Source organism: Panthera tigris, chromosome A2, assembly GCF_018350195.1.
Source record: "Panthera tigris isolate Pti1 chromosome A2, P.tigris_Pti1_mat1.1, whole genome shotgun sequence".
NCBI lineage: Eukaryota > Metazoa > Chordata > Mammalia > Carnivora > Felidae > Panthera > Panthera tigris.
This window is the reverse complement of record NC_056661.1, coordinates 118,850,587-119,427,302: the sequence shown is the minus strand read 5'-3', so window position 1 is coordinate 119,427,302 and position 576,716 is coordinate 118,850,587. Positions and strand designations below refer to the sequence as shown.

General features: G+C 42.4%; 1 protein-coding gene across 11 annotated transcripts; it reads right to left on the bottom strand.

Annotated features, from left to right (window-relative positions):
• Positions 1–95,312: 95,312 nt before the first annotated feature.
• CREB5 (cAMP responsive element binding protein 5) lies at positions 95,313–576,053 on the bottom strand. 11 transcript variants are annotated; one of them, XM_042968884.1, is made up of 15 exons: positions 575,856–576,053; positions 571,099–571,196; positions 510,774–511,183; positions 500,077–500,140; positions 493,153–493,279; positions 416,504–416,575; positions 412,082–412,175; positions 399,630–399,751; positions 336,224–336,396; positions 192,481–192,607; positions 186,690–186,800; positions 111,230–111,547; positions 106,947–107,174; positions 98,189–98,297; positions 95,313–97,269 (listed from the first exon to the last, which is right to left on the bottom strand). In XM_042968884.1, the coding sequence occupies exons 6-15, from the start codon at positions 416,555–416,557 to the stop codon at positions 97,106–97,108; spliced, it is 1,500 nt and encodes a 499-aa protein (XP_042824818.1). In that variant the 5' UTR covers positions 416,558–416,575; positions 493,153–493,279; positions 500,077–500,140; positions 510,774–511,183; positions 571,099–571,196; positions 575,856–576,053; the 3' UTR covers positions 95,313–97,105. The 11 variants fall into 11 exon arrangements, with proteins under 11 accessions (XP_042824818.1, XP_042824800.1, XP_042824834.1 ...); XM_042968866.1 differs by lacking the exon at positions 575,856–576,053 and adding an exon at positions 573,831–573,973; XM_042968900.1 differs by lacking the exons at positions 571,099–571,196; positions 575,856–576,053 and adding exons at positions 511,813–511,950; positions 515,219–515,251.
• Positions 576,054–576,716: the final 663 nt, after the last annotated feature.

Below are 576,716 nucleotides of genomic sequence, written 5' to 3'. Positions count from 1 at the left end.
CCCGAACCCCACCCGTCTTCCTGCAACCCCACTCCCGCACATTCCGGCACCCATGACCCCTGGGTCTTTCCTGCCAGCAGACTAGGCCTCTTCTTTGAGGAGGGAATTCAAAGCTGTTTCCATTTGGAATAGAAAGAGCATCCTGTCACTAGAAACATCCGACAAGAAGCGTTTTATGAATGCCCAGAAGAGAGCTGCCACGTGAAAACTAGAAATGATTCAGCGGAAAAAATATGGATGATTTGTTGGTGCTGTTTCCGAGTTGGCCTCAAAAACTTCCCAGGAATGTCTTTCCTCCCAAGTGGAGAGTGTGCTACTTTGCCCGTCTGTTCTTCTCACCCAGCTCCGGACCGTTTAGTTAATGGGATGTGACAGGCCGCCCTGTAAATGCATGTACTTGTCGTCTCAAGAGCTTTGGTAAGCCGAGTGAAATTTCAGGGAACTAGAGACTACTCGAATGGCTTTCAGTCAATAGGTGACATTGTGTGATTAGTAATCCTATAAAGCTTTTAAAAAACAATTTTTTTTAACGTTTATTATTGAGAGGCAGAGCATGAGCAGGGGAGGGGTAGAAAGAGGGGGGGAGACACAGAATCCGAAGCAGACTCCAGGCACCGAGCTGTCAGCACAGAGCCCCACACGGGGCTGGACTCGGGGCTGGACTCGGGGCTGGACGCGGGGCTCGAACTCACCGCAAGATCATGATCTGAGACTAGTCGGAAGCTTAACCAACCGAGCCACCCAGGTACCCCGCTTCACCTTCTTTACTTCTTGTCACTTGACTCGGTTTGACCCCAAGAGCCCAAGGTAACAGGAGCCTGAGCCCCAATAGTGTGGTGATAGATACTACCTGAAAGAAAAGATGATCTCTGTGGAGGTAGATGTGAACTTGACAGTATGAGCAAGAAGGAATTGGTCGATGCGACAAATGGTGAACTCAGGGAGTCAGTATGAGCCAAGAAGGAATTGGTCGATGCGACAAATGGTGAACTCAGTCTGGGCCAACAAGTTCGGCCTGGCAGGTGAATTACCCATCCTCGGATCCACGGATCTCATCTGCACTTACGGCCCACCCAAGATGACTGGAGGGGGCTACTGTGTGACAAAGAAGACAGAGGCTGCTGGAAACTTCCATGACCGGCAGTTGAATTGTTCAGGAATGTTTCATCCCTGCAATGGAGGAGCTGGATGAGGCAAAATAATACATGACTGGTCCTCAGGGGTTAATAGAATCGGATGATTCATGTTAGCCAAATGTCAAAAAAATGATAGCAGTAAAGTCTAGATGCTGTCTCTAGCCATACGGTGCCTGTGGCAATGTTACCCTTTTGGCTTATTATCGGCTATCTTATCGAAGCCGCTCTAAGTGTGCGAGAACTCTCCTCAGAGAAGAGACGTGTATTGAGAAGGTTGCTTCTTTTATTTATTTACTTATTTATTTTAGTTTATTTATTTATTTTGAGAGAGAGAGAGAGAGAGCAAGCAGGGGAAGGGCAGAGAGAGAGGCAGCAGCAAGTGCCATGCTGTCAGCACAGAGCCCGACACGGGGCTGGAACCCACAAACCTTGAGATAGTGACCTGAGCCGAAATCAGACGCCCAACCGATTGAGTCGCTCAGGCGCCCCTTTGGAACCTCTTTTTTCATGTCTGTAAAACAAGGGTAATCAAAGAAGATGAAGTTTATAGTGCACAGGGCCAAGTGCCTGGCGTAGAGCAAACACACAATGAGCCTTCGCCTGATGGAGGAATTTATTTTAGAGTTTGATCTTGAAAGTTATTTGTGCGTCTCTCTGAATTTGCCTCACCCCCACCTCCCTTCACTGTTGACTGCAGGAGACGTTGACTATCAGTGAAAAATCCATTCCCTAGTTAATGTTCTCCGGCTCGCCTTTTATACTGTCTGTCGGATCCAATCCATCACGCATGTAATCATATTATACATTGCCTTCTCTATGAATAAGAAATGAGAGGACGGTATTTTGTTTGCTGCAGTTCCCCTATCATGAGAGACTAGATACAGGACGAAAGTTTTAGCTCCATGGCTGCAGGGAGGGTACAGATAATAAATCATTTCATATTTCCGGGATGGAAGACAGTCTCCTTGGGGATTCTGTGGCTGTGGAAGCTGTGGTCTCTTCACGATCAGCGTTTTGGATGCCAGTCTGCGCTGGCCAATGGGGAATGAATGGAGACCTTAGGGCACAGCCATATCCTCCTGGGTGGGGTGGGGAGCCTTCCAGAGTCAGAGTGTGGAAGTGGCTTAGGTGAAGTCCCTGTGGGCGTTAAACTCTCTGTGGGCATAAGTGTAGGCATCAGTTAGGTGTTAGGACCCCAAAAAACTTCTCAGCGCTGCAGAAGATTTTACAGTCTTTGGATGCTAAGAACAGCTACTTAACTTCTTAACATTCTAGCTTCCTTAGGCGTAAAATGGGGGATAAAAAGCTCCCTTACCTGTTTCACCGGATCACATGGAGAACAAATGTAATAATGAAAGTGAAAATGCCTTGTACATTCGGGGAGAGCGATGAAATATTACTATGAAAGTCAATAGCATTAGTTACTATTATGTGCATAATTTCACAGACAACCTACATTTCAGCAATGGCTTCCACACACTTCTTGCATTTGCATCCTGGTGCTGCTTTATTGTATAGATAGGCTATGGAAATGAATTCTAAATGCTAAATACTGGATCCTCTCAAATTGGAGTAATACAGAGAAGGCGATTCATATACATAGTTTTGTTTTCAGCGTGGTTGTCTGGAACAGGTTGCTAAAACATTTCTCAGATCAATGAAATAGCGCCACCGTGTGGCATAAGGACGTAATGCCCTTCACTACTCATTTGTCTTTGAATTTTCATAAATACGGCTTAGGAAATAAATATCGGAAAGCCTATTTCCTGTTTAAATAAAAGTAATTTTTATATATTTACCTGTAAGGTGCATAGAATTCACGGAAATTTAAGGAAATCCAATGCAACCCCCCTCAGCTGCATTTGTGAACTACTCGGTAGAGAAAGTTATCCACTCGTTCTTGGCACGAACATACTCGAATGTTTGTGAGTGATAACAAACCTAATATCCGCCACAATTCTGCCTTTGTGATGATGATAACTATGGAAATATACCTTTTCCAGGATATCCCCCTCAATTCAATTAAAAATTATATATAATGTGTATATTTCACAAAAATACTTTTTATTAGGGGGTCTATATGGTAATACATATTTAACAAAAAATATAAGAATGAAAAGTTGTGATGTGTTTACAATTAAGACGCATTCACCTATGCTTGAACTAAGCAACTTAAGGCTGAAGCACTTTTGAAAATGATGTGATAGCCCTGGATTGGACTGATAGTAAATGGAAAAACCTGAGTAAGGTTGTATTTGTCAGGGAGAATACCACAGAGAGGATTGGCTAATTTTTTCAGTGGCGTATGAATGACAATAACAAGAACTCACTAAATATTTAGCAAGGCATTGTTAAATTTGGTAAGTATGGAGGAGTTCAATCATGACCCTTTAGAAAATTTTAATGGAATTTAAAAAGAAACAAAACTAGCCAATGTAAGCAGAAACATCTTCAAGCTAGAAGCGGAGCATTTGCCTGAAGTTCTGGGTATTCGGTAGTTAATGCTCTGGGTGGCTGATGCCCTCTGGTGGCCATTAAGGGAATTTACAAATTTAACCCTGAAAAACATTTTTTTTTTTAAATTCAAGAATGTACTTTTATTTTGCTGTTTCCCAGGCCCCAATACCATTTTGAGCTTGTTCATAGGCTTTCCTATTAATCTCTGACCAGCTGCTTTGTCAAACATGGAGGTTATTCCTATCCCTGTGACAAATTCTTACCTCTTAATGTGGCAAAAATACATTTCTGCTCTATCCTGCCCAAATTCTTTTTTTTTTCCTAGTGGCTATCTCTATTATCTTCTTTTTTTAATTTTAATTTTAATTTTTTAAAATTTACATCCAAATTAGTTAGCATACAGTGCAACAATGATTTCAGGAGTAGATTCCTTAATGTCCCTTACCCATTTAGCCCATCCCCCCCCCCCCACAACCCCTCCAGGAACCCTCTGTTTGTTCTCCATATTTAAGAGTCTCTTATGTTTTGTCCCCCTCCCTGTTTTTATATTATTTTTGTTGTCCTTCCCTTATGTTCATCTGGTTTGTCTCTTAAAGTCCTCATATGAGTGAAGTCATATGATTTTTGTCTTTCTCTGACTCTTTTCACTTAGCATAATACCCTCCAGTTCCACCCACGTAGTTGCAAATGGCAAGATTTCATTCTTTTTGATTGCTGAGAAATACTCCATTGTATATATATATACCACATCTTCTTTATCCATTCATCCATCGATGGACATTTGGGCTCTTTCCATACTTTGGCTATTGATGATAGTGCTGCTATAAACATGGGGGCGCATGGGTCCCTTCGAAACAGCACACCTGTATCCCGTGGATAAATGCCTAGTAGTGCAATTGCTGGGTCGTAGGGTAGTTCTATTTTTAGTTTTTTGAGGAACCTCCAAACTGTTTTCCAGAGTGGGTACACCAGTTTGCATCCCCACCCAACAATGCAAAAGAGATTCTCTTTCTCCGCATCCTCGCCAACATCTGTTGTTGCCTGAGTTGTTAATGTTAGCCATTCTGACAGGTATGAGGTGGTATCTTATTGTGGTTTTGATTTGTATTTCCCTGATGATGAGTGACGTGGAGCATTTTTTCATGTGTCAGTTGGCCGCTGGATGTCTTCTTTGGAGAAATGTCTATTCATGTCTTTTGCCCATTTCTTCACTGGATTATTTGTTTTTTGGGTGTTGAGTTTAATACATTCTTTGTAGATTTTGGATACTAACCCTTTATCTGATATGTCATTTGCAAATATCTTCTCCCATTCTGTCACTTGCCTTTTAGTTTTGCTGATTGTTTCCTTCACTGTGCAGAAGCTTTTTATTTTGATGAGGTCCCTGTAGTTCATTTTTGCTTTTGTTTTCCTTGCCTCCAGAGACGTGTTGAGTAAGAAGTTGCTGCGGCCAAGGTCAAAGAGGTTTTTGCCTGCTTTCTCCTCAAGGATTTTGATGGCTTCCTGTCTTACATTGAGAACTTTCATCCGTTTTGAGTTTATTTTTGTGTATGGTGTAAGAAAGTGGTCCAGGTTCATTCTTCTGCATGTCGCTGTCCAGTTTTCCCAGCACCACTTGCTGAAAAGACTGTCTTTATTCCATTGGATATTCTTTCCTGCTTTGCCAAAGATGAGTTGGCCATACATTTGTGGGTTCATTTCTGGGTTCTCTATTCTGTTCCATTGATCTGAGTGTCTGTTCTTATGCCAGGACCATACTGTCTTGATGATTACAGCTTTGTAGTATACCTTGAAGTCTGGGATTGTGATGCCTCCTGCTTTGGTTTTCTTTTTCAAGATTATTCGGGGTCTTTTCTGGTTCCATACAAATTTTAGGATTATTTGTCCTAGCTCTGTGAAGAATGCTGGTGTTACTTTGATAGGGATTGCATTGAATATGTAGATTGCTTTGGGTAGTATCGACATTTTAACAATATTTGTTCTTCTTATCCAGGAGTATGGAATCTTTTTCCATTTTTTTGTGTCTTCTTCAATTTCTTTCATAAGCTTTTGATGGTTTCCAGTGTGTAGATTTTTCACCTCTTTGGTTAGATTTATTCCTAGGTATTTTATGGGTTTTTGTGCAACTGTGAATGGGATCGATTCCTTGATTTCTCTGTTGCTTCATTGTTGGTGTATAGGAATGCAACTGATTTCTGTGCATTGATTTTATATCCTGCAAGTTTGCTGAATTCATGAATCAATTCTAGCAGTTTTTTTGTGGAATCTTTTGGGTTTTCCATATAGAGTATCATGTCATCTGCAAAGAGTGAAAGTTTGACGTCCTCCTGGCTGATTTGGATGCCTTTTATTTCTTTGTGTTGTCTGATTGCAGAGGCTAAGACTTCCAATGCTATGTTGAATAACAGTGGCGAGAGTGGACATCCCTGTCTTGTTCCTGACCTTAGGGGGAAAGCTCTCAGTTTTGCCCTATTGAGGATGATATTAGCGTTGGGTCATTCATATATGGCTTTTATGATCTTGAGGTATGTTCCTTCTATCCCTACTTTCTTGAGGGTTTTTATCAAGAAAGGATGCTGTATTTTGTCAAATGCTTTCTCTGCATCTATTGAGAGGATCATATGGTTCTTGTCCTTTCTTTTATTGATGTGATGAATCACATTAATTGTTTTGCAGATATTGAATCAGCCCTGCATCCCAGGTATAATCCCACTTGGTCGTGTCTCTTGTAAAGAGCATATAGATGGATCTTGTTTTCTTATCCATTCTGTTACCCTATGTCTTTTGATTGGAGCATTGAGTCCACTGACGTTTAGAGTGAGTACTGAAAGATACGAATTTATTGCCATTATGATGCTTGTAGAGTTGGAGTTTCTGGTGGTGTTCTCTGGTCCTTTCTAATCTTTGTTGCTTTTGGTATATATATATGTGTATATATATATATATGTATATGTATATGTATATGTGTATATATATATATGTATATGTATATGTATATGTATATATATATTTTTTTCATCTTTTCCCCCCTCAGAGAGTCCCCCTTAAAATTTCTTGCAGGGCTGGTTTAGTGGTCACAAACTCCTTTAATTTTTCTTTGTCTGGAAAACTTTTTATCTCTCCTTCTATTTTGAATGACAGCCTTGCTAGATAAAGAATTCTTGGCTGCATATTTTTCTGATTCAGCACACTGAATATATCCTGCCACTCCTTTCTGACCTGCCAAGTTTCTGTGGATAGGTCTGCTGCAAACCTGATCTGTCTTCCCTTGTAGGTGAAGGACTTTTTTCCCCTTGATGCTTTCATGATTCTCTCCTTGCCTGAGTATTTTGTGAATTTGACTATGCTATGCCTTGTTGATGGTCGGTTTTTGTTGAATCTAATGGCGGTCCTCTGTGCTTTCTGGATTTTGATGTCTGTGTCTTTCCCCAGGTTAGGAAAGTTTTCTGCTATGATTTGCTCACATAACCCTTCTACCCCTATTGCTCTCTATTCCTCCTCTGGGACCCCTATGATTCTGATGTTGTTCCTTTTTAATGAGTCACTGATTTCTCTAATTCTTAAATTGTGCTCTTTTGCCTTAATCTCCCTCCTTTTTTCCGCTTTGTTATGCTCTATGTCCTCTATATCGCTGATTCTCTGTTCTGTCTCACCCATCTTTGCCGCCACTGCATCCATCCGTGATTGCAGCTCAGTTATAGCATTTTAAATTTCATTCTGGCTATTTTTTACTTCTTTTATCTCTGCAGAAAGGGATTCTAATCTATTTTCAACTCCAGCTAGTATTTTTATTATTGTGATTCTAAATTCTGGTTCAGACATCTTGCTTGTATCTGTGTTGGTTAAATCCCTGGCTGTCGTTTCTCTCTGCTCTTTCTTTTGGGGTTAATTCCTTCGTTTTGTCATTTTGAAGGGAGAAGAGGAATTAATAAAGAAGAAAAATTGAAATAAAAAATTAAAATTAAAAAAATGTTAAAATTAAAAATTAAACACACACACACACACAAATCAAATAGATGATGCTAGATCCTAGGTGTGTTTTGGTCTGGGTGTTGAAAGTGGCTTGACAGATTAGAGAAAAAAAAGGGGTGGGAGAAAAAAAAAGGAAATCATTTGAGAATTTGAAAAATGAATATGCTGAAGTAGACTAAAATGAGATGATGGGGGTAAAAAGAAAGAAGAAAAGAAACAAAAAAGAGAAAAAAGAAAAAAAAAGGAAATAGTTTGAAAATTTGAAAAAGTGAATACACCATAGTAGACTAAAATAAAAGGATGGACGTAAAAAAGAATTTGAAAAAATTTACATAAAAGCAAAAAATATAGTAATAAAACTTAAAGAAAAATATTTTAATAGAAATTGAAAGTAAGAATGAAGTTTTTCTCTTTCTGCATTCAAGAAAAAGAAAGGAAACTAAAAAGAGAAAAAAAGAAAAAGAAAGAAAAAGGAAAAAAAGAAAATTGTTTGAAAATTTGAAAAGGTGAGCACACTGAAGTAGACTAAAATAAAATGATGGAAGTAAAACAGAATTTGAAAAAATTTACATAAAAGCAAAAAATATAGTAATAAAAATCAAAGAAAAACATTTTTAATAAAAATTGAAAATAAAATGAATTTTTTCTCTTTCTGTATTCAAGAAAAAGAAGTGTAAAAGAGAAAAAGAAAAAAGAAAGAAAATTGAATAGACGGTCCTGCTAACAGATTCAAGTAGGACTGAAATTATTTCATTTTCCCCTAGAAGTCAGTCTATGTAGTGTTTTAGAGTCCATAAACTAAGCCGGCGGTGAGACTTGTGTTCTTGAAGAGTGAAGTTGGCCCAGTTGGGCGGGGCTCAGTGTAATGGCTCTGCTCTCCACTAGATGGCGCTGCTAGCCTACTGGGGTGGATTGTTGCGGCACTCGTAGGTGCGTGTGCGTATGCGCATGCGCGGGACCGGTGAAAATGGAGCCACCCAGGAACCCAGTCTGTTCTCCCGGATCAGCAATCGCGCGCCCATCCTCTGTCTTCAGCTCTCGTCCACTCCCCGCTTTTTCACTCTCCGTGACCAGGCCCCAGGCAGTACCTCTCTCCTGAGTTTTGTCTCACTTGCGGCTGTTTTCCCCGGCCCCGTACTTCCGAAGGACTGCGGCTTTGACCCGTTCCGCCCCTCTGCAGGAGGGTGTCACCGAGCAATGGCCGAACAATGGCCGAATGTCAGTTGCACCCAGGAACGCTTGCTGGACCCTGCTGCTGCCGGTGCCCCGAGACTACAGCCAGGTGCCAGCCCGCCCCAGAGGAAGTTCACGAGACAGGGTAGCAGCAGCGTTTCAGGGATTATGGAAAATCACAACACACGTCTGGCACCAGGCTTCACCCTTAACGACCTTGTTCCAGCGCCAGCAAATGTGGCCATTCTCTGGGGTCTGCTGGGACCAGGTGGCCTCAACAGTCTCTACCAAATGCCCTTCCAGCAGTGGAACCGCTTTTCCCCGTGTGGCCTGAGACCCTCCCGGACTCCAGTCTGTTCCTGGGGATTCGCCCTTCCCACCAGAGCACTGCCAGGTATTGAGCTGCAGAGTTGCAGCCTTTGTGCTCCCCTTGTTTACAGTCTTAATGGAATTTAAACCCTCTCCTTTCTCCCTTCTCCCTTTTAAGTTTAGTCCCTGTGGCTATTTCCAATTTTCCACTTTCTCTCCAGCTGCTTTTGGGGAGGGGTGCTTTTCCCATATCCTCTCCCCCTCCCTAATCTCCAACCTCTCTCCACCCGCAAAAGCGGTTCTCTACCCTCTGCGGCTTCTTGCTCCCCAAATTCACCTCTCCGTGCCGCGTACCTGCTAAATTCCGTGGTTCAGGTTATGCAGATTGTTGTGTTAATCCTTCAATCAGTTTTCTAGGTGTGTAGGATGGCTTAGCGTTGGTCTGGCTGTAGTTCATGGACGTGAGACACACAAAAAACTTCCATACTGTTCCGCCATCTTGGCTCCTCTTAACCCTGAAATTTAACAAGTAATGAACACACCAGGACACCTGTTGGTGAGTGCAGAGTCCTGTCCAAGGACACTGAAGCCACCGGTGTGTGGCCAGTGACGTACAACCATCTTTATTCTCATTAAATCCCTACTGTAGGTGAAAGAGATAGTAAGTGCATTCAGATCCACTGATGTGTTAGGATTCAATATGGAATGTGGAGTTACAACCTATAAAATGATGGGCGTTAACAATGGGCTGACACGGCCACTGTCTGTTTTCCTATTTTAGCTGTTAAATCAAGTGGGAGCAAGCATTGAAAATGCTAAGTAAATCATCAAAAGGGTAAACAAACTGTGGTGTATTCATTTGATTCATTTAAAACTGAAAGTTGATTTTTGCACTACACAACATATTTATATGCATGTGTGCATGCGTGTGTGTGTGTGTACGTGCACATGGGAAATTGCAAAAGGATACACATCAAATTGTTAATAATTGTGACCTCTGGGGATGCGTATGAGGACAGGAGAATGAAAAACTTGCTTTTTACTTTGTCATTCGTTCGTTAACACAAACTTGTATTTCTTTCATCGTAAGACAATCTTAAGGGAAATAAACAGATTTAAAAAAACAAAAACAAACTTATGCCCTTTGAAATAGAACATGCCCTGAAACAGAGATGTTATAAGTTATTTTACTATTTTAGAAATTTAAAATGTATAACCGTATGTATTAGTTTTGGTGAAATTTGTATGAATTCCCTAGTATTTTGCTTGCTCCTTAAGATGAAATGGACTTTACCTATCCATAGATCTAAAATATTTTCATTACCTGCTGTGAAGCAGTTAGGGCAGGAAATCTGGAATCCTCCTTATAAGTCACAATTTCACTATTTCCGTATTTGTTGGTCTTTTTAAAAAGTTTCTTCTTTACAAAACTGACACAAAAGGCAAATAATGTTTTGTAGACCGCATTAAAAGTAACTCTGATGCCATTTATTTATGTGCCAAAATATTTAAGGTGGGTTTTTTTTTTGTTTTGAAATCTATATAGAATACCAAATAACAAAATAAAAATAAGCATGAGGGATAAGGAGAAAGGAGAAAAGGGTAAGGACATAAAAAGAACCACATTTGAAACAAGTGAAAGCACATGAATGAAAATGAAGATCCGTAGAGCTTTTGGTAAGGGTGAATCCTAAATTCAGTTTGGAGTTTGCCAACAATTGAAACAAGGAAGAAATATGAAAAGTTCCAGGAGTCACAGGCCCATGAGACACAAACTAATCAGTAGTTACAGAGAAACAACAGCTTCTGGGCTATTAAAACAAGAAAAAAATCTGTCCCTGCTCGGCTGGCTTCTAGAAATATACGATGTTGTTCATCCATTGCAGAAGAAGATGGGATACGTGTGCTAGAACATGCCTTTATCCTGGGCTTGAGGCGAGACTGACTGTTAGTTAGTCTTCAATCCCTCAGAGGTTTTCACTGCCCATTTTTAGTGGTCTCCGTGTGCTTCCTCTGCCGAATCTTGTCCGCAACCCCACCCTGTCCCTGGGACAGGGCGGGAGTGGGGGGGGGCTCTATGCTTTCTTCATTTCTTCCCAGTCAGACTGTGCTCCATGGAATGGTTCTGGAAGACTCCATAGTCATGCATAAGTGATTTAGAATACAAGTGTGCCCCCTCCCCCTTCAGGCATTTGGATTTATTTTTTGTTAGAATGGCAGCTGGGTAGGTGGGAGTCATTCTTCATTCTTCATAACAACGTTTCCACTTCACTTGGCGACACACGGGTCAGCATCTCCTCTGACTCTTTCCTGTATTTACAAATTCTCCTTTGGCTGTGGCGATCACAAGTGAACCCTAACCAATTAAATTATGTCAACTTTATTTAATACATCCTGGTTCTATCTTCCACATATTTTATTCTAGAATTGCTTATTTTTCTTACAGCCATCACCTGCTGATAATCAGGTTAGGGTCTACTATGACCCCATCGTCTTCTAAATCAGTCTTGAAACCTTGTAAGGAGTCCACTCATTCCCACTGGCTGTTTGTCACTCCCTCCCCCTCTCCCGCTTGAAGTGTTCATTTAGCATCCAAGTTCACACATAAAAAAACACATTGTGCAATGACAGACTGTGATGCCCTAACCCAGGGCAATAAATGGACTATTCATCTCACCAACGTCTTGGCCTAAGAAGCAGACTTGAAAGGAAAATAAACAAAGTTGTGAGTTGGTATAGGTGGAACCCTCCAGATTTCCTTTCCCAGACAGCACCAGGCAATTAGGCCGAATGCCCATAAAAGTGTAGGTACTGATATTCTTTGCTTCTGCAGTTTTCCTTTATAGAAGGCAGGAAAGTGGTGGTGAGTCCATCAAGTTACGTACACTAGGTAATGGATGGGCCAATCCAAGAAGCCAGAGACTCTCTTTAGGACCAGTGTTCCCTTAGTTATTTTTGGTCATGAGCGGATGATCAAGGTCTAAGAGCAACAAACTTTATGATGTGGGCACACACAGACCAAGATCACTGATGTCTTGGGGAGGGATCAGTGCTTCCAGGAGCCCAGAAACATCTCATACCACCTTGGCCCATCTGATGCAGCCTTCATGTCTCGCCACGTTGCCCTCCCACCCCTGGAATGTACTATATAGTGAGGAAGAACTGGCATGCCTCTTCCAGAGGAGGTCCGTGTATTGGACCTGCCATTAAAGAGCTGTTTGGGGGGAGCCTGGGTGGCTCAGTCAGTTCAGCATCCGACTTCAGCTCAGGTCATGATCTCGCGGTCCATGAGTTCAAGCCCCGCGTCGGGCTCTGTGCTGACAGCTCAGAGCCTGGAGCCTGTTTCAGATTCTGTGTCTCCCTCTCTCTGACCCTCCCCCGTTCATGCTCTGTCTCTCTCTGTCTCAAAAATAAATAAACGTTGAAAAAAACAATTCTAAAAAAAAAAAAAAAAAAAGAGCTGTTTGGTCCTCACAAGGAACAGAGCTGTATTAGGTCACAGGTTTTGTGACCAAGGAGGTGGCAATGGTGCAATTCACCTAAGTGAGAGGAAGTTCAAGTTGTAGACTCTGTCCCTGTCATCATCCATTATTATGTACGTGTTTATAAATGGGCATGCACATGGTAGAGGCTCAATGTATACCCTAACGATGCTTTTGGCAAATGTTTTATCGTTCAAGTATTTTGCTTAATAGAATTCAATGCTAGTTGATTTGAGGCACAGAGGTTTGCAACTGATTACCTTTACGGTGGATTGATCTGTCAATGTACAAATGGCATTTTAATCTTATTTGCGTTTAGTTTATATTTGCTTGAAAATGCCTATAATTTGCTTTTAAAATAAAACTATAAGGAAGTATAACATAGACACAAAAATGAGAATGTATAACTCAATGAATTTTCCACAGTGAACACCCCAGTGTAACCAGTTCCCGAGTCAAGAAATGGAACACCTCCAGCATCCCAGGGGTTTCCTCAAATCCCCTCCCTGATACAACCCCACTTCCAAGATAAATATTAACCTGACTTCTTTTTTTTTAAATATTTTATTGATTGATTGATTGATTGATTGATTTAGAGAGTAACCAGGAGAGGGGCCGAGGGAGAGGGAGAAAGACAGAGAGACAGACAGACAGAGAGAGAGAATCCCAAGCAGACTCCACACCAAGCACAGAGCCAGATGTGGGGCTCAGTCCCATGACCATGAGATCATAACCTGAGCCAAAATCAAGAATTGGATGCTCAATTGACTGAGGCACACAGGTGCCCCAAAGATTTTTTTTAAGTAATCTCTATACCCAATGTGGGGCTCAAACTCACAACCCCAAGATCAGGAGTTGCCTGCTCTACTGAGCCCACCAGGGCCCCACGTTAACCTGACTTCTAACACCAAATATTAGTTTTACCTGTTTTTTTGTACCTTCTATAAGGGAGATCATACAGCTTGCACCATTTTGTGTTTGACTTCTTTCATTCATCATGCTCGTGATGGCCCTTCAAGTGCTTGCATGTAGAAATAGCACATTCATTCTCTTTTCTGAGTAGAAATCCATTCTATGAATATATCGCCATTTATATATTTTATGGTAATGTACATCTGGGTTGTTTCCAGTTTGGGGTGATTGTATATTCTTAGACTTGTCTTGGGTGGACACATATATAGATGTTTCAGTTTGATATAAAACCAGATTGTCGCACTGGGTAATGGGGCATGCCAATGTTGGATTTAGCAGACCATGCCAAATCATTTCCTACAGTGGCCACACCAAGTTCAGCTCCCCAGCAGTGGATCAGAGCTGAAGGTGCCCCACAACACTTGGTATTGTCAGTCCTTTCACTTCTGGTCATTCCAGTGGATACGCAGTGGTACCTCAGTATGGTTTCCATTTGAATTTCCCTGATGTCTGATGATATGAAACACCTTTATATATGCTTATTTGTCAGTTGAATATCCTCTAAATCAAGGGCCTTTTTGAGGCTTGGCCCATTTTTCTATTGGGCAGTCTGTCTTTTTCTTTTTAGTTTGTAGAAAGTCTTTATTTATTCTCCATGTAAGTCTTTTGTGAATATGTCCATTGCAGATGTCTTCTCCTCCCTTGTAATCTGCCTTTTCACTCTCATAATGGTGTCTTCTAATGAACAGAAGTTCTTAATGTCAGTGCTATACACTTATTCCCCACCCCTCATAGGTAGTGTTTTTTTGCGACGTGTTTCAGAAATCTTTGCCTATCCCCAAGGTCATGAAGATATTCTCCTAAGTTCTTTTCCAGAGTGCTTTATTGCTTTATCTTTGATACTTGAGGTTATCATTTATCTGAATTGTTTTTGTGTATGGTGTGAGGTAAGGGGTGAGGTCCCTTCCCTCCCCCACCCCCAACCCCTATATGGTTATCCGACTTGCCCGGCACCATTTGCTGAAAAGTCTGTGCTTCCCCACTGCCCTGTGGTGTCATCTCTGTCAAGAATCAAGCAACAAGGTAAGGGTGTTTCTGGATTCTCCGTTCTGTTCCCTGGTCTATTGGTTTATCCCTATGCTATTACTACACTGTCTTAGTTGTCTATAATTTATCTTTAACTTGTCTGTGTCTTTTTGGTTTAGGCACACCCCTTATTAGCAGCTTATAATTAGATTTAGGTTCTCTAAACCCACCTTGGAAGTAATGTCTTTTGAAAAAGGGGTTTTATGAAACGTTTATCTTTATTGTTATAGTGGATACTTTTGGCCTCATTTTCTGTTTTGATGATTTCACATTTCATCTTCTTTTAAAAACACCTGAAAACGAAATAAGCTTACCTATTAAAATCAGTAAGTGTACAAGTATTAGCTTCTTCTCGGTCATCTTTGGTCTCTGCTCTGTTGCAACTTTCCTTCGGTTTCCTGCACTTTATAGGTTGATATCCCTGTCCTTTATAGATCAGTCTTTTATGGACAGTTTGTCTCCATAACTGTCACCTCTCCTTGGTTCCTCATTTTGTCCTTTCTCCTGATCTTTTAATTTTTTAATGTTTGTTTATTTTTGAGAGAGAAAGACACACACACACACACACACACACACACACACACACAGTGCGAGTGGGGGAGGGGCAGAAAGACAGAGGGAGACACAGAATCCAAAGCAGGCTCCAGGCTCCCAGCTGTCAGCACAGAGCCCAATGCGGGGCTCTTAACTCTCAAACCGTAAGATCATGACCTGAGCTGAAATCAGATGCTCAATCGACTGAGCCAACCAGGTGCCCCTTTTCACCTGATCTTTTATGAGATTTCTCCACCTCATTGATTTGTTGTCCTAAACCATCATTTTTACTCTTGGTCATTTCACTGTTAATTTTATTTTTGCTATTGTAATTTTCATTTTTTAGTAATTTGGCCTGTCTCTCAGTCTCTGAGCCAGGGGATCAGACCATACAGGAAGCAAGAGAGCCTATTTCTACCCTTTTTTTTTTTTTTTTTTTGGTTTGGCAGGTTGGTTCTGCATTCCTGACAAACTCTGGGCTTTAGTGGTCTCATATTTTCAGTCCAGCTCCACGATCTCTGTAAGTACCTAGAAAATCTTCCCGAGTTATGGCCATAACTTGACTCTTAGTTTTTCTTACTGTGATATTTATATTATGCGTGAAGTGGGATAGATATAGTAGAACACGGAGAGAGATTTCCTCCACTGCTAACAGCTGGAGGTACCGGAACCTCTCCCTCCAGCATCGCATAGACTACATCTTTCTAGCTTCTTACAAATACAAAATACAGTTTTAAATAGTCATTACTCTCAACTTAGAGGTTTCACGTTTCAGCAATCTTTCAACCTTGGCTCTTCAGTAATCCTGACTCACGGTCAGTGCCATTCATTCACTCTCCCTTGGAGCAGCCTCCTTTATGAGACCGAGGCTTGCTTCTTCCGCTAGATATACGTTCTCGCCTGAGTCATTCAACTGCTGATGATCTTGGCTTCCTTAATCCAAACAATGAGGTGCCTGGATTATACCCTCTGATTGCTTACAGTTTGAAACACCACGCTTCTGTGAAATGCCACAAACGGTCATTCCCAATTTTTTTTTAATTGAGATGACAGTGATCGCCGAACAAAACCAGCTTGCAGAAATCATAGTTCTTGGCAATAATAATGTGTCCTTCCTAACACCTTCTTTAGTTGACTTGCCCAGAAGCCACCGGCACTGTAGCGGTGAAGGGCTTGTTCGTAACCAAAATACACCTGCTCTGCCTCTTTTTGTTGGATAGGATGGTAGCGTTCATGGGTCCCCACTAGGTACACTTGTTTATCAGAGCTTTGAAGTTGCCTCCTCACAAGGCTTCTATGGAAACAGTGCATGGCTGACATATTAATCCACTCTTTGAGGACAAGAAAGATCCTACAGTAGGGGTAAGGGAAACCCTTTAAACCCTCTGGAAAGGTAAAAGATAATGAGACATCAACGACTCTAGAAAACTTGAAGTTATGACTTATATCCTCTTTCACGTGCATAAATTGTCACAGTTTTTCCTACTATTCTATCCAAGAAGGGAGATATTTCTATCCCGAGAAGGGAGTGTTTTGTTTGCTTATTGAAACCAAAATCAGGTCCTTTTGTAGGATGCCACCATAAAAATAATCTGATGGGTCGGTGGCTCATTACAGAAATACCCAAGATGTGAACAAAGGAAAATAAACTCCAAGTCTGAATATTTTATCTCCATACTGCTGAATCTGGTCTTTGGGACAGCTGCAGAATCGGTGTTTCTCTCTCTGACTGTCTGGAACTGTGTGCGTGGAATGTGGGCATGGGGACACACATGCAAGATGGCACCGGGGTGGTGGCTTCTCTCTTTCACCATTTAAACGACTCTCTATGAGATGAAATAATTGTTTTAAATGTCCAAAGAGGCTTGGGTAAAGATTTCGAGTTGTTTCCTCCAAAAAGCTTTTTAGGGTCCATCGCGGGAATGGTTTTAGCATCAAAGACATCGTTTCCAGCCCGTAAAACACCACTTTCATCCACAATGAAGCAAACTTTAATCCTCGGGAAAGCAGGGTTAGCACAGACCAGTGGTATTTTAGTACCAGGCATTCTCGGTAATGACCTGTAAGATTTTTTAAAAAGGCTCCACTGGTGAATTCAGAGGGAGGCGAAATGAAATGTGTCCAACACTCTGGCCAGCCTGTAGTTGCCTCGCATCTTAAATGAGAGGCAGGTGTTGTTCTGGGGCCAGGTGACACAGTGGTCATAAAATCCACACGTATCTACTTGAAAGTTGCAGGACGCATAACCATTGACATCAAAGGCAGCCTTGGGGTCTGCAGTGATCCTCAGCCAGGTTGCCCAGACACCCACGGGTCAGAATATTTTTAAAACAAGAAAAGTTGGTGAGGAGAGTTTGCAAACAAGAGGCTTCCGTTTTGAGGTTCTTCTAGAGGCGAATGAAATTGTAAAGCAATTGAAAAATAACCAAAAACATGTAGCATTGGAGGAAAAGGAATACAACTGGTATTTAAAATCTGTCCCATGAGAGTCATCACTTTCTCAGCAAAGCCTTGTGGATTGTTTGCATAAGGAGCAATCTTAGGGATTATCCAACCCAACCTCGGTGCCCCAGTTATCCAGGCCACAAGTGTGTGTTCAGTCCTACTATGCACCAGGCAGAGAACTGAGGTGTAGAGATCAGTGGTTTTCCCAGCATCACACCGCATCTAATACTTATCTAGGTAGGTCCCAAATGCCCCCCAAATTTAGATGCCTAAACCACTTAATAGCTTATGGTTTCTGTGGATCAAGAACCAAGCACAGCTTGGCTGGGTCCTCTGCTTCAGGGTCTCCTCACAAAGGCTGCAACCGAGGTGTGAGCCAGGGCTGAGGTCTCATCTGAAGTTTCACCTGAGGAAGAGTCCCCCTTGCCAGGCTCATGCATGTCGCTGTTGGCAGAATTCAGATCTTAAGGTTGTTGGACTTTGGACTTTGGTTTCTCATTAGTTGTTGGCTAGAGGCTTTCCCTGGTCCCTTGTCACTTGGGCCTCTTGGAGATGCACTTTATTTCATCAAAACCAGGATGACAAGAAGTCTGTTGGCAAAATGGAAGTCACTGTCTTTTGTAACCTAATCACAAAGTGACCACCGTCACCTTTCCCGTATTCTTTTGGTTAGAAGCAAGTCGCTTGGTCCAGCCAAGGAGAGGGGATTTTATGAGGGCACTCAAGGGGAGAGGATTATATAAGAGTTTACATACCAGGAGGTGGGGATTAGTTTAGACGTTCTCCTACTATGCAGAGTAAATGGTAAGACTTAAAATATACTACAGTGTGCTTTCCACCCTGCAGGCAACATACTTTAGGTACATAACAAAAAAGAATGCATTCCCCTTTTCTGAGCCATGTAGAGTGGTATCTGCAGAGAAATCCAGTTGATTTTTGTTAATAATTTTTTTAATATCCCACCAATGACTTACAATTTTAAGGGAAGTGATTTAAAAATGTTTTCAGTATAGCAGTCATAATTCAAGGGGCCCTGTCTCCTCACTCTCCACTTTAACCCACTTATATTAGGGTGAGCATATAATTTATCAACCAAATGGGGGCACTTTGTGGAGTGAAAGGGGTTGGTATGACATTAAAAATTACAAGAGTAAACCAGGGCCAGCCCTGGTAAACCTGACCGTATAGCCCCTCTACTTACATGCAAATGCAAGAAAAATCCTCATCCAATTAGGAAGCCCAAACTTGAATGATGAGGAAGGGGAGAGAGATGGAATCAACCCTGACCTTCGGTGGGGCTATGGATCTGCAGACAGATAACAGCCCCCGTCCTGCATCTGACTTGGCTTCTCTGGGAGCCTTTTCATGAAATTAAGGGTCATTAGAAGCCCAAAGGGTTTCTTTTTCTTTAAAAAATTTTTTTAAGTTTTATTTACTTACTTTGAGAGGGAGAGAGAGAGAGAGAGAGAGAGAGAGAGAAAGAGAGAGAGAGAGAGAGAGAATCCTAAGCAGGATCCACAGGGTCTGTGTGGTGCCCAATGTGGGACTCGAACTCAGGAACCCTGAGATCATGATCTGAGCCAAAATCAAGAGTTGGCTGCTTAACCAACTGAGCTCCCAGGAGCCCTTTCTTTCTTTCTTTCTTTCTTTCTTTCTTTCTTTCTTTCTTTCTTTCACTGTTTATTTTTGAGAGAAGGAGAGAGAGCACAAGCAGGGGAGGAGCATAGAGGGAGACAGAGGATCAGAAGTGGGCTGTATGCTGACAGCAGAGAGCCCAATGCAGGGCTTGAACCCACAAACTATGAGATCGTGACCTGAGCAGAAGTTGGCCAGTGAACCGACTGAGCCACCCAGGCACCCCTAGAAGCTGGAAGAGCTTCTTAATGGTCTTGTATTGCTTCTCCTTGTTGTCACTTCTCATTCCTTTTTCTGTTAATTTAATAAACAAATATGAAATGCATCTTGCCTCCTTCAAGGTTTTGCGACAGTTCTGTTGTTCTTCAGCTCTTTTATTTCATCTCATTTTTAAAATTTCCAGATGCAGGTTGGGTTATTTCTTGATACAGTATTGACAACAGATTTCAATGGAAAATGATAGTCCAGTGTTTCATTAAATGCTTGCTTAAAAACGAAAATCTGAGACATCACTGTCTATTAGTTGTCGGTTCCTCTGTCTCATTTAACACTCATACCAGATACTTCCAAATTAAACACATAGTGACATTTTTGGAACTTGATTAAATTGACTACTTAAAGGCAGCAAGCATGTGAGATATTTATTGAAACTCACGGAAATATTGTCTGCAAAGCAAGCATTTCTTTGGTAAAAAAAAAAAATCTGTTGAATGCTTTCACTGAGAAACAAAACCTGGTAAAAATATTTACTTTGTTTGAATCAATATACTCACTACTTTAAACAGAGTCCTCAACATGGAAATCACTTGTGTATGCCCAGGGCATCAATTAAAAGTGAGGTCAGACAAAGAAAGACAAATACTGTATGATCTCACTTATATGTGGAATCTTAAAAAAAAAACCAAAAACGTGTATTCATAGACACAGAAAATAAAGCGGTGTCTGCCAGAGATGGGGGATGGGTAGAGGGCAAAATGGGTGAAGGTGGCCAAATGTACAACCTTCCAGTTATAACATAAACCAGTTCTGGGGATGTGATGTGCCGCATGGTGACTATAGTTTAAAAGAAATAAAGTGAGGTTTAAGACAGTTTCTCCTATGGGAGACTTGCCTGCAGTATAGCGTATGTATGATTGAGTTTGCCTATGGCGGCCTCTTGAGGACTCCTTCCATGTCTGAGCTGTCCATCAGGAGTCTTTTATTATTTTCTAGCCCCTCAAACAAGAAAACCATGATAATGATCATAATTCCACCTTTATACCCACCTGACCATCTCTGTACTTTTCTTTGTGTGCATACATATATATATATATACACATATATATACAATATGTATGTATATAATATGTACATATATAATACCCTGTATATGTATATATACTGTATATAATATGTATATAATATACATAATGTGATATGATAAATATTTCAAACTTTACAAAAAGGCATACAGTCAAGCACGCATTATAATCTCATTTCCTGGGGCAACCATTATTAATGATTTCTTATATATCCTCCAAGAATTTTTCTATGATATGCAAACATATAAAAATTTGCACGCATGTTCTTCTCTCTTTCTTTCTTTTTACACAAAGGGGAGAATATTATCACATTTGAAAAAAAAGAACAATTTAACATTATACTTTGAAGATCTTTCCAAGTCAGTACTTATTTGTTGATCTGCTTCATTATCTCCAGCAATGCCCCCAAGTATTCCACTAATGGAGGTACCATATTTAATGTAGCCAGTCCTAAACACGTAGGCTGCTTTCTGTTATTAAAAACTTGTTGCTGTGAACATTCTTGTCTTTGTGTGTGAGTGCAAGTATATCTGTTTGTAAACCCCTAGAAGTAGAATTGCTGGAACAAAGGAAATATCATTGTAAAACTATGATAAATATTGCCAAGCTAATTGAGTATCTTTATACTCAAAATATCTCCAAATAGAGCCAATTCATACTTCCATCCACGGAAAATGAACATGCCATTTCCCTACTTCATTAACTTGTGTGTCACCAAAACAGTGTCACTTCTCTCACAGGTGAAAACGTTCTTTTTTTCTAAATTGATTTTCTTTCATTATGATTATGGTCAAATATCTTTTCAAATATTTGGATTCCACTTATATTCCATTTTCAGTGAACAGCAGGCTTTCAGATTACTTGCCCATTTTTCTATCAGATTGTTGGCTGTCCTCACTCTGAAATTAAAAGTTCTACCAGCTTGGGGTGGAATTTTTACATAGATATATTCCAAATTTATACAGATATATACCAAATCCTGAATCAAGTGTTCTTGGGAACAATCTAACCGCCATAATGTTCTTATATACAATTTTTATTACCCTTCAGCTGCTATGGCTTTGGGCTTTAAAAAATACACAAGGCCTGTCTTTTACAGAATGGATTTCAATTTTTAATGTCAGCTCTTAAGAAGGCCTTACTCCTATCTTTCGCTTAATGATGTGCTGGCACTCAGCATCCACAGACGGCATTTTGTTTCTATGAAAGCATTAACTCTATCTGGTCCTGGTTTTCATTGACTTTCTCTGGATTGCGGTCAAATGCTGTGGTAATAATAAAAGTAATTCTGTGCTTCACTTTGAAGTGTTAAAGCTGAGGGTCACTCGGACAGGCTGCTTTTATTTGGCCAATGCGAGAAGGCTTCATGAAACCGGGGCACACGGGGTTGTCCTGATCTCGCTAATGCAAGTCTTCGGAGAGGCTATGCAAATAGAATGTATTTATCCATTCTTTTGATTTATATGTTTTCTTAAAGGTCATGATTTACATTCTGGTTCTCCATCTCTCCTTGTGCTGCTTTCTGAGAAATGCAAAACCTGTGAGGAGAAAACTGTATTTGGGGATCTGGCTTTTGAGACATTTTCAAGTGTAACTCCCATTATTATCACCAGAGGTGGGGCTCCCTAGTCCTTCCTACACCAGCCAAATGCCTGGAGGGGAATGGATTATCTTCCTGTCAGTGACTCCATGGGAGATATTCTCAATGGTTTATGCATTCTGGCCGGAAAATGCTCCCTGCAGACATGTGGGGAGATTTCTTCCTGTGTTCTCCAGCAGCGGTCCACTGGGATTGAATCTGGCTCACAAAATGTAAACCCCATGTACTGTAAAGAGAAGATCAAGGGGCAGCATTGGCACTAAGTGGTTGTTCAAAAGTTTCCAAATGCTCTAGCTTTTCAAAAACAGAGAGTGAATTCTTGCCGCTTTAGCCTCAGGGAATGCTTTAAGAAGGTGTCTTTAAACACCCACACAAAGTGCCCAGATTTTCAGAGGAGGGAAAGGAAACCATAATGGGAACAATGCTATTGGTTCCATGTTTGGAGAAGAAAACAGAAAGGCAATAAATAAATAAATAAATAAATAAATAAAGTGCAAAATCTTCCAAAGCAGACCTTCATGTTTGTGCAGAAAGCATTTGCAAATGCAAAGCCAGGCAATGGATAACCAAAAAATTGGTAGCTCACAAGTATCTCCTTCACATGTAATGGCATTGCGTTACAGTTTAGATATCTGTAACAGCTTTCGCGATAAAGCAAGGGGTAAGCTTGGTAAACGAATAATGTGCTTTTGGAAAATGAGCAAGAAAACTCTTTGAGTGTGATCCAAAGAAACAAAAGAACTTTCTGAAAACATCTTCGGGGTGGAGTCCTTTCTGTATCTCAGATCCCGGATCAGGAATATTGGAAGATTGATGCCATTAGCCAGTGCACATCCAACCAGGGCAGCTTTATCACGTAATGTTTTTCTGGTTGTTCTACTGAGCTTGAAGGACAAAAGGTTAGCAAACACTTAAATTACCGGGCACATTAAGCTTTTGTTTTGTGATTCTTAGGCTCCGGGGAGGCCTACAATTTTGGACTTGAGCTGATAAAAGGCAGATTCAGGGAATTATTTATTTTGCTCTTTTTCCATCTGGGCTTCCACATTTAATTGAATGGATTCATTTGGTGCCATTTTTGTTCCCTTTAGAATTTTGGTCATGAAAATTAAGAATCATAACTCTAATATCTCACACAGCCTGTGAGTAATGGCAGGATGCTTTATGGCTCTGACCTTTCCAGTTTTCTAAGTTTTGATTTGCTGAGTTCTTTCCTCCTCTTTCTTGCAGTTTACTTATTATAATTATTAATGAGGAAGCAGAAAAATGACCATTCAGTCAAACTTTAGGGAATGGAACATAATAAATGGTCTCTGTCTAGGATCTAACATTTGCCCCTAAATACAGTAATTATTAGGTTGCCTGATGATATGCTGAATTTTACAAGGCTCTTATTAGGGGAAGAAAAAGAACATAATAAATCCACTAATGTGGGTAATGACTGGTATGGCAATTGAAAATGGTTCAAAATTAACCCACTCCTTTTTTCCATCTTCTACATGCCCTCTGGGTCCTAATATTATTCATCATATAGTATCCTTGCTTTTCTCTCATTTCAAGCAGTTCTGCATTGCTAAGAAGCTCCAGAATTGTTTGCAATTAAGTGCTATCTCGCCTAACCCAAGCACTGCCAACAATTAAACAGAATCTGTGGGAAAATATAACCAACTTGCATTAACAGATTGATTCAAACGTTGGCCTGTGAGCCCTTTGTATCTTACCCATTGTTAGCTCCCTGGTGCTCTGAACAGCATGGGACCAGAGAGGTCCCCAGTGAGTGGGAATTTTTAGCATTATCTCCAGGTATTCAGTGATCACTGCTGGAGGGCTGAAGAGCCTAGGTTTCTCTTTTCTACTTCTAGGGTTTTCTACTTCTATGGGAAAAGGTAGTCGTATATTAAATGCAGGACTTCCTATGTGCCTTTTAGAGAAGCCAACAGACAAGAGGTGAATAGGGGACATGGTGAAGATTGAGGCAGGGAGAGTACAAAGAAATGTTTTCTACTTCATTGTCTCAAGAATATTTGAGGTCTGACGTTCACTGTTTGCAATGTTATTGTCTACCTTGTAGGTTGTTGTATAAAACACTGCATTTATACAACACATCTTTGGAAAAAATTCCATTTCATGTAGAGATGTAATTATTTGTTGAGGCTAAAACTGAAAAGAGTGTTGGATTGAAAAGAAACCTTAATGTCACCCAAAATCTGTTTTCCACATACCTCCAACTGATGTTTGCAATTTTTTTTAAGGCTTAATTGAAATCAGAGTGTAGTAGTGGGAGAAAATCAAACTAAACTAGGACCAGACACCAGCTCTGCAAAACAAAATAAAAACAACGAAAGGAACAACCAACCAAATAAACAAAAACACACCAAACCTTTAGTAACTTACAAGAGAAAAAAAAGTCGTCAACCTAATAAGGATTACTTACCAGAAAACAAGAGCAAACATCATACTGAATAGCAAAATATTAGAAGTATTAAAAATGGAAAAAAGAAAAGGATGTTTTTAATCACTGTATAATTCAACACTGTATTTGAGAGTTTGCCAATGTCATAAGACAAGAAGAAATTAGAAGTATAAATAGAATAAGACGAAGAAATAAAACTGTCACTATTTGCCAATATGATTGTTATTATGGGCTGAATTGTGTCTCCCAAAATGTATATGTTGCAATTCTAACCTTCAGAATGTAATCATGTTTGGAGATAGGGTCTTTAAAGAGGTGAGTAAGTTAAAATGCGGATTTTTAGGGTGGGGTCTAATCCAATATGACTGGTATCCTTTAAGAACAGAAAACTTGGACACATAGAGACACCAGAAACATGTGCACTCAGAAGTGTGACCATTGGGGGAACACAAATGAGAAGCGGCCATTTGCAAGCCAAGGAAACAGGCCTCAAAAAATCCAAGCCTGGGGTGCCTGGGTGGCTGAGTCAGTTAAACGTTGGACTTCAGCTCGGGTCATGATCTCGCTGTTTGTGAGTTCAAGCCCCCTGTTGGGCTCTGTGCTGACAGTTCAGAGCCTGGAGCCTGCTTTGGATTCTGTGTCTCCCTCTCTCTCTGCCCCTCCCTCACTCACGCTCTGTTTCTCTCTGTGTCTCAAAAATAAACAAACATTAAAAAAAAAATCAAAGCCTGACAAACACTTGATCTTGGACTTCTAGCCTCAAAAACTGTGAGAAAATAAATCTGGGTGGTTAAGCCACCCAGTCTGTGGTGTTTGTTATTATGGCAAACCTGGCAAACTGATATAAATACCTGTCTAAAAATGCAACTGAATCAAATAAGCTCAATAAAGTAGCCAGAAAATGATCAACATATAAAAATCAATTGTGCTTTTATACACTATTGTACCAGGGAGAAAAGAGATCCCATTCAAAATACCAACTTGCAACATAAAATAAACACCTAAATATAAATGCAACTGAAAATACACAAGACTTAAACATGATAAAATTTTACTGAAAGACATTAAAAAGGCTTAAGCAAACAAAAATATACCATGTTCCTAAATAGGAAAAATTAATTATAAAAATGACAATTCTGCCCCCAAATTAATAAAAAATTCCAGTGCAATTACAATGAAGTTCCTCCTGTCAAGATTTTTTTCTAAGGCTTAGTAGAAAGGGTCTAAAAATTTATAAGAGAAACTATTAACATTTCATAAGAAAGTTTTTTTTTTTTAAATTAGAAGACAGGGGAGAATATTTTCCTATTATCTATCAATATACCTTAAAGAAATAGTAAACAAATTGATGGGTATTCATTTAAGACTAGATCAAAGGAACAGAATAGAAAACATTAATGTGCTTATTATAGTCTTTCTTTAAAAAAAATTTTTTTTAACATTTATTTATTTTTGAGAGACAGAGAGAAGACAGAGTGTGAGCAGGGGAGGGGCAGAGAGAGAGAGAGAAACACAGAATCTGAAGCAGGCTCCAGGCTCTGAGCTGTCAGCACAGAACCCGACACGGGGCTCAAACTCATGGACTGCGAGATCATGACCTGAGCCAAAGTCCGACGCTTAACAAACTGAGCCACCCAGGAGCCCCTAGTCTTTCAAATGAATAGCTAAACAGTGTCTATTTAATAAATGATGTTGGGACAGTTGACTTGCCACTGGAGAACAATACAGCTAGACTCCCACTTAACATCAGGAATTTAGATTTCAGATAGCTTAAAAACAAACCCAAAGAACTACCTGATGAAAATATAGGAGATACTTTTCACTGTAATCTTGAGGCAGGGAAGGCCTTAAAGACACAAGACTCAGATCCCTAACTAAAACAGAAGAAAACAAAAAATGTGTATGATATTATAAATATATCATAAATAAAATAAAAAATTATGCAACAAGCTTGGAAGAAATAGTTATATAACAGGTAAAGGATCAATAAGAAAAATTTATAAAGCATGCCTACTAATTAAATGACCAAAAAGCTATCCCAATAAGGACACAGGAAACAAATAGTTAATTCACAGCAAGATGTACCATAAGAGGTCAGTAAACTTAAGAATTCTGAGCCTCATTAGTAATCAAGTAAAACAATGAAATACCAAATTTTGTTATCACTGGTAAAAATTGGAAGGATTTATATGTCAAGGATTGGCAAAGATAGAGAAAATGGTAGTGACTACTTCTTGAAAGGCAATTTGACAATATCTGTCAAAATTAAAAATTCATCATATGCTTTAACTGGGGATTCCTCTTCTAGTAATTTAGCCTAAAGAAATACTCACACATGGGCACAAATATGTACGTACAAGTCACCAGAGTGGTCTATGTAGCTACAAAAAAATTGGTATATTACTTAATTAGTTTGTTGGTACTGCCATGACAAAGTACCACAGAACAAGTGATTTATTTCTTTACAGTTCTGGGAGCTATAGTCCAAGTTCCAAGTGTTGGTAGGGTTGTTTTTTTTTTCTGAGGCCTCTCTTCTTGCAGACGGTCGTCCTCGCTCTGTGTCATTTATATGGTCTTTTTTCTGTGTGTGTCTGTATCTTAATCTCTTCTTTTATGGACAGTAATCACACTGGTGTAGGACTCTCCTCAATGACCTTATTTAACCTAATGACATCTTTAAAGGCCCCATACAGGGGCGCCTGGGTGGCTCAGTAGGTTGAGCGTCCAACTTCGGCTCAGGTCATGATCTCGCGGTTCGTGAGTTCAAGTCCTGAGTCGGGCTCTGTGCTGACAGCTCAGAGCCTGGAGCCTGTTTCCGATTCTGTGTCTCCCTCTCTCTCTCTGACCCTCCCCCGTTCATGCTCTGTCTCTCTCTGTCTCAAAAATAAATAAACGTTTAAAAAAAAAATTTAAAGTCCCCATACAAATACAGTCCCGATTCAAATAATACAAATTCAGGCCCTATACAAATAAAGGCCCTCCAAATACAGTCACATTCTGAGGTACTGGGGGCTAGGACTTCAACATGTGACTTTTGACGGGACACAATTCAGCTATAACAGTTGAAAACACTCTTAAATACAAAATAGGAAAATGGTTACGGTACATTCAGTCTGCACTGAATGAAGTTGACTTATGAAAGATTTTCGAAATATTGTTAAGTGAAAAAGGAGTCACAGTGTATGTGTATAGTATGATTCCACTAATGTAAAAAGAAGACAGAAATTGATGAGTGCACATATCAATGTATAGTTTGAGAGAGAGAATTAAAAGGGAATACACTGAGGCGTTGGGAATGGCTGCCTTTGCTTGGGGAAGGAAGTGGAAATGTGGCTAGGGCGGAGGGAAGCATAGCAGATATAGGATGAATTTCATGTTTTTCTCTCTATGTGTTTCGATTTACTTGAATATTTTACAATGGGAATGAATTCTTAAATTGCGTAAATACCTTACTTACTAACATGCTTAACAACTTCATAATAAAGTGGCACATGCACACACAGAAAAGGAAATTTGGAGTTTGGAGTTGAGCAAAACAGAATTGATAACTATTCAACACCCTTGACGCCCCAAATTCCACTCTCCAACCGAGTCCAGAGCAGCCCTAACTCGAAGTCTCTCTTCTCTGCCGTTTTCTACCATAAGGAATGTGAACTGATGCTCTGGTCAACCGGCAGAGCGATGTCAAAGCGTAAGATTCAAAGGAGGAGCTAGAGAAAACGTCTCCCGGCTTTCTCGAAGGAGGCATTCGCTGAGGAAGATGATAGCAGAGAAGCAGTGTTAGCAAGTCTAGGCTCTGATGAGAGAAAGAGAACCGAGGTCTTTTTTTTTTTAAGTTTATTTTTTATTTATTTTGAGAGAGAGAGAGTGTTAGAGGGAGAGAATGAGCAGGGAAGGGGCAGAGAGAGAGGGAGAGAGGGAATCCCAAGTAGGCTCCGCTCAGCGTAGACTCCATCCCACAACAGTGAGATCACGACCTGAGCCGAAATCAAGAGTCAGACGCTTAACCCACTGAGTCACACAGATGCCCTGGAACTGCTGTCCTTCTGGATACTCTTTACCTCCCTCTGTCCTGGGATCCTAGGAGCTGTCAATGAAGAGTTCGGGGCAGCAGCTGGTCCTGGAGCTAAATCCTCAGAATCGGCTGGGGGTGAAGCCACACTGGTCCAGGAGTTCTGCGCTGGAGCTCAGCAGGAAAGTAACGTGGTGGACTGGAAACCCTAGCCTGGCAAAACTATAATCGACATGCCTGAATGTGTGCCATTGCCCTTAAAAAACTTAGATCCCAGTATAACACTCAGTCATTTTTAGACATGTCAGAGTTTAAATAAGAGCAAAAATAAATGATTGGCTGTTGTATTGAGGGTGGCTTTTAAGGCCACCACCTACTCAGCTAAGATTTATGTTTTTCTAATTCCAGTTTCTGTCCCATAGAAACTGCCGTGGAGGGAGTGGGGATGGCACCTGGGTGGCTCAGTCGGTTGAACATCCAACTACGGCTCAGGTCATGATCTCACAATCGTGGGTTCTAGCCCTGTGTCTGGGTCTGTGCTGACAGCTTGGAGCCTGGAGCTTGCTTTGGATTCTATGTCTCCCTCTCTGTCTCTGCCCTCCCCCACTTGTGCTTTCTCTCTCTCAAAAATAAATAAACATAAAAAAAAAAGAGAGAAAGAAAGTGCCACAGGGAGGCATATGGATGGGAAGAAAAGCTTCGAGTGTCAACATACATGAAAATTCTCACAAGATAAATCAATTTGCAACCAACATTTTAAAGAATGCATCATTGTGGATAAGCAGGTTGTGATTGTGGAGCTGTCTAAAGGGGGTAAGATTTGAACTGTGATTTCTGGGGCATGGTGGGAGTGGCCAGCAGTCATGAGAGAGGGAGGTTGCTCCTGCTGTAGGGAAGGTCAAACAAAGATGTGGGGCTTGAGAGCATGGCCAGAGAGAAGGATGTGCACATGGAGAGGTGTCAGTTGGGGAGGACCAGGGCTTCTGATAGAAAATTCTTTAGTCTTCTGTGGGGCTTATACTGATCTTCTAGTATTTATGCTTCTTTTTTTTCATATGAAAGTATCATACATGAAGTGGCCACCCACCTTAAAAGCGTTAAGAGAAATTGATGAATGCAATCAGTAATGTATTGCAAAATAGCAATACCTTTATTTACAATTTTATGCATTCTTCACGTATTAGGGTTATTAGCCCTTTGTCTAAGATACATGTTGCAAATATTTTCTCCCTGTTAATCAGTTGTCTTTTGGCTTTTTAAAAAATGGCATTTTGTTTGTTTTTGTCGAAGAAAACCTTTTAGTTTTTATTAGTTAAATTTATCTCCTATGTCTTCTCAGACTGGCTCTGGATTTTAAAGTCACTATTAGGAAGACTTTCCTATATTGAGACTACAGAACAATTCACCCATATAAATTTCTAGTACCTTACTATTTTATTATTTTTATTTTTTTATTATTTTATATCCCCAGACTATTTGAAGTTTATTCCTATGCGTAGTGTGAGACATTGGATTTAATGTTATCTTTTCCCAAATAGCTCTTCAGTTTTCCAACATAATTTATTTTAAAAGTTCATCTTTACTCCAGTAGTTTCAAATGAGACCCTTGTCATATTCTACACTTTTATATGTATTTGAATTTATTTCTGGATTTTTTTAGTCTATTCTATTGCCTGTGTCAGTACCACACTGTTTTAATTATAGAGACCTTATAGTATGTTTTCGTGTCTGCTGGTCCCCCCTCATAAATATTCTTTTTCAGTGATTCTTGGTTATTCCTCCATGTTTGTTTTTCCACGTAAACTTTGGTATCAACTTAACTCTATAAAAGAGCTTGTTGGCATTTTAATTGGGATTGCATTGCATGTGTAAATTATCTTAGGGAAAACTCACATCTGTATAATGTTGAGCTATTTTGTTCAAGGACAGAAGATGTCTTTCCACTTGTTCAAAACCACTTTTTAGTGTTTCAGGGGTTTATTAGAAGTATTTTCTATTAAATTTAATCTTATGTATTTTTGATGCTAGTATAAATGAAGTTTTTTTCTACCACTATATCTTCTAACTTTTCATTGTTTCTGTATATGAAAACTATTGATTTTTAATATTAATTTTATACCCTGCTACCATCCTGAATTGTTTTATTGTTTGAGTTTGTTTCACCCCTGCTTCTCTGGGGATTTCCTAGTATACTATCATATTATCTCCAAATAGAGATTGATCATTACACTTCATTTTACTTCTTTACCCATTCTTATACCTCTAATTGATTTCTCTTGTCTGATTGCATTGGCTAATGACTCTAGTACAACGTTAAGTAGAAGAGAGAGTGGTCATCCTTGCTTTGTTCCTTATCTTAGTAAAAATGCCTTGAAGATCTATTGGTTTTACCTCATCAGTGACTCTTCTCTATTTTTCACTTTCCATTGTCAATGATAATGCCCTGATTCAGACCTTATCATTCTTTTCCTGGACTGTTGTAGGTCACCTATCTAGATTCCCAGGCTCTCATTTCACCTATCTATCTCCTTTCTAACATACACTGTAGGCTGCTATCAGAGGTGGTCAATTTAATACGCAGCTCAGAGTTTGCAAAGCTCCTCAAAAACCTCACCACTGCTTTGTGAGCAAAGTCCTAATATGAAAGTGTGGCATTCGTGATCTGATCTCACATTATATTCTCTTCTACAACCTCTCCCCATTCTTATTTCATGAATCTCTGATCTAGACATTCACCTTTATACTTTAACTGATGTTGTTTTCTCTGATAAAAACAACCGTTTCAAATTTTTGAAATCCTCTCATTTTTAAGAACCTAGCTAAAGTGCCGTCACCTCCTCAAAACATTCCCATTCCTTCAAGTCAGAATCGTTCTTCCTTTATGTCCCATAGCATGACTTGTAACAATATTTAGCATTTATCTTATATAATATTATGAGTTAAAATATACTGAGAGCTTACTATATGCTAGAGGGAGTTAAGCTCTGGAAAATCATATCTCATTTATCCCTTCAAATTCGTTGAGAAAGACATTGCTATATCCATGTCATTTGAGGTGGATAAATGAATAGTGACTATCTCAGTACCTTCTATGAAGTAGACTCTTATTAAATCAATTTTGCTGAAACAAAGAAGCTCTTTATTAGATGACTTCCATTGGCCTGGAAGTCTTATTGTTAACAAGAGGTCAATTCCTCCTTTCAGGAAATTAAGTCAAGGAAATATTTATTGAACACTTACCATGTTAGCACTTGTAGATTTCATATGATCTTTAACACAAGTTCTATTATTATGTTTCCCACTTTACAGTTGAAGAAACTGAGGTTTTAAGGAAGTTGATGAACATGCTCATGGCTACACAACTAGTAAGTGCTAGAGCTGAAACTAGAACTCATGGCTTTCTGTCTCCAGAATTAGAGACTTTAACCATTATATTGTCCTGCCTTAAAGGGCTAATGATAATTAGAATTGGTTTCAAATTTGATATTCAAAGTACCTGGCACAGACCACTGTTTGTCTCTTTAAGTTCATCCTCTTTTTCTTCTCGGAAACATGGCTTCCCAGCTGGAAACTAAATTTCCCAGTCTCCTTTGCAGTTAGGAATAACGATACGGCTGTTTTTGGCCGATGGAATGTAAACTGCTGTGATGTGAACAATTTCCACCTCACTTTTGTGAAGGAAAATTATTTGCTTTCTATTTTCTGTCTTTCCCTTTCCCAAGGGTGGGGTGCGCTTTTTGTTATGGCAGCTTAGCCTTTATTACCCTAACTAATACACCATCCATTCCAAACTGATGTTATCCACGCTTTTCTGAAGACAATTTGAAGCTTCTCCTCATCAAATTCTCAGAGTGGGGGACAGATAGACCAAACAGGTACTTGTGAATGCATCAGTAACAAACCAGGCATCAATGAATAAATTACAATACTAATGACACAGCTAAAATGTTTTTCATCATGCTTTATGATTCCCAATTAGAATCTCTTTCCATTGCAAACTTCATTTCTGCAACCAATCTACTGTAATCGACACTAGCTAGCAATCCAGTCACAGAATGTTAATATTTTTCTTCAGCTAATATGGAACAAGCCCTGAGAATTTAATGAGATAACCAGCTGGGTGACACTGAATATATTCCTCTCTGTTCTCTGGATGCACAAAGTGGAGAAGAAAACTGCCCCATCAGGGGAATAAAAATAGGAAGACACCTGGACAGAAGATAATGAGAACCACATCAGCATAGAGAATGGAGAACAGGCTCCAGAGGACTGTTCAAATACCGAAGTGTCAGAATAGGAAAACTGTCCAAAGGAAAAATCATGTTTACTCTATATGTGCCATGAGCCAAGGTGAGGCTTGGTTTGAAAGGCTAAAAGATTTAGGTCAGCCGAACACACACACACACACACACACACACACACACACACTCCTACTAGTTTAAGGATGAGAGAATGAAAGGGTAAGAAAAAGGAAAAGAAGGTAGGAAAGAAGAACAGAAGGAAGGAAAAAAGGAAGGGAGGGAGGGAGGAAAGGGGATATATGGAGAAAAACAAAAACATACTACACGAACTGTATAGATAGGTTAGTTCATGTTCCTCCCTTAGAGGTCATAAAACGTTCTTGCGGGCCTCCCTCTGCAATGTGTGACACACCCAAAGGAAGTCTGCGACGGGTCTCAATGACACAAGAATCACACCTCATCTCAAGGCCTTTCCAGCTTCCGGCAAGACTTTTTGTGAACTTTACACTTAGGCAGGGCTTTGCTTCTTAGGCAGGCACTTCCTTGTACAAGTGGGAAAAAGAGCCAGAGACCTCGGAGAAGCATCTTTGCTCCAAAATCTGACTTCTTTGGGCGTTTTATGTTTCCTAATGGCACACTTGCCATGTGACCATTTATACTCACAGAGAGCTAAGGACTCACATAGAACATTTGCTTCTCAGTCCCCCAGGGAGCACAGGAGGAGGACTGGGCTATGCACCAACCTCCCCAGTGACAGAGCAGGTTTGGGGTCCATGGTCAAGCGGGACATGGAGCGACCAGGGCTTCAGTGGTCTCCAGACGCACTTCAGTTTCCTAGTAAATTCCAACTTTACGATCTTCCCTCCTTCCTGGAAAACGCAAGTCTTTCGCTTTTTATACATTGGTTTGTCTGCTTGTTTTCCTAGTGGACTTCAGCGATTGGTCCCTTACACTGGATTTTTGTTTAGCTATAATAGATCTTAATTATAAATTTGCAACAACATTTATAATGATTGCCCAGAGATAGGAATACAAGCCTCTATAGCTCAACATTTAATGGAAGGACTTTTCTTTTTCCATCTGAAGTCTGAAATGAACTCATATTTCATGGCTAAATATTTTCTGGTGTGAATCATTTAGAGCTCTTGGTTTGCCCTTTTAAAAGCATCATTGATAAAATGTTAAAGAGATACATTTAAGCATTCTTTAACACACTGATCTTGAGAGTTTGTCTGGAGGACTGTGGAAGATAATAAAACAATCTGTTACTTACAGGCTACTAGAAGGGAGGAAAGAAAGAATTAAAAATTAACCCAAAATATGGCAAGAAGAAAATAATAAGTGGCACAAATAACAAGAGGGACACAGAAAACAAATGGCAAGATGGCACATTCAAACTTGAATGTATTGGTAACTAAATACAAATGGATTTAAAACTCCAAATAAAAGACAAACTTTGTTAATGAATAATAAAACAAAACTCAAGTATATGTTATTTGCAAGAGACTCCCATTAAATATAAAGGATACAGAAATACTGAAAACCAAAGATTAGAAAAGGATATAAAATGCACACATTAAGATAATGGAAGCTAATGTAGTTATCTTTCTGTGACAAACATTGGACTTCAACACAAGCAATATTACTAGAGGTTAAGAGGGATATTTTATAAAGATAAAAGATATAACAATCAGGAATTTTTATGCAATACATAGCATAGTATCACATTGTATAAAGCAAGGACTGATAGAAGTGAAAGTAGAAATAGCCATCTGCACAATCCTAGTTGTACTTTTTATCAAACCTCTCTCATAATAGAATAAATGAATCAAGTTTCGGTTAATACATAGGAAATTCAAAAAGCCAGAATAACTTTACCAAATTTCCATGGAAGGAACTCTGCACCCAGCATCTGTAGAATAAACATTCTTTTCCAATACACATGAGACATTTACCAAAAGAACTCAATACTTAGCTGTAAAGCAAGTCTCGCAAAATCTCCAAGGATGGAAATAGCTATCTGAATACAATGGAATTAAACTTGAAATCAATAACCATAAATAACCACTATGGAAAACTCCCCGGATGTTTGGAAATGAAGTAATACACATCCGAATAACCCATGGGTAAAGATACAATTACAGTGAAAAACTTAAAAATTATAAGTTGGACTAAAAGAGAGTGAAAATATGACATATAACAACCTATGGGATGCAGCTAAAGCTGTAATTAATGTCAAAGCAAATTAATGTCGGGGCACCTGGGTGGCTCAGTGGGTTAAGTGGCCGACTTGGGCTCAGGTCATGATCTCGCGGTCCGTGAGTTCGAGCCCCACGTCGGGCTCTGTGCTGACAGCTCAGAGCCTGGAGCCTGTTTCAGATTCTGTGTCTCCCTCTCTCTGACCCTCCCCCGTTCACGTTCTGTCTCTCTCTGTCTCAAAAATAAATAAACGTTAAAAAAATATTTAAAAAAAAGCAAATTAATGTCAAAGACAATAGAAGGAAACAATAAAGATAAAAGGAGAACTACTGTAGTAAAAGATAAATATGTACTAGAGAAAAATAATCAAAGCCAAAAGTTGGCTCACTGAAAAGACGAGCCCCTTTTGTAGGTAACCCTATTTGAGAAACCAAGAGAACTGAGAGATTACCAACATGAAGAATGGGCATTTCTACAGAAGACCTCAAGTGTGTAAGGAAGAAATGGTATTAATTTTATAGAAATTCCTCCGGAGAAATGAATTTTGAAAACATCCAACAAAATAGTTAGAAAGTGAGTCTAACAAGATGGAAAAAGAGTGATCCTTATGACTGCTTTGCGTTTCTTCTGGGAATACAAGGCCGGTTTAACATTTGAACATCTACGGAATTCATCACATTGTCAGAATAAAGAACACTCAGATAATAATCTCAATAGCTGCAGAAAACTATTAGGTAGGATAAATCCCAATTTGTGACAAAAAGTCTTGGCAAACTAGGAATTGAGGGGGACTTTCACAATTCTACCAAATTTTGGAGAATATCTCCCCCTGCAAAAAAATCTGCCTCCAGTTTAGTGTGGAAACATTGAAAGTTTTCCTGTGAGATGGCAAATGAGACAAAAACATCTACTGTCATGGCTTCTATTCAACATTGTACTGGGATGTCCGACCATGACCAACTCCAGGGCAACTGAACCTCAGGAAAAGGTTAGCCCTTTGAAGAGTAGAATCCCAAATCAAGCAGCTTATTTCTAGACAGGACTGTGGTCTCAGAGTAGACAGACATAAGGAGGAGTCTTACAGGATCTCTGAGAACATCGAGGAAGGACATGAAACCTTGGGGACCTCCTGAATGTGGGGAGAGAGAAGGTAGGAGGAGCCTAGTGAAGGCTCTCAGAGAGCTGAGGACGCTTCTAAAGGATCTGAGTGGGTGGGAGAGTCATAAAAATATTTCAGTATGATTATTTACAGTATTAATTCCTCCTCAACTCTTCTCTTTTTTTTTAATGTTTATTTTTCATTTTTGAGAGAACGAGCACATGTGAGTGGCAAGGTGCAGAGAGATGGGGGGGAGGGGGGACACAGAAGAACTGAAGAGGTTTCTGCGCTGACAAGCAGAACCCATGAACTGTGAGATCATGACCTGAGCTGAAGCTGGATGCTCAACTGACTGAGCCATCCAGGTGCCCCTATTCCTCCTCAACTTTTAAGAGGCATTTTTGTTTGTCCTGCTAGATTTCCAGGTCTTTGTTGTTCTCCAAGAGGAAAGGGCTGGTTAGCACATGTAAGAGGGTACTGCAGCAACCTGGGGCTGGGTGGAGAGGTGGCCAGGATTGGTTGGAAGAGGGTTAAAGAGAGGACAGCAGAACATATGAATGGAACCCGGAATCCGGAAGTCTGGCTTTGTGTTTGGTCAGGATACAGGACAGCGATCTGGGAAGAAGCCAAGGTAAGTAGAATCTGCAGAGAGGAAATGGTAAAGGGGATTTTTAGAAAGAGAACTCCAGTGAAGACCTATTATATATTATTCTTCAAAGCTTGCTGAAATAGTTTGGGAGGAGGGCGAACATACCAAGTTTTATTCAAACTTCTTACAGAATATCCTCTAATTAGGGTTGCCAAATGAAACCCAGGATGCCCAGGTAAATTTGAGTTTCAGATAAACAATAAATACTTTGTTTTAGTGTTAGTATGTCCCCAATATTGTATGGGACTGTTAAAAGATAAGCTGAGACATATTAGAATTTTTAAGAGTTTACCTGAGCAAAAAAAATGGTTAGAATAGGGCATCGCCCAACCGGAAGTGGTTGGTAGCCCTTCACCAACACGACCATGGGGACAGATGTTCATGGAGAAGAGAAAGAGGCAAAACAAGGAAATAATTGATTAGCTATAATCTTAGCGCTTAGTTGGCTGTTGTGGTTGGTTATTCGTAGTGTTTCAATTTTGTCACCTTCAGGTATTGACAGGCTTAAATTTCGGCTTGCTTCCACGGCCTATAATAGCATTAGAACCACAGTTTAATGGCTTCCTTATTTACTTCATTTAACAGAATAAACTTATACCAAAAGGACAATTAGTCGCTTATATGTAATTTGTTTAACTGGACATCCTGTATTTTTATTTGCTAAGTCTTGCAACCCTATCAATGTAAGAATTGTAAATGATACACAAGAGTTTTTACTATAACATCACCATCATTTGTCCATGGCAGTGGTCATTTGCATTTTGGCAGATATAAATACAGCTGTAAAAAATTTTAAATTATACTTATTTTCTCTTGATAAAATTTTTTCTAATTCACTGTGGCCAAGGTGCTTCTTAATAAACAGTTTATGTTGCTAGTAGGCTGCTGGATGAAAAGATTTTCCTAGATTGTAGGGCACCAAGAGAAGTGTGACTGAAAATAGGTTTTATAAGTGGAGAGAGGGGCGCCTGGGTGGCTCAGTTGGTTAAGTGTCTGACTTTGGCTCAGGTCATGATCTCGTGGTTTATGAGTTCAAGCCTCACATTGGACTCTGTGCTGACAGCTCAGAGCCTGGAGCCTGCTTTGGATTCTGTGTCTCCCACTCTCTCTGCCCCTCCCCTGCTTGTGTTTTCTCTCTCTCTCTCTCTCTCTCTGTCTCTCTCTCTTTCAAAAAATAAATAAATATATTTAAAAAATAAGTGGAGAGAAAGCAGGGTTTACAGGAGCTATGGGACCATAGATGGTAGAGAAGAGGGGAAGGTGGAAAGCTGGGAGCACCCAACATGAGCTTTAGAGACTGGATTCTGAGCTACACTGAATTTTTGTAATTTTCATTTGACAGAGAGAAACAGAGAGAGGGAGACAGGGAAGGAGGGTGTGAGAGCAGGAGAGAGGGACAGAGGGAGAGAGAGAGAATTTTAAGCAGGATCCATGCTCAGCTTGGCCCTACACTCAGTGTAGGAGTGGAGCCCAGTGTGGGGCTTGATCCCACAACCTGGGATCATGACCTGAGCCAAAATCAAGACTCGGGTACTTAACCAAATGAACCACCCTGGTGTCCCTGAGCTACACTTAATTTGTAACCATAGCAAAAATCAAACTTCCTTTTATTGTTTTCCCCCACCCCCACCGAAGCTCATTAATTGTGACTGTTTTTCCACCTTGGCACACGTTAAAAGTACTCTTCGATAGAAGACCCACTGTTTTCTTGCTCAAGCCAAAATTACTGAAAAATCATTTCCCTATCATTTTAACACTGACATTTGTTATGGTAGAGGATTTTGATTATTGGTTTCAGTTCTCTTCTTCTCATCTCTGTTATTTCGCTCCCTGAATATATTTCCTGTCTCTATTTCCTTTTTCCGATTTCTAGCCATTTTTCCAGTTGATTCCAGCTCACGAACCATGAGCATGTTCTCTCTAGCAGGTGATGTGTAAGTGTATGTTGCCAGTCCTTTGCACATGTATTATTTCTTTGTAAACCAATTTTCAAAAATTTTTTGAAATATACCCTTAGTCAGGCACACATTTAACAAGTTCAGGACTCCTTTTATGTGCTCTGCCACATACCGGACTGAACTGCGAGTCCTGTGTGTACTCTGTTCTCTCTCTTTCTGCACCTACGTAAAGAACATAAAACTCCATTCATAAACATGACTTACAATACATCCTAGGTACAACATTTAAAAGAGTTTTCGATTTGTATAACTGTATCTCCAACAAAGAAGCCCGAATAAACAGCCTAAGGAGTCAATGTCACCATTGAAAAGAATTTATTCAACATTCACTGGATGGAAAATGCTCAAAAGATTTGTGCTGTTTTTACAGAGTGAGTTATAAAATGTGTGGTCCATAGAGAGTGGAGAGTGTATATTTATAGCAGAGTGCCTAAGACCCCTGCCCCCACCCAGAAAACTTCAAGCTCATCCAATCACCTTGTCTTAGCTTTATAAACATGAAACCCTGTATAAATAACACTGAAGAAATGCGAAGACATGTTGGCATTAGAGCTGCTTCAGAATAAACACAAAAGTAACATTTTAATGTGACTTTATTTTCTAAAGGGAGCCGAAAGGGTAAATCGTTTGTGTGCAACATATCTCAACTGATGTCTTGAAGCAAAAAAATGGAAAAGTAAAGTCAAATGTCACCAACTGCATCAGAATCACTTGGAAATCTGAATTACTTGTGTTTAAAGCAACAATAGTTCACTCTCCTGTTAATGGAATGTATGTGGCATCCTGAATAACCAACAAGAATTTCCAATACCGGTAACCTTAGCCCTCAGGAGAGGAAGCTAGATAAGAGATACTATTTTTAAATAAACAATTAACATCTTTTCTCTTATTTTTTTTGATTAAAATGTTTGAAGCTCATTTCTCCCCTAAAATTCTAGTTGTAACTTAACTAACCAGGAAGCCCTATCAGTTCCCAAGATTTGTAAAGTCAGAGTAATTGAGATGATGCAACTTTGGTACAGGAGAAGACATGTTGATCAAGGCAACAGAGTAGAGGGCCCATCAGGGTCCCACGTGCATGAGGCAATCTTGCTATTTGGAAGAGGTGGTCTTGCAGATGGGTAAGGAGGTGGATGGGGGGATCCCCACCTCATACCACAGGCAAAAAAAAAATAAGTTAAAAATTATTTAAATGTTCAAAGCAAAACTTTAAGACTCTGGCTTAGGAGGCCAGTGAAGAGAATATCTTGATGAAGGTAGGGTGCGTATAGATCTCTTAATGAAGACACAATGAAAAGTTCAGTACACTTAACTACTTCCAAAGCTGAGAATTTGTTTGTCAAAAGAACCCACAAAAGCGAAGACAAGCCACACAATTGGAAAAGACTTTGCACTTCACATAATTGGCAAGAGATTAACATTGAGTATTTATAATGAGCTATAATAAATCAGTTAGAAACTAACAGAAATAAGAAAATAAGCAAAGGGAATAAATAAGCATTTTGCTGACGGGGAAACATACATGGTAAATTCAATTGTGAAAAAGTGTTCAACCTCACCATTAATCAGGGAAACACAAATTAAAACTGTAACGTGATTTGTTTTCTATCTGCTTAATTGGCAAAAATACAGAAGCCTGACAATATGGTATTGGTGCAAATACCATACCCCACTAGTGACTTATAAACTGATACAAACTTTTTGGAATTAAATTGCCAAGGAAAAAAAAAAGCCCAAAAAACATTTGAAAAGCTTATAAACCAGAAATTCCACTCTGAGTTACATATCCCAGAGAAACTCTTGGACACGTGTACCTGGAGACACATACAAATTCCCTGAGAATGGAATTGTTCATAACAGCAGAAATGGAACCGCCTGAAATGTTTATGAACAAGAGAATGAATAAGTAAGCTGTGGTATATTTCTAATAAAGTTTATTGTGGATCAGTGAAAATGAATGAACTATAGTGAACTCCAAAGCATGAAAGAATTTCAGGAACATGATAGTGACAAGGTACAGGAGATTACATGCAACGTGACACCGTTTTTGTAAAACTCAAAGAGGAAGTAACCTCAGAAATGTATCCTTTTTTTTTCCAGAATTCACACAGCGCGCGTAACCATCTTTTTTAAAAGTAAGAGAATGATAAACACAGCATTGCGATAGCAGTGGGTGCCCTCATACGCTGGTTTTTAAGTTGAGTGGTGAGGTCATGGGTGGCAGTTTATTTAAATGTTTATTTATTTTTGAGGGAGAGAGTGTGAGTAGGGGAGGGGCAGAGAGAGAGGGACAGAGGATCCCATGTGGGCTCTGTGTTGACGGCAGAGAGCCCGATGCAGGGCTTGAACTCACGAACCTTGAGATCATCACCAGAGCTGAAGTTGGATGCTCAACCGACTGAGCTACCCAGGCACCCCGTGGGGGGGGCATTTTATGATCATGTTGCCAAGTTTATATACCTGACATATATTCTCTTTCATGTATCAATTATTTCATTATCAGCAGAAGCAGCAGCATCTTCATCAAAGAATCATACAAACTTTAGAGATATGGTGCCCAGCTTCCTTCTCTTTTTGAGGGCTAGGCCACAAGACCCTCCCCCAAAGCTTACTCCTATTAATTTTTCTCAGTGGCTCCACCTTTAGAACACGTGTATTCCCCCATTCACTGGCCAGTGTCCTATTGCCCATTCTTCTCTCCAACCACCCCTTGGACTCTCGGCCTAGGTGGTCCTCACAGGTTCAGGGACACTCATAAACATGCAAGCTAGCCAGAACCAGTTCTCCCAAGACCTCAGCCGCAGATCAAGGCTCAAGTCCCACTGGCTTGGGAGAGGAGGTTGGACGGTGGGCCTCAAGCAGTGCAGGACCCAGAGAAGTCTTTGTGGAGACGCCAGGTGAACAGTTCTGATTCCCGGGCAAAGGGAATACGAAGGAGACTTACAGACCATTTTGTACTCTATTTAGTCAGCCCTTAGGGCTCTTCCGAGAGGGTACACCTTACGTAGCCCAGGCTCGGGCAGATTCTGAGCAAGTAGGGATAAGATTAGTAACATTTTATGCTCGCATAGTGCCTTGACTGAACTTGAATTCACCGTGCCAGGCTTCTGTGGATTATTTAAACAGACAGATTACATTTTTTATTGCATGCTCCTGAGCTGAATTTTACACCTGGGTCGTGGGAGATTGAATAATTGGTTCTATTTCTTTACTCTTCTCTGTATCCACGGCATTTCCCACGTGCCTTTGTAGTTCTTCCTGCTAGAGATGGAGGGGAACCCCCTGCCCCTTGACTAGGTGCAGCCCTGTGATGTGGAGACGCACAGGGAGAGAGGACTACGCCGGTGACAGCCGGCTCCTCCCAGACAGATGCGAGCAGACCTGGTTGGAACCCGCAGGCTGGAGCCAAACCCCAGTGAGATCAGCAAAGTTGCCCCAGCCAACCTGTAGGTGTGCGTGATAGAACACGTGTTTATGGTTGTATGCCACCGAGTTTTGAGTGGTTGACACAGCGTTGTATTGTCCCCAGGTGACTGATACACTCGTTGAAGGATTACATAGCCTTCCAAGGGATATCAAGTACCAAAGGGACCACTCGGCAGTAATGACACTTTTCACCACCACCACCCTCATCCCTTATCATCGTCATCATTAGGAAGGCAATAATAATTGCTCCCGGCTCTGCTTCCTAACGGCTCTGTAATCCTGGGCAGGTTTCTACTTTAAGCCCAAATTTTCTTATCTACTTACTGTGCCTACCTCTTGGGGATTCCTAGTGCTTACTCACCTGTTAAAAACTCTGAGAAGTTCTATAATAAAAAAAGCTTTACATTTCTTTAAGTTGGTTTTCTCCAAAGTTGTTTTACCATGAAATCTTTTTGTTTTCAGAAAAGCATTTAAGGGGCGCGTGGGTGGCTCAGTCGGTTGAGCGTCCGACTTCAGCTCAGGTCATGAGTTCAAGCCCCATGTCGGGCTCTGTGCTGACAGCTCAGAGCCTGGAGCCTGCTTCGGATTCTGTGTCTACGTTTCTCTCTGCCCCTCCCCTGCTCACACTCTGTCTCTCTCTCTCTCTCAAAAATAAATAAACATTAAAAAAAAAAAAAAAGAAAAGCATTTAATATCACACAGGACACACAACACTTGGGACAGAAAACTGGTTTCCAAGTGTTGTTTAGTGGCTGGTAATGTGGTCAAATGCCTTCCATGCAGGGGAGTCTTTGCCTGGTTCTGAAATATTTCCTTTCTAGCAACAATAAAACTTTACTGCCTTTTTCTCATTTTTCTGCTTAATAGAATAATGGTCAACAAAGCCTCACTTTAACTCTCCAGTTGTAAGCATTAAGTCTTTGGGTAACTCCTCAAATACAAGCAGAGCTCAATCCATTTAAAAGTAGACGTTTGGAGTCAAAATTACACTGCCTACAGAATTACCAAATTTTCCCTCTTTTTTTTGGGGGGGGGGTCCATGCACACTGTTCCTCAAAGCCAAAACATCATCTCTAAGCCCTTGCCAAAGTACCAGATTCATATTTGCTTTTAATTTTTTAATGTTTATTTATTTTTGAAGGAGAAAGAGACAGAGCGTGAGTGGAGAAGGGACAGAGAGAGAGGGAGACACAAAATCAGAAGCAGGCTCCAGGCTCTGAGTTGTTAGCACAGAGCCTGATGCCGGGCTTGAATTCACGAGCCGTGAGATCATGACCTGAGCTGAAGTCAAACGCTTAACTGACTGAGCCACCCAGGGGCCGGTAGACTCATATTTTCTCTTCTCTGGCTGAACGTTTTCACCAGCACTTGAAAGTCAGAATGCCCACAGTTAAGCCAGCCATCAAGGGGAATGGCTCTTCCTGGTTTCTTCACTGTAATGACAGTGCCTCTGTTGCTGGGCCCTGGGCTTAAAATCTCAGAGTTATTGGTCCTTTCTTTTGCTTGCTTTTTCTAAGACCAAGCAGTTACTGGCTCTTACAGATTTGATCCCCTCCAATCACTTCCTTTTTACTTCTGATACTCGGGGTCAGGGGTGGCAAACTTTTTATGCAAAGGGCCAGATGGTAGAAATTTTAGGTTTTGCAGGGTCATGTGGTCTCTATCACAACTACTACGCATCTCTGCCATTGTAGCTTGAAGGAAGGCATAGACAGTATCTAAATGAAAAGGCACGGCTGTGTTCCAGTAACACTTTATTTACAAAACCGTTCTGCCTGAAGAGGGTGGAGAGCTGTAGTTTGCTAGCTCCTGCTCCAGGCCAACCTTCTTCATCTTCACAGTTAAAATTTGAATTTGTTTAGGGATTTATAGGCTGGTTTTCGCATGTGTATGTGCATGTAATGCTTTGCAAACTCCCAGTCAGTCCACACTGCAAACATTATCTTAGTTGGCAAAGGAAGAAATTGAGTTTGGAGGGATTAAGAAACTTCTACAAGTCCCAGAGATAAGTGGCAGAGCCAGGATTCAAACCTGCTTTATGTCAGAAATTCTAATGCTCTATTCATAGAAATTGTCTAGATCACTGGGTCCCCATCTTCTGCCTCCATCTTCAACATTTGGCCTTGTAAATGACCACATCATTTTTCTAAGTTACACCCTGCCTCTGCTCAAAGCCTTCATTGCTTTCTATTTCTCAGCTGGGTACAGGCTCCTTATCTTGTCCTCAAGACCTTCCAAGGCAGAGTCACAATTGCCTTTTCAACAATAGCTGCACGGTTGTCCTCCTGTTGGAATCATGGTTGTCACCCAAGGCCTATCACCTTCACCAAGTTTCCTGTGAAGAATTATCTGGTCTACCCAACTGTTAGGGGTTGGATTCTCTGGGAAGCAATCTCTGAGCTGAGCTATGCATGCAGGATGTTTATTAAGGAGTCCTTGGGGTTGACACCAGTGGAAGGGAGGGGGTGAAGCAGATGTCACTGTGAAGGCCCAACAAAAGATCAGTCAACACATGGGGAGCTCTGGAGCCAGAATTGTCCTTAAGAGGTATCCCAAGTTGAACCAAGATGGCCAAGTTTTTACTTCCCTTTCAGGCAGTGAGTGGATATGGGCTTCTCAGGAAGGGGTATGACTTTGGACAAGGTGGTTCTCTGTAGATGAGACAGTCCCTAATAATTGAAGGTTGTATGTCCCCAGCACTCCCAGCAGTGGGGACAATGAGCACTTAATTGAAAGGGGATCATCAGCGTCCACCACATCACACGTATTTTGAATTTCTTTGGGACTCTTGGATTCGGAATTTCTTACATAAATTAGTATAATCGGCTCTGTACTACAGTTTTGGGTACACTTGCATTTCCGTATTTCTATTTCCATTTTTCTCTTCTTTGGGGGTAAAGGAGACAGTATGGAAAGAGCATGGACTTCCGAGTCAGATATACCTGGCTTGAAGCTCAGCTTTGCCTCATATTAGCTGTGTGGCCCTGGGCAAACACCTGAACCCGACTGGGCTCCTGTTTCTTGGTGCAGAAAATCATAGTAGCATAGTATCATGAGTCGCCACAAAACCCCCACAAAATGGCAAATGCAAGTGCTTGGCTCATGGAAACTGATCAAGTGTTAGTTTCCTCCCTTTTGAGCGAAGAGACTCATTTTGGTGTCAACCGAAAAGCAATTCTCAGAGTGCCATGAACACATCAGTCACTTGATACATCTTTGCTGACTTGAATCTTTGAAAGTTTCTTTAAATTCATTCCTACCATTGATATGAATTCCTCATATATAGGTGGCCCGTCTCTGTTGGATCTAACCTAGAGACTCTGGAAAACAAAGTAAGTGAAAGAGAGTGGGAGGTGGGGGTGGGGTAGAGAGAGGGAAGATAAAGGATCTTTTAAGATTTCTTTGTATGGGCTTGAATGTCTGTGTGTGCATAAGGCCATTGGGGCCAATGGGTAAACACTTCATGAGTGTCTCACTGGAAATCCATCATTTAAAAACTGGCTGTCTTAAGAACCATAGGGCAGCAACAGAATCACAAAAAAATTAGGCAAGGCCTTTGTTCTCATAGTTGGCAGTGCTTAATGACAGTTCTGGCCCTCTCTTTGAGGCTACAATCTCTTTTGCACAAACAGCAGTAAATGTCAACTCTGAAAGCCACCCAGTTTGACAACAAATGATTTAAGCACTAGGGGTGACAAGAAGACCATATTTTATTGAGCCATTGAGCTGGATTTGAGGACTACTTTCTGGCATTTTATATCAGATGGGCAAAAATGCCGACAGTTGCAGATGGGAAGTGTCAGCCTGAGAGAGAGAGAGAGAGTGTGTGTGTGTGTGTGTGTGTGTGTATAAACATATATATATAATCAGCTTGCAACAAAGGATAGAAACTGGAGCTGACTTTCCATATTTTTTTAAAAGAATTTTGGCTATTCTCATAGTCCATATTCATGTAAGTATAAAATTCCAGAGAGTGATACTGTCCTAGTCCCAATTAGAAGCTGATCATGGATCTTGGATGCTATCACTTATAACTTTCCAAGAAACTCTTGAAATTGGGAAATTGGAAACAACTTCTTGATTTATCTGAAAATTCATCATTTCAATGGAATATTATAAACGAAGTTTTGCAAAAAATGAAGCTTACTAACACATAATGCCTCCTTTCTTTTTTTTCTTTTTAAGTGTTTATTTTTGAGAAAGAGAGAGAGAGAGAGAGAACAAGTGGGGGAGGGGCAGAGAGAGAGGGGGACAGAGGATCTGAAGTGGGCTCTGTGCTGACAACAGAGGTCCCAAGGCGGGGCTCAAACTCAGGTACCTCGAGATCATGACCTGAGCCACCCAGGAGGCCCTCTCCTTTCTTATCTTAACTGCTATTGCCTTAAACACAAAGCCAAAGCATATTTTTGTGAAGGCTGCACCTTGCACAAAGATGCCTATCCAGGTAGATGGGTAGGGACTGAAACCCATATTTAGAAATCAAGCTCTGGCTGCATCCATTACAAGGAGACGCCTTTTTCTAAAAGCTCAGATGCTTTCACTGACGGCAAATAATTTTCACTAATTTGGTTTCTCTTTACTATGCATAAAAATTCAAAAAAGCTCTGAGAAAAGTAGATACTTTCTGGGGGAAGGGAGAGGGGGGTTGGTGGGTATGAGTATGAAAGAATTCCCTTCCAGTGTTGGAACTGTTCTGCTCTTGACCATGGTGGTGAATACACAAATAGGCACATATGATAAAATTGCATGGAACTTATACGAACATACACACACACACACACACACACACACACACACACAGATGACCACAAGTAAAACAGGAAATCTGAATAATATCCATGTCAATAATCTGGTTGAGAGATTGTTCTATAGTTTTTGTAGGATGTTATCCTTGGGGGCAACTGGGCACAGGGCTCATAGGATCTCTATTAATATGTACAACCGATGTCAATCTACAATTATCTCCAATAAAAAAGTAGATGTTCCAGACTTCACAAGTGGCTATGTCTTTTACAGGGTGGTCCTTCTCCTATCTATGGCAGAGCTTTAACTTACTCAGCTAGTGGGAAAAGATGAATGGCTTACCCTGTTTTATTAATAATAACATGACTTGGCCAGGACAGGAGGGAAATTATTCTTGATCACTGTCTGTGTGCATTACAATGACCTTATCACGAAGATTTTTTCCATTGACATTTAAGAGAGAATATAAATATGGGTGTGCGTGTTTTAAGCAAGCCCCAAGAGACAGGAGCTTGAGATTACAAATCTTCAGAAGTGTTTTAATAGTCTGTCAAACTCAGTTGACAATGTTTTATCAATTATGGAAGCTATTTCCATAATGATAAAATTAATGGTTTAGAAGGAGATGGAGAATTTCTTTGACATCTAAGCACAAAAGTCATCCCCAGGGTTTTGCATATAAATCAAACCCAGTGCTCCCTCTGTTAATGAAGAGAACCCATTTCAAGAGCATACTTCAGTTCCAGAAATATCATTAGTCGAGAAGGAAATAATAAAGAAGTTACAGGGAAATGTTCCAGGATGTCAGATACAAGGCAGTCCAGATTAAGAAAATATTAAATACTAACTAAAATGAAGTCAGATGTTGCAGAAAACACACGCCACTCTGGTGGTGGTTGGGACTATGGTTTTCTTTTCTTTCTTTTTTTTTTTTAACGTTTATTTATTTTTCAAGACGGTGGGAGGGGCAGAAAGAGAGGGGGACAGAGGATCTGAAGGGGGCTCTGCTGACAGCCGAGAGTCTGAGACAGGGGGCCTGCCCTCATGAATGGAACCGTGACATCATGACCTGAGCTGAAGTCAGACGCTTAATCAACTGAGCCACTCACGTGCCCTGGGACTATGGTTTTCATGTTCTTTGTATCTTCAGTTTGTGTAAAGGACTTCAGGGGGGCAGAGAAAGACTCCCCACAAAAGGAGAGTAGGTAGTATCTTGTCTCCCTTTGCCCATGCTTCCATAACTCCACAGTCACCCCTTTTGTTTGTTTCATTCAGTTTTGCTTTTGAGAAAAAAATTGTAGCCACATTGACCATCAGCACGTCTAAGATAATATTAAGGAACCAGTTTTTAAATGTTTTTAGTGTTCCGCGATCCTTCCCTCTTTTCACTTCTTAATTCTGCCTCTTTGTCTTCCACCCCTATTGTCTGTTTCAGATTTATTTAGTAATGCTCCACCACTCTGGAGGAAAATTAAGGATGAGCCCCTTTATCCCTTAAATAGCTTTAAAGTCAAATAAATGAATACACATTAAATGAATCTGACATAAAATAACATTTTTTTATTTTCCCAAGCTATTTCACAGAGGGATAATATCCTTCCAGAAGGCACTAAGTGCCCTGGTGCTCCTGTAGTAAAACTGATGGTTTCATTTATTATTGTTAATGCTAGCAATGAACTTGACCAGATCAACCAAACCCAGGGCCTTTCATTACAAAACCTCAAGAGGCAGAAGCTGACGCCAAGAAGAGGCAAATGGAAGATGAGTTTTTTTCCCTCCATCTGCCATGTTAGAATCACAGAAAACTTAACTATTAATCTTTGAAGATATTGTTTTCTTATTATTTGAAAATAGCAGGGTTGAAGAGCTTGGCTGGTGGTCATCTAGGGAATCTACTGATTGTGGCCAGAAAGATAGATCAACAAGGATCTTTGCTGAATAAACAATTCTTTTGGAGACCTCGGCCAGGACTCATTTATGTTTATTTTCTTCTTTCACCTAACAAATGGAGCATTCAGAACTTAAGGCCTTTGAGGACAGGGATCATTTATCTTTTTATCTTTTAGAAGAATGAATTCCAACATTGAAGCTGGACCTCCTGAATTTCCACCAAATGTGACCATGTTTCTCTCTCATACCTTCTTTTCCTGTTCCACTTATTTACCAGACCCTTCAGAGGATTCCCCTGGCTCTTCAGATCTCAGGATAATGGTTAAGGTCTCCAGTGTCACTTTCCAAGCCCTGCATGATGTGTTCCTACCTACTTCTGCAGCCACACTGACCTCTTGCCTTTCTTGACCCCCTCAAGCCCCTCATTGCCATGGAAGGCCTCATCATGTCCTCATGGGAGTCTTTCCTGAGCCCCTTGACCAGCTGATCCCCCATGAACGGCACTCAGAGCATACACCTCTCCTAGCAGCCCCCATCAAGTAGTAATTTCCATCTATTTGTGAGCTTTTAAAAATTAATTCCTGGCTTCTTCATTCAACCATAACTTTCTTGGTGGAAGCAATGGTTTAGTTTTTCTTGCTTTGCCATTAAATCTGCAGCACCTAGCATTGTGCCCAGAACGTAGTGAGTGTCCAATAAATGTTGAATAGTTTCATGACTGCATCATGCAGAAATATTTTATTGCTGGCCAAGTTTGGGCATGGGTAGGAGAGAGAAGGAAGGGAGTACGGGAAAAGCAGAGAGAGAGAGAGAGACAGGGACTATATGGTATATTTAAATATTTTACAAAAGCAAAAAAGGATCATGTAATTATATCCCCAAACTGTACCATATAAACCAAACCCATGTAAATATGCAGGGTCAGTTTTGCTGTTCATTCATTCAAAAAGAAAAAAAATGTTTCTTGAGCACCAACCAAGAACTATGCTCACTGTCAGGGCCACAGGAATGGATACAACACTGTAAGTTCCTGCTCTCAGTGAGCTTGAGTTCTATATTTGCAAATAAATATTTAATATATAGCTGGTGGTGGAGCTCCATAGAAAAATAAAGCAGGATGAGAAGACAGTATAGAAGGTGCTAACAGGGTGGTCAGAAAGGGCCTCTTTAATGGGGCAGAGACTTGAGTGAGACCAGGAAGGAGATTTGTAGATGGTGGAACAATAGCGTTGGTCTGAAATCAGAGCAAGTTCAAAGGCCCTGAGGCAGTAGTGCGCTTGGTAGAGGCACAGTTAGGAATGCAAATGCCTTCTTCAGATGTGGGGTTTTTAAATCTTACTGCTCATGCATTGGTGCTCTTCTTCGGCCTTCTCTGGGTAAGTTCTCTTGGGCCTGGTCGGGGAAGGCTCTGCTCCTTTCAGTCATGAGGAATCTCAGTTAATTTGCAAAAGTATCCAGCAACCAGGAGATTCGAGGAGCCTTGCACCTGATTCTGTCTTAACCCTGACTTATTGGCCATCTACCTTTCTCTTTCGACTGTCTTCATCTTGCCCTTTATGCCTGACTGCCGAGAGTGTCCTTGCTATGACTGTGACACTCAACCCAGGGCGGCTAGGTTGACTGGACCTGGGATCAGGCTCTCCATGGTACTCACCCCTTCTCAGAGCTGCTACTTCAGACTTCACTAGGTTCTTGGAGTAGAACCAGCATGGGTTAGCCATCAGCAATCCTTGCCAAGGCATTATCTGGTAGATTTTCAGTGGTAACCTTCCAGAAGAAACTTCAATGTCAAAAATACCAAGTAATTTCCAGGGGTGCCTAAGTGGCTCAGTGGGTTAAGCGTCCCACTCTTGATTTCAGCTCAGGTCATGCTCTCAAGGTTCATGAGATCAAACACCGTGTTAGGCACTGACAGTGCAGAGCCTGCTTGGGATTCTCTCTCTCCCACTCTTTCTCCCTCCCACACTTAGGCTCTTTGTCAGTCTCAAAATAGATAAATAAACTTTAAAAAAATATACCAAGTAATTTCCAAAAGCATGCTTCCTTAAAAGGAGGTAGAAGATGTTATAATGCAAGAGAAGTGGTTGATTCTACCTAATATGTCCCTGACATAGTCTCTACCTTATGAGAACATTGGACGTGATTAGCAATGTCATTGGCAGTTTTGTATCTCCTGGGGGAGGGAACTCATGCCATCGATGGCTCCCTGGGTCTGTTCTGGATGATACACCTGTAGAAAAGGATATGGAAGACAAACAACACCACCCTTCCCTCAGAAACATATCTTAATGCTCAGGAATAATCCTGGAATCTCCTTGGCTGGTTTCTGTCTTTCCTCTGAAGCATGACAAATGTTTGTATTTCTCTTAGGAAGACACTGCTAATCTCGAGACAGATAAAATAACATTCAGTTTCATAGAAGCTTGGTTTTTAACAAATGTCACTACACATTTCTAAAGGCTGGTGGAAAAGATTGTGACAATGGTGTAGTGGAGAAAGTAATATTTTTGCCCTAACATGCTGCTAAAGTAAACTCAAATATTGTAACAAGGAGAAATAGTATCGCCTTCTTCTGAGCTTGGGTAAGACAGAAGGAACTCTTTAGAACTTTCAAAAGTTTTTACAAGATCCAGTTTATAAGGATCAACTATGAAATTACCAGCGAGAACTTGGATTCCAGATACATATAGGATCCAATAGTACATTCAAGAAAAGCAACAGGTGAGGCCTCTCATGACCTTCCTGCTATCAATAGCACACGTTCCATGCTTAGTGACAATTAGTTATCTGGTTATCGATAGAAAGTGTCTCTTTTAATGTTTGTTCAACCTAATAGTTGGTTGTATGAACAACAGTTTCTGTTATAGGACTTACTGACACATCAAACCAATATTTATTAAGCAAAATGGTACATTATACCGATATCTATTCCTTTGTTCATATTTCTAGTTTGTCCTGTTGAAAGTACAGTGCATAGAGATTAAGGGCCTTTAATTGGGTCTTTATTTGTTGCTTAACTGAAGGCAATGATGAATATCCATGACTACACGTACCTTTTCTGATGAACACATACAAATATAGATAGAGTACATACGTACGCTGGTAATTTAAATAATAGAAGTTCCACACTAATGCATTCAGATTATACTTACCATAATTTATAAAATGAATGAATGTGCACAAAAATACAGATGGGTTGAATTTTGTGGTGGCCATTCCTTCATGTCTGCCTGCCCTTTTCTATTGGCATTCCAATTCCCTTGGGGAAAATTATGAAATCCCAAGGCCAGTCTCCCAGGAGATGTGTGGTGTAAGCATCCCCTTGGCTTAAATTTGTCAGAAAAAAAATTTCTTTTGCTTTCAGCCAAGAATCCTAACTGATGTACCCTTTATGAGGAACAAGGAAAATAAATAAATAAATAAATAAATAAATAAATAGTGGTCAGCATTTGAGGTATATTTAATAACTGTTAATCTGATAAAAAACTAAAAAAAAAATCTTTTTGGTTGGTATTCCAAAAGGATCCAATGGGAAAGGAACTTTGCATTTATGCACATTCGAATTAGGCATCACATTATCTTCCTCTCAAGAGTAACATATTCTCTTGTTTCTTCTCCATAAATAGCAGATAGGAAAATGCCATATCTTGACATCAACGAACGTGGTGAAGTAAGCGGGTTAATAGTCGTGCTTCATTTTAAATGTCTTTGGACGAAGGGTGCTTCATTAGAACAGCAGATTATTATTACTGACTGCTCACTGGGGTATGAAGAAGAGAAAAATCAATACTCAATAGTGTTTTCTAAATCCCTATGTAGTCTGACCGGAGTTATTTCATTTTTTTAAAAGTGAGAGTGATGAGCAAGAAAACAGCATACAGTAGGATGTTTCTAACATTTTTTTCAATGTTTAATATTTTTTCAAATGGTTATTCGTTTTTGAGAGAGAGAGAGCACAAGTGGGGCAGCGAGAGAGAGGGAGAGAGAGAATCCCAAGCAGGGTCTGCGTTGTCAGCACAGAGGCCCACGGCAAGATCAATCCCACGAACCGTGAGGTCATGACCTGAGCCAAAATCAAGAGTTGGACGCTTAACCGACCGAGCCACCCAGGCGCCCCCAACCCACCACCTTTTTTCGAATGTTTATTTATTCATTTTTGAGAGGGAGAGAGAGTGCATGAGCAGGGAGGGGCAGAGAGAGGCAGGGAGGGAGGAAGGGAGAGATCTATCATTTAAAAAAAAAATGATCTTCTATTTATTCTCCTCCACTATCTACTCATTAACACTTGGCACCCAGGCAGCTCCAGTGGTGGCAGGAAATTTCTGCCCCCTCCCTCCCCACGTACTTAAATTTTGCCACAAGAGCACCTTTTCCAGGGACTACTGAGATAATGGGCCATTTCCTCCTAGTGTTATTTGTCCAGGATCCATAGAATGTTCAACGTAAAAGCTACTTTAGAGATCATTTGGTTTAAACCTGTCATATACGGGAGGAGAGAACAGAAGTTAGTCTAAAAGAACACAGGTAATTTAGGTGTGGGAAAGGAGACAAGAATTTTATTTCTAGACATGACTTCAATCCTTTCACTGAAACCATTGAATTTCTCCCACAGAAATCATCTTAAGGCATGGTTCTGTGGTCAATGCCTTACCTGGTAAAACCGTGTATTTGCTTGATGCTGTAGGCAACACTGTCCAACAGAACTTTCTCCAGTGATGGAAATAGTCCATATCAGCACTTATGATGTGACTCATGGGCCTGTGTGACTGAGAAACTGAATTTTCTTTAACTTTTTGTTGTGCAAGGACAGAGAGTTCGCCTATATCCTTCTCCCAGATTCCCTGCGATGTTGACCACTCACATAACCCCACTGCATTTGTCAAAATGAAGAAATCAACCTTGGTACGAAACTGTTAACTAACCTACATGCTTCATTCAGATTTCACCCGTTTTTCATCTATTACCCTTTTGTTCTGATTTAGGATCCAACCCAGGATCCTACATTGTCTTCAAAGCCTTAAAGACGTGAATATTTAATTTGATTAAATTTAAATTTAAGTGGCCACATGTGGCCAGTGGCTCCCGTAAGGGACCGTGCAGCCACGGAGCGTGCAAAACACATTCACATCCATTATCTTCTTTAATTCTGACACCAACCCAACGAAGAGCCATTATGACTCCCAAGTTATGGTGAGGGAAATTGAGGCCCAGAGAACGTGTGACTTACTCTTGTCACATCACTCGCGAGTAGCAAAGTGGATGAAAGCTTCCAGGGTTTTCTGACCCTTAGCGGCACGCATTTTCTGCTCTACCACAGCTGCTTCCCCACGGTGACACGTGTGACTTAAAACTCACAGGAGACTCTGATGTAACATTTATTGCTAAGATATGTGGAAAAATCTATATGTCTTAGGACATCTTTTAAAAAGCAAACAGCCCTTTGGAGTGGAAAAGGTCTCAGTATTCTGGAAGAATGGCCCCTCCTCCCCTTGACCTCTAGATAGATGTTGGATCCCGGTCCCCAGTCTTGGGACCTCTTCTGTATTTATACTCTCTCCCGAAGTGATCTCATCCTGTTCTGTGGCTTTAAATAACATTTATAAACTGATGGGCCCCAAATTTATAACTTCAGGCCAAACCTTGCCCTGAAACTCCACCTGCTTCCTTCCCATGGTCATGTGAGTGTCTAATGGCATCTCTAACTGAGAATTCTTAACATTGCGCCCTCCCTAAGGCCCCCAGTCCGGGCTTCTCCAAGCCTTCCTATCTCTATAAATGGCAGTACTGTTATTCAGTTTTTAGTTACTCAAGCTGAAAACCTAGAAGTTGTTCTTTATGCCTTTTTCTCTTACTCTCATTTGTAACATCCAAACCATCTGCCAGGGTTGTTTCTCCAAAACGTACTCGTTGTCATCCACCTCCTTTGAGGTTGCATCCTTTCTCACCGAGGCTGTCATCCTGGCTTCCTGCTAATCAGTCTCCATCAGATCTTGCGATTATTCTCTTTCGAATCATCTCACAGCTTCCCATTGCCCTTAAACTGCAATCCAGCCACAACGTAATGGTTCGAAAGGCTCTAGATGATCCCCTATCATCTCCGTCTTCCTTCTCTCTATTCTCCATTTATGACGTTCCAGCCCAACCAGACTTCTGGCAAACTGAAAACTCAGGCCCACCAAACAAGAACTCATCCACCTCAGGGCTTTGCAGCTACTGTTCCCTCTGCCGGTAAGTTCCACCTCCAGATCTTTGCGTGGCCGTTTCATGTTACGAGCTTAACTGTCACCTCCTCCTGGAGACCGTTCCTGACTGCCCACTTGCACTCTGCCACCTTGCTCCAGTTATTTTCTTAGGCACAGTTGTCCATTCTGAAATGATCTTGTTGTCCTTTTTGTTCCCTTGCTTATCTTCAATTAGAACGTCAGCTCCCTGAGACTAGAGACCTTACCTCTCTTGGGCACCATATCTCTAGCGCCTGTAAACGTTTGGTCCACAGTAGCAGCTCTGTAAATACTGTTGAGTGAACGAGCGAAAGAAGGCTCACAGGTGAATATTTACCTGTTGGGCTCTCGGCCGTAATGAAAATCCATTCTTATTGCCTGGTGAGTGATTTTCAGAGTGGCACTTCAGGGTCAGCCAGTTATTGGGTCTGTCTGTCTGGTAAGATCACTAAAGCGGTCATGAGGATCACAAAATGACACGGCAGAAGTCAAAGAAACATTTTTTTAGATAGGCGAGGTTAGGCGAAGCTGCAGTAACAAACACCCTCCAAACCTCAGTGCAGGCTGGGTCACTCTCTAGGGCACTTCTTCTCTATGTGGCAATGCAGGAGTCTAGACCATGTTACGATGCTCTCATCACAATAAATGGCTTCCTGGTCTCACAGCAGGCGAAGAGAACGCTGACAGTTCTCACACCAGCTTCTAAATGCTTTGGCCCAGAAGTGACAAACACTATGTCTGACCACACAGCCCATTAGCCAGACCTGCCCGTGAGACTGAGTGATTGCCAGGGGGCTTGCAATATGGAGGCATACATGTCTCTTTGGTGAGTGGAAAATGTCTCCACAACAGTCCACCCTTGAACACGTAAAACTACAAACACCTCTCCAAGGGGGCTTGTCTAAAGTCCCATCTAGTCATAGCATCTAGCTCTTGGTCCAGGATCTTGGGGGGATATGCCAGATGTGACATCTCCATCGGGGCAGGATGCAGCTTACTCTGGTCCGGAGACCTGTGACCTAAAGTGACTTTATCTACCTTCTCCCATACCCAACACACAATAGTGTCATAGGGAAGGGCAACCACAACACACACTCCCTTTTGGAAAAGAGAAGATTGTGAGGTATAGAGTGGTCTCTGGTCAGTAATAGGGCCCAGACTTCAACATGGCCTTTAGTTCCACCTCTGGAAGTTTCTTCCTTTCTCGTTATTTTCCTTGGTCAAATAGGAAGTGAGTTTTGGGGAACACACTCTCCTAGAGATATACATGCCTTTCTCAGCCCATTTCTTGCTTGTAAAATATTAAATCTCAAATAGTCTCTTTCAAACCAACAGCAATTTTCTCATCTATCTGCTTCCAGTCAATTCTATGAGCCAGCAATGACACCCATCTTTTTTTTTTTAATTGTTTCAGATAAAGGATTTAACATTTATTTCCTTGCTTTCTTGCCTCCACTGCCCTCCATGTCTCAACTTCATGATACTGTCCACTTGGGTGGTATCATCACTCCTTCCATAGGATTTTATCCTGAGTCTTTTTATCCAACAGGAAGATTCTATGGAGCACCACACCATTCGTCTAATTCTTTTCCTGGAGTTCTTTGGGCCAAATGTTTTCTCAGTATGATTAGGAATCATGAAGTGGTCCCTTGAATACATGTATCAGGTATCAAGTTTCTAGAATGTATCTTCCTTCTTTTCTTCTTGTAAAAGAGTCAGTTCCCTTTTGAGCTCATCTCTTTCTTCTCACACTTTAGGACACATAATCTATAGCAATCCCGTCCCCTGAAGCTATGGGCTCACAATCCTGTGATCTCCTCCATTACTGCAGGCGACAGACTGCACAATATGAAGTACTATTTTCCCAAAATTGGACATTAGTTTCCACACTGCCCACTGCCTAACCGCCCAGGCAGTGCTGCATATTTTAATCCTGAGTACTTCTGTTATTGCAACCCGTGGACTGGGCGATCTCCAAGATCCCTTTAAATGTCCTATGATTCTAAAATGATGCAGTTTGCTTCATCCTATAGTAAAATCCTGTTGCTAGAACACTATTGTTAAGCATGTGCATTACACCCATAAATAAATCAGGATACAGAATAATATTGAATGAAGTACATTTTCCTCTTGCGTGTGCTTAAAAAGAGCAGGATAATAAGGAGGGAGTACTGTGATCTGAAGTTGTAAGTCTTCCATAGTTTTGGTGGGATGGTACCATGTCAATCCAGGAAAAGGAGAACAAGAGACAGGGAACAGCGGAAAAGGCAATCTCCTGTGATAAGGGAGGGAGGAACAGATTGCTAAAGAATGTAATTGAGAAGAATAATTCCTATAGCCGAGGAGGGTGTGGTGGGCGAAGGCAGGAAGGACTCCACCTTTTTGAGTCTCCCAGGCTGCTCAGGCAAGGAGTTTATGGCAAGCTTCAGCAAGTGACTCAAGAAGGAAGCAGGGTTAGCAGTTAAAGCTCAGGGTCTTAGAAAGCACTGGTAATGCCAGGCTTCAATGACTTTCTTTAGGGGGATTTGAAATTCTATCAATCCTGGGCTTTGTAAGAACCTTAGCCAAATTAAGGGATGGGACCATGGTCATGGTAGAAACGGGTGGTATAGTGAGAACGGTAGGGACCAGGGGCAAGTGGCTTGACCCCTTCGAGTGCCACTTTCTTTCTCTGTAAAATGGGGACAATAAAAATACTTAGATTGTGAAGAGGAATAAATAAGATAATGCACGTACGTAAGGTAGAATTAGTGCTGAGCAAGTGTTAGTGTTGGCGATAATGATGATGCTGGTGGTAATGGGGCCATGCAGGAGGTAATAAAGCTTCTCAGCCTTCTCTGTGCATTGTAAGCACCTGGGAGCTTTTAACAACTCAATGCCTGGGAGGCACCTCGCCCAGTAAATCAGAATTGCGGGGAGCAGGATCTAGATATCAGTACTCTAATATCTCCCTTGTTGATTCCAGTGTGCAGTCAATGTAGAGAAGCCCTGCTTAAGGGCTTCTGGGGAACAAGGATGATTTATTAGAATCAAATGCCTCAAAAAATAATAAAATAATATAAAATAATAGAATAAAATAAAGTAAAATGCCTCTAAAAGCATTTCACACTGGTCAAATTTTCAGTGATGTGACGAAGGATGGTCCGTAGGAGTCATGGGTGTGGATCCATTCATTTATACAGTTGTTCCATAAGTCTTTCACTCAATCCTCTGAACAAGACAGAGAAGCTGTTCTTGGGGAGTTAACAGTCAAGTACAGAGCCAAGCGATAAGACCAATCCCAAATGTGAATGGCAGTGGCTTCAATAAAAAAATGGATCACAAAGGGATCTCAGCAATTTTTATCATGGCTAATTTGTTTTATTTGTTATTAATTTTTTTAAGTTTATTTATTTTGAGAGAGAGAGAGAGAGAGAGAGAAAGAGAGAAAGAGCATGTGCAAGTGGGAGAGGGGCAGAGAAAGAGGGAGAGAGAGAGAATCTCAAGCAGACTCCACACTGCCAGCCTGGAGCCCAACGTGGGGCTTGAACCCACAAACTGCAAGATCATGACCTGAGCTGAAGCTGGACGCTTCACTGACTGAGCCACCCAGGGGCCCCAATGGCTAATTTCTTTTAAAAGGAAACACTGATATCAAAACATCAAAGATTTCTTCAATTTGGCTGGCAAGGATGTGAGCATTTTAGACTTTCCTTTTTTGTACACTTCTCCTTGTTTGGAATATTTCATCAAAGAAGATAATGCTACATTAACATAGAACTTAGGTGCTAAGTGCTTACCTAAGTGCTATGATGGGGTAAGATAAGGAAGCAGTGAGAACGAAGAAGAGGAGGGCCACCCAGAGTGGGTGTAGGAGGGTGGGGGGGAGGGTCAAGGAAAGCTTTCAAGAAATCATTGACGGGGTGCCTGGGTGGCCTGTCGGTTAAGCGACCAACTTCGGCTCCGGTCATGATCTCACCATTTGTGAGTTCGAGCCCCACACTGGGCTCTGTGCTGATGGCTCAGAGCCTGGAGCCGGCTTCAGATTCTGTGTCTCCCTCTCTCTTTGCCCCTCCCCCACTCACACTCTGTCTGTCTCTCTCTCAAAAATAAACATTTAAAAAAATCATTGACACTTACAAAATAGGAAAGTGTCACAAGAGGATTTGCATCTTAGCGAGAACAAGGGGAGAAAGCAGAGATATGGAGCTGGAGGTATCATTAGAAGACCCTTTGCCCCTCATGTGAAATGTGTAAGGCCTGGCTAGACTAAGGCACCTACAGTAAGGATGGGGAGGAGGAGTGGAGACCAGAGACATCCTGCTGTGAGCCGATAAATTCAGATACAGATGTAATTGGACGTGCGAAGAAAGCAAGAGGAGTTCTGGAATTCCTCTTGCATTCCTGGGATGGGCTTTTGGGCAGACATAGTTCTTGGCATAAATAACTCAGCTAAGGCTTTCAGGATGAGCAATGGACTAGAAGCGAGAGAAAGTTCATTCGGCGAATGGTGCTTGTGGTACATCTAAGTGTCCACATCAATAGAATACATGGGCTCAGGAGAGAGGTCCAAGGCTGAGATGTAGATATGGGACCATGGTGTACATCCAGTTCATCTCTTGAGGAAACGGAATACATTCACACAATAGGATGACCCATAAAGGGCCTTTGAACACACCTGCTTTATAATCACGAGGATTGGGATGAGAAGAAAATTCTTCCAAAGAGGGCTGAGAAGAAGCAAATGGACTGATAGCAAGTGAGATCAGGAAAGAGTTCTGACCATGCCCAGGGGAAGGTGTGAATACCAAGTGGAAAATAACCGAAAAGGTAAAAAACCATGGAGAAGTCGACCGAATACCCACGAAAGGTATTACTAAATATAGCAATTTATTTGCAGGCCAGTGGTGATTACAAAAGCCATTTCAGGACGCCAGGCTATAGAGGGGAACTTGTAGCATGAAAGGTACTCATTAAATGGTTGTTGGATTGCAAATGCACTGGGTTATTGCCATCATGGAATAAGCCTTGAGCCTCCAGGCAGGGGTAGGAGATGTTGGAGAAGGAATGAGGTCTTTTATGGGGCTTCTCGGTCTGGCCCAGGAACAGTGGTTCTGCTGATGAATCTAGAGGGGAGACTGCCTTTTCCTAGCCTGGTTGAACTTGCCAACATTTTTGCCAACATTCTGCAGCTCTGATCCATTATCAGTAAGTGTCACCCGTTAGCCATATATAGAAACAGCAAGCAAGGAAAATGCACCGTGGGGGCGGATGACTCAGGGTGTTTGGCAAAGGGATAAATAAGCATTTTACCTTTAGTGGTGATAGATTGAGGGCCCTCAAGGAAAAGACTGCTGTCTGGTTCTCCTCATCGCTCCTCCTCCTACTATATACTTTTGTATAGCTCCGAGCACACCATCAGTAACACCCACAATAAACCATTAATTAAAGCTAGCTTCTGGACCAGGTTTGAATAGCCCAAAGTTGCCCCATGGAGCTGGGTGTATGTACGAGCGAGCTTCACAAACGATCACAGCCATCGCCTCTCCCATTTACCCACCCAACTTAGTAGCAGGTACTGAAGCCCAGGTGAGGGAAGAAATCGTGTCAGCTCTGTTTCTCGTTGCATCTCCAGAACACCCTGCATTACCCCTACCAACCGGGAGACAATCAGAAAATACTGAATGACAGCTGGGAGGAATTTGGGTGGAATCTTCTGGCACTCTGAACTTCCTTCATGCTTTTTCTGATTTCAGCCATGGGAGTTACATCAGCTATGGTTCAACCAGAGACATAGAACCAATACATACATATATAGTAAGAGGTTTATTACAAGGAATTGGCTCATACGATTGTGGGAGCTGGCTAAGCAGGCGCACAATTCGTAGGGCAGGCAATCAGGAAGACAAGATCACAAGCAGAGTGGAGCCCGGTGGGCAAGGCTGAAGCTGTTGTCCCCAGGTACACTTTCTTCTCTGTCTCCGTTTCTCTGGGAAGTCTCAGCCAGGCTTTTAAGAGCTCCCAACTGATTAAGTCAGGCCCGCCCAGACTATCCAGTATGATCTCGCTTATTTACAGTCAACCGATTAGTGATTTTAATGACACCTGCAGAGCCCCCTCAACAGTCACATCTAGATTAGGGTCTAATGTAATAACTGGGGGCTTTAGCTTAGCGAAATTGACATCAAAAAGACCAACACGGGGGGTTTAAGAATAATGTGTTAGAGACCTTGTAGATGAAAGAGAAAATAAGTTTGTGTGTGGTCAGAGAGAGAGGGAGAGAGAGAGAGAGAGAGAGGGAGAGAGAGAGAGAGAGAGAGATAGACGAAGCTGGTTCTGGAAGTTGGGGGACCTCCTTCTTCTCTCCCTTTGGAATCTGGAATCTCACAAAAGCCTGTTTGGGGGAAGGTCATTGGTATCTAACATATTGCTCAGGGAAACCATGAGGTTCTATAGCCTTAACACACGGAGGAAGAACCCAGTCTGATGTTTTAGGTAGGCGATGGGCCACCAGAACCAGCAGCCCCCCCTTACTTCTTTCAAACACACAGTGCGACTCTATTTTCCTCCAGGGCTCCCCGCGCCGGGTGAATTTCTCCATAGCGGCACCAGAGGGCGCCCGAACTGAGGGAAAGGCCTCGGGACGCCAAGAGGACCCAAGCAGGTGCTACCACGCCGGCGACCCAGACCTCCCTGGCTCCGGTATGTCCCCTTCCCAGGGACCTCTCTTATGCCCACCTTTATGTGCCTGTTTCAGGGATGAGCAGATGGGAGCAAAGAGCTAGCAGATTCGCTTTCCTTCGTAAGGGGTGGGACGGGGCGTTTGCTGCGGAGGGAGGTCGTGGCCCCAGGATAAGGGAGAAGAGATGGGACTATCTCTTGCCTCACCTGTCAAATCGTAGGCTCCTACCTTCTACTCCTGAAATCCGTGGGCAACTTGTCTTCGTGCTGAGAGTGTAGGAAGGCCCGCTGTCCCGGGAGAAAGGCACCTGGTGTCCACGCCCAATCCCATCCTCCGCCCCTGAGACCACCCGTGGGTGCCCTGCACCCCGGCTGATGAAGTTTGCGGGCAGGTCTGCCTTGTCTCCCACTCAGCTGCCCCACACCCTAAAAATCGAGGGCCCAAAGCAAACAGTCAGGTCTTTTCTGTAGGTTAGTATTATTACTTTTAATCTTGGGATTAAAAAGAATGTTATTGCAGCTAATATCATCCACCTGTCCTATCCTCTTTCCTCCTTAAAAGTGCAGAGTCTTAATGAAATGCTTTTAAAGGCAATATAGATTTTGAGGGAAAGAAAAATCACTAGAGGATTCCCACCAAGGTTTAATGCAATGGCCTTATTAAAAATAATCATGGGCATGGCTTTTTGCAATTCTCAAAGGTGGATGGCTACTAAGGACAAGTAGAGTAGATCAGACAGTTGGAAATTATAAAGAATGGCTGCTGCACTCATAATTTGCACAGTAGGGACATTTAAACACTCAGCAAAACTGAGCAATAAACACATTGCTCACTGAGATATAATGGAGGTCAGGGAGGGAAGCCGTGTTCTTCTTTTCTTGTCTGATGTAGGCACCTCGTGGCCTCAGCTTATGTGTGGTTTTGGAAAACTCTGGTGGGAATGAGTGTCTGGGAGACTTCTCAGTTGTCAAGAAGTTCTTACATTTCCTCAAGAAACTCAACCTATGTTCGTTAAGCCATGTCACAGAGCAAAGAGAATCAAATATTTTTTTAAGACTGCAGCTAATCCCGCAACTGAAACATGGTGGAAGGAATCCCACATAGGAAAGTTCTGTGAATTTTTTATAGGAAATGTGCAAAAACGTTGTGTTTAAATATCCTCCGATGAGGAAAAATTGAGATACACCCCCCCGCCGAAAAAAGAAAAGAAAAGAAAAAAGACACCATGATTTTTAGTCATCTAGTCTCAGACCTGCCCTCCTAGACTTCAATGAAATACAATGACATCTTTTTTGGAAAATATTTGTATATGAGTGAAAGCAAGAAGATTCTTTGAAAGATGTGTGTATTTGAGTAAGGCCAAACCTTTTATTATTTATGCTTTTTTCATTGAAGTCGTAGGCTCACATTAAGGATTTTCTCTCCCTTTATAAGCATCAGCGCAGTGCAATAACTTCCTTTATTTGCAATCAGTATAATCCAGGGTTAACAAAGAACTTTTTAAAGAAAAAATGTGCCCTAATGAATTCAGTACTTCTTTATATGCATTTTTATATGCACTAAATATATAAGGATAGTGTGTCCCTGGTAAAGTTGGTTTCTGCTGATGGGGTAACCCAGGTAAATCAACATCGAGTCCATAGCACATTATAGGTTCCATTTTATTGGGTTTTACCTTCAGGTAAAGACTTCTATTAAGAATGTACAAGTGCTTGCATACCTAACCTGCCTTGTTTTACACAGTGCTGTATACATAATCTCTTTAAAAAATTTTTTAATCAAAGCATGCTATATTGAATACATTTAATTGGAATCCAGTGGTTAAAAAATATAAAAATTTACTGCTGTAGCAAAGTTTTGATTAGTACTTTCCATGAGCAAGTGTTGTTGAGTAAACTCTCTAACAGTCTATTTGCATTCAGACAAGAACGGACTTAGCAAAACAGGTGACGCTTTCAACTGTACAAATATATTATTTCCCATAAATATTCCTAATGAAAGAGGTGGTCTGTTTCAGAGGAAGTTACTGCAGTGAAGACTTTTAAATGACCGAAAAGAAATTGTTCCCAACCTTGATAAGTATGGGCATGGAGGCTTGAATGTTGAGTTATTAGGTGTGGAAAGGTAGAGTCGCGAAAACCTCTCCCACGTACATTTTAAAGTAAACTGCCCTACAACGTGGCAGAAAACATCTTTCATTGCCATTCTCTTACATCAGAATCTTACCCTGTCTTCCTCCATCCAAACAAAGTGAACTCAGATACAAAGAAAGGGTGTTTTACTCTAATGAAACGTTTCGGGAAGATGAGAGTTTATGCTGGGATTTCTTCACTTGACTGTGTGCTAAAATTTTTTTTATATAAATACAAGAAAACAAGGGGCGCCTGGGTGGCTCAGTCGGTTGAGCGTCCGACTTCAGCTCAGGTCACGATCTCACGGTTCGTGAGTTCGAGCCCCGCGTCAGGCTCTGGGCTGATGGCTCAGAGCCTGGAGCCTGCTTCTGATTCTGTGTCTCCCTCTCTCTCTGCCCCTCCCCCATTCATGCTCGGTCTCTCTCTGTCTCAAAAATAAATAAACATTAAAAAAAAATTAAATACAAGAAAACAAAAGAGAAAAATAGGAATACTTCTAACCAAAATTCAAATGTAAGCAATTTTCAATGCTCAGAATTTTGATTAACCTTCATCTGACATTTAGCTATCAGTTTGGACTTTACCAGTTAACAAAGAAAAGTAAAAATAAGATTCAGGTTTGAAAGGGTATTTTTTTGTTCCCCTTTCCCCAACAGCGATTATCCGATTCAAGAAGGGCTGTGTTTCTCTCCAATTGTATGCTTAAATCTGGAATCAAGATGGGAGCACATTGTCCCACCGGCTGTTTCCTAAGTAACAAGTCAGTGTTCTGTGTTTCATAGACGGCAGACCTCTGATTTCACACACTGAAGCATGGAAAAGCCCCATGTACTAGAGCCAGAGGTCTGAATCCAGACTTTTCTAGTACATAGTTTCAGCCTATTCTTAGAGTTAAGTGCAGTGAATATCTTCATTTGTATACTAGCGTTATATTTGGGCAGATTCCTAGCTACTATAATGCTGTGTGTGTGTGTGTGTGTGTGTGTGTGTGTGTGTGGATGCGCATTTGGAATTGGGGGCACAAGAGCAGTGGGGTGGGGGCAAACAGAGAGGAAGAATCAGGGACACAGAAAGCCTCTGCTTTGGGATATTACACGTCCTCCTTTTCTACTATCTTATTCACAATGAATTTAAAGAAGAATAACATTATTTAAGGAAGTAAATCTCCCTTTCCTTCTTTCTTAAAATTGGTCACAGTTATAGCAGATGATCTACTCTGTCTCACGACTGTTCAGATGTGATGTTTCTATTCTCTGGCTTACTTTTTGTGCATGATACACGCACACAAGTTTTCTGCTCTTTAAACCTCATCACTGTTGGCTGACAATGAAATTGGGTATAACATCTCATTCTTTGTTGCATCCTGATGTTCTTTCTTTGTGAACTTGATACCTCTCTGTAATGAATGTAATTTAATGACAGCAGCAAACAACGCTAATCACAATGCTATGCACAAAAAGGATGTTATGCCATAAGACTACTTTGCAGAAAAAGGACATTTCGTGTTGGAATTGTTTGATTTGATTGTGGTGAAAAGAAAATGTTAGTGTATTCAAATCAAATCAAACAGTAAGCAGTCAAAAGCAAAATATGTAAAAGGATCTCAATTTTCAGATGAAATGTACTGTATTTGATTACTACTCATTTAACATCCTGCCAGTGTAAATTTCATTAATTAAGTAAAAAATTACATAACCTGTTAACCTTGTAAGTTATTCAAAGAAAAAAATTTAGTTCAAAGCCTGAATAGAATGCAATTGTGTTACTTTTGGTATAAAGAATGCTTCTCCGTGTTACTTCCAAGCAGGTTTAACTGAATGACTGATAGCTTCCATTTCTAAGAGCTTTATTTGCGTGTAAGGAATGTACTATTATGTGCATTAATATAATATAATATAATATAATATAATATAATATAATATAATATAGTAATGTATAATATAACAATATAATAATAAAAGCCCTTTAATTATGCACCTGTGCTGTGTTTGGAGCTGCACACAGTGGGCTTACACGGGGAGCAAGAAAGATGCAGTTTGTCCCCTAGAAGGCACAGTCCAGTGGCTCATTTAGAAAAATTAACCAATTAACCAAGTTTTCACATAATCCAATTTATGTGTTTAATAGGTCTTTCTTAGTAAATAACTCTCAAAAGATAACTTCTTTTTTTTTTCTTAGTCTATTAATTAATTAATTAATTTTGAGAGAGAGAGAGAGAGAGATCAGAAGCCAGGGAGGAGCAGAGAGAGGGAGACAGAGAATCCCAAGCAGGCTCAGCACTGTCAGTGCAGAGCCCAACGTGGGGCTCAAACCCACAAACTGTGAGATCATGACCTGAGCTGAAACCAAGAGTTGGATGCGTAACCGACTGAGTCACCCAGGTGCCCCTCAAAAGATACTCTACTGAGTGACAAACTACTTTTTACAAATTCCAAATTTGTGGCGTTTGAATTAATGAAACATTTCTAAAACATTTCCAAAACTGTCTAGGTTGAGAATTTTAAAACATCCCGGATATGTGGTCTAGCCATTCTTTTATGCCAGCTTTATATCTTGAACGTGTCTTCATAACCTTTACCAGTTGTTTTGCACTGTCTTCCCCTTTACAAGTGTCTTTGAGGGCAGACAGTTTTATAGACAGCTCAGGATCTTCAGCATTAAATGACAGCATGAGCTAACACAGTTTAAAATTGTGCTAAAAGTCCACCTTTTAAGAAAAAAAAAATTTAATTGAAAATATCATTTTAATACAAAGTAATAGATGTTCTAAATTAAAATAAAGTCATACCATAAAGGAAAGTTTAAAGAAGAAAATAAAAGTCCATCGTAATTCTGTCAAACACTCAGAAATCAGCATGGGTACCATTTTGACGTATTCACTATTTTGACATGTTTGTCCAGATGTTTTTCTATGGATATACATATACCTTTTAAAAACCAAAACGTGTGGGGTGCCTGGGTGGCTCAGTCGGTTAAGTGTCCGACTTCAGCTCAGGTCATGATCTCACAGTCTGTGAGTTCGAGCCCCGTGTTGGGCTCTGTGCTGACAGCCCAGAGCCTGCCTCAGATTCTGTGTCTCCTTCTCTCTTTCTGCCCTTCCTCCACTCATGCTCTGTCTCTCAAAAATAAATAAAAGTTAAAAACATAAAACCCAAAATGTGCATTTATGCTATACAATCTAACCGACTTTTTCACTTAGCAATATATCATGAGCATCTTTTGATACAGATTAAGTACAGACGCCATCACTATTCTCAATGCACTTTAAAGCATTACACCGTGTAAATGTAACAAAATTAATCCAATCAACTTTCTGTCATTAACCATTTATGTTCTTTTCAGGGTTTGTTAGATTGTTGGTTGGCTACTATGTATGAAATACAATTAAAAAACATTTATTTTATTTTATTTTATTTTTATTTGAGAGAGAGAGCCAGAGTGTAGCAGAGGAGGGACAGAGAAAGAGGGAGACACAGAATCTGAAGCAGGTTCTAGCCTCCGAGCCATCAGCACAGAGACTCAAGTTCAGGAACCGCGAGATCATGACCTGACCTGAAGTCAAACACTTAACTGACTGAGCCACCCAGGCTCCCCTGAAATACAATTTAAAAACAGTGATTTTGTTTTTTGTATCTCCTTAGAAAGAACTAGTTTTAAAAACCCCATATACACAATCAAGAGGCCATTTGTGGTCACATCCTGATTCTGCTTTCCTAGATGTTTCTAAGGATCTGCTCCCTAAGATGTATACTTGTGAAGTGAATTTTGTTTCTTTAATGTTCAGAGCATCAGGAAGAAAAATCATAGAACATGTGGATTCTGCTTGTATTCCTTATGAGTCTGGGAATAAGACATTTTGCCTGTGTAGAAAGCAATGGCTTTCAGCACACTTATACCGAATAATCAAAAAAATACTGTCAATTTAAAATTTCGATGACTTCATATTGCTATGAGAAAAAAAAATCTATTTCTAAAATCAATTACTTTGTTACATAGGCATCACTGACCAAGTTTAAGAGAAGTTAAGAAAAACCTACTGTCTCTTTAGAAATGGTACCTAATTGATACAGTGGACTTTTAAAAAGGATGGATGTTTTTTAGATGTCCAAAGCACAAGATTATTGCTTAAGGAATCAAGAAAGCAAAAAGAAAAGTAAATGACTAGAACATTTCACTAACTGCCTTTATTCTTTATTTCATCCCCCAGAACCTTGAAGGAAAAACAGAACTGCGTTCCTCAGCTCTATCCTTTCTGCTCATTTCCTGTCACCCAAGATGTGATTTTTCAGTGGTGGTCTCCATTTTTATTCACATATGGCTGCTAGATCAAGGGACTGACATTATCTAGAAATCTGTGAAGTAAAAAACATCCAGGACCCATTCCCTGGGGGCAGAAAAAGGAGAGTAGAAAAAAGGTATGTGTGTGTGTGTGTGGGGGGGGGTGGAGTGGGAATCTCTAATCAGGGTTCTCTGTTCATTGTTCTAGAAGGTTCTAGAATGAACAGGAGTGTTTCTGAGTGTTCCTGAGTGAACATAGATTCTAATGCTGCTGTAGATTTTTCTTATTTCTTTGTCATCTCCATTTATAGACTGAATTAAAACCCTCAGTCCTAAATGAAAACCTGGCCTTCTGCATGGTTGGGGAGGAGGCCAGAATCTCTGCCCTGCTGCTTTTTATCTCCATCATCTCCTGCCAACAGACTGCCTCGTATGTAAAGCCACATTTGGCTTACTCTCATGAACATTATGATTATAGCCTAGGGTTGCCTGAATAACATCTTCCTCTGTCATATTTTGATAGATCCCTACTCTTTTTCTAACATAGATGAGGAGGGGTGAGCCACTTAGAGGAAGTTACTGTTTCTTTCTTGAGATGCTCCGTGAGGAGAATCCATTGGGCCGGGGTGGGGCTAGGACCCGGCTGAAATCTTGGCGAGAGCCAGTGGGTGGACCCCACCTAAAAGCTGACAACACAAGGTCCTGGTCCAAGCTGTTCCGCAGACGTAAGCCATTGCCTTCCAGTTCCAGCTGATCTGGCTTAGTGGATGAAATGGCATCTTTCCCTGAGGAACTTCCATTCCTGAAATTTCACTCAAGAGATATGCTGCTTGTGATAACAACGTGTCAAAGAAGTCAGCCTTTTACACCCAGACCCTGGGTGACCTCAGATTCAGGAGACATACCCACAGTCCTTCTCTCTTTGTGGAGAGAAGCCTCCTGGGAGGGCAAAATCGCTCTCTTGTTTGTGGTGACCACTCCGTGCTTACCACAGAGCTTGATGTCTGGGGTGGGGAGCCTGGCCACATGGCCTCGGGGGGTTTGGGGGGAAGAACTAATGCTGGAGGCCAGGGCTGCTGATGCGATTATTTATTATTTCACTGAATTACTGCTGAGTGACAAGGGCGCTTTGCGTTCCTGCAGGCTGGCATCCATGGAACATATTTTTAACATGAATCGCTAAAGAAATAACAAAATATGAAATGGCTAATTAAAGAGCCATTTCACAAAGGTCCTGCCTGATGACAAGTTTTTTGATCAGTCTCACCATTTGCTAATTTCCAAGTGGAATGAAATCAGAGTCCATGAATCCAGGACTCAAAGCTGGGGCTGGGGGTGGCTGGGAACAGGGAGAGAAGCAATAAGGCTGAACTATTGAATATACCTTACTGCATTCATAATGTTTGAGTGAGTTCATTGTATTTTGGAAAGCTCTGTGTGGCCCCTCAGTTTTTCGTGGGAGGTGTGGACCCCTAGTCACAAAGCAAGTGATTCTAGCCTATTATGGTATTTCTAAGACTAAGTATTCCCTTTTTAATGTAAAACTCAATGCCCTTGGCAGATTTTTTTTTCCTCCTCTTTCATATTAACCATGAATAAAAACTTGAGTGAGTCTTTTCCTGCAGTGCAGTGAAATGTTACATTGTTTTCTGGGAGATTTTAAAAGCCTTCAAAGCAGGTAATCATGTTCTGAGGTCCATGAGTGATGAAGACCAAAGTCTCTATTAACCTTTGTGTGAGTATACCTTTGGAGTTTATAGAAAAGAGGAAAAATGGACAAAGAGTGTTTTCTCCATTGTGTGACAGGCTAATACTTAAACAGCTCCTTACTTAGAGGTCGGTTTCCTTATGTAGGGAAGACAACACCCTGGGAGCTTCCACAGCTTCCACAAAAGATCTCTTAAGCATGAGGAAGGAATATTATGAATTGCGCTATTGTTTGCCTTTGACTTCTATAAAGGGAGAAGATCAGTCCCAGCCCAGCAATAGAAGTACGCACAAAACAGAAGAGAACACGAAGGGACTTCGGTTTCCCTTTCATCTCAATACATACGGGCTAATGAAATGACATCCTAAGTCATGTTAGGATTCTAGTTCCCTTAGCATCGCGTACCACTGTGGGACCTCTGTGTTTTGGTAAGCGTTCCGCTGCACCAACAAACTGTCCCCAAACTTAGTGGCTTAAACCAACCATTTTATTTTGTTCACAATTTTGTGGGTCAGGCATGCAGGAAGGCATAGGCTGGGCAGTTCCTCTCTGATTCACAGAAGTCAGCTGGGCCTGCTGGGACTGGAGACCCTTTCCAAGGTGACTACATCCATATATCTTGTACCTCTGTGCTTCTCAGCCTCTCTCCTCCTCCCCCTCCGCTCTCCTCCCTCTCCTTCCTCCTCCTCCTCCTCTTCCCTCTCCTCCACCACCCTTTTTCTTCTTTTTCTCCTCCTCCTCTTTCTTCTCCTTCTCCCTCTCCTCCTTCTTTTCCCTCTTGTTTTCTCTTGCTCCCCCTACGCAATGACATCTCTTCTGCTAAGCCTTCTCCATGTGGCTTGACCTCTTCCCGGCATGGTGGTCTCAGAGTAGGCACACTCCTTACTTGGGGATTGGCTTCCAAGAGGCAAGAAGTGAAAGCAGCCAGGCTAGGGAAGACCTCCGATGATTTCACTGCTACGCCCACGAGAAGTTGACTGGTGAAAGCAGTCACAGGGCCCACTCACATTTAAGGGCTGAAGACACAGACCCCTTCTCTTAATGGGAGATGGACAAGGTCACACTGCAGAAGGGTATGTGGGATACCGTCATTTTTAGAAACTATATAACAGTAAGAAACAAAACTCTGACAGCTCTGCTGAAGAAAAGTTTATTGTAGGGGCGCCTGGGTGGCTAATTGGTTAAGCATCCAACTTTGGCTCAGGGCGTGATCTCACGGTTCACGGGTTCAAATCCCGCATCGGGCTCTGTGCTGACAGCTCAGAGCCTGGAGCCTGCTTTGGAGTCTGGGTCTCCCTCTCTCTCTGTCCCTCCCCTGCTTGCACTCTGTCTCTCTCTCAAAAAGAAATAAACATTTAAAAAATGTTTAAAGAAAGTTTTGTTGTAAACATATCACCTATGAAGTCTTCGTTTTCTACTCTGATATCCAAGGACACATTTCTTTCTTAAATTTTCAGTCTGTGTCCATTGGGAATCTCCATGCAGGTCACCTCCTCTCTGAAGCCCACTGGGCAGTCTGCCATGCCTCCTTCAGGGCTCCAGCACTGATGTCACTTCCATTACATCACCTGTCAACCTGTTCTGGTGCCACCTGTCCATCCTCACTGATGGACTGTGAATTGAGGCAGAAGTTGTGTCTTATTTATCACCATAATTGAGAACTGAGTGTTCTTTTCGAATTTTAGCTTGCGTGAATTCTATTGATTGACTTATTAAGTGAATAAATGTCACCCTGACTCCAGGAGCTTGGCCCCGGGAGTTCATTCATGTCGGTTCAGGAAAGAGTATAGACTAGAAATGGAAGCATGGTTTGCCTAATAGGAGTGTTTTATTTTGTAGGAGCAGCATGGAGAACCTGTGTTTTCTGATGCAGAGGTGGGGATGTAGAAGCTATTAAAGCAGGGAGAATCAGCTTCAGCTGGCCATCTTTCACCTTCATTTTTACTACATTGGCTCCTGGGGACAGCTCATTCATGAATATGGCTGCAGTCAGGATGGACCCAAATGGGTTCCTTCTATTATTCAGACCATTGGCATATGTGGATCCCCCAAACCTCTTGAGTGGATCCAGAGTAAAAATTTTTTGCTTCTGAAACCTCTGGGGACTTAAATGTAATGACATGTATGTATTTGTGTGTGTATATATATCCCTATCTTTCCTGTATGTATGTATGTATCTATCCATCTGTCTATCATATCTATCTATCGTCTATCTGTCTATCTTATCATCTATCTATCATATCTATCATCTATCTATCCTCTATCTATCTATCTATCAAGAGTGAGACAGACAGAGACAGAAAGATAGAAAAACTGCTCAAAGTATTACTTTGATAATAATAATAAACATTACAGCTTTGTTGCAGGAAAATAGAACTACTCTAACCCTCCTTAAATCTAGGTCATATTATGGGATATTTTATTTATAAAATTTTTTTTCCAAATACATTTTACCAATGAAAGAAAAACCCAAGGATAATGCCAGGAAGATTTTCCTACTTGGAATTGGGGGTGAACCAAACCCACGTCTTCTTCAACTGATAATACCACTGATAAGAGAGAAGTGGATGGGGGTGCCTGGGTGGCTCAGTCGGTTAAGCGTCCAACTTCGGCTCAGGTCATGATCTCGCGGTCTCTGAGTTCGAGCCCCATGTCGGGCTCTGTGCTGACAGCTCAGAGCCTGGAGCCCGTTTCAGATTCTGTGTCTCCTCTCTCTCTGCCCCTCCCCTGTTCATGCTCTGTCTCTCTCTGTCTCAAAAATAAATAAACGTTAAAAAAAAATTTAAAAAAAGAGAAGTGGATGAGTGGTGAATAGCAGCTAACTAGCCTATTTATTTCCAGAAAATAGGATTTGATTAAACACTCTCTTCAACAGTTCTTACCCATCAAAGAATTAGAACCACTCTGCCTCCCAAGTACAACCTCTCAGGAGGAAATGATCTGGAAGAGAAAAAATTTTCTCCACCTCAAAACAGGAGTAGGGAAAATATGGAAACAAATATTTTTGGTCTTGTATTTAGTAATTTTAAAATTCCATGCTCAGTGCTCCAATGACTCCCCCTCCCCTTTAGATTGAATGATGTTTTTTTGCTCAGAGAATTCTAATGTAATTTTTGATGTCTTAATCGCATTTATCACCTTTTTCTTTGTTTATCACCTTTGAGACTTGCCTACTGTCTAGAATGAATAGCTTACTTGCCAAATTAGGGGCAAATGTAGACAAAGTTTGTGCTCCCTGGTTGGGAAAGAGATTAGAATGGCCGGATCCCAAGGGCATGTTGGCAATCCGCTCTGAGCAGAGCATCTGTGGCATCACAAGTGGATCCAATCCAATAGGAGACTCAGGAAGCTCTTTTCAACTTCAGCTTATCTGAAGGCTTACCTGGCAAAGACTGTCAGCTCTAGGGCCACCCATTGCGTGTGAGTCAGAAGATGTCAGATTTGGGAGAAAGTGGCCCCACCTAATCAAAGGGATGGTGGCACAAACAGGGAGCCCTGTTCGACTGCCTGAAGGACCACATCCCTGTGGTTTGGGGGCAGAGAGCTCTGCTGGGCTCCTGGAGGGATGGCTCTCCCAGGGCCAAGTCAGTGCAGTCATCAAGGAGACGGCCAGGAGCTGTGCAGCTGTGCTGTGCATTCTCATACACACGTGCTTTCCAGGGAGCTTGCACCTTACGTCTTCATCACATGCCAGTTTTGCTAATTGCCTAGAGAAGCTATATGACAAGAGTGAAGGCCATAGGCTGTGCATAGTTAGACAAAATATTCTTGCATGTGGGTCTCAGGGTCCTTAGGAAAGATTTTCATTTTGAGCTGGGGCAGCTGTGTGTGTGTGTGTGTGTGTGTGTGAGAGAGAGAGAGAGAGAGAGAGAGAGGGAGAGAGAGGAGAGAGAATATGTATAGCTCTGACACAGAAATTAATGACATATATTCGAAAACATTTCTGAGCTCTTTCTCAGTGCTAAGCTGTACGCTAAGTTGTAAGGGATCATAGAAATGAGTAAGGTGCAACACCGATCTCATAAATGCCACAATCTGGTGGGAGAGAGAAACACACATATAAATATTGATATGAAGCAGGCTGTGAAATGTGCTACAATAGGACAAGATAAAGCACTGTGCAAGTAGAGTAGATGGGTGGATGCATTTTAGTTGGCAATATCTCGGAAAGGCTTTCTGGAAGTATGGGCAGTGGGCCCAGGCTCGGAGGATGAGTGAGTTTGGCAGGCTCCCTTGGGGCAAGGGAGCCAGTGGCAGGATTCCTGGCAGAGGGAACTGTATGAACAGCCGTCCAGGGAGAAGGTGCAGGCCCTGTGTGTGGAGCAGCGTCACTGGGATGGTGTGGGGGCAGAGGGTGAGGGTGGGGAAGAGGCTATAGAGAGTGGAGAGAGAGAGAAGGAAAGGTAGTTCCGGTGACACTGTGCGATCGCATCTGCAGGCACTGAGTTACTAAATCTGGACTTTGCCTGGCTTGTAATGAAGGGTCACTGAAGATATATGACTTGGGGCAGGAGTGTGTGTGTGTGAGCATGTGTGTGCACGCCGGGGAGGGGGAGGTAGGCAGGGCAAGGAGGGAGGATGTGAGGAGTCCCCTGCTTTGGAAGGGGCAAGCAGGGGAGACCAGTGAGCAGGGTATTGTAGTAACTCAGCCCAGAGATACTGAGATTCTACAAAAAGGAAGAGAGCATAGCAAAGAGGAGGCAGATTCAAGGTTTATTATGAAGGCAAAATTGCCAGGGTTTGCTAATTAGAGCTGGGGGGTGAAGGCATAGAAGACCTGTACAGGGGCCCCACGGCACCAAGCCGGCCTGAGATGGAGAATCAGGAGGAAAAAGTGTGAACATCCATGCATTCATTTATTTATTTTTCTTTTTTCTTTTTTTTAAAATTTATTTTTCATTTTTTAAAATTTACATCCAAATTAGTTAGCATATCGTGAAGCGATGATTTCAGGAGTAGATTCCTTAGTGCCCCTTACCCATTTAGCCCATCCCCCCTCCCACAACCCCTCCAGCAACCCTCAGTTTGTTCTCCATATTTATGAGTCTCTTCTGTTTTGTCCCCCTCCCTGTTTTTATATTATTTTAATTTCCCTTCCCTTATGTTCATCTGTTTTGTCTCTTAAACTCCTCATATGAGTGAAGTCATATGATATTTGTCTTTCTCTGACTAATTTTGCTTAGCATAATACCCTCCAGTTCCATCCACGTAGTTGCAAATGGCAAGATTTCATTCTTTTTGATTGCCAAGTAATACTCCATTGTATATATATACCACATCTTCTTTATCCATTCATCCATCGATGGACATTTGGGCTCTTTCCATATTTTGGCTATTGTTGGTAGTGCTGCTATAAACATTGGGGTGCATGTGCCCCTTTGAAACAGCATCCCTGTATCCCTTGGATCAATACCTAGTAGTGCAATTGCTGGGCCGTAGGCTAGTTCTATTTTTAGTTTTTTGAAGAACCTCCAAACTGTTTTCCAGAGTGGCTACACCAGCTTGCATTGCCACCAACAATGCAAAAGAGATCCTCTTTCTCCACGTCCTAGCCAGCATCTGTTGTTACCTGAGTTGTTAATGTTAGCTATTCTGACAGGTGTGAGGTGGTATCTCATTGTGGTTTTGATTTGTATTTCCCTGATGATGAGTGATGTGGAGCATTTTTTCATGTGTCGGTTGGCCATCTGGATGTCTTCTTTGGAGAAGTGTCTATTCATGTCTTTTGCCCATTTCTTCACTGGATTATTTGTTTTTTGGGTGTTGAGTTGGATAAGTTCTTTGTAGATTTTGGATACTAACCCTTTATCTGATATGTCATTTGCAAATATCTTCTCCTATTCTGTCACTTGCCTTTTAGTTTTGCTGATTGTTTCCTTCACTGTGCAGAAGCTTTTTATTTTGATGAGGTCCCAGTAGTTCATTTTTGCTTTTGTTTCCCTTGCCTCCGGAGACCTGTTGAGTAAGAAGTTGCTGCGGCCAAGATCAAAGAAATTTTTGCCTGCTTTCTCCTCGAGGATTTTGATGGCTTCCTGTCTTACATTGAGAACTTTCATCCATTTCGAGTTTATTTTTGTGTATGGTGTAAGAAAGTGGTCCAGGTTCATTCTTCTGCATGTCGCTGTCCGGTTTTCCCAGCACCACTTGCTGAAGAGACTGTCTTTATTCCATTGGATATTCTTTCCTGCTTTGTCAAAGATGAGTTGGCCATACGTTTGTGGGTCCATTTCTGGGTTCTCTATTCTGTTCCATTGATCTGACTGTCTGTTCTTGTGCCAACCATGCATCCATTTATTAGCATTTATTAGCATGTGCAGCAAATTGTTACTGAACACATACTTGTATATTATATGTATATGTATATGTATATGTACATATACTTGTATATTACTTGTATATGTATATGTATATTATATGTATATTACATGTATACGTATAGTCTTTGTCCTGCATTCAAGATCACCTGTCCTTTGCCTTTTCCTATGATTTCAATGCCATAGGCACAAATACTTAATCTTTCTTGACTGAAGTCCCCAGATTCAGTGACTCTTGAACCTAGTTAAAGTAATAAGCGACAATTAAGGAATCACTTTTCAAGAAGTGTGTAGGGTATTTGGGCTCTGATCTTGCAGGAATCCACACCTTGGGAATCTCTCCTTGCATATCAGCACTGCAGCCATGGCTAGATTATTTTCCCGGTCCTTGGAGACTGGCCTGATCAGGTTCACCAACGACTGGATTCTTCTTGGTATTTGCTTACATAACACTATCAGGACACATGTCTTAAATATTTTATCAGGTTTAAAGGGTAGTTTTCATAACATGGCATTGTGTGGCCTGCAGAACCTACTGAGGAGGGAGGAAGGAAGGGTCTTGGCCTGTACTAAGTGACATAACTGTAATCCACATTCTGATATTAAAAATTTGATTAAGTTGATAAGAAGACTGCAGGTATTAAGACGGTGGCTTTCCCTGTATCATAAAGATAGCTATTAAAGCCCTAGTGCACTTTACTTAAGTGCATCTCCCTTAGCTAGTATAATTGACTCCTGAACATAAAACCACACGGTCCTGACCTGTGTCTATGCAGCCCGCTGGTTCTGGAGAACCAGGCATGGGCTAATTGCATGATTTGGCTGTTTGCATACCAAAATGGAGTTCAAGTGCTTCTTATAATAAGTGAACGCTTGGAAGCAGAGTGGAAATTTATCCATTAGCTGAAAAGCAGAATGCACTATAGGATGAAAAAGAGCCTCTCTATTTGATTATTAAGTGTTTTGTAATCTGAAGCTATAAGTTAACAAGAATAAAATGAAATGACCCAGGAGCAGAACGTTTTTCTAAAATCTTTAAAGAAGAGAAGCAGCACCACCAGAGCAAATTGTCAGGCTCCTTTTAGGTTTTTTTCTAGCCTGCCAGCTGATTTAAAAACAGTGTCTGCTTTGAAAACGTTCTCATATAAATATTTCAGTGTTTCCAACCAATTATAATTATCCTAAGAAATAATATTTCCACCTGACTCTTTAAACAATGAGATCCTCAAGTTTTGCCTTTGACTGACTGGCTCTGAGTCTCATGATCCTATTGGAAATACTTGCCATAAATATGTTTTAGATTTTCCTATGGAAGCTCCTTGGCTCTCTTGGCCTAAACTGTCTTCCTGATAGGTCAATCTGTCCTTAAATCAGTAATTTTTAAATGTTTTAATGGTTGTTTATTTATTTATTTTTAATTTTTAAGTGTGTATTTACTTTTGAGAGCGAGAGAGACAGAGCATGAGAGGGGCAGGGCCAGAGAAAGGGAGACATAGAATCGAAGCAGGGCCCAGGCTCTGAGCTGTTGGAACCCACGGACTGCAAGATCATGACCTGAGCCAGTTGGATGCTTAACTGAGTCACCCAGGTGCCCCAAATCAGTAATTTTTTAAAAATATTTTTAAAGTTTATTTATTTATTTTGAGAGACAGAGAGAGAGAGAGCAGGGAAGGAGCACAGAGAGAGAGAGGGACAGAGAGAGAATCCCAAGCAGGTTCCGCACTGTCAGCACAGAGGCCGACATGGGTCTCGAACTGATGAACCGTGAGAAATCTAGAGTTGGACGCTTAACCGACTGAGCCACCTGGGCGCTCCCCAAATCAGTAATTTTTAAATCTGAGTGGGCGTCCAAGTCACCTTGAAGGCTTGTATAATAAGACACAGATTGCTGGGCCTTACTCCCAGAGTGTCTGGGTTAAAAAGTCTAGGATGGGGCCTGAGATTTTGCATTTCTTGTAGATTTTCAGGTACTGCTTGCTGCTAAGATCTCTTAGCAATGTTAGTCCAATGGGCTGAATGGAAGATTTTCTGTCAGGATAACTGATGGACTCAAAATAATGGAACCTCTTCCAGTTTTCGATTAATCAGAAAACTACTTGATTTCTATGAGAAAGGAGACTCTTCACTAGTGCCTTTAAGCAGAGTAGTGGTAGAGTATTTGCAACAACATGGATAAACCTTGAGGACATTATGGGACGTGAGATCGGTCAGACAGAGGAAGACGAATACTGTATGATGTCACTTATATGTGGAATCTAACCAAGCCAGGCTCCTCTGAAAACAGAATAGAATGGTGGTTACGAGGGGCTGGGTGGTGGGGGGCAGAGGGAAGATGTAGTTTAAGGGTTCAAACACACAACTAGTGTGTCAGTAAGTTCTGGAGATCCAATGCACAGCATGGTGAATACAGACAATATGGTACCATGATCATCAAACTTGCTAAGAGACTGAATCTTAATTACCCCCACCACTAAAACGAAATGATAATTATGTGACCTGACAGAGGTGCTACAATGGCAACCGTATTACAATATATAAATGTGTCAAATCCACACGCTGCCCACATTAAATTTACACAACGGTGGGGGCGCCCCTGGGTGGCTCAGTTGGTTCAGCGTCCAGCTTTGGCTCAGGTCACGATCTCACAGTTCGTGGGTTCGAGCCCCTCATCGGGCTCCGTGCAGACAGCTCAGAGCCTGGAGCCTGCTTCGGATTCTGTGCCTGCCTCTTTCTCTGGCTCTCTCCTATTTGTACTCTGTCTCTGTCTCTCTCAGAAATAAATGTTTTAAAAAATTTGAATTTCACAATAGTATAAATCAAATACATCTCAGTTAAAAATAAAGAAATAATAAAGAAAACATGGTGGAGTGACGTAACTTCAAACATTGGATTCCATTCCTGGGAAAAGGGCTTGACTGTTGAAATTCCTATTTGTGAGTTTTATCTATCAGCAGAATGAATTTGCTGCTTTACAAATGCAAAGTAGGCATTCGGGATGGATGATATTTCCCCTGATGTAGACGGGAGGCCAAAGTTAGAACCAAGCAGCGTTCTTGGATGAAAGGGAGGTCTGACGCGAGCGTTCAGGTGCAGAGTAGAAAAGGAGCAGAGCAAGGCTGAATTAGAAATGAGCAGTGGGGGCTCTGTGTGAATGAAACCTTTACCTGCACTAGTGAATACATGTGGTCTTCTTAGACCCTTTGGTTCCTTTCCCATTACTTTCTTTCATGACCAAGGTCTCCACACTGAGGCTACCTGGTGGACAAAACCTATGTATAAGAGCATTTTTCGAACTCTAACCGATCATCAGTGACCCGGGGGGTCTTGTTACAATGCAGATTCTGGTTCATTAGGGCTGGGATGGGCCCTGAAAGTCTGCATTTCTAATCAATTCCCAGGTGATACCAATGTGGCTGGTCCGCGTTCATCAAGGCGGGCTTCACGGCCTTGCACCAGTCCAGTCATGCAGTGCAAAGCCTTAAAGCAGCAGGTTGCTTTTTTCTGATTTTTCCTCTTACCTTATAGCCCTGCCATCGGCGTTTGGTTGGCTTGCGTAACTACAACTACATGCTAAGCCAGTGGAGTTATGTTTCTCTCCCTTTGTTTCAGCGATCCCGGTACTGCCTAGTTCACAGCTGGAGACTGTTGAGCAAATGCTCTCCTTTGTTCATTTTCACATCTCTCTCTAAGACAGGCATCATCTCCCTGCGCTAAAGTGTTCGTTTGACTTCACTTTTCAAATGAATCTTGGATTAACTGGTTTCTGGGATTTGGGATCGACTCTGGGTTTTTGGGCCTTCCCCTTGATTCTGGGCCACAGCTGAAATAGGACGAAGCAGGTGGTGAACCCCATGGCTGTCTTTGATTCACCAGTGGCCTCTAGCCTAGGGAATGGATAATACCGGATGGTTCTTTTTACATGGCAGTCAGCTTTCTTCATTTACCTAAGTGCCATCCTTTTCAATACCTGAGGTATATCCAACCCCAGTGAGTTGCTGGGCAGGACAGTTGAAAAAATTTTTATTGAGCACTGTGTGCATTTAGGCCCCAATGAGGATACCAATCTAGCTAGGTTCTCAGGTTGGCCATAACCCAGGAGAAAACCTCAGAGGCAAGAGGAATTTGTTTAGGTGAAGCCTGAAAGAGAGTGTTCTATTGACCAATGAATGAGCAAATGAAGAAATATTGCTGGTATAACGGCAATGGTGTGGCAAGAATCAGGATGATCAGGTTAAGCTTTCTTCCATCTGATCCCGTCAGAATCCCCCCATCCATGTTAGGCAAAAATAGATCTGGCCGCTTTCATGAAATTTGCAACTTTCACGAGCTTTTCCTCCAGTCACCATATTCGGTAATTAGGTTTTGCGGCTAGTATAGGCCAAGTTCAAGTTTCTTAGTCTGAAGTCTTTTCCTCACTTTTGGAAAACAAATATTTCCTAAGCACTGTGTTGGCCTTCTTGTAGCGTCTCATAAACACCTCATGAGATATAAATTGTCCTGATTTTATAGATGCAGGAACCGAGGCCTTGAGAGGTTGATTTGCCAGGTTAAACAGTCAATGACAGAAGCAGAGTCCAGGCCTAGAAATGCTGACTTCAAGTCCATTGTACTGGCTCGTGGGATTTGTGCACTTAAAAAAATGTTCCTCGAAGCTTTATTCATTTGCAATTTTTATTTTTATTGTCCCTGATGTATTTGCTCTGTACTTTACTGTTCAGAAGAGCTTTAGAATTGTTTTTTTTTTTTTTTTAATTTTTTTTTTCAACGTTTTTTATTTATTTTTGGGACAGAGAGAGACAGAGCATGAACGGGGGAGGGGCAGAGAGAGAGGGAGACACAGAATCGGAAACAGGCTCCAGGCTCCGAGCCATCAGCCCAGAGCCTGACGCGGGGCTCGAACTCACGGACCGCGAGATCGTGACCTGGCTGAAGTCGGACGCTTAACCGACTGCGCCACCCAGGCGCCCCTACTTTAGAATTGTTTTAAAAATAAATAAAACTAAGTGACTTTGGGGGATTGGTTTTGGAAACTCTCTAGCCAAAATCTAAATATTTTAATCTCTTATTAGTTAATGCTATTATGATTTAGCCAAGAAGTGGCTCAGGCACAATTAAGTATTATCATGCCATCATTAATGTTTAATGCACAGTGTTTGGATTTAGAGACTATTATTGTAGTAACTGGACCTCCTGGTCCAAAGTGCCTGGAATTTGAGAGGCAGGCAGCTTACCCAGGCACACAGATCAGGCTGCATAGCTGGGACAATGTTGGAAGGTTTTCATTTGAATGAACTAAAAAAAAATCAACAGGTAATCAGTATTAATTTACCTTTGACGTCTAGTTAAATGTCACCTTCTCTCCCTTTCCTGTTTCATTTTTAAAGGAGAATTTCCTTATTTTGTTGTTCATATGGACTCAGTTTGGGGGACAAAAATATAGCCACTTCCTAGGAAAAATGACATAAGAAACCAATAGGGCCAATAGGAAAAACAAAACAAGATAAAACAAAACACTGGTCTGGAAATCAGGAGTCTGGTGTCCACTTTCAGGTCTGTGACCTTGAATGAGTCATTTTACCACATCTGGCCTCTGATTCCTTATTGCACAATGAGGAAGTTCACCTAGCTGTTCTCTGAAAGCTTCTTCTAGCTCTGAGTCCTGCTTTGCGAGTATTGCTTATTCCTATTAGACAAAAGCATGAAAGTGAATGTGCCTCCCTCCCTCCCTTCCTTCTTCCCTTCCTTTCTTCCTTTTGCATTAGTCAAACTAGGTTAACTGCTATTAGAAAACAATCTTAGTGGATTAACAAAATGGAAGTTTACTTCTTGCTTCTGCAAGAGACATGGTCCCCTGTAACTGCCCAGGATAAAATACAAAAAGTTGGGTGAATGCATAACATTGTCTCATCCACATTTTATTCGTTAAACAAATATTAATTGAGAGGCTAGTATATGTCAAGTGCTATAGTTAACATTGGAACATGACAGACCATTCTCTTCTTATGAATTTTAAAACTAGCCAGGGAAATTTTTTTTTTTAATTTTTTTTTAACGTTTATTTATTTTTGAGAGAGAGAGACAGAGAATGAGCACGGGAAGGGCAGAGAGAGAGGGAGACACAGAATCTGAAACAGGCTCCAGGCTCTAAGCTGTCAGCACAGAGCCCGAAGTGGGGCTTGAACGCACGAACCGTGAGATCATGACCTGAGCCAAAGTCGGACGCTCCACCGACTGAGCCACCCAGGCACCCCTCTAGTCGGGGATATTATACGTGCATGTGTGTATGTGTGTAAACTACGTATATATGCAATATATATGTAGAAAATTATTAATCCTGGGATTGAAAATAGTATCACAGGGTAATGATAGATAAGTTTTTTTTAGAACGTATACACAAAACATCATTCTCAAGACTTTGTGTGCGTATTTATGTATTCTGTCATTTAATCTTCACGGTAACTCGCGGAAGTGGATGCTGTTATTATTTTTATTTTGCATATTAGGAAACTGAGGCACAGAGAGGTTAAGAGGTTCGGAGAGCTAGAAGGCAGTAGAGCCAGCTGCAAATCCAGGCTGTTTGACACCAGAGCCCGTACTCAGTCTTAATCTTCTGAGAGCTTGTGCTTGACTGTGACAACGTTCCTCTAGCGGTAACTTTCTTCATACTTACTCATAATTTGCTGAAAATTAGGAACTCATGAATGGGGATATATGAAGGCACTTTAAGCTGGGAAGCATTATAACACGGCATATTGCTTTCTCAAACCACACTTGGCCTCAAAGTCTTTGAAGGCTTCCTGTTGTCTCTTGCTTAAAGTTTAAATTGTTTAGTCCTTCACCAACTTGCCTCTCAGTCTCTATCTTCCCTCCTCTTTTTTTCCCTGCCACACTAGACAGATCACCTTCCCAGAATGTAATCCAAACATTGTCGGCCTTTTGTCTGTCCAGTTTCAGTACATCAACCTTGGGTATCCTGGGCCAGCACTAGGTTAAATCACCTCTGTCCTCTCCATACTACGGCACAGTCAGTGCTAAATCGATGCTTGACAAATTAAATCAAAGGTAGAAAAGTAAGAGGAAGGGAGAACCGTAGATAATACAAAATTTGAGGGGATCAAGGCAGACTCGGGTCCCCCCCCGCAAGGAAAGGGCAGAAAGAATGGTTTGCACAAGACATGTTCCTCTTGAAAGTCTTTATTCTCAGAGGCTGGAGATGGCAAAGGAACGATAGGAAACAGTGTGGCCACCCCAGTTCAGCCAGAATGCTTGGCTTATGCCTGGCAAAAAAAAAAAAAAATCTGTTCAAAATGGAGTTATTTGGTAATGTTGTTATTAAGGTAATTGAACCATACCACAAGACATCTGGAGAAGGGAGCCCCGCCTGGAGAGGCTTCACTTAATTACTTTGTACTGGGGGCCAAGTCTTAGCATACCTTCAAAGGAGAGCTAAGGAAATAAGCACACAATTACTCAATGTCTTGAAACGAATACAATGGAAACTTACATTGTGGCAGATGCCGCTGGGCTCCCAGGCTTCTATGCGAAAAAGGACCTCCGTGCCTTTAGGGTGGTGGCCTGTCCACCTCTGGGGATGGATGGTGGGGTCTCAGCCAGTGCTTCCAAACATTTTTCATGACTTGACACATGGAAAATGATTAAATTTGCACAGAACTCTGTGCTAACCTGGAGGGGATTTGGAGGCATCATGGGGCTTGGAGAGAATGAATCTATTACATTCTCTTTGTATCATATAATTGTGATAAAAAAAATATTTAGAAAGATATGAATTCTTAAATTTAGTTAAAACTTCCAAATAAAATATTTTCTAGTTTTTTAAAATGAGAAACTCAAGCTTACTTCCACAAACCAAAAAAAAATTTTTTTTAATGTTCATTTATTTTGAGACAGACACAGAGTTCAAGTGGGGGAGGGGCAGAGAAAGAGAGAGAGAGAGAGAGAGAGAGAGAGAGAGAGGCTCTGAGCTGTCAGCACAGAGCCCGACGCAGGGCTCGAACTCACGGACCATGAGATCATGACCTGAGCCGAAGTCAGACGCTTAACTGACTGAGCCACCCAGGCGCCCCACCACAAACCTAAATTTTAATAATCAGATTTTAGGGTTGGAATGATTAAATACAATTTCTCACCCAGCATCTTTTTTCTTTTTTGACAATCTCTTCAAATTCGTGAAAGCCATCACAATGTTGCTCAAACTGGCGACTCAACACAACCTAGAAACATATTTCTAACAATTCAAAATTTGTCATAGTTGAAATGACTTGTTAAGCCTGACATTCTTTTGACAAATACAATATTGAAGTTTTATGTCATAACGTGAAGGTATTTTAAATCTAAACTGTTCACACCAAGTATGTAAACATCCTGATGAAGCTGTAATTTTCAGGACACACAAATGGGAATGTGTGAAAGCACTTTGTGAACAGGAAAATATTGGACCACAACATGTTGCATGTGGCTCATGTAGGCTGGCTGTTCCTAAAATGGTACATCCACTGCACATGGACAGAAGTTTCTGGTACAGGGGAGGGCGGACATTGAGGGTAGTCCACCAGAGTTGTCCTGCCAGGAGCCCCTATTAGACTTCCCTGACTCCTAGCCCCTAATGACCACACTGTGCAATCTCTTTCTTGAATACCTGGTATAAAAACCTCTCCACTAGGCCCCAGACCCTTGTCCTTATGCACCATGGCGGACCCCGCAGCCGGGCTCCAGTGCGTACCTCCGTGGCCAGCCTCACCATGTTGCCAGCAAGTACCAGATGCTTACCACCCGATGGGACCTCAGAGTATGTCACTGGACACCACTCCTCCCAGACCACTCCACGAGGTGTTCTGGAAGGCCCCATGTGCCTAGCCAGAGGCCACCAGCCAGAAAGGCCTTGCTATACCAAGAAATGACCAGATCCGTTTTATGTGGCTTAACTGTAACCCACAGGCCTTACGCAACACAGCACGCTAGTTGGGAAGCTTGGGTCTAAACAAGCATGATGATCCTGTTTCCCATTATTGCAGCCTCTTTTAAAGCGGAGAGTGGCCCGGTGACCTAACACTGGCCAGGAAAACACAATTGGGTTGGCCAGGGGTAGGGGTAGTTCTGGGATAGTTTTTGTTCTCTAGATTAAAGCACAGCAGGGAATGTGCCTGGTATTGATCCTTCTGCCTCCTTTCTTTCTTGACTGGGGATGTGCTCTAGAGGTTCAGTTAGTCATCTTGTGATCGGGAGGGGAGAACCATGAATGGGAGGCCAAGAGGGCTATAAGCTGCTGGTGCTGACATCATGTCATTTCCAGATCAGTGCCAAGCACCCTACCTCTAGATTTCCTATTACGTCAGAAAGATAAACCCCTGTTTGTTACAGCCCCTGGAAGTCAAGTTGTCCATTATTTTCAGTCAAAAGTGCGACTTACACATTTTATTATGTACCTTAGGACATGTACAGAATGAAAGGTATTAGAGTTCTTTATCCATTCATCAGAGTATTTAAAACAGTTCCAGTTCAGGGAGCCTGGGTGGTTCTGTTGGTGAAGCATCTGACTTGGGCTCGGGTCATGATCTCATGTTTTGTGAGTTCAAGCCCCGCATGAGGCTCTCTTCTGTCAGCACAGAGCCTGCTTCAGATCCTCGGCCTCCCTCTCTCTCTGCCCCTCCCTTGCTCTCTCTCTCTCAAAAATAAATAAAAACATGAAACAAATAAAAGTAAATAAAACAGTTCCATTTCTAGGCAAGTATAATGCTAACTTGGTGAACATTCCTTAAGAAGAAAAGTAGCGTGACTATCCTTCAGTACATGTAGCTTGTCGGTCTAGGTCTAGGGAACCACCTCTAACGCATATTCATGTGTGTGGAATGAGAATGGGCTACATCTGTTTGCAGTGACATTCCATCTCCTTTCCTCTATCAGTATGGCAGATGCTCAAAAGGCTGAAGAAGCTCTTCTGGCAGCTTCTCATGGTAGTTCTAGGAATAGAGCATCAATTAGACCTTTGTGGCTTCTAAGAAACCCTCCTAAACTAGCTTAAGCAAAAGGAGAGATTTATCAGATGGACCTTGGGCTATCTTATGATAAAAATACGCCATGAGGAGGGTCGTGGTTTCAGTGAGCCATTAAGAACTATTTCAATAGGAAATGACCATTTCCAGAGCTCTCTCTCTGCTTCTGCTGTTTTCCGCTTTATTTCTCTTTCTTGCTATAGAGTGAGTTCCCTTACCTGGCAGAAACCTGGATCCTGGCAGGTCCTAAGTTTTGTATCTTTTTGATTCCAAGCTATGAGAAAGAGAGAGAAAGAGAGGCTGACTCTCTAGGCCCCCTATCCCAGTATCTACTTGTTGGGGTTCCTATTCCATTGCAAATTAGAGGCAGAGTATTAGACTAAGAAGCTATGGCCAGAGGCTTGGACCGTGGAGTCTCCTGGAGGAGCCAGATGATGGAGTGGGGGAAGAGAAATTTTCAGAGAGAGGTATGTTAGTGGCTAAGTTCTGTAGCTAGTCACCACGGAAATAATTCCCACTTCACTCCATGTGTGTTTATACTGACAAAGGAGACAAGTGAGGAACAGAAATCTGTGTTTGTTGAAAGCCATATAGGAAATCAATGGTCAATTTGGTATTAAAATGAAAAACTATTCTTACTCTAGGTTGTTATATTCTTTTAAGGTCTTGTTCTAGTCTTCTTGGTAGCAATTCTCATGGTTTTCATGGAGGCTTATTGATAAAAGCTGCCCTGTTTCCTTGTCACAAAGCCTTCTTTCGTTCTTACAGTACCTGGAGGGAGCTTTAAGACAAGAATGTTTCTTAACCTCACCCTGGAGACATTACGCTGACCTCCTTACAAACAGAAACACACTGGAATCAGGTATGGAGATTATATATATATATATATATATAGCCATGATCTTTCTTGGAAAGTATAACTGTAATCAGCCAGGTTAAGCAAGAGCATGGGAAATCATGGTAAACATGACAAACTAAAATCTGTCTTACTCTTTTTGTTTAATGCTTATTTATTTGTGAGAGAGAGACAGAGTGTGAGTAGGGGAGGGTAGAGAGAGGGAGACACAGAATCTGAAGCAGGTTCTAGACTCTGACCTGTCAGCATAGAGCCCGACGCGGGGCTCGAACTCACAGACCACAAGATCATGACCTGAGCCAAAGTGTGACGCTGATCTGACTGAGCCACCCAGGTGCCCCTTTCTCACTCTTTTTGATGGTTAATTTTTATATTTTGGATATTATGACTTACAAACTGAGCCATAATATCCAGAAAATTTCTTAGCTTTGTAAAATTAGTTTTATCTAATCTTTAATGAATATTCTGTTTCAATTTCAAGCTTTCAATAAAACAATAACTCATCAACCATTCATTCATTCAGTCAACATTTGTTGACATCTACTCTATGCCCAACTTTGCATTAATCTCACTGTACTTTTTCCTCTTGGTATGTCTTAAGGGTAAATGACTACATTTCTATAGATTGTTTTAAAAATAACTACTTCCCTTTGAAATCATCTTCGCACTTCCTTCTTGGAAAGCCAGTTTTGCCCCTAGAAGTAAGAGCTTTCAATACATATAGCCCTGCTTCCCTAGACGTAGTTGATTGTACTAGGATTAAATGCCTGACCCCATATGGTCAATCAGATTCTCTCTCCTGGGAAATTGGAATAGAAAGATGGAGACTGAATTGATGTTGGGTGTTTGAACTAGAAGACCAAAGATCTGCTGGAGGCTGAGGCTGTCATTTTGGAGGAGAAATGATGGGCCCACACAGAAACAATTGAGTGTACAAACCAGTTTGCAGAGACAGAGAGAGAAAGGGAGGGAAAGACAAAAGCAGAATCAGGAATGATATGGCCCAAGAGACAGACAAGCCAGAGAGATTAGTTATTTAATGACTTTTCGGAGTTGTTGGGATAGTTGCTACAGTACCAGGAGGGACTCCATGAGCTACCTCTTAGGTCCTAACAAGAAATCCACCTTCACTCAAGCCTCCTTAACAGGGTTTCTCTTTCTTTAAGTAGACTTACTCTAAGATTGATCCATATAAACAAGCCAATTTAAGTAGAGAGTACTCATTTAATAAGACGTAAATGTAGTAACAGTAGATCATGGACTTATCAGTGTAAATACAATACAATCAAGCTTAGATACTCAGAACAATTTTCTTGCTGTAAGATTAGTAAGGAGTTAGAAATGTGTGGTGAAAATAAGATCTTCCTTTTTAATTCATTAAAAAAAAAAAACCCATGGGCAGATCTCTTTGTGAGAAAGAGCAAGTCACTTACAGGGGACCTTTTCTAGCCCATCGGGTCTATGTGGATTTATGGAAGATGGCTGACAATTGCTACGATTCAGCCCCCCACTGGTACAAAGAAATGTGATATAAGCAAAGACACAGTACCTGGCAACATAGTAAATGAAACTCAGTGGTTACTAAAAGATTCATGACTTAATTTTCAGGTTTAAATATGACCATTTTCAATAGTATTATTATGTTTTTCAGGTCTACTATCTAGGAGACTATTTTTCAGATGTAATCATTTATTCATCCTTTCAGCCATTTTGAAAAGCCATCTCTCGTTGCCAAAAGAAGTGCTTCTAAAGTGTGTGAGTCTAAACCCAGATTCTGTATGTTTAAAATCAGTACTTTTTTTCTCTTTTGTGGCCTAATTTTCATGCTTGTTTTGATAAAATCCACATTACTGCCATGAGAACAGATCTCACCAAGTGTCTTGTTTTCAATTGCTTTAAAAGGACGGGGCGGGGGGGGGGGGGCTCATCGTGCTCCAGAGTCTTATGATCTCATAGTGAAGATACTTAGGTTCCAAACCACAAGGCAGGTTGTTTTGATAAAACCTTGTTTTTGTTGGATAAGAAAATACGTAATGCAAAATTAAAACGTGATCCAGCAACCAACCAATAACCAACCACAAGAGCAAGTATAAGAAAAAAGGATGTTATGAAGCTCCAGGGACAGAGGCATGAAACATAGAATGGAGATTAGAGCTGTCTATCTTCAAAGTATAAATGTGGGATCTTAACACTTTTTTTTTAACCAATAGTAATGGCTTTGAAATTGCAAACAAGGGTGGGATGGGCATTAGAAAGACTCTCTTGGGAACCATGAGTGTAGTGAGTGGTCTAAATGTAAATGTAACAGATGGGATTGCCATTAGAACAGCAATCATCCTCCCCACCCAAATTGTTTTTCTGTCCCAGTTTCCAATATCCTGGCAGGCTACGTGGAAGACGACACATCCGGGTTCTTGGTTTTAAAATATGACTGCTGTGGTCACAGGACCAAGTGGTTGGGTTGAAGTGTTCTGAGATCAAGAAAGAAGACAGGAAGGAAACACAAGAGTATCCGCTCGACAGGTGTTTATTGTGTGCCCATCGTGTATGACTGCTCTAGATCTTGGGTCACAAGGGTGAACGAAACAAAATGCCCTTGTGCTTGCGGGGTTTACATTCTACTTAGAGGAGACAGACAGTAAAAAACAACTACATAAAATTGACCAAAGTCTGTTAGATACTGGTAAATGCTACAGAAAATAAAGTCTGTGCAAGGCAGGAGAGAATGAAGAGTGAGGGTGACATAATTTTATAGAGGATGGTCAGGAAAGGCTTAAGTAGTAGGGAGGCAGATGAGGAGGTGATGCTGATATTCGGGAGAAAACATTCTGCGTAGAGGGAATGAACAGTGTGTGAAAAGACTCTCAGGTGGATGGCTCAAGCGATGTTTGAGGAACTTCAAAAATATCAGTGGAGCTGGAGAGGTGTGAGGGGGAAGAAAAATGGTAGGACATGGGCTCAGGGAATTAATGGAGGGGCAGGTCATGGAGGGCCTTTACAGAACTTCGTAGTAAGGAATTTGGCTTTTGCTTTGAATGAGGGGAGAAGTCCCTAAAGAATTTTGAGCAGTGGAGGGACATGGTCTGACTTCCATTTTCAAAGCTTCACTCTGGCTGCCAGTCAGGAGAGTATTGCAGGGATCCAGGTGAGAGGTGCTGGCAATTTGGACAGAGCTGTAATGGTAAATCCAACATGATGGTTGGATTCTGGCCATGCCGATGGATCAGACATTGAATATAAGAGAAAGAGGAGAGTGACTAAAAAATTAACGAAAGAAGTACAGGGAAAGAAAGTAGAAGGGAAGGAAGGGGGGCAGGGTTGATATCTGGAAGACATCGAAAGGGGCTAAGACTGTCCTTAGGACTTCTCTGGAAGCCAAGCAAAAAACTCCAGGAGTTGACTGCCTGAGTGGCCAGTATGTGCTTCTTGGTTCCTAGAAATCCTGAACGTGAATTTATGCTGGCCATATTTCTTGATTATTAAAATCTGTTGACCCCCACGAGAAGTTGAGTCGTGTGGCCAACCCACTGTGACTGTGTTAGACTGGTGGCCTCAGGTGGGAAGTTGGATGGCAGAGGCAGTGAGAGGGTAGTGGTGGTCTGCGAAGGAGAAAAGCTCACCTCCTTTTGTCCCTAGATAATCACGACCCCGAAAGAGTAAGCGCTGGTTTACAAGGCATGAATGAGACCACGTGCAGAATAGATACCGTTATCCCCAAGCCCGAATTTCATCATACGAAAGTTACATGTGTTATTTGCATTTGAGTGCTTTATTATATTGGAATTGCAGTGATATTATTAACATTTGTACAAATGCACAAAATCTTGTCTCTTCTTGCTCCAAAGAGATGTAAAAATCTGACCTAGTTGAACAGTCTTAATGAACTCATTGTCCATTGATAACAATAAATGTGTTCACAATGCAACAAAAAGCTTAACATAAAATTGAACATATTAAATGCTGCAGCAAGTATTTACACGTATGTACCCCCAATTTTTTTTCTCCTTCCAGTAAGGAAGGTGGTTGCTTTACAAATAGACAGACAAACATAAATGCTTTGCTGTTTACAATTACAAACAACCCCCCCAGTCCAGAACTTAAAGTGACAGCACCTTTTTTTTTTTTTTTTTGGGACTTCCTTAATTAGCACTTTGCATAATGCTAAACTTTTTTTTTTAAGTTCCATATTTTGGACAATATTTATGTTCCAATTATCCTAGAACATGGTGTTTGAACTGAGCCATTTTTTTCCAGGCCTTTTCAGAAGATCCCAAACCCTATGTCCTCTCCAGGGAGAACATTTCAAGCTTATCATTTCTCCAAGACAAACCTCAAAGGCAGAACTCCTCTCTCCATGAGGCAGGTGTGATTTAGCAGAACGTAGAAGAAAAGAGGGTGAGTAGGTCTTCTCTTCTACTGGCTGGCTGGTTAGGGGGGGTTCCTTCTCTGAAATGCCCTCCCCTACAGCACTGCTGATACCTTTCATGATCTCCTGTCCGTGACATTGGTATTCTAAGGAGACAACTAGAATCTAATGAGCTTATTGTGCATAAGATTTTAATGATATACTTAAAGCTAATTTATTCAGGTTCCACATTCTCAGTCCTGAGGCTAAAATGATTCTGTTTTAAAAAAAAAAAAAATCCTAGAAAGTTCTATAGCATGAAACTCAATGTAAGAAATCCTAAATGGCCTAAGAAGAGCTTTCTACATCCTGGCTTCTAATGAGCTAGATATTGTAAGTTGGCTGAAATGTAATAGCTGATCATTACTGATTCCCCTCTGATGATAAGCTTGGAAAGGTATCAGAGTGTGCCACGTAAGAATATTAATCTTTTAACAAATGCTGGCAATTTGGCCTTACCCACCCCCACCCCTTCAACTTGTGGTAAATAGTTTCTTTTTTTTAAAAATAGACAATTTATAAGGAAAAAAATATATAAACACTCTTTAAGCAATTTGGCTATAAGCATTACATCACTGAAAAACTCCACAAGAAATAGTAAAATATTTTGAGTTGGACATACACTTTTTCGTTTTCACAACACGATGAGCCTAGGGTTTTCTGTTCTGTTTTTTTTTTTTTTTTTTCTTTGTTTTGGTATTGAATTTTACTTGTACATTTATTGCTTCAGTGTCTTCTTGTCCTTTCTTAGATTATCATTGTAAAACAGAGGTGCTGTCCCTAATGACGTCACAAGGCAACATTGTATTTTTGAGACCTAGGAATGACACAGACAGGGCCACTGTTATTTCAGCAGCCTCAGAGAGACAATGGCTGGGACAACAGTCCACGTGCACCATGATGCACAAAAGAGTAAGTCTCCTGGCTCATTCAGGACACTTTGGTTTGGAGAATGAGATAGAAAATTCTTAAGTGTAGCTTAGCTGCTGCCTCACATCTGTTGCATAAGATAACATTAAAAAAAAAAACATGCTATGAATAAAGGGGTAAAGAATATAAACTGGCTCTTCTTGGTATTTCCGTAGCAGGCTTCATCTAGGCTGATGTGAGGAACCCGACTTTACGCAAATGTACCTGGTACAAATATTCTGTAAAGTATTTTAAACGGTGCAGCTCAGAGCCTTAGGGGGAGGGGGTGGGGGAGTTGGAAAGTGGGGAGCAGAGGCAGGTTTAAGGGCTCGGAGGGGGTCTGAGGGAGAACAAGAGAAACAGAAAGGGATCGAGAAAGCTAAAGTGCAATTTTAAAATATAAATTATCTTAAAAGCAGAAGAGAGACTCTAAATTGCTACTGCTCGCAGAGGCACAGTTTTATTCAAATTTAAATGGGTTGTTTCCTTTTCCTTCTCAGATATACTGCATAATGGAACTTGAATGGCTTAAAGCTAGGGCCCATTGTTTGGCAAAGGGCAAAAAGAGCACGAAGGAAGCTGAATAGCGCAAGGCATTCTAGGAAATTGGGGTGGGGTGGAGAGAAGCAGAGATGAAGTTGTTTTTACACTTTTACAAGAAAGTTGTTCCAGTCGTGGTTACTGATTCCCTTTAGCTGAACTCCGCTTCCTAAAGGAAAGAGCTTACTTTAAACGTTAAGAAAAAAATAAAAAAAGAGAGAGAGAAAGAAATGTGAAAAACAACACTGTTCAGAACATAGATTAAAAAAATAACTCACAGAGCAATAACAAAATCCTTGAAATTTCTATGCACAGAGCTAAGCGAAACATTTCCACCAAATGATGGAGAAGAGCCGTTTGAAACCCTGAAAAATGAAGATATACACGAGTAGAGAAGTTTATTATGAACTAACACTTTAAAAACAAGTAGATCCTACGGAAGAATACTGTTCAAATGGAATGTTTTAAAATAACATTTATTAATAAATATCTTATAAAATTCTAAATTAATAGATTCCTGTTCAAATTTTGCTTTGGTCCTTGAATTCCACTGTATACACGCATACATACATATATATTTTCTTAGATGGTTTTTATTAACCAGAAAGAAGCACATTCTATCCTAACTGGATGGCTAGTTTGAGAGCAGTTACCGATGCTTAAAACTCCCCAGCCAAAGGCTGGTCTTTCACCGCAGCTGGTTTCAGATTTTAACGGCAAACTCAACTAAGACGCTAAAGTTTACTTAACGGGCAACAAAAACCGCCTGCACATTCACCGTTGACGCCCCTCTGTTCAGAACATGTGCTGCATTTGGTTCCTTTGACGGGATAGGCTCCAAAGAGCATTTGCTCCAAGTCAGTCACCCTGATTGTAACAGTTCGTGCGGTGATACCACGCAAACTGCTGTCTCCCACAGGCCGCGTTAACCACTGGGACTCGCACACGCTGACACGGCGGGAGGAGAGAGATGGGTGGGGGTATCGAAGGGAAAACATCAGATCAGCTCCACACAGGCTTTCAAATGAGTATGTTCGCCCGTGGCCAGGGTTTCCCTATACCCGCCCTGGCATCGTGTTCTGGGAAATGTCTTCAGAAGGAACCCTTAAGATGTGGATGCCTCAATTTAGGGTCACCAGGTAGAAATGCCACCGGGTGCCCCTAAGCTGCCATGTCCCATCACGTAAGGCGGGGGAAGCGTCGCAGAAATGTCCAGGTAGGCTGGCAGTGACTTCAAAGGCAGACGCTGCCAATATAAAAAAAAACCAACCAAAAACCAAAAACCAAAAAACGCAGGTGAATGAGGAGAGGCAGTGTTGCAGGACCCTTCCCTCCTCCGCATGGGTGCTCTGAAGGTCACTACAACGGATTTGTGAAGATATGGGTGCATGACCCATATCTAGATCGAGTGGGAGAGGAGAATGGGGCAGCAAAAAGATGTTTTCCCACATTGGCAAAAAATGTAGGGCAAGGAGGGATTTTCAGGCAGACTGATTATTCTACGGTCTGGTGAAGGCTGGACCTTCTGGTGAAGTACTTCTCCTGATAAGCCGAGTGTTGGATTTGACCAAGGAGCCTTTCTGTTCAGGGTTTCAAGAAGCCTTGACAACTAGCTGGCATCTTCCATTTACTGTATTTCCACACTGCTAATGAACATACCTAAAGGCCCCGAGCATAACAAGAAGACGGTTTATTCTAATTATACGTTGAGGCCCGTTTGCTAACGCGTGTGTGTGGTTGGTTTGCCTACTTAGCATAAAAAACAGACATAATTGAGCTCTATATAATGCACATCAGTCAAACTGTCAAGTTGCTGAATTAAGAAAACCCAGGCAAGTTCTTCACTACAGAGGCTTTCAGTTTAACAACTAAATATTCAATCAAGAGGCGGAGCAGAAGTAAAGTAAACCATAATTTTAGTGACAGCCCACTTTCTGGACATTCTGATATTACCAGTGGATTTTTAAAAAATCCATTTCGTTAAGTGCTATGCATGCAGTAAAGAAAAAAAAAAGTTATCGTTCACTTAAAGCAAGAAATAAAATAAAACTAAAAAAAAATTGTTTTAATCCAAGCAAACATTTCAATGAGCTTTTTTTTCTTTTTCTTTTCTTTTTTTTTTTTTTTAGAGAGACACATAGACGGTCCTAGAAAGGAGTTTTGAAAAAATTAAATTTAATTTCAGAATAGAGATATATCTTAAATATTTCTTAGGAAGCCAGTTAGGTTCAACCATTCAGCGGTTAAGGCTGGGATTCAAAACAAAACAACTATGAATTCAGTATTTAAAATACTTAAAAAAAAGATATGTTTGTCTAAAATATAATAGAAAATCCTTTTAATTTGCATTTCTTTTTTCTCTTTCTTTTTAACATTTTTAAAAATTTTTTTTTGGTTTTTTTTTTTTTTTTTTTTTTGGTGTGTGTGTGTGTGTTTATTTTTTGTTTTGCTTTTGCTTTTGTTTTGATTTTTAGACCATATATCTAGTCATGAGTTTTCCTGGACACTCAAAACTTTCTTTTGAAAGCACTGCATACATGAAAAAAAAAAGGTTGATAAATACTGATTTAAAAAGTAAGTTATTAGATAAAACTGAAACTAGTTATAAAATCATGCTTCACGACTCTCATATTTTCTTTTTTCTCCAAAATAGATTCTTATGCTACAGGGAGAGATAAACACATATACACACACCCACATCCACACATGTATCTTTCCCTTTTTTGAACTCTTATAAAAGCGACACCTTTTGTAAAATACTATTATTTAAATCCCATGAACACACACACACACACACACACACACACTCATGTTAGGACGTCAAGCATTCAAATGGAGATGAAACACCAGCACCTGTCTACACTGCTAGAGAGAAACATTAGCCCGTTACTTGTGAGATGTGATATTAGCACACATTAGCACAGTAGAATGGCTTGTTTCAAGGAGGCACAACCGTGGTTCGGGACTATCTGCTTTTTATAATGGGCAAGCTGATGAGAGTTGTTGAAAATATAAATCAGAATTATTCAGAAGAGTAAAGTAGCCATATCCACGGGATTCTTGCAGCAGCCAAAAAAGGCTTTGGCTGTTCTGGGGGCGGTGGGGGGGAGCTGAAAGCACCCCTATGGGAACATCAGGTTTTCTTTCTCTCTTTGTTCCTCCAGTAGAGCGTGTACTTTCACCCACCAGAATAGCAAAGCCAGTTCCATAGGCTTAAGAAAAAAAAAATAATTAATAAATCTTAGTCTATTAGCAGCTGATGATTGACCATTGTAATCTGTGTAGTGAATAGAGCCCTTCTGAACTATTATATAGTCTATGGATTTTTAGCCTTATAGACAGGCCATATAAAGCCGGTTGTAATTCGAGGGTGTGATGTTACAGCCCACATCGTAATTTGGACCTTCACAATCAAGGCTTATAGGCTCCCTTCCCTGGTGTCTCCACAGCTGGCATTCAACAGTGTTTCACCTATGGCTAAGCCACCTTTTATTTGTTCTGATTATTAAAAACATTAAATCAGGCACATGAAACCTCTCTTGCTTACCATTTTATAAAAAGCAAGAGATGAATGAACTCCAGCTGTGGGTCACAGGCAAGGGAAGCAATGGCTAGATCCGTATTTTTTTAGATTTACTTGTGTTTTTTTTTCCCTTTAGGCATTGTTTTCTTCTTTACCTGCAATGCTAAAGGTGGAAAAATAAAACAGAAGAAAGTAAAAATGAAGAGTACACAGGCGGCCCAGGAAAAGGTGGAAAAGGAGAGGGAGAGTGGAGAAAATTGGAGGGCAATTCAAGGAGGTGGACCAAGAGGAGGAGGAGAGGTGGGGAGATGCTTGGTGGTTTTATTTGGACATCAGTGGATCTCATCCTTTTTTTATAATAAGAGGAAGACAGATATGGAAAAGGCTCTGTGTTCATCTGGAATTCTGGCGACATCACAGCACAAACTCAACATGTGTTACGACATCATCAGACTCACCACCCAGTTACCTTGCATCCGTTTACGTGACATGTGGGCATGCCTCATTTTGGCTAAAAGCTGCGGTTTAACAAGATGCAATGTTTCAGGCAAAGGGTTGGACCGATAAGAATGAAACCATGTCTATATACAGAAGGAGTTCAGTTTATAAACAAGTTCACTGGTACCAGAAAATTGGAGAAAAGCACCAAAGCATTTCCCAAGCTGATAGATTAATTAATTGCATAACTCCCTTTTTTTCTTATAGAACTAAGTATAAAAGACGACATTTCCATAATAACTATAAAAATGAAAGCCAGTCTCTGAAGGGCTGAGGAGTCTTCCAGGTCTGAGTTAATTCTAAAAATGCCCTTAAAGGAAAGGACGCATGATATGCGACAGCTCTTCTTGGAGGCAAGGTCTGACCCAGTGGTGGATTTTAAAGGATGGGATTCAGGTCTGTTCTGTGAGTGGTGAGCTGACTGAGGGTGGAGCTTCCCACCACCTCGCTCACTGCAGAGGAAGTGGTGACGGTATTATGTTGGATGACCTGGTGCTGAGAGCAAGCTGGGACGGGGCTGGCGGGAGGACTGCTCTCCGGACCTAGGAGAAAGCACACACACGCACACACCAATATAGCTCCTCTTGGGCGGACCTGTGGCCTACTCGGGAAAACATTACTAGATGTTTCCCAGAAATGGAAGAGTTTCACACGTGTTCTCCTGGACGTTAATTTCAAAACTTTATTTTAAACTGTTGTCACCAGCTATGCCTTCCCACTTTATAGCTACAAGCAAAGCCATGCTTTCTACACCAGCAGAATGATTTCACGTGTTGGAGTCTTGGTGTGTGAACGTCCCCATTTTTGTATTTTCAAGTAGCCATCCGCATATCAAATGTGGAAACATACTCACATGTGGTGGGAGAATCTGTGTTGCTCAATCTAAAAAATTATTTGAAAATGAATTGACCTTCAGCCATGAATCCTTGCTCCTCCCACCATCCCCCACTCAACTAGCATTTAACTTCTTGACATTCCAGATGCAGAAACTGGGGTCTAGAGAAAGGGGTCCACTTTACTTATTGGAACACCGAGACAAGGTCACTCACTTTTCAGCCCAGCAGCTCATATACCTTACGGCATTGGATGCGATTCACCCAATGCCTGTACCCCAGCCCCTGGATTTCTCTGGAAGGCGGCTAGCCCACTGGTAGGTGGGCTCCAGCAAGTGATTTTTCTACTGGCTGCAGAATTGGAATTCGGTACAATTTTACAATGTGAAATGGCAGGGAAGATCTAGCCAGAAATTATCAGGAGGGGCATGGTGATGGGCAGGGGTCAGAAAAGGGGGATGTCCCTGGTGCAACAGTCTGGCAGCCACTGAAGAATTCTAGTATGATTTCTGCTGGGGTGTGCAATCTACACTTTACTTCTGCTCTTTCAATAAAATCCAATGCAAAATTAGTGGCAAAAAAAAAAAAACTGGACACTGAGAAAAGAAAAAAAAAGTCAATGACTTACTTAGATATCCTTGTGATTCTTTCTGCATGGCTGTTATTGGACAGTCTTTATGTGTTAACAACAACTGTTTCAGCTGGGCCACCTCATTTTTCAACATGGACACTTCATTCTGGAAAGAGACATATCAAAGCCATGTTGAAAAGACCAGAGAATACAAGTCTCCATGCATTCTTAACAGTGATATTGGCAAACTTTCCTGTTGTGTCCAAAAGACACTGAGGATGATAGTCAATGAGATTCGCCTGAAAACGTGTACCTTGCCTTTAACTTGGCCATCACACTTACCAGGGACTTTCTGAAAAGACCAGACTTGTAACTCAAGAGCTGAATCCTATTAAAAGTCCAGAGCACCCCCTTTAGGTGGCCAACTCTGGAGCCAGGTTACATGGGTGAGAATCTCCATTCCACACTTACTGGGGGACCCTAGGCAGGAAACATAAGCCAGCTGAGATTCAGCAATCTTGTATATAACTGGGGGGAAAAAAACCAATATAAAGTTTTTTGAGTTGTGAGGATTGAATGAGGTAATATATGTAAAACGCTCTGAATATTGCCTAGCACAACACTAAGCAATCATTGAATTTAGCGAGCGAATCTAGCTGTTCATAATAATCATCTTCACACTGTCTGGTAAGCTCGGGCCAATATTCAGTATGAGAAGAGTGAATGTGACACATGCATTGGGAAGAACTGAGTGGCAGAATTAGTGGCTTCACATTGAAATGTCCTCAGAATAAGCCAACTCATCTACCATCAGATTTCCCAAAAGAATTTCCAAACGGGCTGTAGTTCAACAGAGCACATCCCTGCCGGATACCTGCTTAGTGGAAGGCATGGAAGCACATAGAACAAACTGTTGATCCTCTACTGGTGGGGTGAGGTCAGCCCAGGAAGGGGGGGCGGGCAATGAAGTCTTGGCCATGATTAAATGAATGTGATTGGTTCATTAACTAGTTTGGCTAATTTCAGCCTATGAACTCTGCCATCAATATCGGGGTGTTACGGATTGCGTGTGTGTACGTGCGCATGTTGCTTATTTACTTAGATCAGTGCCTCAAATCTCCGCTTTATGGAGTAGTTCACAAAGACAGATTCATGGCTTTGGAGAATAATGTGCTTGGCACCACTGTCTACAAATATAGATGCAGAATAGATGGTTGATTCTAAGGTGCCTCCACTTGATAAAAGTAAATTGTAAACGTAGCACTATCTCAAATAAGCCATTTTACAGTTGTGATAAATAATACCCTCTCTCTGGCTAACGTTCGTTTGTGGCTTCCAGGCATTGTACTCCACATGTGGAGACTAAAACAAAACAAAACAAAACAAAACAAAACAAAACAAAACAACCATGCACACAGAAAAGGGTGTTCTAACATTGCTGTCATTACGTTGCATCTACACTTTCAATATGAACTTGGCTTTCCGGGCGTGTATTTATCACCTAAAAAAGTAAGTTTGGGATTCTAGAAGTTAATGTAAAGAAATTTTTTTTGAAACGTGTTTTAAAGAATACCTCCCATTTCCGAATTCATTTGCAAAATACATTATAAGTAACCAAATGTTGAGTAACATAAGGAACAAAATAGTGAGAATCTCATCTACGAAAGCTTTTCTCTTTCTTCTCCAAATTTTACAAAATAAACATGCCTGAGAAATTAGCATTAATGATGAATAAATCACTTAAATGTGAAAATTGCATCTTCCACCTCTGAAGAAGTGTGGTTGGTAAAGGGGCCCGATCAAAGCCAAAAGTGACCCTTGTCAGTGGGATGGATAACTTTATTTAGAGGACAATTTATTTTAGCCTTAAGTACTAATTCTTTCCTCTCTTATTTTATGCCCACTTAAATTCAGACAGCCTTCCTTGCTTTTCCCAGATTCCCTTTGCTTAAAATAGACTGTGTAAGAGAAAGTTACTTTTAGACCATTAAATAGAAGGCAACCCCTGGTTAAAAACGAACCAACCAAACAAAACGAAACGAAAAAAGAAGAAAAAGAAAACTAAGATGTGTGTGTGTGTGTGTGTGTGTGTGTGTGTGTGTGTATTTGGTCTCAAAATGAAATGTCATCTTATTCACATTTGGATTATAGACCTAGCCCTTTTCTAGAATCACAACTGCTAAGACACTTGTGTACCCTAAGGAGAAACTCTCAGCTGCAGTTAATGCAGACAATTGCTCGTAGAAAATGGAGTCAAGCTCCAATTGGTAGTAAATCCTGCCACACTTTTCTTCTGTGATCTAGGAAACAACAAATAAGGAAAGTATTTAAAACAAAACAACGGGCGCCTGGGTGGCTCAGCTGCTTAAGCGTCTGACTTCGGCTCAAGTCATGATCTCGCGGTTTGTGAGTTCGAGCGCCGCTTCGGGCTCTGTGCTGGCCGCTCAGAGCCTGGAGCCTGCTTCAGATTCTGTGTCCCTCTCTCGCTCTGTGCCTACCCTGCTCGTGCTCTGTCCCTCAAAAATAAATAAATGTTAAAAAATATATATATAAAAAAAATAAAACAAGATTCTCTTGCTTTCTTACACTTCTAGAAGAAAAAAAAAAATCCCACCTGGTGGCCATCTTGGAGAGGTTGACCTTAGCCTCTGCTTCTTCCCCAGCTATGTCCTTCTCAGTCCCACCTTTTCTAGGCAGTGTTCGATCTCCCAGGCACAAAGTGTTCATTGCCCCTTCCTTAAAAAAGCACTTTGAATTCCGTTCTTTGGGTTTCTACAATCACAAGGAGCTAACTGCCTACAATACTTGGCACACCTCAAATCATTCCACAATAAACCTTTTGCTTCCACGAGAGGCCACAATAAAACAGCACAGTGTATGTGGTGTCTTAGCCTCTAACCAAAGCCCCATACAAAATAGATAACTTAAGTGGCACTCTTTGTCTATGAATAGCAAAGCACTTCATTAGTAAACGAATACATCGTAAGTATAGAAACTGAGACCCTGGGAGGTTGAGGGTCTGTAAAAACGTAGGAACCTGAAGACTGCCATGATAACTGATCATCCTTTAAAGATAATAGGTGAATAATGACATATTTCTTCAAGTGATGTGTTAGCAATTATGTTATTTAGATGTTATGGTTGGAAAATGAACGCCAATTAATATTCTCCATAAAGAAGAAAAACCAGCCTCTTGTTTGGATCAGAAACACGTAATGATGGTGCTTATAAGGGCAAATTCAAAGTCTAATGGCCACAGAGGCACTAGAAATTCATGGGACAGCATTCCAGCAGGAAAAAGAGTTCTCAACAGGGATTTCAGAATAATAGGGTTTGGCCTCCCAAACCGCTACACCAACCTACTGTAAAACAAGACGGTTGAATTAGTTCTCTAGTTCTCTCCAGCAAAACGGTTGTTTAGCCTTTGAATGTTTCTGCTTTGCCTTCTGTTGAGAAAGCTAGACCTAATATTAGACCTAAGAGTCTAATGAAGGACTTGATCTTGATTTTTTTATTCATTAATTACTTTGGTATTGGCCTCAGTATTGGTATTTGGTATTCTCAAATACGCTTATATTTCAGGTCTCATATTCCCTGAGGGAGACAGTTCTTACACCTCCTGGGCTTCCAAGTCTTAGGGCAGATTCCAAAGCGATATCTACAGTTGCATTTTAGTGCAAAACTTCGTGTCCATGGATGTGTCCATATTGTTGACAGAGTCTGCAGCGCCTTCATCAGATCCCAGAGGAAGCCTCTGGATTAAGAAAGGTTGACAATCACTGCCCTAGAGAAAGCAGCGTGAACCGTGTGCTGTCCACATGCATAATCATCGTAGAGTCTTCATACAGACTGATAGAGGAAATGCTAGACTATATTTTTAAATTTTTTTTTAATTTTTTTTCAACGTTTATTTATTTTTGGGACAGAGAGAGACAGAGCATGAACGGGGGAGGGACAGAGAGAGAGGGAGACACAGAATCGGAAACAGGCTCCAGGCTCCGAGCCATCAGCCCAGAGCCTGACGCGGGGCTTGAACTCACGGACCGTGAGATCGTGACCTGGCTGAAGTCGGACGCTTAACCGACTGCGCCACCCAGGCGCCCCTAGACTATATTTTTAAACAAAAATCTTTTTCAATGGAACATAAGTAGAATCACCTTGAATTCATTTTGGAAGAGAACCACCAGATAGCAAATGTTCCAGAACGCACGAAAGAAATAAAATGTTGCCTGCAGCTCTAGTAGGGAAATAAAAACCAGGCCTTCCGGAGGCAGTTTCTTACTCTGAATTACCTTGCTTTATGAATCGAGGCAAGTCACCAATTTTTTTTTTTTCTCCCCTGTGCGGGTGATAAAAATTGTTCTAGGTCTTTACATAAAAGTACTTTGCTAAAGCAAAGTATGAATAATCAGTATCAATTCTCCTGCTGAAATCATCCCTTCATTTTTTTGAAGCGAGTTTGGGTTCGCTATGACTCTAAAGCAGTTGGCCGTTTAGAGAGGGACTGGAAGAGGCTAGGTGCAGCTGAATTAATCTGTTCTTTAACCCATAAGGTTGTCTGGGGATGAAAGAGAACCCCTATAGAGACATTCAATACCATAATAACAGCCTTTAAACAGGTACCCCAAGAAGTCCCTAATAGCTACATTTGCAGTTTGGGGCTTTGGGGATACCACTTTGTTAATATGATAAACCCAGAATGCTTTTTGGTGCAGGCAGTAGTCTGTGCCAAAAAAATAATTATCAAAATGGGCCCTACAGTAGAGCCCCTCCCCACTTTTTTTTTTTTTTTTTTTTTTTTTTTTTGGTAGATTAGGGCTGAGGCCAGGTTTGTTTCACTCGAAAACAAAGGACTTTCAATTTGTAAGGCAACAGTTCCCATCTGGCCTAGTCTCTTGCCAAGTCCCAAACCTGGGCTCATGTGTCTAAAATTTCAGCAGCGACTTAGACCATGTGTCTTTGCACTAAAAAAGAAAAGCAATTATTTCCGTGGGTGACCAGATGATTTCCATATCATCTACTGCACACAAACAATCCACTGAGCACCACGGCAGTAGTTGAATTAATTCAGAGCTGATCTAAGCCACGCTGTCGGAGAAAAGAACGTGGGTTCCTTTCGCTTCAGAATTGTCTACAGTGAAAGACCCCAGAGCAGTGGGTTAGGTCAAGGGAAGACTTGCTTGGGTCATCATCCTACCACTTGCTGATTCTGACTTTTGGGAAGACGCCTCCTGTTTCTCCCTACATAACATGTCAGATAGGGCAGTTTCGAATATTTCCCTCAAATCTTATACCTGCGTTGACCTCTTGGGTACAAATTCGTTGTGAGACAAGGAAATTGAAGTCTGGGAGCTTGATTTTGTTTTCTTAGGTCTGATTTTTCCAATCTGAAACTCTGCAGCCCAACTAGAAGGTTCTATGCTGGAAAACAACTCAAAAGTGGCAGCGGGCCATCCGAGACCTTGGATATTCCGTTTGGCTGGAGTTTGTTTGCTTAGCACCTTCCATTTCTGTTTACTTAAAATTTGGCTCACTGGACCAGCCTCAAGAGAGACACCTTTTTCTTTTGACAAAGGTCCAGCAAGACAAGACGGAAAGGGTCATTCAAAGGTAGCAGAATCTGCATATCCCCTCCAGCATCACAAGGCGAGATGTGGAGTGCTCTGCGTCACAGAAAACATGGCATGGCTGTGGTTTCTGTCCTTCGGAAGCTAAGCAGTGGTTGGAAAACACTGATAATTTAGTTTTTTCAGAGACTGTCCCTTCCTTGGGCGCTGCGTTAACAACCAGAAATATCGGTGCCTGTTGATTGGCCCAAACAGAACTCTTTTTTCCTGGTTTTCAGGGGCTAGAATGCTAGTATCTTTTTTTCTTTTGCCAGGTTTGGTTGTACATGGTGCAGATTCATGGAGTAGGGTCTCGTAAAGGGGAAATTTACCTAATGTCTTTTGTAAAAGCAGTAATATACAGGCGTATGCCAAGTCATGAACATATCTGACGACAAAGGAAAACCAGCATCTTCACTTTTCCAGGATCTCTGCTATTCTCTCCCCCCTTCTCTCTCTCTCTCTCTCTCTCTCTCTCTCTGTTTTCAAGCTCCAGGACCACAGTCAGTAGGCCCAAGTAATTCTGCAAGGGCTCATCTTTGTTAAAACTGATTTAAACATTTGTTGGCAGTGTTATGTGCCAGCTGGCTGCTCATGGCTCCTTCATCTAAGGCAGTGGTTCTCAATCCCTGGGTGATTTTGCCCCCACAGGGGATATTTGACAACGTATGGAGACTTTTTGGTTGTCACAACTTGGGGGTGAGGTAGAGGATGCTACTCATATTGAGTGGGTAGAGCTCAAGGGTACTGCTAAATACCTGCGAGGAACAGAATACAACAAAGAATTATCAAGTCGCAAATTGAATAGTGCCAAGACTGAGGAATCATGCCCGTTTTCATGGTCCTCTTGCAAACCTCAGAACTGGTAGCAAATTCCAGGGATTCCCACACCTCCGTCATTGCAGAACCACTGGCTGGAACATTTGCCAGGCCCGCATGCACCAGAATTTTTATTTACTCAACATGTTTGTACAAATTAACTCCTTATTTAATAATTTAGCCTCATCCTTACTAAGAGTATCTGTGAAATTGAAGGTTTGATGTCCTAATTACATTTTTTCAATACACCTAAAAACAAACCCATGATTACTATGAATGTTAAAAGTGCTTGCCCATCTTCTACCTAGAAGCTTCTCACATACCACTGTGGCTGTTGGATTCTAGAACTACAGACTTTCAAGCTGGTGTAACTTGTGAGGTGTTGAGTCCAGCCATCCCACTGTGGCTTGACTCCCTTCAATCACATCCTTGCCAAGTGGTCAGGCTGCCAGTTCTTGGACACTCCAGAGGTGGGAAACTCGCTCATTGATTCAACAAGCAGATATTGAGAGCAGACACTCAGGAGCTCACCATGTTAGCTTGCCACTATACTAGAAATAGGGGGTAGAGAGCAGGGGGAGAGGGCAATAAGGTAAGACACAAGCCCCCCACCTCATGCACATGCAACTCTAAGCCACTGGGAAGAATTATTACTTTATTTCCCCCGCATCTGATGTGTATGTTTCCTATTTTCTTTCTCATGTCTATCACAAAAAAGGATGAGAAATTTAGGGGAAAAGGTGAACATACGTATGCAGTCCACATATAACCCAAACTTTCTTTATACATTTTCAATGTATACATTGGATGCTCCGAGGTCATTTCCGTTTAATGGCTTGAACACACAAAAGCTTTGGGGATTTGGCAGCCTTATTGTTGGTTTCTAAGGATGCAGAGAGGACCAGGTGGGGGAAGGTGAAAGTTACCTATGAACTATTAAGGTACAGAGTCTCCCCATCTGAGGCAATCTTTTCCCCCTTCCCTCCACTCTTCTGCCATTTTTTATGCTCCTAGAAGCACTGGGCTATAATCCAAAACTCTCACTGCTATCCCGGCACTGCTTGTCACATAATCTAGTAGGCCGCTCTCTTTCTGCTGGTGGAGAGGGCATTCCTTTTTGTGTGGAAACAGATACCCTGAACGCATCATCTGTACAGCATGAAGTCTGCTGGAGAAGCCCTGGGCACTAGAGTTCCCTCCCCTTCTCTCCCAGAAATGGCCTTGTTAGAAACCGTCCCCAGTTGAGCCACTCATGAAAAGCAAAAATCCTGTAAGATTCAAAACATGTCAAGTTTGAAAATGAGATGGGAACATGGCTTTTCCCATAGAGCAAAATAATAACCATAAATATTGCTTTCCTCCATTAAACAAAAAAACATAGATAATCTAGTGTAAGTCAAAGCAACCCCCTCACTGGTGAATATAGAGAACTGCCTTATAGTTGAAGATTTATTATGTGCTAAGCACTGGGAAAACTGCTTGGTAGACATTAGTTCACTTATTACTCCCAATGACTCCATGAGGTTATTCTTCCCATTTCATGGATGAGGACACTGAGGGCCAGAGAGGTTAAGCACAGCTACTTGCTGAACAAGAGTGCGAACCTCCGTCTGACCAAAGCCTGTGCTCTTAGCTCTGTAACTTAGTTGGGCAGGTTATCTCTCCTCAGAGCTTGATTTAAAACCGAATGGTTATTGGGGTGCCCGCGTGGCTCAGTCGGTTAAATGTCTGACTCTTGATTTTAGCTCAGGTCATGATCTCACGGTTTGTGAGTTCAAGCCCTGCATCAGGTTCTGCGCTGACAGTGCAGAGCCTGCTTAGGATTCTTTCTTTCTCTCTCTCTCTCTCTCTCTCTCTCTCTCTCTCTCTCTCTCTCCCCCTCTCTGCCCCTCCCCTGCTTGTGCTCTATGTCTCTAAAAAAGAAATAAATAAACTTTTAAAAAAAAATTTTAGGGGCACCTGGGTGGCTCAGTCGGTTAAGCATCCGACTTCAGCTCAGGTCACGATCTCGCGGTTCGTGAGTTCGAGCCCTGCATCGGGCTCTGGGCTGATGGCTCGGAGCTTGGAGCCTGCTTCCGATTCTGTGTCTCCCTCTCTCTCTGCCCCTCCCCCGTTCATGCTCTGTCTCTCTCTGTCCCAAAAATAAATAAATGTTAAAAAAAAAAATTTAAAAAAAATTTTAAAAACCATCATTAAAGAAACCCCAACTAAACGGTTACTTTGTTTTGTCCAGTGTCCCAGAATTAATAAAGCTTGAGGAGGAAGCCTGCAGTCGCTCTGTGAGCTAATGTGCGGTATTACTGCTTAGGTCAACAAGCGCCTGCTGGGGCAGGAAATGCCAACTGTACACAGGGCCTTTGAGTCCTGAGGAAAGAGACAGTGGCCTGCACCTGAAGCTGCATGTTTGTCTGGGTGAGTTCTTCTGCTTTCTTTTCCAGTGACATCACCCAGACCTTCCTCTTCTGTCTGCAGCGGGTGGCAGCGGCCCGGTTCCGTTCCAGAAATTTCCTCCGCCTCTCGTCGGGATCCTCATCCACCACCCTTCGCCGGCGCCCCCCTGTGGGCTGGGGCGGCTGTATTGTCTGGGTCGGCTGCATCTGTTGTGTCGCTGGTGAAACCTGTTGGGCATGAGAGGGAGGGGCGATGGGGAAAGAGAAGGAACACGCTGGGTGAGAGAAGAAACCCAAGCTGGTGTTGAAATGCAAAGCACAGCGTCGACTGCTTTAGCGAGCATATTGAACTTGTTTTCTAAGAACGAAGTAAACAGTGAAATCACGCTCGTGAAAAGAAAAAGCACTGCGGAACTATCTGCTGTGATATTTTGGCAAGACGTAGAAACGACTTGGGAGAGAGAGTTAAATAGATTTTTCCCTGACAGGCATTTGGCTGAATCATGTCAGGGGAAACATTTTTTTTCCCCTCTCCTTCAGATGTTAAACATGTCTTAGTTAAGGTGTGTTTTAAAAGAGTAAAATGCCAACGCAGGGCTACAGGTGACAACAGAGAGGTCATGGTTATTGTCACCATATTGATGAGTCTTCTATCACCTGCAGAAAACTCCTTCCGGGCAAGTTGTGAGCTCCCTTCTTTCTCCTGGTGTTAAAACCGTGTTCCTAGAACACTGCTGGGACGTCACCACCGCTGCGACTCCCTATCAAAAGAACCCTGTGAGTCCCAGAAAGCAGATGAAATCCTATTTTCACTATTTCAGAGCTCTCAATGCCAAGGCCTCGCTGGACTGGCAAACTCCAGATGGGTCCACCTGTTCCTTGGAGCTCTGCCTCAGACAGGCTTTTCCAGGTGACTGGAAGCAGGGCTTGTGCAGTGGATGCCCAGAGCAGTGCTGAGCCCCAGCTGTCTGTGCAAGAGGGACAGAAGGCTAAGAATCACCATATATTCACATTTTAAGAAAACCCTGGAAGTAGCAAAGCACTTCATTAAAAACTTTGACTATACTTATAGATTCCTCCTAAGATCTGCATGGGGCTCAGCAGTATCTAAAGTTTTGGAGACCTACTGCCCATACAGCTTCATTTTCCTTCATGAGGTAGACACACAGCACTGAGTGAAATTTCCACGACGGAGTCTTTATGTGTCTGGACACCTAATGCTTTCCCTAATGCAATCCACTCCTTCCCCCCTTTCTTCGTTCTCCATAAAGGGTGTTCCTCCCCGCCCCCCCACTCCCCACCGCCCTTCTCATTCTCAGTCACTCAGGCTCACGGCTGTAATATCTATAAAGTTGTTTTACAAGAGACATTTAACCTACGGAAATAACATGCAAAAAAAGTTTTCAAAAGGAAGCACAGCAATGTTTTCTACCACATTCCAATTCTGCGATTGGAACCAATCTGAATGACTGTAATTGCGCTAATAATGGCTACCAGTTGACATCAGCTGACTGAAAGTGATATATTTTCATCTTAAACCTCTATCAAATCTTATATGACGTACTGTAAAAGAATCGGGCTCATGGTTGACGTTGGACTGCGTCTCAGTAATTTTGTCTAACCCATAGACATTTTCTACAAGTGCTTATCGGCGATCCCTTTCCTCCCAATCACAGAGAAATAACAACAAAAATTAACTGTCTAGGGTCTTACTCACCAGAGTGGCCGGTGAAGATGTAATCCTCGTTATTGGCAAAGGTTTAGCCTTGTCATTTCAGATGCTGACTGCTAAGCTAAGCTAACCACCTCAAAGCAAAGCGTTAGGAAGGAACTCACTAACTTGGCTGTTTTGGCCTGCACCATTTCTTTTTTTTAATGAATTCCCGATGTCTAATTGTCAGCCCTGGACAAGATTCTCAAGTAGGCCAAACTGGGTTTGAATCTCCACTGCCGAGACCTCTCATTTGGTCTTGTATTCTCCTACCCCAACTTCAACCAACCTTTATCTCTGACACTCTTCCTGTGCCTTTACCCAAAAGGGTGAGCCATGTGGTGGTTTTAGGCTCAGTCCAAGTTCAAGGTTTAAAGTGTAGTTTGGACAAGAGAAATTCCTGGTGACTGAGGTGTGACACCAGGACTCTGAAATCACATCTTTATATGCAAGAGAATCCTAAGGAGCCAAGAGAAATTGCAAATGCAACCCTGAGCCCAGAATTTACGTCCCATCTAGTTATTGTTGCTTATTTTCTTTTGAAATAGAATTCTGTTGGCGTAGATTCTCTGAAACTTTTCATAAAAAATGATGTATTGTTATTTCATAAAGACAAATCTATCCCAAGTCATATTAGAATCTCAGAGTCAGAAGGACCTTACTATGCTTCTGTTCCTAATGCTCTAATAATCATACAATTGAGCAATATGACAAGATCTCAGTAAATCAGCCAAGTTAACACAATTTAAGAGTGGCATTTTGAGTAATGTCTAAATGATCTTGTTCAAATTTTAACAACACCAACCTGTACCCTTTCTGTTTAGCATGGGATTAAAAAGCAACTGTTTGTGCAGCTAATTATAATAGCAATTAACTAATTGCATATACAATTGGCCACTTACTGACTTGAAAGGGAGGGCAATTGGCTAATTGGTAATTAGCTAATGAATGGCTTTTATATTCAACTTGTTAAATATTGTCTGTTAAATATTAACTGTTAAACTTGTCTCTGAAGTAACTTGCCGACAAAGGCAACCAAAATTTAATGCTATAAAATATAAGTACACATTTATGTGAATTTATTTGCCTGTCTTTGAACCTGTAGTTTTCCTTCTCCCTTCTAATGTCTCCATGCCGTACTACTGCATTTGACTAAAAAGGTGGTTTGGACAGCATTTTATTGCTAAACCACCTGTAAACGTCTATCATATTACTTCCGTTTGGAGTTAATCATGGCTAGTATGTATTGAAAACTGTGCCGAGGGCTTTACAGACATTCTCTTAATACTCCTAGGGGTCTACGAGTTTCGTCTATTATTACCCCATTTTGCAGATGGGACAACGGAGCTTAGGGAGTTTGGCTGACTGACCAGAGTCACCCAGCATATAAGGTGGGGAATGAATGACAGATTTCTCACTCCAAGGCCAGCACTCTTACTTGCTATATAGAATTCCTCTAACTACGTTTGCAAATGTAAGCTTACCTAATGAATAAGCTCATCTATTGAATGGATCAGAGAGTTGCTTGTGAATGACCCATTTTGCAGATGGCTGTCCAAGTTTGGTGTGTGTAAGAGGAGGGGGTTCAAGAGCTCAAAAACTGCCTAGTGTGAGGTCCAGAGGCAGACGATGGAAGAGACGGTGAATAAGTGTTATATTTGGCGAACCCAAGTTCCCAACACCACTCTGACCCAGCTGGTTAGAACCCGGCAGTGTGGAATGGGTGGAGGGGACTGACAAAGGTCATCCTGCTTGAAGATCCAAAGTGTCTAAGGCTAGCCATTCTCCTAGACATGCCCTTTGTCCACTTACCAAAACTTACCCGGGTACACGGACCCGCCTCTCTTCTTGGGCTGGGTGACATAATGTCTGCCTGGTCCCCCAACCCTCTTTCAGTTGAGTCTAAAAGCTGGCTTTCTTTCGAGCCACTTCTGGTGACTCTCCACCCCTGGGATTTGGCCTTTCTCTAGAACCAATCATCTACTGAGCTTGGCTCTCTGACTACTCCCTCCAACGCATTTCACATTAGGTGGGATGAGTCACCTCTCTTCATCATTTACACAGCACCTTATGCCCTAACATCCATTACCGAGCTTCTTTGTCTGGAATTGTTACTCTTTAGATTTTTAACACTTGGTGCTATTCGGAAGACTGTCCGTGGTATTTAACTTCCATTTGACACGTGACAAAATCGAGTGCCTATGTTCTAAAGCACTGCAGCCAAAACCATGGCTGGAATTAACTTATTTTTCTCATTCTCTATTCAAATCTTTCTTTACACGCTGAAATTCTTCCTAATCGTCCCATCAGTATCGCCTTTTTTAGAGTTAACTTCATGACGTGAGGTTCACATTTGCCCCCGGGGACCAGGCCTGATATTTACCATATTATTTCTAGAAACTATGGTCTGGGAAGGTCTTGCAGGTTATCATTACCTCCCAGGAAACGAACAGAGCTCCCCAGAGTGTCACACAGAGCACCCAAGCTCGTCACACAAGGTTGCTGCCAATGAGCCCCCGCGTTAGAGCTTGCACGGATAACAAGGGGGAAAGAGATCATGAAAAGGGTCTACCTGTGCTTGGTTGCCGGAGTGCAGGGGTGGGTGTGGCGAGGTCTGGTGATGTGCAGGGTGTGCGTGAAGGTGGGAGTGATGATGTGGGTGGTTCTGCTGGTGATGGGGTTGAGGGTGAGGATGGTGGGCTGGGTGCTGGTGCTGGTGCGGGTAGGGGTGATGGGCTGGCAGCGTCTGGTGCTGATGTGGGTGCGAGTGCATGTGATGGTGTGGCGTCTGGTCCTGCCGGGAGCCCATCATTTCCATCATGTGTCCCATGGTGTTCATATTCCCATTTGACATGGCAGCGGGGTGGTGAGTCAACGCGGCCTTCAACCTCTGAAACAGAACAAAACAAGAGGGGACAACTGAGGTCAGTCATGGACACAATAGGAATTTTGAAACGATGACTCATATTTTCAATTCCATGATACGTCATGGTACTACTGTTAACAATTTTTTATTGGTTGGCAGTATGGCTTATGTGAATTTCAAATTTTCATATATATTGTAGTAGGTAGGAGGGCCAATGTCAGGTGTACACGTTAATTCAACTGTCACAGCAAATGAGCAGGACACCCTGTCAAGAGTTAGACAGTCTACCCAGAGGCATTTCCTACTGATTTCCCACTATCGATTATTCATCGTATCCTATCGGCAGCTGAATGGAAGAGTAAACCAAACAAAACCAATCAATACAATGCCACCGAACCAAGGGCTCATCTGACAGGGTGCTGTGTTTTGTAAGGGTCACAAGAATAAGAGATTTCTTCCTCTCAAAATATTTCTCAAATACAAAGAGGAAACGATTTCAAGTTTCAGAATACGGGAATGGTATGGAGCCCTTTTAGGGCTCCATGAAATTCACGATATATAACTTTTGATGGCAATATGTAGGTCTTCTCCATTTGTTACCATGATATTTCTCGTGGTCCCTCCCGATCACCTAATTTTTCTCACACAATAACTTTCTTCCGGTCTTTGGGAAAGAAGGGAGGAAAGTGGAAACATTTGGAGTATTGCATTCTATAGCTTCTTTGGTGGCCACATCAACAGTCGTACTTCTAACCCCAAAGCATCGTCCATTCACAAGCAAACAGTCATGTACACAAATAGCGTCTACCTGAATCTAAAAGCAGGGATCAGCAAAATGCTTCTATAAAGAATCGGACGGTAAATATTTTCACCACCACATGCCTTACAGTCTCGGTTGCAGCTACTCAATTTTGCCCTTTCAGTGCAAAAGCAGCAACAGATGGTATACAGAGGAGTGAGCGTGCTGTGTTCTAATACAACTTATTTAGGGCGAGGAAGTTGAATTCCGTGTAATTTTCACATGCTATTCAACTTTTGACTTTTCATCATTTCAAAATGTAAAAACCATTTTTTAGCTCATGTGCTGTGCAAAATTAGGCACTGGGCCAGATTGGGCCCATGGGCCATGGTTTGCTGGCCCTGATTTAAAGAATCGGTTAGTTGGTAATCAGCTTAGTCACAGTTTCTTCAAAATTGCCTTTTCTTGTACATAGGCAATTATCATCATATCCTGAGGGGCACAATGTGCTAAGCACTGTATAATATAGTTATTCCTTGTAAATGTATCTTCTGCAGGGATGATAGTCTGGTTGACAAGCTCACACTGGCTTCACGAAGTATTTGCTACAGGACTCAAGTTCTCCCCTGATTTGTGATTTTATCTGATTAATGATGGTGGTGCGCAGTCACCGTGAAAAGGAAGAGTTAGATTTAAATGAGGGTCAAAGCAACCATGTTCCAGCCCTGTTTAATATTAGCATTTCTCAACTGGTTAGAGTCAGTTGTTGATAAATGCCAACTGAATTCATCAAAATCTTTAGGTAAACAAACGCAAAGAGCCCCCCACTTGTAAAAGAAAAATAAAAGGGAGGGGAGTATGTGACGGACTAGATCTTATTATTAGATAATCATTGAAAACATTTCCTGCATCCAGTCTCAGTAACCACTAAGCCTACCTGCTTCCTCTTTCCTGAGTACCAGCTACTGACCTCCATCATATTAATCCTGCAGAAGTTAAACTTCCTGGATCCCTGGGAAAGATTAGGCGCAGGGTATTGTGTGTATTATTACTAAACGGAAAAGCGAACTAATACTCCTCATCTCTAATTTTTGGAAATGATTTCATTATTTTTATAACAATGCTCATTATAAAACATTTAAGCAATGCCTGCAAGTACGATGAAGTCCGCAACCAATGACCCCAATGCATTCTTTGCATTTGGTGGGTGAATGGCATTCCAGACAACTCTCTATATGCATATGGGGAGACAGAGGAATAAGTAGAATAATTTCATCACAGTGTAACATTAGCATACGAAGTAAAAACTAAAATCGATTCCTGGACTTCAGATACATGTTTCTTTATCCCAAGAAATGTTTCTAAATGACATCTCCGAACTTAAGGGTGAAGAAAATTATGAAGAAGATTATATTGAAATCACAGTGTGTTGTTTTCTTTTGTACGTTTAGAAATTGACACGTTGGGCGGTCTTGATAGACCTTCTCAACTATTCTTTGAAGTTTCGTTATTACAACAACATACAGCTATGTAGTAAAAAAAAATCAACTACTATAAAAATATGAGGTGAAAAACTAAAAGACACCTGCCTACCCTTCCCCTCTAAGCTCCAGTCCCAAGTAACTTGCCTTTGTTCTCTTTAACAGTGTATCTTCGACACCTTTCTCTATCATGACAAATGGCTTAATAACAACGGCAGGCATTAATTGAGCACTCATTTCATGGCACTCCCCATTCTATGTTTTACAAGCATTAACTCACCTCATCCTCAGAACAGTCCTGCAAGGCTAAAAGAGAGGCCAAGCCACCTGCCCAAGCTCAAGCCACCACCACAGAGGTGTAGAGGTGTGCTTACCCCAGAGCCTGTTTTCTAAACCGAGAAAGAAGGTGCCGGAAGGCATACCATGCACACTTGCCAAAGACCTCGTTATAAACTGTGTTATGCCACCTCCTTATCAACAAAAGAAAGGCAGAAAGAAGAGACAGGCCTACAATCAAACGACAAGGCAAGGTGCCATTGCTGCATGGTCTCAGCACACAACTGCAGATCTGGGAGATACTCTTCCCGAAACTTGGCAGATGGAAGGGCGAATGGTAAGAATTTCTAGGAAGCTCCAGTGCAGCAAAGGATCATGGAATTAGCACGATCATCTCCCTTGCTACCTTAGTGAAAAAGGAATACTCGTCTTCTCCCTGCCCTGTGCCCCAGACACACAGATCTGAAAAAGTACATGGGTCCTTCTTTTCTGCCCCACTTCCTAGCGCTAAAGGTTATGACCCTTTTGTCTTTCTAATGTTCAGAGGATGATACGGGGTATGCACAGACACCGAGGAGTGTGGCCATGCCTTCCCATCAGCCCTTGCGCTTCCGACACAGGCCACAAAGGCCTTTGCATTTGATAGTCTTTTTGCCTGAAATGCTCTTTCCCTTTCTCAGCTCCTGGCTTCTCCTCGCAAAATTTTCGCAAAAGGAGGGTGCATTAACCCTCTCTGGATACATTTCCCCTGAAAAAGTAGGATGGAAAACCGAACAGCTGTTTCGTAGTGGTTCACTACGTTATCCCTTCAGTGCTACACACAGCTTTTCCACCTTTCATCAGGAGCAAATGGAGCCTGACAAATAAATACTATCCGCCAGATCTTCATCTCTCAAATAATTAGCTTGTCCTGTTAAGGGAAATTACTCGATGGCCTCAAGTCTATTCTTGCATGTTTCACGCCAAGACAACAATACCAGTGAGGCTTACAATATTCCATTTAACTAGTCTTTCCTCAACAAATATTTATGGAGCTTCTACTGTGCGCCAGGCACTGTCTTAGGCACATCATTATTTGCCCCCTACCTGAAGGAAACGGGAGACGCCAACAACAAAACTTTTTCAAAGCTCTGGAGAGAAACACACACACACAATTCAGCAAGGAAATGAAGACGTGAGAGCACCCCTTAGAGACCCACAGGCCTTGGGGTTGAGACCACCCTCCAAGCACCAGCCTGTGTCATGTTTGAAGGAAAGCAGTGCCGAGAAATAATTATTGGGGCACTTCTCGAAGTTTTAGAGCCTACTGCCTCCCTGCGTCCCGGTACCAACACGAATCACTACACTGTAAACCATTAAAATATACCAAATATAGATATTTGTACCCCACTCTTTTCGGGATGATAAATCACCATTAAATGAGTCCAAGCTGTATTTCCCAGAATGATTTTTCTTTTTGAAGCTGAACTGCGTCTTGTTTTAAATAACATTCCACCCGATGCCAAGAAAAGGCAAGGGAGAGAGAGGAAAATTGAGGAGCAAATAAACATATATTTTCCCCCTGTAAAAACCAGGGCTCTTACTGAGGTGTGACTGCAAGAAAGAAAAAAAAAATGATTCTGTTTACTCTGTATTATCATCCTCCACCACATCCATTTATTTGAGAGAGCAAATCGGTAGAGACAAGGAGAAGCCGGACACAGCTGGTTTCAGTCAATAAGGGTCATTTTCCTTCGGTCTGTGTATTTTACAAGATCCTTGCTCACTGTTCCCGTTGGGAGAGTGGTGGGCCTGCTGCCCGGGATCTGAGTCCTGGTAAGTAACGAGCCATCTACCTGGTCCAGTCCTGCGCTCGGCCACCAGGGCTCAGCCACGCCCCCTTTTCCAGGGCCAGCTTCGGGCGGTTGCACAGCGCGGCACCTTGTGAAGCCCAGGTAGGCGCGCACGTCATTACCGCCACATGGGTGCCTGCCTGTGGGCCTGCGTGAGCACACACGCACGTGACACACCCACCCACACCCACCGCAGGCAATTTATCTCCCATTAACAACTCTCTCTTGCCAATTAGAAACATTTGTGGAACCGTAAAAACATTTCTTCTCCATCTAAGGCGCAGCTGATTGCTTATGTTTTACAGACTCTGAAAGCCAAGCCGAATTAAACATTATTTGAAATTCAGCTGGGTGGGGGTGGGGGGAAGATTGGAGCATTCTTTGGAGAAAGGTTTTCATTAAAAACGGCTGTTGGGTTTTGTTCCAGAAAAGAATGTGATAACATCAAAATGTAGTGTTGCTGAGTTGACCACAAGTAAGAGGCTGTCTACATAAAAATAGGGCAAAATCCCTGTTCGTATTTCCTTTCCAATACAGGATAACTGCCATCAGTGGCCTCCCCCAAGGTATGGCTTGAAATGTATGTAATTTCTTCTTTTTTTCTCGTCCCCAAACATCACTGATCAGATGAGATGGGTCAACACAGGCTTCTGAAAGGTCCAAATGGTCACTGATGTGAGACTGGAAACCTTAGCCAGAGGTGTACTTGAAATATCAATGACTACTAACTTACTCTAAGTATCAAGGATTTCTGATTTTAGGTCTCTGAATTAGTAAAAAACAAACAAACAAAAACACCAAAAAATCAAAAAAACAAAACCTGCTATTTCTCCACTGAATTTTATGACTACATGTGGCCAGTTTGGATTCCAAAATGCTTCCCAAACTTGAGAAGGGATAGGGATGGGCAGAAAGAGACCTGTCACATAGTGCCGTGGGTCAGTAACATAAACTTTGAGCTTTATTTTGCCAAGATAGAAATAGTTTTGATGTCCAGATTCACATCTGGGCTTCAAGATGTCCATTGGAAATGACTGTATAACTCTAATCGCTTACTGGATCTTAAAATGCACATTTATTTCAGGATCTCCGTTAAGATAATAAGCTAAAATTATACCTGGCTTAATCGCTTGGAATAAAATATGCTTCTTTCAAAACTTTCACAATGTAACTCAGCTCTGATGGTTTCATAATTTAAGTATTTCTGCTTTCGGTGTGGTTTGGTGAGTACAATTCAAATAAGGCTCCCAGGTTGGAAGGAGAGAGTACCTGGGAAGGGCAAGATGCTATAAAGTCTAGCGGGAAAGAATATTCATACTCTTTGTCATGTTGTTATTAAAAAGCATTAACTCTGAAAATATTAGAGATCGTGTAATTAGTAAAAAACACAAAGAAAAAGTATTATAAATCATTACTCTAGTACACGGGAAAACGATGCAAGGGAATTTCACAAGAATGAGAAAAGCAGAACTCCACCAGTTTTAATAAAAGCAAGGAAAAGATTTGGTGTTTGATTTCAGTCTCCCATTTTCCACTTGTGGATACAACTTCTAAAATGAGGTAAAGCAGACCTAAGTGCTAGATCATACGTTAAACTGTGGTGGTTAAAAAGCCAAACAACCCCCTTAGCAATTTCCCTGCCAGCCTTTTTCCTATTAATACCCAAATCATATATTAATTACAGTTTTGCAAAAGCGAGCCTTCGAAAATTCTTGTTAAATGAAATTAATTAACGCACGCTTAGAGAATTATTTTATTTCCGATACCTACCACCTCCCTGCCATCTCTTGGACTCTGTGGCTGCCTTTTATAAGTTCAGCAGGATGGTGAGTGTTTTAAGGGGATGTACATTTTAGTGAATTTCAGAACAAACTGATGTTCTGACAGCAGGAGCCAGTCTTAAATTCTGCGATAAGACGGCTTTCGGTCCTTAGGTGAGTAAACCTCTTCGGCTCTGGTGCCTTACTCTGCCTAACACATGAGGGCAGAATCAGAGAGAAAGGATCTGAGTTCAAGTCAGCTAAGAGGTGGGAATCTACTGGAGAAGTGAGTTGTAGGCATGTCTACAATTAAAGAAAGAAAGTCATATAAACCATAAGCATATACAGAATAATTAGTGGAACAGGGTGGAGTCGTTTTCTGGGCGGTTAAACCAGTTTCTGATGAAAAATAAGAAAATGTGGTATTAAAAAACACTTTTTTCTTAGCATTAAAATATACGCTTTACTTTTGATTTTTAAAATGGATAATAAAGCACAATGGAATATTCATCACCCATTAAAAGGAATGAATGAAGGAGTGAAGAACATGCTACAGCATGGAGGGATCTCACAAACATTCTGTTTAATAAAAGAAGCCAGACACAAAAAGTCTTATCTTGTGTGATTCATCTGAAACAAAATATCTAGAATAGGTAAATTCGCAGAGAAAACAGATTAGTGGTTGCCCAGGCCTGAGGGGAGGGGAGAATGAAAAGCGACAGCTTAATAAGTGCAGAGTTTTCTTTGGGGGTCACGAGAATGTTCAGGAACTAGATAAGGGTGATGACTCCGTACAATATTTTGAATGTAGCAAATGCCACCGAAATGTACATTTTGCGGTCTCATGATTACATGATTGCATATGGTCTGTATGTCAATTAAAACTATTTTAAAAATAGGGGCACCTGGGTGGCTCAGTCGGTTAAGCATCCGACTTCGGCTCAGGTCACGATCTCGCGGTCCGTGAGTTCGAGCCCCGCGTCGGGCTCTGGGCTGATGGCTCAGAGCCTGGAGCCTGCTTCCGGTTCTGTGTCTCCCTCTCTCTCTGCCCCTCCCCCGTTCATGCTCTGTCTCTCTCTGTCTCAAAAATAAATAAACGTTAAAAAAAAAATTAAAAAAAAACTATTTTAAAAATAAAGCAAAATAAGAATCTGTCAACAGGGTGTCAACAGAAATTCTTGATTTCATCTGAGAATTACTAATATCAATTTGATGTCACCTGAAGTAAAACACTGCATTATGAGTAATAAAAGCCAAAAAGATATTTTGCCCTAGAACGGCTACCTTCACTGCCAGAATTTTAGTCCCTGTCTCAGGGACTTTGACTCCTCTGCAAGACGTTGGTACCCTCTTTTCCCTGGAACTCTGTCATCTTCTAGCTGGCTCAAAATTACAGAGAAGTTTGCCTCCAGGGTTGATGAGGGGGGTGGGGGAGAGGGGAAACTGGGTGATGGGCATTAAGGAAGGCACCGTTGGGATGAGCACTACGTGTTGTATGGAAACCAATTTGACAATAAATTGTATATACAAAAATTAAGTAATTAAAAATTTAAAAAAAGTATTAGAATTCTTATTTATGTTACTTTATCTCTCTACATGATGTGCCATAAGCTATGTGTGGCACATTAATAAAATGATTCAGATAAAAAAAAAAAACTACAGAGAAAACACAGAAGCCATCGAGGAGTCTAAAGAGAGACATTTAACAGGGATCGGGTAACCTCTTACGCTTGCTTAACAAAAACAGAAGCAAACAAAACAAAACAAAACACGCAAAACCCCAGGACTGTCCCAAGGCGGTGGAATCGGTGGAATAACGGAGGTCGCAGGAATTTCATGTGAATTTGTAAAGCACCATGATGCAAGGCACACATCGAACCAGCTGATGTGACTCTCGGCTGCGTCGATAAAACTGGATCAGGACCGAACGCAAGAGAGTGAGAATCCCATTCGTCCACCTCCGCACGGGCCGTGAGGTGTGCCATACAAGTCCATGTCCCCTGTATTCCCGCCCCCTCTCTCGGAGATCTCGGCATCACACCTACTAGGTGTTGCGTCTTCTCCAGGGGAATATCCCAGTTCTCAGCTGGCCGACATACGCGCCTCTCCCCCGCTCTGTAATAGCACTGTGATGAACATCCTATTTTGAGAAAGTGTTCGTTTTAACGTACATCTGATGATCTGATCAATCCAGTTGGGTTCAGCTTCTAGGCAGAGTATTGATAGTGCTGATGGCAGTGGTAGTCGTGTGTGAACGGGGGCTGGGTGTCTGTCAAGAGAGAGCTAAAAGGAGAGGGGGTGCGGACACCTGTCGAGTATCAGCTTTAGTTAAAGAGCCTTTTCTCGGGTCTCATTTTCGTATTCTATCGATACCCCCGTACCGAAGTGAGAGACTGCCTTATTATATCGTTCTAGGGGTCCCTGCCACTTTGGGGTCACCGAGCTCGTTAAGCACTACGGGATGACCTTGGGTACTGACTTGGCTCTAGCAGATATTACAGTCTCCTGGCTGGTTTCCCTGGCAATTTTAAAGGTGCTGAATCCACAGTGGGCTTAGAATAAATATTTGTTGATTGCCTGCCTGCCTGCCGCCTGCCAGTCTCCAGGAGTGGTGCCTAACCATGGAATGTCTTTGAAGCGCTGGCCTATAATTTTCTCTACAGAAAGAACACCTTCTGGTGGTGGTTGCAGGGAGAATAATGCCCTTTGTCTCACTAGCAAACACTCCTCACCCCCCAAAAACCCAGCACCTGCAAGCCTGGGTAATTTTAGGTGAGGGCTTATTTCCAGCTTTTATGGAAGAAGAAAGTTCTATTGGAAAAAAGTAATCCTTTGTTATTTTATTTTGGACGAGCTTTTAATCAGAAACATAGGCAGTAACATATGTTAGAAAAATATATATGAAACATAGAACTTTGCATTTGTAACTCGCTATGGAAAATCCATGCTAATGCAACATTAAGTTTGGGGTTTTAATTGCACAGGAGTCAGAGAATTCAGAGTTCAAGTTCCCACAGCAGGCTTCACTCCACATGTGCATCCCAGGACCCTTCCTGAATGGGGTGACCTAATTATTTGGCAAAACGTAGTGCAATGAAGAGTGCTAGAAAGGATTTCTCCTCACTGTGACACTTCCTATCATCGCAGCCAAGAGGGACAGTGGTCGACTTCAGCTACATAACTCGTACCCTTGATAACGTACGGCAGTCTTTGGTGACCATCATGGCGAACAATGTCACCGTGATGCCAGGGGTAGGACATCCAGGTCTTGACAATGTGCCTCTCAGGTAGAGCAGCCAAGTAACCACCATGTCACCGGGTTCCCCAGCAGATGGTGCCCCATGCCCTTTCAAGGACAGCTATGTGGAGTGGGCACTGTCCCCCTCATCCTTGCTCTATTGCCAGAGGATATTCCTTAGTAATGCAGATATTTGAACTCCCGAGTCTGAAAGTCTGACTACAAGGCCCCCAGGGGATTAGACCGGCCTTCTTGGACACATCTCTGCCTGGTCCTGAGGAGACTTGCCCAAGAGAGCTGTTCTACAGTGTCGTCCTCCAGCTTCATTGCAGTCGTTGGAAGATGGCAAGATGTGTGCTACTGTCTGTCGGAGACATAAGGTGTCTGGCCAAGGGGACCACAAACTTATCATAGTAAGAAGCAGTCTCTAGGTATTTCTCTCTCATTACGGGTAGCAGATTGTATGAAATATAAGGTGTCCTGTCCCTTGGTATCTATTCCCAAGTCTGTGTAGCATGTTCTATGTGTGTTCAATTCTGTCTTTCTCCTTGGTCAAGTGGTAATGGTACATTCTAGTCCTTCATGTCTCCGTTGCCTCTAGATCTGATCCCTGCCTGAGTTCCCTAAAGTGTGTTAACACTGACATGGGAAGAGGGGAAGAGGGAGAGGAGTCGGTGGTAGTGGAGGGGGTGGGGGGGGAGAGACAGAGAGAGGGAGAGAGAGATTGCAATAAACTCTGATTCCCAAAGTGCTGCTTAGCCTCCACTGGGGACTTTGCAAGTGTTAGTGGTCTAGAGCCATTGGACCAACAACTGAATCAGCCAGTTGTGACGGTTCTACTATGCCATCTGGTTCTTCTATACCAAGAAGAGTTCCAGGTCTGTCTCTGGATGATCTGGATTATAGGGTGCTCAACTCAGTGGCCCTTGGACAACACAACAGCGCATCTATAAACAGCCCCCAGGCTCTGAGCGCATCGAGAATCCTTGACGCCACTTACGAGCTTCCTGGTCTCACTGAGCGGAGAGGGGAGGACCAGGAGAAACCTGTAAGAGACTCAGAACGAAGATGCATCCTCGCCAACAAAAGCTCTCACAGCACAACCTTTGGTACTTTAGGTAAACCACACCAGAGAGAATAAAGTTGGGCTTTGGGAAGCCACAACAAAACATCGACTTTCCTCTCTAACCCCCATGTGTCTACATTTAAGGCATTTCCAAGAGGAGCCATTTATAACTCACGGAGAATGTAGCCACTTGTGTATGTATAGAAAGTTAAGCTTAGGGAGAGTTTGTGAATCTGGCCTGAGAAGATGATGCTGTGGAGAGAACACTTCCAACCCAAAAGCGAATAACAAACAACTTCCTTCTGAGCTGAGGTGCATCCAAATCATGTTGGTTCTCACACGCGTTTTTTAAATTCCCTTCGTAACCAGGTATGGACAAATATCAAGTATTCTGTGCTCTTCTCTAGGTTTAGAGTTTTCTCTGAAGTTTTTCTTTTTTTGTTTCAGGAGGTCTGATCAACAGGATCCGTGAACTATTGGGCATTTTTTTGAGAGTGGAATTATAGGCCCTTGCTAAGCTACCTTTTTATGGCTTGTTTCTATTGTCTCTGTGGTATACATTTCAACGAACCAGAGATCTATATCCACTATTTTACTGTCTAAACACAAGTAATGGGGGGCTTGGAGATGGGAGAATGTGGAACCATCTCTTTAAATCATATTGTCACAACTGAGTACCATTCTAAAAACGCCAAACAGAAAGTGTTCTCGTTGGTTTATTAATTGCAAATGACCTAAGAATTGATCCTAACAAGCTTAAAATATCATTTTCGTGATCTGTCTTCTTTCCAGCTCAAATAATTTCATTTCTGTCTCCAAATTTCTCTTCAGCAACTGCTCACCAGGAACTAACAATAATATAGTAGCTTGCCCTAAATCAGTACCTTCCTTCTAGAGACAGCGAAACACTTTGCAGATAGTAATCCTCTGCGGTAGGTAACAAAGATCACTCCCCATGTTCTGAAGATGTAGGAAATTCTTGTGAAGAAATGTTAAGTCATCTGCTTGGAAGCTAGTGCAGAGAAAGGATTTTGGTTTTATTTTTTTAAATATTTTTTTAATGCCTATTTATTTTTGAGAGAGAGAGACAGAGCGTGAGCAGGGAAGGGGCAGAGACAGAGAGAGAGGGAGACACAGGATCCAAAGCAGGCTCCAGGCTCTGAGCTGTCAGCACAGAGCCCGATGTGGGGCTCGAACTCATGAACTGTGAGATGATAGCCTGAGCCAAAGTTGGACGCTTAACCAACTGAGCCACCAGGGCATCCCTGTTTTGTTTTGTTTTTGAGATCATTTTATTTTCCTTTGTTTTCATTTTTGTAGATGTTAGAAGCTCTTCTTAATTCCAGTATAGTTAACATCTATTGATAGTTTCGAGTGTACAATACAGTGATTCAACAATTTATGCATCACTGGGTGCTCATCAGGACAAGGGCACTCCTTAATCCCCATCACCTATTTCAGACATCCCTCACCCACCTCCCCTCTGGTAAACCATCAGTTTGTTCTAAATACTTAAGAGTCTGTTTCTTGGCTTGTCTCCAGTCTCTCTCTCATTTTCTCTCTGCTCGTTTTGTTTCTCAAATTCCACATGAGTGAAATCATATGGTATTTGTCTTTCTCTGACTGACTTATTTCACTTAGCATTATACTGTAGCTCCATCCATGTCATTGCAAATGGCAATATTTCATTCTTTTTTATGGCTGAATAATATTCCATTGTGTATCTTCTCTATCCATTCATCGTTAGATGGATACTTGGTCTGCTTCCATAATTTGGCTGTTGTAAATAATGCTGCTATAACCATCGGGGTACATGTATCCCTTTGAATTGGTGTTTTTGTTTTTGTTTTTTTGTAAACAGAGAAGGGATTTGAACCTGATGTTCTTTGTGGCGCAACCTGACAGCTCATCTGGTTAGAAGAAATCTTATGGATAATAAAGAGCTTGGTGGAGGAAGGAAGGAAAGAAGCAAAAGCATAGAGGGAAGGGAAGCAGACCTAGAGAAGAGTAAAAAGAGAGAAAGGAAGTCAGCTCTAGTTGGAAGTGGAAAACACACTCCACCCAAGTGCTCTAATATTTGTATTTATTAATTTACAATGATAAGGCAGGATAATTCTAAAAGAGAAGTGGATACGAGATTAAGGCAAACTGTCCCAAACTCAAAACAAGCTCAATTCCCTTTTTTAGAGAATTGTCCATTCCACCCTCATTTCCAGATAAATTCATCACCAAAGGGTATTGTCAAGTGGTTTCTTCTTCTCGCACACGCTAGCAAGAGACAGTCTGGATTTAACGTGGCAGATAAGGAAGGAATCACATCTTGTAGGGTTGTTTTTTACGTGGAGAAAATCATAGATAGACACTTCCCCACTTCTGTAAGCTTTTCAAACCATACGTGGTTAACCAGAGGCTAACAAAATGGTTAACCAAATGTGTCAACCGCTAAGCCAAGTGGAAACAGTGATGGCAGTTCAAGCACTGGGAGTTGTTCTCCCATTTCCGGGACACATTCCACCCAACATCCAGCCTGACTTTCAGAATGGTGTCATGTTTGAGGAGCATGGTTGGGGCTGCTGTCTTCACATGCGTGAAGCCCAGCTGACCAGGGGAAGGGCCGTCTGCATTTATAGAGTGCTTCTTCAAAGCAGCTGTTGCAGCTCTGGGTAGGAATTGAGACATTCTCTCCAGTGTGTCCACATTAAGTGAGCTCACCACTTAGCTCTGGTCTGACTAACTGATGGGACCAAACCCATCAAGTGGGAATCTTTTTAAAGTAGGAGATCGATTGTTATTCTTGGTACCATTTCAGTGCCTGCTACTTTTTCCTCTTTTTTTTTTTCTTTTCTTCTGCTCCAAAGTATCCTTTGATTTCCTTCCAAAATCCATTCACTACGGGAAGTATATCATTATTAAGCTTCCTTGGTGGGACACCAAATACTGTATGCTTCGCCAAAGAGGACAACTGTCCGTAGTTAAACACTAAACTTCTTAGAGTTGGGTAAAATTTGCTATTTAGAGGAGGTCTATTTTTTTTAAGGCGCTGCATTAATTTGTATTATTTAGTAGTGCAAAATTCTTTCTCGAAGTAGGAGGAATATGTACTAAAATCCAATGTAAACAAAGAACGAAATAAATATTATCCTCTTGCGTGACCAACCCCAACTATTCCTCCTAAGGACAAAACAAGTCTTTAAATCAGAATCCAACAAGAGTAAATAATCTAACTGCTTTGGTTGTTTCTTTCAAAATCTTAAACTCAGTCTGGGTACACAACATTCCTCTACTTGGTGATTTTGTTTTGTTTTGCTTTTGAAGGTCTAAGAAATTTTTTAAATTATTTTTTAAATATAATTTACATCAAGCTAGCTAACATACAGTGTATACGGTGTACTTGTGGTTTCAGAAGTAGATTCATCGCTTATATACAACACCCAGTGCTCATCCCAGCAAGTGCCCTCCTCAATGTCCATCATCCACTTTCCCCCTTCCCCTGACCCCACCCCCTCATCAACCCTCAGTTTGTTGTCTGAGATGTATTTAAGAGTCTCTTATGGGTTTGCCTCCCTCTCTGTTTGAAACTATTTTTCCCTTTCCCTTCACCCATAGGGTTCTGTTCAGTTTCTCAAGTTCCACTTATGGGTGAAAACATATGATATCTGTCTTTCTCTGACCGACTTATTTCACTTAGCATAATACCCTCCAGTTCCATTTGCAACAGTGCTTGGTGATTTGGGATGGAAGAGTGGAGAGACATGGACAGAGGGAACGTGGATGGAAAAGGAGCGTGCCTTCATTCTTTTAAGTGTTTCTTCTTTCCTCCCAGATTAAAAATTTTTAACCAGTTTTGGTTTTTAATTTAGAGTGTATATCACAGGACAAAAATCAGGAACTCCAGGAGTATGTATTCATGATCCCTGCTGATTACACCCATACTTATTATTATTTTAATCTATCTTTTGAAATAACTGACTTCTCTTTGAATCCTAATTTTAGGCCTTGTTTCCTATGCAGAGATAGAAGCACTCTTTCCATTCTATTGCTCTTGGCTTGGTTTTGATCTCAGAATTCAGATCTTCATAATATCAGCTGCCAGTTAATTAAGTACATTATCAAAAGGACACCACAACAGAAAACCTTTCACCTAGTCCTAATAAGGTGTGGTGTTTCCAAAGCACAGACCATTTGAACTCAGTGAATGGATCTGTTGGTAAGATTGACCTATTTTAAAATCGACACAGCTCTCATGAAGTGTGGTGATGAGGCTGGATGATAGGGTTGTAGCATCAGCCTAGTTGATTTCCTTCTACATGACCATAACTACCCAGGAAAGGGGCAAACATCTCAGGTTAAGTAAATTGTGATCATTTCAGAACTTGATCGTTACAAATATCATGAATCAGGCATGATTTAGATTTCAATTTAATACTGTCCCGAGTTTCAAGTCTGGCTCAAAGAACACCTACAAAACATCAAACATGCAAACAAACTCAGTGCAGTACTTGTGTCTCCAGCAACAGATATAGGTGGATTCTGTTTATTTTGAGAAAAGAAGGTTGTCAGGACAACTGACTGAGACATTTCAAATGCAATTTAAAGTCATACTCTGTAGTACACTAGAAAAACAGTGAGCCTACCATTTTAGGGAGATTAACACGTCAGATGCACATCGGAGATTTCCACATCCCGTGTTGCCAAAATAGATGCCAATTTAGGAATATGGAAGACTTAAAGTAATTGAATCTTTCACTCTTATATGCTCTTGGGGAGCATGGGTGATGTGAACAGCCTGAGCTCTGATGCGCTAAGGCTGGTCATTAAATGTTCCATGACATTTTTTTTTTTTTTTAAACCAGAAGAGGTTTAACCTGGCTCTCCTTCAGCTAGGGTGATGGCAGCCTCCCTCCCAAAGATTCCTTCTACCCTTCCAACTGGCAAACACTTGCTTCATTTCCTCCTGTAGACTAAAGATCATGCAGAATGGCTGGCTGAGCCTTGCAGCTCCTCATTCTGCCCTCCACTGGTGTTTGGGGGGCGGGGGGAACCGCTTATTCTTTCAACACACATTTAATGAGCATTTACTCTGTGCACAATAAGAAATACGAAGACAAAAATGATATTGTTCATTTCCATAAAAAGCTTGAAATCTAGTAGATTCCATTGCCTGGGAGGTACCATGACATTACAGATTAAATGGGTCATTTCCTTTTTTTTGTTTGTTTGTTTATTTTCAGGGGGAGGGGAGAGGGAGAGGGAGAGAGTCCCAACTCAGGGCTCAGTCCCATGACCGTGAGATCATGACCTGAGCTGAAATCAAGAGTCAGACGCTTAACCGACTGAATCACTCAGGTGCCCCTAAATGGGCTATTTCTAGCGAGATTTTTAGATCAGGGTTAAAGTACTATCACCTAAATTAAATAGATATGGTTTGTGTGCTCTGGGGCTAACATTTTTTAAATTGTAGCATATCAAACATATGTAGTGAACCCTGGCCTAAACTGGGACTTTTAGTCATGGATGAACCCAGTGGTTCTCAACCAAGGGTGATTTTGCCCCTGCCCCTGGCAACATGTGGCAATATCTGGAGACATTTTTGATCGTCACAACTTGGGGGTGGGGTAGCACCTGGAAATGTTGCTAAACATTCTGTAATGCACAGGAAAGTCCTTCACAACAAAGAACAATCTAGACCAAACTGTCACTAATGCCAAGGTTGAGAAACCCTGCCTTAACCTGACTGCCAGGTTAACCAAACCACGACTAAATGGCACTTATCAACCAATTATTTATTTTATTACTTTGAAGGGTACACCACAGGACCACTGTGATGTGGGTATTAAAATAGGCTTGCATCAAAATCCAGGTAATAACAAAACATCTTCTGTGTGACATTTCCTCTCTGTCCTTCATGAAATTCACCACCTCACTCTGGTTCATGAATGGCAGTGATAATAACAACACAGAGGATTTAGTTTTCCTAACCATAGGCTCTAAAGACTGGAAGAGTTTTAGAGCCCACCTGGACTGAAACACACATTAAAATTTATTTATTGATTAAGATATACGTCACAGATCAAAAAGCTGAGGGTCAGAGAGATTAGAGGCCATGGTGATCGCATGACAGGTTCAAGGTTGGAGGCAAATTAGAGCCCAGGCCTCCTGACCTCCAGTCCCGGTCTCCTCTGCTCCCCTGGAGACTAATCTGGGGCTCAGCTGCATCTTGAACATTAAATAAGAAACAGAAATGACATCTGAAAATGTGAACTAGCCCATGTGCTGTGTATTTTTCATGGCATTGGATCAATGTGTCCTGAAGCTGGGCTACTTCTTGTAGGAGCCACAGTGACAGCATCAGCCATTGTGCCATGAAGGAACCAGGAGGTGGCATCTGTTAAACCCACAGACATGTGCATCTCCTCCGCTGGAGACGAGCACTCTCCTGGTAGAATCTGCCAGGGCAGATCCTAAGAACTTTTAGGGAGTATTATCGAGAGCACAAACATACTCTCCTTCACCAGTGGTGGCTGGGGTACTTCTCTCCGGTTTCTTCCTCTGACTTCCTAAAATGATTACTGGATTGTATTTTTACCTTTCAAGTAATTCCAACCCCCTGTGAAGATCTTTAAAGAGAAGTACGCAAAGCTTCAGGCTTGATATTCTCCTCTTAGTAATTTATTAGTTTTGTGTGTGGATGTGGCCTGTACAATGGGAGAAGAGGTATATATGGTCCATTTGTCTACCAAAAAGCAGTAAGAGTGGGCTCTGAGTTAGGTAGTGAACTTAACAATTCTACTTTCAAATAATCAAACCCAATCCAGAGATTCCAATGCACATTCTCATAAACCTTTTTAGTAGACAGACTCAACATTTATTTAGTCAATAAAGGTGGGGAGGAGGTCCTCCCTCCCACCCCTACCCTACCTTCTATCTATAAAGAATTTCAAGAGGAGCCTAGAAATATGGACATCAAAGTATCTGCGTGACTCTTCCTTACTTCGTTTCTCCTCTCAGATATTTCTGTAAAATAAATATAGAGTATTTCAAAGCAACGGTGAAGTTTGAATTTTCTGTTGTGTTGCTCATTTTCTTGGGGGAAAGGCATGTAAAATGGGTGGTCATGAAGTTTCATACAAGTTGGCTGTCTCCCCTGTCAGCCTACTGACACTACCACTAATATTCTCCTTGAAACGATCACCATCTGTCCCCTACACTATTGGATCTGCCTCATGACCAAGGAAATGAACAAAGCGTGGGAAATGAACAGAGTGTGAGCGTGTATGTGCGTGTAAGCGCCTGCGTGTCGGATGAAGGAAGGGGGACAGGGGAGGAGGAAGGTACCATGGCATATAACCAGGCCCCAGAAATAATGCTCAAGTCTGCTCTGAGATTTTCCTATGGACCTTTAAACAGGATCCTTGTTGGAAGTTTTGGATTCTGTCCCGTGGAGTTTCAAGTGCATTCTTCGGGGGCGGCCAGTGACTGTTCCACAGAGGTGTGAATGTCCCGGAGTTCTACAAGCACAATACTTCACATTGTTGGTTCAGAATTACTTTAATTCCTCTTTCCACCACCCCACCCCCATCCCCATTAAGAAGCTGCTAGATCCACAGACAGGCCTAGCTCAGCCAGGACTGAAAAGCCCAATGAAAGCCACAAAAGGACCTGCACTTAGTGTTCCAGTGTAAGAATGCAGTCAAATAGTAACAAGGAGCATGGTCCTGATTTTTGCTTGGAATGGTCAAAGTCTGCCTTAAGGAATTGCATGAGGTTTGCTCAAAGAGCTCTATTTTCCTGAAAGATAGAAAAAAAAAATAGCCATCACTTTATCCCATCTCCAAGCCCTACCTAAGCGTAGAGGATAAAGGCTGTACTCTATCTGGACAATAAAGCACACAGGCTCCAGAAAAGTCCCTCGGGAATGCAAGTGTTTGGAAGTCCATGAACCAAAGAGATCAAGAACCCCTGCATTCGCCCAGCCTATATCTGTTGTCAGTTCCAGATCGTCCTCTGCAGATGATTTGTATATTACTATGCAAGGCAGTATTCTGAAATGAAAGCACCTCTAGGAATTAGGGTGTTAAACTGGGATATACAACCCAGATGCTTCCCATCTTGGGTCAACCCCAGGAGGTCTCCGCGCGACGGAATGAGACAACACAGAGGAGCCTAATGATGTCTACGCAGGCATCTAGCCTGATGGTGACTGTTTATTTTTCTGACTTTGAGAAACCGTCCTCGGGACCAGCAGAAAAATGAAGGAAGAAAAGTCTCCTTAAATTGGACAGAACCTCTCGAGAGGTTTCATGATTCTGGTGAACAGCACTAAAGAACAGCTTATAAAAATCACTACCTTTCACAACAGTGACTTGAAATCGGGTCTTAAGATACGGAGAAAAGAGAGGGAGGAGACACCAAAGAAAGTCGTAAAGTGCAAATATGGGCGAAAAGTGGCAGAGTGCGTGCAGGCTGATATTCCCTAAGACTCTGGGGAGCCTTCACTCCAGAAAGGCCCAAAGCTGTTTGGCATTAGAGGCGGAGCAAGAGAAAGCAGACATCACAACACTTCGCTCGTGAACCACATCACACTCCCCTCCCTTAACGAAAATCTTGTGGGCTTAAACCACAGACTCCTCACCGAACGTTCCTTGCCAGGGCCGCCGACAACTCAAGCGTTCTCACAGGCCGGCGCGGACTTTCGGCATCCCACCACCCTGGGCTTAGGGATCCATCATCGGGGCAGCCAAATACGTTTCTCCACCCAGAGCCACTCTCGCCTGGACCTCAGCCAAAGTGACAAGACCAGGGCGGGGGAAAAATTCTATAACTAAGTGAACTGAGCAGGAGGGTTGGAAGCAGTGAGAAAGGGTTCAAGTGGCTAATTTTTCCACTTTCCCCTGCTGTGGTTAAAGCAGTGACAGATAATTTATCACACATTTTGGTTGCACGCCAGCTGGCCGTAAAAAAAAAAAAAAAAAAAAAAAAAAGAAAGAGTTGTTTATTAATTCAATTAGCTGGCTTATTTATCAGGGCTAGGTTAGCAGGGGAGGCGAGAAGGCCAAAGGATGCCCGTGTCAAGCTGTCGCTTTCAGGCCCTGCAGGCAAGTGGAGACATGCGTTCCTACCCCCCAGGATTTGGAGCGTCGTGCTAGCTGTGTTTACCCTGAACACTTGGTGCGCGACAAGAAAGCCCATCAATTGTAATGAAATACTAGGGTGGGAAGTTACTCAGAACAGGACAAAAGTCGTCTGAGTGATGACAGCCATCAGTGTTTACCACCCACTCAGTGGCCACTTTCAGAGAAAATGCAGCGTCCTTTCCGGGCTCATTTTGGTTGTTGCTTTCTCCTCCTTCTCCTTCTCCTTCTCCTTCTCCTTCTCCTTCTCCTTCTCCTTCTTCACTCATTGGTGATTATTAGCACAAAAGGTTGCCAGTGTATAGCAGTTTGTCCAGACCACCACTGCTCAGGATCATAGAAATCATTCATTCAGTAAATGGCTCGTCAAATAAAGAAAATCCACGAATTTTTATTAACCGCTGCTTTGTGCTGAACTCTGTTTATAACGCTTTTACTGATGTTACCAGATCGACCGGGTCCTTATGTGGTGGGTAAGATGCGCCTATCTTACCATGAGTCAGCTAAGGTAGAAATTTTAGTTGATTCAACCAATGCCTCCCCAAGGGTCTGAAATGAGATGTCCCTGAAGGCCCCCTCATTTCACTGCAGCTGTCCCTAAGACCGTGCTTTTGGCGGGTCTAAGCCAAAAGTCTCCTTGGTGACCCAGACTATACATTTTCTGCTGATCCTGGGGTAGTGAGTAAGAAAGAAGAGAGAAGAGAGAGAAAATGTCTACAGTTTTATTGTTTTGTTTCAAAACAACCTCATCATGAGAAATGGTCCTACTGTATACATTTGATTTTGGTTTTACTCAGAATATAACAGTGTCCCTCATTAGCCTGACAACTGAAGTGCTTTATAAACTTGAAGAAGGATGACTTTTGGACTGATACATAAGTCTACTAATTTTCACATGTAATTTGGAAGAAGTGATATTCCGGATTAAAAAAAAAAATAGGGGAGAGGAATCATGATATAAGAATGTGATAAATATTCTGGTTAATCCGCTGGTTAATCAGGCAGCAAACGGGACATGACCGTGGTGTCAGTAATAGGACCAAGATGGCCATTTTAGTGAGGACATTGCATATTAAGGGGAAATTTGTGAGCCTACACCAGGACTGAATCTAGGGAGAGATGTGTGTTCTACTGAATGTTAGGATTTGCGGAATATATTATGCTAGCTTCTCTATATCATGCTAAGAGTTAAACCTCTCCACTGTTCCATATCCATCACTAATCATAGGGGGGCAAGAGCCTTTCCCCAGCTTCCGGAAATGTCATGCCACCTTTATTTTTCCTCTCTTCCTTCCTTCCCTCCCTCCCTCTCTGCCTGTCTCCCTCCCTTTCTTCCCTCCTTTCTTCTCCCATTCATGCAATACCAAATTGGAGAGTGAAACGAAACTTCGGGTGCACAGGTGGACTCACAACGGTACCACCTCAACGTGACTCCTTTGGCCTGTCTGCTCCCTACAAGCCTATATTGTCCCTCTTTCCTGCACCGTTGGCGAACTCTGTCTTTGACTCCTTCTGAGTTGCTTCTCCCTTGACAATCTGATTTCTAAAACGCCCCTGAGGAATACCATACCCATAACATGACCTCTTCTTGATAATATTTCCAACACTTGCCTATGATATCTTTTAAAAAATGTCTCTTGAGTTGAGTAAAATTCAGGAATTAAATCCCCTCTTCCCGTTAACATCTTTCGCCTCATCAGGAGTGACTGGGTTGGGAGTTTCTGCTTTCAAAAATGGGAAGAAAGTTTGAGGTGGCGATGGACTAGTATTTCTTTCGCTTCTTCTTTTTATTTTCAGATCAACTTAAGTAAAAAGAAAATGATTTTAAACTGGTACATTTTACCTAACTTTGGGTATTCTCCTATTTTTCACATGTGTTCAAATTTCCCAGTTACACACGCTGTTTCCATTTTCTGTTGCTGATGATATATCAAATGGGACTTCACACAACTTGTGTGACAATTATATGTGGAGATGGCAAAAGCCAACAACAGAATGATCATCCACGTACTTTTTGAACTTTTTATACCCTAAAGGATTCTGGGTAAGTCTTTAAAAAATTTATTCAGCAGTCTTGGATAAAAAACATTCTTACTGTTTTTCCACCAAAATGACAGACAGATGCATATACATCTATTTTTGGTTGAGCAGTTGATTTCTATGTAGGAAAAACTGCTCAGTTTAAAGTTTTACATTGTTGAAACCTAATGTATTTTTGGATTCAGCAATATCTCTATGAAGTTTCAGTTTCTAAAGTTTATTTTCTATTTTTAAAAAATATAATAGCCCAAACCCTCTGCTCCAGCACAGTCTAAGCACTAGATATAATATTCCCAGAAAAAAAAAAGTAAATTCTTGTACAAAACAATAGACCATTTGATTGATAGGAGAGTTCACAGAAGAATTCCTAGCTTTTCTTTGTAACTATCTTGTCTGGCTTCTCAGTTTATTCCAAATGGCAAAGCACACATTTAAAAAGTGAGAGAAATATAGAAAAGGAGGTAAATATCTTTGTTTTGTATAGAAACCTCATACACACTGAAGGTTTGGCTTCTCACATTCGGTAGGAAAGGCTGTGGATGATTTCCCCAGAGCTTTGCTTGACCCATAAAGGTATTTCTCAGATTGACTTCTGGAGTTTCCTTCCAGAAGATTCTTACGACCGAACACAAATTTTACATTTTGAACCCAATTCCTTTAAAAATGGAAACACTCCAGATAATTTCACTCGTGTAGATTTGTAAGACCGCGTATTAACATGCTAGCAATTCTTAATTTTCCCATTACAGCCTATAGAACAGCTCTGTGCAAATAAGACTTATAATTTCCATATAAATCAGGAAAATTAAGGATATTTCAGGACTTCTCTTCATGTTTTCCCCCGAGAATGGGTATCCCATCTGCTTTGCTGAATGCAGGATAATCGAAGGGCACTGATCTCTCCAAATGGCTTCATTCATTACTGTCTCTGGATCCTCCAGGGCATCTGCCCCTAGGAAGGTCACTTCAGCTACACTCTGGCCTCCCATACGTTAGAACACAGCCGGTCCACACCTCCTTTAGGACGTACAATGTTTGGAGAAACATTGACTGGAATGAATATTTCTCCCCTTGGAGTTCAGTATTACAGAAATAACATCATTCTATTTCGCAAGTTCCAATTTAAAAGGCATTCAGAATCTAGCACTATTTTGGCTAAGACAGTTCGAACATATTTCACTATTTTGCCCTCATAAATACGAACCACGGTGCAAAAGAGGGGGATGGGCTGTAGCTACTGAATGCTGAAAGAAGAAAAGCGTTTTCTGGGTATAGACTTCAGTGTATTTCAAGGAACACAGTTGAAAGAACCACTAGAACCAAAGTATGGGTGTGATCTCTACAGGTTTGATTTTGAATCATTTTAAGATAGCATTGATTATGCTTTGAGCTGTGAAATGTCTTTTCCATTACTTAGGTGAAGGCCATTTTCTCCATTTAGAAGGAGAAAATGGTGTCTTCTGTGGTGTAGAGAACACAGATTTCGTTGGGGGATTGTCCATTTGGACAGTTCAGTTGACATCCAACTTCTGTATCTCCGAAGTATAAAGGCATCAGCGTCACGCTGCAGGCTGCAATTTCCTTGCCCCAAACACAGAAACCAACCAAATAGGCTTGTGGGAGTCGGCAGGGAGTATAGAAACGCAGAAGACTTGCTCCCACCCTCAAGACTCTTACCGTCTAGTTGGAGGAATAAAAAGTGTACACACCAAGGCCAAACAGTCAAATTCGTGGAAGGGATGAGTTTCAGAGGAGACAGAGTCTGACAGCATCTGGGGTGGCCAGGAAGGTGAGTCATGGCCAGACGTCTTACAGGACGATTTGAAGGGGACAGATTCCAGGTTTCTAACAAAGCTTGGAGACCTCATCTAGATAACAGTATGAGCTTCCTGGAAGAAGTCTCCTTCTCTTCCTCCGTTCACTGCCAAGGCTCCTTATTTACTTTAAAGTGACCTCAGATGTTTATTACCTATCTCTGTCTACCCTTCTCTTCCACGATGCCTTTGTTCCTCCAATTTCGTCTATAAACAGAAAAACATGGTCACGGCCACCAGGTAGGTGCAGTTGGGGTGAGCAGGCCTCGATGAGGGAGTGAGCGTAATTTAGAAAAATGCATTATTTGTGCTGTAAGAATACTCACTTCCCTCCCTTCTCCTTTACCTACCAAGGGCTATGCAGAAACAAATAATTCGAGTTAATAAATATCCCAGGGTAACAAGTCCAGTGAGCCCATTTCTTTAATTTTTAAACTGTGGACTTTCATCGTGTCTACCCGCCCCCCTCTCTTTTCCTCTGAAGCGAGCTGGGTATGGCAGGCTATGTTCCAAAACAGTACCCTTTACTCTTCTTCCAGGAAAGAACTTTTCAAATAAGGTCCTAAATGCTCATACAGTATTAGTGAGCACACATACACCTACACAGAGTTGACGCTTGCCAACTCCTGACATGGGAATTCTCAGAAGCACACCAAAGTCTCTGTTTGATTTAAATTTATTTTTAATCACATAAAATCCAATTTGGAAAATTGATGCATGGGATTTTCTGAGTCACCAGAAGCTCTTTATAAGATTGCAAATGCATTGAGAAGGAAGAAATCTGTCTTGGCATGGCTGGTGTTTCACAACAGTGGTAAAAATGATGGGTTTCCTCAGTTTAGAATGAATGAGTTTTAAAATCTATAAAAATATGCTACTAAATCCTAACATAAAGTCAAAATATATTTGATATGTCTTAGTCATGAGGAAGAATTGAAGGAAAAAAGTAGTCAGTATTTTGAAATAAGTTTATTTTGTTAAGTTTCTTTTTCAGTCTTACTTAATTGCCTAAGCAATATTTATTATTCTGGATCATAATTATTAATTTTAATAGTGATCTTTACTCTCTACGCCCAGTCATATTTTGTTATTTTTGGCAATATACTACAACATTTTCCATTTCCTTAAGGAGTTCCCAAAAATGATAATGATAAATGTAATTTGAGTTCATTTTATACTCATATTCCTTATTATTTATGTGCCCATGAAAGTAGTCTGTATATCCGTAAATGGATTTCATAAGGAAAGGCATGAAGATATTTATTAAATCTAACTAGTTTTGTATCTCCAACATGATCAGGAAGCATGGATTTATAACAATAATCAGTTTTAATGATAACTGATAGTCAAATCTTCAAAGGCGGGAAGGGGTAATTCCCTATCCTTACATACGTAATGTGTCAAAATTTTTTAAAGTGTTATTTGGCCCTTCTCTGCACAGTTATTGTAATCCTGTACTTTTAAGTCAAAACTTACTGCCTTGTCACTATCAGACTTAAGTATTACACAACTTCTTATTAATTGCACATTACATTACAAAGTACAACCATAAAACTCTTTACCTGAAGATGTGTATCTGGTTCCTACAAGTTCCCAGTATTTTCTTATGAAATGTTCTTGCTTGCTATTCTTTTCATGGGAAGAGTGGGTAGGCTGTGTATGCCTGGGCCATCTTTCCCACCATAATGTGAAAACAAGTTAAAGGTATTCACAATTCCATATGGAAACATCAACAAACGATACAGAAAAGACCAATAAACTGTTCTCCATCAGGGGGATGGTCCCATAAATCACAGCACATTCATATGTAGACATGTCATTCAACCAAGGAAATCATGTTTTCAAAGAATTATTTATGCACAGACAAAGGCCCGAAAGAAAATATTCTGTCGACAGTAGTCATCTCTGAGTAACTGGGTTACAGGCTGTTTTCCTTTATTTATTTTTATCTTCTTCTATCTTTTTGCTGCATTTCCCAAAAATTGTCTTTGCGATTAACATGTATCTTTCAATCAGGAAAAAAATAAGAACAATTTATAAAGTTCACCAAGCATAAAAAAAACTTGAAAGAAACGGTGTGAGGGCTTATATTTGTGCAATAAAAAAAGCCTCCAAAATAGAGATGATTCACAAGTCCCAGAACTTTCGGTGGGCAAACATCTGGACAGCAGATTACTTTGTTCTTGTTCAGATTGTTTTGCAGTGGGGCTTGGAGAACTTCACACTTCCCACTGTCTTATTTTTTTTTCTTTTCATTCAAATATGAATCACCTGCATTGTTACTGCAATGACTTACATGAAAAGTTCTATATTTTTAGGGCGGGGGGTGTGTCTTTTTCTGATAGTCTTTTTCTATCAGAGCCATTTATGTTTGGAAGATAAAATAAATTAAGAGGGAAATAACCATACAGATTTTTCACTACAGTGAAACTGTATCAGATCGAGGTTAAGTAGGGATGCAACCTGGAATGAGACGATTTCATTCAAAAATGGAAGGGCAAGTATAAAGCTATTAGAGAAACAATGTCGTGATGTGTAGTGATGTATGTCCTGACACAGAATCATACAGCGAGTTCAGACACTGTTTTAAAATTTAGAACGTAAGCTGGGGTCCAATGATAACAAAGAAGCTGGGAATGTCTTTGGAGTGTTGAGCTCCTTAGGAGAACGTGCTGGGTAAAATGGTGCTGCTGCTTTGGGAAACAGTTTGTCAGTTCTTCGAAAAATGACACATCGGATTACCGTATGACCCAGCACTCCTACTCATGGGTATACACCCAAGAGAACTGAAAACATACCTCTACACAGAAACTTGTACACGGATGTTCAAAGCCACGCTATTCATAACAGCCAAAACGTGCAAACAAGCTAAACGTCCGACAGTTGATGAATGTGGTATAGCCATAGGATGGAATATTATCTGACAATAAAAAGGGATGAAGTGCTGACACTTCATCATGCTCTAACTTGGATGGCCCTTGGAAACATTAGGTAAGTGAAAGAAGCCCACCACCAAAGACCACATGCTGTATAATTCCAGTGATAGGAGAAATCCCAAAGAGGCAAATCTATACAGACGGAAGGAAAATTAGTGGCCGCCAGGGGCCGGGGAGGGGGAAGGAGTGACTACTAATGGGTAAAGGATTTCTTTAGGGGGCTAATGAAAAGGTTTGAAATTAGTGTTGATAATTGCGCAACTCTGTAAATACACTAAAACCTACTGAATTGTGCATTTTAAAAGGTAAATTTTACGGTATATGAATTCTATCTCATTTTTAAAATTTGTTTTTACCTCTATCATTGGCCTTCGTAGTATGAGATGCAGTTCCTCCAAACGAAAGGCAGAGATAATATGATTTTTAAGTTTTTTCAAAGAATTTTCAGGTTCTGGGCTAAAGACGTCAGCTTTGTTGACTATATTTAGATAGAAACATAGAGAATAAAAAATTTCTTAGTCTTCTCTAGTAAACTCTGATGGCTTTTAAGACAGCCTTGCTTAACTTTCCAGCCAAGGGGAATTACAAAATCTAGCTTCTAAGCTGTGCTCATGGGACAGTAACATAATGTCAGTTTCCTCACTTGTAAAAAGGTGATAGTACCGCTGACTCTTTGCAGGGATTGAATTCAAAAGAACAAACATGTATGAATCACCTACTGGGCTCACCGGATTGTAGCAGACATTGTGGCAAATACGAAGATGAATAAAGTGTAGTCCCTGCCCTCAGGAAACATTTAATCTGGGGCGCCTGGGTGGCTCAGTCGGTTAAGGGTCCGACTTCGGCTCATGAGTTCAAGCCCTGCGTATGGCTATTTTGACAGCTCAAAGCCTGGAGCCTGCTTTGGATTCTGTGTCTCCCTCTCTCTCTCTCTGCCCCTCCCCTGCTCGTGCTCTGTCTCTCTCTCAAAAATGAATAAACATCAATAAAAAAAAATTGAAAAAAAAGAAACATTTAATCTCATAGAGGGTAAAAATAGATCTTAGGATACAATAATGATGTCATAATAATAATTTGAAAACTTTTTTGAGCTCAGATGAAAACGCCTTAAGTGTGTACCAACAGAATGATAAATAAGTTTTGGTGATGGATACCATATAACAGTAGAAATGGACCAACTATGAGAATCAACATGATAAAGCTCATAAACATCAATGTGAGCTATATAATCAAGTTTTAGAAAAACACATAGAGCATAAAAACGTTTACATAAATCTAAAATACTATATGTTACTAATACTGTAAAATCCCTTGTTATATATACATAACCTTAACTTCACATATAATATATAAATTATATATATTATATGAGGATATCCATGGGAATGATAAATACCAAAATCAGATAGTGGTTCTTCTAGTATTCGGGGGCTTCTGCACAGTAGATGGTGAGCTGATTGGCGATTGTTATATTATTTCTTGTACAGTTTTGTGTATCTTAAACGCTGCATGATAATTTAAAAATATTACATTAGAGAAAAAGTCACAGGTCAGTTTCTGTGGAGGGATGCCAGGGGATAAGGGAAGACTTCCAGAAGGTGGTGCCTGAGCTGGACCAAAAGGGATGCATGATTTCCACAGAGAGAAAGGGAAGGCATTGTGGTTGAAGGGAATAGTATAAACAAATTAAACTCACAAGGTTTTCACATTAGAGACCACAAGGTTTCTTAAAGCCACACAAAGCAATTGAGAACTCAGGTTCTTATGGAGTTTTGAGCTGCGAAGCACAAAGAACAAGGAGATTTTTATGAATCATAGTGCCGAAAAGCACGCTACATGAAAAACAAAGCGTAACCAGAATCTCAAACTGTGTTTGGAGAGTTGCAAACTCGTTCTTTCTTCTTAACAGTGAGAACAAATTGGGATGCCTGGAATATACCACTTGGGAGATGGTGGGAGAATAATTTTATCCACAAGTATTAAGTTGTTGCCTGAGGACAGCTGAGTAAACAGTTTGCCGAAGTCTGTTTGACGACTGCCAGCTAGTTACACCCATAATTTCATCTCTATTAACAAAAACAACTCATACTGTCGCACTGCCCTGCTTTGGCTACCCTGTGGTTCACAGTATTTGAATTATGGAGTGTCATTTGAGTAACATTCTATAGCAGTGGGGGCTGTGTTTTGATGTCCTTTCGTTACCCACCCCCACTCTGCTGATTTATGGCACACCACGCAGAGACCTAAATCAAAACTAGAAAATACGTGTGAAATAATGCAAAACAGAGTCGCGGGGTTGGCAATTCCGTAATTATACCTAAAGGGAAAATAATTATGTAATACCGTATGGCGAGAGTCAGTCTCAGAATAACAAATGCCCATACTGTAAATGCAGAATTCTGGGAAGAACACTCAGGGTCTCTGAAGAGGAGCTGAGGGGAAAAGTTGACTTTTAAAAGGACCCAGAGTCACCTTTGTGAATGATATTTGGCCGCTGATAATACTGTTTACAGACGTGAGTAAGAGAGGTGACATAGGCCTAACAAAATGAATGCCAAAAAAAAAAAGGGGGGGTGGAAACACAGCGAGAGTTATTTATTGTTTGAGCTCACTCTCAACTACTACTTGCTGTGGCCGAGGATTTTACCTATCGGTTAAAATTCTGAAAGCGTGAAAGCTCCTCATTGATAGAAACCCGAAAACTCTCCACATAGTCACAGCAACCACGAAGTGGAAACTCAGTCAACGTTCAAAACGCAACAACAACAACAAGTCTGTCATACTGGAGACCTTTCAGTTAAAAAAAAAAAAAAAAAGAAAGAAAGATGAAAGAATTCCTCAGTAGTCGAGAATATAAAACTCTCCCCTCGAAGTCTATCAGTTAATGAACAACCTCGGAGTAGAGGGAAATATGAGAGAAATGACCCGGGCAATCCTCCAGCTTAAATCTGCATGTTGGAAAACAACTCCTCATGCACCTCTCTATTGTAAAGCCCTGGCATGGGAACTGAAATAAAAGATGTTAGGAAAAGATTAGGAGACTAAGGCTTTTACAGGCTGACTTCCTCATTAAAAATTAGCTCCGAATTTAAGTGTTCCCTAAGTTCCTCAAACCACTCACCTGGGTGGAGCCATACTAGGCGAAGTTGTGGGAGCTCGGGGGGGACAGGGGTGTCAATTAAAACCATTCCAAACAGGAGAATCAGGAAAGGATATGGCTTTCTTTAAGACAGGCCTTGGCTCCTGGGCCAAATCTGGCCAGCGGTGTGATTTTGTAAATAAAGTTTTATTGGGACACAGCCATGCCCAGTCATTCTTGTATTGTCTACGGCTGCTTTTGAGGTATAATGGTAGTCTTGGGCAGGTACAAGCATCATATGGCCCACACAGCAAAAATATTGATTATCTGGCCCTTTTGAGAAACACTTTGCCTACCTTTGCTTTAGTTTACCAGTTATCTGGAATAGCTTCCGTGGTTAAAAAGTTTTTAGAGTAATAATTTATAAGAATTCCTATTCAACTGGGCACAACCTTTAGGTAGTTATGCTTAAGCTTTAGAGTAAAAAGCTACTTCTCTGGGTCCTTTTTTTTTTACTTCCCTAATTAAGGGTAAATATATATATACATATGGGTATGGGTAAATATATATATGTATATATATATATATTCAATTAAGCTATAATATTTGAAATGAGGTCCTAATTTTTTTTTTTTTTGCTCTTCACAAAAGAATGACAATAGAAGTAGGTCGAGTTCAACACAATCAAGTAGTCTTAAGGTGATTCCTTTTTGAAAACCAAGCTATTTAAGAGAGTATTAATGAAGAAATTAAAAAGGAAATGCTGGAACAAGGGCTTAAAGGAGGAATGTACGTGCTTGCAAATCATAGTAACCATTTCTAAAGCTCTTTAACACATTGCCTTGTAATAAGTCATTTAATCCTTACAATAACCCAGACATTAGATATCACCCAGCCCATCTTAGAGTGGTGAACTTGAAATCAACGAGGTTTCAAAAGCTGCCTATAATCACTTGACTAGCAAAATGGTAGACCAGAGCCAGATCACAAGGGTCACCTTCAAAGCTAAACGCCTTCCATTCTCCACGGCAATGCAGGGAACCACAGAAAGAGGTTTTGCTTAGGAAAACTGAGCTCTCTAATCTTAAACCTCAGTGAGCTTGGACAAGTCTTTTAGTTTCTTCAGCTACCAGTGAACTCATTTAAAACAATGACTGATGGTATCATACAAACTATGTTATACAAACTGTAGTTGGTAGGAAAACATCTTTAAAAGAGAATTTACCTTCCTGTGTTTCCTTTATTCATAACAATTCTTGCTTCTTTCTTTTCAATTATTTGCCAAGGTGAATTGGTAGTTTTGTTTTTTTTTTGTATGGGGTGAGTTCCGTGGTGGACACACCTGCCCGCACCTCTCTTCGCCGTCTGCTGACCCTGGGAGTCAAGTTTCAGGTGATCCTGAGCTCACAGCCTCTTTTGGTGGGTTTGGCTTCTCACCTCCCTTGGCCCTCATAGGTGCCCTGTTCCCCCTTAGATCTTTCCCAAAGCAGTAGCCCCCTTCGGCCTGCCCAGATCACCCTGCTTCCCCCATTGCTCTCTTGCTCCCGCATCCAAAACTGTGTGTTAACCTGAGCATTTTCTAAACCTGAACCCACAGGTTCCAGTGTCTGGCAGTCTGAAGTAGAATCTCTCTTTAGAGAGAATTCAGGAAACGCCACCAGTGTCTGCTGTCTGAGGAAGCAGATTTTATAAGTGAGACAAGTCTATGTTCCTTAAAGTCTAGGCTGGGCAGCCAAGGTAGGTGGCGGCCCCAGAAAGTGGGTGAGTTTCAGAATGAAAACTACCCTTTGCCATCTGGTTTTTACCAGGCCAGAAAGAAAATGGCGACTTGCCCCTCATGGGAAGTTGACTGCCAGGGGAAAATAGAGACTCACACACGAGCCCTGCAAAGGAGGGATGGGAGGTTCTCCGACTCCATGGAGCACAGTCACTCAACCTTCTTTTAAATGACCAAAGAAAAAAGTTACAAGCAAGGAAAATGTCTTCTCCTGAGAGATTGGATCCCACCCATCCACCCACCCACCCACCTACCCACAGGGAACTGTAAATCAGATATTACCGGCACAGCAAATTGGCAGCCAATGTTTTAAACATTATGAAGTGCCAGGTCTGGGCCTCAATACAGATACCTTTTTGTTTTAGGCACTTGCCTTTTAAAAATGTACTTGGAAGTTTCTGGAAGGGGTATGGCTATAGATGAAATGCCCACATAGGGAGAGCATGATGGGAGAAGGGATGTCCTGTTTCTAACATGTGCTAGGAGCCCGAGGTGGGTGTCATTATCTTCCTATTAAAGATTAAGAGGGGCCCTAACAGGAGGAGGAACTTGCCCAGGCTCACTTGTGAGTAGAATCCCCCTATTCCAAGATGGCTTCCTTGACAAAGCAACACTGACTGAATATTTCCCTGGAAAATTCCTGGGAATTGTGACCATGGAATTTCAAGCCTTGTCTTTCTCCCCTAAAGGCAAAAACATTTTTTTATTTCTGTTTACAGAACCACTGGGGCCTTAGAGATCAGTTCATCTAAACCCTGTCACAGAGCAAAGAATGAAATTGAGGTTTGGAGATGTAGGATGATTTACTCAAAGACAGAAACTAATTAGCAACAAAGCTCTTCTTTTTGACCCTGCTACTGTTTCATATGTTTTTATTTTAAGAGAGAACACCTCAGTTAGTAAGAAAAAGAAAAAAAGTACCACTGACGTCGAGACGCAAAATTTAAGTCGCCTACATTTTGTTTACAAAACCATCATAGTATCATCATTCATGTGACTGCCTTTACCATACTTGGGCTTTTTCCTCATTCTTCTGAGTTATTTTTCTGGTTATGAAAACCAAAACAGTAAGTGGACTAAGCAGTGAACGAAAGGGTCATGACAAAAGGTCTGCAACGTATCCCCTCACATCCAACCAAAAGCATTCCACTCTTTCTTCTCGTCCTTTATTCAGGAAGGTTGGCTAATGAAGAAGATGTCTTGGCAGGACCGCAAGAGAATGTGTAATTGCTCTGGGTTTCGTTATGTTTCTCTTTTCCTACTCCCGACTTTGGTGGTGGGGCTAAGCTTACTCGCAACTAAAAGCAGATGCTTCAGGTCACCAGGCAAAGGGCTTCCAGAGATTCCCAAGAAAGTTTGCAACCAGCGTGTGCCTCAAAGTGGCCACAATGCTGCTCTCAGAGGCAGGACAACAGACTGGTGTGGCTGAAGCCCTATTGTGTGCACGCGTTTAATCTCTCCACTTCTCTCCGCTGGTTCCCCTTCCTCGCTCGTGGCTCACTTTTCACAACTCATCTCTTATGGGACTTTTTCTATTAGAAGGAAGAATGCAGCTGTTGGGAGAAGTTGCTGTCGGAGACCCTGCCCCAGTCTGAGCTTGGCTTCCATACCTGTCACCGGGAAGTAGTAGCTCACTCTGCACATGGTTGTATAGAATGACGGGGCCTCCTGCCAGTAATTGGCCCCATCTCTCCACTGGCAACAGCCCTCCTTTTTGTTGTAATGGAAATGCCTGACTTGAAAGCTGGAAGAACGCTCCTAAAATCCTATTCACCTTTTAACTCTGACCCCAATTCTCAGCTTCCTGGATGGTCCTACTGAACCAAGTAATGGATCTCTTTATTTTGGTCATGGTGATACTCCAATTGACCCCGTGGGGTCCAAGGAATTACATTTCAATCAGGTACCCGAGGAGCTTTCCCCAGTCCTCCTTAATAAGGAGTTAACTGTGAAACCTAATTGCACCCACTTGAATGTACAGTTAATTACTTCATAGCTGCCACAGGACAAACGCTTTGAGGCTCTAAGACATGTCCTTTACATGCATGGGAGGTTCATAAGCAAACAAGGCACCCACTGAATGAGGTTACAGCTATGGGCCTGCTCAAAACAGAACTAATTTACCTGTTTGAGTTTCAGAAAAGGGGAAAGAATAGAAGATAAATGTCATTTTTCGCTACCTTCCTAACCCTTTGCATGTTAATGGTTCATCATTGAGAACAAAGATAGATTTTTTTTTAGAGTATCAGGACTGAATTTACACCCAAGCTCATGAGTAGAGGTCAACACTCGGTCATTTATAGGACAGAATTTGAATACTCTGGAAGAATGGGAAAGGTCTTGCTTTGCCCACAAGGCAGCCTGAGAAGGAGAGAGGGTGAGACAGACTGAAGGCTACCCTCAGTGAATGCTGCTTAACTCAGATCCTATCAACGGGGTGAAACTGTCTCCTTGTGGGAAGATGGCCAAATGGTTAACTCATATGGGTGGGAGGAATTCTCTACATAGCATCATAAATGGCGAGACTAGATGGGAGCTCGTGATCAAATTTCAGTGTTTGCGGGACTTTCTTGATACTTGTCCAGAAGTGAATACGTAAAGCCTTAACTTTAAGTTAAGCGGAAGTTAAGTAGAGCTAGAAGAGACTTTATGCAGGAATCCCTTTTCTCCAAACACATACACGATATCCTCAGAAGGATGCCATTTTATTCTCTGATCCAGAAAGGGAAAGCTCACTGACTACAGAGCAACTTATCCCACTCTGATGTAAGAGCTGTCTTTCTGAAACTCTAACTCCTTCGCCACACTTATGACAACTTAGATTCGATACTGGAATTCCTTCACTGTTTCTGTGTGTTACAAGGTTTTCAGATTCTTTACCAATTCGGGTGAGGACAAAGTTCCCCCCAAGGACTTTACCTCAATTCTACATTCAGGAGAAGACTAGAGTCTGGGATGCGAGGGCCTTCAGTTGCCACTGGTTACCTCCTTGAATCTTTTCCATCTCCCACCCTCTTAATTCCCGCAAGAGTCTTTCTTCTGAGGAAAGGGAGGAAGTGTCCCTTCCTTCTACATGGCCACTACAGGCCCACAATACACTGCAGAACCTGCCGCCTCAGACTCTTCCTCCCCACCCCCCCCTCCTCCATTTCATGATACACGCAACTCAAACTCAGTTCTGCATTTTTACCAGCTAAGTCCAATATGTGCAAAATCCCACGGCTTTATAAACGATAGTACTGTTTTCTATCCTTATGGGGATCTTTTTCAATTGACCAACTTTCAAATATTTTAAGGACACTTGGATGATTTTTCTCAAGGAACTTTCATCAAATTTTACTTTTTTATTTTTTTTTACAATGAAGTTAATATATTGTAAACCACCTGAATGGATATAACATCCCTTACACAGAAATTAGATTTTTGGATGGGCCATGAAAGGACTGATCTTTAAGGAACAGCTTTAGGTTGAAGAGGCTTTGGGCAAAATGGGCTGCTTCTGTCCCCTAGTTAGGAGCTTTGAAGCAGTGGCTGGATGAATACAGATGCTTTGCAACTTCATAATTTGAAAGCGACTCACTCTTATATGGAAAAAGCCACATAAAGAAAATTGAGGGCAGTAGGAAGCGTGTTTGCCAATTCACAGTAGGCCTCCCCTCCCCACCCCCTCAGGTTAAAGGTTAAAAATGCTCATCAGTCTATGCCATGTCTGTCCTGATTCATCTTGGAAACTTTGAGTCTTCAGGGCCATGTTAGGCTGAACGGTTATTTTGCAACATCTCTAATCAGAACCATTGCCAAGCAAAATGAACCCAGGTTTGTTAAGATATTTACTAATAGGAAGATTCCTGAAAGGACAGAGCAAAGCTCAAACGAAGAAAACAATGTTGTGAATATAGCAACCAGAGAGCCTGGCTGACCCATCTTACAATTTCCATTCATTTTCTCATTCTCTCTCTCTCTCTCTCTCTCTCTCTCTCTCTCTCCCTCTCTCTCTCTCCCTTTCTCCCTCCCTCCCTCTCATGCTTTCTGACTTGCCAGTGACATACTGCCTATAGCTAAGTCTGATACACATAATCAGAATTAAATTATATTCATACATGGGATTGGAGATGGGCAGTGAGAACTTTTAAACGGGCTAAGTTACTTGGGTACATAAATCCTGAATGAAGTCATTTTGATTTTTCAAAATTAAGTCATGACGTGAAGACAGAACATAGGTTCCTGAGCAACTCTCCTTCCAGAACTTGCCTCCTAGCATGCAGGTTAAAACCAAGTGTGCATCACTCTTTGTTAAAACCAACACACAAACAAAAGAAGCAGAACTAGACATTAGGGTAGAAATACTGTCAGGCTCTGGGTTTGAACTGGTGCACAAATGACTTGTACTTCATACTTTCTTGAGATTCAAAGGTTGATCTTACCCTGACCCCCAGAGTTATCTTAGAAATGAAACCTTGCTGAGAAGGCAAGTTTGTCCCTGCATTTTCCAGTGATGATTAAGGCAAGGAGATTCAAAAATCTAGATTTACCAAGACTTCCTGATCTAGAGCCTGAGGAAAAGGATTCTTCATCATTCCCCCTCAAGGCTTAATTATTCATAAAAGCTGCTCAGGTCTCCATCTCAACCATCGGCTCAGGTCATGATCTCGCGGTCTGTGGGTTTGAGCCCCGCGTCGGGCTCCGTGCTGACAGCGCAGAGCCTGGAGCCTGCTTCCGATTCTGCGGCTCCCTCTCTCTCTGCCCCTCCCCCACTCATGCTCTGTCTCTCTCTCTCTCTCTCTCTGTCAAAAATAAATAAACATTAAAAAAAATTTTTAAAAAATCCTTTATCAAGAACCAAGTAACGAATTTAACAAAAATCCTGGGGCATGAAGCATCATTTTTTTCTTCTTTTCACAGACTGTGTTTTATTTCTTATTTATTTAACCAAATGATTTTTAAGTAACTTTGCAGAGCTGGTGTACAACATAAAGAAAATAAGTCTAGTGGCTAAACCAACAAATAATATTTCACGAGATCTTATAATGCACTAGACATAGGCTAAGGAATGTACAAATATTATCTCATGTATTTTTTTATTTGGTGTGTATTAAGACTTATAGTTTACACTTTGGAAAACCGTAGCTCCAAGTCTAAGTGACTTGTCCAAGGTGGTAAACTCACATTAGTCTGACTTCAAAGCCCTTGCTTTTTCCCGCTATACCACCCAAAGAAAACTTCTGAGGTTGGAGTCAGTGATGATTTGTGGTTGACTTCCACACTGACCTGCACATAAGCATTAGCTTTAGCAATCTGCCATCACTGGGGAGACAGAGGGGGCTTGAAGCAGGGGGGTGGCCATATTTGGAAACATGCTCTACGCTTTGCTCCGTTTACTCTCTGAGGGCACATTACTGTGTGCCCATCATTAATAGTGCTGGGTCTGAGATCTGGTGCAATGTATGAGAAACAGATTTTCTGCTGTAAATACAAACAGGCTAAGAAGAGATTCCTTCTTTTCAGCCATTCATGTCTTCAGCAACATTCTCCTCTCTTTTCATTGCCAGTGCTGACTTTCTTTTCCAGTTGGTTTTGTTTTGTTTTTCATTCTTTTTTTTTTTCTTTCTTTCTTCTTTCCTGTCTAGGTTATGTCATGGCTCTACGAGAGAGATAAAAATAGAGGTATACGCAAAGATACGGGTACGGCAAATGTGATTTTGTGGTACTTGCCTTACTTGAGAGAAGAATGCCAAAGGAACACAGCCAAATATCGAATTGCACACCCAATATGCATTTATATCCTAAATCTTTGAATGAAATGTTGACAGAGAATCTTGGATAAATATTTGCACATTTTAAGGTGTTGGATTTGTACAATACCACAACGGCGAGACATACAGAGTCTTATGTCACTGACCTTTAACAAAAAACTCAGATAGTGTTCAAATATGCCCACTATTGTCTCTGCTCTATACAGATTCCATCATGACACAAGTGACAACAACAGGTGAAATATTCAAAGGCTAATTTGCAATAAAGTCCACTTTGGGACCCTATCCAATACTTTATGATTCAAAATAATAAAAATGCCATTCAACTAAATACCAGAGAGATACTCAGCTCATCCTTGTTACCATTTTGATGACCAACATTTTAGATTATAGTTCATGGCTATATAAGCAGAGAATCTGACTATAAAAGCAAAATTGTGTTTGGCCAGATAAGACACTGAAGCGACTAAAAATGATTTATGTGACATCAACAGAGTGTAAGTGACTCTTCTAAAGCTCATTATCCTCAGAAAGAGGTTCTTCACAAGAAGGGAAGTAGAAATTGCCATTAACATTTATACTCAGACATTAAAAAAAAAGAAAGAAAGAAATTCTCACTTCTGAAAATATGTAAAACTAAAAATGCAAGAGTTATATGAAGAAGGGTTGTATTTCTCACAGGAAGATAGCAGCTTTGTAAATCAGTAGTATTTGCAAAGAGTTTTAAAAAGTGGGAAAGCATACTATACAAATAGAAATCAAATAAATTATAGCTCAGACTTTCTTTTAACCCACCGGAATCAAATGGGCTAAGACCGTCCAACAGGAATATTTGCACTAAGCAAATATTTGTACATATAAACCCTCTCGTTTTAGTTTTGATCTTTCTCTTAAACATCATGAATTTTACAGCTTGGCAAAGTGTTGTGTTTGCCATCTAAAACCCAGATGGCTAATGGTAGATTGAAAGGGTAAACTTTTAGGTCAGTCTTCTTAAAAGAAAACCAGGGCCTTCCCTGAATTTCAGCTCTGGCTTGTGTGTAACACCACGTCATTTTTATAACGTTAACATTGTATCATTTCTTGTCGGGTTGAAATTTTTAAAAATAACAAGTGACATACGAAAATGATAGAGAACGTAGGAACAAGCTCAGGTCAATAGAAACATGATTTTTATATCCGACTGAGTGGTCACTGAAGGACACTTCTCCCGTACCGTGAAATGTATTTCTGCACTACCCTCATCAAGTAAAACAATCCCACACTCCTGATTCTCCCATGTTTTCAAGTCTTATGAATAATAAGAAAAAATCAAGAAACCTTTCCAATGGACATATCTGAGATCAATCACCAAGCCCCACAATCGGAGCAGGATAATTTATAGGAATATTAAGAATCTACTGAAAATATGTTCAAAGGCCCTTCTTGTGGTAAGGTCCATGCTCCAAAGGGTCTATCTAGGCACAGGAAAAGTGTCTTGCAGCAGGACCAGCTTCTAAAGGCTAAAGTGCAGGAGAATAGTGGAGAGTTTGGGAGTAAAGGGTGTTGATATGAATGGGGGACTTCACAATTTCTTGACAATATTAAAGCAACAAGCCCAAGAGGTTCATACTCCTGAAAACTAAAATTTTCTTCCCATCCTCAAGCTCCTAAGAAAGAGTGGCCTGTCTTGAAAAGCAAATTATAAAAAGAAAAGGGGATTCCCTTTGAAATTGCACTTACAGCCCTACGAAAAGAGATCAATATGTTTATACAATACATGCACACCCAGAACTTGAATACCTGTCAATAAGTTACTAAGGATGCCGAAGTCTATGTAAGGGATTTTCATGGTTGTGAGCACCAACATGTTTTTATATTAAAGAGCAGAACAGATCACCAGGAAAGGCTCACAGGACAAACAAGAGAATTTCTGATATCTGATCACCCTTGAGAAGCTCCAATACTGATGAACACATATCCCTGCTTTAAGCAAGGATAGGCCTCTGCCTGTTACGATTCCCCCCTCCTTTTTTTAAGTTCCTGACAATCTATATCATCCCTGGGTAAACTCAGCAAAGGTATGAAACAAGCCCCACGTGTAAGTTGAATGCTTTCATACATAAAATCTCTGGGACTGTGTGTTTATACTAATTCAGGATTCAAATCAAGAATCTCCAACAGGTTTACTGTGTCTCTCAGCTCTAAAGCAAAATGAAGCACTAAAGATATAGAAAAATAAATGGATGAAAAGAAATGTGCGGTCTCCCTGTTTCATACCGTCTAGAGGTGACTTGAGAGTCTCACAAAGGAAAAAAAAATGCCAAGAGTCTATGACAGATAACTATTTTGCTGAAGGAAAGAAAAATCTACTTACATTTACCAAGTGTCTGTTGTATTTGCTTTTGTGCTGTGTAGGAGGGAGGGCTCAAGGCACGTGACGTTCTCAGTTCTAGGGGCACAGTGATATGGTAATACAAACACTTATAAGATGGCCACTAAAATGCTGTCAAAGCCTTATGTTGCTTTAAATTCCGGATCATCACTTGTGCTTCAGCAGGGATACATGCAATTTCACTAGTGAGTGTACAAATCCAAATCCTTGTCAACGTCAATAAGGACAACAAAAAAAGGTAATAAATATTTGTCCCCGAATTCAAACCAAACACAATATATTAAAAATTTCTTTTAAAATTACAAGTAACTTACTCTGCGTGACTTGAAGACTTGAGCACATCGTTCTGACACCTAAATCCTCGAAGTTCTGGCCACACAAAATTCGCTTTTGCGAACTAGCTTTCATTTGATATTCGGGTTTTCTGTGAAGCGTGAGGTGTCTTCAGTCAACTGACCCCAACTGACAGTCAAAAGAATAGTCCAAATGTGGGAAAGGTGTTTAAGACACCAACGCGGGCTGCATCATTGCAAAGCACAGACATAAAGCTTTCATTTCAATGACTTGCTGGTAAGTTTACCTTCCTCCTCACCGCAAACTTTCTGCCTCCAAAAGTTTGGGAATGAAGTAAGCTGTATCCTCAGCTAGTTATGTGACAGTTTAGATTCACACTAGTTTACCTTTAGGTCACAAATTCATTTCTAAAAAAGTGTCCTGCCTCCAAAAGCGACCAGAATCACACGGTTACAAAAAATGGTTTAAATAGTTAAGGAGTCATCGAAATCTTCTGAAGTCTTGGCACGTATAGTTGGTTTATTTTCTTGAATGCTCACTTTTACCTCCCATACAAATATTTCCACCAGGCAAATGATAAACTCACACACACACACACACCCATCCCCCCACACGTTGAAAGTGACTACAGATAGAAAGGAAATTGGAGCCTTGCCCAGTCATACAAAACGTCAGCTATATGACTTTCTCCGGCTGAAAAAGGCCCTCTTCTATTTGCATTTGTGATATTGGTACCCCCCCGTCGCAGGGAAATCTTTAATTAAGGCTGGAGTCGAAATTTAATTCTATAAATGTACTGTGTGGAGATTTACGCCACATCTCTGCTCAGCAGCTCAAGAGGTACCCACTCAGAAAACATTCTGCGGAGACCTCTTTGAGGAAGGGAGACATGCCTGTTGACTCACCATTTGCCTTGAGGCAAGGCCCCGTGAATTTGAGAACAAAAGGGACCTTAAAGATCTTGTCTGACACCCACAATTTTATAGAAGAGGAAACTGAAGTTCAGAACATTACTAACTTGCCCTAGGGCCCACCACTGGTTAGCAGCAAATACGATCTTCCCCCGCTCTAAGGAACACGTTTCACACCTAAGGAAACAGCTATATATAAAAATATATTTCTTTCCCTCTTAATTTGTTTCTCCTCTTGCTCTTGAACTCATCAGGCTTCGGCTAATTTTTTCAGAACCGCTGGATATTAGAATCCACTTCCTTTGTGTCTCTTTCTAACCCAGTCAATCTTGCCGTGTCACAGTCCCCCCACCTGACGACATTCACTTTGGTTTAACGTGTAGGAAGCAGGAGGAAGTGTATGAAGACAGAGTCCTCAAGGGTCTTCCTGTGAGGTGAACACCCTTCACATGCTACCCTCAGTACGAGGAGGAGAATATACGTCCCTACCACTGGGAAATATTATGGATGATTAATTAGTTGGCATTTGTAAAGCGCTTTGAAAATGAAAAGTGCTATTATTACACCTAATTAAATTTCTCCCTTATATATTCAGCAACAATTTCATTTGTATTTGTTTCTGTGCCAAAAATATAGCTGTGTGGGCTCAGAGATGCCTTAATATGAAAGCGAGTCACAGGTCTGTTTTGCTTCTGCTTCTTTTGTAAAAGAATTATTCATTTATCACCTCTTCTACACAGATCTGCCCTAAATGGGCACACATTCATAAGTCAACGCTGTATTTTGGAGCGAAATGCCTTTTAATCAAGAGTTTTGTTGTACGTGGCCGAACGGTATACTGACAAGGCAAATGCTGATTCACAAAGAGACAGCCACAAATGATACTATATGCCTGACCTAAGCTAGGGCAAGACTGCCCATCAGATGAAGGCAAACAGGCAGAGGCAGCATTGGTTGAAGCAAAAACCTCGGCGGGTCTGAATCATTCCCTCGGATCTTCAAGGTGGTATCGTCAGTAGGACCTTGTAAACATCTTTCCCTGCTGGTTAGGCTACTGTCTTAACCTGCCGTGATGCATCAGAAATGTGGAATAATTTGGTTGGTCTGGTTTTGCTGCCACATGTAGATACCCAATGGAGTCTCCAGGGAGAGGAGAGAGAGGTATGTGTGGAAACTCAATCTGATTTAGAAATCAACGCTCCTGTAGGTAATGTTGTGTTCCAATAAAGACCTGGAAATACAGACTCAGGGTGTAATTAACAGAGTTGGGAAATCAACACGCCAGAAAACTGTTGATAGAGAAGTATTTCTATTGTTCAAAACATGTTTGGTGCATTAGGAAAACAAAACCAAATTCTTTCTCTTGGCATCTACCTTGAAAAGCACATCAGCTAATGAAGGGGGCATCAGGGTTGACATCATAGCATAACCAGCAGCCTGAGACCCATTCGTATGTGGTTAGAAGCTAAATTCGAGTCTCCTGCTGATGTCATTAGTCAAACTTGCATTAGTGATGTGGATTGGCAAGCTTTCCGTTTCTTCCACATAATAAACAACCCTGGCACACCACAGACAAACATAAACCTGAGCACGTCGTGCATTCTGCAAAGTTGCGTGGTACGTGAATGCCAGGCAGGTCTCATTGCCAGAGCTGCAGAAGCAGAGACAAGGGGGGAGTGATGACACAGGACCCTCCTAGTTTGCAACCTCCCTACAAAGGCAAGTGACCCTCCATCCTGGCGTGAGCACAAATGAATGGCAATGGTTTTGCCGCAAACTTCTTAGCTAGAAATGCTGGCGGCCAATTCTCCACTTGGTAAACTCAGCAGGAAATAAAGAAAACGAAGCCCTCATTTAAGGAACACGGTTTGAACTGCATGAATGTGTACATTGTAAAAATCTAATTGTGCATCTATAATTTCCGACAGACTGCACATATCTACTGTAAAAACCACAAAAGTGCACTGCACATCTGCTCTAGCTATTGAAATTCTGAGACGGCATTCTTCAAATACATTATTCTAAGAAATCCCATGTAAGTATAAATAACCAAAGTCAGACTTCACATATCTGGCAAAAGTAAATGTCAAAATTGGGTAAACTTATATTTTATTGCTCCTTCTCTTTATTTTGGAGCTATTTCCTTTCTACTTGGCAAGTTATCCAGTACCTTAGCCCAAACTCAGTTGAGTTTCCAATACAATCTCTGTGGCATATGTGTTAACAGAAGTATGCTGGATAGGTACTCTAAAAGCTCAATTAATTCTGATTTACCTGTTTTAAGGGAAAAAATGTCCACGTGCATGAGTGGGCCCATACACTCTCTCTCTCTCTCTCTACACACACACACACACACACACACACACACACACACACACACACACACATATCCACTGCGTGTATAATCTCTAGAGGCTTCTACTGAAGTGTTTTCTAACAGGGGCAGCAGTTGAGCTAATCACCCCAGTACAAATTAGGGGTGCTCAGGACTGAACCATTGCTCTTCCATTGGCCTCTTGACAGTGTGTGCTTTTCATTAATGCCATTCCCTCAGTGGAATTACTGACGCCTCACTTTAAATACACTTTTCTGTAAGTCAACTAACAAAACTAATTAGGAACTGTGAAAGGCTATATTGATAGAGTAAAAATATATAAAACAGCTCTGACAATTCTCCTAGAGGACTCCATACATCATGGGACTTGGTGCTCGACTTTGGGCTTTTTTTTTTTTTTTTTTTTTGGCTAGAATGTAAATAAACTGAAGTAAAATCTCAGGTTTTAAAGTGACTTTAAAGAACCACACATTTCCTGAAAGAACCATTTTCAAATTACGTATAAACATGTTTAATCAGGCTTTACTGCTCTAAGTGGCAGGGGGATTTCACAGGGGCCTGAGTCAGTGACCTAGAGACCCCAGCAGCGTCTACCTGAGGCTACTAGGTTGCTCTGTCTCACCACATTGACAAGTTAGTTCAGTCACAGCTAACTTGACTGGCTTTGCCCAGTGGACTTCCTTCCCTTCACATACCACCCCTCACCCTTCCCGGCTGCCCCAACTGGTCACTTGACGATGACAGTTATTCAACCAAGGATAACAAGCACCACAACACCACCGGAGCAGCACAGGGGGTATGGCGGCCCTGCTAAACCAACGGCCATGCTGTCCTTGGCACAAATGCATCGGGGCAGAGACTTCTACAGGCTGCTTCTTCTTTCTTACGTGTTCATCCCCAGAGATGACAAAGGATGCAGATACATGTGGGCACAAACCCTATCCCGACGCTTGCTGGTTATTAGTCCTTTCTAAGCCTCAATATCCTCGTCTCTCAAAGGAAATACAATGACAAGGACAAGAGACAATGATGACTGCCATACTACTAACACCCCTACTCCTCATGGCTCGTGGGTTCGAGTTCCGCCTTGGGCTCTGTGCTGAGAGCTCGGAGCCTGGAGCCTGCTTCAGATTCTATGTCTCCCTCTCTCTCTGCCCCTCCCCTGCTCGCACTCTGTCTCTCAACAATGAACACATGTTAAAAAGAGTTTAAAAAGATACTATTACTCCATATATTTCTATTCTCATCTTGCTGTCTACGGTTACGTTGGCATAGAAGTTAGAGGCAAGAACGATAACAGCGAGACTCCTAGGTTTAAGAGTCCATTCTGTTTACTTATTAACTGTGTAACTTTGAACAGGCTAATCTTTCTGGGCCTCAGTTTCCTCCTTTATAAAGCAAGGATGGTATTAGGAAATATGTCATAAGATCACTCTAAGGATTCACAATATTTATAAAGTATTTAGAACAGCGTCTGGCTCAGAGAAAACACTATATGACATTATGCTGGAAAAATTAGCATGGGTAGTTGATAACTGGCAATAACGTAACATGATGGGCATTAACAGTGTTTAACTTGGTGCCTATATACACCATATTGCAGACTGCCAAAATTCATTTACTAATGGTTGGTCACACAATCTTGAAAAGGTGAGTGCCTGAACCAATGATCCATAAAACCACCAAACTGTCGTGACCAGCAATTTAAGCACGATGCGAGAACAGCCAGCTGACCACCCCTCCCCGCCCCCCACCTCTGGAAACTGCTGTCAACTCCCAAGAAATATCTCTAAGGATCAGTTACACAGTTTGAAGTATATGGTTGTGGCAGATACTAATCAACAATGTGGTCCTTGAGGAGGGGCCATTTTGGAGAGCACCAGTGGTAGTCATGTTGGTTAGGGAAGTTCGGGGTTCTCAATTAATATTTCTGGAAAAGAGTCATTTCTAAGTACAAAATAAACAGGTATCCAACCCACTAAAATGCCAGGGCTCCTTAGATGCAGCTTATTTTTTACCGAGACAGGGAGCTGCTAGACCCTTCTTCTGACCGTTACTCGTCTTCCATTATACTTCTCTCTTATGGGCAGGGCCACCGAGTAACTGACCCTCAGCAAGGCCAGGAAGTGGCCAACAAGCAGGTGAATTTCTCAAGGTAGGAAGGTCTGCATATGGTGGTACCATAAATGCTAAAAATTCTGGGCTTCTGCACCTTCCTATGATCCATAGGGGAAAATCTATAGCACTTACATATACGTTTTTTTGAGAAGACAGAAATGTGTTTTGTTTCACTTTATAGCTCCAGGGGCTGTCATGGTGCCCAGCACATGGTAGGGTTTGAATAAATATTTGCTACATGAATGAATGAATGAATGGACGGAGTTCAAGATCTTTGAAACACTCTGAGATCACACTTTAGCCTCGGAGACATAGGGATGTGAAAGGCTACCTGCATATCGGGCGGGTCATTGGCTGGCCGCATCCATTTCATTGTGTTCATAGCGAGCAGCTGTCAGGATCCGTGTTCCGCAGCCTTCCACAGACATGAGCCAAGTTCGTGGTTTAATCATTGTTTAACACTGCCCAAAGTGGAACTTGAAATATTCCTAACTTGGTGAGGTTCTTCCCTCCTTGTTATTGGCTGCTATGTGCTTCGTGCACATCACTGCCAGATTCACCTCCCAGAAAAAATGACTCATTATTGCCTAAAAGATAATGGCCGTTTCCTTAAGTGGGCATTCCAGAGCCTCCAGGGTCTGGCTGGCACCCAGTGCACTTTTCCAGCTGGACCTCCCATCTCTCTCACATGGATGGGATCTCTCAGGTCAATACGTCTGCCACTGATCCCCAAACACAGACAGGTTTGGTCATCTGTCAGTTGATTCGTCTAGTTGAAAACCTGTATCTTGAGCAGCTGTTATAAATAAGACATCACCATCTCTCTCTCTTCATACCATTTTCCTCAACTGAAGGAGCCAAAGCTTGTTCCTCCTTCAATGACCTGTTCATTTCCTGCCTCCCTTACTGGGTCTTCTCTCTATGTCCACCAAGTCCAGAAGCACATTTTCCTCCACTGAACTTCTATGGCATGCCTGTGCCCCACTGGTCATAAACTGCTTTGCATTCTTCAACTTCCTGCCCACCCCCTGACTTCAGCAGAGCTATAAGCTTCTCAAGAGCATGGATCAGATAACTCCCATAATGCCTAACCTTAACCTGGTCAAACTTAAGCTTTCATTTACCCCCAGTACCGATTCCTGAAATTCACTATATATAGGATACGGTCATCTTAAAGAACCAGGCTTACCTATTCTTGGAGTTTAGTTTCAGGAGAGCTTTTTATGCAATGGGGGCTTATAAGCTAAGCCCTCAGGTGAGCCAGTTTTCATGGAGAGCTGTTAAAAAGCTGTTGTTATTCTAGGGGTGATGGTGCCTACCGAGGCAGATGCAAGCAAAGGCATGGTGTCCACTATCTTTAAAATATCTTATTTAAATGGGATGCTGCTTGCTGTCACGTGGAGAGTGAAGGATCCCTCTGCACTGTAAAGCAGGAGGTTAAAAGCTTGGAGAACTTGTTGGAACGGGGGGGGGGGGGGGGGGAGGGCGGGGGGGGTGGGGGTGGGGAAGAGAGTTTTTTCCAAGTTCTCCCAGCTCAATAAAGATGGTATTGGAGAAGGGCTGTTTGCCAGCCTGCTGTTGGTAACTCACTTATTCCTTCGAGTTAGTAGGTCCTGCAGGGGAAATATGAACTGACATGCTTCCTGATCCCATCTTCTGGTGACTTAGCTCTGAGACGTGAGCCTGCCCCTGCTTGGGAAGGACACACAGAGCAGTGGAATTTCCATACCTACAGCAGAGATCCTTCCTGGATCTTGTGACTGAGCAGTAGAAAACGGGAGGTAGCGTCTTTTCCTCTGAGAACAGGTGGCCAAGGTGTATGTCCCAAGGAGAAGACACTCTACGCTACTGTGGTTCTGGCCACATGTCACTCCTTGTACCTCTGGCTCTGTCCGGGAACACTTGAATTATTCATGACACACGGGGCATCGCTACCCACAGGCGAGTCGGGCTGCTGCCCGGCCCAAACACACGGAGGGCCTTTGGTGTGAGAATGGCAGTTCTGTGGCTTTAAGAAAGCTGGTGCGCCCTGCAGCAGGAAAGCCTGTAGATTCAGCTGTGTTCTTACCTCACTTTCCCTTCTGCAGTGACCTCACCCTGCCACAATGCTACTATTCATGCAGATGGAATGGACCACGGCATACAAAAGTTTCATTTAGTCACATAAACATGAAGATTTAGCCTGTTTGATTAAAAATGAAAGCTAGATGTTTGACTTTCTGCAATTTGATGGGGCTGAATGAGGGTTTTTTTTTTTAAATAAGTTTAATTTTAAAGACCAACCTTGAAAAGAATAATAGGAAAAACATATCCTTCCCACCTTTTTTTTTTTTCTGAAAAACTGTTCCCTGGTAGGGTTACCCTGCCCTCATCCTTTCTTGTATCATAGTCCTTAAATCCCATAGAATTTTCTATTTACTGTTATAAAGTCAACCATAAAAAATATAGACATCAAATCTGTTTCTCAAAATACAGATTTAATTTTTCAAATTGTATTCATTTTATTTAACCAAGCGGTTCATTATGACTCTCTGAATGTGTCTGTGTGCATATGCATACACATAAATATTTCTGAGAACAAACTCAGAAAGTGCATGCCATCGATTGCTTTCAAGGTCATAATCTACACGGAGCTGAAGAGAAGACCTGGGAAGAGGTTTCAAAGAATCCACCCCCTGAAAGGACACCCGTGAAATTATTGCTAATTTTAACTTCTCAAAAATTCCTTCTTGTTGTTCTTAGAAGAAGACTAGAATGGAAGAGTTGGGAAACAAGTAACTATAAAAAACAACATAAATATCACTCATGATTCTAACACCTAAAGAGAACTTTCTGATATACTCTTTCCAATTGTGTGTGTGTGTGTGTGTGTGTGTGTGTGTGTGTGTAAGAGAGAGAGAGAGAGAGAGAGAGAGAGAGAGAGAGAGAGAGAGAAGGGACATATTGTGTAGACATAATTATTTCTATTTTTTTCCACATAGTATATTATTGTGATCTCCTGAGCATTTTCTTCTGACATTATTTGTGTTTCAAAAACATGATTTTAAATTGTTGTATACCTCTCCACTCTTTCCTTATTATTGGGCATTTACCTTGTTTTCCATTTCCCGAACCGCTTCCCCAACACCTGAGAATAGCACTGCATTGAGTATCTTTGATCATAAATCTCTCAGTAGGTCTGCCATTATTTTCTTAGAACTGAGTCTTTCAGGTGGAACAGACATCCTCAAGGCTAATACCTTCAAAGGACTCGGTACCTCTTGCCAGATTGTTTTCCAGAGAGTGGAATCATGTATACGGCATATGATTGACATCCTCTTGGCCTATCTACTTTGGTGTTAGGTAGGTTATAGATAGAACAGCATCTCTTAAAATATTTTCCACCAACAATATATATATTTTCCTAACCTCTAACTATTTCTGACAATAGAAAAAAGATTTCCCTTTAAAAAAAAAAAGGACAAAGAGTGCGAGATAAACTCTAGTTTCTTCTTTCAGTGACCTACCAAGTATGAGAAACTCTACTTATTGTTTTAATTATATATGGAGAGGAGAATATATTCATGCATTATTTAAGAGAGCATGCATTATCCTCAAAGAACACATTGTAGCAGACATTGCCTCAAAAAGCTGTATAACTATCAACATTTATTAGGCACGCCATATTTTAAATGTCCTACAGCTGAGATTGCTATTTAAAATGAAATCCTGTGGTGAATTCTTTGGAAAGGTGAAGAATCCTTTCTTCATGCAGGAAATCATATCGGTATTTATTTCACAAGTTCAGATTTCTATGTGAAGATTTTTCTCAAAAGAGGGAGTACCTAAGTCTCAAAATATTCTCTTGAGATAATTAATTACAAGGGAAAAACAGTAACTTGAGAGTAGAGAAACCAGACTGGTGAAAGGTATCACTGGAACTGAATGAGCAAGGTCAATATCACCAGTAAGAAGATTTATCATTGCCACGTACCCCTGATGTGATACACCAAAAGGGTACAACATCACCTCTGAGGTATTCTAAAACATGCATAATGTCAATAATTATGAGAAAACATCAGACAAACACAAACTGGGGACATTCTATAAAATAACTGGCTCTTAAAAATGCCAAGTTCAGGGGCACACGGGTGGCAGTCAGTTGAGCATCCAACTTTGGCTCAGGTCACGATCTCACGGTTCGTGGGTTCCAGCCCTGCATTGGGCTCTGTGCAGAGAGCTCAGATCCTACAGCCTACTTCAGATTCTGTGTCTCCCTCTCTCTCTGCCCCTTCCTGGCTTGCTCTCTCAATCTCTCTCTCTCTCTCTCTCTCTCTCTCTCTCTCTCTCTCTCTCTCAAAAATAAATAAACATTAAACAAATTTTTTTAATGCCAAGTTCATACAAGATTGAGGAAAAGACTGAGACACTGTCACAGGTCAGAGAGACCAAGTACAAATGGCAACTAAATGCACTGTGAGATCCTGAATTTGGTGTTAGAACAGAAAAAAGACATAAGTGAGGTTGGGTGCTGGAATAGAAACAAGACATTAGTGTGAAAAGTGGGGAAATTGGAATAAAGTCTGTACTTTAGCTAATAGCATTGCACCAACGTTAATTTCCCGGTTTTGATAAGTATACTATAGCTATATATGTTGTTAACATTAGGGAAACCTTGCTGGAGAATATGTGAGAACTTGGTACTATTTTTCTCAACTTTGCTGTAAGTCTAAAATTATTTCAACATAAAAAATTTAAAAATTAACCATTATGACACTAATAATGAAAAGAAAAAAACACGATGCACCTAAAAGACACCGAAATCTCGCATAAGGAGGCAAGTCCTATCTGGAAGGCACTGGATCCTCTCAGATATTTGCAAACCACAGTTACTCCATGACTGAGCAGAAAATCACTGTCCATCTGAAATGGCTAATTTAACCTGTCTACTGAAATCTGAGAACATGTTATAGACAAAATCCATTGGATCTTCACATGGCCAACATGTAAATTCCAAATATGCTTGCTTCTCTTTTCTGACAAAATGTTCATCATGGCAATCCCTTCAAAGGGAGTCATGGCTTTCTTAGAATGCTGAGAACAGCATCTTGGTTAATAAACATACACGGAGAAGAAGCGCGTCCCCTCTCCACTCTATCCCCACTGGCTCATGCCCAGTCCACTTGTGCTACCTGATACTTCCCAGACTTGTGGGCAGCCAAATGGCTTCCTGTGTTGGCTAATGAAGAAGGCACAAAATCGCCTTGATATTTGGAAGAAGCCTAGAGAACCTAATCCAAAACCTTTCATCCAGGAATATGTTATTTAATTCCTGATGAGATTATCAACTATTCCATTTCTACCCTTAAAAATTTTTAAATCTGCACTCCACCCAATGGATGGTTGAAGGATTCCATAGGGATAATTAGGCCTATGCTTAGCACAGTTCTGAAAGCTGATGGAAACCTGAAATTTCATTATCTGATAAAGTCATTCCATAAAAATTAGATTTCAACTCATGACACTCAATTGCACGTTTAAAATGAATATTTAATTTGATAATTATTACATGCTAATTATGTATAAGTGTATCATGGAAAATATATCTTCTCTGGGTTTAATTACCACATTGCAGAAACATCAAAATAAGATTTAATTCATGTATTTTAATCATTTACTAATTAAAACATAATAAGTATGAGAACTAGAAGCATCCTTAAGTCCAATAAGAAAGAGTTACATATCTCAGATTCAGGCTCAAAATGTATTTCCTATATTTTTTTGTGTAGCAGACACCTATGGTATAGATTTAAAGTGATCAACATACAGTCATCCTCTTCCTTAAATAAAATTCATGAGTTTTCTTGTCAGAAATTTGCACTGAGTGAAAAAGCAAGTCCCGACAATTCCATACAAGATACCATTTCATAGAAAGCTTAAAATCAGCAAACTTAAATGATACCGTTTTTAAGAAACTCATGTATGCGTGATGAAACTATGTTTTAGATGCTGAGGAATGATGAGCACAGATTTCGGGATAGTGGTGATCTCCAGCGTGAGGCAGGAGCATTGGGTATGGAAGAGCACACAGGTTGTTAGAAATGGCAGGTGGTCTAGTTCTGGGGGCTGGGGGATAGATTCACAGGTATTTGTTACACCGTTGTGCTTTAGAACACACATATGCATGACGTATGTTCTCATTTTAGAAATACGAGAGGAAAAAAGCTTATGTCCATTCGAAACGCTGTCTATTGCTATGACCAACGGTTAGGAAATATACTCGATCATTTGCACACATTGATTTATAAAAAATTTTTTTTGATGTTTATTTATTTTTGAAGGAGAGAGAGACAGAGCGTGAGGGGGGAGGGGCAGTGAGAGAGGGAGACACAGAATCCGAAGCAGGCTCCAGGCTCTGAGCGGTCAGCACAGAGCCCGACGCGGGGCTCGAACCCGTAAACCACGAGATCGTGACCTGAGCCGAAGTCGGAGGCCCAACCGACTGAGCCACCCAGGCGCCCCCCACATTGATTTATTATTAAAAGTTATATTTTGGGTCTAATATACCTAGAAAAGATATAGTGTACTTTTTTATACTGTGCATGTTACCAAAAAAAGCGATTAGTTGCCAAGAATGATGTCAAATTTCATCTTTTAGCCAACTTCTTGGCCAATTGGATTCTACTTCTGAGACGTGTAAAACTATTTATCTTGCACAAAAATCTGGCAACTGCATTAAACACTTCTTCTACTCATACTGATGTATTAGGTACCCCTAGCAACCTAATAAACACAAAAGAACCTTAAAGATTGCCTTGAAAAATCAACCGATTCCATCATTATGGACACTTGTAATGAGACCTGGAAAATACAGATGACATTTGACAGAACTCAAAACAATAATTTAAAGTCTGTTTAATACCAGCATCTCTGGTCTTTTGTTTTAACAGAGACAGCATGCAGCAAGCATGCGAAAACTGATCAGATTTGACCAGTGCACAAACTGCCTCACACTCTGCAGTATCCCATGATTTCTTGTCCAAGAATAATTTCCTCCAAGTTAGTTGTGTTCAGCCCACTTCTTCCTACTGTCCCTTTAAGCAGGTGGACCCCCTAACAACTGGGTACCACCCAGTAGGGCTTGAAGCAGAGGAGGCAAGAGTGAGTCAGATCAGAGGAGTGCCTTGTAAATCAGCCACATGCAGCACTGAGACATCCATCAGGGCGGTGTGCCCCTTTCTCCACGGCTGCAGTCATGAAGTCATGGGCCTGCCATGGGGCTAACATATTATTAAAATAAATCATTGGCCTGGAGACTTGAGTTTAAATGCCAGTTAACTCATAAGTAAATGGGAAGAGCTGACTTGTCTCACCCAGATCACTGTTTGGAGAAGTTACTGAAATTACCACTCCTGTGTGGAGGCCTTGGTTTTCCTAGATGCTGAAACACCCAGGGAATACGGGGCTAGAGTATGTGCCTTATAAGACCAGACTTAGATTCTGCTTACAAAATCCCCTTCCCAGTTTTCTTCCTCGAGGATAGCCGCAACAGGCTTCAGTAGAAGCGTGAACTCTCAAGACCTTTAAATGCTCACTGACTGTTCAAAAACATCACAGCCACCAGCTCTTTGGTTGCTCTCTTTGCCCCTGCCCAACAGCAGCTACGACCCTGGAAGAAAAATGGCACTGAGATTTTCTTCCTCTCTTTCATTTTGCTGCTTTCCGGGCAGCATCGCCCAGAGACACCCAAGCTCATGATGTCTGGAGGGCCAAGACCTACGAACCACTCTGAAATCCTAATTGCAGGCTGGGGCATGGGCAGGCTTCTCTTCCTCACTGGCATGTCGTAGTAAGTCAAGTCCGTTTGAGTAGAGACTTCCTTGCTCAGCAATATGCTCCAAAGCCAAGTTCTAGCTTCATTTGTTCCGCGGATAGTAAAATCTCACTTCTCAAGAATGAAGTCAACTCCAAAGCCTGCTCAAGGCATTTAGAGAGTCTTCTCCAGAAGTCCGAGATTCTTCTTGTGTCACGACACTAAGCGCTAGCACCTTGCCCTCCTTGGCTGGGACACATTCTCTCTAGTTTCGAAGGGTCATGCTCAGACGCAGTCTCTGCCCTCAAAATCGCCAACTCTGGTTTTGAGGAAAGAGATTTCCCCTATCCACACGTGTTCTTCCTCACGATGACAAGCAGAGTTATAACTTGGATTTCAAAGGAGTCTTACGCATCTCTTTGCTTGCCTCATTCATAGAAATCCAAGATGCCCACAGATCTAGAGATTTATCACTAAATTTGGCTTGTATAGGTCTGGATTTGCAAAGACTACCATGAGAGCGCCACAGGCCTTGCCTGTAGGAAAACAAAACAAAACATTACACTTCAGCTCGTCACTGTCCTTGTTCCAAGTGACCTACAGACATGTTATTAAAACATGGCCTATTAAGTCATTATTTTTGAACGTGCTTATCCAAAGCAATCAGGTAACAAAGCATAATCTGAAGCCAGCCACATGGCCACCGGCCCAACTGGAATACATTCACTGATTCTGTCATATTTTTCTGGCCTTTCTCCTATGGAGACAGACACCATCCACCGCTGTGAGCAGTGACTCTAGAGGGGCTCTCCTGACACCTTACAGGATCTTATCCACCTCCTGCATCCAGTTGAGAAAGCTTGTTCCTCCAGGGAGGGATGCTGTTAACAAATTAAAGGGCGAAACTGGTAAACAAAGGCTGTTTTTCATGATCCATTACATGCTGGGAGGCTTTGATCTTTGTGTCATGCCAAGTAGGATCAAGCCATGCCTCACCGTCATTTAGAGCACAGGCCACAGGCAATGTGTCAGCTGCCCAGCACAATGTCTTGAACCTTCCTCAGAGGGAGAAACTGGAAAAAAAAAAAAAAAAAAAGCCTCGTCGTCCTTGCCTAGGTGTCTGGCTTCAAGTTAGGGTTCAAGAATGTGTGAGTGTCTTCTCTCTGCTCAGCTCTGGAAGCAGAAAGGTGAGTCCCTCCACCATTACGGATTCTAGACAGCTGCCAGCCATCCCATATGACATTGCGTCGTTCCCTCACTTAAAGGGAATTGGGTGTAACTCCCTTAGGACAGAATTCTGCCATGCTGTGGATAACGGTTTTGCTGGTCAGTTACTTTGCATCTCTAAATGCTTCCTTCTCATTATGAGGTTCATTTTGGCTTTACTTTTAATGAGGAGTGATTGATGAAGTCATCATCTGTTATAGAAATGTTGCTGCTGATAAATTTAAAATACAGGTGATGAAAGGCCATTGAATCTCAGACCGGGTGTTGCTGTGTGCGCTTGCCTCTGTGTGTGTGTGTGTGTGTGTGTGTGTGTGTGTGTGTGTGTCTCTTTTTCTCTTCCTCTCCATCTGACCTTCTTGTTCATATAAGATTATACACATCAGCAGCCCTCATATTACCTACCTACAGCACAAGTAAGGAGTTCCAGAACTGCCGTAGGAAAAGAAATTCTTATTTCTAACATGAAAAATGATGAAGAAGATAGAAGCTTAGCAAATAAGGTATTAAAAGAAAAACCTCTGATTTTTTTTTTTTTTTTTTTTTTTTGAGGAAGAATCGGAGTTCTTTTGAACTGAAACTATATTCTACAGCGGAGCCTAAACCTTCCGGCTTTATCAGCTTCCTCGCCGTCGAATCCTAAGAAATGTCTGTGAACCACTAACATTTTCTCAGGAGATTTCATTACTGAAAGAGCTCATTAGTAAAGACATTAAAATACGAATTACCTCATAAACTATTTAGTTGTGTACCCAGGGGGAGTGTGTACTTACTAGGGCCTGGGCTTTTCACAAACAGAGCTCATCAATTAAGCTTTATTAGAAACTGAAGGGAGTCTTAAAAAGATTGGATAAGCCAGGGGCCAATCACAAAAGGACCAGACAGGAAAAAACCATCTTCTGTGACACAACTGCTAATGTTCCTTTGCAGCTTTTGGGTAGTAGAGTGGGTCATTCAAACATTCCTGCCTTGGGCCAGAATCTCCTCAGGTTCAGTGTTTCCTATATATCAGGGGCTCCTCACAACTTAATGTGCCTCCGACCCACCTGAGGATTTTATGAAAATGGAGGTTTGCATTTAGTAAGTCTGATGTGGGGCCAAAGATCCTGCATCTCCAACAAGCTCCCAGGTGACACTCAGGCTGCAGGTTGAGGGCTCCCACTTTGAACAGCAACGTCTCAGATTATATAATTTTGCCACACGACACAGCTCAAGTAGCCTTCGTGGTGTTAAAATGGGCCACTCCAGACGGATGCCACACTGAACATAATTTTCCTTGTTGCCCTCTATGGCGTGACAGAAGGAGAAAGTTATGGGCAGACTTTCCTTCTAAGCGAAATTTCTTTTCCCTCAAGTCACTAGCGAATTTATCTTTGCTAATATTACTGGTGAAAGTTACCCATAACACTAAAAAAAAGGGGGGGGGCTGTTGTGAAATTAGCTTTGAAGCTCCTCAGAGACCAACTTCCAAAGGACATTCTACAGCAACATTTTTTTAAAATGATTTTTCTTTATGTTTGAGAGGCAGAGAGAGACAGAGCGCAAGTGGGGGGAGGGGCAGAGAGACAGGAGAAGCAGGCTCCAGGCTCCGAGCTGTCAGCCCAGAGCCCGACTCGGGGCCCGAACTCACGAACCATGAGATCCTAACCTGAGCCGAAGTGGACGCTCAACCGACTGAGTCACCCAGGCGCCCCTCTACAGCAACATTTTTGATAGTCGGAAGGAAGGGCAGAGATAGCTTTCATTTTCCCCTTGGAATAGGAAATATTAGGAAGGCTGGACAGACTCACACTAAGGCACGGAGCTGGCAAGGGGCTGGACTTCGTAGGAGCACTTATGCAGGCTCTCAGAAGAAGTATGCGTTCTTAGGCAAAAGCGGAGAGCCAAGGTGTCCTGAAACAGGAAAATGTTAATCCTGAAAGCGCTGGGCTGAGCTGTCTTCCCTGGCCTCTTAGAAAACAGCAGCATTCACTGCCCCGCTAATCATGCCACTTCTGAAGAAAAACATCAGCACTGCTTCAGTGGTCAGATCAATGGCTGCGGTGGAGGGGGGGGGGCGGGGTAGGGGGGAGAAGGAAATCTCTCTCCTGTCTAGACAGCTCCAAGCCAATGCCACGGCAGCAGCGTGCTCCAGCAGTGTGCACACATCTACCCTGGGCCGCGGGGCTCTGCTCTGCCGCCGCAGAAACAGGTTTCTCAAGTTCACAGCAGAGGCAACAGCCACAGGCAGAGGTAGGCATGCGTGTGCTCCTTCTCAGCTCTCAGAGTACAGCTGGCCTCTTCAGGGAGGATCACAGCACTGTTACGAGAAGGTCGACCTCAGCATATTCTGAGCCTGAGCACAGACTCATACGGAGGGGCACTGACCCACTTGCCAAATTCCATGCTTTTCCCTAGACCATTGAGCACATGGCTGAGAATATGGCCAATGAAGAGCAAGTAACCCACTGGGTTAGGAAAGTAGAGATAAGGCACAGGAACTCCAAAACCTATTCCTGGTTCAGTGGCTGTCGCTAGCCACGAGGGAAGGACTCAGGACCCATATTTCCTCCCTCCACCCCTGTTAACCATTACACTTTCCGTCTACTTCTGAAATACTAGTTAATACTACTAAAATACTACGTGTTTGCCAGAACATGGTTGAAAGAGCTGTGTGAATGACACACGGACAGCTTTCGCCTTCCCCTCAGGAAGTGCTGGGACTAGGGTGAGCCCAGAGAGATGCCAGGGCAAAAGTTTAAGGGGATACTCGCTCTCAGCCTCCTGCAAATGCTTCGGTGCAAAGTCATTGCACGGCACCGAGAGTGAGTGCCTTCTTAAATTGTACCCTGGGCACCTCTTTTGTCTCTTTGTCCTAGCTCTGCTTTTAAGCTTCAGAAATGGGTCCATCTGCAAGCTATGCTTATCAAGGAAGAGCTCTTTATTGTAGAGGCCAACACAGCACTGTCAGGCTTTACTATTCCCACAGAACTTCCCTGGAATTAGAGATCTGATTTTGCAAAGGAGAATCATGGAGTGTTGGTCAGCGTTCTGCTTAAGATTTTAAGATTTAGGTGGCCTTCGGATTACTTTTGGAGACTGTTATGGGCTGAATTCGTGTGTCCTCCCCTTGCTCCTCAATTCATATGTTGAAGTTCTAACCCAGAGTACTTCTGCATATAGCCAGATTTGGAGTTGGGACCTTTAAAGAGGTAATTAAGGTAAAATGAAGTCATATGGGTGAGCTCTAATCCAATACGACTGGTGTCCCTTATAAGAAGAGGAGATCAGGACACAGACATACAGAGGAAGATCCTGTGAAGACACACAAGGTGGCCATTTATACAAGCCAAGGTGAGTGACCTGGTATAAGGCCGTCCCCCAGCCCAGAGGAACCAACAGATTCCTCTGACACCTTGATCTTGAACTTCTAGTCCCTAGAACTGTGAGACCGTAAATTTCTGCTGTTTAAGCCACCCAGTCTGTGGTGCTTTGTTGTGGCAGCTCTAACAAACCAATACAGAAACGAATCAGTTTCCTAAGTGATCTAAGGTCCACTTCTCTGTCTTTTTCTGTTTTCAAAAATATCTTTGATTGCTATGGACAAGTAGCCACAGTACCCTAGGGTCTACTTTGCCATCTAAGACTCAACTCTCCTCGAGTGAAAGCAAAAGAAGAAAAAGAAACAGTCTGTGATACTGGCTGTAAATTTCCCGAGTATATCATTAGCGGTGAATTAAGGTTGCAGGGGTAGTAACTTACATTTTAAAGTATCACGGATATACTTTCTAGGTGGGCAAAAAATATTAGAAAATGTTGGCGTCATTAGTGATGAAGAGGACTTGAAAGGCTTATCCTCTAAGATGAAGCAAGCATATAGAATTGCTTCGATTAGCTCAACCCTCAGAGGGGAGAGATTTCACCTTTCTCTAGGTCATCTCCATCACTCTTGTCTTTGGTTTTGATGCTAAAAAGAATCAACCAATCAATTGCCCAGACATCAAAAAGTCACAATGTATCAATCACATGTGAGAATGGCACACTGCGGCTATTTTTAAGAGCTAGGAAAATGTCAATAAGTCGGTAGGAGATTGCGTGCCTTTGCTAATGACGAATCCCAGGGACATCGATTTCCATGGTCATATGGTCATCACTCCCCTGGTTTCTGAATCTAGTAATGTGTGGAACAGTCATCATGGAGCTTACAATAATAAAAGAAGAGAGAGTTCAAAACACACCTAATTCCAGAAGTATTGAGCTGTCATTTAAAAAAAGTAATACAACGTGAGTGATAAAGCTTCACTCTGCAAAAGGCTGTACCAGGGATAATTTCAGAGATAGGCTCCCCTCAGGGAGAAACATGTTCCCTTTCTTTCTCCCTGAAGTCCTGGTGGCTGTCTCCATAGCAAATTACAAGTGCTGTCCCTCGGGATGGGGTGGGGTGGGGGGGTCCTGTCCCATACTACTCCATTCTTTTCTCAACACATGGAGACAGTCTCGGATACATGACAGAATAAAAGGCTTTTGTGGGCAGTCCTGGGAAAGTAACCATCTCTGACATTTCTCGTGAGGAAATCTGTGTTTTGAGTTCTGAATGACTGACTTTTGAACTCACTTTGGGAACACCACTCCTGTGTGAGAGTCAGGCCTGCCTTTAGTGGAATTATTTGCCGAAGATCCACCTTGGAGTTCCAAAGGCGGCACTGAAATCTGCTCAACCCCGCGGCACTTTGGGTGACTCAACAACCTTCAGCCAAGTAGAAATCAGTTGATTGAACAAGTGTGTAGAACATCCACTGTGCAGCCAAGTAAGGTGTTCATGATGTCTTCTTGGTCTTGAGAAGTTCAAGGTATAAAGTCCAGATAGAATATTGTTGTTTTGAATTTCTTTTTCCTGTGTTGATATCAAACAACTTTTAAATAAATTTCAGAAATTGCATATTAAGGGATAATGGGGAAAAATTTTTTTTCCTTTCCCCCCAAACTATTCATGCCCATACTTCCAGTTGTCTTTTTGTTTTCTAACGTGTTAGACATTCTGGAAGGGTTTTCTCCTGGCAAAGGACAGAGGAGAGAGCTTGTATTATCCCGTTTTAAAGGAGATTTTAAATAGGGATCTGCAAAACTGTTTTTCACTTTATTTCATACACAGTTTCTAAAGACCTGATCTCAACCTGAATCTTAGCACACATCAGAATAGTTTTTGTTAAGGAGACCGTTCTCTGTCAGCCTCTCGAATCCTTCTCTTTCTGGATGGCTGGAAGTTTTCCTTCGTGTACAGTCCTATGACTGGCATTTCCCAAACAACAAAGTACCTCAGAATCCTAGAAATGGAAGGACAAGTGGGTTTTGTGATAAGGAAGACCTCAGCTGCACTTCATAGGTTCTTCCAGCGGAGGAAAAATACCAAACACAGAAAGGAAGTGGTCATTGTAACTTCAGGGAACAAATAGCCAGGGATGAGTTTCATGAGATCCCATTGTACAATTCAGAGACTAGAATTTATATATGTACATAAGCATTTACTGATATTTTCATTGGATCTGCCTAAGTCATCTGCCCCATAATATGCCTCACAACTGCTTCCAAGTTCCCCCACCTATTGGCATATAAAAGCTGCTTTTACAGAAGTCTCCAGTTTACAGGCTACATATTGCCAGTGATTTGCATAATCCTTAATACCCACCCCCCCACACACCCCCATCCTTTTTTCAGCCACCTAATGCAAACAAGATCTGGCTCAAGCTTCCCTAAACTAATCCATGCTAACACCATTTAGAAGGGAGACTATTCCGTGTAAGTTGGCACAGCCGAATAAGCTCCCCATTGTATAAATGGCAGTCTTAGTAGAAAGACATTAATGAATATGCCAGTGGGGAGAGCCCTCAGCTTCTCAGTTGCTTGCTGAACCCTAACGCCGGAATAACTGTGCGAAATTTGAATGTTTCTTGATCCAAGGTAGGAATTTAACTCCACCTCCCTGTCTGAATCCTCACAGACCTCTTCAAGACCCAGATCAAAAGCAACAACTTCATGAAGATTTGAAGACTGGCCCGATCTTCCAATTCTCCTTCCTAACACCCAGTAATCAGTCTCTTCTGAACTCAAGATACAGATTTTTGGTCATTTTTTTAAAAAAATTTTTTAACGTTTATTTATTTTTGAGACAGAGAGAGACAGAGCGTGAACGGGGGAGGGTCAGAGAGAGAGAGGGAGACACAGAATCTGAAACAGGCTCCAGGCTCTGAGCCGTCAGCACAGAGCCCGACGCGGGGCTTGAACTCACGAACCGCGAGATCGTGACCTGAGCTGAAGTCGGACGCTTAACCAACTGAGCCACCCAGGCAACCCATGGTCATTTTTTATGGTTCCTACCTCACCCATATGTATGTGTTATTCAGAGGCTGACACTTTGTCTTATGCATCTTTGCAAAATCCATAGCTGTAACATAATAAATGCTTCTTGAATCAATACATACGCACATCTAAAATTTTTATAATAATTTTTTTTTAATAGCTACTTTTTTTAAACGTCATTTCTTCCTCAGCATCTCCAGGCTTGGGCTCGCCCCATTTATTCTTCCTGGAAAGCCCTCCCTCTCCCATCCAGCCAATCAGCCTATTCACTTCTATTCACTGCTGCTGAATAGAAATTTCTGTGATGACGGAAATGTTCCTTGTCTCTGTAGTACAACATGGTAGCCACAGGCTACGTGTGGCTATTGAACACTCAAAATGTGGTTATCGCAACTCAGAACTGCATTTTAAATTTTATTTTATTTTCATGAGCTTAACATTTAAATGGTCACATGTGGGCAGTGGCCACTTTATTGGAGAATGCAGGAGCAAAATTCATCCGAGGGGTCTTTCCTGGAGGGCATCCCCGGAAGCCTCACCACCACTGCCACGAAGGCAAATGAGGCACAAGCTTTGTACTTGCCTTCATCGTAATATTTATCACAACATACTCAGTGGCAGACTGTAAGTTCCTAAAGGCTTGAGTTCTGTCTTATTTGCAGTTTGATCCCCCAAAACCTAGTATAATATTGGCATTTTAGAGGTGCTCAATAAAGATTTTTGAATGAAAAGCAGAACGAATGAGCTGATCGCTCAGTGGACTGGTAAAGACATTGCTTTATATGTAATAAATCTATAAAACAGATCTCTTGGCACCAAGTGAGCCGGGAACTAAGAGATTAATGGTGGCGATGTGACAAATTATCTTTGTCTGAGGAACACGCACGGCTCTTTAGCTTATCTTTCCTTACAAATGCAGGCCCTGTCTTTGCGTAACTGGAACTCAGGAACAACCCTTTTGTAGAGCCCCTGGTCATTAAGCCATGACTCTGTCCAGACTTGCTCTTTGAGAACATTCCCAGGAGATAAAGTTCGCTGCAATGATGGAGTGAGATAAACGCGCTTTTGCTGTGATCCCATGTTCTCACATACCCCATACTGGCCTGCGGAACAGCTGGACTCATTCACCAGATTGGAAAATAATCAGGTCTTCACACTCTGTTATCACGGCTATGGTTGTTCCAAAGGGCACGTTGGCAAAGAGCCTTCTTACCCGTGTCCCAGAGACTCAACTACCGCCATTCACGGGACTGAGGGACTCTTTCTCTTCTTCACTAGCATTTCTTCCAAACCCATTTGCAGAGCATGAGGGATGCTCTCACGCAAACCAATAATGATTCTAGGTGTTTTGGAAAAAATTAAATGCCCAAAATTGGCATGCCACGACTCGTGTCATTTTAAGGGACATAGCTGGGTCTCGTGGCTAGACGTATTCCAAACATTTGTATAATCTAAAGTAATTTGTACAGACACAGCAAAAGTCTATTTTAGGCCAGGGAATTTAACATATATTTGTTGGTGAGCTTTGGTCCTTTGTGTAACTTCGGCTCTGATATTTGAATGTTATAAAATGTTTTCATATTCATATGTTTGGGGAACTAGCAAACCATAAAACAATACCATGTGTTTGAAAGTTGAAAATATGCTGCACTGAACTGTAAAATAATTTTAACTATTTGAAAGCATTTCTAAAAGTCATCTTTATTTTTACGTGTTTCAATTAATTGGCGAATTCAAAGCAACAGCTGTATAACTCCCATGGGGTTTCTCTAGTCCAGTATCTATAAAGAACACAGTAATTTAGCGCATTAATCAAAACTGGGAGTTAAATTCTACAACTGAGCTCACCACAACTTTGCTGAGTGATCAAAGGTGAGGTACTTACTCGGTGAGGCACTTAATCTCTCTTAGCTTCAGCTCTCTACGAGACTATGGACTTTGCACAAGTATGTTTTAGCCATCATGAATTAAACCAATAAAATAAAAAGAAGTACCCTTTGAAGCAGGAAAAAGGGGAAGAAATATATATAGAGAGAAGGAATACTACATGCCAAGTACTATGCCAAATAATTTCCCTGTATCATCTCATTTAACCCTCAATCTCTAGGAGAGGCCCTTCCATTATCCCCATTTTATAGATGAGTAAATGCAGAACAAAAAGGTCAAGCAACCAGGTCATGCAGCTAGGATTTCATTCTCAGCACTCTGATTGTCAGGTCTTTGCTCTTAACGCTTCATTCTGTTACTCAAAGAGAAAACAAATTTGAAAACACCTTATTGTTAATTCCAGTTGAGAGCTGTGGCTCCCTTTGAGAGACTAGCGTGATAGTCTATGTAGAAGGTGTGAAAATGTTCTGCAGATCTTAAAACATGAAATAAAAGTCATTATTAACATTATTGCTAAAGATATAGAGACTTGGTATTTTCCAATTTACATTCAAGGTTTCAAGTATCAAAAAAAGAACCCTCAAATTCCATGACCTACAGTAATCTGAACTTCTGCCGGGGCACAGATTTGAACTGCATTGGCTACAGCTCTGAGTGGGGATTTGACAGTCAGTTTGGCCCTCCACTGAGGATCAGCATTACAATTTGGTTTTGTTCTCTGCTTGTTGCCCTGGGTGCAGGAAATGATGTGCCACAGGCGTGAGTTTGGAAATTCAAAATAATGCCAGGCAAAGCCCTCAGGAATGTCAGGGGCATACTGTTAAAAAAAAAAAAAAAAAAAGGAGGCCTAATACACAGTTGACACTAATAACGAATATTTGCCAATTGACTCTGGCTGATTCCATGCTTCCATCCCTACTAGAATCCAGTCACCATGTCATTTTTAGGTTGCCAAAGCAAAGACCTAGCATGGAAAGGTCAGATCCCAAAGTGGGGCTTAAATCCTTGGTCTGCCATTTGCTGCTTGAATGATCTTGGACACTATACATCAAGTCATTTGCCTGTGAAAACAGGGATACACTATTTATAGGATAGTTGTGAGAATTAAGTCAGATAATACATGTAAGTAAGTGCCAAGTCTATAGGACTTTATGTACAGTGCCTCCCTAAATCTTTACTACATGGAAATCACACAGTAATATGGCCTGTGCTCACTGTGTCTCATATTATTATATAATTAGTTACTCACATTCATTCATCTGATACAGAGATCATTTGTGTCAAATATGTGCTAGGTGTTCAGATCCCTCCCTTTGGGGAGCCTATGCACTAGCAAGGAGGTTACAGTCTGGTCACCAGAAGACTCACTCAACCTTAAAATAATTCTCCATTAATATCACCCCACAGGACTTAAGCTGTTTTATATTTTCTGTTTAACTTTCTTGCTGGAGAATGGAATCAGCGACATTTAACCATCCAGTCATGATGATAAAGTTTAATCAATATAGACCCATCTACTTACATAGTGACCGGTGAAATAAAACGGTCAGAGGTTGATTTCTCATAAATGGGATAAAAGCAGGATCCACATAATCCTGCCTCAGGCAAATGTGAAAGACACAGACGTATCTTCAGTTTATTTAAGATACTCAGATATATATTTAAATAGACAAAGGCTGGGCTAGATAAACACAGAAAATGTGGCAGAGCCACATTTATATCCCTAGATAAGTCAACATGTTTGTAATGAATAAGGTGAGTAACTATAAAAACCAGAAAACGTTCGGAGAATTTTTTTTCAAATTCTCAAAACACTGTGCTTCTAAGCAAAATCGTGTAAACCAAGTGAAACAACCAAAACAACTACTAAATATGTTTTAAGGTATGTATTTTAAGGTCTTACAAACAAATGTGTAATGGGTAAAGTAAGGTCAGAAAGCCAGCTAGTTAATAAGAAGTTGAAAAATGCAGTAGGAAGAGGACAGTCTGCTCCGTCATTTTCCCCCTTGGACTCCAATACTAGCCCTAATTAAGAAAAATTGCTGCGGAAAGTACAGAAATGTATCAAAGAGGAAACGCAAGTAGCCAACAAATATAGAAAAAGACGTAACATGACTCATAACGTAACAAATGCAAACAGAAAGTGGCAAAGATTTTGTTAAAAAATGATAATACTTAACACTTGTGTAAATGCCATAAGGTAGATATCCTCCTGTATTACAGACAGGAATGAAAATTAGTATAGATTTTACAAAATTGGCAATATATATACAATATACACACAAAGATTTGGCAATATATACACAAAGATTTAAAAATGTTTCATTCTCTTTGACCTGGTAATCCTAATTCTTGGAATTTATCCTATGGAAATAATCAAAAAGGTAATTCGATAATTTCAGATCAATTTTTTTAAATTTATTTTTATAATCAAAGGGGTTTTTTTTGAGTAGAGAAAAACCAAAAATAAAATAAAAATTTTAACCACTTAAAATTTTTATGTGACACCCATAGGATAAATCATACGATTATAAAATGTTTTCAAAAGATACTTGATACGGGAAAACGCTCATAATATGTGAAATTTTTAAAAAACAGGATATAAAGTATACATTCGGTGTGAGCTAATTTTGATATATTACATATATGAACAGGGAAACAAGAAAAAAATATTTGCATTTTAACGTATCTCCAAAAATTTGTCGCTATGTATTAATTTTTGACCAAAAGTCCATTGGAATTCACAAATTTATGTATTAAAAAAGGTACTAAAATCTTGGGCCTGCACCGAGGGGATTTCAATACTGAAGTATCACAGTGCCTTAATATAAAGCCATCTCACCCGTAGGAGGTACCATACAATGGGCTCAGAGGCCTCTCCCCGGGCTTCTCTGGAGAGGTGCCCTTGGCTGTGGCTGGCAGAACCCCAGGTACAGACTGATGCAAGGATTTAGGAAATTGTAGGAAGGATTCTCACCTGCTCAAATATCTCTCCCATCCACTTGTGATGGGTCCTGAAATTCTATCACTTGTGAATCAATCATCTAAGTTAAGTCCTACCTTATCCCTGGAACTTAAAAAAAAAAAAAAAAAAAAAAAAAAAAAATTAAAAACCCCACAGTGTGGGGTGACATCTTAAGTCACAGTACCATCCCCATCTAAATTAGTTTATCAAACTTTTCCTCATTCATTCTATCAACAAACATCTACTGGGCACCTAGAACATGCAGGAGAGATGCCAACCTGGGGACTTGGAGGGGAATCAAATTAGCCTCTGTTCTCTAAGTGTTCACAGGCGAGGTGAGGCAAGTACACGGACAATGATACATCATAAAGCTCCACAAGGAAGAAATAAACAAGGTGCAAATGCAGTCTACCCTTAGAGAAGGCAAGACTGCTCTCTACCTGAGGAAGTTGAGAAGACTTCACAGGAAAGGTGCATTTGAGTGGAGTCTTGAAAAAAAAAAGGGGGGGACTTTGCAGAGGCGAAGGAACTACAGTAGGACAAACAAGGCAGCCAGAGACAGCAAGAAGCCTTTAGGAAATTGCCAGGCTCAGAGAGAGACCACGGTGTGCAGGGCTGAGTGGAGCAGGAGAGGCTGGGAGGGACACAGGACCAGACCGAGCCCTTGGGTACCATGGAAACACGGGTGCATTCCCACGTGAGGTGCCAGAAGGGAGAAGGATGTTCCCGGAAAGGGTGCAAGGGAAACACCTGCCAACTCTGAAATTCTACCCGAGTGTGTTCCTGCTCCCTCTTATACTTCAGATCCTGGCTGGCTACTGGAATCACGTTATTGCCCTGCCTCTCTGGTTGCACTTTTAGGATCCAAGGGCACAGTTGGACGAAAATCTCATCTTCCTTAAACACGTCTTCTGTTCTGGTGACTGCAAACACCATTTCAAAATAAAAATACTTGACATCTGTTATTGTGTGGGGCTTAGCCAGTCTGAGAACCTAGCGATTCATCCTATTTATACCAAGGCAAACACAACAATCATATAATACTATAGTACCATAGTACAGCTACATTTTCACACTAGCAGGGGATAAAAAGGCAATCTTAAAAGGATGCCAGGAGGGAAAATACACTGCTTGTTTGTTTTTCACTCAAAGATTAAGTTCTCTCTTTAATTTTTTAGAAAAGAAAAATCCCAAAATGTTAGGAAAACATTACCCCTTCCAACCACCCCCATGCCTCACCTTCCATCCCCCTCAAGGCACACATTTTCTGACAGATTTTCTGTAGCTGCCACATAAAAAGCCAAATCAAGGCAGAGGCATCATCCCAAAGTGCAAAGCAAACTTTCGTTATTAGTTGTGCTGGCAAAAATCTTGGAAAGATACACAAATTCCAAGAAAAAGACCAAAATATATCTCTACAAAGCAGAACTTCCCCCTAACAAGATTTGTAAAATTTCCTTTTTTTTCCCCCCCTGCCTATTCTGACACAAGCTGAACTTACGTGCACAATGTTCCAAAGCAGACAGGGACACACGCACATGCACACGTACACAGAACACAAAGAAGACGTGCCTGAAAACTTTCTGAGAGGGGGTGTTCCGAACCGGACCATGTGCAGTGCTCTTGCCCAGATGCATCTGACTTCAGGCTTGGGAACATTAAACAAACACAAAAACAAGACCGGCAATACGCGTGCTGGGCTGGATGACAGAGGCAGGGAGCAAATATTGGGATTGTGTTTCACCTATTGCCATGGTTACCAAAACAGGGTGGATACTGACAGAAAGAGAAAGAAATAAAACTGGGAAGACAATGAGTCCTAGAGGAGAGTGTCTGAATGTGTGTATGAGGAGCTGCTGGTGAGGGTGGAGGGGGGGAGCCAAGAGACGAGATCAGACGGAAAGGGTCTTTCAATACCCCTTTGTGTTGTGTGAGCGGCGAGCTGGGCCAATGCTCTGCGTCAGCACAATACAGACCTCCGAAAGCCCCTAGAAGGTCCACGAACCCAAGGAAAACAGAGGAGACGTGGGAAGTTTAGTTTTGCTTGGTGGCAGACAAGATCAAGGCAGTTTGTCCTAAGTGCCAAGAGATGAAATACTCAGTGTGTATCCACACTCTGGATGGTGAATAAGAATTAGCTCAGCGGTATCATGTCAAGAACCGCCAGTCTCAAGAAGGATTATGGAGAAGTGGGCCCATTTCTTTGGGCAGTCTGATGGTTACCTTCAATTCCCAGTTGACATGATGCGAAAGGGAAAAGCTGATTGACCCTCTTCTCCCCAGGGACTTTGCCTGGCTAGCCAGACTGCAGAAAACACGTCAGGAAACACTCCCCTTAGAGAATTCACTATCGCAGCAACTAGCAGATGGCTTTCCCTGTCAATTCCCGCCTAGCACATGAAGAGCAAAGTTCTAGAAACTTGAAAATCCAGAAATTGAGTTCTAATTCCCCTTCTTTCTGGGAATTAGCTATGTGACCTTGGACAAGCTATTAATTTGACCTTCAAGCCTTTGTTTCTTAAAGGTAAAGGATTTTGCTTAAATGATTCCTGAGCTCCTTTCCTTCTTTGGAATTTGGTGATTCATAGGCAATTGATAATCTCTCAAATTCTTATTTTCAAAACAAATATAATCAAATGTGTAATCCCATGTATTTGAAGTTTGGATCAGCACATGGAATGTAATCCTGTAGAAATGTATTCTGTTCTGTAGAAATATAAATAAATGGTTGCTAGCTCTTATCAAGGATCTCATAATCGGATCATTTACTTTTTACAAAAAAAAATGGCATGATAAATTCCTAAATTCAACTTTCTATAGTTTAAAAGGGCAAAGTGGCAATCACATATGAATGGGGTATACTTTCAGCCAACAGAAAAGAGTTGGGGTTTCTGTTCACTCTTAGAGAAATATTCCTGCTTTCAATTCTTTAATAACCATAACTAAGCTCATATTCTGCATTTGTCCTGGCCAGACAGAAATATGGATCAGCCTTCTTTCCTGTGTTTAGTTGATGAGGAACAGAGAATCTAATAGGCATAAGCTAATAGGTAGCTGGGCCTGAGCTATTAATTTGAGCCTCCTCTTACTTTTACCACTGAGTTTTGTTTTGGTAAGAGCTTGCTTCTATTCAGGATGAGTTACCATAGGGACACCAGAGACAGTGTGATAAAGTAGAAACAGGACAAAAACCACAGAATATTGGGTGCAGGGTGTGGTTATGCCACTGGATGATGCTGGGAAGGCCACTCAACTTCTCTGTCTATAAAATGAAGATAGTAATATTTCCATGTTTACCTTACAGGGTTGCTATGAGGCTCCAATGATATCTGTATACAGAAGTCTTTGCAGTTTGGAAAGTGCCCCACTAATAGAAACTCATAGGATGATCATTCCCCTGCTGGCAAATCATAATGGTTTAGAGCCAGGACCAAGGGGGCCCAAAGCCTGGGTTCACATCCCAGCACATTTTACCAGCTTCTATGTTCTTCCCCAGTTACCTAACCTCTCAGTTTATTAGTAAAGGAGAGTAAGAATGGTATCTCCCTGGGGCGCCTGGGTGGCTTAGTCGGTTAAGTGTCTGACTTCGGCTCAGGTCATGATCTCACAGTCTGTGAGTTTGAACCCCGTGTTGGGCTCTGTGCTGACAGCTCAGAGCCTCGAGCCTGCTTTGGATTCTGTGTCTCTTTCTCACTCTGCCCCTTCCCTGCTTACACTCTGTCTCTCTCTCTCTCTCTCTCTCTCTCTCTCTCTCTCTCTCCCTCTCAGATAAATAAACATTAAATTAAAAAAAAAAATGGAATAGTATCTCCCTCATCAGACTGATGTGAGGATCAAATGAGAAAACATAAGATGCTTACCATAGTTTCTGCCATATATACAAGTGCTTAATTAATGTTAACCAGTTATTATTTGCTACCAGGTTATTTTAAGAAAGCAAATTGCTTTTAAAATGAGATCCATCACTCATATTAGTGATAGCATAGATTTCTGTTGCTGTTTTTGTTGTCATGGAATCTTACATAATTCCTACTCATCTGCATACTGGACAGTTTTTTCACAGCAGCGAGGGAGGAGGATTCTGAAAAAAGTGGCCACCTTGGCTCGGGCCATCATCATGTTTTGATCCCCAGCTACAGGGACACATGGCTTCTGGCATGATTCAAAAGTTAATGAGAGTTTCTTTAAAGTCAAACAGCATTTCCTGCCTCACCACAAAGCTTCTGAGAAGCAGACAGCCTATTCATTCACTGATTTTTTTTTTTTTTTAATTCCTGGACTTTTAGGAAGTGAAACTGGGGGTGATTAAAGCAAATAGGCAAATCGAAAAGCGGCATTTCTCAAGAGTGCCAGAGAGATGTTACCTGGAGACTGTCTTTTCATGTGTATAAACTTTCCAGGCAACTCCATATGGAGGCAGGCTTCTCTGTGATTTATCTGTTGGACAGTGGGTGGTCAAGGGGCACCGTAGGCAAACAGTTATCCAGCTCGATAATTAGGGAGGGGAAAGGCAAACACAAACACACCCAGGTTGACATTCAAAACAAAGTGGAGATTTGACCATGGATTGCTCACTATACCGCCCTAGCTCTTGTCTGCCAATCTGCCAGGAGGAAACTATGGGCCAAGAAGAGAAACACTGTTAGTCATTTATCAGTACAGCTGACGAAAAAAGCACTATGCTGGGTAGAAACGTGAAGGTCTGCACGGGGAGGCCCATCTCTGTGTTTAAATGATGGCTTGATTTCCCTGAGCTTTTATTTGCTTTTGGCATCCTCACTTGTGAGACGAGGAAGTTGGGCAAGATCTTCACTAAGTACCCTCTGCCGCTGAAAGGCTTTGACTTTCCACCTTTATTTTTTTTTTGTTTCATTCATTCATTGATGCATAGATTTATGTATCCATTTAATAAATTGTAAACCTAACTAGAGATGATGTATTGACAAGTCGACAACCAAAATACAGCATAGCTAGTCTATCACAGTGGAAGAAATAGCATTTAGTATTGACCCTTCTCGATTCCTAAGAGGGCGATGCTAATCTAACTTCTATTTTCTCGGTAACAGACATATTGCTTTTCTCTCAAGGAAAAAAAAAAAAAAAAGCCAGATGTTGTTTCCAGCTGTCCTTCGAAGAAGTCAAATGTAGTCAAGTACTCTTTATCAGCTTGTTACTTTGCTTAGCATTTTCCTTGTTTTACCCTCTCCTGAGCCCCACCCTTGCCCCTTATCCACCTCATTCCACCTCCATTTTCACTGCTACTGTTTGGTTCTTTCTCATTATTTTAATTCAACTCAACTCAACTAGTTAAATTCAGGTCTCACTTGTGGGGCCTTTCTCAGTACAAGGAGCTTACACGATGCAAAGATTATCCTCAAGGAGATTCCAATTAATTGAGTAGTGGGGGGACACACATGTAAAGTAAGAAACATCAAGATAAAAAATGTGTTTGGAGGACATTAAAAATTTTTTTTAGAGGGGCACCTGGGTGGCTCAGTCGGTTAAGTGTCCAACTTCAGCTCAGGTCATGATCTCACAGTTTGTGAGTTCAAACCCCGCATGGGGCTCTGTGCTGAAAGCTCAGAGCCTGGAGCCTGATTTGGATTCTGTGTGTCTCCTTCTCTGCCTCTCACCCGCAGGTGTTCTGTCTCTCTCTGTCTCTCAAAATAAATAAACATTAAATAAAATAAATTAAAAAATGTGTTTGGAGAAAGAGGCAGGGAAGCTGAACCAGTCAGCGAGACCACAGAGCTCTGGTTAAACAAAGGGGCACATCCCAAACTGCCAACCACTCCTCATCTTTCCCAGGTAATCTGGACGTCTACACTATCCCTGGCATCCTTATCTCCCATTTGTACGTAAACATAAATTAACCCCAATGAATTTGATGTCATCTGCTGGTTACTGTTATCTGGAAGCTGTATGATCTGGAAGCTATATGATATTCTTTTTTTTTATTTAACATTTTTAAGTTTATTTATTTTGAGAGAGACAGAGAGAGTGCAAGCAGGGGAGGGGCAGAGAGAGAGGAGAGAGAGAATCTCAAGCAGGCTCTGTAGGGTCAGCACAGAGCCCGATGCAGGGCTTGAACTCACAAAACTGTGAGATCATGACCTGAGCTGAATCAGAAGTTAGATGCTTAACCGACTGGGCTACCCAGGCACCCCCTGTATGATATTCTTATCTAAAGGGTCAATATTGTGATGAAGAAGCTTTGTCATTGGAGCCTGAGGTGTTAGCCTTCACTATGTGCTGTGTTGTTGGGCCAGTTTTTTAACCACTTGGAGCTTCAGTTATCTCAACTAGGAAATGGGGACAACATCCCTGTCACGGTGCTGTCCTGAGGGCAAAATCCGATCACAGCTATACATACATACATTCTCCTTAGTATGAACACTCCCTGGACTTCCCTAACCCTGTTCAAACTGAAGGTGAATTCCAGACAGAGTGGCCACAGCCCTCTCCAGAGGGTTTCTATGTCACCCTTCATTTTAGTTGGTTTCAGTACGGTAATCATCTCAACATTACTGAGACACAGGACAGGCATACGGACAACTTCCCCCCACCCCCTTATTTAGCTTCCAGTCTCATTATTGGTGGAAGGAAGGAAGGAAGGAAGGAAGGAAGGAAGGAAAGAAAGAAAGAAAGAAAGAAAGAAAGAAAGAAAGAAAGAAAACAAACCTCTTTTAAAGCTAGATAGGATTGGTCTCATTCTCACAAATAGAAATGAACACAAATCTACGTAACTCTAAGAACACCATATTCACACCACGACAGAATCAGTCACACCCAGAAGAGTCTGGAAATGTGTCCCTGTCTGGTTTAAATGCCCCCTACCCTTTCTGTCTCCTTCTTTCTCCCCTTTTCCATTTCTATCTGCTTAACCCCCTCATTTTCTCCCTTCCCCCTGTGAATGTCAAAAAAGTCCATCAGGTATCCAGTGGATTTCCTTTCTAGCAGACCCCATTTTCATGGAAGACACCCACAGATCTCAGGGATCTAAGAACCTGTTGTTTGGGTGGCTGGAAAGATGGAAAGCTCTCACAGCTTTGAGTCTGCTCTGACCCCCAAAACAAAATCCAATATGCATATATTCACTTGTTTGTTGGCTTAATTCTTCAGCAAAAGAATCCATAAAACTCAATTATAATCTGCCAGATTATGACAAAACCATCTTGGACAGATGTGACTTCAGTACACTGAAGTCCAGAGCTTGAGACCAATATACATTAAGTGAAAAGAAGGGCACTGTACTTCTTGATTTGGATGTCCCAGATTAACACACTCTACAGCTTGTTGGGGACACCGATATTGCTCTCTTCCACAATAAAAATGGCCAGTTTACTGAGCAATCACTAGTCAGACAGCTTCCAACAAAGCCGTATAGTTAAAGCAATCCTGTCTTAATCTTTTGTCCACCTCCAGGACCTCCAAGCATCACCAGAGATGCAGGATGATGGCTTTTGTCAGTGGCCAATAGAGAATGTGAAATAGACACTGTGACACTGCTGTCCCCCGGAGAATAAGGCATGCAGTGTTGTGGTGTGGACGACGGCTCCCTCGCAGCTCTCTGGTTTCTCATGTGCTCCGCGAACACACCCCGCAGAGTGCATTCATCACAATAGCCCATGTGTGACCTTTGGAAAAGTCCTTGAAAACAGTGAAACAGGAGTCTGAGTTGAAATCTGGAATCCATTCCCGTCTTACACAGGAAGAAAATTAGGCATAGAACAACAAAGCCCATAGTTCAGAGAAACCTGGGGAGGCTCTGGCTGACATTAAAATCGTGGAAGTTTTTTTTTTTTTCTCCATTACTTTGTCTTTCGTAAAAGCTTTTCATCTGAGCAGCCCAAAGCTGCTAGAAAATACTGTATGGTTAGTAGACGGCAATAACTGGCTTCTCCAGTGAATAAAGAAGGCAGAATAAGAATAGAGATGCTGAGTAATGCATTAAAAGCCAATTACTAAACACTTTTCCAGGCTACTAAGTAAATGCTATTCCCCCAAATGTAAGTGGCTACCATTTCCCCCTTTGGAATAATGGATCGGTGATAATGGCGTTAGGGCTGGGAGGTTAGGACAGAGAGAAAAAAAAACTGTGCTCCCTAAGCCCTAACTCCATGATGGAATTCATTAGCCCAGACATCATGGATCTGGAAATATTCATCCACTTAGAGCATGAATCAGCAGAGTTGTGTGCTTGCTCAGTAAATTTAACTCGACAAACATTTGTGGGCTAACACTCTTTTATAGGTACAGACCAATTTCCTTTTGTCCCTGGCTGATATTATTCACGATAATTGGCCATATCATATGTTCTTATTTCGTACGTATATACGATTATCAACCCGTACTCCCTCTGGAAGCATTCTCCTTCTTTGCCAGTAAGAAGAGAAGGGTAGGACATTTCTGAGTCAAGTGGTGGCATATAATCCAGTGAAAATCAATTGGCAGGGAAATTTGGTTTGGAACTGTGTGTAAGAATCCACCTAAAGTTTGTCTGGGAGGTCCCTCAAAAGGGTTACAGACCCTGAACCAAACAAGATGATTCAGAAGTAATCCAGCTGGGGGAATAGCATCGGATGCTCAGACCTAGAACACTTATTCATACATATGAATAAGTGAATTTTGTTCTTTTCTTAAGTACCTTCACAGTTCATTTTTTATTTTCCTTAAAAAAAAAAAAAAAGTAAATGGCATTACTCCGGTCTCCAAAACAGATGCCAGTTTGAACTTTACTCTGCCAGCAAGTATTTGGTTTGGCACTGCAGGGCTGGAGCTGAAAAAATATTTGCCGATTCCAAAAAGATTTAACGAGCTTTGCTGAAGATGCCGGTGCCATTTGGCATGTCACCGGGGCTGTGGCACAGCAAAGAGAACTCTCTTAACCACAGATTTTATTTGCCCAAGGTAGCCAATGCTGGGGATTCAGGCGCTTCCTTGAATCAAGAAGCTGAAAGACAAATGAGTAAAGTTTCCAAGAGAAAAGTGACCAAAGCAGGCATTAAAAAAAAAAAAACAACAAAAAAAAACCCTTGCTGCCATTGAAAATGAAGCCAGTAGGTTTTGATGGCTAATTTTCAGACCTGTCAATAACATCTTCATACCAGCCATCAGACACGGTCTCCGACACTATCAGTCAGGAAACCAAATAAATCTCTAACTTGTAGCAAAGCTATTCTTATCCAATATCAGACACTAAAAACTTTGCTACAGTGTATTTTGTTGCCATCTGATAGCCTCCTAATTGTGGAGTCAGAGTTTAACTACATGAAAACTGAATGACCTACTTCAAGTATCTGTACAACCAGCAAATTTACTTTATGGTGCAAAGACAGACATGCATTGCTTTTATTAATATTTAATAGAATACCATGCATAAATCTTTCCCTGTGATTGGAAAGACTGACCTTACTGCACATAAATCTCATATGTTAAAAGCCACTGGAGGTTGTCACCCGAAATCATGTATTTCAGTAAGAGGTGCAGTTACCCTGCAGGAAAACAAGGCTGTGGTCCTCTGAGTTAACGTCACATCTGACAACTATAATAAAAAATGAAAAATATTTCCGTACCAGTGTGTGCTGAAAAATCACATGTCTGTTTTCACGGATGTGGGGACAGGAAGAGTGGCACTGAAACTGTGACCACCTTGAAGAAGAGAAACTCTGGATTGTTTTCGTTAATTTCACATTATGAGAAAACATGCATATACTTGGGTATATCCCACCTCAACTCCTATGGTTCTCCCCAAACTTCTAAATGTCCTTTTCACTAAGGCCATGAGCCGATTCAATGCTTGTTCCGTGGTCACCTGATGCCAAGCTTCAATAACAAATATCCTCAAAGAGCGAGCCAAGCTCTGTCCTGCTTTTCCACAGAAAAGACCTTTTCACCAAAAACAACGACGGAGCCATCTACCTAACTTAACTGAAATGTGGAAGTCGGAGTAGAAGTCAAAAGACAAAGCCGCGAAACAACAGAAGGATGATGATAATTGTTATTTACCATTTTGGCTTCTGAATGCATTGGCTGGACTTGGGGAGAAGCACAGGGGTTGCTGAGATTTGGACCTTGCATTCCCAGGAGGTTGGAGTTCACTGACATTTGTCTCTCCATCTAAGAGAAAGGAAAGCAACAGAATCAGAGTCTGAGAAAAGCAGTCTAGGTCACAGACAAAGCTGCATTTCTCTTTCAAGTGGGTCATTTAGAAGCTCTGTGAATAACTCTGGAGAGAGACTGTGCTTTGGGGAAGGTAAGCAACGCACTTCTGAGCCTCAAACTCAAGGACATCAAAGAACTAATCCAAAGCCAGGCCTTCTATCGGAGATGCCCCATGCCAACCAGAATCATGTCGTCATGGTACGTTTACAAATAAAAGTATGGACTATTTCCACTTTTTCAAACCCTCCAACTGCCACTAGTCACGCTTCTTTTTATAACTGGGAAGAATAATGTATGCACAGAAAAGCACTGGAAAGATACCCACCAAATGGTTATCTCAGGTTATCCATGGCTTCCCCCCCCCGCCCGCCTCTTTTAGTTTTATGCAAAAACATGTGTCATTTTAGCAATAAGAAAAACACTAAATTAATTTAAAAAGTAATGCTCCCAAATACAGTGGATCTTCCTGGCCCCGTAACTCATAAGCACAATTAAGATGACTAACAGGTATTTGAGCTGCTGTCCAGGCACAACTTCCCTTCCCTGTAAATCTAGTCACAGCCCTACATAGCAGCAGCTTCTGGCCTTACGGCAGGGCTAGGACCTGGGGTGGGTGAAGAAAGCAGCTGAGGGCACTCTATGACACGTGATTGACCCCTCCAACCTTGTCCCCCCGGCCTGCCATCGGATCTACAATTAACATCGTTCAAGTACCTGCATGAGTTGTGGCATTTTTGTCTCCAGGGTGTCCCTGTTAAAGAGTAAATACAACCAGATCTCTCTTTCAGTTGGGAAAGGGTGTGTCTGATTTTTTTTTTTCGGTCTAGTAGAAATTTAGCACTTTTCAAAGAACTCGAGTAAAGCAAGTACACTTAATACTCAAATCACACAGAGAATAATTAGAGTTTCCTCAAGAGGAAAAAACAAATTCTTCAATGCAAAAGTTCTTCCACTTGTCAAAGGATGGACAGAAAACAACGGTCAGAAATTTTAGGAAACCCAGGGGCACCTGGATGGCTCAGTCAGTTGAGGGTCCAACTCTTTTTTTTTTTCTTTTAGCATTTATTTATTTTTGAGACAGAGAGAGACAGAGCATGAACGGGGGAGGGTCAGAGAGAGGGAGACACAGAATCTGAAACAGGGTCTAGGCTCTGAGCTGTCAGCACAGAGCCCGATGCCGGGCTCGAACTCACGGACCGCGAGATCATGACCTGAGCCGAAGTCGGCCGCTTAACCGACTGAGCCACCCAGGCGCCCCGAGGGTCCAACTCTTGATTTCAGCTCAGGTCATGATCCCAGGGTTGTGGGATTGAGTCTCACGTCAGGCTCCGTGATGAGTGTTGGGCTTACTTAAGATCCTCTATCTCCTTCTGCTCCTCTCCCCTACTCTCTCTCTCTCTCTCTCTCTCTCTCTCTCTCTCTCTCTCTCACACACACACACACACACACACACACACACACATAAAACAAATAAATAAAAAATTAAAAAAAGAATTTCAGAGAATCTGGTTTCTGTTCAAAGTCAGCTGGGGTAGTCTTGGAAAATACAGAGTTCTTTATCACTGGAACTCTTCCAAGAGTGGAGGACAGAAACCTCACAGACAAGAGTGGAGAGTCAAAGTTGAGGTAAATGCCCCCATAGGGTCCCTGCCGTCCTTGAGTTCCATCCCTTCAATCCCTGCTGGGTCTGCCCAGGCGCAGGACTGTAGTTACAACAGTGTGTGAGTAATGGAGGTGTTCACTAAATGACATGAGTGACGGGCAGACAGTCCCTGTCCCAGCAAAGCACCATTAGCTGTACCTGAGCCTGAAAGAACATACCAGTTATCTGGCAGTGGACGGTGGTGTGAAACTGCTTCAAAAGGAGCTATCTGGTGAAGAATTTTCTATACATTCTAGAGCATGCCAGCAAAAACCTCTGAGGCCTTAGCAATTCAGTAAAATAACATGTTCACTCTCACATACGCCCTGAGTCTCCAGGTAGCCTGGGTATTTTATTTTTTTATGATTGTTTTTGTAATTCTGGTAAAATACGTGTATCATAAAATTTACCATTTTAACTATGTTTAAGCGTGCAGTTCAGTGCTATTAAGTACATCCATGTACTCTGACCGGTAACTCATGAAGATTGCTCCACAAAATGCTTATTACTTATAACAGCCCCTTCCAGAGGCTGGAGGATAGAAGACTTGGAAAGGCATTTGGCAATTCCAATGGGGGACCTTCACCTGGAGGGACATCAAGTCCAAATGAGCTTTTGCTTTCAGTTTCCCAGAAGGAAGGTCATGGAGAAGTACAAATGATTATCCGAAAGCTTCCAAGCTACTATCCATCAGGCACTACGAGGACGTGAGAGCAGCTTACTTGTAGCCTTGGGTTTCCCTCTTTGTGGAAAAGTTACAGTCTGTGACTATTTCTACTCCATGACTCACAAATTCAACAGCATGTTGAAAACAGGCTGATTTCTCTACCTAAAAAAAAAACACAAAAACTGCATTTTTCCACCTTAGTGATTATAAGGGCTCAGCAAGAGCCTCTTCAAGACAACTATTTGGTGCTTATACTAATAAGGCTCTGCCCCACAAGTGTGCTCGGGTGAGGCGACTAGAATCAAGAAGTCAGAAGATGGGAGTGGTTTGCTGAATACTAAGCAACATTTACAATTGCAGGTAAAACATCCAGATAAAGGTTTTTACCTTTTTTTTTGGGGGGGGGGGTAGGCTTCTCCTTTCCCCCTGAAACAAATCAGAAAACGGGAGCTCAAATGTCCACAGGTCACTGGGCTTTTGTAATGACACAGGAGGGTTCCTCTTCCCAAATTATGTCAACATTTGATGTTCAAGGTAGGAATTCACAATACAATGAAATCCTGCCTTGTTGTTCACCACATCCCCAGGATCTAGCACAGCCCTTGACCCACAGCAGGTGTCAGCAAAAGTCTGGGGAACGAGTGAATCAATCCCTGAACAGAGGCATCATTTTCCTTCTGACCGAGGACCTTGTGAGATGTGGGGTCTGGCAGTGTGCACTACACGTGAGTTCAGAATCTTAACCTTCACCGACAGACAGGCTGATCTTTTACACCAAGGGAATCGTGGTTTCCCAGGGCAGGAACTCTAGGGGAAGACTATGCTTTCAAGTGCCAAAATCTTGGGGCGCCTGGGCAGCTCAGTCGGTTAAGCGTCTGACTTCAGCTCAGGTCATGATGTCACGGTTCGTGAGTTCAAGCCCCGTGTTGGGCTCTGTGCTGACAGCTTGGAGCCTGGAGCCTGCTTCGGATTCTGTGTCTCCCTCTCTCGCTGCTCTTCCCCTGCTCATGCTCTGTCTCTCTCTCCTTGAAAAATAAATAAGCATTTTTTTAAAAAATGCCAAAATCTTAGGACAGGAGCAGGAGACTTGATAACAAGGAAGAGTAGGCCTAGATTTCTAGAACCAGGGACTCGTAAAGTATCTTTTCTTAGCGATTTTATGATCGTTTTTATTAGTTACATTAGTGTCACTCTAAAACCAAGGTTTCTCAGCCTCAGCGCTGTTGACCTATTGGGCCCGAATAAATAATTTTTTTGTGGGGGCTGTCCTGTGCCTGGTAGAATGTTTAACATCATCCCTGGCCTCTCCCTACTGACCCCAGTAGCACCCTTTCCCCAGTTGTGATGGAGCAGCAGGATCTCCAGACATTTCCAAATATCCCCTGCGGGAGACAATCGCCCCCAGTCGAGAATCAGTGCTCTAGACTGATACTATTGTCATGGCAGCTGTCCGCGTCAGGGACAAGGGCTTGGGAACTCGTGTGGGGATAGCATCCCTGACTTGCTGTCTACACTGGCTCTTGATCACGCACCTGATCTTTTACTTCTATTCTGAAGCACCAACAGGAGGTCACGGTGTACAATGACGTGACGCGGGGGAACCAGTGCGAGACGCCTGTTCTCTGCGCTCCCTGAGCCCGTGTCCCACCTTTGTCTCTGGAAATGGTACGGTTTACTCAAGTGGGAGAAAAAGGTCACCGCAGTGGCATTTGTCTAGTTAATGGATGGAATTTATGAAAGGAAACTAACGTTGGATAAGAGGGATTTACAGTCTACACGAAGACAGCTTATGGTGGGGTTCTTGGCGCAGCTGGCTGGGTTGAATAAAACCTGGGATAATGGCCTTGGTGGCACTGTTGTCCCTCCCCTAAAGATGCTTACGGTGAGCAACGCAGGTAAAGTGTGTCAACTCATCTGTTCCTTCTGGCCCGGTTTTGCAAAGACTCTTTCTAGCCAGGACCATCCAATACTTGGAGTAGGCAGGTCCATTTCTCTGAATTTGGGCCTCCACACTCCTGCCCCCCCCCCCACCTCCACCTAGAGAAACCAGCCAACTGCTCAACCTTCGAGAATCTGAGCTGCTCGGCGCAAGTTGCGATGGGGTTTGTCACAGCTGTGTGACATTAGGCGGCTGCCTTCAACTTCTTACCCTTTAGCTTTTCGCCTGTAGGATGAGCACGTCAATAACTACCGCGACCCCATTCCCACAGGATTGCGATGCCAGCAACGTGAAGTGACAAATGTAGACAATTTCTTAAAAACGCCCAAATGCTCTGCCAGGCATTGTTGATACTGGTGCGGAAGGGTTTTCGTTGAGTTGTCATATCACCTCTAGGGCTCTGAAAAACTCCTGTGGCCCCAGGAATAACGACACCAACCATGCTCCCCGAATTACAAAGCCAGGGAGGATGAAGAAAGACAGGGAGGGGATCCCGTGGAAGGAGAGCAAGGTTTGCTCTGGAATAGTCTGTATGTCCCTTCTAGGCGAATGTGTTGTTTTCAGAGGTGGGGGGTATAATATAATGATTAAGTGTAGACTCTAGAGTCATACCGCCTGGATTTAAATCCAGACGCTCCATCACTTACTAACTGTGACCTTCGGCCAGTGCCTCAGTTTTCTCGTCTGTAAAATGGAGGTAATAACAAGGCGTCCCTCGCGGGTTTGCTGTGACGGTGAAAGCAGAGAATGTACATACCATGCAGGAGGTGACGGGGTGGGTTTAAAACTCAGCGATGCTGCCTCTCAGCCAAGCAAGCTACCTGCCTTACTCTTCTCATTCGAACAAAGGGGAATAGAAATAGTACGCACCTCACAGGATTGTTCCATGTGTTGATGAAATGGTTACGGGGGGCACTAACACACGGTAAGCACCCCATAAATGCTGTGAGCATGCTTAGTAGAACATGATACCCAGGACTACATATTAGCAGGCATTATGTACCATCATCATTACTTTTATCATGATAATTGTTACTCTGAGTCCTGGCTAGACCACTCCCTGGTGAGTTAGAGACACTCTGTATATAGCCCACGCTATACAGACTTTGGGCGAGTCATAAAACACTGTGCCCTTGAACAAATTCCATTCCCTGGGTGTGGCAAGCTCGCTCGCCCGCAGGAAGATGGGGCCAGGCCTCACTAGGAGAGCACTGAAGGACAGGAAAGCCAGCAAGACACCTAGCGACAGACAACCGGGCACTCTACCCAAAGTAGCACACAGCTCGACTCTTCATCCAGAAGCAGCCACCCTCTTCCCAGCTTAGAGCTCAGCTTTTCTTTAGTGCCTTCAAAAGAGCAGGATTCGGTGGAAGCAAGAAGCACTTACTGGCATCGAGACGGCAGAGGATCCCGGCATTGTTGGGTTGGGCAGGGTCCCAGGCATGGAGGCTGGCATGGGCTGTCTCTGTCTGTTGTGGAGATGTAGCAGAGAAGATAGAGAGCCTGGGACAGGCCTGGTAACACAGACAAAAAGCAGACATTATTCCTGATGCCTTGGGGCAGGGGATTCACTGACTGTGTCCAGAACCAGCGGGGACAACACCATTACACGAGCAACAGATCAGATCCTCTGGTGGGAACCACATAATTGAGGATATTAGGGAAATAATAACAAATAAAACACAAGCCTGGCTTCCTCTGCTGCTTCCTAGTTAATACATCAAATTCCACTTCATTTCCTGACCTCTGTTATCTAACTCATGTTCAATAGTCAACAAGTCGGTAAATCTCCTACAACCCCTGCTTCTTAGGGAAGGGACTTGGGGGCGAAATCCTGTGTTTTGCTCAGAATTCTCTGCCCTTTGGGAGGATCTTAGACCCTGAGATCTGTGTGCGTTTGTTTTATCCACACTCTCTTAAGCCTCTGCCTGGAAGCCCTCCCAGCTTTGTACGGAACATACTTGCACCGTCTGGATTTGAATAGCCAACTTTAGTCATGAACTCCCAATAGAAATCTGTTTTGACTTTTTTGTAATTCTCCAGCATGGGTGGAAAAAACAAAAAAACAAAAAACAAAAAACAAAAAACAAAGCCAGGACCAAGGAACCAAAGGAACAAGACTGAGGTTCATGCCACTATAGCTGGCCTTTTTCGGGCAAGTCCTGAGCCCAGCCCCCAATTACCAATCCCTCATTTTATAATAACTGGAGGTGTTAGGATGTTTGACAGAAACTGATTTTGGCCTGACCTGCAGAACTCGGGTAAGCATTCCTCGGGGGAGTACACGGTTTGAGCTTTTGCTTCAATTTGCCTGAGAACAAAATTTTTTCAGGAACTCAAATTGATTTAATGAGCCAGGGAATGTGTGGCTGAGGGAAAAAGGAAATTATTTGTGTTTATGAAAAATGGCAAATAAGTGACCTCCTCTGCTAAATTCTCAATCTCCTGATACTTTTGCCCCAGGGAGCTCTATAAATGTCAAACAGTTAAATTAAAGATTTAATGAATAAAACAAAACAAATAAATAAACAAACACCCCCCCCCAGGACCTCTGAGGCCCCCATGTTAAGACACCTTATCCTGAATGCCACGAAAGAAGCTTCTGCTTCCAGAATTAATGCATTTTCTTAAAAAGAAAAAAGATTCCCTCCTGCTAAGTGCTGGGTAATGACTGCAGATGGAGGTGTTTGGTGTGGCTGGGTGCCTCTCTATGCTTCAGGGGAGGACAGTCCCGTCCAGAGTACTGTGAGAAGCCTCTTTGGAGCTCATGTGCCTCGCCTCCCGTGGCTGACTTAGGGCGAAGTGGGAGATTGAGACAGGGGAAACAATGCCAACATGTTCTTCTTTTGCATTGCTGTTGAAATTCCGAAGAAGATTAGGTTTTCTACTCCTTTTGCCTAATAGCTCCCTTGGGGATATAGCTAGCTATCACAGGCACATGCATCTTGGAAGGATTAGTCATAAATTAGTCAATATTTATATGTTTAAGAAGTTATATACATGAGGGGCGCCTGGGTGGCTCAGTCGGTTAGGCGTCCGACTTCAGTTCAGGTCATAATCTCATGGTTCGTGAGTTGAAGCCCTGCGTCCATCGGGCTCTGTGCTGACAGCTCATAGCCTGGAGTCTGCTTCGGATTCTGTCTCTCTCTCTCTCTCTCTCTCTCCCTCTCTCTCTCTTTCTCTCTGCCCCTCCCTTGCTCACACTCTGTCTCTCCCAAAAGTAAACATTAAAAAAAATTACAAAAAGAAGTTATATACATGAAAATATAAAAGAATATAAAACCTTTACACAGACTCCATGTCAAGGTACACAAATGGCACCCAGCTTTATTAATGGAACGTGTACACGAGTGGTTACACGGATAGGCCAATGTAAGTAGCCTGTAACAGTAAAATGAGTGTTTTCAGAAAAGCAAATGAGTATTATGGGTATTTTTTTGACATGTGCCCTAGGGATTTCTGGAGTATAGATTAACAAGAGGATTAGTAGGGTCTTTGAAGGTCCTTCACATTTCAGAGTTCTAGGAAACTGCTGATGTCCATTGCTCCAAAATTCTATAGTAGGCTGTAATTTCACTGGGTCCTAAAGCTTATCTCACTCAGAGGTGGACAGCTCGAATCACATAAGTATAAATGTGGCTCTATCAACAGGCAAGGTTTGCCTTATATTCTCCAGTCTTAATGTTTTGTTTGTGACCTTTTCTGGAAAGAAAATAGCTGTACAGTAATGGTCAGTTCCTCTAGGTGCAAAGTTAGTAATCTGAACGGCCCTGGTTTATAATGAGAAAGACTCACTGAGAGCATCTCTACAGATAGGTAATCATCTATCCATCCATTCGCCTATAGATATCCAGGCAGACGGAGAGATGTACACACATACATGTACACATACATATAGGTACATCTAAGCCTTCTACCATATGTCTGTTTCCCTAGTCACCAGGAGGAATGCTTTGGGTATAGACAGGGACAAGCAAAAAGAGATAACTGAGAACATTTTATTATGTTGATACGCCATATCATCCTCAGAAAGGAAGAGCGGCATAGTATCGTCATTGACATTTTGTTTCCAACATGGCATATTAATGATGATCTCCGTGATCAGTGTTTATTGATGAGCTATTATGAAAAAAGAAATCAATTAAACAGCGCTGATGTGAATGGAGATGCAAAAGTAATTAAATTTAAAATGAGTTTTCATGCTTCACAAAACTATGGAAAACTCCCAGTTGGATACAGTAGCTGGGGAATGGTATGTTTCATTTAATCAATGTTCTTATTAGATCAGTTACTTCCACACCATGCATAGATGTACTAGATTTTTAAATAACAAGCATTCCCTCGTTAATTAAGAAAGCCTTTCAGGGTACTGAACTCCCTTGGAATTATAATAATAATTGCCTAATGACAGCAGTCAAACCAGTTAGCAATATATACTTGAAATAGAAATGGCTATTTGAGAACGCTGTATGTTTGGGCTCTGAAGAATTCTCAATTATTATTTTACACAGATTCTACAAACAATTTTCCCAACCCATGTACAAAACTGTGTCATTTTCTAGGCTTCTTGCTTGGGCTTTTAAAACTACAAACACTGAAAGAAAAAAAAAATCTATTCTACCCATCACTGGGCATACAAAGGACTAGACTGAAGTAATTATGTAGCTTGGCCCAATAAATAATCATTTGTCCAGAATATTCTGATCACTGAAGCAAGAGTGGTATCGGAATAATTACATAAATTATCTAATTCCCCTTGTGTATACAGAAATAATTACTAACACATTGCACTTGCATGAAACTTTTTATGTTGCACTTATATAGTGTCATATTTTTCAAAATATTTTCACCTTCGTGCGACTTGAAACAATGCCATGTGGTAGGTAGGTCAGATTACCCCTATTTTACTCAGAGTAAGCTAAATTCAGAAACATTTAAATGTGCCCAAGGTCACACGGGTCCTGAAAAGAAGCAGGACTTCTATTCAACTTGCAACACAGGGCTTCCCCCATCACACCTTGATGGCTCCCATAACTAAGTTATTATTGATTTTTTACACTAAAATAAATTCACGGTCTATTTCCTTTGATATTCACACTGTTCCCTGGACTTTGCAACGAAGTAGTAACATTCTGCAGTACTGCTAACACGAGAAGTCACTCATCCATGTGAAATTATGTTTTCTTCCTTTAAAAATAAAAAAAAGAAACTTCCCAAACAACACATCAGTTAGACTCTGAAAATAAGATGGCAAATCGCAGTAAAGTTGTGAAAACAAAGACCCAACAGTCTTTCTCCAGTGCGGGCTTGTTGCCATGAGCTAATAATTCCAGACTTTGAGCAAGCCGAGCCTCCTTTTTAATAACCATATGCCTCTAGGTAAAGTATTTCTACTAAAAATTATTGAGGCATGGAACAAGGTAAGATGTGTGAGCTCATGTTGGATTGTTCAATTACTAAACTGAGTCCCGTAGCATTAAGAGTTTTCCAACTTGACAGATTATTCCTCTTTATACACTTGTATAAACATACTGCTTACGGCTGAAATCTATGTAAGCTTTTCTTTCAATTAAAATGTCAAGGATGACAGACTGTGTTTTCAGTGTCCTTAACAGAATGAAAGGTACCACAGCAAGCGATTTCATGTCCTCATTTTTACCCCCAAAGGATGTTTTCCAGTCTAGGGGTGTCTGAAAAGCAAGGTCTGGGTCTCCAGCCTTTGCCCTTGGACAAGCCCAACTATCTTTAAGGAGCTAAGGGCCAGTACTTTTTGGGGGGAAGGTCTCAGGAGGGTCGCTGTAGACTGCTTTCCTTTCCCAGGTCTTCAAAAGACACGTGGCACTCCCGAGTTGTCTATGAAACTCAGGAGAGACAAATCTATCAGGTGTGTGGTCAGGCAAAGGGAAGAAGCAAGCCATGAAAAAAAAAATAAGGTTAAAGAATTGGAAGATCATATTAGCATCAAAATGAGACCACAGACATCTAAGAGAATCATGAGGAGATAATAAATAACCACTTGGAAGGAGGGGTGTGTGCAGAATCAGAAGCTTCAAGGCAATGAAATGGAAAGAAGAGTGGGAAGGAAGCAGAAGATCCAGAAAGCCACTGCCATTAGAGTTTTTGACTTTGGGGGAGAGTCTTTCTCCACTTTGGGGCTCTCCATTTCATCATCTATTTAATGAAGGGATCAGACTATAGGCCATCTGGAAATGGCCTGAAGCTCTAAAATTTTGATTCTAGGGGCACCTGGGCGGCTCAGTTGGTTAATCATCCGACTTTGGCTGAGGTCATGATCTCACGGTGGGTGAGTTCAAGCACCGTGTCTGGCTCTCCGCTGTCAGTGTGGAGCCCCCTTTGGATCCTCTGTCTCCCTCTGTCTCTCTGCCCCTCCCCCACTCACTTGCACGTGCATGCTCTCTCTCTTTCTCTCTCTCTCTCTCAAAAGTTAACAAACATTCTTAAAAAATTAAAAAAAATAAAATTCAGATTCTAGATTTTGAAAATGAGATGTTCTTAATCTCTAGAGACTATATGTGTTATTATGATAAGGGCACTGGCTCACGGGCCCAGCACATAGTGCAATGTAGTAGGTGGTCAGTGTCTGTACTAAATGGAATGGAGTCAGTACAGCACTTAGTTCCTAATGTCAAAAATACATTTGAAATATGGACAAACCACGAAAAGAATGTGCCTCTAAACAGCAAGAGAAATTGCTAAAAAGAACTGAATACATTCCGGGGGGGGGGGGTCCACATTTCGTCCTCATTAAAAGGTAACGTAATTTCACACACAGACGTGAGAGAGAGAGTATTGTCCATTATCGCTGTATTTGCTTATAAAAAGATACATGCTTTTTTTTCACCTTAAATCAAGTATTGTGGCCTATCTTGGCAAACTACTTGCTGTCTAGGATGAGGAGACTGAAAAGCTAAACAGGGTGAATACAAACTCTTAAATCTTAAGAGATAGCCGTTTGTAATGAGAAATGCTTCTTCTATCATTCTTCTCCTAAGTGGGGTTTAAAAATTCCTATTTTTGTAAAGAAAACAAATTGCTGGAAAATCAAGTAGAATGTGAAATGGAAAGACAATACAGTTCATTTCTTCCATGAAGAATTTACATGTAATTTACATGTAATAATTACATTGGAAAATGGGAGTAAAGAGCAATGCCTCAGAAGATCGTCTGTCTAGGTTGGAATCCCAGCTCTGCCACTTACTAGCTGTGTGACCTCAGGTAAGTCGCTTGGCCTCTGTGTGCCTCAGTTTCCTCAACTATAAAATGGGAGGACAGAGATATTCACCTCATGGCCTTAAATGAGTCACCACATATTAAATACAGTTGACTCTTGAACAAAACAGGCATTAGAAACCCCAACTCCTCATGTAGTCAAAACTCCACATGTAACTGTGATTCCCCCCACAATTAACTACGAATAGCCTACGTGAGAACATGAACTACTAATGCTAACAGCCTTAATGATAACACGAACAATCTATTAGCACATATTTTGTATGCTATATGTATTATATACCATGTTCTTGCAATAAAGTAATCCAGAGAAAAAGAAAATGTTAAGAAAATCATAAGGAAGAGATATCATTTATAGCACCATACTGTATTGACAGAAAAACATCCTCATATCAGTGGACCTGCGTAGTTCAAACAGACGTTGGTCAAGGGTCAACTGTATGTTGAAGATGCTCAGTAAAATTAGTTGTTTTGTTTTTATTCTTCCGAAACACAGACCAAACTATAGATTAATCACTGTACTCCAATAAAGGAACTGGGGCTTCAGGCTGGGATCTTAAAGTTAGCACCAATCCTTAGCTTTAATTAAAGAACCACAGCAGCCTAACAAAATGCCTATAAAAAGGTCCCAAACTTGCTGCCTTTATAAGATATCTTTAAATATCCATCAACTCGAGATTTCCAAACCCTTCTGCGGAGGAAAATGGACTCCTCTCACCCACAGTTTTACAGAATTTCAAAATGATTCACACTATTTCTCAGAAAGGATCTTTGAAAATATTTCCTCAAAATGGAACCAAACTAGTTCCCCAGAGATCGGTTCTCAGTATCTTGTTTTTCCTGAAAACAATGACAAAAATCCAACAGAAGCAATAATTGGGAAAACAAGACAGCTATCTGGCCCATATTTTAAAAGACATCATTTTACCCATATCTTTTTTTGAATGAGCTCATGCTCCGCACCAAGTCTCACTGCCAAGCTCCTAAAGTTGGATGGCAAATACAACATTTCCCCTTTTAACAAATGAGGAATTTGAGACAAAGAAGTAGAAATATTTGGCCTGAGAAGAGGCACCAAAATATCAGCAGAATTCAATTAAAATATGTAGTTTCCATTTCAAAGCTTTCTTAGACTCAAGGAAGGACCTCTGGTAAAGATCTGGAACCTCCCTGCAAGATTTATACCTCTCCCCTTCTCCCCTCTTCCCTCTCCCCCACACCCTCCCACCCAGTGCCACCTTTCCTTTCCTTTAGTGACACAGGCATTTGGGTGTCTAGGAAGATAATTTTGCCTTTTTATCTGTATCCTAGCCACCATCTTTCTTAAAAAGCTAGCAAAACAGCCCAACGAAAAACAGCAAATTCTCCAGCTCCTTAAGAGACACCGGTACACTTGGCTTCTTGTGACAGAACTTGATATGACTCCAAGGCCATTGCACCATGTGGCCACTCACTGCCTCCCCAGCACATGGCCCTGGGCTCCACACCAGTGACATAGTGACTTCCTTCCAGTTTCATGTAAGTGCCACCTTCCTTCCTGCCACAGCCTTGAACGTAAGTAACCTTCACCACCTTCTCTGGACATCCACAGCAGGTCAGGGCCTGTTTTTGGAGTGCCCTCACCCTGCACTTCTCCCTAGTAACATTTATCACCAATCGATGAATAAATGAATGAGTCAATCAACGAATCAATCAAAAATCAAATTAAGCATCTAACACAAAGCGGGCCCTGTACACGCTCATTTCAGAGTGGAACACTAGCTTGGCAAGTTAGGTCATTTGCCTAACAATTCATTTACAAATTCACCATCTGTGGTCACATGTTGGAAAACAAAATAGATGCGTTTCATGGTCTCTTGGAGTTTACCACCTCAGCTCCCCAGTTATAATTCTTCAGTGATTGTGAGTGATTTTTGAAAATGTGTCTGTTCCAAACCAGACAATAAACTTCACAAGAGGTTGTGCCTGCTCTATTTTTACTAATGCAGATCCTTCAGAAACCTAAGCAAGTGCATGGTACCCAGGAGGTGTTAATAAATACTTCTTGGGTTAGTAAGAATACAGATATTAAGGATCTCTTCAACTAGCAATAGATGTTGCAAGCACAGGGCTCAATAAATTATCTTTGCTAGCTAACGAGAAGAACTTCATTGATTTACAAGTCATGAGTGAAACTCCAATTTACATTAACAGCCTCATGTAACCCATTTCTGTTCTTGAAAAGCATAAGTGGTTACCCCCAAGGCAATCTGTACTTTTTTTTTTTAACGTTTATTTTTTATTTTTGAGACAGAGAGAGACAGAGCATGAACGGGGGAGGGTCAGAGAGAGAGGGAGACACAGAATCTGAAGCAGGCTCCAGGCTCTGAGCTGTCAGCACAGAGCCCGACGCGGGGCTCGAACCCACGGACCGCGAGATCATGACCCGAGCCGAAGTCGGCCGCTCAACCGACTGAGCCACCCAGGCGCCCCGGTAAACTGTACTTTTTATCAGTGTCCCTTAGATTAAGCTCAAGCCTTCAGACGAGTTCTAGACCCATTTGTTTTTGCATCAATTAAATTCACTTCCATTTGAAATTATATTCTAGGCATTTCATAAGAAAAGGCCAAGAATAATTCAGCCACACTCATCTGTCTCCAATCTATGTAATGTTTTAAAAATTGGATGCCTGCCCTGTAATAAGGCTGCACTTTATACTGCTCAGAGCTCTGGGCTCGGAGGTACCAGTTACACCCACACCACGGTCAACTAAACATCTCGTTTCTGCTTTGCACTGACTTATCGATATTGACAAGAACACTTTTGTAATCATTATCACCAGGGGTGTCGGAAATTAAATTTACCACGCAAGATAAATTTGGGCCTCCTTTTTTTATCAATTTTGTACTACTGCTGCCTTTATTTTATAGATGTAGTATCCGATATCTTGGAAATGTAACCTCTTTTTCTTTCAATAAAAGCCCGGCTGCGAGAGAGCCAATGGTAGTCATAAAATGTAATACAGCTAACAGAGCTGCACCCTACTGGAGCCTTTGCTGGGTTTTATAGCATAAATGCTGTATCTACTCAGGCAGAGGAGATGTTTACTAGTGCTTTCAAGGGTTTTAAACAGAGAGAGCAGGAATAGAAAGGGAGATGTAAATTTATGGCCATTCTGTTAAGACTATTAAATCAATCTCTTTTTTTTTTTCTTTAATGACTGATTTCTGCACCATTAATCTGAATTAGTCATGCAGTCAGCCTGATTCATTTAAGTTAACCAAAAACACGGTTGGATTGGTTTCTGATGTACTAGTGTCACCACAGGAAAAAAAAAAAAAAAACCACGTTTTCAAAATCTGATATTTTTTCCTTGTAAAGAGCTAAAGGCTCTTTTAAAAGACCCTTTATAAAAGACCCCTAAATGCCTGAACAGTCTGGCTTTCGCCATGGGTCAGGCTTAAAGACACGAAGAGATGGCTTTTCAATTAGCCAATAACTTCCCGGTTGCTTCAATTATTCATAAAGTTACACTTAGAAAAGGCAAGTAAATGCAGATCCAAAGACATGAAATAAAAGATGATTTTGAATGCAGGCTCAAATAAATGATATACATCTGGCTGCCTGGGGAAATTTTTTCTTTAGAGAGACGTATCTCTAAGTAGAATTTCTTCCTGTTTCTAAGTTGTTAATAAGCTTCCTCCTTGCTTCATAAGGACAAATAAGTAGCCCTCTGATTATGAGCCTTGTCATTTACATGTGATTGCTGCTTGCATTCATTCACCATCAATGAATTATTCATGGAGACATCCAGTGACACACTTGCCTGGATGTTCTGTAGAGGCAGAGAGCTCCCCGAGCTTACAAACGCCCCCACCCCACAACTCTTAAGTAGGCGATTCTGTTTTGGTTTCCTCTGGACTCTCAGCTTGTCAGTTATCATATTTTAATGAGTAATTTGTGGCGGACGCCACACCCTGTACAGTCGCCCCATACCTATGATCCAAATAGATAGTGTCATTTTGCAGCTAAACGACAGAAGCACCAACTGCAAAAGACTTCAGCAAAAACAGAAGAGCTCTAGGAAACATCATCTGGACAACCTTTACTCATCTTTGCACTTTGCAAGTTCTCCCCACTAGGTCGCCCCCACTAATGCCTTTAACCTAACCTCTTCCTGAATCTCAAGGCAGGTTCTAGTAGGCAGTTTTCAAGTACCTCTCCTGGGAGACCAAATTTATAACACCCTCCACCCAGCCACTCGCCAGGATTATTTCAGCTCCTTAGGAGAAGGCGCTAGAGACGATTAGCTCCACAGCTATACTGGCAGGAGGGGGGATACGTCAGTGATGCAGGAGGAGGGGCTTAGGCTGGCTATGAGGACATGCATAAACGCAGGCTGCTAAAAGCCTGATTCCTCAAGTTCTGTTCTTAATGATAAAGTAACAGAAGTGCTGAGAGGGCAGCTTGTCCTCCAAGGAAGCACAGACAAAGACAGGGGCACTGCCTCGAGGCTTAGCCAACTCCTCAGTAGGTTACATCCTGACAGACAGCCGCAAAGTCCAAACAATGGCTGTAATCAAATAACCAGAAACCATAGGAGAGGGTGTGAGAGCCTAGAGAAATCCTTGTCAGACAGAGCTGAACATCATGAGGGTGGCGGAAAGGGAAGGGGGGGGTGGGGGGGGGGGGGGACTTGGAGAAGGTTCCAAAGGCCCACAGAGAAATACTGAAAGGCCAGAAGGGAAGACCTAAATGGAAAAGTAAAAGGAACAAGACTGGGAGATGACGATAACGGCCTTCAAGTTTCCAAATTACTATATTCAGAGAATGGTGACCAGCTACTTTCAAAGCCAACCAAAGCAGAATAATAACTGTAATAAAACAGCAGCACATGGGATTTACGTTAGAAGAAAGAGTATCTCCCAAGAATGAACAGTGTAAAACAATTAAATGGCTTACTGAAGTTTTGGAATTTCCTCTTATTAGGCTCTTAAAAAAGAGATTCGTCCCCATCTGGCATGGTTTCTAGGGAGGAGGACGAGGAACTGGCAAACTTCTCATAGTCCTAAATTAGGTCTATTATTTTCACTGATTCCAGTCAGAGTGGCTGACAGAAATGATAGAGATAATGCTGGCTGCCATCATTAACCAGTAAATCGAATAAAGCGGCCTTGTGTGGCTGACAAGGCACAGGCTTTGGGCCACCCGCTGGCCCTGTCACGGCCCATGAGTGTGTGATCTGCACAAGTCATTTAACTTCTCTGTTTCCTCATCGGCAAAAGTAGGGCTATACTACCCACTTCCTAAGTATGGTGTGAGGACGCTTTGATAATCACATATGAGATGATATTTTGTATGGGTTTGTCCTTTGGAAGATGATCGATGTATATTCTATTCAACAGATGACTGATCTGGTTTAGAAAATAAAATTATTGCTAATGTCATTTTAAAATACAAAGGAAAACGATATTGTTCTAAATTTCAGGGTGAAGTGGTTTGGAAAAAAGACCCAGAAACTTCCAGCCTCTCTGAGATTTCTGACTGTACTTTTCTGTCACTATGAGAGCTGGTATCTCCTGGTATATCAGCATCTTGGGGAAACCTACTCTGGTTTTTTCCAGGCCAGGCTGATCCCTACTCTGTGTTCGCACAGCATGTACCAGTCTCTTCACTAGACTGGAGAGAGAGTATCGCAAAGCACAAAGCTAGGGGCGCCTGGGTGGGTCACTCAGTTGAGTGTCTGACTTTGGCTCAGGTCATGGTCTCATGGTTCATGGGTTTGAGCCCTGCGTCAGGCTCTGTGCTTGACAGCTCAGAGCCTGGACCCTGCTTCGGATTCTGTGTCTCCCTCTCTCTCTGCCCCTCCTCTACTCACACTCTGTATCTCTCTGTCGCTTGACAAAAACGAAAGGTTAAAAAAAAAGCACAAATCTTGGCACACAGTAGGAGCCTTGTAGAGGTTTGTTGAACGACTTAATGATGTTACCTCACTGTACATGGTCTTTCATTTCCTGGCAGCAGTACCTCCATGACACATCCATGACAGTCTTCTTATTAAGGGTCACGGTAACTTGACACATTATCATGAGAGAACAGTCAGCTTATCATTGACTTGAACAAGGGGATTGGGGGAGGGGCAGAGTTTCTAAGAAACTGGTATCCTCCGTAAGCAACCTTTCCTGAGCTACGTTTCAAGTTCTCCCACTTTGCAGGAGCACTTATCATGAGCTAAATTGATATTAATCTCAAACACTTAATAAAATAACAGCAATAGAGCTCATAATAATGACACTTGGCACTTTGCATCTAAGGATCTCAAAGGATCTAGTCATGGGCTGGACCCACAAGCAAAGAAGCCATTGTGCATAGCTTCCCTGTGGACACAGTTGATCCTATCATTAGGTTCTGAGATTGAGACTGTGGCCATACTATGTGCATAAACACACCCACTGCCCACAAACACCCCCAGACATCTACATGCTAAGAGGCAAAAGTGATAAAAAGACGACTGGCCCCAAATGCACTCTTATCTGTATTAGCTGGGTCAAACCTCGAAACACAGATTTGTATTTTGATACACTTGTTTTATTAGGATACTTCTTCCAACCTCGTTCTTGATGTATTTGTAGATATAAACTGGAAATTCCATGTCTGTTCTTTAAAGGCATGAGGTTTTAAAGGGCTTATTTTTCCTTTAAGTTCATTCTGAAGGAAATTTTGTTTAGGCTTAAACATACAGGAGTTTGTGTATAAGGCGTCACTTCTAAGGCACTTTTCCCTTCCTTGGCGGCCGTGCATTTGCCAACGACAGTGACTTGCTCAGTTTCCCATATTATTCCCCAGACAGCCCTATTCCTACTTCCAAACAAATGTGGTATTTGGGGTTTCAAGTTTAGAATGTAATTTGGTATCATTTCAGATGTCTTCCTACAGCTTAATAAACATCTTCCCCAGAGGGACTTGGGGTCTGATTTTAATTTGTGGTAGGGTTATGGTCACAGTAAATGTCAATTTTAGCTATCGACAATAAGCCCTACTAGAAAGAGAAATTGTAAGTGAATGACAGTACATTTACAGGACGTGTGCCACATTATGCTTGCTCATAGGAGTTGACTATTCCCTAAGAAATCCCTTCACTGATCTGTAATGAAAGTCTGGTTTCTCCTCAGGGCTCTGACTGTCAGTCACTCATCGGAAGAGAATGTGCCAATCTGTAGACCAGAGAAAGGTACAGTGAAGTAACCAAGCCCTCCATGATATAGCTTTGAATCCGAATACCCCAGCGACACGTCACTGTGTCAGCCGGGTGATCCTGGGCTGTGTCCTCAAGATCTCCTCAGAGTTTCTATTTCTTCATGTATACAATAAGGTGGCTGAACCAATAATCTTCAAGGACCTTTTCAACTCGAAAGTTATGTAATCGGGTATGATCAAGGGTGGGTAACCTGCCTCGTGGAGAAGCTCAAAACTATTTATTTTGGAGAAGCAGCACGTCAGTAGGGGATGGGCTTTCCTCAAAGGTGGGACAAATGAGTAACTTGTCACTGGCCTCTCTTGGACATTCCCTATCCTTCAACAAAAGGCAGGTTCCAAAGATCACTGAGTACAGGTCATATGTAGCAAAGTAAGGCAGGAACCAGGGGTGCTGAAGGGTAGGAGAGGAGGGAGGTTTCTTCTCACATGTGAACAAGGATCCTTTTAATTAGCATGCGAAATAAAGGTTTCACTCTTTTGTGCATCAGAGTTAGTCACATATTATTAAGCAGAATACCATTCTTTAGGAGAGGTAGGACAGGCCCTTAAATAAGCGATTCTGTCTGTTCAATGTGGTGCCATCAGGCCCCATTGGGATTGGGGAAAAAATGGGCATTCTGAGAATGACAAAAGTCTTCCAAGTCTGACAGTTGTCGGGAAAACTGAGTAGTAAACGCTAGCTTGACCTACCTACTAAAGAGCTAAGATAGCATTCCCTAAGTGCCTATGTTGAGCCCTATGGATGATCTTGTCCATGGTGCCTGGGATGGTTAATTTTGTGGGTCTACTTGACAGGGCCATGGGCTACACAGATGGCTGGTTACACATTATTTCTGGGTGTGTCTGTGAAGGTGTTTCTAGAAGAGATTAGCATCTGAAGGGGTGAACTGAATAAACCAGATTCTCCCTCCAAGGGGTGAGTGGGCATCATCCAAGGTGATGTGGGCATCATCCAAACTACTGAGGTTCTAAATGGAATTTTAATAAAGGAGAAAAGTTGAATTATCTCTCTGTCTCTCTCTGTCTCTGTGTCTCTCTCTCTGTCTCTCTCTCTCTCCCTCCTTCCCTCCCACCCTCTCTCTTTCTGCCTGATTGATTGAGCTATGACATCAGCCTTCTCCTGCCCTGGAACAGAGACTTACAGATCAGTTCTCTTGGTTCTCAGGCTTTTGGACTTGGACTGAAATTTGTACCACTGGCTTTCCTAGGACTCCAGCTAGCAGACAGCAGATAGTAGGACTTCTAAGCTTCCAGAATTGGCATAAGCCAATTCCTTACAATAAATCATATATAGTATGATCATATAATAAATTATATATAAGTGATTATGTAGCAAATTTTATTATATATGTATTCCATATCCTATTGGTTATTTTTTCTCTGAAGAACCCTGAGTAACACAGTGCTCATCTTTAGGCTTTTTTCTCTAGGAAGTGTCCCATATTTCTTTAAATATATGGATGCAATGAATTAGTGGAATCTAGGCATTAACTCTGACATCCCTCATCCTCTACTTCCAATCATTCACTATGTTTTATCTACTCTACCCCCAGATAGACCTGGAATCCATCCACTTGGTTCCATGTCCATTACCAAGATCCTAGTCCTCTGCACTACAGCCAGAATGATCTCCATGAACTAATGATCTAATCATGACTTTTCCTATTTAACATTTTTCCATGGCTTCCCTCAGCATTTGGGATTTAATAAAATCATCCTTTACATGGTGTGCCTCTTGATGTCTATAGTACTACTTTCCAACCTGACTTGATGTGTTTTACCCATCCTGGCTTTCATTCAATCCTTAGGATGTGCCAAGCTCTTTCTTACCCCAGGGCCTTAATACATCCTATTGCCTTTGCCTAGAAAGGCTAGCCATTTGCTCTTCTGTTGACCAGTTCTTATTCGTCCTTCAGGTCTCAGTTGAAATATCACTTTCTTAAACTTTTCTCTGACCCCCAAACTAAAGGTGCCTCTTATTTAGAGTGTCTCATAGCTCTGTATGTTTTTCCTTCGTGCAAGGTCTAATAATATGTTTATAGGTATGATTATTTACTTAGTGTCGGTCTTTACCATTACACTTCTACCTCCCTGATGGCAGGGCTATATATCTTTTGACTGCCAGAGGTAAAATCATTCTGATTTCCTTTAACCACTGGGAAAATCTGTGCTTACTTACTGGAATATTCTACCCCATTTGGATACAGGAGAAAAAATACCATAATATAGCTAGAAAGAATTCTAGAAGTTAAGAGGATTGATCTAACATAAGTGTATACCACAGTATTTGCCTACATGCTATTAGTAATTGATCTTTCCACCTTTCTGAAGCTGGGGGCTATTTCTTTTGAGAAACACAAAAGCAAAAATGCCAAATGGAAATGTCCATTCCAGGGCGTATAATTTTTGCTTTAGGTCAATGTTGAAGCACTCAACTGTTCTCATGACAGTTAAGTGTTTTCCATTTTTGCCAATGGTTTCAATTGTTGAGGCTCTCCAGATGGGTCAAAACCCATAACTTTTATGTAAGGTTCCCAAGCGTTTAATATATATGCCAAGAAAACCTCTTCAGTTAAAATAGGGCATGAAGAACTATAGTTACATGTGCCTTGGACTGCTTTCCTTATAAGGTAGAACACTGAAAAAAGATCTTCTGGGTTTTTTTACTCAAAAACAAAGTAAACAAAATCAGTGATGTCAAAGTCCAGTGTGGCTGAGAAAATTCATTTCCTTAATATGGTGTGGGCTCAGGAGTGATGGGGAGAGAGCGGACATCCAGGAATGATGGTCTGCTGCAGGCTTCTGGCAAACTTTTTGGCCTATTGGTTCACAGCCAGTGTTTTTCTTCATAAATGAATTCCACATCTTTATTAAGTTAAGTATTTCTTTTTTTATTATTATTTGAAACATACTTTAAATATTTTGTTTTATGACGTCCTGGAAATTGATACAATTCCTTCCAGATCAAGGAAGATGGAAAAATCAATTACTTTTTTTTTTTTACACTGAGAGTGATTATACAAAAATTATGCCCCAATTTATCCATTACTATGAATATCATTTGACGTCATGTGTGAACAACACAAGACAGCCAGAATTAAAGGCGTCTTTCCGATTAGATGAATCAGTCACTTTCACAGAAAAGCCCTAATGGTTATTAAATAGAAATACACCCCTAGTGTGAGTTGATCTGTAGAAAACTATGTCGTAAGAATTACAGATTTTTAAATTGCAATTAACCTTTTATAAGAAAAATCCCCGTAAGAACAAATCAGAAGACATCAAAAGCCTGACCTGAGTGTCTGATGTCAGATCCTTTACACAAACAAGTTATGGTTTGCAATCCAGAAACTGAATCTTATTAAAATGAGTTTTATCTGACATAGATGGAATTTCAATGTTGGCCTATTTACAGATGAGTTAATGGGGTTTATCCAAAAATGGAGGAATTTTTAGGGTCCTTTCATTCATGAGAACCATGGTTCAAAACGCAGAGGAGGACTGAGGGGGAAACATGAAGCCCAGCCCTCAGTAGAAACTAGAGTTGCCTTCCTCACACTCTTCAAAACCCAGTTCTCAAAACCTCCTAATGGGTTTCACTGTTTTCTTTCCCGTGCTTATCATAATCAGGGAACCACACATTTGCATCTCTAATGGACCCTTTTCAAAAGTGTGTTGACATTTCAGTAGGTTTTGAATAGCTCTTAATGCTTCTCTCAATTTGGTCAGATGCCCACAGATCTCCTTATATGGATGGGTCTCAACATATAGACTGTCTGCTTTACTCATGGATTGTTGTGTGTGTGTTTTTTTTTAATCCCTGGGAACCTATCTTAATTATACTCTTAAAAAAGTGAAAACTCAGAAGTCAGATGACTCAGAAAATGAGTATTTAGCTGGATATCCACACGCAGGGACAGCATCTTAACTACCTCTGTGAACTCAGACACAAGTCAAAAGCATCATCCCTTGTGTGGTAAATTCACTTTTTGGAGCTGCTATTTTTGTCAAAAGGAAATAGATATAAATAAGACCATCAAGATAAACATAGGTTAGGGGAGAAATCAGGCAGGGAGCTCATCATCTGAGCAAAAACTACACCACATTTTTTTTTACTCCTTGCATTTTCTACAAGAACTGAGGACCCAGAGGGCTTGCAAAGGAGCAATTTCAGTCCCACCTACTTTCTGTGGCTTCAATAAAAAATGCGATCCAACAGAAACACAACTAAAATTATTTTTTAAGTTTGCTTTTTTAACTCAGTTCCTGCTATGTTTCAGGAACGGGGGCTGGGAGTGAATAAAAGATAATCCTGGCCCTTAAGAAATTCATCGGAAAGAAAGAAAGAAAGAAAGAAAGAAAGAAAGAAAGAAAGAAAGAAAGAAAGAAAGGAAGGAAGGAAGGAAGGAAGGAAGGAAGGAAGAAAGAAAGAAAGAAAGAAACTCATCATCTATTAAGAGAACTACACAAGGCAAGTAAGTATAATGGGTGTAATGGGAGAACCCCCCCACCCCAGCCGCAATGATATCTAACACCATGGGGGTTTGGGGGGAAGGGTCCTAGAAGAAGAAACAAAGGAACTGCTCCGGGAAAGAAGAGATGTTAGCTCTGCACTGCATGTGTGCGCACACACACACACGTGTGTGTATTCATGTACGTGTGTGAGACAGTAAGGGAGAGGGAATATTGGTAGTAGGGGCTCCGATCTGAGTTAACCATCTGTGCAAGGCGGGTTGTTAAAGTACATCAACATAGGCCAAAAGTATATTAAATAATTACTGATGTTCATAGCTTAACGTGAGATGAAAACAATCTCTTTGGATGGTACCAATCCCTACCTAGAAATACAGGCTCTCTGATGTGCGTTCACTCAGGCTGATCCCCTTGTAGATGCCAAATTGAGAAATGCATATATTTAGAATTTTTAAAACTGATATTCCAGTATTTTCTGTAGATGGCTGAGTTATAAACTATGAGAACCATTTGATAGGCCATTCTGCACTATTTGATCCTTTTTGAATTAGGGGGCAGTGGAATAAAGGAAGAGATTTCGGGTAAGTGGGAGCAGGGAGGTGCTGGGAGCTCCAGGCAGGGGCTCAGCATTTTTTAGAATCAAAGGAGCCCTTCTTGGCCCTATTATCCCTATATTAAATTGCGTTGGAAAGGGTAAAAATGCAGTGAGAATTTGGCCCTATTTTTACTGATTCTAAAGTCTTTTCCAAGACAGAAAGTTGGTATAACTGGAGTTTTCTCTCCCAGATTTCTAGTTTCCATTTCTTACTTTGAGCTCCATAAAGCTAGATGGGTATGAGTTAGGGGTGGGTATATATTTTAACCATCACTTTTATGCAGCATTTTCATTGGAGGTGCCTGAAAGTAGTTTTCTGTGTTTCTTGTGACTTTTACTCTCCCTTTTGGATGCTCCTTTTGCAACAAATTAATTTCAGTTCCTAGGGAGGAAGGTCCTACCGCAAAGCACTGTGTCAAATGCTGCACTAACAAAATAATCCATAATAACGGATTTCCCCATTATTTCTAGCACAGAGTTAAAACATATAGATTTAAAGATAGGAGTTTTTTGTTTGTGTGTTTGTTTTGGGTTTTGGGTTTTTTTTGTGTATTTTACTTGTTTTTTTTTTTCTTTTGGTCTATATGACTTGAAACCTTTTGAAAAGTAGGTTGTTGTCCCCTCGTTTCTAAATCAATATTGGCAGTCACTGAATGCACCCTTTCTTTCAAAGGAAAGGAAAGGAAAGGAAAGGAAAGGAAAGGAAAGGAAAGGAAAGGAAAGGAAAGGAGGAAGGAAGGAAGCAAACCTTGGTGATCCCAGCTTAACTATGAAAAGGAAACAAGAGGGCATGAGACAAGGTAGCTTCGAGCCCACGCCTTCCCATCCAGACTCTTTCACTTGCTTGCAGCTCTCACTCAAATCCCACTCCTTCTGTGCTTTTGCATATGAAAAATGAGGTTGTAAAAGTGTCAGCCACCTTTTGACTAGCTAGTAGGAATAGCTAGTAAAAGCTAATTGGAAGCCATTTCATCCATAAGATGTACGGCTCTCAACAGATCAATCCCTGGGTCCTTAATCTGTTGCTCCTGAGTTTCCTCAGGCCGGTAAGAATTCTGAATTCTGAAGAATTCTGGAGAAGCTCTAAAACAGCTTATCAGATCGAGAAGCTATAACAGAATTCAAGTTTCCAAGACCATTCCCAGCAACTTGAAAACCTCAACCCATGCCCTGCCTCTATAATATATAGCATTTCCACACTGTGGCTGTTTTAATAAGCCAATGGATATTTCGCTCCAATCTGTTTGCTTTTAGTGGGCTTTCTTCCCCTCTCCAAAGAAGCTGGAATTATGCTGTCAGACAAATGACTAGAATAACCGTGCATTGCTCTAGACACCGATGAATAAAATATATCAAATGGTGCATATCCCTAGAGTGTATTATTCCACTTAGAAAATGGTATAATTGACTTTGGGTAGTGTAGGGGGAAAAAATCCAAGTATTTTTGAGTTGTAGGGTTATTTTCTAGTAATTGCCCAACTTGAAACTTTAGTTTGTCAATCAGACAGTTCTCTTAGCCTTATAAAGGGTTTTTTTTTTTTTCAGGGGGCAGGGGTGGTGAGGGGGAAGAAGAGGTTATTGAAGGAGAACTAAGAAAATGGCTAAGCCCCACAGGCCTTTTTTCTTGTCATAAAGTTGTTGTCAAAAAGATTCGCTATTATGTCTGGGATGGGTGAACTCCGTGGCATTTTGCGTTCAGTAAAAATGTCTCAAACCATTTTTCAAACATTTTGAGGTTTGGCAAAAACCTGAAATCCATCTTGCCAAGCACTTTCCCCCCTTAATTCTTAAACCCATGTGTCTTTCAAGGGAAATTTAATCCGTATGTTTCTGATTCATTTACACTTAACTCATCAAAATGGTGTTTTGTAAGAGCTATTTGATGTTCAAGAAGTCTTATGAGCTTCTCTTTTTATAAGTCTGAAAAGTCTTTCTTTCTGAGAACCAGAAAATTGTATTTTACCAGCTGTAAGCCAAATGATTTGAGCTGTGTTAAAAAGCAGGAACCTGCTGAATTTAGGAGGCAAAAAAAAAAAAAATTGTGGACACGATGCATAAATAAAGGTCCTCACACGTCTGCCTGCTCATGCATCTGCCAAAGACCTTTCAGACTCCTTCTTCCCTGGAGAAGCCTAGACCATGGGGCCTAAGAACAAGCTAAAAACTGACTCGGGGTACAACTATGGTCCTAGAGCAAAAATTCCCATGGGTTCCGAAGATCCCCAATAGAGAATCTCAGCTCAGAATCAACAGAAGTAAAACCTGGTGTGTTCCGTGAGATGAATCTATTACCTAGGAGATAAAATGGTCATTGAATTCCAGCACTAGGAGGGACTTATTAAATTTGGAGTCTCAAGGGCTCCTGAGAAGAGGCACAGACGTGAGTTAAGGGAGCAGCTGTGGGCCAGTGGGGGCTCTGTCTTCCATGCTTGGCTTCCAAATGAGAGGATTTTCCAGAAAGTACTTGGAGAGTAAATCCAGTTTAAAATTTGTTTAAAAACAAATACCTTAATTTTATATGAGGACCCCAAGGTTTGGGGAAGGAATCCTGGAGTGTTGGGACAGAACTGGCAACATGCCCCAGGTCTCCTGACCATTGTCCATCATTCTTGTGACGTGTCCACCATGTCAATGCTTTTCCAACTCTGAATGTAGTTCATTAGTGGGTCAATTGGTGAGGAATTGGTAAAATCAGCTTAATCTGACGTGACTAGTATCTCAGAAAAATGAATGGAATATCAGATATCCAAGAACGTCATACGCAGTAAAAATTAAGTACTGTTTCATCAAACTACACACACACACACACACACACACACACACGTAAACACACACATGTGAGGATACTGGGCTACAAGATAAAATATTTCTTATTGTCGTTCATATCAAAAAAGTTTCAAAGCCACTTTACCACCTGCAAAACAAGACAAAACAAAACAAAAAAAACATGTTTCTTTTACTCGTCGTTCAGCCATTAGCAGTTTTCAGTTTGCCTCATTAAAGACCACATGGTTAAACAGACCCAGAATGATACTTCTCACCTCACGGAGGAAATCCTATGAATCACTAGCCTATTGCACCAAAGATGGTTATTTCGCAGATGAGGAGAAATGGACAAAGAACAAATGTGTGGTGGAGGCAGGAAGGGAGGGGGGCCAGATACCTAGCCGAGAAAAGAAAGGGTCATCTTCTTCCTGATATGATTTACAAATGACAGGAATGATTTCCAACTTGCATCCTGTGCAACAGCACAGGGGGAGCTTCAGACATATTAGCACCAGCATATTTCCAAAGTGCATTTTCCAAGCACTTAACAATCATTAATTAGTTAGAAACATCCTTTCAAGGTCGGGAGGCATAATAGTTCATCTTCACACAGCAGAGCTTTGGAGACTTCAGGGAAGCCGAATTGTACAGCACCTGGATAATTACTGTGGGAAGATTAATTGGGTTAACTGGCTGTGAAGAATCTTGTGATAAAGCATTATGAAAAACGCTGCCCCCGTCACACTGTGAGATGTCAGAGCTGGCATCCTTTGTGCCTAACAGCTGAAAGCTGCCTCCATGGGAAAGGATGCAAAGTCATTAAAACAACTATGAATTACCCTTTGCTCTCTCTCTCTCTCTCTTTTTTTTCTTTTTCAGAATCGTAATGAAGTGACAAGTTTTCTGTGGTCACAGAGTGCCTGAGTCTCTTTGGGATTAAAGTGCGAAGTGGGTTGTGTTGGGAATTGTGGTCTAAAACCGGTCCCTAGGTGGGCAGGAAGAGGGAGGAAGCAGCAAGTTTCAGAGCCCAGAGGTCACATCCTGCAGGTGGGTGGGTGCTGGTTCTGGGGCGGATTCCAAACTCTGTCCTCATCAGACACGCACTCAGTGCAGTGAGGGCTGGTGCAGGGAGAGGGAGGAAGGCGAGAGTGGTGGGAAGCAGAGAGCCAGACTCCTGGACGGTTACCCCATCTCATTTATGGCCCAGGGACAGCACGCCCCACCCACTAACGAGACACCAGGGAGCTTTTGGCCGGAGGTGGAAAGCGAGCTATCTTGTCCATTTATTTCCCCGTCCCTCCCTCCAGACCGGAGGGTGGAGTCACTGTACTGCTAGGTGCCTGAATGACTCTGAGCTTCTCGAAGCCAGGTGGTCGGTCTCCCCTGTGCCCCTGCTCATCTGAGTCTTTCTTTGCTCTCTCCCACCACATCCTCCCCAGGAGCCAGAACTCAAAAGAGGCCCGAAAAAGCATACGCTTGAGCAAGAAGATGGAGCTCTTGGCACTGGGAAACCCAATAGCCTGGCGGGGCAGACATGTGTTTCTCACTGCATCCGAGCCAGGTCCTGGCCCTGCCACCAAATAGCTTTACGATAATTCATCTCTCTGCTGTATGGATACTGGATAATTCACCACATCTCCAGGTGGCCTCGATTTCTGAATCTATAAAATGAACGGTTCCGCTGAAGGATCTCTAGGGTTCCTGCCTTATCGATGCATTTAGAATTATGGGATTATTATTCTACCGCTAAGAAGTTCTGGATGGTGAGAGGGAAGCCTAACGAGCTGACGTCCCCTGTGACCTGTACACTGAAGCTTCCTCGTTGCCCAGGATGGAAGGAAGAGGCCAGAAAGCAGCCATGTTCCAAGCTAGGTCAAGAAGGGAATTAAGAAAAATGGTGTGGCTAGAGAGAGGCCACTGTGCAATCGTGTAAGGGTGGATACTGCCTGAGAGCCAGTGAAGGCGAAAATGCAACGCGAGAGTAATTTACATCTACATTTACACTAAATGGGTTTATCATAATTGCTGTTATTATGATTAATTCCCGAGGAATTAAAGAAGATCAGCCTTTTATTGCACTGCGGCTGAGCTGACTGAAGTATTCAAACAAATAAGAAGGTTAAGAAGACACAGATGCAAAAGGAAACCTGCTTTATGCCATCTAAAAAAGAAACCTACTACTTAACTAGATAAAGGTGGGGGTTGGGGGCGGGGGGAGTGGGTAAGACCTGCCTCTTCTTGGCACTGAAATAAACTGCTTTACAGAGAGATCTGAGACCTCATTTTCTGGCCAGTGAAGAGGTCTGGTGACACAGAACAGGGTCCACAATAGGACTCTCCTCTCCCCTCTCCTACTGCTTACAGTCCCACCCGCCTTCTGTGACTCAGTTTACCTGTCAGGGAAGGAACTGCTGAATGACAGCATTTCTCTTTACCTTACTGATGCCCCAAATGTATCATCATCCAGACTTTCAAAAATGTCAACCGGTCCCATTATTAAATAACTAACATTTACTGAACATCTACTATGCTGAGTGCTTTATAGTCACCATTTCACAGACCCTGTCTCGTAGATGAAGTAAATGTGGCTCAAAACTTTCAACAGACTGTCAACAGTCACATAGCTAGCAAGTGGCAAAGCCAGAGTTGGAACACAGATCTGACTCCAACGCAATTCATAGGGCACAATCCCATGGGCCGTATCAGATTTCGAATAAATGGGTTCCACCTCTGACAAGAGCTTGCTTCACAGACCTTCCCTTAGCAGTAACATGGACCCCACCGAGGGCAGAGTGGCAAAGCCAGGGGGGCCGCCAAGAGGTCCACAGGCTAGATGAGGCCAACCTGGCCTCTCTGCCATATCAGCACATGTCCAGCTCAAGGACTTCAATTCTTCAAAGATCTTTGATTTAAAAGGAAAAAAAAAAAAGTCCACGGGCTCCTAAAACACAGCAACTCATGGTAGGCATTCCAGCTTACGTAACACAACCCGTTGGCCTCATTTCCATCTCCCATTAAGATGAGTGATTGAGTCTGTGCATTAATAGATACCTTGGCATTCATTTGGAGCCTTATTATTATTTTTTCCAGGCTTTGTTTTTTTGGACACATCCAGTTCTATTGCAGTCATTCAGACGCCAAAGAAAGAAATCATACATAAGGTAGAATTCAACTTTTGGTATTCTGTGGAGGAAAGGAAGACTTTGCTGATAGCTGGATGGGCTTCGTCTGTCGCAGAACCACTGTCGTGCTCTCCATAATGACTGCGGACTATTGATTAATTCTTCCTGGGGACAGTGTTGCTTCATCAGTCATTAAATAAGCTTTCTTGCCAGTGTAAGTGCAAGAAGAAAGATGTATGGACTTGTTATAAAGTGTATATGTACTATGTAGTGGGCTTTGGAGTTCTAAGGCAGGTCAATTTCAGTTTTCAGGGATGTAATTAGCCAGGGAACCCGGTTTGTTGCAACGGAGACTCATGAAATACATAAATTTGAAAGCACTGGTGGTACTCTCTAAGAAGACTAGGAAAGACTGTTTACAAATCAAAAACAATTTAGACCACAGAATTTTGATTGGCTTCACCCACCCTTATCAATGCCACTCATTTTCCTTCCTCCTCTCAGCTATTCCCCACATCCCTGGACTATGATCACTCATTCAGGTACTTGCACTCACACCTTTCTGCAGTCCAGTGCAAAGGAGTCCCCTCCAAAGGTCAAAGGCCCATGTAAACCAGACAAAAAGGGAGCAGAAAACAGAAGCCAGTGTTCAAACCACTGCTTCTTTTTTTTTTTTTTATGTTTATTTTTGAGAGAGAGAGAGAGAGAGAGAGAGACAGAGCGTGGGTGGGTGGGGGGTGGACAGAGTGAAAAGGAGACAGAGAATCTAAAGCAGGCTCCAGGCTCTGAGCTGTCAGCACAGATCCTGACGCGGGGCTCGAATTCGCGGACCACGAGATCAGGACCTGAGCCGAATTTGGATGCTTAACCCACTGAGCCACCCAGGGACCCCGCTTCTTTTTTTGTTTTTGTTTTAAGTGCAGTTCCAGATTTGACTATCCCACTTTCTATCCGGCACATGACAGTGCTCATTCTCTCTCATCAGTCCATACTAATCTCTGCCTCTTAATGACCTGGCCTTCCTGACCAACACTTAACTAAATAAAATGTGAGAAGACATTTTTATCACACAACTTTAACAGCCTGGGCCCCATTTCCAGCATAGACTCGAGGATCCTCGAATGGAGCCCCGGAGGTAACGTTTTGAGCCCCATTACCGTTACATCATTCCACGAACCTCGCCATCACAGTACTTTTCCACTTGCCACCTTTGAAATCCCCTTCTCTTCGGTCCCCAAACACCATTTGACCACCAGAGAAGATACATGAGGGGAGGTAGCAAGCTTAAGCAGCCTCACTCAACTCTCAAGATACACATTGCACCCATACGGTACTCAGATCTAAACCTCGTATTCAAGCCAGGAATGGAATCCAGTTCTCAGGAGCGAAATCACTCACCTCCATTACACTTCATTTCCCATTCACGGAGCCACAGCTGAGCATGAATGAGGACGTAAGTCTTCTCCCCAACCTCCCTCGTTTTCATCTCTCCCTCCACTCGGGGTGCTGGCAATTTGTCAGTCCTCACCTCACTTTAATGTGAATGGTGCCTTTGCTTCTCTCGTACCTGATATGATTTCAGACCTGCTTGCTTTTCTGGATAAAAAGGAGCGTAAGGGAAGACAGGCAAGCGAAGGAAGAAGGCTGAGTGATGTGTGAACAAGCGGCTCAGTTAGAGTCTGAAGTTGGTTACCTGCACAGAACCTTCTCCCAGAGAAGCCTTTACGGCCATTCTCATTGTAGTAGGAGCTAAGACTTAACTTCCTGTGATCCCACTGCAAGCTGTGAGTGAGATCTTAAAAGAGACCTCCACCCCTCCCAACTCCCATGGTAGGCACGGTTACCCTCATTTTACACAGAAGATAGAAACTACGGCACAGTGAGGTTTTAAGTGGCTCGCCAAAGTCACACAACTGGTAAGTGGAAAAGTGATTTGAACACAGGCACCTTTTGACCCCAAAGGCCGTGCTCTTTTCAGGAAACCCTACACTATTTCTCTGATCAATAGATGCTTGACCCCTGGTGCCAGAGATGTATCCAGCAGGGCAAAGATGAGAAGGCAAGAGGAAGAATGCGGCGTTTAGCACTGGCTGCGGTTAAGCTCAGGCATGGACAGTTGACATTTCTCAGCTCCGTGCCTGCGTACAGAGGGAACACATCTGTGCCTCTTCTGTTGTGCCATCAGAGCCTTGCCTTGCCTCCCCCTTCACCTGTTAACATGTGAGGCATGATCCCAGGGACCCCTATGGAGAGCAAAGGGGCCATTCAGGCCGTGCCCCAAAAGAAGGTAAAACATAGACAATGTCACCAAGATTCCCCACTGACAAGTGCTGACATGAGGCCCCCAACAGTCATGATGGTGGTGGAAAGTTTGCCAGTGATGAGATAGACCTAGTGTGGCGTGAACTCAAGGGGTCAGAGCTTGTCTGGCCCTCAGTTTGCACACCGATAAAAACAACACACACATAAACAAATAAAGCCAGAAAAACTGAATAAGGGCCGTGGATCACAGCAATGTCCGTATTCTGGCTGCGATATTTACTATCGTTTTGTAAGATGTCACCGCTGGGGGCAACCGGCTAAAGGTACGTGGGATCACTATTACTTCTCACAAATGCACACAAGTCAACAGTTCTCTCAATAAAAATGCCAATTACAAAAACAATACTCAAAAGAAAAACTTCAAACAAAACAATCTCCAGACAGTGGAGCTGACGATTCTTTGATTCTTACCCTTTCGGGCCACCCTGGGGATGAAGTGAGACAATATTCCTCTGACCCAAGAGCACGGCTGGGCTCACGCTCCTTGCCCTGCCTCCCTGTCAGTTGTAAGCAGGACATTTCTGATTATGGGTGAACAACTCAGAGCCAAGTCAACAGAGATTGTAATGCTCTAAAAAAAGAAATCATGCCCTCTTTATTCCTGAAGAGTCTCAAGCACACATTTGGCACTCATCAAACTTTGCACAATGACTAATAACCTTCACCGGTGGTTTCGTTTCAGCTCCGGATAATTCTTCCCCCCAGATAGGCATAGTTGTGGCCCTTCTCCCTATGCACAATTAAGCCTGGTCCAGAAATACTTTACAATAAGGCCACGGCCCTGGAATTTGGCTGAAGAATGGGGATATTGTTTGGGAAAATCATCTTTCTAAGAAGCACAAAAGTTTTGCCTTTCATATTCTCTGAAGTTTTAAAATGTAGCCTGCAATCTCAACTAAAAACTTGAGTTTGTGTTAAAATGACTGAACCTGGGGAGCCTGGATGGCTCAGTCGGTTAAGCGTCTGATACTTGGTTTCAGCTCAGGTCACGATCTCACAGTTCATGAGATCAAGCCCCCCACCTCCACTGGGCTCTGGGCTGACAGCACAGAACCTGCTTGGGATTCTCTCTCTCCCTCACTCTCTGCCCCTCTGCCCGCTCCTTCTATCTCTCTCTCTCTCTCTCTCAAAATAAGTAAGTAAAGACTTAAAAAAATGTTTTTAAATAAAATTACTGAAACATATCGAAGAATCATGTAATCTTTTGGGGGGAATAAATTCATTACAAATACTGTTCTGTATCACTATGAGTGAATGAAACATACTTGTCTGCTGCAGTTTCACCATCATTTTATGCATCTGGGAAACTTGCAGGATCAGTGAATTCTCCCTCGCTATTCTGCCACTCTTTCTGACAGACTCACCTACATAATCATCTCTCTTTGAGGACCCCTTGCAGGTAGCATCTGAAAACCCAGGCTTTCACAAGAGGAATCATCATGCCAAAAAGCAAAAACAAAAAGCGATCTTCAAAGTGGGGAAAGACATGTTCCTCCTCACCCTCCTCCATTCCTTGAAGGCACGAATGCATCTTGAATTCAAATGTACTTTTCTCTGAAAGGCTATGCCAAATACCTTTTAGCAAAACTTTTACAGACCACGGACACAGACACAGACACAGAACTTTCCAGCTGGAAGGGACTTCAGAGACCATCTCAGATTGGTTCCACACGTGGGGGAGGGGCTTACAGCCCACCTTGTCTGCTCCCTCATTTCAAAATGAAGCCCAGATGCTTTAAGTGATTTGCTCAAGGTCATCAGGATTTGCACTCAGGCCTCTTGACCTCCCACCACACCATGCTGTTGCTTCCAAAAATTACCTCTACCTTCCCTGCCCCTTCCATCACTGCCCAAAAAAGGAGAGAGGGAAGAAGATCCTTAAAAAGTCACGATCAATTATATGCAAAACATGCAGTCAACAAATAAACGTAAACACCTCTCTGGTACATGCCCCAGGCCTCATTATGCATCTCACTGTATGATGATCACGGTGAAATGAGCAAAGAGAAGTTTTGGAGTAGCCAGGAGTCAGGACTGCTCTCAGGGGGGCCGGGTCTCTAGTTGTAGAGGGCTTCAGTTGGTAACTATATAATGATGCTGGATGGTTTCAGAAAGTTCTCAGCCTGAGCAGTGCAACACAGCATTAAATATATTTTATGACACACACAGAAATGTGGTAGTAATTTTCAAAATATAAGTCTCTCTCTCTGGGTACACAAGATCCTGGAAGCATTAAGAACAGCATCGTCTGCCCTTCTCTCCATTTATTTAGTGTTAATTCCTGACTCGCCAACATTAACTGGCTGGGTCCAGACAAATCAATCAGGAAGTTTTCATCATCTCTCCCACAACCCCGGCATATCACCTTAAAATTAATTCAAGAACACAGAAGTCCCAGCGATAGCACTGGCTTAAGTTGTCACATAAAACAACAGAAAGTTAAAATCCTCAGGCAAACGCACAGGCGCTGTTCACAGGAGCTGAAATAATGGGCAAAAGACGGCCGCTACCTCGGCAGTTCGGCATCTATTCCTGTAAAAGCCTACAGTCTATTCTTAATAATAAATGCAATAGCACACCACACCGAATCCTTTTCCAGGCATTTGCAATTCACCAGTTACACTCAGAAAGCACCCCCCCCTCCACGCCATCACTTCACTTCGACCTTCTGAAAAGACAACCGTTTTGAGCCATTTAAGAAACACAGAGAGAGAGAGAGAGAGAGAGAGAGAGAGAGAGAGAGAATCCTGGTGGAAAATAATACACAGCTGTGATAATATCATGTTTTTTTAAATACCATAATATAGTTTTACTTTTAATAATAAAAGATAAAAAAGGGGCGTCTGTGAATAATTAGAGATTGCAGTCTGAAGCCAGTTACAGTCACTGCAATTGATAATAAACTGAAAACCCCTTGAGAGCAGGTAAATGCTTTGCATCCCTGACCCCCTTGCTCTCACATTACTTAACTACCCTGCGGTTCTTGCATTACATCACCATTGAAGCGATTGGTTCCTGCATTTTAACTCTCTCCCTGTCTCCTCCGATTAGGAGCGACACCGCAGCAAAGAAACTTCGCCCGAGTTTGCTCTTTCTCGCTTCGCTTTTTATTTGTGGCCTCTTTGCTCCTGTCGCTCTGGCTTGCTCTGCCTTTTTTTTTTTTTTTTTTTTTTTTTTTTTGCCCAACCCCGGCCTCGGTTCAACTCATTCAGGTCGCTGTGCTAGAACAAAAACTCTTATCAAAGTGAAAAGAAATGCCTCTTCGGGACAAGAAGAGGAGCGGAGGGGCTGGGGAAAGAGGAGAAGGAAGAAGAGGAGAAACAAAGACGGGCAGAAAGGGGAGAAGGGGAAGAAAAAGAAGAGAAGGAGGGGGAACGAAGACTGGAGAAAAGAAGGTGGTAGGGGCAAAAAAAATTCTATAAAATCGGGAAAAAAGAAAATAAAATTAAAAACAAACCTCATGGACATCACTGAGGCTGAATTCCCTCCTGAGGTGCAGAACATGAGAGCTCTGGAATGAGTGTGTGTAGAATTTGAGCCAAAGCTTAACTAGCCTGAGTGAGTCATATCCTTCCCACTTGATTCCAGGCCAAGCGATGATGTAATGCGCTGGCCCTTCTCTTGCGCCTAGCTCTGGCTCTCTCCCTCCGGCTCGCTCACTTGCTCGCTCTTTCTCCTGGGCTCGCCCTCCTCCCCCTTCTCCTTTTTAGCTCAGTGCTGGTGAAGTCACCATTTAAATCTGGCAGAACTGAAGCAAAAACTTCAATGTAACCAAAACAGCCCCAGGCCGAGTTCCAGACTCAGGGAGCCTTCGTGGTGCAATTGCCCTTAGAAACGAGTAAACAGAGGGGGAAACAGTGCCGCCTGGGGAGGGCCCAACAGCTGCCTCGTACTCAGAGAGGGACCGGGGGTTCTGTGGTCCACTGGTTCCGATTTAAACACAATATGCTGGTTACAAAAAGAAAAAAAAAGAAAAAAAAAAGTCCCCACGTTTGGAAACAGGAGTGGAGACACCAGCAGAGGTGGAGTCCCAGTGGGTGAACCATCAGGTTGGAAGGACAGGGCTTGACCAACCAAGACAGGTCCCCAGCCCAAGCTTTCCTTCAGGTGACACGGTTTCCATTGCTCAAGGCTCCTTTTTTTTTTTTTTTTTTTTTTTTTTTTTTTTTTTTTTCCTGGAGCTGGATGGGATTTTCTGTCGCTGGATGCCAACCACCGGCCCTCCAGAGATTTCTCACATCTGACCTCCCTGTCAGGAAGGGCAGCCCCACTTTGGGGCCAAACACGCGCCTGCGTCTGAAGCCATCAAGAACTGGGAAATCATAGTGGCTTCTCCCCCGGCCTGTGCTGGGCAGAAGGGAAAAGGCCCCCCTCCCTGGTCGCAAAACACAAAGCTTGTCTTTCTGAGATTGGCACCCCACTCTCAGGTGAGCTGTCCAAAGAAGAGGGAATTAAAACACGTCCATCCTCAAAATGAAAGACAAGCTATCCGTTCCTCTACCTGCTGGGGGTGGGGTGGGATGGGGGGCGGGGACCAGTGCAGGTGGGGCTGTCTGTGAGTTTAAAAGGATACAGGGAGAACAAACAGTATGTGTGTCTCTCCTTTAATTACAGAGTGAGGATAAACCAGCCTGGGGTGGTGGGGGGGGGGTGGGGGGGGAGTCAAACATCACTTCACTAACAGCAGTGAAGCCCTTTTAACTGCAGATTCTATCCTTCACTTCACACTTCTGCCCAGGACTTTACCTAGAACAGTCCAGAGACTCGCTGCTTTGTTAGCACAACTTTTTTTTATCCTACCTTCTCTCCCTTCAATCTTCCTCTCACCCTTCAATGCCTCCTTAAAAAAAGGGAGAAAAAAATGTGATTTTGAAAAAATGGGAAGTTCACTAGAATTTTTTTTTAAATACCACAAAAGCAGAAGAAAGGCGTGGGGTTGCAAGGTTTGGTTGTTTTTTTTTTTTTTTTTTTTTTTGGTTTGGGGGTTGTGTTTTTTGTGTTTTTTTTTTTTCAAAAATAATCATAGCTTTTGCCAGAGTCTATTGCCTCTCATTGGTTTTGTGACCCATGAACTGAATAGGTGCTACAAACATTTGTATCGTCTCCTGTTGCCAAGCGGAGAGGATCCCAACTCCTACACTCCGCAGTTCAGAGAAATCTCTCCGTTTATTAAAGATCTCTGCTGCTGGGGACAGGGCTGTTAATCTGAGTCCCTTGGAATTTAAATCACAGCTTCAGGGAATATTGCCGCACTCAGGGCGAAGAGTTAAAAAGCAAGGTTTACCCGGTGTGCCTGACCCTGGGGGCTGGGGTGGGGAAGAGCTTTCTCCAGCCGTCTGCCTGGAGCATGACATCCCCAATTGATGCTGATGCCACAGTTGCTGCTGTGACACCTTTATCAAGGCAGGCAGCTCTGAATTAAAGGTGATCAGCCGTAATTACAGCTGGCGCCACTGAAGCCTGTGGCCTGACAGCGGCAAATGTGGTTGTTATAAAGTTTGGTCCACCATGTCAGTGGCCTGTATAACTCATTTACGTCTGACTCGCCAAGCAGCTCTTGATTTTTCTTCTGATGCAGGGAATAAATAAAACAAACTCTTCAATCACTCCTACGAGCCTTTCTTTCCACTTCGAGGTAGGTTGACAAGATTTTATATAAACTACCGTCTCCCTTTCACAGGAGCCATTGACCATGATGGTTAATATAAAGCTAAGGACTCTGCTTTGGCCTTCTCCGCTCTTTGCAACACCCTCCCCCCCATCCTCACCTTAGCTTTCGTATTTAAATGTTTTCTTTACGTTATTATTTGAGGCACCTCAAAATGGATATGCGGTAGAAGTTTTCCAAACTGCCATCTTCCTGTAACCTCAATGGGAAAATGCTCCGTCTAGGATCTTTCTTAGACAACATCATGGGGGGCAGGGTGAAGCTGCTAGAAAGAGGGTCCCTGTCCTTTTTTTTTTTTTTTTTCCCAGTGAAATAGGTAAAAGGGACCCTGCACTGTAGGTAAGATGATATAAAGGGATTACATTTAAGGGATTACTATGTAAGTAACAAAGGGAATGACAGCTTTGGCCAAAGCCAGGCACAGACTTCTGAAACACAGCATCTTCGCTTCTGCCAAGAGGAGGAAGGGGCTGGCTGGGAGGTTCCAAGACGGTGAGTGTGCCTCTGATCAGTGAGCGGTGCAACCAAGGGGTTCAGAGCTTCTATAACCCAGCCAGACTCTGAGAGCCCTGTACCTGACGACGATGCCTCTACAGCAATAAGGTGCCAGGACACAATGGCATTCCAATAAAACTTCGCTGGAGTGCTGGCCTGAGCTGCAAACAGTTTCAGAGTTCAAAGGGGTCTGAGTATTTACATTTGCACTTGCCGGTCCAAACGTAAGTACCCGGCCCTGCCATTCCAAATCAGGCATGTTCACTGGCTGCTGGGTTTCTCCCCACTTGAAAAGAAACCCTTCTTTCCCATTTTCCTTCCTGTGAGCAGCTAATGATAGAGAATATCCTGTTCCCAAAAGGAAATTCCCCCCAACTCCAGAGCTTCCTTTTTCACCCATCTGGCCCTTTCGTTGACTCTCCCTCCCACCCCCCACCCCCCCCACCCCCCCCCACCCCCGCAGTCCCCTCCATGTCCTAGCCACTCTTCTGAAGAAGGAGGACTTTGCAGATAGGACTTGTGAGATGCTGTAATTCCAGCGGGAGCCTTCTTGAAAGTAGCTCCCGGCCAGCAGGCTCGGCCTCCAGATTAGCTGGCTTGTTCAGGAATGCTTGCAACACCCTCCTTTCCTTGTCATCCTTGGGGAGAGGGTGGTGGGTACCGCGCAGCTGTTCTGTGTAACTCACTCCCATACTCCCAGCTCCTGATGAAATGTTCGGCTCCAAAGAAGTAGAAGCCTCTGAGATTTGAGCTCAGGGTTCAGAATGCATTTGGACCATCTCCAAAACAACCCCACTAGAAAAGGCGCAGCTTGGATGGCAGGACTGAAGGGCGCAAGGGCCGACTAAAGTAAACTGTGTGCCTGGGTGAATTTCTGAGCTCAAACGCCTCAAAACACACAGCAAATATAAGAAACGATAGAGATCCTTCCTAGAGAGAGCTTTTTTTTTTTTCTCTTATAGGTTTGAATTCATTCTCCTTAAGGGAAGGCATATCATCTTCTTTCAGACGTTGTTTTTAAAATTTGACCCATGATTCCTTCGGTCCCAGGGGAGTTTGAGGGGCCAGATAATTTCAGAGTTAAATAAGCTGTAATGACTATCACATGTACCCAGCCATAAACCTAGTATTAAAAATTATTCAGAAAAAAGTGGCATCTCTTCCTTTTTTAATTTACAATAACCATCCAGGTGGTTTTCTAAGGCCTCCTTTGCAAATTGCTTCCAGCGAACCTTCCGGTCACAGACCACTGCACACCCACGTGGTGTCATTCAGCATTCCCTTCAACTTGGGTGTCCCGTGTTTTCACAGTGGACAGAGGCTGAGGGGCTGTCTGGGTGAACCTGTGAAGCATGCATCCTAACTCTGTGCTAGCTGGATCGGCTGGTTTAGATGGCTGGGCCTGCTAAGCCAGCTCCTAGCACTCCCTGGAAGAAAAAGAGACTGGGCCACCCTTGGTTACTTTTGTCTTGTACCTACTGCAACCCCTGCAACCCAGGCCCGGCACCAAATTCTCTCAGGCAAGTTGCTGCCCTTTGCTGTGGCCAAACCTACTTGTAAAGTTCTGAAGTGGCAATGTTAAATGTGGCTCAGACAAAGGAATGCATTTCTAATGGTGGAGGCATCAGGAACTTAGGGGTGGGTATGGAGAGATTATGAGAGCCCTTCGATCAGCTCTAAAATATTATCACTGATGCTGCCTACTCATAGCAGTTTCCCCTAACTTCTCCATCTTTAAAATGTATATGTCATTTAAAAAAAACCCAACAGGGGAGCCTGGGTGGCTCAGTCGGTTAGGCGGCCGACTTCAGCTCAGGTCGTGATCTCGTGGTCCGTGAGTTCAAGCCCCGCATCGGGCTCTGTGCTGACAGCTCAGAGCCTGGAGCCTGTTTCGGATTCTGTGTCTCCCTCTCTCTGACCCTCCCCCATTCATGCTCTGTCTCTCTCTGTCTCAAAAATAAATAAACGTTAAAAAAATAAAATAAAATAAAAAAACCCAACAGTATATGTCATTTGTATCATTCAAACTTACTGCACTATCTGAAAGGCCATTGATGCCCAATGAATATTTGTTGAATAAATGAATGGTGAATGAATGAATATGCTTCTCGGCTCAGGCATTACTTTCTCCACGAACGCCTTGCCAGACTATCATACTGGGGTAGGACTGTCCGTTTCTCTAGTTTCCCATGGCATCCTGGACGATATTCTATTCCAGCAACAAGCCAGTTATGGAAAGTACCTATTTCCATGCCTGTCTTCCTCACGAGACACTAGCTTCTTCAGGGCAGGAACTGGGCTTACCCATCCCAGCATCCCGAGCACCTAGCAAGTGCCTGACTCACACATAGTAGGTCCTCAAGAAATGTGACTGGCCTAGGAGTGTGTTGACAGCATAGGCTGTTCTGTCTTCCCTGAATATTTCCCCTCCCCCAAAGTCCTCTTTCCCTTTTGCATCCTGAGATCTTTTTCTGTAGCTTCCTGGAGATCTGGAAACTGGAAAACCTAGAATCATAAGAAAAATCCTAGGAAATGTTCTGGTTGCCTTTCTCTATCCCTGCACTATGCCATTCCTTCTTAAAGGTCCTAGATCCTTTTTGCTCCCCTTTTCCTGGATCCACATGGCCGCGACGCCAGAATGGGTACCCTGAAGTTTTGTATCGGAGCAGCTGACGCTATGACTGTTTTCTCCAGTTTCCTACGTGAAGCATCCAGGGGAACTGAAACTTGAGGTAAGGGGACCGAATATTCTCCCAGAGGTCAGGGCGCTGAGGTGCCCTCAGGAAAGGGAGACTTCCACCAGGACTCATTCATCTCCAAAGCAATGGTGGTGTCGGCTCTAACCAGCAGTCCCTACAAGTCAAGGTTGGAAGTACAGGAGGCACACACCAAAGAGTGGTGGAGGACAGGAGGTCAGAAATTTGTAGGTAAAGGTATAGACAGGATCAGAGCCTGCCGGTGTTGCCAGACTCCAGTGAATTCATGTTGGGTGTTGAGTGCGGCTGGGATACGGCACATAATAGCAGAACGGGACTGGCTGAGGAGCAGTCCCACTTGGGAGACGTGGACCAGCAAAGGAAGTGACATAAAGAGGCCTCTACCACGGGCTCTGTGGATAACCTTGGTTCAGAAAGGTAATCTACCAAATTCCCCCCGGTCCCTTGGACAAGGTGTGGTGACCGGGCCAGTGTAGGGTGAAGCTGGTACGGTGCACAGGGTTCAGAATTTAAGGAGATGCTTCCTCTTGGGGCTGTGCACGTGCGGGTCAGCATTACGACCCTTGCTCAGATGTTGAGCTGTAGGGGCCCCACTTGCCTCTCCTCGTCTGGGCCCCAGGGGTGAAATTTACTACTCCGCGTCCTTCCTGAGCATCAGGAGGACTAGTGAAATGATAAGCGGGGGGGGAAACTCTAGGTCTATCTGGCCAGCTGTGGGGAAGAGAGGTGGTGCCTGCAACGGACTGGGCTTTTCCTTGGAAGTGTCACCTGTCGCCAGTCTTTCCTTCTCAATGTCCTGTCCTTTAGCTTGCTGTTCTAGTCTTCCCCCACTCTATTTGTTTTCTGCGTGAAACGCGAAGATTATGGCCTTCTCTATCCATTCTGTTAGAATTTATGGAAATTGATACATTTTTCCTCGTTCTGTAGCTATCATATATGTCTTACTGACATATGTATACGTGCATATGAATACATGAGTGTAGACACATGAGTATACACACTTCTATATTATACATACATGCATGGATACATACATAGAAACTCACATATATGTGAATATATGCATACATATTATTCATCATTAGCCAACATTCATGGAGCACATTCTGTGCCATGCATTATGTTAGATGTCCCACAGACGTGAATTCTTTTCATCCTCTCCATACCCACTATGCACTATGAAGTAGGCACTCCCATTATCCCCATATTAGGAAGAAACTGACTCAGGATTTAGTAACCTGTTTCTACAAACCCCAGTGGAGCTGAGAATTAAACTGAAAGTTGCCTGATGCCAAAGTCAGGGATGTGACTGTGACCCCTCAGTGCACTAACACCTTCCACGACCCAGATGTTCCTGGTGAGCTGGCTAATCCATGTGGGCAGAAGGAAGCATCGTGCTGGGTCCTGGTGATCAGGATGGGAAGGGGGGGAGGGGGGTCTTTCCAGCTTCAGGATTCTGATCAGAGAGATTTACCGAAGGAGGAGGCCTGGAGTAGAGGCAGAGAAGAACGAAGGCTTTTTATGGCATAACTTCAAAGAGTTAGAAATGCAGGTGGTCACCCCTCTCGGGTGAGAGGATGGTGTTGCCTGCCTCTCACCAATCCTGGGCTCCAGCACCTTCGTGAAATCTCATCAGGGGCCACGCTGAACTCACGCCGCAAAGTGAATACCTGTTGGTCTCCCAGCGACCGACCGCATGCAGCTGGCGGCCAGGGTCCTTGCTTCTTGGTGGGTCTCCTCATTTCATGTGGGGGAAACCGTGTGCCTGCAAGAACCCAAGCCTCTTTTGCCGAGTATTCATGTCTGGAAAAGCAGTCCGTGGGGACTTTCACACTCAGTGAACAACGGTATTCCCTTGCATATTATAAATTCAAAGTACTGGAGTGTCTTCATTCTGAATATCTGCCCCCAAATACTGTGCAGTTGCACAAAAGGGCTTTCTGAAAAAAAAAACTACTTACTCGTTTGGATGATACCCCTGAAAATACACTCTATTGGTGGTTTTCATTATTCGACATCTTTAAATAAATTTTCTAAAAAAACTACAAAAGGAAGAATGAATTTGAAGAGGTTTTGAGCATATTAAAAATAAAAAGGCAGGCCTGAAGTCAGGAATTGTATTTGCGGTTGTGTTTCTCTTCCCAGAGACTCCTGCTGCAGGGCTCTGTGTGTATTTAGTAACTGACCTCCCGGTCCTCGGAGCAGAGAGGCTCCCCAGCACTGATTTACTCGGAGGGTTTGCAAGGAGTGCAAGCCCTCCGACACTTGTGCCCGGAGGGGATAAGAGGAATTTTTTTTTTTAACCCCAAGCATGAAGCTCTTGGGCCTTCCAAATGAAATTATCTATGTTTTTATGAACAGCGCCCCTGAGTTACAAAGTTGGTTTTGATAAGAGGGAATAAATGAAAGAGAAAACTGCTGACGTTATATTTTGGTTTCCAAGCCCACGTCCAGGTTCTATGGCCCCTCATAGGCTCAGGCACGACTGCGGGGTCTGTCCTGACACCAGACTCTCAAGTAGAGAAGGGCAGTCAGTCTTGTCGTACGCTGAAATTTAGCTTTAAACTTTAAGAGAAGGATCACAGGACACTTTCATACACACTGGTGTAGGTGTCTGTCTTTCTAGAAGTATTGTACTGTGGGATTCATAAATAGCTTGGTCTTGTCCTCTCCGTTCCTATGAGAGGAAAACTGAATATTATGATGTCCAAACGGTCTTTACATTTGGGAGTAAAAGAGCCAAACCTTTTCATTCTTCATAAACTTCAGAATTCCTCTGACATTAATAGAAATGGGAAGGAATGTGAGATCCAGGCATCATCTGGGCCAATGGGAGTGCCCAATTCCTTTTGCTTAGTCCTCACCCAAACTGGAAAGCAAGCTTGTAAGCCAGTGTTGGAACATATCTTTCTTGGGCAACAAGCCTCCTTGACATGCTAATGAAAACTGCAAACTCTCCGTTTAACCATGGAGCCCAGGTTTAAAGTCCCCAAGAAAACAAAGCATGCTGTCTTTGTACGCAATTTCAAGCGAGGCTCTTTTACAGGTCAAGAAAAGCAGGTGCAGGCAGCGAAATCTCGATGCTTTGCAAGGCTGACCCCAGTCCTGGCACTATAATCTGCTGACCTAGGTCGTTTTTCTAGCTCACTGGTTCTCAGATTTGTTGGACCTCAGAATCTCTGGAGAACAGATTACAATGCGGATTTCCAGGTACTACCTCAAAGATTGTAACCGTCAAGGAGGACCCCAAGTATATGCATTTTAAAGCAAAACACTCTTGAGAGTTTGATGCTAGTGACCAATGGACCACGCTTCACGAAAGACTGAATTCTAGCTGGTCATCCTGTGGTCACAGAAATTTTACAAACAAATGAATTAATAGGTAAAAGAAAACACAAATAAATATGGGTATATCTTCCCTATAATTCAGGCCATAAAGGGGCTGCGGTCCTCTTTCACATCTTATTTTTTAAGGTAAAAAGTACAGTAATCTGCTCTAAAATTATCAGGCCTATAAAAACCGGCTATAGTGGCTTTTCCAAAACAGGATGCCTCCGATGGATGGAAATAAAACACATATTCACAGCAACATAACACCGTTTAAACGGTCTATGGGATTATGGTCCCAGAACCCCTGATAAGATTAGAGTTTCCTGACCTGTGGCTGGTTTTAGCAAGGCATTTCTCTCCTATGTTTACTATCAATGCTTCCAGATGTTTACTTTGCAATATTCCCAGTCTCCTGATGTGACAATCACAGGGAGGGTGCTTTGGGGAAGGGAAAGAAATATCAGTAGTCGCTGAAGAGTGCGTTGCACGGTACAAGCCCACCACACCTTTGGCATAACTGGGTTATCTTCTAGAACTTTAGTTGAACATCCAAGAGTCGTGTCGGTTCTGTGTACTACAGAATGGTGCGGAATTCTGCACAGGGTCGCCTTCTCAAGGGTTCTTTACCCCTCCCTTTCTCCAAAGGATGTTTTAAAGTTTTTCAGAAGTCTTCTATTTTTATCCTTGTAAAGTGCCAGGAGCACTTGAGATGCGAAAGTGCCAGTCCCTCCTCAGACCCAAAAATTCGAATGATGGATGAAGGGGAATGAGGATCATGACCTGTGAGTCATCAAGGGCTGCATCCAGTGCTAAGTAGGAATTAAGTGTCTGAATTACAATGATAGTCCTTGTATAATTTCTGTTTGACCAACTCTCTGTCATATCAATATGGTCACGGTGGCACCGAAACAACTATTAAAACAGACACCACACACAAGGAACAGACAAAAGAAAAAACCTTGGTAGGTGCTGAATAATGCTTCCAAGGAGGTATGGAGGTTCCAGGACACCAAGGGCAGTGAACATGAAAAATAATGACAGAGACGACAAGACGAAAGAGGACACTTAAGCGTTTCTTTGGTCACTTACGACCCTCTAAGCCAGAGGCCATCACGCCCATTTCATTCTGATACTTGGTGAAATTTTACACCCATTGACTCAGAGAAGCTTTGTGTTGGTAGAAGAGGAAAGCCTCCAAGTTTGGGGAATAAAGGGATATTGGTCATTGTTCATGATTCTCATCTTTGAAGAAAAGAATCTTGGGGTACTAATCCTCTTGAAAGTTCTGGATATTTTCAGAAATAAATAATCTATAGTTGCCAGCAAATTGCCCTTTCCATTTGGTTTAAAAAAAAAATGTCCTTCTTGTTGACCTCTCATAGTTGAACCCACAGTCTTCTTCGTCTCAAATCCGAGATGCTGCTGGGTGCGTGAGTGTATGTATACCTTCTCCCAAACCGAAACAGTCTCCATGATGCATGGTGTTGTAAGGTGGCACAATTCCACAAGGTCAGATGGTTTTGAGCCTAGAAGGCCTCATAACTTAGTCTGGGCCAGCTCCGTTTTAATCTGTCAGAGTTTCTGGTATTTTAACAAAAGCTATATGGCGTTACCCGGTATCTCCACCCGGCCAAACCACAGCAAAACTGGGACCCTTTGGTTTCTATCTCGTTTCCCCTTTCAACACCTCTCTTTGCATTTCCCGATGCCCTTTTGTTCTTTACGGGCTTCCACTCATCTTACAAAAGATTTTAGCTGATAAAGGCAAATGTGCTCCATTGTATACGCTGATGATTCAAGGAAATGCAAAATCATAAGTTAGGGTGGCACTGGAGACACCAGGCGAGAAGATGGGAGGGGACTGTCTTGGTATAAGGATGCTGCTGAATCTTTGGTTTCATGGGTCCGAGCCCCGCGTTGGGCTCTGCTCTTGCAGTGCAGAACCTGCTTAGGATTCTCTCTCCATCTCTCTCGGCCCCTCCCCGACTTGCACTGTCTTTGTCTCTCTCGGAATAAACAAAAAAACTTAAAAATATATATATGTGTGTGTGTGTGTGTGTGTGTGTGTGTGTGTGTATATATATATATATATATATATATATATATATATATATATAAAATAAAAAAAAATTATAGATGGTGAAAATGGCTCCAAAGAAAATATAACATGGTGATGAGAAGGGATGTTGGTATGGTGAAGTCTTTTAGGTAAGGTGTTCAGGGAAGTCCTCTCTAAAGGGATGGCATTTTGCCTGAGAATTGAATACTGAAATATGGAGGTGTGGGTGTGGATACGGAGGAAGAGGTGTACAGACAGAACAACCTGGATAAATGCCGAGGCGGGAAAAGACTTGGGGTGTTCCCTACTCAGAAAGGAGGCCGTTACCGGGAAGAGGAAAGGGGAAAGAGATAACCTGGAAGAAGTAGGGAGGGGTCTTGCTGGCCACAACAGCATTTCTATTTCATTTTAAGGCAGAGAAAAGCCATTGGGAAGTCTAAAGAAAGGACTGACATAATCTGATTTTTATTTTAAAGAAATGGCATTAATTGCTACATGGAAAATGGATTGTCAGAGAGTAAGAATTCAAGTTTGGGGAATAGTGAAGAGATTTTGCAATCGTCTGGGCCAGTGGTGATGAAGGCTGGCACCAGGCTGACAGCAGACAACATGGTGGAGGAGGGCAGAGCTAGGACAGATTGAGGGACAGCCAGTAGCTCTACCTGAGTTGGCCACAGGGGCACGGAAGACGAGGAATGTGGGATGACTGTGTTTTCAATGAGTACAGTCTCATTGCTTTGCACTGTTGCTTTGCTTTGTGCACTGTTGCACTTTGTGCACTGTTGCACTTTGCACAAGTTAAATTTGAGGTATCTAGTGACATACAGATGGAGAAATCAGGAAGGCAAAGGGGTGGGACTGTCTGAGCTCAGCAGGCGGTCAGGAGTGAAGATGTCCCTTGGGAATCAATTCTGATTGACTGTCTTTAAAGCCACAGACTGGGTGAGTCTCAGAGCTGAGTCATGCGGGCCAGTCTTACAGTAAGTGCTGGGCAGAGGAGGGGTAGCTGGTGAGGTGGGAGAAAAAAGCAGGAAGAAGGCAGTGGAGATTCCTGGAAGTCAGTGTAAGTACAACAGTCACTTCAGAGGACCAAGAACTACACGTTTGTTAAAAATCACCTAATCAGGGTTCTGGCTGTGTTCTGCCTAGAAAAAGATTAAAAGGCAACACAGAGAGTCAGCTGAATGAGAGAATAGTTCCTCTTATACCCTACTACCTTCCTGCTAACACTCCTCTTTTTTCCCTCTAGTTGTAAATACCAAGACAGAAATTATTGTAATGCAGAACATTGGAAGATTTTACTTGCCAGCAACAAACGATAAGGAGTTTCAGAAAAAATTCTATCTGGGGCCAAACTCTTTTTTTTTATGTTTATCTATTTATTTTGGGGGAGAGGGGCAGAGAGAGAGAGAGAGAGAGAGAGAGGGAGAGAGAGGGAGAGGGAGAGAGAGAATCCCAAGCAGGCTCTGCACTGTCAGCACAGAGCCTGATGCAGGGCTCAATCCCATGAGCCCTGAGACCATGACCTGAGCTGAAATCAAGAGTTGGATGCTACACAAACTGGGCCACCCAGATTTGGGGGCCACAATCTTTTAGGTACTCTCTGCCTGGATACCTTTGCCTTTTACAGTCGCTATTCATGGGGGACTTAAAACATGGTTCTAACACCCAGATAAATATATGCAGTTTTTATTAGCAAGAGATAACCTTCCTGTCAACAAGGGGTTCTGCTTTATTCATTACCAATTTTGAGATTTAGCAGAAATGATAAAATTGAAATTACCCGTGGACCTGAGATGGAAACCTTCTTTTGTCTCAAAGGCCAGGGAGAAGACGAAAAAGAAAATTCAGAAACATGTTTTTAAACAATAAACTTGACTAATGTATGTGATTTTAATAGCTCGAGGGCTTTTCTCACTTTCAGATCGGAATGTGGACTGCTCAGTAGGTTGTAAGAGCTGCTTTCCAATAGCCATTGTCGAGAGAGCACAGGTATCAGGGGACAGGCTTAAAATGGGAGGTCCTTTTGGAATGTGTGATGATATCGATTATATTGGGCCCAGGAGGCCCTGGATTCGAGAGGGGGTGGAGGGGGGAGAGACAGAGAAAGACTTGAGAAATTTATCACTCAAATTTCAAAAACTTAATAATGTATTTTAAAATGTAAAAGTCAAATTGTGGGTGTTTTTATGAGGATCCTTATATTCCGGGTAAATCCAAATCTCCCTAAAAAGCAGTGGCATTGGCTCTACATAAATCTGTCCCTTCCCTGAAGATGACCTATACTGACTTCTAAAGAGCAATGGGGGAAATCATGGGGGTGCAGGTAACCGCATAGTCTGTGACCCCAAGTGCTACAATCATTATTTTAAGTTTGGAGGGACCGCAGAAAAATTCACCCCAGGAGTCTGATGCCCAAGTCAGAGTTCCCTTCATCGCAGCCCCGGGAGGCCTGGGTTGCGGGGAGGTTCTCCTTGATTTAATTCCCTGAATTTGTTCTTGGCTTTGGGCTCTTGGGAGTGGCAGTTGTGCCCTGAACAAGGTCAGTCGAGGGGCACTGGAAATGGCCCATGGAAACAACAGCTGGGGTCCAGGGCATGTCCCCTTAACTGAGTCAAGATGGCCAGACTCTGTCGATCAGAATTTGTCAGAGCCTATTTCATACTCCATTATTAAATGCCCTGATGTTTTTGTAACCAAATAAATGCATTATGAACAGGACCCTTTTCCTGCAGTTCTCTACAACATCCTGGATCTGTTCTTAGGAGTGGATAAAAAGCAGTAGTGACTCTGGCCACAATAATGCCAATTTATACGTGTCGTAAAGCAATCTGTTACCTCATTTGATCCCCCCAGAACTTTTCCCAAGGAGAAAGCTGAGGTCAGAAAGGTATAATAACTTGGTCAAGAACACAGAGTTAACTAGATCCCAGGTCTTCTGAATCTTAGTCTGGTGTTCTTTCTATAACATAACTTTTCTTCTTGTTGGGTCTCCTGGATGCATGTTGTTTTATTTTGGAAGGTGATTTTTGTATTTGGTTGGCTGGGGTGGTTGGAACTCTTTTTTTTTTTTTTTTTTTTTTTTAACTGTAGTAAAATGTACATAACATAAAATTTACAATTTTAACCTTTTTCAAATGTACAGTTCAGTGGTATAGGTGAACTTTTGAGGTAGGAAAGAACAAAGAAGTGTAAGAAGAAGTATTACAAAAATAAAAGTTAATAGGTCCTTACTAAATGCCGAGCAATGTGCAAAGAGTTAACCTTCAATATCTCACTAAATTCTAAAAGCAAATCTGGCTGCAATTCTTATCCTTTTTTTCTACAGATGAAGAAACACAAGTTCAGAGAGGTTAAGTAATTTGTCCAAGGTCACACAGCTGGCCCTGGCATTCAAGTCACACACCCAGGCAGTTGATTGACACATTCACACTCTAATGCATCACACCTTGTTGCTTTTCCTTGGGGGCTGCTGTTAAACAAAACAAAGAAGAACTGAAAGGCCCAATTCTTCTTTCTTGGCTTCTCTGCCTGGTTTGAACCCTCACATGTTGATTGGCAACAGAGCAACCCAAGCGCTACCAGAATTTGAGAAGTACTTGAGACAGGGAAAAAGGCCAAAAGTCTCTTGCTTCTCCTCTGACAATCTGAACAGTCAGGATCACTCTTTTCTAGCTGAAGCTGGCAACATCTAAGACTGGCCCAGGGTATCCAAATTATGCTTATGCTAAAGCAAACTGTAAAAGAACCTCATGTTTTTGAGAAGAGATGATGGAAAAGCAGGAAACATGTTTCTAAATAGGAAGTGTCTGAATTCATTTCGCAATAAATGTCATTAAGTAACTCAAGCGATCTAGTACACACTTTTGGATAACAGGTTATCCAAAGCGGGTTACAGGAAATGTAGCTATAACTTCATCCAAAAAAGCAGGCTTCTTATGGACTGATGGAAAAAATACACACACACCATAAAAATATGTACACACTTGTGTATTTCTATCCAAGTACTAACCAGGCCCGACCCTGCTTAGCTTCCGAGATCAGACGAGATCGGGCGCGTTCAGGGTGGTATGGCCGTAGACAACACACTTGTGTATTTCTATACCAGTGAACTTCTGCTATTTTGACTCATACTGATGTGTATCCTCAGGTTTTTATACAGCACGTGGGAGATACAGAGAATTAAAAAAGAAACTTTGGACAATTACCTCATAAAAGCTGCATATGTCTTCGTGCCCTACTCTTTGTATACAAGTAAGCATTCATGGATGAAACACATTTATATTATTTTTGGGTAAACCGTCAGCTTCTCTTAGTCTGCATTCATCACCGCAGAAAATATTTCCAATGACAGACACACAGCAGCACTTAGAATCCCAGAATCAGGTAGACAGTCTTAAATGGACAGATAACACTTAAAATCACCTATTAAAAGCCAATGAACTCAAACACTCTTCAAATGATGTGCCGAATGGTCTTAAACACATTTTACTTTCTTCTTTTTTTTTTTTAAGTTTTATCTATTTACTTTGAGAGAGAGTGCACGCACAGGCCCTAGCAGGCAAAGGGCAGACAGAGAGGGAGAGAGAATCCCAAGCAGGCTCCCCACCGCCAGTGCAGGGCCCAACACGGGGCTCCTTGAGATCATGACTGAGCTGAAATCAAGAGTGGGATGCTCAACCGACTGAGCCACCCGGGCGCCCCCAAAACATTTTACTGACTATCGCACGTGGCAGGGAACACTCACGATGCCATCAAGAGGATGGCGGATGGGGGGAGAACTGGTACAAAGAGCATGAGAAGACCCAGGGAGCCGGGGCTCCGCATCGCGCCCAGTGCATGGGTCCTCAGGGCAGCGCCTGGCTCCCAGCTGAGAACTACACCCTTATGGCAGGGCACGGGAAGAAGCAGACCCTAAGAGCAGGTGAAATCACAGAAACAAAGATTCTTGACACAGGAAACAGACCTCCAGAGCTTACAGCAAAACAATAAATGTTTTACTCTGTTCCAGGAGCTTGGCTTGTGGCCACAGCCAAGCCGTCCCCTGATGCCCCTAACGTGAAGGTCCTGTGCTGGAGATGAAGTCCCATAGTGATGTTTTGTTGTTGTTTCTTTCTATTTTGAAATGATTTCTGATTTTCAGAAGAGTTGCACCGAGCTTCCCCTCGTGTTAATTTCTTCATTAACCCTGGCACGTTTACAAAAAAACCTAGAAACCAACACTGGTGTAATGCTAGTAACTAAACTACAGACTTCATCAGTCCTCTTTTCCTTTTCCAGGATACCACCATAACAGGGCTTTAATAATTTTATTCCCTTGTTCAAAAACAAGCTCTCAGGGGAGGCTGGGGAGCGCTCAGTCGGTTAAGCCTCTGACTCTTGATTTCAGCTCAGGTCATGATCTGGCAGTGCGTGAGATCGAGCCCCATGTCAGGGTCTGAGCTGACAGTGCAGAGCCTGCTTGGGATTCTCTCTCCCTTTCTCTCTCTCTGCCCTTCCCTTGCCCACTCACTCTCTCTCTCTTGCAAAATAAATAAATATTAAAAAAAAAAAAGCTCTCAATTGCAAATCAAACGAAGTAAATATTCTTCAGTTATTTGGTTGCATCCTGATTTTTAGAATCATCACCACTATTATAGGATACACCAACGTGTATCCTGTAAGGTTTGGCTAGAGCCAAACTGGACATGTTTGCTTTCTCTCCGTATATCCTGACCTTTCCTACACCCACAAGTTTGCTCACACTTGTCCCTCTACCTGAAACATTTTCCAGGGCTCAGGGTTCTAAACCTTCTTTAAAAAAAAAAAACAAAAAACATTTATTCATTTTTGAAAGGCAGAGAGAGACAGAGCATGAATGGGGGAGGGGCAGAGAGAGAGGGAGACACAGAAACAGAAGCAGGCTCCAGGCTCCGAGCTATCAGCACAGAGCCTGACGCGGGCCTCGAACTCACAGACAGCAAGATCATGACCTGAGCCGAACTCACAGACGGCAAGATCATGGCCTGAGCCGAAGTCGGCCACTTAACCGACTGAGCCACCCAGGCGCCCCACTAAATCCTCTTTAAGGCTCAAATCAAGTGCTTTCCCCTTCAAGAAAATGTTCCCAGTTCCTCAAGCCTGGTGTGTTCTTTCTGGCCTAAAAAAGCTCTGGTGTTCTATTTTGGTGCGTTTCTTGTGTTGCACGTTGGTAAGGGTACCACCAAATGAGACATCAGAGCAGGGCAGGGTGGAGGCCAAGGCCTGAGCTGCTGAGGGTCAGTAAGAAAGAAGGCCCTGACCCCTGAAAGAGGAAAGGTAACAGGGGTCCCCGGATGTAGGCACTTCAGCGAATTTGCAGAGCCCCTCCACATCCTCAACCGCTGGTAGAACCCAATTCCTCAGAAGGCTTAAGGCCTAACAATATAATTTGATTCTCCTATAGATTGAATTCATATCATAAAATAAAAAGAGCAGGATATTTCCTAACTCTCACATTCCATTACTTTAGCGGGAATAAAGCCTGTTTTCACCCAACCTCTGTGTAGAGGAAAACCTCACGCTTTGTAAACTTTCTTGTTTAGGTTTTTACATTTTGTCCTCCTTTTGCTATTCTATTAAAGATTATATTGTAAATATGCTTTTTCTTTCGTAGCCACACCTCAGGGGAAAACACGAATGTACCCTGACTATTGTCATTGTTCTGTATTTTTATAATTCTGCCTTCATATTGGCATCATTATGGCAGAATTTTGTATAGTTACAGATATATAATAAAAATGATTACTAAACAAGAAATAAAGCTTGACATATCCTGAGATGTTTTCAAAACCTAGACAATGTAAAAAGAATGTATGATGTGACCTCTCCTATTAGAATGCAGAACCCTTATTTTTCTTTTCTGCAAATGAAAAGATGTGATATGCTTTTTGTTAGTTTCCTTATACATCTCTTAGCATTGAGTGAGCAAATAAATTTAACCCAAACTGAACAGTATAAAGTGAGATCAGGCATTAGACCTAGGAAGGGACACCTTGTGAATGCGATACAATGTCATATAACCTGATGATAGGGCATTTTGCCGAAAAGTCTGATTTGTGTATATGACTATGCAATATTCAAGGCTGGGGAGATCATTCAAGAAGACGTATGATTAACTTCATGTGAATACAAAGCAGACGTGCAGTTTTTGAACCTTTAATTATCTTGCACTCTGTAACTGTTTTTTCTTTTGAAAGGCAAAGCAAACTCTTAGAAAATTCTGTTAATAAGAATTGAATGTTTCCTGCTTGCAGTGTTTTAAAAATCGAACACATCCCTCAAATAAAAATATAAATGTGGACTAATTTCAAGTCTATTGAAGAGATATTTGTTTTTGTTTCCTGGGCTTTGTCATTTTAGGGAGACAGGCTGGATGTGACTTCAAAAACAACTGTATAGAAAACCGTTTATTTTATTTGCAAACCTAGAAATATTTTGCAAGTTTACAAATAAACTAAACACATTTTTCTCTTTTGTAATACTGAAAAGATTTCTTTTTTTTTTTTTTTACTGTTTCATCTTTGTTCTTTTATTTTTTTTTTTTACATCATCCAATGGGATTTACTTAGAAAATGATTTCAATCCCAAAGAAAATATTTAGGCAGATTTATTCATATCCTTGGGGTTTTTAAAATTTTTTTTAACGTTTATTTATTTTTGAGACAGAGAGAGACAGAGCATGAACAGGGGAGGGGCAGAGAGAGAGGGAGACACAGAATCTGAAACGGGCTCCAGGCTCTGAGCTGTCAGCACAGAGCCCGACGCGGGGCTCGAACTCATGGACCGTGAGATCATAACCTGAGCCGAAGTCGGACGCCTAACTGACTGAGCCACCCAGGTGCCCCTCATATCCTTGGGTTTAATATGGATAGAAGCTGCCTGAGTGTATTTAATTGAAGAAAGGAAATATATTCACAGTTCCTCTTGCATATTAACAAGTGCTTTTTACTCCAAAACCCTCAAAACATTCGATAAGAACTTAAACACCTTCAAAACAGCTTCTAGAAAGGGACATAGTAGCATTTTAATTGCCAACAATAAAACTCGGTGGCAGTTTCAAGCCATGAGAAGGGCAGGGTAAGTGTTTACCAGAAGACACGCTGCAGACCACATATCCTTGATGGCTCTGACTGGCAATGCAGCGCTTGCCCTGGGACTGAGCCGGTCCACCCAGGGACAGCATGCCTCTGAGACCTTTGAATGAGGTTATGAAAATCTTCTGGATTTGTGTTGAGTGGGTCATTCATGGGCAAGTCCGAACTTTCCGTAGGATCCCAAGAGCATCTATGCTTGCTTCACACTCCACCTCAAAGCAGATCCCCAAATCTCGTCCCTGATGACCCCCACTCAGTTGAAGCACAATTTGTGACCACCGTGCCCCGATACAGTCAAATAAGGGGCACCACTGAGTTTCTTGAAAGGGTATGTGGCCTGCAATGGATCACTTCTCCCCTGTTTCTGCTGCTCCCTTCCTTTTTCCTTCTCCCTTTTTTGGGGGCCACTCTACCCTGACTTTTATATTTTTAAAATCTTTTTCTTTTCCTTTTAACCAAATAGGTTTGGGGCTGATTCTCAAAAAAAAGCTGCACCTGCATATATAAAGGACCCGTTAACAGCAGGAAAGAAATGTGATTTGGGACTGGCTCAAGGCGGGGAACTACCCACTGAATCATCGCTGACACCTCCAGGGTTTCCTTGGAGGTCTCCCATAAGAACACGGACCCGGCCCAGCCTGGTTCAGCTTATGAGAGCTTAGCTGAAGGTGGTATGGCCACCAGCCATATTACTCATTGGGGATATTGAGTCATATACACTTATAAGGAGTGGGCACAGAACATTAAATATCCCTAAGGTGTTTTGTAGCTTGAATGATGCTGCTGAGCCCCAGAGTATAACATGCAAGTTTCATCTCCACAACATGCGTTTCATGTTTATTTCCTAAATTTTTGGCAATCGCTCCTTGTAACAACGTTCCTGCGTTCCCAAATAGGACCGTTTGTTATTTTTTGAGAGGTGGCAATGAAAAAGACAGCAAAAAGTACACTTCCTTAGACAGTTAAGGCCATTCAAGCCATCATGGGTGGAGTGACCTTTATTTGGGATTTTGAATTTGCTTAAGGTATAAGAAACACTCTTTGTTCTTCTTTGTGCTTTAGACTCGTCCCTTAATTCTACTTGGGTAAGTTAACCTCAGAAGTTAGATCACACAGTAGCATGTGTGAGACTCTATCACATGCCATTCTGGCTGAACGCAATTTGAATAATGGCTTTGCAAGGAGAAGAATAAATCTTCCATCTTTTATCTCAACCTCTAGTAGCTGAGACTTATCAGTTCAAGCCATTCCCCACCCCATATCCTTCCCAATTCCTCTTACTTACAAAGAGAAAAAAAAAAAATTGATAGAGCTTGCCTGTCTGTTTTTCTCCCTACCTTCTTTATAAAGTTCCTAAATACATTCTTTTTAAGTTTCATTTAAACTGGGGCATTTGGTAAGTTGATAGTTATAGCATGCTCACAGCTGTGGGAAAACTGACATAAAAAATAACCAGCTCAGAAAAATGGCCCATGCACAACATCTTTGAGTTTTTATGTTTTATTAGCAATTTGGACTCATTACTGTTTGGGGGAGGAAGGAAGGGAGGTAGATGTTTCTGCAAGTTGTTTCTTTAATGTATTAAGCAGAGTTTCCCAATCAGGTTTAATGCAACTCTGCCCAGTCCTTTTAGCTGGGCTCCAGGAGATCCAGGAAATGTTGACCACTGGCCCCCATTCTCCTCCACCCACTACCCCCCTTACCTCCACACTCCCCCATTTTCCTTCCCTGAAATTCATTATCCAACAGCAGAGGTCAAGCTGAGTATTTCACGAAGCTTCATAGAAAAGTGAGATAACCTCTTTATCTCAACCCACTATGCTCTCTGATCTTTCCCAGCTTTTGTCTTCTTCTCAGTCTTTTCTGCAAAGGCAGGATTACCACTTGCGGCTACCATAGTGTCACTGTAGTTTTGAATTACGACAGCCAGAAAGAGCTGGGTAATATTTAATAGCCTGAGATCACAGACTTCCCTGACACAATACTTAGCCAGGTCTGTCCCTCTTTCAGAACTCTCATTATTTGTACATGTTCTATGACTTCTAGAGAGAATATACTATCTCTAAAACTCTCTTTTCCTTTCCTTTTTGCTCTCCATGGTATAAATCATCCCCACCCCTCACCCATCCACCTGAAAGAGCTGTCCATTTTGTCACAGAAAAGCATTAATGAAGACTATAAGAATTCTGTTCCCCTAATCTTTGGTGCCTCTTGGTGAATCTTCGGAACATAAAAACAAACTGCATGCTGAAATGGCTTTCTGTAGCCAGATTCAGGAAAATCATCAATTATCTCATTGGGGAAAACATTAAATACACAAGTATCAAGCCTTTCAACTCAATTGCCACTCTTTCCCTAAGAACACGGGAACAAGGGTGATGGAAAAATGTCAGGCACTACAGGAATCAAAAGAATGAAATAGGAAAATTCATTTACTCAAGCCCACACCATCAGAGGAAGGAAGGAAGGAAGGAAGGAAGGAAGGAAGGAAGGAAGGAAGGATGAAGGAAAGAAAGAAAGAAAGAGAGAAAGAAAAGAAAGAAAGAAAGAAAAAGAAAATGGGAGGAGGCAGGGATGGAGGGAGGGAGAGAGGAAGGGAGAGAGGAAGGAAGGAAGAAAGGAAGGAAGGAAAGAAAAAGAAAAGGGGAGGGAGGGATGGAGGAAGGAAAGGAGGGAGGGAGGAAGAAAGTAAATGACTGGTAATATTTTTCATCTTTCCATAGACAAAAACGTATTGTAAAAGTCCTATAATGATTTGAAACTGGCAAAGATTTGGAATCTGAAATATCAAATCATACTCGAAGTGTTGAATTAGCTCGATAGTCCTTGATTTGATACATAGCTCAGAGACAAGAATGTTAATTCCACCTCTATGAACAAGATGACTAGTTCAGCTTGTTTTTCATGACTAGTTCGAGAGCTCTCGGGAGGAAAAATAGTAGAAGCTAAGTAAGCAGAAAAGTCCTGTATGATGGGTTTCTAGGGCAGTACGGCTCTTAATTGAGGTCCTGGGACCAGCAGCATCAGCATCACCTGGGAACTTGTTAGAAATGTAAATTCTTGGGCCCCACTCCAGACGTGCAAATCAAAATCTCTGAGGGTGGGGACCAGGAATCTGTGTAATTGCCTTCCAGGTAATTCTTCTGCAGGCTAAATTTGAGAAGCACTGTAAACATTCTTCCCCCAAAAGATTTTAGCCTGCACTTGGGAAGGAACAGTAATTACCAAGCCCTCAATGAAATAGCAGTATTATTAAAGTACATGAAAGAATATAAGACAAGGTGTAGAAGAACACATTTATTGTGAGCAAATGAGAGAAAAGAATAAATGAATACACATACAAACACATATGCGGGAGAGAAATCAAATCACCACGTGAGAATAAGCTTTCCGTCTCTGACAGCTCAGTCTAGAAACTAGAGATAGTTTCAACTGGAAAATATAAAAATGGAATTTTAAACCACAGGTTTATGGTCCCATCTTGCCTTGGGGAGACTCCTTCAGGCTTCACACACAAGGGAAGACATATTTCTCCAGGTAGTATCATATCCACCCCCCCATATTGACACACATGAGCAGTGGAATATTCCATAATAGAGGAAATGGTGATCTTTCAATGATATTGAGGCTTCACCTATATCCGCCTCCACATCTGTCAATGAGAATTAAATAGTAAACCCGATAGGCAAAATAGGCAGACAGGGCTAACACATAAACAAAGGCTCTCTCATCCCTTCTTATCTTCCTTGAGGGAAACAGAGACAGAGCTTGCCCAGGGCAGAAGTCTCCAGGTAAGTTCCCTTGTACCTCTCACAGCACATTCACTGGTCAGCCCATCCACCCTGTTGTGCCGTGCGCGTGTGCTTGTGTGTGAGTGTGTGCTGTGCGCCTGTGCGCATGCAGGGTCATCGTTTGCAGGTAAGTGTTTAAATCAAACTTCAGAGCGAGATGACAAGTCAGCTTTATGGTTTGGCCCCCAAAGACTTGCTGTGGGGAGCAAAAATCAACAACCCTGGGCAGCACAGGCTTCAGCGGGCCAAGTTTAACCACCGCCATTTCCTGCTGAGGCAAGCACGAGAGCGCACTTAACCCACATTGTGTTTGGAACTCCTCTCGGTGGCATAAAATACTGAGCTGTGGCAAAGCCACCTGGTGAAGTTACTCACCAGCAGAGCTTTTTAGGCACTCAGGAGGTCTCTGCCTCATAAAAGGCCAGGTCCCTTGAATATCGTGTCCAAACCATCTTAGGTTGTCTTTTTGTTGTTGCTCTTTTTTTTTTCTTTTCTTTTCTTTTCTTCTCTCACCTTTTCAGTCAAGGTTGGTGACTGACCCGCAGCAGTAAGGCACCATTTCAACTCACTAGACCATCATCAGAGGATGGAGCCAGCTTTTCTTCTGTTTGCTCCCTTTTGGTTCCTGGTAATGATCTTAATATGTTCTCTTGATGATCAGGAGGTCCGTGCAGCTGGAAGAGCAGCATATTTTCCTGCCGTTCACTGAGGGGCAAGCACATTGTCCCTGGGGGCTGGCATGCGCAGATCTAATATGAAACGCACTCATAGGAAATGGATCCAAACAAAGAACTGTGTTTCCCTATCACGCGGTGTTTCTGCCCGAGTACAGCATGTCAGTTTCCTTCACAGCTGGCGTGTGTGCCTATTGTTACAGGACAAGCAGTAGCCATTTATAATGCTTACAATTTGCCTGCAACTTTCATATGAAGTCCTCATTACCTTCCCCTTAAAAATAATGTATTACATTTCAAACTTGGTATAAATGCAAGGGAAGAGTAGTCACCCAAACAGGATCCTCACTACAAGGACAGGTGAATGAGTGTGCTTTGAAGCTAGAAAGAATCAGGAGGAAGTTGAAAAACCAATCAATTGTTGCTTACTTAAGAGAAAAATAACATTCGGAATAAACCAAAGCTTTAATGAATTTTGTGTCTCTTTCGATAAAGACAGGGAGTTTTATTTATGAAGTTAGGTCTCTCTAAACCTAGCAAGTAATTTATGCTGGCAGATATGCAAATAGCCAAGAGAGAAGAGATAATGACTTGAGAAACTTTTACTTTCACGCAGAAAGAGGGAGAGGCAGTTCCAATGACATAGAGACTGGGTTCCATGGAAGCTGGGGGGCTGGGTGGTAAAGAAAGGACAATAGGTATGGGACAATCTTTACCCCCATTAGTATATTCATTCAAAAAACATTGAGCATCCAGCAAAAATTATACAAATAAGTCATAAACAATTATGGTATAATAAATGCTATGGGACCACAGTAGGATGTGTCAGGAGATTGGCCACTGGGAATGGAGGATGAGGAGGAATAACGCAACTGAAGAAGGCTTTACTGAGAAGGCAACATTTGAACTGGGGTTTGGAAGCCAGAGAGAAACACAGCAGAAGGAGGAGATATCAGACCCTTGAAAGAAGAGCCATGTTTTCATCTTTCACACCCCAGCAGCACCCCTCCCATACACGTGGTTCAGCCTATAGCAAGAGTTCAATTGGTGCTGGATGAATGAGTGTTGAAAAACATTCACACAGAGAAAACAGCACACAAGAAGGCAAGTTGCTGCCAGAGTGGTTGGCATGTTCAGGGCCTGGCAAGTAATGGAGAATGGCTAAGGGTAAGGTTTGTGGAGACAGAGAAGGGGAGGAAAGTAAGCTGAGGTCAGATTGTGAAAAAGCTTTGTAGGTCGTGCCAAGAAGAATGGCTTTTTCCTCTGGAATCCACCATTTCTCACGATGTGTTTTGGGGGAACATTGGTTCCACAGAATATTAATTTAAGAATACAAATGGGAAGAAGAAGGGGTAGGGAGTAGAAAAGGAGCAGGAGACATAATTCCACATTTAAATAAGTTTAAGAAACATTTGGTTAAACAAAATTACCCAGGCATTTTATGGCATGATTTCTCAATTTTTAATAGAATAGTATTTTTTTCTCCAAGTCAGTGTGGACAGTACTAGATGGTGGAACTTATATCTGTTGCAATTATGCATTTGTTTGAGTAATTATTTATCTCTATTTCCCCCAATAAGATTAGCAACTCCAGCAGGACAAGGACTAACTCTGGCTTTTCTCACCATTATATCTCTTGTGAATAACAGAATATCTAACACATAGTAGATGCTCAAAAAATTGTTGAATGAATAAATGATAGTTTGGCTGGGTATAGAATTCTAGGTTCAAAGTAAATTTCCCTGTTGTTGTTGTTGTTTTTTACAACTGTACTTGTTTTCTAGTAACTAATGTTTCTGATGAGTAGTTTGAGGCCATTCTGAATCCTATTCTTTTATTGGTAAGGAGGGCCTTTTTTCCTTCCTTTAAAAGCTTATAAAATTTTCTTTTAACTTTTATTGATAAGCTATAAGCCACAATAGCTATGTTATTCTATACATAACATAGTCTTGACGTTAGCATAAGGATAAACATTATTTTTTATTAAAATTTTTTTAAAAAATGTTTATTCACTTTTGAGAGACAAAGACATAGTGTAAGCAGGGCAGGGGAAGAGAGAGAGAGGGAGACACAGAATCCTAAGCAGGCTCCAGGCTCTGTGCTGACAGCAGAGAGCCTAACGCAGGGCTTGAACTCACAAACCATGAGATCATGACCTGAGCCGAAGTCAGACACTTAACCAATTGAGCCAACCAGGTGCACCAAGGATAAACATTATTGACAGGGGAGAAGGAAGAGTCCCAGTAAAATCAATTTATTTGAATGCAGTTCTTTTGTTCTAATGCCATTCCTGCTCTTTGGAATTACTGACTTAAAGTTTGGAGCAGGGCTGAGGGACCTGGGGAAAAACCTATTTGCTCCTGGTGTCTTGGGCAGCAGTTTTCTCTACTTTTTCTCCTCTGTTCTGATAACATCTTCTAGAAAATCCTCAAAATTTTGGATCCAGTGATGGTGCACTTTGTCATTTCTCAGTGGTATTATAGTTTTATTCATATATATGAGTTTCATTTTATTTATAAATTTCAAGGGAGGCAGCTTATATGCACTTGTTTTGTCATCTTGAACCATGTATGTGTATTTCATTTTTTTCATTTTAAACGTTTACTAGAGATATCAAAATTATAATGAAATTTAATTCAATTTTATCTGATCCATATGGAAATAGATTTCTTATGTGTGTAAATTAGGAGGCAGGCTAAAAACTAAAAAGAACTGCAGAATTTGCTGTCACAAAATGCTGTGTATTTATAAGTTGCTTTGTAGCTCTTTCTGCCAAAGGATGCCACAGGATCAACAATAAAATGTTGGTCCAAGGCTTTAGGCTCTTTGCACGCAAGTCATATCTGGCTATAGGACAGCATCACAGCATACTGAAAGAAGAATAAAGCAGCTTCAGAAATGGGTTTAGGAAAAGCATTTTGCAGCTGACACCTTAAACTTCCTCCTTAGTGGAAACAGTGCCTTGTTGCCTCTTTTGGAGCCCAGTTTACCCTCCTTGGCTTAAAATATCCAACATCCTATCAGGCATTTAACTCTGAACACCATTTCCATCTTCTGAAGTGCCACAGGAACTGACTCCAGCTGCTAAGGGGACTTTCCAGATACTAAATAATTGCCTGCAACGGCTTTCCTCATGCGTGTCTAATAAACAGGAAAAATCCCGCCTGCCCAGTACACTTATTGAGGAGATTGTTTAAAACATTGACCTTCTTGCTCATTTGTGAAAGCAGTGAGTCAGTAGGTCAGTGTTCCGAGGCAGACAACCAAATCAAATGTTCATTCTTGATTTGGAGGTCCCTCAACATGAAGACTTATTATAAATTATGACCTGTGTATTATATTTAGTTCAATGACTTAAAGCTTAGAGAGCCAGTCAATAGAGGACTATAGAGAAAGCATTCATTTACTGCAAATGGTCTATAGCATATCTCAGTGCCACGTGGGTTTTTTTTTCCTACGACAGGAGGCTGTTATCTCTACCAGTGTTTGTTTCCAGTTGTGCCGCAGCTGTCAGCCCTTTTCTTATCCCCCTCCCCAAACTGGAGACTCAACATAGCCTTCCCATCACCCCTGACTTTAATCAGCTTGGAGTCTGAGAAAGCCAGGCTGCATCCTCCTGGGAACTCCATGAGCTGCTGGTGGGCTACTTGGCCAGACCTCAGCGAGCTGTCTATTTGATAGTGTCTCTCACGTTTCTGTGTGCAAGAGTGCAGACGTGCTTTGTTCAAGGATGCCTGAGCTCCCCAGTGCAGCTGTAAGGACTGACTTCTCTTGCAAGGAAGATAATTGCTGTACGCACAGAACAGAAACTCTTGCCTCCTCCACCAGCGTTAAGCATCTCTAGCCTGTGTGAAATTGCAAACCAAAGTCAATCTAACAAGTCTTCGAAACAAAATAAACACCCAAGTGGGTTCACAGGCAGAGGTAGATAGGAGCTATTGTCTTGACCAATAATGTTGTTTCTTTCTGGGTTCACACAACCACAGAGTTGGTCAAGAAATGAATTTTACTCCTTGGCTTTGGAAATTTTACCCTCATTCTTTGGAAAACAAAAGTCTGGGGCATGCACGGGAGAAATGGCCCCCAAAAGCAATTAACAACTCATCCTATCATTTGTCTGGACCCGTAATTATCCCTGGTGTGCAAGCCATGCTCCACCCTCATCAGTGCATTTATTTATACTGCATGCTCTGCATTAAGGAGGACAAAGGTGTGGAGTAAATGATGCTCACAGTCGCTAATATACTGTTTACGCAAGAGTAACATAAGATAGACTATAATGTGCCTGCTCAGTGAGCAGACAAGAAATGGAACCCAGCAGTTCATCATTTTGTTCAATCAGTGTTCTCTGTGTGCAAACAAAGAGATTTATACACACAATAAAGCAATAAAAACATCCTTCAGAATATTTCTATGAATGAGTTTATGACTGCACTCTAATGAGCCATGCCGGCATATATCTAAGCAGCTGGCTTAGGATAGCTGATTGGTTCCACCACTTTACAAAGGAGACACAATGACTAGAATAGAGAGCTTTGGAACAATTTTTTTTTTAATTGTAAGCCAAGGGGTGGGGAGGGGGTTGGTGAGGAGTAGAATTGCAGAGACAAAGGGGATTCAATGCAGCACTAATGCCACCAGACAGAGTTGTCAAAGCAGGCTCTGGCTTCGTTCCTGAATTCCTCTTGACCTGACAGGTTATATTTAGAAACCAATTGTCCAGAGACATCCCCTTCAAACTTTGAATTGGTTACCTACTTCTCTAATGCATGGCACGAAAAACTTTTTTACAAAACATCCACCATATGCTTAAGACCCTTTGTGAGTATGGCAGGTGTGGGTAATGGGGCTGGTGCCTTACAGATGGGGCAGGTGTATTTTCAGAAGGGATTATGTGTGCTTGGGATCATATCTGCATAGAAACATATTCCATGCATCCCATTGTTTACAAGTCTCTTGAAAAGCTCCTTTTCCCCTATTTTTCTTCTTTCCACAATAAGTAGTCTCATGTGTTGTCTTATGATCTGGCTGTCTTGCAATATTTTTCAAAAAAACGAAGATACTGAAAGAGTTAAAATCTTCTTGGATACAAACCTGGCTTCTTATAATCAAGGAGGAACACATTAAGAACAAAGTGCCCTGGAATAAAATGCTGGTCAGTTTCTAGCATGAGTGAAAGTGTGACTGAGCAGAGATGTACTTTCTTCGGAAGGTCTCGTCTGTTTCTTCACTCCACAATCCTTTCTTCCAGGATGAGTCCAGGAGATCCTACCGACAACCACTGACGGTATATGTATGCGGTACAAATCCAAGGCTGTGCCCAGTTAGCCCGTTTGGCACATCGATGTGCTCCATTTTACAAAATTTGGATTGTTTATACCCCATGCTGCTGTGAACATCATTTGATTTTGACTCCGAATATCGCTTTTTTTTTTTTTTATAGCAAAGGAAGTAGTTATTAGGTGCAAATACATGAGAGTGATTTTTTTTTGGTTGTTCATAAGAAGGTTGCATGCGGTGGTATCACTCAAGAGCCTAAGCTCCACCATACTGACTCTGGGACTGAGAAATGCTGTATCGATTTAGTTGTTTTAGGCAGAGTATCTCAGTAAGAGTCTCCTCAACGAACCTCAGCATCATAATTTTTTTTAATTTCAGTTGAACTACCTTAAAAAGATAAATTTATGTCTAATTAGAGTTCAGTTCTTGTTGATAATGCCTCACTGTTATTGTCATGATATTTTTATATGACTGAGCCACAGAGGAGCACAGCTGGGCTGAATTTTAGAAAAGTACCTAAATATACCTCCATTTTTTTTCTTTTAATCAATAGAAATATTATTCAATAGGCTCAGTTTCCTCCATTAAAAAAAAAAAGTTTTATAATGTGTTAGTGAACTGTTGGCCTTGACGGGGATTAATTAAACCCCGGCTGTTATTCCTGTTAAACTCTTTCCACACAGCTCAGTTGACTCAGGACACTGACCATCCCAAATTGCATTGTGGGGTAAATCAAGGACACAGGCAAAACCTTCTGTTCATTCATTTGCAAATACGACGCCATTATGAAAGCTAAACTCACGCATATCATGACTAACAGAAGCATTTTAAATTTCATTTTATTTAAAGACTTTTTGGTGTAACTTTATAGGCAGGCGAAAATTGAAAGAGTAATACAATTAAAACCTAAGTAGCCCCCGCTGAAACTAAGAAATAAAATATTACAGATAGATGTTCACCTGTAACCCCCTCTGAGTCTTAGTCACTCCCCCTCCACCAGCTATAGGGATCACGGTGTCTTGAATTGGGTGATTATCATTTCTATGCCTGTCTGTATACTTTTGCTACATGCATGTGTACTTTTGAAACTCTCGCTTTTCAGCCAGGAGGCCCCCTTGGTTTCCACTGTGACGCTTGGTTATGTAGGAGATATTAAAATACGGTACTTCTTTAGTTTGTAAAAATATTGCCCATATGGCACCCCATGCCTCTAAACCATTTGCAAGCTCATCCCTGGTGACTTCATTCTCCAAACACAAAAAACAGAGTTCCGCAAAGGCAAATTAATTATCCAGGGTCACGCGTCATCTCAGTAGCAGAAAACACCACATGGAGTGCTCCCACCCTTGCCTCCCACTACTAGCCTATGATGCTGTTGTGCTCTAGGGATTCATAATATATTTATAAGTGCTCCACAATATGTAATAAATCATTATGTATTGATTTAAACAGCGCCATTTGCAAGCCTCAGAGCGCTTTACTGTATTACATACATAAAGGAATCCAATCACTCCGCCAGCCACTGACAGGCAGTAGTTAGAAGCCCGGGCTCCTAGAGCGGTGTCAGCAAAACTCCACAGCAAGCTGAGAACCAGAAGTGAGTGAGTCACATCGACTCCTGTAAACAGCAAGCCTTGGCTAATTGCTGAGGGAATACGCACTATAGCGTATCTTAGATTTTTAACTGTTTGGATAGAGAGAATCTTTTATTCGTCTAAATCAATGTGTTCCTTAGAGGTCTGCTGTGTTGGAAATTCCACAGGTGTAAAGCGTATTGGCTACTGGAAATGAAAGCTTTAAACAATGCACTAAAGGCAAGTGAATGGGAAAAAGCCACACGCTCCTATATGCAGCCTCAAGTGACAGGCACCTGTCAGTCTCATTAACATGTCCGTGGAGCCAAAAGAAACTCCCAAGGTCAGGACTTGAGATTTAAAAACTCACTCTAAAGGCTGTGGTGTGTTAGAGCCTGTTGCACCAGATTTGTGAGAGCCAATTGCTAAATATTCAGGAACCCTGTAACGGTCCTTAAACGGTTGGGAGGCAGAAATGGAACATGGTGGGAGCGCGAAGATTGGTAAATCCTACAGATCAGGACTTTCCCCTGCAGCAAGTGGTTTGCCAACCCACCACTGCTTCGTCACATCCCTGGGGTGGTGGGGTTTGTACTTGAACCTAATGTTTCCTGGATCCTGAAAAGAGTCTTTTGAACGGCTCACAGATTCATTCACAGATAGTTGTTACGGAAAAACATCTTTGTGCCTGGCTGGCAAGTAATGTAAGGGGATGTCTATCGTGTTCTCCTGGATGAATGGAAAACTCCCATTTTCCCAAAGTGTGAATCAGGAAATGGCTATCATGGAAACAGCTACTTCTAAAGAAATAAAATAAATGTATAGTGAATATTTTCACCCACATTCAGTCAGCCTCAATCAAACACTACTTGCCTTCACGCTGGAAATCTGAAAGGGCATGCCGTGTCAACACATTGACAAGTTACAGAATTACTTCTGTTCCCGAGAAAATCTCCAGCACCTCAAAAATCCCATCGGCCCAAAGTGCCTCGAAGGGGAAAACGGCACACGTTCATAGAAGTTTAGTGAAAACGCCCACTTCTACTTTTCAAATGGTCACTCTAATTTTATTATTTATGGGTGGCTCTTCCAGAATCAAAGTTGCTGTTAAAGTGGTAACTTCACATCTTTTGATTACAAGAAATATTTTCTGGTCCATGTCAACATTTTGCATGGAAATTATCCAAGGTAATTACCTCAGCTCCCTGCCAAATGAAACACGTTGGGTTACTTATTTTCCTAATTTTAGTTTCTTTCTAATTTTAGTTGCTTCCTAATTTTTGTTTCACTCCTGTCTGGGGGTACAGGGCTCAATGCTGTACCAAGTCTCGCTGAAAAGGATTTTCACAGATAGTAGAAACAAGATTGAATTTGGAATGTCCATCACCATGTTTTTCACTTTTTGGGCACGTGTGCAAAGGCAGCTGAACACCAATCATTTATTAAATCAGATCTTCCCCGTATTTACATGACAGCCTGCAGTGAAACTATATACTTGGGGGGTGTCACAGTAGTCCATTACGATCATCCCCTTCGCCGGGGGGGCACCTAAGCCTAAGAGGGTTCATTGCCAGATGGATGGGGGCAGGGGATAGTTATGTCATAAAAGTTTATTGAGCATCTGAGCTGTGTACAAAGCTGCTTGCGTGCATTTTCTCCAACCCTTGCAACATGACTACAAGATATTATTATTCCCATTTTATAGATGGGGAAATTCAGACTCCAAGAACGTAGAGGGACGACACAAAAAGAATAAGAGACAGAATTCGGGCTGGCCTCTTTTCACTATGCCACCTCCCTCAACACAGTGCCATCTTGACTAGACCCCCGAATGATAACCTCCCTTCCCTATCTGCTTTCTAGAAGGTCATATTTCTGACATTTATAAAATGAGGACCACTAAGAGTTTAGATTACTAGAATAAATTTCTTTAAAGCCATAATGTGAAAACATTTCCATTATGGCTTTCAAGCAATTTGAAAATGGGGACTTTCAAGGAGCAGAATCACAAATGATGAAATGCCATCCAGTTGTTCTAGCTGTAACAGCCATGAGTGATAGTAACAAGTTGTTACTTATTAGGTATGAGAAATTAATATCAAATTTGAAATATGGTTTGCTATATACATTTACCTTTAAGATAAACTTGTCGATTAATTATTTTGGGAGTGAGCGATTACTCCACAGCCAACATATATAGTTTGGTGATTTTTACCATTTTGCCTAATAATAATGTGAATGCCTTTTACTTTAACCACAAAAAGCAAGTAAGTTAAATGGTATTGATTCTATTTTACAAATGAGGAGTTGAGGCTCAGACAGACACGGGCATACCTCATTTTATGATGCTTCTCTTTATTGTTCTCTACAGATACAGCTTTTTAAATTTTTATTTATTTATTTTTAATTTTTTTTAATGTTTATTTATTTCTGACAGAGAGCGAGCGACAGAGCGTGAGCGGGGGAGGGGCAGAGAGAAGAGGGAGAGAGAGAATTCTAAGCAGGCCTCACACTCAGCATGGAGCCCCAATGTGGGGCTCGATCTCACGACCACAAGATCACACCCTGAGCCAATATCAAGTCAGATGCTTAACTGACTGAGCCACCCAGGAGCCCCTGACTCAGTTCATTTCAATATTCACTTCATTGTGGTGGTCTGGAACGAAACCCGCCATATCTCTGAGGTATGTCTATATAAAGGAGCACAGCCAGCAACGATAGTCAGCTCTTATGATCCCCTCTAGTGCTTTCCCTGTCATATGACACAGAACAGTTAGCTTATAAAAGAAGAGTGAAAACACAAGAAGTAGGCGTAGCACTTCTGATAAAGAAAGAATGAATTCTGGCTCAAAATATAACCTGTGGAGTTCATAATGCAAACAGCACCTTGAATAGTTTGGATGGCAGGAAAGAAAGTTAAGCAAAATGTTAGGTCTGGCACAGGTTGGTACCCAGTGCCTGGTGGATGAAACAGGACCGGAAAAAAGTTGAAACAGAAATAGAAAGGCCCAGAAGTCTTCCTAAACCCGTGTTTCAAGTTCATTTGGGGCTTGTTCTATATATTGCCACACATGCCCTGCGACAACATTAATAAAGCATCTCCAGAGGCCACTTTTTGAATGTATGCACTGAGAAACACTCTTTCTCTCCATTTGCCCCTTCCCTCAAGAATGCAGTTAGAGCCCTTTGTGTTATTTTTAGCATAGCCTTCACCACATTCTAAAAAGACAGCAACAGTAGTATTCTAAGACAGCCTCTAGTCACTACTGTGATTTTCAAATAAAATTTACCTGGCCCATGCTGAAGTATATTTGTGAAACCATATATTTGTTTTACAGGTTAATTTGCCAGGAGGTGTAAACCTGCTTTTCCTACTAATTAAAAATTGTTTTTAAAAAATGGTCAAAGCAAAATCGTATCCTCCAGCCATGAGCTGTCTTTATATTCTCATTCTCCCTTTTACCACCACTGCCAGCTCTGGATTACTGCCACAACTGAAAATAACCTGCAAAAGGGGTTTTGTTCCCATTCAGCATGGTACTTTGTTTCCCAGGCCACAAACCCTTGCCATCTTTATGGGAATGCAGTAAACACGTCAGAAAACTTCAGTCCAAAATGCCAACATCCCATAATCAAAGGTGATTAAAATCACCATTTGTTTTCTCTTTTTCCAAAAAGATAATTGAATTTGAGATCTAAAGAGCCATCTGCTACCAAAGGTGTCTTCCAGTCTAGGTGAATGCACACTTCGTTTGGATATTCTTTTTCCTTGTTACGAAGGAATATGTGCTCCAGAAATTTCTGATTTACTTTGTGTTATTGAACAACATAACCTTCTGATGATTTGTTTCCTACTAATCTTCACGTTAATTTCCTATGGAAAAAATATGCTAAACTAATTCTTCAGAGCCTGGTGTTTTGATGTTTCAGTGTTCCACTTGGAGGGTTTGAGACAACCTGCATCTACATGATTGAAACAGCGTAATTGTGGCCTGGCAGAAGCAATCAGTTCAGGCAGCTAAATGATGTGTAAATGGAAATGGCCACACAATGGATTTGACCAAGGCAATCAATACTCCTTAAGAAGACAGAAAAAAACAAGCGGATCAGCTGGGCTATGGTCCCACTCAGTGGCTGCAAGTGGATACAATTTACAAAGAATGTGTACAACAGAAAACCTTGCCCCAGAGAAACTGGGTTTCTAGGTAGGTGTATGTGAAATGCCCAACTCAGCACCTGGCTAAGAGAAGGTATTTAACAAATTTTACTTGCCCCCCACTTTATTCTGGTCATAGAATTTTTCTAGTATTTCATTGGATTTTGCATTTTAGTACCAAGTACAGTCACCATAAACAAATATTGGAGACAATTAGTATGCACACAGCTCAACTCAAATGGGAGCCCAAGAAAGTTACATACCGGCTTTGCACAGTTTGTGGGACATAGGCTTAATCAACACTTTTTAAAAGGGAATGGTTTTCAATTAGCAGAACTTCTGTTACACTTCACAGTTCTTGATATTGTCCTGTTTTCTGGTAATTAGCTGGCTAGTCAGCTCATTGCATAGAGACTAGTATAATTCTGATATTTATATATGGCAATAAAGCAAAGGTAAATAATTTGTTCCGAAACTCTATATCTATCTAGCATCTATCTATCTATCTATCTATCTATCTATCTATCTATCTATCTATCTTCCTATTTATCTATCTACCCATTCATTCAATAAATAACTATTGATTACCTCCTATTTACTTGTACAGCACTACAGAAGATACAAGAGAAGATAGCTCATGGTCTCTTGCTCAAAAAAAGTTATAGTTTACTGGGAGGATGGTGGGGGAAAAGTCTTGAATGAAAAGGCAATACTATCCTTCTCGGTTCCAAGTCAAAAAATGCCAAGTGGGTTGAATACTCTCTGCTAGCTTAGCCGATCACCCGTACTTTGGACCATGTGTCAGAGGTTGGCAAACTTTTTCTGTAAAGTGCAATCTTTGCCACCAATATGGCCATTCTGTCTCTACTGTGACTCCTCTACGTTGTAGCAATAGATAATAGGTCAGTGGCTGGGCAGAGCTGTATTCCCAATAAAACTTTATTTGTAGATGCTGAAGTTTGAATTTCATGTAAATTTTTACATGTTATCAAATGTCATTCCTCTTTTAATTTTTCGAGTCATTTAAAAGAATAAATACTATTTTTAGCTCATGAGCCGTCATGAACACAGATGGCAGGCTGAACTTGGCCCAAGGGCTGTGGTTTACAAACCCCTATCTTAGTTTGAAGGAAGGCATTCTGGGGGCTTCCTTTCTTGGGGAAATCTTGCTGGTAGCCAGGAATCACAGGAACTTCAATCCACTGCTTTGTGTATCGTTCACCTTTGGCCACATACGGGAAGGCATCCTTATGCACTGGGGGCTTTCTGCACACCTACTGAAAACCAGTCCCTTTCCCTCCAGGGGCTGGCACTGGTGGTAGTGTTCCGTTTAGACTCCCAAAGCACAAATACTTTACTGGTACATCAAAAAGATTCAAGGCATAGCTCTAATTAGAAAGAGCAAAAGAAGAGAAGCTTCAGAAAAGCGCAGGCTTCCTGTTTTGTTTCTTTTTAAATAAAAGGATCTTCGAGTATATGATGGAAACTCAAAGGAATATTTTAGTAACTCTTGATAACCAAATATTTAATAGCAGTTTTCCAAAGCTATCATCTTATTATTCCTCTTATACTTCATGTGGTCCAGGTTTGAGAGCCATATGCCTTGTTCACTGTCCCCATCCCAGTGTTCTGGTTTGTGAATTGAGTTGAATACTCCTTTTCTAAGATCATAGCCCATCATCCTATCTCGTCTTCAAATGAAATACTACCAAGAGAAACCACACATGCTGGTGCTAATCTGTGGTCCCTTCTCAACATGAATTCCTTGTGATCCTGATTCTCTTTTATCTTAGCACCTAGAACGACAGTCTTTATATCCTCCCCTCTTGCCAGGTAGAAACCTAACCATCTTGTAGCCAACATACTTTACATTAAAAATAGCAAACTTTTAATGATCTATAGGAATCTCAAATATTCCCTCCGGTTCTATACGATGAACCTGTGATTTTTCATAAGGTACAGTATTTGCTAGCTCTATATGGCTATTTGGTTTTAAGTTTAAACTAAGTGACATTAAATAAAATTAACAACTCAGTTTCCCAGTTGCGGTAGCTGTATTTCAAGTGCCTGACAGTCATTTTTCCATCACTGCAGACAGCGCTACTTGACCATGCTGATCTAGGTGAAAAAGTAGGAAGACAGTAGGTATGATGGTCAACCTTCCTGATTTATTTACGTCAGCTTGGAGTTATCCTGACCGATTTAATTCTTTATTTTTCTGGAATAAAATTCATTTTTTAAAGTACAATTACGAACAATGTGTTAGTATTAGAAAGCTCCACCCTCCAGTCATAGGCTAGGATGCTTTTCTCTTTCAGCCTTCTATCTTCCACGTTCAATGTTAGGAATTAGAGAAGTAATTTTAACCACACACCCATGGTCAACAAATGCCCTTTTAAGGAGTTATCCAGCACCCAGTCTACCTGCCTCTTTTGGGGGGAATTCCTGTTGAAAAAGGTCTTAGCGGAACACGTGATATGCAGGCTCGGTCAACCAAATGTTCCACCTGAGCCTACAATCCTGGGGCAAGTGAGGTCAAGAGAGCGCAGATGGACCATTGGTGCCATGTTTGTGACGATGTCCAGTGGTGGTGGTGGGGACTGCCCAGGGACAGCAGCAGTGATATGGTGGCCAGGCTGTTTCCGCTGCAAGCTTTCTAGGCCATCTGGAGCTGCTCTGGCCTCTGCCTCATTTACAAGGTTGAACCCCTCCAGCCTCTGGCTAATTCCGGGAAACCAAACATCCTTTGAATATATTCCCTTTTTCGTCTTCAGGTAACAGGAGTGTGTTTTTTCCTCTTAACCACCAAGCACCTCTACTGATACACCACGCAGGTCACCTCCTGGGTTATTTCCACATTCTATTAGCAACTGTGTCATTTTAATCTGGTTTTCATCCAAAGAAGTAAGTTCAGATGCAAAGGATTCTGTTGTTATTGCCATTGTTGTTATGCCAGGGGCGGCTTTTTAGAAAATTTGTGGTCACTATTAATTGCAAAATAAATAATGTAGAGGCCCAATTGGAAAAAAAAAAAAATCTCCCTTGCCAAAGGGTTACTTCGGCCTACAAACAAAGATGGGAGAACCTAAAGAAAACACATTTCAGATTCTTTGTGTACTTCCAACCTGCCCTCTGGGTTTCTGTGTCAGAAACATTCTTCCCTCTCTGAAAGATTTCTTTCTTCTAAGTTTAAAAGCTTTGTTCTCTGTTATCCTTGGTTAATGCTATCGTGGCAACTGGCACTATCTCTCTTCAAAACACATGAAATAATCCTGCTCTGAAGGCACCTAGGGGATAGCCTTTTGCACTGTTAACACAGCCATACCCCAGTCTGTGCAAGTGGGGATGGCTTTGAAAGATAAAGTGTGTATCACTTTCAATGGTTACTTCAAAATACTTCAGGAGATGACAGCATTGGGCCTCCACAGAAAGGTGTGACTGATGTTTCTCTTTCCTACATCCTCTCAGTTTTCTTGGGATTTCTGGACTGAAACATTGCTTACGGAAAAACAAGGTTGGGAAGATTTCTCCTTGAAGAGGGAGTTTCAAGTTCTTCTAACTGCCTGGCAAAGACATTCTTCTCTAAACAGAAGCAGCCTCATTTCCACATCAACCTAACTCCTGGTACATTCCACCAACTGATGGTGTGCCCTTTCAATTCTTCCTGTGACCATTAAGAAAGACAAAAATCTCTAAACAATCATAACATAAGGAGTAAATGTTCTCCCCCACTATCTTCCCTGCCTCCACTTCCTCCTCCCTTAGAAAGAAGGTAAAAATCAACATCTATAGAACATCTATAGTTTTATGCTAGCATCCAGAGAGATCACATCTTTGGCCACTTGGTTCTCCTTTATGAAGATTCAAAGGTAAATAGGATTTTATCATGGCAGTACTGATAATATGAAGAGATGCACAGTTTTTAGGATAAGGTGAGAAAATTATTCCTAAAGCCACCCAGCTCTCCATGGCTTCAACTCCTTCTAGGGCTTACTCTTTATTACTCATCTAAAGGCTGAGCCAAAACTCAATTGCAGAATTCAAAGGGGGCACCAACTGGGGTAGAAGCCGAACTTGACCTGGATATTCCTATCTTGAAAGTGGCACTGGAGATCTTCCATCTAAAAACAAAGAGTTGGCCATGGTCTGCCAGAGAGTTTCTCCCATGTCTCTTCATGTGTCTGTGCTCTAATAGGTGCCAGCGCTCCCTGGATTTTGCACGCTATGCTCAATGGTCATCATTCACAGGGAGAGCAATCTGGAAAAACCCAGTATAAAGCAGTACTGGTGGGACTGCAAATCTAACTAGTTTTTGAAAAAAATAATCGAATATCGAGCATCAGCAGGCACTCTTAATCTTAACAGGCAAACAATTTAAATGCAGATAGATGCACTAGAATCCTTCTGTCTTTTCTTTTTCTTTTCTTTTCAAGTATCAGTGGTATCTGCCACTAGAATTTGAAATTGGATCCTAATTGTGAATCCCTTGACACACTCCCCATCCCTCTCTCCAGGTTCATTCGCGTATAATGTTCTTTGTTCCCTACATTGCAGGAGGGTGGGACACTGTGAACCTCAAGAAAGGCTCAAGTTTCTAGATAGAGTTTTATTTTTGCCATAATGGAAATTGATTTCATTGATAGTCTAGTCCCCCCAAAATGGGTTCACATCTGAATAATCTGGAAGTCCCACTGGTAAACTGTAAGCATGTTTTTCTGATGCTATTCTGGAAAGTTCGAGGGAAAGGCATTCATGAAGAAAGATGATCAGGCATCAGTCAGCCCAAAGCTTGTGTGCGAGGCATATCTACCAATACACCAATAACACTCATCCCAAGACAGTATGTTGCATTATACAGACTGCTTTCTTATAAACATTTGCCTCTAGCTCAACACAGTGATGATGATGGTGGTGGTAAAAGCTGACACCTCTTGAATCTTCCTATGTGCTAGGTACTTTCCAGCCTCCTTACTTGTATTATTTCATCTGGTGTCATAACACCTCTGGAAAGAGATACGTTTTTTATCCCCATTACAGATCAATAAACATAGAAAGGACTTAACTCTTCTAAGGCCATTACCATCCCACTCAAGTTCGAGAGGATGTGTGTCTGAGTGTGTGTGTCTGAGTGTGTGTGTGTGTGTGTGTGTGTGTGTGTGTGTGTGTGTGTAGGGGGTGGCTGAAGGTCACTATGGGAATGAGGTGGGCACTCCAAGTGAATGGAGAATTAAATGTTCTATTCCAGTCACTTGGAATAGAATAGGGAGTACCAAATACACAAAACACCTCGAAATTCAACTCAGACACTCCAGCCTTTTTAGTGACCTTGGACAAATATGCCCTAAAATTAGCTGGAAGATTCCTTTGGGGATTTGCACGTGTTTTTAGAAATTCCTAAGAAAGCTGGATCCAAGGGCAGATCTGTTACCTTCTGGATTCTTAGATATACTCACTTTATTACATAAATTAAGTGAGAGGGAAAGTTCATAAAGTCTAAAAGTTGAATCCAGTTGCTACTGCAAACCTCCAGAACCTGTCAATTGAGAGTTGAATCTTGAGACAACAGGCTTCCTCATAAGGTGTCTAGAACTTTGGGGGCCAGCCAGGCCAGGCTGTGTGTGTGTGTGTGTGTGTGTGTGTGTGTGTGTGTGTAAGAAGAAGGAAGTTGATCTCTCAAAGGTAGTGCCCCAACATGAAAAATAAGGGTTAAAATCCATTCTCTTTTCTTTCTGGAAAATGTTGAATAAGATCTGTGTATACGCTAGGCCAAGGTTAAGGCATGATTGTTTTCAATCACTTCAACAAAAATGCGAGTTATTATATATGCACTTTTCTATCTGCTCCCACCTCTATCCTGGTTGCATGCAAAAACTCACAAAGGGCAGTTTAGTCAGCTAGAGCTACAAATCTCTCTTAACAGAACTGGGATGAGGCTAATCTATGAGCCATCAATTAGAACATTTCCAGCAAAAGGAGTGAAGTTCACATCTGAAGTGTCCACAGTGGCCCTACTAAGTATTGTCCCATCGTGGGTCAACGTGTCTCCTCTTTGACAAATATTAACAAGCTGATTGGCAGATCACATGAAAGCACTTACATGGAGAAAAGGCCTTTGTATGTGAAAGAGCAAAATAAAGTTCAGCTTGAACTATTTAAAAAAATGAAGTTGGTAAATGCTTGATTCTGTCGCACTAAATAGTTATGTTGGTATTAGTAACAGCTTCTCACTTTCTGGAGTTTTAATTATGTCTCTTGGGACTGAGAGAAGGGTGAGGGCGGGGGATACAGATTTTAACAGCTTATTTGGTTGCTGTCCCTACCTTTACTGCTGTTGAACTGAAAAATCTCCACAGGCTAAAATTCTTTACATTGCAAATAAAATAGTTTTTCCCTGGTTTTTATCAGCCTAGGTCCCACAAGGAACCGACAGCCGGTTTATGTCAATGAACAAGACTTATTGTTTTCAGATTTATTTTTTTATAGCCAAAAAAAAGTTGGTGTTGAGCTTAAAACAAAGGCAACAAAGAACAATGAAGACTCTAATTTGGGGTTCCAACACAATTGCTGGGTTGAATAAAGGCCATCTTGCACCCAGCTATTTGTGGGAGAACTCATTAATTTTGGTGCTTCTCTTGAACTTGCTTCACATTATGGCATGCACACACACGAACACATACACACACATGCACACACATGCTTTTCTTTTTACCCAATGGGCAGATGTGTTTGCTGTGTGTGCATTTCTGCTTTCCATGATCCATCCATAAAAACTAATGAGATAGGGAGTGGAGGTCAGAGAAGAAAAAATAAAGAACAAAAGAGAAATCCTGAAAGACTTAGAGTATTTAATATTTTATCTGGGACAAGAACAAGAACATGACAACACTCCTTGCTAAGCTGGATTTATAAAATCTTTTCTTCTGTGAGTCTATCTAACTCACCATTTCATTTCTCCTAGAGAAAACAATGTAGCTAGAAATGTGGGAAGACCCCAAGTATGTTTTTCCCCCCAGAAATAAATGTTGCTACTCTTCTACCCTTACCATGCCAGAGGACAAGTCCCTTCTGGAAGAATGGAAAGGGATGGTTTGGAAACCGAGAGACCCATGTGCTGGTCCAGCCTACCACAAATTTGCTATATGGATTCTGGCAAATCACTAAACTCCTTTAGTCCCAGTTTCTCTATCTGAACAAAAGGACAATCCAAGAGGACTGTCTGGGTCCGATATTTCTTGATTCCAAGCTTTCTTCTTTGAAATTTTAGACCCATCTTCCATAATCCAAGGATGGTCCCTCTCCCCATCACCTGATGGGATGATTTGTCAGGGTCCTTCACACCCAGCTTCTGGATTGTTCCCATAGAACTTATTCACCATCAGCTGCTGGGTTCTATGGAAATCACCCGGGACAAATAATTTCCTCCAGGGTCTTGCCCTGGGGAGGAGGTAAGAATTAACAGCTCGAAGAAGGGGAGACATGAGTTTCATGCATTTACAGGAGGTACAGAATTTTAAAATGCTGTCCTGTCGCATTCCCAATTTCAAGGCTCATTTTCTTCCAGCGTGTGGCCAGCTCATATTTATTTTGTAATCTCTTTTAATTATGGAGCTTATCATATGAAAGTTACTTCCATAGTTCTTCCTTATGGTCACCATAAAATTAAAAAATGCCCCTAGTCTAATTTTTCTTAATCCAATTTTGTTCCAATAGTCATTTGATAGAAATAACATAAAAAGAGCATTTTTTCCCCCAAATGGTAACATGAAAAGCCAAGCACCTGTAGTTTGGGGTAGTTGTTGAAATTGTGATTTCTGCCCTATTGTTGTTTTGAAAGATGTTTGGTAAGCTTTTGACTCATATCACCGTGGTTTGGGCTTTCTTTTAGTCCAGATGTGACCAAAGTCAAAATGCCCCGCAGACACTGTCGTGGAGTTCATGTGGCAAAAATGGAAATTTCTAAGTAGTGTTGGCCTGGTGAAGGTTGCCATCCCACTTGCTTGGTGTGAGCAGCCTGGGTAGAGAGTGCAGTCGGGCTCTGTGGCTCAGGCTCTTGGTTTACTGTTTAGAACGCCACCATTTGGGGCTGTGGTGACACAACAGAGCGTCACGCTCACTCACCTATGAGGGTCTAGCCCAGGTAATCACGGAGGTTAACATTTTCAAACAACTTCTTCCCAGACCTGAGACTGCGGGGCCCAAGTTTTACCCAGAGTGGAGAAGAGTATGAAATAAAGGGGGATTCTATTTCTCTTTTATATCCAACTGATTGGTGCGTGCGCACACACACGCCCGCTCTCCAGTGTTTGTGGAAGACCACAAACATGGCCAGTTGTGAGTTCCTGTGGTCTCTGTCGGGACTGAGAGGTGTCTATTTTGATTCCACAGCATGGCTGCTGGACTCAGGGTTGAAATGCTTCTCAAAGGAACCCCATTCATGACAACCTCTTGCCTGTCGCAGTTCAAGCACAGTGGAGAACTGGGTCCCCCTACACAGCAGATGAGGCAGGACACTGAAGATTCCTTGTTGGCTTTGGATGAGCATCAGATAAGGCTTAGTGTAGTCTTTGGTCCACGTTTCATGACCACCTTGCATTATTCAACGTCTAGTGAGAAGCCAGGCAGCAAGAAATGATGGACGCTTTGTTTTCAGCTCGCTCACACGCTATGAAAAATTGAAATATGGATTCCTTGTATTGAATTTGGATATATGTTCATTTCTCACTTTTAGAAATAAAAAATGTACTTTTGAGGTAAAACATAATGAATGCCACAAAAATCCATATTTATTTTTTCAAATATGTGTTATTATTTTTTTCTCTTTTTAATTTTATGTTTTAATTTACATCCAAGTTAGTCAGCATATAATATAGTGCAATAATGATTTCAGGAGTAGATTCCAGTGATTCATCCCCTACAAATAACACCCAGTGCCCATCCCAACAAGTGTCTTCCTTAATGCCCCTTGCCCATTTAGCCCATCCCTCCACCCACAACCCCTCCAGCCACCCTCAGTTTGTTCTCTGTATTTAAGAGTCTCTTATGTTTTATTCCCCTCCTTGTTTTTATATTAAAAAAATCCATATTTCTGTTCCTTAGTTCATATCTCTTGAGACACAAAAATGAAACCTACCAAAATGCTTACTCTTCTCTAGAGCAAAGTGTCAGTTGACATTTTAACACAGCACATTTTTTTTTTTCAGGAATTTTTGTTTAGTTACATTCTGATGTGTTTTTGTTTTTTATTTCTTTATTTTGAGGGGGGAGGGCAGAGAGAGAGAGAGAGAGAGACAGAGACAGAGAGAGAGAGACAGAGAGAATCCCAAGCAGGCTCTGCACTGTCAGTGCAGAGCCGGATGCAGGGCTTGAACTCACGAACCATCGAGATCATGACCGGAGCCAAAATCAAGAGTAGGATGCTTAACCGACCGAGTCACCCAGGCACTTCATACATTCTGATTTATTTTAAGAAGAGACTCCTGCTTGTATCAGAATACTGGACATATTCTTTTTTTTTTTTTTAAAGTTTATTTTTGAGACAGTGAGAGACAGAGCATGAACAGGGGAGGGGCAGAGAGAGAGGGAGACACAGAATCTGAAACAGGCTCCAGGCTCTGAGCCATCAGCACAGAGCCCGACGCGGGGCTCGAACCCACAGACCGTGAGATCGTGACCTGAGCCCAAGTCGGACACTCAACCGACTGAGCCACCCAGGCGCCCCCTGGACATATTCTAGAAAATGCTAAAGGCCAAACAGAAATAAGACTAAGGCAAAGAAACTTACCTGACCCTCACTGAGTACCAGAGGAAATTGGAATCATTATGCGGAGCCATTATTATTCAGTTGGTCCAGAGGAACAAATGGTATGCGGCATTCGTGAAGCATAGCATGAAGGCTGCTGGGCTGGAGGTGGGCATTAACACGTTCCCAGCTCAATATAGCCCATTCAGAAATTTTCTCAAAATGTATTTCGAATAAGCAGATGTGCTACTTTCCCTCTCATGCAATACATAATCAGAGAAAAAAAAATGGATACAGACATTTCACTTCTTTGGAATTTAGGAAGGAGTATGCAAAATATTCTCTACTTATGACCTAACCTCTTCTTCAGAGGGGACAAAATGTCCGTGTTTTGCTGTCTCATTTGCTATGTGAGTTGAAAATTACTGGTAGTGGGGCGCCTGGGTGGCTCAGTCGGTTAAGTGTCCGTCTTGGGCTCAGGTCATGATCTCACAGTTTGTGAGTTCGAGCCCCGCGTCGGGCTCTGTGCTGACAGCTTGGAGCCTGGAGCCTGTTTCAGATTCTGTGTCTCCCTCTCTCTCTCTGCCCCTCCCCTGCTCACACACACACATACTCTCTCTCTCTCTCAAAAACAAATATTAAAATAAAATAAAATAAAATAAAATGAAATAAAATAAAGTAAACGAATATCGGAAGGCTGTGTGGAGTATATTATTAATACAAGTTGTAATAAGATTAGTTGCATTGCTGTATTTTCTCTCATTGAAGAGTAAGAGACAAAGAGTATATATACTCTAGTAGCAACAAACTCTGTGTGACACATCCAGGCATACCTTGTTATCATTGTGTTTCACTTTACTGTAATTCACAGATAGTGCGTTTTTACAAATTGAAGGTTTGTGGCAACCCTGCGTCGGACAGGTCTACTGCCATCATTTTCCTAATAGCATTTGCTTACTTCATGTCTCTGTGTCACATTTTCGGTAATTCTTGCAATATTGCAAGCTTTGCCATCGGTATTATATTTGTTATGGTGACCTGTGATCAGTGATTACAGCTCCCTGAAAGCTCAGATAATGGTTAGCTTGTTTCAGCGATGAAGTATTTTTAAATTAAAGTGTATGCACATTGGTTTTTTTAGACCTAATGACACTGCACACTTAATGGGCTACAGTATAGTGTAAACATAACTTTTATATGCGCTCAGAAACCAAAACATTCATCTGACCCGCTTCATTGCCACGGTCTGGAACTGAACTTACAGTGTATCTGAGTTGCGTCTGTATATGTTTGATCTCTTTCTTTAAGATTAAGTTGAAGGAAGTCTGGACCAAGATATTCTTTAAAAAAATGTATTTTGTTAACGTTTATTTATTTTTGAGAGACAGAGGGACAGAGTGCCAGCCGGGGAGGGGCAGAGAGAGGGGGAGACACAAAATCTGAAGCAGGCTCCAGGCTGTCAGCACGGAGCCTGATGTGGGACTCGAACCCACAGACTGTGAGATCATGACGTGAGCCGAAGTCAGATGCTTAACTGACTGAGCCACCCAGGCGCCCCCAGGACCAAGATATTCTTGGCCAGCACTACAGTGATACATATTACAGGTTCTTAGCCCATGTCTTTGCTGACAGACCTCACAAGAACCCTGCATCCAGCATTCACAAGCCCAGACAGTTGATAAACATTGGGAAAATCCAGGAAAGACCATTCACTAAATGTTGTAAATCAATGTTTACAATGTTCTGCCAGGGAAAGAGATCCTGCGGCTAATGAGGCTAATAATGAAGATTCCAAGAGACACCTATTAAGTTAGCAAAAAAGATATGCCTATCTGCAATTTGATAAAGCCATGCAGTTTCAAACACTGAGCTGTCTGAAATCCTTTTCATTTCCAAACCTAGTATCTGTTAATCTTCTCCGGTCAAACCATTCTCCGAGCATTGTTGGAAAATTACAGTGACCCAGGAAAAGTAAAAATGAAAACTGTAAATCACTCAATGCTTTACATTTAACCATAAGTTCTTGGGGCGCCTGGGTGGCTCAGGCAGTTAAGTGTCTGACCTCAGCTCAGGTCATGACCTTCCGGTTCACAAGTTTGAGCCCCGCATCAGGCTCTGTGCTGACAGCTCAGAGCCTGGAGCCTGTGGCAGATTCTGTATCTCCCTCTCTCTGCTCCTTCCCCGCTCACACTCTCTTTCTCTCTCTCTCTCTCTCTCTCTCTCTCTCTCTCTCTCTCTCTCTCTCACCTCTGCATTTTCACACGGCCAGCTCTTTATGATCCTTGGATCTTATGTGTAATGTCACATTTCAGATAAGCGTTTCCTACCTAACCCATCGAAATCATCTTTCTCTCCTTCCTCCCTTACTCTATTCTATACCGCTCTGTGATGACTGGTAGTCATCACAAATTTTAATTACACACACACACACACGCATGCACACACACACACTTTATACTTATTATTAATCTTCCTCACTTGTCTGTAAGTTCCTTGAGAGTAAACTATTCTAGCAACCTCTACATAGGAAGTCCCTCATACAGCGCCTAGCAAATAATAGCCTCTCAGGAACTATTTCTGGAGTGGAAGCCTGAATGAATGAAAGTTATAGGGGGTGCCACGGCAGCTGGCGACATTCTAAGCTAGGAAGCATCGTGTGATCCAATGTGCATTTGACAATGTACATTGTGCATTTCTAGCTGCCGGAGTGTGGAGGCTGGGTTTGAGAGACCACTTAGGAGGCCAGAGAAGGAGTAGTAAGACGGAGCTTGAAGGACGAGTAGTAGGATTTGGGTTTGTGGAAAAAAGAGAGAAGAACCACATAATTAAAGTGCTAGGACTGAGTCACGAAGGAGAACCACTTTGACCACTGAAGCAACAAGGAAAGATACACAGGGGAGGGCCTGCAAGGTCCCTAGAAGTCAGGCCATTTAAAATTTTTGAGCAGTGGATGAAAATGGACTTTCCCAATGCATAGCTCGTAATAATTCTTAAGGAAAAATTGTCAAGGTGATGTAACAATATGTACTTTAAAATATGTTTCCTTAAAAAGAGAGGGAAGCATGAGGAGATTTAAATATGTCTGCCCTCCCCATGATAAAATATCAGTTTACTTTAATCCGTGAGCATGCATTTCTCTGTTCCACTGGTCTGAAAGGGAAAGGACATGATTAAAGCTTTGGGTGAAAATAGGTTTTTAAAAAGAAGCTCCTTCTGGAGCCAAGAGCTGCCAGTCGCTGTTCAGAGACAGGCAGGATGGGTAGATTAAAGCTCAGACGAAATGCGTGCGGAAATACGCCTGCCATGTTAGACGGCTATAATGGGAAACACCAAGATCACACTTATCAAACTCTGAGAAATAGATGAGGCTCAAAATTGTTATCAATTACCTTCATTTTACTTTTTATTCTGGGAATCTTGACTGATCGGAGAGCCACGAAGGCAGGCTAAGATTTCAGGCTCATCGATTTTCTTTTCACCCTTTTGTTTAAGAGCCAGACTCCTGGCTTCAGATAACAGTGATTTAGAGATTTGGTCTCATTTTATAGGCAGCACAGAAGTTGTGCTGTCCAATAACTGGAGACAGGCTAGATTATTATCTTTTAGATTTGAAGATGCAGGACTAAGGGGACCCAACGTGAGACTCAGGGCCACTGCCTCTATATTTATTTCTTTGGACGAGCTCATAAAGCCCATACGTTCATAATCTACTTTCCCTGCTCCCTCTGCTATGAACCCCCACCATCGCTGCCATCACTGTTAGATCCATACGCAGCATGGCCAGCAAATTAAAAGAACACTAGTAAGTTTCAGATTCATCACTGTCAGCCTGGCCTTAACCACCGTGTGAGCACCTTACACGGGGTAGGAATGATATTTGTTTATAGAAGGGATGCTCTCTTTATCTTCTCTCCAAATGTTCTCCCCAAGTATTTTTCTAGATGTGGATGTAGACAGAAGCAAAAGCAACTCCAGATAACCTAGGAGTTAAAGCTAAAGGAATATTTACAGCCCTGAATTTTCTACCTTTCTTTTCTTTCCACACACATGCACATATGCACGCACACATGACTGAATCCTCCTTTTGTTAAACTGATCACGCTTCTCATTTGCGAGAAATAATTTTGTTGTAAAAGAGTTTTGCTTGTTTCATATTAGTATCATCAATATTCTCGTGGAAGAGCAACATGTTCAATAGAATGTCAGTGTGGTGGGTAAAATTCTAGATTCTGGCAGATTCTAGAGCCAGGTGGTCAGAGTTTGAATCCTACTTTTAGGACTTATTAGTTGTGTGACCTTGAGTGAATGACTTCACTTCTCTGTGACTTAATTTACCCATCTGCCAATGGGAATAATAATAATAATAATAATGCCCACCCTGTGTGCTTATTCTAAAGATTAAGTGAATTAATATCTTTAAAGTGCTTGGAGAAGTGCCTAGAACCTGATGAGAGGTATAGAAATATTAGCTCTCATTATTATAATTTGATCTTTTGCCACATTCATCATTCAGCCATGGAGTATCCATTATATGATAGATACTATTCTAAAAACTGGGGACACAGGGTAAACAGGACAGATGAGCACCTTGACTTATGGTGCTTACATTGTAGTGGGGGAAGCAGATAATAAACAAAATAAATGGATATACAACATTATTTTAGAGAATGATGGACACTATGAAGAAAATGCCAGTGGGTGATGTCATAGAGGCTGACTGGGGTCAGGCACTGGCTAACCTTCAAGCGGGTAGGCAGAATATCCTCTCTTCGTGAAAGTATTGCTAAGACCTCAGCCACCTCTCCTGTGTAAGAAACACTAACCAGAGGTGCCCGGGTGGCTCAGTCGGTTATGCGTCCAACTGTTGACTTCAGATCAGGTCACAATCTCATGTTTTGTGAGATCGAGCCCCATGCTATCAGCACAGAGCCCACTTGGGATTCTCTTTCTCTCTCTTCTTCTCTCTCTCTTTCTGTCTCAAAAAAAATAAACATTAAAAAAAAGAAAAGAAAAGAAACACTAACCAGAAGCAGGTCGTGGTATTCTCCATTCCCCTAAGGATCCATTACAGTAGGTCCTTCCAGCTCTAGCATTGCCAATGTTCTTTACATGGCACAGGTACATTTAAGGGCGTGAACAGAACATTTAAAAAACAAATACATCTGAAAAGTAGGGGTTCAGTCCTACTGACAGTCACCCCAACTGAAGGCACCAACAGGGGACAGAGAGCAAAGAATAGAGAGGGACCCTCACTGCTCCTTTTCTTCCACCTCATCCTGCTCTACTCAGGCAGTTCAGATTCCAGACACCCACGTCCTGTCATCAGTCAACTGCAGGAAAGTTTTAGAAATTGTTGCCCAATCTGCAAGGACAGGAGGTGGAGGAAATGGAAGAGTGAGAGAGAGAGGAAGTTCTGCTCCTTGGTAGATGATGGAAATCAAGGAAAACATGACTGCTTGTGTTTGTTCAGTCCAGGCACCTAAAATTTTGGTGTGGGGGGATAAAGGCTGTTATCTTGTGGAAATGGAACAAACTTCACTGGGTTGGAATGTTAGTCTTGACTCTTATGGGAAGAACATGGTCCCAGCTATATTTTGCAAGTGCCCACTGCTATCTTTCATTTGCGACAGAAGTTTTTTTCTATGTGTTTAGTCTATTTTCGTTTGCGAAGTATCCTTATAACACACACATGATCACATTTACTTTAATCCTTTTTCCCAGCTCAGAGCCCTTAAAAATGCCATTCCTAGGCCTGCAGTTCTCCTTGCCCTTCCCTTGGGAGATGGCCTCCTCACCTTCTGGACACATCCTCCTCAGAAAACTATCCCCAGCCACCTTATCTCAAAAGTGATCCCACACACTCAATTTCCCAATGCCGGAATCTTTCATTTCCTTTGGAACTCTTAACCAAAGGTGTAATTATGCATGTGTTTGCTTACTTCTTTTCGTCTAGATTCCTCACTTGACTGCAGGCTCTACAAAAAGGTAGCACTGACGTCTATTTGATCTACCATCACATACCCAAAGCTTTACCAAATGCTTGACACGTATGAGATGCTCAATATTTGTTGAATAGAAGAATCTATACCACAAACCTAAGAGGTGGACATTTTCACAAATGAAGAAACTGAGTCCCAAAGGATTGAGTACTTTGCCCCAGGGTCACACAGCTCATATCTGATGGAGCTGAGACTCTAACTCAGGGGTTCTAACTTTTGGTTGTAGGGCTCTTTTTGCCACACATCATACAGAAATCAATTCACAAATGACTGTCAAGGGCACTAAAAAAACCCACATGGCTTCCAGATATTCCAATGAGAGGCTGAGATATCGAGACTTATAATAAGAAATATATATTTGGTCTTCCTCCTTGTTTCTGGCACAGAGCTCCTAAAACCCTTGGAATTGCCCAGGCTGCGTTTTGTTATGTGAATTAGGTGGCTTTTTGACCCCACTTACAGATGGACCTGGCTTCACAGAGAATCAACATTTGTCATTAGCCAGTTGGAACTTTCAGTCCCCACCTCACCCCACCACCCCTGACTTCCAGGGAGGGGTGGGGAGCTGGCGGTTGAATCAATCACCAATGGCTAATGATTTAATCAATCATGCTTATGTATTGGAGCCTCCATAAAAACCCAAAAGGACAGGTTTCAGAATGCTTCCAGGTTGGTGATCACATGGAGACTTGGGAAAAGTGGCATACCTGGAGAGGGCATGGAAGCTCCATGACCTCTCCCCACACCTTGCCCTAGGCATCCGTGCCATCTGTCCATTCCTGAGTTATATCCTTTTATAATAAACTGGTCGTCTAGTAAGCAAAATGTATCTCTGAGTTCTGTGACCTGCTCTAGCAAACTAATCAAATCCAAGGAGGGGTACAGTGGAACCTCCAGTCTATAGATGGTCAGTCAGAAGCACAGGTGATAACCTGAACTTGCAACTGGGGTCTGAAGTGGCGGGGGAGGGTGCAGTCTTGTGGGGCTGAGCCCTTAACCTGTGGAATCTGGTGCTACCTCTGGGTAGAGAGTATCAGAATTTAGTTGACTTGTAGGACACCCGGCAGGTGTTAGAGAATTGCTTCGGATACACAGGGAAAAGCCCCACACATTGGAATTGGGGTGCAGAATGTTTAGAAGCAGATCAAAGCAGATAACACTTTGGAATCCGGATGCAAATATCCTTACCACGGAGAGGAACCAACAGTCCTGCGCAAGATACACTCAGCAGCTCAGGATTGAAAGTTTTCCATACATCTCCAAGACCCACTGTCGGTCTCAGGCGGCACTGGAGACCATGAACCTTGCAATCGCGTCTCTGGTTCTAACCCCAGGGAGACCACTTACTAACTTTGGGTAAATTATTCATGTTCACTATTCATGTGCCTAGTTTCTTCTTCTGTAACACGCGGAAGATAGTCATGCATACCCCACAATAGACTCTGCTTAAAATACAAAGGAAGTACTGAATAAATGTTGAGTCAATACTGACGGGACCTACAGACATATCTCTTCTGTGTGTAAAAAGTCAATCTCTTAGCTAGCAGGGTGGTGCTTAAGGTGAAAATGGTGAAAGATGTATGGGTAATTTTTTGACTCTTAACCATGCTCTTGTCCTTTTATATGGTAATCTATTTAATCAGAATGATTACAAGCCCCAAGCCATAAACCAAACTGCTTTATGCATTGACCATTTTGCTTTGCCATATGTCCCTGTATCAGTAGAGTTTCGAGCAGCCACATTTTTAAAAACTTTTTTCAGCTGCTGCACACCCAGCATGATGCCTTAAGATGCAATATGTCAGGTGAAAATGAAAAACACATGTTTTTTCAGCACTTGGTTTCAAGTATTCTTGGTTTTCCAAAAAACACAGATTGGAGAATAAGATTTTCAAACAGAGTGGACCAAAATGTAGTTTCCTGTTGTTCCCGAAGTTGCTATTAGGAGTAAGTAATGAATCAGATGGTATTAGAAGTGAACAGCATTTGTTACTTTCACAGATTAGTTGGTACTATGGAATCGTGACAAATTTTTAAAAATATCAAACGGGGTTGTTTAGTCTGAAAAAAAGAAAGTTCAAGAGAAATAAGACAGCTATCATTTGGGAAAAGGGATAAACGGGCTTAGTGTTAGGTCAAACAAGTAAAACTCAGTTCTATGGGTAGAAATCCCAGAAAAAAACATACAGCAGACCTCATTTTACTGTACCTCATTTTATTGTACTTCGTGGATATTGTGTTTTCTGCAAATTGAAGGTTTGTGGCAGTCCTGTATTGAACAAGGCCATCGGCGCCAATTTTCCAACAGCATTTGCTCACTTCATGTCTCTCTGTCACATTTTGGTAATGCTCACAATATTTTAAACGTTTTTGCTATTATTATACTTGCCATGGTGATCTGTGATCAGTGATTATGACTTGCTGAAGGCTTAGATGATGGTTAGCATTTTTTAACAATAAAGAATTGTTTCATTAAGGCATATACTTTTTTTTTTAGACATAATGCTATTGCACACTTAATAGACTACAGTATAGTGTAAACATAACCTTTATGTGCACCGGGAAACAAAAAAATACACTTGACTCACTTCACTGTGATATGCTTTACTGTGGTGGTCTGGAACCAAACCCACAAAATCTCCGAAGTATGACTATAATTGGCTCCATAGAAGTAGTACTTTGATAATAATTAAAGCTATCCCAGTGGCGATTACAGGTGCAGAGTGCTAAAGGAGCCAATGAGCACAGAGTATCACAGAATGGCTTGGCCAGAAACTGGGCAGCCACATGTCAGGGCTGTTTGGAAGGAAGGATAAGGGTGGCTTTGGGTATGCGACCTCTGTGGTTCCTCCCAACCTTGGGAGCCCATGTTTTCTAAATGCATCACAGAAGTCCATCCTTCCAAATCTATGCTCCTTGGTCCATCATCGGTCAAAAGTTCTATGTTTATAGATGCATAATCAATACTGAAGCTTCTCTGACTAATGGTGGAGACTCAACATAGCAAAGAACCTTTATATGTTAATGATATCTCTCGTAAACAAAAGCTAGCTTTTGCAATTAATAGACACCATCCCTTATACAAAGCTGAGAACACTATTCAGAATATCTGAATCAAGGACGGTCAAAACATCGAGAAGACCTGTGACCCTTAAGCAAAGGTTATCTGAGAGGGAGGATGTTGTGGCCTGATGTTTAAGGGGTCCTTCCTAACTCTAGAAGGCCAATGAATTTTCTTAAAGCAGCACAGACCCTTCAGCCCCTGGCTGTCCTACTATCCTCTGGAGCAAGGAAACTCCCTGCTTGTTAGCTGCCCGTTCAACTATGATACAGAGATGTCCGTGGGCTGCCTCAAAGCCTCTCTGCTCTGTCTACAGAAGCCAGAAAAAAAGAGTTCAGGAACCGGCAGCAGCTGAACAGCTTGGCTGACCTGTACACTGAGTCCGTGATTCCAGAACAACTCTCCAAGGGAAGGGCGGAGGTGAAAGGAGGAGGATGGGGCAATAAATTAGTCATTTGGACTTCCCTACAGGGACTTCCTCTGTGTGTCTATCTTCACCTCTTTCTTCCCATACTTCAGTGGATTAATCCCAGTAATCCAACCTTTGTTGAGTGCTTATATGTGCTAAATACTTCTCTAAGGATTTTGCATTATTATCTCGTTTAATCCCCTTTACGGATTTCTCAATCTCAACTTAATCTAGCAACTTGTAAATAAGTATTTTTATTATGTCGATTTTCACAGCAGTAAACTGAGGTATCACTTAGCCCAAGATCACACAGTTGTAAATGGTGGACCCACTGTTTCAACAGATAGCCTGATTTAGAAGCCTGGGCTCTTAACCGCTATCTACTCGTTGGATAGGAAAAGCAGGACATGAGTGAGAAGAGGTATCGGAAGTTTGCCGTATGGTATGGTTGTTGTTGTTTAAATTCGCTTCTTTTTAATGTAGTTAACTCTATCAATGTTCAATGCATGTTTAATGATCTGGTGTTTCCCACCAGACTGTACTTCATGAGTCAGGGCTGCCCTTCTTGTTTCTCAGCTATTAGTAGAGTGCTTGGCCAATGACAGGTGCTTGGTCAATGTTTGCTGAATGAATGAACACAGCAGAGGAAACGTCTAAGAGGATTTTCCTAGAAAAGTCAGAGAAATAGTGTACTGAAAGCACTAGCATGCACCATATCATCTCTAATTCCTTAGGTGCTACTGTCTGACTCACGAGTCTATCACTTGGCCGCCATGTCCCCTGATTTCCATGTTACCTAGCCACCTTCTCCCAGGACACAGTGTTCTCTGAATTCAAATTTCCTCTGTCCAGTCCTGTCTCTATTAGTTGTCTCCTCCTTCTCTTACCCCTTGATTTCCTGGCCATGTCCCCTGGGTTCCAGAGGAGGCTGTTTATTTCCTGTGGTTGCTGAAACACCTCCTGGAAGAGTTTGAGGGCAAAGAAGATTGACAGATGCTAAGCCTGCTGGGGCAAATCAGAACTATGAGAGGTGACCAGACAGGAGACGGACAATGAGCAGGCACAGCGGGTTGCTGTGGCAGCCTTAGCAGTAATAGGTTTTGGTAAATAAACAGAAGTAAGTTCAGGAAACCTGCACAGTCTTTTCATATGCGCTGCAAGCTCAGACCACAACCACAAGTCCCTGATGGCTCTCTCTATCTGGGGTCTTACAGATGCGATCTATCAGAACCGCTCCTCACTGGCACCTTGAAAGACGAGTTGACGATGTTGGCCGAGATCGCAGTAGTGATATTTAGAATGAGAGAGATTCCCTTCTCTGAACTGGGAAGTTTCTACACCATTCTGGAAGGAAGGAATAAGAAAGGAATTCTTTCTTTCTTATGAAAAGAAAGGTGGCAGGTAGATCAGGAGTTTTCACTTATGGAATTTAATTAGTCAAACAATCCAGGAAGGTAAGTATCAGCACATCTACTTTACAGATAAGAAACTAGACTCATCTCCAGACACACGGTACAGTAGCCCCTGCATTTTATACCAAGCCACATACAAATTTTGATTTCTTAAACATCTAGTATGCAGCAGGCATCGTTGTGAAAATGACTTCTGGTGACTGCCCTGGTTTGTCTCCGGCTAAAGATGAGCCAAAACATCTTAGCCACCAAACACTGACCTCTTGGAAAGGCTGTGGCCAGAGAAGGTCTGGAGAGCACTTTAAAGGTGCCATGAACTTCATCCTTTCCCTTTAATCTGGGATGACCAGAACTGTAGAGAAAAAAGCCCTTTTCGCATTTCAAGAGACAGGTCATGGGAATTACAATTGGCCATTTACATGAATTTTATGTATTTCTGAGCCAAGACCTTTCAGGGTCTTGGTATTCAGATTTAAGCCAAAAGATTAATTTAGCCCAGTATTTCTCAACCATGACCTCACATTTAAAAAAAAAAAAAAAAAAAAGCTGATGCCTGGACTCCACCCCAGAAGAAATGATTCAAATTTTCTGGGGGTGGGGCCCAAGCACTGGTATTTTTTTCAAGCTCCTCAAGTGAAAGCCTCAGGTAGCCAAGGCTGAGCCACTCTTTAAAATGGCCTGAGTGCCATCTTATCTAATACAAAGAATTGAAGTTCAAGTTGACTTGAAAATTCAGGATGACCCATTTTTCTCCATTGAATGCTGGCTCTCAGAAACCCCAAGCTGACAATAACAAGGCAACTACGATGGAGATCTTGGAACAAATGCCCAGCAGCCCGGGAAAAAGACAGGGAAAGAAAGATTATATGAACCACCACGCTAATTAGGGAAAACCAGACACTCTGGCAGAAGGCCAAGGGCGTGGCTGAATGGAGAGGGGTGGGGAACAGGAAAAATTTTAGGAAATTAGAAATTTTAATAACTTTGACCGTCAAGGGTTGCTATTGGATGCTGAATTGTTTCTAACTTATTGCAAGCCTTGAGAGCAAAAACAGATGAGGAAAGAAACTCTTGTATCACATTCTGGCTGCTTTTCATTTCTCAAGCTTAGGAACAGAAAGGAAATGAAGCCTTCCTGGGGCTCCTTTCCCCAAATCTAATTAAGGGCCCCCACAGGCTCCCTTTCTGAACACCAGGGGGAGTAAGACACATGCAGCCTCCCTCACCAGGCCTTCTGATAGAACGTGAGAAAGAACGAATTCTTGCTTATTGTTTACATCCCTTAATGGGCTTTTCCTTGTGTCTCTGCCTGAGATGACAATCTATTTGTACTCATTTAAAATAGTAGTAAACGTCATTAAAAAGCAATAAAATGGATTCTATTCTATCACCCCACGGTTTAAAGTGGTACAAAAGGAGAGGGGTTACGAGAGCAGATCCTGAGCCCAACTCCTTGGGTTTAAATCCCAGAAACAGCACTGTGTTACCATGGGCAGGTTACTTAGCCTCTCATGCCTTGGTTTTCCTGTTTGTAAAATGGGCATAATAATGGTAATGCACCTCATAGGATGGTTGTGTAGACTGATGGACTGAGACAGATAAAGCTGGGAACCATGACTCCCATAGAGTAAGCAGTCAATGAGCATTAGCTAATGCAATTATCAAAGGGAATACCAGGAAATTTTTATTGCAATTCGAATCCTTCCATACTTCAATCATTCCAAAAATTTTATATTAAAAACCATACAACTCAAATACTAGAATGGTAAAGCCAATGGAGTGCCTGACAAGAAATGATATTTTAAGGCAGAAACGAGTGCCATTTCTCACATGTAACAAATGTTACTTATTCTAGTGATCTGTCATAAGAATATACAGAAAATAATGAATTACACTATCATAAAATGGCTAGTATATATGTTAAATACAAGATAGTGCGTCCCCAAAGAATGAACTAAAATGAGCGTACCGTAAAGAAGAAAGACAATAATCTGTTAGGATATCATTATCATAAACTCTCCCCCAGAGGAAATAAGAAATTAGGTGAAGAAAAGGAACATATGGTAATGACAACTTATATACATTTTTACTCTGGCAACAGCCAAGAAGACTAACAGTAGTTATTTCACTAAAATGCATGTACTTTTATAATTCCACAAAATTGTTTTGATTGGAATAGATTATCCTCTATGATGCTACATCATTTTAACAAAATGAGAGGCCAATAAGGAAGCCCGGGGTCGGTTTTCCCCACATGAAGACTGATGGCACATTTTCCATGGATGGAGGCCACGGAATAAACATTGCTGTATCAAACATTCCTGACGATGAGGGAGAACTCCACTTGCGTATTTTTTTGTACTAGAGCACATAACTTTTTTCCCTTGTGGATCTTCAGCGAGGCAAAGCAGTTGCCTTGGCTGTATGGAATTCAGCAAACAGAAATGCATGACCAGTGACCACACACTTGCATCTGGATGAGGTTTTGGCCGACTGTGCTTTGGGATTTTAACTCCAGCCACTAACAAGGATCCCCTTCTTTTTGACTATATAAGTCAACTCCGAGAACCGCAGGGCAGTGTGAATGTTTTTGTAGTCTTTCCAGGTCTACCAAGCACTGAGAGCGTAGGTAGCACAGACCGACTCTCTTGTCCTCTATACCTCCTGCAGTTGGAGGTACCGAAGCCTGGCAAAAAATCGGAATGATGGGAGAAGGGGCATCTTAGAGAGTGGAGTGAAGGTCATCCTTTTCACCGTTTTGTCAGCATGTGTGGGGAAAACGGACAGAGATAGGTAAAGAATGACCCACTGGTTGAAGTATGGCCTCGGCCTGGGCTTGGATCCAGCTCCACACCTACTAACCCGATAACTTGGGTTCAGTCGTTGACTCTCCCAAGCCTCCTTTCCTCATCTGTGAAACAGGGGTAATAACAGTCTCTTCTTTACAAGGTAAAGGAATTAAACGAGATGGTTTATAAAATACTTTATCCTATACTACACTGTATCCTTAAATCCTCGGAGACAGATACTACTGTCCTCATTTTGCTGATGGGAAACCAAAGCTCAGAGACATTATAAACTGGCCCACAGTCACCTAGCAGGTAAGCGGAGGAAGTGAGGCATGGGTCCAGGATTACTCCAAAGTTGGTGCGTATTACCACTGTACCATGCACTCACTGGCCTGTATCACAAAATCCCAGAAAGTTAGGACTTGTGGACTCCAGACCATCTGAGCCAGCCCTTCCTTTAATAGGAGAGGAATAAAATTAAGAGCTGTTCGGTACTCAGGCCAAATTATTCCAAACTGAACCCGAGGTGGAAGCGAAGGTACTGCAGGAAATCAGTTCTTCAGACTCTTGGCCCGGCGATTTTTCCTCTGTTGGTTCATATCCCCAAGGAATAAATTGAGCAAAGAATAAATTGAGAGAAATGTTCAACTTTGACACTAAACTTACAAGAGTATTGACTGGGATAAGGCATAGGTAGAGGGGTAAAGAAGGAGCCAGGCAGACTCTCTTTTTGTACAAAGCCTGTTAGTTAATGGGGCGCCTGTTAGTTTATGGTTCAGTCAGTTAAGCATCCGACTCTTGATTTTGGCTCAGGTCATGATTTCATGGTTCAGGGGATCAAGCCCTGCATGAGGGTCCTTGGGATTCTCTCTCTCCTTCTCCCTCTGCTCCTCCCTCCCTCAGAATAAATAATAAACTTAAAAAAAAGAAGACAAGGTCTGTTAGTTTAGTATCTTAAAATGTTGGTAAAATGCAGTATAAAATCCAACCATTGTGAACTGCAAAAAACTTGAGATTTCCAAACCTGCTATTATTAATTAATTATTCATTAAAGATCTGTTAGCAAACAAACAGCAATGACAAAAAAAAAAACACAACACAACAAAACAATAGGGCTTAGCCAAACCAATAATAATTAACTTTTTCAAGTGTAAACAGAAACCTAGCTCACGAATTCCCAGTTGTTCTTTCCTGATACCGATACCAAATATACATACTCAAAAATTTTCAAAGAGTAAATTAAAATAAGTGTGTTACTAAATGTCTCCTTTTTAAGACAAAATTATTTATTTGTTCTTGACAGGGAGAATCCCAAGCAGGATCCCCGCTGTCAGCACGGAGCTCGACACAAAGCTCGAACTCACAAACCATGAGATCATAACCTAAGCTGAAATCTAGAGTCGGATGCTTAACTGACTGAGCCACCCAGGCACCCCTAAGTGCCTCCTTCTTTTCTGGCTTCAGAATTTGCACAAATCAGACCTGCAGAGCATAAAGGTTTTAGTTATTTCACTGGCCTCAATATTCCATTTGCATTGCTGCATTGGCCTGTGTATTTGAGGATGCTTTCTCCAGTGGTAGGATTTTAATCCTATCTGATTTAGATTGTATACCTGTAGAGGGCAGTATGCCATATTTATTTAATAGATGGATCCAGAATCTCTACTAATGGTGGTGGTAGTTGTCATCACCATCACCACCACCACCATCATCATCATTGTTCTTATCCAATTCCTGGGTTTTGATCTTAGGGAAAATATCTATTGCAAAGTCGCAAAGTAGGAAATAGGCATATAATCTTTTTTTTTTTCTGAGTATTAATTGTGTTCATTTTTTCTGACTTATTATTTTGTGTAAACCCCAAAAGGCTCTTCTCCCACTTGCGCACCACAAAACTCCTTTACTAGGTAAGAGGTTGGCATAAAAGTCTGCCATTCTGCTATAAATAATTCAGGACATTTTAACACAAAATGCAAAGACTTATCACTAACAGAGAGCTGGGGGCGGGGGAATCAAATGAAACGAAAGTTCCTCACCGAGATGGGTTTTCATTCGTACTAGCCTGTGGTCAGAAACAAACACTCCCTGTAGAATCTGTTTCTTTAAGATTCTAAAAATAAATTGATCTGTAAGTGACTTTGCTGTAATACATACAGTGAGTCAGATCAAGGAATAAGAGCCATTTATAGAATGTGAACTAAGCATTGGCCTGAGACACTCCTTCAACTCTCACCAAACAGAGAAAAGGCATTTCAGATTGGGCAGAGTTTGATCGGTAAGGCTATTCTGAAATATGAGGATTCTTTGATTATATTAGAATATGACCAGAAGCTACTATAAGGCCAAGCAGCTTGCATGGGCAGCAGTGTCCATCCATAAGTGCACACTCAGGCTCACACCCACTATAGATCTATCCATGTTCACGTGCATGTAGGTAGAGACCGTATTTGGTACCAAGTAACAAGCTGTCCTCCCATGCATGCTCCTATAAAGAAGCAGGTGGGAGCATTTTGACTTGCATTGCACAATGGTTTAGAGTCCATCGGTGTAACCATAAATAAGTCATTTAACATGTCTGAGCCTCGTTTTCATCTGTAAAATGGAAATAAATATAGTCCATACCTCAGGAGACTGATGTGACGATTAAATGAAGTAATGCGCATAAAGCACTCAGTACACGTAATAAAATTTTAAGAAATGTCAGCTACGATTCTGCTCTCTTCAGCCCTGGCAGTGATAGGATGGTATGGTTTCCCGCTTCTTTGGGTGCTCTTTGATTGCTAGAGCATGTCTTCATAGTCTTGTCAATAGCATGCCTTAGGAGGCATGTCTGATGGCTACAGGTTACTAAGGTTTTCTTACCCCTACTTCATGGATGGCTGATGTAATGAACATCTTTAAGGGATATATGACTGGAGGGAAGAAGTGTGTGTGTGTGTGTGTGTGTGTGTGTGTGTGTGCATGTGTGCGTGTGTGTGCATGTGTGTGTGTGTGTGTGTGTGTGAGAGAGAGATGAAGGGAGGGAGGGAAGGAGGAAGAGAGAATCTGTGTGTAAGAATTCATGTTGGGACATGAAATTTACCACCCTCTTCACCTGACTTTCACTCACAGGCACGCGTGTCAACATTGCCTGCACACAGATCTCAAACCTGGCACACTACAAAGAGCTGCACTGCAGGGACTATGACTTCATATCATAGTGTTAATCACTGACCTCCGCCTTGGCAATAAGATCTCTTTTGGCCCTTGTACAATTAGAATCCACCGGAGACTTCCTAAACATCTACTTGATAGCGAATTGGCAGGAAACTATTAGGAAACTGCACGCTGGTGTTTGGATGAGCCTTTTCCATTGATACGGTTTCTTTGGATTACAGGGTCTTCCTCAAGTAAAACAATAAATCAGTCATTTTCATGTTCTTTTCACCTCTGGATACATGTTGCCCTTAATACATTAAGTTGCAGTCAGAATGCATGCTGGTATGACGACACCATCCTGTCTTTCAGGTGTGGTTTCAGGGTCACAAGAACACTTGCATCTGGAAAGTTGAATTCACAGCACACCACAGACACACTCTGCTACTCAGGGGGGTGAGATCATGGCGCTGGCATGAATTTATCGCTCTTTTAAACGAATGGGGTTGAATTCAATCTACTGACCTTGATCAGGAGGCTAGTGATACACGCTGTGTAAAACAAAACAAGACAGAATAAACAAGGGAAAACCACAGCACATGCAGCTACTTTGTTCAGAAGGTGACACTGTTGAATTTGGTGTGTGAAGGTCTTGTCACATGAAAGTCTAGAAATAACTATGACCTAAGCATGGAGGTAGGAGACGACCCATTTAGAAATGAATGGACACATTCCATTGTAGCTGTATAGTGGCTAAAATCTATTTTGGGGCAAAAGGGATATTTGTAGATACTTCCCTTTGTTTGTAACTATCATAACCCAAGCTTTCTGGCACTAAACATTTTTTACTAACCCTGCATTCCAGTAATATTTTACACACCACCCGACCAGGCAAACATTATTCTACCAAAGAGGCAGGATTCCCTGTGACCCTTCTGAATCCCCAGGGCTAGCCAACCCTAGACTGCACCTCATGAATGGTCTTACTCTGGAAATCCCTCGGGGCTTCCCCAGTCTCACTACATAATTCCAAGGCCACTCAGTTCTGGAGGCCCTCGGAAGATACTGCCATATTAGGCACAGGGAAATGTTCATGTCATTCTGAAATTATTTTGGAAGTAGAGATTTAACATAACTTTTTAAATTAGCATTCAACTCCAAATTTGGGACTAAGTTTTGGTGGAATTCATTTTAGGGACTTCTCGTTGGTTTTGAAAAATGTTAACGGCAGCAAGCACTCTTTCATGTTCAATACCAACTGGATCCTAGGCTGTGTTCTGTTTTTTATTTGCTTCTCCCTTTGGTAATAGCATTTCTATGGCAGGGGGCATGGCAATATATACAAACACTTCCAAACTCTAAAGTGATTGGCTGGATAGGCTTATTATTGAATTCAGGTCAATCTGTGGCCCCCTTTCCCTTCATGAGGATGGCTCTGGATGCCAATAAGAGGGTCAAAAATGAGAAAAGCCTAGGGCTAAGTATGGAAAAGTAAATAGGCATTGTCTGAATATTTGCTTCCTAGTATCTCTATAAGGCCAAATAACAACTTTTATCTAGAAATGTTACACTATGAACAACTTTATCACTTAAGAAGATTCTTTCCAGAGACAATGATGATCTTTCATTAGGCACCAAGCCTGTGTGAAGATCTGGAGATACCAAGACATGGCCCTGGAGGGTGTCCTTTTTCACAGGAAAAGCAGACTCTATAATGTTCCCTTTAGTTAAGAGTTCTCTTGTAGCACTAGTCACTGAGACGCTCGTTATAAGTGGGAACACCTCTTCCAAGTGGATTTAGTTATTGAAGAAATAAAAGGAATCCCTTACAATGCAGCTTTTCTCATCAGATGACTCCCAAAGACTCCAACAAGATCAGCACAGAGGGCTCTGGGATAGTTCTTTTTTGGCATTTCCAAAGAGTAGTTTCATTCCATTTCTGCTATCTCAATAATAGAGAATAAATCAGAGACTTGGCATTGACTATTCCATTGAGCTATTAATTTTTAAGTCTTTTGCTGATTGGGTTCCAACTATACGTTTGATGGAGACAACTTTTTATTTATGGTTTAAATCAAACAATAATTTAAGCAAACCCATCAGTTTAAGATGTTATATCAAAATCTGTTTGCTATTAAGATTTAGTTTACAATGGAGGCTTACCGGAGATCCAAGTCTGAGGTTTAATGAGAATATCTTACCCTACAATTGATATTGGAAGACCAACTATTTGGGTACTTCCCTAGTAAGGTACCGGGGTCCTGTTATTGATAAATTTGCACAAAATAATGTACCATGTTAATGCCTTCTGTCTTCCTAATTATTTCTTTTGTTTAACCTCTTATTTAAACATTATCAAAAGGTCACTAGCCAATGGTGCGTCTAATTTAAAAATGTACTATTAGGCTTATGTCACGTCAGACGTAAGAAATGACCAATTCTGCGAGGATGAGACGTATAACCACATTGGAACATATTTTTTTCCCTTATATTTAGAATCAGGGTCAGACCTTCCCAATTTTCAGAACCATTTACATTTTTTTTATTGCTGTACGAACATTTCACATGAAATCTACCTTCTTAATACACCTTCAAGTGTACTACTATACTCTATTACGCATTATTATATATTATTATTACTTCTCATTACACATTACTGTAGACTATAGGTACGATGTACAACAGTTCTCTAGAGCTCATTCATTCATCTTGTTTAACTGACAATTTATGCTCATTGATTAATAATTCCCCTTTTCTCCGCCCCCCCAGTCTACTTTTTAATGTTATGAACGTGACCATTTTATTTATTTATTTTTTTTAATTTTTTTGAACGTTTATTTTTGAGACAGAGAGAGACAGAGCATGAACGGGGGAGGGGCAGAGAGAGAGGGAGACACAGAATCGGAAGCAGGCTCCAGGCTCTGAGCCATCAGCCCAGAGCCCAACGCGGGGCTCGAACTCACGGACCGTGAGATCGTGACCTGAGCTGAAGTCAGACGCTTAACCGACTGAGCCACCCAGGCGCCCCAAACGTGACCATTTTAAATACCTCATTAAAGTAGAATCAGCAGTATTTGTCTTCCTGTGACTGGCTTTTTTCACCTAGCATAATGTTTTCATGGCCAAGAAGTATATGGAAAAAAAAAAAAAAAGCTCAATGTCATTAACCATCAAGGAAATGCAAAGCCGAACCACAACAAGCTATCACCTCACACCTGTCATGATGGTTATTATCAAAAAAAAAAAAAAAACAACCAAAAACAAAAAACAAAACAAAACAAAAAACAAAAACAAAAGACAAAAACCAGACAGCAAGTGTTGGCAAAGCTGTGGAGAGATAGGAACCCTTGCACATTGTCAGTGGGAATGCAAAATGGTGCAGCTACTATAGAAAATAGTACGAAGTTTCCTCAAAAAAAAAAAAAAATAGAATTACTCTATGATTCAGGAATCCCACTTCTGGGTATTTGTTCAAAAGGATGGAAGTCAGAATCTCAAAGAGATATATTAGGACTCCTATGTTCATTGTAGTACTATTCCCAGTAGCAAGGATGTGGAAACAACCTACATGTCCATGGAGAGATGAATGGATAAAGAAAATGTGGTATTCAATGGAATACTACTCAACCTTAAAAAAAGAAGTTAATTCTGCGCTCTGCAACAACCGAGCCATGTTCTTTTCAGAAAAGAACACGAGCACCGACCATGCTAAATGCTTCAAACACCTTATTTCATTTAATCCTCATAAACACCTATAAAGGTAATTAATATTACGTGCCCATTTTCCAGGTGAGAAAACAAGACTAAGAGCAACTCACTCAGCTGCCTAGGGTCTCAGAGCAGTAAGTGGTAGAGCCAGGACTCATGCCGATCTCTCCTGATCGTAGGGAAATTCTGCTTGTCTCTGAAGCCCACCTTCTTCACTACCACACAATATTGCTTCCATCCAACAAGATTTAATCTCCTCAAGTGCAAATCTTTGCAAATATAAAGCTATCAAAAATGTAACTTATTCTGAATTTTCTAGGAAAAGCTATGAGAGGATTGCAAAAATTGTTTCTCTTATCTATACCGATGAAATATATCCCTAGCTCAAACTATAAGGGATGAACTACTGTGCCATTTTAAAAGTTATTGTTTTTACTATCTTCATTAAATCAAGCCCATTTTATTGTAATGTGCCTAAATTGTGCAGAAGTTTACAAGCTGCTCTCAAATCTCATTTTTTAAAAAGTCTCCTGCATTGAGGCACGAGATGAGCTCTGAGAAAAGTAATCGCTTGCTAGAAACTGTAAGGGATAATACCCATTGCATTTGTATGATGTTCTACAGATAACACTGATTTTTATAATTTTTTTTACACGAGATAGGCGGAAGAGTCATTATTTGATACAGTGGAGGCTCAGGAGGGGTACAACAAGTAGCCCAACATCACAACTTTTAGCAGGTGACCACAATCCACGTCTCCCTGCACTGTGCTCACTGCTGCTTCCCCATGAGCCTCTGCTCCCCATAAAACCTGGAAAAGCCCTCTGTCCCCAAGGTTTGCTTCCCTGCCATCCTGGAGGAACAGAGGTGGGTTTAGACGTGTGGTTTTCTTACTGAAGAGGATAGTGTATGTCTCACTGTAGAATGACAGGGGAAAATAAATAGGCACCAAACAATTTTCTCCTTAACAGCTTTCTTGAAATCCACCCAGTATAGTAGGCCGATGAGTGAGAAGGCATTTGTCCAGCAGAAATATTTGCCATTGGGGAACGTTCCCTGTGATATCCAGGCATCCTCTCGGCTGGGTAAGTGGTAAGTTTGGACAATATTTCTCTTCCAGACCTGGGTCATCTAGTGCAACTTTGGAGCCATGCTGGCTGAATTCAGATCTCACATCTACAATTTACTAGCTGTGGGCCTTTAAGCAAGTTATATAACTTCTCTGTGCCTGTCTTCTAAAGGGGGACACGAATGGTCTACCTCAGGGCTTCTGTGAGATGAATGTAAAGTGCCTGGATGGGACTTGGCAGTGTGCTCAACGAGAGCAGTTATTTTTATTATCTGAAAAAACAAGCCCCTCAATATCTTTCTGTATAAAGTAAGAATAATGAAGAACCATGTAACAAGAATCAAAACAGATCCCGTCCTTGAAAGTTCTTTGTCAGTCATAAAATGCTCTGTGCGTCTAGAGAATGCCTGCTATTGTCTTGAAGAGAAAGGTGCAATGTCTGAGCTCCACCCACCTTCCTGTTGCATCAAATTGAGAAAATCACGAATATTCTAATCTCCAGGCCAACCCCGTTGGGAGCTTGTTAGGCAGGTGTCTGGCCAGGGGTAGTGCTTACCCGAGGCCGGGTGGGCCTGCGTGTCCCAAGGGAAGGCTCACGATGACAGCAGTTTGACATGGCATGCTATTTCGGGCAAGATCAGGAGGACTGCAGTTGATACAAATGAGGGGAAACTTTTAAAATATCTCATCCTTTTTGTTCAGCGTCACGGTCTCACCCAGGGACACACACGTGGACTCCAAGCCCTAACGTCTTATAGGAAGATGGGATGCCAAGTAGGGACGGTTGTTCTCTGTGCCCTTTCCTGTCTTACTGCGTGTGCCCTGCTTCTCCACTCCCTGCTGGCTTCTACCCAGTTTCCCAAGTTCGCCTTCAGTGCCCATCTCCTTCACTAAGTTGCCTCTCAATCCTCCCTCTAGAACTAATCTCTTCCTACTGTGTCCTCATAAAACTTTCATTTGTGCACCTTTAATGCCGTGCTGTCCAAGTTCGCCTTGTTTCATAATGAGTTGTGCAAACTGCCTCTGCCCTACTGGCTTGTAAGGAACTGCTTCTTGCCATCTCTGTGTCACGGTGACACCTATGCCGCATGCTGCTCAAATGAGCCACTCAATAAATATTCATCAAGTGAAAAAATAAATATTTGTTGGTGATAATTAAATTGAATGAGAGAACTTCATGGCCTCCAAGAGAGACTCTGCATCTTTTAATGGAGCATTGCTCTCTTCTCCTCCTATCACTCTGAAGGCTGTTTCATAACATTTCCTGCCAGGAACAGCTTCTATTATTAAATGATTAAGTGCCAGGGGAGCAGCGGCACCTTCTGTGATTAAGTACTGGGTCAAACAGTGATGAAGGGAAGCCCCCATTTGCTCCTAGTTTCTGAGGCGAGTGCTGTTGACTCTATTTTCGTTCTGCTTCTGCCATAAGCCAGCGTGATCCCAGTGGTGGGTTTGCTTTCCTTCGCCTGAGTATCCCCTCCACCTGGGCCACTTCTACAACCCATCCTATGTGGAATATAAGGCACATCAATGAGAAACCAGAGTCCATATTTCTAATTTGGAACCTGGGACTGTGCTGTCACTAGACTTCATGCATGCTTCTAACCTGCATGCATTCAGTAGTTGTACGGGTGAAAGCAGAAGGTGGAGGAAACATTTAGAGGTGGGATCACTGAATGCATCTCCTCTACAACTTGAGATCCACATTATCATCTAAGCAACTAATGAGAGTTCTCCAGATGTTCTTCTAAATTGCCTTTCCTTCTCGGGGATGTTATTAAATATCCCCTATGCTGGCTCTGCATAGCAAAGACACTTTCCATGGGGAAAATTCCAAATTGAGCTCTCAAGTACGTGGAATCATTCTTTCCATGGGGAAAATTCCAAATTTGGCTCCCGCGTACATGGAATCATTCTTATGGATGATTTTAGTAGACTTCCAAGCGTCCCAGCATCCTTTTCTCAGCTCCCTGAAATTCAGGCTAAAGTTTCAGGAATGGTACTTCCAGGAGATCCCAAAATGATAACTGTGCACAATACCTACTCTCAAGCTTTAGACTTTATAGGGGCTTGGACAGCATAAACACTTGTTTAAAGAATAAATGCATAAGCTAATGAATTAATGAATGAACACATCAGATAATGCCTTGTTAGAGACAACGTTTTAGTTCTTCGTGGTCATTTGATTCCTAAACACCCTGACATGGACGTACATTATTTTTTATCCTAAATTAAAAATCATAAAATGCTTCACCTGAAAGAGACTTTAGTGTAGACTCTTGATAACACAATTCTTGAAAGTCGTGGCCTGATTTGTTCAAATGCCCTTAGAAAAAACCTGCTTCTCTGACTGACATGTAGGTAAGGGCCTGGAGACCACCAGCTCTGAGGAATCAATTATAAGGTTTGCCCAACATCATACAGATCTCAGAGGTAGAACCAAGACTGCCGAGACACCAGCCTGGTGTCTTCTCCTACACAATACCTCCCCTTATGAGTTAAGAGTTGTTTATGGGGACTTATTAGGTAAAAGGACATCTCTCTGACACTAAAATTAATGGGACACAGACTTTAAGAAGTTTTGAACCAGACTTGAGGGTAGGCACAGATTTGAGGGTAGGTTCTCTTTATGGAAATATTCTAGCTAATAAATGAAGAAGGAATGATAGAATTAGACTTCACCATTTTGCAATCCCTAGAGAAATAATGGGTCCAGGCACAGACTCTCAATCTCTGACAATACCCCAAAGACACACAGAGAATTGGTACCTCCTGACAGAAGTACTCCACATTGGCCATGAATTACCCTTGCCAAAAAAAAAAAAAAAAAAAAAAAAAAAAAAAAATGAGCTTGACTCTAAGGCAAGTCTAGAAAGCCAGAAATTACCAACTTACAAGAAATACAAGAAAAAAAAACTTGTTAAACTGACACCATGAAAGTGGAATCAACAATATTCAGAGTGTACAAAGTCTACAGGCTCTCCAGCAAGTCAGTTGCAAGGAAAATCAAGAAGAAGGAGACGTGGATCTGTGATTTACAAGTGTGTCAGGAGACATGTCAACCAGTTTCAATGTATGGACCTTACTCCAGTTCTGATTAAAATAAAGGGCACTTTTTCTCTAAGAAAACACCAAACGGTGGAAATACACCAGTGCTGCTGGGGCCTTGGAGTAGGAGGCAGTGGCAGCTTGACCCCGATGATAGAGCTTGAAGAAGCAACACGAAGTTAGGTCACCTGGTCAAGAGCCTTAAGATCAAATCCCTAGGGGATATCTCTCTTTTCTTCTTGCCCATCAAGGAGTCATAAATCACTGACTTTTTCCTGGGGATGTGCCTCAAGGATAAGGTTTTGAACACAAGGATAAGGATAAGCCTTGGATAAGGCCATACAAGAGCAGATGTGCATTGCTCAGTGGACCAAGTTCAAGGCATTTGTCCCCATCTGGGACTATATGGCCATGTTAGTCTGGGCGTTAAGGGCTCCAAGGAGGTAGCCACTGCTGTGCTTGGGGCCATCACCTCGGCCAATTGTCCCCATGTGATAAGGCTACTAGAGGAATGAGACAGGCAAGTCCCACACTGTCCCTGAAAGGTGCCTGCCTCCACGCTGACAGCCTCATCCTACCCCCAGAGTCACCAGCATCATCTCTGCCTCTGTGCCCAAGAAGCTGCTGCTAATGGCCAGTATGGATGACTGTCACACCTTAGCCAGGGGCTGCACTGCCACCCTTGGCGACTATGCCAAGGCCATCTTTGATGCCATATCCAAGACCTACAGCTACTTCACCCCTGACTTCTGGAAAAAGTCTGTGTTCATCAAATCTCCCTACCGGGAATTCAATGACCTACAGAATCACACTAGAGTCTTCCCACAGAGGACCCAGGCCGCAGCTGTGGCTACCTCTGTAGTAGTTTTATACAAAAACAAACAAACAAACAAATAAACAAATAAAAATAAAGGGCAAAAATCTATGAGACAATCAAGGAAATTTGAAAGGTATCTTAAAATACTAAGAAACCATGGGTAACTTTTTAGGTGAAAAAATGGTATTGTGTTTACTCTTCTTTAAAGAATACACACTTTTTATACTTACATGCTGAACTGCTTAGGGATGAAATGCTATGATATCTGAGATATGCTTCGTGCTGGACGTGGGCAGAGACACCAACGAAACATGACTGGCAGTGAGTCAAGAACTGTTTAAGTAGAGCAACAGGTCTGTGGGGTCATTATCCTAATCTTTGTACTTACAACAGGCTTGAAATGTTCCATAATAAAGAAATTTCAAAGGTGTTTTGTTCAGAATTATAACAGAAAGATGGTTTTGCTCAGTTGCTAAAAGAAAAACAAACCCGAAAGGCAGGAAGGAATTTCACAGGAAGTTAAGAAGCTTTTGGAAATACAGGGAACCTTCATTATGAGTGGGGCATGAAGAATCTCTCAGAAGGGCTAATAGGAATATCCAATCTGTTTTGATTGAAGCTAGACTAGACAAGGACAGGGGACCTGCTGGTGGTGAAGGTGGTATCTCAAGGGAAAAGTATGGTTTCACTGACTTAGTCTCAGGTTCACTACATTATGAGTGGCAACAGTTAAGCCTGGCCTCTGTATGTTTTAACTAACTCAAAACAGGACAGTGTGAAACCATGTATTTTGCCATGTAATTAAAAGATCATTCCATAACCGCAAGATCAAAACCCAAATGGAGGGCACCAATGCCTGCCATCTTGAGTGAGCTTTAAAATACCCTTGTCCTTACCCCCATGATAGAGCTTTCCTAAAGCAAATCCAAATGCTTCAGGCTGACAAGAAGCCTCTCCAGATTACAAGTTGCCCCTGAAAGGAGGCACTGGCTTGCACTTTTAAAAGGTCACCTGTGACACTAAACCACCCCAAGACCATTTGGGAATTACTGCTGGGGTCATTTACTAAAACTGGTATTTGACAACCTAAAGAAATAAATATTCCCACAAATGGCTAAGGTGCTTATGCACACACTTGATGGCAAGGTCTTGTCCGAATGCCATGAAATCAAATATGTCATCAAATATGACAGTTTCCTAAAGGGACCCAAGGCAGGTAATGACCAATAATCAACGGGTCAAATGAAAGCACATGGAGGGATCCCAAAGTTTACTTCTGATTTCGTCCTTCAAAAACCCAATCCGATGCAGTAATCATTTTCCATTCAGTTCACATAAAGTCAAAATGATCTTTTATTCTGAAAGTAGTGATGATGATTTGACACCTATGAGTCATAAGTGGCCCTTTGTGAAGGGCCCCGTGACAATGCGTTAGTTCATATTGAAATCTCAGTGTGCCTCACACACTGTTCCCATCAGTCTCCATTCTTCATTGCTTCCAGGATGGCATTCTAGGCCCTGGCTTAGTGAGTGTCCTCATTTTCAAACCCAATATATTGCAACAAACCTTAAAAATTCTTAGGCAGTCACACATTTGCAATGAGATTTTTCTAAAGGGGAAACACATATATTTAGTTACTTGGCCAAATTGAGAAAAACGCTCAAAATGTTGGAATAGTGGGGTTCTCATTATTTCATTACTGCTTTGCTAAGGCATAGAAGTAGAGACAGTTTCCTTTGTCATCCCAGCGAGTGGTACATTTACCAATCACGATGCTCTGCAATGAATGTCTAATAAGATACACTGGTCCTCAGGGTAATTCCAAATTCCTGCAGAGAAAGAGTTTGGCTTCTTCTCCTTTAATGGCTGCGTTTGGGGGATGAACTAAAATGGTCAACATTTTCAATACATCTTTGAGAAGGGTTAAGCACAAAAATCCCGTTAAACAATAATGGGATTTGTGTATGAAACATTACACTCTTTGAACGTTTTTGAGAAAGTTACTCTCCCCTTTCCCCTCCGACTAATAACAATTCAACATTATTTAACATAATCCTACTGACAGGTAATTTCTGACACAAAATTTATTACTGGCTAGCCCTTTGAGGGCGTGTTTCACTATTAATGTTTCCTTTTAAAAGCTATAGCATACATTAGATTCTCATACAGAGTTCCCCCATGTTTTCCTTGGAAACCCCTACTTTCTGTGGTATTTTACATTGCCCAAGTCTGCTTTAACTCTGTATCCTTAACACACACACACACCACGCACGCGCGCACACACACACACACACACACACACACACACACACACACACACAGAGTCCAGGTATACACTTAACATCGAAGCAATGTGTTCTACCATTATTAGGTTTACTTACAACTGAATAAGCAACATTATTACAGCACATACTTAAGAAGTTTCTCCTGTACTTGAGTATACGATTGAGTGAGCTAGAATTTAATGTGATCACGCCTGGAAATAAGAGCTGCAGGCTCTGCTTATTATCCATATAGGGCCAGCGAGACCCTACAAGCAGGTACCCTAATTGGTGCTTTCAGTCTTTCACGATGCAGGACATATAAGACTTTTCAGAGCACACTTTTGATTCTGACTCATTCAGAGAAATGATTTTTTATCTGGTGAGTCAGCATGAGGCAGGTATTTTGCTACCTGTGCTAACCATACAAGGGCATTGCTACCTGGAGGGTTAGGTCATCTGCCCCCAGGAGGAAACACACACCATCTCTGCTTTTTCTGGAACTGCTTTACTGGCATCATGAGCTCATAGGCCAGAGTTGACTATGTGGTGTCCTTCCTTTGAAAGGGAAGCATTATCTAAATGGCTCACTGGCTGGCAAAGCAGCCAGGGGACAAGTGAAAGGAATACTCATTTGTTCATTCACAAATTATTTACTTATTCATTTGTTATTTCAGGGAGGTCATGTTTATTGAGCTATAATTTACAGATAGTAAAATTCACCCTTTTTAACATGCAGTTCTATGGGATTTGACAAATGCAGACAGTCATAAAATATCACTACAATCAATACAGAACAGTTTCATCACCTCAAAAAGTTCCCTCGCCCCCTTTGTAGTTAACCCCTCTCCCACCCGCCACGTGTATTTTAAAATAATACTCAGATAACTTACTACAGAGGCATGAATTCACCTGCAGGTCCATTCATGGTCATCTTTATTCTTAACATAGTGGCAGGATTTACTGGTAATGAGATTCAGAGACCCTCAATAGCACTGGAAGATCAAGAACATTTGGGGGAGACCTGTTGCCTCACATGTACCCTAATGGATAACCTGTTTCTGTAGAGAAACACATGCGGGATAATGCCCCTATGTAAATTCTTAGCCCCCCAGCTCTTCCCCTAACTTTAACTGAAGACTAAGTTCCCCTCGGCTTCTCTCCTCGACCAAATGCTAACTGAGAAAAGCTGGGGCACACACACTCTGTCCCTGACCTTGGCTCCTACCTCTCTCCCCACAGACACACACGTATATGATTCTCTCTTTTACACATACACACTTGCATGCATACACGTGTGCCTGTGCAGACACACACACACACACACACACACACACACACACACACACACGGGAAACAAAGGTAACACAAAAACTGCCAAGACAGTCTGTCCTCCAAGGTGGTCATTAAACCTCTAAGGCCACGACTAGACCTTCCAGGCCCAGAAGCCCGGGATGAAAATCCCCCCATCCCGAGAAGTTGGAACTGATCCGAGGTCCCTGCACATTAGGGAAGAGTTAAATTCCTAGGTTACTGGGCCATTAGCAGCTCAGCCATCCATTTTTCATTTGAAGGAACCTTTTTAAAGGTTGAATTCTTATCTTCGGGAGGCCTGTAAATGCAGTTCTTGTGTTTTCATTGGGTTTATTTAGCCTGGGGGATTTAGGTCCCTCTGTTTAGGCAGTAAATTTTCCCCTTTGTGTGAATGTATGTGGTTAATATACTTAAAAATCCATCAGGCAAGGCTAACAAAAATGCAGCCGCCTTTACACAGCAGTTTTTGGCAAGGATAGAGTCACTCAGGACGGCGGTGCGGTGCTTATAATTGAATTGTGGTCACTAAGCCGAATGCTATCAACTTCTGTAAAAACCCAAAGCCAGATACCCCTGAGCGCGCCTTTCACCACCTTCCCTCCGGCCCCTTCCCCTTGCTGCCAGCTCCCCCCACTTACCCGGCTGGCAGAGTGGGACACAGAGAGAAACCCAAGACAAACCACCAGCAGCCATGGCTACAGCCTTTACACATGTGCCACGGAAGAGTGGGTGCAGGATCTGAAAAGACATGTGAAGACCCTAGGACACGACTGACATGCTCTCGAGGCCAGGGAAGGAGAAGCTGCTCATGAAAAGGGGGACAACAAAGGTCTTCTAAGGCACCCTTGGAACACTTCCAACTCTTGGTTGAGAACAATGTGCACATTTAGCCATTGGAATCAACACTGTCTGACATCAGGGGCACAGACCCCAGCTCCCCGCCCAAGTGCCCCTCGCAATGGTTAACTTCAGGCAATCTAGAGTCCGTTAGCCGACCTTCCTCCCTTCCTTCTCTGACCTCACGTGCCCACCTCTCTGTCATCTCCCTTCCTGGCACTTAGATCAGAGCCCAGTCAACCACAGGCCGGGGTGCACGACAGCTGTGGGCTTCGGCCAACATGCACGGGGCCTTCATACCTCGGTAGATATCGCTGCCGCAGGAGACCAGACTGCAACCACACGCTCCTAGGGCACCAGACTCAACAAGCTGGCCTTCGTTCCTGACAGACCGGAAACAAAAGGAGAAAACTCGCTCCTTGAACTAAGTCGTGGCAGGAGGAAAGGGGAAAAAATCCACCATACAACTCTCCCTAAGCTAAAGACAAAAGCATATAAAGCAAAAATACACACAAAAGGATTGTTCTAAAAACTACCTTTCCCACTAGGCTAAGGAATAGTGAAATATTTCTAATTCCTCCCAGGCATTGCATTTATTTAATAAATATCATTCTAAATGGGCACGTGCTAAATGTAACAGCAATACCTGGGCTCTTAGCGCGCATAAGCCCATCCCATTGCCATAAAAAGGAGAGAGAAAGCATTTTAGACTCAACCACCATCCAAAGCAAATTCTGCTGAAAATGAGCTCCTGGAGTTAAGGAGCCTAGAGCAGGTGAGGTCAAGAGTTAGAAATTCAACAAGACAGAAACTACAAGCAGCCCAGCACAAATGGCTTCAGAGCATAAGACATACTGTCCCACATACCTAGGACCTAAAGAAAACCAAACTAAGCCATATCTAAAATGCATGAGTCAGAAGAGCACACATTTCTCAAAGATTAGACATACAACTTACTACTCAAGAACTACTGTGTTAATTAAAATTTTTGCTGCTAACCACTGACGGTGGCTGCAAAACTGTCTCAGGTCGACATTTTTCGAAAAAATGTATCTGCAAGGCTACCTAAAGTCATACCTCTGACATCCTGCTTTAGATGGTAAGCTCCAAGAGGAGTTATTTGACTTTCTCAATATAACCACACATACAGCATGATTTACAAGTTGGTCACCGATTAGGAATTAATACTGATGACTATTGTTATTAATTAATATTTATGCCAAACGTTACAAAATCTCCCCTTTTAAATTAATTTAAGAAGAAATGCAGAGATCCTATTCTTCTCATATATGAGCCAGACACTACTTAAGCTTACATATAACCAACAGTCCCTATCATTAACCTTTACTGACCTATGGATTACTCATATATCAACACATGTCACACCATCGTGTTGCCCCATGCTCTGAGAAATTTCAGAGCCGTGGTTTAAAGAAAAGTAGTAATGACTTCCGAAGGAGTGAACAATGAAATATGATTATCTAAAATAGTTTTAGGGTCATGGATATAAGTGTTTACACCCAGGATTGTAGTATGTTCAATGTGCTGTGCTGCAGGGAAGGAGAAAAGTCAGGGGCCAGGAAAGCAGGAAGACAGGTGTTGATATAATATGAAGTTTTAGAGAAGCATCCTTAAATTCTAACCTAGCTCTGACCATAGGCTAGTTAGCAGTTTTAATTATATCCTTTTTCTCCTTTAACACTCCCTGCCCCCCCACCCCAATCTTTGTTTAAAAAAAATAATAATAACATAATATTTATGTTATTGTCAAAAGGATCTTTCTGGCATTTTACTGCTGATACTACCACTATCAAAAAAAATCACAACAAGAAGAAAAGAGAAAAAAACAGAGAAGTATAGGGAAAAAACACTCCTTGTCCTGCCTTTTCTTAAAGAATGAGGGAAAGACACAAAGCAAAACAAAGAGCAAAAGGAGTTTGAGCATGTTCGTGTGTGCATATGAGTGTGTGTGTGTGTGTGTGTGTGTGTGTGAGAGAGAGAGAGAGAGAGAGAGACAGAGAGAGAGAGACAGAGAGAGAGAGACAGAGAGAGAGAGAAGCCTGTATGGTACAAGAGGAAGCCATATAAGATCTCTCAATGCCCTAATGTCATGATTAATAAACAAAGCTCACAGCCAATGACATTACCCAGGAAATACCATGTCCTGTGCTGTTCAGTGTTTGTTTCAAAGGGCAAAGTCTGGAGAAAAACAAAGGAAGTAGGAGGGAGGAAGAGAAATTCATTTTAACTGTACTGCTGTGAGCTCTAAAAGCAAGCCAAATCCCAAGTCTGGCTTTTTTATTTTGTATTATTTACTTTTCAAGTATGCACATCATAAAGAAAAACCTATAGGCACTGGTCTTCCTTTGTGTAAGTCAGTGGTCTTTATCATTTCGTGGTTTGGCAAATAAAAAGGCATTAAGCCACTTCCCTTCCAATGCAGCAGACTCCCAAAGTTTCAGCCTGCAAGTGACTCAGAGTTGTGTACTTCATTAAAACTCTGAGATCCTACCTGGTTTAAGGTTTCCAGATCCATAAGGCAACAGATGAAACGAGTATAATTTTCGCGGAAAGTAAATCCAGTCTCATATTATGGATTGGATCTTCCTGGCATTTGTACTTCCCCTGGAAGTCCCTGGAAGTCCCTGGAAGGCCTCATATGCCCCCAGGACTTGTAGGTACACACTGCTTTGCTCCCACTCAAAGGACATGCCGTGTAAGGTCTCTCTTCTTCCTGTTTCCCCTTACAATCTGTCTTGTGTCCCCATATTTTATATATTTCTAAATTAGTTTTATCCTCAAGATTCTTTTTGGGGGGTATCTTTTAACTAATTTTCATCTATTTTGGCCCCCTCACCCATCAACCCTTACCCCTGCCTCTGGCAATCACCAATCTGTTCTCTGTTATCTGTGAGTTTGGTTTTTCTCTTTAGATACTACATTTAAGCGAGAACACAAAGTATTTGTCCTTCTCTGTCTGGCTTATTTCAGTTGCCCTCAAGATCCATTCATGTTGGCACAAATGGCAAGATTTCCTTCTTTGTTATGCCTAAATAATATTCTTCTCTCTGTGTGTGTGTGTGTGTGTGTGTGTGTGTGTGTGTGTGTGTGTCTGTATGTGTGTGTGTATGCATGTCTTTACCCATTCATCCACTGATGGACACTTACGTTGTTTCCATGTCTTGGCTCTTGTAAATAACGCTGCAATTGACATGAGGGGGCGGGCATATACCTTTTTGAAGCTTGGTATTTTTTTTTAATTTTTTTTTTAACCTTTATTTATTTTTGAGACAGAGAGAGACAGAGCATGAACGGGGGAGGGTCAGAGAGAGCGGGAGACACAGAATCGGAAGCAGGCTCCAGGCTCTGAGCCATCAGCCCAGAGCCCGACGCGGGGCTCGAACTCACGGACCGCAAGATCGTGACCTGAGCCAAAGTCGGCCGCTTAACCGACTGAGCCACCCAGGCGCCCTGAAGCTTCGTATTTTAAATACTAGTTAAAGGGCTGCCATTTAGCTAGAATGTCCCTGAAATGGGTCCAGCAAGACAATCAGAAAAATTACTTTTATAGTTGCCTCTAAAGCCTAACTAGAGAAGTCAGAATCTAGTTTTTCAAAAGGATCATTAAATTTGTCACAAAATAAATGACTATTTCTGACTACTGTATGTGATTAACATAAGATGGTATTCTGGAGACAAAAGAAAAGGGAAAAGTGGGCACACAGACAATGAAAAGCCACACTCCATCCAACAAAGTTTGCAAAGACTTAAAAAGAACCAGTTCTGACTGGGAACATTTTGTAATGGAGAAGCTGGGGGCAAATGAGTATGAGCCAAGTCTGCTTGCTGAGAACCCTTTTCCAAGGCTGAGTAGCTATTCTTATACCAAAGGTGAGCAGGTACACCCAATGTGTCTTCCAGGAAGGTCCTACAAAGGTGTGCAATTTGCACGAAAGGATTTGTTAGGTAATTATTCACTCTTAGCAAGACAATAATGAAATTAATATGTAAACATTTTTTCAAGTCAAAGTTACGGTTCTACTCGCAGGCATGAGATTATCTTGAGGAATAAAACGTAAACGTCTGTCTCTAAGCAAGTGGAACAATCCTGTTTTGTGAGATAAGTTATCTTTCAGTGGTATTGCATGGACGTTTTAACCTTATAAAACATGAAAGGTGGTGGTTGCTATCAAAATATTGTCCTGGAATATTGTCATGTCCTCTGTACTAAAGACAAAATTAAAGGATAAGTAAGGAGTTGGCAGTAATGCTTTTCAAACTGCATTCTTTTTTTTTTTTCAGAGAGAGAGAGCGAGCACAAGAGCATGAGTAGCAAGAGAGGGGCAGAGAGAGAGAGACAGAGAATCATAAGCAGACTCCACATTGAGCCCAGAGCTCCACGTGGGGCTTGATCCCATGACCCTGGGATTATGAGCCAAAATCAAGCGTAGGAGGCTCAACCAACCGAGCCATCCAAGCACCCCTCAAATTGCATTCTACTCACAATTTTTAAAAAATCAACTTTATTGAGATATAAATTACATATAATCAAGTTTATTTCATTTTGAAAATTTATTTGAATTTTATTTAATTTTTATTAAATTGATTTACTTTTATTTAAAATGCATTTCAAGTGTATGGTTGTTGAGTTTCAGCAAGTGTCTACCCATATGTCACCATAAACACGATCAAGATACGACAGTTTTGTCACCCCGAAAGTTCTCTCCTGGAACGTTCCTGCCAGCCAACTCCTGAATTTCATGGAAGGAGAATCATACCAAATGCATTCTTCTGTGTCTGGCATTTCTAATCTCCATTTGCCAAACCCACTATTTTGCTAAAAGTCCCATGCCCCTCAGTCCTGCGACTCACAGTCAGGAAATCAGCTTTGACTCTGATAACAAGACTAGAGATGGACGGATGCCACTTTTGAGAAAGTTGCTAAAATAGCAGGAAACAAGGGGCAGGAAGCAGCAAAGGTCAATTCCAGTTCATTTCCTTTTGGGGTATTAATTTTAGCACATTGTTTGGGTTTCCCCAAAAAGATATTTTTGGAATAAGGGAATTCCAAGCATGAAGGCCAAAAATAGAAAAGAAGACCCTTTGGATGCTCTTTCCCATACACGCCTTCAAGTGTTATATCTTTGACCAAACAGATGCAAGTAAATGCTTTAAGATGAAATCGGGGGGTGGGGGGGGGGGTTCTCACAATATCTAGAAGAATTTGGACAAAATACAAAAGTACAAAGCAATTATGGATTACTTTTTTTCAAATCGACCAATATTCTTCTCACTTAAGGTAGAATTTTCCTGGGCTTATAAAGTAGAAATTTTCATTTGCCGACACTTAGCACCAAACATGAATAATTTCTTTTTCTCATTAGGACCACATAGGGTGATTTGGGTTGTGTATGATATCCAGTTCTGTATGAACCTGATACTCTATAAACCATCCCAACTTTAGAAAGGTACAAATTATCAAAATTATTAGGCTAGTCTTTTTCCTGATGTCTTTCAAAACTTTCCTGTGTGACTCAACGGTTTTCTTAATGAGAAAAGGTATACATTTTTGTGTCCTAAGTCTTTACATAAACATCAGCTCCTGTGTTCTACACTCCCTCAAGCTGCTGTCACATAATGATTGGAAGAGATTATATTAATTCTTCCACGGTCCTGGGGTACAATGCAAGTAATAAATCAGTTTATATCATTTTAAAAATAAAGCAATGGGACAGATTAGTTAAAAAATGGTTTATTTAGGAGTAATATTTGTCATTAAGAAACCCTCTACTTCAAATAAAATAATTTTTATCCCAATGATAGTATTATTTTAATCAAGGATGCAATAATAGATGAAAAAACAAAGGCACAAAACGTAAAACAGCCAACATGATTTATCTTGAGTAGAACTGCAGAGAGAACTGTACTCATGACTTTCATTATCTTCCTATTTTATTTTATTATTTATTTACTCACTTAATATTTATTAGTTATTATTTAGTGCCAAATTATCTGTGGACTTCATGCCCTATACAGAGTAATAGTTCCTTAACTGGACAGATTACCTGACCAATGAGAGTCAAAAAGTAGGTTAATCAAACCACTAAAACAGAATGAATGGTTAAAAGAAAAAAGTTTTGATTTCTCTGAATGGTAAGTCAGCATCAAGCACTACTTAATAGGCAATCTTGCCTTCTATTATCTAGTTCTATAGGGAAACATATACTCAAAAGATCAATGGCCATAAAAATGATTTCTTCACTGACATTTCTCAAGTCAAATCTCTCACCCACATAAGCATCTGATGGCAGAAAATAAACCCAGATCTCACCATAAACATAGATTCTCTAAGATATCTAAAGCCAATAAAAAGAAAACAGAACTTAGCATGTTTCTTTGGTATCTGGGTATGTGCAGAGGCAGAAGGTTCTGGTGAAAAGAGCACCAAATTTAAAAATGTATAACTAGTCCTTGATTCCTCACTTCCTGAGCTGGTGACCTTGAATAAATCATGACCCCTCCAGTCTTTCGTCTTGTATCTGTTAACAAAAAAAAAAAAAAAAAAAAAAAAAAAAAAAAAAGTAGGTGGAGGGTGTCATACCTGCCCTACCTGGATATAGATAACAAAAAGATTCACATGAAATGATTTTAAAACTTCTTAAGTGTCACACAAATGCAGAGGCTTAGCACCATTTCATGCACACCTCTCTATAAATGCCGTCAGCTACCTGCAGTCTGAGGAAAGCACTGCCCTTAAACTTGCAAAACAACCCAGCCCTCAGCCACAGATCTCCTGCGGACACATTCCTCCTTACATCAACAATGGTTAGACCTCTGTGAATACATTTACCCCTAAACCCACAGCAAAACCTTCCACGCTCTGTTATCGAAACTAAAAGCACATCTGGCTGTAACTTACCAGCCAACTGACAGACTAACCAACTAACTAAAAGGGGACATAAATCAGCATGTTCAGTAAGCTTACCAGGTTTTGAACCAGAATGGAAAAAAAAAAAAAATCCAAAATCCAAATCCAAAATAAGGCCAGACAAATCAGCTATTATTCCTCAAAAACATCATACTCCTTGGAAGATCTACAAGCTAAATACAAACTCCCACACCAGGATGTCACACACATTCAGACCGTAGTCACTGCTCATTAGCGGTCACTGCCAACAAAGACCTTCTTTGAGACAACTTCCACCTGGCTGGGGAGCCCAAATTCTGAAGAGTCTACTGCGCGCCAAACGCATCTCCTCCCTGTTTTGCCATCTGGTTGAGATAGGAAGCTTACAGGAATAGTGATAAGGGAGCTGGTATTGCATGGAACAAGGATTCAGATGAGCGACTGCCCGATTCCTCTTAAAATGTGATCAAAAGGCCCCCCATAGATAGGCTGTGATCAAAACAAAATATATTGGGTCATATTGGCTGAGTTCTCAAAGGCTGTGGAAAAGTTATTCTGCATGTTTTTTAGAGTCCGCCTAATTACCCATAAAGGTTTCTGTCACTGAATCTTCATCTGGAAGCAACGGAAAATAGCAAATTCATGAAATTTGGAGTAGTATACAGCTGCTGACCCTAAGATGCTCATATTCAAAGAGCTGTCCGTCAGTCGGTCTTTTAAGTGATTACCTTATCTTGTCGTGGTAGTATGGTGGAAATCAGCAAAGCTAAAAATCAAATTAGGAATAAATATACCTTTGATTTTTGAACTTTTGATTTTGACATCATTACAGATTCACAGAAAGTTGCATAAAACGTACAGGGAGTGTCTTCACCCGGTGTCTTCCAGTGGTAACACCTTGCACGATTATGGTGCAACATCAAAACCAGGAAATTGACATGAGTACAATCCACAGAATTTGTCTCTCCAGTTTTACATGCACGCGTTGTGTGTGCGAATGTATGTGTGTGTTTAGTTATGTGAAATTTAACGCATGTGTAGTTGTCGCCACAATCAAGAGCTATTCTATTATCATAAACACTATTCGTGATACCCCTTTATAGCCACCGCCAGCCCTCCCACCAACCCTAACTCTTGGCAACCACTAACTGGCTCTCCATCTTTACCACTGTGTCATTTCTAGAATGTCATATAAATGGAATCATTTAGTTTGTAATCTTTTGAGGCTTCTTTCACTAACTATACTTCTGAGATCCAAGTTGTTGTATGTATTCACAGTCTATTACTTTTTATTGCTAAATAATATTCCATGGTATGGATGGACCACAGTTTGGTTTACTACTGACCCGCTGAAGGACATTTGGAAAGACACCCTTATTTTAAAATAGTCCAAATTTATGAATTCTGAAACAGATCAGATTAGTAGTATAAAGCAAATATTTATCTTTAATGGAGAAAAAAAATATGTCACGCCATAATCTATTCACAGATCTATCCCTGATTATACAAGAATATTATGCACTCATGTTATGGCTTTTACCTTTGGTGCCCATATGAAGTTCTCAATAATACGTCCTAATTTTATTGTACTTAAAAACAAAAGGCAAAACAAAACAAAACAAACACCTCTAGCAAAAACTTTCTGGCCTCCATAGAGTCCAGAATTTGAAGAGGCACGGAAGAACTGAATTAACATTCTCCAAGAGAATTGAGTAGTCTTGATCTGCCTTGCTTAACTTTTCAGCCATTTTGTGCCCTGAAATATTCCCACTGTAACTAGCAGCTCCAAGTGTAGACTTGTCTGCCCTTTTCTGTCATTTTAGGCCCTTAAGACACCACACATATGAGCACTTACCATGTGCCCAGTGCTTGTGGATTAACTCCATACATTATAAATACCCTTGCAAACTGCCTCTATCATTATTTCCATTTCACAGATGAAGAAACTGAGCCCCGGCGGGAGGTGAGGTACCTTTCTCCTGGTTGCATATCTAGCAAATGATGGATTTAGGATTCAAACCCAAGGGGACTGATTCTAGCACCTGTTGCTTTGACACTGTGCTCCCACTATTTTGACAATTTCAGAGTATGTCCCTGTTTTTTCAGTTTGCCAAATGATGCCCTTTTTTTCCCCCAACCATTCCTCCCATTTTTGTTTCATATTGCTCTTATTCACATGGTTTTTCTTATTGTTATCTTCTATGTCTCTAGAACAATTCCTATATTACACACCCCCATACACTAAGACAGAGTGTCTATTAAAGTTCACTATGTAGATCCGGGCATCACCTCCCCTCCACCCCAAATAAAAGAGAGATGAGAGAAGGTCTAAGGATCCTCCAAGATGAAGACCAACATGGTGATTATTTGAAGGGAGATAATCCTGTCTTGGAGATTTTATATGTTTCCTTCCTTTGGTTCTTTGGGTACCTCATTTTGGACTGAATACACCCAAGAAGAAAGTTTACAGGGAAAGGAAAAAAAATGTGAAGCTCCTGTTGGTGAAAATGACCCTTTACAGAAACTCTAGAGTGGCGGGGGTGGGGTGGGGGTGGGGCAGGGGGTGGAGCGGGGAGAGGCAAAGAGGCTGTTGAAACTCTTAGCTGAAACTTGTTAATTTGGGTTGAGTTGTTTATTTATGTGTGTGTTAGTGAGTCCCTCAACTCCTCTAGAGGAGACACATATTTAAAGACCTTAAGACATGTATTGAAGGTATTTTTTTCAATAGTTTCCATGCCTGTCTCTCACCCATTTGGCTTTCATACAATCTGGACTGTGCTAGTGTCCACAATTTTTTCACATTTTATCTTTTATTTGTGATAGAATATAAATACAAAAAGTGTGCCTTTGCCTTGCACCGAATCTTGAAACAAAGAAAAAGCTTCAAAAGATTGTCTGGCCTGCAAAATTTGGCTCTCTCGCGAAAGTTGTGCATTAGCCAGCAACTTCTCTTCTCCATCCCCTCCCTATCATCCTTGGTCCTCGTATAATTACATTTAACAAACACAGGCATTTGCCTGCTACAGTGAGTTTTATCACAAAGGGATTCTCAGGAAAACATGCTACAAAGACTGCCTCTATGAAATTACTCCAGAGGCCCACTGTCTTGTCTTCACAAGGCTGCTTGGATCAGTGCTAAGTCTTGTGCCCGGATGCTTGGCCGGGTACACCAAGTGTATGTCAGGGTAGTTTTGCCCTGCTTCTCTCCTTCCGGTTCAGCAACGCCTGGATTCAAATAGCATTTTCTTTCCAAGCCAAGGCACACTAGGGAACTGAAGGAGAGGCAGTGGCAAGGGAGAGAGAGGACCCAAGGCAGTTGTAGGGTCACAGAGACATAAAGGGTGGGGTATAGAACTGCAGGTGGGAGGAAAGGAAGGGAGGAAGCGGACATCTCTATAATGTAAAGACTACCTCCAACCTTCAGAATCCCCCACTCCTACACATAAGCTCCTCACCACCAACACCTCGGTCCCACCCTCTCAATGTGGCATGGCCCCTTTTAATAACTCAATTATTGATTCCCTGTGATCATCACAGGAAGCAGAAATTAAATCACAGGTGGCATTTCTATAGAGGCAGGTCACATCACAAAAGGACAGACAATAGATCATTGTGGAATGATTCTCATATCCAGGTGTTGACTCAATATTCCTGACGTGTTAGATGGCTTACCAGGACAATACGCTGACCCAAAAAAAAAAAAAGAAGTTGTCACTAGAGTCATACAGAAAAACTGAGCCTGCCCTGGGACGTTAAGAAGCTCCTTATTGATAAGATAGAAATAGATTGTAGAATTTTATTAATTTGCAATAGTGCAGAGCCACGGAGCTCTTTCCCTATACACTTAAGGACTCATCTTTACAGAGGCTATGCTGTGAAACGAGGTATGTACTTTGGCTGGATGAAGTATCCATAAAAGACCTTCCAAATGCATCCCCCCCCATCTCCCTAACATACAGTCTCTTGCTAACATCAGACCAAAATGCTTGCAAATATCATCTTGTAAAATTACTTTAATATTTCCAGACATCCTCGTGGATGGAGTTTTCATTAGTAGGTAAGCACAAAACCCAAGAATACATATTTATGAGTTTATTTTCACATTTCTTAAAATTAGCATTATTTGAGGAAGAATATCCGAAATAAAATGTGAGATAATACAGCGTATCTGTTTCACCCACCCTCCTCTCATCTTTCCTGTATACGCTTCAAATAAACTCAAAATGAAACTTAAAGAGACAGACTTGAGCTGTAGTAATTTAGTTCAAAGCAGGGGCTTCAATCGCCTCCTACAGATCAAATTGCCAACACAGCTTGAAGAAAAGGGAATGGTTCTAATCTCACGTAATTTACTGTACAAGAGCAAGCATCTTTTGCATACAGAAAATTCTCATCAAAATCTGTCAGTCCACAGAAGAGGAGGAACATTGAGGTTGTGTATCAGACCGTACTGAGTCAGCAAAGCTAGGAGTCTCATTTGCCTTTTCTAAGTCGCTTAAGATACAACTAATAATAATGTGATTTAACCCTCACTTTTTAAACAAATGAAGATACTTCTTTCCATTAAAGTATACCATGGAGCATAAAAGTAATCCTGCCCTACTTTACAACAAGACCCCCTTTAAACTCAGTATGGAAAACTCACCAGTTGTACCTACGTTGCCCTTTTTAATGCTCTCAGGTCACCCCACATAATGCAAACTAGGCAAAGCCAACTCAGCAGAGGGATCAATGTTCAGATAAGGTCATGATGGACAGTGAGACGGAGAAGGGGTTTGGCCCACAAGATGCTCAACTGTAAGTTTTGTATTAGGGGTGAGTCATCTTACACTAGTTTAATGGACTCACCACTGCTAACTAACCTGGGACAAGGAGTGGCCAAATGCATCATGAGAAGTTGTGATAATTCTTCAATGAAGTCTAATGACCACAGAAATAATTCATAGGCCAAGTGTCTGATGATGGCCCAAGGGGAGCTTTAAAAACATTTTGCCACACACAAAAGGGTCTAGTAACCCTCAAAATGATCACCTATCCTTTTTACACATCTCTTAAATGACATGATTCATTAAAGTGCAAGTTCATAAATAAATAAACCTTAGTTCTAGCTCTCTGTCCTGCCTTTTCCTTTGGAGGGAAGTCGACATCAGTTTGCCGAAGAAGTACAATTCTAGGTTCATTATCCCACCTTTTTAGAATTCAAATGTAGTGCATTTGCCTTTCCCTCCACGGGAAGGCAGTCCCATGAGGTATGTTGTCTCTCTCCTTGCTGTTTAGCTCTCCTATGCTTTGGAGTCCATCCTTACTCCCACACAGCCTGGGGATCCCCCGCAAGCAGAGCCAGAAAGGTGCAGCTACGTTGTGGCTCATCAGGGTCCTAAAGTCAGGAGACTGAGGAGGCTCCCAAGTTGAGGTAGGGATTGATGTGGTCCTAGGATGGAACTAGGGACAGGCTATTCACTCCCTGTTGATCTGGTGAGACATCAAATTAAAAGAAACATCCAAATCCAAGTTGGATTCTTCCAAAAATTATATGCATGAAATATGACCTGTATATAGGCCAGACCCTCCAGGTCCACTCTATCTTTCCCCATCTGGCATCAAGTCTCTCTAAACACTCCCAAAGGTATGGTTATCACATTTTATTGGTAGAGAATGTGCTGGAAACGACATATCATTCAGAGTCCCTAGTGGACAGTTGAAAACTATCGTGATAGAGTAAGCAGGACCAAGAGATTGGCCTTCCATTTGCAAAGAGGTGTGCTCTTCTCTTGTATCGCTCCTGAGAGAACGCCTGCTCCTGGTGGCCTAATGTCTACGTGTCATCAGAAAGCAATAACAGAGGGTCAAAAGGAAGGCCTCATGCAACTCATTCTCATCCAACCCTTAGGCTCCAGGACTGTCCCTTCAACATGCATTTCATAACTGGGAAAGAAAAAGAGCTGCACCACTTATCCTGACAAGGAGACACTGGATCCCGTAATTTCCGAGTTTGCCTTAGGAAAGTTCAACTCTCCACTCGCCACATCCTTGAATTCAGGCTAGAACATCATGCATTTCAGGTTTCATATGAAATCATGGGCTTGGTCCCAGGGCAAATTTCACCAAGGAGTAGGCAGGAATCAACATCATATGGTGCCATCTTGGCTCCAAGACTTACAAGTCATTAGATAAACTGGGATCCTTCTCGCTATTGAAAATCACCATCATGTGCTAATAACGGAAGTGGTAGTAGTAATAATAATAACAGCAAAGACTGTTGCATCCTTGTAATGGACATAATGCTAAATACTTTACATATGTATTATCTCATGTATTTCTAATGATAGCTACATAAGTTGATTGCCGTCATCCACACGTTAGGGATGATGTAACCGAGGCATGGAGAAGTAAGCATGTCCAAGGTCACATACTAGTTATTGGGTAAGGCCAGGGCTTAGGCTTAGGTCCACACCACTACAAGTTCATGCTCTTATCCCATTCAAAAGACTACACATGTGGCTAAAGGAACTTGTTTTAGCTGGACAGGGAAATAGGAAGAAACAACATTAGTGCATCCTCCTTTCAATAATTTAATATGAACTGTTCAAAGTGAGCAATTGAGATGCTTCTAAGTGTCTGTGACTCACTTCTTTTGGATTCCAGAGTGCTGTTATGGAAATAAGTTGCAGTGTGGATCATACTTTTCTTATAATATATATGCAATGCAAGAAATTCAGTGCTGAAATATGCAGGGTGGTTGGCTCCTTTCTTTGTCCTCTGGAAAGAGTAAAATTTCCATTTGTTTTATTTAGAGCATCTCTGACTTTGAAGTGATCACCTTTATCTTGCTTCCTTTGGCCTGGAGCCCCAAATATTTAGTTAAAGCAATTTGGGGGGATTACTCACTCATCATGTTTGATTTGGGGGAATATTCTCCCACCATATTCCATGGAGCTGCTGCACACCTCAAAGTCTCATAAAAATGGTACCATATTGTCTCTGAGAAGAATCTTCCAGTTAGACGGTGTGGCCCCTTTGGGAAGGGTCGTTGAAATCGCAACACTTAGGTCCACTGGGTAGAGGGAGATGCATGACGTTGTGATTTAGGAGGTCTTGGCCCAAACGCTGTGGTAGGCATGATGAAAGTGAGGCCAAGGATCATATTTCCCAAGGAACCCAGAACACCATACCAGAGGTGGGCGTATGATATCCGTCTGCTGAACTTGTGACGCCGGAGAACTTCAACTGGAGTAACATGAAAACTGGCCTGGCCCCTCCAATTTCAAAAGCATCAGTTCCTATCCCCTTTGCTTTGATGGTGTGCAAAATAGGTCTGAAATGTGATCTCTAAATTATTCCCAAGGTTGTCGCTGCCAAAAGAAAGAGCCATAAGCCAGACCTTTTTCCATGTTCAATCTTCATCACCAGCTTTGAAATTAAGACCACGTTGGTGGGAAGGGTTGAGAAGCAGAAAGAGGAGACCGCTTTTTGTTCAGACTTTGGCTAAAGTTAAAAGTGATTTATCATTTTTGCACAGCTGGGTGCTTGCTATATAAAGTGTGACACATAAACAGAACCCACCAAAGAAAGTAGGTACACCCTGGGACTTGAGGTAGAAGCGGTAAGAAATGTTGAATATTTAAAACTTTATTTTAAATTAGATCATTGATTGGTCATGCATCCATTTAGGCAGACAGACAGATGCTCTCCAACCCAATCCTTAAAGTTTGAGTGAGCTTACCATGGGATGGTGATACTCCCAAACTTCCAAAAAGTTTCCAAAAAATGTTCCCAGATCTTCCTAGCAGAGTCAGGCTCCCCTACTAGATGCTTTCATAACATGCATTTGTACTTTAGAGGGTTACAGTTTCAAGGTATTTGTATAAATATCCAGCTAATGCCCGTCACCCTCACTGGACCATGTATTCCTTGATCATGTCGATTTATTGTTCTCTCCATTATGTTCCACAGAGCCCCGCACATGGTCTAACGCATAATATGAAATAAATATACAAATCATTTATTTACATCTATAAAACCATATGAAACATATATGAAAATAGATATATTTAATATATATCTTTTCATAGAGAGCACAGACATTGGATAGGGGGGAATAGAGGGTAGGCGTGCTCCAGAGATATTTGAATGATGAGTTTAAGAAGCTGAAGGATGTTCAAGGACTGAAGTAGGGTGTAAGGAGACCTTTGGCAGCTCATGCCCCTGAACCATATGAAGTTCAGAGAATGTGGTACCTTTATGTAACCAGAGTGGCTTGTAGAGGCTGCTGAACAGAAATTTTAAATTCTAGCAGAGAAAACAGAATAAGAAGGAAGACTTCAAACTCTTTGTAAGTCAAGGATTTGGTTAGCCGGGCCTCATACGTATGAAGGATCTTGACAATGATTGGGTTGTCTGAAAGGAGATGCTGACATCGACTCTGATACTAAAAAAATTGTTATTAGACAGAAAATGGATTTTTATCCTTAATGTGAATCAGGGTTCTATTCTGCCTTGCTCTACTCACCAGGTACTCTTCAATAATTATCTTATTATCTTATTACTTATTGTCTACTGAGCTCCAGGTACACAATGTGCCCAATCTAGCTGGGTAAGTGACAAAAGTCACACAGGCATGCTACAGAAAGAGGGCAGAGTTGGCCTGGGGAAATCAGAAGAACCTGACAACTTTTCTAGAAAGTTCACTGTACCTAGACTAATAACCTGAGGAATGTTTTGGAGACTAGGCAGTCTATGTTTACCCAGGCCTTAAAGAGAGTTAAGTGGGCTGTAATCCTTGTAACCAGAGTTGTAGAGGGAGGTAACTAGATTTTCCCTTACCTTCAAGTCAAACAGGCATCATATTCATTGAGTGTCTGAATCCACTTCTCCCCTCTAATAACAGAACAGGGCTATGAAAATAGTTACCTAGTCTAAGATACTTTAATGAACCATTTGACCCTACCTATGAGGTTAAGAAAAAGAAACCAGTGATAAGCTTTACCTTTTTACTTATACTTTATAATTTTAAATATTGCTTGGGGTTTCAAGCAGGCAACACTGATACCAGTTTTATTGTATTAGGAGAAAGGTGACAGCTTTCTCATCCTCTGGGGAGGAGTGTTTGCGACAGTCAGGCAGATGAACTTGGCATTGCCTGCGGAAGAGATCGACAAACTGGTTTCCCACTGCTCCAGAAGGAACCCGCTTCTGGAGGGCTCAGGGGAGCCCCTTCACCCACCGGTGGTTACTCGGCTCCCTGCGGCTGGTGATAACTTCCCAGGAGTTTTCGAATAAAGTTTCTTCGTGGAGTTTCACTCTTTCACACTTGGCAGGCTTCTTGTTGCTAATGGATCTGAAATTGATGGGTCCTTCCTCCTTTATTTCTTTGGATCTCTGACAAAGTCAGCACATTCCGGGAAACGGGGCAGGTGGTTAGCTGTCACCTGTGGCACATCTCAGCAAGCTGCATTTGTCACACCCCGTGGCTCTCCCATCAATTCCAAGTGGAATTACATGGAAGTAAATCCCCTTGCACATTCACCATCACTTTTAGATTTTATTCACAGAAGTGTCTCCAGGCATGGGTCGACCATACTGAGCATTCTTCTGGAGGCATCTTCTGTGTGTGCACAAAATGCAATTCAACCAACGCAAACGGGGCAATGATTGGAGCATACTGGAGCTGTGCACGGTGGTTAAGTCTGAAAGCATCAGCATCAATGTCAAGCCTCTTTTGGTGAGAGGCGGAGAGCTTGGGTGGAGGCTTATGCCATTTGCTCTCATGATCAGCAACCGGATTGGTCTCTGAGATGTGGTAACTTGCTGAGATTCTGCGGTTGTGTTGCTGTTCTGCATAGCAGACTACTTGCGTTGGAATGCTGGCCCTGCCATTTATTAGCTATGTGACCTCGGAGAAGTAATTGACCTGTGCCTCAGTCTCCTCATCTATGCAGTAGGGATCCTAATTGTATCCCCATCGTAAGGATGAGAAAACTGAGGCACCTAGAGATTCAGTAACCAGGTTAGGTACGTGGAACTCAGTACACGGAGTACACCTAGAACACTGCCTGGTACACAGACCACACTATTGTTGCCTCTGCTTCTCATGCTTCGGTCACCCTTCACAAGCCCGTGGGAAGTTCAGGCGGTGGCACTCAAACGGGTTTGTGGCTCCACCTCCTTCAGTATGAGGCTAAGTGACCCATGCAGGATTGAACCCTTGACCTCTGTAGGTTTAGCCCCGTGCCCTTGCCCACCGAGCTAACTGTCTTAGGGCTACTAACGACCAAGCTAAAGGATGTCAACCCTCTTTGTTCCTTCACCCCAAATCCCTCCAAGATTTAAGTATACCTTCTAGGTCAATCTGTCTCAAACATTTGCGTAAGAAGTGAAAGAAGTCAAAGTGCCCGCTGCTTTACTCAGAAGTTGAAAGTGGGGGTACTGGTCTCTTCCCCCACTGGTCCTGCACTCTATTCCCCCCAAGTTCTTTGCAAGAAAAAAAATTATGTTGGCCACAGTTGCAATCAGTTTTAATTCATTCTTTATTGCTGCTCTGGTTTTGTGTTATTTGAGCTGGTTTAACTGTTAAAAGCGTTTCAAATGTTCACATGGTCTGCATTAGGTTACCGAATTAAAACAGGAACAGCCGACCAAATGTAGCTTTCTGAAATGCAAACCACATGAGTTTGATTTCTTTGTGGTATAACTTTAATTGGGTTCAGAGGTCCCCGAGACTTACCTGTCTATCTGCTCCGTGACGGCCTGATCTGATAAGGCTAACCTAAAGGGGCTGAGGGATCCTAACTGCTCCAACTCTAGTTTCAGAACCAGCGCTGCCCAACCCACCCCACCCCACCCTCCAACCCATTTGTGACCATCTGAACTTGAACTCAACTCAGTGGAAATCGCGGCACACTCTCTCAGGGCTTCTTTATTTGCTAACCTCACTAGTACCTGGCACACAACAGAGCACACAGATCTCATGCACAAAGTGCTGGGAAATTGCTAATATGGTATTAGTGACCTAAAAGAGTTGTCACTTTTCTCCCTCCCCTACACCCCACAACCAATTATGCCTACTATCTGCCCTCAATAGAAAGAGGGCTTTAGGCTCAGGTTGTCCCTCTTTGGGTCCCTTTTGATGGTACTTTGTGGCCAGTCTTCCTTGGATGCTGCCACCTTCTGGAATAGCTTCCACAGCCTCTAACTTTTCCCCTTATCGTTGCTGAAGGCAAGTGGAAGCAAGAAGTAACTCATTTAGTTCCTTGGGAGAGCAGACTTCCCCCATAAAGGTGACTAAGAAATAATCACATGACCTAAGCAAATCTACAAATGTTTTCTGAGTATTACAAGCAGGGTACCATACGAGCCACCATGAAAGGTGAGGCTTGGGAGGGAAGGAGAGAGAAAAATCAATCGAACATGTGGCTGATCTAAGATGGAAGGCAATGGAGAAGAGAAGCCAAGAAGTCTCCTGAGTTTTAGGCCTGGCCGTTTGAAGGGATGGTATTACACTTGAACAAAAGAGAAACCACCTTGTGACTTCAAGCCTCAAAGGAAACCCTGGGAACCATGTGATGGAAACACGATGTCCTTTGGTCATTCCTCTTCCCTGACTAAGGCATGACTCTGGGGACACAGGACAGAGACAGTGTGAGGAAAATCCAATGGTTATCCTGTCTGAGGTAAAAGTAGACATCTCAGGTGAGGTTAAACAGTGCTCATTTCCACTAAAACAGTGGGGGGAAAAATACATGGTTCAGTATTTCCTCAAAAGTTCACTGATCACACAAAAGATTGCCTTGGCCACCTGAAAAATGTTAAAGTCTTTCTAAATTAACTATGCAAGCATGTACACTTACCTCTAACCACTCACGGCGCTGGTGTTTGGATGGCAATAATGATAATAGTTAATGCCATTGAGTCTATACTATGTGCCAGATAATTTTCACCCATTATCTTACTGAATCATCACAACCTTAAGTGACAATATCATCCCCATTTTAAGAGATGAGAGAAGAGAGGCACTGAGTGATATAACTTGCCCAGGCTCAATGTGACTTGAGTTTGAATTTAGGTCCTATGATGTCAAAACTCGTGTCCCTCACCACCACATATACTTCCTTTCCTATTGGTGCAGCAACAGGGGACTTAAGACAAAGGAGGTGAACACAGAGACGGTAGAAGGAGCTGACGCAGTCTGTTTGCAAAGTGAGGCCTTTAACATGCAAGCCTCACACCCTGCCTTGCTCTCATGGCTCCTTCCTAACTAGAACAAATATGGTAAGGTAGAGGAAAAAGGTGAGGTGAATACACATCACCTAAATGTGCTAACTTCAGATATCACACGATATTTTCCATTTTGATGATTAGCTGTTGATAATGAGAAAAGCCAGGAAGGAAAGTGACATCCTACATTAAAAGTGGCCACAAACATACCTGGGATTTATACATTTACTCTTTGTCAACGTCAACAACAAAAAAGAGCCATAAACTTATCGTGAGCCTTTTAGTGATACCGATGCTGAAGGGGTTAGGGGCGAGGTTACGGGTGTCTTACCATTTACTTTGAAATACATCAAAAGGTAAGATGGATCGATGTATGAATGCAGGGACAGATAAATGTATAAATATATGAAAAAGCACATATAGTTAGGTGGAATAGTAGAATCTAGGAGGCAAACAATTCTTTAAGCTTCTTATATTTGAAAATTTTCATGATAGAACGTCAGGGGGCCAGGTGACCGTTGAGTGAGGCTCACATTTCTGGGCTGCTGGTTTCCTGGCACCACACTTGAGTTTCAGAAGCTGGGCAGGCTGGTAAGAAGACAGAAACTACATCCTTGGTAAGAAAGCCAGCAGGGGCCAATAATTATATGTCCCTTCCGGGAAAAAGAGAGGCTTGGAGAACAACTCCTTGACTACTTCTAGCCCGGATCCCCAATCTCGAGAAAGACTGTCATGCCAAGAGGGAACAAATACATAATGGAGGCAAAGAGTGGCCCAGGCAGACCTGGAAATGGGGGTGGGAGCTGTAAGCGGTCTTTTTCGGTTCTGCAACCTAGACTTGGAAGGTTTGTAGATCCTCAGGAAAAAAAAAAAACAAAAAAAACCAGGCCCTTAGTCAGTGTTTTCCCAATGAAAAACTGACTGAACGAATGATAAATATTTTGTTGAATGGTCGCAAAGAAGATACAAACACTTATGCACCTCCTTATCTCTCTTTTGATCTCCCACTCCTTAAACGTAGGGACTCTGCATATACACGATGCCTCTTTTCAACTCTTCTATATCCATATGTATAAAAGCACTTTTAAGCGTAGAGTCCTCCGTATTGTGTAAAGTGCTGGGTGTTGGAGGAGATATAGGAATGCATAAACCACCATTTTTGTTTTGAGGACTTAAAGCCTAGAGAAGCAGATGAACACCGAGTAGGTAGAATACCAGGTCGGAAAGAGTGAGCGCCATGAACAAGAGACCTCACATAGTTTTGCTAAGGTCTGACTTTTACAATACGAGTCCTGCATACTATATTCAAGCCATCAGAAAACACTACTGCTATCTACAGGAAATGGCCCCATCCTAGAGAAGGTGTGATCCAGGACATCAGAGGCCAAAACTCGAACTCTGAGCTGTAAATCAGAGCCATCTGGAGAGCCTAAGGTGGTTTCTCTATTTTGATCAGAAGTGTGGTATTTTCCTTTTGTGTCAAGAATTTGAGATTTCGCAGAGGGGTCAGGAGGCCTCCTCTAAATAGCCCTGGAGTTCTGATCTGCATTGAAGGGGCCTTGTAGCATCCTTGGGTGCACTAACTAACATAACCAGACACGTGTTGGTAAAACCAGGTGACGGGGAAACTGGTTGGGGAGCTGGATGGGGAAAAGACTAACTCAGTGCCTGTGAAGAAATTTTAGGAATTGAAAAGGAGGTAATGTTTTCCACCACAGGGTATCCAGTTGGAGACTGGTCTGAGCTGGCTCTTGTTTTATAACCTCTCGACACATGTGTGTAGTCAAGGCTGAATTTAAAACCTATACCGTGAACCTTCGGAAAATAAACCACATTAAACAAGCACAAATTGAAAATATTACACAAGAGATTTCACAGGAAATTGGTCCAAATTTAGCCTCGCTCTTTATGTATTTAAGCCTCTTATTCGTCACTTAGAACTTTATATCGGGATTTTAATATGAGTCTGCCCTCCCCTCCCACCCCCCCATCCACCTCCACAATGGCCTGCTTAGTTTTACAAAACTGATTTTTTTTTTGACTCCCAAAGAATCCTGCTACCATTGGCCTGCTCTTTCAGTGCTCATTAACACGTGGCCCAAAACGCTACACTGATGACACACACACTACCAACGGTCAAGTGAGGCTGAACATATACCTAAAAAACCCACTACAGGACCAAGGCAAGCTTTATTTCTCCCTTCCTAGTTTGTGACTCGTGCAAGAAGCACTCTGTGCCGACAGATTCAGACACTGACTTTCTTTAAAAGATGGCAGCAAACGGGGCACCTGGGTGGCTCAGTTGGTTAAGCGTCCGACTTTGGCTCAGGTCACGATCTCACAGTCCATGAGTTCGAGCCCCGCATCGGGCTCTGTGCTGACAGCTCAGAGCCTGGAGCCTGCTTCGGATTCTGTGTCTCCCTCTCTCTCTGCCCCTCCCCTGCTCATGCTCTGTCTCTCTCTGTCTCAAAAATAAATAAAAACATTAAAAAAAAAAAAGATGGCAGCAATCATGACAAATGTCATCAGCGGCAAACCACCCCGTTGTCTTTCAGTCTCGTCAAGCATTCTCTCGTGCTGCTTTCCTTTCTCCCAAACGTTTTCTTATTTTTAAATTTGTTGTATTTTCCGCAAGGTGCCTCAAATGACTTTTTTGGGTGGGGGGAGGGGGGTGGATAAAGCCAAATGTAGATAAATAACTGAGTTTCCAGAGCCCTATGAATTTAACGATCCTCCTTTTCCAATGACGTTTGAGGTGATCTTATGTCCTCAAGGCTGGTCACATGGCAAGAGGCTCACTGCCGGAAGCAATGGCTGGACCACTCTGTCCACTTCAGGTCTGGTCTTATACCATCGGGAATGCCCTGTGGGGTGCTTCTGCCAGGCACTCTAGATGGAAGCCCTTCTGCACCAGGCGGTTGCCAGGTGGGAAAAGCGATGCCAAACCAGAAGGCAGTTTTGTGGGATGGACAAGCATGCCCTGAGGCCACGCTGGGGTGTCCCATTCTTTCCCACTTGCTGCTCCCAGCCAGAACGTGACTATGACTGGAGCTGGCTTACAAGCCACTTTTTCGAAGCCTTCCAAAATTAAAACTTATTTTGTAATTAGACTGCATTTTTTTTTTTTTTAGTCATCTCAAATCTGAGATCCATGATGGCTCCAACTTCTCTTTATCATCCCAAAGGAAAACACTTGCCTGGGGAACAGGATTCGATTATCCTGACTGTGTTTCTTCACCCTTGTCGTTCTCTACCTCTTAGCAAACTGATGAAGCTACAAAAGGACAGAATAAGCCATGGGAAGGGTTCGGCGTAAGATCTCAGCCTGGGAGAAGCGGGGCCCTGTCAGAGGGCTAGCAGGGATGATTAGCCTGATGCTTTTACTGGGCTGAACTGCAAGAAGCTTCTTTGCGGCTATTATTATTTTATGAAAATTGTAAGAGCATCCTGGATCCCTCCCAGAGTCCTGAGCTGCTCTGGGGAACAATGCGTCCTCCTCTTCTCTGCCTGCCATACAGCCACCATGCTCACCTGTGGGGTTTTCATCAGGACTCGGAGAGAAACATGTGCTTGGAAAACACCCAGCCGGAGTTCTGACCAATAAGGATGAAGACCACAAAAGAGCGTGAGTTTCAGGAGGTGTCACTTCACATCAGTTCAGTGGTTGGGCCAGGGGAATGGTTTCGGTTTTCTGGTTTATTAAAAACACTGAAGAAATCAAGGTGGCATTGTGATTTGATGAGACCATTAGGAAAAGGAAAACCCTGAATCACTCTGGATCCAAAAGCACCAAGTTCCTAAGAGGTGAGAATTTGAACAAAAAGCTACTAAGGGCTGGGGGGTGGGGGGTGGTCGGGGGGGGTGGGGAGGCAGGAAGTATCTATTATACTGAGGGGTAAACAGACTTCCCTGATAGAAAATATGGAATTTTCCAACATTCAAAGTGTTAGTCTGGTCCCACTCTTACAGGTGTCGGCAGCCTGCAGACCCCTCCTCAATGGCAGCTTCACAAAGGTATATGTCTACTTGCCTTGAACACCCTCCCACTTGGACTCTTGCTCTGGGTGGTCATCTCATACCCCCTCATCATCCAACACAATTCTGGTGGTGAGCTTTATTGGATTTCTCGGAGCATTAGGTTTCTTGGAGCATATAAACTCCAGGATTTTTCCTTTAAATCACCCAGAGCCAGAGAAGGAGTCAGAAGGATGCTTCAAAAAGAATTAAGAAAAGCTAACAGATCAAAAGACCAGTGCTGCCACATAAGCTACTTCCTTTTTCAAAAACATGTATTAGGAGAACAGCAGCTCAAACCCTGATCAGTCATGAAAATGAGCACCAGCCTGCAGGCTGGGGCGGGGGGGCGGGGGGGCTGAAAGGAATCAGGCACCCCCTAAAGGAAATCTCTTGGTGATTAAGCTCAGTGTCTGAAGATACACACACGCACACGCATGCACACGCATGCACACACGCGCACACACACACACACACACACACACAAAACCCATCACCCTGGGCAGTCCTTCCTCAGACCAGTTGCTGGTACCTTTGCCCTCAATGTTCAGAGAATGTCCTCGGCTGCTAAAAAACTTCTAGCAGGCTGAGTCTAAAAGCCCCCAGACCCATGTGCAATGCTGATCTTCCATTCACTGCAGATTATGGGGTAGACAGGCTTAATCAACAAAAAGTGCATCCTTCAGAATCCAGTAAATACCACTGAGCAGAGTAAGCATGGTGAAAGAAAAATCCCACTCTCCCCCGTTCACCTCAAAGTGGATTTCTATGGCAGTGTAGGTTTGCAGCCCAGGTAAAACGCATCTTTGATAACATTTTTCATCAGCAGATATCAATGGTGGCTCTGTTTGATCTAGAGTCTGATCTTCATTCTCTGTCTGTACAAATGGAGAATTGGAGGTATCCCACCAAATGGGTCCCAACTCCAAGATACCAGTTCTCCAGAGTAGTTTCATTTTTATTCTCAGTTAGCATTTTTTCTCTTAATGTTTTTATCGGCACATCTGGTCCAGCTGAATGAAAGAATAGAGTGATAGACTTTTTTTTTTTTTTTTTTTTTTTTACCACAATTCTGTTGGCAAGGCAAACAGGTCCATAATTACATGAAGACATGTGTATCAGTTTCCTAGGGCTGTTGTCGCAAATTACCACAAACCGGGTGATTTTAAAACAACAGAAATTCATTCCCTCAGAGTTCTGGAGGTTAAAAGTCTGAAACTGAGGTGTCAGCAGGGTTGGTACCTTCTGGAGACTCTGAGGGAGAATGTGTTCCATGGCGCCCCTACCTGTTGCTGGCAAACCTTGTCTTTCCCTGGTTTGCCAATGCATCATCACTCCAATCTCTGCCTCGGTTGTCGCAGGACCTTCTCCCTGCGTCTTCACGTGACCTTCTCCTAAGGACACCAGTCATGGGGTTTAGGGCCTACTCTAATTCAGTGCGACCTCCTCTTAACTTGATTCTATCTGCAAAGATCCTGTTTCCATATAAGGTCACATTCAGAGGTACGGGGGTTAAGACTTCAACACATCTTTTGGGGGACACAATTTGACTTGCAACAACACACATATGGTAGTCAAAGGTAGAAATAATGGAGTCGTGCCTCTGAGATAGGACCTGCTGAGCCTGTGAAGGGGGAGGAAGTCAGGGACTGTCCTACTAGGGATGCCAAGAGGCTGAGTTCAGGTTGGACTGCGGGAAAGGTGAGGTTGTGAAGAGACAAAAAAAAAAAAACAATAGTGAAATCCCATGGGATGCCTGGGTGGCTCAGTCAGTCAGTCGTCCGGCTTTAGCTCAGGTCATGATCTCACGGTTCATGGGATCGAGCCCTGCCTCATGCTCTGTGCTGGCAGTGTGGAGCCTGCTTTGGATCCTCTGCCTCCCTCTCTCTCTGCCTGTCTCTCGCTCTCAAAATACATAAATAACATGATAGTGAAATCCTAGAGAGCCCAACCGCAATGGTGAAAGACAGTCTGCAGATGGAAGGTGGCAGGTGAGGCCCAGGCGTCTGGGGCCCTCAGTCCACAAACACGGCCTCTTTGGGTGGCCGGGGTCTCAGTGCCGCAGATCTTGTGATCCCAAGTGTTCATGTATCTCGCCGAAACAGTGAGTTGAAACAGCACAACTTCCTTTCTTGTTGCTCTACCTTTTCCTGAGAGATTAAAATGTACAAATTCCCACGAAGTCTTTATGTTTTCCGTTTAACCAGTTTCTTCCTTCCCAACCAGCTGCTAAAAGTTCTTTCATGTTTTCCTTTTCCCCATCACTTTGGAAACCACAGCTTGTTTCCCCAATCCCATGTACTTTCCACAATGGTGATGGCATCACTACTTCTCCAGGAAACCGGTCTTCATCATGGTGCCTATATAAGCATGCCCCCAAATTCACTTTTTCTCTCGTGGTACCTAGAGAGAAAAGACTCTCCTCATTCGGTAGTTTTCAAACCTTTTTCTCTTTGTAGAAGCCTTTATTCAAAGAAATGATTAGGTAGAAACTCAACTGGGTGAAAAAATGTGGAGCTTCTCTGGGCAAAGGGGTACCTGGGAGATGGGGTGCCTGTCCACCTGGCCAATCTCCACCTCCATAATCTTTGGCAGCCCCCGAGCAGGCTCTATAGAGCCCAGTTTAGTGGATTCTGGCTGCCTACGTTCTAACGATTCATCTTTGTGACAAGCACGTAGACATCACATTATAATGTACTGGGGTCTATCTGGTCATCTTTCATAGTAGGCAGTCAGGTTTTTTAAAGGAAAAATCTGTGTGCAGTTTAACTGTTACCCTGGTGTCGTCATATGCCAGACTGTGACATCACCGCTTCTCCCTTGGTGTCTGCCATCTAATGTGGCTGTAGTTTCTGACAGGGCATAGTTCTATTTGGAAGCTCCCCCAAAACTCACCACACAACCCGTTCCAGAACAATTACCAAAACTTGCAAGCTCTTTTCATTGCTTGACTGTAGAAAAGAAACTAAAATTAAGTCAGTTAATGGAGAGACAGAGCTCAACAGAAGAAACACCAGGCACATCACTATAAAAACCAGTATCACGAGACTTTGAAGAACTCCCAGCCTTCCAGAGAAATCCATCACTAAAACACGAGGGATCAAATGCAGATTTCTATAGAAACACCCTTAAAAGAAGCACTTCCTATGGTAAGACTTGGTACAACAGGATCTTTGAATGAGAATGTAACAATGGGACTTCTATTAAGGACTGATAGAAACAATACACTGCACACAGCTTTGTAAAGACGTAGTTCCTTGTGACGGTTACCACTGAAAAGGAACAAATTAGGGTTCCATCTTTATTAAACTCCATGCTGATGCAGGCCATTTCCCTGGCCTTTCCCTCCCCTAAATCCCTAAAACAAATCACAGATGAAAAGACAGCGATTCTATACCTGCAAGCAACCTTAGCTGAAGACAAGCTTTACTACCACAGGGAAAGCGCTAGATTTCTTTTCCTTTAAAGTACCATTTTGCCATCTTTTATAAAAACACAGACAGGAATGCTCCTTTGGAATATTTTCCCTCTAAACAGTTTTCCTACATATAATGTCCAGGATCACAAATCCCTGGAAATCACTACAGTGAAACTTTCACTCGCTTCTTATTCACACCAGCGGCGTTCACCCAAGGAACCCATTTAATGACGTATAGTAATAGAAGAAGTCACTATTCAGTGGGTGGCGGGTGGGGGGTGGGGAGCAGTTCCCGTCACTCACCCCACTGGAGCACAACGTCTGGGAGAAGGTGTGTACACAGTTGCTTCCATTCCTGACCTGCTAAGGGGGGTGTCTCCCACCACAGACATGGTGTCTCCCCCACGCCTAGCGAGGTCCCCCTGGTCTTCCCTGACACTGTCTAGCAATCTTGGTTGGCTTTGGGACGGAGGACAGACTGGGTATCTATAGACGCAAAGCTGACATTCACTCAGTTGTGTGGGCTCTGATGTGTCAAATGGAAGCTGTTGGGGATTTTCTTCTTCTTCTGATTCAGCAGTTTTTAGGAGGCTCTTGAGGGGTCTGATTCAGCAGCTTTGGCTACAAACACCCATGGCGAGAGGAAGAGGTTAAGGGGAAGAAGGGACAGACACCCCACACTTGAGGGCGTGTGCTGTTCCCTTTAAGTGCCCGCAGGCCTATGACTGGTACAGACATTGGCAAGAAGCCAGGAACGTCTTATGGGAAAAATAACGTCTGGAAGAACATCTTGTCGTGCTCTTCTTACTTTCATGACTTGGTGAGCCTTTTGCCAGGCACAGATTCTGTTGGGAGCAATCCACTCGTTGAAAATACCTGGCCCCACTCTACCTGAGATCCCTAAGGAAGGTGTGTGGGCTGCCCATGGCACAGGTATTTCAGGATGAGAAGCGAAGGAAACAATACAGAATCTGGAATCTGGAGAGTTTCCAGGAGTGAAAACAAATCAGGAAAAAAAAAAAAACAAAAACAACCAAAGTCAAGGTTGTAAATATTCTGCCTCCTAAGTAAGCATGCTGCTTTTCCGTTGGGTGTTCCTCCTGTCCTTGTACGTTTTCCTCTCATACCATTTCAAACCCAGCCTCTAACTGAAGACTCAACTTATTATTTATTTTTCTATTTTTAATTCAAGGAACACAGCTTCATGAAGAGAACTCTCATCTCCAGACTTGAGAAACATCAGGAATTCAGCATTTAATAAAGAAGAAGAAGAAGAAGAAGAAGAAGAAGAAGAAGAAGAAGAAGAAGAAGAAAAGAAAAGAAAAGAAAAGAAAAGAAAAGAAAAGAAAAGAAAAGAAAAGAAAAGAAAAGAAAAGAAAAGAAAAGAAAAGAAAAAGCTTTCTGAGTGTGGGCACTCATTCATGCTGGTTTTGTATCTGATGAACTTTTCATTCAATTTGAAGCTCAATGTGTACGAAACCCAATGAAGTGAACCAAGAGAAGGACGTCGTCCAAACATGTTGAAGCACTTGTGGGTGATTGCTCGGTTCTTTGTGCTCTACAGCTCCTGTGAAAAGCCTCTGTCTCAGGCAGGCTCCAAACTGCCAACTCAATGAAGCAAATAATAATTATTCCTAATGGCAATAATAATTATGGAACGCGGTGGACCCAATATAACGTTGGTTGTATGTGGCTTCGGTGGGGCAGCCAAAGTTTCACACACTCTTTTTATAAAAATCTCTCTGTCCCTCTGTCTCTGTCGCTCTCTCTCTCTCTCTCTCCTCTCTCTCTCTCTCTTTCTCTCTTTCCATCTCTCTCTCTCTCCCTGTCTCCCTCTCCCTTCCACCCTCCCTCCCTCTCTCTGTCTTTTTCTTTCCCACACACAAACACAGACACACACACATTTGCCAAAAGAGATCTGGACAAACTCACTCCTCTAGTTTCCTGCAAAGTGCTTGACTACGGAGTTAAATTAAATAAATAGCAGCTATCCACACAATGAGGGTGGATTGGGACATGTCTAGTAATTGACACCGCACACAGACGTGCGTGCGCGCGCACACACACACACACACACACAACCTCATTTTCTTTTTAGTTAAAAGTTTTAAACTCTCTCCAAATCCAGACTTTTAGCCAGAGCCATGGCCAAATGACAGACATAAATAATTTGATGTATTCCTCCTTTCTTTCCAGGGGAAATGGGAAGAAAGGAGGGAGGAAGCGAGGGACAGAGAAACGCGAGAGAGTCAGGATTCCAGATGAGTGCCCTCCCACCCCCACTCTACTGTGTATTATAAATTAGAATCTCCGGGTAAATCAAAGCCTTCTTTGGTGAAGCCCCAAGCCCATGATTAGCATCACCGCCAATTTTCTCTGAAATATTTGCCCTCCTCCTCACAGGAAGGGAATCACCACCTGAGCTGAGCCTCCCTCCCCTGCTCTAAGATTTGGCTGTCACCACCCTCCAGGGATGTTAGCATTAGCACCTAAGTATATCATCCCACATGCCAATGATGTCAAGGTGTCAGAGAAATAAAAAGTGGCTTCTCCTGAAAACATAATCCATCAACCAAATGGTCATTTTCTAGATAATGAGGAAATTGTTTCAATTTTCTGAAAATTAGGTAAAGGGGCTCATGTGAATCTACGTGAGTTTTTTCTTGTTTAATCTTATTATGCTTGTCAGTCACTGTGGCTATTCTTCAACTTAACTTAAACTTTGTTTTAAGTTTTATTTATCTAAGTAACCTCTATACCCAACGTGGAGCTCGAACTCATGGCCCGAGATCAAATGTTGCATGCATTACCAACTGAGCCAGCCAGGCGCCCCTGTGGCTATTCTTTAAAAGTGGTTCCAAGGTGCTGGTATAGTTTATTGTCATGTAAGAGGGAGAGTATAAGGGATATTCAGGGCATCATGAATAACCATGCTATTTAGAATATACAGAATATATCAAGAATTCTTCAAGGGCTTTGAATAAGGTAACATATATGTCAAATGGCCTAAACTATTTTCCAGTAGAGCAAAATATTATGAAATGTATACACACACACACACACACACACACACACACACACAATTTCCATTTGGATCTAACTGGCTTTAAAATTCCCTGGTCTCCTATAACAGTGTACACAGTTTACTTGGGATTATTTTTTTAAGACTTTATTTTTAAGGGGTGCCTGGGTGGCTCAGCCGGTTAAGCATCTGACTTCAGCTCAGGTCATGATCTTGTGGTTTGTGAGTTCGAGCCCATGTCAGGCTCTCTGCTGACAGCTCAGAGCCTAGACCCTGCTTCAAATTCTGTCTCCCTCTCTCTCGCTGCCCCTCTCCCTCTCCCTCTCTCTTTCTCAAAAATAAATAAACATTTAAAAAAAGATTTTATTTTAAGTAATCTCTACACCCCACATGGGACACAAACTCACAACTCTGAGATCAAGAGTCACATGCCCCACCGACTGAGCCAGCCAGGTGCCCCTATTTTCAAATTCCTTCTCCCAATGTTTTAGAGAGGCTATCGTTTGGAATATGCATCTATAAAGTTGCATTTTTGCTTAGTTTTGTCATTAAAAATATACTCTGACTCAGCATAGGATTATGGAAAGAGGTGAAAATAATAGATTAGAGGTCAGCTGTGAAGTGCTGTGCATTTGGTTTGTGAATTACCATATCTGAACCAATATACGATGGGCCTGTGGTTATTGGGGAAGTCATTTCTGGCATTTCAAAGATGTTTGGGGCCATCTGTTCTCTGCAAAGTTCTGCAATCCTGCAAAAGCAACCCAAGCACATGCCGACATGTCTCTACCCCACACTCACAAGGGTCCTATCATTTTACAGACTCTACCAGACTATTCACCAGCCAAAATGCACTTTGCCAAAGGGGGTGAAACTATAAAACTCCAAATTCTTTTAAACATGTCTGGTACCATTAAGAATGTTTATTACTCTACAGGAATTTTACGTTGATATTTACCAAAAGCACAGCATACAAGGCAAATAGATGACTAGATTGCCTACTAAATTTGAACGTATTGATTTTATGGAATTTCTTCTTCCACGATCCATATCAGCCAAGCAGTGTTGCAGTAGAGTGTTAGTTGTGGTAAAGAAACAAACTTGTTCCTAAGAGCTACAAGAGGGCACTTATTAGGTAAGCTAGTTTCATTATTTCTTTTCATAAAATGGAAAAATAGAGCCCAGCGAGATCAAGGGGGTCTGTGTAAAGAACTTGGGAGTAGTACAGTCAAAACCACCAGCTATGGCTTTCAGTCCCCAACAATGGGTTTACGTTGTGCTTCACTGAAACTGAATTCCATCTGGATGTAACTGAAACTTAATATCAAGGATCCCCTTTATATCCAAGATCCAAGACCAAACTGGATGTTTATTAAAATGCGTAATTCTCATCCCACCAAAAGTAAATGCCCATACAATTTGTATAATCTTTGACCAAATCCTCATCAGAAAAGTTATAAAAAGTGATGGTACAGAAAATCCATATGATCTAATAAGGATTGAAATAGTATTATTGAAAAACACATATGAGAGAACCTATTGAATCATTTATCTTTTGAATCCCAAGATGTCCAATTACATACATACACGATATATGCAATGGGTACCATGAACTATCTGCAAATTCCTAGAACAGCCGTCTCTTAACTCAGAAAATACCTGTCAATCAGTTCAGATGGCGGAGTTATTCACACTTTATGAGACATACAGTACTTAAGAATATGAAAGCTACAAATGACCAGAAATGCCCACTGAGACACTGCCATGTTATTTGCTCAGTCTTCAAAAGAGCAAAGTGCCCTCCCAGTTACAAAGGACCAGATCTGCTTTATCAGGTTCATTTCTCCTAAGATGCTTGCCTTGCAGAGCACTGCACACACTGATCACTTCCCCGTGTTAATACCCCTTTTGGCGTTCACCAAGGAATGATTACACTTAGTCCTGGGACTCTCTTTAAACCACACATCAGGAGCTGCCATGAGGCAGCTAGGCATCCATGTTTCCGGTCCTGAAAACAGGAAATACTGAGCCAATCCCCATGTAGAAACTATGACAAGTACAGAAAGGTAGTTCATTATTGCATTTTGTATTATGGGAAACATATATCCTAACCCCCAATGTCTAGTTACTTGGCACCTTATCCAAGGTCTACTTTTCTAGGAAGACACTCAATATTGACGTAAACTAAAGCCCTATGTTTCAAATCTTCCACGAAGTAAACCCCAAAATGACAATAATGCCAGAAAAGAAGACAGTGGACAGCATTTTCCAAAAGAGCTGCTTCTGGCAAGATCATTGTCCAGGTTTCTTGCATCGGACTTGCTTTATATCTTTCACTAGTATGCTGTTGCTTTTATGTTTTTCTTGTGAGATCTCCAACAATGAGATACTTTTAGCAAAGTGACAATAAAAGAACAATTTATTGATAAGATTAGTGCAAAGGAGGAAACTACACATAGCCATGCATGTAGTACTGTGCCTTCAAAGAACATACCATGTCAGGTCGTTTTCAAAATTAAACTTGTTATGAAAATCACTACATTTTTTTTTTTTTTTTTGGTGAATAGGACTTTGAGGATTTTCTAGTGATACCTCCCCGTTTTACAGGCAATGAAACCAAAACTTGGCGAGTCAAGTTCATTCAGACCCACAGAACAGTGCAGTGTAGGCGGCCTTGCTTCCGGTTCTGGCTCTTGCCATTATTAGTATGACTTGGGGCAAGTCACATGTAAATGGGTATGCTCATTTACATGTAAATGTAAAATGGGTATGCTCATTCCCATGGAACAGACTTAGAAATTTGTAGTTATTCACCTAGGAGTTGACTCTGGAAATCAGATCTCTCTGGCTTTCATATGTTGGGACCCCTCTGTTTGACAGCACCAGCCTCCTCTTTCCAAGCACTCCCAAGCCCTAATCTGTTCTTGTCCACTGTAGTACTTGAACACATCTGTAAACACATCATCTAGAGCTCTCACCAAATTCAACTCTCAGAAGAAAACAAGCCAAGAGGGAAAATAAATTTGAGACAGAAAAAGCACCGTCTGAGAATTCTGATACTAGGACTGACTTGAAATCAGTTGGTTAACCTTTTCATATAGAGATGAAGGAACTGAGGCCCAGGGAAGTTGAGCACTTGGCCAGAGTTGAAAACCTTTTAAATGGCAGAGCTCGGACTATCCTAAACCTATCACCTCTGAACTCATGGCCAATACTTTTACAAGGCTCTCCTCTGACCCAACATAGTTTAGCTCTGAGCAAACTCTTTCGGGTTCTCCAGGCATATCTCTTCAATATGTTGCAGAAAAGAGCAATTGTCTAGATTTACGACGGACACGGAGTGAATGATTCTGGGCTATTTGCTCTAGAAGCAGACCCTCATCTGTGCCTATCTGTTTCTAAAAATGGGGTCGGGGGCAGATTTACACAGAGTAACCTATATGGAAGCTACTGAAACTTTGTGAGCAGGGCTTCTGTTCATAAGGTCCAGAAATGAAATCCTCCTCGGAGAGGAGGTCACAGGCAAATTCACTTATCCACAGCAGAGATCAGAGTAAATCTGGAAGCACACAGTTCATCTGGGCAAAGGCTGGGGGGTCTTCCTTGAGACCAAGAAGCCCAGGGCAGAGCAACCAAATGGCTGAAGAAAGAGCAGTCACTCTCTGCAGTGACTTTGGTTTTCTTACAAAAGGGGAAATTTGGCCAGAGCTCCCAGGTACAGACCAACTCTGCTTCCCCATGTGCAAAACAGTCTCCGATCTCCTATATATTTCCCCTGCAGAACTGGAGCGGCTGCTAGCCACTCAATGTGTCTACCTCTGCCCTTGACCATCCTGCACAGCACAGAGGCTCTTCACACTGGATTCTCCCAAACGGCCAGACAAGCTCATGTGTCTTCCACAGCACTGGGATTGCTATGCATCGGAGTATAGGGAAAGCATGTGCTTTGGAGTCCAACAGACCTCCATTCAAACTCTGCTCATCTCACTGGCTGAACGATGTTGGACAAGTTACTTCTCTTCTTTGAGCAATGAAACTGGAGTAAATAATGCCTGCCTCCCTGGGCTCTTGGACAATTATAGGAAACAACACGCAATGCTAGATCAGGGCCTGACATATAGTAGATGTTGGATAAATGTCAACTTCCTTCTTTGTCTTCATTACCAATGGAGGGCTTGTCTAACAAAAAGCTTGACCCATTGTGGGGTGACCTCCAAGTTTCTCTCCCAACTAGCTGTTTATGGACTAAATGTTTGTGTACTCCCCACATTCATATGTTGAATCCCTCACTCCCCATGGGATAGTATTAGGAGGTAGGGACTTGGGAAACAATCGTGTTTAGATGAGGTCATAAGGGTGGGATGGGATTAGCGTCCTCCTAAGAAGAAGAAATACCAGCATTTACCGACGTTCCCCACCCTTACCCCACCAAGCACAAAGAAGAGGCCAGGTGAGCGCACAACAAAATGGCAGTTGTCTCTAAGACAGGAAAAGGGTCGTCACCGAGAACCAAATCTTCTGACCAACGTCCTTGACCTTGTACTTTCAAGTCTCCAGAACTGTGAGAAATGAAGTTCTGCTATTTAAGCCACTGGGTCTGGGGTATTTTCTTATATCACTGTAAAGGGATGAAGATACCAGCCTTGCTGTGTTCCAGGTGAGGAGCTGGTGGAGCAAGGCACACAAAGCTCGCCTGAGGAATCCAAGGCAAGAGCCGGATTCAGAGACAAGAGCAGGGTTATTTTTCCGCGTCTTGGAATATGCAGCCATGTGCTCTGGTGTTCTGGCTCTGCCCCCTTCATCTGGCCACAATACCATGTGGTATTACAACTTCTGAATGTTAAGAAACCTTATATTTCCTCAAGTATCAGTACTTAATTTTTCGTTCCACACATAAAACTCTGTGAGTGGAAAGGCTGCTGGCCCCCTTGTCAGAGGTAATTTCTCAAGGCTCTGCATGGGATTTAACGGGAGCCATATGGTTAAGTCCGTCAACCCTCCCAGAAAGCATCCCCCTGAAGGGCCCTCGTAAATGTTCTCAGGGCTGTGAAAGATCCAGCAACTTTCTAACAATAAAGCAATGTTCACAGCCACGATACTCAGCAAAACACAAAGCAGGAAGTAATGGCTTCTATTCTGAATTACTCAAAGGGGTCTTCAAGCTGTCCTGGCAAAGGGCCGTGGGCCAGTGACACCCTGGGACCTGCTGGTCTGCTGCCTCCAGCAGGAAGAAGGCTGGCCTGGATGTCACTAGCATCAGCCTGGGGTGGGCAGTGACGGTCTTACTCATGTTCAGTTTGGCTTGTGAAGTTAAAGAAAACTCTGGATAGTGGTTTTACACACCTATGCATTTACAGAGCAAGCACACTCCCAAATTGTCAGCTGCTTTATTTATCTTAAGTCCTCTTGAAATGTTGCTTTTCTGTGGCAGCGCCATTAGCCGACCTCTCTCCCTTAATTTCTGAGCAACAGTGACAAAAAAATCCTCAAATCAATTACCATTCCCATCTCAATGAACACCTCAAACAGCAACACCAACTTATACAACGGAGCCGCATGACTCTGGTAGAAAAGGTAGCATGCTTTTAACACCAACACACTCTGAGGCAGAACAAGCTTTATTACTATGACTACCGGTCACGTCAAGGACCAAGTATTAGCCACACCTAATACTCTGTATAATACACAGTGTCAGAGATTGCAAACAGAAAAGAAGTGCAGAAAGGGCAAAAGGAGGTACAATTTATGGCGCGTACTGGCTTCTCTTTATTTTTACATAAAACAAGGTTTGCTTCTACGGCATCTTATATCAATTTCTGGCTAAGTACCAGGCCTATACTGTCCAACCACAACCCCATGCAAATAGGGTTTAGGACCAAATTGCTAACATAGTTACACATCACATGGACATTGATGTGCCAGGATTCAAAGTAGTACAAAACGAAGGAGGAATATCATACACTAATGGCTTCAAATATGCATGCGGTTGACCATATTTTCACGGTTCCTGACATCTTAACCAGAATGTTCCCCAACGAGCCAGATATCTTTTGTTCAAGATACGAGCTTTCGTAGGAACATTTGTGTATCTTGACGTTAGGCACAGAACACTTCTATGTCGTAAACTATGACCATCAAGTACTTTTCACCGATCGTCTGACAAGCTCACGTGTTTGCCCGAATCCCTACAGAGGATTCAATTTGTAGAACATTTTGAATGAAAACGGAATACAGGAAGAAAACGGGTGGAGTAGAGTGGCAGTGTCTCTCATGACCTATCGGAATCCTGTACCGAGGTCCATTGGTAGAGAATGCCACATTCCATTCCATCTTTACTACTCTCCTGAAGAATCACCGGGCATGAATTCCCTGCTCACGCTTACACCATAAAGAGAACTAGACTCCTTCAGGAAACCTGGGATCTATTAAGATTATAGCCACCTCCTCAACTGCTTACCGGCTCCTACAAAAGTATCTCATGCAAAGAGAGACAGAGAGAGACAAAGACAGAGTAAGAGACAGAGAAAGGGAATTTACATGACCACTACATGCTCATCTACCATTTTTCCCAGGTTCTGCTGACTTAATCCTGAATTAATGAGCCTGTTACATGATATCTAATAAAAATGACTGCAGCAGAGATACTGCTTGGAATCTGCCACATATTTGCTCCAAGGCTGAATCGATTTCATCTATATTTAACACATGCTTGTTTTCTGTCTCACTTGTCTCCCCCACAGCCCATGGCTCAACTCTTTTTTTTTTTTTCCCCCCATCTGGAAAACTTATCTCCTAAAATGCTACCATCAATCAGCCAAAGACACTCTTCCTGAGAGAGCGTCTGCCAGTCTGACTAAGCACAAGTAGTCACTAGTTTGGGGATGCCTCCCACACTCTCTAGCACCGTGTGTTTTTCTAGCTTGCCTAACCGCACGAGTACAATTTGGGATATTTATACTTACCTCCAGTTTCTACTGGGATAACAGCGTTACTTTGACAGAACTGGGCATAGGGCATGGTGGGGGGGTGATATGGGATGGCACAGAAGTTGCCTGTGTTGCTTATCCACCTACTTATAAATTTATTTCTTTGGATTTTTGCATTTCCACCCACTTTGGTCTAGATTGGCTCAGTGCCTGCTCAAAAAGTATGAAAATCCGATGGTTACAAAGATGCATACACCTTTGCCCCTCAAAATCTTCCCTGGACTACCGTGCTGTTCCCATTTCCAACTCCTTCATTGTCAATATCACTCCTAATATATTCGAGCCTTTATGCTTAAATACAGCATGAAAGAAGGTGCAGAAAAGAAAGCAAAAGTAAGGTTGGCAGCAGAAGCCAAGCACCGGGAGAAGGGAAGGAAAAAGAGGGGGCAGGAGACAGGCGGCCCCCTCCCTCTCCCACAAAGTTCCAGTCGTGAACACACCCACTGGCCGCAGCAAAAAAGCACTGTGCGTGGGCACAGGTGGGTCCCAGCCTCCCTGCCTGGATGCAGCTTAGGCGCTGAGCCTGAATGAAGACTTTCATTGCTGTTTGCTGTTTTTGTTGGCCAGTAGCCATGGCAAACATTTGCAGGTGGCTTGGCCAGATTTTGACACTTAAATATTTGAGGTTGTGATAAAAATCAGAATATTACTACAATATGGTTCTGTGCAGTCTCAAGAAAAAAAAAAAAAAACTATCTGCAATTTCAAATGCTCATTTAAAGACACAGTCTCCAGAGGGAACTCATGTTTTAAAATAAGTACTCATTTCCTCTTTGCTGCGAGAAATAAAAGAGTCAACCATCCCCAAATGTTACCACCTAGAGTTTCATTCTGAATCCACTGGTGAGATGGGTTGGGTTGTTCCTTGCTGAGCCCCCACGGCCATCCGGGCAAGGTTTTAGATGGGTCACATGGAGAAAATGGAAATGACAGGATGTGTGGGTTGGAATCAACATGGTAAGCACGACAGGGAAGGATCTGAAGAAAAGGAACAGCCTCCCTCAAGCCTGGCAATGAGACAGAGTCCTAAAAGTGACAATTATCTCCTAGAACGCACCAGGAGAGACATGCAGGAGTAAATGAGAAGATGGAGTGGGCTGGGAGGTCGCATGTACCAGAGAAACACTCCCACCCACCCAGGCACAGTGACACAGCCTAGAAATGTCACCCAACTGCACAGCCCTGGGCCAGCCGGGTAAATTATTGACAGAGTCAACACGCATCTTAGAATTTAGTGCTAACCCTTAAAAGATTGTTTCACAAAAACCAGCATTGTACTAACAATGGCCAAATGCTAAGGGCCTCCAAGAGGGTAGCTGGGGTGGGGGCGAGGGGGGAGGCAGAACTCCAGGGGGGAAGGAATGTTATAAAACTGCTAGTAAACTCCAACACATTTTATGTTTTTTCCCCTTGAAAGAAAAATAAAATAATTATGATTAGCTGGCCTAACTGTGAATTGTCTGCCCAAAGCCAAACCACTAGAGTGAAGGAGTGCCTTGAGATTTAGCTGCTGTCTTTAAAGAACCCACTCCACCCTCGTAGTATATTATAGGTTCTTGCTTTAGATGGTGGCAATATTTGCTCCCACGGTCATTTGAAAAGAAAAGAAATATTTAACAGGGCTACTAGCTAATTTAGCATTGGCTTCTTCCAGCAAAGTCAAGCATTCAAATGGCCAGATTAATATTCTTTTTTTAAATGGGAGACCAAAGGTACCCATGGCAAGCTCACGAAACCATCACTGCCCACAGCTCTCATTTGTTAAGATGGGTCTTCACAAATCACAACCCATCTGATAGGTTGAGAAATGTGGGAGACAAGGCACCCCTTCTAAAGCATTCTAAGGAGGAATAAGCTGATGTTGTTCCCCATGCTCACTCTTGATCTGAAATTCCTACAAACATGAAAAACAAAGGGAAAAGCGCCTGGCTGGCTCAGTCCGTGGAGCATGTGACTCTGGATCTGGGGGTTTTAAGTTGGAGCCCACATTGGGTGTAGAGACTACTTAAAAATAAAGTCTTTGAGAGACTGGTAAAAACTGAGAATAAACTAAGGGTTGATGGGGGGTTGGGAGGGAGGGGAAAGTGGGTGATGGGCATTGAGGAGGGCACCTGTCGGGATGAGCACTGGGTGTTGTATGGAAACCAACTTGACAATAAATTTCATATTAAAAAAACAATTTAAAAAATAAAATCTTTTAAAAAACAAAGGGGGCAAGACACATTGGCACATTGCAGGTCTGCTTTGGGTTGTTGTTGTTGTTGTTGTTGTTTTAAATCACCATATCCAATATTCAGCCAAATATTCACACTGAATTCTGATGCACATACCAAATACAGCAAGCTCCCTATCCTATTTTAAACAGAGGATTGTGGGAACATACAGCAAGCAGTTCTCAGCTTTCAACAATATAAATTTATCAGAGCTCTTTGGCTTAAGTTACTACTTTTTCTTCCTAGGAACTTGACTACTCTTAAATTTTCTATTTCCTCTTCACTCTACTCCTGCGAGGGTGGAAAGAAGACACATAGCCATCATCCTGAAGATAAGGAAGCAGGCCAGAGATTCTGTTATTTCTGAGAAGCTCGCGGGTACTGCCCAGGCTGCTGGTCCTCAGACCACACTCCAAGTAGGCAGGGGATAGCACTGTCATATGAAACTCAGAAGTGAAAACTCTTTCCAACCCATAAACAGAGTGTCTGGGATTCTGACGAAACCGACCTTTCTACCAATTTTTCTCAATACCGCAGTACTGTCTTTTTTACATAAGCCAGGGGGAAAGGGCTTGCTGTTTTTGCTTTTTCTACTCCAGGAACGAGCCTGGGCCAACACAGAGGAAGGGGAGAACTAATAGAGAGGTATTAACAAGGAAAAGAAGCAAAGAAGAATAATCAGAGGGAAGCAAGACTGGAAATACATGGAAGACACAGGGGCTGGGCTCAGCAGATCCTAGGAAAAAAGGGACACACTCTGTGGGAGAGGAAGGTGGGCTGGTGAAACCTCCCTCTACCTTCCTCAAGCATTTGTCCTAAAAGTATGCTCTGCTCTCCGTCACACCCAAGGGGTTTTCTCCCGTCATCTTGAAGTTCACAGCTCTTGTCTGAAGAAACGATGCCACCGAATGCCTTGCTTTGCCCCGCAAAGTCCAGGATCAAAAGTTTCCACCAAATGGGGACTCCCCACCCTTCTCCCATTAAAAGCATCACTCTAAGGGCCAGGTGGTACCACACCAGCCAGGAACACCAACTTCTGTCTCACCCAATCTGAGCACCAGAAACAAGGAGAAAGTCCAGAACATTCTCTGAGCTCCAGCCAGGACCCAGAGACAACTGAGGAAGTCTCCTTACCCGATCTGGCGGTTGGTGGAAGGTGCCTGTGTGATGACAGAGCTGGACTGGGGCGACGGCATGGCTTGCTGAATCACAACGCTGGTGTCATGGTTGGGCATCCGGGTGCTGCCAAGCTGGTGAGCTCCGGGCCCCGCCATGGCCCCACCAACTGTGTTATGCATCGAGATATTCTGCCCAGAGAAGACAGAGGGGAAGGTCAGAAGAAGTCAATGTTTTATGCTACTCTCAAGCTCTCAGAGGACAAAATTGGGAATCTGGTCATGTCAACTAACTAAAGAGTTATGGCTTCTGGCAAGCCATGGGTCCACCCATCTTGTTATAACTTACAGCTATGAGCAGATGAGAAACAACTATTTACCCTAAGAGTAACACACATAAGAAAACACCCTGAAATTTACTAATCACTCTGCCGCCTTCCTGATGTAAGGTGTCTATCAGGGACATTTGATGCGTATCTTCTCTGACTTGGTGTGATATATACCGTGTTTGAAAATAATTTCCATGGTGAGTGCACGATACTATGATTTAGTGAAGAGCTGTTCAGCATCCTGCTTCGAATGACATGCACACTAGGTTATTGTTTCTTTTTCAGTCGCATGAGAGTGGCCAACCACCTACTTTTTTTCCCTCCCAGGAAACTACTACCTTTCCCAATCATAATCTAGGTACTCATGACCCGAGCTCAACAACCTGGAGAATGAGGATAGATGACTGGCAGAGATGACAGGGTGTCTGGAATCCAATGCCAAGAGCCAAAGTTGCAACTTTCGGCTGTATCTCCATAAAATCAATCTCTAACAATTTTTATGGAATAACGGAATATAGAATAATGATTGCTCGTTCATTTACTTTTTCACTGTCTTGTCCTCTAGAATGAAGAACGTTTGTGTTCATAACTCTCTTTCACGGTACTTGGAACATTGTAGGCACTCAGGTAAACATACATTGCATGACTAAACCAGTGAAGGCAAAATGTGACATCTGAGTCACTTAAGGGAACTAACAGCCTGTGCTTATTTCTGATGACTTGAATGAAGGTTTCCTTGTTTAAAATTCAAAAGTAAGGTAACACACGCAAGGTAAAGCTGTCTTAAAAGACAGTTCTTCTTAAAAAAACGAAAGTCACTGGGACAAAAAAAGAGGATTCACACTGGAGCAGAAGTCTTACCAATGTGGTGGAGCCAAAAGGTGAGAAATTCAGAGTCTAGAAAAGAAAGGGAAAGTGCAGGGTGAAGCCAAGTAAGTAAGTGGGCCTCTGTAAACAGCTAGGCACAGCTCTTCAGCTTAGAAGGGTAGTGAAATTCGAGAGGTCAGTTGGACAATGGGTTGAGGATGGCAGAAAAGAAATGGGAGTGTCACTAGCAATTTACCGGAGGGAAAATATATATCTGTCTGCGCTTTGGGGTTAGCAAAGAAAAAAATAAATGTTACCCAGGAGAACCAGAAGTGGTTCTTTGAAGTTCTTCTGCAAAGAACAGGATTTCCTGCACTACGTGTTAAATGATGGCGATAACATATACGGTATTTGGGGTGGTTGTGTCCATCACGTTGCACCTTTCCCAGATTTCTGATTTCTAAATCCTGACCACACAGTTTGTCAGGAGTCCAGATGGAAACTGGGCACCTGGCTTAGACTGTGGGCCGACTGTGTTATCGCGGGATCCCAAAGGCATGAACAGTCGTCTGTACACACACGCGGTCCAAAGGCTCCTCTTTTACACTGGAAGGTTTTTCTGACGTGGGAAAATATTGTGGTTGGTTAAAGCAAGATGAAAGGAAATGGCAATTTGTGTTGGAGTAGCAGTGCAGGGGTATGCTTAAGTTCTTTTTATAGGGTCTAGAGATGTAGCGAATTGAGCTCAAATGATAATAAAATAAAATAACTGGGTTACTTTTTTTTTTTTAATTTTTTTTAACGTTTTTATTTATTTTTGAGACAGAGAGAGACAGAGCATGAGCAGGGGAGGGGCAGAGAGAGAGGGAGACACAGAATCCGAAGCAGGCTCCAGGCTCTGAGCTGTCAGCACGGAGCCCGACGCAGGGCTCGAACTCACAGACCGCGAGATCATGACCTGAGCCGAAGTCGGACGCTCAACCGACTGAGCCACCCAGGCGCCCCTGGGTTACTTCTTTAAAAAGTGAACCTTAACAAACATACTTCCCTGGGTCTTAATGAGGTCTTGAGGAAGTCAGCAATTAAAAATATTTTTTTCCTCCATTGTTGGGATCCTCAGAGAGACTACCAAGTTTTCATCTTGCTCATAGTCACCTACTTTGCCAATAATAGATCTGAGGCACCGAAAGATTTCTGGCTCTTTTTAGAATTATTTTCTGTTGCGCTGTACTATCAAAAATTATGAATAGAGCTGCACAGTCTAAAATTTAAAATAACAATCTTTCAATTGCCAAAGAAGAATATAAAATGTATGAACCTTCCTTGGGTTACCCGCGGCACTATTCTTCTATCACCCCCCTATGCGGTCCCCAAGTACTGCAGAGTCAACCTACGCATCTTTGATCTGTTTCTATCCTTCTATCTCTCCTCCTGCCAACCTACACCCAACCACCTCCATCTCCTTTCCTGGACTAGAAAGTGGTCTCCTAACTGGTCTGTCACTTACTTTGCCTTCCCTTTCTCCTTTTGCCCATATACGGTCACAGTGATTTTTTTTTAAGTTTGTTTGTTTGTTTGCTTGTTTGTTTGTTTGTTTGTTTTGAGAGAGAGAGAGAGAGCAAGCACATGAGTGCGCAAGTGGAAGGAGGAGCAGAGAGAGAAGAGAGAAAGAATTCCAAGCAAGCCTATGCTGTGAGCACGGAGGCAGACTAGGGGAGGGTACGCACAACGTGGCCCTAGAGATCTTTCAAACTGTGAGATCATGACCTGAGCTGAAATCAAGAGTCAGAGGCTTAACCAACTGAGCCACCCAGGCACCTGGCATGGTGATCTTTTCAAAAACCAAAACTGATCACGGCCCACAATTCTCCCCGCCCAACTGCACTGCCCCACCTCTAGCCACCACCCCCACAAGCTTCTTAGATGGCTTCCATGGTTCAGAAGACATTGACAGCACTCTTTGTGTCATCTCCAAAGCCTGTAGGAGACCCTTCCTACCTCTCAGTTCATCTCACACTACTCTCACTCTTGCTTTGTGTTCTTCACTCCACCTTATTGGCATGTTCCTGTCCTCATACTGCCCATGCTCCCTTTCAGCACAGGGCCTTGGGAATATGTTTTTTTCTGCTACCTGTGCCCTTCCCCTGATTCCACCTTCAAATCTCAGATTAAGCATCACGCGAGGAAGACTTCCCTGACCTCTCCAGTGATGGGCACCCTCTCCCTCTTCTTTGCAGTACTTTTTACAAGTTCACAATTGTTTTGATTATTTGACTAACATGTTTCTTCCTTAAGGCCATAAGCGCAATGTGAGAAGAGACTAAATTTGACTTTACTCCCCATTGTCTCTGTTGCCTAGATCAGTGCCTGCATATAATAAGTGCTCAATAAACACTGAATGAGTAAACTATAAAATGATATTCCTAAAATATTCAGTATGAGGAAGTCTTTTATTCCCTAGCCAGTTTTTGAGAGTGCTAACTTTTTGTCCATCTACCGGGATCTCAGAACATGCTTATGGTATTAGAGCTTTAGATATTAAGGTATTTGTTCAATTATGGGCTAGAGAAAGAGAAAAGACCAGTGTTAAGACAAAAGCCACAAACATTGGATGTACACAAGAAGGAAAGCCTTTGAAAAAATATTAAATGAACCCTTGGAAGAAGATGCCAAAAGGCGAGCTCTGAATCTTTGAGCACTTTGGCTCAAAGTACGGCAACAACCATTCTTCACCTCCACCATGAAAACCAGGAAAAACTGATCTGTGCTGCAGCACAAAGAAAATGATTTCTTCAGAGGGAAGCGTGTTAAGTGAAAGAAAGAACTACTTCTTTAATGAGAATCATTAAGAAGAATTTTAAGGGACACTCGGGTGACTCAGTCGGTTGAGCATCCAACTTCAGCTTAGGTCATGATCTCATGGTTCCTTGAGTTTGAGCTCCACATCAGGCTCCTTGCTATCAGTGTGAAGCCTGCTTTGGATCCTCTGTACTCCTCTCTCTCTGCCCCTCCCCTGCTCTCTCTGTCTCTCTCTCTGTCTCTCTCTCTGTCTCTCTCTCAAAAAAAAAAAAAAGAAAAGAAAAAGAAAGATAAGAAAGAAAGAAAGAAAGAAAGAAAGAAAGAAAGAAAGAAAGAAAGAATTTTAAAAACTATCCAGGAATATACCTCACACCTTCTCCCACCAACATTTAAGACATCTCTTTGTCTCTGTGACCCCAACCAGAGATGGAAAAGGCTCCTAAGTGTTATTTTCTAATTCTTCAGTAATCTCTTTTCTCCACCACACATGAAATCTGCAAATTCTCCACACTCCTTCCCCCAGACCGAGGGAGTAATTTCAAAACATTTTGGAAAAATAAACAATTAGGCAAACATTATCATTTCACATTAAGAGAAGATCTTTTTTTCCTTTAAGCATTACGTAGTAACTCAAACATGAAATTATTTTCTGAGTTCACATTTTCCCAATTATGGGTTCAAAACCTGTCTTCATTGATAAAAGAATGGCATTTTACCTCTGGGTAAATTAAATATCCAATTTCAAAAACACGAGTGACTACATCTTGCTGAGTTACTTTTGCTAGTATAGGTGCATAGATTTGGAACTGGTACAATAGTGTCATCAAGCCAGTGGATGGGTGTCAATACGCATGGAACAATCAGAGGTGTTCCTCGAGGCTCAGCCTTTCTTTGGCCTTTTCTTGTTCCGCATTTGTACCAATAGCTTGGATGAAGATGTAAAAATTGCGCCTGTCAAATCTGCAGTTGACACAGTGTTGGGAGGCAGAGCTTATGTTCTGGGTAGTAGAATCAGGTTTTACTTGAGCCAACTGTGTGATCTGGCCTCCAAAAATGCTAACATAAATCTAGGTTGCTGTAGAAGAAGTGCGATGTCCAGCTCAAGGGAAGTAATTACTCCACCGTAGAGCGCGCTGAACTGACCACATTTGGCCACCACATTTTAAGGGGGAAATTGACAAATAGGAGGGAATGAAAGCAATGAAGGCATCCAAAATGCATCACAGGAAGAACTGTAGAGGAATCAGGGAATATTTAGTCTGAAGAAGAAAAGATTTAGAGGGTCATGCTAACTGCCTTCAAATATTTGTGGGATTAGATACAGTCTATATTACTCCAGAGGGCATAATTTCAAAAAACTGGGATCATGTTGATAAAAGCCAATGATGACTACAATTTGAGTTCTTATTTTGAGACAACCACTATGTTAGATGCTTTATAAACTGCATCTCTAACCTTCACAATGGCATTACAGGGTCAGCGTTATTATCCTCGTTTTAAAACAATAAAAAGAGTAAAATTCCTACCATTACTAATACTATGCCATTCTCTTCTAGTCATCCACACTCTTTCTGGACTGATGCTCTAAAAATACAAATTTGATCTTTTGTCCAAAGACTAAACGAGCTGCCTTGTCACGTACTGAGCTTTCTGGCATTGGAGTTAAGCCAGTAGAGACTAGTGGCCCCCTGTCAAGGATGTCACCAAGAGGATTTCTGCATCAGGAGGGAGAAAGTGCTGCATGACTTCTAAGGTCTCTTCTATTGCTAAGATTCCCTCACTTACGATACATGGTTCATACTTCGGCCCAATGCTTCCAAATGATTAGTAATCTGTGATAACACTGGAAATACACTGGCTTAGGAGTTAGGAGGTCTATTCTAGTCCAGGCTCTCTACCCCTCCTTGCAGCCATGTAACCTGGATAAATCATCCAACCCCCCTCAGCTCCATAGCCCCATTGCTAAAAGCAGGGGGTTGGACTACCTGGTTTCCATAATTATTTCTGGCTCTGATACTCCACAAGTCTCTTTGTATGTTACATTTTATGAGACATTAAATATCCAAACACACTTTTTAGATTCTGATTCACGGGCCTACAAACATTGATTTTTTTTTCTCCATAACCATAAGCTTTTGGAGATGAGTCTCCTAAAAATTATAGCTTTATGCCAGACCCAAGGGATCATGATTCAAGAAATGGATCCAACACAAAGTAAAATTTCTCAAACTTCAAAGATGAAAATTCGCAGACAAACTATTTTCACCTAAATCGCTCACTCTGGGGTTCCAATTTCTCCAAACGTTCCTTTGACTTCTTCTTCCCTTCATATCCTTCAATATACTTTGCTCTCCATTCAGTGTTGTTCTGAGACACAAAGGGTGTGAATGGAATGAGAATCAGGGCATAATGAGTCTTGATTGCATACTCAGTGAGTTTGAGGTAGAGTGGTAATTGTCTTTCTGCATGCATGGGCTTGGAATACAATATGCAAAAAAAAACAACGCAATGTATATGAATATATGTCCATGTTCTTACAAATACCTATAATTTCAGGGCGTGGTCATGAAGGATGAAGGGCAGTGGACCACAGATGAAAGTAAAAGTTGGAGCATACGGGGAGAAGGTTGTTGATTCCCATAAGGTCCCAAAATGCTATCTTCAAATCTATATTCTGTCCAACTGCCAAGGTGTGGAGAATTTATGGGTTTCTCTATAAAGAGCCAGGGTCATCCCGACACGCGTTTACAAGTCAAGTTGTGCAATCTTGGAATTGTCTGCATCTTAATGAGGCCCGGGCAGTTATGAAGACTTTCAGAACTTCCCCAATGTAAACATCCATGAATTGCATCCAAAAGGTGTCTGAGACATTCACAGGATAACACAAGTTCTAACCTTGTGTTAGAAGAGACTAAGCTCTCTGGAGGTTTAGGAAGGATTCTAGAAGGTCCTAACTCCTTCTTTCTGATGCTCTCAGGAGCTGGAATACCAGAGTGAGTATTTTGAATTCTACTAAGAGAGTAGGCTGCTCCGTGACAGAGGGGACAGTGAGGTATTAGAGGGGACATAGTGGGGTTGGGGAGGACCAGGGGCCATGCCAGCTGCCTCTCTCTCCATAACATTCTCCTTAGTGTAGCCACACTGTGAAAGATGAACATAAGAAAGAATCCATCTCAGGCAACTTTGCATCAGGGAAAGGGAGAGGAGAGCACAGAGCCCTGTGAAAATTCCAGCTTTGACATGCACATTTAAATTCTGCTTTTTCAGAGTATGCTACTTATCCCAGAAGACTTCTAAGGGGAACAAAAACATGAGCACTGGAATATAGGGCTCAAGTTCAGATCAGCTCAATAGCACCTGGGCATGTTAAGTTCTCTGAGCCATACCTTCCTCATCTTTAAAATAGAGATAATCATCTAATGAACAGGGTTGTAGTGAGCCTCACATGAGAGGACTGATGTTCCAGCACAGTGCTGACAGCATACGTGTACTTCCTCTCTCTTAGTATAGTCCCAAATGTGAGGCTCAGAGAGTAGTGGTTCATTCTGGGTGGCTACTCCCCATGACTGATTTTAATAGAAATATTACTAATAACAGCTAGCACTTATACAGCATTACCATATGGCAGAAAACTCATTTAGTCCTTATTAGTCTATGAGGCACATAGGATTATTAATCCTCGTTTTACAGAGGAGGAAACTGAAGCACAGAGAGGTTAAGTAACTTGCTCAAAGTTATCCAACTGATAAGTGAAGGAGCTCAGACCTAAGCCCTTTGGCTTCAGAGTCCAGATTCTTACGTACTAAGCCATACTGCCTGTATAGTCTTGCTGTAAAAATATTTTCTAGTGAAAAATAACATGGCAAAAAATAAAGTATACCTGCTATCCTTTCTAGGGACATTAAAAGAAATGGCTAATTGATGCTGGTATGGGATCCTGAGAATTACAATACACCTGTCTTACCACTAACTTGGGCCAATGTCATCACCACCATTTTCATACCTAGAAAAGACTGGGATATGCCATTAATTCATTTCTAAGTTGTTGACTCGTGACACTTGTCTTAATGTTATATTGCCTGCACAGGTCTTTTGAGACTGGTTTACAAGGAACAGGGCAGATTAAGATTAGGGAGGAAAGCTGTACTTCAAAAACTGTTGAACGATACTCCTACCAAACTACCAAAACAACCGTCACTCACTCGTTCTCTGATGAAGTTCAGCTTCCTCAATAGTTCCACGAGTTAAGCAAAAGGCTGAGAAAGAGGTAATTTCTTTGATGTTTGGATCAAGTTCAATTTCCAAGGCAACTTCCCTTACAGCGGGTAGAAAAGCAGCTCGCACATGGATATGACCCTCAGTGGCCTTTAGCACTCACCCGTTCCCAGGAAGTGGAAGGCCTGGCCCGAGTGAGGTTCTAGACTTGAGTCTGCAAGATACGGACCAGCAAGATCCATCTGACTGGACTGTGCTCTCCTCCAACTCCAGACCTCTGTTATCCTTTCTAATACTGGGTTTAGACAAAAGAGCCCTGAACCATCCCTGTAAGCATTTTATAGCTATTCATTTAATACTGTAGTAAAATGCTCAAGACAATAAATGTCTTCTCAGGTGCCACCCTCGACTGTGAGAAACAGTTTTCAGGTGTCTCTCAAAGATCCTGCTCCTTCCTGTTCAGATTCTCTCAGTGCCGTGGACTGTCTGTGTTTCTGCTCTCACCTCCTGCTTTAGGGTCTCGGTTAATTCCGCTAAATATAATCATATGGGTTAAAAGGAAGGAAATGATGCCACTTCATTCAGGTTACTAGAATTTTAGTTGAGCAAATCTCTGTGGTTGATGCATCCACAGATATCTTGGAAGTCAGAGACTCCTCTAATGCCCCTGAAAATGATATTGTACTCACTGCTCCCTGGTAAAGTTCCTCATTTCTCAAGAGTCTTCGCCAAGAAACCGTGGCACCAGCCTGCTTGAACACTTCTGCCGGCCATACCTCTGACATATGACTTGAGCTTTTATCATTTCATTCCAATCAATCTTTTCCGTAACATCTCCTGGCAACTCATCCTCTCTACCCTTTTCCTTCTCATTCACACACACAGACCTCAATGCTTCTTGACTATTCATTCCATTTCATGTCTCTATTTCACCTTTGCACATGATATCTCCTCTTTGCGGTCAATCCAAGATCCAGCACCTTTCTCCTCTGTGGAGCCTTCTCCCACTGCTTCTGGCCCCATTAGTTGCTCCCTGTTTTGTGCTCTCATGGTACCTTTTCCATATTGCCATTAAAGAGCCTGGCTGATTTCCACAAGCACTTCCTCCAGCAAACTTGGACCAGGGAATACGCCAGGTTCACCTGAGAACAGCCAGTGTCTGCTCCTTGATATGCACCTTGCAGACGTGCAATAAATTCAATTTTTCAGTGAATACATGAATGGTGGCGATTTTCTGCAAGTCTATTGCTTCTCTTTGCTTTATTTTCCTCACTTGTTAATCAGGAACAACCATACCTGGTAAGGTTTGCATAAATATTTAGTTAAGTAATGCCAATGCAGAGCTTAGTACAATGTTGGACGTATTAAATGCCCAACACTTGTTAGTAACCATTACTTTAATTATCATTACTGTTATCATTAACAATGGTAACGCCACCTCTATACGCAATTAACCACTCTTTGGTCCTCCATTTTATCCCATAAATACCTCTTTCAAAGCTCTGATAACACATTGGTGTATTTGTTTATTTTTAAGATTGGTCTTCCCCTCCTAGCTATGAAGACTCTGACAACAGGAACAGTTTCTGATTTCACGTGGCTGTCCCCAGGGCTTAAAACAATACCTGCCACATGGAGGTTTGCTGAATGAACGTGTAGGGAGTGCAACTATAGTGCTCCCAAAAAAGAAAAAAGAAAAAGAACCAACTTTCCCAGAAGACCTACAGTTCAGAGGCAATATGGAAATCTAAGGAGACAGAGGGATAAAAAACAAACGAATCTGAAAAACACCTTTACTCACACAGGCAATAGAAACAGAGACCCATCCTCTAGAGCTGATTAAGCGCTGGCCTAAAGGGTGAAGGGCTAGCCAATGGGTCTGCACCTTCATGTGAGTTCCACCATTAAGCACATGATCTTGCTTGACTTATTAGTCTGTTGATTTTGCCTTCATACTGATTCCCACTTCTGTCTTTTCTTTGCTATCCCACGAGCTCCAGTTTGATAACCTTCCACCCTGACCACGCTATAACTTCTTACTGTTCTCCTGGCTTTCAACCCTTCTGGTCCCTCCCAGGCCACTCCAGACCGCAGAGTCCAATTAATTGGTATGAATCAGCACTTTCCCAATGTCATACCTTAACTCTAAAACCTCCCAGGGCTCCCCAGTGCTTACACCGTGAAAGCCCACTCTTAGCCTTGCCTTCAAAGTCTCTTTTAACCAGCCCCATCTCTTACCCTGTCCCCTGTGCCAGCCCTCCGCTCCAACCACCCTTCTCTACTCACTACGCAACTCATGAGTTCAAATTCTCCCCTTCACACCTTTGCAGGTACATTCCCCAGGCCTGGAATTTCCTCTCTGCTTAGCTAAATCCTATCCTCTAGGCAATAAATCTGTTGGTTGATAGATACAGTGTTTTTCTCTAGTATAAATGAGGATAGTATTCCCTGGCTTCCTTTGAACTATGAAGTTAAGGTACAGAATGGCTTGAAAAGAGCTTTAAGAACATATGTATTATCCTGCCACCCTTGCTCTCCTCTCCTCTGACATCCCCTCATTCGTGCAAAGACCGCTTTCCTCTGTTCAGCCTCTGGTTCATCTTAAATACCACCTTTTCAATGTTACCTCTCTAACTAAAAAAAACCCTCCTATTATTTTCTACCTCAGTACCCCGAACCTTTCCTTTATAGCATGTGTCATAAGGTGTGATTTTTATCATTATCATTTCCAGTTATATATTATCACTATCATTTTATTATTATTTTATTATTATTTCCAGTTATATATACTTTTATCATTATTTTTTTATTTTTTTTTTAATTTTTTAATGTTTATTTATTTTTGAGACAGAGAGAGACAGAGCATGAGCGGGGGAGGGGCAGAAAGAGAGGGAGACACAGAATCCGAAGCAGGTTCCAGGCCCTGAGATATCAGCACAGAGCCCAATGCGGGGCTCGAACTCACAGGCCGTGAGATCATGACCTGAGCCGGAGTCGGACGCTCAACCGACTGAGCCACCCAGGCACCCCTATACTTTTATCATTATTATTTCCAGTTACCTATTATAAATTCCTGGAAGGGAAAGCGCCCGTCTTATTTTCTCTTCTGTTGCTAGTGCCCGGCTCAGTGCCGACACAGAACTAGACAACCAGTGACCGAATGGACAAATGAATTAGGATTTCTGAGGTGATGATATAATAAAGAGCAACCAATTTACAATTTCCTCTCATTGGGCACACGGTCGTCTTAAGCCGGAGATACAGAGAGATAACATTTGCTGACTTGAATCCTCATAAGTCATATCAACAGAGGCCAGACACAGCTTAACAGTCTCCTCAAATTGCCAATGCGTTTGGTCAATTCAAATCACTGGTTGAAGTGAGGCAAGACAGGCCCCCCCCCCCCCACAAGCAACTGGAAAACATACAGGAGAAGACAAAGTGAAATGATTACAAACAAGCAAGAAACTAGGGTCCTGGGGTGTATATGGGGGAAGGGAAGCGAATGGCACCAACGGCATTGCCAGGCTCCCACTTCTGTACAGCATGGGGAAGAAAAGGTTCTCGAATATCCTGAAAGAGGCACTGAGCACACCGGGAAATGCTGAAGAGACACACTAAGAACCTGGTATGGCCACACCCGGGGCAAACGGCCCATTCTAGAATTAACTAAGCATATTTCCCTTCCTTCCTTACCAGAACGTGTGAAATTACCAAAAGTAAGGGTGAATATAAAACTAGCACAAGGATGCTGATGGTCTGTTTCCTCAGCATTTCAAAGAGAATCAAATACTTATGCTCAATGACCAGAAATACCAATGTAGCGCTCTCTTCAATGCCGCTCATGATCCACTATAGTTCTGAGAAGAGACTTTGCCTTTCCCTCTCCCAAAGCCCACCCCCCCCCCTTCCCTCGGCTCTTCTCTCCTGGCCAAAAGAGCTGGAGGGTAGGGCTGGCTGCTAAGATGAATCTGCTTGAAAACTCCCCTGCCTGGAGCATTGGTGGAGTATCTGCATTCCTGAATATTTGGCAACAGCCACGCTCTTAACATGAAATAGAAATGTGATCTTCAGTGGGAAGGAAAATGTGCTACAAGATAGACTTCCTCCTCCGAAACAATAGAGAATAAGAGTGCCTGCACTTCGTTTCACTTCTGGTGGAACCCGTCAGGTGGCTTGCCATGAATGGCCTTGCTTTGTAAATTGTTCAGTACCTTCACAAACGTAAGTTACTGCTATGCTGCGCTAGTGATCAATATTAATTCAGGGAAGTGGATGTTTTATTAGAAGACAAGGACCCTCTACCTGCCATTGCTACCAAGCAAACTGAATCATAGCGACTGGTGTTTGTTAAGTCTTCGACCAAAACCCAAATGATATAATGCAACACAGGAAATCAATGAGAGACTGAGTCTGTCTTATTTGATGAAATCCTAATAGAAAGAGATAACATTTTTACCTTGACCATACCAAATGAAATTCACTTGTTGTGTGCATTAGGGCACTGGCCACAACTGGATGCAACAGTCCTCAAAAGAAGCCTCTGGAAATCTTGTCTGAATATTGAGAGCGAATTTTCAAAAAACAATTTTTAACGTTTATTTATTATTGAGAGACAGGGAGAGACAGAGCATGAGCATGGGAGGGGCAGAGAAAGGAGGAAACACAGAATCCGAAGTAGGCTCCAGGCTCTGAGCTGTCAGCACAGAGCCCGACGTGGGGCTCGAACTCACAAAATGCGAGATCATGACCTGAGCCGAAGTCGGACGCTTAACTGACTGAGCCACCCAGGTGCCCCAAGAGCAAATTTTAAAATAAGAATTCTTACCAGTCATTTGGGTTCTCTGGGTCCTTAGGAGTCCAGAGAAGTGCAATGGGGGTCAATGAGATAGATGGTTTCCATGTTTACAGCGCATATAATGTACATTCCCAAACCTACATAACACTTATTACCATTCTGACCTCATCACTTCCTACTACTCCTAACCTTACTCGCTCTGCTCTAGACACATACTGGCCTCCTCAATGTTCTGCAGACATACAATAGCCACGGCACTGGCTGCTCCCCCCTCCCCACCCCACCCCCCGAAAAGGTTCCTTCTCCTTCTCCTCACATCTCCTTCTGCCACCAATTCCAAATGTCTGCTCAAACGTTACCTCCCAATGAGCCTTGTGTCTGAGGCTGGCCACTCTAAACTGACAACTCAACTTCCTTGAATCCACATTTCCCTTACTTAGTTCATCCTTTCCCATCATGACATCCATTCCTTCCTCACTTGCTCCAATCCAAAAGCACCAAACTACTTCTGATCCCTATTCTTAAGACAATATGCAAGAAAAGAAAAAAAAGACACAAAATCCAATGACTCTATTCTTTTTGAACCACTAGAAATCTCTCTTATCTCTTTCTCCGTGGATGCCATGTTTTGAAAATACTTCTTTAAAAGTCATGAATTCATGGGGCGCCTGGGTGGCTCAGCCGGTTGAGCGTCTCGCTTCGGTTCAGGTCATGATCTCATGGTCTGTGAGTTCGAGCCCCACGTCGGGCTCTGTGCTGACAGCTCAGAGCCTGGAGCCTGCTTTGGATTCTTTGTCTCCCTCTCTCTCTGCTCCTCCCCCGCCCATGCTCTGTCTCTCTCTCTCTCTCTCTCTCTCTCTCTCTCTCCTTCAAAACTAAAAACATTTTTAAAAATTTAAAAAGTAATAAAATAAAAGTCATGAATTCATTTTTCTGTACCAGTCTTGAAGCCTTCACATTTCTTAATTTCTAAAATCTCATTTCACTCTATTGTACCATCAGACACTACTGTTTCACAGCATTGATAAAATTCTAGGCCCAGAAAGAAACTGATGCTTTATTTTTTTATTTAAAACAATTTTTTTAATGTTGTTTCATCTTTGAGAGAGAGAGAGAGAGAGAGAGAGAGAGAGAGGGTAAGGGGCAGAGAGAGAGGGAGACACAGAAACTGAAGCAGGCTCCAGGTTCTGAGCTGTCAGCACAGAGCCCGACGCGGGGCTCAAGCCCACGCGCCATGAGATCGTGACCTGAACTGAAGTCGGACGCCTAACCGACTGAGCCACCCAGGCGCCCCAAGAAACTGATGCTTTAGTTTTTCTGGGCAAACTTGCTGCAGATAAATGCATAACTGCAATTAGAAAATTTGACTACTATATCACTTGGGATGCCAAAAGGAAACAGACAGCACACTGAAATTGTGTAACTTGAGAACTGATTAATAAATAAACTATTTGCAAAGGTGTGGGCAGAGTGCAGGGAAGCCACAGCCACATTGCAGTACCCTGGGGCCAATAAGCGTTCCTAGGCCTATAGGAGTTGAGAGAAGGGAGAGGTTACCAGACCTCAGGAGAGAGACAGGTTAGCAGGAGACCAGGGAGGGGAGAGCTGTGTGGACAGGGCATCTGGCAGGACCTGGGACCTTTGGTCAAAGAAGACAACTAACTGAGGCAGCTGGGAGAACAGACACCCAATTCCCCTTTTCTCCCTTTCTGGAACCTACTGTGGTAGTTCATGGCCACTGGCCCAAATCCAACAGGAAAACACAGGTTAAAGGTCAGCCTTTCAGGGTAGACAGCAGGGTGGAATAGGGGGAAAATGGGCCCAGATGGACACTGAGAAAATATCTAGCACAAGTATGTTTGATTAAATTTATTTTATTTCACAAGCAATATACTTCCTTATTAGAGAAAATTTGTGAGGAAAAACAATACATGGGAAGGAACAAAATCACCCATCATCCCAACATACAGAAAAAAACTAATAGTTTACTATATCTCTCCAGATATTTTCTCTCTATATATGTATACACACCATGTACACACGCGCGCGCGCGCACACACACACACACACACACACACACACACACACACACACACATTATGATATGCAAGAGATCCAAAAGATCAGAAACCCCACTAGGACGCAGTAACACAGTTTGCATTCCACCCCACCTACCATGACTAAAAAAAAAAAAAAAGAAATGTTATCTGTATCTTTATTTCCTCTCTAATTTAAACCATATAAGGACAGGACTGTCACTAGCTGAACTGGCTCTGCATTTATCCGTGTGCTTAACAAATCATGATGGGACTGATAAAAACAATACAAGACAGAGTGAAGCCTGTCCCACAGTGCACCCAAGTAACCCAGCTCCACCCCACAAAGATGAGCTGGGGCAGGCACGGCTCCTCTGAACCCAGTTACACACCCTCAAAACAAGGTCTCACTTTTAGGCCACAGCTTCCAATGTGTCTACATTCCTCCTGGTGAAACAACTGAGCTTGGAAGAAGAACAACTTGCTATGTGGGAGTCACAGAGGGAAGAAATTGGCACCTGCTGTCTCCGTACCATAGGGCCGTAACAGCGCGGAGTTCAATTGTCTTTTCCACCGAAGTTATTGCGTGGCAGGAAAGTGAGGACACGTAGAAGGTGCAGTTTTCTACCCTAGACAGTCAGAATTTATGGGTTGGCTGGCTAAATAGAGGCACTAATGCCAATGAAATGTCTATATCTAGATGACCTCCCCCAGCAACCTGTCGCTCTTGTATTAGAACGCCAAATCTATGGGTCCCTGCTCTTTGACCACTTGGACATCCTGTGTATTTCCATCTTCATTTTCATCCTCTTGTGCTCTATTGACAACCTCAAGGTGGGACAAATCACTGATTATTTGATAGACTAAGAAATAATATTTCTAAATCTAAAATAAAGATGAGATTTCAGGAGAGTCAGGTACCCACGTAAGAACCACACCCACACTGCTGGAGCCTTTAGTAAGCCAGGCTTTGTGTCTTTCCCTTTGTGTTGATATGTCCTTAAGCTGATAATATATATGTGTGTTTATTTTTGCTCCCCAGATAAGTTTTTTTATTTCATTTTGAAGTTTATTTATTTATTTGGGGGAGCGGGGGAGCAGAGAGAGAGGGAGAGAAATAATCCCAAACAGGCTCCATGCTGTCCGCGCACACAGCCCGACTCAGGGCTCAAACTCACGAACCGAGAGATCATGACCTGAGCCAAAATCAAGAGTCAGACGCTTAACCAACTGAGCCACCCAGGCGCCCCAAGTTTTTGTTTTTTAAATATCTGAATGTTGTCTGGTTGCTTTTTAAAAAGTCTAACTGCGGATAGCCCATGTATAAAGAAATGTTTCTCAGATGTCTTTTCACACGTATATAGTTCAGTATCGCTTTATGAAATAGTTTCCAACTGCTATGGATGAAATTAAAGAAATTTAAATCTGCTCTTAAAAGTCAAATAGAATCTGAGAATGAAGAGCCATTTTAAAGGTTTGTAACCATTGGTAAAAGGCATGTTCAGGGCAAAAGATGAAACACAAAATATTTGAATCTCTTATATTATCTTCACTTTGATTAAACATCTTTGCCCCTAAGTTAGTTCTGCAATTACACATAATATTGACTTCTGTGGGTAGCTAATTAACTCTCCATTCCCTTTTTAAGAAACAATGACAATGGGGCGCCCGGGTGGCTCAGTCAGTTGAGCATCCAACTTCAGCTCAAGTCATGATCTTGTGGTTCCTGAGTGCGAGCCCCACATCAGGCTCTGTGCTGACAGCTCAGAGCCTGGAGCCTGCTTTGGATTCTGTGTCTCTCACTCTGTCCCTCCTCCACTGTGCTGTCTCTCAAAATAAATAAATAAACATTTTTTTTTTAAAAAAAAGAAGAAATGACAATGTTTAGGCATAAATCTGATCTCCCTTCTGCTGGCATAGGAAAACCCAGTCCCCAAAGCCTCAGTGTCCTTATAGATGCCTTGTCTTATATTTTACCCCATTTATTCTTTTTTTAAAGCATTTTTAAAAGTTTATTCATTTATTTTGAGAGAGAGAGAGAGAGAGAGAGAGAGAGAGACAGTCAGTGATTGTGGGGGAGGGGCAGAGAGAGAGAAGCCCAAGCAGGCTCAATGCTGCCAGCACGGAGCCCAATGTGGGGTTCAAACTCATGAACCATGAGATCATGACCTGAGCAGAAGTTGGATGCTTAACAGACTGAGCCACCCAGGTGACTGATTCTAAAAGTCTGTCATATCTCCACTTTTGATGAAGGTTGAGGCTCCATGTCTGAAGAAGGGCTGACAAGGTTAAAACAAACCTCTTTCCCCTTCCTCTCCTCCCTTCCATTGACTGGCATTAAAATCATCAAGAACTCTTCTTGTTGAAGGCCTTTTTCATGCTCTTCCAGAGGCAGCAGAGGGAAAAGACCTATTTCATCCCTAGTTTGTAACTTTGTGTAGAGGGAATCCGGAAAACTTACCTTTCTGGCACATCGTGACCACATTTGGGGAAACTTTCTACACACACACACACACACACACACACACACACACACACACAATGCTACTTACCACTGGCTGAACAAAATTCAAGTGGAGGCTGAGAAGGGGGAGGAATGCTTGGCCAGTGGTAGAAAGAGGTTGAATTGCTTATGGCCTTTTATCTTAATTTTTGTGACACAATCCAATTACATCTATTTAGTAGTGCCTTCTAATTACTAGCAGAGATGAATAATGAAAGATTACCCTTGTGTTCAAGCTCTCCCTCAAGTCAGCCTCCCTCCCTGGTTCACTCATGTGAACATTCTAGATTCAAATACAGAGCATATCTAGAGCTCATGGCATGCTCAGCCAAATAAAGAGTCACTTTAAAAACTGGAAAAAACCCTTCAGGGCTTCAGTAAGAGGCCAAGGTTACAGGCTGGTGCTGTGAAGGGCAGGGTGGGATAGAAAGGGACCCTGTCCCGCCTCCAGGTATGGTGTCTGTAACCAAAGAGATGTTAGCCAGCAGGAGCTACAAACTCTTTAATGTACAGGATTTAATGGTCAGGTTTCAGTGGTAATATAGGAATGTGAAAAGGAACAAAAGAAAAGCAGATCTACCGAAGTTAAGATAATTACGGAAACAGTGGCAACTGGGGCAGGAAAAAGGAGGGATGATGTCTCTACCTTCATTAGGAATAGAGTCCCTTGACTTTGGACGGATAAACCCGAAACAGGAGATCCAGCTTGGATGTAGGCTGGGAAAACAGGCAAAAAGAAATTCCAACCTCAAGGAAAAGATTTTTTTAAAATCAAACCTCTAAGAACCCGCTCTCAGAACTTTAGATTTGAAAGAATCTGTCCCCATCAACAGCCTTTAATCCCACTCCCTGACTCAACAGAAAAGAAAACGGAGGCCAGAGGAGAGGATGTGACCAGACCAGTAGTTCACATCTAAGTGGACAAAGAAATAGGACAAGAGTCTAGATCTTTTGATTCCTCATTCAGTGCTCTTTTGGCTATGATGAATGATTTTAGAGCTCACCCCTGTAAAGTGGAAAAAGTGACTTTATGTCATGTTCGCTTCAGACCTCAATATATTGGACTAATAAGGTAATGAATTATTTCATCTTGGGGTTGCAAAACCTGGCAGGCACTCAAAAGAGGCAAGAGTTAGGGTCAGGTCCGGTGATGCCCATCTCCTCGGAATGACCATTAGGGACTTGGAGGGAAGGGGAAGGGATTCTCCTTGACGATGGACACACTGGCCCTCAGGCCCGACCAGCCTCCCTGCGGCCGGTCAGAATCTCTGAGAGCAGAAGTTCTGAGGTCACTCAGAACTGCATGGAAGGAACACATGGGGCCTCCTGAAAGCCCAGCACAGCACAGTTATAAGGCTGGGTCCCCGCCAGTTGCTCAAAGTACTTTCTCAACAAAAACAAAAACAAAACCCGGCAAAGAGCTCCCTTTGTCCTGACAATTCTCCCTCACACTTAAAGTGCCCAGCCCAATTAGGACCGTTTATTCTGTGCACACTTGGATAACGCGCTCTGATAAAAAGCTAAAACTGCAGAGCATGGCTGCAGGGACAGGAAAACACTATTGCTTCTATGGTTTCATACACAGATTGCGTCATACTTAATGCTGAAATCATAAACTATATATTTTTGCCCCCTCCGAGCTGCCTATTGTGTGCTTATAAACAGGAACCTGGCAGCATGTCAGGGGTGCAAATTGATTTCCTTTCCCAAATAAAATTTTAAAAAGCAAATAAACAAGGTTATGTTGGCTAATGAAACATTACATGCCAGGCTGGGGAGAATTCTTTTAAAATGTATTTTCTTGAGCAAAGGCAACGCAAAGCATCCGTAAAAGGTTCTTTCATAAACAACATGTTTACACAAAAATGCATTACTTGAAAGAAAGGCAAGTCATGGTGCATCTCCCATGATATATTTGGACCGGCTTTTAAGAAATAAATTAGGGATGGGTGAGAAGGGGGGTGTCCCACACTGCTACAGAATTTGGAAATTAACTAAAGCCACTCACAAGTAAGATGAAGCGGTTCGTGTTTAGAAAACTGCTTGATCTTAGTGTTTTTATCATTTGTCATCGAGACGTAAGTAGCCCACTTGGAGTGCCTCCTATTGGTATGAGGAAATTCAGGAAAGAAAACTGAATCGTGCCCACAGTGCTTAGAGACATAGGACGAGCAAGCCTGGATGACTAGCATCGATGGAAACATCTCTTGGACAGTGACCTGCTTCCCAGCTGGAAACAGGGTTAGTAATCCTCGTGTAAGAGGGATTCCCTGGCTCTTGTCCACCTTACACTTTACCACAGAGAATGAATTCCTGGAGCCCCAGGACCGAAGCCATCCCGAGTGGGCTGTGAAGCCCAGATCAAATATTCCTGCGTCGTCTCCCTCCTTCCACCGTCTTCCCAACACCTTTTTGCTCACGCGCCCAGGCGGCAGAAACCCTGGTGCATCCCGATGAGCAGACAAAGCCCCAGGACATCTCGGAATGCAGCTTGAAGGAGGAGGCTGAAAAGGTTGAGGTACAGTCTCAAGCCTGCGCAGCTGAGAGCTGAGTTGCTACCTGGCAGTAGTGGTAGATGGACAGAGAACATCCTGCGTGTTGTTGTGAACCCCGGTGATGCGTCCTTCCCTTACAGTTACTGTCTGTCATCAGGGAAGTAGTATCTCATACTAGAGCCCAAGAGCACAAGATAGAAACTCCCTATAGTCTTGGGATGGTCCCGACTATGAAGGAAGAAAAGAAACCTTTTAATCCTGCTCAGGGGCTTTTTGTTCAGCCTAAAATACAACTCAGCCGGCTACTCCGAAATAAAGAACAGAACGGTTCAAAATCACAAAGGTAACCCTGAAATCCCGCAGACCCAAAGGCCCTACCCTCAGAGAATGGTGTTGGGCGGTGACAGGGTGTGAGGGCTCGGGGATGGAAGAGTGCCTGAGATGACAAGTTCTCTCTCTCTTTCTTTCTCTCTCTCTCTCTCTCTCTCTCTCTCGCCCCCAACTCACCATGCAACCTTGGTCAGGTCTCTGGGCCACTCGGAACTTTCTTTTTTCCACCACTTTTAATATAAGGCAAACACTGTCAGTCTGATGGCTGTGTGATTAATGAGGTAACATTTGTAAAATGCTAAGAGCTTTCCAGAACTCAAATGCAAATACTTTAGGCCAAATACTCTGGACAACAGTTAAAACACAAAAAGGGTTAGTCACCAGTTGGCTGAGGATATGAACCTGGGAAGGAATTGCAGAAGGAGTGTGTCCTGTGAAAGGATTTGACCATGGTCGGGTGCACATCAGGGAAAGGGGAAGGAAGGAGAAAGAAGCTTTAGGCCTTGCAAAATCTAGAATATGAATTATTTCACCTGCAACAGAGGCCATTAGCTTTTAAAACCCTGCACCCTTTCAACAATACCGAAGATAATTTAATTCCACAAAATAGTTTCGACACACATAATCCTATAGGGTATAACCCAAGGTATGACAGATTATACTGAAACTTTTGTTCTTATCCCAAGAAAATGACACAGCATGAATCTATAAGGGCCACATACCAATTGGCTTGGCACTTGTAACCATCAACTTGACTTCCCCTGTTTTCTGTGGAAATGGAAGAATCATATTAATCATCGGCAAATTTGATAACAGATGTGTTTCCCAGCAAATCCACATCAAGCACTTGAAAAGTAATTACCCCCTAAAGCTTGTTGTGTTCCTACGTACATTTGGCATCAACTAAAGACTTCAGCCGCTTTGGTTTTATCTGACGTGAAGCTAAAGCCTCAGGGTGATACTCCAAATGCTGCTTTAGATTATAAAGTCTTAACAGCCCCTCGCTTTAGGGCACTGTGTTTATTGATGCTTTGTAAGCAATTTACAGTCCCTTAATAGCACATTCACCACAATGTTACAGTGTTTAACTTGTTAAATTATATTTAGAGCTTCAGGGAAAATTACCTCATTGGCTTCACTGGCGTGGGTTATTGATATCACACAGGAGTTATGGCAGCATCCACCTGACTGGGGACGGCGACAAGAACATTTTACGGGCTGGAGTCAAAAGTGGAATGCAAAATTCAAGTGGAGAAGTCAAGGCGGTATGGCGCTGGTGGGAGAGATGGAATGGGGTGGCCCTCCGGGAAAGGAGTTAGGGAAGGCAGAAGGGACAGAAGTGAGCGAGCAGGGTCAGCATCTGACAGAGTCATTCGTTAAACTGGAAAGCAAAAAAAAAACTGCCAACGATGGCCATCTTGATTCGGACATTGATGTCAGCCACCTCCACAACCAGGCAGTGCTCCTATTCCTGATCTCCCCGTCCTTTGGAAAAAATGTTCTAGATCCAGGGACCTGGGAGACTGACTCCAGTTGCTATAGCCATTTATTCAACGGCTTGGTGTTTATCTCTTCAGGGCTAAAGTATTGCAAGGGAAAGAGTGGATGTGTTAATAAGTAAAACAAAGGGAAGGAGAAGGTGGTGGGAAAGAAAGAAGAGGAGGAGCGGGAGGAAGAAGGAGGACGAGAAGAAGAAGGAGAATCAAGGGTAGCAACAACAACAGTAGAAGCAGCAGGAGCAAAATCTTTATTAGAAAAAAGAGACATAAAGTAGGACTAAAATATCATCAGACCTGAAGCTTAGTGATGTCATGAGACTTCTTCAGAAAAGCAACCCAAGGCCAAGGTATTAAAAATCCGCTGCAGAGGCTAGAGAACAGGCATGAGAAACCAACCAAGTGGCTGATACCTCTGGGGTCTTAATTCGTGTGACCCTTGGCTGGCTCACAGGTGGCTAAAGGTCGGAAGCAAACCATCAGAAATGACAAGTATCACGGTGTATAACCTCCATGAGACAACAGCACTTTCTCTTTCCCATACGTAGGTGCTGCACTACATGAGGTTTCTCATGCACGGGATATTTAATAATAATTAATAACCAAAATAAAACAGGCAGTTGACACTGCAAAAACAAAAGGCATCCAATGGCGTAAACAACGTTGTTCACCAGGCTGTTTTGGCAAATACAGTTGTTGGCAAGGAACCAACGAAAGAAATAGCAACTTGTATGTATTTCGAAAGACAGGAAATGAGAAGAGGGGAGAAATGCTATCCTGAATACAGGCATATAGTTTCCTACGGAAGTGAAGAACAGCTAGGTGTACAAGTATAAATCCTAGCATGTGATCCCTCAAAGAGAAATTTTGGTCTTTTTTTTTTTTTATTTCTTTTTTTAACATTTATTTATTTTTGAGAGACAGAGAGAGACAGAGCATGAGCAGGGGAGGGGCAGAGAGAGAGGGAGACACAGAGTCCAAAGCAGGCTTCAGGCTCCGAGCCGTCAGCACAGAGCCCAATGCGGGGCTCAAACTCACAAACCACGAGATCATGACCTGAGCCGAAGTCAGACATTTAATCGACTGAGCCACCCAGGTGCCCCGAGAAATTTCAGTCTTAAGTACAAATCAGAAATTCCCACTCCTCCTAGATTTGATAGATTATAACATTTGCTCTAAAAATTCACATTTAATGTCTACAGTTGCAGTTCCCAAACCGTGTGCCTAGCTGCCTCAGATGCTGCACTGAGCTTCTCAAGTTTGAGGGAAACATGGCAATACTTGACCTCCATTGGATACTGCACAACCCGAGGTTGTCAGCGTTTCAACATTAGATCACGCTACATTCCTTTGGAGTATATCACAACTTTGCAAAGCTGGATTTTTGGTGGTTGCTGTGATAAAGAGTAAATACCATGCAAAAACAAATGTGGAACAGAAAACAAGGGTGGTTCTGTCTAATCAGACTCTACGGTTTGGGAAGTGTGGAGCATCCAACAGGTACACACAGCCTATTAGCAAGTGATTATGGTTATTTTTAAATAAAACAAAAGCATTCTTTTATATTTCGATATCCATATATTATTTATTTCAAATAACTACTGAGATGATTTTATACTTATTAAGTTGTTTGGACCCGACATGCGTACCATCCCACTAGGTTCTCTGGGAAACCCATACGGAGTATAAGATATAATCCCTATCTTCAAGAAGTTGGCAAGACAATCCTTATATGCTTACAAAGTTAAATGCCAAAAGCAGACAATGCAAGAGATGTTACTAGCCTGCATACAATTATAGGCTAAACGAGTGGTTCAAGAGTCCTGAGGGATTACGGTAAATTTTATGTGTCAACTTGGCCAGACAATCGTGACCAGTTGTTTGGTCAAACACCAGTCTAGATGCTGCTAGGAAGGCATTTTTAAAATTTTACTAACTTCAAAATCAATAAACATTGTTTTTAAGTTTATTTATTCCGAGAGAGAGTGCGAGAAGGGGAGGGGGAGAGAGAGAGAGAGAGAGAGAGGAGAGAGAGACTCCCAAGCAGGCTCCGTGCTGTCAATGCAGAGCCCAAGGCGGGGCTCGATCTCACGAACTGTGAGATCATGACTTGAGCCGAAATCAAGAGTCAGACCCTTAACTGACTGAGCAACCAGGTGCCCCCAAATCAACAGACTTTGAATAATGCACATCATCCTGCATAATGTGAGTGGGCCTCATTCAGTCAGTTGAAGGTCTTAAGAACAAGGACTGAAGTTTCTCAAAGAAGGAATTTGGCCTCAAGACTGCAATACAGAAACCCTATCTGCATTTCCTGCCTACAGATCTTGGACTCAAGAATACAAAATCAACTCTTCCCTGAATTTCCAGTCTGCCAGCCTGCTTTATAAGCTTCCAACTTCCTAGGCCCTCCTCTCCTCCATCTCTACGTCCTCTCTCCTCTCTCTGTCCAGAGATAGAGATAGAGAGGCAGACAAATATCTCCTATTGATTCTATTTCTCTGGAAGTCCCGACTGAAACTGAGGATAAAAAGGTGACTGTTGATTGGTGCAGTCAGGGAGCTCTTCAACAAGGAACTAAAGATGAGTCTTTCAGAGCAGGTAGTACTTCCGTGGGATGAGAATCACTGGTGTACTCACTGTTAAGGGACGAGGCAATATAAACTAAAGGCAAATGTGGCCTCCTGACCTACAGAGAAAGATAAAATAGGAGAGACAAACACTATATAAGTAGATATTATTCCAAAAGGGGAGACTGAGGAAGTCATGTTGGCCAAACATAGAACTTTGAGACGTCAGAAGAAATTATTGTGAATGATTCAGCCTTCACTTCCCTGCCCCCAATTCAAACAAAGCAATGCCCCACGATATCCAATAGCATCTTTGCCACTTCTTGCAAACATTGTTTCCTGAGAGCAGGGGCAAAGAGGAGAGAGTGAAGGGGAGATCTCTTCCACACTCACATGGGTTTAAGGCAAGACTGATCTCAACAGGACATGATCTTAACTGAAAGGCAGCAGTCTGGAAAGACACATTCTGAATCTATGTAATTATAAAGAGTAGACTGCTTGGAATCTACGTTGGAGATGATTCACTATATACTTCTCTTTTTTCTCCTCATATAGATGTATATCTCAAATACATATATATCATATATATATCATATATAATATATATCATATATACATATATACCATATATAATATATATCATATATACATATATACATATATATGTATATATGATATATACATGATATATACATATGTATATATGATATATATATCATATATATATCATAGAGAGAGAGAGTAATGCTGACTTTTTAAGAAGCTCCTGTTTTTTCTGACTCCATTACAGTTTAAAAATCATTGGCTCCCCCTCCCACAACATGTATATATCCTGAGAATAAACAAGAAAGACATAGCACACCCAGTAGAAAATGAATACACAATATGAATAGGAATTTAAAAAAAAGAAAGTCCAAATGTCCAAAACATATATGGAGAGATGTTCAAATTTACTAGTAGTAATCAGGGAAATGCAAATTAAAATGAGAACAGCATAAAACAGAAATGTGGATTATTATTAGTGTTGGTGTTGATATGGGGAATTAGGAATCACATGCTATCATAGTCATTCTGTGGTCATTCTGAAAAACCACCAGGATCAATTCAGGGAAATTAAATATGCATAGGCTATATGTCCTTATATTCTCGTGCAGGTCTATACAAAGATCATGGTCACAACCCAGCCCCCTTCTATTTTGGGGGTGCAAGACAAGAATACAGATGAAGGTCTATATACCACATGACTGAATTGTTTAGAGTCACAAATCAATTCATAAAGATGTCGCCTCCTACCTTGACAAATGCACAATCACAATGGCCTGGAAGGTCAGGTTTAAATTAATTAACAAACCCCAACTCCTTAGGGCTCTATCTTTAGCCTCTAGCTCTGGCCCCCAACCTGCCCCTCTTTTCTTCCCACCCACAGCTCTGTCTGCACCTAGGGGAGTCCCCATATGCATGCAATTTACAAATGAAGAAGCCAAGACAGACAATTTACTCAATATCACAGAATAAGTGGCAAAATCAGGGCTTGAATTCAGGTTTCTCGACACCCAATCCCGCCCAGCTCAGTTATTTTCAGTGGACAAAATTGGTCAGACAACTACCTGTAAAATAACCCTAAAATTGAGCTATTGAGACGGGGTAAGGTGATCCTAGCTGAGAATCATTGTCATAGAGACTGAAGCCCACATCTACAAGCTCCATGAAGATCCCCTCTCCCTCCAATCGCCAGGTCTTGATCACTGACCCCATATGAGGCCAGTGATATAGACCGGCCTTGCAATAATGGACCCTAATTGGAACCCTCAAACTGTTAGGATTGAAAATGGCGCAACCACTTTGGAAAATAGTCTGGCCGTTCTTCAGAACCCTAAACATCGAGCTGCCACAGGACCCAGCAGTTCCATGCCAAGGTACATTCCCAAGAGGAACAAAGACTATATCCATACAAAAATGTGTACCCAAGTGTTCACAGCAACACTATTCCTAATAGCTGAAAAGTGGAAACAACCCAAAAGGCCACCAACTGATAAATGGAAAACAAAATGTGGTATGCCATATAGCCGTTAGAAGCAACAAAGAAGTGTGCAACAAGAACAGACCTTTACGACAGTGTCGCGTGAGAAAACTAACGGCAGAATAGCGCGTTGCTATTCAATAGCACACACAACGATGTTTTTCTAAGGACGCGTGCAGAGAGAAGAACACACGATGAATATTTTGGAGCAGGTGGCTATGGAAGGAGAGGTGCATGGGTGTGGGAACTGAAGACCCGGGAGAGAGACGAAGGGGAGGTTTTCCCAAACCAGTGATGACAAAGTACTGTGATCGGAGCAATTACTGAACAGTGTTGATTAGCTCAAGTCGGCACCTGAAGTTTGAAAGAAACTTTAAGCTAAAGGAAGTAAAAGAAAATTTTAAAAACACACGCCGGCAGCAGTGAATGGTCTATGTTTTTTCAGAAGGGCCTTCAGAACATTGCTGAAAATCACACGAGCAGCTGAATGGCCCAGGTATAGCACCACTGTGGGAACAACGAAGTGTTTCTGCCTCTTCTTCTGCATAGGCTCCTGTAATTAATGCCTAGGTCAGAAGCAAAGAAATATATCTTAGCGTCCCTCTGAAAGGATAAGGTAGTGCTTACACACCAAGTAGGCAATGAGTGAAGCAATTTAAACAAATTAATCACCCAGAGACATACCAGTCAAAAGATAACACGTTGTCCTCGAAGTTCCAGAAAGAGCTGCCAAAAATCAGTGGAGTGAGTAGGTTAGTAGAAGAAGAAAAAAAAAAAAAAAAAAGGGAAAGAAAAAAACATTCCTTCTATTTTTTTTTTAAACGTATATTGTTTGATTTTGTTTGGTTGGGGTTTTGGCTTTGACAGCAGGAGTGAAGTGGACCTTTTAGATTCTGTTTTCAAGGAAGGAAGTTTTCAAAATTGCGAACTTTACTAACTTGAAGAGAAGACTGTCTCCAGGATTGCAATAATTGATCTATGTAGTGCTGAAATGAAAGCTCCTTCTTCACAGTGACAGACAAAATGCTGCCCCCCAATCTTTTATCTGCTTCTTCCTACCATCCGCATGGCTAATGCTCACAGAGAGGGGCTGACCCTGCCAACCAATTACATTATGCTAATTTGTCTGTTGCTCTAACTCCGGCAGGGGCATTCACCACACAGAGCAGCTCCTAGATTTATATTGTGTCTTGCCGCCTCTGCACACCAGCTAGGCTAATGGATCTTTCTGCCCCGCCCCCACACTCCCTCCTCTGCTTCAAGCTCGGGGCCGCATTTTCTGGAGGCAACAGTGTACTTTCCAAATGACAGTTCGGCAGGCTTGGGGCTGTGCAGAGGCGAGCCTGGGCATTATCCTGTACATCTCCCCAGAGCACACTGTTTATCTTAGGAGACCTGTGCTCAGAAGAAACTTGTTTTCCTAAGAAAATATATGGCCCCCTTTTTTTTTTTTAAACGTATTGCAAAGTACCTAGGCAATTGTGTCCGTTTGCTGAAGCTTCTGTGTTTTATGGAGTATGCATCACCTCACAGGAAGTCTATTAGGGCAAAAGTTAAATTAAAAAGTCATGCAGGCTAGGAAATCTGTGCTGGACTGCTATTCTGTTAAAAAAAAAAAAAAAAAAAGAAGAAAGTACTGGAGCTTTGGAAGGCGGGTTGGAACACACATCTGAGGTTGTAGACCTTTCTCCCAGAGTTAAGAATGAATGCACTGAAGGCCTTCTGTAACAAGTATTCCGACACAACATCCAAAGCTCATAGATCTCTGGATCAACCAGGATTATAAAAAAAGCACCCACCATGTGCCAGGATGTGAGAGAGAAAATAAGAAGCGATATGTAACTATAAAACAATGAGACTGGTTCCTATAAGTCACTGTTCAAAGTCAATTCCTTTATATTAGAAGTTTGAAGTCTATGGGACAACGATAAATACTAAGTCCTGAAAAGATAATAGCCGTTAAAAATCTAGCCACTTCCAAAGAAACTTACTTCATCAGCTGAAGATGGTGAAGCAGCCTTAGAGTACTCAGAAAACTCACCATTTATCAAGGCAAAAATAATCACCCTATTTAATGACCACCGCCCCCATATGAGGTAGATATGATTAATCCCACTTTACAGGTGAGAAAACTGAGCCCTGATGGGTTAAGTAACTTGCCCAACATGGCGAATCACCGATGGAGCCAGAATTCAAAATAAGCCCATTCTCCTAACCTTCATTCGGTCTCTACTAGATCTACCAAACTGCCCTATTTTGCAGATGGAGAAACTGAGGCCTAGATAAATGAACCCTCCCACACCCGAAAAACAAAATGGAGGCCCAGAAAGGCTCCAAGTTATATGACTGGTCTCCAGGCACCTGGTCCAGGGCGCCTCGCTGAACACCTTGCCCACTCCTTGTCTCGACTGCTACTAGCCACATAGGAACGTGGCATTGCATGACATTTTCAGAATGCTTCACTTTTATATTAAACACAAAACGCAGGTAGTCCTTTTCAACACAAAACATCAATTTCCTTTTCCTCCAGTGGATCAGATTGAGATCGGTCCTGACAAGATGGGGCTCATGAAAGCCCATCTCTTCAAACTTAGGCATCCTTTGCTCACATATTTCATGACCTAAAATAATATCTGAAAAACAGACTTTTGCATGACTGACATCGTTATGTGGTCGCTACAAAGAATGATGGGAGGCTACTTGTGATGATATGGAATGATGCCTAGGGTACATAATTAAGTATTTTTAAATGGCAAGGGGCAAATGATCTCCTTTGGATAAAGACAAAAAGGAGAGATAGATAAATGAGTAGACAGACAAATAAATGCATAGTATTTTTTCTGGGATGCTGTAAATTATGGTACATGAATAATTATTTTTGGAATGATATAAAAGGAGACTGTTAACAGGGATCACCTGTGGGGAGAGGCATTCTAGGAAGGCAGAGGGAAAGGAAACTTTACTTTTCATTTTATGCCTTCCTGCGCTGTCTGAAAGTTTCAATGTGCACACGTTGCTTTTATTCTGAAAAAACGGCCCACAGACATTTGTTCCATATAACACACACAACTAAATTTCAGATGTTCCAGGGGAAAGAAAAAAGCAAGTATTGAGGGTTTTATGAGGCTCACAGGATCGTGTATGAGGAACTGGCCTGTAAACTAAAAAGAAAGTTGTATGGATACAAGACACTCATCACGGTGATGGTCAGGGTAATGAGGATGATGAGGAAAATCATAATCAGAAGAGGCAGGGTGAAGGAGAACAAAGATCCAAAATTGTGGGGAGGAGGCTGGGATGCGCTATGAAATGGAAATAGCCAGATGGCATCAGCTGATTTGTTTTTAACGGGATTAAACATTAAGTAATGTACCCCCCAAAATGTACACCCAGTAAATTAAGGCTGTAATTCCATCTTGGTGTTATGGTGACATGAAAATCCACTCAAGCTTTTCTGTCAGGGTTTATGAAGTTATCCAAGCCCCTTGACGGAATTACAACACTATTATGTACAGCTGGAGAGACATTACTCCTTATCTTAACAGCAGTTAAAAGCACAGTGGCACAAAAGGGCACTAAAATGCCACTTCCTCATTAGCAGCAGGGAAAGGGGACACAAATATGCGCATGTGCTTGCATACACACGCGCACACACACACGAGCATGCACTAATGACCATCTGCATTAATGATTATTGGTCTAAGTGCAAAATGCTGCATATTCTACACTGTCTCTTTCACAAGATTTAACAGAATTGTTCACAGGTAACACAGGGTCTGAAAACAACCAGTGTTCCAACACCTTCTGGACACAAAAGAACATTGGCGGGTGGTCAGCTTTGCTCCCCAGCATCCCTGCCTCCCCCAAAGGAGCCGTGAACATAAAAAGCAGCAAAAATGACTTAAGACATTTCAAACTAAAGAGTGCGATAGTTATGAGCACAGGGTATGGATTCAGTCTGGGTTAGAATCTGGTTCTACCATCGACTCACTGGGCTACTTTAGGCAATCTACTTTCCCTTTCTGTGCTCAATTGCCTAGTAAACAGAAATCGTAATGAAACCTACTCTTTGGTTGTTGTGAGGACTGAGTGAGATAATATTAGTTGAACGCTCCGTGTACAGTGTAGCTACAAATGAAGCCCTTATCGCATGTTACTGCGATTATAGCGTCAGCAGCATTATCATCTGTATTTATCATCATCTTTGATCATCCAGGCTAAAACTGTAAGTAGCCCTAAGAGAGACACTAAGAAGTTAAGGACCATGGTTGTACCGTGGGACTCTCAGGAGAAACTAGAAAGAGTGGTCAAGATGACACCAACCTTTGAGTTCAACCTAAAGAGAACAGCAAGGAGCTTTTAAACTACAGTAGAGGCCCTTGAGAGTAGTAGTTGATTAACTAAAAAGTTGAATAGAGGGAGAAGGACCATAAAAATGATAGGCGTATGCTTTAAACATCTTGTTAACTTAAAACGTATCAACACATATGCCCCACCAATCTTCCAGCGGAGGGCCAATGCCTTTTTGGAATGTGGCTCTGCTGGTTGAGTTCTGCCTATTCTTTTTTTTTTTTTTTTTTTTAACTTTATTTATTTATTTATTTATTTATTTATTTATTTGAGACAGAGAGAGTATGAACGGGGAAGGGTCAGAGAGAGAGGGAGACACAGATTCTGAAACAGTCTCCAGGCTCTGAGCTGTCAGCCCAGAGCCCGACGCGACGCTCGAACTCACGCACCGTGAGATCATGACCTGAGCCGCAGTCGGACGCTTAACCGACTGAGCCACCCAGGCGCCCCAAGTTCTGCCTATTCTTTCTTGCATAAACCACACCCTGAATTTACAGCCAATGATTTCTAGCTTTAGACCTTTAACAGTGCCGCAAGAACTCAAAGACCACCGAGAAACCATCTGAGTGCAGGACCTGTCTGTATTTCCACAGATACATTCACGATCTCTTACAGTTTTTGCCGATGCTCAATTTGATAGTGTTTGTAAGAGATGCTCCTGTATTCTTTGCAAGCATTCCAATGAGGTCTTTCCTTTCATGCTCATACTTTATTCATGTGTACATTATTTAATTAAGTTCTGGCATTACCAAAATAGGTACAACCAACACTGACAGTTTGAAAATAAATACAACTGACAGTTGGTATGCACACTAAAGAGCTGACAGTTGCAAGCATTCAAGGTGCCATGGACATCAGCAGATTTGTTTTAGCAGGGGAGGAGCAGAGAGAGGGAGACAGAGGATCCGAAGCAGACTCTGCACTGAGAGCAGCGAGCCCCACGTGGGGCTCAAACTCACAAACCGCGAGATCATGACCTGAGCCAAAGTCAGAACCAACTGAGCCACCGAGGCACCCCTCTTGCTGACACTCCAAAAATCCCACCTTACTCTCCTGCTCTCAACTCTTCTTTGCCATTAACACCAGAGACAACCCTAAGAGCTATCTAAAGCCAAGAACCCTAAGAGCTATCTAAAGCCAAGAAGGAATACTCATGTGCAACCGAAGAACCAGAAAAAGAGCAATTTGTCATAGAAACACATGACAATCATAACGTTACTGCTAAAGGCTGACGACAATCGTCTAACTAAATGGCATTTGGATGTGTGGTAGGATGTGGGCAGTGGCAGCTCCAGGCAAAACTTGAAGCCTCCTCTGCTTTCACATGCCCAGCCTCATAACTACAAGAACTCTTGCCCCTAGCCCTTCCAAACCCAGAGATGCCCATTATACCTATATCCTCCCCCTCTCCCCTTCCCCTTCTCAATCTAAACCAAAACACACTCTGAGGAGCCAATCTAAAACTCATTCACCCACAATATGAACAATTAATGAAATTTAATGTTATCTTTCCCAAGGGATTGTCCATTAGAACCAATAAACAAAGTATCGAGATGACATGTTAAAGGAAGAAAATTATGCAACGATGGGGTATCCAAGGAGATTTAGGATCCTCAGAAGAATGATACCAGCCCCCTTGAAGTCACCCTAAGTAAAGAAACTAGGTGCTCCATATTATAAAACAGGTTAAGAAACTGGCACCAATATGATTTTGGAAATGCCCTTTATAAAATATGTTAAAGCCTTCAATGTTCCTTGAAAATACAAACTGGCCTCTCAGGACTCGGCTTGATGTCAAATTTCCCCGAAAGACCCCCACATTACACGTGTACCATGCATCCTTGGAAACAGCCATAACAATTTATGCCCAATGAATGGGAAAGAATGTTGATTTCACTTGCTTTACGACTTGGGTGATGGTGGGCTGGTAACCAAAAATGTCTGTGCTTATTTTCAGAACTGATACCATGACGGTCCATCAACCACCATTTGTTGAGTTCCCACAAGCTGATGACGGCGGATTTTGTCTTTGGAAGATGTTAAGGGCTGGGAACCTGGACCTATTTTCAGCTCACCAGGACCCTGCCTTTCTCAGACGAAAACTGAGTGGCTAAGTTGAGGCTAACCTACCAATTGGGGAAGAGAAGTCCCCTGGCCTGAAGGATTTAGACATCCATGGGGAGCAACTGACAAAGATATCACTCACGAAAACACTTGATTGCAAAGTTGATGACTTCTTTTATTGGTATGTAATAAAATAGGAGCTAATAATATAGATGTGAATTAGAGAACAGGCTGATGCTAATATCTTGAGAAACAGACTTCCATTCAAGTTTCTTACCTCGTTTGCACTTAATCCTCTTCTTGGCAAAACACAGATAATAATAGTACCTATAAGAACAGTACCTAGTTCTCCAGAACGCTGTGAGACTTAAATAAAATTAAAACACATGCCTTACAGTTTAGCAGCAAATGACAGCAGGCAGGCTCAGCGCACTGCAGACACACAGGGGATGTTTATATTAGATCCAACACAATAACCAGTAATAATATTAATTAATTAATTATTGTTTTTACTGACTATGTACCCAATACTGTTCTAAAAACTTTTCCTTTTTAAAAAAAATTTTTTAAATGCTCATTTATTTTCTGAGAGTGAGAGAGCACAAGCAGGGGAGGGGCAGAGGGAAAAGGAGACAGAGAATCTGAAGCAGACTCCATGCTGTCAGCACAGAGCCCAATTTTGGGCTCGAACTCATGAACTGTGAGACCACGACCTGAACCAAAATCCAGACTTGGACACTTAATCGACTCAGCCACCCAGGCACCCGTAAAAACTTTTAATATATTACCAAATTTAATGTCAAACCTCATTGAGTAAAATACTACCATTTTTTAAAAGTTTTTATTGATTTATTTTGAGAGAGAGAGAGTGGGGCAGGGGAAGAGAGAGAGAGCGAGAGAGAGAATCCCAAGCGGACTCTGTGCTATCAGTGCAGAGCCCAATGGGAAGTTCAAACCCACATACCATGAGATCATGACCAGAGCTGAAGTCAGACACCAAACCAACTGAGTCACCCACGTGTCCCAGAAAACACTACTATTATCTCCATTTTATAGACAAGGAAACTGAGGCACCGAGAGGTTAAGAACTTGTCAGTGGGGTATACAGCAACATTTCCAGTGGGGATACTAAAAGATGGCAGAGTAAAGCTGCTAAAGTAAAATACAATAGCAGGTTATTAATTTTGAGCTACATAAAGCAAGCACCTGCAAATTTCAGAGAATTAAAAGTATACAGAATATGTTCTCTGATCATAATGAAATCAAGCAAGAATCAGTAGCAGAGAGATGAATAGAGAATTCCCAAGCATTTGAAATTTGAAATAGTATGTGTGTAAATAACTCATGGGTTAAAGATAAAAATCACAATGAAAACTAGAAAATATTTTTAATTGAATATTAATAAAAATATATCGAGACTCATGAGATATAGCTACAGATACGCTTAGAAGGAAATGTATATTATGTATATTTTTAACTATTTAATTAGAAAGGAAGAATGGCTAAAGCCTCAATGATCTAAGTATCCATCTCAAGAAGTTACCAATAAAAGACAAATTACACTCAAAGGAAGTAGAAGAAATGTAATGCAAATAAAAGTAGAACTCCATGAAATAAGAAATAAATATACAATTTAGAAAACTGAGCCACAGTTTTTTTCTTGGAAAACAGACAAAATTGATCACCCTCTAACAAGACTATTCAAGGGGGAAAAACAGGTATAAACTATATCAAGAATAACAAAGGGGACATCACTTACGTATGCCACAGACAACAAAAAGAGAGAGGATATTTTCTAAAACTTGATGCCAATAAATTTGAGATATTATTTAAAAGGACAAGTTCCTAGATAATCCCAATTTATAAAATTGACACCAAAAGAAATAGAAAATCTTGATAGATGGAGACAGAAGCTATATTCTTCCCCCGTGTTTTAAGATGCTGTTTTGCAAAGGAGGGGTACAAAATACCTGACCACTGCTAAAATATAATTATGGAATCTTTATTTGAAGTAGCTGCAAGCATTTTTAGGCAGACATAAGACTTTCAATGTGACTGTCTGTGGCAAAATCTAGCTTTGAATACCTGGATTTTACTTAAAAGGAAATAAAAATCCAAAGTCAACTTTTCTCCTTAGTTCCAATGAGTATAAATTAGTTTTAAGTTCTCTCCACAAATGCCAAGGAAAGACATGGCATCTAGGCCCCATCAATCCAAAGTTTATAAGGTCTCAGAACTATGATGATGTTGGACTTGACTCTTTTCCCTCAATCTCTGTAGACCATAGGAGAGTTTAAAGAGAAAACTCTTGACAAAGAAGAGTTTTCGTTTCATTTCATGGCAACCCTGTGAAGCACACAGAAATTACTGTTGCTCATTTTATTGGTGCTTAACCATTTAAGTGATTTGTCCAAGGTTCCATTAGCCAAAAGCTAGATTATTCTATGAATTTGTATCAGCACGAAGTGTTTTAGAAAACTGATGCAGACATAGCCACGGGTCAGCTGAGGCTGAGGGAAACTGGTCCTCAGGACTGTTGCTGCCGATGGGTTTCTTGCAAAATAAAATTTTCTTCAGTGAAGGGTGGCCCGGAATGACACAAGGGTCTTCTTTCCTGCACAGTATAATATAAAGCCAGTGTCTGGTGTGGAGTAAGCCTCACCTGAGCTCAAATCCCACCTCTACCACCGACCCCCTATGTGACTCTGAGCATGCTGCTGAGTCTTTCTCTTCCTCAGTTTCCTCATCTGTAAAATGGGGATGACAGGAGCATCTGTTTTACAGGCGTTCTCTGTTGTTGGTTTTCTCTTTCTCTTTTATGCGAAGTAACACAAAAGCACTCAGAACATTCATTGGCACACAGCTGAGCTCTCCATAAAAACAAGATATACCTGTCAGGCATCTTTCTTTTTCCAGTCCATCATCACCTCTGACTTTATCTTGGCTTTAAATTTTAAAAACCAAAGTCTATTTTTGCTCACTGTTCTTTAAAGCAAAACATTGGCGTTTGAACCAAAATGTCCCTCTGAATACTTGCATAGTGCCCAGAATAGAGGATTTACAGCTGAGCAAATGATGTTAGCTCCATTACAAATACTTTCAGGAAACGGCGATGTGAGAGACTGCAGCAAGGGACAGGGTCCCTGTGCCTAGCTGAAATGAGTTAAGAAACCATGGAGGCGACATATAGATTTTCCCCCCCGCCAGTATTTTTTAAGTGACATTTTAAAATGTTTATCTTGAACTTGATCACATCCATTTACAGAGATTTATTAGTGAAAGCTCTAAACCTGTACATCCAGGTAAGGGATGCACGGTTAGAAACCCAAACTGCTTACTATGAAGCAAAGATTGAATGAGAAACAGAAGGATGTGAATGTATGGAGCATGATGGAAGAGGTTTGAAATTGACATTCAGTTCTCCTTCCTCAGGACAGACCCCTGTTCTTGCTTCTGGCCTCTAGCACGTGAGTTGTGAATGCTCAGGATTTGTAAACAGAGCCCTTCTGCTGTGAGTTCATGTTTCTCTCACTAATCTTTCCCTCTTTTTCACGGACAGGAGCATTAAGCATCAAGCATCCCCGGTTCTGCCTCCATTAGCAACCCCACCCCCCGTCACATTTCACCCCCCTCCACTGATCCCAGCGGTCTGCACCTTCTCTGCATCCGTTCTGAGGCATCCACAACCGGGAGGCTGTCTCAGGGTATAATTTCCGACGACCACTTTAAATGCATGTTATAGAAACTCCTTGTGTGTTTTGGTGGCGAAATTCAGAGTGCTTCTAAGCATTTACTGGGCTTCAGTGAATATACTAGAGTGGTCATTTTCAGCCTCTCTGAGCCTCCGCTTCCTCGCCTGAAAACTGGAGCTAAGTCTCCCAACTTGCAAGGTGATTCTGAGGATTAAATCACACAGCCCGTGTTAAACTTCCAGCACAGTTGTGATACACGGCACGTGCTTAACACGTGCAGCTAGTATTGCCGGGGGGGGGGGGGGGGGGGGGGGGGGGAGGGAGGGCACAGTGACACAGGTGAGCAGTACTGCTGGCCTCAGAGAAGAACAAACCAGGGATAGTAGTTGGACTTCGGATTTCTCTAGTTGGACTTCAGATTTCTCTCCTTGCGGGTGGACCGACTGTAAGCAAGTGGCTTAACCGCCCCGAGCTGCAGTCTCATCTGCAAAACGGGCACAAAATCGCTACCTTTTAGGACTATGTGAAGATGACGTGGAAACTAAGTAAGCTTTCGTGGCTAAACCCTACTCAAGCGATGCGTATTCACTCAGCACCTGGTGAGCGGTCAGACACCAGCGGTCAGAAACCGTCTCTGCACCGGAATGCCGGACATCAACCCTTATTCATTAAGTGATTCCACAAACCTCAGGCGGGTCAGGCTAGCACACTGCGGCCTTGTGAAGCTGTCAAATCCTGTTGCAAGGAACGTGGGGTCTGAGCTGGATCAGGCCTGGGAACAGGAGACACAGAGTTCCCACCACTAGAATTCTTGGGTTTCAGAGCCGAAGGGAATCCGGTACCCGGCAGAGGCTGGCGGCACAGACAACCTGCCAGAGAGATGCACCCCCACGATGGAGTAGAAGAGCAGCCCAGGGAGGGGAAGCAGGCGTCGAGAGGGGATCAAGAAATACAGACGCCATTCTGGATGGCCTCTGCGAAGTCTACAGGCATGCATTCCCCACTGTTCTCTTGAAACTATTCTATGCCTTTGAGATAGAAAGAGGGAAACTAAAAAGAGGGCCCCCATAAGCTCCAGGTGCTTTTCCAGGCCAGGGCCTGCTGGTTTCTCGGGCAGGCTGCACGTTAACACAGATGGTGAATCAAGACGTCGTATGAGCGGTGAATCGCGACAATAAACACTTTGGCTCCCACAAGAAAGACTCAGGATGTTGGAGGGACCCATTTACGGCTCCAGGCTTGGAACCTTGGTTTGATCTGATGTGTTTCAACATTTTTTTTTTTCTCATTCCTTCTTTTTAGATAGGAAATCTAAAGAACATAGCAGGCTTCCAAATGTAAAATCTCGGTGGGACAAAAGTTAGTATGGCCCGACCAAAGAGAAAACGAAGCAGGTGACAGAAGCCATCAGGCATAGGAGGGCAGAAAGAATATCTTTCCTAAGAAAGTTACGGTCACCAAGTCAGCGAACATTCTTCCTTTCTTCCCTCTCTCCTCCTTTCTGCTACTTCCTTCCCTTCCCCCCTCCCTTGTTTCTCTCCCTTCCCCTTCTTTTCTCTTCCTTCCTTCTCTTTCTCCCTTAGGTTTTCCTTCCTCCCTGTCTCTCTTCCTTCCATCCTTTGTCCTTCCTTTCTTTCTCTCTTTTCCTCAAGAAAACAGCTTAACTATGGAGGACTTCGATATTTCCAGCCAGCAGGGACAAAGCCTACACCGTTTAGCCCACGAGTACGAGTATTCCCACAGAAAGATGTGAGTTTGTTATCAAATCAGACCAGCCTAGCATTCCTAGCAGGGATGCCCCTGCGTGACTATGGGGGTAGGATAGATGGGGGATCACGCTGCCGGCAAAGGCTTCACCTTATCTCACTGCTAATTCACCCAGGCCTGGGAGGAACCTGAAACAGGAGTTGCAGCACATAAGCCCTTCCGTAAGAAACAAACCATTAGGGAAGAATGAATTTCTAAAAAGAAACAAATAGCAAAACTAAAGGGCAGTAGGACATCAGGGGCTTGAGAAGTCAGACTCCGGCATCAGACCAGTTGGGTTCAAATCCAGATTTTGCCACTGAGGAGCTGCGTGACCCTAGGAAAATGACTTTGTCTCTCTTATAGCTCTGTTTTCCGATCGCCAAAAATGGGGGAAACAGGAGTACCTACTACATAGGGTTTTGGGGAGGATTAAAGGAATTAATATGGAAGCACTATGTAAATGGTTATCGTGATGATAATGACAATGGTGTTGGAAAACCCAGGCTTATTAGATAAATGTTAAGTGAAGAGGGGAGCGCCTGGGTGGCTCAGCTGGTTAAGTGTGCGTGACTCTTGATTTTGGCTCAGGTCACGATCCCAGGGTCATGGGATCAGGTCCCACATCAGGCTCCACACTGAGTATGGAACCTGCTTCAGATTCTCTCTGTCTCTTGGGGCGCCTGGGTGGCTCAGTCGGTTAAGCGTCTGACTTCAGCTCAGGTCATGATTTTGCAGTCCATGAGTTCAAGCCCCGCGTTAGGCTCTGTGCTGACAGCTCAGAGCCTAGAGCCTGCTTCAGATTCTGTATCTCCCTCTGTCTCTCTGCCCCTCCCCTGCTCGTGCTCTGTCTCTCTTGCTCTCAAAAAGAAACAAACATTAAAAAAAAAAAGATTCTCTCTCTTTTTCTGTCTCTCTCTCTCTCTCTCTCTGCCTGTCTCCCCCTCTCATGCTCACAAAAAAAAAAACAAAAACAAAAAAAACAAAAAACCACTAAGTGAAGGAAAGCAAGATAAATGAAAAAGGAAAAGGAAGTAGACACGAAGAGAAGAAAATATCTGAGAATTCTCCCCTTGCTTGAGAATTCTCATATTCGGGGAAAAGTGGGGAAAGAAGGAGTACCCACATACATGTTATACTCGAATGCCTGACCTGAAATGTCATCTCACTGCAATAATATCTCTGTGAGAGGCCTCTCATTAGGGGAGGGATTGCCTTAACTGCTACTTAGCTTAGAATACTGTTTTCACTTCACCCCAAGCAAAGGGGTACACACAGTCCTTCCCCTCCAGTAGGAGAGGGAGGGCCATGAAGAGGGCTCTGGAGGGAGGAGCAGGGCAGGGCTGGGACACAGAGGCCAGAGCACCCATCAGCCCTTCCTAGAAGCTAGGACCTCCCCATTCTGTTTAATAAAGAATATTCCTTGTCTTTTAGCATACAGAGTAATCTCTGAAAGACTGCACTCCAATTTGAGAACAAGCCAAGAGCCAGTGGGAAATTCTCTAGCAAGTTGGACAGGGAGACAGTACTATGAAGGGCAACTGATTCAAAATGTCTTTTTCTTTTTCTTTTTTTCTTCTAGAAATGCCTATCCCTGAGGCCCAAGGCACTGTTGGTCTAGAACTCTTTTCACCAGAGGTTGTCAGGATAATGCTGTTCACAAAGCAGATACAGATTTGTTTCTCCAGGGTTGAGTGACAGGATCTGGGTCCCCAGAACTTAACCGGGAAACCCTGTGTCAAAAGCAAATGTTAGAGTCCCAGGTTTGACCGGTCATTGTGACTCATAAAGGTTTACTTGTTTTGTTTTGTTTAAGAGGTATTGATCCAGCCTATATAGAAGCATCATTTAGGAGAAAGAGGAAGAGAAGGAGGAGGAAGGGGAGGAGGGGGAGAGGAGAGTAAGGAAAGAGAGAAGAGAGGAAGGAGAAGAGGGGGAGAGGGAGGAAGGGAACGGGAGAGGGGAGGGAGATGATGAAGACAAACCTCTTGGGGCTTTGGCTCGGGATGGGCACCCCACAATATGCTCAGGTTTCATTATCGTACCAAGAAGTAAAAATAGGAATGGGAATTTCAAGGTCCTGTAAAACAGAAGAGGAGTTTGTCTCTGCACAGTAAAGAAAGAACTAAGCCCATTGAAGGCTTCTTAGAAAATGTCATGTGAAATGCAGGGCTCAAAATCCTATAAAAATATCCTTTAGCCTTTTTGAAATTATGAATGGGAAACTTCTTTATCAAGTAGAGTTTAAAACACCTTGATCTTCAGGAAATCCTTGTGGCACTTTCTTTTAAATATTTACTTATTTATTTTGAGAGAGAGAGGGAGAGAGAGAGCACATGCAAGTAGGGAAGGGGCAGAGAGAGAGAGAGAGAGAGAGAGGAAGAGAGAATCCCAAGCAGGCTCCACGCTGTCAGCACAGAGCCCAGTGTGGAGATCAAACCCACAAACCATGAAATCATGACCTGGGTGGAAATCAAGAGTCAGATGCTTAACAGGTTGAGCCACCCAAGCGTCCCCCTTGTGGCACTTTCTGATAGGAATTCTTAACAGTATGACTTGGGTCACCATCTCCATGTAAAGGACAGGTATCAATGAAAGGAAAGAAGGACAGACACTTTGTTGGGACGGCAACAGCAATTACTGTTTTCTCGTGTGTAATGCCCCCGACCAAGCTATCTAGTCTCAAGATCTCCTCTGTAATGAGGGCCAATTACTTTTTCTCCTAATGTTTAGTAGGTTCATACATTTGCAAAGGTTGAAGAAGATAGGTTATGAAATCAGTCTTACCTTACACAAGTTCTGAAAGGTTGCCTCTTCCAACATGCACCCTAATTCAACTATAAGACATCTCATGGCTTAAGTATTGTTTTCCCAGCCCTGTGTTCTCAAAAACAGGGAATTAATCTTACTATGTGCGAATGCAGTTCTCAATTACTGTTTATATGAACTATTTCCTATGGGGTGGGTACTATTATTATCATTCCACTTTACAGATCAGTAAACTAAAGCTGAGAGGTACAGTAACTTCCCCCAAACCACACAGCTGGAAGATGCTGCAATGTGTACAGAGATAGCTTGGCTCAGAACCCTGTGCTCTTGCCCTTATACGATCCTTCTGCTCAAGTTACGGCTCACAAAGTAAATACAGTTTTGTTTTTCCAGGGGTGGGGTAGCAGGTGCTGCATTAAACCTCTACCGCTGCATAACAAATTGCCCCCAAACTTTTTAGTTTTTTAAGACAATAAATATTTATGATCTCAGAGTTTCTCTAGGTCAGGAATTCACTAGTGATGTAGCTGAGTGCTTCTGGCTCACAATCTTTCATGAGATTACACTCAAGACATTGGCTGGGGCTGCACTCATCTGAAGGTTTGACTGGAGCTGGAAGATGTTTCCAAGATGGGTCACTTATACAGCTGTGTTGGCAGAAGGCCTCAGTTTCTGACCACAGGGATCTTTCCTCAGGACTATCTGACTGTCCTCATGATGTGGTACTACCTGCTCCCAAGCCCTACAAAGCCCTGCTTCACAAGCAAACACTGAAGTCTCAAACTAAACCAGTAGTTTTCGGCCAATAAAATTTTTTTTTAAGTTTATTTATTTTGAGAGAGAAAGAGAGAGACACGCAGAAGAGAGAGAGAACAAGTGTGGGAGGGACAGAGAGAGGGAGAGACAGAATCCCAAGCAGGCTCTGTGCCATCAGTGCAGAGCCCAATGTGGGGCTCAAATTCATGAATGAGATCATGACCTGAGCCAAAATCAAAAGTCAGGCATTTAACCAACTGAGCCACCCAGGTGCCCTTAAGGGTTTTATTTTCTAAATTTTTTATTTATTTAGGTAAGTAATCTCTACACCCAATGTGGCACTTGAACTCACAACCCCCACATCAAGAGTCACACCTTTCCCCGACTGAGCCAGCCAGGCGCCCCTCTACCAATAAAATCTTAACCTCAGTTTTTAGTTAGGGTCCACACACCCCTCTTTATTGGCCTACTTTCAGAATTCCTATGTAAAAGACACCTTGGATAAGTCTGTCAGGCCAAATTATGTCCATCCCCAAATTCATTTGTTGAAGCCCCAGCCCCCAGTCTCTCAGAATGTGACTTTATTTGGAAATAGGGTCACTGCAGATGTAATCATTAAGACAGAATAGGGTAGACCCCTAATTCAATAAGATTATTTCCTTATAAATAGGGGATAATTTGGAGACTCACCCACAAGGAGAACCCATATGAAAATGAAGGCAGAAATTGGGGTGATGCATCTACAGGCCAAGGAGCATCCCAAGAGTGGAGCAAACTACCAGAAGCTAGGAGAGAGGCATGCAGCAGGTTCTCCCTCACAACCCTCAGAAGGAATCAACGCTACTGAGAGCTTGACCTTGGACCTTCAGCCTTCAGGACTGTGAGACAATAAATTTCCATTGTTCTAAGCCACCTAGTTTGTGGTACTTTGTTACAGTAGGCTTAGAAAACTAACACAGATGGCAAGAGCAAAACACCAGACATCTCCAATACCAAGAGATCTCTAAAAGACAGGAGGCATGGTTATCTTGCATCCATGGATGGACCATGGAGCTTTCCTCAAAAGATTATATTGTTCTTTCCTGCCACGCATTAAAACACACACAGGCGCGCACATGCACACACACACACACACACACACACACACACACGATCTTCCAAAAGTACATTCTCAAGTAAAACTGGCAAAAACTGAGTGGACAGTCAAGGTTTCCTGATCTCGCCCAAGAAAGCGGAAATTTTATTACTCTTTCATGACCACAAGGTATTTCCTAAGCTCATTAAGCACATTTTTTTCCTGCAGAAGATCTTGTCTTAATAAGGCCACTGCCACCCTGTTCCTCCAGCCTCCGTCATCAGACAGGGATAAAAGGCAGAAATGCGGGTGGAGATGAGAGGGGGCTCTAGAGAGTTCCACTCTGCTTATTTATTTTGAGACACACTCATGCTCCGACACAACTGTGGTCAAAGCTTTCAGAATCTGAGGAACACAAACAAAGCTAACATGGCCAAGGGCCAGGGTAAAGTTTCCTCCAGCATCATACAGGGAGGGTGATTTTACATAGCCTTTTATATGATAATCACAGCTCCTTCGTATGTATTGAACTTTGCAGCAAGAAGGAAAAATAAATAAATAAGGCTGACTAATGGCTTGTTTCCCCAGAGGCGGCTTTTTATGGGATCATATGTTTTTTCAGCTTTTCAGTCACAGTTTCCTGCTTGGACGTTAGGAGCCCTTGACATTGGCTATGGCTTAGTGCACTCTGGACAGCAGCCCGAGCTACCCCTGAGTGGCCAGAGAGGGGTCCAGCTGGACCACAGCACCTTCCCAGGTCACAGCAATGGTGAACCTTGTCCCCTTCGATGAGCTGCACGCAGCGGCAGGTCTTTCAACACCTTCCAGGTCAAGCATGACCTTTCTTATCCAGTGTGGTGAGGAAAACAGAGTTGGTGGATTGGGAGCCTGTGACAAGCAGTCTGTAGGCATTCAAAAGCAGTAATAGCAAATCCGGACTGCTTTTGTTCCTGTTACATTCTCCACTGCTCCTTCCAGCATCAGAGGGGACTCTGGGAATTGGACGGTCTTGATTTTAGATCCCTGCTCATTGGGAGACCAAGAACAAATAACTGAATTTCTGAGCTTCATTTCTTATCAGTAAAACTGTAGCTGATAGCACCCGCCTTGTGGACCTCTTATGAGGATAAGAGATAATGTTTGCAAGACACCTGGCAGATACTAGGTGCTCAGTAAGCAGCGGTTATTATCAGGGTTCCAGATATCCTCACCATCAAGGAAACGGGACTGGCAGACGAAAAGGTATCCAAAGTGTGTGGGAGCCAAACGTCTCTTGAAGATGGGTGGAGTTAACAAACCACAGCCCCCTCCATGCAGTTCTCACTTTATTTCACTATGTTTTAAAAAATAAGTTTACTTATTTATTTTGAGAGAGCACGCACACGCACAGGTGGCAGAGGAGCAGAGAGAAAGGGAGAGAGAGAGAATCCCAAGCAGGCTCTGCACTGCCAGCACAGAGCCCGATGCAGGGCTCAAACTCACAAACTGCGAGATTATGACCTGAGCTACAGTCGGATGCTTAAGCAACTGAGCCACCCAGGCGCCCCTCACTATTTTTGAGTGGGAAGCAATTATTCTGGAATGTTTCTGTTTTGCACCCCCCCACACACACCTTTAGAGGGCCACGGAGCAAGAGGAGTCAGGGTGGAAGAAGGAAAAGAGACAATTTTTGTTCTTTATTTTTTCCACCTTAGACTGGGTGGTTAAGGGAATGAAGAAGTTGATTAAAATATACCACCCTCTTACTCTTGGGTAATTGCAGCTTAATTATACTTGGAGTAGTGGTTTTATCATATTAAATTTGGGGAAAAGTCACAAGATGAGTCATGGAAAATTTTTTGATAAAATTGTGGAAACTTGGGACATCTGTGACTTTTTTATCCCCCTTGCCTCACTTCTTCCCTACTTTCCTGATCCACCCTTTTCTTCCTGCCAACAGGGATCCCTGCAGGGAGCCATGCTGAGAAGGCTCCCTTCCCAGCCCGGCATCTACTCCCTGGGCCGCTGGCTTCACTGAGCTTCACGGTCTATTCACGCCTTCCCGGTATTATTCAGGGGTGGAAATCTCCTTCCGGGGGGGGGGGGTGGCTAGCTGGTCATACAACTAAGTTATAGAAGCCAGCTGCGTGCTCCAGACCATGGCTTCAGGGTCACTCCCATGTGTCTCTGTTCCTCACCAGGAATCCGTTGCCTTTCTACATAAATCACATTCCCTGATTCCAGGTTTGTTGCCTCGGAAGAAATGGACTTCTTCCTTGATTTGGGGGACTTATTGCAAAGTCATTTGATGCTTTACTCTCTCATTGCCTCTCTGGGGTCCAACCTTGAAGTAAGAGGCTCAGAATAGCCCTAAAGTTATGGAGGCTCCTCCCAAAGAAATTCTGAGAAGGATAACGGCCAGAGGATGACCAAAGAATGGAAAGAAATACTATATTCTTCCTGGAAAGGTGAGAAACACCCTACTCTGCAAGGACAAGCCTTTTTGTTAAACCTAAAACATTCTTAAGGCAATAATAATTATAATCAATCACTCATTTTTATGCCACATTGAAGCTTATAAGTTACTTTCACATAATTTAGAATCGAAATGCTAAACACTCTTGATGTCATGGCATCCTCAAAAACTACCCAGCTGGTCGTTTTTCTTCATCATGAAAATACTCCCCTTAATAATTATAGAACAAATGATGCTGACTCATTCATCGTGAAGATCTTCTCACTTAAAGACAGACAGAAACTATATACCTCAAGTTTCAAGAAATCTTTGGACACATTAAAAATGTCCTAAAGTGTCAGTACGTTCAAAGAGAGTGTGTGGGGCAAATGTCAGCAGAGCTCTGACTGGAACTAAACAAAGCATACCTTCCCTTTATTAAATACATTCCAAGTGCTAGACCCTTTATGTGTAATTAGGCCTCAACCCCACTGCAACTTTGCAAGGCGGACAGAAATGGAGGCTTAGAAAAGCTAAGTAACCTCGTGAGGGCACGTGACCCGTAAGTCTGGAAATCTCAAGCTCTTTCCATTACAGTCCTGCAGAGTGGGTTCCAATGGGTTACGGCTCTGTGGGGCATTAATGGCTGTTCTGCAGAAAGAAACGGGTTCTGGGTTCAAATAATAATTTAGAAAAATAATGGGTTGAACAAGGTCTCTTTCTCGAAAAATTTCTTCAAGCCTTTAAAATGTCCATGGATATTGTGGGTCCCCAAGAGAAGGACAGTGTTAAACAAACAGTGAACATATTTGACAAGGGGATTCTTACAGCAGTGGTTTTCTTAGAACAGTGGTTTTCAAAGTGTGGTCCCCAACCCAGCAGCACCAGCATCACTTTGGAACTTGCTATACCCAGATTTAGTGGATTGGTCTCAAGTGGGGCCCAGAACTTGTATTTTTAGCCAGTTTCCAGATGATGCTGGTGATCCTGAGGCAGCATATTTCTCAGAAGAAATTTTCCAAAGAAGTCATTTTGGTAAACACTGAAACAGAAGTGCTTGTGTGGCACTGACCTTTGGATATTTGGTTCCAGTAGCAAGAGGAAAGACAGGAGGACAGGCTTCTACTGGGGCAGAAAATGAGCCTTTCAGCTCTAGCTCAGGAAGGGATAATCATAGCTGTGGTTGTAATGGTCTCAAACCCATTCTTGAAAACTGGGAAGACCCATGTAGGCATGTCTCCCCGCGACAAATCAGATTTTCACAAAAGGGCAGGGTGTGTGACATTCAGCTCTGACTTCCTGATGAGTTGCCCTCCTCTGATACAAAGTGAAAAAGTCAGTATTCTGCCACTATCGCAGATTCAGTATTTCACAATTTTCCCATTCAGGGCAAGGGGTGCAGGGTGTGTGTCCAGATGTCAAGCACCTGCCGTTAGAGGTATCACAAGATACGGATGAATTAGACACCACAAGTACAGAACAGAGGGCCTCACGAAGTCTGCGACATTCGCAACAACAACAAAAAGAAAACAAGAATTAATGAACTGTATGGTTCAGGGCCCATGCTCCAAGCTAACATAGACCTATGCACGGACTTGTATTCTCTCCTAGATCCCTACCCCAGAGGGACCAGGACCAACAGGCAGACGGCACCTCTTTTATGCGTGCCCGGCCTTGAAATTCCCAGCGTGGCCAGCCCACGTGGCTGCACAGACTGTTTTCTAAACTCAGGCCAAGCTTGCCTAAACCATGAACTCAGCCTTGACGGTGGATCTGCCCAAAGAGAGAGTTTATTTTCCTTTCCCAACAATGTTCTGAAGTTACCAAAACTCTGGTAGTCCTAAACACCCCCAGACCCTGGAAGAAGCACATCTTTCCAGGAAGTGATTCACATGCCAAAGAAGGCAAAATGAGATGGTATCAGCAGGATAAGTAACTGAGGAAGAGGTAAGTGTGCTCTAAAGATGTTAAGGTTGAATTTCTATTTGTCCCACGGGAACTTCTATTATATCGCTCTGAAGAAATCATTCCTGGACGTTTTTTCTGACCTGGAAGTCGGCCTAGCCAACATCTGCCAAATCTTCCTAAAAATAAATAGTGGGTATACTGCATTACCTGGGCTGTGAAAGGAAACACTGGGGAAGCCCTGAGACTTTTGATTTATATAAGAATCACCTGTAACAACAGAAAGTCTATCTCCTGCTGGGTATGGACTGTAGACCCTAAACCCACCTCTGAGTTTTGACTAAAGCCTTTGGAAGGTTTCAGTCTCTTGGCCCACTGCAGTGGCGCAAGGGACTTCTGACTCACAACTACCACCTAAAATCCAGGAAAAAGTATGGGCGTAGAGTATTTGCTTAATATCCCATCCCACCTTGGCATCAAAGTTTCAGCAGCCTCTGATCCTTTGGTACATGTATCATGAGGGGGAGAGGACAAGAATTACCGAGCACCGCTGCGTATACATTAAGTGATTTATAAAGGCTTCATTTATCATCAACGGTACCCTACACATTGGGTTTTATCACCATTTTACAGACAGGAAGACCAAGGCTCATAGATTAGGTTACTTAACCAAGACCCATCACTGATACCTACTACTCTCCCCACCACACACACACACACACACACACACACACACACACAATAATGGGTTAGGAAATCCTTAGTTTATCCCTATTACACTATTATGGTACAACATATTTGTTACACTTCATTATAAGTGCCGGCAGTTTGACTGATATCTTATTGTATCCCAATGGCTGACCCATATAAAATTTTGTTGAATGAATAATTTCTCATTCAAAGCCTTCTTGCTTTCAATGAAAGATTCTCTGCACAATATGGCTATTAACCGATAACTGTGTTATTGGATACTTTGCATGCTCAGTCATTATGAATTAACAAATTTCTTGAAAAGAAAGTGGATAATGAAACTCTTATTCTCCTTGGAGGTAGAAGGTACTTCCATTCTCCTTGCTTCAGGGAAACCAGGCAATGTAACCTTACTGTGTAAGGACATCCACTCACTCATTCACGCTCATTCATTCACCCACTCCAACAAGTCTTCACGGAGCTTCTTCTGTGTATAAGGTGATGGTGCTGGGAGTTACAGAAAGGGGCAGGCAGAGCCTTGTGACAGCATGGCTTACTGTCTAGGGGGAGGCAGGAAAACACAGCAAACACCAGAGCACAAGAGAGGCAGTTGAAAGTGCCATAAGAAATGCTTCAAAAGCAATGTGGGAATTCAAGGGAGGCCAAGGTTGCATCAGGTGAGGGGAAAGCAGAGAATGCTTCACAGGGGTGGTAGCATTCCACATAGGCTTTCATGGATGGAGTAGATTTGGTCAAAGAAGGGGGAGGGGGGCAGCTGGGTGGTTCAGTCAGTTGAGCATCCGACTCTTGATTTCAGCTCAAGTCATGATCCGAGGGTCATGGGATTGAGTCCCGTGTTAGGCTCCATGCTGAGAGTGGAGCCTACTTAAGATTCTCGCTCTCTCTGTCTCTCTCTCTCTCTCCACCCCCCTCTGCCCCTCCCCCACTCATGTGCATGCTCTCTCTCTCTCTCAAAAAAAAAAAAAAAAAAGAGGGGAACGGGCAGAGACCTTCCTGGCAGGAAACCTTCCAGGCAGAGACAACTGCATGGGCAAGCACAATGAGGTGGGGAAACCACAGACAGGGTTAGGGAAGGGAGACTTACTCCGTTTTCCTGAAGCAGAAAAGACACAAGAGAAAAAAAATGACACAAAAGAGAAAACTGGTAAATTAAGTCAGGGTCAGATCATGAAGAATATGCAGCGAAACTGAGTAGCCACAGTCCTTGCTGTTTCTACGTACATACGATCCCAGAGGAGCTTAGAACCCATCGAGGAAGCCAAACGCTCCCCCATATCCCACGACCAGCAGCTCCCCCCCTAGAATGTAGCCTTGGCGTCTGGCCCACCTAGCACAGCACCTGGGACACATTAAGCCCTCAATAAAAGTTTGTTGGATTGAACTGGGAGGACATAAGAGAAACATTTCCAGTGGTGGAAGTCAGGGGTGAAGAGAAGGTGCACAGCAATGCTGTCCTTTAAAATCCAACATTTAAATATACGATATTGACCACAGCCTACATACCAGCAATTACTTTTCATCCTACAGCCAAAACTCCTATGACATCAGAAATAATGGCAGAGCAACCCCTGAATCTCAAGGCAATGTCCTGGGAGACCACAGCAGCATTCTGGGCGTGCTCTCCTCAGAGGTAGTTGTCCAAGCAGATATTAGTCTATTAAAATCGATGTCAGTTCCAAATACATTGCCATGCGACAAATGCTCATTTTACTCCAGGAAAGCAGTGCTCACTTGGACCAGGCCTGGAAGGAAGTGTCCCACAGCAAGAGAACGTTGCTCACACCATCCCAGAGATGGTGCCTGGTTCAGAACTGGAATTATGTATTCAAAACTTCTGGCACTGTGCCCGACAAATAGTAGGTACCCAATGAATGGTGGTTGATTTTTGATTATTGCCAGTTTCTGATCTCCATTTTTCATACTTTGGTGTCATATTTCCCCACTATGTCTAAATTTGTATAAAATAGGATTTTCACTTATCTCTGTGTCTAAACTCTGTGTTCACAGAATCATGGAAACTGTGAGTTGGAAAGAAACTTAGAAGTCATATAATCCAACCTGGATATAATCCTAAGGATAAATTAACATCCTTTCCTAAAACATCTTCCTGGCACACACGCTCTCTCCGTGCACCAAAAAACAACCCTTATTTATACGGTCAGAAACAGGATTCTGGAAGAGTATGTGGACGCGCTTTAAAGAATGCCAAGTGAGATTCACAAATACATGACTTCTCCGCGGAAGGTAAAAGAAATCCGGTCATTTAGTAAAAGCCATTGCTGTTTTAAAATCTATTAAATACAGCGACTGATGCAGTAGAAGGGATTATAAATAAACAATAAATCATGCAATTATGACTGTTTGGATTTTGGCAAGATAATAAAAAGAGCAGGGGTATAATCAGGAAATAATAGAAAAGATCTGCAAGGCACCCCTGCAATTAGTGATAAACAGAACTTGGCTCCGAGTTGGAGCCCCAATATGGCTCTCATTAAAGAGCCTTGGGACCTATTCCTGGGGCAGACCTCGGCTAGCTTGGGGAGAGGTGAGGTAAGCAAAATGTCAGTGTGTGCGCGCACACACGCGCACGGACACACACACACACACACACACACACATATTCAGATAATCTTTTACTATGGTATTATAACCACCTGGGCTGAAATGACTACCTTATGCCAACTGAAGACCAATCCATGGTCTTCCGAAACTCTAATTGAGATGTTTCCTGTTCTCAGCTTTTTGACTCTTTCCTTTGTAATACCATAAACACACACACACATATACCCACACGTGCACGTGCGCGCGCACCCAGGCATTGTGCGAAGGGCGCCTTCACTCATTTTTCCTTCCCCCTTTCCTTTCACCTTCTTTTATTAATGGTACCTCTTAAAGAGATAAATGCTCCCACACAAGTGATACCACTTAAACAGATAAATAGTCCACACCGGAGAGACACGGAGAGCATGAGAGAAAACCCTGTCTTATTAGACTGGAAACAGACACACTATATTAATGCAAAAAAATCAGCATATGGTTCTAATAGGCTTTCTTAAAATGATTTATCAGCTGTGATTAAGCCCTCAACCAGCATGTCTATCTTCATAAATAAAGCAAAAGTGCACCTTGCTCTCAAATGTATCTGCAGTATCTTATTACCCAGCCCTGTACAGTGCACTCCATTTACAACACGGCTCTGGGGAACCAAGAATTTGTGTGCAATCACAAAGTGTGTGCTCTAAAGAGACTGCCAAGATTTAGGACTCTTATCTCAGAGATAGTCTTACTAAAAATCCATTACAATGAAGGTTTATCCCCTCTCCCTGTGCCACAGAGCTCGGCATCGCTGAAATATGAACAGGTAATTAAAAGGATATGCCTGATTTTACAGTGAGCCCGGTGACACGGAATCACCAAACAGCTGTTGGGAAAGGCATCTGGCACTCGGTGTAGGTCACCTCTGCCAAGGGGTTGTGGAAAATGGGGACCACTTTACAAATCCGACTCCGTCTCCTTCTTCTCTTCCACGGGTAGGAAACGCAAATGCAAATATTAGTCAGCTTGGTTCCCACCTCATTCTCCGACTGGCTAATATGTCAAGTGGTCTCAGCGGCAGACTTGAAAGAAAAAGCCTTCACAGACACCCCGAGCAGGGGATGAGGAAGTAAGTGCCGTGACTTCGAAACGCAGGGGGAACTGGATAAAAGCATGTGAGCGCAGTAAGTCATAAACGGATGTTTGAGCACTGCTCTGAGCCAACCGTTCTATACTCGCAGGGCATGCCTCTGTTGGAGTGGTATTTACTCTTTGATAAAAAGCCAGTAAGTCCAGGAGGATGAGCTGGATAAATCCCACAAAGCACCCCAGCAAAGTGTTCTGGGGGCTAAGTCCCTTTTGAGCCACTCCTCGCATACACACAAAGCACCATTCGTGCCCTCCCTTCTCACAGCACCCCAGACGCGGACATCACAGACACATCTGCCCCCTGTCCTATCTGGGCTTCCCAGGCATTTCTCGACATGGCTGTTTGCAGGGCGACTGAAGCACAGACGTGAGACTCTCGATACTTTTTACAACGAACCACCGCCACGTGACTCAGGCAGGCTGGCTGTGGCATCGTGAGATTTTGTCAAATGGCAACAGAGTCCAGGGAGGGCAAAATCTAAAATCGCAGAAAAGAGAAGGATGCTTGGGCTATTCCATCGGTGTGGTAAGCTGACTGTTTTGGTTTTGTTTTTTTTTTTTTTCTGTAAAATGCACCAGCCCGTTGTATTAAGAGTGTGGCCTTGGTAGCTGTAGTCTGTGCCTGTAGCACTCCATTAGAACAGCGCTAATGAGGTCAAAGCGGCTCCTCTCCTCCGCGATCACAGACTGCACCCCTGGCCCTGGCCAGCTGTCTGGCAATATGTGCCTCCGGCTACCAGGGGGTCTGAGGGAGGGCACGTGCGTTTGGAGCCGTGCAAATCTATCACCACTAACGGTCAGTCGACTCGTAAGCTCACGCTTGGTGGGCAAATCGGTTGTGGCATCTTCACGAGGCAGGGCAGCAGGTAGCTACGCTCTTGACATTAAGTGTCTGTTAAAGCTGGTGTTGGCCACTGGAGGCAATTCCAGGTAGTGGTCAGCACGATGAGGAATTATTCACAAAGCCTGGATTTCCCACTTTGCCTAAAACAGGTAGGCAGGTAGGTGTGCATTATTGTGATACAAATGAAGGCAAAAAAAAAAAAAAAATCTAGCAGAGATCTGGGACAAAAACTATCCTCCCCACCCCACTGTGCGGGAAAAGAGATGCTCCTTCAGGCAGCAATGTCACCACTGCGGTATTGTCTCTGTGAATACGGAGTTTGAGGTTGTGTCCCCAGGACCCTTTTTCGACCACTTATTTCAGTCAACAGCAGAAAGAACGTTCAAGGTGAGAGGCTGCGGCGACCTGTGCATCTAACACCATCTACCTGAGAATGAGCTTTATTTTTTTATTCTCCAGCTCTCAATATATTCGAACTATGTATGTGTGTAATCCCAAGGTTGTCCAAAGGCCCGGTGTAGACAATAAAGCCGTGCGTTTAGAAAGTGACGGAGTGGGGTCGGGATTTCTTGCCCCCGTCCTGAATTCGTTACTTCTCCACAACCCGCGCCTGGGCTGTTACCAATAGCACCGGAAGTGTTGCAAGGCCATTTTCAGGTGGACCGGCAGCAGCACGGGGCGCCCGCACTGCACATCACGCTTTGGCACGTCACCCTGCAAAGGGGCCGCCAGAATTCCGGAATGGCTTCTTCTGCCACTTGGGGACCAATCAGGTGGGGCTACAAGGGTGGGGCTCCCCTGCGCTCTCCATTCTAGAGCACTACAGATTCCAGGCTTCCCCTGGAAAGAACAGGAACGCCCGGGGCCCACCGTGCCAACAAATCCAACAAAAGCCTCACGTTCATAAATCCTGCGGGAAAGTTCCTAAGCTCTGTGCATAACAAATCACGTGAGGAGAAGCCAAAAAGGGGACGGGTTCTTTGGGAATGACAGTGATTCACAAGGCCCAGTGCTGCATCATCTGCAGCCAATCAACCTGACATCCACACGGAACACGACTGCTTTTCTTCTTTGGGGACATGACCGCTCGCAGAGCCCAAGCAAGCCCCCACCCAAACATAAAGCCACAGAAAAGGGCGGTGCCTGGCACCGACTCAGGCTAAGGGTGCAGACAAGCACCGTGATCAACTTTCAAAGTTTCCATGTAGCAGATGGCGTGCCCTGCACATAACTCAGATCCCAGGGATGGCTGAGACTGCAGCCCCCCTAAATGCAAAATGTGGGGTTCACCCCACTCCACAGAGGGAACTGGGGACCCCCCCTCCACGGTGCCAGACAATGAAGGGAGAGCTTGCAGGTGGGTCTCTCCCTTCTTCTAGCTCCAACACTGTGAAATGAAACAGCTCGCATTCGCCTTCAGGTCAAAGGTCAAAATACCATCCACCTACACAACAGTCTGGTTTCGCCAACGCTAGAACGTTTTGTTAGAAAGCACATGCTTAGAGGAGATGCGGAGGGTAAAGCCTTTCGGCAACCCATCTCACTCTAGAGCCAGATGAGAGAATTTGGCCTCCTCACACAGAGTCACAGGTTCGAACGGGCTAAAAATAGCCTTTAATATCCCGGAAAGCAAAAAAACAAAGTGAAGTCCAGCAACGTTCTGGAAACCCTGCCGCTGATATCCCGTCATATTTGGGGTGTGAGGCTCGTTCCAGCCGAATATCAAGGAGCAGGTTGCGTGTGGCTACCCACGAGGATGGCCTGACTGCATCTCCCATCCAACCAGCCTGTGAACAACCCCCTCCCAGGTCACCACAACAGCTAGTTCCCCAAAGTGTAAGAACGTGGTACACGTAATTCAAGGGGGGGAGAAAACAACACTATTTCCTAGGCCCTTGGGCTTTGGCGATCTTTGGGTAAAAAACAAACAAACAAACAAAAAAAACAAGAAACAAAAACAAAAACAAAAAAAAACAAGGAAAATGTCCGAGTAGTGTTCCGAGGCTAAAAACAGTAATTGCGCTGCAGGTTTGAGTTGATAACCAACATGCTGGAAATATGGACAGGAGGAATGCTCGGAATCCCAGTTCCTGGCCTCAGCCTTATCAATATGGAAATAACTTAACAACACACAAATGCTGAAGCAGGGTTCCCGGAGTAAATCACTCCCATACCTGCTCTGGACCATACTTAACGTTCACCTGGATTTATGAGATGATGGGGGCAGAGACTCTTGCAACCATTATATTATTTTCCTATTCTCTTTTTACAATGTCAATTTTTTTTTTCTCACGTCTCTGCGAGGGGCCCAGGTAAGTGATTCTTCGCTACAGATGCACGAGGAGTCGAACATTTGGCCCAATTTTCCAAATGTGAGTGCTGTTTTCTGCCTAGAACGGAAGCTTCATCTTTAAGTCATTTCGTTTTTAATCCGGTCCTGAAAACAGATCTGTTTTCCTGCTTGCCTTTGGGAGCATTAATGCAGGGCCTCACAGAGGACAGCGTAAGCTTCCTCTGCAGATGCAAAGGCCTCCCATGCCCAGGTACACACCCGCCTCCCCGTGCCTGTCTGGCGGGTTTCGAGTTCTGAATTACTCACAGCTGGAAACTGACTCCTTCAGAGGAGAGCATCAATTCTCTGCTGTGATTCCATTTGGGCTAATACCTTGAAATCCCAGCCTGGCTCGCCTGCCTGCCTCGGGACAGGTAAGAAACGATTCTTAACTAGCTGAGGACCCAACCCAACCTGGAATAGAAAAATCACCCTGTTGAGAAAGTGTCCTCCTAGGAAAAGCCGTCCTTTTCGGCGCCCTTAAAGCGAAGCATCATAATTGTTTTTAGTGAGGAGCTTCCAGACAAATAATTCAATTGGGCTGATTTTCAGCTACAGTAAGGCCACCTGATGGGAAGGCAGGCCAAATGAGTGGTCCTCACAGCCCAAGTCTGGGTTGATGGTGGTGCCCAAGGAGCTCCAGGGATCCACTGTGTTTGGGGCTATTTTTGGAGTCCTTTCTTCAGTATACTTCCATGCCCGCCCATCCCTGCTCTGTTCCTTTTAGGTGCATTCCATGCATAGAATGTCATAGAATCAAGCCTATGCTCAACAGCTCCCAACATAACTCCTTTTAATACCTACGACATCCCACACCAACCCCTCTACCTTTTAACAATCACAGTGTCTGGAGGAACTTTGAACTTAACCACAAGTCAGAAGTAAAATACAATTTTTTTCTAAATTTTTGCAATGGTGGTTTTTTTTTTTTTTACTTGTAAACACTTCGGTTAGTTTCTTTATTGCTTAAAAAATGCATTCAATTTTGCAAGACTTAATGCGAGGTATTTCTTTTAAGTTAGGTTAGCAGTCAGAAACTTTCTTGGAATTCACAGCGATAACCCGGTAGGCAGCGATGATGGTCTAGACTTGAGGTGATAGAAACGACAACTAAAGGGAAGAGAGGAGGTCTCTTTCCTAAGAAATGTTGCTGGGGCAAAGGAGCCTTGGAAGGCAAAACGGACTCCTGCGGCGGGGGGACACATGCCTCTGACAAGGCAGTGAGTTTGCACGAGGAGGCTCTGAGTACACTTTGCGGGCAGTTGGGAGTAGCGGCGGGGTGTTCGATGGGAACGTGGGTAGCAGCTGCAGTCCGGAGGCTAATATTCAAGTCTGAAGACTAGATGTAGAGGTGAAGGAATTGTCTGGTGGAGCTGATTGTTACGCTGTGAGAATTTATGAGTTTTCTGAAGAAGAGGTGTAAGCAGAAACCACCTGGGAGGGGATACAGCCAAAAGACAAGGAGGCAGAGACAAAGCAGAGAGAAGAGCCTTACCACCGGCCCTCCGTGGGGAAGGCCTATCAACGCTCTGTCTCTCTTGATAGTTTATTCCTCTGCATTTAAAGGGGGAACACAAAAAAAAATAAAAAAATAAAAAAATAAAAAAAAAAAAATAAAGGGGGAACACAGTACCGGTATAATCACCTATAGTTATTCCCTGTGAACTAGAGGGACCAAAATCAAATTATTAACACGTTCAAAGTGGCATACGTGGGCCTGAATACGCTTCGTGAGTACCTAAGTACTTTGATCATTGCTGTTCCCTGTCACAACTGAACAGGAAATACTGGTGCAAGAAAATACTAATTTATTCTGTGATATTCCAACACAAAAAGCGGTTCTCAAAGTCAATACCCGGTTCCCTCTTGCAATCTTCTGGTTACACCCTAAACAGGGTCTGAGCCTCCCATTCTCTTCCACTGCACAGCTTCAAGTGGAAACATAAGTGCCTCGTGCAAGGCCACCAGTCACAGCACGGGATGAATGCAAACTGTTTCTCATTCAGACTTTAGCCTCTGGAAGCCTTGCGATCAACTCTCCCCAAAGACATCAGGCCGAGACCTCCGTCTTGGTGGGACACGTGTCGTGGGCTAGCAAATATCAACAGGACCCAAGACCAAAAACTTACAGGCTTAATACTGAACTCAGAGAACAATCAAACCTGCCACTCATAGGCTGAGACATTTATCCACAAGTCCCGCCCCCCAGCCACCACCCCCTTTTAATTCAGATTAGAACACTGGCTGAAGGCGGAGCCAGGAACTGCCAAATAATTTAGCATCAGAGATTAGATCCTCAGTTTCAGGAGATAAACATATTTTTTTCTCAGTGTGCAAGTTACGTTGTGAGGATTCATCCATTTTAGTTCAAATTTTCCAAATATGCAAAGTCTTCAAGGGAGGAGATGGCCAAATACCAAGCACGCCTCTCGGTCGGTATTCCCCCAAACCGTGGGCCTTCCCCCATCATCCATATCAAATATACTTGATATCAAGTTCTTGTTCTTTGCAAGGCAATAGACAATGCATTTTGCCACTTTGAGGATGCCCTGACTTTCTGCCAAAAATTTATTTTTAAATTTGTTTTAATGTTTATTTATCTATGAGAGAGACAGAGTGCAAGCAGGGGAGGGGCAGGGAGAGAGAGGGAGACACAGAATCTAAAGGAGGCTCCAGGCTCTGAGGTCTCAGCACAGAGCCTGATGTGGGGCTCGAACTCACAAACCAGGAGATCATGGCCTGAGCTGGAGTCGGAAGCTTAACCAACTGAGCCACCCAGGCGCCCCTGTCAAAATTTTTTTTTAAATAAAAAATACTCTATTGTGAGTTTTTATTTCCCACCCCATTCTAAAATTGAGGCAGAGCCTCAGATCACATCTTGATTCGCTGACATATGGGGCAGTGGATGCCAACTCTTAATAATCTCTGGTAAAGACTGTACGCATTAACCCTAAATCCCAGGAAGCTGAAACACATGAAATAGCTTCCGATCTTTTCCACGGGTTTAGTTGCTCCCCTGAGTGGGATGCAAAGACCAAGCGAACCTCTCTCTTCTCTTCCTCTCTTCCAGTGTCAAAGTCCACTCGAGCTGAGGGCATAATGTAAACCAATAAGGAGAAAGCTGAAAAGCTTTACATTTGTAGTGTACTGACATGGGAGGACCAAAAGAATCCTTACAAGATAAAGGTTAGGTTTTCCAATCACTGGCATGGGGGAAGAAATAGGTTGTTATGTCTTAGAGCATTGCTAGTGGGGGTTTCCTTTCAGTCATGCTGATTCAAAACAAAACAAAACAAAACAAAACACGAGAAGATCAAAACCAGTTTCATGGTTTCATCTCCTAGGATTTAGCAAGCATGACGACATTTTCAAAACCAGAGTAAAACCAAGTTTAAGTTTCAGAATATTCTTTTTCTCCAGACATCTGCAAGGAGGGACTGTTTTACACAAATATCGTAGAAGCAACGTGTTAACAGAGCAGCTGCTGCAAGTTTGCTCAACTGGGTTTCTTTTCGTTTCCATTCGGCACCAATCCTACCTTCCCCAGAGGGCAGCAGTGCCAGCCAGGGGTTGACAGAGCAAGAGAGTGTGGACGAAGGCAGAGGGCCTCCTCTCTGCACCCTCTCTCCCCCAAGTAACTGGTGGTGTCGAGTAACATGATTTCCAGGTACAGAATTTAATCAGATTGAGCCGCCTACTTTTCTGAGCTGAGGCTGACCTGGCTGTGCCCTGTTCCGTGACTCCTGTTGAGCTGGGATCCAAGATCTTAAGATTGTAGCTTGTCCCTTGTTCCCATGTGTTAAACAGTCAATCCCCTCTGGGAATAGACTGCACTTTTCATCATTTGGGTAGGAATTCTAGAGCATGGAAATGCCCTAATTTGCTATTGCTGCATCAGCATGATGAGTCAAATTTAGGTCCTATGGGAGGAGAGCAACACTTAGCACTTACACACCGTGCTTTTCATCTTCAGGGTCCTTCACCACGTGAGGCTGTAATGTTATATTTCTCTCAGCAAGACAAAGGAGTTCATTTCTAGTCCTCTCAACTCCCCTTACACACACTCACACACACACACACACACACACACACACACACACACACACGCACGCACTCCCAGACAATTATTATCATATGATGAAGCTATATCCCGCTTCCTACGCATGCATTATTCCATCCGTCTTTTAAAAATCAAATTTAAAATTAGGTCAACTCACCTTCCTCTTTATTTTTCTCTTTTTAAAAATCTTTTTTGTTTTTGTTTCTGTTTTTTTCGCCTCTGACACGGAAAATGAAATCAGCATGCTAACTGCCAACTGTTACTAGAGTCTATTCAGTATTACCGGTAGGGTTCTGTACTTGACTTGATTCTTCACGCCTCAGGGTCGTCTGTGTCAGCCCTGGCCACTGAGGAGAGTTGAATACTCTTTCCTGGAGGTTCGGGAGGAGTCCGCCAAGTTCCATGCTGAGACCTTCTCCACTTCATCGCCATGGATTCCTGGCTCAGGCGATTCCATCAAGTCTCATGTATTTAAACCCCATCTATAGGCCAGTGACTCCCAAATTCATATCTCAAGACGAGTTGCCTCTTTCTGAATTACAGACCACTATACCCATGTGCCGGTTCCATATCTCCACTGAAGTAAAAAAAAAAAAAAAAAACCAGTCTCCACGGTCTTCCCCTCAAACTGGCTCTTCCCACAGGAAACTCCCCATACTTCCGGTTGCTTAGACTAAAACCCTGGTTCACCTTTGATTCCATCCTTGCTATTACTCCCCAGATCATCAGCAAATCCTGTTGACTCTATCTTCAACATAGACCCAGAATGGAACCACTTCCTCCGTCTCCACCTTGGACCAATCCACCATCACCTTTAATCGAGATTCTTCCCTTAGTCTCCTTAACTGCTCTCTCCCAGCTCTTGTCCTCCAATAGTTTACTTTCAACTCAGCAGCTGAAGTGAACTTTCTAATATAGAAGTCAGATCCTATCACTCCTCTGCTTGAAATTCTTTACGGTTCCCCATCTCACCGGGAGAAAAATCTGGAGGCCGCAGACCTTCTGGAATCTGCCCTCCTGGTGCCCACTCTTTAGCTTATTATATACTCTCCTCTTTGCGATTCCTCCAACCCACAGAGCGTCCTCCAGCCTTAGAGCTTTGACTCATTGCTCTCTCCACTTGGAACATTCTTCTCCTCAACACACACCTGCTCTGAAGCAAAGCTCCACTCTCCTTCTTTGGGTCTCTGCAGCATGTGTCCACTTACCGGCAACCCGGTGACCACCCCCAACACTCATTCTGCCCCTTTCCTGCTATAACACTTATCACCTTTTGACACGCTATATGTTCTATTGTTTTTACTTATTGTCTGTCTTACCCATGAGAAGCAAGCTGCCTGAAGGCAGGGTTTTGTTTTTAATTAGCTTTAGTCCGTGGGTATATTCATCAAGGCTCAGACAGTGCCTGGCACGTGATGAGCACTCAAAAAGATTTACTGAATGAATACATGATGAGCACAAGTTTCTCAACTGTTTCAGGACATAGACGACCCTGACTTCTAAGCCACAGGCAAACTGAGATTTGTGATGCCTGCTAGTGATGGATGCTTTTTCAAGGGAAAAACATCTCTTATTAAAGAGTTTTGAAACCATGAGCTTACACTTATGTGGAAGATTGGGTAACTGTGGAATGTGTTGCTTTCTACATGTGATATAGATACAGATATTAGGGCTTTTTCCATTGTCATGACCTGCCTCTAGCCTGTCCTCATTCTATACATACATTGATACGCTTTTGGAGAAGGCTGTCAGGATTAGAGATAGTCCCTAGAATAGGATTTTGCCCAATGGATGGCCAAATGGGCTAATAAGCAAGGATCAATTCTCTATTTGCTCTTGAACAGAATGTTCTAGATAAAACTGCAGCTAGAAAGTTAGAGGTGGAGGGAAGGACCAGCCTAAATCTTCTGATATTTTTGTATAAAGTACTTATACCCAGAGGAAAAGAAACCAGAAGAAGGTTGGAGATGTACAATTAAAAAGAAATAATTATCTGAATGTGAAGCAGAAGGAAGTAGAAGATAGCATTGCATACAAAATATAATATATAACAATAAGGTTTGCTTTGAATAAAGAGCTTGTATTCCTCCTTTTCAAGGAAGGGATGAAGAAATGAAGCAGGGGCTGTGGGTGGCAGTGTGCCAGAGATGTTGGTAGTTAGAGAAGTGGGATCAAAGGTGGCACAAACCTATGCTGCTAGATTGGAGACAATCCCCTACCTTTCGTTTATCCACCTGAGGCTTCCAAAGAAATGCCACGCAGAAGCCACCAACCCAGCCCACTTGGCTGCTGGATAAGTCATTGTGCATTAGGTCTCGAGAAGCCAAGGCCATCCAAGGCTGGATTTGGCCCCTCTGATTTGAAAGAGGCAAGGGGAGAGGGCAGCTCAACAGCCTGAATGCTGTCCAGCTTTCCTGGTGTACAAGTAAAGTTGGGGTTTGAGATGCCCACCCCAAAACCATGAGGGAAACTGACTACCCTCACCCAAACACCCATCACAAAACCAGCACATGGCTAAAAGCAACATTCAAAAGACACTTTTTAAAAATGTTTTAAGGATGTGTTTAAAATATGTACTTCTACAACTACAATAGTCTTCTTTTTCTCAACTTTGCTTGCCAAATTACTTGAATTTTTTAAAGTTTAATTATTTATACTCGTTCTCAACCCACAAGGACTCAAAAGCAATTCGCCAAAAAAAAAAAAAATGTATAGCATAGAAATGTTTTTTAAATTAAAAATCAGGACCAGAGGAAATATAAACTAGAACTGAAAGTCTAGTCTGGGGAGAAGTAAAATATGTTCATCATAGTGTTCTAAAAAGTTCTCAAAGTTAAGCAGTAAACTTGGCTTTCTGTTAACCGAGCAGTCAAAGCGAAAAGAGAAACAGAACCAGTTACAGGATTCTCATGTCCATGAGGACAAAATATTTCAGTTCCTTTGGGGGAAGCAAAGTATTTCCTGGAATTCAGACCTGCAAGAATTTCCTCCCATGGGGCTTCATATAGAAGATCATGAGTACTACGCAAAGGAGAACATCTAAAACCACACCCCTACCACGGGCTTCCTAATGCTGTCCTCAGTAAATGTCTATAAGAAAATCAAGGGCACATACTTTGGTTAAAAGCATTCTACCAGGAATGAAAACAATACAAACCAAAATGAACCAGTACACATTTTCTTATAGTTCAGTTTTAATCTAAGAAGCCAACGTTGACTCTCTTGAGGAATGAATGAATTTATTAATCCCTTGGTCTTTCACACATGCCCTGTCTACCAGGAGAGCTAAATTTATTATTCAACCAGAGGAAATTTACTAGACTTTTGGGTTCTTCTTTGCCCTTGTTATTTTCATTTTTAAAAAATACGTTTCTAGTGCAGTGAATTATAGAACATATGCCTTCTATTTTTCTTGACTTGAATTTTTAAGTGCTCAGAACAGCGCCTGGCTAACAAGTGCTAATAAGTATTTGTTTAAAAGGGGCGGGGGAGCCTTTCATGTCACTTGGAGGGTGAGGGAAGTGGCGCTATAGGGTACGCATGACAAAGTAACCATATACAAATAAAATGAGTTGATTGAGATTTCATACCTCTCTTGTCTCCTTCACCAATTATCATGATGTTTCCTAAAGCGGTACAGACTCAGTGCAAGCCCTTGACTCTCTGGATGTAAGAATGTGACATGAAAAGTCTGGTCGAGGGATTATTATAATTTCACATACAGGAGGATTCGAAGGTTTTGAAATATCAGAGCCTTTTAAAATGTCTCCTCCGGATGGAACAGCTGGAACTTCAGAATCCGTGACAACTTAGCCAGCCCTTCCTTTCAACCAACTTCCACATTTTAAGTCTCTGTTCATGGAACGTGTCTAATTTGTTGTTTAGTACATTGTGGGCATTCAATAATGCTCTATCGTAACGATGGGAAAAATGCCAATTATCACATTTACTTGTGACCCTGTTTTCTTTCCTTTATTGTGATTTTAAAATACAAGCACAACATTACAATAAACTGAATATATTGTGGGGGCATTCATAAAGTCGATTTTCTACATTTATTATTAAGAACAAATAATCCACACATACATTTAAATCATTTGTCTCAACACTAACAGCTGTTCAATAATACGACTGGAAAGTAACTGTGATGCTGGTGGAGTTCTACTGGGAAGATTTTACCCCAGGTTGTCAAAATCAAATGAAACCCCCTCTCCTCCTGCTATGATTATTTGCCTATCGTCTCTTTGACTTTTGTCTTCTGCATGCAACGCCCATGTAAGACTTGCTACTAAATATTTAGCAAACTAAATCAACTAGTTTTGAATAGAAGAAGTCTGAGTTTGTCCAACTCAACGTTCAAGAATCAGGTACATTTTTTTTTGCTTGAATTTCATATTTCATGTCTGTTTTCCCCTTGAGGGGTCCTACCACAATCAGGGCTTCATCCTTTTTTTAAAAAACATGAGACAAATACTTGCAAATGCATAAAATGCTGTTGAAGGGCCACTTCAGCACAATCCGCGGTGCCACCTAAGTTTCCACACAGAAGATTCTAATGGGGGTGAGAGGAGGCACCTGTCGAGGTGTCCATTCAAGCAAACCTACCCGCTTGCTGCTCTCCTCCTCCTGAGCCTTCCTGAACTCATGCTCAAGGGAGCAGTCCAGCTCATTGAAGAGCCCCACCTCCTCACAGTTCTTCAGGAATCTCGTTGGGGTCGGAGTCTGATCTGAAAACAGAGACCGAGGGATCATACATGGGATCTTTTCCTCAAAAGCCAGTAGCAAGCATGAGCTAAAATTCACTAATCCCCTCCCCTTGCCTTAATTAAAATGCCAATTAGTCATCCATAATCTTCCACCCTTTTGAATAAAATGACAATATGGAAGAAAATAAAACCACAGATCTCACAGAAGGAATACAACGTGTAGCAGGCTGAGTATGTGAGGGTTTTCCAAACTTCCTCCAGACAACCTCCAGAGATCCCACTGTCAACTTTCTGGGGTCCCTATCACTTGGATAAACATTGCAAAGTGTGGAATGACCTTTTTTTAACTGGAAAAAAAATGATTTAGCTAAAATCAGGCCAAAAAAAATCTTGAGACAAAGATAAGCTTGATTTTAGGGGGAAAGCAGATTTTGTAAAAGTGTGTATCAAACAAAAAGAAACAAGCATATTAATTTTTTCTTTTTTTTAAAGTTTATTTATTTATTTTGAGAGAGGGAGAACAAACGGGAGGGGCAGAGAGAGAGGGAGAAAGAAAATCCCAAGCAGGTTCTGCACTGTCAGCACAGAGAGCCCAAGGCAGGGCTTGAACCCACCAACCGTGAGATCATGACCTGAGTCAAAAATCAAGAGACGGGCACTCAACTGACTGAGCCACCCAGGCGCCCCAATTCCTTTTTCTTAATGGAAAAGGAAAATATAGCAATTCTGTCTCTCATTTTTGAGAGTCATAGAGGATGATGAAAGGTTCCAAGTCAAACACATTCAGCTTTCATCCATTAAAAATATAATTATTAATTTCATTTTCCTTTGCTATAGCCAAAAGAATGTTCTGAGAAAACTCTTTAAAAGGAATTTCTTTCATATTCTTGACTGTCTAGAGAGAATATAACTTAGAAAACTGGAGGATCTGAAGCCACTATTTACGCAACGTTTGCAGTTTACAAAATGTTTTCACACATGTTCTACATCATCTAGATCTCACAAGATCCTATAAGGTCAATAAAGGTAGAATTATACCTTTGTAATCACTAAGGACGGTCATCTTCCTTGGTAAAGGTGTACTGGAGTTGACATGAAGAAAATTGTAAACTGTCCCTCTGTTCTAAACAGAAGATGGCCATGCAAAATGGTCATTATTTTGCAAATGAGGAAAACTGAAGTCCTGAGTGATGAAGAGTCTTGTTTAAGGTCTCCCAGGTGGATGTGATGGATGACACCAGGACTATAACCAAGGCCCTGGCGCTATCTCCAATACGTACATATATTATTCCCACCTGAGCCTACAGTACACACTGCTAGGTTACTTACGGCACTTGTCCAACCTGACCTACCCTCAGTCCCCAAATCTCCTTCTACACGGTTCTCTAACACATCACTACCACTCAACCCAAGAGTGCCCACAAGTGGACACGAATTTGCCATTTCTGCCCGCTCTTTACACTTTCCTGTATGATAAGAAACTAGAATCACGTTTACTTTTCTAAGTCACACACAGAGCAGTTAATCCCAGTAAATCATCCGTTGAGACTCAGGGGAATAGCTTAATATTCATGAAGATGAAAGTAGTTTGAGATCCCCATATATTCAGCCCTTCCAAGGCAAGATCTCCTGATTCCTTATGGCAAGGGGCTTTTTCACCTGTTAAGCACCCAACTGGTTGACCTGGATTTCAATGCAGCAAAAATCCCCTTCTGCATCCTTTCCCATTCGTAGCCCAGCCTCCGAGATCCTGAGCTCTCTTTGCAGTACACAGACAGCCTACCACAGATGATCACAAATTGGACACTACAGATAAAAGCTAGAAAAAAGTTGGGTTTGATTGAAAATGGTTTTATTATTAGCACACTAATCTACTAAGAGTCACATATACACATTTATGTCCCAATATACATCTAACATGTATATGTGCATACACATAGGTATATGGTGTGATAAAATAGCATAAAAAAGATAAAATTAGTATTTATGAAGCATTTTGCAGTTTACAAACATTTTCACCCACATTGTCTAGAATCTAGATCTCACAAGATCCTATGAGGTAAGTAGGTACCTATTATTTTAGAAATGGAGAGATAAGTACCTTACACAAGGTCACAATTTGTAACCATTTTATCACTCCTCTTTAACTTTCAGACATAATCCCTTCTCAATCTGAATCCTGTGCTTTGCCGGGACTCTCCTGTGGGTCTGAAGAACTCTGTTACATGTGTAAAAGATAATGTTGACAACCCAGAAATCCAGATTTGAAAACTGTATGATTTGGGAGAAATTCCCTACATTCTCTGGACCTCATATTCCTTATCTTTCAAGTAAAGTTCTAAAGTTACATGGTTCTATGAATCCTAAAATCACCACCGTACTGGGTTCCTTTCAAAAGTCACTGTCAGCAGGTCAAAGAAACATAACCATTTAAAGGACAGTTTAAAGGAAGCATCAGGAACAGCTGGCTAGACACTAGAAGTTAGGCCAGAGGTAAAGGCTAGAGAAATAAAGAAGGTTCCTGAACAGAAGGTACAAATAGACAAGACCTGACAGTGAAAATAAAGGGTGTGTGTGTGTGTGTCTGTGTGTGTGTGTGTGTGTACATATTCTTCCATTTATTGAGTGCTTATTCCATGTCAGGCATAGTGTTAAGTGCTTTGTATGACACATCATCTCATTAATTTTCACACGAACCACGTTCAGTAGAAATCATCTTCCCCCTTTTACTTATAAGGAAACTGAAACTCACCCCAGACCCGTTTAGAAATTGAGTCACATAATTGTATTGGTAACTGACAATCCTAACCATCCTTGGTTCTTTTAAAATATCTTGGAATCGGGGCGCCTGGGTGGCTCAGTCGGTTAAGCGTCTGACTTCGGCTCAGGTCATGATCTCGCGGTCCGTGAGTTCCAGCCCCGCGTCGGGCTCTGTGCTGGCAGCTCGGAGCCTGGAGCCTGTTTCAGATTCTGTGTTTCCCTCTCTCTCTGACCCTCCCCCGTTCATGCTCTGTCTCTCCCTCTCTCAAAAATAAATAAATGTTAAAAAAATTTTAATATCTTGGAATCATTCATATCCCTCACATAATAGAACCATATTATAATCCCACAGACCCTACTATCTTTCAGGTCATTTTGTGACAAAAAAGCCTTCGAAAACAACACACAACAGAACTGAAATACTAGACCACTTGTCATCAGTAGGAACTTAGTTTGCCAGGTTTTAATTTTTCTTCTGCTCCTCTATATTTCTCTGTTGGAGATTTACAAGCTGAGAGCCATGATTCCAGGTAGAGGGAACAGTAATCCTAGAAGGATCCATATGAGTCCTGAACCCTAAGATGAGTTCATGAGATGGGCCATGAAATCGAGTTCACACTGGCATTTGGAGGCCAAACATCAAGCAAACTTGAGAAATGTGTTCTGTCTTCTCTCAGCAAAATTATTCCCAGATTCCAGTGCCCGCACACGCACACACATACATCAGGAAAGGAGGGGGAAGGAACACGACACAGGGATAGTAAAGGCAATGGCCGCCATCACGAGCCTCTCGGCAGCAACAAGGAAACAAAAGGTCTGAAGCAAGGGGAGCTTTGAACCCTAAAGGGAGTTGGTTCCCTCCTACGCCTAGAGCAGAAGACCCAGATGGAGGCCATAGAGTTGTTACTAAATGTGACTTTCTTTGCTGTATGATATAATAAGGGAAAAGCAAAACAGATATCTGTACCCACATTTGGAAGAGATAAGGCACACTGTTCCTAATTTTTAATTCATTTTCTTCTTGTGAATGAGCTATTCTTTCCAGTTACAACAGGAACCAGAAAATGGAGCTTAACTTTTATTTTAACATTTATTAGAATTAATACAGGGTCTCTAGCGGTCTTTGATCCCACATGGTACCAGTTCCAAGTAAGCCAGGAAATGTGCAAATCTTCAAAAAGAGGACAGCTAAATCTATCAGCAGCTTAAATAAAAGAGTCAGAGTTTCTCAGCCACATGAATGCCTTGTCAAATAACTATTCCGGCTGAAATTAGATCTAAAGTAGGTGAGCAATATCCATGGCCGTAAATTAAAATTCTTATAAGCCACACCTTATTTAGAACCAAGAGCATGCATCAGCTACGGTAGCAGCAGTTCATGAATAACGGTGGCTGATGCCCCATTGGTGGGTAATGTCTAAGGTGTGTTCAGTCATAACAGGCCACACTCCAAGGACTTACAGGAACTGGTTCCGGTGGGAACTCAGAGCTGAGATGATCATTGCAGGCATTTCTGCTCACCTTTCTTTTAGTGTTTCCACTTGAGTGGGGATCATCTGACTGAGAGAAAGAAACAACTCCAAATCTCAAACGAACCTAAAAGATTTTTTTTAATGTTTATTCATTTGTTTGATAGAGAGAGACAGAGCATGAGCGGGGGATGGGCAGAGAGAGAGGGAGACACAGAATCCGAAGCAGACTCCAGGCTCCGAACTGTCAGCACAGAGCCCGACGCGGGGCTCGAACTCACGAACCGTGAGATCATGACCTGAGCTGAAGTCGGACGCTTAACCGACTGAGACACCCAGGCGCCCCATCAAACTAACCTAAAAGGTAGTAACTTTTGAGTTTGGGCTTTCCTTGAGTTGAAAGTAGTTTGTCGTTCTTACCTTTGCAAATCTGAATTGGCACTGCATAAGCACCTACACATTGCTTTCGCACAGGGAGTTCGCAAAGAGCATACCAGCTTCTCAGAAGACCCAGACAGCTGGGACCAGGGCAAGTAAGGTATGTTACCCACTTCTACCTGCCTCGCATGTCCTTGGGATTTCTTTACCATTCGGACAAGAAAAATTGGCACGAAAAGGTATAAAAAAAAAATCCTTTGTAAAGTTTGTCCTATTTCAGTTTCAGGTTCCCTTCTTGGAACGGTTAGTCTGTTCCTTGAAAAAGGAGCCCCTTTTCATAGAATCGCTGCCTCTGGAAACAGCTAAGTAGAGGATTCTTGCCATACAGAGACCCTTCTTGTATACCTGAAAGAGTGCCATAGGCTTGACAATATGATTTAGAAATTCACCCCTCCGTTATACGATAGGAAATTCTGCACCCCAGTACATCGGGGAAGGACGACAAGTACATGGCTACAACTATTAGGGGAAAAAACTCACTAAGTTTTCCAATCAGTCCATAGTCTGCCTAGCATCAAATGCTTCAGCCCCAGCAAGTATGATTACTCCAAAGTCTAAATGACAAGCACAAAGCTAAAGCCTGAAACTCGATTCTTCTTTTCAAAAGTGTTTAGTCTGCTCTACATTTAATAATAGGCTGCTACCTCATTGGGTTTCAGAGCTGCATTTGAGTTGTACGTTTGTCTATGTTTCATTTTCCTCAATGATAAAAAGGCAAGGAGACAAATGATAAAAAAAAAAAAAAAACAGTAAAAGCAGAGTTCCCATAACATATCAGAGAAGAAGAATGCAAACTTCCTAAGCAAAATTGTCTTACCCACTGGTCTAATAGTCTCAACTATGGTCTCACTAAAGGACTATGTGAAGTAATTTTACATCATTTCGTATTAAATTGATGGTGGCTAGGAACACTATAAAAGCCCCACTAATTCAAACCACTTATAAGAAAGATCAGTTTGAATTAGTGACCATTCTAATTATAGGGTATTTTTTAAAAGGTAATGCATTTTTACTATTTGCATGGCTCAGATTCAACCAACAAAACGTAGCTTAATGGAACTCCTGCAGAATGCTGCTCAAATCAATAGAGAAAAGGATTGGAATTAGCATATCTATTTTAGTAAGAGTTGGGGTTCTCAGAAAAGGCATTTTTCTTAGTTTTGATATTCTTTTTATAGTTATATTTATCCCGTGAATTTTTCAGCAAGTGCTTTCTTGAAAATTTCTTACTTCATCCCTATCCCTCTCTGGGTTTTCATAATGTCTTAATTAAGAGGGTTTACATTAAATGAATTTTTTTTCAAAAATTTTTAAATGTTTATTTATTTTTGACAGAGAGAGAGAGAGAGAGAGAGAGAGAGAGAGAGAGACAGAGCATGAGCAGGGGAGGGGCAGAGAGAGAGGGAGACACAGAATCCAAAGCAGGCTCCAGGCTCTGAGCTGTCAGCACAGAGCCCGACGCGGACCTCGAACTCACAGACCGCGAGATCATGACCTGAGCTGAAGTCAGATGCTCAACCAAGTGAGCCACCCAGGTGCCCCTAAATGAATTTTAAAATAACACAATCCTTTATAAAAGCAACAATCAGTAACAACTGACAGAATTCCACGGAATTTTAGACAGGCTCCTTTATACAATAAATGTGCCTTTTATTGAGTGTGACTATACAATAGGAGCAATAGGGTCCTCTCTGCAACACTGATGTTACTCTTTCCCTGCATCTGTCCCAAGAGGCAGTGCTTCCATGGGACAAACCAAGGCAACTCTGGTTTTTAAACAACAGCGGTGGGATGTTTAAGCATTGGCCATGGTGTGGGTGATACAGGTCAGCGAGAGATGAGACACTGGCAGACTCCTGGATCGAATGCTGCAATCCATTTACTGTCTGGGTGGAGAGCTGGTGGACTAGAGGCCCTTGGGAGGGCCTTGAATCAACTAGAAAATGCTCTGACAAGGGCATCTCATATGACATAGGGCTCCAGAAGACACAGATTCAGATTTAAATTAATCAAGTATATAATCCACACCTACTCACGGTCAGCCATGGCCTAGCCAAAGTGTTCACAGCAATCAAGCCACAATGTTATTTATTTTTACTTTATTTTATTTATTTATTTATTTATTTAATTTTTTATTTTATTTATATTATCCAAATTATATATATAAATAAGTTTATATATATTATATCTTTATTATTGTATTATTTATTTTAATATTTGATTTATTGATTTATTGATTTTTAGAGCGAGAGAGAGTGAAGCAGAGAGAAGGACACAGGGAAAGAGAGAATCGTAAGCAGGCTCCAGGCTCAGCACAGAGGCTGATGAGGGGGCTCGATCCCATAGCTCTGGGACCATGACCTGAGCCCAAATCAAGAGTTGGACGCTTAACCGACTGAGCCGCCCAGGCAGCTCAAGCCGTAGTTTTAATTCATGTGAGAGGAGCTGAGCTGGTGAAGAGGGTTATGAACACCAGGAGATCATGTTTCCTCAGGCCAGATGAACTGAGGGATCCAAGGTGACTCTCTGATCAAGCCCTGCCCTGAACCATGGAAGCTAAAGCTTCAGATTTCCACTCAGTCACCAACTGCCAGAGTTCTCCTACACTCTTTGTCAAAGATGTTAGTTTCCAGATGGAATAGACTGGAAGCCAGTTTTTCATATATAAAGAGTACTGCAGATCAAGGTCTCCGAGGTAATCAGGTGAATCATTCAAAATTCAATTTTGCTTGACCAGCTGGAAACATGAATGACAGGCTGACAACTCCTACTCATGCCCATTGCCACTTGTCATAATGGAGGGGAAAATCTGATTTAAAACGCACTCTTTGTTCCTGTAAATGCTAGTGTGTTAACATAATCTCTTTCTAAAAACTTTTGATTGTTTTCTCCATATGATGAAGAAATAAGCCAATCATGTAACACCAAACCATGTTCTTAGTGCATGGAGCTCAGCAAATCTAGATGTACAATGAGAAAATTATAGACAGGAACTTTGGACAAACTGCTTACCCTCCTGATCTTATTTCTTTGTGCAAAAAAAGTGGCCAGGATTAAATGACATAATGTACATAAAGCAGGAGGCACAATTATAGGTATAAGACAAGGCAATAAATGGTAGCTATTGTTATTATCATGCTGCCCTCCAATGCAAAGCCATTTCCGCCACCCTCTGTTCCATAGAGATCTGATGAATTTCAGTAGTGGGGAGTCACTATGTACCTTCATCATCAATGGAAGAGGAGGTAAGTATGGTCCGTGTGTGTGTGTGTGTGTGTGTGTGTGCGCGCGCGCGCACACACCCACGTGAGAGACAGAGAGAGATTTACTTATTCAGTCTTTTTTTTAAGACCCTAGTTCATTCCAAAAAGAGTTTGTAATGAGATGGTCACCTTTTCTCTGACTTTCCCTTTAAAATGCCCATGGATTATTATGTAGGTTTGTAGCAAACGGCCATGAGCAATGGATTTGGGTTCTGAGATCATCCTGTTAATCATGATCAATCTCATGTTCTACTTCACTGAATTTCTTGCTTCTTGCTTTCTCCGTGGTGAGAATTAGGTGTAGAGCCTGGAATTAGAGATAGTCCCTCATGCTAGACTTAATCCAGGGACCCAATGGGGTTCTGAGGGACTCTACTGTCATTTACAGTAGATCTCTGCATCGAATGGGAATAAGGAAGGCGGAATAAAGAAGCCAATCTCTCTCACCTCTCTTCCGTGTGTGTCAGCTGCACCATATCTGGTGTTGTGGGGTCACCACTTTCAGCCCCACACATTCAGAAGACAAAGAGAAAGGACACTGGAGCCCACAGTGCTGAGCATTGGGTCTTAGTTGAAATGCCACTAATGCGGAGGGGCCTTTCCTGACCTCCTTTAGCAGCCGGTTAGACACTTACTTCACATTGTCATGGTTCATCTTCACACTTGTCACTAACTCATTATTTATTAATCTGGAGGGAGGGGTGTCGTCAATTACCTCTCTTCCTCCCACCCCCAGTAGAGTATAGTAAGTTCCACGGAAGTGGGGCCTCATCTGTCGTGTTCAGTGCCACATCCCCAGCACCTAGCACAATAGGATCTTTGCAGACACTCAGTGTTTGTTGAATGAATGAATAAGTGACGGTGGAGAGACAACTTTAGCCCCTCTTTCCACACCCCAGCAGATGCCTGTTCTAATTTCCTTCCAAGCACACACACCAGTTGCCTCCAGCATTAATTGGGCTATGATGTCTTGCGTGGAGGCGTTTAAAGGTGTGGTTTCGCGTATCTCTTTCTCAGATGAGATGTTGATTGGGTTTTACCGTTTGAGAAAAGGTCTGCAACACTCTTAAATTTCATGAAGCAAACTCTATCTTTTCAGGAAGCAAAATCTGTCATCTTCTAGGTCAATATTTCCACCATACTCTCCCAGTATGCGCGCACACACACACACACACACACACACACACACGCATGCACGCACTTCTCATGTGGAATATTATTTGCTTGTCTGGCTATAAATAAAGTAGCACTTTGATTCCCATTTTGGCCTTTACCTGTACAGAACCTGGGAACTCTGTAAATAAGTGGGGTTGGGGGTTTCTGACAGGGCGAGATTTGGGAATTCCTGAATGCGTAATCACAATACCATTAAAATAGACCCAAACGCCATACTCTTTTAGCTTTAATACTAAAACTTGATCATAATTTTCAAACCAAACACATCTTTTGTCGCATAATAGCTGGTGATTTTGCAACCTGTATGTGACAGTATAATGTTCTCAGTCGGCTCCCATTTCTGCCTTGTGACCTAGAAATCTCTGATATCACAACCTCTCTCACCATGAAATTATCTTCACTCACAACAAGAACAGCTAAAGGGAAAGACTCAAGTCCATCATCATATCGGGACTCTGGAAATGTACCACATGAACCAAATAAGGATGGGAGGGCCAAGGTGGGAGGGTCTAGAAGTTTTTGCCTCAGAATCCACCACCACCACCCCATTCATGTACCAACTGGTACTGTCTCTTTAAACTGAGGTTTTATGTTTACTGTCTATCCATAAGAGCACTCATGCTAATAAAACATCATGACTGTCACTTTTACTACTCTGCCTTATGGCATGGCGCAGATCATTTACAATCATCTTGAGTAGTAAGTTGTACCTGGCCTGAATAAAATGGACTTTATGACAAAGCCAGGAAATTATTTCAGATCTGACAACGCTTTGGACACTTACCTTCAAAAAGCCTATCTGTGGCATCTCACTAATGTCTCTAACTATAGTATTTGCAATTAACGAAGGAGGAGGTGATTTTCCGAAATACAAGTTAACCAGATATTCTGAAATTAGTAATAAACATATATACCCTACTTTCTCTTTCTATGTCAAGCTCCACTTCATCTGAAATGAAATGTTGTGTAATTGGATATTGCAACAACAACAAAAAAAGTGGCCCCCAGGGGCACCCGAGCATCTCAGTCGGTTGAGCACCCAACTCTTGATTTCGGCTCAGGTCACGATCCCAGGGTGGTAGGATCGAGCCCTGCATCTGGCGCTGTAATGACCATGGAGCCTGCTTAAGATTCCCTCTCTCTCCCTCTGTCCCTCTCTTAGCTCATGATCTCGCTCTCTCTCTTTCTTCCCCTCTCCAAATAAATAAATAAATAAATAAATAAAATCTGTTTACAGGCAATATATGTGTTCACACACCCTTAGTTCCTTTTTTTCAGACCTTCGGATGGGGCTCCTCATAGGGCCATTCCAGCAGTATACCTGAAAGATACTACCTGGCCCTTACCACTAAGCCGCAGTATCTGCACATCATTTCTACTCCTTAACACACACCTCCCCCTGTCCTAACACTAAGAAGCCTATTTGAGGGCTTCCACTTGGGAAAAATCAGAGGAGAACCGATAAATTTAAACATTGGGAATTGCAACATCTCTAGCCCTGCTACTTGCATATATATATATGCGCATCGTTCAATGATAAAGTCACACCGCTTCATAATGGGAATGACAGACGACTGACAGAACAGAAGAAACGATAAAAAAACAAAAGAACAGACGATCCCTCCTAACGCTTCTGGGCTTTTGTAATTCTTGCAGATCTACGCTTCTGCATCTCTCCTTCTAGACGTAAGGGAAGATGAAACAAGTTCTGAAGAGCCAACTAGTTCGATCCAAACGAGGAGGCTGAGAGGTGGCGGGTGGTGGCGGAGGCAAGGAAAGACGCTGCCTTTGGGCTCGAGATTCTTCTAAATCACAGCACATCCACACTACTAACGAGTCACTGGCGGGTTTGTGAGACGTGTGGATGGCCCTGGCGCCAGGATTATCTGGTTGTCGATACAAGCCGCTGAAGCCCAGCAATGCAGCGGCCATGCCAGTCAGTGGGCTAGGACTGCAGAACGAAGGACCCTTGTCTTTGCCCCGGGCGGTAAGCCTGGGAGAGCTTCTCCATCTCCCTATGCCCCTTCTTCTCTATCAGTAAAATATGACTTGTAATAATAACCTGTCTGACAAAACTCCTGGAGGATTTACTAATAATAGGGATAATAAAATACTCGTAAAATTTAAGTGCCATAGAAATGCGAAATTATATGAGCCAGGCCTGCCAGGGCAGTCCGTTTCTCTTCTGATATCATTTAAAGCATGTTTATGGGCATATTATCTCTTTCATGATGCCAAGAAGACAGTGGCTTCGGTGAAATATTTCTAGCCTAAAAGGGTAACAGGAAACACTTCGATTACCTTGCTAGGGTTTGTGAAACACTTTCACTGACATTCTTTCACTGGATCTTCACAATAGGCCTGTGAAATAGACTGGGCAGATAAAATCATTCCCATTCTATGTGGAAAGAAAATGAGGCCCACAAGGGTTCACTGATGTGGCTCAGGGTTATCTGGCCGGTGGAGTCAGAGCCCATGCTAGAGTTCAAGTTTGCCCGCTCCTGGCCCTGCACTCTGTTTTAACTTACCGCCACCACCTATCAAAAATAGGAAGGAATTGCAATTACTTGATGGATTAATTGTTATTATTGTTTATTTCTGCTCACATTTGCTGAACACTGGCTACGTTCCCCTGCATTATCATCTCATTTAATCTTCCACTTAGGAGGCAGGCTCTGTTTCTTTAAAAAAAACTTTTCACTGACCACCACAATGCAAAGAGAGAGAGAGAGAGAGGGAGAGAGAGAGAAAGAGAGGAAGTTCCTTCTACTAAAGTCACACAGCATTTTCCAAATACTCATCTGAAACATAGTCCTCCTGGCTAAATTTTCACACATTCACGATATTGTGACATCCTCAGGAACGGAAATCGTATCAATTTTTGTACTTCCCATGGCGCTCAGAACAGCTTAGTGTGCATCACAAATGCTCAGTGAAGATGTTTTGCTTGACTGATTACAGGCATGTGATTTTTAAAATACTTAGATGGAGCCAACTTTCATAGTAATAAACATTTTACGTTCCTGAAAATGAGAAGTCCCAGCTCTCCAGTTATTTGAGTGAACACCACATTAGCTGATTACATTTTTGCTTACCATTATTTTAAGTCTCTGCTGTACCTTAGAAATATATGTCTTCAAGGCACAGCATTTGCCATTGGAAACTATCCTATCATAAGTTGAACAAGTATCTCCCGTGCGGCTGATGCTGTTCACCCAAAGCCTTTTTGCTTGATGGCTCCTTACCTGATAACATACTGTCTGTTTTTATTGAGGGGAACTTCAAAGTCATTTCATGCTTGTGCCTATGAATCATCAGATGGTCCTCTGTTGGGAAGCGCTGTCAGACAAATAGAAAAAAAAGGGGGGGGGGGTGGGAAGAGGGGAGAGGAGCCATTTAGTTTTATAACATATATTTGCCATCACAGAGAAAGAGATGTATTCAGCATTGCATATGTGACAGGCAAAACAAAAAATTAGTTCTGAAAAAGTGTGAAAGCATGCTAAGTTAAATGACAAATTATTTTTTGCAAGCAAATGGGCAGAGCTGTTCCTTTGAATTGCACCCAAATATACGCGTAATTATTGCCATTATAGTTTACCGGGGGCTTAACCAGGTTGCAGTAAAATCTGGCTTAAGAGTAATAAGAAATAGAGACCTTTGCCTGCCATCATCTCTGGCTCCCCGTTCCTTCTCTGGGAATTCCTTTTAAAAATCTCTACTTCCTAGGTAGTCTTCGAATATAGTCAACTGTCATGACTCATCAGTAAATTAGATATTTCCTTAGGAACTAGAGATTTGCATCTGAAGGAAGACCCTAAATTTGTGTTTAAAGAATCAATGAGAAAGAAGAAATGAACAATATTGAAAGTATTCAAGTAATATATACAATAGAAATATGCTATACCTTCAAAGAATTTGAGTGTTTGAATGAATGTTCAATGTTTATTTATGTTCCCAAAGAAGCCAAGTAAAATTCTCTCATTTCTACCTCTACATGGGGGAAAAACATGTCCAAAGTAGAAAAAGAAATGAATTTAGACCTAAGTAGCCCTGGAGTTTCACAAAACTATTTGGAACTTTTGTCTAAAATTAAGTCTAAGGCATAATAAGTATGCTACACATGATCTATAGATTAACCAAAAGTGGGAGAAATGCATGAAGTAGGAAAAGAATTTTGATTCATGTCAGACATTGGGAAAGAATTCCACGTCATGCTCAACTATTTGATACATACACCTACAAATGTGCACATGCCATTTGTTTGGTATGTTTCTGTTTATGACGACCTTGCACACTCATTATGTGATCTTTTATAAGTATATATATATGACTTATAGTAACATGGCAAATCATTTTTAGGATTCTATACTCTGTACAGTATCGTAAACCAACACTTTATTATTAATTTTCAAAGAATGATGTTACGGTTATCAAAAATGCAGCTCCCAAATGTTTTCAGCTGTCTGGCTTCTAGTCATATAGTGGGACTGGATTTCCTGGCCCTCTTGTGGTTGGGTGGGGCCATGTGACTCGTTCTGCCCATGGAGTCATGAATGGAAATGACACGTTACTCATATGTCAGCAACTAATTCGTGGTGCAAGACCATCTCCCCTTTAGTCTGGCAACTTACAATATAAGAAATAGTGGCTCCTCAATCTTCCTAAATCTCTGCAGGAATATGAAGAGCATTTTTGAATTCTAAAAGATTATGAAGAATGTCCTGCCAAGCTCCGATAGAAATGGATGCTTGTGCAATTGAAATTAGCGATTGTTGGTTTAAGCCATTGAAGCTTCGGGATAATTTGTTATTGGAGCAGATCCTAGCCTCCCCTGACTCAGACTGGTATGTTTTTGATAACTGAACTTAACAAAGTGTCTGCTTTACCAAAGTCAAATGAAAATACAACAAAAGGCAATAAACTCTGCTGAACATTTCCGAATCTTTGACAATTTAGAGAATCTCTTGGAGCTTCCCAGTCCCTTGGGATAGTCATTTTAAGTTTCGACTACTATTGCATACCGTGGTAGACATCTTCTTTGCAACATGTATAGATTTGGGTTCATATGAATGAGGGAATTCACTGCACTAAATCCTTTGGAATAAAAGTAGTTTGGGGAATACAAATCATTTCTTTATTTGTTATTTGTATCATATATATTGGCGCATTTAGAATCTGCAAAGCATGGTAATTATGTCAGATTTCTAACTACATAGAAGTTTGATTTGTAACAACAGGGGTTTTTGATGGAGCTTCATCTATTTTCTTGGTCCTTTATAACACCTTATAATATGGGACACTACCATGTGTGGTTTATAGACAGGGTAAACTTCTTAGTCTTTCTGCTAAAATCCTTACTTTAATTTTTACTGTGATATATACAATCAACAAACAACATGGCAATAGCTTTTACTTCGTATTTGTAAGCCATTTTCTGGCTCCATAAAATAACAACCTAAAATAGAATATTAACCACAATACTTATTAAGTGACAATAATCTCCATAGTATGCCATGTTAACTATAAACCCTTCCCCAAAGAGACAATACGGGGCATCGTGGGTTTTTTTTTTAATTTACCAGGAATATAGCAGCAAATTGTAAATAACCAAAATGTAGAGTCTACAACAGGTACACAGCTGAGAGAAGCCACTGGAACTCAAAACATGTTCATGCTGAGGGCAACGGGGCAGTGAAATTAACAATGGAATCTGTGAGATCAGAAAGGGCAAAAGAAGCTTGTTTCTCTTGATGTCTGGGACAAAGCTAATGTATAAGGAGCCGTAACACAAAAAACCTCCCAGGTACTGTAGACCATTCCTAATGCAGCAAAGTTTCTTTCCATTGAGGGAAAAGGGGGAAACATCACCCCCAATGCAGCACAAGCACTGGTAACTCATATTTACACTCCCCTTTCCAAACCCCAGCCATCCTTTCTTCTCTATGCAGGTTCCCAGGCTCTGGACGGTCATTACCGTAAATGCCATGATCACAACAATTGACTTGACCGTAATTGGCTAACACTCCACTGGGAGACCCTTGGAACCACTAGGGAACTATGACATTTCCTCAATTCTAACACGTCTTCAGCTGAAAGCTACGCATATTTTTTTTTTAAACAGCCTATCAAGAGAAAGAAACACATTAAATAGAAACATCAAGTTTCAGGTGCATCTTTACGTTTAACTTTGGCAAGGGGTTGAGGGGGAAGGCTTGGAGTTTCACCGGGCAACCTAGAAACTACGGAAATCCTCAAGCCTCATTTTGTCCAACTGGTCCACTCAGCCTTCTCAGGGGAGAAGGCTGCTCCTTCACTGAGTTCAAGGTCATTGGAAATTCACCTCTTCAACCTTCACTACCAGCGTCCTAGACTAAACCCCGCCTGGCTAGCCTCTCGCTTAAAAAGAACCTCTCTCAGGCTGCTTCCTTCTCAGGCTACCGTTATATCACTCTGTTTCCCGTCATGCCCTGGTGCTCTTGAAAGAGTGTTCTATGCTGGCCACCTCCACTGCCTCACCACCCACTCACTCGTTAATCCCTTCCAACCTGGTCCCCGCCCGGACTCCTCTTTCATAGGTCACCCGCCAGAACCCAACAGCCAAACCCAACAGCCTCTGCTCAGCCTCTCACTGCCCCGGCTCTAGCAGCGTCTGACACCGGTGACCACACGTCTGTGGCATTATTTATTTATACCCTGCCTGATTCCAAAAAGGAGAAAAGACGGCTCATAGCAACACATAAAACGGGCGGGGAGAGCATCAGCGAGAATCGGGGGACACCCGAAAGGGAAGAGGTCCAAAAAGAAACAAAGCTAAAGCCAAAAACGCAAACCATTGGGCAGTCATTCTCAACCGGGGGCCATGGTGGCCCCCAAGGGGACCTCGCCCCCAAGGGAGAGGTCAGGGAGGCTGCCGAACATCCTGGAACGCACAGGACAGCCGTCACAATGAAGAATCGTTCAGCCCCAAGTGCTAATAGTGCCAAGCTTGGGAAATCCTGCCACACGGCCCGTAATTACAACAGCAGTAGCAGTAACAACGGTGAACATTAATAGAGCACCTATTATGTGCAGGCCCTATACTAAATACTCTACATGTAGTATCTCATCTAATCCTCACAACGATTCTGCCTGATGGGAGCCACTGGAGGCAAAGAGGTTTGATGTTTAATCTCCCCTCCTGAAGTTTAGATAAGTGGAAAAACTGTGGGTTCTAGAAGCGTTATAGGGGGTTTATTTTACTCAAAGAGGAAAACAAAACAAAACAGAATTCAGCTCTGATGGTGAGCTATTCCACCAGTAATCCAAAGGCCCCGTATCAAGTGACTATTGTAAAAGCAGCGTCCTCCCTCCCCTTTCTGAAATAACAGTCCTGAACATCTGGTGGGCAGGATGCGTCTGGCTTACTTCCAGGGGGAAAGTTAAGGATGGAAAAGGCCAATGCTGATGTATTTCACGGGGCTTTGAGGGAAGTAGTTCAAACTATTCAAAGTAGAAAATAATAATGATGAGGAAGATGATGGGGGTGGGGATGGTGACGGGGGCTTTGACGATATCTTGGTGAAGAAAGCAAGCCCACAGCAGGCATGATTGGCAAGTGAGAGCTGCTTCCCTGTCAGAAGGCAGGTAGTCTCTGGCAAAACAGACCAAAGGATTCTCACACTCACCTGCGAACAGCCTGGGGCACTGCAGACAAACGGCCTCTCCTGCTCCAAATTCATCTTGGATTCCTCATAAATCTGAAGGGTCACGGGGAGAGGGAGGAAGGAAAACAGAAAGCCATGAATATCTCCTGCTTCGACCTAAGAAACATGAGAAAGGCGATTGCTCGGAGCCCCTTGCAATGCCAGTCCCCAAATTAGACAAGATAAACGTTAACGTGAGCACAGGTCCCGCTGAAGTTCATTAGGCTTCCTGCAGTCTGCCTTCCTATTGTTCGCTTGAGTGCGTATTTATCGTACTTTGAAGAAAAATGCCATGGGGCTGTGCAGCAGAGATTCTGCCTCTGGAAAACCACCTGGACTATGTTATTACCTGGTGAGACCGCACCTGCGCAAGAAGATTCCAAAGTAAAGTTCACACCTGCCCTTTGGAGTTGGCGGGAGAGGAGGAAGCGAATGGGGTTGTCACCAGTGTGGTGACCAACCCTGAGCAGCAGTCACATAATTCACCCATGATCACCCCACCAAGCTTCAGGACAGCCACAGGATGCAAAATAGCCCTGCAGCCAGCTCAGCAAATGACCCCAGTGGTGAGCCGTGATCTTAAATTCCCTTTCATCTCAGGCATTCACGGATGCCTCAACAAAAAGTACCCGAGTTATGCAGGGAGAAACAGAAATAAGAAAAGACGGAAAACGTCACCTGGGATATTTTGTTAATTTGGTTGTACAGGCTGATTTGAAATCAATATTACATTAAGGCCATCGCCCATCTGATCTGCAGCAGTTATCTGGCGTAAGGTAGCTTTGTGGGGAGAAATCTGACGTTACGGTCTCAGGCATAGGTTAAATTCGAGTGTGGGTCTTTTCTTATGTAGGGGTGAGGTTCTAAGGTAAGCTTATGAGGCAAAACTTGAGCATAATCAAAATCACCTTGACAAATCCTCCCCCAACCCGATAAAAGTACATACACGTGGTTTTGTGGTTACCGATCTATACAGCAACATAAAAATTTTTTAGACATCGTGAAGTACTATGCAAATTTAAGTTTCACAATTTAAACCGTCTTCTAAGTCACACTTTTCTTTCTTGCCAATTTTAGAGTTGAGTTTAAATAAGCTACGTGTGCCGCTGGCGGGACGTGGCTCTCTCAGGGGACTAAAGCCTATTGCTTTATCTCTGAAGCACAGGAAGGAACTTGCTTCCTTAAAATGGTAACTGCAGGTGATACCAAAGGAGTCCCAAGTCACCTTCACCCTTGAAAGAGGGAACTCTGCTTCTACTCAAGAAATAGTTACCCTTTGTCCAAGGAAGCTTTATTATCTTGCAAAAAAATCCAACGCTAATCTGTCACTATACCCTTGCCCCAAACACTAACAGACTTCATATCTATTCTTTGGGAAACAGGTGCACGCTTTCACTTTTCTGAAATACCAAGCGAAAAGACTTGCCTTAGGCAACACTCCTGGTCAGATATTAAAAAACAAAACAAATTTACAAATGCAAATTCTTCTTCACACTGCTTCCTCTTCATACAATTTTCACTCAGTAAATACCCTTTCCAATCTGTGTCTGGATTGACTGCCCACTGGTCACTTACCAACGCAGCAACTTAGCATCATTTTATAGCTTTCCTGGATCAGATGTATTGCTTAAATGATTTTACTCTATTATATGTGGAATGAGAAGTAAAAAAACAAGTATCTTTAGGAGCTTTCCACTTGTCCCTGTCTGAGGAAAGTCATGAGCAATTAAAATAACTTCTCAAATCGCTTATCACAGAGCATCCCTTCTGTCCCCTGTGAATGCTGATTTACTTCTAAGCCTCAAAATAAAGGGTGAGAGAGTGGTTTTGATCCAAGATAGAAAAAACAACAGTAATTGAGTTATCCATTAATTAAATATGCTTTGTCTTTCTAGTAAATTTTTAAATGCCTTCCTGGAACTTTTCTGTCTCTGTGACCATGATCTGCCTAACTGGGGCTGGGTCATTTAATTGCTTCAGGCCTCAATTCCCCCTCTTTACAATAAGGCTATGAACATAATATTCAGCTCCTTCATTCCTGTATCACACTGATCAGTGAGGAGGCCTGTAAGACATGCCCAAATTATGGAGAAAGGTCTCTGTATTTAAGGGTGTGTGTGTGTGTGTGTGTGTGTGTGTGTGTGTGTGTTTGGAGGTGGCTGGTGGGGGAGGTTCTGTGGACAAGTGTTACTTAATCCTCACCATAATGTTAACTATTCTCTACTTATAAAAGAGAATCTGCTATAAGGTGAGTCTTCCTTGGATGCCACCTAAGACTTTTAGTCGCTAAGGTAACAAAAGAATGCCAATACAACAAAAGAGAACCAATGCTAAGATTATCTGACAGTAAAAAGGGAAAGCTCCATATAAACGCATTTACGGCATACGTCCAGAAGTAGTAATTAGTGATAATAATTAGATTAATGTCTAACTAATAGAAGTGGTCAAGATCGGAAGTGCCACTACTGAAGGTTGACAGAGATTCATTAAAAAGCCAAAGTGAGGAGAGAGATGGGCCAAGCCCTGCCAGGTAAGTACGAGAAGAAAGTATTTTTCCACCATAATCACAACTCTACCCCACACGCTGGTTCACCAAAATGCCGACTTTCTCCATAAGTTCAAGCCTACAATGGGAATAATCTAGCAATTCTGGTTAGTATCAGCATGAGCTATTTTTTTTTTAATTTTTTAACGTTTATTTATTTTTGAGACAGAGAGTGACAGAGCATGAACGGGGGAGGGGCAGAGAGAGAGGGAGACACAGAATCGGAAGCAGGCTCCAGGCTCTGAGCCATCAGCCCAGAGCCTGATGCGGGGCTCGAACTCACGGACCGCGAGATCGTGACCTGAGCTGAAGTCGGATGCTTAACCGACTGAGCCACCCAGGCGCCCCAGCATGAGCTATTTTATCTTAATTGTTGGCTACAATGTGCCATAACCAAGGGGTAACGTGCATAGGAGCTGCAGCAGATACCACGGACTTAGACTATGGTGTGGATGCTTGAAGACGAAATAGGCCCCAGCCATAGAGATTTACTCTGTCTTATTGAGCCATCATGGTATGGATGTTACGTTTACAGCAATATGATTAATCAGAGAAATACAGGTTGCCTTCAAATAGTTTAGATGTCAGTCAGCAGTATATTCAACCGAGTTGCTACTGTCATTTTATCATTCTATGTTTTAAACATGAATGAAGCTGTACTAATTTATCATATGCTACGGATCCCACGGCCCAAATGTTTTGGCAACACGGTGCTGGAATGAAAGTCCTAGGGTAAAATGGCAGTTGCTAAAATAAAATAGGCTTAAGTGATTAATAAAGTCTACGGTGAGTGGGTGTGTATACAGAAGTGTGTGAACCTCAACTGCTTTATTTTGACGCACTGCAGTTCCCACATTCAACCCTCGGCAAACAGCACGCCCTTGCTCATTGCTTGCTGTGTGGGTGTTTGTGATGGTTTTACTAAATGGTACCGCTCTACCACACGGGCTTCATTACTTTTATCAACTAGTACGATCTGGTCTGATGTATTAGTGAAGAACCAGGTCTCTTTTTATGGTCTATTATTATGGTTCTTTTCCAGCAAAGAGTATGATCACTATTCTTTCCAACGGACTCCTACGAAAGCCCCACAAATCTTTTTCTTTTTATCATCCGCTGAGCGGGGCAAATCACTCAGACATGATTTTAGCCAGCTTGTTCTGCATTAGGGCCTCCGAAGTCATGCCTCAACCTCTTATTTCCCATTCTGCTGTTTTACCAGCTGGGACATTTTAATGAACCCAGTTTTGTTTGGCAGTCGCCATACCCCAGGCTCCACTGCGTAGAGTTGACATGGTAGGCGTTCAATAAATATTTGTGGAATGGATAATGAATCCTGAATCATCATCATAAACCACCCCAAACAGCTTGCCTTTTCTCTACTCCTAAGGCAGTGGTTCTCAAACTTTTGGGCCCAGAACCAAATTTTCAGCAAGGCGAGAGGTTGTGCAGACCCCTTGTTCCACTCGTTCTCAGTTATGGCCAGGGAAGACAGTTCACCAGACTTCATGAAAAAAGATGTCAAAGTTGCTTTTGGTGAAAACACTGAGAGGAGGCTAGTTTCCATTAAATTTCACATGTAAGCGTCTTAATTCACTGTAAGTTCGGTCTGTTAATATTGCCATAGACAGTGAGGCCACTGAAGACCAGTCTCTTAGCCATGTGCTGGCTACTTATGATCCCTACAGAGCACCCGTTGAGAAACACTGAGTGACCCCATAAATTCGGTTAGATACAGTCATAATTGTGGCAGACACTATCTAATCATTTAGGAGTTTCTAAACAGCTCTAGTTTTTGTTCCTCTTCTCCAAAGTTCAGATTCAATGTTCACTTAGAACAAATGCCTTATGAGTCTAATTTCCCTTCAAAATTTTGGAAAACAACACAAAACCCTAATAACAAACCCTAATAGTACATAAAGCGAGTAGAGGTTTTTCCCAGTTGACAAGGAGATGACAGGCTTGATTTACAATTCAAACCCTCAACTGCCACTGGATTCCTCAGCCTTGAAATGAGCAAGAATCTCTTTCATTGTTCAGTGTTTGACCCCACAAATTCCTCCTGGTCTAAAATGGGAAATCTTCCACAATGGCTGATGCAATCCATTCAAATGCTTTGCCAGGCATTTAGAGATATACTTGGAATTACCTTTTCATGAAAGGCAAATATTGCAAAAAACAAATGTTACTAAAAACTTGGACAGTCTACACAAATTTCTATAAATATGTATTTTAAGCAAGGGCAACAACCGAGCTCAAAGGGAAAAAACCTACATCAACGAAGTTTGCTATAATCAGCCAAGAGTGATGCTTCCCTGTCTGAATCATAGGAAGCTGATACTGATCCTTAGTTAACACCAAACTCCAATCTCAGGTCTCTAATCTTAGAATGGAACAAATTTCTTCCAGTAACAGCAGACAGATTCATACAGTGACACAGGATTTGAAATATCAAGACACTAACAACGTTGTTTTCATCTGAAAATCTGTATGCACTTTTATCAATGCCGAAAGTTACGGGAGCTTCAAAAATGCAAACTGAAGTTGTACATATAAATGAGCACTAATGATAAAATTGATATGTCCCCATCAGCTCTGACATTGTTAATCTGACCATGAATGGATTATAGATCTGAAGGGGGGGCTGGAATTTTAATATGAAGTTAATAACATCTGTCGACATTTATTGGCCTACTGCGAGTGTGGAAAGAGCCTTCTGGACAGGACTCATGTGAAAGAGACCTCGCTACCTTGCTGAGCTTACAAGATTGCCAAGAAGGTTCTAGAGGGGAAAATAGGTCCTTCCTACAGTGCTGAGGACCGCTAACAAACAGGAGCATCTTGAGTTAGTCAAGCTGTGTGACAGCAGATCAGTCCTTGTTTCTGGAAACAAAAGTTGCTCATTAAATTAGTTAAGTGCATAGCCAATATGTACTTCATGCTTCTGAAAAAAACAAGTATTTCTCTCAACATATTGGTCAGAAAGGCAAAGAGCCACATATAATAATAACCCAACAGAAATTCAAGGAGGCAGGATGGTTTTCCCAACACACGGCTAGCTCCTGGAAGAGAATTTTATATCCAGTGTGGGGCTAAGACTTTCTTTCTTTGTGAAGGATATTGTACCTTTCACTATCTCCTTTGCTCATCTATAAAACATGACCATTTAGGAAAACATTGTAAAATCAGACCATTCAAAGAGATACCATATGAAAAAACAATTCATGGAAGCTAATTATTTCCAATATACCTCTAGTTTTCTAACCTTAATATCATACTGTCAAATAGAAAAATAAACACCCTTGAATTTAAGTCCAAGAAAATCAGTTATTTTGTGAGTGTGTCCTTGTATCCCTTTCTGCCTTTCTGTGTAGGTCTCTCTTTTTTTCCTGTATCTTCGCTGTCTAAAACTCTTTCTCTTTGTGTGCCTATTTCTCTGTGTCTCTGTCTTGTCTTGTATGTCTTTCTCCATCTCTCTTTGTGTGTCTGTCTCCCTGTCTCATACACACACGCGCGCGCGCGCACACACACACACACACACACACACACACACACACACACGACCATGTGTGCATACACACATTTTATCAGCTGTATTCTTCCTAGCCTTACTGGGAAAAAGATCTAGTAGGCTTGTTTCCTGTCTCAGTGTTATTCTTGAAGTGGGCTGCAGCTAGAATCTGAATTTCATTGGGCTATTATTATTTGCAGCTGTGTGACCTTTTTAACCCCCGCTTTTAAAGTGACATTTCAGCCCTCAAGCTTGACACGCCTTGAATGCCGCAAAGTTTTCGAACCAGAGATTTACACAGGGAACAAGACCAACAGTGGGACCGTACCTCCTAAGTGAAAATTTCACCAGGACGTGGCGAGAAGGGGGTGTGCTGCTGGGCAGTGAACGGCCAGTACTCTTCCCCGGAAGTCCTAAACTTTACACGTACCGCTACAGTTACTTACTCTTCCACTCAAACCAGAAAATCTTTGTCCTTAAAACATGTTCGCCATCCACCGGTATCCCCAAAGTTCGGAGTCTTACAACCTGAATCACAGACTTAAGGAGGACTGTTTCGCACACTGCGTCAGGCTATGCTAAGGGACTGGCCAAAGTCTCCTTCGAACCAGGGCCCCCGTTCCCAGGAGGAAGGATTTCCAAACAGTTTTTGTCTCTGGAAACTCACCCAGGCTTTACTCCCCATCGGAGGCCCGAACAGAAGGGTGCTGGGGGCTCACGTCCACTCATGTACGCCTGCAGAGCTTTGCGGTTTTATTTATGTGGCGTTTATACTGTGTATGAAAAAACATTCCAGTGGGACTGGGTTTTCATATGTTAGATTCCTCTTTTTTTTTTTTTTAAGTTTTCCATATGTTTCTTTGGATACGAGGCCTCTTTTCAAAGTTGCTGGCTAATTTCTACTTATGTTTTGCACAGTCCTGCCTTACAGCTTTCCTATCGACGGGTTCAATAGTTCAGAACGTATTTGCTAAAAGCATCAGTGTTGGGCACTCGAGGTGCAGCGCTGAAAAAGTCACCACAGCGTGTGTATTCAGGTCCTACTCCTCTTCTTGTTCCCATGGAGCATGGTATTTTTGTTTCTTTTTTTGCAGGGCACACTCTCTCTCTCTAAAAAAAAAAAGTGTATTTGGCATGCATGTGGTTAACAAAGCGCTAGGACAGAGATTCTCAGGAAGTATTAAATGGAACCAAATCAGCTGACTTATTTCTAACTGAGGACAACCTCAGAAGACATGCTGAAGGCAGCAAACTCTGCCTTTTTACCTGCTCCCAGTAAGAATACACTGAAGAGAAAAGCAATGAAAGGAGAAAAGAAAAGAAAAGAGAAGAGAAGAGAAGAGAAGAGAAGAGAAGAGAAGAGAAGAAAAGAAAAGAAAAGAAAAGAAAAGAAAAGAAAAGAAAAGAAAAGAAAAGAAAAGAAAAGTTAAATTGGAATAAGAAGGGATCCGGGGTTTTATTGACATGGTCATCTTTACCTTTCCAGAAAGTCTTCCACTGCCATTTAAAAAAAAAAAAAATGTTTTTTCATCGATTTATTTTTGAGAGACAGAGAGAGACAGAGCACAAGTGGGGGAGAGGCAGAGAGAGAAGGAGACACAGAATCCGAAGCAGGCTCCAGGCTCTGAGCTGTCAGCACAGAGCCCGATGTGGGGCTCGAACCCACAAAACGTGAGATCATGACCTGAGCTGAAGTCGGATGCCCAACTGAATGGGCCACCCAGGCGCCCCCTCTTCCGCTGCAATTTAAAACAATTGCCCCCTAAAATCCTGAAAGGAAAAACTCTAACAGCAAAGAGATTGACTGCAAAACTGGGTATATATTTTTCTACAAGTCAAAAGCAGCCTGTTTAGAAAATCAGGAAAAAGTCAGCAGTACAGTTCTTTCTTCTCCCTTTTTGCTCTACTACAGTAAAAGCTGCCTTTTTTAGAATTACAACACATCCCAAATAATTCTGCTCTGCCTCTGGATAACTTTTGAGATGTTTGGGTATATTGGCTTTTACAACTGTGTTTATAAACAATGAATATTTTTAAATGGTCTGGAAAATCACAACATTCTAGTTGGTTTTCTTTTCACACATTCACATAATTTTTATCGGGGAGAGTCGTTTTCTCTGTATCTCCATTCTATATAAATATCCTTGTATCCCCAAGCAACACAATACGTTTAGTCCACCTAAGGGCTGCAATAATACTTTACAGGTGAGTTTTCTTCTTGTGCGTGAATCTGAACTACAAAATGTAAGAGTGTATATAAACACAGTGGTGATCATGCCAGACCTCGCTACTTTCTGCAAGGCCTGGTAAGAGATTATTTCCTTTTAAGATTACTATTACTGACTTACTATTCAAAAACATTTGCAAATGATCGTATGGAACTAGGGACTTTTCCCCTGGACTCCCAACAGAAAGCTGGGCATTTCCCAGTTCCATGTGAAGTAGCCGGCAGATTTGTGTTCAGAGCCTGCTACACCTCACGGTGTCAGTTGGATACAAGGTAAAAATACACTCAAAGACTTGATTCAGATTCCTGACACACTATGCTTCAAATGTCAAGCATGTGAACATTGGACAGTCCTAGCGGGTCACTCAAAGGCCATGTGAAGGCAAAACCCTTGTCATCTGAAGATGCTGCCGTCATTCTAGCAGGGTTCGCTCTCTGAATACTAGCAAAAGGCACGTCTTCATCTGCCTTCCTAGGGAAGGCATACTTTCTTTGCCTGGTCCGGAAAGGGGATGCGGAAATATGTGAAGCCAATTGTTAGGTGCCTCTGTTCCTGGGAGCCCCGTTGGCAGTTAACAGGTGGAGGGCAGGGCTGTGAAACATTCTGCAAATTGCAGAACGACCGGCACAGTGTGGTACCGAAGTCTCCTGATCCAACACCCCACAGTGCAGCTTTTGCAAGGGTGATAATAGCAGGAGCACCACTGCCCCCTGGCCCGTGCCTCCTGGTTCCCAGACAAAAAGCAGATAAGAGGACAGTAAGAGACCGTAAAACAAAGCCCGCTCACAATAGAGGAAATGAAAATAAGGGACTGAAGGCATATCCACCTCTCTCTACTTTTCAAAGAGCTCTGAAAAACTTAACCCAGTTAAGCTTAGGATGAGGCTAAATTCAATGCCAATGAAAACTTTATGAATATTCAAGAAAGCGTGTGAAATTATCACTCCATCTCCTAGTGGAGCAGGGGTGGGGACAGTTGCCAAAATTTTAACTAAGCATAAGCATACCCTTTCAGGTTCAATCCACAGAGGAGACAGATGAGTAAGCTTGTATAAGCTACCTAGATTTTTTTTTTTTAAATAAATTACCTGGTTTGGCTACCTACAGTCCCCACTCTCCAGTTAACTTACCACACCGTTTTAAGCAGTGTTGACTCAACAGAAGCAAAATAAAGCATTGGCCCACGGTGGAAATATGGCTCTTTCTCAGATGCCTTTTCACTCCTGATAATTGCCTGTTGGTTTTATATTAACGTTGAGGATAGTCCCATCAAAAAGAGCGTGTTTTTTTTTTCTTTTTAAAATTTAAGTAGAGAACACCACAAGCTTCTAAATTCTGTTTTCATGTGCCGGTACCATCAGCCATCAGCTCACAGAACACTTACTAGGGAATACTGGCCTCCTCAAAAAAAGTTTTCAATAAGAAAATGTGTTAATAGGCCAAATACACACACACACACACACACACACTCGCACACACACACACACACACACACACACTTTTTTTCTCTTGGCCTGTTTTCTTACTAAGAAGTTGGGGTGTGTGTGCTTATACGTACATATTCATACACACATTACAGAGATGATTTCATCCCCATAAACTAGTTCAAACACTCAAAATTGATGCCTAGTTCCTAATGTAACCCAGAGGAGAATACTGAGCTCACAAGGGGGCAGAATAAGAAAACTCAAGTCCGCCTCTCAGCACAAGGTCACCACAGTTAAGGACCATTAAACTTGTATTTTAAAAGTACAGAATTAAGCTGTATTTTTGAGGATCACTAAATTGTTTCCATGGGCTAGAAAAGTCCTTAATGCCTTTCTCAACTTCCTATTAAACAAAAGAGTCACTCACTAAAGCCTACAAATCCACTACAACACCCTGGAAAAAGGACACGGAAAGAAAAGGCCTTTTCCTTGAACCACCACCCACGAGAGGTTACGCCGTACCAGACTCCCAATTCATCAAAAGGTCCGAGCCATTCACAAACAAACGCAGGGGCCAGCTCCTTCTATCCCCCAGGGCTAGGCCCCCAGACAACAGCACCATTTTTCGGTCAACACTCCACATCAGCACAGAAAGGGAAAGAGGATTTCTTAATGCCCCTGCTCTCCAAAATATAGGACCCCTCCCTAAGCATGAATGTGGTTTCTTTGCTCAGGGGGTATAGGTCAGGGCCTAGGAAATACCCTGAACCTGACTTTTCCAAGAGAAAAAGGGGGAAAGGGTACAGGCGGTACCCAGAGGGGATCTGGAGGCATGCCTATCAGACATTCCCATTGAAAGGCTGGGTAAAGGGGAGGGGGAGGGGCAAGTCCCCAAATCCACAGGGCAAACTGCGGTGGCTCCAGGAGGGAATTCAGGGATCTTCACAGAGCATTGTTCACAGGCCGCTTCAGGGAAAGTGGTCTGTGGACAGTGATTGATTACCTGTCTCGGAGAATTTGTTCAGAAGTGATTCAAGCTTGGCACGCACTGGGGGTAGGATCAGAATGCCGAGGACACTGGTCTCATTCATTCGTTCTTTCCTCACACAGTCGCTGAGCACCTACTATTCCCTAAGCCCCAAGCTAGGAGCAAAATAACCTCTGCCTGCTGAGCCCTGACTGTCCAATAGGGAGGTGAGGCCCACACAGATGTCTGTAGTGGAAGGTAGAATTTTAAAGGCCAGAAAGTAGTTTGAGCAAAGTGCTGTGAGAGTTCTGAGGCTGTGAGAAAGCAAGGCTATTTCAATCACTACATCGAACACCATATACTCTCCTTTCACAGCCAAATATTTCTCATAATAGAATGCCAATGTAAAGTGCATGTGCATTCACACACACACACACACACACACACACACACACACACACACACCTTGGAGAAATCTCTTAACTGTACTAGAAGGAAGGTTTTTTAAACTTAGGCTTTCTTTTGCTTTTACTCTTGATAAATAAGATTGCATTCTTTGTGGTAAACCTAACAATGTGGTCAGGGGACCAGCTTTTACATTAGAAAGTTGCTAATTATGGGGCGCCTGGGTGGTTCAGTCGGTTAAGCGTCCGACTTCGGCTCAGGTCATCATCTCACAGCTCATGGGTTTGAGACCCACGTCGGGCTCTGTGCCAACAGCTCAGAGCCTGGAGCCTGCTTCGGATTCTGTGTCTCCCTCTCTCTCTGCCCCTCCCCTGCTCACACTCTGTCTCTGTCTCTGTCTCTGTCTCTGTCTCTCTCTCTCTCTCTCTCAAAAATAAATAAACATTAAAAAAAATTTTTTTTAAAGTTGCTAACTAAATCTCAGTTCTGTTGCTCACCAGCTGTGTGATCTTGGGCAAGTTATTTAACAGTATAAGACCAGGGCTCTAACCCCTAAGCTATGGAGCCAACGAAGTTATTTAACATCATCCTGAATATCTAATATCTGAACATTATCTCCTCACTATAAAAAGAGACCATAGACAATATCAGCATTATCTGCCTCACAGAGATATTGGGAGGATCAAATGGATGATTTTTGGGAAAGCACTTAATAAACTGCAAAATGCTGTGCAGTGTTGGTCACTGTTTTTATTATGCAGTCACCTTACAGTAAGCACGTGGAGCTGCAGAGGTCCTGGATGGTGCAAAGAGTTATACTGATACTTGACAGCACATGTAAAGAGATTGAAGATTCTGAAGGGTGTTGAAGGTGATGATCTTTAAAGACAGCCTCACCTTCTACGATTCTCTGACAATCTAGCAATTAGCAAGCAAAACTTTTATCTACTAGCCTTTTACTGGAAAGCTCCCAGGTAGGATTATTTTCTTGGTCTTCTAATTGAAACACGATGTCGAGAAATGCTTTGTAGTCTGGTCTGTGTTCAAACCCTAGCTCTGTGACAGACCAGCTGACCTGTAAGCTTGGGCAATGGGTCACTTGACCCTGGGATAAATTTGGCTGTTGCTGGCTGAGCAAACCCTCAGACACCTTGCCCTGGACTTCGAAGAGCCAGAGCCACACTGCATGTGAATTTGTTTACCTTCCTGGAGCATCGCTCCCGACCAGAGAAATGCAGGTAAAGGCCTTGGCTGGGCAAGCCCACCCACTCGTCTGTGCCTGGCTATGCTGTCCTTGTAGGCCAGCCTCCATTCACACTGAAGGCAGGGAACAGTAGAGTTTGGAGGGCACCCAGGGTAAGCCAGGAAACTCAGCACCTTCTTATCAGTAGGGGCTTGCAGGCTTACCTAGAGTCATCATAAATAAGACCGGTAGACATTATGACATTTTCATCCATCCAGTCTCCACTTGGTCTATTAAAAGAAGAAACCGAATCTTCCTTTTGCTATCACATTTTCTTTAGCAAATTATATATATTTTTTTGCAATTGCGTATTCTCAGTCCCACTCTTCCCTATTTTTTTTCGTTCTTCTCCTTTTCATTCCCCAAATACTCCATGTAGTAATTAAAAGAAATACCTCGAGAAAGGCAAGAAGAAATAGTTAGCTGTGGAAAAAAGGGACGCCAGAGCACAAATGTCTGGACGTTTCAACCAGCTGGAAACGTGGAGACATGATACCTCCATTACAGCAACATTTCCTAACCTTAGGACACTGGAGGCTTCCGGAGGAACAGCCTGAGACCTCTGTCCCTGAAAGCAGGCCACCCCTCCCCCCCATAATGCACAGAGGTCTGTATGAGTAGGAAACCTAACAGATTTTCAGGTGCTCAATGCTTGGGAACAGTCAAATTTTTATGTAACGAAAACATCTCTTCCGTGTACCACTACATCCTATGGGTTGGGCATTTTTCATCTCCAAAAAGCATTTTCCATCAAGGTTGAAAGAAAGCCTTGATTGGATACAGCTTTGATTTATCTTCTCCACTGAGCACCTCTGTAGCAAACATAGCTGGGTAAAGCAGTCTGCATATGAGTCAGGATGGCAAAATTCCCAGTTATTTCCCAAACCTTCAGTTTTCCCATCCACCTCTGTGATATGTACATCAAAGGATTTCCGGTATTCTTGGAATGGGGGCATTATTTAAATAGTGACACCAAGCTCATGTTTGTAACATGCCTCAGAGACCTTGAACACAAGTTAAAAGTAACAGTGTCATTATTTCTTCTTCTGCCCTCTACTGTTCCCAAAGAAACAGAAACAACCACTTACACACACACACACACACACACACACACACACACACACACACAATCCTCTGGACACCCAAGTTAACCAACATCTCCCTCCTTCCCAAACCGCCAATCAGCCAGTCACCAGGCAAACAGCTCAAGCACCAGGCAAGGAAAACATGTTATTTTTCTGGGCAAGCCTTAACTTCACTGCCTACAAAACATAGCCCCACGGGGCACATCCCACACATCGTGAGATTAAGGCTCCCCTCTCTCATTGGAAACCAATAGTTACCCGTCAACGCCCGCGGACACTGAGGTCAGGATTCGCTGGCATGCGCCCTAACGTCCAAGTTCATTTCTTCCCGAGCTTTCCTACACAAACCAGCACTCACATCCAAGCTATCCCTGCAACGCCTCTCCTACCAAAAATACTCAAAGAAAGCTCAAAAAGGAGTAGCATAAGAGAGGAAGCTGTCCACAGAGCCTCTAACCCCCAGCCACCGAACAGCCAGTGGGGACTTCGCAGAATGAGAGAATTCGCACAATGTCAGTGCTAGGCAGCGAGTCAACCTGGATGTCTCAGTGTCCCTGAAGCAAGTGATTCAGTGAGCTAAGGTGGGGAAAAGAAAGCAAAAACGGACAGCAAAAGCAGGCTTCAGATAGTCCCTTAAAATGAGGCTGTCAGGAGCCAAATTCCACAGTGCACATAAGCCACTTAAAAGCACACCCCAAAGCACTCGTCGGAAATCTTCAAAGTGCAAGGGAGGCTCCCCTGCCACGGGGCAGGGTCATGGACCGAAAGGTGACAATGAGACACTCCCAAGAACATCTGGCCTAATAAACCAGCACTGGGCCCTCCAGACAATGGACAGCGGCCTCTGTCTTTACTCATCGGCTGACCCCAGATTCTCGTCCTGGGTCTGGCTGCTTCATGCAGACTGCAGAGCACGCACCTCGCTCACCCGAGCCCGGTGCAGGGCTAGGGATTTAAGGCAGCTGGAAGAACCACTTCTTTCCTTACTTCCCACCCCCAGCCCCCCACTGTCTTCCTCCAGGAGACTTGTCAGTCTTCCAGCAAATGCCTCTGGGGGACCTCGTTAGGTGTGTGGGTGGAGGAAGAGTGGGAAGGGAGCCAGAGGAGGTCCCTGGGCTCACAGAGCAAAAGTAAGCAAAAACCACAAGCACACAAATCAAGTAAGTGAACAAGAAAAACAGCTGCACATTTTGGAAAATCCACTGAAAGAGACAGAGAGGGTGATTTGATAGAAAGGTGGACAGAAGCAGCTTTCCAGTGGGGAGATCAGGTCCATCTCCCAGACCTCGGGGCAGACGAATGCCAAAGAGCAGCCTGGAGAGAGAAGAGGGGAGTTCCAGGTAGAGGGGATGGCAAAAGCAAAGACCTCGGTGGGTCTGAGGGACTGGAAAAAGGCCAGACGCTGGAGGGTGGCGGGTGAGGAAGAGAGAGGCCCGGAGCCACTGAGAAGCAAACGGGCCTCAAATCCTCCAAAGGTAGGATTTATTCTAAGAGTTAAAGAAAACCACTGAAGAATTCCACTGAAGGGGACAAGGCAGAGGCTGAAACAGACAGTGTAGACACTCAGCTTCTCATAAACTACACGGAACAGCCTGGCTCAAGCATAAGGAAAGACGTAGACTCCCCCCACCCAAAATAAGAATGTGGTCCTAGGAGTGAGAGGTAGAGAGAAAACAAGAAAAAATAAAGAGCCCCACTTTGGGATTAATTCTTTCCAGTCACCACTTTACTTGAAGCTTGAGGTCACACTGCCTGGTTTCAAACAATGGCTGTGTGACCTTGGGGAAGTAACTTAACTTCTCTGTGCATGTTTCCTCACCTATGAACGGAGATAATATTACCTATTTCATTGGCTTGTTTTAAAGATTTATATATAGATATAATATAAATATGTAATAATGTCGGGGTGCCTGGGTGGCTCAGTCATTAAGCGTCCAACTTCAGCTTAAGTCATGATTTCGCAGTTGACGAGTTCAAGCCCCACTCCGGGCTCTGTGCTGACAGCTCAGAGCCTGCAGCCTGCTTCAGATTCGGTGGCTCCCTCTCTCTGCCCCTCCCCTGCTCAGGCTCTGTCTCTCTCTGTCTCTCAAAAATAAATAAATGTTAAAATTTTTTTAAATATGTAATAATGTCTTGTTCTATATGGAAATAGAATAATTTTTGGTATACAGTGAACATACAACACATATTAGCTAAAATTGTATTAATAATTACTTTTTGTCTATCAAAAGAGACTCTGATTTGCCTTTCAAACAAGACACCAAGGCCTTTTCAATCCCATATAACCAAATTTAGGACATTCTCAGTTACTTTTTTTTTTGGTTTGACTACTAAATACCATACTTTGAATTTGGTGGTTAAAAGAACATTTTCACTGGGATGGAGAAAGTGCATCAAATGTAATTTTTCTCTCTCAGTAGGTTGGATTTGTTTTGGTTGAATTTGGTTTCACAGAGCTGAGTAATTATTTTCTTTTTTTTTTTTACGTTTTTTTTTTTTTTTTTATTTATTTTTGAGACAGAGAGAGACAGAGCATGAACGGGGGAGGGGCAGAGAGAGAGGGAGACACAGAATCGGAAGCAGGCTCCAGGCTCTGAGCCGTCAGCCCAGAGCCCGACGCGGGGCTCGAACTCACGGACCGCGAGATCGTGACCTGAGCCGAAGTTGGCCGCTTAACTGACTGAGCCACCCAGGCGCCCCAATTATTTTAAATGTAAAGACTCAGGCTATCCATTGAAAACTGGTCAAGAAAACGATGGCAATTGACAAATCACGTTTTATCTCAAGTTGTGATTTTATACATAAAGGATATCTCGGAGGTCATATGCTAAAACATTAACAGATTAACAGTGCTTGCAGCTGCCGATGTTTGTGACACATTTTTTGTACATCTACATATAATTTTCTATGGTGAACATTGGTTGTGTACAAGACAAATCAAAAAGTAATATATCTGGAAGCATGTGATGATGGCAAAGATCCTATAAGAGTCTGTGGGCTTGCCTGGCCCTCTGAAGCTATCTGTTCCATCTTGGGCAAACTTCTAAACCTCTTTGCAGTTTAGTTTCCTCATCGGGGAAATGGACGAAACAGTCCTTTTTATGTGGGGTTGTGGTAAAGACTGAATGAGACGTATAGTGAATATTCAGTAAATCACAGCTCACAGGCCTATGCAGTCTTTTAAGAGCATCTGAGTTCAAGTCTTGATTCTTTCATTAATTAGCTGTGTGGTCTTGGATAAGTCGCTTGACCTCTCTGTGTCTCAGTTTCTTCCTATCATACAATAATGGCATTGACCTCAGAAGGGTATAAGAGGATATGAGGATTAAAGCAGTTAGCATATGTAAACAATTTAGAACAGTGCCTGGCACATGGTAAGTGCTATGTAACTGCCAGTTCCTATTACTATTCTGAAATCTGAACCTAAAACTTCTGAAAAGCATATGGTTACACAATCATGTAAATATGGTTTACTTTATGGTGACAAAAATAACAAGCAAGAGTAGCATGGCATTTTAGTATCATTCATTGGCAGAGACACTAATTTTTATTCATGTATGAACTTGTTATGTTTGTGTGTCAAAAAAAATCAAGGTCCTAATTTTTTATTTGTTTCCATATATTTATACATAAGCTATAATTTCAGGACTACTCAGCATGCTCTTAATTGCCTGAGCTAATTTCCCCAATGAGCATTTTCCTTGCCATCACTCTGTCTTTATATCACTCCTCCAGCGTAGCAGAGGACTCAGGAAGTCTGTATGCATATTTGTTAGAGAACGTAATCACAAGGTGTGGCAGGCATACAAGAGGGGCTCAGGCTGTCCACTTACTTATCTAACACAATTTTTAGTGGAAGCTTGTCCTGCCTGGAACCATGCTAGATACTGGGGAGACCTGGATGAAAAAAAGGAGCCGCAGGCAATAACACAGTGGCCAAAGTTCAGAGTAACGCTGCACTGAGTTGGACCCTTCCCCTGTCCTTTTTTTCTTCACCATTGATAGCCCAATGTCCTTGGGCACACTAGTTAATTTCTCTGAACTTCAGTTCCTTCACCTGCAAAGTAGGAATAAGTAACAATAACTACCTTATCGGTTTGTTGTAAAGATTGGAGGAGAAGCTGCCTATAAATCATTGAGCACATGGTTAAGTTCTCAGCAAGTTAACTGTTGCTATATGGTCTCAAAGGAGACAGACACAAGCTGTTAACTACAGGTGTATGTGAGAGCAAGGTCAAGTTTCAAGGAAGGCTGTGCGAGCACAAAGCAGGAAGTGGTTCAGTTTGCCTGTAGGAGTCACGGTTTAGGAAAACAGAATTAAGCTAGTATTCTTAGCATCTTCTGTTCCCCACTCTGGTGTCTGTCCAACCCATCGCCTATGATCCTTGGTTGAGCAGATGTGCTCCTGTCTCAGGCTCCTGCCTCCGTGCCTCTAGACCCAGACCCAATCAAAGGTTACTCTGATCTTCATTAAATGAGATGGTCGTGGTTATCTTGTTCAACCCCACCTCTGGTGCTTGATATTCAACAACACCATCCAACCCCAAAGAACTCACCATCCAGATGCGGCTGGAAGACCTGAAGTGATGGCGAACCCGCCCTGTGAGAGACTGGGCACCGCCTTTGGGATGCCCCGCAGCGTTAGCAGACAGGCGCCGGCCCAGGCCTTAGAGCAGAAATGAGCCCAGAGATGGGCGTCCGTTCCAGAAATGAGCCCGGCACCTCATGCCCATCGTTTGCCTGCCACAGTGGCTCAGAGGCTCCTTTCTATTCTGCAGGTAAGCTCTTCTGATCAGCAACTTGTGACTTATGTTCGGGGCACCGGACACTGCCTCACACTCTGTTCCCACAGCTTCTCGAGTTCTGACCCCTGAATTACACTGCCCCTCGCAGAAGCACCCAGTGACTTCCAGGGCCACTTGCTCATCTCCATTTGCATTCATTGCTTAAAAACTTCCCCTTCACAGGGAACTACACCCATGTCCCTGTAACTTGCAGGCACTGGGTTCATGCCCATCCCAGAGGCCATCCTGACAAGGTATAATCTTTCCTTAACGTGCAGGGTTTCACATACCCGTAGGCAACCCAAAGCTGCTCACCACTCCCACTCCTCTTCAACAGCTCCAAGTCTTTTCTGTTGCTTCTCTTGGGAAGCTCTCTCTCCTAGGGTGCCAACTTGATATGGGTATCAGGCTGATGATGGCTTTTCCCTGCCACGCACCCTAGGGGACATCTGCATCTGCACAACAGCTTCGACACAGGAGCCCCAAGGAGAAAGCAATGTGGGGAAACTCTGACAAACGGGCAGGCTGATGTGAGCTAGGGTGACTTCTGCACACCTCATATCACCCCGCCAGACCAACTCTTTATCTACAGAAGGAAAGTAGAGAATTGCAAATGTCACCAGGACCAGGAGCCGTAACCCATTTTCATAAATCTTCGGTGGGGTCTTGCGAACAAGCGCTATCTCCTCAAATATGTACTGCCGGAGCTGTGCCCCAGAATGCACAGCAAACAGTAAATACAACTTCTCTGAACCCAATCTGGGATGTATTATTGAATCTTTCTCCTTTCTAGAGGTGCCGAAGGACAGAAAAAAAAAAAAAAAAATGAAAGGGTAGGGACAAAACAGTTGTGTTTGTGTGTAATGCTCCTGCCCTATGGTTCCAAGGACTGGAGTTAGTCCCCATAATGCCACGGCCTGTCCTGATGACCTTCTCTCACTGAGAGGACAATTCTGCTGGATGGTCTCCTTCTGCTCCTCCAGATCTATTCTCTGCTTCCCTATGTCCTAGGAGGCTGCCTCCAGATTCCCTTGACCAGAAGGTGGAAGAGGGGAGAAGGCAGGTGTCCATTGCCTGTACTGCCTGTCTGTTGGGGTTTGGGTGGCATCGGCTATGTGTCTCCACATAGGGCAGGCAGCCCCCTGCAATGGCGAAGTCCTCTCCGTGGGTTCTTCCCCTCAGCCCCCTGGACCCTCCAGGCTCTCTGCAATGGCTAGACCCTAGTTGGCCTGCCCACAACTCTGAAGTAGTTCCTTCATTACACTGTCTTCCCTGATTCCTTAGAGGGTACCATCTGCTCCTACGGGGACCCTGACTAACACAGCAGTCTCTGTTTGAGAAACCTTTAATCATGTCCATATGACCAGATTTTCAAGGCCTTGACCTAGGGCCTCAGAATTCTCTAGGGGAGTCAACAGAACGGAGAGATGCCATTCAGAATCCGGACAAAGAAAAATCAGACCCTTCAGGGCATATTTGGAAGGAGGTGGAAGGACTTGTTTGCGAAGGTTTCCTAACTGATGTTGGTCTTATGATACGAAAAGCTGAACCAAGAAGAAGCCAAGGAAGGCAACAGAGATTTACTGCTGTTCATTTGGTCCTCATCAAAACCCTACCGAAAAGGTATTTTATTACCCCTAGTTTACAGATGAGAAAACCTGAGGTAAACAACTTTTCAAGGACCCAGCTGGAATAAGGGGAGCCAGGGACCAAATCCATATCTGCCAACCCCGATGCCCACAGTCTTCCAGAACCCTGACCAGGCTCTTCTTTCAAGCCTGACTGAAACGGTCCCGAAATAATCAGGGGAAATTCCCTAATAATCCATGATAGATATGACTGTACCTTGAGAAACACGATCACTCTCGATTTTCAGGAGGTACCTAAAACTTGTGGGTTGTTTTTTTTTTTTTTTCCCAGTCATATATTCAAGATAAGACTGATCGGTTAGGTAATAAGTAGATGGAATTTACCAGGAAGACCACAAAAGAAACATAAGGACCTATTTATTTTAATGATGCTTTTTATAAATGAAGGTACTATTATGCCCTTCAGGTCTGTTTTTATTTCATTTCTTCAACTTGCCTGAGTCTGGTTTCTCAGCTCTCCTTATTCTGACTGCTTCTGCCCCAGCGAGTGCGGCAGGCTCTGTGAAATCATTGCCTTTACAGCTGTGCCTGCTTCATTGCGGGGGGAAGAGAAATACAGTCTCTCTGCTTCCTTTTTAAAACCTGACAGTCACACTTTCTCCACTTCAAAGCCACACCATATGACCTCAGCAGGCTGACATAAATGGACACTCATGCAAGAGATTATTCATTCAGTGGCTTTTTCCAAATGGGGAGGGGAAAAAAGAGCTATTTGTTAACCTTTGTAGAGTTTAACAGTTTACAAAGTCATTTTCCATACATTAATTTAATTTGGTTCTTAGGATGATTTATGAGATGGATGTGTTTTTTTTTTCCCCCTCATTTTTGCAGATGACGAATCTGAGATTTAGGGCGGGAAAGAAACATGTCTGAGGTCACACCACTCGTGAAAAGCAGAGCAAGGACTCGAATCTGGGCCCCCTGCCCCTGAACACTGGGATATTCTTAGAACAAAACACAGCAACCAATTTGCCAGTGCTCTAGGATGTTCTACACCTGGGGGAATTAATCCAAATGCCAGTGAGTCCTAATAATACACCGATGACATAATACACAGTATTGTTCTAGAAGGCCCTAGGCCCCATGGGGTGTTTCCAGAGATGTGGTACATGTCGTCCTCTCCCCTTGGAGGCTGAAGAAACTACATCAAGTGCTGTTCCAGCACTTTCTGCCCCAAATCAAGCTGCAAAACCCTCTGTGCAATATCCCCAGTGCAATTAAACAATTAAAGAATATCTAAATATATGGAAGGATTTTGTAAACTGCAAGGATTAATATTATTAAAAGGCTACACTAGCCAAGTTGATCTTTATTTATTTATTATTTGTTTTGTTAATGTTTATTTATTTTTGAGAGAGAGAGAGAGAGACAGACCACAAGCAGGGGAGGGGCAAAGAGAGAAGGGGAGACACAGAATCCGAAGCAGGCTCCTGGCTCCAACCTGTCAGCATTGAGCCCGATGATGTGAGGCTCAAACTCGTGAACCGTGAGATCATGACCTGAGCCGAAGTTGGACGTTTAACCGACTGAGCCACCCAGGCGCCCCTTGATCTTTAGATTCAATACAATCCCAATCATAATCCCAGATGCCTTTTTTGCATAAACTGACAAACTGATCCTAAAATTCATACATAAATGCAAAGGGCCCAGAATAGCCAAAATAATCTCAAAAAAAAAAAAAAAAAAAAAAAAAAAAAAAAAAAAAACACAGTTGGAGGAATCACATGTCCTAACTTCAAAATTTACTACAAAGCAGTGGTAATTAAGACACATAGCTTAAGACATATAACTAGATACACGGATTAATGTAATAGAGTTAAGAGTCAGAAATAAACCCTTACATTTATGGTCCATTGATTTTCAAGAAAAATGCCAGAACCTTTCAATGGACAAAAAAAAAAAAAAAAAAAAAACACACAAACAAACAGTTTTTTCCACAAATAGTGCTGGGACAACTTGGACATCCACATGCAAAAGAATGAAGATAAATCTCTACTTCCCACCATTTATAAAAGTTCAAAATTTATAAAATTTTATAAAAACTCAAAATGAATCATAGAACTAAATAGAAGAGTTAAAACTATAAAACTCTTGGCAGAAAACATAGGCATAAATCTTTGTGACCTTGGACTTGGCAACAGATTTTGAGATACGACATCAGAAGTAGAAGCAAAAAAGAAATAGATAAATTGGGCTTCATCAAAATTTAAAATTTTCACCCTTCAAGAAACACCATCAAGAAAGTGAAAAGACAACCACACCATAGGAGGAAACATTTGCAAATCATATCTTTGACAAAGATCTAGTCTCCAGAATATATAAAGAACTCTTACAACTCAACAATAAAAATTAAACAAATAACCTCATTAGCAAGATGACAAATGATTTGAATACACAGGTCTCTAAAGGAGATATCCAGATGGCCAAAAAGCACATGAGAAGATGTTCAATATTATTTGTCACTAGGGACATGCAAACCAAAAGCACGGTGAGATGTCACATCATAGCCGCTAGAATGGCTAAAATTAAAAAGACACACAACAAGTGTTGATAAGGTGGAGAAATTACAGCCCCTCACACATGGCTGGTGGGAATGTAAAATGAACCAGCTACTCTGGAGAACCGTTTGGTAGTTCCTCAAAATGTTAAACATGGAGTTACCAGATGATCCAGCAATTCGACTCCTGGGTCTACACCTAAGAGAAACGAAAACATGCGTCCACACAAAAACTTGTACCTGAGTGTTCATGGCAGCATTATTCATAGTTGCCAAAAAGTGGAAACAACCAAAATGCCCATCAATTAACTGATGTGAATGAACCTTAAAAACGTTATACGAAGTAAAAGAACGTAGATACTAAAGGCCATGTATTGTATGATTCTACTTCCGTGAAATATCCACAATAGGCAAATCCATTGAGACGTAGAGAATCACGGTTGCCAGGGGCTGGGGAGAAGGCAGAATGCAGTGACTGCTAATGGATACAGGGTTTCTTCTGGGGGTGATGAATATGTTCTAAAGTTAAATAGTGGCAGAGGTGCCTGGGTGGCTCAGTCGGTTAAGCATTTGACTCTTGATTTCAGCTCAGGTCATGATCTCACAGTTCGTGGGTTCAAGCCCTGCATTGGGCTCTGTGCTGACAGCGTGGAGCCTGCTTGCGATTCTGTCTCCTTCTCACTCTGCCCCTTCCCTGCTCACTCTCTATCTCTCTCTCAAAATAAATAAGGAAACATTTAAAATAAATAAATAAGTAAAGTTAGATAGTGGTAATGGTTACACAATTCTGTGAACATATTAAGAAAATTCTGAATTGTACACTTTAAAAAGAATGTTAGAGTAGGTGAATTATATCACAATAAAGTTCTTTTATATATAAAGTCTACTAGTGGGTTCTACATTTTAGGCCAGTTTCAGTTAAAAAAATGGCAATGGATTTTTACAAGTTAAGCTTTCTAAGGCCCGTGTCTTCTGAAACAAAATCAGGACACATTCTGACACGAGAGGTCTCTGCTTTTTCATTTATTTAAATGAAAAGGTCTACATATTCAACCACAGTGAGCTGTTTTACAAATCTGTTGGGAATATGTTACAATGACACAAAATTGGAGCTCTCACGGAAAATCCTAGAGGTATGGGCTCATATGTGTCAATCATCAGTCCACATGAAATATACATATTTCACTACTCAAAAAACACACTAATTTCTAGACCCTAGCCATGATGAGTTAATGGAAAATTGCGACTACCAAAAAGGTGTTTTGCAGAAAAATAAATATCACCTATTTTCTACACTAAACTCAGAGTATGAACATTTCCCAAGCACCAAGGCCAGAGCAAATATCCATCCAAAACACGCAGTAACCAGACCATCTTGTTTTGTTGATTGCTGTCTAATATAATAGGTGTTCCGTCAACACTGGTTGAATGAATATGTGGATTTTTTTTCCCTCACCAAATGCTACGTTTTCCCTCTTGTTTATGTCTTTCCTTCGAACATCTTCTCCTGTGATTACACCTCTGCTAACACTCAGTATTTTTATAGGACCTGCATCTCCCTAATACCCCTCCCTCCCCTTCTGTGCCGTCTTCTCCTTTCTCTGCCACTATCCTCTCTCTCCAGCTCTCTCTTTCTCTCCTCTCCCCACCCCCATCTGATTCACGATCAAATCCTCTCAATTCCACATCTCTTAAATCTGTCCACTTTTCTCCACACCCACTGAGACACCCCCTCAGACAAAACCATCATCCGTTTAACTGTCTTGGACCAGCTCGCAGTAGGAAGAGCTGACCCTCATGAGGCGTCTACTGCGCCAAACAGCTCTCATTTCGTCCTCAGGGTAACTCTACGAGGTAGGGGTTATCACTAGTCTCCATCTTAGAATCAAGACTCAGGGGCGCCTGGGTGGCTCAGTTGGTTAAGCATCGAACTCTTGACTTCGGCTCAGGTCATGATCTCATGGTTGGTGAGATAGAGCCCCGCGTTGGGCTCCGCACTGACAGCACAAGAGCCTGCTTGGGACTCTTTCTCTCTCTCCCTCTGCCTCTCTCTCTCTCTCTCTCTCTCTCTCTCTCTCTCAAAATAAATAAATAAACTTAAGAGAAAGTGAAAAAGAATCAAGACTCAGACAGGCTAGGTCTCCTGTCCTCCTGAGCTGACAGCTGAGTGTGTGGGACTCCATGGCAGTCAGCGCCACCCATCTCACCATCCTGCCCCAGCCCTGCCACGTGGCCAACATGGCTGCCAACGTGACTCCCCGAAACCTCAGAGCCGAGAGCAGCACTGCACTGGGTACAACCCTTCATTGCCCTCCGGGGTGAAGTATGAACTCTTCATAAGGTTCTGCCTGATGATGTTCTTCCTTAACCCTCCCGTCTTATTTATTACCAATTCCCATGAGTCCTTGGGAAATCACCTTAGCTGTCACCACCTCCGTGGTAGATGCTCCACCTGAAAGAATGAGTTAAAAAAAAAAAAATCCTCTCCCGGGTTCCCTAGCCCCTTGTCCTTACCCAAGTGGAAGCCCTTAGAAGGCAGAACAGCAAATCATCAGAGTTAAAAGTGCGGGCTCCTGCTTTGGATTCTGGGTCTCCCTCTCTCCCTCCCTTTCCCCTGCTTGCATTCTGCCTTTCAAAAATAAATAAGCATTAAAAAAAAATTTTTTTTTTTTAAAGTGCAGGCTCCAACTGCTGGTCTTCAATTCCAGTTCTGCCACTTACCAGCGAGGTGACTTTGGGCAAGATTCTTTTTAAAAAAGCTTTTTTAACGTTTACTCATTTTTGAGAGACAGAGCCCAAGCAGGGAGGGGGAAAGAGAGGGAGACACAGGATCCCAAGCAGGCTCCGGGCTCTGAGCTGTCAGCACAGAGCCTGATGCGGGGCTCGAACCCACGGACTGTGAGATCATGACCTGTGCCAAAGTCGGACGCTCAACCGACTGAGCCACCCAGGTGCCCCTGCGCAATATTCTTAACCTCTTTGTGCCTTGGTTTCCTCAACTGTAAATTAGGGGTAATAACGGCACAAGCATATACCTCGTTGAGCTGTTAGGAAGTTTAAATGAAATAACACATGTGAAACAATTAGATATGGTAAGCACGTGCATGTTAATAGGTAAAACTTTTCCTTTTTACCCTCTTACCGTTTTTTTATTCCTGTCTCTGCTATTCCTCCAAACTTTCATTCTCTGCGTATAAATTTCATGATATTAGTGCGGTTTCCTTGCATTCGTAAAACATTTAATCTTTTTCAAAATTCTTCATCCTCAGAGCAATTCCATGAAACGGGCAGAAGAAATGCTTTTATAGAGAGCTCACACGTTTCTACGTGTCACATGAATGTAGTAGAAACACTGTAATCATTAGCATGTAGTGAGCTTTAGTAAGAGCTACCTCAATGAAAGACACAATACCGGTGAAAGTATCTCCAGCTATAGAAAAATCATTATTATCAAAGTCCTATTTGAGTCACTTACTTTGCTTCGCCGAGCCTCATCTTCCTCATCTGCCAAATGGGGATGACGACACATACTTTACAAGACTGCAATGGGGTTTATGCAAAATAACATATATAAAGTATCTGTTCAGTGCCAGGAACCTACTAAACACTCAGTAAATATTACTTAATGACAACAGGACCCCACAAGGACAAGGTCACTGAGCTGGTCAAAGGGGAGGCCAAGCACAAAGCCAAGTTGGACTATCCACTTCCCGCCATCACAGCTCACCCTCCCACGTGAACACAGCCTGGCCGTGTTTTCAGCATGATACATCAATCAGCTCATCCATAAATTGTATCCTGCCTGCCCTCTGCTTTTCCTAGAAGAAAAAAAGCAGGGGATGGAGAGACAGGAGCATAGAAGAGGGTATTTAATGCAACCCATGACGACTAGGTGTCAGGACCTAAAATCGTCCATGGGCCCTGACTTTAGGGGCGACTTAATGAGAAACACCAGCGCTACATACCTCTGATCCAACAACTAGTCTCACGTTTTTGAGGGCTTTGGCAAGAAGGAAACAAAGTCCCCTTTCCCTCATTCTTATTTTCAGTGCTTTATCACTCTCCCAAACCAGACAAAAGGATCGCCAGGAAGCAAGCTCCAATTCTGACTGGCGAAATAGGAAAACTGGATTCTGGGACAAGAGATGAGAGGGGTAGGGTTTGCAGAGGTGGCTGAATGCCAGCTCCGAGGAGGGACTCCCTCTCTGAGAACGTGACCACGGCGAGGCACCCGTGCTGATTTTTCCAGGACGCCAATAAAGCCCAGTTCCACTGGGGCGTTCATGAGGAGCAGTCAGCGAGGGAGTGGAGGCTCGAATGAGCGCAGCCCATCTTGGCAGGGAGGGTGACAGGGTGTGGGTGTCCTGTCATCAGATCTGCATGACATCGACCCAGCCCATTACATCAGCAAGAATCGCATCACTCGGGGAGCATAAGGACCAGGCCCACCGGGGTCATCAAATCCCACAGCAAGGCATTAAAAGCCTCTTGCCTCTCTCGTGCACGGTTCCTTTGGGCCTTTCTATGGGAATTGCCGTTCCCGTGGCCACTAGGTCTCAGGCACCACCTAAGTATTGAACGTACGTTAACTCATTGAATTTCTACAACGTCCCTTCCAGGAATGCAATAGCATCCATATTTTACTAATGACTGGGTTGAGCTCAGACAAGTGAAGTCATTGTCCGTGATCACACAGTTAGTCTTAGCAACGTTGAGATGCAAATCCAGGCCACTCTGAGACCACAGCCCATGTGTTTTTTCCACCAGCCTACACGGTCTCCAAAATAAGTTCAGGACCCCTCTCTCGACACTACTCTTTCCTGTCTGCCTGGCTGCCTATGTCAGGGATTATAGAATCTCAACAGAGGCGCAAAGCTTTTTTTTTTTTTTAATATATATAATGCTCCTATAAATTTAAATCCAGCTTCACATAACCTATCATTGCTTTTGTAATTTTCAAAACACCACTGTGCCACCCACATGGCAGTCAATACTCACCTAGTGAGTACTACACGGTCAGGCATCTTGCAAGATACTAGAGGATACGCAATAAATAAGACTGTCTCAGGCCTACCCCCCCAAGACCCAAAACTAAGCCCAACCCCCTGCAAGGGTTCTTTAAGGAGCTACAGCCCCTGAATCACAAGCATGGCTCATTTGTCTCACTGCTCACGGGTCCTAATCTTACACCCCAGTTTAAATACCTTGGCGTCAGCGTGCCCAGAAAGCAAGACCTCCAACTCTACGTTTCTTCTCTAGGTCTTGTCTCCCTGTACTAGTCATCTGATGAGTAACACAGCTTCTTCTTAAGAATAGGGTCTGCCATGCTCTTCCGCCCCTTCTTTCCTGGCCTGGAGTCCTATCCAATGGCACAAAATCTGATGAGACAGCCACCATCTCGTCTGCGGTCTTAGTGTGCCTACTTGTTGGGAAACCATCGCAAATCTCTCACGAGGACAGTGATCAGTTACTGCCAGGGGTGCCAGGCTACTTCGTCGCTCAACCAGGCTGGCCAGAGATTCTGTTCTGAGGCAGGAGGCAAACCCGGTTCTAAGCCCACTTACCACCAATCCCACCTTTGCAGGTGACCGGGTTGCACCTGGCTGAGTCCCAGGACCAGAAGAAATGGTCCCTTTGTTTCTCTATGTGAAAGCCAGTCTTCTACAAACAAGTTTTTCTGCATGTATCTAACAGACCCAAGCATATCAACATCAAATCCAATTCCCAGCGTGATCCGTGACGGGAATTTTTCATTTGTTTCATTTACTTTTTGTGTAGCACCTTCTCAAATCTCAAAACAGATTTTCTGGCACAAGACAGATAGAAACTACTCTCAGGCCAACTAGTCCCCAATTCCGCAAAGGTGTATTAACTGCCTGCCACGCGTGGGACACAGAGGAGGACCCTGCCCCTTGCATTCTGAGCGATCTGCTATGCAGCATACACAGATTTATGTCCCTGAGATTAGTAAGCCAGTCCAAAACCCTAGCGATCGTAAAACAGGAAGCTTTACTCAGCAACGCTTGTTCTGACTATAGCCAAACGAGAGGAGAGCGTGTCCAGGCACAGTTCGATAAAGGGAGGCCTAGAATAAAATAGGTGAGGTTTGACCACATGGAAAATGGCAAATGCAGCACCCGTATTTTTCAAAGACCTGCTAACCTGCTCTCTACTAAAAGGACATGATCTTTAGAGTTTTTCCCCTTTACCTAAGAACCCCACGAAGACTTTGAAACTATACCACCATCTAGGGCTCTCTGCTGGGGAGAATTATTATGTTACCAAAAGGGTCTTTAAAAGCAGCCTCTTGGCTCGGGGAGCGGTGCCCCCATTAGCAGGCACTCCATCACAGCGAAGCTCCCTCTGCCAAGGACCATCGTCACATGGCTGTCAGTGACCAATCCATAACCGTAAGTGAGAGCATTAAAACAGCACATGAGAGATTTGTTTTCCGAGAGTGAAGGAAACAAACTAGGAGACAATTCTCCAAAGACCGAACATTCACAACCAGCAAATGCCGGCTGGAAATTTATATGCTGTGGGTGTAAAAGCAGTGAAATTCAATAATCTCAAAGCCACAGATTTGTAACTTGCACTTATGTAAATATTTATGGATTCTTTGGAAAAAAATCAATCCTCTCAGCCTTTCTCTTGAGTACATGCTTCAGAGAGAACTTTTTTTTTTTTTTTTACTCCTCAGGATGGGGATGTAAACTCTAGCTGTTGCTTAAGAACATTAAGTCAGCAGACTGCCTAAGAATAATCTGAATTCCATTTATGAGTTTACTCTACAGATTATATATCCCATTCTGTTCCCCGATACCAGTGAGAGCGCCGAGGAAATGTGGTGGTCCCTCGGTAGCCTGGCCTCGCTGAGACTGGGGAGGCTAAAAGTTGACCCGGTGAGTAGCGCTCCTTACGGAGGTGCTGGTCATCCCTCCGTTGTTACCGAGAAGCAAAATGTTCACAGTTCTCCAGTATCTGACACAAGCCCGTATCCTCTTAGCCAGAGCCATTCCAACGGCCTGTTAGCCTTCCTGTCTGTTTACCTTTCCAATCCCTACTTCACACTGCCCCAGGGCAATATTCCTCGAACCCTGGCTTTACTGTTTCTCCCCCTCTTCGATGCCCCCCTGAAGCATCAAAGCCCCAAAGCTAGTCCGAGGTCTTCAACGGGGCAGCCAAGGCGCTCCGCTGTCCAGCCGACCTTTACCCCCTACATATCTGCAATCCTGGATCTCCCGTCACACACATTCAGCATTTAATTTACAAACAGCGTTTCTCTCATGCGAGTAAGCGGCACCCTCTCTCACTTCTGTGTCGGTGACAACCTTGGCTCAAATGTCACCGTAAGAAAACCTCTACTCCCCGCGCCCCACCTCATCCACTCCCAAATCGTAACGAAGTGTGCCATCTGCCCACCTGATTCCCCCCTCAGGGAGCACTTTCATTCCCGTCCATCTCTGTGGCTCCGTGGAGTTTTAGCCCGGAACATTCCACGCAGTAAGCATTTCCAAATACGCCTGGGGATGGACATATGCCTCCCGGTAAGTGAGCAACTGTGATGCCTCAACACGTGGCACGGACGACCCGAGACAGGTTTCAGGAAACAGCGTTACCTCCCGCCCGTCTCCTCTGTCAAATGCCACACTTAAAGCTGCTGTTCGCTGTCTGGTGAGAAGAACTAAAGACGGTAGAAGGACCGTCTAAACGCGTGGTAGTGGGGTGGGCAGGTGCCACCGCACAATGACGCGGGAGCCCCATGCGAGGACCGGTGAGGTGGTGTGCTGAAGGGCATCCCTCAGCACCCACGAAGAAAGGGTGTGGAAGCGTGGGCCAGTATCCTCGGCCCTCCCTGGCTGACCCACCCTGGGTCCAAACACCTTTCCGTATGACAGGCCAGATCCTCTGAGTGATGAAGACACCGCTGAGGTGGCATCCCAGCTCTTTCAACCTATGCCATATTGGCATCTCAGTCCCTCAGAAGGGAACTTTCTGTGCTTGACAGCATGCCTCAGGAATAACAGTCACCCCAGCGGGGTGGGGGACCCGGAGATACAGACACTGACGAGTGGGCGTCGCAGCAATGAGGGGAGGGTGGAGCCCCGGGCAGACTGAGCATGACGTACACCCGATCATGACATAAACTGGCTGAGCATTTTAGGCTCAGGTGGAGGTGTGAGATGGCAGTGGGAGGCAACGCGGCCCACACAGATGAGGAGGGAGAAGGGCAGAGGGCAGCTGTGGGAGAAGACTGTGGACTGCTAATAATGACAGAGCTGCGGGGACTCCAGTGGCAGTGCCTGTCATCACAAGCGCCTCGGGAGCCCACCTTCAGGCTGGTCTGATGCCCCAGAAGCAACGGCAGGGCCGCCTGAGATACAACCACAGGGGGAGGACCTGTTGGACAAGAACGCGTTAGAAGAGAGGTGATCTGGAAGCTTCTACGTGAACAGGAATGGGAGGAGAGTCTCTCGGTTAGCAGCTAGCTTGGACCATATCCTCTTCCCAGCGAGAAGGTTTACAGGTTTACAAAAACCTGCTCAACCCAGCAAGGTGAAGAGGGCAGCATTTTCATTTACAGAGATTCTTCTTGTGTTTTACCCCAGCTGCACTGGAGGAAACCTGAACCTCTAGCAATTTCATGGGTGATGATGTAGTAAATGGCACCAGAAATAACTAGGGCAATGGCTCATAGCAGGATAGGCCCTATCCCAAGAGCATTTGGAAAACTGCTGGGTGCTTCGTTTTGTTTTTTTACCGTGATTAGAGGGATGCTGTGGGCATTTACTGGATGGGGGTCAGGGCTATCAACCGCCCTATAACAGATAGGACACTCCTTGTCCTGCACACACACATACACCCAACTCTCAAATGCCATTTGTGTAAGAAAAAGACAAAGTTATATGAGAAACTAACTCAATTTTATATGTATAAACTAAATGCACTTCTGCATGATTTTAAGATATGCTGAAATTTTTAGAAATGCAACCTGGTAAGAGAAGATTGTATTTGTTTTAATTTGGAATTTTTACCGTAAGTTGTTCAACCATCTGAGAACCTCAGAGTTGCCAACACAAGGCAAAACATTTGTCACATTCCTGTATTGACAGGGAAATCCTACAAGGCCCTTGGAGTAATGAACTTGACCCTTCATTAACGAAGTCTACCAGGGTAGTAGCACCTAGCTTGTGCATACTGGTGCTGTGCTGCTTTTCTCCATCTGCACCAGCCTCCTCGATCCATTGCCTGCCCTTCTCTGTCCTGTTTTTGGCATCAGGAGGCTGAACTCTATGGACTGCATCCCCCCAGGCCCCCTTGCTCTCTGGCTTCCAGCATTCAGGCAATGAGAGGAAGTGGCAGGAGATCAGAGGGTGAGAGGAGAGAATATACATTCCCGGCTCCCTTCCCTCCTAACCCTAAAGTCTTGGTGTTGCTTCCTCCCATCTTCCAGCTCCAGCTCACAGGGTTCCTGCAGCTTGGGGGTGACAACATCTTCTAGCTGTTCCTAGTCTCTTTGTCCCTCACTATTTTTGGTGGGTTCCCATAACCCTGCCCTCACTTTCATCCAAGTCTTTTTGGTTAAACTCTTCTTTTTAATACTTATTTTTGAGAGAGAGAACAAGCAGGAGAGAGGTAGGGAGAGGGGGGGTGCAGAGGATCTAAAGCAGCTCTGTGCTGACAGCAGAGAGCCTGATGTGGGGCTCGAACTCACAAACCGTGAGATCATGACCTGAGCCAAAGTCAGACACTTAACCCACTGAGCCACCCAGGTGTTCCATCGGTTAAACGCTTTTTACTGTACTACCTCCTTCCTGTTAGGATCCTGCATGCTATAAATACATATTATTTTATTAAAAATACATTTACTTTATGTTTCATTATATTTAGGGCATGTTTATCTATAAGATTCACTGCAAGATTAGAACAGTTTATAAAATATTTGTCTAAAGAGGGATCCTGTAGATTTGATAGAGTTAGAGATAAGGAAGACACAGAATAAGGAATCACGACTGAGCAGCAGCAGGCAAAGAGCTGAGACTGTGTAGGAATGCCAGCACCCATGTTAGAAACAAATCACCAGTCCAAGATGGGCTGGAGTGACTCAGAAGTAGACCAACAGATGATGCAAGGAAAGCAGGAGGTGGGGGCAGAGACCGATTTCCTTGTCAAGAGGAACTGGCAGCTAACACCAGAACATGTAGCAATGACATTTACATACAACTTGGAATTGTTGTAAGTGTGTATACTTACATATGTGTGTATTTCAAAATACATGATCTGTTATGAGATACCCTATGGAGGTTAATCAAGAATGTCAGCTCAGGGATCCTCATAAAACCCATCAGCTCTTTTTAAGAAAAAAATTAATGTTTATTTACTTTTGAGAGAGAGACAGACAGACAGATAATGAGCAGGGGAGGGGCAGAGAGAGAGGGAGACACAGAATCTTAAGCAGGCTCCAGGCTCCGAGCTGTCAGCACAGAGTCCGACGCGGGCTCGAACCCACAAGCCACGAGATCACCACCTGAGCTGAAGTCAGACACTTAACTGAATGAGGTACCAGGCACTCCCCTCTCAGCTCTTTTTAAAGTAAGGCAACTGAATTGTATATAAACTCAATCCTTATTTACATTCAAGTTCCCAGGACCGAGGATGGAAAGACCAAGTTAGCAACATTCTCTAGAGAGTGGTACCTGAATAGGAATGCTCCTGTAGGAACACCATAGTCCCATGCACACACAACCTTGACCTCCTTCGTCCCCCCTCATGGTATAGCCACACTATATGCGTGCGCACGCGCACACACACACACACACACACACACACACACACACACACATTTTGGCAAGAGAAGAGAATGGCATCCCAGGAAAGTGGCTGGAATCCAGGTCCATTGTAAAAGACCAGAACAGCCTGGGCCCTACTTGTTTATGCCCAAACCACAGAAAGGCTTACAGAAAGCTTAATACGGCTGGTATAACTTTAAGACAGAGGAACGTTAGATGCTAGCCATAATACAGGCTAGCTACTTTCCAATAAATATATATTGAATAAATGCACAAATTAAGGGGCAGTTCCCTCAGGAGAAGGATTCCCAGGCAAGGACCGTCCCAACTGTATTATTTCCTCCACTCCCTTTTGTGCACCCCACACCCATTCCACACAGCCATGCCGCAGCCCCCTATAAAGCTGTCCAGACCACGACTACTAGTACTTGGAAAGCATAATAGGAGAATCGATTCCTTTTTTGTCCAAATCACCTTGATGAGAGGCACAGAGAGGGCGCTTGGTTATCCCTTACAGACCTGGCATTCCCTAAACAATGGCAACTCAAATGGCAGATACCTACAAACAGTGGATACTCACCACATAGCAGGAGCTCTCTCGCTCCCGGGTTTATAACACCTTGGGGATAGGCATCTACTTCATCATCAATGACTCCAAATACACCATCATATCAAACAGCAAATCACTGTTTCAAAAGGACTGATTAATCCAGAGAATATGTGTTATAACCCATTTTCAACACGTTGCCAGGACTTGAGACAAATTGAGAGAGCCAGTTTTCATCTCCTGCTCCCCATGTTTCTCTCCTCTCATCTAAGATCCACAAACAGACAAGAGAGAAGGGGCTGCAAAGCTATGATGAGGTGAAGCATCTGGCCAAGCAGATTCAGCTCCCGTGGCAATCCATTATCCGGGGAAAATTATGGTTTAACATCAACCATTTCGGTTGTTGCAAATACCCTTCTCTAATCTGTGTTAGGCATTTCCTAATTGCATATTTTCTTCAGCATGAGAAATTGTGAGCTTGGTAAATTATCTATTTCAATATTTCACATAACATGCAATTCGAGTATCAGGCTAGCAGCTTAGAACAGCAGGCATCACACTTTGGAACTGGGATAATTTTTGAGATTTTCCAGGCTCTTCCTTAAGTAGCTGTTTCTGGTGACGTATTATATAAAGCCCTCGGATACCCACTAATTGATTTAAAACCCAGTTAGGCACATTACAAATACCCTTGGGCTTTTTATTATCTTGGTCCAACAAAAAGCATCAGAATCACTATTATCAATCACAACAGGACCCATCAGACAAACAGCATGTATTCTACTGGCATCCTCCTTTGGGACAAAAAGACCAAAAATAAATAAAAAGACGAACAATATTAAACTCATCAGCAATATCAATTGACTCTCCAAAATAACAGCTTCTTTTATTATTGCAGGCCACATATAATTCCAGGGGTCCAAAGGAAGACCAAAGATTCCATCTCATCATTGGCTGAGCTTTACCTCACAAACTAGACCTTTAAATTCTGACAGTTCTGAAGTCTAAGAAAACTGAACAGTATTTGGCTGTATTTCACTGTGAAGTGTTAGAACAAGACAGGAGAAAGAGGTAAGGTGGCGGGGGCGGGGGGTGGTGGGTGGGGAAGAAAACAGAGGAAAGGCCGACGGGGACATTTTCTGGAGAAACTGACAAGAGTTACTAACCTAGGTCAAACAATTTAAGCAACTAATGAAACATAAAAAAAGCCAAGCATGACCTTGGTGTTAGGAATACTCCTGTTTGAAAGACTCTTGAGTAATGACATTAAGTCCTCTCGCGAAGGACCCTAACACATAATTTGACCAAGCAACAAACAAAAATTGTGGTCATATATTTTTAAATATACAGTCATTCATATATATATGTATATATATATATATACATATATATATACATATATATATGTGTGTGTATATATATATATATAATGACTACAATTTTTGTAGCAAATATATATATGCTATTCATTGGTTTTTAACTTTTAACAATAACCAAAAACACAGAAGACAGAGCGGTGCTTGAAAGACAGAATGGAAAGGCAAATCACCCACACAATGTGAAAGTAACTATGGCACTGACAAAGAGTGGAATGTGGGAGGGAGTAGGATAAGAAAAGGGTCCTCAGAGGACTCAGAGCTTCAACTTAAAAAACTGACTGAAAGTTAATGGTACACAAAGTGAACATGCAAGTTATAATTTTTTTCTTCCAAGTTTTTATTTAAATTCCATTAGCTGACATACAATGTAATCCTAGTTTCAGGTATAGGATTCAGTGATTCACATCACTTACAAACAACACCCAGCATTCATCACAACGCAAGTTATAATTTAAAGGCAGAGGCAACCAATAGAAGGAGTAAAAGTAATAATGGAACATTGAGAGAAGGCAGGAGGTAGAGAAGAATGAAGGCAACTGAGCTAAATCTCCATTTTCAAAGCACAGACTTAATAGACATTGTAAAAAGGTGATAAAGAAACACAGAGGGGGCCTGGGTGGCTAGGTCGGTTAAGCAGCCGACTTCAGCTAAGGTCATGATCATGCAGTTGGTGAGTTCGAGCCCGGCGTCGGGCTCTGTGCTGACAGCTCAGAGCCTGGAGCCTGCTTCGGTTTCTGTGCCTCAGTCTCTGCCCCTCCACCTGCCCCCCTTCTCAAACATTAAAAAAGAAGTTAACAAATTAAGAAAGAAACATAGATCTAAGTATATTAGAGTCTGGCAGTCCTTTCCAGAAAAAAACTGAGTGGACAGAAATAATAATTTTTAACTTAAGTTCTTTTACTTTGGTTCCATGTGCACCTATTACAAGGAATATGAGAAGAAGAAGAAATTCAGCCAAGGTGGAGAGCAGGAAAATGCCATTTTAAAGAAGGTAAGAGGGGTTAGGGAATGGTGAAAAACTGATTAAGAAGCCAGAGTTTCATTTCTGCCTTGATAGGTGTGTGAGCAGAGAATAGCAGAAAGAACCCCAAAGAAGGGATCACAGGGCCTGTGTGCCAGCAATGGCTCCGGTCCTAGCAGCATGACCACGAGCATGTTCTTTAACTCCTCTGGGCCTCAGTGTCCACATTTATAAAATGGAAAGACTGGACTAAATCATCGCTCATGCCACCAGGTCCCAGGACCCATATTCCTGGGTTCACATTCAAATTCTGAAAACAGAAGCAAGTAGCTTTGAAAGTAACACTTCACACACTGTTCGATGGATTTTGTTTATTTGTTTTTGTTCCAGGATTGGAGTGCAAACCCAACGACAAACTCTTCTGATTTATCAAGTCCTCTAATCCCCGCCCCCAGCTCAATCAACCCCCCCATAAACTAAAAGATTCGGGGCTCTCATGCTGTGGAAGTCACAAATGGCAACCAGTCAAGCCATCCAAAGATTTTCGAGGCTAAAGGCCCACTTCCGTATCTGAAAAGTCCTCCAGAAGACACATGAAGGAGGTGGCAAAATCCCACAGCTAAACCCACCAGCTCCATAACACTAACAAAGTTCCTGGGCCCAGATGGGAAGTCTAGTCTGGAGAATGAAGTGCCTCGGGGCCAGGGAGCTTGTGAGAGCCAAACAAACTCTGAGGTGTCCAACAATAAATTAAGCAGATCTGAAAAACAGTTGGAAGCAAGAAAAATGAAACCACACATACACCGCCCCCCCCCCCGCCCCAAAAGTTCACTCACTGAATGGCTTCTTGCTGCTTCTTGTCTCTTTCTTTAGTAGATTCCAATCTTTATAAATACCTTCTCCAAGTCAAAGGAAGAAGCCAATGGGAAGAAGAGAAGGCCTGAGGTATACCTGAGGTCGGCTAGGAATGTGAGATGGTTGTGTAATCAGAAGCCACCTTTTGGAAATGCCAGGGAAAATAAAAGACCCTTGAGTCATCAGCTTCTTTATCTGCTCTCTCAGCTGTGACCCCCCCCGCCCCCCACCGCCTTGCAAACACACACAAACATGCGCCACCTACTCCCCACCCCAGGCAGGTGCGTGTGTGGGGTCCACGTTCCAGGGACACGCTGAGCGAACATTCTTGGGCACTGCTTTCTCTCCCACCTCAAACCCGGCAAAGAATCACTGAAGTTGGGCCCCACTGAAGCAAACGGCTGCATTCAGAGGATGAATGCCCCCAGGCAATGAGTTGGTCGGTCCACATCTCTCCTCTCGTAGGTTTACAGCAGTGAAAAGAACAAACACGTATGACGGGAACGTTCAGAGGTAAACTCCCGCCGGAAGACCATCGCCTTCCTTTCTGAGAATCAGTCCCAGTGGAACATACCATTCTGACTTCTCCTGTGTGAATAGGAGGACTTGTCAAAGACGGATTATAGAAAATGGAAATTTTGTTGAGCATTTACTGCATACTGTATTTCAAAACACAGGTATGTGCCAGGCACTGGGCTTGTAAGTTCAGAAATAACCATTGCTGACACTCTCACGAGTGACTTCCAAGCCCTGGGCAAAATGTATTTTCTTATTTAATTCCCAGAAGAACTCCATGAGGTGAGTACTGTTGTGATCTCCACTTTCCAGGTGAAAGGCTAAACTTCCCCAAGATCACAGAGCTAGCAAGGAACAGAATCGAGATCCAAGCCCGGCGGGTCAGACTCAACGGTCTGGCCCGTTGTGGGAATACAACATGACCTTGCCCTTGAGGTACCCATGCTCAGCAGAGGAGCTACTTCAGCACATACTATCTGGCATGTAGCAGGCCCTTCATAAATGACTTTGCTCAACTCTGGTGGCACCCTTATGTGGTGGGGAAAACGACTGCTATTGACAAAGAACTGGGTTCAGAGGTGTCACCCAGCTATTAGGAGGCATATCAGAAACCAAGACCCAAAAGTGTCTGGTTCTTTCGTGCTCTCTGTTCTCAGACAGGCGCAATGAAGACTTCACACCCTAGCATACGAGGAACATTTGGTTCATATTTTCACTGGTGTCATATTCTGGAAGCTGCCGGCAGCCACACGATCCTGCCAGGTCAGCCCCAAATGCTCCAGTGTGTGTACAGCTTCCTTGAGCCGGGGGAGGGAGGGGGACCCACAACAAACAGATCCAACAACAACCACAACAAGGAAAACTGTGCACAGAACCCTCAAGAGGGACAAAATGGGAGGGGAAGATGGTCTGCACGGAAGGTTCTGTGGGAGCCGCATGTGTGTGTGAGCACCACGCACCATCCACTCAAGGAAGGGTGCCGGGCTGCTCTAATCAACCAGTCAAGGGAAATCCAATCAAGGGAAAGAGGCAGAACCGAGGAACGACGAAAGCAACGCTTCACGTGTTGTTGGCGGGTTTTTGTTTGTTGAGATTGTTTCGCCACTGCCATGCAGAAGCCCCGGATATTCAGAGCCAAGCAGCAACCTCACCCGATTAAGTGTACCAGGAGAATATACCGGCTTCAGAAGCCTGCTTTCAGTCTTAAATAAAACCTGGTCCCAAAGATTCTCCTTTCCTTCTTTGCTTCTTGACTTTGCTGTTAAGGTACACAAACTAATTTCCTCTTTCTGCTGCCTAGTCTAGAATCAGGTAGACAGAGCCTGTCTGAAGAGAGAATTCTTTTGCGAGATAAAGGACTCTAGAATCATCTGCTGTGAAAGAGGCCTGTCTCCATCACAGGGAGTTTATGCATAACCTTTCTTTCTTGTTTAACATTTAAGATTAGGGAAAGGAAAAAAAACAAAACAAAACACCCTTGACAGCGATAGCCTCACAGGGAAGAATCATGTCCCCACTCTGCTGTGGGTTTGGGGTGGCAGAGTTCTCCCTAAAATTCTTTCTTTCAAATTCTTCACTAATTAGATTTTCTCTGGCATCAAAGGGAATTGAAAGAAGCTCAGGAAACAGGGCCAATTGCTTCAGGGGCTGAGGAGTAGGCCAACAGGAGAGAATTTCTCACCGCGCTATGCTAATCCATGAACACGGTGGCAGGACTAAATGAGCTCAAGTCAGGCTTCTTTCCTTCACTTTTTTTAAGGTACAGCTTCTCCTCTGACAGAGAGATGTCAGTAGAAGAATGTTTCCCCTGAAGACACTTTGTTGAAAGGGACCAAGGTTGACCAGCTAACATTCGTTTTGTTTCCACAGCATAGTTCAAAGCTGGTTACCAATCCTTGTCATCATTCCATTTGCTCCTTTATCATCTCCCCCAGAAAACTGGCAAACTAGCTCCCTCAAGGGCCTGTGCTGAGAGAGGAGAGAATTCGTAGCCTGGGAGGCCTTATCTAGGGTGGAGAAGACCTCTTTGTTTTGAAAAGATACCTCTAGTCATATTGTTGCCAAGACATTTTCTTCTCCCCCAGCTCCAACTTCATAATCGCTGAATATTTCCTGATAGATAGGTTCAAGCACACGTCAAGAGGAATCTCACAAGCTGGCATAGGCACTACGAGAACCTTCCACAAGTCTTTTAATGGTATCATTATATAAACATAAAAGGATGCTGACTGACTGACTGACTGGTGGAGGGGGCAACAAGGAAAAAGAACCTTCTGGATTTTGAACAGAAACCAAATTACTTCCAAGTTACGAAATTACGTTTTCCAGAACAAAATTATTCACATTGAATCTAACTTTCAATCACTTAGCACCATTGTCTCCTGCCTGCTGCTAAATATGATCTCAAAATAACATTCTGACTTCTCTAGGGATCTGCCAATACCACTCCTGCATCGCAACAACCTTACTGAGTTTGGGTATCGAGGGTGGGGTCAAAGTTGCGGAGTGAGAACCTGATGGCCGAAGAAGCACTTGTCCCAAAAGGTCATTATAATCTTCAGTTAATTTCTGTTCCGTATGATCGGTCATCAGGTGAAGAGGCAAGATGGACAGTGGCTGAGGAGGTCAGGGTGGAAGAGGTGGAGGGTACAAGTTAAAGGCTTAGAGACTGTGTTGACTCACCTCTCTTCTATTTTTCAGCTATGTGACCTCAACGTATATACATGCTCAGTAAACATTTCTGGAGTGGGTGAATGACTTAACTTCTCTAAGCCCAGATTCCTTGTCTGTAAAACAGAGATAATAACTGTTGGGAGAGAAGTCTCCATGGATCTCTTGCTATTATGTACGTGCAAAAATCTTGGTTCCAGAATCTTCTCAAACACATCTGTATAGAGAACAGTCTCGGAAGGTAGACTTAGCGTGTCCCTCTGAGGCAGAAGGCAGCATATTAAAATGTCTCCCAAAGGGGCAAAGGTCAGGCAAGGTTGCTTTCCACAGCATGAAAAGAGGGTGGGATTTCTAAACTCAGAGTGCCTCAGCCATAACACAACCCACGGCATCCTCAGCATCCACCTGGGCCACTCCATGTCACCCTTGTCGGACCTGGGGCCAGGAAAACTGATGTGAAGTTGGAGCCATTGCTACTTGCCTGCCCTAAGTAATAAAGAACTTTGTTTCTGACCCAGAAATCTCATATTCTACCAGCCCCCAGGAAACTTACATGCTAATGTCTTAGTTTGTGAGTAGGGCAAAATCCCAGATCTTCATAGTTCTTCACAACAATCTCTACCTCACAGAGTCATGCATCTTTTTCTTTTAATGTTTTTTTTAACATTTATTTATTTTTGAGAGACAGAGATAGAGCATGAGTCGGGGAGGAGCAGAGAGAGAGGGAGACACAGAATCTGATGCAGGCTCCAGGCTCTGAGCTGTCAGCACAGAGCCCAACACAGGGCTTGAACTCACGGACCGCGAGATCATGACCTGAGCCGCAGTCGGACGCTTAACCGACTGAGCCACCCAGGTGCCCCAGAATCATGCATCTTAAATAAGACAAGCACATAACAAGCTCTGCAGTGTCTGGTCCAAAGTAAGTACTCAATTAAAAGTAGCTTCTATGCGTGGCTCAGTCAGTTAAGCATCTGACTCTTGATTTCAGCTTAGGTCATGATCTCACGGTTCATGGGTTTGAACCCCGCATCGGGCTCTGCACTGACAGCGTGTAGCCTGCTTGGGATTCCCTCTCTCCTTCTCTCTACCCCTCCCCGACTTGTGAATTCTCTCAAAATAAACATTTAAAATAAGTAAATATGATGGGTATTGAAGAAGGGCATCTTTTGGGATGAGCACTGGGTGTTGTATGGAAACCAATTTGACAATAAATTTCATATATTAAATAAATAAATAAATAAATAAATAAATAAATAAATAAAATAAAAATAAGTAAATAAATATATATAGCTTCTATTACCATCCTATGCAATGAATGATCTTTTAATATATGTATATTCAAGCAGCACATCATCATACATGCACTCGCTCTAAACGTTCAATAAGAGAATGTAATAAAAAATGCAAGTAAGTGGTCACAACAATATGGAGAGACTCGGTTATGACTCAAGATAAACTTTGATTACAAAGTTTATCACAGTACAGTGATTAATCACAGTACAGTGATTAATATGGCTTCCAACGAACACTACACAACTTCGTGGTTAAAACCCATAGAGCTGGTTTCATATTCTGGTTCTTCCACTCACAAACTATAAGACCTTGGGTAAATTATGCAGAGGAGTTTTATCTTCCAAATGTAGAAATTAAAAGTATCGACCCTTCACCACATACTACGAGAACTAAACAAGATAGGGACGCGTAAAATGTTTCCCATAATGCGTGGCACATAACAAATGTCCACTTACTATTTTATTCAAAGAGCAACAACATCAAGAAAAGAGATGTGATTCTATACAGAGCTCTCTGTATTGTCCAAAGTACTTTCACATTAGCCCTTTTAACCCTCTCAGTAACTCTGGGAAGTAGGCAAGACAAACAGGGGCCCCACTTTACAGATGGGAAAACTGAAGCTAAGAAAGGTTAAGTGGCTTTCTCAAGATCACAGATCTAGCAAATAGCAGACATTTTCTTTTTTGGAGTTTCTTTCCATGTGCACAGCCACTAGAGATTATCAAAAGGTAAAGATCTCTTTGTGCTTTTGAGTAATAGAGCTCGCACATTACCAGGAGCTGGCAAATGCATTCGGTCCAGCTTAACGGCCTTTTGGGCTTGAAGCTTTCAACCAAACTTTTGGTGTGCTTGCGTTTAGGTTTTGCCAAGAGTAGATGGCTTTCTATTTTTAAAAAGGAAGGGAAAGGAACATTGGAAGGTATTTAAATCAAGCTCTAAAGTCATCTTGGACACCAAATGACTCTTAGAAAACAACATTTTGATGAGTTAAGTATAAATGAATCGAAAACATATGGACTAAATTTCCCTTGAAATACACAAGGGTCTCAATATTAAGGGGAAAAAATGCATTGATAAAACACATTTGGGATTTTATTAAAACCAAAACATTTACAAAACCGTTACACATCCAGATTCACCCAGCCTCGGTGTGTTCTCTTCTGGAGGCTATGGCAAGCCTCCTTGGACGTCCCCAACAGGCTGCTAAACATATCCTTTCTTGCCAAAACATCACTGGACTCCAAGCCACCCCCCAGCAAGGTTTGGATCCTATCTTGCATACAGTTGACGAAACACCTTCAGCCCAAATGACACTGGCTCCAATTCTCAGTATTTTGAAGGATCAGCCTCAGTCAAATGGCTCTGGGCACCCCACCCCATCAAAGGCCTTATAACCAATTTTTGCCTAAATGGTTTTATAAGTGACTATTAAATTAAGCTTCCAACTTGCAACCCTAAAGCTGGTAACCCATCAGATTACTTTCCAGGCTTGTAAAATAGCTTAAGATGAACTTAGAAGCCCAAGCAGGGCTGGCATAGAACAGGACTACAATAGGTTTGAAACTGTGGGCCCCACTGCAGCCACTTCCTGCAAACTAGAATAATAAGCATGTGATATTAACTGAAGCCCTTAATTTAAGGAAACAAAATCAACCAACTAGTAATTAACAAATTACTCTTAAACAGACTTCGCTTAAAAATTAAGTTCAACTACCATTTTTCTACAACTCGTCAGGAAAATGCTGACTGGTACTTAAAGTAAACACAACTTACACAGATGGCGAGATCTCACAGAGCACCAAACCTATACTTAAATAAATCAGCATTGTCGGACTGAAATACTACATGGATATTCAGCACAATTCACGGGCATCTTTGCAAGATTTGGAAACGATTTGCTGTCACGCGAAGATGACGACGGAGAGCTCTAAGTTTTCCTGTTGGGATGCTCTGCACCCTTGAGACAGGTCAAGTCTACCTACTGGAGGGAAGGGTTTTTCAACTGATATCCCAGAAGGATGTCAAAGAAGGAACGATGACCCCAACCCATCGGGGTTCAGACAAGCGCTTCTGTGTTTGTTCATCTGCTCATTTATTCCCTTATTCAAGAAATATTTACTAAGTATTTACCCAGTGGCAGGCATTTTGCAAGGTCCCGGGCACATGAAGCTGAATGATGCTCAAAATTACTCACAAATCACACAGGCGTGGAAGGACAGAAATAATAATGCAGCTTGCTAAATGCCATTACAAGGATACTTTAAGAAGCACTTTGGGAATCCTAAGAAAGAAAGAGCTAAATCCACTTGAAGGATTTAAGAGAGCCTCTGCCTGTAGGGGAGAGGCAGTGCAGGGGGTTCAGAGCATAGGTCCTAAAGGGACAGACCGCACAGGTTCAAATCCTGACTCCACTGGTTATTGGCTATATGACTCGGCAAAGTTTACTTAACCTCTCTGGACCAGGTTCCTCCGCTACAACATGGGACTGATAATGGCAACCACCTCAACCATAAAGATTAAATGAGTGCCTGGTACATAATAAGTACTACTATCTTAGCCAGAGATTATAGGAATTTACCCAACAAAGACTGTGCAGAGAGAAAAGTTCCAGTTAGCAGAATAGCATGTATAAAGAGTGGGATTCATGAAAGGTCCAGTAATTGCAAGTATGATGAAAAAGTCAGTGTAGCAGGTTCATAATGTATACACGGAGAACAATCAGGTTTAGTGTAGGGTCATATTGTTAGAGACCTTGAACATTCAGCCAAGGAGGTTAGATTTTGGCCCATGGGCAGTACAGACCCAACAAAGATTTGATATAGTCAGCTTTGGTTTTCTAGAACATTCTGCCTGTAATGTGAGGCCCAGACTAGAGGGTGGGGTAAGTAAGGTCCGTGCCAGATGTGGAGATAAAGCATCACATAAAGGGTCTGATTTTTTTTTTTTTTTTTTATCACGAGTAAAACTATCTGTGGTCAAGGATGACAAAGCAGACTTTTAGTTGCTCACCAAGGAAAATTGTGGGGCACACCCAAAGCACAACTATTCCCATATCCTTACACCACTCTCCAAATTTGGGGGGGTACCTAAATTTGCCTCTTCCCCCAACCCACAAAACGCTGGACCGGGATTTCAAAACTCACAGTTGGAAGTGCATTTGCAACCAGTCGATTTTATTAGCTTTACGGGTGTTCACAAATCACAGAATGTTTAGAAGCCGAAGGAAATTTATGGCAATTGCTAGATCCAGTTGTTCCCCACTTGGGGGTCTCTGGATTCCTAGACAGTCTGTGAAAGTAATAACAGAGATCAGTTCTATTTTCAGTATTTCTAAAAGCTTACCATATATTTAAACATTTAGTTAGTCACAAAAGAGCTTTCACATGCCAAGTAAAATGTCAACTTTCTTTACTTTTACTGGGCTTTTCTGATTCAATATGGTAACATCAGTCACCTCATGTTTATCACAATTTCTGACGGACAATTATGAATGTCTTTCACTTAAAAAGAAAACGAGTTAATTAATATTTATCTAGTAGAAAAAAATCCTTCAAATGTAAAAGTAAGGGAAACCAAAGAGGTCCTTTATGGTGTAAAGGTAGGAATCAGTCTATCGTTCGCAGCCTCCCCCAAAATCCTCCTTTAGCAATAACCTGATGGTAGAGTCTATACCTTCATTCCGATCCCACCTCCTGCCCATTTTTAAAGTGTAAGACCTACTCTTTACTGTGAATGTCTATTGGAAGTGAAAATACAAATCAGCACGTTTGGGGTTATCTAAATGTCAAAGGAAACCCTGAACATCAGCTCTCAAGAAATGGATGAGTTAAGCAATATGTGCTCTTAGTTGAAATTCTATTACATAACAGTAAATGTGTCTCTAGATAGTAAGGCCTTTAGGACAGGTTCTTGGGCTTTGTCTCTTGCACACCCTTCCCAGTAAACAATTAAAGGCACTGCATAAATGATGCATCACAATGTATCCCAACCACAAATGGATCCTGAATAAAAGCCTTTTTGGATAACTGGAAAATATCACACAGGGATGAATGCCAGTGTTTGTAAATTCACCCTGGGCCTGAAAGTTATCAGATTCTAATCTTGCAAATGTCTATTCTCTTTTGTGTTCCAGGACAGAGTTAGTACAGTAATTCCAAACACAATCATACAAAGAATACAAACATGTTAATCCTTGAGTGACTGCATTCAAGAAGTAGGGTGAAATAACATTGTTTACAGTTAACAGGATTGTATCTCTAAATACAGTAACAACAGCAGTTACAATTCCATTTAGTTATATTGCCAACTACACCTTCAGCTTTCTATTGTTAGAAATATAGAAATGACCTATGCTTTTATTGTACTTCTTGAAGTCAATGGCACTAAAAATTAGGATTTCGTAGGCACTCAGTAAAATATCTGGTGACAGATAAAACTAAAAAAAAAACAAACACATCTCGTATTGGCAGAAGGTATGGAAGTAAGATCTATGGAACCAAGAGGTCCATGGTATTTTCTCAGTACATATATCTTTATTGAAGAAGATGGTGTGGTGGTTTCTCTTGGCAAGTTTTTCAAAAATACGTGTATAATACAATAATTAGCAGCACAAGGAAAGGAGGCACCCATGACAGAAAGGTTGGCTCTGCCACTTAATAACTACATGATTTTGGGTAAAATCTTCAGCCTCTCTGAATGTCAGTTTCCCCATCAGAAAAAAAGACCATAACATCTCCTAACTAAAGCGATATAAATAAAGTATTTATCATGGTGCCTGGCATATAGTAGGCATTAATCAAATTAATTTATCAGTCTATTTCCTCCTCGTGAACAGGCAGTGATAGGAAGTCTTTAGCCACGCCCCTTAACAGGTGCTCATCTATGTCATTCAGGTTGGGAGAATCCTTTCTGCTGATCACGTAAATGGGGCCTTGTGAGTAAAATCTGAGCTCACCGAGGGATGCTGTCCTACTGACTCAGTGCCATCGCCCAAGCAGAGACAAAATCATGCCTGGACTGCACCAAACCTCTGACCTTGACATGCTTTCCCTCCTTTTGAAACTGGGTCAAGGACAATTAGGGATAGTTCATCATTTGCACTAACACAACCTTGGAATTACCTCAAGAGCATAGTACACAATTCCATTTTTGGAATTTTATGTAGCAGAATAGACGTAACCTGCTCCTACAAGCTCCATCATCTCGGTAACACATCTTTAAATCTCACAAGCGTATGCTCTCAAGGGCTGGGTTGGTCTCATTTATTAGAGGCCATGATCAGTTCAGGCAGAATCTTAGAGGATCTCAGAGTCTTTCCTCTACTTTGGAACCTAATCCTAAAATTCAACATTTGGCTATCTGCTAGGAGAAAACTGATGGAAATTCCACTTGGTTAGGAAAAATCATTGCATCTAAGCTCGGGCAAATAATTGGCCATCAAGAGTCAAACTCTGCGTACTTGGCATATCTTTAAGATAGTGTAATTCAAGTCTGGAAGGAACTAAATGATTTAAAATTTTGCTGATATCCATATTATGGATATCATTAAAATTATGCAGATATCCATATTCTTCAGATGTTCTTGTTCCCTTCAACCAAAGGAATAATACACAGATAAGTAATAAGCTGACCATGTTCTGTGTCCACTTCCCAAGGCAAACATTGTGACATTGGGTGGGGGGGACAGACACCCTCTAACTGCTCTCTCACAAGCACACAGGAAGACTAGTCACAAGCCAACAGATTGTTTGTAGTGGGGCTGAGGTCTCATATGTTTCAGAAACATCAGAAAACACGGGAGACCAGAGGCCATATGCACACAATGCACACAGGCTACATAATAAGACCTCTGCAGCTCACACGGCAAGGGCAAGAAGCATTGATTTTTACTGGAGAGGACATATCAGGTTACAGGAATGCACACATTTAATTTTTATGAGACTGAAGGCTCACAGAAACAACAACAACAAAAATCCCACTTTGTGACACATTAATGTAGCCCGTAAGGTTACGTGAAACAAAGAGAAAAGCTTAATTGCGTTATCACACGCCCTTTGAAAATAAAATGTAATGCCCCAAGCCACTCTGACATTTTCTGTGACGCTTCCAGTCTCCAGACTAGAGAGATGCTGGACCCAGGTCACATCCCCAGATCCTCCTCTTTATATAAGTACACAGACATGGTATTACTCACCCCTTTCTGGTTTCTCTAAAGAGAGATTTTCATTTTCCAGGTAAATCCAAGAGTCACCAGTCCTCCATCTCTCAGCCCCAAACCAAGAAGAGCCAGTAAGCAAGGCAGAAATGTGGTTTCATACCAGAACATCTCCTTCCAGCCACATGTAATTTACAGCGGAGTGTTTGGTTCATCTGTCACATGAGAATTACACCACCTCACCACTTACCCTGAAAATAAATATGCGCTCCTCATTCAGGTAAATGAGACCGGTTCAGAAGTAAATTGACTCCACCACTAAAACTTGCCTTTTGCAAAGAAAATAAATGTTTGAAATTTTCTTCCTGATGAAGATGATGTAGCTGACACTTAAATTGAAGAGACTTACATGGCCCTCATTCATATTAAGGCCAGCCCAGGAGAAGCCAGAGGCCCCGGGAGCTAAAAACATCTGATAATAACTCCTTCTAAATCAACCGTTAGCTCTTATCAGTACGCAAAATCTCCGTGGCAAAAGTGGAGGGGAAGAGGTCAAAATGAGCATCTCCACCGACAGTCATGCATCTGAATATAAAACATCTAAAAATTAAAAAATTAAAAAATAGCTTACAAAATGACACTGAATTTTTACTAGTCCACATGAAGCTTTTAATCTACCAACTATGAATGACCCATCATTTAAGCTTCACAATAGCCTTGTAAATTTGAGAAGATATCATTTTTCCCATTTATGGGTTGGGAAACTGAGGCAGCATGTAGTTACCCAGGTAACCAAAGACTCACAGTTGGTTCTAGATTGAGTCATGGTAAAGAAACCAGATGGTCTAGGTGATAATTCCAGCATTTGTTGACTCTCTCTGTTTCTAGAGGAATGACAACACATGGTTTCTACTCTTCAGGTCCTTAGGACCTAATTACAAAAATAAGACGCTCACCCACTAAATTAAACAATGCCGTTGAGGAAAAAATCACCACTGTTCAATGTACATTCTTTTCACTATTTTCAGTTCACAGCCACATTAATTTTATGAACTTACAAATTGACAAAAAGATGCCTAAGAAGTTAACATGCAGTCATGTGTAAGTGATGAATCGCTAAATTCTACTCCTGAAAGCATTATTACACTATATGTTAACTAACTTGGATTTAAATAAAATTTAAAAATTAAAAAAATAATATTAACACAGTTGCAAACTTAAAACGACACAATGAAAGCCAGGGCCACTATTCAGAATACACCATTTGTTAAGTTATTGGTGCCCACATGACCCTCCTGCTGAATATTTAGGTAAACTTTAATACCTAGTCTTAGGTATAATCATTTACCAGTGACCAGATTATATGGCTCACATTGGAGGAAAAAGAAGCGAACGTGGTTTTAAAACCAACGGTTTCAAACATTTAGTTATTTTACTATTGAGTTACAATGACCTATGGAGATATAAAGTTTTATCATTTCTTTTTTTGAGGGTAGAAATCAAGCATTTTTTTTCTTTATCTCCCTAAAATTTTATAATTTCCTTGGCAGCCCCTTCTTCTGGGAACTCCAAAATTTCTACACACTTTCAACACACTTTCAAGTTTTTACATTTGGAGGAATTCACCTAGCACGGGGTAAGGTCAACGTCAAGAAGCTATGAAAATAACAGGCAACAAAATCTCCACAAATCCCGGGACCTGCGTGTCAAATTTCGGCGTATGATTAAAATTCTATAAAAAGGAGCGAAGAACTAATGATCTAGCAGTTATAATAATTAGCAATTATATTTTCGGAGTCTCTAAGAATAATTAATTAGAGCATACCTTTGAGGTATTATTACGTCCATTATAAAATGAGGCAGCAGTGGAGATGAAGGAGTTGCCTCTGGCCAAAGGCAGAACAAGAGAAAGGACTGTCAGATACCTGAAATTCCTGAGCCCCTAGGCCGTCTGATCACTAAGCCTGCGCCCTCCCAGCCGGCAGTGGGGAAGTTCATTCCTCACAGGGCATCAACAAACGACAAGAAGCTGTCTTTTTTTCTCTGTCAACTATTCCTCTCCACTAGAGCTATGGACCCCTTGGGTTCTCACATGAGGCTTTTTTTCAGACTGTGGTTTCCTTGGCAGGCTGCCACCTGAAAGTGTAGTTGAATAAAGTGGGATAAGGAGAAGTCTGGATCTTTTAAAATTTTTATTACAGTAGATGAAAGAGAGACATGGGCAGAAGAATATAAGGAAGATTGGGATAATTGAACCTGTAACAGGCAGAAGTGACATGACTCTGAAAGTAATGTGTTTACACATTTGCAAACTCATATATAAACTACTATATCAGGAGTTAAGACCCACAGGGGAAAAAAAATGCTGTTTTGAATCTTTTACCCTAAAAGCATATGGCTGGATGCTATGTTTGTGCCTCTAAGTTTTAAGGATAAAGGGTGCATATCCTTCCCCTATTAAAACGTGTAAATTTCAGCATCTTAAACATTAATACTCTGAAAGATAAATGCCCAAAGGCACAGACAGACTTGAACAGGCAATTGACAAATTGCCTGCAAATAAATGGAAATAATGTTCAATGTTCCTTTTAATCAAATAAAAGTAAATTAAAATAATTTTTGCCTAATAAATTGGCAAATATTTCTTTTTTAATGACTATCCAAATCTTGGTTAAAGGTCAAGTTTGATAGGCTCTCTGCATAGTCTTGATGATGATGAGGCGATTGGGACAAGCTTTGAAAGCAATTTAATAGGATGTATCAAAAGCCACTTGTTGGAATAATTCCCCTGGAAAAATGAGAGATGCAGACAAAGGTTTGTGTGTGGGAAGGTTCACCACAATATTATTTATTTCCAGGGAAAATTTCAAAACAGACTGCATCTAATCATAAGCAGAATAGCTTAAGTAAATTAAAACAAAGAGAAGATTATACCATCATTAAAATCATATTTTCAAAAAATAAATCATGACTTCGGGGAAATGTTCACAAAATAAGTTAAACAGAAAAAAATCCAAACACAAATCTGCAAATACTCTATGAATTATAACTAGACGATATGGATGGATAAAGACATAGATTACACAAAGACTATACATCAAATCACCAACAGTGATTATCTTTGGTTAGAATTTCCATCTTTATATGCTTCTGTATTTTCTACGAGTTTTAAAGATGAGGAAACAATAAAGTTCTCTTTAAAATTTTTAAAAAGAAAAGTAAGGGAATCCTTAAACGAGATATAATTAACATTTTCTTAAACATGTTTGTGCAAGCCTGCTAAAATTCATCTTGACTCAGAAAGGAACATACCAGCAAGGAGATTTTAGGACTGGTTGATTCCCCAGGTTAAAACTCTGGAACCTTCCCTTCCTAGCTACTCTTTCAGGAAAAATAGATTCTCCTGTGTTCCTCTCTGGGGTGTTTTTCTCGCAAGGTCAGCTTTCAGGGGGAATTTAGAGGAAAGAGAAGCTACCAAGACCACTATTTTAAATGGTGTGCTCTAATATTAAAATCCTAGAAGACACTGCCAAGTTGCCTGGGTGCTTGCTGGCTTAGAAAAGAGCCATAGGACTGCATAGAGGCAACAGCCATAAATGACACAACAGAAAAATGATGGCTGCTTGTTTGAGAAAATATGCACAGAATATGCCAAAGACTCCTACACTGGATGTTTTTCTGAATGAATTTAAGTCCTGTCGCATGAACTAACGTAATACCAGGAATCCCTATGCTTTGAGGACCTCATTCCAAATGCATCCACCACACTGCCTTTGCCATTGGCTGGTAGAAATACACAAGTCTTCAACTCCATTAAACACATTACATAATTATAACATCCTTTCACAAAGTTTCGGTGTTTGTTTCATCTTTGCCCAAGCACCGTTTTAGCTAACAGATTTCAGAATATCTCTCCCCAAAACAACTAGATGCAGTAACTTGGAATTAGAATCACTAAAAAAAATAATAATAACTCATCACTGTTTGTAGTCACGTAAACTGTGCAATGACTCTCCCTCCACTGCATTTAGATGAAATTGAAACCCCTAACCTGGCTCGCCACACCTCACGTCCAATGTCATCGCATAGCATTTGCCCCCTTGCCCGCTACACTTGGGCTACACTGATCTTTTTTCCTTTTTCTCAACCATGGCAAGCTTATTCCCATAACACTAGGTTTCCTCTATACCTGTAATGTCCTCCCCCTTAATCTCCAAATGATGGAATCAGCTTTGTTTTCCAAGTGTAGGTTAAGGGTAATCAAGTGAATGGATGAGATACCAATCCTGTGAAATGACGAATTTAAATTAACGTATTTTTAATCTGGTACTCTTGCTTAGGAAAGACTGATCTTGGTTTACCACCAATATTTGGAAAGTGCCTTTCAAATGCTTTCCTGAAAAACTGAGAGGTTCTAAATATCCAAGCCTGAGCCAGTGCCAAAAGCAAAAGAACGAACCAGGATTCTTTATTGGTTACAAGTCAAAATCTAGAAGGCTCTAACATCACCTTCCCTTGTCTGCCCTAACTATTGTTTCTTAGGGGGATGGTGGTGCTTTTTTCCTCTATGTCTTTCATTTCAAATGGTGTAACATTATCAATGCCATAAATACAGCATTAACTCAAAGTGTCATTTACAAGTACTGTGGAGGAGGCAGTCTCTGACATGTCCCCTAATGATCCCAGTCTTCTAATATACACGTGTGTAATCTCCTCTCCTGAGTCCAGGCTGGGCCTAGTGATTTGCTTCTAATGAACAGAATATGGCAAATGTGATGGGATGCCACTTCTGAGATAAGATTAGAAAAAAAGGCTGTCATTTCTCACTTTCTCCCTCTTAGAACCCTTGCTTACTCTTGGCCAGATAAACAGCCAACAGCCATGTAATGAGCTTGGTGTGGAACTTCTGAGGCCTGCAAGAGCCATGTGAGTTTAGAAACAGATCTTCTCTGAGATGAGGCTCAACATGACTGTGGCTCTGGCCAACATCTTGATTACAGCCTTGAGAGAAACTCTGAGCCAGGAGACCCAGCTAAGGAATAACCAGATTCCTGACCCATAGAAACTCTGAGTTAATAAATATATGCTGAGGGGGGGCCCCAATTTGTTACACAGAAATAGCTAACTAACACAACTGTTACTAACACAACTGTTTATAACCCAAACTACATACCTCACATCTTCTTTCTTTTTGTTAGGACTATAGTGAAAGAAAATTGTAGCTCCCTAAATTATAAGAATAAAATCTTAGGTTGTGTAGGGTTGGAGGATATTCAAAACTAGAAATAATTAATCAGGATTTAGTCCCAGAGGAAATAATAACTATATTCGGGACATCGATCATAACAGCCATTCATAGTTTACATACCATTTTTAAATCTAATCGTGTTTTCACATTCATGGCCATTTACTCCTCTCGCAAAGGCTATGAAGAAAGTATTATCACAATCTCCATCTTACAGATGAGGGAACTGAGATTCAGAGGATTTTATGACCTCCACGAAGGCAAAGACCTCTCTCTCTTGTTCACCATGCTTCCCCAGAGCCTCACTCCATATAGATAATAGGAAACACTGCAAATCTTCAACACATATTTGTTGAGCAAATGCTTTACAATGTTATCTCTACAGATGGTGACCTTGTTTCAATGACATACACATCAATTAATTAATTTCTTTTTTTTTTAATTTTTTAATGCTTATTTTTATTTTTGAGAGACACAGCATGAGCAGGGGAGGGGCAGAGAGAAGAGGGGGACACAGAATCCGAAGCAGGCTCCAGGCTCTGAGCTGTCGGCACTGAGCCTGATGCAAGGCTCAAACTCACCAGCCATGAGATCATGACCTGAGGCAAAGTCGGACACTTAACTGACTGAACCACCCAGACATCCCTCAATCAATTTCTATATAGACCAGTGTAACACACATATGTATTTATGGAACCGGTATATGTGTTTCTCAAACAACATGAGCACCTTTTCTCAAAGACAGTAAAGAGATCATTCTCTAATTTAATCCTGTTTTCCATACAGTTCTACACTGTCAAAGACAAAGACCTAGAGCTCTTTTATGACCAAACAACCCTTTCTCAGGAAATCAAATCTCTGCTCTCACATATCATTTCCTATAATCTTCCCAAGCAGGCTGGAGACAACAGACCTTTTCTAAGTCATCAAAGGAGGTCATCAGCCACCTCAGATCCTCTCATCCCCCACCACATTCCCACCCCTCCCCTGCCACCCTTGTCTGCCCCCACCCCATAAACATGGCAATGCACATGGCAAGTAGGAATAGGTCTTGTCAAAGGTCACTATAAAATAACCTCAGGCAATGTTAGATACAGGTGTCCACAGAAATGCAACAGAGCTGCTGACAGGGAAACGGGAGGTAGAGGGATTTTGATTAGGAAGTTTATATAAGCCTTAAATTCCTCTTCTTTTGAAAGTTTCACAGGCCACCGATCATTCAATCTAACCACAGCCTACTCCTTCCTATTATCTACTAAGTGTTTTCACACACACACACACACACACACACACGCACGCATCCCAAAAAACAAACAAACAAACAAACAAAAAAACAGGGAGCCATTAAATAACCAATTAGCTATGTTTTAAGAAGATAAGAAAATCATTAGGTGTGATTACTCATGAAATTGTATGTTTACAAATAGAGGAACTACAATATATCATGTATAAAGTAATAAATTAATAACAGACATCCATTCATTCAGCAAATATCGAAGAAGTGTCTGCTATGTGCCAGGGCTAGATGTTGGGAAAATGGTAATAAACTAAACATGCATGAGAAGAATCCAGATTCTAGTGGGACATAATGGATTTCCCAATTTAAAAAAATTAAAAATCACTTACAGAAATACAAATCTGAAAATTGATAAATGCTAGGAAGGAAAGGTTCAGGGTAGCAGGAATATTTACAAGGGAACCCTAATATAGATTAGGGAGCCAAGGAAAAGCAACTGTCATCTTGGCAGGAACGGTCTAGGCAAAAGGACAGCATATGCAAAGGCCCTGTAGCTGAGAAGGGCTTAGTGCTTTCGAGGATCTGAAACTCCAGGGTGGTTGGGGTCCCCTGAGTAAGGGGCTGTGCGCTGTGAGATGAGGCGGGCCTATCTGATGCCAAGACTGTGCTCCTGACTCTAGAGCTGTAGCCCAACCTCCTTCCCGGAACACCAGACTCCGCATCCCGTATTACTGGAGATCTCACACATAACAGGCTCCCTGTTGAGTTCCACTTCTCACCACCAAACCTGTTCCACAGGCCATCTTCCCCATCTCAGCTGATGCAACTCCATCCTCCCAATGCCTCAGGTCAAGAATTTTAGCATCCTCCCTGATATCTCCCTGACCCCCACCCCCAATCTGTCAGCAAGCCCTTTCAGCTTTACCTCCAAACTAAGCCAAATGCCTTCTCAGCGCCCACGATCATCTAGTCCAAGCTGCCATGGTCTCTTGCCTCCTAACACGTCTCTGCTGCCACCCTACCCTCTACAAGTCCACTCTTCAGCTACAGAGGAGGTCTTTAGAAGTGATGGATTCTCTTCTCAAAACTCCCCGGTGGCTTCCTTTGTCGCTAAGATTAGCATCCAATGTTCACAGCATGGTCTGCAAGCCCACCCATCACATCCCACTCCTTCCTCACCATCTTCGTGTCTGCATCCTTCCTTGCAGCCCCTGGAACACACCAGGCCCCTTGCACGAGCAGATCCCTTTGCCTGCAAAGCACCTTCTCCAGACCTCTGCAGGAAGGACCCCTCCCTCCAGCCTCTCTACTCACATGTCACCTTCTCAGAAAGGCCTTCCCTGACTACCCCACCTGAAGGAGAAAAGAGCACAGAGTACCACCCACCCAGTCTAATCTTTCCTTTTAGCACTTGCTACTACTACATAATGCATTATATATTTACCTACTTGTATAGACATTTTGTCTGTTGGAAGAGTTCTAGCTAAAGAGAGCAAAGGCACACTTTTTTTTTTTTTTTAATTTTTTTTTTTCAACGTTTTTTATTTATTTTTGGGACAGAGAGAGACAGAGCATGAACGGGGGAGGGGCAGAGAGAGAGGGAGACACAGAATCGGAAACAGGCTCCAGGCTCCGAGCCATCAGCCCAGAGCCCGACGCGGGGCTCGAACTCAGCCCAGAGCCTGACGCGGGGCTCGAACTCACGGACCGCGAGATCGTGACCTGGCTGAAGTCGGACGCTCAACCGACTGCGCCACCCAGGCGCCCCAACAAAGGCACACTTTTAACGATGCACTTCGTTGGGCTACCACATGGTCATCTCCAGAAGTCTTTTTGTAATAAAATGACAAATTCCCAGGAAATAGGTTCACATCTTACCAAGATTTGAGAAGCAAGAGAAGAAGAGAGAATGTGGCTAGGCGGAGGGACAAGAAGGGCAGTGTTTGTGGAAGACAGATCAGTGTCTGGGGAGGAGGGAAGGCTTGAGTTCCTGTGACAGGCACTGCAGTGGAACAGAATGTGCTAAGAGGAAGAGGGGCAGAAATAAGAGGGATAGAAGTGAGGGTGAGGGTGTCCAAGACCAGCTTCAGCTCCGACACATTTTTGTCCAAACTCAAGCCTAAAGGAAGGGTTTTTTTTTTCAGCCAGCATAAGACGAAGGAGATTAAGGTCTTCAGAGTATATATTTCTCTTGCCAAAAGACTCGGCATATGTGTTTTTTTGGTAATAATAATAAAAAAATCCACAACAAACTTAAATGTCAAACAATAGGGGATGGTTAAGAAATTATGGTATAGCAACACAATGGAATATGACACATAATCATCGTTTTGAAAACTATGTAGCAATATGAAGGAATGCCTGTGGTATAGTTTTAAGTGAAGGAAGCAGCATTTTAAAACGTGTCTATGTTCTGATTAAAACTATTTAAAAATTGTTATCTGGACCAGGTATGGAAAGGAATGTAAAAATGAAAAACCAATGATTCCTTAGGGTTGTGACATTCTCTGTGATTTACTCATCTCACTCCATGTTGGAAGTTCTGAAATATTATGACAACAGTTTTTTATGCTGTAGGGACATCTATCCATATACCTAAAGAAGCTCCCTAGGCTGGTCTTCCCAGGAACACTCACCTCACCAGACATCATATATCTCCCTCTGGGGCACCTGGGTGGCTCAGTTGGTTGAATATCCGCCTCTTGATTTGTGTTCATCTCACGTGAGATCAAGCTCCACCTTGGGCTCCATGCCGGGCTTGGAGTCTGCTTAAGATTCTCTTTACCCCTCCCTCTTCCCCTCCCCTGCTTGTGCTCTCTCTGTCTCTCTCTCTGTGCATCAAAACAACAACAACAACAACAACAAACAAATATCTCCCTCTGGTCATAGGAAATTCGCAAAAGAGAACAATATTCTAGTATCCCTATAATGAATTCACTCAAGATTAATTACCTACTCTGCGTAAGGACTATATGCTAGGTTCAATGAGGGAAATCAAAACTGATTAAGAGTCAATTCTTGCTGTTATGGAGCTTATAAGCCAAGAGAAGGAATCTATGACAAATATGAAAATAACTATAATAGAAGATTTTTTTAATCATAAGAAACATTTTAAGAAAATACTATGGAACTGATTATGCATTTACTTTTTATTTGGGGAGATCAGGAGATGAGTATTTGCATAGGCAACAGGTGAGGTGTTGCAGGGAAGGGGTGTGCTGGATAAGTACGGATGTCCCAGGGAAGGGGAGAGTCTCAACAAGGCAGAGAGGCACTTAACACAAATGAGAGTTTATTATGGATCTGGTTTTAATATGGGGTATGCATATAGGGATGCTGGCTGGGGTTGGCCTGGCAGGCGGGGACAGGTAAAACAGAAGGTGAAGGCTCTTGAGCAGAGAAATGACACATTCAGAGCCATAGGGTAGAAAGATTTATTTCATAGTCACAATGGAAAGAGTCTGAGCTCAGGGACGAGATAAAACAGTTCTAAACCCCAATTCCTCCATTTATAGGTCACATTTCCTTTATCATGTTGATTGGTTTGTCCCTTAGCCTCTGAGCCTCACTTTCCTTATCTATAAAAAGGGGTAAGTCCGGCTCCTGGGTAGCTTTGTTATGAAGGCTGACATAGTAGGTGAAAACAGCAGGCTCAATAAAGACTCGATAAATAATTCTGTTCCCCTTAATTCTCGGTTCCGAGAAGGAAGTGAATGAGAAAGAGACAGGCAGAACAACAAAAATCACAGGACATTGTTCAATGGGGTCTGGAAGACTTGGCAATGACATGTTTGCGATGGCCAAGGGAAAAGGAGAAGTCAGCAATTGTCATGAAGGTTCAAGCTGAGGACCCAGAGGACAACAGTGGCCTCTGCTGAAATGGATGTGTCAGAAGAAGAAATGCGACGAAGATTAGTTCCTGTTGGAACAATCAGAAATTTAAGGAGCAGGAGCAGTCCATCTAGGAGGAAATGGCCAGGGTGAACCTAGAAATTAGGGCTCCTGGCCCAGAAGAGAGGTATGGGCTGGAGACACATGGAGTATGCTGTAAGATTTTCAGTCGTTGACCATTCCTACTTCGAAGATCTGCAATGCTCCTATCAACCTTTCTCCACTGCTCCTCTTGGTATGTTCATCCCAAATATGTAGAGAAGTTATTAGATCAAAATATTCTATTTGGCATATAACCTAATTAAATTTAGCATCCTATATTTTTCTCTATGATGTGTTACATTTTTTAATAGCTTTCTTGACATACAATTTCTATACCACGTAATTCACCAGCTTAAAGTGTACAATTCCAATAGCCTGAGAATATTCACAGATTTGTGCAAAAAGCACCACAGTCAATTTTAAAACATTTTCATCATCTCAGGAAGAAACCACACATCCCTTAGTGGTTCCCAAGTCCCCAGCCCCACCTTCAGCCCTAGCAACCACTAATCTACCTTCTCCCTCCCTGGATTTGGCTATTCTGGACCTTTCATATATGTGGAATCATACAATATGCAGTCCTTTCTGTCCGACACTTTTTCTTAGCATAATGTTTTTACGGTTCATGAATGCTGTAGCAAAGGTCAGTATTTCTTTTTATAAACATAATTTGCCAATATACGCATAGACCAACTTATTTATTCATTCATCAGTTGATGGACTTTGGGTTATTTCCATATTTTGGCTATTGTGAATAGCACTGCTATGAACATTCATGTACAAGTTATTGTATGGACATATATTTTCATTTCTCTTAGGTGTAGACCTAGGAATGGAATTGCTAGGTCACAGGCTTATATTTAACTTTTTAAGGAGCTGCCAAATTGTTTTCCAAAGTGGCTATGCCATTAGACGATCCCACCAACAATGTATGGAAGTTCCAACTTCTCCACTTCCTAATCAAAACTTGTTATTGTGTGTCTTTTTTATTATAGTTATCCTGCAGAGTAGGAAGAGGCAACTCACTAGGGTCTTGATTTGCATTTTCTAGTAACTAGTGATGCTGAACATCCCTTTTGTATGCTTATTGGTCATCTGCATATCTTCTTTGTAGAACGGCTAATTCAGACCCTTTGCCCATTTTAACTGGATTGTTATTTATTATGACATATTTTTAAAACACAGAATTTTGTCTTTTGTGCTTTCACTGCGTAAAACAGAGGTAGCACATAGGCATAAATTATTCATCAACAACTATAAAAGCTTAATTTTTTTTTGCCCTGATAGAAACATCTATGTTCAACCTGTGGTGTGTGTGTGTGTGTGTGTCTGTGTGTGTGTGTGTGTGTGTGTGTGTGTGTCTGTGTCTGTGTGTGTGTCTGTGTGTGTGTTGTGTATGGGAACTGGTGGCTATTGTTCTTATAAGTAAATATTACCACATCAAAACAGTGATTGTTAAACCTGTCAGGGTGACAAACTAATTATATTTAATTCTTTGTTTTCAATGTTAAAACTTGGTGTTGCTCTTTCACAAGCTGGGAAGACAAATTCAAGGCCAAACGAAGGACAATGCCTGTATTAGAGAATTCAGTAATCGGGGCAATATGTATATATCTATTTCAAAGCATAGCCTTGTTTTGCTGGCTTTGTCCATACCTGGTAATGTATGTACCCTCAACTCTAAAGACTTGTTCCAAGCTTTTCTGGGGACCCATCAGACGTTTATGCTTAACATGTGCTAAAAAATGTCTGGTTATGAGCCATGTCACTCCAAAGCTACCGGCTCCCGTAGGGTCCCACTACTACCTGCCCTGGGTGCTGCCTTCTTGATAGGTTTACCTACTATTACAAGTTGAACTGTGCTCCCCCCAAATCTCCAGTACCCTGAAATGTGATCTTATTTGGAAATAAACTCTTTACAGAGGTAATCAAGTTAAAATGAGGTCCTTAGAGTGGGCCCTAATCCAATAGGACTGGTGTCCTTATAAAAAGGAGAAATTCACACACAGAGACAGAAGGGCACAGGAGGAAGATGATGTGAAGAGATCCAAAAAAGAACACATCCATCTATGAGCCGAACTGAGACACTTCGAAACATTTCCCCTCACAGCCCTCAAAAGGAACCAACCCTACTGACACCGTGACTTTGGAATTCTCGAAAATAAATTTCTGAAAGCCACTCGGTCTGTGGTGCTTTGTTAACAGTGGCCGTAGGAAACGAACATGTGTAGCTGTGCACTGGAGCCTGCTGGGGCCTCAGCTGTGGTTGCTTTGGGAGGTGGCTGCCTTTCTCTTCGGAGAGGCTACTCTCTGATATAAATTATCAAAACTGCACTGCCTATAACCCAATGACCAACTGTGCTACTGTTTGTAGTTACAGTTGCTCTTGGAATGTCTAGTCACAGCTATTTTCTGCTCTCCATCAAGGACTCGGACTCAAGTCCAAGGCAGAAACCCTCCAGTCCTCTGCTGCCACAAAGGACAATCCAGGCTTCCATACCACGTCAATCTTATCCCGCCAGGCTCCCTCTCTCCTTAGGATGAGTAGGGACTCTTCCCTCCCCTCATCTTCCAGAAATCAATCCCCTAGTCATATTGATCCTTTCTCTTCAATGGTTTTTAAATCTGGCACCATTGTAGCTAAGCCACCCTCGCCTCTTGCCTGGACAACCACACTAGCCCCCTGACTGGGCTTCTTGCCTCCAGGCTTGCATGCTCACAATACTCTATCGCAGAGACCTTTTTGGTGTCTGTCCTACGGGTAAGTTCTGGGAAGAGAGGGACTCTGTCTGGTTTTGATCACGTATCCCCAGTTCTCGGTAAATATCTAATAAAGGAAGGGTAAAATGGAAAGAGAGAGGAAGGAAGGAAGCCAGGGACGGAGGGAGGGAAGTGTGGGCTTATACGCCCTTACATAAACTACAAGTCTATCTCTTTTCATTTGAGCAGATCCTTGCACTGAGAAAGGCAACCAAGTCAATACAGAGACCTTCAAATAATCCCAAATGGTGTGGTTTTCAAATGAAATGACACGGCTTTCTATACATAGGGCCCATCAAGATGCAAGCCAGTCTCCAAAAAGAAAAAAAAAAAAAAAAAAGGCATTTAGGGCTATGTGACTAGCTGTTGTCTTCCCTGGATTATCCTATGTATTAGAATCACATTACACACGTGTCACCTCGCTGCATCGATCAGAAACACACGAGTCCTCTTTAAATTTTTGCTCTTCCCACTGAGGCACTAAAGCTGCTACACCTAACTTTGAATAAGTGGTCCACGCGTTCTATTTCTCCATCTGGAGAATGGGTACATGCAAACCCTATCCCTCCCCCCCTTTTTTTTAATTGTGTTAAAGTACACACAACAAAGAATTTACTATTAACTATTTTTAAGTGTATCATTCCGTAGTGGCAGTAACACTTACACTGTTATGCAACCAATCCCCAGAATCCCCTATTTTTTTGAAACAAACATTAAATAACTAAAAACCATGTAAAGGAACATAAGGCTTCCTACATAGACCCTCCTAAAATATCTGCTAAATGTTAATAAAAGATACAGCATCCCATGTGCAACCTTCCTTTTAAAGATACTGTAGTTGTTGTGCTTTACGGGGGGGAAAAAGGCACATTTCCTCGAAAGAGTAAAAATGACCCTTGGGTTAAAGGGTTAACCTGTCTGTCTTAAGGATGTCCCTTCCAAAGGGCATGTCAAATAATGACATGCAGTTTTTGTCTCCCTGATTTCTGTGAGTGCTTCTAAGGCACATGAAAAAACAAAACAAACAAACAAAAAAAGGTACATCTTTGCCAGTGCTGCCTCCATTCAATGAGCAGACATCACTGTTTTGTTTTGTTTTGTTTTGTTAATGTTTTGAATGATTGGGAGATTAGCATGGGTATTTAACAAAAAGCGCAATTTCAAATTACATGCTTCTTCATGGTGCCAAAACTCTGTGCACCGTCATCTGCGATGACGTCCACCAGCACGGCATTAAGAATGGTGGTCGTTAGTCATCTGGCTTTGCAAAAGCTGGAAGATGAAATTGTAAACAGCGTGTGCTGGGACAGGCCATATTAGAAAAGAGGAGTGTCTTAAATATGGTTTCAATTTTTTTTTTTTTAACCTCGCAATACCTTTTAATCAACAATGCGTGTGTCTAGATCAATGTGACCAATAGATACTTGCTCAAAAGAGGAACAATTTATCCATGGGCATCCCAAGAAAGACGATAATCACCTCCTGGTCTGCCCTGGCAGAGGTTTTTATTTACATACAAGCTTGACCACCATAACCACATATATGTGTGGATATTAGAGTTGTTTTCACGTTAGTAGAATGCCTAGAAAAAGATCCAAAATAACCCCTCCCTGGCACTAGTCACAGATTGCACTATTAATCACGGATGTATTTCATGCATGAAAGACCTAGAGGTGCAGACAGAAACTGCACATGGTTAAGTCCAACCCCAGTCATTACTGGGAGAAAACAAATGCCAAATACCCAAAAGCAGATGACTCAGGCCAAGTGTGAAGACAGTACACTGGTAAAACAAGAGCTAAAATGTTTTACTCAAGATAATTCAGGAGCTATCTGTCTTGCTTAGTGAATGAATACCCAAAACCCTTTACTTTCAATCCCCAAAAGAGTTGAACAACTCACATCTTTAATCTCACCGTCCTTCCACAAAGTCCTCAAAAGTCAATCACAAATTAGCCTTAGAGAAAGTTTCCCTAGATACCACTAAAAACACGGGTTTGTAACAGAGGTCTCCGTGCAACTTTCAGAATAGGTCTCCTGTGAAGAGGCTGATATACCCAAATGTATTTGTTAATCAGTCCAGGTACATGCAGCCTGGAGCTGGGAAGCAAAAGTTATTAGCAGAGAAATCATTTAAGTACAAGTAACGCATGCAAAAGCATCAGGAAAAAAAAATAAAGTTATTTGTAAACTCAAAGACAAATGTAATCATACACACAATTGGCAAGTCGCCACCTGGAAACCACCCAGAACAGTGCTTATCTTTAGGTACTAATAAATGGGAGTGCTTGCCTCACCCCCTTCTAATGAATGAACACGATGCCCCGCCTTGTCAATCCTTCAGTTTCTTCTAATGAAAGGAGGGTAAAATTTTCCTGATGAATGACCTGACAGAAAACACAAATATTATCATCACAAAATGTAGAGGAAACGCGCCAGTTTGTACCAAAAATGGTTGTAAGTCGTGTTTAAAAAGCACATGGCCACATAAACACGTACTTGGAAACACACTGCTATGCAGGGGATAAGGAGAGAGGTTTGGGGTGGAATGACTCACGAATTCGGGAATGCAGAGGTTTTCAGCAGCACCAAGTCACAAGAGACCGTCCCTGAGATCTCTCCTCCCCTCCACAAACAATACTCGTTGTTGACTTGGAAAGAAGATGGGTGAGGAATGTGGAAATCATTGTTTTTAATTTTGGGTTCTTTGCGTCCCTTAGTGAATGCACAAACTGACACGCCGTTAAACATTTATCAAAAGAGAACACGCTGATGTGCCTTGGGAAATACTGATTCTTCTAATACTTTAAAGGATGGCAACTAGAAAGAACTGTTACTAACTTCTTGACGTGAGCAAAGGGCAAGTTTGGTCTCTGCAATGACACAAAGCTTATTTAAAAGCTTAGAGGAAAACACAAGGGGACCCAGCTGCCTCAAACGAAGTAAGATTCTCCCTCCAGAAAGAGCTAAAGGAGAGTAGTAACTGAGACAAAGAAGTAAGCTAGCAAAACCACTGAAATGCGGTGATCTTGGCCTTCTCCAAAATGGAGGATTTCTAAGAGGCTGCATGCAAACCCAATCGTAATATTTTGGGGAAAGATAACCATTTAAGATATTTGAAACTCATACAAAACTGAGTTCATCTGTGGCTCAAAGAATCCTCTTCTAAATTATTCAATCTGTACGTTTTAATGTGTTTATTTTTGAGAGAGAGAGAGAGACAGAGACAGAGACAGAGCATGAGTGGGGGAGGGGGAGAGAGAGACAGAGACAGAGACACAGAATCCAAAACAGGCTCCGGGCTCTGAGCTGTCAGCGCAGAGCCCGATGCAGGGTTCAAACTCAGGAGCTGTGAGACCACGACCTGAGCCGAAGTCGGACGCCCAACTGACTGAGCCAGCCAGGCGCCCCTGGACGTTTTAATTTTTATTGATTGTATCTCCTTAAATATGTTTTGTCGCGTGCCTACAACAACTACTGGTTAATCTCAAACTCTGAATGCTTTACTGCAGTCTCTTTCCATCAATAGATCATAGAATATGAGAACAAAAGACACCGCGGAGATCAGATAGAATTGCAGGTCCCAAACCTGGCCACACTTTAGAAACCACTTTGGGAGCTTTTAAAAAATACAAAGGCCCAGGCCCCCCCCCCCCCACCAAAACCAATCAAATCAGAATCGGGGGTGGGGAATAGGTATCGGCATTTTTTTTTTATAAACTCCACGGGTGGTTCTGTTGGGCTGCCAGATGAAGAACCATTGAAGCAGAGTCCAGATTCACATTGCCTGACACCATTGTCACTTGATGACATGTGCCTGCAGAGCACTTGAACTGTGACTGGTCTGAACTGAGAGGTGTGACCAATAACCAGATTTCAAAGATTCAGTACCAGTAGCAACAACAAAAGCGCAAAATATCTCATCGACATTTTCATATTGATTATGCGCTGAAATGATAATATCTCAGATACACTGGATCAAATTAAATGTTATTAAAAAATTAACTGTTTCTTGGGGCGCCTGGGTGGCTCAGTCGGTTAAAGGGCCAACTCTTTGATATCAGCTCAGGTCGTGATATTGCAGTGGTGAGCTCTAGCCAGAGTAGGGCTCTGTGCTCAGCGTGGAGCCTGCTTAGCTCTGCCCCCACCCCTGCCCCCCACCCAACCTCCCCTGCGCACGTGTGTGTGCACTCTCTCTCAAAATATATAAATGAATTTTTAAAAATGTCCTGTTTCTTTCTGCCTCTTTAATGTGGCTACTGGAACATTTTAATTACATAGGTGGCTTGTATTTATGGTTCCCACTGTTGGACAGAGCTGGTCAAAACTAATACTCTTTTCTCACAAACAGAGAAACTGAGGCAGAGAAGCATAATGAATTGAAGGCAGCACTTAGGGGATTCCCTCTTCCAGTGTCAGGCTTTTCCTGTTGCCATAAACCATACTGTTTGGCAGAGTTATGGCAGGGCCTTTGAGCCATCCATCAGATTTCAAATCTTTCTCGCTTTTGTCTTGCTAATTATTTCTTCTAAGATTTGATATTAAAATCTACTTCCCTTATGGAAAAATGTTCCCTCTCCCATTCTACACACTTGTGACCTGGTATTGCAGGGTTACTCTGAAAGCAGAGTCACCAGAATGGATACTTAAAAATAAATCTAGAAAAACATTAGCATAAGAAAAATGCAGAGAATGGACCATTAAGGCTTTTAAGATGTAGATAGTTGAGCCCTAGCTTGGGAAGGTCTTACCATTACCATGTGGTAGTTTAATAAATAACCGGCATTCTGAAAGCCATCTTCAACACAGCCGTCAGTCCCTGCTCAAAACTGAGCAGTTTGAGAATTGAGCATATTGTCTTTCCTCCCAGAAGGCAGTGTTTTTCTGGACAAGGCTGTCATTGCAGGAAGGCAAATCAGGCTGTTCATAATGGTATACCACAGCATGCCTAGGTACCCTGGTGGAAACAGATTTGATCCTCAATGCCTTCTATCCTCTGGTGCACAGATCAGTACCTGGTCATTCAGAGGCCAAACAGCGTCGTTGCTTACTTAAGAGAAGAAGATCTTGTTTTGATAAAGTGATAGGCCCCTACCAGGCCTGGCAAATGGAGCTAAATGTATTTCTTCTTATAATCAGCTAATTCAAGCAAAAACAAAGATGTTTTTTGTTGCATGTGGTTTTCCCCCTTGGGAAGCCAGCAGAGAGAATTGCATAAAATTGGCTGAAAAGTGTTGTATTTGAGGAATCATGCAACACAGGGGCTCCTCAGTGTAATAAAAGAATAAAAGAGACCTGAATTCTGATATAAAGTGTTCATGCAAAGAGCTGGAAAGGAAACCTACAGGTCAAGCCAAATAACACATACAGTAGATGCATTCAAGATTTCTATTGAGATATTCTTGTTCCCCATCCTAAATACAGCATAACCTAAATGTCATCTTAAATCAGATGTGTGGTGCTCTGGAGCCCCCTATGTTGCATGCGTGATTTCTATTAGCTGTGATTAGTCAAGTTTTGCCAGTGAAACCTCAAAGAGCATACTTCTAGACGCAACTCACTTCTGATGTAATATTCACCTCCAAATACTCTCGTATAGACCAACCTGGAAAGATAATATACTAGAGAGAGGTTCTGGGCAAAAGTACATCTGCCAGAATGAAAATAGCACTCGTTGCTCTATTCGACAGAAAGAAAGATTATTTAACTTTAAATAATTGCTCGGATCCCTTCTTCAAAGGTGATAAAGAAAAAAAGGAAGTGACAAAAGTCACTGCCTTATTCTAAAATGGTCTTTTAGACCATCTTTAAGTTCTGCCTGGTTTTTAGTCTCAAATCAAATCGGGAGGGTATAGTTTAACAGGGCATGTCTAATAATAACGGTGAAATGAGAAGAATGGTTTTTCAAATAAGGAGGTCAATGTGAAAAAAAAACTAACGTTACAGATCTAGCAGAATAAACAGAATAGAAACTACAGTTTTTACAGTCAGGGCATTCATTCAAAATATCTGATAAAAAAAAAAAAAAGTTGTCTTTGAAAGGTTACGGATCAAAAGGCTTAAAAAGAGCACAGTATCCAAAGCCATAGGTAATGTTTCATTCATGACCAGGGTATTTATGGCGGCCTGGCTCATGGAAAGAGAACTCGGCCCGGAGGCAGGGACTCCACTTGTAGGCTCGGTTTGGTACTCTCTAGCTCTGGGCTTCGGTGAGCCCAGGGACCAGGCCTTAGGTTCTCCCCCGAGGAGTGATGAGGTTGGTCTGTCAGTGAGAAGGCCTCCCCAGCTCCAGCTCTCTATATGCCACAACAAGCCTTTCTATCTCACCATCAGCATCCTTGGTCCAGAAGGCATTCTTACTCTCCAAGGTTAGTTCAAGCCAAATGCCAACATGGAAGTTTTCAATCCTGGTTCATTTTTGGGTGGAGATTAGAAATGTAAACCTTGAAGAAAGAGAAGGAAGCAACTACACTATGTGTTTTTAAAGTGTTAAGTTGATTCTGATCAATTTCTCAGAACACCGAAAGAAGCAACAGTGTGAGCTTCAAGGAAAGAAACACAAGAATGCCAAAACAACATGCATTCAGACATTTATCCAAACTTTCTAAATTTTATTTTGAAGGTCCCAGAGTCTCAAGGTGAGCTTCAAAAATTTTACTCTTGTTTCTGGCGTACTGTTATCACTACCTGAAAATTTATAAAAGCCCTCTCTCTGTTTCTCTTATGTTAAATCCATGATTTGTGATTCCCAACAATGGAATACTAATGGATCCTCAAAATCACGAATTGCCGATCTTTTCCTAATTACAAAGTGCAAGAACTTTTTAGGGAAAACATTAAACATGATGTCATTTTTAAAGTGTCAGGGTTTCTATTTAAATCAATGTCACAAAACAGATAGCTTATTTAGTTTACAAATAGCGATACACAAAAGTTCTTTAAGTCTGCTTAGCATATCCAAAAGTGCTTCTTTCTTACACTTAAATGTTTAAGGCTATTGCCTCCCAGTTTATTACCTTATCTCAACTGCATAATGTTCTTAAATAGCATTCAGAGAGATAGTACTAGATTTAAATTTTTAAACACTAATTTATAAAAAGCATTGGTAGATTCCCATAATACAGCTGGTAGTCAAACTGGACAAGATAATGAATTGACTGAGATCATTGTTCCATCTTCATCCAAGAAAGCTGCCTCTAAAAAAAGATCTTAAATTGCTGTAGAAATCCAATTTGTAAGAAGCAAAAGAAGCGTATAGATGGGAAACACCAGCCATGATCACATTAATTTTGTGACTAACAGCACTGCTTTGAAGTGAAGAAGGAAAAAAAAAGATGACAAACATAATAAGTCCACTCAGATCCCCAATTTTAATCTAACCACGCAAGCAGAAGAAAACCGACTACAAAGTTCACGTCTTGAGGATACAGCAAACATCACCTTCCCACAGAACAATTTTCAGCTTAATAAGAAATTAACTCCAATGCTAAGGAAATACTATAGGACAGTGATGTACCGTTGCTAAAAGGCAAATTAGTAAGAAATCAGGAGACCAGGGACTTGACATTGGTACAAATAGCAAGGAAAGTCCATGATTAATTGGTTTTGAATCTGCAGGTGTGGGAACCTGACAGTTAGTTGTATGAAAATCTTCAATCTACTGTAATTGAAAAGCTATACAGGAAAAGTCTCTCTGGCAAACTACCATTCAATTAACCTCCTATTCAAATAAAAGCTGCAGTGTCACAGAGGAGTTTCCATGCTTTTATGGGAACGTTCTAATAAACTCTCTACTTATGTAGAAACTATATAGGGTCACAACTGACTTTTTATTGACAGGCAGTTTATGGATATCAGCAATTTACATTCAGAAACAGCTTGAAGATATATCAATTGAGCAAACATGCTTATCCTCAGTCAAGTTGAAAAATACAAGTTGTTACGCATCAGTTAGGATTTTAAAATAACAGGTTTATATGAAATGCTACAAGCAAAGGAAAATGAGGACATTTATAGGGAAGGAAAATGAGGACATTTACAGGGAAGCACAAACGAGTCCTATTATTTTCTTTTTAAGTTTTAAAACTAAAGTAATAGCGTAATAGTTGATATTCAATCAACAGCATCCTATTTCAAAGGGAATACATATCTAGGTTTGTATGTGGGAAATGTTTTTTTGTTTTGTTTTATTTCCATTTTTAGGTTTCTTTTTTAAAAACGCCTTCCTTATTAAAACTTAAGTACTTATTAAAGTGATTCATGAAGGCCCATGGAAAAAGGAATTTTTACCTGACACATTATTTAACATGCTTCATAGCAGTTAGAACCTACTGCAGTTCACATGCTCATGAACATTATTTTACCCAGGAAATAATGGTCTTATTCACACACACACACACACACATGCACACGCACGCACACACACACACACACACACACACACACACCTTCCACACAAAATGCTATACCAAGTCCCAGGAAACTGACAAAGGCAATATTAAAATTCAGTGTGAAGTAAGAATTCCATTTCTGAATTTCATCTATGAAGATACAGGATCGGCCTCATTTAACCAACTGCAAAGTTCCTTTCTGCTTCATAAGCATAAGAAACATCATCTTACCATTATCTGTAGAATAAAATCAGCAACGTGTTGCTTCCTGCAGTCACCAAATCAGGTTTTTTTCTTCCTTTCTTTCTAGTAACTTCTTTTTCACCAGCAAGATTAGGAAGAAAATAAAGCTTTGAGGATTTGCCTCAGAATATCAGACCACAGATTGTGAAACTAGCTCTTAGTCAAAAAGAAGAAGAAGAAGAAGAAGAAGAGGAGGAGGAGAAGGAGGAGGAGGAGGAGGAGAGGCAGGTCTGCTATTTTACAATCACTTCTGCAATCCAGGGTACCTCCTGGCCTCCGGTACCTCCTTTCCTCCCTCGTTCGCTAAGTTTCTTTTAGTAATGAGACTAATTTTTCCAGTAGCCTTGAACTCCCCCGATTTGACTGACATGGAAAATGTGACTAAAAACTTGTAGAACTGTCTAGCCTCCAAGCCTACACAGAATCAACTTTGTTGGAAGTGTGGAAGAACCCCGCGCAAGCAGCTACTTGCTCCTTGCGACTCCTGCGCCCCACCGCACACAACACCAAATAACAGTGCGCCATCTAGCTAGCAAGTCGCACTCTCCATTCTAGAAGGGGGGACGGACACCTTCAAACCCTGGGAGTTAAGAACTTGTCAGGGTTCAGCTGCTCTGAAGGTCCAATTGTTTATTTAAATAAAAAAAAAATATCGCTACTGAGATAATCCACATCGAGTGGATATGGGAAAATTTAGGTTATAATGGCACTACAAACTTTTACATCTAACTTTGATTTACAAGATAAAAGCAAGTTTTAAATTAAAAGGGCTTTCTGTTAATAGAGCTTATTATTCTGAAGACGGGGAATGATTTTCTTCGAAAGTTGTCCCTGGGTGCATGCCTATTATCTTTGCTTTTCCCCTTCCACTAATGAGCATTTATCTAAAGAGCCTGTTAATCCTCTGATGTGTGCTTCTGGTCAGAGGTAACAGTTTGAATAAAACCACTAATCACTGATCACTAAATCACTGATCATTAATCACACTCTCCAGTGCTGGTGACCCGGGCCATTTTTTCCTTGAGGTCTATACATCACAAACAAGAAGTTTCACATTTTAGATGCACATGTATTCTGCAGGGGTTATACTATTTCATCTCTAGAGGTGAATAAATAATAAATACGGCCGCAAACTTGGGGAAGGATGTCAATTAAACCCCAGACACAAGTTTCACAACTGCCTTCCCCGCAGCATGGCTGCTTGAAGAAAGTAGATCTGATTATAATAAAACATGTGTGTTCTTCAAGAAATTCCCACATACTCAGAATATAAATGTTCCTCAATTTAGCTTCCGCCAACTTCAAATCAGAGAGCACCCAGATCCTCTGCCCCGCTCAATCCAAAACTCTGTCAGGAGATCTTTTTATTTGATTTCTGCTGCTTACACACACACACACACACACACACACACACACACACACACACCCTCCCCCACTACCAGTTCTTTTTACTTTTATCCCTTAAACGCGTCACACACAGTGTTTTGACTTCAACTGCCAGATACTAAGATTCTGACTCAATTCAGTGACTTATGTATTTAGATTTCCTCTTCAAATATAGAAACTTAAGGTTAAGAGAAAGAAAAGCATCCACCAATTTATTGTGAGGTACTTTGGGTTCAGTGACTCACATTCCCTCGCTTTGTAAACGAAACGTTTAACTCTTGATTCGTTCAGCTAAATTTGATTTAGTCAGCACCCTCACTTCTTGGCCTTCCCTCTTCCGCTAAACGGTTGGAGGAAGGCGCTATGTAAAATTAAGTACTTTATTTGCAGTGGGTGTGTGGTTTTCCTAAGTCACCACAGGGACGTAGTATTATCCTAACGACTCTAAACATTTCTTGAGATGCCTTTTCTATCAGGACAGAGAAGTCGCGCCTTGGAGAAGAGGGCTCGCTGGTGCCTTCCTTAAATAATAGAAAGGGGCAGATTGCGTGTGCGGTGATCAGGTACTGTGCTCCCTTCAGACCCCAGAAGCTCTTACTGCACTCTGGGGACAGTGATCGCCCCGGGGAAAGCAATAGAAGGCAGAGGCGGAGCCAGAGTGATAACGGTGTGGGCGGGGGAGGGGGTAGAGAAGGAGGGGTACCGGAGGAGAGGGCAATAAAGATGCCCAGGGAATGGGCGACTGTACGAGTCTGCTGGGGGAGGTGGGGGGGGGGTTGGAAAAGCAGAGTTGCTTTGTCAGCATTTCTAAACCCCGAACTCTTGAGTATCTGAAGCTGTTAATCAAACACTTACTGGCCTGCAGAATGACGTAATGGACCTGTATCCAGCCTTTATTCCTTGACACATGTCAGAGAGGGAGGGAAAAATAAAAATCGAACACACTCTGAGGACTCTGACAACGCAACCTACAAGCAACCCACTCCAGTTCCTGGCCTTGAACGAGCATCAAGTGGGGGGTGGCACCCGTTCAGGGAAAGTTGGGGAGGGGGTGGACAAGGTCTGGGGCTTTATCTACCGGATACTCCCTCCCCCAGGAAGTAATTCTATGGCAAAGAAGAAGCGGGATGCAGCTGCCGGGAGAAAACGTGTCCTTGGTTCCTTCGCGCCTCTTTGCCCCTCTAAGAACTTCATGAAAAGTTTAAGTGGTTGCGTGGAGAATCTGCAGGAGAGGAAGGCTCCGCCGCCGGGTCCTGGGAACTGCCACCGCGCTGCCGCGGCAAAACCCGGAGCTGTCATTTGGGGCAGCGGCGGGGAAGAGGTAATGATGCCAGCGAGAACCGGACGGAGGCAGGAGACGACTGCAGGAGTGAAAGCGAACAGAGCCGCGCCACTCTCGAGCCTTCCGCGCCTGGGGCGAAAGCCAAGTGCCCTTCAAGGGCCACGTCCCCTCCCCGGGCGCGCGCGCCCACCAGCTGCGGCGGGCCGCCCTGCGGGAGAGGTGGCAGCAGCAGGCTCGGCACCGGGAGGGAGCGAGCGCCCCGCGCGCCCGCCCGCCCCCTAGGTGACCCGGCGTCCTCGCCGCGCCCGCTGGAAGTTTGCAAACTTTCTCCGGGGGTTCCGCCGCATCACCGGGAAGTTGGGGACGCGGGGGGAGGTTCCTGGCTCGCCGTCTCCGCTGCCACCGCCGCTGCCTCCGCTCGACCGCACTTCTGGAGGGTTCCGCACCTTGCCAGGTCTCTGGAGGCAAACACACACCCCCGATTCATAACTGTTCCCCGTGTCAGGGAAACACACGCGCGTTCCCACACACGCACCACGCCGGGGAAGACACGGCGCTCGCTCCACGTTAGCATCCCTCCAGTCGCACGGCGCGGCGGCCACTGAGACGCGCTCCAGAACCGACACGGCGTGGGGTCTCTGGGGTGGCCTCAGGACACAACAGAATTCCACAGTCCACCAGCATTTGGGGCCGGACTTCCCTCTGGTCCGCCAAAGTGTTTACAAACACAGATCACCCTCCAAAAAAAAAAAAAAAAATGCATCGCATCTTCCCTACGCCTTGCCCTGTGACCTGCCCACTGGACCAAGTAATCTCGCGGCTGCTGCCGAGAACCAACCCCTGCAAACCAAGTACGCTCCCGAGATGGCTCCCGCGGCAAGTGCAACAAAAGTAGCTAAATGCAAAAGCCCCAGAAGTGGCCGAGCCGTATTTTTAGGAACTTACCAAACAAGTGTGGAGAAGGCAAGAGCGGAGCCCGGGTGAAGGGACCACGTTGGACTGAGCAAAGATTACAATACATTCTATTTAGAGTGCATTACATCACCCCCCGGTGACGTCACGTGGGATTCCTGAACTTCTAAATCATTGCGGTCCGCGGGGGAGGGAGAGGAGGGGCGGGGCCGGCGCGCCAAGGGGGTGGGCCCCGCCCTGGCCCCGCCTCGCCCCCGCCCCCCCCACCAAGAGCGGACCCTGGTGCACCCGCCGGGGAGCGGCGGCCGCGGCGGCGACCGCGCAAGCAACAGCTTGCAGAGCCCAGCGCCGTGTGACACGGCTCCCTGACATTAGTGGTGTGAGTCAGCTTGGAAACAATCCTCACGGTTTCAGACAGGACCACGGAGGAGGCACGGACACAGGCTCTCCAAGGAGGGCCTGGTAGCGTTTGAAAGATGTGGGGATGGGACACGGGGGTGGGGGGCTGAGGGGGTGCCAAAGGGTGCGGGGAAGAGACTTTCTACAAACACAAATGCAGAACGCTGCCCCCTCCCCCCACCAGCAGATGTCCACCTCCTTTTTGCCTGCGACAGTCGTGACCTCATTAGAGTGTTCCCTGAATCCTGGCTTCCCAGAACACTCACTCGGCACCCCTTTTCACCATCCCCTACGCCGCCTCACCTCCAAGGGAATAACTTCTTTACTGTGCACCCTCACAAGGAATACACAGCCCCCTCCCTTTCCAAGCCCCCTGCTTGGTGTGTCTGAGAAGCTGGAGGGGAGATAGTTTCTCCAGGAGGCGAAAGGTGAATCACAGCTAGAGCCAAGTGATGAGCCTGATTTAGACTCAACGTCAGAGCCGGAAGGGCCCTTGGCGAACACTTCCAGAGCCTCCTCTGTAACTCGCCCAAGCTCACAGGCTGGCAAGTGGCAGAGCCGGAGCCAGAATGCAGGATCCGGGCGTCTGGTCTGCAGTATCTTCCTGACAGCTCCGTTGAGGGAGGGAGCCTGACGTTTTCAGCAGTGGCCAGTCACCATCCCCATCTCCAGCTTCATTTCCATTCGGATTTCTCCTTGTGACTAGGACTCAAAGGTAAGGTACAGGCTAAATTCCAGCGATCCTAGATGACCACTGTCATCCTTGCAGGGGCTCACCTTCACAAAGCACTCGCACCCATGCGAACGCCCCTGCTTCTCACAAGGACTGAGCACAGGAAGCAGAAGTAGGACAGGTGTTCTTATCCCCCATTTTACAGGTGAGCTAAGGCAGGCTCCAGGAAGCTAGGTACCTGGCCCGAAGTTAGTTGGGTAAGTAGTGGCACCACAACCCCTGTTTTCAAACCCCAGATCCCAGCTGGGCTCCTTTCTAGAACCAGGACGGGAGCATTCCGTTCTCATGGGTTATTTGGTAGTTAGAATCTCTGCTACGGACGTGTTGGCTGGGAGTCAGAGTTTTGCTTAGGAACAGTTTAGCCCCCATTAACAAACAATAATCATTTCTGACATTTATGTAACATCTAACATTTATATAGCGCCTCTTATCCCAGTGCATCATAACCATGACTGTGCAGTTTGCCAGAGAATCATGACTGGACTGGCTAGAAACTGTAATGCTTTGCCCGGATCGTCACATAGTACTTTCTGAGCTGGTTTTGGTATCCTAAATCGAAGAGTCTGTATTTCCTTTCTGCTTTTAAGTGTTTAAACAACTCCCTGCCCTTCAGTGTTCCTTGAGACCATAGGGACCAGCGACTCTTTGTTTCTTACAGCCTTATTCAAAGTTCATCACTGAGTTTTCTATTTGTTCTTTTCCACATGTAACCCCGAAGGAACTGCAAAAGAAGGGCTCCAGTCCTAACTTGAAATCCTCACCAATAAAACTTTAAATATGACAGCTCAATTCACTGGGTTTACAGAAGAAAGAAATAGCCTACTGAGGAACAGCCTTCTTGCCCACCTTCCCACTCAATAATGAGGATAGCCTTTTCCACCCAAAGCAGGTAGTCTACCTACTTCTCTAGCAAAGAAGTGTGAGCCAAACAAGGAACAAACCTGAGACCAAAGCTTGAAAAGCTTAACATATCAGAGCTCAGTCAGAGAGCTAATCTTTTTTCCCCGTTGACCAAAGGAATAAAATGGAGAACTGAATAAGCAAAAATGAAGTGATAAAATACTTAAACCCCTGTAAGCAGTTAATCAATGTATAAATTTAAAACATTTAATTCTCAGTATTCTCTAAACAGAAGCATACACACACACACACACACACACACACACACACACACACACACACGTATACATATGAGTTTTAATGCAAGTAGTTCATCAATTTCTAATACGATCCAAATCATTTGTTCATCTTTAACAATGGTTGCTGGTCTTGCATGTTTGACATGCTTCCACTAGGTAAACAATGCTCCCGTCTGAGCCATGATTGACAAAGGAATACGCAGGTAGCTTTTCCAATAACTTCCCCAATATCTTGCTAATCATTAGGCTATATTGGGTCTCAGTAGGTAGAGAATTTCTCATAGTATCAGCAATATTGTTCATAATATTGTTCGTGGTGAACATAGCATCTGCTGAACTGATAGCAATTTCATTCAAAATGTTTCCATCCATTGTATTATAGGGTATGTATATATATCTCAAATCTTTGTTGCCATCTAAGTCATGCACACAAACTTTTTGAATGTAAATTAAGGAAGAGACATAGTCTCTCTGACTTTGGTCTCTAATGTCAGGCTGCCTGAGTTCAAACCATGGCTTTGCTACTTGAGTTTTAACTAACCTCTGGGTCTGCAATTCCTCATCTACGTAATAAGGTGATAATTCTAGGAACTCACATAAGTTAAGAGCTGTGCTTGGCACAGGACAAATACTATATAAGTATTTGTCCTCATTCTCATTTTGTATTAATGAAAGTAATGTGGCTGATATCATGATAGTAGGGCATTTGGTGATTTTAACAAACTTGGGCAAATAAATGAAAAGAGAACCTGTTTCTCCATATTTCTCCCAACCCCAACACTAACCTCTGTATGCACCATCTGTACGAAAGAGGCTCTCATCTGTCAAATCATACCCATAGAGCCCTCATGTTGTAGACTCAAATTCCTGTATGGCTCATATTCACCTACTCTCCTCCAGGATCCCTCAGAGCCGAAGTCCCATGGAAACTGAAGTTCCCAGAAGCAGCCATGAAGAGCATCTCTAGGGGAAGGTACTTTGGCTGGTGGTGGCCATAACCTGAGAATTTTCCAGTAGGAAAATTCTACTTCTGGAAAATTCTCACTCCAGGAATCTCATCTCACCCACTGGGACTCCATCCATTATGGCCTCACGGACACATGGAGATGGGGATCTTGATAACAGAGTCGAAGTAAACTGCCTGGGGTACCACCCACCCAAGGTCCTCCTTCCCAATCCCACCCCTCCCGAAAGGGTAGGGGCACATGCAGGGCACAAGCCCACTGGTAAGGTATCACGCTGGTTACACCTATGAGGGGCTGACTGGCACCTTTATTGGCCAGTGAGAATAGATGAGACCCCATGCTAGACAAAGGGTTAACCCTTTAGTTAGTGGGCCAGAGGGCAGTCCAAGGGAGCCTTGGGCCAGTGGGATAGCACAGAGCCTAGAGTAGTGGGTAATTACTAACCCCTATGGAAGAATTTTCATATTTTAATATATTTACAGCCTTACCAGTGCTTACCTACTGAATATTAGGCCTGAATAGAACCATCCCAAGGGTCCTCAGATGAGGAAGAATCCTTTAGCCTTGAGCTTTGGATTCTGTCATTTCTCCAACATTCGACAAAGGGTGGCAGGTCTACCAGGTGCTGGGGATTAAAAAAAGAAAAAGGTCTTCCCAGTTTCTAGGCTCCCACAGAAGTTATCAAACCTAGCAACATAAGAAGCACTTGGGCAACTTGTTAGGCAATTTTTTTGGGTCAGACTTCCCCCAGGGATTTCAGTTCAAAGCTCTGGCACTGAGCTCAGGATTCTGCATTTGTGATTCTGATGCAAGTGCTTGGCGACCCCACTTTGAGTGACTCTGGTTTAGTAAATTCATAGATGGGCAGCGACCCAGGAGAAAGCTGGGGAAGGAACAGAAGAGTCTGCTGCCCGCAACACTAAATATATATATGAATATATATATATATGAATATATATGAATATATATATATTCATATATGTGTACGTGTGTATATATATGTATATATTCATATATATGTGTGTGTGTGTGTGTATATGTGTGTGTGTGTGTGTGTGTGTGTGTGTGTGTGTGTATGTATTTATGACCCAGGGATCATATACTTAAGATCAGTCCTCTAGCTGCTTCCCATAAAGACACATATACTCCTAGAGAAGGCTTCTCCTCATCCCTTCCACAAGTATCCATTGAGAGGGACCTTTTCCATTTATTTTTCCATTCGAGGCTTTTCTTAACTGAACAGTTAACAGTGGTAGTGGAAAGGATGCTAGGTTTGTGGTTAAACCCCTGGCTGTGCTCCACCAGAAGTTTCTCTCTCTTCTAAGATGAATCTTCACCAGGTTTCTTCATTATCTTATTTGAAGGGATAAAGATTTTCAAACAAGTGGAACTGCAAAATGCATCCAGAAGACGGCAACAACCACAACATGGCTAGCTAACATTTCCGAAGCATTTACTACGTGCCATGCCCTAGGCTAAGTCTTTTATGTGTATCCTTTCAGTTATTCCTCAAAATAACCCTATGAGGTGTCTGATACCATTCTCGTTTTGTGAAGAGAAGATAGTCTTAGAGCAGTGAATAACTTGCCCAGGATTGCATGTCTAGAGCATGGCCGAGGTGGGAGAGACACCCAGATCACTGGTACCAATACCAGCACGTGCTGGAAGCCTGATGGGGCACGGAGCATGGGTAGATGCAGAGATTCTGCAGTGTGCCAGCTGTTCCCTCCCACCTCATTTGCATGTAGTGTTCCTGATGCTGCTTCTGTGGCCAGTGAGACCGGAAGTGAGTGCGAAGTAAGCTTGTTTCGTCTAAGGTTGAGTGGGATGGGAGAGAAGCCATGCTTTCCTTTCAAACCAGAAGTTTCTTGGAACACAGGGGAGAAAAGACCATGGCATCCGAAGAACAAAGGAATAAGAAAACCTGTCCTACTCAGGTTACATCGATGGGCTGGCCAACCAATCACACACACTGCAAATGACACTGAAGATGGGGTAGCCCTCACTTCCTTTTCCTTTCAGTCTTTCCTTACTCGTGAGTAAACAGAAGGCAGAGTTCTGGCAGAATGTGTGCACATCTAGAACTGAAATAAAGACAGGTGAGTTCATTTTGTGCAGTGTTTCCACTTGTCTGGTACGAACAAAACATATGCATATAGGAGCCATGAAATACAACTTGTGTGAATTCAGTGATTCCACACACAAGTTAACTTATAGTTACACTTATACTGGCATTGCACAATATAAAAATTAATGGTAAAATGAATGCTCACCGTTGAATATTTAAATTCTGTGTTACTTAGAATGACACGTTACATGGCAAATTAAAAACACCAAGACATGTTGAGAGACTAGGCTATGAAAGCAAGGCAAATCTTTCTATTTAATATCTTTAATGGCACCTTCCTCGTCTTTTGAACAAGGGGCCTTGCGTGTTTCGTTAGCCCTGAGTCCAAGAATTATGTAGCCAGCTCCAACTACAGACAAAAGACTAATGAGATTCATCGTGCCCCCAGATCCACGCTCACTTTGCTGAGAGCAAAGGCAAGCACAGCAAGAGGTCTAACAGCCTCAGCTTTGTCACTTATTGAGTGTGTGACCGTGGCCAGTCTTTTAACCTCTCTGAACTTTAGATTCTTCATCTGTAAAATGGAGCTAAGACACCTCCCAGGATTTTACAAGGATTGAATGAGTTAATATATGTAGAGTGCCTAAAGCAATGCCTGGTACGCCATAATTACTGAAAACAATGTTAGATGCGGTTATGCCTGATAAGGTGTTGGGGAGATTTTAATAAAATAATCTATGTCAAGTGCTTAGCACTATGTAGCATTTAGAAGGTGCCCAGTAAATGTTACATAAAATTGCATGGAAGCTGTAATACTGAAGTTCTTTGGATGAAAATGGAAGAAGCAATCCAATTAGTCCTCAAATTAAGGGCCTCAGTATAAGCCACTTGTATTTGAAGAAGGTACAGTTACATGAGCAAATCTGCCCTGAGCTTGAGCGCAGCAGAGCAGTTTTCTACAAGCTGATGTTCTAGTTGAAATGATCAGAATTTTCCCTTCTAGTCTTGACCTACACCTGCTATTTACAGCAGCAGTTGTAATTATATTAACTCTTGTGTGGTTTAGATTTTCTAAAATAATTTCTTAAAATTGCAGCAGGTATAGCTTGAAAGTGCCACACTCTTGCATCGGACGTGAGGGTGCATACCAACTCTGAAATGTTGTTTAACAAGGACAGCCTGGTCACTTGACTCAAGCTTGGGGAGCCTCAGCTGAAAGGTCACCGGTTGCTGATGGCTTGACCTATTCCTATAGGGAATTACTGTACCCACCACCTTATAAAAAGTTAATGTTTTCTTTTGAACCTGGCTGAAAATCAAAAGCTTCACCTATCCCCAAAGAGTATTAGAGTGTTAACATCCCTATAAAAGTTACACTTATCTTAATGTGTTCCATTCTTTTTTTTTTTTCTTTCGCGAGACTTGATTAAATGAAAAACTACTCTTTTTTATTTTTTTTTTTTCCTGCCTTGAGATTAAGTGAAAGAGATGGACACCTGCTCTGAATAATGACCTGGAATAACAGTGCTGTGTCAGCACACTCCAAAATTTTAGTCATTTCCTCAAGATCAATGGTAAGTGGAAAGTAACGGTTTTACAATAATTAGGAGTGTTTTATATATACGGAAGGTTCATTTAGACTAAAACATTATTGATATCCCATAAATTAATATTGAGCGTCACCTCACATGAACTGATACTTCACATACCACCTCTTTTTATATCATCGTTAACCACATGTTTAACTCGTGTACCTGCTGACGTGGAAGGTTACTCTCGTCTCTTTAGGGGCATTCCTAAGTACCTTATTTAAATGATTCTTGAGAATTTCAGTAGCTTTTAAACCTAATTGATCAGCGGTTCCTCCTCATTCTTACATGATCTAGAAATATTTAAAACCTGGAAAGTTACTCTCAGGCTCATTTGACCCATGAAAATGATCCACTCAAAGAGTTAGAAAACATAAAGCCTCCGTATTCCTCCCTCCATTCTCCTCCCCCAGCCTGATTTTAAAATATTCTGTCTATAGCTTTCACAACAGTGCCCTTACTTGACGCTTAAAGAGAATGCAGTACAAACAGTACACTGGGACATTGTGCTGTTTGGAGGGGAAAAAAAAAAAAAAACATCTATTTTCAAGACTGCCATAGCTATTTAATGCTATGCCAAAGTCTGAGAAGAAGGAAAGAACCCTATTATCTGTGTGCACCACCTCTGGTTCAAACCTATTATATATTTTATCTCGTTTAATCCTAACAACTCGGGGTGGAAGATGTTGTTACTCCTGTTTTATTGATGGGAATATTGAAGCTCAGAGAGGCTAAGTAATTTGACCAAGGTCACACAGTTAATAGATAAGGCAGCTGGGTTCCAAACCTAGTTCTGACCCCAGAATCCACTCCATCTCTCCTTTCACTGCCTCTGCATTAACATTTTATCGTTTTGTTGAGCAGCCCACCCGTGTGTGTGTGTGTGTGTGTGTGTGTGTGTGTGTGTGCATGTGTGCACACGCGCGCACGTATATATGTATATATAGAGGCAAAGGTCTCTGCTGTGTCTCTCAGTGATCATTTTGTTGGGAGTTGTATCCCTCTATAGTCCTGTGTTTGTGGAGAGAAGCAGTAGGCCTATTAGATGATGAGCAGAGGACTGTGCCATAGCAAGATCTTGGCTGTGATTGGTAATCCAGGCATTCCGTAGCCCTGCTTGTGTTGGGGGGACTGTGGTCTGGAGCCCAGCAGCTGCCCAGAGCACTTCCCGTGAGCGTATTACGAACATAGTTTTGACTTCAGCCTCACCGATAAGACAAATCAGCAGAGGCAGAGAAGGTGGAGGTTACTGGTATGTAGGCTGGAGGGATACTCAAAACACTGACTGAATCTGCCAGAAGAAGACAGATGCAAAGATACTTAAGACTGCTGGAATCTTATTTCTTTCTTTCATTGCAATAGTCATTCAGCCATTTCCCTTTTATGGACTCAGATCTGGATGATGCTACATAAATATACAGTTTAAGTTAGGATAACACCTTGAGAAATACAACGGCTTGCTCTTCTCCATAGCCAGAGACCCTTTATGATCTCTCTTTCATTTTTTAATGGAAACATTTTTATTGTTTCTGCAGATTATAAAAGTAATACATGCTTGTAAAGACCCCAAGTAACAAAGAAGTGTTTAACACAGAAACTAAATTCCTCCTTATAATCCCATCCAGAGATACCCACTATTAAGTTTGAGGAAAAGCCTTCCACAAATTATATGATACATCTAAACATAAAATGCATGAGTTTGATCAAACTGTATATTCTGTTCCCAGACTGCCTTTTCTTTTCACTGCACGATTTGTAGTGGACCTCTGTCCATGGAAATACTGTAATTTGGCATCATCCTTTTTTTATGGTTACATAAGATTCCATTGTTTGGGTTTAATCAAGTCACCAGAATGGATATTGACGTAGTTTCCAATTTGTTGCTTTTATAATCAGTACCACAATGGACGTCTGTTCAGGTACTTGTACATACATATGTGACTACTTTTCATAGAAATGGCACTGCAGGGTCACAGGCTATGCATGTCTTAAATGTTGTTACATTTAAGGGCTTGATAGCCCTTTCCCAAGGGACTGTCCAACCTGCAATACCCTGATCAATAGGGTGCATCTTTTAGAGCAATTAAAGTCTGACACGAGATATCAAAAAGATGAAAGTCTATCTTGTAGGCAAAACTGAAATTGGTGACTTCTATGAAGAGTTCTACAAATGGAGGACCGCACAACAAACGTAAGGGATATTAACCACAGAATTCACCTTCGTAAATCATCACAACAACAGCTAATCTTGATTATTCTGAATCAGTATGTCTGTCCCATGTATCTCATTCAATGAGGACAACACTGTGAAGTGGCTAGTATCATTATTACCCTCCTCGTATACTCTACAGCTGAAGGAACACAATTAAAGATACGGTAACTCGCCAATATGGCCAGTAAGAAGTAGCACTGGAATTCTTACCTTCATTTTTTTTATTGTGGTAAATATATGTAACGTAAAATTCACCTTTTTAGCCATTTCGAAGTAACAATTTGGTAGCATTAAGTACTCCATACTACTGTGTAATGATCACCACCCATTATGTATTCCAGAATGCTTTCACCATCTCAAACAGAAACTCTGTACCCACTAAGCAGTAACTCCACATTTCCTCTCCCGCTGGAACTGAGATTTGAGCTCATAAAGCCTGAGGTTAAAGCTCAAGAGTTAAATTTCAGGATCTACTTCTTTGAATGGCTCTCCCATTTTCTCTTTCATTGTGCATCCGAATTAAAGTCAGGTTTTAGTGCTTTCTTTTCATGAGTAGGGCCTTGTGTGGTACAGGAAGAGCAGCCATAGAATACTTCCAGAATAATAGGAGGTTTTGTGGCAAAGGTGGGACTGTCAGGGCACCAGTCAAGCCTTAACATTGCTGACTTACCATTCCTGAACTTGCCTGTGGTAGTTCTAATTGTTAAACATGAAGGCCAAGGTATTGTGTTAGGCTGATGAATCAGTTTGTTTGTTTGTTTTTTAAAGCAGAAACAATTTTTATCCTGAGTCACTAATCCAAACGAACTGACCAAGGGGCAGCTGCGGCATGTATGGATTGCCTCAATGCAAATCTTCAATATCCCCCAGTCTAGAAGAAGAGGGAGACGCTGTATCCTCTAGGGGCTGGCTCTAACCCAAGAGACCCAGACAGATGGGATCCTTACGTCTCCTTATCTTTTTATGTTGATCCCACCCTATCCTAAATTTTGCTTTCCCAAATAGAGCCTTCTGGAATACAGCTGCCATCACTCATTCAGTTGTCAGGGGGTGAATGGCTGCCTTTTTGGAGGAATACCACTCTGTAAATCAGCCACCAGGTGCTGTTTATCCCACTGATGGATGTCACACATCCACACATATGGGACCTAAACCAGAGCTATGGATTTTTTTTTCCAATCCACATATTGGATTTTTTTTCTCTGTATTTTAAACTTATTACACTGCTGTTTTAGAATAAATTCTTCTTGAGAAATCAGGTTCCACATATCATTTAACACTCCAATCCAAGGTACGACAACAAAACACCTAAAGAAAATGTCTGTGTATTTTCAGGGTGTTTAAAATGTATTATAAAGTCATCTGTCTTAATAGAAAGAGACCTAGATTTTTTCTTCTTTTTATACTCACAGACAAGTGAAGTGAATAAAGGCTTAGTGATCCAGAATATAAAGAGGACAAGGGGGAAAGCAGCCAAAGGAGACAGATACAGACCAAGAGAGGGAGAATGCAGACGAATACAGAAGTTACAGTTTCTTCATTCTTACAGTTACCTGGTATTCTTCAACTTGCCAAAAAGAAAAAGAAGTAATAGCATCCAAGAGTTATGGTCCTGTCCTAAAACAAAAAGAAATTGCAATTAAAATGATTAAACTAAGTAAAACAGACACGGGAAACATATAGAAAAAAAATATATTTCCTGTGCACTAAGCCTCTGATCCCATTAAATACTTAAATAATATCTTCCTGACATCATGACTGTGGAAATAACATGTTACTCTCATATTTATGACATCAAGAGATTATATTACTAGTCTATGAAAATATATGGTTAATTTGTAATTTTTAAATGACACTGATATAAATTAGTATATGTTATAGAATTAGATACATATGCTATACCAGCCAGTTTTATATTTTGTTATCAACATCCCCAACATGTTGATAAAACAAAAGAAAACAAAATGTATCTTTGGACAATAAAAGCATATCTGCCCCACATCCAAAAAGAAGGGAAAGTGTGTATGTATGTATGTGCGTGTGTGTGTGCATGCGCGTGTGTGTGGAGGGGTGTATATATAAATATATAAATATATATATATATTCCAATATATAAATATATAAATATATAAATATATAAATATATATATATATATATATATATATATATATATTCCCATTCTCCCACATTCTTCTTTCTAGAGCTTTATCTAACTCTTTCTTGGGCACAGTGCCATAGACGTATAAGCCTTTGTATCTTCTGATTAAAAGAAAATAAGTGTAGAATCATGTATGCTACAGTCTGCGGCCAAGAGCCCATGTCTATAATCCATCATTAAAATGTGACAGTATATGGCTGCAAAGAAAGAACATCTCAGTTGTCAGGCTCATTTGCAAATGTTTCAGGGGCTGGAGATTGTTTGGCAATCCTGCTGTTTCTAGGTTATTTGTGGAATAACCGGTTTAATTGAGCTGATGATTGCCTTGTGCCTGCACTGCACTTCTGACTTAGATCTTTATTTTCTGCAGTTGGCACCGATTTGGGCTACGTGGCAAGGGAATGGCATGCATTCAGCAAGCCCAAATTCCAGAGTTCCAGCCCACCCCTTCTTTGCCCTTGCCAATCTGATTTCTGAGGAATTTGCCTAGAGTTGCTACAGGAAAAAAAAAAATGGGGAAGGTACTCCTTGCCCTCCTTTCAGACCATTTCACAGAATACCTCCTTTGGCTTAAGATTCTTAGCCCCATTAGGGAAAAGGCATTTTATGCTTTTATCAAAATGGAGACCTGTTTAGGATGTTCTCTGTAATTGGAGTACACCCCACGACATGTAGTACACAATGTAGACCAACCTGTTACAACCTGGAGAATAGTGCAAGTCAGATATTTGCTACCCAACAGAGCCAGTCGGAAAAAGAAAAGGGTGGGGGGAACCTGGGTTAACACCAACCTTGTCCTGACACGCACCAAGGCTATAGCATGAAGGAAAATTGAAAACAGAAACATCAGGAAGATCACTGAGAAGGCAGGGCCTTTCTTTCTTCCTTTACTTTGTTCCTAACAAATGTTCATCCTCAACCACTCTAAATCATATCGCTTGAATGAAGCTTGTGTAAAAGGGAAGTTCATATTGCAAAGCCAGTGTGGAGAGAAACTGCCCTTGACCACTAATGGAAATGGCTATATCCTGCTTTGGAATGGGCTTGTTCCCCTCTAGAGTAGGTAAGTACCCCAAGCTAGTCGAATCTTAGAATCTAAGAGTATGATGAAATTAACAGGCAGCATTTAAAAGAGTTTTCATCTTCCATGAGAACAGCCTAACATAGGTCTTTTTCCAATGAAAATTTAGATAACATTCTCAGGCATATAGCGAATCTCATCTAAAAACCTCCAAATGGTTTCCCCCTAAAACCTCTACAGGAAGTAACAATAGTTCTTTTCCTCTTTCAGGGAAGAGAAATAAGCCGTATTCTTTCAAAGTAGGGTGGAAGATAATTTTGATGAAGACTTCCAAATTTATAAAAGTCACTCCAACTCAATTTGAGAAACTTAACAGAGGACCATGGGAGAAGGGAAGGGGGAAAAAATAGTTTCAAACAGAGAGGGAGGCCAACCCTAAGAGACTCTTAAATAGAGAGAACAAACTGAGGTGGATGGGGGGTGCATAGCAGAGGGGAAAATGGGGGATGGGCATGGAGGAGGGCACTTGTTGGGATGAGCACTGGGTGTTGTATGTAAGCGATGAACCACGGGAATCTACTCCTGAAGCCAAGAGCACACTATATACACTGTATGTTAGCTAACTTGACAATAAGTTACATTTAAAAAAAAAGAAAAAGTCACTCCAATTCAAAGAAGGCATAAGACCGACAGATGTGCTAAAGCAAAATAGGAAAGTATGGTACAATCTCTTTACTCTTCCTTTACAAAAATAAACAGAAATGCAAGGGTTAGAAGACAAATTTGCAAACAGGCTTCTTTTCACGACAAAGTCTTAAGCAACATTGTTCTATCCTGGGTGACATCAAATCAGATCCAACACTCAACTGGAACGCCGTTATCACTGAATTATGGTGGGCGCAGAGTCAAATGTGGGTGAAGTTTGTGCCGAATGCTGAAAAACGCGGGATTTTCTCTTAATATGAATTATATGAGAATAAAGCAGGGGCATCTAAAGAACACTTGGCTCTCCACAGGACTAGATTACTTACGTTAAGGATGAATTTATCTGAAACAAATAGAGCTACTCAGCTTTCTTTTGATTAATGTTAGCATGGTATATCTTTCAACATCTCTTTACTTTTAATCTACATGTGTCTTTGCATTTAAAGTACATTTCTTGTAGACAACATATGGATGGGTCTTGTCTCTTTTATCCACTCTGACAGTCTCTTTTTTAATTGGTATATCTAGACCGTTCACATTTTAAAGTGAGTATTTATGGGAGTGCCTGGCTGGCTCAGTTGGTAAAGCACGTGACTCTTGATTTCAAGATCATGATTTCAAGCCCCACACTGGGCATGGAGCCTACTTAAAATATATATATATATATATATATATAATTTAAAAATTAAAAATAAAGTGATTATTGACATAGCTGGGTTTATATCTACCATATTTGTAAATATGTCATATTTGTTGCCCTTGGTCTTTGGGTTTTTTTTTTTCTTTTGCCATCTTTTCTTTTTCTGACTTCCTGCTTTTAATTGCCATTTTATACAATTTCATTTCTTTCCCCTTAAGACATCAATTATACTTCTTTTTAAAAATATTTCACTGCTCTCCCTAGAATTTATAATATACATTTGCATCTTAATCCAGGCCTGCTTCTACACCACGTCACAGGTAATCCAGGTACATTATAACAGAGAATTCCCAAGTTTTCCCTCGCATCCCTTATAACTTTGCTTTCCTTTCTCTTATTCATAAACTATCATCGCCCAATACATTATTGCTATTATTAATCTGAACAAACTGTTTTCTGTTAGATAGTTGTTGATTTTCAGCTGTGAGAATGGGATTGATGACTTCTAAGCTCTTTACGTATTGGACTGGGAACCTCCCCCCCGCCAAAGTCAACCTTAATTTACATCACAGTGAGACCAGGAGAGATCAGAGAAAGGCTAATTAAGATCTAGCAGAAACTGTAATGAGACCAGAATCCATAATCAATCATCAGAATATCAAAGTAACCAAGAAAAGTTGAAATAAATGGGGAGATGGTAGCAGAGAGAAGGGACTAGGAAGAAAGATGTTTGAAAATCTAAAGCTTTAAGCGTGTTGCTTCTTTGCGAGACACAGAGTCTGAGGAAACGTTTCTGAGAAGTGCGTCAGGTCCAATAGAAATATCTAATGTTTCTTTGCTAAAAAGCATCACTACTTTGTGGACTGAGAAAGATGGCTATACTTTAAAAGGACAAATGTGGGGCACCTGGGTGGCTCAGTAGGTTGAGCGTCCGACTTCGGCTCAGGTCATGATCTCATAGTCTGTGGGTTCGAGCCCCGCGTCAGGCTCTGTGCTGACAGCTCAGAGCCTGGAGCCTGTTTCCAATCCTGTGTCTCCCTCTCTCTCTGCCCCTCCCCCAGTCTCACTTTGTCTCACTCTGTCTCTCAAAAATAAATAAATATTTTTTAAAAAATTAGAAAAAAAAAAAAAGACAATGAGTAAACAGAGAGGCAGCATTAAGCCTGAACTCACTAATGCTGGAAGTGGGTCACAAGACAGACAAGGTCTGAATTATGGGACTGAGGTGTCATCTGTACCTGGAAGATCCCTTCATTCTCCCAGCCTCCTTCCCCACACCTTTGAAAACAAGGATTTGACGAGATAAACTACAAGATCATTCTGTTCTGAATTCCTAAAATTCAATGTCAGGTACGTCTGCGATAGAAATATTGATCTATCATTGGTCAAGAGCAGGAATGAACTGGAAAGACACAAAGGTAAAAGCCTACAAGAGAAATACTGTATAACCCATGAGGTGCAGTCCCACATAATCCTGGGCTGCTAGAGCAAAGTCATAGATGTACAGACACTTAGGGTGAGCCAAAAGAGGGAGCACTGAGGGCCGCTGACCGCCCATCAGAACTGGAGCAGATCTCATACCTCAGTGAAACTTATGGTGGCATGGAGTCTTTGTGGAAGCAATTCTCCCACGGCCAGTTAATCTGATTTCATTTATTTCATGTTTTAGCTATATGGGAAAGCATGAAAATATTTTAAGCATACGTTTTATTTGCTCATATAACTGTTTTCCAAAAAGATTCATTCTACAGCATGTAATAGCCTATTAGTAATGACAAATGAAATCCAATTAAGATCAGGGAAAGAAAGAGAGAGAAAAATGAAAAACATCTGTTGAGTGCTTATGTGCCAGGCACGGTGCTAGGTGATTCAGATGGGTCATTTAGTCCCTCTATCACCCTTTATGAGACGTATGATAACACACTTCTTACACATAAGGACAATTTCTAATTCTCAAGAATATATATAAGTTGCTGAAATATTTACATGGGCTGAAGACCATACCAATACATATGGAGGAAAAATGTTTTTGATAAAATTATGATAGAATACTAAATTTGAAATAGTACAGAAAATCAAGTATACAAATATAATCGTTTCATCCTATGAGTAATTTTTAACTGAAAAAACTTAACAGCTGATGCATTAAGGTGATATGTGAGACTGAATGGATTGTTTTCTCTGTTCTAAAAACAAAATCTAAAAAAGTTATCAACAAAGACTTTCAAAAATTCAATCAACAATAAAATAAACATAGCAGGAGATCTGTAAGACATACTATATTCAACCCATCTTTCAAAGAGTTAAAAATGTGTAAGGAAAGTCTAACTTTAAGTCCAAATCATAAACTTGACTTGAACTCTGTTGTCAATTGCAGGGAAAGCATTCCAGACTCTAAGAAACTGTTTGATTTTTTTTTTCTTCCTAGCATCAAGAAAAAGCTGGAAGGCTTATAGGGCCCGTGGCATGTAAATTGTAGCCATCAGGAGAAAAACTCCCTGTACTAACAAGTGATGCTTTCAAAGTCATTTTCTTTCCGTCCTTTACAATGCTGCCACACCGACAGGGTAAAAGATGGGACAGAGAATTCTTCTAGTTTGAAATCAACCAAATGATGCAGAGGAAAAAGAAGCGCTTTGCCAAAACCTCAAGATTAAAAGTAATAAGAGAGGTGTCTGTCAGCATCTAGAAGAGTTGTGCAAACAACAGATGCAAGACAGAGCTTTGAAAAGGAAAATATTGTTTTTAGTGCCACTTTTGGAGAGTGATCGGTAATGTATTTCATTTCTGTCTTAATAAGGTTATTAACAGTTTTCTTACAGAAAAGAGCAAAGTAATATTTTCGGTGAAGGTTTGTCGATAAGCATTAGTGTGGCAAAGAATTGTGTGCCTTTTTATGAACAGTCTACACAGTAGAATAAAACACTATCTACATGAGCTTTCACACAGCACAGCAATTAATTAACTTATCTCTGTGAACACTGTTCTCACTGAAACTTATTAAAAGTCTGATTCATCCCCAAAGCCCCAGGCAATCATCAATTGCTTCATAATAATACAAAAGAAAAATAAGCTTTGGTTATGTTCTCATTTAATATCCTAAGAAGATCCTCTTTGCCCTCTGTCTTTGTTTGAAAATATCTCTATTAAGAGGTTTTTTTTTTTTTTTTTTACCTTAAACCCTCCCACTTGACATGAAATATGTTATGGCAGGGAACTGTGGGAGTAAATTACAGAGCCTCCAGGATACCAGATTAAGAGGAGAAGCTGGACTTTCTCAAAGACACACAAATCATTCAACATGCAGCACAACAGGGCACGCAGTGTGTTATCGATGCTGAGTTCCAAGCACCATTGTTAATACAGACCAGAAGAGGAATTGTTCATTAAGTAATAAAAGGGGGGAGGGGAGGGAACACTCAGACTTCAGCGTTCAAGAAGCCAGCAGTAGAGGCACGCTGGTTTCACAAGTATTAAACAGCTTAAGAATTATTAGTCTGTTTAGGATTTTGGTTTCATTCAGCTCTCCCAAATATCAACCTAATGACTTCTCAGCAGCGACTACAGTTTATGAACCGTGTATTTTTTAAATGTTTGCTATAGTTGACAATATCAATAGCGCCCTCTACAGGAAGTTTCAAACCCACAACTTCAGTTTTCTTCAGTTTTAAGGGAAGTAATAAGTAATAAGTAGGGTGAACACTATCTGACACAGGTGAAAAATGGAATGAAATTAGTAAAATTGAAGAAAAAGCTGAAATGTTGACGATGCCTCTATCTTATGTGGAAATTTAGGAATTTGGAATGAAGCAAAACAAAACCACAGCTGGTAGCCCTAGGCTATTCCGTTTGTGTGTGTATATGCATTATTTTTGTTGGTGGTGGTGGTGGTGGTGGTTTATTTGTTAACACTCAGCCATTTGAGAGAAGGACATTGAAGTTCACAATGTCTTTTTTTTCCTTTACATTGGAATCTCAAAAACATATTAGCTTTCCCTCTTCTAAGATTTGCTAGTTGCAATATTGTAGTGTATTACTCAGATTCCTTTTAAGATGCAACCAGAGTTGACTTTTTTGAAAACGCATAAACGACTAATGCATTTACATTTCAAATTATGTCTATTTTCCTAATATTCAGTAAAGATTCTTAACTGGAGGCTTTTGCATGTGAGGAAATCCTGATGCTGATAAGATATGTCTGTATGAGTCCTTAAAAATGCGGCCGTTTAATAAGTACAGATACTTGCTCTCCATGATCAGTGGTTGCAAATCCAGATTCAGAAGGCAGAATCTGCTTGAAGGAATTGTCAGGACTAAATTTTCTACTCATGTCACTACAGCCTTGGAAGGCTGAGAAGCAGACTTCTTATCTCAACTATAATACATCCAATGACCTTGTGACAATGATTTAATCTCACCTTATTTTAGCAAGTTATCACAATTTGGGGGAAATCAACTTCTGATTTCAGTTATCTACAAAGTGACACAATAAATGTCAATCTAAGAGCTGAAACGTTATTATTTTGGGTGATCTACAAAGTGAACAGGCAATTCAGAGGCTGTTTTACTTTTCCACTTTGTTGCACCTTTTTACAGTCAATTAACTTTTCCCGGGCCTTAGTTTCTTCATCAGAAAAAAAATAATTAAAAAATTCTGTTTGGCAAAATATTTTGAACTAGATACCTGGTTTAACATATAAACATATTTTTAAATAGTTGAGCTCTATAAAAAAGGAAGGATAAACAAATCACTGAGCTCATAAGGCTAAAAAACAGGTGTTAGCTGAATCTCTGGCTATCCTATAGGCATTTACCAATCTTTATAATCAAGAGGCTTGAATTTTAATGGCCATACTGGGTCCTAAGCAAGATGATGAGGACTTGGAACTGAGACTTCTTATAAAGCCAAAGTAATGAAAGAGCATGCCTTCCACATAAACCATGTAAAGGGAAATAACAAGAAAATCTCAGCCTAGGCTCTGGGTTGGAACATTACATCTTCCCTGAAAATTTATAACCACAGGCCTGTCCTGTGAAGGTTTGTGGTTAAATTGATACTACTCACAATCTAGGAAACCTCAAGCCAAGAAATTAACCCAGTGTGGACCCAGATGGGTAGTGACCTGCACGGCGTGGCAGAAGGAAACCAAGATTCTCTCTGAGGGACTGACCCTCGACTCGGGTCTTAGAGGATTCCTACAGATACCTCCAAATAGGAACTGAAAATCCAAAATTATGAAGTACATGAGGAAACAGGTCCCAGGAGTGAGGGCCGGCAGAAACAATAACAGCTGAATTAGACTGCCAAGAATTTTGAATATTGGAATGGATCATACAGAATATAAAATAACCAGACAGAAAATGTTAATAAAACAAATATGGACTAAAAAACCAGAGAAAGTAATAAAATACTTTCAAAACACCAGAAAAGGGTTTGAAAAGGGACCAAATATTTTAAAAACTGAAAATGTATAATTTAAAAGCACAATGGATAGCTTAATAGATTAGTCACAGTTGAAGAAAGAATTGGTAGAATGGAAGGTAACACTCAAGAAATTAACCAAAACACAGGAGAGAGAAACAAAGAAACGGTAAGTGCGAAAGAATACTTATGAGAAACAGAATGAGACACTTAATAAATGTCTAACTGGAGTTCAAAAAGATGCTTTTAGTGAAATACCAGTAACACTGGCATAGAATTTTTTTTAATTTTTTTAAATTTATTTATTTTTGAGACAGAGACAGACAGAGCACGAGCAGGGGAGGGGCAGAGAGAGAGGGAGACACAGAATCCGAAGCAGGCTCCAGGCTCTGAGCGGTCAGCACAGAGCCCGACGCGGGGCTCGAACTTACAAACCGCAAGATCATGACCTGAGCTGAAGTCGGATGCTTAACCAAATGAGCCCACCCAGGTGCCCCTGGCATAGAATTTTTGAGGAGATGAAAGATATAAATGTTCAGGTTCTGCAAGCCAAGTCCCAAGGAAGATATGTAATAAGAAACTCACACCAAGACCCATCACAGTAAAGCTGCAAAACACCAAAGACATAAAGACAATATTGAAAGCATCTGAAGGAGAAAAGACAGATTATCCATAAAAGGAGAGTTAAACCGGCAGCAGACGTCTCAAAAGCAGCAACAAATGCCAGACTTGCAGTGGAATAAAATCTACAAAACATTCAGAGAAATGACCAACCTAGAATTTCACATATAGCAAAAGTACAAGGGTGAAATAAAGGCATTTCACAAAAACTAAAAGCCATGCGGTTTACTGCCAGAAGACCTTCGAATTTGAAGAACATACTTCAGAAAGAATAGTTGTAGAGAAGGGAGATGAGGTGCCCGAAAGGAAGACAGACAACGAAAATGCAAATAAGTGGGTGAATCTAAACAAACACTGACCATATAAAACCACAACATTAATGTTTATAGCAAGAACAGTAGAAAAAAGTGGCCCTCAAATAGTGGACAACAGTATTATGTAAGATGCAAGGGAAGTGACCAGAGTAAGCATATGTATGGATACATAAATGTACTTATTATAAATACATAAATCAGATACAATGGAGCTCTTCTGGTAGAAGTGAGGGCAGGAGATTCCGCCCAGCTTCGGTTCATCCGGGAGCTATGACCATGAAGCCACAGGGCTCTAAATCAGCTGAAGACTCACTAGACTGCAGTTTACCTAGGAAAATTCATAACACTAACAGTCTGTATCTGTTACTTTGTTTTTATAATACTCATATTTTTATTTTAAACAATGATTATAAAAAGCCATATCCTTTTTTTTAAGAGTTCTTGGCAAGAGCTTATTAATTTGCCGTCTTTTGTTACTTAAGTATAGCTGACACACGATGTTACATTGGTTTCAGTGATTCAACAGGTCTATACTTTCCGCTATGCTCACCACAACTGTGCATCGGCCAGCTGTCACCATACAATGCTATCACGATATCATTGGTATGTTATACTTTCATTGTGTTTTAAACAGGGAAATCTTAATTATACAAGCCCTGGTTTGGTCTATTGCAGTAAGTGTGAAACATTAAAGATCTCTAGGTTAAGAAAAAGAGAGGTACAGTTTGAATCTTTCATATATAATTATTTTAGCTTTAATGACAAGGAAATATTTACTAATTCGAGTTTAAATTGATTATAACATTTCATGGCAAAGGGTTTCACAGGAACTCAGATTAACTCTCCTGATTTACGTCAGTAGGGGAAAAATAAAAACTGGAGAATACGTCCTCAGTGACCTTGTTTTGATGTCCCCTTTTTCTAGAAAAAAATTTTTTTTACATTTATTTATTTTTGAGAGACAGAGTGAGACAAGGTGAGAGTGGGTAAGGGGCAGAGAGAGAGGGAGACACAGAATCCAGAGCAGGCCCCAGGCTCCGAGCTGTCAGCACAGAGCCGGACGACGCGGGGCTCGAACTCATGAACTGTGAGATCATGACCCGAGCCGACGTCGGGCGCTTAACCGACTGAGCCACCCAGTGCCCCTGATGTCCTCTTTTTCTGTTGGCACCAAATATGCTGTCGGCGCTCTGATTATTACGCTACTGTGCCAAACTTAGCTCCTTGTCAGACTGCGGCTAGCAAACAGGACGTACGTCTATTCACATGCTCCCAAGACAGTAATGAAACGAATCCTCTATCTTTTGTCTTTTAGGTTAAGAGAGGTAACTACTTAAATAGTTAAGGTTCTTGTTAAAACGAAATTACCTGTTTTCAAATATGAAGACCTAAATGCGTGTCCGTGCCTGGTTATCTGAGGGGCAAGGCCGGGAACTCTCACTGGAAGCATAAGGCTGCAGCGCTGGGATAGGCAGAATAATCTGAAGCGACGAAATTCGAAATTCGGGGTAGTCTGTTACAGTAGCAATAGGAAACCAATATTGATACCGTTCGAAAGACGACCGTAAAGCTGTCACACTGTGGGCTTTGAAAGCAGATTTGCTGCCTTTTCTTCCTCTGTTGTGATATCATATGCTTGTTTCCACTAGCGTAATGCACGCTGGGGTCGCCGTTGTTAATCTTGCAATCGTACTTTTCCAGTTAAAGACACCAGACCTTTGGCCTCTTTTTCATTCCCAGGGTGTCCAGTGGGTGGCCTGTGATGTCTCGCTGCTAACCTGAAACGATATTTCATCCGACCTAATAAGCACTCAGCTCAGATGGTCATCTGTGCAAATGCCACAAGGAACAGCTCCCACAGGACCCAGAAAAGTATTCGTTTCCCAAAGAGACTTAAAGCCTACATTGATAGCATATAAAATAAGGACTCTTTAACATGTAAAAAGTGATGAGGTTACTTCACCCTTTCGTTAGGCTTTTAGGAAAAAGCGAAACTTAAATCTTAAAAGATCCGTATGCCCACCTGACACTTCAAAACAATAGAAATCCAACTAATGAAATGTATCCTAACTTCCTCCCCTAGCTTCTTACTCCCAACATTCGCTACCCTTTCCAACTAACTTTTCCATTCTTCTAATTTTCTGATCTTGAAGCTTTGGAGTAATTTTTTTTTTTCTTCCTCTGATCAGCCCTTTGGAAAGCTCCCACCTTGTCCTCTTTCTCTGACTCTCTTTTCTCACCATTAGCATGCAAATATCAAATACAACTCGGGTGTCCCACGTCTGTATCCAGTGGCACGCTCCCTGGTCTCTGCCTCTTGGGTTCATTCTATACAACATATGCCTCTTTCTGCCGTCATCCCACACCATTCCCTCCACACTCCACGGTGGCTCCCTGCTGCTTTGACCTTACGAACAAATCCTTCTGCTTGACTTTCAAGGTCTAGCCATCTTCTCAGTCTTGTTCTCCGCTCCTCTCAACATGCCTTCCCTCTTTCAGACAACCAGGCCGTTTCCTCTGTTCACGAAATTTACTTTTCTCTCTCCTGGTAACTCAGGAGAAAAAGACAAAGCTGAGTAAGACATTGACCCCTCTCTTTGACAAGTATGTAGTTTGATGGGGTGGGGGAGGACAGACAAGTAAGTTAATGAGCGTTTTAGGCTCTGTTATAAAGAGCCTCGTGGTGACAACACCAACGAGGGCTGAGGGATCAATTCTTCAGGAGACGGCAGGGTAGGAAAGGCTTTGGAGAGGAGGAGGTGATAGAAAGAGGAGTCGTCCTTTTGAGAAGTGATTGTTTTGGAACATTCTGCAATAAACAGTAGACTCTGTTAATGCTCGTCAGATAACGGAAAAAGAGGGGTGCCTGGGTGGCTCAGTCGGTTAGGCATCCAACTTCAGCTCAGATCATGACCTCATGGTTCATGAGCTCAAGCCTCGCGTCTGGCTCTGTGCTGACAGCTCAGAGCCTGGAGCCTGCTTTGGATTCTGTCTCTCTCTCTTTCAAAAATAAATAAACATTAAACAAAATGTTTTTAAAGATAATGGAGAAAGAGATAAGCAAAACTCACCCACTAGTAATTTCCACCCTGGGAGAAAATATCTCCTTCGATACAGTTCTATTTTATACTTAGGAAGAATTGTGACCTCAGTGACTCAGAAAAAGTCAAAAGTAGAACCCATATAACTCATTCTGCTGGAGTATACTTGGTTTTATTCCACTGTGAGAGTAAGGGAATGTTCCCAATAGTTTTGTATTGCCCTGCAATGAGCCGCAGATATAGCATGGATTTGAAAGCAAACTTTTTTCTGTTGGTTTCTGCCTATAACCTATGCTAACCCTATGGGAAATCGAAGTCTGGCACTCTATATGATATTTTGAGGGGCTCTGGGAAAACAGTCTGAATGGGTTTCTTAAATTCCACTATCATTGGCTTCCTCACCTTCAAAATGGAGATGAAAGCAGCACCTCTTCTGAGGATTATGTGAGCATAAATACAAAAAGCAAACGGCATATTCTGAGGCAGGCACTTCCCTCTGTAGGGCTAAAAGACATTTAAATACTGTTCAACTGCATCTAACTCTGAAAACATGAACACCCCGAGTAGTTCCGAGTCATGTACCCTACTTGATCAGCACACCGGCTCTCTTCCAGCAGACTGGTATGTGAAAGTGAATTTCCGAAGGCTGAAAAGAGACCAAGGTCCCAGCTTGAGGAGGAGAAAGAATGCCAAGAGGGGAAAAGGAAGTTTCTGGAAAGAGCACCTGATGAGGCTCTATGGATAAACCTACTCCATGGTTTTACCAAGCCCTCGTTCTGAAAAACTAGCTAAAGACAACACTATAATTTGACGGCTGGTGCACAAGAGGCTTGTTGAATAACTACCACTTACGAGTGCCGTGCTGGGCATTTTCACAAGTATTATCTCAATTAATCCCCATAACAACCCCGCGAGGCAGGTCTCATCACTCCTTGTTTTTATACATGAGGTAACTGGGGTTCAAAGAAACTAAGCGAGCCACGCAAGGTCACAGTACCAGAAAGAAAAACAGCCCAAAATGGCTACAGGCTCCTCCCGTGCCAGCTGCTTCTACACCAGGTGGTTCTGCAGCCACAGACAGAGCCAGTGTGGGGCCCAGGTTTCTTCCAAAACGTCTATCCCCCAGGCACAATACCAAAGATCTTCCACCAATTTCTGATGGCCTGTTTACGGGGTTTCCTCCAAGTGCCTGAAATAGCTGCAACATTTGTGTGTTAACATCCAGGGTGGTATTCTTCCTCTTTTCTTCGTAGCAACCTAGCACGGCCACAGGTAGACTTGTATCTGCCGTTGTGGCTCAAAAGCATTCACTAAAAGCTGAAATAAAAGGCAGAAAGGAAAGGCACAGCAGAGTGATCAGCAGACTCAGGTGAGCATCTTCAGCTGTGGATGGGACAGTCGTGTGGGAGCACGAGGGGAAAGCAGTCATTGTACGCTTCGGGCCAGCTCACTGGCTGCCAGCGAAATTAGAGCACTCGACGCTTTTTCTTTGGCTTACTTACCAACGCCTGTGGCCTTAGAGAGTTTTAACTAGCCTCAGACCAGACATCTTCAGGGTCAGTAGCATGTGGCCAGGCAACTCTTTTTTTCCAGGGGAAAGGAAAGCCTATAGAGCGCTGGCTTTCAAACCTTGGTATGCTTCAAAATCACCTGGAGGGCTTGTTAAAACACATTTTCCTGAGCTCCTCCTCTAGAGTTTCCAATTCGGTAGATCAGAAGTGGAAGCTTGAAAATTTCCATTTCTACCAAGCTCCTGGTGATGCTGCTGGTACAGAACTCCACTGTGGGAACTATTCACCTAGATCAGTGTTCTTGACATTGGCCACATATTAGAATCCCCCTGGAGAGCTTTAAAAGACACTGGCATCCATACCCAAGCCAATAATCTAAACTTCTGGGGATGTGACCCAGGCTAACCTATGGGAAATCGAACAAATGGACACCAGGATTTTAAAACTAGTGATTCCAACGTGGAAACCACTGGCCCTGGATCTTTGAGAAGCAAGCCCTGTCCTCCATAACTGCTAAGAGCCCTGTGCTAGATAACTCCTGACATCTACTTTGCCTGACAGAGGAGAAAGTGTTTATGACTTTTAGTGGAAAAACCTTTAGCTGTTCTAGACTTGAAAACAAAATAAACTACGGATATCTCAAAGATAATAGCTTCCAGAACCTTAAAAAACATGAAAAATCAGCAGAGAACAAATTGTGATAAACAAATGGTATTGCCTTGGGGGAGCAAATGACTTACGTTGCTGGACAGAACATGTTAAGAGTGGGATGGTGTGTTTATCCAAGTCCCTGCGGTCATGTAACTTTATCGTTTCACTTAAGTATCGTTATTCATCATCACCTTTGATCCCTGTGGCTTAGCTAACTTAAAAGCCTGATATTTCAGGGGCGCGTGGGCGGCTCAGTCAGTAAAGCATCTGACTTTTGATTTTGGCTCAGGTCATATCTAACACCTCGTGAGATCAAGCCCCCTGTAGGGCTCTGCGCTGACAGCACAAAGTCTGCTCGGGATTCTCTCTGCCCCTCCCCCACTCGCACACACTCTGGCCCTCTCTCTCTCAAAATAAATAAATAAACTTTTTTTAAAAAAAACTTGATGTTTCCCACTTTCAATCCAATGTAAACTTAATTTTGAACCAGACTCTACGAAGACATTTGTGCCAAATTTCAGAAAGATCTTAGAGAATGGGGGAAGTAGGTTCAAAAAGCAACGGTCCCGTGCGTTCTCTGTCAAACCTCTAGTAACACTCTGAAACAAACCATTTCAAAATCAGTGAGCAGTGATCGCTGAGAGCGAGTGTACGTTCCCCAAATCAGTCTTTCGCCAAACCACTTGCATTTCCCTTTTCGACAGGTTTACAGGTCAGGAAGATCAGGGGCACATCATGGACAAAAATACATCTTGATTTCAGCAAGGAATTTGCCATCCTGTGGATAAGAATGACATAAATGACAGTACACCTGAAGAGAGTCATGGCTGGTAATTGTAGCTACCCAAGGAATGTCGACCGCTTGATGAATCACTGCCTCCCCGAAGGGCAGTCACAATGGCAGACTCCCAAGTGCTATCTATGGTTCATCCAGTCTAAAATCTCAGTTAATGATGGATGAGGACACAGAAGACAGGCTTATCAAAGCCGGAGGTGTGACAAAGCTGGGAGAGAAGCCTAATTCATTAAATGTCAAAAGAACCAAGAGAGGCAAACAGTCTCCACAAACTAAAACAACAGGCTGACATGACTAAGAACAAACTTAATAAGGATAAACGTAAAAGTATCCATTTTTAAAAATCAAATGCCAAAGTAGGGGAGTAAGGGAGATTGCGATTAAAAATGGTTTCGTGAGAAAAAATCCCAAGGAGTTTTAAGCGACTATAGTCTCAATACAATCTAGTGGGTCTCAGATACCTGTGAAAATCTGTGAAAGCTAAAGACTATCTCATAGACAAATGTGCATAGTCATAAAATTTTGTTTACAATTTCAGCTGGAGCCCATGAATGACCACCAGAGTTCACAGATCCCAAGCTAAGAACTCTTAAATAGTATATTTAAGCCACCATAAAAACGACATCAAGTTTTGTTAAAGCACAAAAGTGTAATATCAAAACAATGGAGATAACGGTCCAAAGGGCTTGATACATCTTAATTACAGTCTTCAGTTTACAGTATTCAGCTAAATGTAGAGACTGAAAAAATCGGAATAAAATTAATGGTGCAGCGTCTAGAAATTATGTTAAATAAAGACCATTTGATGGAATCTGAGCCATTCACTCTTAAAAAACACAGGAGAAACACAATAGCAGGGTTCTAAAATCTGAAGGCTACCATTTGTAAGACCATGCAGACTTACAATACTCTATAGCACCATTATCCAGTAGAAATGCAATGCTAGTCACATGTGTCACTTAAAACTTTCTAATCAGCATATTTAAGGGCAAAAAGAAACAGGCGAAATTAAATTTAATAATATATTGTATTTAACCCCACTGACGAAAAATAGTATCGTTTCAACATGCGATCAGTGTAAAATTTTTCATATTGAGTTTTTGAAATCTGATATAAATTTTACTTTTAAAACACATTTCAATTAGGACTAGAGGCATTTTAAGTGCTCTCCAGCCACATGTGGCTAGTGTCACCACATGTGGCTAGCTGGACACCACAGCTCTTTAGCTTCCCAGGATGAAGAAAGCCAATTAAGAGGTATCAGAGACAGACAAATTTCTAACAGAGCTTCCCCAAAATGGAACAAGTCCCCTTACAGAGTAATAAGGTCTCTGTCATGGGATATGTTCTAATTTAGACCCGGTGACTGCACGTCAAGGATTATTTAAGCATTTCCGTATAGGCTTGGCACTGGGGTAGAGAATACGAAAGTCCAGTCTCATGCTGAGGCTATGATGCTTTGACTGTCAGGTTTGGGAATCAAAGTTGTTTCAACCACCAACTTCATGATATTCTGGGACAAGTGGCCAGCCAGTGTCTCCTTGGAAGATCTTGCCAATCTGGTTATGCAAATACACGGCAGGTGCCCCTGCCCTTCTGTGGTAGAACCCAGCCTAAGTTGCCCGTGAAGACAATCCATATGCTTTGGCTCAAGCTCTGACAGGAGGCTGAAGAGGGACTATTATCGCATCACTGAGCTAAGCTCAGTCTGGAAATAACCCACCTAAAACATGTGTCTGACATACACATTTAATTCTTGCACCCAGCCAGCCAGCTCACCCTTAGTTCCAGTTTTGCATTAAGCTCATTAACAGAAAATTAAGCACCTAGCTATGGTAAGACCATAAAGGTACTTCTCTAAAGGGAAGTGCTATTCAAAATGGAAAACCATCCACAAAGAAGACCGCTGGCTTGTGGTTAACCACCCACAGTCCCAGCCCTCATGGTCTGCAACAGCTGATGACTGCATCAGTATATGGTCAGTCTGAACCGTATTGGATAAGCGACCAGTGTTTGAGGAACCAGCCCCAAGGTTTTTGTAATCCACAGACAACTGCTGTCTGGTGGAGCTGGAAAAGGGTTGGTAGGAAAGATGTGCTCTGGAGGCAGAGTCCCTGAGTTCAAGCCTCACCTGTGCTCTCAGCAGCTATGGGACTTGGACAAGTGACCAGCAGTTCCTCTAATTCATGCTTTTCACCTGAGAGACTAATCTGCCCCTGCCAGTCATTTCAGTGTTTATAAAACCAAAAGCCATACACGAAGTAAGATACAAGCGCTGGGTTCGCTGATGACACTCTATGAACACTACTGACAGTCCTTTTTCTAAAAGTGCTTTTATTTTTTTCCTGAACATATGTATAGGAATAGGTATATGCATATGATATACATTCATTACAGAAAATTTGGAAAATCTATGAAAGCGTTAGGAATAAAGTTTAAATGACCCTACCACCCAGAGCAAGCCGCTTTTTGACATTTTGTCACTTCTGTACATTTTTTAAATATAATGTGCATCATTTTTTAGAAACATCAATTTTTTTTTTTTAAGGAACACCAATTTCTAATACCCTTCAAAGTTCCAAGGTCACAAAGAGTAACTCTCTTATTGAAATCTCTGATGTCATGCCTCTTCTCCTACTATCCTGACTATGGCAGCAGGGATGGACTCCTGCTATCATAATGCCCCATTCGGGAGGGTCCTAGATAAGGACTTAGTAGCAGATAAAAGGCTATAAGAGTCCCGGTCTTGCATTTCACAGGGGAGGAAAGTGAAGCTCAGAGAGCCAAAGTGACTTTCCTACAATCACCCAGCACGACCTAGAGCCGGTGTGTTGTACCCCACATGAGCACCCTCCCACCTCACCATACTCCTTTGTACGGCATGACTCAACCTCGCACATTCGAGCTAATTTGGAGCCCGCTTTCTGCCAGGCATCTCTATATTTTAAGGTCGAAATCAAATGCCTAACTATATATATTTTTTTTAAAGTTGCATGGTAGCTTGATGACAGGAAAGTCATTTATTCGACAAAGGGCACTTTATAAGGTTGTCTTTCTGAAGAAAAAGCTCAAAAGAATTCTCTTTGCCATGTGCAAAATATCCCCTTAATTAACACGAACACTCAAATAACCAGGCATTTAAAATGTTTATTCCAAGAGTTTTAGAGTTATACCTTAATACCAATCTATAGGAAACAGGGGACATAAGAGTAATAATACCTGCTATCATCCCAGTTAAATATAAGCATCATAAATAATATTTGCACCTTTAAGCAATTCATATATCCTTCCCAAAAATTAAGATTGTAACGTGGGGCTTTTGCTTTCCAATGGGATGAAATATATTGCCGAGATTTGTTTTGTTTTTTTGCGAGTCTAACACTCAAAGAAGGACTTTTCCTGGTCTATCTGGACTATCTGTCTCCTTAAGAAATAAATAACTTTGAAGTTACAGGGTTACCTCCATTATCACCTAGTCACTCCTCACCAGATGCAGGGAAACAAAATTAGTCACCCTCAGTCCCTAGTGCCCGTGCTTTTACATTACCTGCTGTGTTGTATTCTAAATTATTGGTTGATTCATCATGTATTTATCTGCCTCTCTCATTAAATAATTGATCAACCTTCTCGAGGTTGGCGTTTGCTATAAGGATTAACTAATAGTATATATAAGGCAACTTAGCACAGCTCTAGGCACAGACCAAGAGTGACCTGATGTTACCCATTATTATCACCTTTATTATCAACTTTAAGTGCATGTCACTGCCCAGAACAGAGTCTGGAACCCTCAAATAGAGGTGGAAACATGGGCCCTTGGAAAATCTGGTGTCTTAACCACAGAAGTACCGAGTGCAGTTTTGGAAGAAGATTCTCCCTACCTTCTTCAGCAGGTGCTAACTAACCACTGTTCGGCAGCATGCGTGTGTGTGCCAGGCCAAGTCATAATCACTGAGGCTGTGAAGATGGCCTGCCCCCAGAGAGCTCACAGATGAATCCTGGGGGAACACATGTGAGTGATGTCTGAGGACAAGCGTAAGGAGACAAGTGCAGAAGTCGAGAAGAACTCATGGTTTTATCTCGAGAACCAAAAAGGCATTTGAAATAGCAGCCTTTGTCTTGAATGTCGGAGACGGGACGCCTGGGGAGGGTGCACCAAGTCCGAGAGGACGAGTAGTAACAGTAAACCTATTGTTTTCTCGGAGGAAAACAGAGAAACACGGTCATTTCCACGTGTGGTACCTGGAGAGGGTGGGTGCGGCCTGCAGGGGGCCCTAGGGAGGGTGTGGTTGTGGGGGCCTGTGGACAGGTCCCAGCTTCAGGCACCACCTCCCGGCACCACTTGGTTCTGCCTGAATGTTCTGTGGTTCCGCGGAGCCCTTTGGCTCTTCTGGCTTCCCCGGCTATCGCCGTCAGCCACTTTCTTAATCCTTCTGCTCCTGCTTTCTTCTGCCCTGTCCTCTCTTTTCTGTCTCCTGTCATTTATGTTTTGCTTCTTGGCTTTGTCCCAATCCTTCTGAAGTGCTTCTTTCCTTTCCTCTAAGAAATAACTCATTCCCAGGCGTCTAAATTACCTTCGAGTTGTGGGTTCCTCAAACTTTGGGGTTCCCATTTTCATTGCTGCTTCCCGCACAGAATGTCTCTCTTTGCCACGAGAAAAAGCATTCATTTTTCTTATTTCTGGGTTTGGCAACATTTGAGGTGCCAAAGTACAATCTTTGAATAATTAAAGCCTTATGTAGGCAGCTCTGGGGGACATTTTATGGCCAATAAATCCTATGAAATACTGTTACTTTAACTTCCCTAAATAGTTCTCAGAAGTCATTGGAGCTGCTGTAAATATACATATATATATATATATATACACACACACACACACACACACACACACATACATTTACAGATAGATACATATGTTTTATTATTTACAAAGTACTTCTACCTTACTCTTTTATTCAAGTACGAAAAATATGCTTTCTACAAAAGTCATTTCTTTAAAACACAATGCATAGGACTCTAACACAATTTTCCCCATTTCTGCATAAAGAGGCTCACACTTGTGGGCAATAGCTTACTTAATGCCTTCCCTTCCAATTCCTGAACTAACCAGAATTTCCCTTTTACATCTCAAACGCCTTGCTTTTGTGATGTGTTTTATACTTGCCAAGCCCTTTCACATATAAGATTTCACTTACTTCTCTCAACGGCTCTGTAGTATTTGTTCTTCTTTTGCATTTGACAAAAAAACGAGGCAGAGAGGTTGCGTATTTCATCCCAAGCCCCATGGCTTAGCTGTGAGTGGCAGTGGCCACTTGAATGCAAGATGGCTGAGGCACATCCCACTGCTACCTTATATGACATGAGAAGACAGTAAGGCCTTGGCGTTTTGGCTCTAGGGCCTCGTCCCATATTCTTCAAATGAGAAATGTAATTACTCTCCTTTCCATTCTTTCTTCTTTGGTATTAAGTGGCCCTCCAGTCACTGTTACACTAATGCAAAGACATCATGATAATTCTCGTTTCAAATAAGGCTCTTACTGTGAGCAAATAACTAGTGACTTGACATTACCAGAAAAGAAAAAAAATAGCTGCCAGGGTTATAAACCCTATAAATATTTTCTAGCAGAACAAAAGGTGATAACCACTGCCGCAGTCAGGTTTTGCAGAAGCAGAGCCTGAGCGGGGATTCACACACACCTCATGTATTGAGGCATCACACGCAGGAGAAACTGATGAGGAGTGAAGAAATCAGGACACAGAGGGGGAAAGGTGACGTCTGGTGCCTGAACTTGCAGGTAGATTTGCAGATACAGAAGTGCTGCCACCAATGTTCTGGGGCTCCCCAGCATGTGCCCTGCCTTGAGGCAAAGGAGCAGGATTTTATAACCCCACTGCAGTCTGCCACGGGCCATTGGACAGGCCAGTAGGAGAGACTCTAGGGGAACCGGATCGGGCAATAACAATAATAATTTAATGATAATAACACTAATTCCACAACTATCATTGGTTGAATGCCTACTATGTGATAGTCACTTACCTGTATTATTTCCAATTCTTAGAGCAATTCTGCAAGTTATCAATAAAAAAGTGATATATAAAAAATGATGTGATTTGTTTGAGGGAATAGACCTGGACATTGGCAGTTCTGGGGTTAAATCCTTATAAATCCTTATTCGACTCCAAAACCCATGATTGTTTGCTATTCTGTAATACCAGCTCCAGTTCTGTCAATGCTCAATGGTGAGACGGCCAGGCAGCACTAGCTAGGCCTGCATTACTAACTTATTCTTCCTCCCAAAATGCCACTAAGACGTGACCTGTACTTAAAAAGAAACAACAGCAACAAAACAAAAACCACAGCAAACACAATGAAAATTTCTGCATCCACTCAGCACCTACTATGTGTTTCACAGCCTTTTGACACTGGAACTAGATTAAGACAGGAAAGATCTCTGTTTTCAGGGAGCTTATATACATAACCACAGAAATAATCCATCTAATAGGATATGTGCTATTTTAAAACATAGGATAATGGGATAGAAAAGAAATTAGCCAGAGAAGGCCTCCAAAAGGGGATGTTATGTGGGCGGAGTCTGAAGGGAAAAAATTAGATAGCAATGAGATGGCCTGAAGGCAGAAAATTCCAGACTAAGAACACAGCAAGTGCAAGGCCCTGAAGGCGAGGGGTTGGGGGAGGGGGAAGCTTGTTGTATTTAGGAATAAGAAGGTCTGGGTGGCTGGAGTTCAGTGAGCAAGGGAAGCACAGACATGAAACTGAGGTCAGGAAGGTTGGCAGGGTCTTGACCACTTGGCCCTTGTAGACCCAGATAAGGAACTGGGATTCTCTTTCATCTAATGTTATAGACAACAGAGTGATATGACCTGATTGACATTCTTGAAAGACACTGACTACACTGTGGAGTGTGGATCATTTGGATAGGGGGTAACAGAGGGAAAGCAGGGAGACCAGCAAAGATGTATCCAGTCCTCTAGGTAAACCCTGATGAGGGTGTCTCTGGAGTAAGTAGCGACCATAAGAGAGAGAAGTGAATGGATATGAGGTATGCTTTATAGGTAGCACTGACAGAGTTTGCTATAGGAACTGATGGAGACAAAAATCAAGAATAACTCCTTTTTTTTCCTTCAAATTTTTATGTAAATTCTAGTTAGTTAACATACAATGGTTATAATACTGGTTTTAGGAGTAGACTTCAGTGATTCATCACTTACATACAACACCCGGGGCTCATCACAACAAGTGTTCTCCTTAGTACCCATCACTCATCTAGCCCATCCCCCACCCACCTCCCTCCATCAACCCTCAGCTTGTTCTCTATCTTTAAGAGTCTCTTATGGTTTGTTTCCCCTCTCCTTCTTTTTCCCCCCTTGCCATATGTTCATCTGTTTTGTTTCTTAAATTGCACATATGAGTGAAATCATATGGTATTTGTCTTTCTCTGACTCACTTATCTCACTTAGCATAATACACTCTAGCTCCATCCATTTGTTGCAAATGGCAAGATTTCATTCTTTTTGATGGCTGAGTACAATTCCAGTGTGTGTGTGTGTGTGTGTGTGTGTGTGTGTGTGTGTGTGTGTGTATCACATCTTCTTTATCCATTCATTGGGCTCTCTCCATAATTTGGCTATAGTTGATGCTGCTATAAACATCAGGGTGCATGCACCCCTTTGAATCTGTATTTTTCTATCCTTTGGGTAAATACCTAGCAGTGCAATTGCCAGACTGTAGGGTAGTTCTATTTTGAACTCTTTTGAGGAACCTCCATACTGTTCTCCAGAGTGGCTGCAGCAGTTTGCATTCCCACCAACAGTTCAAGAGGGTTCCCCTTTCTCCACATCCTGGCCAACACCTATTGTTTCTTGTGTTGTTGATTCTGACAGGTATGAGGTAAAATCTCACTGTGGTTTTCATTTGTATTTCCCTGATGATCAGTGATGTTGCTCATCTTTTCTTGTGCCTGTTAGCCATCTGAATGTCTTCTTTGGAAAAATGCCTATTCATGTTTTCTGCCCTTTACTTAACTGGATTATTTGTATTTTGGGTGTTGAGTTTGATAAGTTCTTCATAGATTTTGGTAACTAACCCTTTATCCAATATGTCATTTACAAATATCTTCTCCCACTCTGTAGGCTGCCTTTTAATTTTATTGTTCTCTTTGCTGTGCAGAAGCTTTTTATCTTGGTGAAGTCCCAGTAGTTCATTTTTTTGAAGAGTAACTTCCAAGTTTTTGGATTTAGCAACCAGAGTTGCCATTTTCTCACGTTTGGAAGGCTTTAGAGAAATAGGTTAGCTAGAAGCGGTGCTAGAGAATCATGAGTTCTTCTTTAGGCATGGCCATGTGGCATGCCAATTAAACATTCACACAGAAAAATCAAGTCAGAAGCTAGATGTGTGAATCTGCGCTTATGAAGACAGGTCATAGCGAAGACGGAAATCTGGGAGCCTCAGCTTATTGACAACATTTGAAGCAATGGGACTAAGATCACCTAAGGAGGAGATGACCGCAAAGGGGAATGAAGGGGCCCAGGAATTATGTCTAGGGACTCAATATCTAAAGGTAGGTAGAGAAGGAATAGCTAGTTAAGGCACTGCGAAGGAAAAATCTCTCGAGTTAGGAGAAAAGCAGAGGTCTTCAGAATATGCAAAGATTTTCCAAGGAGAATGCGGGCACAGACAGTTCCAAGGAAAGTGATTTCTAGATCCTCAACTTCACATCCACTCTGCAGAAACTTAACTGCCTGAGAAGGTGCCTAGTGTGAGTAAGAGGTTCTCCATCCCCACTGCCTTTCACAGACACGTGTCTCCCATCTTCTTCTGTCTCAAATCTCACTCTAGTATGTGCCCAGTAGTGTGAAAATGTCCTGGGCACAAAAAGACACAGTTAGAAATACAGATGTTAGTTTGACGAAGTTCATAACTGCAATCTCTACCTAACCACGCCTTGTCCAGGTCAGGTGATGTCAAATTTTTTGCTTCCCATAAAACTGGAGGAGAGCCTACTTGAGCTGAGAAATGGCGGGTCGTTAAAACATTGCTTTGTGATAAATTACTCTATGAGTTTTGGCATATAACCCAGGAGTTCAAAGAACCAAATAGCACTTCTAAAACAAAATTTCTATCTGATTTATATAAACATGTTTTCTCAAAGCTTACCCTTTTTAAAAAGAAAACAACAGGCAAAGAATTGATGCTAGATTCTGTCTTACCATAACAACAAGCAGTAGTATCCACGGATATATGAACTAACTGTCAAAAAAATATAAGCTCTAGCCAACTCAGAGAAATTTATTTATAATAAAATTTTCTTTTTAGTTTCATAATTTCTCATCAAAATTTGTAATACACAGAATCTATGTTATACTTTTATCAAGGGTATAAATTATTAATTAAATGTAGTGATAACTGAATCTGAAATAACTGTTTTAATTTGGAGAGCTTTATTTTCATAGAAAAATTGTAAAGCTTTATTTCCAATTCATATGCATAATTTAGTTGCAGAGATGCTGACACAGAGCCCTAAAATATATTACACTGGGAAAAAATTTTGTGCAGAAAGTTGAATGAAAATATAAATTTAGGGGGAAAAAGGAACAATGTAAAATTAAAATGTCAAACTGTTAAAGGAGTCTGTGTATTTTCTAAATGGTTGATGGTAAGAATCACATTTCTACCGTGTTTGGATTCCACTGGGCACATTAAAAAAGAGTGATACAACATTTTTATTTTAAGATGTCAATATATATAACATACTAAAAATTTTATCCCTCACACTATTTAAACCAAACGATGAAAAATCTAGATGTCATCTCTAAAAATGTGCAAGGGTCTACAAAATGTTACAAAATTCTTTCAGGGGCTATAGGAACAAAAGTGTTTGAAAACAACATATGTAAGCCAAGAGAAAGGCTTCAAATGGAGAGTGGTCAATTTGTCAAATGCTGCTGAGAGTAAAATGGGAATACAACTGGACTGGCAACAGGCAGGTCACTGACCACCTTGATTCGAGCAGTTTCAGTACAGTGAAGGGGCTGGAAACCCAGGTGGAAGAAGCTGAAGAAAGAACGAGAGATGAGGATGCCGAGGCCCCCAAGTAAGACAACTGTTGATAAATTCTGCAGTGAAGGGGAACAGAAAAAGGGAGTGATAGCTGGCGGGATAGGAGGGATCGAGAGAAGGTAGATAAAGGGGGCCTGGGTGGGTCCGTCGGTGGAGTGTCCTAGTCTCTCTCTTTTCTTAATGTTTTATTTTATTTTTGAGAGAGTGCAAGTGGGGGAGGGGCAGAGAGAGGAAGACAGAGGATCCCAAGAGGGCTCCGTGCTGATAGCAGCGAGCCTGACATGGGACTTGAACTCACGAACCGCGAGATCGTGATGTGAGCTGAAGTCAGATGCTCAACCAACTGACCCACCCAGGTGCCCCAAGCATCTGACTCTTGATTTCAGCTCAGGTCATGATCCCAGGGTCGTGGGATCCAGCTCCGTGTTGTGCTTTGCACTGATCTGAGCATGCAGCATGCTTAAGATTCTCTCTCTCTCTCTCTCTCTCTCTCTCTCTCTCTCTCTCCACCCCCCCCCCCGCTCCATCTGCTCCTCTCCCCTGCTTGTGTGCTCTCTCCCTAAAAAAATTTTTTTAATATTTTTAAAAAAGGGAAGATAGATAAAGAAGATACTAGAACCCATTTGTATGCTGAGTGAAAAGTAGAGAAGAAGAAACCAATGATGCATGTGAGATGGGGGAAATTCAGGAGCAAAGGTGAGGGCTAGAATTCAAAGTACAAGGGAAGCAGGGACTTATCTTCCATTGTCACAGGAAAGAAGGCACAGATGTGGGTAGAGAGGCCAGTACTACTAGGCTTATAGAAAATACAGGTGATGGAGAGTGAAAAATATAGGGTGGTCAAGGGACTGGAGGTCTTGATAAGATCAAAAAAATATTGGAGTGAAGATAATAGAATAAATGAGATACAAGAATAGAAAGTATCAAGGAGAAGGATGTTCAAACTAATATTTTATTTTATTACTTTACTTTTTTAGAGAGAGAGAGAGACAGAGAGCGTGTGCAAGCAGGGGAGAGGGGCAGAGGGGCAGAGGGAAAGAGGGAGAGAATCTCAAGCAGGCTCCACACTCAGCACAGAGCCCGACATGGGGCTCGATCCCACAATCCTGGGATGATGACCTGAGCCAAAATCAAGAGTGAGACCCTTAACCGACTAAACCACCCAGGCACCCCTAGAGATTACTCTTAAAAACAAAATAAATAAGTAAATAACTAAATGGAATAGAACACTCAACTGACTTGGCCACTGAGGCACCCCATCAAACTAATATTTTAAAGGAGATGCAATTATTGGTTTGATCAAGGGAATTGGTGGTGAGGTGGAATGGAGGAAAAAATACTTGGAGGTGATGAAGTTAAGGAGTTGAGGGCGCAGGGTATTGGATGGATTACTCACATGGATGTTGACGTCACCAGAACAGTAATGGGAGTAGAAGGAAAACGGCAGTGAATCAGATACCAATCTTATAAATAAAGGGACACAACTGGGAGGCTGGGAGAGGAAGACTCTGAGAGAAGTGTGGGCGGGACACTAGGATGTTGTGCACTTTAAAAGGACCAGCGTTTCTGAAAGATAAGGAAGACAAATAGTTTCTAGTAGGTAATAGGTAGCCAGAAGGACATCTATCCAATGTCAATGCCTTGAGGTATATGGAGCATGAGAGAAAAAGCAGCCACCACCTAGGACAAATATTGGGGGGGTGGGTACAGGGACAGGGTGTAGGTGGAACAAAGGATCAAGAGCAATTCACAGAAAAGGTTAAAGCTTCAAGGGAATTTTCTGACAGACTGAGAGCATGAGTGTGCAACATGGAAAGACACAGGAGGGAGTCTAGATGATCATGGGTGGCCCAGGAGACTTCTGCTTCTGCTGGTGACATCAGTTATGATGGAATTTACCCTATGAGCAAGATGTGCCATCAGTGCATTCTAAAATCCAGAGGATTTAAGGGCACCCGGGTGGCACGGCTGGTTGAGGTTCTGACTCTTAATTTCAACGCAGGTCATGATCCCAAAGTCATGGAACGGGGCCTCGCCTAGGGCTCTGTGCTGGACACAGAACCTGCTTGGGATTCTCTCTCTCTCCCTCTGCCCCTCTCCCCCACTCACTCTCTCTCTAAAAAAAAAAAAATAATAATAATAAACAAAATAAGAAATAAAAAATCCAGAGGATTTAGCTAGAAGATTAGTGGGCAAGTGTACATTCAGTCTCTTCATTTTTCACCAGTAGGAAAAGCAATAGATGTGGGAGAATTGGCCAAAGAGAAACTATACTTGTGAACTGTCTCTGTGTAACTCATCCTCAAAGGGTTGGGTTTGTTTCTTACTATTCCTGCAATTTGGGTATGCCACCACCAGGGAGCAGAGGTACCACAGTCATGTGATGTTAAGGCTGGCAGTTTTTTCTTTTATTCCAGAATCTTTCTGCTTCAAGCTTCAGCATTTTCCAACAAAGGTTTTAACACCCAACTGAGGACACATAAATTCATTATGAGACAAACTGAAAATACCAAACATTAAACCGTTCACAGATGAGACTGAGAGCAAATTTTAGAGAAATAAGCAGTCAGACAGATTTTTACTTTTCTATTTCAACTAACCTCAACTTTAGATCTAAGCCTAATTTGGTTCACAGTTGTTAACTAGAATATGCCTTTACTACAAACCCCGTTCTTCTAAATATGGAGGCAAAACCTTTTTGTGCATGCTAGTTCAGTTAAATCAGAAATAATGCATTTCATAGGACTATAAAAGAGGAAACTAGTATCTGAGACCCATAACACCCAACCTCAAATCCTGCCTGATCAGCATTATGCCCTCCATTTCACAGATGAGAAAAGGGGCTTCAGAGAGATTAAGTAGCATTCTGGGGTTACATGGCCAGGTGGTAGGAAGTCAGGATTGAATCCGGCTCTATTGGCCTCCAAAGTCTGTACTCCTTTGATGCTACAGTGCTACTCTAGGGGACCCGTTATATGGAGACTAGAGAGGGTGAAAAAATAAGTATAACCCTTAAGGTACTTATAACCTAGTAGGGGTTCAAACACACCATAAGTTCCATAAGAGAAGTCCAAACTCATTCTCTTGTAGATGAGATCAAAGCTAGCTGGAGGATCAGAAAAGATACATGGAAGAGAAGGCTACCTGGGATGAGCTTCAAGGAATGGACAAGAGATTAGCAGGGGGAAAATACATTCACAGCCATGGGGCTCAGTCTCCAGACACTTCACATACCTTCTGGTCTCAGCAGCCCAAGCTTAGTTCACTAGCCAATTTCCTTCGACTGAATCCAAGTTGGTCAAAGGAAAATTATGTGTTTGCCTTCTTCATGTCCCAAGACCAAAGCATCTGTTTCGTTGCCATATTGGGGAGAGGGAAAATGGGAGAGAGAAACGGAGGGAGTTAGAGGTCTTCATGATGTCACAGTAATGGAAAAGATCATGTTTCTCCCTTCCTAGAATTTCCTCTGAAATATGTGACTACTCCAGAGATGTCACTCATGACGCATTTCCTCTTTTATTTTTCTTAAGATTTTATTGTTTTTTAAGTAATCTCTACACCCAATGTGGGACTCGAACTTAAAATCCTGAGATCAACAGTCACCTGCTCTATCAATGGAGTCAGATGCGCCCCAGACACTTTTCCTCTTTTAATTGACCCACAGCGATACACAGTGGCTGTTTCTAGTGCTTAGCTGAGTTTACTCTTAGCAAAGAATTCTGACAAAATGCTTTCTCCTCCCAGCATTAGAAACTATAAAATCCTTGTGTATAACCAAAACTGTACAAAATGATTTTAAACTCTATACACACGTGGTCTCATTTAATTGTCCAAACAACCAGATGAAATAATTACTATTATTATCCCCACCTTAGAAATGAGAAAACTGAGCCTCAGAGCTGTTGAACTTCTAACTGGCTTTATCAGAGACTTAATGTTTTTATTTTTAAAAAATAGTTGCAGGGGTGACTCATCAGTTAGGCATCCGACTTCAGCTCTAGTCATGATCTAGAGGTTCATGAGTTCGAACTGCCCCCTCCCATCCGGCTCTGTGCTCACAGCTCAGAGCCTGGAGTTTGCTTCGGATTCTGTGCTACCTGCTCTCTCTCCCCTCCCCTGCTCACACTCTGTCTCTCTCAAAAATAAATAAACATTAAAAAAAAATTTTTTTAATTAAAAAATATATATATTTGTGGGGCACCCAGGTGGCTCAGTTGGTTAGGCATCCAACTCTTGATCTCCGCTCAGGTCATGATCTCACAGTTCCTGAGTTCAAGCCCCGCCCTGGGTTCTGTGCTGACAGTGCAGAGCCTGCTTGGGATTCTCCCTCTCTCCCTCTCTCTGCCCCTCCCCGACTCATGCACGCACGCACTCTCTCTCTCTCTCTCTCTCTCAAAATAAATAAATAAATACACTTTTAAAAAATATTTGCAAGGCTTGTTTATTCAGTGTTTTTTGTTTATTTGTTTTTAAGCAGGCTTCACGCCCTAAGCGGAGCCCAAAACGGAGCCTGAAGGCTTAACCCACTGAGCTACCCAGGCACCCCTATTTTCTTTTTTATGCCTCCACTCAATGATCATGCACATGATAAATACCACCGTGGACATGTATAAATACATACTTTGACTTTACAAATCCGTATTAATTACGGCTCCTGCTATACAACCTAAACTGGTAATAACTGTTAGTGCTGTGTACTGAGGATAATTGAAAATTTCAAAAATTGCAACTCTGAATTTTCTGTTTCAAAGACTGTCCTTTTGTACCCTTAGAAAATAAAAGTTGCTTAAATTTCTCATACGTTTGAATTTCACAGGTTATATTTATAATAAGAAAATATTACGCACAATATTCTTTGTAAACTCGAAAATGCCTGACAAACTTTAAAGCACCAAACAAATGTGATTTGGCAGTAAGCTCCTTATTTCCAAACAGAAAGTGAAGCTCATCAGAATTTTTTTTCCCCAAACAGTCCCACTTCTGGCCCAGAGAAACAACCTAAAACTAAAAGCTAAAAAACAACAGTTAATGAATGTGTTAATTGCTCACTGGCCAGTGTCATTGCTTGACTGAACTATTCCCAAATGGACACAGAATATAAATTTCTATTCTATGCAGATATTAAAATAGGGTCTGGCAAACACGAAAGATGAAGTGGCGGGGGCGGGGGGGGGGCGGAGAAAGGATGGCTTCAAATGTGTATTTTACAATAAATATACCATGTACTTCTGAGAATTTGCCTAAATCAATATTTTAAGTCATACTGTTGCCCAATTCTATTAACCAAATGTAAAGGGTTCACTGCAGGACAGGGCTAAAGCACTTTGCTAATTTATGTTTATTGATGAGGACTTGGCTGGAGGAGGACGATTCAGCTTTTACTTTGATAAAGAATGGGAGCTCTAGTACTTGGAACTGAATATTGCTGCGGTGCCACCGGGAAAAATCCAGTTAGAAGATCTTCCCTGTTTTTGCCTCCATCTAGGCTACAAATCCACGCCTCTATCCCCATCTCCTCTCCCAGTGGACATGACACATACAGTCGTACGGTTCTATTCATTGGGTTACTGGTGGGGAAGGGATCGGCCGAGAGTTTGGCTGATCCAACAGAACCAACTCTGGAAATGTATTGGAAGGCTGTGGGAACCTACTGGCTCCACCAGAGGCCACAGAACAGGCACGGAAGAGGACAGGAACCAAAGGGCTCTGTGGAGTGGGGAAGCAGACACGCTCGTGGCAGCAGGAACCCCACGGTTCCTGCTGCCGCGTGTTTTCATCACTTCCTCTTATACTCAAGGGTCACGTCCTGGAAGAGACTGTTCAGTGGGCCAAGGTCAGGTCACAGGACCACTCCCCAGCAGTGCAGGGGCAGGGAAAGGAAAGACATGGCCCCTTTCACTTCCCTAAAGAGAGATGTGTGGATTTATGTTCCCACTTAGGCATCACATAAACAGGGGAAAAGAAATTCTCAAAAAGGAAACCGGTATACTCTTGAAGAGGGGGAATGAATAGTCGGCAGCCAAAACTATATGAATATTTACTTACGTAAGTTTAGGAAGGGTGGATAATTAAGGATTGCAAACAAGTAATAAGGATTCTGGGGAAAGCAGCTATAGGAACGCTGAGCATGGATTGGCTTCCGTGAACCTTAATGTACGGCAGATACGGGGCAATGATTTAGCTGCATTGCTTTTTTCTACCTACACGCAACTCCGTGCAACTCCGGCAATCAATACTATTGCTATTATTTCTGTTTTACCTCAAGATGAAAAACACTGAGGTTGATTAAGATAAAGCAGGATTTTTTTTTTTTACCCTCAGCCCTATTGACACTGGAGCCGGATAATCATTCACTGCAGGGGGATGTCCTGTGTGTTGTAGGATGTCCAACAGCGTTCCTGGCCTCTACACTCTAGGTGCTCCTAGCACCCTACCTCTCAGTTGTGACAATCGAAAACGTCCTCCGACATTGCCAAATATCCCCAGGGCGGGACAAAATTGCACCCAGTTGAGAATCACCGAGATAAAGGCACCCCACAGAGGGGCTATTCCCAAACCCATCTGAGACCAGAACACGACCTACCAGCCGTGTTTGTGACACACACTCGAGTCTACAGAGCACTTTCGCGTGGATTTTTTCACTGGTGTCTGACAACACTCTTGCGGGGGAGGGAAGGCAAGTTGGGTTGTCTTCGTATTTCCTTTGAAAAACACGGAGCCTCACAGAGTCTGTCACTCGCCTAAGATCTCTCAGTCCTCAGTGTGTCGAGCCACCGCTCAAAAGCCTCTTTTTGGTCTGCTTAGCTTTTAGTTTGTTTGGGTTTTTTTGTCTTGTTTGCTTTTAGTTTGCTTCCAACCCAGTATTTTTTTCCACTCTGCCAGTTTTACTTGAACAATAGGATTAATGACAAGAATAAGTTTCTTGATCAAAGTGTTAGGCAGAAACAGAAATTCCCTTTGAATGGTTAGGTTTTACTAGTTTTAGTACTTTGAAAGAAGGAACGAGTCAAAAAGAATAAAGGAAGGAAAGGAAGGTCGAAGGGAGGGAAGAAAGGAAAAATCACCAAACCACCTACCCCCCCCATAGCCATTGCCAGTTGCTTTGCATCTGACAACTAAGAGCCCTTAGGGTTTCACCACAGAATGGCCCCATCCTTCCTCCAACATGCCGAGGCATTGTTTTATTTCTGACTCAGAGGGAGGACTGACTCACAAATACCACTTTTACCACTTAGCCTTTCGTTGAAGGTCTCATGGCCAAGACCAGGTCAAATGTGAGGCAGCTTGAAGTAAGAAAGCAGATGAGTTCGGGGCCCAAGGCAGAATGGCTGCAGATGTTTGGGAAAGAAAGACTTTCACAGCTGGGATGTTCGTGACTTAAAAGCCAAACAAACCTCCTGGCTAATTAGAAACCAAGATAATGCCTAAAAGGAAAACAACAGGCCGTGGTTAACCACTAGAGCTCCCATGCCTTGTCCCGACTGCTGGAAGTGGTGACCGGCAGCGATACCCGGGGAACCACTAACAATCCTCATCACCGGCCTCCCCGGCCGTGAGGGGCCATGTCAAGTCCGGGAGAAACAGCAGCTGCGCCCTCTCCCTGGTGAGGTGTGAGTGTTGGGTGGGAGCGAGGAGTGGCAGATGCGAGGACTCTTTCTTCCCGCCTCCCTTCCATCCTAACCCAGTGCCGTGGAGCAAAAGGTCTGGGAAATTAACAGACCATATGCAAGCCCCAGGCTCTGACTCTCAAGCTTCAATTCCTCTTGATCTCAGTTTCTTCGTCTGTAAGACTAGACAACTGTACTTGTTGCCCAGGGTTGTGAGGACTACAGAAAGCTGTGCATACAGGACACCTAGGAGAAAGAGTGGCATACAATAGGTGCTCAAGGAAGGCTATTAGCTCCTTTCCTTATAGGGTCCTTATAGAACCCCAAAACCCAGGCTCTTCCCTCCACGTTGGCTTTGCCCTCTGCTCTGTCAGCACATACCGAAAGCCGTGACATGAGTGTAAATTCTGCTTCCCCACCCTGCTCGGCTCATCATGCCCCCAAACGCCCTCTCCTTTACCTTTGGGGATCTTTCCTTCCTTCCGTGAGCCATAGCCACTTCCGAGAATTCTTCAATGAAAGCTCTGACTTGGATAGAGTGGCACTAAATGCTATTCCAAGCAATTGCTTCCACAATGAGCTCCTGGCACAAAGCTGCATTTACTTAGTTCTTTTCCGACACAGAATAATTCCAGTACGTACACTCCATGCCCTCCAAGGGTATTTTCTAACTGACATACATTCATGCTCATGCATAATACCTCTAAACTAGAGAGATAAAGATTTAGCAGCAAGTGAAAAGAAGTATATGGGGTAATATTTTTTTATTTTTTTAATTGCTTAGATTAAAAAAAAAAAAAGATCCCAAGAGGGAAAATGGCAATTTCTTTAATCCAGGCTAATAGAATTCTTAACAGCAAAATCCTAAATAATTCCTGCAAATACTGAAATACCTAATTCACTATCCTTACCTTCGTCTCCAACAAATTAGATGGGCAGTCTCATTTTTCTCCAGTAAAGACTTCTGCTCTCAAGTTGGAAACTCAGAAACACATTCAAATTCAAGTGGGGGAAAAAAAAAAAAAAGGAGAGACATTTGAAAGTGATTTCTAGAAGAAGTTGCTTTTCAAGCAAGAATCTAGACTCATGCTGAAGAAAGATGTGCCACGGAATTTGGACATCAGCAGTGAGATTTAGGAAGAAAGAACCCTCCCTGGAGAGTGAGAAATATTCTTCCATTTGGGATTTGCTTTTTGGCCTACATCAAGTTCCTGTGTGGTTTTAAGTAAGGGATTTAGGGAAAGAAGAATGAGGAACGGGGATGGTCCAGGGCCCAAGGGGGTTTTGTCTCATTACACGCCGCAAAACGGCTTTCTTCCTCAATAGGAACAAGTACGAAGAGCTTTCTGGCAGTCCTCTCAGTATCTCTGCTCCCTCTCTCTACGGTAAGAACATCCTTTACCTCCAGGAAGAGAGACGTGTCATTAGCCCCCTTGCAGCGAGGCATGGCCGTGTGACTTAGCTCTGGCCCGTGAGAAGTATCATGTGGCAGCCTCCGGGAACCTAACCAAGATGCAGTGAAGGCCCTCCTTTGTCATGTCTTGTCCATCCTATCACCGAAACACAGTACTCACCGCGGTGAGTGTGGGCCGTCCAAGGTGATGAGCACAGCCTGGCTCTGGACCCTGTGAGCATTGCAGCTGCCCTGAACCAACTACTTGTACTTTTCCAGGACACAGAAAGGAACTAACTTCTATCTTGTCCAGGCTGTTATTCTGGGTCTTCTCTCACTTCCGGCTGAATGCAAGCCTAGTTAGTAGAACAGCTGAGTGTAGGCCCTTAGGTTCACCCCGCCAGCCTATCGATTGCCCGTGGGTTCATCTGTGCCCTGGTTCAGCTCACACTTGGCGGGCCAGCCTGGGTATACAGGCGCCAGGTTTAACTTCTTCTCTAGTTAAATGCCAGAGTGTCAAACTACTGCCTAAAATGACATCATAAAATAAAACCTATGTCTAAGTTGAGAGCCCTGCACACACACCTGTGTGTGCACCCACGTGTGTGTCATAATATATACACACTTTTCATTGAGATAGCAGCTGTATAGGTGGAAAGCCTTCTTTCCAGCATGCCACATCTGGGTAAACGCCAACAGCCAGTTAGTTGCCTTTTCACTTTGTCAAGGAGTAGAAAATGACTCATTGTATCTGCAACAGGTCTCAGTGCCCCCTGATTTATTTACCTATCTGCATTCAATTAGAAAAGTGCCGTTATTTTCTATTTATTTATAGACGTCATTTTGGTTATGCTGGTGCTTTGCTATATGTTGCTCGCTTCCCTTGAACAGAGGGGCGTGTTTACAAAGCCCTTACCCATAATTAGTGTCACTCAGCGGAACAAGGCACCTCTGTTTTGTACCTGCCACAGCTGTCATGCTCTCTTCAGAATGAATTGCGCTGATGGACAACTTGAGTCACCCATTTCTTCAGAGAGTAGCATGAAAAGTGTTATTGCAGTTGGCCTGGTGCTCAGGGAAGCCATATCAGGTGTTATACTCTGGGACAGCCCAAGCTCAGAAAGAGCTTCCTCTATTACATTTCCAGTTAATTATTCCTGTACATTTCAAGAGCTCCGTGTCACAAAAACGTGGCACGTAGTCGATTCGGATTAGCTTTATCCTGTCAGGTGATGGCGGACCTCAGACGACACGTTAATCAGTGGGTGCTGGCTTGGGTATGTTATACATGTGACTACCGTTGGCCATGTTTAAGTGGTGGGGGCAGGAGGCGGGGAAAGCATTTTTATGGGTACATATTTCATTAGAATTCCAATAAAAGTGCCGTGTCTGTTTGAGAAAAATAGAACATGCCCCACTGCTGTGTTTAATTTTTCTTTAGGACACATGCCTATTAACATAAATTGCTTGAAGGAAAAGCATGTTATAAGTAATATTTTTCTTCAAACACGAAGCCTTATCACAACTTCAAGGTCCTTTTGAAAAAAATTGTCATGATCCTACTACTACTTTTGGCACCTCAGATCTAGTCACAGGCCAAATGGACTTCATTCCAATGTCATGTCAATGGTGGGCAGCAAGAAATGGAGCCATGGCAGAAGGAATTCACCAGTCCTTCTCGATGCTGAACAGAGTAGGTACTGCATTGCACATACACATTTTATCCCAAATGGAACAGAAGCTTCACAGAGCTGTCTCCTCCAACCTGCCTGGGTAATGAGTGCACTATAGAAACTTCTCTTGCTTGAAGGATTCCAACAATGCATACGCAGTCAAAATGAAAGTGAGAATTGAAAATTTCTTGACCTGGATTAATGCATGCCACTTTTTTTTTTAGTTTTTTTTAATGTTTGTTTATTTTTGAGACAGAGAGAGACAGAGCATGAATGGAGGGGGGTCAGAGAGAGAGGGAGATACAGAATCTGAAGCAGGCTCCAGGCTTTGAGCTGTCAGCACAGAGCCCAACGCGGGGCTCGCACTCACGGACCACGAGATCATGACCTGAGCCGAAGTCGGATGCTCAACCGACTGAGCCACCCAGGCGCCCCAATGCATGCCACTTTTCTAGAGATGCTTTCTCTTGTGGGTAACAGAAGAGGTCACCAACATTAAACCATATCAACTTAAATCAGAGGTATATTTATTATGTGCTGAACGATAACATCTGAAGTCAGGTCTTCAGGTCCGTTGGTTTGGAGAATTTGGCATATCATCAGGGATGCAGGCCCCTTCCATCCTTCTGCTCCTTGGAAGCATTCCTTCTCAGGTATGTATGCTACTGGAGGGTCAAAAGATGGCTCAGGCATCAGGTGACCTCCTAGGACATTTCTCCGATTATCCAGAAGTTAAGGGGCGCCTGACTGGCTCATTTGGAAGAGCGTGTAACTCTTGATCTCAGGGTCATGAGTTTGAGCCTCAGGCTGCGTGTCGAGATTACTTAAATAAATAAAACTGAAAAAAAAAAGAAATTAGACTCTTTCCCAGAAACCCAGAACCAAACTGGGTTACATGACCACCCCATATGAACGGCTGGGAAAGCAACTATCTGAATTTTTCCATCTCTGAAGTGGGATCTAGACAAAGGAGAAAAGAATTGGAAATGGTTGAGGTCTGCCACAGGGAGGCCCCAGGTAACGCCACGAGGGGAACTGCTGGATACCCAGATAGTGGCCTTCCTCTCCCACTTAACTTGAACTTATAAACACAAGCTTAATACTGCAGAAATCCACTCTGTGCCATGCAGCAGAGAGAAATGGCTAAAATTTTATCCTGATCAAGTCCCTCTCCTCCTATAAATTCTTTTTTATTTAATTAAAAAGCATTTTTTTTAATTTATTTATTTTATTTATTTTTGAGAGAGAGAGAGTGCCTGTGCACAAGCACACGGGTGAGGGGCAAAGAGACAGGGAGACGGAGGAAGCAGGCTCTGTGCTGAGAGTGGAGGGACCGACGTGGGGCTCAAACTCAAGAAACACAAGGTCATGACCTGAACTGAAGTAGGACGCTTAACCAACTAAGCCACCCAGGTGCCCCTCTTCTAAAAATTCTTAATCATTCTCCACTGATCTCAGGACACAGTTCAAACTCCTTCATGTGCTTAATTGTCTTTAAGGCTTCACTTCTTTTTACCTCTAGAATCTTATCTCACAACCATACTACACTTCGCACTTGATCCAGATTATCCTGAACTACTTTCAGTTTTCCAACTGCACCCCATTCTCCACTTTTTTTGGTGCTTCCTCTACTTGAAACACTTTATCCTACACACACACACACACACTTCTACCTGGCTAATCTTTTTAAATTAAGATATAACTGACATATAACATTATATTGGTTTCAGGTGCACAACATAAAATGATTTGATATATGTATAGATTGCAAAAAACAAAATGATTTGATATGTGTATAGATTGCAAAATGACCACCACCTTAAGTCTAGCAAACATGCATCACCACACAAAGTTTTTTGTCTTGTAATGAGAACTTTTAAAATCTACTCTCGTGGCAACTTTTAAATGTACAATATAGTGACAATAAATAAATAAATAAATAAATAAATAATACAGTATTATTAACTATAGTCGCCAGGCTGTGCATTACATCCCCATGACATTTATTTTATATGGCTAATCTTTCTCATTCTTCAGATCTCAGTAGAGATAATATAACTCACTTCCTCTGCAAAGCTACCCCTCACTCTAAGACCAAGTTCATTGCCCCTCCCATTGACTCTCCTAGAATCCTGTACTTCCCTATCAGTGTGTGGGATCCAGGACAGGACCCTGGGGAGAAAAAAAAAAAGCACTTCTAATGGAAAGAATGAAGATGAGAAAAATCAAAACCAATTTTGGGGCATTTCTTTAATCTAAACTGACTCCAAGTCCCTGTTCAGAGTTAGGAAGATATTTGCCATGGCCAAACAGTTGAGTGCCGTGGATAAGAACATCTACTGTAAAGACCAACTGCCTCAGTTCAAACCCGAGCTTCACCACTTATTAGCAGAGAGATGCTAGGCACATTACTCAGCCTTTCTCACTTTCAGTTTCCCTATCTGTAAAATCTGTAAAGTGGAGATAATAATAGCATCTACCTATGTAGATATGACTGGTTGCCTACTCAACATCTATACCCCACTTACCAACGGTCTTCTACAAAAGACAGAAGAAGCTGGCTCTTAATAAAATGAGAAGCAAGTGAGTTCCCTCTACTCCCTCAGGGGGCTGACATGGACAATGCAACCCCAGAAATTGTGGCACCATCTTGGGACACTGAAGGGAGTCAACCCAAAGACAGAGTCCAACAGCCAAACAACAGGACAGAAAGAATCCAAGCTCTTAATAGGGCCAGGTGATAAATTCACCAATCTTGAAGCTGTCCTACTACCTACAGATCTTTTATTCCTGGAGACAATTCATTATCACTTAAGTCATTTCTAGTAGGTATTTTCCATACTCACAACTGACAAAAATCTTAGGTAACACATTCCCTCTGAAGACGGTGAGGATGAAAAGAAGTAATGCATATAAAGAGCTCAGTGCTGGACCTGACCCAGAGAAAATCCTTGGAACACGACATCAGTCATCAGTATCAACCAGGACACTCTTCTGTTCAATGAAGAGAAATTATTCCCAATGCCACTCAGGCGAGTATAGATAGTTGTAGAGGATAAACTCCTCAAAGGAAGGGACCTTGTCTGTCTAAAACTCATGAATTTCCATCATCACCCAGACCCATGCCAAAGACTCAATGAAGAATAATTGGAATAATTTTTTATTATAATATGGCAGTCTCAGCAGTCTTAGGACTATCAAATGATACCAGGATACTAAGCTTCAACTCATGCCTATTTGGGTTTTTTTTAATTTTAAAGAAACTAACATCAGACACTATAAAACATAATTGTAACTAGTTGCATGTGGTTACCATGAATGGCCCAGTTTTCTAAACTTTGATTTATTGGGGGGATGTTAATTTATATTTGTCCCTTTCACTCATCACTATCCTTTTATTACCCAACTTTATTACTGTGGACTATAAATTCCTCCATAGCATATGGACCACATAACTTTCTTGGATACCTAATTAACAAGGATTTTTTTTTCTAAACTGCAATTATAACAGAATATGGTACATTTAGCTTAATTTTCAATTTAATGCTTGAAGGTGCATAGGAAATTTAGCTCCATGGCTCAGAGATGGGGAAAGCGGCCATGTATACACTCGATTCCAAAGAGTGGGTCTGGGAAGCAGATGTTCATAGAGCAAAAAAAGAGATGAGGATAATGAAAAAGTGTATATGAAATGATATCAATGATTAAAGGCCAGGATGTAGTTCATGCTCATTAATAGATGAGGAGAAAGGAATAGGAAAGGGAAATCTCACAGTTATCAAAGAACATAAAAGACACTCCGTTTCTGGTGCAGGCAACCTGCCTTCTTCCTGGCTCCTTCACAAACCTCTTTCTTCCTCTTTCATGCAGCCCAGCAGTGTGGACCTGTAACCACTGGATGTGTGTTCTGAATAGGAAATAATCCCTCTGAGTGGAAAAAGAAAACACAGAGCACATTGGAAAACCTAATATAATAACTGTATGGTCCGAAGAGTGTTCTTCTAGGAGATGTGTTTCATGAAAATATTCAGGAGGGTGGAAACTATTCCAGAAAATTGTATGTTATACAAAAAAAATCTCAAATGCCTTTTGCACTCATGCATAGATTTAGTTCCCACTTCTCCCTGCCACTCTAACCACTTATCACAGTCAGCTCTTAATTTGTTGGAGCAGGGATGTATAGAATCCACCTTTAGATTCCATTTATGAGTATCTTTGGAACGAATTTTACTTCTGTCAGTACATAAGGCTGTCTGATGGCAATGAAGGAAAAGCTCAAAATCCGGGGTACCCATTAGGATTCTTTTTGTCATAACAGACACAAAATTCAGCTCAAACTGATTCAAGCAAAAACGAGGAATGTCTTGGTTCATGTGATTGGAAAGTCCGGAGACATGCCAGACTTCAGGTGATGTTTGATCCAGCAGCTCAAACAGTATCACCAATACCTGGCTTCTCTGCATATCTCTGCTCTTCCTTCTGCAGTTTGGCTTTATCCTCAAGCTCTCCACAATGCCCTCTTCTCCCTGCCTCAACTCCGAAGCTGAGAACTCTCTCTGGGACCACAAAAACAAATGTCTGTCTCCATTCTCATGCTCAACCCATGCAATCTAGTAGATGCCATGGAAGAGAGGGAAAAAACAAAAAGATCTCTTTGCAGAAACCCTAGCAAAGGTTTTCTTCTCAGCGAACATTACTGAATGAATGGCCTCTCCCTGAACAAATATGTAGCCAGAGGAAACAAATAATAGTATTGGCTTAAGCAAATTATGACTCTCCCATGAAATTTTAAGGGAGTTAAATTCCACCCACATCGCATGAGAAAAATGGAGGAAGGGAGATTTCCCAAGGACTGTAAACAAGAGGAGAAGCAACATGGGCTGAGCAGCAAGTAATAACACTGTCTCTACTCACATAGTTCACGCTCCACAAGTGGCCACTCGTCTCCATCTCAGAGATACCATGAAAGAGAACACTCTGGAGGGGGTCAGACGAGAAAACAATGAGCTATCTTTAAATAGATACAGATATACATATGGATACAGGCGCGGGTGGACATCTATTTCCTTAGGATACTCCTGAAGTTAACGTTCCCCTTTGTGACTCTGGAAGTCAGTACCTTGTCCTGCATCAACTAATGATGGCTGAATGCCTGTGTCCGCAGGGGAAATTCAAGGTGTTAACTTTCCTTTCTGACCGCCTCTGTATGACATCCAGGCTATTACCTAAGAGGACTTGACTAGAATAGACATCAGTAATCTCATTCAGTAATTCACCTGCAAATAAAACAAGAATTGATGACTTTTTGGTGGACATCACTGTAACTTCTCCCCGAAAGTCACAGCTATTTCTCCAGTGTTGAGCACACTGTGGGTCACAGAGTTGAAGGGGAATAAATATTTGAGCAAATATTCCTCTAATTGAATGAAGGATCGAATAGGGTACAAACACAGGCATCAAAGTAAAAAGAGACATGGTCATAAGCCCAAGCCATACCTCATCTCCTGGCATCCCTCCATCACTGGAACTAAGGTCTCTGATCAAGCAGATGACCATTCACACTGACATGGCCTTAAAATATTTAAGTCCCACTGGGCCCATTCTGGGCCTCCTTTCTCAGTTGGTTCATAGGGTGTAAGAACTTGGAGCAAAAGCAAAATTATAAAAGTTCACACCTCTCCTATTGGCCCTTTCTCCTAAAGTCAGTGCCAAAGCTTACACCCCTCTTTCCTTTTTCCCACCACAAAAGGACACTGGATTGACTAGGGATGGGGAGACTTTGGATCAAAAAACTATCTGCAAAATCCATTACATTGTAAGTGTGGTTCCAACATGTGATTTGACTTGAAAATTAGAAAAAGCTAAGAATAAAAGCTCGTTTTCCCTACCTAAGCTGCTTCAGATGAAGGGCAGTATTTCCAAATATTGGAAATACTCATCGGCACTCTTTTACACGTATTTTCTTCTGACTTTACTTTTCAAACTATAACCACTGTCAGAACACTCTGCGGAGAGCTTGCACAAATTCAAAACTACCGAAAAATCAAACTGTTGCTCTCTGCCTAGCCATCGCTGACGTGCTATGGTCTGTCTTCACTTAAGGCAATCACTGCCACCCAGAGCCTGGAATTATGGAGCTGACGATAACCCGACAAGGTCCAGGACCACTGCGTTGGTAAGCCTGCACCCGGCAACATTTGTCTGTGGAATTCAGTTTCCTCCATCACTACAGCACTAATACTATCATTTAAGAAACAGGAACGAGAGCGAGGCCAAAGTCACGGTGGGTTATGCCATAAATAACCTCATGGTCAAAGTGATTTATGCAGCTGCCTGGTAAGCCAGGCCCGAGAGGCTGGCACAAACAGCCGCCCCATGTATGGCCCAGTTGGAGAGTGTTCTGTGCATGGAATGTGGCGATTGGCACAACTTTGTCCTGTACCTGGACCAGCCTGAATTGCTGTCTCGTTGCCAGGAAACCCAGCAGACCTTTGGGAACCCATTAGGAAAAAGGCCATATATTTCATGTGACTTGTGAATGGAAAGATGCATGCTGTCCGCGAGCCATTTTTGCCGCCAGATTGGGCATAAGATAAGTGTTTGGGGATTCGGATTATACAGAAAAACCCTTTTTGTAGACTTAAGTAATAGCTAACAGTAATAACAGCTTCTGTGTTATTGACAGTCTACCGTGGGCCAGCTCACAGGCTGAGCATTTCAGATGTATTATCTCTGGTTCTGACCACTACCAAGCCGAATGAGGGCATGTGTGTGTACTTGCCTGCACGGGCCCGATCATTTCACAAACAAGGAACCTGACGTTCAGAGAAGTTACGTGACTTGCTACAGGCTAGCAACGGGCCGGCAGCCCTCACATTTCTCTGAGTCCCACTGTCTCCTGCCATGCCCTGCTTCCATCCGTGTGCAGGAAGAAGCCAAACAAAGAACTGGTGATCCCACGCACACGAGACCTCTGGAGTGACCAGTGGGAGCGTTTGGATGAACGCACAGGGATGTGAGCACGGGACACAGCCTGTGCCCGACCCAGGGCAGCATTTCACCATGCTCACCTGAGAAGGCCCTCTTCCCACAGCTTCCCGGTGGAAGGAGCACCGAGTCCGGAACGAGGGTTTCAAACCAGGTGAACGTGGCTGCTTTGGAACACAACAGTCTCTCAAGGACACTGGTCCTCCCCAGCTCGGGCGGGAGGGCTCTGCTAACAAATGATTTGAATTACAGGGAATTTGAATGTGTTCTCTCCTCTTGGACAGAGTCAGTGCAATTATGAAATAGCCCTGTTCTGAAAGTATGTTGTCCAGATGCCGCTACAGCTGAGCCTTTTCATGAGCAGCAGACTCCTGACCCATTTCATGCGGAGGAGTCACACCCCCACACGAGAAGTGGACACCCATGATCTGTGCAAAGATTCCAAATCGAAACGAGCCATTGCCCACGAAAATTCAAGCTATCAAAACCTAGACTGTCTGGGTTGGGGACAGGGGCAGAGTTAATATTATTTAGAAAATAAAATAACAGCTGTTTAACGACATTTTAGGAATTAGAAAAATCTCACACTTTGCCAGGATGAGCCAAATGTTGTGACACATTAAATGCTGACATCGAAACATGGTCTAGGATGAGTTCCCCACTGCTTACTCACTTCATTTTATAAGTGGAAAGTTTTTTTGGTGTAAGAATTTTCTATTCTTGGACTCAAGCGAAACAATTTTTTCCCTCCTTCCTGTCCTCCGAGTGGGATTAAATCAAAGACCACTTTGAGCTGTGCAGAGAGAGGACAAGCATCTCTAAAAATAAATTAATGAATAAAAAATAATATATCCCCTGCCCTAGTCTTAAAACACAAAATGGCTAGAAATGCACACTGATAATCTCACAATAAAAGAATATTAACTTAGGCTTATGGAACAAAATTGCATCAATGCCTCAATAAACACTTTTTAAAATTAATATTGCATGTTTGCACATGATGAGTAGATTTGACTAAGCATTTTTAAGGTATTAAAGCCTCAGGGTCAGGATGTACAAGATTTGCTAGAATGACAGGAGAAATGTCCCACAGATATCCACAGGGGTGTTTTTATTTCCTTATCTCTGTTTCCTCAGCTTCTCATAGCCAGGTTCACTGATGCCCTAACCTAATTAGACTTAGTCACCATCGCCTCCCACCCCCACCCCTTCGCACCAGGGTCCAAAGCAATTGGGTTCAGAGAGGAGAAGTATGCGCACCGTCTTTCCTACTCCCTCCCTCCCTCACTCTCCTTCCCCTCCCATCAAGGTCCATCCAGTGGGACTGAATATAATATCAAGTCTTCCCTTTTATTTTGATCAAAGTTCTAATGTCCCAGTCCTATCATTCATGGCCATTGGGCACTCATGTTCTCCAAGTCATAACGCTGTGGTGGATATCGTGATGTGTTCCCCAGATCCCTTTTCAGGAGGGAAGGACTTCTTTCCCCAGCTGCTGGGAGCACAGCCAGAAGATGGCCCTCAGCTGTTAGCCATCTTTGAGACTTGCTTCCCTGAAAGAAAAATTCTGACCCAAAGCCATGCCTTCCTCCAGTCTCCAGTGCAGCCCAATCCAATGACTACTCAGTGTGGGGGGAGGGGGCATAAAGCCCCCCCCCCCCAAGACACAGGCCTCTCCCTCCAGTTTAGGACAATTCTGCAGGGTTCTCTCAAGTTCCCAACGGGGTCAGCTAAGGCCTTTGTTGGGGAACCGCCTCAGCTAACTTCTCAGCTCAATCTCATTTGCCATCTCTTCCTTCCACAGATGTTGATCCCAAGAGCATTACCAAATAGATCTCTTACATACTGATTTGTATCTCAGGCTCGACTTCCTGGGGCACCCAACCTGTGACTTTCCCCTCTTTCTACACTGTCCCTCTTCTGGTGATGTGGTGTCTGTATCTGAATCCTGAGCCTGAACAAAGACCCCCCCCCCCCCACCCTTATTCCATCCCCACCACTTCCTTCCCCATCACTGCAGCTAGAGGGCTGGGTTCTGCTTGCAACACCTGGCTGAGATGGTCTGCCTCCTGCTGGACGTCAAGCCGCACCACAGCCGCACTAGACCGTGGCTGGTAGCCGAGGGTCAGCGGTTCCCAACCTCCCAGGAGGGAATCCCTTCAGATCCCCACTGGCCCCATGCTGAGCATCTGACAGGCTGAGACAAGATACTGCCACCTCATGCCCCCTGGAAGAGTGGGCCTGCTTCACCCACTGAGCTGAGCCTCTGCAATGAACAGGAGGCCCCCCAGCACCTCCCTGCGCAAAGGGCCCACCCTGCCCTAAAGGGTAAATTGGGACCAAGCCTACCCCCACCCCATACCTCTTGGCTCCCATCAGATCAAACTCTCTTATGCAACAAAGGTAATAGGTGGCTCAGTGGGATCTCAAAAACGACAACTGAAGCTCAGATATTATTGTTCTTCCTGTAAGCTGTGATGTCCAAGGCCTCACAGGGCAGAGGGAGAGACTGCAAATGCAGATGAGGTGACACTGAAAAGTAATAGGGAGCTCTTTTTTTTTTTAATGTTTATTTTTCAGAGAGAGAGAGAGACACACACACAGCACAAGGAGGAGAGGGGCAGAGAGAGAGGGAGACACAGAATCCGCAGCAGGCTCCAGGCTCTGAGCAGTCAGCACAGAACCCGACGTGCGGCTCGAACTCCCGAATCGCGAGATCGTGACCTGAGCTGAAGTCGGACGCTTCCCCAACTGAGCCACCCAGGCGCCCCAAGGAGCTCTTTTTTTGGCCCTTGTAACTTTATAGGAGTTTCAAGCTCAGTAAATCTTAAATTTTGTGACCTCTTTGCCATTTTAACTCGGCAACCACAATGCTGCGGTATACGGAACATGGCAGCTGCAAGCATTTGCTCAGTTAGTTTGAGTTACCGAATGTCTACAACTCTCCTTTCTTTTCCTAAGTGTTCGGTAATTCAGACTTTGCACTTCTACTTACACCATTACTGATTAGTCTGAATCAATGAGGTTTACATCTTATATAGTCACTTTCTTAGCCATTCCCAGCTCATGACGAGAAGGGGCCTATGTACCTCTTCTGTCTTCTTACTCACTGCCCGTCCCCCCCCCCCAACAACCCGTCCCTCCACGCTATGGCAGAGTATGATAGCCACATGCAGGCAGAAAATAAGTGATTAGAATGGTGCTAATAAATCTATTCTTACATACTTGAGGTCTTAACATTTAAAGACTGTGGAATCTGTGAAATCTCAGTTAAGCAAACACGAAGACAGCCGGGGAAAAAAGAATGCGGTGGAGGGAGCAGAGAATGGCCGGTCTTCCCGCCAGGGGTGGGGCAGAGTCCAATATCTGCTTCCGATACCACATTCCTTCTTCAAGGCTGTCCTGGTGCACTAACGTGAAACTATTCTCCGTGTCTGTGAACAATTCCGTCTTCCAGCCACATTTACTATGAGGAGACTCTGGTTTCCAAATGGCCTCTCCAGCCCTTTCCCCTACTCAAATCACACCGGTCCATCAACACCAACTCGAAGTCCCACCTCACGCATACAGTTGTCCCGGTTCCTGACTTTCAAGAAAGGTGGAAAGGTGGACATAATCCAATGAACTTGGTGTCAATCCCTTGGGAATTCCAGAATGGCCTGCTGAAGAGCTAATTGGTGAGCAAGGGCAAGAGAAAGTGCTGGTGGCTGAGAGGTTATGTGGATGCACCATATACAAGTTATTATATTCTTGGGGACAATTCGATTTAAAGCAACTGTTTACTGGGTACCTCCTATGGTACACGTCAGGCACTGTACCAAGTATGAAGGGGATTCAAGACAAAGTAAGGTGCGAGCGCTGTCCTAAATGGGCCAAGACAAAAGCCAGTACAATCTGATGAAGGCGCTGTATTGGAGGTGAATGATGGAAGACAAGATGTCCATTAGAAGTCTCATATCAACCAGGAGGGAAGCACCGTGAGGTGACAGAGTTCCATTTCCCACCTTGTCCTAGTCAACACTGCAATCCTTTACACAGAAGAAAAAATAAAGCACCTGCTTCTTGGGTCTTAATGACTGGCCTGCCAGAGCACAAAGTATAATTCCAAAATTATCTCAGTGGGTTGAAAAGATAGGAGAAAATGCATTTTCCCCCACATGAAGCAAGGGTAAATGTAAAATCTTCCCAGTTTAAGCCAAAGGAAAACCAATAGTGTAAGGAAAAAAAAATGTTTAGGATACAGAGTTCAATTTAAAAGCAGAAACAAGACTGTACCTAAATTATGATTACAATTACAAATTATGATTAGAATTGTATAAAAAACTCCCACATGAATGATGTTAAAAGAAATGTAAACAATAGCTCAAACACAGTTTGAAGCAGCACTCCACTTAATAACCATTCAGGTTAGAAGAACAAATTTTAGTTAATCACAGGGTCAAAAGAAGATAGCTGTCTGCCATCAAAAGAAGATAGTAACTATTTCACAAAGCTAATGAAGTCGTCTGCCACGGTTAAAGTAAGTGTCGAGTTTGAGTCGGAAGAAGCAGTAATAGCTCCACGATACTGGCATGGCCAGATTTACAGGATCTTATACTGAAATGGCCATTCGCTTTTAAGAGGGATATTAGCATCCATCAATAGGAGATCGGTTAAATAAATTATGATAATCCACACAATGGAGACCAGGTAGCCATTAAAACGACGATGTGCAGCTACTTTCATTGAAAAGAAGAGATGTCCATGGCACGTTTTTGAATGAGGGGAAGAAACAAGCAAGTTACAGAATAGCCTATATAATATTAACCAGTTTATACAAGGTTACGCTTGTCTCTACTTTGTAACATTTTTATATTTTTAAAATGCATGTTTCTAAACATGAAGGTATAAGATATGGGACTGTTTATCCTGCACAGGTGAAGATTGCTGGAGAGCAGAGAGAAGGGTCATAGCTGTCAGGTAAGTCCATCTAGCACAGGAGGCTGTAACAATGTCACTTCCCACTCGCTGCTCATACTGTGTGGATGTAAACTGAACACCTGCTGTATGTCACTCATCAGGCTTCCCACTAGGAACATACAGATGAACAAGATACTGTGCCTTTAGGAGGCCACAGGAGAGTGGAGGAGAGATGGGGCATTTGTTTCCTGTGGCTGTTGTAACAAATCGGAGGCTTCAAATTACAAAAATTTACTCCCTCACAGTTCTGAAACCCAGAAGTCTGAAGGCAAGATTTCAGCCAGCCCACACTCCCTGCAGAGGCTCGAGGGGAAGACCCCATCCAGCTTCCGGTGGCCGCCGTTACTCCTCGGCTTGTGGCCGCGTCACTGAAATCTCTGTCTCCATGTCACATGGCCTTCTCCTCTGTGTCTGTTTCAAATCCCCCTGACCTTTCCCATAGAAGGACACCTGTCATTAGATTTAAGGCCCATCTGAATAATCCAGGATGATCTCTTGACTTAATTACATCTGCAGAGATTCTTTTTTCCTTTTTTTTTTAACTTTTTAAAATTTTTTTTTATATATGAAATTTATTGTGAGATTCTTTTTTCCAAACAAGGTTACATTTATAGGTTCCCGGTAGACATATCTTGGGGTATGGGGATATCATTCAATCCACTATAAATGACTGGAAGCAAAAGAGAGCAGAGAATAAGGGTAGAGGAGAGGATACTGTGGTGTATACATCAGGATTTAGCTATTTGCTCACGTGTCTATCATTCCCACTAGACCGAATTCTCAGTAGGGATGCTATCCCCTCAAAGAGTGGAAATTGGTTCTTCTAAAGCAAAACACCGAAAAACAAACAAAAAACCCACAACAAACCACCACAACAACAACAACAAACATATTCTTTATTATAAAGGCATAGATACACATATAGTATACAAATATATACAGTATATCTGTGGTATTAAAATTTCATCAAGTAGGGGCATTTAGGGGGAAAATGCCTTAAAGTTCCCCTTGAGGGAATAATAATGAAAATAAGGTTAAGGAACACTGAAGTAGGCCAGGACCTCCACAAAACCAAAGACCATCTCATAGTCATCCATGTGTAAGCAAAGTGCTCAGTATCTGTGAATTCATTAGTTTAAGTGATGGATGAAGCTTCAGGGAGACCAATTTGGCCTAAGGAGGAGTTCTACAAACAGAGCTGATAGTGAATTGTACCTGCCCCCACAAGGTAGTAAGCACCCTGTCCTTGGAAGTATTCAAGCAGAGGCTAAATGAGGGTTTCCATTTGAAAAATGTCAGGACTAGTACAGAAATATTTGTTAAGCTTCATCAGCCCATGACACATGAATGTCACAATACCATGAATCCCGTTGGGTATTTGTTCAGCTGCTTTGGCTTTCAGACAAACCGAGTCCAATTATTGCAAGTCTGAATGTCTAGGACCATACGTAAGCCCTAACCATGACTTTAGACTTTCTACCAAGATGGAAAAACAACACCCTATTGAAACTGTTGCTTTCAACCTGCTTTCAGCTAGGACACCTAGCCCAGCATCTGGGATTGCTTTCTTTTTGCTTCGGCTATTCTGTTTTGCGAAGATACTACAAATTAAACGAATTAGCAAGGAGTGAGATTCTGAGATAAGGCACGCTATTACTTTCAATCTGTCATTGACTGTATTTCCCTTTTGGCTTAGCTGCAAAGCACCAGATGATTCAATGACACGAAGGAGAAAGGATCCCACTCCTAAAGCAAATTAACTGTGGGAAACAAAGGCAAGGCTCTGCCTCTAGCACTTGCTAAAGGCCTGGATTTTTTTAAAACTTAAGGCTTATATTTACGCAAGGGGATGGTTTAACCCTCCTCTCAATTATCCAGAAATTGGGTAAGCTAATTGATCAAAGAGTCGATAAATCTGAGTCACTTCGAGCAGCTGGTGTTTCACAGCCGATGTGTGGGATACCAAGGAAACCTTCAAAACAGGAAATATCAGACTCAACTCCAGAGAGTGGAGCTGTGGTGAATTTGTACTTTTCGGGTTTGCACAATGATTTGCAGATGTCTTCGGAAACCTGTGGCCAAGGGAGGGCGGCTTGGGCCACGCTTGCCCTTCACTGGACCTAACCTTCCAGGCACCGGGCAGGAGGGGCCCCTGGAGCTGCGTAGCCACTGCCCGAGCGGATGAACTGGGGGGAAAGGTGTTTCAAATTATTCCTTCCTTAAGCGAAAACAGCTCCACGAAGCCATCGGTTTAAAAACTACTTAAGCATCTGTTCTTACTGGCTTGGCTTTCTTCTCCGACCACAGCCACATGGGATGGCACAGCCAGAGTTGGGGAGTCTCCTCCTGCCTTAGCATGAGGTGAATTTATACCCCTCAGCCCTGTTACCCCCTTAAGATGCCAGGGGCATAAATCGTCTCATTAGGTGAGGAGAACTGCAGCTTGATCACTGACAGAGAGCTGTACCCTTTCATGGCTAAAAGCTAACACAAAATTTCTCACTCTGGGAAACTTCTTTCCAGTGGGGTCCAGACGGGGCGGGGGGGGCAGGGGGTGTTGGCTTTAAAATCTCACACACCATAATCCAGCAGTTTGATTTTTTAAAAAGAAGAAGGAAGGAAGGAAGGAAGGAAGGAAGGAAGGAAGGAAGGAAGGAAGGAGAAAGAAAGAAAGAAAGAAAGAAAGAAAGAAAGAAAGAAAGAAAGAAAGAAAGAAAGAAAGAAAAGAAAGAAAGACAGACAAAGTTTAAGAAAGAAAGTTAAACAAGTTGGCAGCTGGTCAAAAATATCACCATTCTGATTTTTATGAATGTTTAAAATTTGAATCTGGGTTTGTTTTCTGAGTGCAGGAGCCTTGGGCCCAGAGCCAGCCTGAGAGGCAACGGCCCCCATTCAGACTCTTCTCCCCAGTGTCTCCCCATTCTGTAGCTGGAAGGCCAGAGTAAGGGTGAACTCCCCATAGACTAAGGCTTCTGGAAACACAATCACAAACTCAGCCTCCACTCCAGCCTCTGACCCATGAACAGCACAACTATATAACCATGTCTACACTGAGAAGAGAAAATAATGCAGGAAAAGGGGACATAAATGATTTCAGCTACTAAATTCAACAATTGTCATTGTTCTGTGATATGAGAATGGTTGCTGCCTGTCTGCAAGACATCTTCCTGTATATTAACCCATATTAATCTATTAGAAGATTACTCACGTAAGAAATGAATTCTTGGCTTTACAAAATGAACCACTAAGAGACTCCTCTGAATGGAGAGCTTCCCTGGTTACATTGATCCAAAATACCTCTCAGAAAGGATAGTGACAGTCAGATAAAATTCAACTGACTTCACTAAGAAGGTATTTGCATATAGCTTTCCAGGAATGTAATCTGCCCCTTAAAGATGGATATGGTGGCAGCCAAGAGTCCCCTCAATACCCTAAACAATGTTTTTCAAGGTATAATTCATCACAGCGGAATTATACCTGGAACTTGTGAAAAACTCAAATTCCCAAGCCCCATCCTTAAACACGCAAGTCGAATCTCTGAAGGTGGCCTGGATCTGCACATTTATTTATTTATTTATTTATTTAACTTTATTTATTTTGAGAGAAAGAGAGCAAGAGAGGGGCAGAGGGAGAAGGAGAGAGAAAATCCCAAGCAGGCTCCAAGCTGCCAGCACAGGGCCAGATGCGGGGCTCAAACTGGTGAACTGAACTGTGAGATCATGACCTGAGCAAAAATCAAAAGTCAGATGCTTAACCAACTGAACCCCCCAGGCATCCCCTGGATCTGCATTTTTAAACACTCTCCCAAGTGATTAATGTTGATAAAGTTTGAGAACCACTTCCCCAACGCAGAGCACCTGCCGGCAGTAAACAGTGATACATTTAGATGGACTGTCTCAACTCAGAAAAAAATCTGTGCAGACAGTAAGTGCTCAGCAAATCTGATTCTTACTATTACCTCCAAGCAGAATGAGCATTCAAGAGCCTTTTTTTTGGCAAGGGCACCTGGCTGGCTCAGTCAGTGGAGAATGCAACCCTTGATCTCAGGGTCCTGAGTTTGAGCCCCATGTTGGGCATTGAGATTACTTAGAAAAAAAGAAAAAGCAATTAAAAAAAAAAAAAAGAGCCTTTTGGCAGTTAGGGCATCTTAATGGAAAAGAAGAAAAGCCATGTAGAAACCTGACAACACCTTAAAAATACACAGCATTTAGCCACTCATACACCCTGTTTGAAGGCTTTTTCTCTTGCCAAAAATATTTGAAACTGTCTGAAAGTGAAGCCTGTACCTCACCAAAAATGACAATGCAGACACAGTCATAAACTTCTGTCTGTCTCAACTGTTCTGTGTTTTTCAGTTCCTTTCTTGCGGCCAACCATGGGTATGACATACAATGAAAATAAAGTTTATAAACTGACTTTTACTAAAAAGGGAGGCTGAAACCAAATGAGGACTTCAGGCTTAGACTGAACACAGTTACAGAAAGTTGCCATCCAAAAAAAGTGTTCTCATCCGTTCTTCAGAGTTCACTGAGCAAAGCAGACAGCTGAACTCTGGTTTGCAGGGAATCCTAGAAGCAAATAGGAGATAGGCCCACATGCTTGGGGGGTGCTGCCATTATTTAAACAGTATGCTTCAAAACAGGAATGCTTATTTTTATTTTTTGATCTTTCAGCTAGTAATTTTGATGGATGATGAGAACAGAAGCTAAATGTAATAAGGGGTCTGAACAAAACCAGACTTGTTTTTTTGAAAAAGGAAATGGAATATGAAGTAACTCATTTATCCCCCAATCAAGCCTCTAAGAAGCCATCTTATCAACCACAAATCAAGCCTCATAAACAATTGCTAATATGTGGGCTAGCATTTTCTCTCTCAGAGGGAAGTGTAAAATTTATTACAGTGATGTTCTGAAAACCTTTTATTTAAAGATGTTAAGAACTGGAAGAAAGTTTTGGCCAAGACTCTTGAGCAGGACATGTGGCCACAGTAAATAGAAAAATGAAAAACAGGGGCACCTGCGGGGCTCAGTCAGCTAGGCATCTGACTTTGGCTCAGGTCATGATTTCGCGGTCTGTGAGTTCGAGCCCCGCGTCGGGCTCTGGGCTGACAGCTCAGAGCCCAGAGCCTGCTTTGGATTTTGTGTCTCCCTCTCTTTCTGCCCCTCCCCCACTCACACTCTATCTCCCTCTCTCTCTCAAAAATAAATAAACATTAAAGCTAATTTTTTTAATTAAAAAAAAAAGAAAAACAAATTAAAAGCTCTCAAAGGGTTGGATTACAAAGGCAACAGAAATGCCAAACTGTGGGAGAAGTGGGGAAGATAGAGACGAAAGAGGAATACTGCTAATAAATGTCTTAATCAACACATATTACAGCAGCATCTAAATTATATACATAACAAATTTTAACTCAAATAACCAATTTTTATCAGACATCTACCATGTGCCAGGAACACTGCTGACTTGTAGATGAGTACTGAGCTATATATTTAAGTGCCATTCCTTTTTATAAGATCCTATTGTATTTTCTTACAATGTATGAATCAGGCCATTAATTCACTCTAAGATACACGACAAAATGCAGAGTCACAGATTTGAAGCATTTCTTAGAACCAAAATTTGTAACTCTTAGGTATGGTTAACACATACCAGGGAGAAATAAGCATCGTTTACTTGGTTATGTCTACTCTGTCTTCCAGAATCAGAGTCAGATAAAGGCTACCAAATAAGACGTCTGTATGTTTATCCACCTCTACCTACCCAGCACATTCTTTAACTTGGGACTGCATGTAGACTGCAAAGGGGCATGTGAGAAATGACTGAGCCCTATAATAAGCTATACACACAACATAGGTATATAGGTATACTCATGTACAACAAACTTTAAAGTTTAATAAGACAAATATATTCAGAGCAGAGATACATGGTCTAGGGGAAAATCCATGAAGTCAGATGTTCTGGCTGTCATGGTCACTGGTGTGTGTATCCATAGCATTCGTCATTGTGCCTGACACAGGCTACATGCTCAGGGAACACCTGCTAGATGAACAAAGGAAAGAATGACTGACTGAATGAACGAATGAATGAATACCTACCAGAAAATTTTAAGTGGTTAATTTGAAACACTACTAGGGCTAGAAGCATGGATTCTCAATTGGCATGGGCTTGTGTGATCAGTCGTGCTACAGCCAAGGAATAAGTCTATGTGGCCAAGAGATTGGCTACATGTGGAGGGATTGAGCAAATAAATACACCAAGGATAATGGGAGCCAGGCTTCTCACTGTCGGAAGAAAGAACTACCAATATAGAAAGAGAATTGGTTAGAATAAAGTGTGTAGTTGTTAGGTTGAAACTGTGGGTAGCAGTGTGAACCCGGTTGTTTTAGATAGATGGATACACAGACTTTTGTGTGTGTGTGTGTGTGTGTGTGTGTGTGTGTGTCCTCATTCTGTCTGCTGAGAAGTCCTAAAACAATGACACTCCAGTAACAATGAGCACATCCCGATCCCATATCTTGGTTACTAAATACCATACTCCACTAAAAGCAATCAAAGCTCCTTGAAGAAATGGCTGGTTCCAAAGAAAGTGTAAAATGAGCCCAAAACATCTTTTTGTGCCAGAACATTCCAAAGTATTCAAAGAAAAACAGAGACAGCTCAAAAGGACACAAGAGCCAGCATGAAGCGACTCCTGATAGCTGAGTTGGGAACAATTTAATCACAAAATGAATTATGCGAGTACTTGGTTATAACACAATGAATAAAATAGGAACTCGTGATTCCACAGTGGTATAAATAACAAGGGTGATATTTAAGCCAAAGTATGAATAATAAGCCACTGAATGAGAAGAATCATGACAACTACTGCAAGGATTCCTTGGCTAAGATGATGTTGGCATGTCTAAAGAATAGAGAAGGCTGGTGTGGCTGAAGCATGCAGAATGGGCACAGAGAGTCACAGAAGACAATTGGAGAAGCTGACTGGGTCCAGACCAGGTAGAGTTTACAACCATCACAGGAGGTTGGATTTTATTCCGTGTCATAGGAAGCCTTTGGAATGTTTTAAGCATGCTGTGATTCACATGTTTTAAACATTTCTCTGGCCGCTGTATAGAGGAAATATAATAGTACAAGAGTGTAAGCAAAGACATTAATGGGGAAGTTACTGCAGTTGCTCAGGCTAGAGAGGATGACAGACTATAGCAGAGCCTGGTATTGGAGGTTGAAAAAGTGGGAGGATTAGGAATGTATTCTGAAGGAAGCACTGACAGATCTTGATGATAGACATAGAATGGTAAAGAGAAAATCAAAATAATGCCCAGTTTTTTGGCTTCAGCAGTTAAGCGGATGAGGGAGCTGCTTACTGAGAATGGATGACAGGGAGAGAAGCAGATTTGGGGGGTAAGGAAAATATCGACAGCTCTGTTCTAACAGCCATGATAAATCTGAACTTCCTACCAAACATCCATGTGATGATGTAGATAAACAGTTGCCTACAGAAAATCTGAAGTTCCAAGTAAAGGTCAGAGCTAGAGACACAGATTTGGGAGTCATTGGTGCGTAGGTTATATTGAAGACCATAAAGTTAGATGAGATCACCCATGGGAAAAAATACTGCTTGAGATTAGGAAAGAGCTTAGGTGTTCTCCAGAAACCTCTAGCATTTAGAGATCTAGCAGGGAGGAGGAGCCAGCAAAGGAGACAGCTAGTGAGGTAGGAACAAGACATGTGGCATCATGAAAGTTGAGATTTATTTTTCCTAAAGGACTGCAAACATGAACAAGGGTCATATAATATGAGACCACCGAGTTTGGTAACATGGAGGAAATGGCGCCCTTGACAGGCGCAGTCTCAACAGCAGTGAGGACAGAAATCCAACCAGAATGAGTTAATTAATCCAACCAGCGAATGTGAAACAAGGAAGTGTAGGCAAGCCTTTCAGGTCTGCTATAAAGGGGAGTAGAAGAATGGAGTGGAAGCTGGAAGGGTAAGTAGAATCAAGGAAGGTTTGGCTTTTTTTTTTTTTTTTTTTTTGTCTGTTAGGAAAGAGATATTGGGGCACATCTTTTGCTCTAGATACGTATCCTCTAGACAGAGTAGGGACATTTGTGAAGCAGTGATGCAGGAGAGGAGATAGCTGCAAGAGTTAATGAGCTGAAAAAATAAGGAGACAGATACAGGGTACAAATAAGTCTTTTGATAGGTTGAAAGCAAGGACAATTTATTATGATATAAGGAGGGAAGGAAAGGAACACGGTAGTAGAAGGAGATTAACTGATGCAAAAACAGTAAGAGAATTACTACCTGGCTGCTTCTATTTTCCTAATGAAGACTGAGACAGGGTCACAACAGGGTCACAAGACAAGAGCAGGGAGGGGGTGAGGAGAAGGTCCAGCACAGCAATTCTGAGGAACAGAAAAGTGAAGGAAATATGATTGCTGCTATGTTGAACGTCCACTTGAGATGTGAGACCAAGAGTTCAAAGTGAGAACAGTCAGCACACATGTTTTCCTCCAGCCAAGTGCCAGCACGAGTAGGTAGTTACAGTTTTAACCAGGACTGGGGCTCGGCCAGCCAAGTCCAGTGGGGATGAGTGTACGAGAATTCAGAATTAAAGGACAATTAGCGATGTCCGCAATGATGAAATGCAGCAGTTAAACTAGAGATGGAGGGAAATGAGGGCATGGGAGAAGATGACTGCAAGTGATGGTCAATGATTTGGAGACCTCAATAAGGTCAACAAACTTCCAGTAAGTGGTAGAATACATGAGCTAAAGGGTGGACGGAGGGGGTCAAGAATGCGTCCCGGGGGAGGACAGCCAAAGAAGCAAAAGAACAGATCATGGGAGGTGAGGAGGGGTTGAAGAACCATGAGACCAACTTTAGTTGTAAGATAAATTCATTTTGAAATGTGATAATATTTCAGTTTGCTGAATGGACCCTCTTTTTCCAAGTTTCCCCACTCCTTCCAAAGTCTAAAATGAATAACAAAAAAAGAATGAGACACAGGCAAATTATCAGAAAAAAAATTTAGTCCTATTAAGTAAGTAGTCCTGAATTTTTTTAATCTGTTAATTTTGTTTTACCCAGTAACCCAGAGTTTCCCTACAGAACCCTTTTCTCGAGTATCACACGTTGGAAAATGCTGATCTACGGCTTTGGGCTAGGAGAGCACAAAGATCTTTGCAGAAATTATTTTATATCCTTTGAATTGACCAGGTGGTTGAAACAGACCTGCTATTTTTTTTCCCCTGAATTTCACAAAGAGTTAGAATGATTTACCCAGTTTGTGTTGGCCTCACCAACACAGAGAACAAAATCTAGTTTCTACATCTGAAACCAAAGAATCACTTGATAATCAAAGTAGCGTTTCCACTGACTGCTAAGGAACGTCATATCTATTCAGCGATTTTCAGGGCCGGCTTCACAGACGTGTGACACAAGGGCCCTGAAAGGGACCCACACTTGGGGCTTTAATGCTCTGTGATCGGTGTTTTGAAAATTCTCAATAATTTTCTCTTTGAACGTGTTTTTGTAAGTCAAGTCTAATTAAACAACGAAGCATCATCAGGGTTTGGAGCCTCTGTTCGTGTTCAGTCCCTCCTCCCATCACCTCCATGCCTCCCCAGAAACTGCCCCCACCCCTACTCAGTGATCTCTGCTAACCCCCGCCCCCAGAAGGAAGCTAGATACAAACACAGGGAGCGTGAAAGCCAGAGGAGCACTTAGAGTGCACCGAGTTACAGGGAGGATGCCCAAACATTCGTGAGGGTTTACGCTGACCACTGGCCTTCCCTGTGTCTGAAGGTGTGTCGTTAGATAGCAAACAGAGAACACCACGGTTGGTTGAGAGACAGAAAGACCACAAAAGAAAGAAAAAAGCTTTATTCCTGATTTTTGGACAAAAGGACCTGTAATTTCATTTTGTATCGTGCCTGCAAATGGTGAGTAACGAGCCCTGGCCATTTATTATGGATGATGATGATGGTGATGATAGCAAACAGGGGGAGGAAAAGGATTAGAAAAAAGAGAAGGAAGACCAAAAAGAATGCTTTCATCCAAAAGCTCATACTTTCATAGCACTTACTAAGTTCATGCAGTGTTTCAAGCGCTTCATACATTTTAACTTATTTAATCCTCTCAGCAATCCTTTGAGATAAGTACTCTGATGGCTCCATTTTACAGCTGAGGAGAAAGCGATGCCCAGAGAGGTTAAGTAACTGGCCTGGGGTCGCCCAGGTCGTAAACGGCAGTGCCACGATTCAAACTCGGGTCATCTCCCTCCAGAGTCTATAACTTGCCACAACTTTCCCATTTCCCCCGCTCTGGATCATACTTCAATGATACACACTGGCACCTGCCTCTTTACTAATTTTGAAGGATGTTATTTTTATAAAGAACCTTCAGAATATAAATTCGGTTTACTGATATTTGCCCTCCTGCTCATAAAACTTTCTTTATTGCTTAATTTAAGGACGGTCTTCTGCTTCAGTAACCCACCCCCAATGGAAGCGTTGATTAATCTTGACTTGGTAGTGGGAAGTGAGAGTTCTGATGTTTCAAATGTTATCTTTGCTTAAGTAGACAACGAGCATAGGCAAGCATAATTTATTCACTCACCAATAATTATGTCGGCTGAGGATATGGGCCTGCACTTGGCCTGAAACCTTAATATAGAACATTCTTCACTGTATTTCCTGAACGCTGGAACTAGGTATTTATGCGAGACATAGTCTTTATGCAAAACAGGCCATTAGGACTCAGGCGGGACCCAGAGCTGTAACACTGCAGAGAGGAAAGGAAGGCTGACGAGGAAGCCTAGGGAGCTAGACTCCTACGTGGCCAATGTTCCTGCATAAGTTTCATTCCAAACTTCTGGCTTTTATCTCTACAATCACCAGCTTCCCTGGACAGGATCCTCTGTGTTCAAGTCCCTGGATTCCCCGTTAGGGAATTTTACCCTCTTTGAGAAGAGAATCATTTCCTTATTATTCATCTACACCCTTTATAATCTAGGCTGGAGACGTGGGGTTGGTGTTACACTGAGATTACATTCAAGAAAGAAAGCCAGTTTGCAGTAAGAAGATCTAGAAAGGGGAATTATTTCCATGAGAATAAATATTAAAAAGTGCAGCTACTTTGCCAGACCCCTGCCACCCAACAACTGTCATCAATTAACGCCGTCCCTGAACACATGGGATAACACTCGAAACAGACTGTGTAAGTAAGTGAAGAAGCAAACACCAGAGGTGATCATGTCTACCTTTATGGTGCTAATCCTGCATTTGACGGGGAAATGATGAGGTCCCCCTGAGTAAGGTGGCTTGCGCAATAGTGAAGGGTGCGGTGAGACGGAGGGTTCAACTATACCCGTCTGCATCAACTCAAAACGTACACCCAGGGGGCGCCTGGCTGGCTCAGTCGGTGGAGAATGTGACTCCTGCTCTCGGGGTTGTGAGTTCGAGCCCCACACTGGATGTAGAGATGACTTAGAACAAAATCTTTTTTAAAAAATGTACATCCAGGAGCCCACGTGTAGACTGAGCACTAGAGTGGCGTTTTCATGAAGACCAGAAGGTCCAGCTTCCTCCTTATCCTTTGTTCAGAGAATGATAAAGAAAATGCTACTTACCTTCCATTAGGAATCTTGAGAATCACAGAATGAACACACTTTCACTCCTTTACCCAATACTGTCCTACAACTTACCAACACTGAGGGCTGAAAATACTCCAAGTTATGGGTAAAGGTATCCTGTGTAAATGAGTGGCATAAGTAAAGAATAAATGAGGCATGCAGGGATGATATGTAAGACACACAGCCTTTTCTGGCCTCACCAATGGGTTGTTCAGTTGTCTTTTGACCCACAGGCCTTCTATATGGACCAGGCAACACAGAAGACCTAATAACGGAGGCCATTTTCTTCCTTTTCCTCCCCTAAGGTCTTTCCCTATGGCTCCTTGCCCTTCCCAAGCTAGAGCCCCCCTGGAAGTATGCTCCAGCCCCTGGCAAAGAAACTAGAAAAGAGGGCAGGAATGAACTCACGTGCCCATCCACCAACCGAATTAGCACATTTTACATATAGAATAAGCTAGCTTCCTTCAGTTTAAATTGGTTGAAATGCCACAGATAAGAATGTCAGTCCAGATTTGGAATCTCTTGAATAATGATGTTTGGGAGGACTCTTTCGACACCTTCCATTTTTCTTCCCCACATAGTCATTTCAAGGTATTATATTATCAATTGCAAAAGCCTAAGCAATTAGATTTTCATGAACCATGGAATGTTTTCCTCTCCAGTATAGCAGCTTAGAACTTAGAATGGTATCATGTGCCTCTTCTAAGAATTCAGTATTTAACTCTGTACAATTAAATGCAGGGCATTTTGGGCACAATCCCTGGACCAGGAACTGGTCCTGCCTCTCCGTCTTTCCCAGCCTGAACCTGCCCCTTAGGTCAAGCCAGGTCTTCTTCCAAGCAAGTCTGAGAAGGAGGCATTGTGGGGGGGAAAATGAGGTCCTATGGAAAGCGAATCAGGTTGAAAATATTTATATTGTTAATTATACATTTTTTGAAAAAAAAATACTACTACACTTTCAATTTAACCCACTAATCGCTCAAGGTGGGCAGTAAATCTATTTGGAAACTTAGAAGAGAATTCCACATACTCTTACAAACAGCACCTATTCATTTCTGCAACACACTTTTTTACTGGAAGGGATATTTCCAGAACATCTGCATCTTGTTTGCTAAAGCATCATTATTGCCACCTGCTCTTGAAACCAACAACTGCAGATTGGCTATATCAATAATACAACATTCATGTATCGTATTGAATCCCTCTGTGGTAATCTCAACTGAGGGAAGGAGCTTAATATCAGAGAATTTATAAAAAAGAAACAGAGGCTGTGGTAAATTGGAACCATTCCAAACTCTAAAAAAAAAAATCCTAGGGATAAATACTAGGAATGTTTGGCAGGTTTTGAAACTAGATAACTTCATTTATCTGGAAACAGTTGTCTAGAAATATTACGAATTTATTAGAAAATGCCACTGTTGCGGCATAATGGGCAAATTCCAGAAATGTATCTGAAACTTTTAGAAACTGGCTTACAGAGTCGTAAGTAGATTCTGGTTCCAACTTTCCTCTGCTAATGGTTGACTTTGCCTTGTCACTGGAGACCAGTGTTTCAAATGCTGAATGACCGTTCACCCTGCGTGTTTGTTCGGTCCATTCTGTGGTGACCCCACGTGGGACTCAAGAAATATGAGACCCAGTCCTCCTCACGGTACTTAAAACTGAAGAGATTAGTGTGACACATATGGAACAATAATCTAAAACATACTGTACATTATTAATAAACACATATTGAAGACTTACCAATGTGCAATGCACCATGCAAAATACTTTACACACATCACCTAGTGTAATCCTTGCAATGAGACAATGAAAGAGAAGGATACTGAAGTAGATTGTGAAGCGGGCCTTCAAACCATGTCTGTCTGAAAAAGCACAGAGCTGTTGCTTTTTTTTTTTTTTTTAAGTTTGATTTATTTTTGAGAGAGAGAGAGAGAGAGAGAGAGAGAGAGAGGGATGGGGCAGAGAGAAGGGGGGACAGAGGATCCGAAGCAGGCTCTGCACAGAGAGCAGTGAGCCCGATGCAGGCCTCGAACTCATGAGCCATGAGATCGTGACCTGAGCCAAAGTCAGACACTCAACCAACTGAGCCACCCGGGCGCCCCAAAGCTGTTGCTTTTAGCAGTGCTCTCCTGCCTTCAAATGCACAGGGCACAGCATCAGCTATTGGTGCTCAGGGATTCAGAGATGCAGGAAGTCAAAGGTCTTGAGAAGATGCCTCTTCCCCTTGCCCACCAAAGTGACTGGAAGTTTTGGGTTTTGAAAATTTGAAGTTTATGGGATGTCCCAGGTGGAATAAGAGAGGAATCAGCTGTTTGCTCTTTGGCACATAGGAAACAACAGCCACAAGTCCACCTCTGATTCAAAGGCTGTCGTGGCCGTGCCGACTCTAGTCTCACGTTGGTGGGGATTTCTCCACGCCACACTCTCACAGGGCAAGGTGAACCCTGTACACAGCATTTCTCAACCTCTTCCCAGGGGATGCCAGTTTAGCGCCGTGAGACAGGGAGAAAATGAAGCAGAGCCACAGGCAACAGAAAGCAGATAATTGTCAGAAAAATACTGTCAGGGGAAGAGATGGAATGGATCTTCCAAGACGCCGGCTCTCGTTTTGTTCCTGGCAGATACCTACGTGGATGTCCTTCCCTTAAGTATGCCAGCCTCTCAAATCATGACTTATCTTCAGAAGAAAAAGTTGGCATTTTGTCATGTCGATCGTCGGCGTAACTGGGGGCCAGCCCTTTTAACAGCTTGGCAAGACAAGTATTATTATCCCCATTTTACGGATCAGGATATTGAGGCTTGGAGAAGCCCCAGGCGCCCAGCTGCCTTCTACCACATGCATCCTACGCTGTGAATCAACAAGCAATTCTGAAGTATTTTTAAATGTTACCATAGCACCAGCTGCTGAAGCCACTGCGCCATACCAAGCAGCAGAAATGTCTGCTATAAAACAGTAAGCAGCTCTGCCGGTTACATACTAAGAAAGATGAAATACCCCATTTGAGTAAATCTCAAACCACATCCTGGGGACTTCCCAGGCCTTGTCGCTAAACTACAGCCAGCCTGGTGGCAGCAGTGACTCAAGACGCCCAGTGCACACAGACACATGTCAGGCTCTGTGTATTTCTAGAGCATTCATCGACTCCTGACAAAAACAATACCTGACTCCGGAGCTCCTGATTCTGATTTCTCTCTCTCTCTCTTTTTTTTTTTTTTGCTCTTTTTCGATCCAAAGCTAAATGATAAACTATTTATTACTGACACAACTTTTCCCACCACCCCCCACCCCCCGCTGCCCAGCAGTCTCCCAGGAGATCCTCTGGCTCAGGTTTTCCCAGGCGTTGTCAGGCGTATCTGTGGCTCCAATAACTCCCATGTTTGTCTGCAACCGCTCCAGGCAGATGTCTGAAAATCACCCACTGACAGATTTACGTTCGTCAATCTCTGAAACACCCTCCGCCCCCACCCCCAAATCCTATCATACGTGTGGGTGAAAGTACTTGGAGGCCAAGTGCACCGGGTCCTCTCAAGTACATGCAAAGCTCGGACACGGAATTGCAATGGCATCCCGCCTGCCTGCCCTCCCCCTCCACTGCATTTCCTTATAAACCCTGGGCTCCTCAGCAACGCACGTTTCCCTGGCCTGCTTTCTTCCCAAGATCTGGAAAGACGCGGGCCTCCAGGCTTTTGAAACAAGATTAAAAGGTCTCTTTTACAGCTCTTGCGGAAAAACTCCACAGAGGAAACGTGGTTGGCAGGTAGAAAAACCGGGACCTGTCTCCTTGAAAATCACAGCTGTGTTATCTTTTTCCTCCACTGATCGCTTCCAGATTATCACTCGGGGCAGCCAGCCAATTAGCCAGTCCTCCGTGTCACAGAACCCGACTCCGGCAACAGCTCATTTCTCCACCGAAGGGAACGCGTTTGAAGATGTGTAGCCGGGCGGGCCAAGCGCGGAGCCTGGGGAAGGAAACTTGTGAGTGCGCCCTCGCCACGGCAAGTCGGCACACGAAGGGGATCGGGAGCCGGTGCAGGCAGGAAGTTTACCAAAGCCCGAGGAGGAGGCCAAACACAAAAGATTCCTTTCTGAGAGGAAAGAGGATTGAAACTGCAGGGAGACAAAATAGAAACACAGTCCGTGGGAACCGTGCAATGATGAAATCTGCTGCTGCTGGAGAACAGAACCCTTTATTCCGTGTCTCCTGCCTGCCTTTGTGAACAAGTTCTCTGCAGAGCCTGCTGGAAGCATCTTCCTCAGGATTCTTCTGGCACCTGGCCATTGCTCAGGTCTGACCTCGGGGAGCGAGTCACACAAGGCAGCCACCTCTGCTTTGGATACCTGGGGTATCCAAATCTCCAGAAAGACTGGTCAGACCAAGACCCTGGCTGCTCCAAAGTCTGTTCCTTGAAGTTCTTTTACCTGGCAGCGCAGTAGGAAAGAGGCTTATGGGAGAAAGATTTGGGCCAGATTCCCTGCTCGTGGTGACAGTGCAAACAAATCGTGCATCCAGGAAGTCACTGTTTGGGCAAGAATCATCAGGATACTGACTTACACATATACCCATACCTACAACGGGCGGGACCACACTAAGCACCAAGGGCAAAGTCTCTCCTACTGATTTTAAAGGTCTCTGATCAGCAGCTCTCACACTGCCCTGAGGGGTACCAATGTCTCACAAGGTGTTAATAGTCTTGTTATGAAAATAAGTTCCTATCACTGGAATAAGCTTAGAAAATGCTTCCTTAAACAAAGCTGAACAAGATTCATTGCTGTTGGGCTCTTCCCAGCCCTTAGCAAGATTTGCCAAATGTACTGACCATAGAGCCCTTTTAACACGATGCACTTCTTAAGATCTAATTGGACACCAGTGATGCGGATACATAGTTTGGGAAGAACCGCTACCACTCTCTATCAAGAGATGATGGGGACCCGGGGCAATATCCCTCGTCAGGAACGGACCTTCTGGCTTTCTTTTCCCTGGGGTAGGGGTGCCACTACTCACTGACCCTTACCCCAAAATGTATGAACTCTTAGGGAGGCACCTGTTGGGCGCCAGCCTGAGTATGGAGAGTGTGCCATAGATAACATCCTATTATATCTCACGACAATCGGTGGGGTGGGTATTGCTCTCCCGTTTTTGATGGGCAGTGAAAATCAGAGATGTCAAGGTCACAAAGGAGTGGTGCTTTAAAGCTCCATTCCTAGGGGTGCGTTAAATGGGTGATGGGTACTAAGGAGGGCACTTGTGATGAGCACTGGGTGCTGTGTGTAAGTGATGAATCACTACATTCTACACCTGAAACCAACATTACACTGTATGCGAACCAACTGGAACTTAAGTAAAAACTTGAAAAAGAAAAAAATAAAGCTCCATACCTAGAAGGACCAAGAGTCGCATCCTACAGTCAACAGTAAGAAATCAACCTTCTTAGCTTAGGCAAAGTGTGAAGGAAGCCGGGTAAGGAGGACAGCACCATCTCGAAGGGAAAAACATCCAGTTGCCTAATACATCTCCATCTTTTGAATGCAAAAGAGCACTGTAGTCTCACCTTACTATGTTTTTCCTAAAATATGTCTGACTTCATAAGGCTGTTGTACATCTAATTATTAATTAGGATTTTTTCACCAAATATGCACAAAACAACATGTGTGATCTTTCCTCATAAAGCTCTAAGATCAGCAGGATAGCCTCTCTTCAAAGGCAGCAAATATCTGCTCTTTCCTTGGAAACGTCAATAAATATATTTTCTTAAAAAGCTTCAGCTAGGGCTGAAGCTCCACTAAAAAATCAGCCCCTAATAATTCTTTTCTGAAACATTCTGCAAACTTTTATGGGGGTTGCTTTGGCAGAGCCAGTATTTTTTCAGTGGTGTCAAGGTTTTGTGCTTACCTATTCCTATTAAAATTATATATTTTTGCAGTTCCCAATAAAACTCATTGTATGGTATGCTAGAATAAATCTCGAAATCTCCCTGAAGTGCTAGAAACTTTCAGATATATGTCTATTAAGTTTTTATTTCTTGAGCAAGTTGCATGTGTGCCAAAATATGCATTTCATTGCTAGAACGGTCCTAAGTCCACAAAGCTGTGGTAGAACCACAGAGGAGCACCGAGTTGTCCGTCACTAAAAATCCATATCCATCAGGTTGGAAGTGGCCATTTCGGCCTGCCAAAGGAATTCGTGAAATGGCCACTCACCTGGGTATCTCCCACTCTTCAAACACGCCGGGAACTCAAAATAGATTTGTCCAACCTGAGTTGTTATCCCGGGAACAGAAGATCAAAATTTTTTCCCCTTAGCATGGTTTAAGGTTTTTACCATATGTCCAGAGGACCGGCACAGTCAGGTTTTTACCCTCAGAAGCGTGAGTCACAAGCCAAAGCTAATAAAAGTACTTTTTGTTAAGGCAAGGATGAATAATGTTTAACTCTACCGTCAAAGAGGCAAGACAAAGAGCCTATGGGTAGAAGGGGTAGGAAGACAGATTTCAGATTAACACCAGAAAGATCTTTCCCACAGATGGTGTCGGTGTTGCACACTCCGGAAGATGGCTGAACACGCTCGCGAGGCAGGAAGTTCTGTTTCTGGAGGTGGCCAAGCATTGTCCAGATCAGTGGTTCTCCAGGTGGGGTCCCCACACCAGCAGCATCACCATCACCTGGGTACTTGCTGGAAATGAAAATTCTCAGGCCCCACCGCAGAGCCACATATTCAGAAACGCCAGGGCTAAGATTCAACAGTCTGGGTTTTAACAAGCCCTCCAGGGGATTTTGATGCCTGCTAAAACTGGAGAAACACTGGCTAACACACCGCTTGGCAAGGATCACGCAAAGAAGATTCAACCAACAGATGAGTAATTGGACTGGATGACCAGTCAACCCTGGAGTTCTGGTAGTCTAATAAGGTTCTTTGGCCTGAATTATTTCCTTTTTGGAAATAAGGAACCAATGGCCTATCAACACTTACTTAGGCTTCACCCCTGGGCAACACTCTGAATTATGTAAAGAAACCAAAATAAATTATCACAACTGTTGTAAATCCTGACACTCAAATCTCCTGAAGAGCTTGAAAAAATAATACTAATACCTGGCCACCCAGAGTCTCTGGAGATGGGGTCCTAGGCCTACTTTTTACCAGGTGCTTTCACATCAAGTATCTCTCTTAGTCTCCACAATAATCCTATCTTCACAACAATCTTATGAGATAGGTATTAACTGCCATCCCCAGTTTTACAGATGGAACCTGAGGCTTACGGTGGTTGAGTGACTCATCCAAGTTCACAGAGCCAGGAAATGCCTGAAGTGAGATTCAAACCCAAGTCTCAAGATCCGTGTTCGTTCTCCGCCACCCACTTTCCTTCTCCTTTCCACGTCTGAGACTTTCTGGGTGCATGGCTCCCCAAGCCGCTGTGCTCCCTCCTGGTGGCAGGTCTGGTGACAGCAGCCCTCCGGCTCTATGAAATCTTGTGAAATCTCGGCAGTGGGTGTGGTCTTCTCTCACAAAGTTGCTTTCCGTTGGCCGCCTGCAAACCCACCCTCCTGAGCAAACCCAGAAGCTACCTTTGAGCTGGGCTATGAGGGCAACCAGAAGCCAGCTGGGAACTGGTGACTAAAACTCTACTCTTCTATGAATTCGCTAAATATTTTCATTCACGGAAATGAAAATGACCTTATGTGAGGAGCACGTTAAGTTGGTAACAGCCAATGAGTCTGAATTCACCAATCAGGTATTTCCCAGCTCTAAAGAGGGCCTCTCTGTTAAGGAGAGGAGCAAACGGGTGCAGAGCACAGGGCCCTTCCAAGGAGGACTTTGAAGGAGGTAGGAAGACAAAGGTAACGGCTAAGAGCCATTGGGAAGTACAAGGGGCCTGAGAGACAGGGCCACATGAGCAGAGAAACTATCACTGAAAAGGGCAGGATGAGGACCGCACAGACCGCGTCCACCGCCTGAGGACTTCGCTGAGGTCCCGGTCAGTCACTCCACGTTCTGGTTGTGTTAGTCAGAGCCTTTCACTGCAAACAACCAAAGTCCAGAGAGGTGATATAACTTGCCCAAGATCACACTGGCCAGGCATCGGGAGAGCCAGCACCAGCTCCCCGGCTCCCTGACTTCCTGCTTTTCTCAAGGAATGTGCCTGAACGGGAGACGAAAGCAAAGTCAGTGAGAAACTGAGGAAAATTAGGGAGAGAGACACCAGTTACATCAGTGGCTACACTAATTTGCTGGAGTGAAATATAAAGTACATTCTATGTGACCCAAGTTTTCTTAAAGGCAAAAGGAAGACAGCTCCAAGGGTCTGTTTCTGATCACTGTTCCACAAAACAGGTGACCAGGGGACAACGGGGATGTGTTTTCAAAGCACTGAACACGACTTTAACAGCTCAGTTCCCTTTGGTTTCAATGATGTGGCCACAGCTAAAATTGCCTACTTCTTTGAAAATAGATCCTCCTGGCCCAAGAGTCCATGAAAAAGGACCTGAGAGAGAGAAACGGTACCTGCCTTCCTGAGGTGGGAAACCAGCTGAGGGGTGCCTGGTCACAACTGCTGTCTGCACTGGCCTCTTAAATGCTGCCCAGACTCACCCTGTCTGGTCTCAAAAGAACACTTTTTGTCTGCATTTAAAAAATCTGTTCTTGGGGCGCCTGGCTGGCTCGGTCAGAAGAACATGGGACTCCTGATCTCAGGGTCATGAGTTCAAGCCCCACTTCGATGTAGAGATTACATGTAAATAAAACTTTAAAAATAAATGATAAACAAACAAATAAATAAATAATCCATTCTTTAAAAGAGATTAAAGAAACAACCGAATGTCACACGTGGATCCTAATTGAAACAAAACAATACTGAACAGGTGTTTTTGAGATGATTGGGAAAATTGTACTATGGTCTGAATTTTAGATGACATAAAGCTCTTTTTTTTTTTTAATGTATTAATGGCATGGTAATTCTTTTTTTTCTTTTTAACTGTTCATATATTTCAGAACATTGAAGTATGCAGAGGCAAAAGACATGATGTCAGTGTTTTTAAAATAATTCAACCAAAAAGAGAGGAGGGGGGAAGGAATAGATGAAGTTAATGTGGTAAGATTTTAACAATTGGGTAAACACACTTTTGTGTATGTTTGAAATTTTATAATTAAAAACTCCTTATACAAACATATATACGCGTGTGTCTGTGTATGTGTGTATACATATATATATATATACATGCTATATATACATATATATCTGTGTGTGTATATACACAGATATATATACGTATATATCTGTATATATACACACACAGATATATATACATATATATCTGCTCTTGCAATTACTCCTGAGAGCAAAATTTATGTCAACCTTTTAAAGTTTCATATCTTAAAAGAATATTAGATCCTATCCAGTTCATTCCATAGATCCTGCTTCCCAGATGAGGGATATGAGACCCCCCCCAAAGCTCTTCCAGCTCTTTAGTGGTTCAGCCAAGACAAGGTTGGTTCTCTAGACCCTCGGGCCAGAGCTCCTATGCCCAACAGCCACCAAAAAGTGTAAACATATTGCTTGTATTATAAACTCTCAGCCAAGGTACCTCACTGGTTATTTTGTAGAAGTGAATCCTGTCAAGGAACAAAGGAACACCTCCTTTGCTCATTCCAAGTATATTTCTGCATAAAATGATTCTCTTCCATTCTTTCCAGCTTGCCCCCCACCACTCTCTCTTCCATTCTTTTCCCATCCCCCAGCCTCCTCCCCCATAGTCCAGCCTCTTTGCATCCTTTGCTGCTTTTGAGCTCAAGCTACATGTTGAGACATCTGTGTCCACCCTCCAATGTTAGCTCTTTCTGCCGAAATCCGGCTTAGTTTCAAAGCCCAGACAAATTCAGCTATCTCCATGAAGTCTCTCTCTCCCATCTCTGGACACTGCCAGCCCTTAGTCTCGGCCTCTGTACGGCCCTTGTCACCTTTCTCCTTTGGGATTAGGCACATGTACGTCCTACTCTTTCAATGGTCTGCATATGGAGACTGCAGTGGCAGAATCAGCAGGGAAAATAGGGAACCAGGACCAAAGAGGCCCAATATAGAGCCAGAAGCTGTCACCAGGGATATGGCTGGCTCTGGAAATGAGGGAGAGAGGTAAAGTTTTGAGCCAAAATCTCAATGTGCTTTCCAGTGGGTATGAAGGAAGCCTATGCTTTTCCTGGCTGGGAGAAGCAGGATTTAAAAGGACCCAACCTCGGGGCTGGTGGCCTCTCCTGACATTGGCAAAATCAATCAGACAGCTCAATAATTTGGTGGCAAGGCAACACCAACCAGGGCCTCAAACTGGGAAACTGGTGAAGGTTAAGCAAGATGTCAGCCAAGGCCTGGGATCGAGGATAAGCCTGTCCCCCAGCAGAGGAAAACAGGCATGTACCAAGGGCACAAGCCAGAAAACCAGGCAAACCAGCTAGACATGTGTGGTGGGATCAGGAGAAAAGAGGATGCCTGGAGGCTAAGGCTCTATGGGCTGGAGTCCCGGGCTTATTAATGCTGCTCGTATTTATTGAGCACATATGCTGAGCCAAATGCTAGGTATACAGGGGTATATTAGTCAGTGTTCTCCAGAGAAACAGAACCAATAGGATGTCTGTCTGTGTGTGTGTGTGTGTGTGTGTGTGTGTGTGTGTGTGTGTGTGTGTGTGTATACAGAGAGAGACAGAGACAGAGAGAGATTTACTATAAGAAATTGGCTCAGGGGCACCCAGGTGTCTCAGTCAGTTAAGTATCCGACTCTTGATTTTGGCTCAGGTCATGATCTCACAGTTTCTGAGTTCAAGCCCCGCATCGGGCTCTGTGCTGACGTATGGAGCCTGCTTGGGATTCTTTCTCTCTCTCTCTCTCTCTCTCTCTCTCTCGGCCCCTCCCCTGCTTGCTCTCTCTGTTTCTCAAAAGTAAATAAATAAACTTAAAGAATTTTTTTTTAATAAATAGATAGGTTCACACAACTATGGAGGTTGGTAAATCTAAAGTGTCCAGGGTGAGGCCGGCAGGCTGGAGACTCAAGAGAACTAATATTCCAACTTGAGGGTAAAGGCAGTCTGCTGTGACCCTCTCTTGCTCAGAGTTCTATTGTTGTCGTGCAATTCGGGCCTTCAACTGATTAGTTGAGGCCCACCCCTCCAACTACGGAGGGCAATTTGTCTTGCTCAAAGTCCACGGATTTAAATGTTAATCTCACCTAAAAACACGCCCTCAAAGAAACACTCAGAGTAATGTTTGGCCAAGTGTCCGATGGCATACCCAAGACAACACACAAAATTAGGCATCGCAAGTGGTCAACAGAAAAAGTCTCAACCACCTGCAGGAGCTAGAAGACTAGCAAAAGGCCTCATACCTGGATGATGATGCAGGTCCCGATAGACTTCGGCCACGGTCAGGAGAGAACTGGCCCAGAAGCTGGTAGGGGGGAGCCAGATGGGGCTGTGCTGGTACCTGGCAAGGAACAGACAGTTTTGTAAGCTCTTCCAAGGGAGGGGCCGGCAGGAAGAGTGGTGCCACCCGCCAGCTCCACCATTAAGGAGTTCAGATCAGTTTCTTCACCTCTCTGTACCTCAGGCTTCTCCTCTGTAAGATGGGGACAGCAGGAATACCTAAATCAAATTAGGTGATACCTGAATTCAGCGAGTTAATTATTTGTAAAGCACAAAAATACGTGTAAAGCCCGGCTGGTTACAGGCTTTGCAAGCACCACTGCAGCTTCTACACTGTGTTCTACCTCATAGGTACTTCAGAAACTTCCAATTGTAATGGTTTTCTTCAAAGAGTGCAAAATAAGAAGGAACTAGGGGTGCCTGGCTGGCCCAGTCATTAGAGCATGTGACTCTTGATCTCAGGGTCCAAGCCCCATGCTGGGCGTAGAGAGCTCACTTAAAAATACAATTAAAAGATTTTTAAAAGAAGGAACTCAGGGGCACCTGGGTGGCTCAGGCGGTTGAGCGTGCGACTTCAGCTCAGGTCATGATCTTGCGGTTCTGTGAGTTCAAGCCCTTGCATCGGGCTCTCTGCTGTCAGTGCAGAGCCCACTCTGGGTCCTCTGTTCCCCTCTCTCTCTGCCCCTCGCCTACTCTCACTCTCTCAAAAATAAGCAAATAAACATTTTTTTAATACAATAAAAAATAAAGAAGAACTAAACCATGTAAAGACTCTTACATGTCAGTCCCATGTTTTTAAAAAGGCAAATCTACTTACGTTACCTAATTAAGACCCTTCTACGATTTCCGGTTGCCTTAGGAAACAGATCCAAATCCCTTCCAAGGCCACTAAGGCCTGCCTGAATTGCCCTGGGCATGTGTCTATCTACTCGCCTCCTATCTCTCTCCTCCAGGATCCTCAGGCTCCAATCATACCAGGTTTCTCTAGGCTCCCTGAACTGCCGTCAGCACCACTGCAGGGATCTTCCCTATGCCTGGAACAGCCCCCTTTGGGCCCCGTCCAGCTTACTGGCCAACTCCCACCCATCATTCGGGGCTCAGTTTAAGGAAAAGTACCCCTAAGACTAAGTTAACTCCTCCATCATGCGCTCCCATAGGCCTGCTTTCCTCTGTGTACTAGCTGATATATTTGGAATCAGGTGCTCAATCACTGTCTGACTTTCTCCATAAGATCAGGGACTAGGTTTGTATCATTCATAGCTGAACCCTGGGGACCCGGCACCGTGCCAGGCACACAGGGCTCAACAAATACGTGAAGAGACTTTAATAAATCTGGAGATGACAGATTTCAGCTTTCAGCCAAGTCCACCTGATGTGCAGCAGCCCTGAAACACCAGGCTGAGAAGGACTCTGAAGTTACGTCATAGCTAACTGTGACACGTCTGCCATGACTGAGGGGGTCTGGGGGACAAGCAAGGGCATCCGACATCCACCTCTTTATCTGCAAAGACTTTATACCTCATGCAACACCGCTTTGGGTTTAATAGTAAACAATAAAGTTTAAAGACAAAGTACAAGGGTGGCTCAGATCTGAATAGGCAAACCTTCAGAACTACATTTATGCTACAAGAACAAGGAAGCCAAAATATTGCCATCTATCAGATGCCAATTTCAATCATCGTTCTCACATCGTGTGGTATTCACAAATCCCTTTGCGTGACTATAAAATTCTATCTGCATGTACTGACACCAATTTTCTTTCACCTCCCTTTTAGAATCGTGTGCCACTGGGGAGCAAGAAAGACTTCTGATTTGGGAGTTTGCCCCGGGGGACACCAACTCACTCAGGAATGAGCTATATCAGTAAATGATAACTATTACAGCTCATATTCAGCTTGACAGTTGGGTTTCTGCTGATTGTGGACAGAAACAGCAACTGTTACGATGAATGACACTTTGGCTGCCTGCAGCCAGAGCCAGGAGAGAGTCTGGCTCTCTAAAACAGGAGGCACGAAGACATCACATAGGAACAGTCACCGCAGCACTGGCTGCAGAAATGAAAAACGGCAATTACCTGTGCTGCCATGAGCACCGGAATGACTAAATAAAAGCACATGATAGAAAAGAATGATCCCGTTTTTTAAAAAAAAATCAAATCTGGGCATGTCATGTCCACTTACACACACACACACACACACACACACACACACAATGTGTTGGATATGTAGACAAATACCTAAATGGATTCCCATATAACATAACAATAATTGCGACTTTTGGGGAAGCGTCACATACTTCTGTTATCATTTGAATTAGTTGACAAGGCAATATATTATCAATCAATCAACCAATAAGTACATCAAGGAAGGAATGAATGAATAATGGTTCTGTCCCCAGTTCCAGTGCGTGGGGGTAGTTTTCCCACACCTGCAAGCAATTCTCTGATACCAGCTGGGTGTCCTACAATTCAACTCAATTCTGACACTATCAACCTGGAGATAGTATCAGATCCCACAGGTTAAGGACTCCGTCCCACAAGACTGCCCCTCCCCTTTCACTTGACAATAGCAAATCCAGGTTGTTACAGGTACTTCTGACCCACTGGCTATAGAGCAAAGGTTCCAACAATGCCTCTCCTTGAATTTAATCACTCTCTTAGAGTGACTCACAGAACTTCAAGAAACATTTTACTTACTAGATTCCCAGTTTATTATAAGAGGATACGACTCAGGAAGAGCCAGGGAGAAGAGATACACAGGGCAAGGTATGGGGGAAGGGCACTGAGTTTCCATGCTCTAAGCATGCCATCCTCCCCAAATCTCCGTGAGTTCATCCACCTGGAACTTCTCAGAACCTCCTCCGCTTGGGTTTTATGGAAGCTTTATCACCTAAGCAGGCATTGATTAAATCATTGGCCGTTGGTGACTGAATTCAATCTAAACCTCTAACTACGAGGTTGGCCCCCTGGCAACCGGACCCCATCCTTAGGCGACCTAAGGAGTTTCCGAAATTAACATAACAAAAGACATTTGGATCACTTTCATCATTTAAGAAACTCCAAAAGTTTTAGCCAGAAACAGGTGTGTATTTCTTAAAAATCACAGTATCACATAAAAAAGTCAGCTAACATAAAATAATTAAGTTGTGTAAAATAAGTCAAGAGTTGATAGTCACCATAAAGGCTAATGCTAAGGAAGCCAAGACAGGCTGGGAAAGCATTGCTACTGGAGATCTAAATGGATGAGCCACCATCCATTCAATTCAATGAAGCCACCTCAGGAGTCCTCAAAGTGTCGGCACATTCCTTCCTATGGGCACACCCCTCACTGTGTCACACCAGGAAAGCCCAAAGGGAAGACAGCACTGTCCCAACTGCTGGGGCAGAGCTAAGGAGAAAGTCCCCAGGGTTTGGAGAAAGTCCCCAGGGAGAAACCTGTAATTCTGACAGTTGTCCTGATGTTGAGGGAAATAAAAGGTTGTCCTCCAGACCTTGGTCAGTAGTGGGAAGCAGGTTTTCCCGGGATGTTGTCTAAGGAGACTCAGAGAAGAAGAAAGAGCAAAAGCCTGGAGAAGAGATGCCAAAAAGCCCGGGGATCAGAAGACCACAGTGTCGCTTCAGAATTGCGTTCCAACACGAAGAAGAGCAGGAGAGGCTATGAGAGTGAATTATAAGAGAAGTCGACTTGAACTTCACTGCAAGAATGATGCTAAATATTCCAGGTTATAATTTAGGATGAGATTGGCAGCTCATAGCTCTGTAACTTAGAATAGGACTGGCAAAGAGAAACTTTTTTTAAAAGCTGTATTTTTTCCTAATTATGTAATTTGACAAGCATGTTACAAGTTTGGGAAATATGAAAAAGTCTCAATGAAGAAACTCATGCATAAATATGCTCTGAAATAATCACGGTGCACACCTGGGTGCATACGCTTTCAGCCTTTTATTTCTACAAATGTTACATGTTTTTATCACAAAAACAAAATCGCACAGTATTTCCTGTCTTACAGCCTGGTTTTTTTCTGCACTTAGTAGTATATCTTGAAAATTTTTCCATTCAAAGGAAGCTTCCACGATGTGAGTTTTAATAACTATACAATATTCCATGGTATGGGCGTATTATAATTTATCCACTAGCCACCCCCCCATTATTGGACATTTATATTGTTTCTTTTTTTTAATTTATAAATAACATTAATATTTGCTCATGCCTCTCATTTTCTCTTTTTTTTAATCTTGTTAATGTTTATTTATTTTTGAGAGAGAGACAGAGACAGAGCAAGAGCAGGAGAGGGGCAGAGAGAGGGAGACACAGAATCCGAAGCAGGCTCCAGGCTCTGAGCTGTCTGCGCAGAGCCTGACCAGGGGCTGGAACCCACAAACCCGGGGATCATGACCTGAGCCGAATTGGGATGCTTAACCGACGGAGCCACCCAGGTGCCCCAGGCCTCTCCTTTTCTTAGAGATCTCCTAGGTGAAAGCGACATGAACAAATTTGCAGTTTTCCCTAACCATTGCCAGGCTGCACTTCTGAAAAGAACCAACAGACGCTCCTACCAGCAGAGTAGGAAACTGCTTTCCTTCCATATTTCCACACTCCCCAGAACTGGCAGGAAGGAGGAATGGGAGGGAGGGAGGAGAAGAAGCGGAGCAATTTACTGGGGGGGGGGGGGGGGGGGGGGGGGGGGGATAACTTGTTTACACAGTCATTTCTTTGCTTACTCGTGCAGTTGAGCCTTTTTCCACATACTGGTCATGACATGGATTCTCGCAAGTCCTCTAGTCCTGTGAGTGTATGCTTGGGACAGACAGTTTCATGCCTGGTGGGAAACAGTTTCGGCCTGAAACGCAACCAGAGATAAGGAGTGGAGAACCCCGCGCATGCGTCCTCCACAGGCGCGAACTTAACAGAGACCGATTTCCGCGTGATTTACGGAAGACTGGGACTTATCTTCTAGCCAATGAACGTCCGAGCTTTCCCAGTCCTCTAGCCAATGAACTTCCTGCCTGGGCTGTGGCGGGACTTGCACGTCTTTGAGCTCCTAACGCGGAAAAAAGAGCCGCTCCAAACCCTCAGTGCCTGGCAGGAGCTTGCTACAACTTGCATGTCAATTCCTCTGCTCTTCCTGAATCAGTGACATTTCTGGTCGTTCAAACTTGTCCTATTATTTCTCTATTTCTGTTGACAGTGGTTAAGCCATGATCGTCTATGCTCTGGTGACAAAACAAAATTATTAGACCCCCCCCCCCACCTTTTTTCTTTCCCTGAAACTGGTATGAAAGAATTTCAAAATGGTACCGGAGGATATGAAATTGAGAATCTCACGCACGCACCCTCTGGAACACAACACTTAAGAACTGAAGAGACTGATTTCCCGTAAATGCGTGACTTACAGAAAACCAAAATCTACCTCCAGACCAATGAACCTCGGCCAAGAACCTCTCCCAGTCCTCAAACCAATGGACTTACTACTTGGCCTCTAGCTGGACGCCTCCGCCCTCTTTGCACTTCTTGTTCAACAAATACAGCCTCAGCGGAGTCGTCTTTAGCTTGCGCCAGTTTGCATTTTCTGAATTGCAATT

What these genes read in the sequence shown, in the direction of transcription:
- CREB5 (XM_042968853.1), bottom strand. An exon ending in TCCACCAACCGCCAGATCGG is followed by an intron (nt 192,608 to 336,223) that starts GTAAGGAGACTT and finishes CTGTGTTACCAG; the next exon opens with GCCTGTCCCAGGCTCTCTAT. An exon ending in ACTCCGGCAACCAAGCACAG is followed by an intron (nt 107,175 to 111,229) that starts GTAGACCCTTTT and finishes CATGCCCAACAG; the next exon opens with GTTTCACCAGCGACACAACA.